The sequence below is a fragment of the Python bivittatus genome, unplaced genomic scaffold (genome assembly GCF_059951505.1).
Source record: "Python bivittatus isolate LINGU-HERP-01145 unplaced genomic scaffold, Pbiv_v1 ctg000080_np1212, whole genome shotgun sequence".
Taxonomy (NCBI): Eukaryota; Metazoa; Chordata; class Lepidosauria; order Squamata; family Pythonidae; genus Python; species Python bivittatus.
In genome coordinates, this window is record NW_028277035.1 from 67,040,133 (window position 1) to 67,616,848 (window position 576,716).

General features: G+C 38.5%; 12 protein-coding genes, 2 long non-coding RNA genes and 1 other non-coding gene across 34 annotated transcripts; 7 read left to right on the forward strand and 8 right to left on the reverse strand.

Annotated features, from left to right (window-relative positions):
• Nucleotides 1-49,207: 49,207 nt before the first annotated feature.
• Nucleotides 49,208-213,433, forward strand: PLXND1 (plexin D1). 3 transcript variants are annotated; one of them, XM_088134293.1, is made up of 36 exons: nt 49,211-50,988; nt 88,402-88,578; nt 92,666-92,797; nt 97,391-97,491; nt 99,372-99,501; nt 100,301-100,475; nt 105,072-105,180; nt 107,964-108,066; nt 120,796-120,900; nt 122,438-122,533; nt 124,694-124,787; nt 128,507-128,670; nt 133,913-134,064; nt 136,964-137,063; nt 138,076-138,215; nt 141,069-141,233; nt 144,403-144,493; nt 145,683-145,949; nt 146,782-146,931; nt 156,138-156,252; nt 163,476-163,583; nt 164,366-164,478; nt 165,507-165,629; nt 166,438-166,568; nt 169,298-169,496; nt 185,655-185,801; nt 188,907-189,063; nt 190,115-190,218; nt 191,556-191,619; nt 199,822-199,856; nt 200,860-200,964; nt 202,746-202,909; nt 203,935-204,082; nt 205,841-205,981; nt 206,436-206,510; nt 211,006-213,433. In XM_088134293.1, exons 1-36 carry the CDS (start codon nt 49,426-49,428, stop codon nt 211,120-211,122), a joined length of 6,060 nt encoding a protein of 2,019 aa, XP_087990419.1. In that variant the 5' UTR covers nt 49,211-49,425; the 3' UTR covers nt 211,123-213,433. The 3 variants fall into 3 exon arrangements, 2 of the variants coding, with proteins under 2 accessions (XP_087990419.1, XP_087990421.1); XM_088134295.1 differs by having other exon boundaries at nt 49,212-50,988; nt 165,507-165,614; XR_015794916.1 differs by lacking the exons at nt 202,746-202,909; nt 203,935-204,082; nt 205,841-205,981; nt 206,436-206,510; nt 211,006-213,433 and adding an exon at nt 198,822-199,030 and having other exon boundaries at nt 49,208-50,988; nt 200,860-200,960.
• Nucleotides 213,434-218,989: 5,556 nt separating this feature from the next.
• LOC148216734 (uncharacterized) lies at nt 218,990-240,126 on the reverse strand. The gene is made up of 3 exons (XR_015795083.1): nt 240,057-240,126; nt 221,129-221,246; nt 218,990-220,012 (listed from the first exon to the last, which is right to left on the reverse strand). It is a non-coding gene; the product is annotated as an uncharacterized LOC148216734 (long non-coding RNA).
• Nucleotides 240,127-241,250: 1,124 nt separating this feature from the next.
• On the reverse strand, nt 241,251-248,866 carry RHO (rhodopsin). The gene is made up of 5 exons (XM_007423262.1): nt 248,506-248,866; nt 245,191-245,359; nt 244,162-244,327; nt 243,211-243,450; nt 241,251-241,373 (listed from the first exon to the last, which is right to left on the reverse strand). Exons 1-5 carry the CDS (start codon nt 248,864-248,866, stop codon nt 241,251-241,253), a joined length of 1,059 nt encoding a protein of 352 aa, XP_007423324.1.
• A 10,881-nt stretch (nt 248,867-259,747) lies between these two features.
• IFT122 (intraflagellar transport 122) lies at nt 259,748-328,076 on the reverse strand. Of its 3 annotated transcripts, XM_088134303.1 has the most exons (30): nt 327,929-328,076; nt 327,069-327,135; nt 325,378-325,462; nt 323,889-323,967; nt 319,430-319,506; nt 318,397-318,463; nt 317,948-318,094; nt 316,474-316,641; nt 314,015-314,090; nt 313,117-313,308; nt 311,776-311,914; nt 310,018-310,220; nt 308,974-309,111; nt 304,859-305,023; nt 299,687-299,884; nt 296,221-296,361; nt 293,688-293,741; nt 289,051-289,212; nt 285,505-285,671; nt 281,248-281,419; nt 279,173-279,275; nt 277,032-277,172; nt 275,885-275,982; nt 275,527-275,627; nt 267,316-267,481; nt 264,984-265,095; nt 264,412-264,540; nt 263,483-263,562; nt 261,774-261,938; nt 259,748-260,319 (listed from the first exon to the last, which is right to left on the reverse strand). In XM_088134303.1, the coding sequence occupies exons 1-30, from the start codon at nt 327,967-327,969 to the stop codon at nt 260,233-260,235; spliced, it is 3,720 nt and encodes a 1,239-aa protein (XP_087990429.1). In that variant the 5' UTR covers nt 327,970-328,076; the 3' UTR covers nt 259,748-260,232. The 3 variants fall into 3 exon arrangements, with proteins under 3 accessions (XP_087990429.1, XP_007423323.1, XP_087990428.1); XM_007423261.3 differs by lacking the exon at nt 316,474-316,641; XM_088134302.1 differs by lacking the exons at nt 313,117-313,308; nt 316,474-316,641.
• An 84-nt stretch (nt 328,077-328,160) lies between these two features.
• On the forward strand, nt 328,161-336,058 carry MBD4 (methyl-CpG binding domain 4, DNA glycosylase). 2 transcript variants are annotated; one of them, XM_007423259.4, is made up of 8 exons: nt 328,162-328,476; nt 330,156-330,416; nt 331,045-331,898; nt 332,657-332,731; nt 333,596-333,730; nt 334,386-334,535; nt 335,203-335,306; nt 335,835-336,058. In XM_007423259.4, the coding sequence occupies exons 2-8, from the start codon at nt 330,175-330,177 to the stop codon at nt 335,913-335,915; spliced, it is 1,641 nt and encodes a 546-aa protein (XP_007423321.1). In that variant the 5' UTR covers nt 328,162-328,476; nt 330,156-330,174; the 3' UTR covers nt 335,916-336,058. The 2 variants fall into 2 exon arrangements, 1 of the variants encoding a protein (XP_007423321.1); XR_015794919.1 differs by lacking the exon at nt 335,835-336,058 and having other exon boundaries at nt 328,161-328,476; nt 334,391-334,535.
• Nucleotides 336,059-336,800: 742 nt separating this feature from the next.
• EFCAB12 (EF-hand calcium binding domain 12) lies at nt 336,801-358,530 on the forward strand. The gene is made up of 10 exons (XM_025163440.2): nt 336,801-337,590; nt 338,551-339,052; nt 341,277-341,462; nt 343,093-343,246; nt 343,820-344,034; nt 345,183-345,396; nt 348,403-348,544; nt 351,796-351,888; nt 354,173-354,280; nt 355,985-358,530. The coding sequence occupies exons 1-10, from the start codon at nt 337,484-337,486 to the stop codon at nt 356,241-356,243; spliced, it is 1,980 nt and encodes a 659-aa protein (XP_025019208.1). The 5' UTR covers nt 336,801-337,483; the 3' UTR covers nt 356,244-358,530.
• A 4,847-nt stretch (nt 358,531-363,377) lies between these two features.
• RPL32 (ribosomal protein L32) lies at nt 363,378-368,259 on the forward strand. Its single transcript, XM_007423258.3, has 4 exons — nt 363,378-363,523; nt 366,710-366,810; nt 366,954-367,135; nt 368,082-368,259. Exons 2-4 carry the CDS (start codon nt 366,715-366,717, stop codon nt 368,209-368,211), a joined length of 408 nt encoding a protein of 135 aa, XP_007423320.1. The 5' UTR covers nt 363,378-363,523; nt 366,710-366,714; the 3' UTR covers nt 368,212-368,259.
• On the forward strand, nt 366,515-366,651 carry LOC112540083 (small nucleolar RNA SNORA7). Its single transcript, XR_003084143.1, has one exon. It is a non-coding gene; the product is annotated as a small nucleolar RNA SNORA7 (small nucleolar RNA).
• Nucleotides 368,260-369,973: 1,714 nt separating the features above from the next.
• On the reverse strand, nt 369,974-398,194 carry LOC103051252 (cullin-associated NEDD8-dissociated protein 1-like). 2 transcript variants are annotated; one of them, XM_088134301.1, is made up of 16 exons: nt 398,068-398,194; nt 395,882-396,061; nt 392,552-392,695; nt 390,152-390,306; nt 386,357-386,480; nt 384,073-384,329; nt 383,006-383,111; nt 381,728-381,876; nt 380,114-380,406; nt 378,116-378,257; nt 375,399-376,904; nt 374,928-375,023; nt 374,341-374,510; nt 373,782-373,946; nt 373,295-373,402; nt 369,974-371,126 (listed from the first exon to the last, which is right to left on the reverse strand). In XM_088134301.1, the coding sequence occupies exons 2-16, from the start codon at nt 395,947-395,949 to the stop codon at nt 370,899-370,901; spliced, it is 3,711 nt and encodes a 1,236-aa protein (XP_087990427.1). In that variant the 5' UTR covers nt 395,950-396,061; nt 398,068-398,194; the 3' UTR covers nt 369,974-370,898. The 2 variants fall into 2 exon arrangements, with proteins under 2 accessions (XP_087990427.1, XP_025019205.1); XM_025163437.2 differs by lacking the exon at nt 398,068-398,194 and adding an exon at nt 397,852-398,038.
• Nucleotides 398,195-398,233: 39 nt separating this feature from the next.
• On the forward strand, nt 398,234-409,834 carry SEC13 (SEC13 homolog, nuclear pore and COPII component). Of its 2 annotated transcripts, none has more exons than XM_007423255.4 (9): nt 398,234-398,368; nt 399,512-399,556; nt 400,858-400,973; nt 401,619-401,770; nt 402,599-402,732; nt 403,083-403,216; nt 404,137-404,257; nt 404,746-404,892; nt 405,798-409,834. In XM_007423255.4, exons 1-9 carry the CDS (start codon nt 398,366-398,368, stop codon nt 405,906-405,908), a joined length of 963 nt encoding a protein of 320 aa, XP_007423317.1. In that variant the 5' UTR covers nt 398,234-398,365; the 3' UTR covers nt 405,909-409,834. The 2 variants fall into 2 exon arrangements, with proteins under 2 accessions (XP_007423317.1, XP_087990433.1); XM_088134307.1 differs by lacking the exon at nt 398,234-398,368 and adding an exon at nt 398,872-398,958.
• TATDN2 (TatD DNase domain containing 2) lies at nt 408,741-431,258 on the reverse strand. Of its 8 annotated transcripts, none has more exons than XR_015794918.1 (9): nt 430,946-431,089; nt 430,123-430,505; nt 427,223-429,292; nt 425,118-425,990; nt 423,950-424,077; nt 423,266-423,449; nt 419,397-419,582; nt 410,562-410,675; nt 408,741-408,874 (listed from the first exon to the last, which is right to left on the reverse strand). XR_015794918.1 is itself a non-coding variant. In XM_088134297.1 (8 exons), exons 1-7 carry the CDS (start codon nt 430,992-430,994, stop codon nt 419,442-419,444), a joined length of 3,828 nt encoding a protein of 1,275 aa, XP_087990423.1. In that variant the 5' UTR covers nt 430,995-431,089; the 3' UTR covers nt 410,123-410,675; nt 419,397-419,441. The 8 variants fall into 8 exon arrangements, 6 of the variants coding, with proteins under 6 accessions (XP_087990423.1, XP_087990424.1, XP_087990422.1 ...); XR_015794917.1 differs by lacking the exon at nt 408,741-408,874 and adding an exon at nt 408,947-409,083; XM_088134297.1 differs by lacking the exon at nt 408,741-408,874 and having other exon boundaries at nt 410,123-410,675.
• Nucleotides 431,259-432,251: 993 nt separating this feature from the next.
• Nucleotides 432,252-464,238, reverse strand: IRAK2 (interleukin 1 receptor associated kinase 2). Of its 3 annotated transcripts, none has more exons than XM_088134306.1 (13): nt 463,800-464,238; nt 461,244-461,423; nt 458,078-458,242; nt 456,251-456,360; nt 447,998-448,168; nt 447,075-447,121; nt 443,182-443,296; nt 441,230-441,339; nt 440,124-440,319; nt 439,557-439,619; nt 437,073-437,273; nt 436,758-436,899; nt 432,252-433,544 (listed from the first exon to the last, which is right to left on the reverse strand). In XM_088134306.1, exons 1-13 carry the CDS (start codon nt 464,005-464,007, stop codon nt 433,432-433,434), a joined length of 1,821 nt encoding a protein of 606 aa, XP_087990432.1. In that variant the 5' UTR covers nt 464,008-464,238; the 3' UTR covers nt 432,252-433,431. The 3 variants fall into 3 exon arrangements, with proteins under 3 accessions (XP_087990432.1, XP_087990431.1, XP_087990430.1); XM_088134305.1 differs by having other exon boundaries at nt 432,255-433,544; nt 436,436-436,899; nt 463,800-464,237; XM_088134304.1 differs by having other exon boundaries at nt 432,258-433,544; nt 436,443-436,899.
• Nucleotides 464,239-464,308: 70 nt separating this feature from the next.
• On the forward strand, nt 464,309-468,024 carry LOC103056498 (uncharacterized). Of its 3 annotated transcripts, none has more exons than XR_015794920.1 (4): nt 464,309-464,632; nt 465,887-466,057; nt 467,542-467,651; nt 467,840-468,024. It is a non-coding gene; the product is annotated as an uncharacterized LOC103056498 (long non-coding RNA). The 3 variants fall into 3 exon arrangements; XR_456461.4 differs by having other exon boundaries at nt 464,316-464,559; XR_003085617.2 differs by lacking the exon at nt 465,887-466,057 and having other exon boundaries at nt 464,328-464,559; nt 467,840-468,022.
• A 2,536-nt stretch (nt 468,025-470,560) lies between these two features.
• VHL (von Hippel-Lindau tumor suppressor) lies at nt 470,561-480,888 on the reverse strand. The gene is made up of 3 exons (XM_007436352.4): nt 480,513-480,888; nt 474,843-474,965; nt 470,561-472,916 (listed from the first exon to the last, which is right to left on the reverse strand). The coding sequence occupies exons 1-3, from the start codon at nt 480,727-480,729 to the stop codon at nt 472,738-472,740; spliced, it is 519 nt and encodes a 172-aa protein (XP_007436414.1). The 5' UTR covers nt 480,730-480,888; the 3' UTR covers nt 470,561-472,737.
• A 4,896-nt stretch (nt 480,889-485,784) lies between these two features.
• On the reverse strand, nt 485,785-506,432 carry THUMPD3 (THUMP domain 3 tRNA guanosine methyltransferase). Of its 2 annotated transcripts, none has more exons than XM_007436353.4 (10): nt 506,249-506,432; nt 501,869-502,153; nt 500,919-500,996; nt 499,573-500,067; nt 498,212-498,342; nt 496,914-496,983; nt 494,503-494,618; nt 494,233-494,340; nt 490,096-490,219; nt 485,785-487,373 (listed from the first exon to the last, which is right to left on the reverse strand). In XM_007436353.4, exons 2-10 carry the CDS (start codon nt 502,124-502,126, stop codon nt 487,242-487,244), a joined length of 1,512 nt encoding a protein of 503 aa, XP_007436415.2. In that variant the 5' UTR covers nt 502,127-502,153; nt 506,249-506,432; the 3' UTR covers nt 485,785-487,241. The 2 variants fall into 2 exon arrangements, with proteins under 2 accessions (XP_007436415.2, XP_025027718.2); XM_025171950.2 differs by lacking the exon at nt 506,249-506,432 and adding an exon at nt 506,095-506,238.
• Between the last annotated feature and the right edge of the window lie 70,284 nt (nt 506,433-576,716).

Consider the following 576,716-nt stretch of genomic DNA (forward strand, 5'->3'; position numbering starts at 1 on the left):
GCCCCAGACCCTGACATGTTGCCAAATAATCTGACTGATGGTTGAACTCTGGCAAGAGCAGGGTCCCTGTCCCTTTAAGACTGCAATCTCACTTGAAAATGTGTCATGCTGAAAGCAGGGAAATTCAGAACTGGAAAAAATGCATCAGAACAGGCTGCCAATATGGCTAGGGTTAAAAAATAAAGCACAGTTTGAGATGGGATTATACATTTCTGAGTCTATAAATCAAGAAGGAAAATCAGCCACTCTTGACTCTGATTAGCAGGCCTGATTGCCTGAGAAAATGAGATGTGTGGTCAGTAGCACCCCTTCAACCTTTTGAGGAAAAAAACCCCCTGATTATTCTTGATTCTGCAGGCACCCTGGAACTCCTGTAATGAGGACCTTGCTTGAAGAAGGATCCAGCTTTTCTGTCAAAGTTTTGAAACATCAATGTTGGATCAAAGACCAGCACTAGTTTGCAGAACCAAATAGCTGATACTAGAAGCACTAGCTCAGATCCTTCTCCTCCTCTCCACTCTCCTCTTTATGTATATCATTACTGATATAAGCTGTATAATATGGAATAATAATAACAATAATATCATTCAGCCTTTCTGCTTATAAGGCAGCTCACAGTAAAAAAAAAAATAGACAATTTTAGACAATTTTTAAAAAATTAAAATCAGACCAAACATCTAAAATCAACTATCAGCTAACTGAAAGTGAATGTTAGTTTCTCCTTGACTCCTTCCATAGAAACAGAATATCTGGAGCTGAATGGAGCTCCCCAGGTAGGCTGTTCTGTAGTTTGGAACCCATCCAAGAGAAGATTTTCTCAATTATATGCCAAACAGGCTCAGGAAAGTAAGAGTTTCTTAAGAGGGCCTTTCTTATAGACCTGATGTCCTGAGAGGTTCATATAGAGTTAGACCTCAGCCCTAAGCAAGTGACATACCTACTCAGTCCTGGCTGATGCTGGAAACTAAGCAGGGTCTGCTCTTTTTAGTATTCAGATGGCAGACTGCTTGGGAATTCCAGGGCTGTCGGCCAAACTGGGAAGTTGGAAAAACTTCCTAGAAGCAGGCAACAGCAAACCATGTGACACACGACACCCCTGCTTTGTGAGCTGTGCTGTTTACCAGTGTGCTTCTGGGTGCAATTCAAGGTGTTGGTTATGACCTATAAAGCCCTACATGGCATAGGGCCTGGTTACTTGAGGGACTGCCTATCTCCCATGGCACCAGATTGGCCATTTCGATCTGAAAGGGTTGGCGTGCTCTGAGTTCCTTTGATCAAGCAGTGCCATCTATCAGGACTCCAGAATCAAGTCCTCTCTGTCATAGCACCTGCCCGCTGGAATGAAGTTCTTCCTGAAATCTGGGTGGCTTCCACCCTGATGGCATTCTGGATGGCCTTAAGGACCTGGCTCTTTTCCCAGGCTTTAGGTTGGCATGGTTGGAGCCACTTCTAGGGTGCACATATGTTGCTGTTGACTGGATTCACCATCTTGTTCTTTGGGGCTGCATATTGTCTGTTTTTATTTTGTGAGCTGCCCAGAGTTAGTTGGAATTGGGCAGTGTCCAGGTCAAATAAATAGTTTAAAAAAAACCCCAACAGTTTAAAAGAAAAGGTTGGCCCACTGAAAATCATCACCTTAGGAAGTAACATTCCTGCCAAAATAAAAGTCTCTTCTTAATTTTCCCATGAAATTTATTCTAAAAATTGGGGGGGGGGGGTAAAAACTTCGCGGCAATGCTATTGTATCCTCCTCCCAAATCACAACATGATTCCAGAAAAGATTTATGCCATCCCAGGTTTCAGACACTTTGGCAAAGGTTTGGATTCACTAGTCAAACATCTTTTTAAAAAACAGTCAGGCAAAGCAAAGGTTGAAAAGTGGGAGAACTGGCCCAGTTGAGAGACACACTTGCAGCAGCCGGTTCACTTCCTGACCCACCAATTGTTAGCACTCAAAGCATTTTTGGCCCTGTCCAGGCTGGCTTTGAAATACAACCAAGAAAAAATCATTTGGCATTTTAAAACTTGTCCATAGAGACCTTAATGGCTTTCTAATGCATGGTTTTGACCACTACTCAGATATAAATTTCCACATAAAATATTGACTTATTCCTGCATTTTAAAACATTTACCTCCCACCCAACATGGCTCTGTTGAACCCTCCAGGCAGCTGACGGCATCAGGCAAAAGTAACTAACGCTCAACAGCATCTCATTTAAATTGCAGCGCACCTTGGCATTGGCAAGGCAAGGTATCAAAGCAAAAATCGAAGGAACAAATGCCAGGGAACTCGCCAGCTCGTTGGTCAACAAAGGTTCATTCCACCCCCAGACCTGACCTCTGCAAATGACTTGTGGAAACGGAGCTTTTGGGGTCTGCCAGACAGGCCAGATTTCTTGGGAGGGCAATTCCATGTGAAGGTCGCATTGCAGAAGACACCGTGCTCCCTTTCTTCTATTTGTACATCCTGGCCAGGCTGGCAGCTAGAACCAACCACAGTTCCACATACAGGCAGGAGGCTGCTAAAATAATCTGCATCCCAAACCCTTCAAGTGGGACCAAAAATTGCATTAAAAGATAGTTTGCTTAACCAAGGTTTGCTGAATAAATCATAATTGGTTGGCCTGTCTCACACTCTAACCTGGAATCAAACAAACCCTATTATGGCTAAGCATGATGTGTGAAATCAGTCTTAAAAGTCTCAAAAGTGAAAACAATGGTTTTAAATGGCACTCCCTATGTGTGATATTTTTAGAAATGTCCCCCATAGATGCAATGTTTCTGCATATTATCCATAAGATTAATGGATACAGTCAAGTGCTTGAGTTATGACTTTTCACATATTTTAGTTCTTATTTTGGGGTGCCTGATGCTAATCTGAATTGTAGTAGACTGCAAGTAGTGGCAAATTTTATGAGTTAGAATTCATCCCTGGAAAACTGGCCATAAAGTAAAATAGGGCTAGCACCATCAATGGCAGCTAATTCCCTCTGAATATAAGATGAGCTAGAACAGGCCAGAGGTCCAGCTAAGGCAGTCAGATTAGGGTTCTAGATTTCAAGAGAGCTGACACAATAAGATAAGGGGGAAAAATAGGAATGATTCCATGGATGGAAATCCTGCAGAGAAAAAAAAATGATCAGGAGATTTGGAAATTCTGAACAATGAGATAATTAAGGCCCAAATATAAAGGATACCAAAGAGAAAGCAAAATGGGAGACACTTGATGAAACTGATGTTGTTGCATAAAGACATTTCTGATAAGTTGAGAAATAAAAAGGTCATGTTTAAAAAATGGAACGAGGGGCATTAACAAAAGCAGAATATCAGAGAATAGCCCAAATGTGTAAGGATGGGGCCTGGAAAGCTAAGGCTTAGAGTGAGCTGGGGTCTGCAATGAATGCAGAAAATAACAGAAGATAACAGTCAAGGAAACTATCAATCTGCTGGTTGGAGAAGATGGCAAGATGGTGAGAGACGACAAGGAGAAGTTTGAACTGCTTATTTCCTATTTTGCATCTGTCTTTCTACAAAAAGAAAAAGTGGTCCAACCTGTCAGAAGCTGCACCACAGGGAGTGAGGTGGAGGGCAGAGGAAAAATGCAGATCAAAGTAAGTAAGAAAATGGTGAGAGAACACCTAGCTATTTTGAACAAATGGTCACACTACCAGATGGATTTGTAGCTGATTGAACAATTGTACCCAATACATGATCCTTCCTGGTTTCGTGCCAACATGGAAGGAGGTATCAGGTGGGGTGCCTCAGGGTTCTATCCTGGGCCCAGTGGTCTTCAACGTTTTTTATCAGTGACTCAGATGAGAGAATAGAAGGAATGCTCATCAAATCTGCAGACGACACAAAGCTGGGGAAGTTTGCTGACACCTCAGAAGAAGCGCAAGGTTCAAGGTTCTGCACTAAGTAAGAGAAAAACAGATGCATGTGTTCTGGCTCAGCAATAGTACTAACGAGAAGGATCTGGTCATCCTGTTAGACCATGGATTATGCATGAGGTAGCAGTGTGCTGCAGGTGCCAAAAAAGCTAATTCAATCTTGGGCTGCATCAACAAAAGTATAGTGTTGAGATCATGGGAAGTAATATTTCTGCTATATGCTGCACCAGTTAGGTTGCACTCAAAATATTGTGTCCAGTTCTGGTTGCCAAAATACAAAAAGGATGCTGAGGAACTTAAAAGGGTACACAGAAGAGTGACAAAGATGGTAAGAGGCTTGGAGGCTAAATCCTATGATGAACAGTTAAAGGAACTGGATATACTTAGCCGAAAGAAGAAAAGGCTAAGGAAGATGTGATAACAATCATCAAATACTTGAAGGGCTGTCATACAGAAGATGATAGGGATTTGTATTTTCCATAGTTTCCAAGAGTACAACAAGAACCAACAGGTGGGAGCTTTATAGAGGGAGATTCAAACTCAAAATAAGGAGGAAGCTCCTGACCATGAGAGCTATTAAGCAGTGGAATAGCCTATATCTTGGAGTTGTAGATGTTCCCTCACAGGAGGTTTTCAAGCAAAGGTTGGACAACCATTTGCCTGAGATGGTATCAGGATATCTGCCCTGAACAGGTAGTTGGACTAGAAGATCGCCAAGGTTCCTTCCATCCTTATGATGATTCTATGAAGAGATTGAGGAACCCTCCTGATAATCACTGAGAACTCCTGGAGGGCTGGCAAGTTCCCAGAACACTTGATGAGAACAAATGTTTTCCCCATCTTCAAAAAGGGGAAGAAGAAGACTCATGAAACTACAGACCTGTCAGCTTGATATCTACACTGGACAAGATCTTCAAACAGATTATCAAGCAGCATGTTTGTGAAGATATGGAAAGGCATCCTACAATCAATATGAGCAAGTAAGATTTTGTCACAAACAAGACTGTGCTGGAGTAGCCTTATCTTCTTCTTTGATAGAGTTACTAGCTCAGTAGATGAGTGCAATGATGTAGACATAGGGCAACTAGACCTCAACAAAGCTTTCAACAGAGTGCCTTGTAATATTCTCCTTAATAAAATGGCAAAATATGGGCCAGATGTTCTACTGTTAAATGGCTTCACAGTTAGCTGAATGGCTGCACCCAAAGAGTGTTCATTAATCACTCCATTTCAGCTTAGAGAGAAGTACTGAGTGAAGTGCCATGAGGCTGTTAGAAAAAAATATTGAGTGAAGTGCCTTGGATCCTCAGATGTTCAACAATTTTATCAATGTTTTCTATGAAAGTGTTGAAGGAGCACTTATAAAGTTTGCAAATGACACAGAACTGGTTGGGGTGGCCAATACTTGAGAAGGAAGAGAGATTAAAAAAGAACTAGGCAGACTTGATCAGAGGGCTGAAGTAAATTGGATAGAATTTAATAGGAGAAATGTTGTTCTGCATTTGGGAAAGAAAAATGTAAGGCACAAGTATAGGATGGGGAAAACTTGGCTCAGCAGCAGTAAATGTGAAAGGGATCTGGTATCCTAGTTGACACTTCAGGCTAGACAACAGGAGGAACTTCTTGACTGTATGAGCTGTCAGCCCGTGGAACGGGGTGGCCCATGAAATGGAGAATTCTCCTTCATTGGAGGTTTTCAAACAGAGTCCGGATGGTCATCTCTCAAAGATGGGATAAAGGCTCCTGAATTGAGCAGGAGGTTGGATAGATGTCTTTTAAAGTATACTCATTCTTCATCTCATGGATGGAGGCTCAAATATGCCTTCACTTTAGACTCCATTGTTAGAGATCAACCTAACACAAGTATTTTTAATTGAATTGACTGTAAGTTTAATGACCCAATATTAATTCAAGCAAAGATAGATAACTAGGAAAATTTGAAACGATGCCCCTGCCCTACCAGTTGTTCTAACTTTTTGCAATCATAGCTTGCGAAGAAATGTCAGTGGTAGTCAAACTAAACCTACAGCAGCAGCTCTTATTACCTTGCAATAATGCCATGTACAAGCGAGAAGAAAGGATGAAATTCCAATTTTAATGGTAAAAAGCCCATGTGGAGCAGAATCTCCTCCTCCCCACCTGTTTATTTCCCTCCCCTCATTCCCTGGTGTTCCCCTTCTCAACTGAGCTCCAGTACCATAGGTGGGATAGTTCAGCACTCTTCATCTGCTTTTGCTATGAGACTCAGACTCCCCCTCTTCATTCCATGGGACTGGGATAATTCAATGTCTAAAACTGTCCTTGTTTGTATGTTTGGCTCTAAACACATAAAGATTCATACATTTTATGTCTAGGTTTAGCTTAGCCATCAACAGTTTATGGTTTAGTGAAGCAGATTACTTCTATTATCTCACAGAATTTGGTGTATCTACAGCATTTGCAGCTGGTGCTGGGATTTAGACATCAAAAAACAGAAATGCTGTGCTACTATACATCCTTCAATTATACCAATATTCTTCCTCTTTTCTATCCCATCCCATCCCATCCCATCCCATCACTGGACCAACAACTTCAGATGATACCCCCTGGCAGAAAAATGACCCATCTAATGTTAGTTTTCCCAAGGCCTTCTTGCTCAGTAGAGAGAAAGCTTCAGCCTTGGGAGCCCTCACCTTTCATCTTATCCAAGCAACATTTTATGGGAGTTAAGCAGCAGTAAAGGTATTTGTTCATTGCTATCATTCCTTAGTGCTCTTGTTTTCCCAGCTCCTTTGGGACTCATTTCTCCCAACCCTTTGTTGCTCCCTGCAGCGGATACCCCTATATTATTAATAAGAGTCCTATGAATTATATCTTTATAATTCATACGTGTGTAATTATACGTGTGTAAAAAGAGCAAAGATTCTTTAGGGAAGTGGCTACAGTCAGACTGATTCCACCTTTGCAAAACAGACTTTTTCTCCCCAAAGAATAAAGCAGAAATGAGATAGGAAAAGCAGCCCATTGTATGTCCACATGTCTCGGCTATGACCAACTGCTCCTATATCTGAAAGTGACGGAGGAGGGAAGAGAAACAGGATGTGAAATTACCCTAGGTTTCCTGTTTCCTGAGCTTATCCATCTTGTCAGAAACTGATCTTGATCTGACCAAAATATTCTAAGCTCCCTAAACCAAACACAGTACAAAATAAACGTATCCTTAAATGTTAATAAAGTTCACTAGAATAAATTATGGATATAGGAAAATTAGAGATGATCCATTTACCATCTCTGACCCAACTTCAGCACAGAGGCCATCATCAGAGACATACTCTAGTCCTTTCCTAAGATGGTGCCTCTGTAGATATTGGACTACAGTTCCCATCAACAGCAGCCAGCTTAGATATGAGATGAAATGGGTAGCTAAACGCAAGCATTTCAGTTATTGCCCTGAGTTTTCTCCACGTCTGTCTTCCCTATTTTTCTTCTAACACATGGAAATAGGGCAGGCGAATGGCCAGTTTTCTACTGTTATTTAATCCTGGATTACTACCACACACACACATTATTGTGTTACTGTTTTTTAAATGTCATTTTAAAAGTACTATAAGATATGGTTTAGAAACTGATTAGCAATTATATTAGCCACTGCAGGAGTTTTATGTAGGCATTACATGCCTCCCAGGGGTAGAATGTGGGTAACAGTATGTTGGCTTGCAAAGTAATTTCTGGATTAGAGAATTTAGCCTGCATGGACAAGCATCAGGGATATCCATAGACTGTGATAAAAAAAAAGTCAAGATGGTGGCTGCAATGGTGTGATTAAAGCTCTGCTTATTTGTGTATATGTGTGTGCGCATTACACATTAAAAAAACAGGCAGAACTTCAACTGCACCATTGTGGTTGTCAACCTGACTTTCTTTTCTATACCCTGCAGACACACCAAATGAGCATGCTTGGTGCCTATAAACTGTATAAATAAGTAAAAATAATAAAACTAGGCTTCAGTTGTACATACCAATCAGAATAGACCAAAATTAACTGGTATTGTCCTTACCATTAGCAGAGAATGATGCAGGTGTCCAGGTAGGATTAAGGCTGGAAACTGAGTCTACATCTTCTCTATATTATAAGTCTACAGGTGTAGATGGCGTAACTGAAGAAATGTTAAAATATGGATATATTTGCTTGTGAAATGGCTATGCAGCTTCTTTAATACGTTTGCAGACTGTGTCTGTGCCCTATGATTGGAAGAATGCTATATTTTCCCCCATGGTAGAAAGTAAGGAAGATGATCTTGACGGAAATATGCAAGAACCATTATCAAGGCAAAAGGAGTTGAAGCACTTTTTAAGTCCAGAAAAAGATATAACATTCAGAAGCAGCTTAGCCAGATGTCTCCCTAATTCACTGGAATATAAGAAGCGGGAGGAGTACAGCACAATCAGACTTGCAAGGTTCTGTTATGATAACCAACCTCAATAAAGTAGTTTTAATTTTCCTATGGAGTTGATTTCCTGGTCTCATCTACCTCGTGGGAACCATGATGAAAGTAAAGAATGCATGAGCGTGAAGCTTGTAATTTATGCTTAGCAAATAACTGAGCAATGAGCAATGAGTAAGACAAGGATGTGTGATGTCCCTTTGTTGTTTAATACATCGATGCAAAGATTTATAAGGAATGGTTATGGTGATAATAGCGGTATGTTGGCTGGGTTGTAAATGTAAGTGTGTTTTTGTATACATATGATGCTGAGTTCTTGGCTGAAAATGTCAGATTGTATGATATAGCAAGGAGTATGGGTCTGAAAATGAAAGTATCAAACACAAAAGTAGTGGTGGTCTGAACAATTGTATGTTCATGCAACAGATTGTCCCCTAAGCCCCTCCTCTGTGGGATGCCACAGGATTCTATTCTCTCTCCTCTCCTTTTGAACACCTCCATGAAACCACTGGGTGAGGTCATCCACCAGTTTGGGGTTTGGGAGCATCAGTATGCTGATGGTGTCCAGTCATATCTTTCAACTCGGGGCCAGCCAAGTGAAATGGTTGAGGTTCTCTTCCAGTGCCTGGAGGTTGTGTGGGTTTGGATGGGGAGGAACGGTCTCCAACTCAATCCTACCAAGACTGAGTGGTTGGGGGTGTTTGAACCACCCAGATCTGGGGACGTTCCAACTTTGACCTTGGATGGGGTGGCACTCCACCATTCAAGGGTGGTGGACAATTTGGGGGTCTTCCTGGACTCACAGCTCCTACTTGAGCCAGTGGCAGCTATGGCCAGAAAGCCTTTGCCCAGCATCATCTAGTGTGCCAGTTAACTCTTTCCTAGATGCGGGGGGGGGGGCTTCGGACAGTCACTCATGTCCTGGTCACCTCATATCTGACTACTGCAATGCACTCTACATGGGGCTGCCCTTGAAGACCATTCTGGCAGGTCCAGAATGGCATGTGCAATGATGGGCATGCCTCAGTATACACTTATAACACCTCTGCTTTGCGGGCTGCACTGGTTGCAGTTTGCTTCTGGGTGTGATTCAAGATGCTGGTCACTACATGGCATATAGGCCTGGTTACATGAGGGACCACCTGTCTCCCGTAATATCTACCTGAACAATCCAATTTGGTAGGGTTGGCGCACTCTGAGTTCCTTCAATTAAACAATGCCATCTGTCTGGACCCCAGAAGCATGTCTTCTCTGTAGCAGTACCTGCCCTTTGGAATGAGGTTCCCACCAAGATTTGAATGGCCCTCCCACCCTCCTGGTTTTTTCGAAGAGCTCTGAGAATGTGGCTTTTTGCCCAGGCCTTTGGCAAGGACAGTTGACGCCCCTTTTCTTCCTTTTCTTTGTTCCCATCTGGGTTTGTTTTCTCTGCCAACTTTGTCTCTTTGTTTTGTGTTTCTTGTTAGTTCATTTTAAATGTTTTTAGCAATTCGTAAACCACATATAAATTTAATAAATTATACATAAATGACAAAAATCTAGAGCAAATAGATGAATTTGTGTAGCTTGGTAGAATGTTATTAAAGATTGAGGGGGGGATAAAGAAATGTTGAGATGTGCAAATACTGATAGAAAAGTAATGAACAATGTATAGTCTGTGGGAATGAATGTTAGTTGAAATAATAACAATTGTTGTGTATAAGAACATGTTTCTGCCCACTGTGTTACATGGAGACATGAGCTGAGTGTGTCAGGAGAAACCTACAATGCATCTAGCAGGGATGGGGTACTTAAAGTGTATGTGGTAACACAAGAAGAAATAAGGTCAAGAATAAATGGGTGCAAAATGAATGTGGATTCCATACAGAAGTGGGTGACCAATTTGAAAGAGGTGGTTTGGTCATAGAGAGAGAATGAATGAGGATCCAGTTGTAAATCAAATATATGAAGGAAGAGTGAATTGGATATAAAGGAAGGAGAAAACCAAGAAAGTCATTGTTGGATGGCATGGCTGAGTTCCTCAGAAGAGAACAAAAGGACAAGTGTGAAGCAGTGTAGAGAGGTGGTGCAAGCAAGGATGATTTGTAAGTAAAAAAAAAAAAAGTATGGAAAAGTATGGATAATGAGTGGTTATCTTTCCTTTCCTTTTCTTATTTTATGTCTTTAATTCTCCTTCTTTTCTCCATATGCAGAATATTGCTTATCCCAAAAAGGAATGTGCATGTATGAAAAAGAGGTGCAGTAGTTAAAAATCCATAACTCTTGTTTGCAGCAGAGACTTGGGGAAGGTTAAATGGGCAGAAGAAGGGGATTGGTGTAAGCAGACGGAGGATGCAGGTGGCTGCTAACCCTTCCGTTCCAATGGGCCAGTCCACCCACTTCCCTTTCAGTTGGGGAGCCTTTGACTTTCACATATTTTCAGGGCTTCCTCTTCATCTTAAACTGGGAAGTGGCTTTGTATATTTAGCGTAGCTTAGTTTTTGATCTATTTTTTTTAAAAAAATACTTTGGATTCTGAAAGGTTCAGCAGATTTCATGCCTCCCTTTTATATCCAAAAGTCGGGGTGGGGGGAAATAGTCTTGGTGTCCAGATGGGGGTAGGAAACAAAAGGAAAGGAAAGAAATGGGGGAAACATGATTTTAATAGTATTGCTTAAGAATTGTTCTGTTACCAGAAAGCTTAAACACTATGATCAGGATAAAGAGTAAAAACTGGGAAAATAATGGAAAAAGCTGTATGCTTCATTATGATTTTTCTTCCAATGCATTTTGATTCAGGGTTCAGGCTATCAAAAGAAGGGAAGGTAAATTAGATAAAATATATCCAGAAAGGGATAGGTAGCTCTAGAAAAATGAGGTGAGGGGGGAGAGAATAATTGAGGTCCATCTAAGTGATAACTATTGAACAAAACAATCCAACCCAGTTTGGCTTTTTGTTAGAGTAGGCAACCATTGAAGTTGCCCAAGACCCATAGAAGAAACTTAATTCCAAGTTTCTGGTAGAGCCAGCTGGTTAGACAAGTGAAACTGGTAGCAGACCCATTGACCCTAATTACTTGTGACCACGTATTGGAAGAACTATCTGCCACATGGCATACCAAATCAGTATATTTAAAGACTTAGCAGGTCATTTGAACTCAGGTCTTGGATTACGCAGAATGTGAAGCATCCTTTTTTATCCAAAGTTTGTTCCTGAGTAAATTATGTGAGTAATGACTGGAGATAAGCTTCTCAGTTGTAGCTAAGGTGGCCATGCGCCCCACTTTATAGAGGACAATTGTTCACAGTGTTGTCATTCCAAATCTGGTTTAAGATAGAGCCCTCTAGATAGAGATCATTAAGGGTACTGTGAAGCCAGTCTGCCTTCACAGAAGTCCAGACTGCAAGTCACATAGACTGTGAACATCCCTAATACACATCCCTCTGTCTCAAAAGGGATCCTCCTGAGAAAGGGTACCTAACATCTAGCAGAAGGAGATCCCCCCAGCACCTCTGTTTCTGTAGAGAAAAAGGATTTATCTTATAAAAATCCAGGGAGAAGCAGTATATAAAGAATATTGGCCAGTAGGGTTGGGGCCAATCTAACCTCTGGGGGAATTATGTTCCCAAGGGCAGGTGCCAGGGCAGAAAAGGCTCTCCTCCTGGGTCCCATCAGATAAAACTCCTTCGTAGATGGGACACATAAATTTGCTATTATTTTTGTGGTTTTAGCCCTTGTACACTGTCCAGAGTATTGGGAGATGAGCAACCGTATAAATTGTTTAAATAAATAATTAATAAAATGAAGAAATGCGTTGCATTTCTATTTAAATTATTATTATTATTTCCTAATTTGCAATTTGATATATAACACAAATTTTGTGGAAATAAGTATGCAGCTACATATTTAAAAAATCCAAATATTTTTGGGTTGATGCATTTTTTAAAGCCACTCTAAGTGTAGAACCTTATCTCTGGAATACTTTCATCTGGATTGTGAAAATGTCAGAATTTGCAGAAATGGTGAAACTGACCTGTTCGGTCAGAGAACAAACAACAGAAACTTTTTTGAAAGACTGAAAGCCTTATATGGGCTTTTTGTTGAAAGAAGAAAAAAATGAATTGATTTATGGATTTGAAGACTAAGAAAGATGAGGATTAAATGAAGGCGTGAAGGGATTTACATACTTAAGAGGGAGGAAGGACAATAAGAATGTAATTACCTGTTGAAGAGAAAGTTGGAAGTCATCTATATGTTCCTTAACTTTGGTTTTCTTTTTTTTTTCTTGCACCTTTCTGTTTTTCCATTTTTTCTTTTGGTTTGTTATTATTAAATGAAAATGTTTAATAGATGTAATTTAAAAAAATACTTTCATCTGGGAAATTTGATGACCAGAGTATTTTTTGTTGCTGTTGTTGTAAAGGCCCTTTAGTTAGATGGATACTTCCCCTTGGTTTAGGTTTACCTTGCTGCTCTTTGATATGTTGTTGTTGTTGTTATTATTATTATTTATTAAATTTGTCCTCCGCCCATTTCCCCCCAATGGGAGACTCTGGACGGCTCACAACACGTTAAAACAATAAATAAATATACCATTAAAACCTATAACAATTCACGTTTACAAAAATAAAAGGGAAAAAATCCAGGAGGCCGATGGTTCAGGGCAGCAACGCCAGGCCACTAAGGGACTAGCCTTAGTGATCCCCTCCTCGCCCCAGGCCAGATGGCAGAGCCAGGTCTTCAAATCCCTCCGAAAGGCCAGGAGTGAGGGGGCCAACCTCACCTCCAGGGGCAAGATATTCCAAAGGGCGGGGGCTACAGCAGAGAAGGCCCGCCTTCTGGACCCCGCTAGTCAGAGTTCTTTTGCCGAAGGGGTCCGGAGCATGCCCTCTCTGTGTGATCGGGTGGGACGGGATGAACTCATGGGGAGAAGTGGTCCCTCAGGTAACCTGGTCCGTGCCATGTAGGGCTTTAAAGGTGATAACCAACACCTTGAATTGGACCCAGAAGCAAACCGGTACCCAATGCAGCTCATGAAGCAGTGGTGTTATATGGGTCCTTCGGGCCCCAAAAATAGCTCGCGTGGCTGCATTCTGGACCAGCTGAAGCTTCCGGATACTCTTCAAGGGTAGCCCCATGTAGAGCGCATTGCAGTAGTCTATCTGGGAGATAACAAGGGCGTGAGTGACCTTTTGAAGGGCATCCTGATCCAGGAAAGGGCGTAACTGGTGCACAACCCAAAGTTATGCAAAAGCCCTCCTGGCCATGGCTGCCACCTGCTCTTCAAGCAGGAGCCATGAGTCCAGGAAGACCCCCAGATTATGCACTGGGTCTGTCTGGGGCAGTGCCGCCCCATCCAGCACCAACGATGACAAAGTCCCGGATACAGAGGAGCCATTAACTCACAGCCACTCCGTCTTACCAGGGTTCAGCTGAAGCCTGAATTGTTTTAAATGTTGCTGAATTAATGGATTTTGTTTGGTTTCTTATTTGTAGGAATGTACATAAGCTGTTCTGAATATTGAAAAAATGGAACAGCTATGTGAAAATACCCTAAATAAGTATCTAAATAAACATGTAAACATTGGGAACCTCCTGGCTCTGCTGGTTTTAGTGGGGTCTCACACCCACTGCCTAGGGGTTCTGAAGGCTGACATCCTGACATTGAAATATAAAGATCTTTCCAAACATATGTACTTTTCCTTTACTGTAAGTGGCTACGAGGGGAAAATTAAACAGTAGTTTAAGATTCTAGTGGTTAGGAGCCAGCAAAGAACAAAGACAGTTTCTGAATGAGCAATGTTAAATGAATGACATACTTAGCCAGAAAAAATGCTAAATCATGGTGTTGGCATCTTTAAGAACAAGATTGCAGGACTACAGATGGAAAATAGTTCCCAGGAAACTTGAGGGTGGGTGGGAAGAAGAGCCATTTCCCACCGTAGTCTTTTCTGGCTGCAGTAAAGACTTGGCTAGCCTACTTCCCTTTTGACTGAAAAGGTGACTGATTTATTATTTTAAATAAATGATTTTTATTTCTATATTAATCATATTAACGTTATGCTAAGTCATGGTTTCTCTAGCCATAGTTTATTGAATAAGTCATGGTTAGATTTGCAAAACTCTCTAAGCCATAAATCTTAGTTTACAAGCCTGAGCTCATACATACCACAGTAAGTCCCAAACCAATCAGCCACATTGCTAGTTTTGCACACTGTATGAACCAAGCTATTGTCAGATGATGACTTTTTTACATTTTGAATGCTTTTTATGCTTTTAAAAGTGGGCCCCTGTAACAGGACTTTGGCCTCGAAGGGCTAGATAACAATATTGATGTATATAAAAATAAAATCTTGTGGATGGGCAGATTTTGCATTTAAAATAATACCTCTACCCCCTCCTCTTCCTTGAAACAAGTGATTACTAGATATGCAGGTGAGTTGAATGCATGCCTTTGGAGAAGCTGTTCTCTTTGAACCCAGTTTGAAAAAGCTGTCTACAGCCTAAACCGTAGACCAAATTTAGTAAGTGATCAATTAGGTGCATTTCTACCACTTGCTCTCATTTTAGGTGCTCGGAATTCTTGTACAGCAGAAAGCCTTTCAAAATAAGGGAAAACAAAGCCTGATGCTGAGTGAGTTGCTGTGACGATGACATTGAAAGGAAAACAGGCAAATGCACAGTGACAGGTCTGCTGCATGTTAGTTCTCTGTGTTTCTTTTAAAGCTGTGATGAGACAAGGCTGCATATTTGCATTCACTCCCTGACCCAAACTTCCAATTGCTAGAGACAGAAAGAAGTCAGGTCAATTACACTCATTTGTCTGTCTTGCTTTTACTGAAATCATTCAGACAAGGAAAATTGCATTACGTTGATTCTCTAAGGTATAATTTAGGCATGAGATGTTTACAATCAGGCCTCATTTACATTACTTGAGAGGGAGGAAATATGGGCTTCTGTGGGATATTTCAATTGGTGGGTAATTTGCCAGTCTAAACACTTACATTGCTGCACTTAAGCAAATAACGGGGCAGATTTTGCATATATAAATAATGTGAACGGCCCCCATGAATACTTGGGACTGGGGGAAGCAGAAAGAAAAGAAAATCTGTTGCAGAAAGTATGAGCATTTGTAATAAACTGTTCATGGACTATAGGCTGAGTAGGCAAGAAATAGGGATGCCCGCATTAAAAGGCGCTGTGATTCTCAAAACAGCATCAGCCCTACTTTTGGCACAAGATCTGTTCATTAATTTCAGCAAACTAGGTAGGATTTATACTGAAGCTCTTTTTGCTTCTGAGGAACCCCTCCATGGTATTTGTTTCCCCAAACACAGGACTAATCTGCATTAGTGTTTCATCCTAATACTACTGTATCCTATTTGGCTCGCTTATGCAGCACATTTCACACTTCCCAATTCATTTTCTCCAAGTTACTTTTATCATGGCTTGTGCGGCCAAAGTCTTTTTAACCCACTATGACATAAAGGATTCCAATGGACTAATGGGGTAGGCAATGGCTGTGACAGAACTGGGCGGGGGGGGGGGGGAGTTGAGTTAATCAAGGTCAATAGAAAATAACCCAGTTCAAATCAGCCTTCCTTAATCTGGTACCTCCAGATGTGTTACAGCTCCAACTCCCAGACTTTCCAGCCAGCCCTTGCTGTATTTCACATTTCTCACCAAGAACATGTTGGTTCAACTATGTGTTAGGGCCAACTTCATTTCAGTGAGATTCCACAAACAGCTGTTTTCAGGGTGCCAAGAATTCCAGAAGTTGCAGCCCCAACATGTCTGAATTTGGAGAAATGCTACTTCAAATGTTTTAAGCAGAGCTATCCAGAGGCACAGAGGAGGTAGCAAGTGATAGGATCTCACTGGAATGAAGTTAGCCCTAATGCACAGTCAGATAGGCTTGTTCTTGGTGACAGAATATGAAGAACAGCAGGAGAGATAAAATCTTGGGGTTACGGTGGGTCAGACTTGAGTCTTTACAAAACATTGACACTACAGTCAGCTCATGGTTCCTTCCATCTGCAACAATTCTAATTTATGCCAGCTGCAAAGGTCTGTGTACTGTTGATATCCATCCAGGGGGACCTGACCCCACGCTGCTAACTAATTTTTCATCATTAGTAACTCAGTTGTGCTTGGGATGTTGTGTTAGGAATGGCTGTTCTAGTCATACATTCTCAATATATGGGGAAAAAAACTCAACTTCTTGTTGGGTAGCCACAGTGTCAGCCACTAAAATGTTATCACAGGACAACCTCTGACACTCATTTATGTCACTGCAGAATATCCAGCATGACAGAATATCCCAGAACAGAAGATGTGACTCAATAGCTTCCAAAGTCACATTAGGGTCACACTGAAAAGGCAGTTGGGGTTTTGCCATGGCTGCAATGGAAGCTGAAAGTTCCTCACTATTTTGTGTTAATGTGTGAGACAATTTATATAAAATGAGAAAGAGGTTGTCTGCGGGATTGTGTGACAGCGATGAATGGAACTTTTGCTTTGCTTTGCCTTCAAATGGCTCCCATCCCATCAGGACAGTACGTGTGCCCTTTCCTCTTTTTTCCGGGTGCGTTTTGTGCATACAAGTGCTAGGTGTGGAGAAGGAAGAGTGCATAGTGAGGCATAACAAATAACATTCTCTGCTGAATGACTTGCTGCCCCAAGTGATCTGCTGGAAGTGAACCTAAAGCACTTGTGGAAACCAGTCAGCCATGCTTCGGGCTGGACCTAGAGTGGGATCCAGATCCTGGCACACTTGCCAGAGGGAATTTGCCCAGCCCAGTGCTGTCTTTCAGGCTTTAATTAAAACTTTGCATTATTTTTGTCTAGGGTTATTTTCCAACAGTTATGATTGATCATTTCTTGGCTTTCTAATGTTTTAAATTTTTAATTATTTTGCTGCTATTAGTGCTGCGCTGCTCATTTGCCTATTTGTTAGGTTTTTTTAATAGCTGTTTTGAGGGCGATTTGTTGTTTTTTTAATGGACGTTGTTAGCCATCCTCCTGGCTCCATTGTAGAGATGAGTGGGGCTGGCTAAAAATGTTTTGAATGTTAGCCAGTAAACTAATAAGGCAGTGGAGGACATGGACACATTCAGGCAACTCTTTCCTTACTTCCTCTCAGAAATGCAGGATTTTGTGGGGTTTGTTGTTTAGTTAATAAATAGAGAACACAAGCCAGAGGTTGGACTGGATAACTTTTGAGTTGCCCTCCAACTCAAGCATCTGTGGTAAATGTATCTGTAAAAAATACATCCTGAAAATAAGATTCGGAAAAACCAGTAGCAAAACTTTTATGCAGGCAGAAGACGTTGTGTTTCAAAACTGGGAAGGAAATGCCACAGGATGTCCTCTTGCTTCTCTGATGTGTCAGTTGGGATCAAAAAGGACATAAAACCAGAGGATTGGTATAAGCAGGAAAAGCGTTAATCCGCTGATCAGTTTCTCTGCTCCTCTGTGCTGTATATGTTGAAGAACATGCATGTTAAATACATTACATTTTGCTTCTTAGAGAAGATACTCACACCTCAAGCAGCAGCAACACTGTTATTCATTTTGGTTTCCAGAAAAGTGGGTAATTACAAATACAGCCATAGGGTGCCAGGAAAACATGCTTCCTGGCATCTGAAGCCATCTGTAACTAAATTCCTACAGTTTAAGGGTGGGTTGGTTTTTACCCTCCATGCTTGTTATGTTTAAACACGCCTCAGATGGCCTACTTCAGCCTGGGCTCCTGATTCTAGAATGGAGTATTAGGTTAGAAGCACACAGGACTGCTTTCTGGAATGTTTCAGTCCTCAGCCTTCACCTGTCAAATATTCTATTGTCATGCACATTGAAGCTTTGAAATTAAATCTTTGGGACACCTCTACTGTAAGATTCCAAGAAAATGCTTGGTTTATTTCCTATTCAGCATATGATTACTTTTTTTAGACTTGCTGTTCTTGTCCCAATAACTGCAAAAGCTGTGACAATGACCTGTAGCATATTGATATTGTTTATCATTACAAATGACCTTTCATTGCTGTTAAGGATATGGTGAGTTCAGTGACAAGAGTTCACAACACTGTTTTGATACTGTTTTCATTTCTGTCGAATCCAAATGTATGAGAAGATGGTCACATTCAGAACAATGTCACCTGTTTTCTTCCTGTCACTTGCAGCAATGGTAAATAATGGAGTCAAAGCTGCACTTGATCTTGGCACAAAGCTATTTCAGAAACCTGTGGATGTTTATTGCTCTGTCTGCTGAAAGATCTCTCCAGCCATTTCATAAAACCGTGGAAATGATAAACGTGTCTTGGCAGAGATCTCTTGGGCTTTACATTATATTATAATATTCTCCCTTTTATTCATTTCCTCAGAGCCAAATAAAGTCAGATAGTAAATGCATAGTTTTCTCTGAAAACTACAATCGAGTATCTTGGTTCCCACTTCTTTGAGAATGTCTGGTAGAACTTACCATGAGTAAGATAAAGATAAGACAAATCAATCAATTAATGAATCTTGGCATCACAATCCAAGTTCTATTAGATCAAACTTGATGCCTTGTGGATGTGTTGAGAAGGCAATTCTTATGTTTTCAGGCAGCAGAGTCACTTATTTCAGAAACTGCAGTCCCAACACATTGTTATGTCCTGTAATAGTCCTGGAGCAGTTAGTCAAAGAGCCCACAAAGGAAGATTCAACAGTAGATTTAATCCTAAGTAACACTCAGAATTTTGCCCAAGAGTGAAAAGTTATTGATTTGATTAGGAACAGTGATTGTAAAGCTATAACGTGCAATAGTGGACCATATCAGTGGAGCAAAAAAATAAGGATATTGGGGGAAAGAATGGTGAAAGAAAGAGTCACAAGGATCCATTTTCTCTATAAGCCTCTGTGATTATTCAACACTACTATAGAAACTCAGTTAAAATATATACATCAGGACAGGGAAGGACAGAGGACCAAGAGTATCCAGAGTGGTTAATGAGATAGGGCAGAGATGCTAATAATGGCAAGATTTTTTTTTTTTTTAATGGAAATCTCTCCCAAATAAGAACAAAAAGGAACAGGTGAAAGAACTGCAAACAGTCAATAAAAGAGGCTTGAAAATAGATGCAGCGTAGGTGAAGTTAAAAAAAAAATGCCTTGGAGTTGGCATGAGTGTGTATGCTGCACCTGCATCCGGAGTGTGACCTATAATGCTGGATGATCATAGATTATAGGGTTGGAAGGGAGCTGGTAGGTTTTCTAGTTCAATCCCCTGTCTAGAACAGGAATCCTTATACCATCCCAGACAAATGGCTATCCAACCTTTGCTTGGAAACTTCCAGTGATGAAGCATCTGTGACTCCAGGAGGCAAACAGTTCCACTGTTTAATACCTCTCATGGTCAGGAACCTCCTCCTTATTTTGAGCTTGGATCTCCCTCTGTAAAGATCACATCTGTTAATACTTTTTGTATCCTCAGAAGCCATGGAGAATAAGTCCCTGTAATCTTCCCTGTGATGGCCCTTCAAGTATTGGAAGTTGTTATCATGTCTCTCTATAGCCTTCTCTTCTTTAGGCTAAACATACCCAGTTCTTTTGTCTTAGGATTTAGCCTCCAAGCCCTTCCCTATTTTCATCACTCTTCTGTGCATTCTTTACTGTTCCTCAGCATTCTTCTTTTACTGTGGCAACCAAATTGGATACAGTATTTCAAGTGCAGTCTGACCAATGCAGCATACAGCAAACAATCATTTCCTATGATTCTGACATTATACATCTGTTGATACACCTCAAGACTGCATTAGCTCTTTCAGCACCTGCAGCACACTGCTGGCTCATGCTTAAACTGTGGCTTATCAGGATCAGGAACTCTTCCTATAGGTAGTGTAGACCATGGTCCAGGAATCGAAGTTTTCTTGATGACACTATTTCTTGAGCCCACAGTTCACCACCAGAATCCTCTTCTGGAGCCATGACTTTCAGTTGAAAGTATAATCAAGAACACTACCTGTGCTCCAAACTTTTTTGCCTTTCTGCCTAGCTCCTCAAGGTCTCTTAATATCCTTACCAGATACTTTCTGGCTTGACTTTCATCCCAACATGAAAGAGAAGAAAAGGTTAATGGTCAGTAGGTTTGATTAGTTGGGTCAGCCTCTCCATTACATTTTGGCATCTGAGAGATAACACACTTGCCCTGATATCTTGTTTAGTCTGCAGACTGCTAACTGTTCCTGTGAGCAGCAAATCATCCTTCACAATCACATGCCTTTTCCTCTTCCTCATTTCTAGAGGAGTCTGAAAACATCTGTCTCCTATCCACAGAGTATGGAATGAAAACCCTTCTCCAGAAGTCTGCAAGTCACCCTCCTTGCCTCTGGAACTGCACCCTCTGGTTGTGCAGTTCCAGAGGCAAGGACTATCTCCTGGCTCTGTTCATTCTCTGAGTTACATGATGCCAGCTCTCCTCCATCAGGACACCTGCTTTATTTGTAGTAGGCTCTCCCTTCCTCTGCCCTTTCTAGAGACGTTCTTCTGCCATATCCAGAAACTCTTTGTCTTCTCTGATGAGTCCCAATGTACACAGACATATCTCAAGCCTCTCCGCTTTCTCTTCCGGCAGTGCAACAAGTTTGCACTTAGTGCAGATGTAGTTAGAATCTCCTCAGGCTTGAGCACAAATATAATACATATCTTGATGGTTAGCACTGCCTGCCCCTCCTTGTCAAGGTCTATGCTCTCCTTCAGATTGTACACCTCTGAATAGTTCCTCCCTTCACACACTCCCTTGTTTAAACTCTCCTGGGGGGGGGGACCCCCAACACAACCCCCAGCCCAAGTCCTGTTGGGCCTTTCCCATTTCATGAGTCTGCCCAAGTTCTGTGCCACATTCTGGCCCACAGGCTAAGAGTGTCCTAGCTTCAGAAGCTGGCCTTCCTATACAGAGTGGGCCTGACCTGCCCCATCCTCTCCTACCAGCTGCCGCCAACCTGCTACTTCCTGTTGGCCTCTTTGTTTCCTTTTGCTGTGAGCTCCATTAGTTCCTTCCATTCCCTGGGAAGGAATCCACCTGGTCCTGGGGACTTGAATTTGTTTAATTTAGCTAAACTCTCCTTCCTTATTCCCCCATTCCTCCAGTGACATAATGATGACCAGCTGGGGTTCCATTTCCCTTTTTAGAGAAAACAGATGCAAAATAGAAATTAAATTCCCCTTCCTCATCGCACCATCACACATTGTCAATTCACCACTTTCTGCTCACAATGGATTTATACCCTCTTGGGCTTTCCTTTTATTCCTAAGTTACCCAAAGAACTCTCTTATATCATTTCCTTTTATTCCTAAGTTACCCAAAGAACTCTCTTATATCATCTCAGCTCATTCTGAGCTTTGGTTTTTCTGGAGACCCCTCTGCCCTTCCTTCCATTTTCTACATATGTCCCTTTTTCTCTTCAGCATTTTAGAGAACCCTGCATGAATCCACTCTGGCCTCTTTAGACTCCTCCCATTTTTCCTTCTTGTGGGAATCGTTTGCCATTGCATCTTCAATATTGCGTTTTGTAGGATTTCCCTTCCTTCCTGGTTATTTTGCTCTCTAAGGATTTGAAGCCATTGAATCTTACTTACCTCCCCTTAAATGTAGTTAATAGATTTCCAAATAGCTGAGTTGTCAATAGCTATAGTACATGCAATCAAATTAGTTTGTGTCTTGCCTGTAATGGTGCAGCCTCTGTTCAATGGGATTTTGCAGGATTACATATTATTTCAAACCGTAGCCCAATACAGAAAGCCTTCCCTTACTCTGCCTCAGCACAGCTTTCTGAACTGACCGTTGCCAATGCCTATGAAGAACTATGCCCTTTTCCTTCTTCTTCTGTAATGCCTGATCAAGTCTGAAATTTTAATTAAAATGTTAATTAAAATGGAATTATCATTCTACAATATATGAAAGGATAAGGGTAATGTCATTGCCTCTTGAAATAAGGAAAATATCCCACCAGTCAGCTAGTGTGTCACAGTTAGAGGAAAAGCTCTTGACCATCAAATCCTGCTATTCCATCATGGATGGGGAGTACCTTTGATGGGAGTTATTCAAAAGCTACCTTCACAGGGTTTGCTCGTGCTACAAGCCATTTGGATCTGAAGGATAAGGATGAGGCAGAAAACATGCTTTTTCTTACAGGTATCTTCATTGGTAGGATTAGCTTCACAAGTTCCATATATACCCCAGAACCCACACAACCGCTTGCATGGATTACTTTAATTGTCACAATTAAAAAATGATTATCATTGAAATTAGGTCAATTATCTGATTGATTTGTGCTTCAAAATTAGCAGAAAACTCAATCAGGGAATGAGAGGCAGTCATCCCAGTGGGCAATGTCAACAATTGCATAATAATTTCCGCATCCTTTGCCCTCATACCAAGACAGTGTAAAATGGTTGTAGAATACTGTGCAAAAATGCAGTGAACCCAGCTATTTATAAACTCTCGTTTACCTATCTTCTGACACAGATTGTTTTTGGGTGGGTGGGAGAAACAGGAGAGCTGGTGACTAGATAGAGCTTAATTTTCCAGACATTTTAAACCTTTTGACTTAACTTGCAGTGTGGATACTGTAACTTGATTCTTGATCTACCATCATTATTTTTTCAACCTAGTTAACTTATAAATAATCTAAAGAATAAATATTCTTTTTGGAGAATCTCCAGCTTAGGCACAAGACTACCAAAAATTGACCAAAATTATTATGACCTGATTAATAAATATTAATGCTTTTTTGTTTGTTTGTATTTAAGAGAGAGAGATAAATGTGTGTTGTTTTTTTCCTGACTGAACAAAGCAGAGACAACCCAGTTGTTATAAAACACCTTTTTGGGATTCTTAAGATCAGGCAGCAACAGTGTACATTTCACAGTTCAGGTGACAGAAATAAAAGACCTGACAAAATGTCAACAAGTACAATTTAACTCCCCCAATCAATTGAAAAGCCAGCTTTATAGCTGTGTCTTCCTTTAAAGTGAAAGCATTACATGTGCATCAGGGGATGGTTGCAGTTAGTGCCAGACTATTAAGCTATTAAGCAGTTGTCGAAGGATAGAAAAAAGGAAACATCTGTATCAGAATGGGACAGCAATTGCATTCAGCTGTCTGACAGCCCTTCTATTTCACGCATCCTAGCCTTTGCTTCCAGAAATAAGGATGCAAAAGTCAATTTCTCTACTCCTTTTCCCCTGACAACACACTTCGGTAAAACAAATGATTTTGCACATTTATTGAATTCTCAGAGAAGAGAGCCAGTTTGGTGAAGTGGTTAAAGCTCCAGGCTAGAAACCAGGAGACTGGGAGTTCTAGTCCCACCTTGGGCATGAAAGCCGGCTGGGTGACTTTGGGCCAGTCACTCTGTCTCAGCCCTTGACATCAGGCGCAGGCGACAAGCCAGTTGGTCAATTCCTGTTGCAGTTGATCGGGGGGGGGGGGGGAAGTGGACCCTGCACGTGCGGGAAAAATGCTAAGATGAAAAAAAAAGTATTGAATTCTCAGAGAACATTTGATGCCTGTGGATCAAATGCTTTGCAGAAGTACTTAGGGTTTGTTTCTATATTTTTAAATAAGGCAAATACAACACAAAATTTTTTTTGGAGACCTCCAAAACCCTCTTGATGAAATTATACTAGAAGTTATACAGTGCTTGCCCTGAAATGCCTCACCATCTGGAATGTGGGGAGCACATGCCAGGGGCTTACAATTGTAGAATATTAAATCCACCTTTAAATGCAGAATTTATTGAAAATCTTGCAAATAGGGAGTGGCTACAGTTAAATATGTGATGTAATTCATGCAATGGGCCTGCATAATGTCTTATGCCTTTCCTTATCTGGCACCCTCCAGATGTGTTTCCACTGCAACTCCCAGAACTTCTGCTGTGCTGGCAAGGGATGTCAGCCCTTTGAGGTAGACCAGGTCAGACTCCACAACTTCGACTGGATCCATAATTTATTGATATTGGCTATAGTAATAGAATCTTGAAAACCTGTTAACATTTTCCCTTCCTTCCTCTTATATCCCAGTGAATTAGAATGGAACCAGTCTGAATTTCTATTTAGTATTTTCTCTGTGTCCTGGGCTTAAACCATACTCTTGTTTTTGTAACAATTTCTACATAGTTTCTCCAAGGTCATCTCTGCAGCTCTCTACAAGGGATTACTAGAAGCTTCTAGCCCAAGAAATCTGCAGGGCACCAAGCTGGTTGTCATGGTTTGGGAGTGCCATAGGAAAGAAAGATGCCCACTCAGCCGCAAACCTCCAAGCTTATCATGGAGCAGTGATTTCCCTTCTCTCTCACCACCTCTACCAATCCATCCGTCCTCCTTTGATGTCTGGGCTAGCTTCTAAAGATCACCAAACATGCTTGGATAATGGCTGGAGTATTGATCGATCTTGGCTTGGAAAGAAAGGCATGCCAAGAATAGCCAGGAGGAATTTTGTGAGGGGTCTTGGATGATGCTCAAAGAAGATAATGGGAGTTAAATCAATATATCTGGCCAGGAGTCCCAGAGCCTTTTTTTATTTGTTATTTACAGTGTCTCCAGAATGGCCTGACATCTCAAATTTTGCCATGATGTTTGGGCTTGTCTTTGACCAGAGGTTATGAGTTACGCACCTTTTTCCTTCCCTTTTTAGTACCACAACCACAAAAGGCAAGGAGCATTGAGACAAGCATTATATGGTAACAGTAGAGTGGTCTGTGGTTGCAACCAATCTGAAACCAAGACCATCATTATCGTAAGAGGAAAACCTATGTGAAAAGGTTTTAGAAGGTAAGACTTAAAAATGTTGGTGAAAACTCATGTCTTACTGTGTATATTATCTTTGAGAATGCCTCAATATTGTAAGATTTGCCAAAGCTGATAGAAACCAGCAGCACAACAGCTGAAAAAGGCACATTCATCACAATAGTGAGCTACTAATGCCAGCCTTCCTCCAGAATAGCTCTTGCTGTTCTTGTTTAATAATAGGGGATTTCTCTAGGGTGGGTGAATGATCCTACACCATCCTTAATTTAATTTTAAAACTTCAGAACATTAATAATTTTGAGTGGCTGAGAAAGTCACTTCTTTCTCATCTATGGAAGCCATGATGGACTAACCAATATGTTATTGCAGGAGCATTTGTGAGCTGTACCTTGCATTAGTTAAGTGAGACACCACAACTCTCCATATATAGCCAAGGGTCACGATCATCTGCCATGAAATGAGCAAGGACTTATTTACCTGCACATCTTCTCATGTGAGAAACGAATCCATTTCTATGCAAGTGGCAATAAAGAGCTATAACCACAGCACATACAATTGGAGATGGTTTGCTAATCCTAGACTAATATCACTACTCCCTTTGCTGATACACAGTGTTCCCCCAAAAGCTCCATTCAAATGTATAGAACCTCACATAAACCCCATTTAAATGAATAAGCACATCAGGGAAGACAATATTTTGTCTGACTGAGCAGTAAAATGGCAGAAATAGGATTATTTAGTTTATTTATTTATATTATGTATATAGCTGCCCACCTCATAGCAATGACTCTGGGTGGCATATGAGGATTAAACCCAACAAAAATAAAATCAGCCATCCAAACAGTAAATGTCAAGGTTGCAGAAATCATTCCATTGACAGAAAATAACAACAAGAACCAATTAACCAGCAGAGTTCACTCAGTCTCTGGGCCCAAAAGCCTGACGGAACAGTCAGGTCTTCAAAACTTTATGGAAGGCTAACAGGGTCAGGACCACTCAGATCTCAAGACAGATGCTGTTCCACAGGGCAGGCTCTGCAAGACAGAAGGCATGATTCCTGGGTCCAGCAAGATGACATTGCTTGGTGGAAGGGACCCAGAGCATACCCACCTTGTTAGTTCTGGTGGGGTGAGCAGAAATAATGAGAAACAGGCAATTCTGCAAATAGCCTGGCCCTGTGCCATGTAGGGCTTTATAGATGATAACTGGCACCTTGAACTGCACCCAGAAGCCCACTGGGAGCCAACATAGCTTGCAAAGCAGCAACGTTATATGAGCGTAACATGGAATGCCAAGAATTGCCTGTAGCACTGCATTCTGGTCCAGCTGCAGCTTTCAAATCCTTTTCAAAAGCAGCCCCCTGTAGAGCATCTCACATATGCTCTGGGTGACAAAGAAGAAAAACTCATAAATCAGGAGCTGAAGCTGATTAATCACTGTCAAGAGCCAGTCTGGTGTAGTGGTTAAAGTCTGGGTGGGAAGTCTGTGGTATTCCAGATGTAGCTGATCTATAGCTCCCAGTGTCACTACTGGCTGTGCTGGCTGGAGCTGGCTGGGCAACTATAGGGCAACAGCATGTTGAGTTTCCTCAACTCAAGCTTATGATCAACCAGCCCTCAAGGGCTCCGGTTTCTTCTCCACCATGAAGCTGAGTGGATGTTCCTGGAATCCCCCTCCTCTCACTCACTTCCCCCCTTATGCTATCCTCTAAGGTGGTGTGTTTTGTTTTGTCCAGTTTCCTAGGATTGCTGCAACTGGGCTGACTCACACCAAAGATGCCTTCTTCGGCTCAAATGAAAGAAGCATAGAGTACAACCATGAGTGACTCTCAGTCTTTCAGCATCAGGACCTCACAACCATGAATCTGTTTCCTTTGCTCCCTGACAAGAGAAAAGTTCAAGTTGATCGGTCATATTTTATGAGGATTAAGTGCCCTTCAATGCAGATAAAAACTAATTGCAGGGCTGTTTTAAATTCAGATAAGAAGCTTCCCAATTCACATCTCCCAGAACAAAAGAAAGAAGACATTAACTGCTTTTAGCTGGAGTTAAATGAGCCACTGACCACAGAACTGCTGGGCTGTGGGTTGGTTGCTTAGCACCACTGCATCAGAAAAGCTGACTGTCTTTCCGGGATAAAGTATCCACGGAGACTCCTAGTAACCCGAAAGGCTGAAGGCTATCTAAAACGTATTATTTTTCATTCTTGGCATTTTAAAGGCAATTTCAGAATTCAGACACCAAAGAGACCAGAGTTAATGTGGCTTTGAAATGGTCAGTTGCACCAGCCAGGTGGCAGAGGAATAAGGGGTCAGGTTAGGCCCATAATGATTTCTAAGTGGGGGAGAGGGGTTCAGTTAACAAAGCAGATTCTGTTGACTTCTTGAGGATGCAGCAATTATTCCTCCCTGCCCTTAATCGGTATGGGGCAGCTGCAGTTTCCAAATCCACGTGTACTAGGTCTGTGCTGACATCAAAGTTTTTCTGAGATTTTCCCACAGAAGACTCCAGTTAAATTACTTTTGCGGGTTTTTTTTCCCCTCCCCAAACTGTTTGCAATTTGATGCAGGCAGCCCACTGCAGTGAACATCTCAGTAATGTTCAACTGTGTGTGCAGAGACTCTTATGTAGGTGCTGCTAGTTCTGACCTGCAGCTTTGGTTTAGAGAATAAGGCAGGGAGGAGCAGTAATATTTAATCCTGGAGACTAAATAAACATCAAGTAGCCCCAGGAAAGGTCATCTATCATCAACAGAAGCATCCCCAATGGAGACCATTGAATCTGACAAGTAATGGCATGAAGTTGAAATAAAATATATACATTTAAAGAGCTGACGGATTTTTTAAAAATAATTCAATACACCTTCTTATTTGTGGTAGGGCTCATTGACCTTTTCTCAGTTGATGACAAATCTACAAATAGTAGAATTTGAAGACTACAGTATTTGACCTTTTTATTTAAATTTAGATAAGATAGGGGGAGTTTCTCTCTTTTTGGCCAACTCATCTTTCACTATTACTTCCCCCTTTCATCTCATTTCCCCCCTCCAAGTGTAGGTACAGATGGAAAAAAAGGCTTCTAGAGGCATCAATGGACACTTCTTTTCCCTGCTAAACAAAATTAATCCCCAGTTTGGTCACAATTCCTCAGGGTGTTCTGAGAGCAGGGAGACAGGAAGATTAGCCTGTCCCCCTCTTTTTTCCCCATCTTTAATTGCCATGGGGGACAGGCTAATAAAGGGAGTTATAGCACAAGAGGAGAGAAAGTTAACTCTTTCCCTCCAGAAATCCTCCCTGAAAATGACTTGCCCACATTTAGCAAAATTAAAAAGAAAAAAAAAGATTCCATTGACATTCACGGGCACTTAAGTCTCTGGGAAAATTAATCTGGGCCTGTGGAAAATTGATGTAGGGCTAGGGCATTCAAGCAAACAATCACAGTTCCTTGCTTGTGGAAAGTATATGAAAGATGTTATTAACCTAGCCTTTTGTCTCTTGCGTGCTAAGTTACCATTTTCCAAATTGTGTATGGTGAGAACAATAAACTAAAGCCTCCTATGAACCCGAAAGACTCATCTGGCAATCTTCAAACTGGCAGCTTGGAGGCAAGGCTGCTACAAGTTTCCTACTTGGTATGCCTTAAACCTAGGGCCCCAATAACCTGAATGTTTGTCCCAGTTTTATACAAGCAGGACTCAGTGGGTCCCTAGAAAATCCTAGAAATTATAATTAGATATTAATTATTTCACAGGGATCCCCTTATGAATTATAATTCATAGTTTTCTGCTACCATGGAATGACTCCTCAAATAATTTAAGCCCACACTACAGGTAAGCATCAGATTGTTGCTACCTGATCTAGCCTGTAAACATCCAGATAACCACAAGATGGCAACAAAGAGAAGGACGAAACTCCAACTAGTGGCTGCCTAGATTTTTGTAGCCAAGCTGTGTAGCCTAATTAAATCAACACATGGCTTGTGGCCAAAGGCCAGGGGGTTTGCAATCCATCAGCATCTACCACAGGTCCATCTTTTAGCCAATTTCAGCTCTGGGGTCTTTTTACTTTCCAAGTAAAGGGTGGGATGGGGTGGTGTATCTGCTTTCATATACAGGAGCAATGTCATTAGAAATGCATTGTTTCTGTTTGTATATCCATTGCACTTTTGTAATATCTGTGGCACTTAAAACATTTGTTGTTGCTCACTTAAAGGTCAGCAATCTATGTAGACGGTTGCCTTATACATGTAGATCAAATTTTAAGAATGAATTCCTACATTTGTAGTTGAATTCTACCTTGCAATATCTCTTTAATGCTTCACCCATTTATATTCTGGCAGCAAATGTGAATAAATGTATAAAGCTAGTGTTCCCAGTATGACTCTAATCATTGACTTAATCACAGAGGAATGTCAGGAGAAAGATCAAGCTATTCAGATCTGTCAGAAAGAAAGGCAACATTAGATGACACTGGATGACACTCTACAAATGACATTACACTATGGAACCTCTATTAGTGTGAATGCAAAACACATGTTGTCCAGACTTGAAAAGGTCAAGGATTTATCTCAAAGTGGCGATAGTGGCATCTGCTAAGTTTAGGAATGAAAACACTTAACTTTGCAAAGTAAAAATAACTAGTGCACACATTTCTAACAAAGGCAAAGCAAACAGGAGAGATTTGAAAGATACTCATCATGTGCCTTTTACTAGATTGCAAATCTATCTTTAGGAAGAACTGTTGTAACAAATGAAACAATGAAATAAGTTCTGTTGCATCAGACAAAAAGTCCACCTAGGCCAGCTTCATGTATTCCTGTTTTCTACTGTAAGCCAACTAGATATTTCTTGTGTGAAGCCCACATGTATGGCACTCATTAGTTTAATGAACTGCAAACTTGGACAGATTTGGGATAATTGTGTACAAGTTAGGGCAGCCTTATTAATAGGCAAAGCAAATTAGACACTTCAAGATGCAGAGTTTGGGCCTCTTGACACGTAGCAAATTGTTAAATTAACTTGTTCCATTGCTGCATTTTTATTAGTAGAGAGGTATAAAACCAAGTCATTTCTGCCTCATACATCAAAAGAACAGAGCTAGCTTTGGATTCTATATATCTTGGAGAAGGTCATTCAGGACATCAAAACTACAGTACATAATTTAAGTCTATAACAAAGGATGTTGGGCATGCAATATTTCCACGCATACTGGTTTGCATACCGACAATGTTATTCCTAATTGTAGATGAGTTGATTTACTCACAGTTCAGCTGCAGTCTATCTGAAACTGCTGCAAAGCTAGTTTGTGTTTTGAGATGCAGTGGCTCCATGGAGCTTGTGAGTGGACCATTTCCCCTTTTGTAGAAACTCTTGTATATCTTTGCTTCCCAACTCCTGGGCTGCAACAACTCTAGCCGGTCTTCAAGGTGGCATTACAGTTTTTCAGCTTCTTCTTCATAAGAAACCCTGGGATTTTTCTTTCACTCAGTCACAGAGACTTAGAAGTATACTATGGATATATGGATGTGGATCAATGGGGAGAAGAGGAATGGGAATTTAATTGAAATATGGATATGATAGTAACTTATAATGATGCCATTGTAACAAAGAATCACAAGTCATCCTCAAGATTTGCAAATCAAATGTGATATATAAATAAGTAGTCATATAATATAAATATTTTTTTAAAAAACCTGAGTCTTTCATGATTGAAATGTTTAATATCTTGTAGACATTAAGATTCCTTTTAGAAATTCAAACAAAAGTTGAAATGTATCATAAGTGACATTGTATAATTACATAATTATACCTAGTGTTTAATATGAATGAGTTCCTATCGAATTGCTGTACCGAGCAAAATGATATATAGATTCTAGAAAAGCAAATCTGAGTGTGCATGTATGTGTGTATATATGCATTAAAAGATATGATAGCAACTGAAGCTATAAAAGCCACATCATTTTGACACAGAACAAATGTGTTTCTGATTTGGATTTCCCTTAATATACCTATTTTCAGTCACGTACAATTAGAAAAGTAGTTGATAAGAAGCAATGGTCTAAGACAGGATTTAGAAATAGTTGTGGAAATTTTTTAAAAATGGAATCTTTGTTAGGTAATTAGCTTTGACTTTTACTACTTTGTCTAATCAGTTTCTCCAGAACAAATATGGGGTCCACTTATTAAAGCTATTGTCCCACCTATTCTTTATTAATTGTTTTCAGCAAAGGCCTCATGAAGTTTCAATCAAAAGACCACTCGGCTTGATCTATAGATTTTCAATGACCGCCTGGAGAAGAAGGTGATGTGAGGGTGCGCGCCAGTAAGTGATAAATCACTGGAAATGTTTAGAATCAGATTCCAGCCATTGGAAGGTCCCACCTCTGACAATATGATCAGACACTGCTAGCTTGTGAAAACATACCTTTGGGGTTGAAACCCAGGTATAAGAAGACAGCTTACTCTGATATGTTATTTCAAGCAATATTTTTATTAGTCTCTAGACTTACAAAGAAATGTGGCACCAACATTTATGACCTTCCAGTGCCTGGTTAAAAAAAAAAACAACTTCTAATGTTCACAGGCTTTAATATACTTGGTTGACATTGCTTATAGAGGCTACCATCCAATGCACATTTATCTTGAGAAAAGTTTATTTCCAAGTAGAAATGTATAGGATCACACTGCTTACATTCTGTCTTTTCAGCAAGGGCAGACTGCACAGTTCCTTCCCTAATTATTTCACAAGTAATTAGATCAGTGTTTCTCAACCTTGGCAACTTTAAGATGTATGGACTTCATTTCCCAGAATTCCCCAGCCAGCATGCTGGCTGGGGAATTCTGGGAGTTGAAGTCCACACATCTTAAAGTTATCAAGGTTAAGAAACATAGAGTTAAATAGAAAGAGCTGGTGACTGGCTTAGATTCACCCACCTTAACACAAATATAGTCTCCACTGTCTTAGTAACATAACTTCTATAAGTTCTTGTTTTGTTCTTGCTATTTTCATTTTCTAAACTTTACTGCCATTTTATGTAGATTTTTGTTTTGCTTCCACCACATATTATACCTATGTAAGTTCTTTTTAGTTCATATTGGATGCATTGATATTTTCTTGATAAGCCAGTTGGAATGTTGCCTGGAAATACAAGGTTTCAAGTAAACAGATACAAGAGCTACTGTTATGTTTTTATTCCAATTGCAAGATTTTGAAGAGAATTATACAATTTTTTTCATTACATGCGGGATGTAAAATTATAGCAGATGTTACAAGAAAATAAAATTAGACTACTGGCAGTAGTTTCTGATTTATTAATGAAATGTTGGGCACGTTTTCCTGCCTAAAAAAGCACCCATCTTTTCACTCTCCATACATTTCTTTCTGCTGTTACTTCTGCTTCATTGGGCGACTTCCTCCTGCACCATCTTCTCTGCTCATTTTGCTTGCAAGCCTCTGACCCTCCCATCAATTCTTCCCTCACTGTGTCCTCATTTAGTGACGTTGTTTTTGCAGTAGCTGGTCCTTCTGAAATAGCTTCCCAGTCAGCCTTTCTGCCTCTTTCAAATGTATATAAAACTCCAACTCAAGCTAAGTGACTTTTCATTTTTCATACCCAACGTTCTATTGTCAACAATTCTCTTTATATCAAGCAAGCTATAGATGAACTTTGATAGTAACTCAGCCAATAAGCCTTGTGGGTCTTCATTATGATACCACAAAATCCTCTATAATGATAAAATGTAGATCACATTGTTCTAGCTAAGGAATGTATGTGATTTTTCATGTTTTTAATGGTTAGTGCTTCCTCATCGTTACTGAAGTGTCAGAGAGAAAATGCGAAGGGGAAACTAGATCTATTGCCCTTTGGTTATCAGATGCTTGTTATCAATTTCTTTTCCTAATTCTGGGAAACATCTCAATAATAATTAAACATAATAACTTCTTTTAATGGCAAACCAGTTAAAACCACAGTTGGGAATATTTCTTTAGAAAGCAGCAAATCGTTTCTGGAATAAAGACCTAAAAACTGGCAAATGTCAGGGCAGATAGATATTGCCCAGTTATTGTATTATTCTTCTAAAAGCTAAAGTAGTATGCAAGAAACAATAATGAACTAAAAAGAAGTACTAGACCCTGACAGGCCTTCCATTTCACCTTCCCCCTTTTCCAGCAATTTTGCTATTATATGTAACTTATTAAAATGTAAACATTTAAATCCTAGACATAATTATGTAAAAAGATATTTTAACGATCAAAAATGTCACATAGATCCAAGCAAAACATTGTAAGAATTGAAGCCTGTATGGTTCCATTGATCAGAAGCCCAAACCCTAACAGATTTTCTATCTTCATTTTTTTCCATGTTGGATCATATAAGAAGCTCATGATAGATGAGGGATTTTCATTCAGTTTAGTACCAGAACCAGAACAATGTTTAACAATTAGAATCAGTGTAATACTTATCTTTTCATGTCTAGCTTAAGTAGCATTTTTTATCAAAAGTAAAATGATTCTATCAGTGATTTACTCAGCTTCCACCATTACAGGCTTACCTAAGAACAATATTTTCCGAATATCATTGAAATTTTACTTATGATCAAATGTTTCCCTTAAAATATATTTGTGTGCTGTGAGTGATTCTGGGCATTAAACAGCCTGGCAGGCTCTGTGTAACATAAGAAAAGTTCGTCTTTTAAAATACAAGGACTTTTGAGAGCAAAATGTGATTCCACTCAGAAATCTCCTCAGGGCCCCAATAAATCACCTTCTTGTTCAGTGAAGCACTTGCAGGCTGCAGCTTTGTGTCCTTAGAACCATTCTGACGGGACGGGATGGGACTCGTCTGCCTTTGGAATGAACTTCGGTGGGATTTGTTGGTAACAAAGCCCAAGACCACTCTCTGGAGCCTGCTGAGATTGGAAACGCTTTGGGGATGAAGAGCCTTAACGCTTACCATTAAGGATTTGTGTACCGCTGGAACTTTAGGTATTGTTACTGTTGACAGCTCACAAAATCTGCCTGATTTAGCTTTAAGGTACCACCCTAATGAAAATTAAGGTCAATAATACCCTCGAACCCCTGATCTGTCTTTAGCTGAAGTGTGTATCAATCAGATATTACTTAGCTCCTTTATTTCTGATTGTGAGGCCTTCTGAGGGATTTTTTAGAAAGAAAAATAGATGGAATGATAATTTTTTCCAAGCACCTTCACAGAATTGTGCAGAATAACGCCGTCTGCAAGAAGATAGATGTTCAAAGGGGCTGTTGTATTTTAGCACAGCTCTTGTAAAACATGAAAACATACATACAAGGGAGCAGAAATAGGTGTGCAAGCAGAAGCATAAAAATAGCATACGTGAATCTGGCAAAAAAAAAAAAAAGTAAGAGAGGCAGCAAATAATCCCAGGCTGTATTTTCTTCTCTCAAATCCAGCCCTACGTCACATACTGTGCCACAGATATAGAAAAAAGGAAGCATGTCGTGTATATGACAAGGACCAAGATTGGGATTCAAAATGAATGTTTATGAGCAGGAAATTGGTATGTTTTTGTAGTTCCTATATGCACAACCTAGTATTAATCCACTGCATTCTCTTAATATTTTTTCCTTCCAATGGTTCATGCAGAATAAACCAGAGTAAAACATACTCTGTTCTAAAGGCAATATCAAATTAGCACCTTTGGCATGCCAGCAGTATAACAATTTCATGGCTGTGCTCTTATGTATTGGGGTGTAGATATTATTCCCTTATCAATGATGGTCACCTTTCTCAAATATACTACTTTTGAACCTGGCAACACAGTGCAGAATCCCCCCAAAGAGAAGCAAGCTCCACAATGGAGAATTCAGAGTGTCAATGCATGCATGCTTATTTGAAAGGAAATCCTACTATGTACAGGAGAGTTATTCCATGGAAAGTGCACTGAGGATTACATCCTTACTATTCAGGAATGAAAAGATAAAGACTTGCTTGATCTGCATCATTTAATATCATGGGAGGTGATTAATCATATTCTTTCTCAGCAAAAGGGTTTTTTTCCAAGGTATTTTTCTCTTGAAACACTTCTCTCCAAAAGCTTTGCCATTCACCTGCACTCAGAAGAAAATAATTATATTGGTAACTATGTTTCAAAACACCATTGTATACAGTATGCCATTCTGATTTTAACAACCATTTAAGCATGGATGAAATCAACAAAACTGGAACCACTGAAGCAGGACAGCACAATTTGAGCCCTGTGGTTGCATGTGGTGCCCAAAAGCTTCAGGCATGTGGCATTTCCACAGGAAGCTATGATCGTGGCTGCAGAAATATTTGACGGTGGTTCTTGCAGACGGTGGTCTGCGTGACCATCATTGTATCATTGTGGGGTGGCTGGATCAGGTCTCATACAAAGGAGGCAAAATACCTCAGAGCAGGTGCATGCTGGCTTCCACTTTGATTACTAGAAATACCAGCAGTGTAAAACATATTACTATGGCGTTACAGGTGGGCAGGATGCATTTAGTTTGTATGTGACAGGGAACTGAGGGGCAGAACAATGCACTTCTAGCTGTCAGGTGAGCCCTGATTGGTTGACTTACCCCAGGATTCATCTACCGGCCAGGAAAGGCAAATTATGGCTGTCAATCAGCTCTTGGCCAGTGCTGTAGACTAGCAAGAGAATAAAACAGAACTGTTCCCATATCTTCCTGGGGAAATACTCAGGACAGCCTGTTTAGTTTCAGTAATGAGATCAGAAGACTGGCAATAGAAAAGCTGGTCTTCTGGAAGTGTCCTCAAAATCTGTAAGGTGAAATCCCTTCTCTTTGCATACTTCTTAATGAACACTCACATAGTATTTATTTACCTTCCTCAAATCAAATGGCTTTTGTTTCAATTATTATTTTAGACTAGTATTAGAATGGCTGCTCTTGAGGCAATTCATAATAACATTTCAGTAAGGAAACTGAAGTTTGAGTATTCACATGGCAGTGCATCTGGAGAAGCATTTTCAGTTACTGCATTTCAGCCTTCTTTTCTGTTGTTGGAGATCCACTTGAGTACTTCCTAAATCTGGCTTTGATGGTTGATGATAAGCAAGAGGTTATTTTAGCATAATTATTTTATTTTTCTGTGCCATTTATAGTTTATTTTTTAATACACTATAGACCACCTTGTGTTTATTAACAGGCTGGGAACACATTTGACATTATTAAACATTCAGTTTTGCATGTGACATTCCAAGTGGCTTTCAAATACGCTTTTTGTATGGAAATCATTTGTGTGAATAAGAGAAATGGAAAAATTAAAAAAAAAAACTGTTGCTTTCACTGTTCCAAACATGCCTTTCAGACTTGCTTACATGGGTTGGAACTGTTCGGTTCTTCTTGATTTAATGTGTATCGTGCTGGTTTTCTTTTCTTGAGCATCTAATAGGACAAAGTGGAACCAAATTAGGCACTGTTGGGGGGAGTTGAAGCTGTTAGTGGTCAGGAGCATAAATGGCCTGCCCCCACAGAGATTTCTTTCTTTTTCTTCTCCATGAGCTCTAATGGACTGATTCAGCACACCTTATCCCTCAAAGTCATACAGCACTTGTATGCAATTGCACTGTCCTACTAATTGGAGTAACAGATTAGGAGAATGTAAGTTATTACTGTAGGTGCCATCCACATAAGAAACTAACTGACCCAACTTGATGTGACATGGTTACAAAACCAAGAGAAGCCCTTTTGTTCAGGCTATTTGATGAGAAAAATTTGTACAGGGGCATAACCATGTGCCTTTTCTTCCCTCCTTCCCATTTTTCCAGGCCACAAAAGAATTCTGCACATCTGTTGCAACTTCTATACAGGCACATACTGCTAGAATTTATTCAGGTGGAAGAACTTGCCATATTTCAAGATTCAACCTGCATAATAAAAAAAAAAATGCATGTTTGTGTTATTAGGTTTTATATATTGCACAGGAAAATTCGGAAGAGGATCCTACTGCACTTTCCTATCAAATTGCATAGATGGAGAGACAATAGAAGACCAAAGTGAATTCTATGTACAGTGGTACCTCGGTTCACGAACTTAATTCGTTCCGCGACTCTGGTCGCGACCCGAATTGGTTGCAACCCGAATCAAATTTTCCCATAAGGTTCAATGTAAATACGGTTAATCCGTTCTGACCCCTACAAATTTGGTCGGCAACCGATTTTGGTTGCGACCTGAATCAAATTTTCCCATAAGGTTCAATGTAATTACGGTTAATCCGTTCTGAACCATATGTGTTTTTTTTTTTAAACCACAAAAATATGACACAAAGTACAGTACGAAGAGAGAGAACGCTAACCTTGCTCGACGCGACTTCTGGCGTGGAGGACAGGAAGGCGGGTGGGGAGGCGGTTATTGCTTGGAGGGAGAGTCCCCCTCCCTACAGGAAGCCACGACCATGTGTCACCCGATCTGGCGTTCGCAAACGGAAGCAAAATTTTGCGAACGGAGCTGTTCGTGACCCGAATTGGTCATGAACAGAAGCGTTCGTGACCCGAGGTACCACTGTATCAGGCTATTTTCTAATAGCCATTCATTTCTTCTCCTTCCAGTGGCAGATGACAGGGTACCTATGAACTGAAAGCAAACTAAACTCACTCCATTCTTGTCTCCTGCAATTGAAACCACCATCCCCCCTTCTGCTGCAACATAATGCATGTGGCAAATGTCATGAACAGCATATTGCTAAAACAGTAAGTTCAGATGGTGAGCAGGAAAGGTTGCTGGATTTTAAATCCAAATTTCTTCCTGTTAATCTTGAGGTTGAAAAGTTATCTTGGAGAGTCAGGGAGACCAGAAGACCCTCAAAAAGAACAACTGAGGTTGCAGGGCTGCATATTAAGTCCCAATGAAGATCAAGCCTGACTCCAGTCTTAACTATGAGTAGGACACATGGTAAGCACACCCAGCAAAGTCCTTAAGAATTTTCAGGAAATATTTCAAAGGGATTTCAATGTAGTATTTACCAACCTGCAGGCCATAAATCAGATATCTTTGCTTTGCAGATCTTAATAGCTGCTTGGATATGCTTATTCCCATTGGAACTCACAAAATATAAAATTGCATTTCTGAGACTGTGGACCTTTGTAGTCATTGTTCTTTCCAGGATGATGAGGCAGAGAACAAAACCCCAAGATCTTAAAAGACTTATCCTGATTAATACCAATAACAGCTATTTTCCAGGAGCTATGACATATGAGCCAGTTTGGTGTAGTAGTTAAAAGCACCAGGCTAGAACTCGGGAGACTGTGAGTTCTAGCCCTACCTTAGGCACAAAGCCAGCTGGGTGACTTTGGGCCAATCCCTGTCTCTCAGCCCTAAGATGAAAGCAAGGGCAAACCATTTCTGAAAATGCTGCCAAGAAAACTGCAGGGACTTGTCCATGTAGTCAACACAAGTCAAGACTGACTTGAAGGCACTGAATAAATAAATACATGACAGAGGACAAACTTTTTGATAACATAACTACTTTAATTTTATCATGACTGGAGACAAGGCCATTGTCCTTAAAATAAGCAGAAGAGCCTTGAATTACCTTTGTAATACAATTTGGGATGTAAACCGAATAGCTGCAACATCTGTATTTGGTAGAATTGAAAGGGGTCTATTAGCTATCAAAGGGGTGGTAGATCTGTGCTCCTGACAAAGCTTTAACCAATGAATTTATGTAGTACTGTAGATGAGAAGAATATGTGCATAAATACATACATTTATTCCACCAAATGTCCACTCATCAGACTCTTTAGAAAAGGCAGCCAACCATTTTGAGATGTTGGAAAACTGCTTTGGAAAATACATCTCACGTCCAACTAATCAATGCAGAGCACACAGCAAGTTTCTATATAAAGTAATAGAATCTGAAAGATAATATATGTAAAGAAAATGTGATAAAGCTCTTCCACAGTAAATCCATGTTCAATTCTGAACCAAGTGTTCAATGTTTCAATGACACTCACATTGTTGCCAAATTCTGTGACATTATCTTCGAGGCTCTGGGGGCTGCAAAAATAAGTCTGGGAGCTACATAGAGTGGCTGCCTCCCATGGGTTAGTAGGATGCATTAATCCAATTAAAGATTCCTGAAGAACAGGAAGACTCAAAAGACTCAAGAAAAGTTATTGGTAAACTTTATTTTAAATTATTTTATAGATATTTGTACAAATATAGTATACTATGATATAATGAATGTTAGTCATGTGTTTGTTTATTCGTCAGATTTATATGGCCACCCATGTCATGGAAAAGTGACTCTGGACAGCATACAATAAGTTTAAAAGACAATATATAAAAAACAATTATTAAAAATTTTTTAAAAATACAGGACTAAGAACAGCAAATGTTAATAACAAAGAAGCCACCTCAAGATCTCACCAGTCCCTTGGGGTCCCCAGGCCTGATGGCATAACCAGATTTTGAGGGACCGACTTCCAGAAAATCATCTGAGATGTTGCTTTACCATCCTCACTTTTTATAACACTTTAATGATGGAATTCATATACATTTAGTCATGCTTAGAACTGACCCTTTAAAGTCATGGCTAGCTTGATAAATGCTTTTACTGGAACTACTCTAACACTGTATATACTATGACAAAAAAAATGACATGGTATTAAAACTATTTATTAAAGCACAAAATTTCCTACACATTCATTTGTATGGCATTACTTTTTAAAATAATGGGATGTTTCTCAGCTTTGCTTTCTTAAAGTATTGTAGGGCATATAATGCATCTATTAAAACTGGTAGCTGTGTAGGCTACATCCTGAAAAAAAACCAGTCAGACTTAGGATGTGCCTATATTAAGGGCACTCCAGACAACCAGCCTTTCTGTTTCCCAACCCCTCTGGTTCCAGCATAAAATACATCCAAGATTTCCAGGGCTGTTTTGATTGTGAACTACTTTTTATATTTCTGACCTTGAAATTCTTCTTGTCCAGGAAAGCAATGAAATTGACAAAAATTACTTAGCCAAAGGCCACCTAGATTCTTTGGTGCAGGCTACAGAGATGAACTCCATGCTGCTTGGTTTTTCATTTGTTTTGCTTTTCCTTTTTATGGTTTGTCTTTTTGCTTTTTTAATTGCAGAGGTAGTTGTTAACTGGTTAAAACCTCAACCTTCTCTTTTGCAGGGGACAAGCTACTATGCAAAATACAAGGCTGGATTGTTGTCCTTTTGCGTAGCTTGTCAGTTTCAGAGTCAGCAGCTGCCTTGAAATGGACACTTTCCATCTGTGGGGACAAAAATGGGGATATACTGAGATTTGCAAAATTGAAACCCCCTGGTCACAATATTATTTGATCATCAGGAGGTTTGCCTTATTCCAAAACTGGGACTGCACCATTGCCTGATAACCCTTGAAGAGTTACAATAAAATCTATGAAGATAGCCTTTGGTAGAAATGCATTCCTAAAATTAGTTTACATTATCTTCATTTCTTGGCCTTAAAAATGTTATCTAGGTGTTTCACTCAATGGTTCCAGTTTCTAATTTTCCAGCATATTTCTCTCCTTTTTCTTTTTCAACACTTATAAATCTAACCATTTTAAATTCATTATAAATGATATTCAATATCATCTATAAATCAGTATTTATAAATCTAAAATAATTTTACAGAGTTATGTAACTTGAACATCTCTTTTTCTATTTTGTCTTTTTCCATAAAAGATGGAAACATTATACTTGCCATTTTATTCTGAATCCTTTCTCTTCCTCTAATAATTATCTAATAACTAGCATCTACAGGTTTGTACTGATGCAGAAAACTGGGGCACGTTTTGCCATAAATGTTCTCTATGATATCTCTATGAGGATATTTTTTTCTTGAGCAGTTCTATGGACTCTGAAATCATAATATTCTGTATTATGTATTAATAATCAACAAGTGAGTAATGACAAATACAAGATTGCACATTGATTTAAGAAGAGTTACAACAGTGGAATAATTTGGAGAAGGAGAAGAGAAAGAGAGGGAGAAAGTAAAAAATTAGGAACGGTATATTAATATATTAACTGGAATTGATCACCCTTTGTCTTACTTCCTACTTCGCTGTGCTCTTCATTCTGAAAAGAATCTTTTGGAACACTGAATTCTCCTTTAGTTTATAGTGTGGAATGCTACATCCATTTTGATATGCTGCCTGATTCATCAGATTATAATTACCCCTATTATGGAGGCTGCTCCCAGCTCCTCAAATGTCAATACAGTACTGCAAGAAATAATATTTGAAAGTATTAACCTCACTGTAGTTTTGGATAGTCAGTCTTGGTGAAATGTCAATTAAGTGCACCTGGAAAAATTCTGCCTTCCTGGACTGGTTTTAGGGGCCTTCCATATGTGGCCACTGGGTTAATCCAGATCAACATCACACCCCTTATTTTGGTAATGCCAGAGCTCTTCAGCTGCTCTTCTGTGTCTGGGCTCAGATGCACCATGGGAGGAAACTCAGGTGAACTAACGCGGAAGTGGAAAGACAGGCGGTTTCCCACTGGCAAACCTGCTTCTTCAGTCCTCGGTTCTCCCCCAGTGATGAGGGTGGGGGTGCCCTGGCTGGATGCCAGTTTTTGCGCTCTCCCATCGGTCAGCTTGGAGGAAGAACTAATCAGTGCATGGGGAGTAGTGAGTATTTCCATGAAGCCAGTAGTATGCACACTGATGGCGCTGTATGATCTTTATTATAAAACATCAATTTCCTTAGTCTTCCTTTTCCCAAGCTAAAGATACTAGAATTGCTAGTAGTTTCTTATGCAATATCCTTTTTAGTCCCTTTCCATTCTTTAATTCTGACCTGAGCTTTCAAACAGGCTTTTATCATAGTTGAATGCGGTAGCATTGTTTCCAGTATCTTGGACTTGGGATGTTGTTGTCATGTATGTATTATTTTTATACAGGTATTTTGATTCTTTTTTTTTCTGTGTTGGAATTTCTAAATCCTACTGTACTGGCTGCAAACTAAAATGTGTGCATTTAGTTCTCCAGCTCTGTAATATGTAAGATTAATCTACTATATCAGGATCCATGAAACTGTATCCTCAGAACACAATATGCGGGATCATTTTAAAAAGAGTGGGTGGGGAGCAAAGTTATAAAAATGAAAAACCGGTGTATATATATGATAGAGAATATATGAGAGAGACGTGTTTTTTTGTTTGTTTTAATTAAGCAGTTCCTCCTTTTCTTGCCTTCTCCATGGTAAGTAATTCCTGATAAGCCCTTCTAGAGCTCTTATAGTATCAGTGGTTGGGTTAACTCATGATGTTAAGCCATAATGTAGTTTGTTTTGTTTTATCTTAGCATATTATAAGAATCCTGCTATTAAGGTTTGTAAATAATGATTTATGGCTTAATGGTTTATGAGAACCCAGCCAACTGTGGTTGATTAAAAAACTACAATGAAGCAAACCATGGCTTAACACAATATGTGAATCTAATCAGTGTTTTGGTAGGGCTACCAGATCTGGGCAGCCAAAACTTGGATGACTACTAATGTGAAGCTCAGTGGTTTTCTGAAATTTTATAGCTCAGATCTGATAGCCCTAATTTGGGTCTCTTATTAAATGATGTGGTGCACGTATCACATTAAGTCATTAACTTTTCCTGGGTGTACAACTTTTACTTTTGAATAGCTTGCTTGGCTAGGACTACACTGTAAAAAAAAAGGGGGGGGTAGGTTAAAAGAAAATAATAATTTCATCTATATTTAAATGTAACTAAAATGAAAACAATTCAGTGATAGTATTTGGAATGATAGGAGCCCATATCTTTATCTTTTTTTGTGAAACTGGGCTAATGAGTCTTCTCTAACTCAGCTGGGTATCATAAAGTTTAATTAACTTATGCTTACAAATTACTCTGACACGTTCAAATAAAAGGTGTTAAACATAAGGTGTTATTATCTTCAAAACACTAATGTTTATTTCCTGCTCACAGTTGGATTTAAAACCTAGAAATTGAAAATATAAAATCCAAGCAATTAGGAGCTTCACATTTAAAAAAAAAGAGTTAATAACCATATCTATCAGGAATATGACTAGCATGAACAATGAGACAGACAAAGAAAGGGAAAGAAAATCTGTATTTAATTTAACACACATTTTCTATAAACATGGGCTAGTCACTGCTGTTAGATATTAATTAGTGATCTGAAGAATGAAAAAGGGCTAGGAAGAGGATAAGCAAATTGGCAGGTGTAGGAATAAGATTAGACAACATCACAGGATGTCTATTTTTTTTTTTCTATTATGGAGAAGTTGCCCTGAACTCCTTCCAGCCTCTGATTTTTGTCCGTGTGAAATTAACAAACAATCCGAATCAGACAAAGGAAAGCTCAGAAAACTGAAAATAAAATTTGGAGCTTTTTAGCACCAACATGCTTCATCTCTTAGACTGGAGACTTTTTATACCAACAAAGTCACAAGTTGAGTTTCCCAAAATGAAACTGTCTCTTGATGCTGACATCACAGCCTTCCATAACTAAACAATTTAACTCTTGCTTAGCACTTCCAAAGGACAAGCATCAAGGCAGAGGATGAAATAAACTATGGCCATCACCTTCCAAAGAAGATTTTCATTGGTGCCTTAAGTCTATCCTAACAGCCACATGAACAGGAACATGACTAATAATAAGGGAAAAATAAAATGATTTTTTTCTTCTTTTTTAGTTCCAGGCCTTTAGGGGACAGTACAATCCCATTATTGATTTTTTTCTACACATGCATTTGGAGACCTAAAATATTATATTAGGTAAATTGTTATTATTTGTATGATTTAATATTTAGTTATGATTTTAAGGATAAAGGACTCCACCATCATGTGACCTAATAAAATATTGTTAATTCCACAGGCTTTGCAAGACTCAAAATGGGGGGGAAAAAGTTCTTTCTTTTCCTTCTGAATCAATTAACCAAAAAAACTTAATATGCTATTATTCACCTCCCTTTTCCTAAAGGGCAACATTCTGGCTCAGTGCCAGTGATGCTTCTCTAGATACTTAATCTTACAAAGAAATTAACCCCAGAAAATCGTGGATTGAGCTATAAAGGGGGCATTCAACTAGACTGAATGGTTACAGACTAGGCAAGTGGAACAGTCATATTAGGTATATTTTTTAAAAATGAAAAGCAGATTCAGGAGCCTAAATTTTTGGTAAAAGCATTGGTAGGATTGCCTCTCTGAAGACTCCTCCCAGATGCTATTCCACCTGTATATTGTATAACAAAATATGTAGGTATCTGTAACCTTTTTCTTAGTTGAAAAATATGGGTAAACATTTGAGTTTTTTAAAAAGGAAAGTTTAAGCAGCACCAACCATTTTCTAAAATATGTAGCTTCCTTCTGCTGTTTTCATTTTTTGTAAGTCACACATTCTTATAATCATAACTTTATAGAAGTAGCAATACCATGAATTAAAGATTTACTCCTGTGTAGCACATAATCTTGCTTGCAAGCTGCACCCAGAATAAGAAAAGACATAAACCCTATACACATATTTTTATTTATGTGCATGTTTGCTCTTGGAATTGCTTGCTTGCTTATTTATTTTACGGTTTTTGTAGCCTGGCTCAATCTGAAGATTTGGGCAGAGTACAACAAGTAAAAACATGAAGTCAGCTAGAACAAAGAAGGCACCCTTGCTCCCAAGATGAACGCCAAAAAGCAATAAACTAAGATTAAAAGCCCAGCAGAATTAGAGGGCTTTGACCATTTTACAAAACCCCGGGAGGGAGGGGGAGGCATCTACTTCAATGAATGGGGAATTTCAGAGCGTAGGAGCTAGAGGAGAAAAGGCCTGTCACCTGGTCACATCCCACCCTGACCTTATGCCACCTGGGAGGCTCAGAGGGCTTTCGTGAGATGTTCTTACTGGATGGGCAGATTCAACCTTGGCAAGGGGGTGCCTGATGCAACCTGATACTATTCTGTATGGGGCTTTGTAGGTAATCATCAGCATTTTGAATTGGGCCCAGAAAATTGCTGGGAGCCAATACTGGCAGTGTTCTAGCTGCTATGTTCTGAACCAGTTACCACTTCCACATCATCTCCACGTCCAGCGTTTTACAGTGACTCATCCGAGTGATGATCATGGAATGAATTCAGGGGTAAAAGTGGAGAAAAGCTAAGGATAAGATGATAATACCCTGGACATCATCGTCATCATCAGTGGCTGGTGAGAGGGAGGGGAGGGAAAGGAAGGTGCTGGGAAGATTGGGGATGGAGAAGCCAGTAGGTAAACTCAAGTAAGCCTTTCTCTTTGGTTAACCAGATGCAGATGACAGGGAAACATGGCTGGGTTGTAGTACCTTAACCCTTTACATGAGCTTGATGTGTCATAAACACATCCCAAGCCATTATGTCACTTGTCTGGTTTCGGCTTAGCACAATATATGAATGCACCCACAGAGATATGTAAACTTGGTTTATGGCAGGAGTAGGCAACATTTTGGTGGCTGAAGGCCAACATTATTTAGCCTAAAGGCCACAGTGGTTATAGTAACAATGCAAAATGTATGGTGCCACATCGAGCCAGGCTGAGATTTTTCCTTTTATAACAAGTTTAGGAATTTTGTTTGTAAACTATGTTCAGGCTATTTCAGGGCTTACACTAGTCATCACGCATTTCCAACCACAGAATGGCAAGAAACCCTGCTGCTTATTTTCAGCCATTATGCTTTCAAATTTCAGCAACCTGGTCACTGAACGCTCAGAGGTCACAACAGTGGGATTCAGATCCTGTAGGCGGACCTGTAACTGCACCGTTTACGGCCTCAAGTTTAGCAGTTAAGTTTAATGGCTAAGTTTACTGCTTGTGAATCGAGTCTCTGGTTTGACACAATGCATTGACCTTGCCGTTATGGCTACCATATCTGATCATCCTAAATAATCTCTTCAGAGAAATACATGAAATGGTTTCTGTTTGCTTGCATAAACATTCTTTGGTCTTAGAGGGAAAGGGCTATGAAGAAAGCTGACTGTCAAGGAAAAACAATGCTTATGAATCTTAGAAGTTCACATGAATCAATGAGAACAAAGTGGTGGGGAATGAGAATAGTAACAACCTGAAATGTTAGGGCTAACATATCTGAACTGTAAAAATCTGGGTGACCTTTTTCTGTATCACTTTGCCATCTTGTGGTTATCCATATTTTTCCACCCAAAATATGGCGGCTCAGTGACAAGCTTGAAAACAAATAAGCAGAAAAGGTTAGACGTAGTGTGTGAACAATAAATTTAAATCATCTCGGTGATATCCCACCATCAATCTAGGGACAGGAATCCCAATTCTTCTGGACCGGTAGGCACATCTGACATTTTGAAAACATGGCTGCCATGGAGGGCTTCCCATTCTCAAAGAGCTGCCACAGAGGGTGTGGTTAGTCACAAAACGTCAGCTTACCAAAAGACAAATGGATGAGGTTGTTCCCTGTCATATTTTCTAGTTTCCTATATTACTTGGATTGATCCCCAGCTTATTTTTATCTCCTGGGCAAGTGTGTATATTTACAAACAAAGCACTGTCTTGCTGTGACTTGCCACTTTTAATTTCCAAGAATGCCTATAGGTCTTATGTGGAAACTCTGTATTTATTTTTAGAAATAAAGATGATTTTGAAGGTTGGTGTTTTGATTTGTAGCATACTTATATTCTTATATTTGATTAAAATTAAACAAGATTTTAAAAAATATATATATATTCAAAATACAGACAGAGGGTTTGGGGGTAGCAAGGAGGTATCTTCAGATACATTGATGCCCACAGATACCCTATTGGAGATACTAGATCTATGAAGCATTTATTTTTTACTTTAATAATTCTTATTTGAGAAACCCAGTGGATGTGAGGTTTTCCTATTTTATTCTCAGACCTAAGAATAGCCCTGCTACATCAGGCTAAGATTCATCCCAGTCCATAAATGAATTCAATCCCTGTTTAAAGGTCTCCCAATTAGTAGACAGCACCATATATTTGTGATCAAGCAGTAGTGTGTATCCAGGTCATAGTGCTGAATTAAAGTATTGTACTATCCGTCCACCCTTCAAAACAATGGAAACTCCAGCATGACATTTCCTGCCCACATTGTCAATCCTGCTGGTACTGTATCTATTGTGAGATGCTATTAAATAATGTTGTCCTGATTATGTGTGTGCAGAGCATGATAGGCAAAGCAACTGTTTGACTCCTCCAGCTTTACTGCTCTCCCTCTCTAGCATGTTACCTGCCAATGGGAACAACATCAGCCAATCATGATACTGGAGCAGGAATAGGGAGGATTTGATACTTGGACTCTATTGGGCATCTCTAGACTCTTTAATCTCCCCTTTTGCTAAACACCATTCCATCACAATACCAGTTAAATTAAGTGTAGCAAAAAGGGGGGGGGTACTGAGCTGAGTTTCTGGCAGGTGTTTTGCAAAGGTGGGGGGGCACACTTTTATTTAGGATTTCTTTTCTATATGGTCACCAATCACCAACTTGTGGATTCATCTGTCTTATCCTGAAGGCCCCCAGGTTGGCCCCAGCCTTTCAGTGTTACACTATATGAGTCTGTTATCCTATTTCAGATGCCAGCAACATTATGTTCTATGAAGTGAATAGTAGAATGGTGACAGAAGAGGTTAATCAGCATCAGTCTGAAACACCCAATAGGTGCTTCCCTGATCACTTCCATTACTGGTCACTTGACTTTGCCTCCAATGTCAGGGATGACAAAATCTAACAGATTTTATACACTCTGTGACTACCACTGGATAGAGTTCAGAATAATGGGGAAAATACTACTTTAACACCAGTACAACTAAGGACATTCTAAGCCTATCTCACTCATAGGCTGGGAATGGGAAGAAGGCAATGTCTTAGTAACAAACAGAAAACTGCTGTTGTCAAGGACTGCTTGTGTTGTGGTTCAGTGCAAGTGGGGGACATGGACATAATAATTTTGAAATTCTATACAGGTCTTACCCACCTCTTTCATTTATCAACATTCCCTATACTTGGAGAAACTACTTCTGGCAACAGTTCTTTCCAAGACGAATGAGATCTATTTGTAGACTGTTAATAAATGGTTTAACTAACGGTAGTAGCTTTTTACTGTAGAACAGTCACCCCCAACCTGGTTCTTACTAAACATGTTTACATAACTCACATAATCACCAGCCAGTTTTCAGCTAGTGATGTAAACATGCAGTTTTAAATGGTTTGTCACAACAATGCGCTAAATAGACTTCAGACACCTTCCAAGGAATCACTGGCAAAAGAACATTGCTAGTGATATGCAGGGAATATTGACAGATGAATATGAAGCAAAACCAGGTTGTGCAACACCACGCCTAGAGAGTCACCAAGACTTGGCAAAGCAGAAACAGAGCAGTGCAGATCAGCCTGAAATATTTTACAGGCACCCTCATTGCTCTATGGTGTTGATGACTGAAGCACAGTGAGATTGAATTAATTCACCTCTCCCTCATCTTACATGCTTCGCATACTTGTCTGCTTAATTTATTCCTGACCCCCAAACCCCAGACAGTCTGACCTTCTCTTCTTTGTTATCCTTTCTTGTAAAATCCTTTTTATGAGGAGGGCAGTACTTCAAGAGGATTGAGAGCTAACTTATTTTCATTGGGTGGGAGAGGGGAGAGCAAGCAGCTGAATGAGAAGGTCGGTTCACGCTGATTTGTCTGAAATTAATGTTGTTTGGTTAAGTCAGTTCTTACAACTGATTGCAATGTTGCTTTATGGCTGGATGAGAAAAGTTTTTGATTTCCTTGTCTTCGCCCCTCCCTCCCGCCTATGGAGTCCTACATTCTTGCTTCCGAACATCAAAAAGGGCAAAGACAAGAGTCATTTGTTAGTAAAGGAGCTGCTATCAAGAGCTGCTTCTTTGTGTTTGGGACTGGTGCAGTGATTGCCTTCCAGTTTGGGGAGAGTGGCTTAAACTTAATCATATTCACATGACAAACCATAAATAAAGAAAAACGAGTACTGCAGAAAAAAAAAAAGACCTCTCAGAAGTCGGAGCGAGCAGCTTGTCCACAGTTACAGGGAGGGGGAGGGAGGGAGGGAAGGAGAGAGAAGCTGTCAGACTTAGGGGAGGGCGCAGCTTTTCTCAGACGTTGAGTTTTAACCCCATTGGAGACGCCGGTCCGGTAAGGAGGCAAAAGGCTGTCGATAGCTCGCAACAAAGGCTCGGGACTTCCCTCCTGGCGTCTCTCAGGGTTTGAGGCGCATTAAATCCTCCGCAGGAAACAGGTTTTCCTCTTTTGCGGCTCCCCCCCCCCCATTGCAAAGCCAAGGAGCCTCATGCTCTGTGCAGAGCGACAGCCCAGGAGGCAGGATGGTTCTGCGGGATCGGCGAGGCGCTAATCAGGTATTGTTACCGGATCACGGCCGTGTTTTCCACCTCTTGGTGGTTTCCCTGTTGCTCCCGGTGCTCGGGCGTGGACTGAAGGTGCAGCACAAGTTCGTCTCGCCCACCGTCACCAACAACTTCGCCCTGGATGGGTCGGGCGGCAGGATTTACCTAGCGGCGGTCAACCGGCTTTATCAGCTCTCGGCCCCCAACCTGACGCTGGAGGTGGAAGAGCAGGTGGGCCCCAAGGAGGACAACCCCTTGTGCCACGCTCCCCAGCTGCCCCAGGCGTCCTGCGAGCACGCCAAGAAGCCGACCGACAACTACAATAAGCTGCTGCAGCCGGACCCGGAGCAAGGCATCCTGGTGGTCTGCGGCTCGGTCTACCAAGGCTTCTGCCAGCTGCGGAGCATGGACAACATCTCGGTGGTGGCCGTCCCCTTCCCGCCTCGGGCAGGTGGGGGAGAAGGGGGCGACCAGGTCACGGTCTTCCCCAGCATGCTCAACGTGGCGGCCAACCACGCCAACGCCTCCACGGTTGGCTTGGTGCTCAAGCAGGCCGGGCAAGACACGAGGCTCTTGGTGGCCGCCACTTACACGGGCTTGGGCAGCCCGTTTTTCCCGCGCAACGCCAGCCTGGAAGACCACCGTTTCGAGAACACGCCCGAGATCGCCATTCGGGCTCTCAACGCCCGCGGGGACCTGGCTCGGCTCTTCACGTTCGACATCAACCCGTCCGATGACAATATCTTCAAAATCAAGCAGGGCGCCAAGGACCGGCACAAGCTCAGCTTCGTCCGCGCGTTCCTCCACCGGGGAAGCCAAGCCGCGGCGCCCTCTCGCCCCGAGGGGGAGACGGGCGCCTCCGGAGGCCAGAGTTCCCAGGCGGCAGCGGGGGGCCCCCACCCGTCCCGGGGAGCCCAGGCTGCGAAACACAGCCGCCTACCGGGCGCTTTCCCGCCTCTGCCCCAGGGCGCCCTGCTCAGCCGCCCGTCGGCTTCCTACGCTTACTTGGCCCTCAACAGCGAAGCGAATGCGCGGGAAAAGGAGAGCCATTCGCACAGCCTCTTGGCCCGCATCTGCTTGGGGGACCCGGCCGAGGCGACCCCTCTTAATAGCAGCGGCGGCGGCGGCGGCGGCGAGACCAAAAAGTTGACCGAGTCTTACATTCAAATGGTGCTGCAATGCAGCCACCCCGGAGCCGGAGGGGTCACGCCGGGAGTCGCTACCGGGGACCTCTTCAGCAGGCTGGTCTCCGTGTTCCCCGCTCGCGCCGCCCTGCAGGTGGGTCCCGGGAGTCCTCCCTCGCCTCAGCCGGAGGAGCTGCTCTTCGGAGTGTTTGAGAAAGCTGCCTCGCCGGGTCCCGGCCCCGGCGGTCGACAGGCTCCGCAACCCTCGGCGCTCTGCATCTTCCGCTTCGCGGAGATCGAGGACGCCATCAGGGTGGCCAGAAACTCGTGCTTCGTGGCGCCGGACGCCGACCTGGTCACTGTGCTGGACAGCGTCGTACAAGGGACCGGCCCTGCCTGCGAGAAGAGGAAAATCCAGGTAAGGGACGGGAAAAAGGTGGGCAGAGAACGCCCGTCTGCGATCTGGGGCTGCTTCTCATTACAGTGATGCGGGCAGATTGACCAGAGTGGAGTCCTGAGGCTCATCCCTGACCTCAGGGATGGAAGAGTTGGCTAGGTGTGCGCATGAGGCTAAATATTGTAAGCTGATTGGTTTTGTCTAAGTGAACAAGCTGTTCTGGTTTATTAAACCGCGGTCTGTGGTTTGTATGTCACAACCCAGTCAGTTGTGGTTTATTCAGTAAATAAATACATTAGGCAAACCATGGCTTAGTGTGAATCCAGTCACTTTCCAGACAGTACTTCTTACGGCGCAAGAACAATCATCTATCATGGATCTGAAGGTAAGACTAAGAAATATTTCCCAAATTTTGTAACCTCCAGAAGTGATGAATTTCCACTTCCCTTGCAGACTAGAAGATACCGACCAAATACAGTATGGAAGGCCCCAAGTTGGGGAAGGATAGACTAAACCTCTAAGGCAAGCTTCTGGCCTAGCATTTGGTGTTCTAGAATGAAAGAATTGGATCTCTAAGTTTTAGGAAGCTAGCCTTGGGATGAGTTATGGGAAACACCTTCCAGAGGAGTTGTGTTGGTCTTTGATCAAAAGAGACAACCTAAGGGTAAACTGTGAAGTTTATTATTGCATGAACTTTTTGAATCATAGTCTACAAAAGCTTACGTATTAATGTGTTTCTTTGACCTTGAGGTGCCAAAGATTCTTCGTCATTTGGGAAACCGTCTGTGGTTAACTCCTAAAGTTATATTGGAGACTTATCTTCTCATAGGACAAGAACGGAAAAACATACCAGAGGGCAGGCAAAGGAATCAAAGTGTTGAAACATCTTCCATCTGGGGCAAACAGTTTAGAGAAAAGATTAGGACCACAATAGAATTGTGCCTAGTGTGGAAAAATATTTTTCCCTTTTCATTTTTGGTCATGGAAAACAATGCATGACTGAAAAAAGGAAGATTATTAAGCAGTGGGTAATTTTTCAAGTGGTTAGATGTGTTGCTTTGCACAATACTAGCTGAGATGTTTTTTTAAAACATTATTACAGATGTTTTTCAGAGAATAAATCTAAAGGATAATTCCATGTTCAGATGTATTATCTATATTAGGTAATGACAGTCAAAGCTTGAGGGATGCCTGTTGCCTTCAGGACCTGCTTGTGAACTTCCAGAATGTACCTGTCTGATTATATGTTAGTATTCTGTAATGTGAATATTGGGAAGTTTTGGCTCAACTGATATTGGTGACTTAAAGCTGTTGCCAACAGCCTAGCCAGAGGTAGCCAATGGTGAAGGATGCTGGAATTGTAGTTTAGCAACATTTGGAGAACCAGAGTTTTCTTACCTTTGTATTAAGGCCATGTTAGGTATTTACCACAAACATTTTGGGATGCCTGTATTAGTTCATGAGAGCCAGTGTAGTATAGTGATGCAAGTAGTGGACTAGGATTGGGAAATTTACAAGTTGGACCAGACAGTGATAGTTCCCACTGTTTCTTCTCAGCAGCTGATATTTAAGGTTTGCTGCTTGTAATTCAGACATAATATTCAGCTATTGAAGCTATAACTATAAAGGTTATAAAGCTGTCTTCCATTAATTTATCTAGTTTTGTTTTAAAGCCAACTGAGTTGGTGACCGTCACCATATTTAATGCCAGCAAATACTATAGTACAATTTTGCATTGTTTAAAGCTGTGTTTCCATTTATCAGTTCTAAATCGCTCTGCATTATTTTTAATGGCACTTAATACTAACGCTATGAGAGAGAAAAAGTCTACATTATGCAATGCATAATGTTATATTCATCTGGCATCTCCCCCCAAACCACCTTTGCTCTCAGTTAAAAATCTCCAAATATTTCTTCCTTGCAGGGATGTGTTCCAGCTCTACAATATACTTTTACTACCATAGATTTATATAATGGCACCACAGATATGCAATCTTCTTATGATTCTCAGTATGGAATTCACTTTTTTTCTTTTACAGAAGTTACACATTGGATTGACATTTTCATTGAGACATCCACCATTATTTCATGATTATTGTTGTCAGTCACTACACACCAGACCCCATTAATGTACATGTGAATGTTGAGTTTATTGCACCAACACAATCACTTTGCACTTACATATATTGAATTACCTTTGTCATTTTAAGACCCATTCATCTAGGAGAGATCATTGTGGAACTCACTGCAATCTCTTTTTCATTTTACCATCCTGAATAGGTTATCATTATAAGCACACTTGGTTATCTTGTTGCATTTCTCTAAATTGTCATTTATAAGTAATTTTTTAAAAAGTCCCCAAACCCACTTTGCCTTTCTCTCCGATCTGAAAATTATCCATTTATCTGTATTGTTGTTTAGCCAGTTACCAACTGACGATTATACCTGTTCTCTTAATATACTGTCTTCTGAGTTTTGTTCGCAGCCTTTGGTGATGGACTTTACTAAAGTCTTTTTAAAAGTTGTAATTGATTGATTTGATTGTGCCATCAAGCTGTTGTCAACTCTTAGTGACCACGTAGATAGATTTTCTCCATGACAATCTGTCCCTAACCTGGTATTTCAGGGCTTCTAACAGTCAAGTGGTAATAGTATTGGTTTAAGCATAGTTCATAAATAAGTTAAGATCTATGCAAGAAGACCAATGAATCTAAAAACTACACCTATATATAAATGATCTAGGACAGTCTCATTTTTGAGCATGCCCAAAGGATCATAATACTTCTCCAAAAGATATAAACTACTATATTTGTTTATTGGTACTGACCAAAAAGTTGGCATGATTTTCAGAAGTTGTCTGTGCAAAGGTTGTGGCAACTTAGGGACATCATATTATTAGAGGCAACCAGGAAGCAAAGTTTCTGGGGATCAGAGCAGCCCTGTCCCTCTTCCAGTATTTTACATGAACCACCAAAGAGACCAGGCAATATAGCAGATAAATGTTCTCTAGGACATTCCTCTGTACCACAAAGGCACAGGCAAAGGTTATAGAAAACCTTGTGTTTGTGCCATCAAGCACAGCTGAAGTTGTCTGCTGCATTCTTAATTGTGTCAAGGAACTTTTGACAGATAAGGAGAGGGTGTGTTTTTACTTGTTTTTCATTAGGGTAAAATTGACAAATTCCAGAAAGTATACAAGGTTAATGAGATAAGATTTGCATGTTGGCTCCTATTTAGCAGGGTTTGTTCTTCTGTATGCTTTATTAGGGCTAGCTACCAGATCTGGGTTGAGGAAATTCAGAAGACCTAGTTGGCAAGAAAGAGACATAAAAAAGTCTTGCAGCCAGTTAACTAGTGGTCACCCAGATTTTTGCAGTCCAGATTTGGTAATCCTATGATTGATATATGATCCTGTAATACTGTAATGCTTTCTGCTACTTTACCTGGAAGATAACTGGCCTGTAATGTATTATATTACCCTGTAATCTCTTTTTAGGTATATCATATAAATATGATGTGAACAGCTACAGCATTTTCTGCCAACCTCTATATTGGCAGAAATTAAAACATACATCTGCTTCATATTTAGGGCACATGGTAGGTATTTGGCAACTTTGCACAATGCAATACACAGAGTATTTTTTTAGAAAAATTGGACAAACATGGTAGCGTGCTTACCTTTTCCCAATATTCAGCTGTATGAATATTATATTCAGCTGTATGAATATAATATTCATACAGCATTCAGTGATTCTGGATATATTGTGAAATTCAGATAAACTTATTTTAAATTTATTATGGAGCAAAAATATGCAGTGTTGGGGGGTTTTTTGCATATACAGGCAAAAACATTGTCCCTTGCCCTTTATTAAGAGTATTTTTTTCCATGTTCTTTGTCCCAAGGGAACTAGTTGTGGCTCACAGTTTTACCTCCCCCTTCCTCATTTTTGGTTAGTCCTTGTTGCACTGACACTTAAGGAAAGGCAGCTCTGGGAACGTGTGTTCCATTACAAATATTTCCTTCCCACATCCCCAGCCTGCACATTCCTGCAGTGGACAGCATTGGATGTGTAAAGTTCAGAGAGAAGGGACATAGAATGCCTTTTTTTTATTGCTTTCAGGGCGAAAGTTTACTATTACTATAATTTGTTACCAAGCTGACATAAATGGTAATGACAACTGCATATATCTATTCCCATTTTAAAAAGTTAAAAGTCACGTCACAATAAGGTTGTTTTGTTTTCTTCTCTTCTGGGAAAGATGCAGAGCACATTTTTTATTTTCACTTCTTCTGGGAAAGATGCAGCGCACATTTTTAACAGGGATCTTAGAACATCTGCTTGATTTCACAGCCAAGATAGACCATGAAAGCTTGGTCTCTGCTAGCAATATCAGAAGGGTCTTCTCTGTTAGCAAAATACATTTGGCATGGTGGCTACAATGCTGTGGCCTTGTTACAGTAATTCATAGATAAACTTTAATAAGGTCCAAGTCCAGATTTTAAGCAGTCAGAATCAAGACATTTTGACAACAGAATGATGTGTCAGTTCCTTAAGAGCGAATAGATTAAGTATTGCTTTTGTGTGCAATCACATGATCTACTGTAACAATTTTTAAGGTGAGATTCTGTTTTTACAGTGGCTGAACTGTTTACTGCTAGAACCAGACTTCCAGTTGTTTGTAGGATTTAATTTTTGAAATGAGCTGAAAGAGAAGACAAAAATTTAATGAAAGTTTATGTTTTTATTGTCTGATTTCTAATTATGATGCATAGTTGTCACTTCTTTAATAGATATATTAATGTATGAGCAGTGCTTTCATTTTAAGTATACTTCATTAGTGTATGTTCATTTGGGATTGAAGGCAAAGAGCAAAGCTAAGAGTTTTGTTGAAATCAAGAGGATCACATACTTATAGTCTGCTTGTGCAGCCTCTTTTTAAAAATATCCTGCGTAGATATATTCATGTTTCAGTCAATATGAAGTGAGGTACCTAGAAAAATTCTAGAGCAGATCATTAAATCAGTCTGTAAACACCTGGAAACCAATGTAGTAACTATGGGAAGACAGTGCTTAATCCACACTTTTGCTCAACAGTGGAATTAATTTAAAGTATCTCCAACAGATGACTATCTAACCTCCACTTGAATGCATCCAGTACAGGGGAGTCCACTACCCCTCTGAGTAATACATAACTACTCTTACTGTTGGGGGGGAGACCATTCCTTTCAGCTGGAATCTGCCTTCCCGTAACTTAAAAAAAACAATAATCCTGTACTCTGGGGTGACATAATAGGTCTCAACCTTCTTCTGTGTGACCTCCTTTCAGCTCCTTGAAGAATGCTATCATGTCTCTTTCAGGCTTCTCTTCTGAAAGCTAAATATATTCTGTTCCTTCAGCCTCTCTTCACCAAGCTTAGTTCTAATCCCCTGATCATCCTCAAAGTCCTGCTTTGAAATATTCTAATTTTTCCAAATTTTTCTTAAAATGTGGCACTTAGAGCTGGACATAATATTTGGCACAGACTGCCAAGTGCAGAAAAGGGTAGAACAGTGAACATCTGTTGACAAAATCTTAAATTTTGTCTTTTTTTCAGCCATATTATAATGCTTGTTCATATTCAGTTTATACTCACCTATATTCATTCAGTTTGTACTCACCTATCATTACCACACATTCTGTTTCCATGCCTAGTCTACATAGGCCAGGACTGAATCGTGTAGCACCCTACTACCCTACTTGGCAGTTCACTCTAGTCTGATGAAGAACCATTGATAAGCTGTCTTTTAATATGATGTCAAGCCATCAATGAATCCACTTACTATCATGCCATCTAGCCCAAATTTAATTGGATTGCTAATCAGAATGTCATGGGGTACTTTGTCACATGATTGCTGAAATCAAGATATATCATGCTGATTATATATATATATATATATATATATATATATATATATATATGCTGAAAGTTGCCAGCCAGAAATGGTTGACGCTTCAGCGGTTCAAGTCCAGCCTTCGCGTTAACAGGATGAGCTCCTGTTTGCTCCCCGGTTCCTGTCAACCCAACAGTTCAAAAACTCACGTGAGCAGATAAATGGGTACTCTCACTCCGGTGGGAGGAAAAATGCTGGCGGCGCCTTGCAAAAGGAGTCAGGAGCAGTTGCCGGTAAGCGCAAAACCACGCTCGCCCGAAAAAAAAGGACGCGAAGCAACGGAAACCCCGCCTCCTGCGCTTGCCAGCTGGGCTCTGCTCTAGGAAGGAGACACTGGCAAACCACTTCTGAAACACCTTGCCTTGAAAACTGCAAGGACTCGTCCAAGCAGTCACTGTAGAGTCGGTAACGACTGAGCGCAGATTAAAAGGAAAAAAAAACCTGATCAAAAAATGAGATTAAGATACCTAATGTGATAGATTTTGTGGGAAGGTTGTTTCTTGGAGTTTTATTTTCTGTATTCTTTTTACCCTGTTGATTGTTGAAGTCATGCACAATAGTTTACATTTTCTCTTTTTTTTATCCTCATTTCAGCCTGAAAGATTAGGCTAGATTAAAAGATAGGCCCAAGATCAAGCAGTAAGACAGACTTTTGAGCAGTGAATAGAACCCAGATCTTCTTCGTCTTAGTCTAAAACAATCACATCACATCTGGTCCAAGCATCTTATTTGAAACATTTTTTGTAAACTGAAATTAGCTCAAAAGAGATCAGCTTTTTTGAAGAATTCTCAAGTATCCTCTGTGATAGTATTCACATGACACGTTGAAATTAGCATTAAACATAGGGTAATATTCTGCTGATCACCTTAGTGGCATTTTTTAAAAAATGAAACAACAAATATCTGTGTGGCTATTGGTGGTAAAATGGCATCAAACATATGAGTTAAACTCTCTTTTATCCATTTACATATTTTATAATAAAAGAAGATTTAGCCCATTTACTTGATTTTGGACACCTTATGTAAAGATCTAGCTCTCTTGAGGTCTATAATGCTGGGAAAGGTGGAGCAAAAGAGAAAAAGAGGATGACTAGCAGCAAGATGGATAGATCGGTTAGAATGGTGATGGGTGCATGGTTGGAAGATCTGAAGAACTAAGTGGGGGGCAGTTTGTCCTGGATAAAGTTTGTGTGGTTGCTGACAGTCAACACCAACTTGATGGCACGTAATACTTCAAGTGGAAATGGTTATAACTTTTGTGTGTGTATATGTGTTCAGGCTATCATGTTTGAGTTATATGATTAGTTATATATATAAAACTATATATATATTAGTTATATAGATCTAGTTACATCTAGATTAACTCTAGAAATGGCATGGTTAACATGCACTCAGCCCAAGATTAACATTGATTTCCTATTTTGTTTTATATGGAAAAATCTTAAGACATTTATTCATTTCAATATTATTTAATATTAATTTTAATCTATTTGTTCTAGAGTTACTAAAGCAAATAGTGTTGCTTATATCATAATAAAAATGTTAATCAGCGTATTGGTCAGAAGAGAACAGAGGTCAGATAAGGCTTGTGTGTGGTTTGTTCAAACAGAAATCTTTCCAGAAGCAACAGGTGGATGCATACAATGTAAACTAGTATTATCATTCCATCGAATTGCAGATGGTGGTGGTAATCTGAGGGCTGAGGCTGTATGGAACTGCTGGTTTAAGTTAACCTACTGAATTAATGGCAGAAGCCTGATTCGGACTGGGGAATTCTTGATCTGCAGCTCAGTTTGTCACCATAACACACTTGTTCTGCTTATGTGGTATTATAACATGCAATGTTGTAATTTCCCCTGGATATTTTTTAAAAGTCAAAAGTCATGGGAGGATGTACTTTTTAGTGGCAGAAGAGACAATTTTTGCAGCCCCATTTTCTTGGCCTCTCTCAAACTACTCTTCCACTTGTAAGAAAAAGAATGCAGGTATCCGTATTGTTTTCCTGGAGTCTGGAAGCACAGCTTTTAAGGATCATTTTTTTTTAGCAGAAAGAGGAAAAGGTTAAACTCAGTCTTCTGTGTTGTTTCACTGATGAAGCTAGCAGTTTTCTACAGCTGTTTGTTTGTGTTTTTTTTTAAACAGTGGAAAAGTTTGTAGCTATATATAGGTAAGCCCTATGTCTAAAACCCAAGTCAAATAATATTTCAAAAAGTTGCTATTATTTAACATTCTGCCCCTGGAGGTGTGATTGGCCCCCTCACTCCTGGCCTTCCAAAGGGCCTTGAAGACCTGGTTCTGCCACTTGGCCTGGGGTGGGGAGGGAATACTTCAAGTAGGGGGATGGCTAGCCCCATAGTAGCCAGCTGTCCGCAGCCTGATTTTCCATCTTCTTGGATCTTCCTTTTTTAGTATTGTTTTAATTTTGGATGTATTATGTGGTTTAGATATATTTATAGTTTTAATGCTTTTTGTAAGTCGCCCAGAGTCCCCTGTTGTGGGGGAGATGGGCGGGGGAGAAATCCAACGAATAAAATTAAATAAATAAATAAATTTATGTAAGTAGGCTTTTTGTGATATGTTATTAAACTATATAGACCACACTTTTTCGGTAAAATCTGTAGCTCTAAAACTACTATCTGAAGTGACTAATTTGAAAGTAGATTCCATGGATATTAATGGGTCACATTTCCACGTGTGTTGGCATGCAGTAGAAGTTACTTTGAGGCCTTTGAAAATAATACCCATAAAATGAAATAAAATGTAAAAAACAGAATGTTGTTCCTCTGCTAGTTGTCATATCAATTAAAATTATTTGACAAATACATAGTTTCATATTGTATTTAGCACCTGGCAGAATTATATTAATAGATATTCTATAAGCTTACCATAATGGGTTTCTGATAGGACACATAGGAAAACAGAATGCTGGATAAGATACCCTTTGGTATGAACCAACAGTTATTTTATCACTTCCTCTCAAACTATATATCAGTCTTGATGCAGAATTCATTTTCACAATATTAATTCTTCCACACAAATGTAGGGTATTTTTGTCCATCTGTTAATATACTGTTTCATCTGTTCATATTTATTAAACTGGATAGTTTCTGGGGGACAATCTCCAGGTGTTTCATAACTTTTGGACAATCTGAACATTTCTGTTCAGTCGTCAGATCTTTCTATGCAATTGCCATAATATTTGACACATTCCAATTTATTAAATATTCAGAATATTTACCATATAACTGTACCGCTTATATTTAAGTGAAGCTTATTGATAATTATTAAAAAAAAACCCAAAATATATAACCACAACATATATTCAAATTCAGCTAAACAAATTCCTGTAATTTTATGAGTTTGTCTTATTAGAGATGCAATATCACATTAAAAATTATATGACATAAAGAACATCCTTGATGAGTTCCATGTTGCATTTTAATTACTGATGAAATAAATCTATTAGTAATTACATGAGAAGGATTAATATAGTAAATTATAATACATGAAATAAATTATATAGGAAATCTTCATTTCTGCTACACTTGAACCAAAGATATGATTTAAACCACATCAAAAGCTTTTTCTGCATCCATTGAAGCTAACATTGCAGATTCATGTGTATCAGCATAAAAGGCTATTACGTTAACCAGAAACCTTGAAGTCCTAAAATGTTCTTAGCTGTTAAAAAACTTACCATCAAAATCTAACAGAGATATTGGGCAATAGCTTGTACACTGAAGCTTGTATGTAAGCTTGTACCTTACCATCCTTCAAAGTTTCTGTGACAAAGCTTCAAAATATGAAGCTGGCAGGCCTTTATTGTATAAGAAGTCTTATGAATTATTTCCAGAAGTGTAACAACTACGTTCTCCTTAAAGTTTTATACCATTTTATAATTAATCCATCTGGTCTAGAGACCTTTCCAGATTTTATCATATCAGTAATGTCATAAATTTCTTGTGATGGTAGGGATGCAACCATCACTCCTGACTGTACATCAGAAATTTCTGGAGAAATTTATTTATTTGTGGTCAGAGTTCAATTTTTTAAAAAATGTATACAGAACAATAAAGTAAATTAAAAACACATGGAATCAAATAAGGTATATCTACTGTATAAATCCAAACAGTATAATACAACAGAAAGAAAACTGTCATTTCAGTCCTCTAGCTAGCCAATCCAGGCTGGGGCTTGTTTAAGCCCATTGACTTCTGATAGCAATTGCCATGGAGCAGAACCTAGCCATGTTTCTGTGGAAATTTCCTCTTTTAAGAACTATACAGTCTTGGACATGATTCTGATCCTGCATCTAGCAAGAATGGAGTAATTTAAGTCACATTTCTGATACAGTGGGAAATCCTGAAAGATTTACAGTATTACATTTTACAAAACATCTCTCTGCCACATGCATAAAATATAATTTTTTAAAGAATTCAGAAAACAACATTATTTTTTTTATAATCAGTGTAATTTGTTCCCAAGGAATTTATCAAAGGTATTATTTTATTTTGTTTCAAATGTTTCAAATAATTATACAGGGGTCAAGTGATCCATCTGATTTTCTTTGTTTTCCACTCTTTCTTACTGAAAAAAAAAATATCCTTGCTTCTGCTCAATATAAGAATGAATCTTAGTGCTGTAATGTTGGGTTTTGTGCTGTGCTATTTTTGAGCAGAGTATAGAATCAGGTAATCCACTAAAATAATATTCAGATCACAGTACGAAAGCTAGTGGGGATATTTTGTGGGAAGAGATTTGAAGTTTATACTTGGGGCTTTAAAAAAGCTGGGTTTTTTTTCTCATTTTCTGATTAAATAATTCAGTTTATGAAGTTCTTTGAAAATGTTGTACTGAAGAGTTTACAGCGCCAGAGTAGAATATACTGCTACCTGTGTTTGCTTTAATTTAATGCAGTGATTCTCAGACTGTGGACTAGGGAACCCTGGGGGTCCCCAAGACTCTTTCAGGGGTTCCGCAAAGTCAAATATTTTAAAATTTCTCAGTTTTAATTTCCAATACAATAAATATGGATATATATAACTCACATAAACTAAAGCACTTTGGGGTCCTCAATCGTTTTTAAGAATGTAAAGGGGTCCTGAGTCCAAAATGTTTGAGAATGGCTGATTTAATGTATTCATGTTTAACTTAGACCTTCTGGAAGAGTTTAGTAAGTTGAAAAGTTGCTTTTGTTTTTGACTTCTTTAAAAAAAGATTTTGCAGCATGTCCTTTTGCATGAAAATGCACTGATTTTGAATTTGAATACTAGCAGTATTATCCCAAGAAAAAAATGTAACAGCAGTTGTGGTATTACAAATAAAAGTCTACCTTTCTGCTTGGAGTGCTACTTTTCATCTGTTTGTGAATTTCTTTGCACTCACAGAATTCAACTGCTTAAAACTTTGTTTAAAATGTAGTTCTATGGACTAATGTTTTTTTTGCATGAAGCTATTCTACAATGTTTAGTATACTGAATACAGACATTCTGATTCAGACCATCATCCAGTCATGAAGCTCACTGAACAGTAAGTCTATGTATTCTATATATAAGTTATATTAAGTTCAGTTGAGTTATTGTCAGAGAAGAGTATAAGTATTGCCCAAAATCAAAGAATTATGTAATGTAACAAAACTAATTCTAGTATTCTTCAGATTCTGAATTATGCATAAGGGATTTATTTTAGCAAAGTAGAAAAGAATAAATAAATAATTTATATATTAGTAATTTGCATTTGACAACAAAGAAATGATCGAACCCAACTACTAGTCCAATTTTAGGCATGAGAGTTCAAAGATAAATTCCAATGAGGTCAAATGGACATACAGTATAACAGTGGAAGTCATGTAAAAACCCCTACATGGGACCATGACATAACATCTGTAGTTCTCTGCTCTAAGAACTTTATTTATTTATTTATCACATTTATATAGCCACTCATCTCATACAAAGCAACTCTGGGCAGTGTACAACAATTGAATAAAATAACAAATGGATTAAAAACAATCAGAAAAGATTTAAAAAGTGATTATTAAAATACAAACATTATCAAAAATTTTAAAAATCTTAAATTATAAAATATATAAACCCTACATAGACAGCAGAGTATCAATCATAGTGGAGCCATCTAAGAATGTCTCCGGTTCCCAAAGATCCCCAGGTCCAATTACATAATCAGGTCTTGAGGGATTTCCTAAATGACAGTAGGGAAGGGGCAAGCCTAATTTCAGGGGGGAAAACGTTCCACAAGGAGGGAGCCACAGCCAAATGCAAGTTCCTGGTTGATGGAATGCATAGCATACCTTTCCTGCCAGATCTAGTAGGATGGGCTGATGTAATCGGGGAGAGGCGGTGCCTCAGATAACCCGGGCCATGCCATGAAAGGCTTTAAAAACCAGCATCTTGAATTGGACCTGGAAGCAAACTGGCAGCCAGTGCAGCTCGTGAAGAAGAGGTATAATATGTGCTCTTCTAGGAGCACACATAACTGCCCGTGCTGCCACATTCTGTACCAATTGAAGCTTCGGGATACTCTTCAAGGGCAGCCCCATGTAGAGCACATTACAGTAGTCCAATCTGAAGGGGACTAGGTCATGAATGACTGTGAGCAGAGGCTCCTGATCCAGAAAGGGGTGCAATTGGCACACAACATGAAGCTGCGCAAAGGCCCTCCTAACCATGACTGCCATCTGCTCTTTGAGCAGGAGTCGTGAGTCTAGGAGGACCCCCAGATTGAGCACCGGGTCTGCCCAGGGCAGCACCACCCCATCCAGCACCAAAGATGGTACACAGTAGTTCCAGAACTGGCAGGACCCCAGACCTGAAACCATTCTGTCTTGCCAGGGTTCAGTTGAAGCCTGGTGTGTTCCCCATCCAGACCCTCACAGCCTCCAGGCACCAGGTTAAGGCATTCACAGCATCACTTAATTTGCCAGGGATAGAGCTGTATAGTTGGGTACCATCAACGTACTGATGATGCCTTACCCCATGGGGATGGATAAGCTCACCCAGCGGCCTCATATAGATAATATATAGGAGACAGGAGAGCACCAAACCCTGCGGCACCCCACATAGTAGGGGCCGAGGGCAGATCTCTCCTCCCCAGTCATTACTGATTGGAATCAACCCTGGAGAAAGGAGGCAAACCAAGACTTCCGGGGCAGTAATGGTGAATTGAATACAGCTCCATTTTTGCAGAGCCAACACCCATGGTAATTGGAGGAGCTGGCAATCAGACTGGCTCTTTGGAACCATCTCCAGATGAAGGAGATGCCTGGATCACCCACAGGTACTCCTTACAGAGGCTCCCTGTGAAAAGATTGCAATTTAGTGGTCTCCAGTGGTTGAGCGCTCTGGGAGTCGCGGGAAATATCGAGCCCAAGCCACAGTGCAGAGCCTTCAAAAGGACACTAGATTTGCTTTCACTCCCTCTTTTTATTAACTTTGGAAACTGCCTGTCTGTGAGCTACTTGTAAATTAAAAACCTTTTGAAAGGCAAGCTGTTGCACTCAAGGAGAATTTCATTCTAGCCTGGAAGAAAGAAGATTTAAGTAAGTTTAAAAATTAAACAGAAAATCTTCAACTTTTGGAAACAGCAAAAGGGAATTAAGAATGCTGACTGGGGACAGTTAAGAGCCCAGATGGATTTGAAATAATAGCTTTTTAACGGACTGTTTTAAATTTTTAGAAAAATACAGCAAGTGATTTGGTCTTAATTATAAGAAAACCTGTCATGGGAAAGTTTTGGCTCTGAAAATAAACATAAGATAAGACTGGGCTTTGAAAGTTAACTAGAGGAAACCAGAGAGCAATTAAAGGAAAAGATAATTCTTAACATAATGGAGGAACATTGTCTTAATATAGAAGAATTTAAATCTGTTTGGGAACAATGTGTCCAGCACTTATTTTTAAAATTGGGTCCAGCAACGGTTATAGAAGAAGAAAAGAATCCATTGGATAAAATAGAAGCTGAGGATGATTTGAATAAGGAGTTTAAAATGGATTTTAAGGAAATGCCAGACTATAAAAGAGCTCACAACATATACAGGTAGTACTCATTTAATGACCATAATAGTGACGGGAAAATTGGTCATTAAGTGGGGTGGTCATTAATTGAGTCACCATGTGATTAGACCCAATTTTATGACCATTTTTACAATGGCTGTTAAGTGAATCACCATGGTCATTAAGCAAATCACATGGTCGTTAAGTGAAACCAGCTTCTCCAATGGACATTTTTTGCCGGAATTCACTTAACGACCACATGATTTGCTTAACGACCATCATAAAAAGGTAGCAAATTGTGATCACATGACCGCAGAGGGTGGTGTGACAGTTTGCTACAGTCATAACTGCAAGTATAGGTTATAAAGCACTTTTTCAAGGCCATTGTAACTTCGAAAAATTGTTAAACGAACAGCCATTAAGCAAGGACTACCTGTAGATTATTATTATTATTGGTACCCTTAATGCTTTTGCTGAGTAAGATCAATTAATTTTTCTATAACTTAATTATTCTTCAGTGAGAGAAATGGGAAGAAGTTTCTTTTTTATAATAGTAGAAAAGGTGTTAAATTACTGTAAATGCTTGTCAGGAGGGAGGGGGGAGTCACTTTTTATATGTCTTTTTCTTTTTTCTTTTTCTTGCTCTCTTTCTTCTTTTTGTTTGTATATCTTTTCTAATTTTATATTAACTTTTAATTATGTAAAACTAATGAAAATATTATGAAAGAAAAGAGAGATAATAGGCAAACCGGCACAGCACCGTGCACCCCCAGTCCCCTGAGCCAATCCAGAAGGATATCATGGTCTATGGTATCAAAAGCCACAAAAAGGTCAAGTAGGGCAAGGATGGATGCACAACCTCCATCCTGCCTACGCTAGAGATCATCCAAAAGTGTGACTGATGCTGTTTCTGTCCCATACCCTGTCTGAATCCAGGCTGAAAAGGATCCAGATAATCTGCTTCATCCAAGGCCCTCTAAAGGTGTTGCGCAACCACCTTCTCAACCACCTTTCCCAAAAAAGGGAGGTTAGATACTGGATAGAAATTGAACTATATATACTAGTCTGATAGCACTTCTTCCTACAACTGCTGAGTGCCAGGACCTGGATAGTTCCTAAAGCTAATGCACTGTACAAAGTCATTTGAAGTGCGAAGGTCCATGAGTTCAATTCCTGGTAGAGGGTTTGAACCTATAGAATAACATCTGGCTTCTTGTGTCTGAAGAGTCCCAATAAAGAACAAAACGAGTCGCGTGGTGCCTCCTGGTGATTAAAGTAACTGAAAAATATTGCACAGGATATGTACTTTCTAAAATAGAGAAATCATGTAAAACACATTGTCTCTCTGCTCTGAGAGCTTAAGGGAAGGTGGACTGTATATTCCATTGTGAGAGCTTCATTATTTCTAGGGAGCACTTCCTTGCCTCTCATCCCTTTCATTATCTCCTCAAAACCCATAATTCTTGTGGATTTTGAGGTCATTCCAGAAAATCTCAGTCAGAGTCTCACATCATAGATTCCATGGTTATGTCTCTGTTGGGTCCTGATTTGACCCCTTAATTGGCTTCTTAGCCCTCTGCAGCTCCTCCTTATTTTTTAAGAAGGAACCTTCTGCGAGTGCGGTGACAGGAGGCATGTTGTCAAAGTATCAAAGGAAGCTCTCTCAGAAATCCTGAAACACTAAAGGTTAACACATTTATTGTACCACAAGCTTTCATGTACTAGAATCCATCAGATGCATTAAGTGTTATTTTACATTGACAGGTGTGAATGCACAGGTATAAATATATATTTTTTCTTGTTCAATATTATTCTCACTTAGGAATTATTTACTCTTGCTCAACTGTGGCTAGAAAAAAGGGTCATTTGATTTTAAAAATAAATAACATGAATTGCTCCTGATGAAGGAAGAATACTAAACACATATGAGAATATTTCTCTTCTGTTTGCTTCTTTATGAGGAACAAAAGCCACAGAAATCAAGCCTGGAAAAAAATGGTAATATTGAGAATCCTGGTCAGGAGACTTTGAATTATTTCTTATAAAAATAGCTGTGTTGGCCATGAGATAAATTTTTTAAAAAATCTATAATATATACATGGAAACAGAAGACCTTAATTTGGAATGGTTAATAGACAATTATAAGAATTGTAATTCATTCAGATATTCTAATTTATGTAGTTTGGTAAAATAAGTGATTCTGTGTTGGTTTTGATTGATTTGAACATTCTAAACTTTAGGAAAAGAATGTTAAATGTGACATTTTCTGACTATAAGATTATGGTTCAAAACATACATAAATTTTGTTTAATATATTTGATGTTGTCAAGAATTTTGGAAAATGCCAATTGATTTAATTAAAGTTGACTACCTATGGTCCGTCATTTTTTTATCCCCCATCCTCTCACTGTGATGCCAAATTTTGATAGCCCTGCCAGTTTGAGGCAGGAGATGCACTCACTGTACTCATTACAAGCTCTAAAATAGGAAAAAAATTAGCAAAGTCCAGCTCATCTATGTGCATGATATGGTCCTGCTCTCTAAACATTATTACCCAGGCTACTGTGCTCCTTACCTCCCTCCACAAATTAAGTGTAACTCCCTACCTCCCCACTCACCCTCCAAAGTTTATCTACTTTTGCTGTTAATCTTGGGAAGTGAGAATTATTAGGAAATAATTCTGATAAAAATCCCATTAAAGCATGGCTATAAACTGCAGTAATTTAATTTAACATCTATAGATGTTCAGACTGGATGGGCAAGGAGCCCAATAATTCCATTGTCACACTGTATAGTGTTTATGGCTAACTATCATCACTTTGAATTGGACCCAGAATCTTACTGCCAGCCATTGCAGCAACCTGAAGATTGGTGTTACTCTGCAGTGGTGGATTGTCCTGCCAGCAGACTGGTCACCACATTCTGTACCACCTGCAGCTTCCAAGTTATTTCCAAACGTAGGTGTATCACAGAAGTCCAACCAGGTGCTGATCAGGGCTTGGGTTAAGATCACCAGGGCATTCTGGTCTAGGTTGGGTCACAACTTGTAATACTAGCCAAAGCTGGGTGAAGGCCCACTAGCCATAGCTTCTACCTCCTGTTTAAGCAGGCGCAGTAAGTACAGGAAGATTTCTAAGACATGAACCATCTTCAGGAGAGTACCATCTCATCAAGAATAACTATCTGGACCACTGTTACCAGATTACTTTGGTAATCTCACTAGCAACTCCCTATTGGCAGGATTTAATCTGAGCTTATTTTGCCCCACCCACTCTAATAACCTCCAGGCACTAGTTCAGAACTCTCCTGGTGGCTTCATGTAGCAGAGTTCCTACTAAAGAGAACTGTTCATACTATTCATTTCCGCAGGTTCCAGAAGCTCAAAATAATCCCAGATAGTAACATAAGAACACCATCTCACTCAGCACAATGAGCTCTGCCCAACTTATATACAAACCAAAGAAGATATGAGAGACGTTATCTCCTTAAGAAATACAAGTTGATCCTGGAGCCATTTTGCACTGTCCCTCTTTCCCTAACAGGATCCGAGTTACTCTGAACAGGGCTGCTGGGTAGGAATCTGTGGATACAGTAAGCATGTTATGGGAAAAATAGGAGGCAGGAGTATTAGGTATGTTTGCCGCCTTGAGTTAACCAAAATATATTTTAAAAAGGCAGGATAAATATATTAATAATAATAATAATAATAATAATAATAATAATAATAATAATAATAATAATACATTTGGAGCACCACTTGAACACCATCAGCATTGACAAAATCAATTGCAAAAGGCAGCTTTACTTGGAACAGTAAAGGATTAGAAGGAAAGATACAGTATAAGAAAGATTCATCATTTTACTAAACAATGTGACACATGATTAAATATAAGTAAAACTACTCAAATGACTACAAAGGTTTTATTTGTACATGGTTATTTTTTAGAAGAGAACTGTGCTTACTGCTTCCAAGGTACTTTGAAGACAGTTTGTTAGAAGCAGTATTAAGAGTATAAGAAACAAAGTTTATTGTCAATCCAAAATTCTGTCCTCTGGGAAAGTTAGTCTTGAAATCTATTACTACAGCCAGAGCTAAACATAAATGAGAAACACAGCTTGAATGGTAAAAAAGGGGTTCTCTTGAGAAAAGAGCAGCTAAGAAAATATGAGCAGAATAATAGGGTAGAGCCTGAATAAATCAGATTACTTATTCCAAACAATTTCAATAGTGACATTTTAGCTGAGCTTTCTCAATTGGTGGAATGCCCTTGCAAAGAGGAGATTTGACTTAAGACTTCTGTCCCTGAGGAGCATAAGCAGAAAAATCGCATTTTCTGAGTAGAGTGATTTTAGAGAAACACAAAGGATTTTGTTTCTTAAACATATAATCCTTTGGCTGTAATAGCTTTTTCAGGGGCTATTGTTGTTCTTTAATCCATCACTTTCTTAGTTCAGGGTTTTCACTGTGTAAGCTTGAAGAATTATATTTAACACAAGATGAGGAAAAGTCAACTTGACCAGTTTGATAGCAATATAAAAGATGCACATTCTTCAGAAAGGGTAGACATTTCCCCAATAGCTCTCACTGCATGGGTACTTTGTGTCTTAGTTACACGAAGATGACATGTATTCCTAATGCTCCTTTATAACAGAAAACACCTGCCCTGACACCACTCATAGATTTAGCTGCACTGAAAATGTGGAAAGTTCTCTAATGGGGCAAAATATATCTGAATTTTAAAAGATATGCTGTCTTCAGTAGCAGGTAGTGAGAACCCTGTTAAGCAGGTTCCATAGGGTTATCAACCTGACATGCCTTTTCATTTACCATAGAAGTGGATTACTTTCTGAACGTATGTTTGTACAAAAGAAGCCGTGAAGATTCCTGAAAACCCTAAAAAAGAGAAGTACTAAAATATTTGTGGTGCAACTAGACTATTTGAACTCATGTTTGCTTTGAATCTCAAACATATATAGTATAATTACGTGTATAATTGCATATAGTTATATACAGTAACTCTTGTTTTTTGGGGGGGGTAAGATTTTAAAAGCATGGGCATTAATGGAAACCATTTTATTAAATATCTGTCAGTATTATGTTTTCATAAGGATAGCTATGGTTGTCTGTTGAATTAAGAGTTTTGCAGGACCTTAGAGCTTAACAAATTTTACAGGTTTATGCTTTGCTGGACTGGAGTTCATTAATTATGGAACTATTGAACTGAGAGAACTGTCTACAGTAGTCCTACAAAACCCATATTAAATTGCTTAGAAATAACTAATATGATGCAACTGTCTTGAACTGTTACTTGTTAATTAGTGAAGGTGCGTCTGTATTTAACACTAGCTCTTTGATTGTAGTTCTTCAGTAATTTATGAGTCTATTTAGCTGATAGAGTAAGTCTTGAAAAAATTTCATACAGTCATACTAACCATCACAAAGTATTTCAGATACCTATTTTTTTTTCTTCCTAGTGTTTTCCCCCCATGTGCAGGGTCTGCTTTTTTTTTGGATCAACCAAATGTTGAATGTTTCAGATTCTTACCTGCTAGGGTAATATTGCTGTTAGAAGAAAATAGATTAATTTTTCTGTATTAATGTTTGCCAGTGATAGATAATGTTTGTAGGATTATTATTATTATAATAAAAATAATATATTTATTCAAAGTAATTGTATATATTGGTCAGTTTTCAGTCAATTAAAATTTACAGTTATTTTTACACACACATATATGCATAGTTTTACACATGCATATACACTATACATATGTATAGCCTCATATTGCTTTAAATTTCCAAGATATTTAGATTTTTAAAATGTTCATTTTTACTGGAAAAATTGTACTTACATATATTGTTGTAGTATTTTCTTCCAAATCTCAGACATTTGTCAACATAAAATATTTTTCTTACAAACATAATTCTATACTGTGATTAGAAGAACAAATATTTTCTCCCCAATGCATATATATCAACCTCATCATCGGTTAGGCAAAACTGCAAGAAGTAGAAAACAAACTTTTATTTCTTCTAAATTTGAATTAAATGTCCCTAAGTAGTAATTAACTAAGATTCATTTCCAGGGATTTTAATGGATAAGTGATTGTTTTCTTTTCTGCAGCTGAGATATAAAAGGCTAATTATGCAGATTTTGATACATTTATTTTGATTTCTGAAATTCTCAGGTATACTCTTTTTGTTAATGAGAATTACCTAATATATTAACTTTTAATGCATTTAAAAATGTCAACGACTTCATTATTTTATCTCTCTTAAGGTACTGTTCCCTAATCTCAAAGTTCAGTTCATCTTTTTAATTCAGTAAGAATAGCGAGGTGCTGAACACCATTAGTTTTCTATTATTTCTTTTGAAACATTTTGTTTAATTCAACAATGAATTTAGCATAAAATAATATTTGGTAGCCTAATTGATCTTAAACAGTATATACTGCTGTTAAAAGTGTGATAAAAATGTATCTTCCCAAAATATTTTTCACATCCCAAGATTTTTTTTATTTACACATGTTCAAAATAATTATTTTTGATATGAATTTTTAAAGAAGAGCACGTCATTGTTTTCTTCTGTATTTCTCCTGTTTATAACCAATATTTATAATATCTATTTTTACTCTAAACAATCTACAATCTTTCAACCTGGTGGAAAAGCATTTGCCTGGTAGCCACTGAAGGCCAGAAATGGTATTCATGTGAATGATGGAAATTGCATGTATAGATGAATAGGTTAGCAGAAAAGGATAGAGCTATCTGTACATTCTGTACATACATGATATATTTTTGTTAATAATATTCATATGTCCATGTAGTGACCAAGAGTTGTACTCATCTTGAGGGTTACTTTCCTCTCCTTTTACATTACAGAAGCCAAGCAAACTACCAGGAAAGAAAGTTTTCTCTTCTGTGTCCAGGATAAAAATGCAATCTACTGCTGTGACAAAAGCAGGGCTTTCCTTTCTTTTTCTTGTCCCATCGTCCTAAAAAATAGTATCTTTTTGTAGGATAGTAACTTTGTTTATGTATAAGTCTGGATTATTTAGTGTGCTAACATCTAGACATGTTAATTTTAGTCCTTGCAGGTTTTTAAGTTATAACTGGTCACTATTCAAGGCTAGACATGGGACCGAAACAGCATTGTTCATTTTTGTGAATTATCTACAGGGAGATTTGGACAAGGTGTGTGTGAGACCTCTTCTTTGCAGCCTTCAGCAGCATCAACCATGGTATTGTTCTGAAGTGCCTGCAAGGATTGAAGATTGGAGGCATTATTCTGCAGTGGTTCTGGCTCCAACTTGTATATAAGTTACAACCATTCTGAAATGAGATGTCCTGCTGCAGTCACTCAAGCTCTTATTACTGCTCCTGAACACTACTCAGAAGCTTCAACTAATGCAGAATAGAATTGCCTTCCTGCTGACATTTAGTGGACACAATCATGTAATATCTCTGTTGCAGGAGCTGTACCTATTACTGATTTCCTTCTCAGTGCAATTTAAGGTGCTGGTGATTACTTTTACTATCTACTCTGATTAGAATTTATCCACCTGATATGGACAAGCAGAAGAAGTATGCTGTAGGTTCTAAGAGAAATAGATGGAGTGTGGCCCTAGAAACAAGCTTTCTCTGCTACGACTATCACTCTGGAATAGTTGGCTTGAGTCAGGATGGTTCCTTCCCGATTAATATCCAGGAACAGCATTAAAATTCTGGTCTTCTGCAGAGTGTACCAAACATAATGTTATGCTGCACTATGGTTGAATTAGCCAGCAATTATGGAAATTGTTGATACAATATTTTCATAATTGTTTTGTTTTTATAACAGATTTTTTGTGGGTCATACTTAAATGTATGTAAGCTGCCTCAAATTTATAGATTAAGGTGGCATACAGGGCTAAATAAATAAATAATATATTAAATAATATATATATTAAATATTAAACATAAATATTAATAATAGTAATATATTAAATAAACTAAAAATCCTTGTATTCTGAGAAAGGAAAGCTGTCAATGTTGATTCCTTTATAATGTTGATTATAGCTCTGATTCTTCTTCAGTATCTATTTTATATTTCTGTGTATAATTAAAAATAGCTTGAAAGAAGTATCTCCTCTGTGCTTACTACAAAATTAAACTCTCTCCATTGTCTTAGCATTTGGATGCAAATCTAATACAATCTTCAATAATTATAAGCTTGCTTCCATTCTGTATGCACTGTTTTTATAATCAATGCCTAAAAAACAGCTAAGCGTGTTTTACTCTATCATAAGACTCTAGTATACCCAATTGGAAACTCTGGATGTAAGATAGGTGTATAATTTCTACATATGGTTTCTCCTTCAAGTGATGTTATGGAAAGACTTATATATATAAAGGTTTAATCTGATTAATATGATTTTGTGTGAACAAGGTTTAATTTGTTTAAGATGTGAGAGCCATTGTGGGTTTATTTGTTCTAATGTGTATTTTTCTTCTTTTTTGTTGAATTTTTAATATTGTAATTTAATTTTGTATCTTGCTTTTTTCTTTTGTTATACAAGTAGTATTTTCTTTAGATGCCTAATATTTCATTCTGATGAAATTCTATTGAGCCTATTGAGAGAAATCTTTGCACTTTGACTCCAATTTACTGTAAATCATCATTGAGTGGAAAAAGAGAGAAAAATAAACTGCATATAGAATGAAAGAAAACTCTTTGAAGTCTGCTCAGTTGAATGGATTCTTTTAACTATTGTAATATAATATCCAAAGATTGTGAGCTGAAACAGCTATTTATTTTTCTCAAGGAATTGTAGTTGATGTCACTAGCTTTTGTGCAGTGAATGTTCATTTATAACCACAGTGATGACTCATTATGGGTTGTCAGAGGCAATCAGTTAATAAGTTTACATTCATACATTTAATTGTTGGATTGGAAATCTTATATATCAAATGTGTTGTCATTTGCTTATTTTCATATAACAGTAATGGGGGAATTCTCTGTCTTATGTAGCTAATGTTATACAAATACACAAACATATGTATATATTTAGTGTGTATCTCAGTGCAGTGCATCTTAGTGGCCTGCATATATAGTAAACACTTTGAGTTTGATCAAATAAGTAAAGATACTTGACTTTACTATTTTATGACAATATTAAATTGTGTAGGATCCTGGAAGCTGAAATTAACTCCACCTGTAGTCCAAGAGTCCTTTTTCTCTTAAAATGATAGAAAAGACATAACTAATAATCAAAACTTATGTATTTTCATATCCAGAGTGATAACTATGGAAATATAGTATGTCTCTCATTTTAAGGAAAATAATGTCTCACAGGAAATTTATATTTTATTTGGATATATTTGGTTGGATAGATTAAATTGCTCCAATTCTATTGTTGCTTAACAGACTTGAAAAAAAATTACAGTAAATGTGAGGAGACATCTGTACTTGGATATGCAATCCATATTTACAGTAATTATTTAATACAGTATAATAATTGTTATTCTACAATTCATCACTATTGCAAGACTTTATATGTTGATGAAAAACTTAATGTTTATATGGGTTTAAGTCACAAGGTAACATTGTTCTGAATTGTTATTTTCTTGAGTTCAAATGCTTCTATCTCCCTTAAATGTTTCTGTATTGTAGCTTAATCGTGTAAAACATTAAAACATTAATTTTCTAGCTAACATTAGAAGTACGTATTTTTTTAAACATTTATGTAAAGTACTTGGCAGACATTAAGCATATGAAGCCTGTTATGTGCCATAAGTTAAAAAAAATCAGAAAAGATTACCTGACACTAGCTGTGTTCTTTTCCAAGGATGAAGTATTATAGTAGTCAACAATTTAGTCCCCTGATAGATACATGAAAGAGGCTAAAAGCTCTACTTGTATTGTGGAATTCTGAAACAAAGAACAGAGTTTGCCAGATTGATTAGGTGAAGCAGGTTGGGCTGAGGATGGTTAGCCCAAAGTCACCCATGAGTTCCATGGTTGGCCAGGGATTCCTAAGTTCTACTCCAGCCTTTTAACCGCCACACTACACTGGGTCTCTGCTGGCTCCCTATTTTCCATGCAAAAAAATTTACTTCACATTGGAACTTCTCTCCTGGCCCCTCCCTGCACAAAATATCCTGTCAGTTGGGAAGAAACCCACAGGAAACAAAAATCTCCCTTTTTCCTGAGTGTTGCCTTAATTCTTCTTCCTTTCTGTGTTTCTTCAGAAACAGATTTCCTTAAAGCTAATCTCTCTAGTTGAATTATTCTTCCCTATAGTAAAAGCTACAGTTAATTACCTTAAGTTCTAGTTCAAGATTTAAGGGGAAAATGAATATAAAGTAATTTAAATGGAATATATTTTTCTTTATCTCTAAGATTATATTCAATTATTTTCTATTATTACTTTTTTTCTTAATATTGTAATAACTCTATAATCCTCAGCCTATTCTTTGTCTGCAGGTTATACTTGTTGAATATATTTAAGGTAAAGGGAAACTCTCTTTTGAGTCAAGCTCAGCTGGTGACTATGTACCTAATGGGTCTATATTGTTTCCTTGGCAACAAAAGGAAACTATTTTCTGTTGGTTTGTTCTGGGCCTTTTTTATTTTTTAAATCCTGATCTAGTCTACAGTACAGGAATGTTACGGTGGCCCTATCCAAGTTCTGATGAGGTCCAACCCTGGTTAACTTCTTTTGAGATCAACCAAGATCAAATCGGTGATGGCACTTGATGTGAAGTGCTTAACTATAGTTATATAAAATACGCATGCTTTTCATCTCGATATAATGAAAGGGTGCCTGTTTGTTTATGTTCTAGTCTTTATATGATCAAATTAGGTTTTTTTTCAAAATCAGTTTTTAAGATGCCACATTCCTAAGTAATCAAGTGCTGGAGAGATTTTTGCCCTGCTGTCAGGGATATAATAGCAGCCCAGTAGGGAGCACTATCTTCCAATTCTTTTCCTATTCATTTTTCATTTGAGGAACTTAAACTAAAAAGCAGGTCAGTGAAGTATCTTCACTTAGGACAACTTTAATTAATTTAAATTAATTATTAATTTAATTAATTTTCCCCTTTCTCACTAGGAAACTCATGTGTTGTCTTATCATCATCACAGTTTAAGCCATACACTTTCTACTCTGTTTTCTCTTTCTCTTTTGAAAAGTAGTGGATGATGAAAAAAGGCTGTTGCTGTAAAAGCATCTAGGCCATGGAAATATTTAAGCAGTATTTTTATAAATATTTATTGAGGAGAAAATTGGTAAAAATAATTAATTTTAACGTATAACATTTTATGCCTAATATTTAAGGTACTAAAAGCCTCTTTGCTTCACTTCTAGCCCCAGTATTCATAGATATGAAGATTCAAGATTTTTTAGCAGGAATAGAATCCGTGTATTCTATTAGCACATGAAGGAGAATTGGACTTAAATGAACGCATATTATAGCCTTCCCAGACTTGAGCTTCAGCTCTCAAGATTCTCAGCAAAGACATGCTAGGTGAGAATCTCCTGTTAGGAAAATCTGATACCATATCTTGGGAACAAACTATTAAGCTAGTGTTGGCTAGTTTCAAGAACACAATATCTAGGAAAGCTGAATGCTGTAATAATATACGGGATTTATTAAGTGAAAATTCACTGTGTCCCACAGAAGATACATACATTTTAGAAAGTTAAAAAAAGATGTTAATCACAATTAGACATCTTAAAGGGTTTTTTTAAGCCCAAACTTTCTAGTTTGAACTATTTGCTAACTTATTAGCTAAATACATTATCCATCCGTCTTTCCTTTCTCTTATTTCTCTGCTTTACTAGTTAATTTGCCATCCTTTCTTCTTCTCCATTTTGAATTTAGTCTTCTATATTCTAAAGTATTCATAATTTTTATTTCAAATGAATAAATTTAGCATTTGAACCTACTCTAGTGCAATTTTATATTTGGTGTAGTCTATTCCCAAGGAGAAAATGGAATTTTTCTTACTTAAAGTTTGTCCCTTAGTGCAATTTGTAAGGTATACTCTAGACTTGATGCTCATATTTGGTGATCTAGAGCAGCTCTGTGTAACTTAGTTGCCATGGACAGCCCCTTGATCCTCTGGTCAGCTTTAGGATGGTTGCTGATATGAACCTTTGCAAAGGTAGTGGAGTGACCCAAGGCTAAGACTAGATAAAACTAGGTAAGGATACCTTCCTGAAGGCCATTCAGGATTGTTCTGGCTCCTTTGTTAATGATTTTGAGGTGAATCTGGGGTGTGAAGTGGCCCAGGCGATAGACATTATCACTTCTAAGCACAGTTCCCCTTTCCCATTCATTGTACCAAACCAGCCCCTGATTTAATGGGGGAATTGAGAGCAATGAAAGAGAAGGAATGACAGCTTGGATATACATAAGGGAGATCTTATACTGAAATGGATCAAGCCTAGACTAAAACCCATTTACAGCACTGTAGTGAAGGCAACAAAGAATGTTTACTTTTCTGATTCCTTTGCATAGAATAGGCTGATACTGCTTTTGTGCATTGTGTGTTACATTCTCCAAGGAGAATATTTGCACAATTAGGTTTCATGTACCAGCTACAACCATTCCTGAGTCAGTCAACCTGGCAACAGTTAAATCTCAAGGGTCTCTAATTCTTTAATAGTGGTCTGGAAATTTTACTTGATGCAAAATGCAGTAGCCAGTCTGCTAACAAAAACATATTAATGCCCAAGTTGAAAGACTTGAACTGGTTGCCGATTGTTTTTCAGGCACAATTTAAGATGAAGGATTTGACCTCTAAACCCCTAAATAGTTTAGAGCCTAACAATCTGAGAGATCTGCCTAGTCACTAAGTTAGGAGGAAAGGCTTGCTTAAAGAAACCCTCGATTTCTGAGGTCTATTTGCCAAGCACATGTAAGATGGCCTGTATTGCTCCCAAGCTATAGAATGTACTCCTTAAAAATTGTCCTTAGTCCCCTTCTTTTTTCTTTTAGGAAAGGGATTAAGATCTTCCTCTTTTGTCAGGTATTTTCAGTTTGATTAATTAGTATTTTAATTGTTTTTCTCACATTTAAAAGCATATTTTAAAAATAAATGTTTTTGTTGCTAGTAGTCTGTCCTCAGGGCAGAAAGGTAAGCAGTAAATATAAGGTATATAATTTGTTAATTAAATTTTTTTGTAGCTTTTCTGTTTGGAAGAATACTTAAAACAGTTAAAGAACTCATATAAACAATGTGATGATGATGATGATGATGATGATGATTGAGTTCAGTTACATGGGAGAAAATAACTGTATTTGATAACTGGAGTGGAGCTACTATTGAAGTCTGCCCTGCCTACAAATATTTGTTGTAGGTCTCTTGAGTTTGCTATAGACAATACATCTTCTCTGTTTTTTGCATTAGCATGTTATATGAATTGATATTGATATATTGATATACGGGAACCATGGTTTATGGCTTACTACAGTGTGTGAGCTCAGCTGAGACCTACAGTTAGGGAATAGTCTGTGGTGTCCTGGTAGTTGTCCATTCATCCTTCAGCTTGCCTGGTTTATTCATTGAGAATCATTCATTGAGATCTCATGAAGACAGAGATCAGGAACCTATGACTTTCTTGATGTTGCTGAACTACAGGTCCCAGCCCCATATCATCTTATCCAGGGTGGCCAGGGTTGAGGAATACTAGGAGCTGCAAGGTTTTGATATCTGGAGGGGCACAAGTATTTTATTGCTGTGCTAAATTATTAGGGCTGTGTGCAGCTTCAAAGGGGTTTTTCACTTCAGTTTGAGGAAAGCACCCTTTTTAAAACTACTTCATGAAGCGATATCCTCTCTAGTTCTTTTAAAAGTAAGGGATATTGATGTTTTGCATCACTCTGCTGGAAGAATTTTTTGCACACGCTTCTATCTACTGAAAGCATTGGAAAAGGGTTCTTGCCCTTCCATTTTCTACTTACTGGCTGCAGAGCAATGGATGAAGCCTTGGAATAATACAAAGATCTTTGTTGATTAGGATTTCATCACCTCTGTGATTCAACAAGGACAATTCCACTTCTGCAGTGCAAATTGCCTCATATTGCCTTCCTTAAATACATTTTTATATTTCAAAATTCACATGTTAAATCTATTGTTAATACAATTGAAGTCTGCCCTGCCTACAAATATTTGTTGTAGGTCTCTTGAGTTTGCTATAGACAATACATCTTCTCTGGTTTTTGCATTAGCATGTGATATGAATTCAGCTACTGATATACAGGAACCATGGTTTCCCATGGAACCATGGAAAGTCTAATCATATAATGGTTGTTGTTAGCATCACTATTGTCTCCTTGGTTTGGCTCATAATTCACACGGTTTCTATAAAACATTTCCTGCAAATCACTAATGTAGACAAGAATCAGTATAGCAGTTACAGTGTATGAGTATAGTAGGGGACTTTATGCATTGTGTACTCTTTCGTATATTGCTGGCATTTTCCTCATTTTATTTTCTATGAGAAAGAAGTCATATGTACAGTACATGGCGATAAATGACTTTCCATTTTATGCAAGTGGTAAATCAGCCAGCATGGAAGAGAGCACTGTACTTCATCTAAATATATATTACTTAACATGACCAGTCAAGTCAGGGTTCAGAAGGTATAGAAATGATTTTAAGATGGTTTATTATTATGGCTTGCTTGGGCACAATAAACTACATTCTCAATGTAGATGGAGGTAGAAGCTTTATCCTTACTCATTTGTTTCTCTTGTATGAAAGGTGAGGCGAATTTGGGGCTAGGTGTTATATTCACAAATGCAATTTATGGCCTAATCTGCACATGAACCAGATAGATTCCATTACATCTTACTATCAGTGGATCAGGCTGTTAAGATTTTATTATTAAAAACCTCACTGCAGATATCATTATGAAAGAGGCATGGGACCATGATTACAATATATATAAATATTTGCTATATCATGGAAGAACTGTTAAATAAAGCAGTGAAAGGAATAGTAAAATAATAAAAGGGAATTTGCTTATGTAAAGTAAGAAATGTAAACATTGCTTCAAAGATGAGAGCAATTTAAAAAAAAATATAATTAATGTAGAAATGAAAAATATATTTTACAAAGCTCTTCATATGATAACACATTATCTCTTCTTTCATATCTTAAATACTGTGCTATATCTTGGAAGTCATGTTTAATTCTTATGGCACTTGCAATGGATAAAAGGTTTTTAAATGTATTTTTTTCTACTGTGCCTTAAGTACAACAACCTGAAGAGCTATAGAGATGTTAGAGTGCTCTCTAATTCAACACCACTACTATTATTACACTCTTCCAAGTCCTGCTGTACTTCCTCATCATGAAGAAGGGTATTCCTGGGAGGGAAGAGTGAAGAACACTGGGAATGTTCACAAAGAGTGTATACTCCCAGCAGGGTCTCCCAGGGCATAAAGGTCATCCTAGCTGTCTAGCTAAAGGAAGCAAGCACCTGCATTGGACAGCTGTGATACAGGAAGGTGCTGGAGGCAGATTATCACTTTAGTGACAATAGCAAAGTCATTATTTCATACTACACCGGAGAAGGCAATGGTAAAACACTCCTGATATAGCAAAAAAAGTTCTTGGGCACAATGCAGTCAATAACCAAATAATATCAATTAGGCTTTGTGGACAGCCTTTTAAATGAAGATTGTCCTAGTTTATGCTCTAACCACTGATGCAGAAGAAGAGGAATTTGGTGAGTCCTGTGGTCAACCGCAAATGAACAAAACATGTAGGCAAAAGGTACTGCTTGTGGCTAGAGACTGGAATGCTAAAGTTAGAAATAGTAAGGAGGACAATGTAGTTGGACCATATGGCCTTGGAAACAGAAATTAAGCAGGAGAACAACAATTTCTGTCAATCCAATTACTTCTTCATTGTTAACACAGTCTTCAAATAACCAAAATGATGGCTATATATATGGACATTACCAGATGGAGCACACAGAAATCAAATTGATTATCTTACAACAGGTAGTTCAAAGAGGTGGAAGAGCAGCAAAGATGTAACTGGTGCTGACAGTGGAAAAGATCACAAATGGCTCACGTGCAATTTCCAAGTCAAGCTAAAGTTGAAGAAAAGCCAACCAGTTTCCACAATATGTTTTTGAATATTTATCCACCATTTTCAAGAAAAACATCAGGATTGCTTTGAAGTCCTGAACTTCATTGATAGGGAACCAGAGGAACCATGGAATGAAATCAAAGAAGTTGTTAAGGATGAATGAGGAAAGAGAATGCCAAAGATCAAGAAACAGAAGAAAGCAAAGCAGATGTCAAAACAAAGGATATAAATTGCCAAGAAGAGAAGCCAAAGCCAAGAAAGGCAATCTGGTGAGATACTGAGGTGGCTCCATTATTATTAACTTCTACTCTTTGCCTAATTTTTGTTCACTTTTTAGTCTTGTGTTTTTAAAGTTTTAATAATAACAATAACAATAATTGTTCTGTATGCCTTGTTGTATGCCACCCAGAGTCACTTGTTTGTGAGATGGGCAGCCCTATAAATTTGGTGAATAAATAAATCTCAAAATTTTTTAAAGAGCAGTTAGAAGAGACAAGAAGCCATATTATGATATCTGTAAAGACACTGAGGATGGAAACAGATACAAAAAAACAAGGAAAGACCTCTCAGTTCAGAAGCAGATTCCAGCCTCAAATTAGTATGCTAAATGATACTAGCGGACAGATAATAACTAATTCACAGGAGATCAAGCAAAGATGGAAGGAATTACTGAAATACTGTACAGTAGAGATGTCAGCATCCAAGATACCTCAGAATATATTCCCAATTTACAAGAACTTCTAGTATTAGGACATGGAGCTAGATAAGCATTCCTGATCATTCCCAAGTTGGAAGGCTACAGGAATGTGTACAAAAATACGGCAAACCACAGAAGAAGGATCAACAAAAATTCTAACCAAACTATGTCAGCAAGTCTGGACACAATGGCTGATAGAATAGAAGAGATCAGTCTACATGCAAATTCCAAAGAAAGGAGAATTAACAGAGTATGCAAACTATCATGCAATATCCTTGATTTCACATGCTAGCAAAATAATGTTTAGGATCATCCAACACAGATTAGAGCCATACTTGGAAAGGGAGATGCCAGATATTCAAGCTGGTTTTAGAAAAGGCCACAAAACAAGAGACATTACTGTTGATGAGTGCTGGATAACTGAGAAAGTCAAAGTAGTAAAGCATGTTCTTCACTGATTATAAAAAAGCCTTTGATTGTATCAACCATGTCAAGCTGTGGAATGTCCTTAGGAAAATCAGAATCCCAGAACATTTCATTGTCTTCATGTGAAACCTATACACAGGACAATAAGTCAGACTCTGGATGGAACATGGTGAAACAGACTGGCTCGAGGTCAGCAAAGAAGTGAGACTACGCTGTATACCAGGCCTGCACAACTTATAGAGGGGGAAGGGCCACATTGATAAATTAAAAATAAACTTGGGCTGCAAAAGAAGACCTGGCACACCAAACAGCTCTTTGGTGGCTAGCAAAGAGGCAGGATTGAAGCTGGAGGCATCTGTGAGGCCTGGAGGCATTGAAAGGGTTTGGCAGTACATCTTTTGGGGTGGCAGCAGCGAATCCTTCCTGGTGGCAGCAATGTTTGGCAGTGGTAAATTTATTGAGTCTTTAAAAAATGCCGGCAGGTCTGGGCAGGCCTGCTGTATACACTCCCCTTATTTATTCAAACTATATGCAGAAAATATATTGAGGGATGCTGAACTGAAAGAAGATTATTGTGGTTTTAAAATTGGAGGAAGAAACATCAATAACCTCCAGCACTCTGATATCTGTAAACTCTAGCAATTAAAGTCAAGGAGCACAGTGTAAAAATGGGATTAAGATTAAATATAAAGAAGACCAAACTAATGACAACACGTGCAGCAACCAGCCATAGAATTTACAATGAAGATGTTGAAGTGGTGGATAGCTTCTGCCTTTTAGGATCGACTATTAACAGTAAAGGAGCCAGGAATCAAGTAGACGACACTTCGTAGGATAGCAGTAAAGCCTTAGAAAAGATATTCAGGTGCCGTGATATGTCTACACCTATAAAGATCAGAATCATGCTGGCAGTGTTTTTTCCCTCTCTATAAGTTGTGCAGGCCTGGTATACAGCGTAGTCTCACTTCTTTGCTGACCTGGAGCCAACATGATGAGCCAACATGAAACATGGAGCCTGTTTCACCATGTTCCATCCAGAGTCTGACTTATTGTCCTGTGTATAGGTTTCACATGAAGACAATGAAATGTTCTGGGATTCTGATTTTCCTAAGGACATTCCACAGCTTGACATGGTTGATACAATCAAAGGCTTTTTTATAATCAGTGAAGAACATGCTTTACTACTGACTTTCTCAGTTATCCAGCACTCATCAACAGTAATGTCTCTTGTTTTGTGGCCTTTTCTAAAACCAGCTTAAATATCTGGCATCTCCCTTTCCAAGTATGGCTCTAATCTGTGTTGGATGATCCTAAACATTATTTTGCTAGCATGTGAAATCAAGGATATTGCATGATAGTTTGCATACTCTGTTAATTCTCCTTTCTTTGGAATTTGCATGTAGACTGTTTCCATCCTCAGTGACCCTCTGTGGAAACCAAAGTTGGATTTTGAAGAAGCAGGATAGATTGACAATTGATGCTTTTGAACTTTGGTGTTGGAGAAGACTCCTAAAAATACCATGGATAGCTAAGAAAACAAACTGATGGGTAATAGAACAAACAATCCAGAATTCTGACTCAAGGCCCAGATGACCAGGGTCAAATTATATTTTGGACACATCATATGGAGAGTGAACTCCCTTGGAAAGTCCATAATGCAGGGAAAGATGAACAAAAAGAAAAGAGGATGACCAGCAGCAAGATGTATGGCCTTGATTTCAGTGATGATGGATGTGATGAAAAACCTATGTGGTTGGTCAACACCAACTTAATGGTACATAATTCATCATTGCCATTATCACTACTGTTACTACCTATGCTGATGCTCCTCCTCCTCCTCCTCCTTCTCCACCACCACCACCACCACCACTCTACTTGTCTAACTGGCTATAATTCTCCCTCTGTATCTGGGCCAGCATAGTTTTATCCTATTCATTGAAAGCTCTGTCCAAGTACATATTTCAGTAGTTCTGATATCTTGGTTTGAGTAGTTTCTTTTAATGAAGTACAAAGGAATAAAAATTCAAAAGCACATTTGAATTCCATTCTAAATAATACGATCTGAAAATAATAAGCACTAAAACAATGATATGTTTTCCTAACTTTTATATTCCTGAGTCTTGTTACAAGAGAGAAAACACTGTCGATAAGCATGTACTGGTACATTCATGGTTTTGTCTTGATTAGATTGTTAGCATTGGTTAAGGTATGCAGAATTACTTCAACTATATCTTGTATTTTTCACAATGATTTTCAGTCATATTGGACATATCTTTCCAATCAGAATGCTGTCTAGCCTAAACTTTTTACCTGTCAGGTAATGGTAAGGATATTTAGTAAAGATAGTAAGGCTGCAATCATATGCGGCATGTGTTTATGAATAAACTTTGTTGAACAAAGGGGAGTTTCTGAATAAATGTAGTGTGAGACATTTATCTTTTTTTTTTTTTATGTCTACAATAGCAACAAGAAAAAACTAACCTGTATAGAGTTGAGAAAGGCGAGAGTTGTTAATGGACAAGTGAGTACGGTAACCTGTTAGAAAAGGTTCCTGGCCTTTTAGCTTTTGAATCCATTTATGACTTGATTTCAGACTTTATCTGTACATAATACTGCTGCTTGCAAAAATAGCTGTACAAGACTATTTAGCTTTGCTTATACAGGTAGTCCTTATTTACTGACCATTTGAAGTTACGACAGCACTGAAAAATGAGAGTATGACTGGTCCTCAAAGTTGCAGCCATCCCCACAGCATCCCCGCAGTCACATGATTGCAATACAGATTCTTGGAAACTGGCACACATTTACAATGGTTGCAGCGTCCTGCAGTCACGTTAACACTGTTTGCAGCCTTCACAGCTGACTTAAGGCAAGAAAAGTCAATGGGGAAACCAGTTGTGGTCATGTGACATCATGCTTAATGACCTGCAGTGATTTGCTTAACGACCACAGCCGGAAGTGATGTAAATTGGTGCAGTCACGTGACATCACCCTTAATGACCATGCCGCTTAGTGACAGAGTTGCCAAATCCTATTGTGGTCAGTAAGTGAGGGCTACCTGTATTGATTAGTTCATATACTGTATAACAGTAAAACATAATTCTCTGGGTTATTGTAAAGAAACAAGGCTAGTGATGCATGCTACTCAGTCAGTTTTGCTCTGCTCCTACCTTAGCTAAGGAGGTAACCCTAAGTAAGATCCTTCTCCACTGGGGAGAGTATTGGTCAGCTGAAAGTGAAAACTTCACAATTCTCCCAGTCGAGAACTTAATAGTGTTGGGGCTGTACTGGTCACTTTATGCATCCCCCTCCTCTGTAGAGCGGGGGAAGCAACCTTATGGCTGTTTTCAAGGACAACTCTGATACAGCTGCTCCTACTTTCAGGCACCCCTTCTGTCAGGTATAATTCACATATCTGATACTTAATTGCTTGCCTTATATGCTTGGCCTGCATTGCACTACTTGTGATTTATTACCTAATTGATTCTGTACAAGATTTGTATGCTAATTTTCCCCAATGCGATCAATTGAACATGAGAGTTAAATAAAATGAAGTCTTTTTGAGGAAATTGGAACTGTGTGTCAGTGGATAATTTTATGAAGTAAAATTATACAGCATTATACAGTAATACTGCTGCAGTATTAAAGAACATGGGCAGAGTTTAGATGTACAAGATGTGCAAATGTTACCAGAGTCTTTCATAATATACAGCTATTTAACATTAACATTGTTGTAGAGTAGATCAACATAAATATACACAATTTAAAATGTGGTTTACTCTTAAGAAAATGCACATACTATGCATTTTAATTGTTTGTATCCACAGGGATTAAGGTAGCTTTAGTGTTGACAGTTTTATTTTCACTCATTTCCTAGTTATGCCTAGCATGGAATTTGCCCTTTCCACAGTTGCTACCCACTGAGTCAGCATCTTCATTGAGCTATCTAATATGATCCCAAGATTTTTCCTCTTAATTACTGACAATTCAGACCCCATCAGAGTGTATGTGAAATTAGCATTGCTTACCACAGATGTACATAGCTTTATACTTATTTAAACTGAGCTGCATTTGCCATTTAGTTGATCATTTACCCAGTGCAAAGAGATCCTTTTAAGGCTCATCTCTCTATTATAGGTTTTTATTGATTTGAATAGTTTGGTATCATCTGTAAACTTTGTTACTGTGTAGTCTCTCAGGTCCTGGCATGTATCTTGTTACCTCAATTTGTTTTAGTCGTTCCAGTTCCCTCCCTGAGATAGTCAGTGCAGGCTTAAGTATCCGTCCTATATCTTCTGTAGGAATGGCAGATGAAAATAATTAATTTAGTTTCTCTGCCATCTCCATATCCTCCTTGAACATCCTTAAAATGTCTGCATTAAATAAAAAAGTGAACATAAAAAGATATATGGATCTCTGTTTTATATCACTATGTATCATAAAACAAGAATCTTCCTAACTCCTAATTGTCTTTTCGGTTAGGAAGGGGATATGAACCTTTGCTGTTTTTATTTATAATATAGGGTTCATGGGATTTTTGTTAAAGCTGCATTTTATTTTATACTAAAATTTCTATGCCATTGTATTCCAAACAGCTGAGAGTGGCATACATAAAAGCAAAACAAAACCAGAAGATTAAAAATACAGTGGTACTTCGGGTTACGAACGCCTCTGTTAACGAACTTTTCGGGTTACGACCAGCTCCGGCCGCAAAAATTCACCTCGGTTTGCGAACTCCGCCTCGGGGTACGAATAGGATACGCGGCTATTTTCCCTCCCGTGACACAGTCCGCGGCCATTTTTCCACCCCTGACACGTGGTCCACGGCCATTTTTCCGCCCCTGACACGTGGTCCGTGGCCATTTTTCCACCCCTGACACGTGGTCTGCGGCCATTTTTCTGCCCCTGACACGTGGTCCGCGGCCATTTTCCGCCCCGACACGTGGTCCGTGGCCATTTTCCCGCCCTTAACACGTCCGTGGCCATTTTTCCGCCCCTGACACGTGGTCTGCGGCCATTTTTCCGCCCCTGACACGTGGTTGTAGGGAGGGGGACTCTCCATCCAAGCAATAGCTGCCTCTCTGTCCTCCATGCCAGAATGGATTAACGGTAATTACATTGAACCTTATGGGGAAATTTCCTTCAGGTTGCGACCAATTCGGGGTGTGACCAGAGTCACGGAACAAATTAAATTCGTAACCCGAGGTTCCACTGTAACAGTACTTAACAGTACAGATAGTCCTCGACTTATGACCACAATTGGAACCAGAACTTCCATCACTAAGCGATATGGCTGTTAAATGAGTTGTGCCCAATTTTACGACCTTTTTGCCAGTCATTAAGTGAATCATGTGGCCGTTAAGCAAATCCAGCTTCCCCATTGACTTTGCTTGTCAGAAGCACTGGGAAGGTTGCAAATTGCGATCATGTGACCCCAGCATTGTAAATATATGCTGGTTGCCAAGTGCCCAGATTTTGATCACGTGACTGTGGGGATGCTGCGATGGTCATAAGTGCGAGGACCAGTCATGAGTCACTTTTTTCAGCACCATCGTAACTTCAAATGGTCATTAAACAAATGATCCTAAGTCAAGGGCTACCAGTATGCATTTTAATGGTATTGATTAATATGGCTAGATATAACACCTAATACCCCTGAATGCTCTCTCTCAGGACATATTTTTACTTCTTTACAGAAATTCATTAGGGAGAAGGTAGTTATTATATATGAGGCCAAGCTGTACCATAAGAGTAGCAGCACCAGTGAGAAGGCCCTGTCATGGGGTCCCTGCAAAAGGGATTCTCTTGGAAATGAGACCTTCTGCAGGTCCTCTCTCCCAGATGAAAATAGCATTCCAAGCTTGCAACTTGCAGATCCTCCTGGACTCATAGCATCTGCTGGAACAGTAGGTAGAGGCTGTGGCTAGGAGAACCTTTGCTTAATTATATCTTGTGTGCCAGTTTGCAGCCATTCTTGGATCAGGAGGTATTGTGCATGGTCACTCACACCCTTGTCATTTCAAGTCTGTGCTATGGCAACTTGTTCTACATAGGACTAAGCCATGAAGACTTAACTTTTCAGGAGAGTGTTTGGGAATGCTGAGGACTACTCTACCATCATTATGTGCATATTTAGTGGATGTCTATTTGATGAGTCCTGATGGTCTTGATGCATTGGTGGATGTAAGCTGCTTAGAGTCTTCAGGAATTGAGCAGCACAGTAACCACAATAAATAAAATAAATAAATAAAATGATATCCACTAATATATCCTTTTCTTTTCAGTTGCAACCAGAACAACTGGACTGTGGTGCAGCACATCTCCAACATCCACTATCAATTTTGCATCCTATCAAGGCACAGCCAGTGTTTACTTCACCAGGCCTTACATCAGTGGCAGTCTCCAGTATCAATAATTACACAGTTGTGTTTTTAGGAACAGCAAATGGAAGACTGCTTAAGGTAAAATGAACTGGATACCAAAAGGCTACTGACGGATCTATGAGTTTTTGCAATTAACAATGGAGTATCTTTTGACTATGAACATCTTGTTTCTAAATGCCAGGTTGATGGATTTATATCATGCTATGCTGTTATGGTTTGTAAAGCATAGTTCATAAGTTAACAGGATGTATGAACCAAGTCGTCTGTGGTTTATTCAGCAAACTATGATTTTACCTGTGGTTATAGAAGTGGCTAACTTTCTTCATTAATCAAGGTTCTAATGAGGCATTTACTTTCCATACTAGTTACTCTCTCATCTCCCATCTCTCAAGGATTTTATGAACTCTGTTGCATGATATTTGCATGTTCATACTCTTTATGTGGAAGAAGCTGCAAGCTTATGTAATATTGATACATTTTCTGAACAGCCTGTATATATTTATGAAACCTTAATTTTGAGAAATCCTCTGAATAGTATATTTTGGTCTTTGACCATAAATCAATTTTAAAAAGTAGAATTAAGGCTCCAGACTAGAAAGCAGGAGGCTGTGAGTTCTAGTTCCACCTTAGGCATGAAACCCAGTGGATGGCTTTGGGCCAGTCACTTTCTGTCAGCCCAACTCACCTCACAGGCTTATTGTTGTGGGGAAAATAGAAGGAAGAAGGAGTATTTGGTATGTTGACTGCCTTGAGTTATTTATAAAAATAATAAAGGCGTGATAAAAAATCTTTAAAAAAAAAAGAACCTTGGAGAAATTTTAGCCCATAATGGGTGTGGCTGTGCCTATCCAAACAAGAAAGTAGGTTGCCTACGACATTTCAATACTTGGGGAAGATGAAGATATTGCTTACGTTGCAAGGAGCCTTGATTTTTTTTTTTTTTTTTTTACCCTAGAAAAGCCTTATTATCTATTTCTCAGTTTGACATTGTGTCTTAGGCAGTCAAGACTAGTGGGGAGCCTGCAGCCTGCAATTTCATAATCATTATATCCATATGATAGTTAATGGAAGAGAATTTTATTCTTAGTACATGTCAGCTTTGCGTGTTGTCTGACAGCAGAGAAGACTGCATACTGGTATGTGAAATCTACCCAGAAATCTTTAATTACCTGCGTAGGACCAAACTGAAACAAGGAATCTGTGCAGCATTTTCACCAAGCTATTAATGCTATTCAGAATCACATATCACCCACTGTAATTGGTTTACTCTACATTTTCTTACTCTGTAGATAATTCAGCTGATTGTATACTTATATGTATCTGTCTTTCCCTTGGTCCTTCATTCAGCCCTGGGTTATAGAGCTTTAAATCTATGACTTATTAATAAGCTATTTGGTAAAGTTATTGTAGGTAACAGCTTAAGTGAGCCAAATAGTAATTCTATTCTCCAATGTTCAAGTATGTTTATGAGGTACTGTGGGCAAAGTTATGCTGATGCAGCTTATTTGATGACAACCCTGTTGATAAAATTAAAGAATTCGTGTTTGGAAAATGTAAGGATGGCCTGGCATATTAATCTAAGATTCTCTTAACTCAAACAGAAAAATTAATTACTTGTTAAAGTCATCGCACAGGCTTTCATTCTTCAATAAAGAAGGAATTGGCTGTTCCTTTAAGTTGCATATGGATATACAATATCTCCTAATTCTTAACTTTTAATCAGCAGTTGAGGCTAGAGTGCAATCAAGATGTTATTTAATATATTGTAGGAATAAATGCTTGTGCTTGAGACGTTATTGCACAGCTTTTTAGTTATTAACAATGCCTCCTTATACATTTTTCCTCTCTTGATTGGTACTTGTGAAAAACACAGACAACTCTCCCACACTCGCAGTGGTCAGTTCCTGATTGGTCCTAGTAATTACTGAACTGAAGAGAAGGCGTGAAAGCGTGTCTGTAATATGCCTGTTTTATCCATGTGGAAACAGTACATCAGAGACCAAGATTTAAGGCACCATCATTGCTTCCAAGCCAGGAACAGCCAGCAGCTGCAATAACTTCACTGTCTGCTGCTTGCTGAAGAAAGAGCTCAGTATCAGCCAGCTGCTGCTTACACCTATGCCTGTTAAATAGAAGTCTCCGTCTCATAGAAAAACATGACCAGAAACTGTTCTATATCACTCTGAAGATAATAACATGTAATGTAGAATATTAGATCAGAGTAGGAGGAGAAAAGAAGGGAATCCAATTTCTTCACTGCTTTGAAAATGTTCCTAGCAGGTGGAAAAGATATCTGAGGTTCCCTGGCTTGATATTTGCCCAGAGGCCCAGTTTACACAACAAAGTGCTAGGTAACTGGCATCAGAGTCAGCAGCACAGGCAACGAATGTGAGCTACATTCCTCACATGGCTTATATTCACACAGTAATAACAGCTCTGTTTCCATTATCATATCAGAAACGGCAGTCTTATCTGCTGAACCTCCATTAGAAAAAGATTCTTAGCTCTTTTATTCCTAGGATAATTTGTGGAGATAGCTGTAATCTAATTGTACTCCACAGCTGCACAACCAGAAGCCTTTTTACCTTGGGGGCTCCTTCTTACTTGGCACAGAACACAGAATATTTGAGTTATAATTCAGGTTTCCCATCCAAGACAAGATAGTAAAAGGAGGATAGGCAATGTTCAGCCAGTTCCTAAGAAGTAATTATAATTTCCTATCACATAGGCAATTAATATGGTCCAGTAAATGATAAAGTGCACCAGACAAAGGCATATCACAAGGGCCATTATGAATGGCACATTCAAGAGAGTCATTAACAGAGCAAAAGTAAATGTAAAGCAGCAACACTTTCAGTGTTACATTAAAAATATTGCATATTAAAACCATAAGGAGATAAAACATTTTGCCAAGGCATATTTTTGAAATATAGTTTTATTAAACCTTGCTTAGTTTAAATAATGCATGACTGACTAGTTCCAGTCTAAAAACTACACTGGGATTTCTTTGGTATTTTTTAAAAATTGCTTTAGTATACAGAAAGATAAAAGAAAAATTTAAAAGGAAGAAAAAGGAAAGAAGAAACTATACATGTGTGTGTGTGTGTGTGTGTTTTAAGTAAGACAGCCTTGATCACACCAAATAATATTGATCAGTCTTTCCATTATGTCTAGAAGACCCACTTTATAAGCAGAGAGGGAACATATGTCATAAATTCAAGATTATAAATCTGGCATATTGGTGTCTTTCCCTATGTCCCATGCTCAATAAATCCATAGTTCTTCATATACTGATAACTTTCAGATAGTTGCTATATAATTCATAATTAGAACCACATTTTAAAATTGTATTACTCTTCTTAAAACCACATTAACAAACTAATGGATATTAAATCAAACAGAATAATAGTGGGGCAAGCCCATATCATATGCATAGTTGTTCCCTCCATCATTTTACACCAGCATAATGTGTAATCCTTACTAAACATTCTGAGATGTCCAATAAACATGAAGAAAATTAGCATCATCTCAAACTCATGAGAAACCAAATATTCTTTAAGATGTTGTTGAAGATTCTCACTCATCCAGGTGGAGTTATCTGGAGGTTGAGTCATGGCAACTGGACCTCTTTTCTTTTGGCTTGATAGGTTTCGCTGCTTGGAATGTATCAAACCAAAAGAAAAGAAGTCAATTTGCCATGACTCAAGCTCCAGATTCTTTAAGATGCTTAACCGTTGATTTGTTAATATGGGTTATTTCAACTCTTTAATCTAGAGTTCTTGCAAATAATTGATATACACCTTAGTAGTGCTCTTCAATTGCATATTAAAAACACTTTCGATTTAGAATAATCCACCACATGTTTCAGTGCTGATAGTAATTCAAGAGTTTTATTTGTTGCTAATGGCTGGTTTAGTTTACAAATCGGTACCAGCTTTTTCTTACAAACATGCTTCTGTATTATGAAGTTAAAGATGAAAGGAATTATTCACTGAATACCTTTCAAATTAGTCACTTCATTACATACACTGAATTCCATAGTTCTTGCAAAATTTAGATAATGCTACTGTTGTCTTAATATCTTTGATATGTTCACTTTCTCTCTCTTCTTTTACCTCGAAATTTATGAAATTGGAGATTATATAAAGTGTTTCCCTTTTTACAGATTAATCTGAACAGTTCAATGGAGGTTATAAGCAGAGAGTCAATTATGGTGGCTTATGGTGAACCTGTCCACCCCATTATGCAGTTTGATCCATCTGACTCCAGTTACCTGTATCTAATGACTTCTCATCAGGTAAGATTATTTCACAAACTTACCTTTCTACTACCATGAGATCTGTGCTGATTAAAACATATGGAAGTTTGAATTTAATCAATTATGGAGTTTCTCCAAACTTTTTCTACACCATACTTTTCACTGCTGGACAGATGATATAGTAAGACTGTTTTTCGTATAACATATTATGAAAATAATCTTTTCAGAATAATTGTTGGTTTTATTGTCTTGTCTTGAAATTTATACTTTTGCATCATCATGAGTAGCAACCTATAGCACTCCAGTTGTCACTAAATTATTACTCCATCATTCCTCTCCACTGATCATGCTTTATAGAGATGGTAAGGGCTGTGAGATGCCACATTTTTCTTACTTGGGTAGATCATGCAAATGCAGAGATAATTCTTTACTGGGCTTATTTTAAGTTTTAAGTTTAAGTTAACTATCTCAGTTTTTGAGATAGTTCCTATTGGCATGACTGACAAATAGTGGTGAGACAGGATTTTTCTTGAACAAGCCATAATTGGAGGATTCATGTACCCAGTAGTACACAATACTAAGTCAAAAAGAAAGATGTTACCTAGCCGGGTAACGAAACATTTGCAAGAAAACAACCAAGCTCAGAGAACCCCCGAAGGACACCACAGAAGACACATTATTAGTTAGGAGTATATGTGAATTGGACCATTGAATGTTTCTGATAAACAGATTTAATACACCTTTAACCTGCCCTTGATGGTGTCAGAACGAGGAGGAAAATAAAACTTTAGTATCAGTACAGTTAAGATTGATTATTCAGTTGGGCTGGATATGAGATAAAGGCAATATAATGGGACACAGCAGAGAACAGATCTTACAAGGGCATATTTGTACCATGGTTAGTTGCAAGTGGGGAAAGGCTATGAGAGTTGGCTATCTGACACATTTCTCTTACATAATTATGCTTTCCTACTGTATGTATTCAATTACAGCAGTGATGGGTCCATTGTTGGGAGATTCATAGGATAGGTTGGGGAAAGATATGCTTGGAGAAAGTCTATGTGGTCACTAAGAATTGACACCAACTTGATGGCACATTATCGATTAATCAGTCAGTCATTATCTTTAAACTGTCTAGTTGAAAAGGAAGTGAATTTGGCATTCCCAGCAAGCTTCTATGTTCATCCTACATTCCCTTTTAATCTGCTGAAATAGATATACAACCAATAATTTTCCGTTTGGTATTTAACCTCCTGACTGTAATTCCCTAATTAATGCATATTTCTAGTGTACAAAACTCATATTTTGTTCCTAAATCATTTATCCCATAACCATTTTTGATCAAAATAGTTTACAGGTAGTCCTCACTTAATGACCACAATTGGGACCAGAAACTGTTAAGCAAGACATCATGTGACCACAACAAACTTACAACCTTACTTCCACTGTGGTCATTAAGCAAATCACCCACCATCATTAAGTGAAACAGCACATGACCCTGACTTACGATTTTACTGGCAGCTTCTCCATTGACTCTGCTTGTCAGAAGCTGTCTGTGAAGCACATAAATGGCAATCACATGCCCACAGAACGCTGTGACAGTTGTAAATGCCTACTGATTCTGAAGTGCCCAAATCTTGATCATATGACTGTGGGGATGCAGCGACAGTTGTAAGTGCGAGGACCAGTTGTAAAGTTACTTTTTCAGCGCCATCGTAACTTTGAACAGTTGCTAAACAGGGCAGTCATTAAGTGACGACTACCTATACTTAAAAAACAAAATAAAGCTGCTCTTAAATTGAGTTCAGCTCCTCGTGACTACATGGGCACATCTATGTAGTTTTCTTAGGAATAATATGAAATTGGTTTGCTGTTACTTTTTTCTGGGGTATTTTTTTTTCAACTGGCCAATAGCCCTGGATTTGGTCTTTGATCCAAGTACTAATCAAATCCAACCCTGCTTAGTTTCCAAGCATAGAAAAGCTTGACCAGATATTGCCATCTGCTGAGATATAGTATAAGCTATATTAATTCATTACTAGCAATAATATTTAATTTTGGGAACTGTCAAGGCAAGAGGAGTGGGTATTCTGCTTGCAAGATAATCACAACATGTTCTGGGTAAACTACATAAGGCAAAGTTAAGTTTTAAAATTACAAGATGTAATAATTTGGTGGAAGCCATACAACATTTGTGCCTGTGCCCACAAAAGATGCCATTTGTTGTTATGAATGGCATCTTTAAAATGAAAAAGGTTGGAAATTTAATAAATAAAGTATAGGGAAAATCAGCTGTTAAAACATACCAAGCTCTTTGTAAATATCGAACAAACATAATCTATTTGTGGTCCTCCCCACAGCTGTTTTTGATGGGAAATATAGGAAAACCTGTTATGAAACCCAATATTGCCCCTGTGACGCAGGTGCCATAGAAACCACAGCCCACATTCTTTTATGTTGTCAGTTCTATGGAGACATTTGCCACCAGTTGATTACCCCTCTTTTATTTAAATTTCAGGGTATTCTGATATTTTTTATTTGCTTTTTATGTTAAACAACCAAGATAAATTGATTTCTCTAAAAGTAGCAAATTCTGCTACTTGATGCGTAAGCTTCACCCACAAATGGTTGCCAACAGTTATTGATGTTAGGGAATAATTTTGCTTTGTTTGTTTTATAGAATGTATTTTGATTGGTCAGTGACCAAAATAAAATCTCTGTCTGTCATCTATTTGTGAGAGAAATCGTATTGCCTGGGTGAAAAATTTCAACTGCCCATAGATATTGCCGTCAAACAAAGGCAAACCTGTGTCAGAATGATTTGTCAGTCTGGTGTTATGTATCGGCAGAAATACTTTATGAGCGCTCTCATATCAATGCATATGGAGGTAAAGCCATCAGGGAGCAGTATAATTCTGAATGGGGTCAATGCTACTGCAAATACAAAAGGCTTATCTTACTTTTGAATATATTTAGACAAATATTTTGAGTGATTGATCCAAATGGCAGATTATAGCAGTATTGCGTTAAATTCTTCTCAGATCTAATATTTATAAAATAAAGGCATCTTAAGATAGTAAGCAGTGTTTTAGGTCTGGAAAAATCCAAATTTATGCTTAGCAAGAAACATCCATGGACGTTTTTGAGCCAGTTTCCATCTCCCATCTTCACTTATATCTGCAATGCATTTTTGTAAAGCTAAAAATGCTATTCTCAGCTCTTGGAAAAAAGACGGGATACATGTATCAAATATATATTACCCATAAAAGAATGTACAAGCTTTTCACAAACACCTAGAAGCAAATTACGGGTACTGATATTCATCATTTTCTCCTCTTAAGCAGTTTACAATGTTTTTGCATTTCTAGGAAAATTATAGCTGTTTATATATCTTTTGTTAATCATTCTGGAAAGTATCTAAAATGGTAAAATCTTCCTTTTTTGCCATTTACTGTGATTCATGAGAGCACCTGAATAATGAAGCTATATTATCAAAGTGTGTCTGTGTGTGTGGTGGTAAATATATATATGATTTTGAAAAATAATTTCTAGGATAGTTATTTTTAAAAAACCCAATTAAAAAAACAAACTGTCATAAAAAGGGAGAAAGCAAAAGGCAGCAAGTTGAACCTGTAACCATCTTAAGGAACCTGTTAAAAAAAAAGAAATATAGAATTCCTTTACCAAGTTCTTTTGTTTAGATACTAATTTTTTTGCAAATAGAAGACAGATTTTAGCATTCTGTTAAAATATACATTTTTTCCTTTCTTCCTATCTGGAAGATTCAGAATGTGTAATAATATTGAAAATATGAACAATAGAATAATAAAATAACAAAAATGTAAATCATATTAAATTGTTATGGCTCTTTCCATCTTAGACATGTATACAAACACTTCAATCAATGAATTTATTTTACAATTCTTTACTAATCCCTCCCCCACTCCACATTTTTCAGGCAGCATGAATTTTACAGCAACAAATCTCAGTTTACTCTGCAAATGAGCTAGATATGAATATAATCAAAAGAGCATACATACATGATCTAGGCAAAATATTATGAGGGAAAATAGATGATTCTAAACTCTGTAAGACTCTAAGATCAAAGGCACACTCTCTATGACTGTTTATCAAATAAGTAAAACAGTCAACACATTATCCAGATGAAAATTTATCAGTGGATGGATGACTATAGCTAAATTATCTCTACCCAGGCACATTTATATCTATGTCTACTGTATATAATTCAAAGAATATTATCTAAAGCAGAAAATGACAGTTATAAGCACTTCAAGCTATGAAGCTGCTCCTTTTGGAGGAGAGCAACCCCATTTATAGTAAATTAATGACCACTTAATCTGGCAGATGAGCCTCCTACCAGCCAACATTTCAGTTTTCTAAATCTAAGGTTTAGTTGAGATTAACTAGTATCTCATCTGTATTGGATAAAAGGACAGAGAATGCTGGGTGCCATCCATATTCTGGTGCCATCTCTCTCCAATCATTTGGTCAGCCTCTATCAGTATAAGATGCTCAGTTGCTAAGTCAATTACTCATTAAAGAAGACTGCTAATAATAGTTTGATTCTTTAAAAATTGCTACCTTGGTTTTTTTCTGTTCTCTGTTACACAGATTGCTCATGTGAAAGTAGCTGCTTGTGACCAATACACTAAATGTACAGACTGCTTGGCCGCAGCTGATGCTTACTGTGGATGGTGTACCTTGGAAACCAGGTGGAATATTCTTGTACTTTATAACCCTCTTACAATAAGTCATTCTGAGCAGATAATGATTACCTGGTATTAATATTGTCTTGTTAACTTTCACCAGTTTCACTTTCACTTGTACAATATTAGATTGTTGATACAGTCTTCACAGAGTACATAAATATAATTAATATGATCTAGACATTCAAAAAGTGCTGGATAAATATTATTCAAACAATTTTCACTTTTTTATAAGGATTCACACATAAGCTTAATTATTTGTGAAAAAAATTAACAAACTTGTATATTATACTGTAATATAGAGGTAGTGTAAAATAGCACTGAATCTGAAAAGAATAAAAACCCATGCAATCCCTAATGAAATTTAATATAAAAATTACCTGTGTATTATTTTATCATATCACATTTAAATTAAAAAATTTAAGTCAACATATTCTTTTAAAAATTCTGTATGACACTAAGATGTTAGGACAACTTGGGGACTAAATAGTTGAGCTTTCTGTGTTTGGGGGTTTTTGGTGAAATATATTGTCCCCTTTTTAACTGTGACAAATTGCTGAGTTTAATTCTCTATTGTAATCATGCAACCTCCCCACCCTCCATTTACTTGGTGCACCTTACTTTTTCAATTCACCCTTGTAGCTATGCCTTATGAAATTTCCATGTATTTCTGGAAAGATGTAGGTGGAATTTCCTTCCATCTCTGAAGGGAAGATTGGGAATGCAAGGTTCCTAGCTGGAGATCCAGATGATTCTGAAGGCAAAGAATCTAATTATAAGAATTCATAGATGAAGAACATTAATTAGAAGTAAACAGCCTCTGTTTCTAAATTTGTCTCCTCCTGGCAACCCTTCTTAGATTACGTGCTTGTGTGGGGGAAAAATGAGGCTCTGATTGTGGGTTTTAATGATTAGATGGTTTGTGTTGATAGAAATAATGTGAACTTGGATTAATTAGTGGTAAGAGATTAATTTTCTTTCAGTTTGCATCTATATCTGTATTGGAGATAGTCAGAAGTCACTTTCTATTTCATTCTTCTATCTACTTTCACTATTTTAGTTTTTGTCTTTTTTCTTTTAGTTCTATCCTCTTTCTTTGCTGTACTCTCTGTTTTATATTTTAATTGTACTTTTTATATAATATAATAAAGTTTTTATTTAAAAAAGAAGTAAACAGCCTCTTTTTTCTTTTAAAATAATATATTCAGTGCTTTTAAATAGATTAAAATTTGATTAGGTTTATCTAATTTTATCTGGACATGACAGACCACAGAAGAACTATATCTAGTTCTTGCTTCATATCTCTACCAAACTCCGGTTTATTGAATACAAACTGGTGAGCTTGCTCCTTGCCTTCTTCTTTAATCCCTCTGGGAAGTTTTCTACCAACCCAAATTAGTTATGCCTTTTCTCTGATACATGTAGGTGAACATTCTTCTGAACAAATGAGTGTTACTGTTTACTAAGAATACTAATGAGATTTGCATAAGGTTAAATGGGGACCATTCTTATAAACAGAATTCCAGAATCTTATTTATTTGTTTATTTTCTTTCTTGTTTGCTTGTTTATACTAAAATAAACTAAAAATATTAAAGTCAAGAAGCCTGACTCACACCAAGAAAAGTCATGGGCATTATGCATATTTTGGACTAGGCAAAAATCTTTGTAGGAAACAGGCCAGAACATGTTCAACATAATCAAAGCCAAAACAATCTCTTGTGTTTTGATTATGAGGTTAACCTATTAATATAATGGCTATCATACTAATTGTATAAAATGATCATTAGTGAAATGACAAATATGAAGAAGATAGTAGTTTTTCAGTGAAATTAATAATTGTTTTTCTTCTAAAGGTCTAGTGTCATAAACATTCTTCTTGTTTTAGGTGTTCACTACAGCATGAATGTGCACATTCTGAGGAGTCCTATTTCTGGATCAGTGCCAACGAGGGAGTACAACAATGCCCTTCAATGACTACAATACCTTCAGAAATAAATATCGAGAACGAAAATGAAGTATGTCAAATAGGAATTGCAGTATCTGTTAATAGAATCTCTTAAGCAAGGGCAACTGATTCTAAAGTATTATGAACAGTTGATATTTATTTAAATAATGTATATGCCCCACCCCCGTCTCATAACAATAACTGGGTGGTGTGCAAGGATTACAAGAGCTACAAACAATGACCCATGATGCCCAAGGTATACAATAAATCCCAATCATAAAAAAGCACATCAGCTGCTTGTGAAAACAGCCTTGCGGAAGGCTGACAGGGTCAGTGCTCTCCGGATCTCTGAGAGGGGGCTGTTCTACAGGGCAGGTACTGTCACAGAGAAGGCATCTTGTAATGTTACCAACACAAGCTCTGGTATTTTGCTGTACTTGTAATTTTTACTCAATAGAGCAGCATATTTGTTCCATATATTTAACCTAAAAACATAGTTTGTCTGTTTGTTGTTGTTGTTTAGTCGTTAAGTCGTGTCCGACTCTTCGTGACCCCATGAACCATATTGCGCCAGGCCTTCCTGTCCTTCACTGCCTCCCTGAGTTTGCTCAGTTTCATGCTCATTGCTTCAGTGATGCTATCTAACCATCTCATCCTCTGCCGTCCTCTTCTCCTTTTGCCTTCAATCTTTCCCAGCATCAGGGTCTTCTCCAAAGAGATCTCTCTTCGCATTAGGTGACCAAAATATCTGAGCTTGAGCTTCATTATCGATCCTTCCAATGAGCAATCAGGGTTGATGTCTGTTTGTTAATGTAATTTAAATTTTTATTAATCCATTACAATGATAACATTTTGTTGTCCACTTTTAGGGCATGATAATCCAAATAAATGGGAACATTCCAAATATGAATGGAATGGAAATAGCTTGCAATTATGGAAATATTATCCAAACTACTGCTAGAATTCCTCTAAAATCTGGGAACCAATTCATTTACTGCAGTTTTCTTCCTAGAGAAAGTTATCCAGCCTTTCCATCAAATCAAGGTATGTATGAAAAACTGTGCTTTAAATAATGATGATGTGATATTGACATGAAAAATGAAAACTTTCTTAACTTTAATTTGTATTTAGCATTTATATTTAGTGAGGTGGTGTTCCTACAGTGGTGAAGAGTTTCATTAGATGAGTGATGGATTTATGAAAGTTTGCTTTGTTGAAAGTTACTTCTAGTTTCTATATATACTCTGCAGGAATGCTAACAAGGGAGTACTACTGTATTCTGAGGTAGCCTGCTATGCTTGATCGCAGTCCTATGAGTTCTGCCCTAAAAAATCCCTTGGGGGAAAAAAATCCTAGGTCTCAATCCTCATTATATGGCACAGGTAGACAATTCCTTCTAAAAGCACAAGAAGTACTGTGAATGAAACTAGAAGCAAAGACAAAAAAAAATTTAAACAACTTTAATTCTTGCCTTTTAGTATTTGAAACACGTTTATGCACACAGATTTTTTTTTGTTTAAAAAAGCCTTTTAAATATCACTAAAATATTTCTAGCTTAAAAATGTACTTTAAAATAATAGGTATAATTTCAGTGAGAGTGTTCTACTGCTATACCTTTGTAATATTATTCCACTTCATAGCTTTTTAAATAATGCAAAAATTATCTCCATTCACTATTATTTTAGTAAAAAGTTATAACACATCTATCTATATACTACTAAAACTCTAGTGTCTGTTTGCTTGTAACTTTTAACTGGGCAAAACGGTGCATCATAGGCCAAGAATTTTTGAACCAGGGTACCTCAAATGGGCTAACTTACAGAATGCGTCCAAAATCTGGGACCCATGACTCCTGTGGAATTGAAATTTGGCAAATTTTATAAAACATTTTATGACATAAAAATTAACATAAAACATTTTATGACATAATACAAAATGTCATAAAACATTTCCTGTGGTCAAAACCTGATGCTTGACTGTACTATACAGTTCAATATGAATGACATGGGCTATTTTCAAGGCAGATACATCTCTGAATATTTCCCTGAATTTTTAAGAACTTTTCCAGTGAAGGCAGTATATTAGAAGCTCTGCCATTGTTCAAGGCATTGAGGAATATGGTAAGGAAATATCTCTGAAATGATGACCCAACGGTCCACAGATTGTCTAGTTTATTTATTAAACATTTTGAATTTGAATTCTTTATTTATGATCAGAGACCAGCAATAGCAACAACCAAATAAAATTTAAAAAAGGAAAGAAAAAATATTGTCAAGTTATTTTTTGAGGTTAACTGTTTTATTAAACATTTAGCATTATTAGATTGTATGCCTATAATACTTTTAACATTCCTAGAAAGTTAAAAGATACTAATTTTCTAGTAACCTCCCTTTTTTTTTTTTTCTGCACTCAGTCGTTACCGACTCTGCAGTGACTGCTTTTTTTGGGGGGACAAGTCCTTTTTTTTGCAGTTTTCAAGGCAAGGTGTTTCGGAAGTGGTTTGCCGGTGCCTCCTTCCTAGAGCAGAGCCCAGCTGGCGAGCTCAGGAGGTGGGGTTTCCGTTGCTTCGCGCCTTTTTCGGGCGAGCGCAGCTTCCGCGCTACCAGCAACTGCTCCCGACTCCTTTTTGCAAGGCACCGCCAGCATTTTTCCTCCCACTGGAGTGAGAGTACCCATTTATCTACTCACGTAAGTTTTCGAACTGTTGGGTTGACAGGAACTGGGGGCAGAAGCAGGAGCTCACTCTGCTACGCGAAGGCTGGGTTCGAACCGCTGAAGTGTCGACCATTTCTGGCTGGCAACTTTCAGCATCATTAAGCCGCTGCACCACCGTGTCCCAAGTAACCTCCCTAATCATCTTTATATCATTTTATATACATTATAGTGTGAGGGATGTAGTGCTGTGACAGCATTATAATTTAATGTTCAAAAGATTGAATAAAATCATTAGTTGGCTGATTATGTATTTATTATGTTGCTGTTGTTTATGGTGTTTTTGTTAGCCACCCAGTCATGATTTTGAAATGGGAAGCCATATAAATTGAAATAAATAAATAAGCAAACAAATAATTGCATTCCTTGTTAAAGATATCTTCAGTGTATGCCGAGTTGTATTAAATTCTCTTCCTCTATAAATTACCCATATTCAAGTTATATCCATTAATAAGATGTAAAGGTATCTTAAAGGGCAGTGATATGAACTGAATATGGTCAGGATATATAACTCAAAATGCATAATATCACTCAATAGCAGATCATGGCATTATAACAGTCTTCTAATTCTAGAAACTTCTGTCTGGAAGTTTCTGTCTGGAATCATAAGAGCATTCTTTTTGTCCTTGTTTAGATAACAGTGCCATTCCAAGTACATTTGGGATTCAGTTGAACTTTTGAGCACTGAAAAAGTGGTTAGGGCTCTCTGTAAAATGAGCTCTGTCATCTGTGTTTTTATCCTTGCCTTTCCTGGCTTGTTAGAGCTGTGTAGAGAGTAAGGAAAATGAAAATGTATGGAGATATGTGAGCTCTGTTACCAAAGTGATGAGGGAAAAATCTTAAGTCTACAGCAAACAGAAAATATGTGGAAGGGGTTCAGACACCTCTCTAATTCACATAAGTATTGGGGGGGAGGGCATATAGCAGAATCAGACTTGTAAAATTCTGTTATTATAGCCACACTCAATAAAAGTAGTTTTAGCCTTTCTATGGAGTTGATTCCTGGTCTGGTTTACCTGGTGGGGCTGAGAAGCTGCCAGAAAAACAATGAGGGACTGGATATAGGTAGCAGTGAATGCTTCTTTCAGTGAGGGGATGATGCCACTACCCTTGAGAGATAGTGGTATACAGTCTTCTGAACAGGCTATTATGGGCAATTATCACCCTGCGTCCAATTTTCCTGGCACAGCATCTCTTTGTTCAGTAATTACACCAGTCTTCCCCAACCCACGTGCTTTTTGGATGTGATAGCATCAACTGCAGAATGCCTCAGGCATGGAATACAGTAGAAGTGTCAGTACATAAGTCATGACATACATCTGGAGAATGTTTGGGATTGAGTTAGCCCTTCAAGGTAGGCCAGGTCAGAAAACAGACTCCATTAGATTTACTGGAACTCTACTTTATTGATGCAGGCTATAGTGACAGAATCTTGAAAGCCTGACATTGTTTTGCTTCCCTTCCTCTTATACCAACAAGAGTTGAGTTTCTTTCTAATGCTTTCTTCCTGTCCTAGGCTTAAATCATGTTTTGCTAACTGTCACCATATACCTTCTCCAAGGCCATCTCTGTGATTCTCTACAGGATGTCTGAATTACATGTGTAGCAGAAGTTGTATTGGTGGGCCAGTTTGAGTTATGTAAGAAAAGCTTATCTACAGTACTAATTGACTGCTTCTTATATGGCTATCTCATTTATTAATGTTACTGTTTTTAGGCAAATGTAGTTTTTCGGCCTGAAAGTTAAAATCGCAGTTTCAAGTCATCTTTTGATTATTTGCTACACTTTGTTTAGTAAAAATAAAATTTCATGGTTATACAATGCTGAATAAATCTATTTATAAAGTTTGGATCTTTTTATCTTGGGCACAGTTCAGAAGTCTTGTCAAAACAAATACTTTATATGAAAATCCTGACTCTTCAAAGTACTGAATTTATGATTAAATAACGGTGCATGAAAATTTATGATTAAATAACGGTGCATGAAAAATTGCTTCAGAATAAAGGATGATCCCACCCGACCTCACAGAGAGGGCATGCTCCGGATCCCCGCAGTAAAAGAACTTCAATTAGCGGGGTCCAGAAGGCGGGCCTTCTCTGCTGTGGCCCCCGCCCTTTGGAACATCTTGCCCCCAGAGGTGAGACAGGCCCCCTCACTCCAGGCCTTTTGGAGGGATTTGAAGACCTGGCTCTGCCATTTGGCCTGGGGCGGGGAGGGAGGATATCAGAAATGGGGTTGGCTGGCCCCTTAGCGGCCTAGTGTGGCCCCTATCGGGCTCTTGGATTTTTTAGCTTTTTTATTTTTGTAATGTCTGGTTTTTATAACTTTTAATTGTATTTCTGATTTTAGTTTGTTGTAAGCCGCCCAGAGTCCCCCGTTGTGGGGAGATGGGCGGGGACAAGTCAAATAAATAAATAAATAAATAAATAAAAATGAGTGAATATGTCAACTCCATTTTGTTCATTTTTAAAAATTTTCCAATCTTAATTTTATCCTATCCTATTTTATGCAAAGAAGGGACATTTTCATGCAATTTAGTTACAAGCTGCATTTCAAAATTTCAAAATATGAATATATTTTTGTGTATATTCTGAATCACATATCAGTTTCTCAATATTTAAAACCTACATTTTTGAAAAATCTTACTAACAAAAATAAATTCCCACAGAGATTATTTACTACCACCTACATAATAATTCACAAAATATTTATTGTCAGCTTTTCTTGTTTCATATATTTGTATTTGTAATGTAACAAAATAATCTTGGGAGTGTTTGGAGAAGTCGAAGAACTCTTGAGAAACCTCATGTCTTGGGTAAACAACAGTTTTGAAACTTTTTTTTCTTCAGACATTCATTTTGTCTTGAAAATAAACTATGAAAAGAGTTCTCTTGTGACTTGCTTTTTTTGGGGGCTTGTTTGTTTCAGATCATGTAATTATTCAAACTGCAGTCCAGGTCAATGGAAAAAACATTGTGTGGGCCAATTTCACCATCTATGATTGCAAGAGAACTGGAAATATTTATCCAAAGACGGCGTAAGTGATCTCATGGCCTGTAAATTACAGAGGAAGGCAGGTTGCTGACAGACAGTAGGTTGGTTAGCTTTGGTTTGCTTCAGAATTCAGTGGTAGGAAATCCCCTTTATCTTTGTTGGTGGTTTCAATTTAAGCAGGAGGAAAGATTGTGAAATAGATAATCCAAAATACTGTACATTCAACTCCCAATTTTTTAGAGAGAGGTTTTTCTAATTGTGGGTTGCAACCCCCTGGGAATTACATGAGCAACTTGGGGGAAGTTGCAAATTTAAAAAAAAATAAAAAATTATTTCAGACATTAGCCAAAAATGGACATATGGTTATCACTAAGCTTACAAATCAGTTTTATAATTTATTTATTTCTTAGCAGAGTCGTAAGAATTCTATGAACTGCAGCAATATTGTTTGTTATAGCAGATTAATTTAAAATAAACTTTTAAAATACTGTATACTTACATATCTATTTACTTTACAAAATAGTCACATATATCCATAAAAATCTGCTACGTCCAAAATTTCAGTAAACATTTTTATCTTGTCTTGATTAAACTAGAATGTATTTCATGGATTGGAATTTTTCGTAGATTGGAGTAACGATGGCCGAACCCCATATTTTTGTGGTCGATTGATCGTGACAAACTGTTATTGGATATTGGCAGTTCATTGACACTGACCACAAATAATTGGATTTGGCTTCTGTCATAAATATTCATATATCTCCAGCCTCCCTGCCAGCAAGGCATGTAATACCATATCTGTAGTCTTTGAAGTATCTGCGGAAGTATATATGTTAGCATAGCTCAGGGTGTTTTCCTGTAATTTTAACAAATGTTAAAGTGATTACTACTATGCTTGCTACTAAAGAGGAGAAGCAATTCTTCTGACACATCTCTGTTGATACCTCTTTGAATATAAATTCCTGACAGAAGTCTGTCCCTGAATTTTGGAGCAGGGTGCAAAATTAATACAAAGTATTAAATGAGAAAGCTATAAATATATTGAATTCTGTTTGTATGAGACAGGATATAGAGCCATAAAGAACAAATATTGATTAAAATAAATGTGGAATGAAAAATATGAGTGGTTGTCTCAGAAATGAAAACTAGATTCCAGGAATCATGCAAAACTAAGCAAGATCGTCTTTCCCATTTAAAAATATGATTTTGAATGTGACTGTTTTTGTTTGTTTCCAATGAAACAGTTTTATTTTGCAAAGTCATAAGGTACTATCACTGTTTTATTTGATAGATATATAAAATTATTATCAAAATCATGTATTATTTTTTGCCCAACGCTACTCCCACTGAAATCTTTAGTTTTATTCAGGGGGCAGGGGGAATGGCAGAAGCACAGACATATATTTTTTTTTTAGGCGGTCACAGTATCAATCAGTTTGCAAACCTTGTTGTAGATTAACTAAGCTAGAATCATTTTGGTATCTACAAGGTATTTTGTGTGCTGGGCAGGATTTGGCAGGAAAGATGGCACAACCTGCCAAGAATTGCCTAGAGCCTAGAGGTTTTAGAGCATTTCAGGCCATCTGGATATGTTGATGGTTTGGGGCATTTCTTTCTTTCCCATTTTCTTAAACATGATAATATTCTTGTCTGAAAGCTTTAGAGTTAACCCTCAGAACACTATTATCATAAAAGGAACAGTTACATTTTTGAGATTGTTCAGTTTATTATAGAATAGAGAACAATTTCTGGAGGTACAGTAAATATGCTTAAATCTATTGTACAGCATATAGATTTGTGGATATAGTTGTTTATCATGTCTGGCCTGCTTTTTCTTCCATCGGCCATTACCAGTATGGCAGGAAGCTATCTTTCACATGATTTTTCTTGCTATCTTTTTAAAGCAATTTATTTTTGGTTATTAGGAGATACAGGTAGTAGCAGTAAGTGGAATCTAAGGTGCATTGAAAGAAGATATCTTCAATATAATTTTAAAAACTCTCAGTCAACAGCAAGCAGATTTTTTCACAAGATGGCTTGCCAGTCCCAAAGTATGATATCAATTATATTAACACATTGTGCTAAACTAAATTTAACTATACTTTATTGAATAAGCCAAAATATTATTATTCCTAAGCCAAACCAGCCATTTTGTAGTTGATATGAGAAAGGGGTATATTTGCCCTACAGGAATAGCAGCAAAAATAGTAAGTAAAAGATGTGGAGAAACATATAATGAAGATGGAAAGCAAACGATAGAGCAGAAACACAGATGCAGAATAAATAGATTAGGGAAGTAGATAATCTGTTCTAAAATAATTTACTTGCATGGACTAGTACTGAAATGACTGAAAGAATATTCTTCAGAATTAAAAAGTAGATGAGTATGGCTGCAAAAATGTTATTTTTCATGTGTGACCTTGTTTGCTGCATTTGGGATCAGCTGCTCATGAATACCTGGAGACTGCAATCCACAGTTCAAGAACCCCTCTCTACAATATTTTGGTATTGAGTGTATACTACTTTGGATTATCTAATTTACAGTCTGTCCTCCTACTTAAAATAAAACCTCTACCACCAGCAACAACAAAAAAATAACACAACATAGATGTGATAAGTGTGTTTGCATATTAGACATAATAGTGAAGGACCGTCTCTTGGCCACTCTATCACACATACACACAAATAATTTAAAATACTTTAGATTTTCAGTACATAGTCTTGCCATAAACCATAACACAGAATTTGCAGACTCGTAAGGAAAATAGAGTTTCAAAGAGGAGGCTGGTATAGATTAGTAAATGTAATGTCTTTTATATATTTCAGATGTATCAGTTGCCTCTCAGCTGAATGGAAATGTTACTGGTGTCCTAGAAGAAGCTCCTGTGTATCCAATGTGACTGAATGTGAGAATTCAGTACAGATTACTGTAAGGCACATAACAGTATAGTTCTTATTATTTCTTGTTTTAATGTTTGATTTGTTTCTCTTGTGTGGGGGGAAGTAATTGCTGCCAACAAAGGCTTTTTTTTCAGGAGTATTACAGAAACACTTATGTTCAGAAAATGTTGCATGGCACTGAGGGGAGTTTTGGAGGACTAGATCTCTGGACACTTTTCATAGCATGCTTTCAAATTACTGAGGGTTCCAATGCTCTACATCTTATTTTGTTTATAGATTGCTCAGTTCCATTACAACTGTGTGCAGCATAAAATATATGAAGTTTAAAGTAAAATAATCGACACAATACAAAAAGAACGTCTAGAGAAAAACAACCACTGTTCCACAAATCAGGGGCCCATCATCCACGCTAGCCAGGCTTTAAAGGCATGTCTAAATAAGGTCAAGGTGTGACCTGTACAGATCTGGGGGAGGGGAGGATGTCATTCCAGAGGGCAAGTGCTACAACAGAGAAGGATTAAGTTTAAGTGGCATTCCTTAACTGATGGGACCTGAAGCATGATAACTCTGCTAGATTGTACAGGACAGACAGCAACTATGGAAGACAAGCAGCCTCTCAAGTAATGAGGCCCTATGCCATGAAGGGATTTATAGGGGATAACCAGCACCTTGAATTGCACCCAGAAGCCTTGGGGCAGAGATGTTACACAGACATATGGAGGCATATCCATAACTGGCCATGTTGCTGCATTCTAGATCAGCTACAGCATCTGAATGGTTTTCAAGTGCAGCCTCATGCAAGACACATTGCAATAATCCACAGGTGATGTTCAGTGGGAGGAGTGAGACTGTCAAGCACTGATGCATCCCATATATCAGGGATCTCTGCTGGACCCAACTGGACCCAAACACAGAAAAAAGGAGGAGAATAAAATGCCTAGAATATTTCTTAAAGCCGCTATCACACAGAGCAGGGAATGAGTCACTTTAAAGAGGGTTGCTGGGCAGCTATCTATGAACTGATAAAAGCAGAGAAATAACTATGTTTTGCTATTCTTAGCACTACAATGTGAACCCTGCTGTGGGTTTTATTCATACTCATTTCAGTTCACTCTATACTTCTAATGGTGCTCTAAGCATCTCTTATAGTGTTTTATCTTCCACAATTCCTTGGAGAACCAAGATGCATCATGGAATTGGTTCACAGTGAGAAGCTACATAGGAGCAATCCAGTCCAAGACATGCCCATTCCAGGCAGTGACCAAGGCCTCAGTCAAACCACCCATCAGATGCTTAGGAAAACCCCCAGTTATCTCTGGAACTCTGTATTAATTAGATTGTGGCAGACCAATCTAATGTGTCCTACCTCCCTACAAGGGCAGAAGCTAGCCAAAAGCTATTAGAGAATGATCTGACCATGGCAAAAGACTGATCATTCCCACATCATGTTGCAACTGCCTCATTGTAAAAAACAGGTCTAGCATGTGAAACCCATCCCCCAGTGTGTGTGGGGCTCTCAATGACTTGGATCAGGTCCATGCTTGCCATACGTTCCCATAAGCCTTGGAGTCTCTACCACCAGAACAAAGTCATTGATGAAAACCCTTCCAGAGTATGGTGCCATTTACTCTTGGGACTTGCTCCATCTTTTCTGTTTCTTGATTCGAATATGTCTACAGCTACTGCTCAACTGAACCAGGCTGACATCACTATTGCCACAAGTACTGCCTTTGAAAATGGGCTTACATCTTACATATCTATTTGTGGTACAGTATGGTTGCCTTATTAATTTTATTTCTGCTATCTGTTGATTACTTTAATTGACAGAATAATGTTGTCAGAGGAGTTGGATCTAGAATTCTCAGGCTGTTTTCTCCTCCCTACCCTAATGTTTAGAGATGGAGAAGAATTTCTATTGAAATAGATGTGATAAGCCCATTGGAGGCTCCTCTCAATAACCTTTGTTCACTCTTAAATTGGAAATATCCACTACACCACACTTACAACTATTTTTATTGCTGTGATCCCTATGGCTCTTCTCCATTCCATTTCCTTTTGGGAGTTTTATGCTCACCATCTTCATCTTATTCTTTATCTCAAATGACATAGATTGTTTCTCAGCCCCCAGCCAGTTCCATCTACATTGCAGCTTTGATGTTGACCAAATCTAAAGGTATTACTTCTACTATAGGCCAGACAACATTTACTCCACCCAACTATTTATCTTTGGTGGTAGCCCTCAGCTCTGCTCTCTTAGGCCCAGAAGATTCTCTGATTTCTCTCAAGTGTTCTTTGTTCCTCGTTGTCTAGTCTATGCTTTAAGCTTGCTTCTATTGGACTTATCTCTTACACCTGGTGCTTTCCCTGTTTATGCAGAACTTGTTTGTAGACTAACACTGCTTGACCAGCTCTGTGCTCCAAAGAATCCTAGAATAATGCTTCAGACTCTGGAACTGCAGCTGTATGCAAAGCAGCTACTGCTAACAGCTAAAAGTCCTCAGCTTCACAGCTGAACTACCAAAGCTCCTGTAGGTGATTTCTGCCTTCTGATTTATTCCTGTGGCAAGCTGCAAAAAGTTATTGGAACACTCCAGCAGCCATTGTTCCTTCTATCTGATAAAAAAAATCCAAAAGTTTTACTAGATTTGACTAGATGGGTTCTCTTCCTTTCCCCTTTACTCCAAACAGATAAATACAAAACCATCTGTTTATATTTTCTTTCATTTGCATACAAATCTGGGTAAGATCCAATTTACCAGATTTAATAGGAATCCTGTTACCAAGATAAACAAAGGAGTCAGAACAAATCAGATAGCTTTGTTATTACATTATTACTGGGATCCAGTGGCATCAAGTCTGATTCATTCCAAATTATAAAAAAAAACAGATAGGATACCAAATTTACATATTAGTGAAATGAGATTAGGCATTGGTTTTTGGATTCTGAATTCTGGGAAAGCCACAACTCATTCACTTCAGAAGCTTCCAAGAAAATTTTTGGTCAAGAAATTTATGTTTAATGTGGATTGCTTGTTCCCACCTATTTCTATAGTGGGGAGCCTATTGGTGACTTTACCACAGCTATCCTGCAAGTCCTTTAAGCTGAATGACTTTAAACAGTGATTTTAGTATATTAAATAGATTGGTTCTGTATCTTCTATACCTTCGTACCAGAGATAAGGTTCTCCTTCAGTCAGAAATCCTTTTTCTCCCAAAGGTTACACACACTTTTTAATAAAAATCCACATATGGTTAACTGAATTCTTCTGTGAATTCAGAATCAGTATTTCTTAATGTTTTTGCTACAATCTACAACCTCTGAACTTGAATTAATTTGCTTCTGCCTAATAAAGCAATTGCTGCTGTTAGTCAATATTAGAACTCTATTTTTAAAGAAGCTCCTTTCTGGATAAACTGTCTTCTCCTTGAAAACATTATTTCCTAAGCATATTATGCTTTCTGCTTTAGAATCTCACATTAACCTTTTATAGAAAGTATATAATTTCCAGTAGCTTCTTGACTGTGACTTCATCTTAGGTCTCTTAGGATGCTTACACTGTCAACAAAACAAGCTGCTTAACAGATACAGGTAGTCCTCAGGTTACAGCGACAATTAGGACTGCAATTTCCGTCATTAAGCAATGCATCGCTTAGTGATGGCAATCCCAGCATTTCCCATTACTGACATTAAGAAAGGATCTCAGGTTGTTAAGCAAGGACCTCCTTGCAACTTCCTGCCAGCTTCCAACAAGCAAAGTCAGTGGGGAAGCCGGGAAGAAGTCGCAAGTCCCAGGCAGCTCACAGGCAGGCCAGCAGGAAGGTAAGTGGCTGCTGCTGGGTGAGGGAGGGTGTGCGAGTGGCCAGTGCAAGCAGGGGGGTGCTGTGAACACCATAGCTGGGCTCCTCTGAGGAAAAAGCCATGAAGGTGCAAGCAACATACCAGAGCGACTTGCGACCTTCCCTGCCAACTTCCCTGTTGACTTTGCTTGTGGGTAGCCGGCAGAGAAGGTCACAAATGGCAATTACATGACATGGGACACTGCAACTGTCGTAAGTGCAAGCCAGTTGCCAAGCACCTGGATCACAATCACATGACCGTGGGGGGTGCTGGGACGGCTGTTGTAACTTCAAATAGTCACTGAACGAGTGGTTGTTACCTGAGGACTACCTGTATAGATTAAGATAAGAAAATGAATCCAGGTTAGCCAGAAAGGTTATTTTCAAAAGCACCTTCAATTTTCAATGGATGTTGAAAAGCTCTTTGATGTGGTTCAGATTGAATTTATGAACTGTATTTTAAGAAGATATGGGTTTACATCATCTTTGGTTCACTAAATTTGCTATCGTCACTCAATAAGAAGAGTTACTACAAATGAATTTGTCCCTCAACCTATCAAGTTATATAGTAGTCCCCATCAAAAATCCATGTTTCCTTTCATCTTCAAATTGGTTCTTGAACCATTGCTTTTTCTGCTGGACAGTCTCAAGATATTAAGGGTGTGATGGCACTCTTAAATGAAAATTGTTCTTATATGCTGAGATGTTATTGCTATTCTTGACAATTATGCAGTGCCATTAACAAAGCTTATTTAAGTTGTACAGCAATATGGTTTGTACTCCAATTATACCATTAACTGGAGAAAATCTGGTTTGCTGTCTTTGGGACCCACTATATCTGCAGAGTACCGTAAGTTCCTTCCTGAGATCTTTGTCTTTCTTGGCTGTGGCTTCTCTTCTCTTCTTGGCAATTTCCACTGTATGTTCTGACATCCAGTTTGCTTTCTTTTGTTTCTTGATCTTTGGTAGTCTCTTTTCACATTGATCCTCAATAATGTCTTTGATTTCATTCCACAGTTCCTTGGTGTCCTATCAAAGTTCCAGCCTTCAAAGCAATTCCCAGTGTTCTTGAAATGGTCATTATATGCTCAAGATCATATCAGGGAAACTGGTTGGCTTTGTTCTTCCACTTTAGCTTGACTTGCAATTTGCACGTTAGTAGGTTGTGATCTGTTCCACAGTCAGCCACTCACTGGGCACAACTTTGACATTATAATTGAGCTTTTCCACCTCCTTGTACCAATAATATAGTCAACTTTGACTTCTGTGTATTCCATTTGATGATATCTTTTGTTGTTTGAAGATTGTGTTAGCAATGAAGAAATCATTGGTTTGGCAGAAGCTGAAAGTCTTTCTCCTTCATTTTTGTTTCCCAAGCTATACGCTTCAACTACATTTTTCTCCTTACTGTTTCCAACTTTGGCATTCCATTGTCCAACCACAAACACCCTATCTTGCTTGCATGTTCTGTCAGTTTGAAATTAAACTTAATAATAAAAGGTGTCAATTTCTTCTTCACGTCAGTGGTTTGAGCATAAACTTGAATAACTCTCATTTTTAAAAGACTGTCTTCAAAGTCCAATTTATATTATTTGGTCATTGGCTGCATTGTACCTAAGTATTGTCTTTGCTATATCCTTCATGACTATGAAAGTAATATCATTCCTTATTTGTTTTTGGTGTTCTCAGTAGTAAATAGTATGATCTTCTGATTGAAAGTGTCTAATTCCAATCCATTTCAATTCACTGATGTCTAAAATGTCATTATGTAGTCAGTTCATTTCATTGTTCGCTGTTGAGTTTTCCCATGTTCGTATTTCTTACATTCTTTGTTCCCACTGTAATTCTGTCTTCGCAAATTGGGGTCAGAAGATCCTAGCATCCTCTATCTATGTGGTTGTTAAGAATTAACACCAACTTGATGGCACATAATAAATCAATGGCAACATCAGCAATTAGACTTCCCAAAGGCTTTAATCTAACTACGTTATAAACAACATTAGTACTCTAATTAAGAATAAATAGGCTGCTTTATTTATTTAATTTTTTTTTTTAATTTATATACATGCCACATTTATATAGCTGCCCATCTCACACAAAGTGACTCTAGGTGGCATGCAACAGTTTTTTATTTTATTGTAAAAAGATGCATTAAAAGCTACTTTTAGGGTGCTTTTAGCAAATGCACATCTCATCAAAGTAGCAACTGCAGCAAATTATACCAAAGATATATGTACCATATCTATTTTAACTATTCATTCACCATTAAAAGTAATGGTGGAATCCCAGATTCATCTGAAAACTAAATATAAGAGAATCATTTGTAGTAAGAGTAGTAGATCCAATTAGACATTGATCCTTTGCTTCTTGGTATTCCGCAGATTCAGAGTCATACAGAAAATATGAATCTTGTTCTGACGAGTTGCTTGTCTATGATACAGGCCTACCCTGTTTATTACTTTGAATGCATCATTTTGTTTCTCTCCATTTCAATGTCCCCAGTTTATTTTTTAAAACTTACCTAGTTGCAATAATTAGAGTCTTTTTGGAAAGTTGCTTCACAGCCTCAGATCAAAAGCACTGTTTAAATACAGAACAGTATTAATAGAATTCTAAAGGATTAAACACCAAATGTGCCAAGGCATGTTCTGTCTCAGGTACATCCAGGCAGCCATACCCACTGTGGAGCTGAATATACCAGGTTCATCCATCTAGAATGTATTTGCTAGAGTGATTAAACATCAGTATGCCTGGGTTGCAGCATTCAGTTGATTTCCTTGGACTGGAAACAAAAGACTGGAGCACAGAAAGGGAATAGCTGAGAATTAGGGTTTAATAGCTTAACCCTTAATATACGTTGGAAGGGAACACTGGGCCTGTTAGTGATTATCTTAAGTAAACAGCCTGTTTTGCAGACTCTTTTGTCAGTAAAAGGTCTCTGTTTGTTATACATCCTTTACATGTAAAATTGGGCATGGTAATTCTTCCTCACTTTAGTGAGTGCTTTACAAAGAGAAGAGGAAGAATGTATTACACAAGTTTAAATGGCAGGTATTATTTTTAAAACTGAAGGGCAGAGCATATTGTCCATTGCTTGATGAAATATTTTTTTAATTTACTTTTGGCAAGACCCCAGTAATACGATTTTCAAAACTAAAATAGGACCCAGTGAAAATTCAGTATAGCACTAATTAATAGTAAACTGTCCTTTTAATAGATTTTAAAATGTTAAACCTCAAAGCATAAACATATATTTAAGTAGTAATAAGTGTGATTCAAATAGAGAGGGTTTTTTTGGTTTGGGGGGAGGGTTAGCTTAGAAGAGAGAACACTAAGCACCATTCTTCAGCTTTTCAGATAGAAAAAGTCATCCTGGATTTCAGTTCCATTATTTTTCCTTATTCCCTTGTTATGAGCACAGCAAAAGTGCTTTCATCCTATTGAAGAGACTGAAGCAGCCCTTACTTGCAATTAAAGCTTTATGTGCATATCAGAATGTTGAATCATTTTGGATTGCAGCAAATGGTTTTGCTAGTCTAAGTGAAGATTTTAAAAATATAATAACTGGAAAGTGCATGTATTTTTAAGTTAAGCAGCCAGTGCCCTATACAATCAGTTCTGACAGCTGCAGAATCCTATCATTTTCAGTGATATTTAATTTTGCTACTTCTTGATATGGGAGAGCAACCATTAATTTTCAGGAAAGGCTAATAGCATTTTAAATGAGCCAGGAACTGAGCAATTCAGAGAAGTTTGAAAAAACAGGGCTTTACTTTTATCCTTTTTCAATGATATTTTGGGTAATGGTTTCTTGTGGTTTGATATCTTATCTCTTTTTCAGTCCCTTGACATTTCCTGCCATAAGCAAAGATCTACCATAATAATAATAGTTATTGTTGGGCATGCAGTCAGCCAATTGTTTAGACTGGATTTGGCATTTTTATGCACCTATCGAGTCCTTCCCAAGGACCTGGGATAGGCAGTAAAGCTGCCTTTTGCATTTGACTGATGGTGATTTTGTCAATCCTGATGGCATTCAAGTGGTGCTCCAGTTGTTTTGGGATTGCACCTAAGGCACCTGTAATTGTTGGTACAATCTTTGCTTTCTTTTGCCATAGTCATTCTACTTCTATCTGCAGGTCTTTGTATTTTGTGATTTTCTCCAGTTCTTTCTCTTCTATTCTGCTGTCTCCAGGTATTGCAATGTCCACTATCCAGACTTTTTTGTCTTTCTTATCAACAATTGTTAAGTCTGGGGTGTTGTGTGGCAGATGCTGGTCTGTTTGAATTCTAAAGTCCCAGAGCACTTTGGCTTCTTCATTTTCTATTACTTTGACTGTTTTGTGGTCCCACCAGTTAGTGCTTGCAGGCAAATGGTATTTCTTGCAAATATTCCAATGCACCATTGTTGCTACTTTGTCATGCCATTGTTTGTAGTCAATCTGTGTAATTTTCTTGCAGCAGCCAGAATTAGCTACTCTGTCTCTTTCTTCAACTTTCCTGCTCTTAGCCATTGCCAGGTCTTCTTGTTATCTGCTTTACCTGCTAGTTTGTGTGTGTGTGTGTGTGTGTGTGTGTGTGTGTACTGGCCATGTAATACTTTGCCTTGCCATGTTTCTTTTCTGTTCTTCATTTGGTCTTTCTTGTAGGCCAGTTTGGTCTCTTCGGTATTCAGTAAGCCTTCATGGTGTACTAGCTTCAGTGCATCTTCTTCACTGTCCTTCAGATATTCTTCCAATGCCGTTTTCTCTTCTTCAACTGTCTGGTGTACTTGCAACATTCCACACCCACCTATGCTCCTTGGTAAGTAGAGTTTGTCAACGTTGCTGCGTGAATGAAGGGCATGATTCATTGTCATTATTTTTCTGGCCTTCCTATCCAGGGCTTTTAGTTCTGCTTGAGTCGAGTCCACTATCCCAGCTGTGTATCTAATGACCGGAATTGCCCAGGTGTTAATTTCCTTGATGGCATTTCCTCCACTGAGTTGGACTTTAAGATCTTCTTCACTCTCATGATGTATTCACTACTAATCTTCTTCTTGACTTCAATGTGCTTGATGTTGTCAGCTTGAAAGATGACCAGGTATTTGTAGTGGTCTTCTTCATCCAGACTCTTGGTGTATTTCCATAGGGCATCTTGATTCCTTCAGTTTTCACTATTTTTCCCCTGTTGATGGTCAGGGTGGCACATTTGTCCAGTCCAAACTCCACTGCAATATCTTGGCTGTATATTTGGACAGTGTTGAGCACCATATTTCAGATGGTGTGTGCAGCTTAAGATCATCTATGTAAAGGAGGTGTGATAGCCTGGCAGATGTTTTTGATGTATGATAGCCCTGGCCTGACTTGCTCAATATTGTTAACGGAGGAATCAGTGCAATGACAAACAGTAGTGGTGATAGTGAGTCTCCTCAAAAAATTCCTCTCTTGATATTAATCTCTCCCATTCTATCACCATTGACCAGCAACTGTGACTTCCATTGTGCCACTGATCTTTGTACAAAGCTTCTGATGTTTCTACTGACTCCTTTTATTTCTTGATTATCCAATCATGTGGCAGGGAGTCAAAAGCCTTATTATTATTATGGTTGGTTGATTGCACAGTCAGCCAGGTATTTAGACTGGATTTGCATTTTTATCCACCTATTGAGTCCTTCCCAAGGAACTAGCCAGATCGAACATATACAAGAAAACAGGAATTTTTTGAACATTCAGTTCTTTTTTCCTGTGCCAGCCCCAAATGAAAGACACAGCTGAATTTTCACAAGGCAAGAGATGGAATTGTAGAGAACTAAACTGTTCTGTACCATTTCTTTTTCTAGCAACTGAAGTGGTTACTTCTACATCAAGTATACACACATTCCTTTCTGGATTTGCTCATGGATCAGAATTTTACAATACTGCTCATATTAAGGAGGCTCATGGATCAGAATTTTACCATACCTCTCTGGTGATTCACTTCTTTATTTGCATGCCTCTGAAAGCCTGAAATGAGGTTTTTTTTTCCTCACCAAATAAGCATTTTAAGACTACTGAGAGGATAGGCAGAATCAATGGAGAGGCATTCTCTTCTTGCAAATGTTGCTGTTTGTAGCATTTAAGATGGAGAACACTGCTGACCTTTTTCAGTTTTAGTTTTCAGTTTATCTCACTCTTAAATAAATCACAAACTATTCAATGACAGCAGTAAGAAAATTCTTGTGCATCATTGAAAACGTTTTCTCAGTTAATGTAATCCATACATACTGTGTCATAGTTGTTTTAATAGGATAATGTTTTGGAGAAAAATACAGCAAAATCAGGTTGTTTCCCTTCCTTTCTTTTAGATGACCCAAGTGATTAAGTGCCTCTTTATAATAAATCCTGTGTCTGATCCATTACTTATATATAAATTATAACTTTGGGAAAAATGGCGAGAGAGACTTTTATATATTGGAGTTATGTTTCATTTTCTGCCTGAAAGTTTGAACCTTTGTTTGAATGATGTTACTCAGAAATAAAAAGAGAGCTATTTATATCACTCCACTCTACTTAGGAATGATATACTTCTTGGGGGAGCAGAGAGAGAAATCAGGACTGGAATCAAGAATATTCAAGCCTGTGCTGTGCCATTCCTTCAAATGGAAAATTTATCAGTACTTGGAGGCCCATGTGGTATCTGTGGCAAGGAGTGGCCTTTTTCAACTATGGCTAGTTCACTAGCTATGCTGTTCCTGGGTAGGATTAACTTGGCTGCAATGGTTTTTACACTTGGAACATCTGCACTAGATTAGTGCAGTGCACTCTATGGTGGGTTACTGCAGAATGTTGTATTGTGTTATGTTATGTTACTGAAAAGGGCAATTAGAGCATATCATACCTGTTCTGAAGGTACCTGTAGGAGTATACAAAGCCCATATTAAGTTTAGGAATGGGATATCCGACAGAGAATGTGCTTTGCCTGTCTGTCACCTAAGAACTAATGGGGTACCCACTAGAGGGTGCCACAATAATTTGCTGTGCAACCACATAAGAGAAGATATTCCTGATACAAGCATCCCCTCTCCTTTGAGCTTTGGTCACCACCAAGATATATCTGTTTGCCCCAGATTTTAAATAAATTTATGATCTTGTGCCCTTTATTCCAATTTCTTACTAACTCCTGTACTACTGTGTTACATATTAGTTGCTTACTAATTTTCACATGCAAGTTCTTAGAGGGATTTTACTTAATTATTTATTGTTAAATTTCAAATGTGTTAACCTATTCTAAAATGTTTTTGGAATGTTTCTTGGGTTAGGATTGTTTTCTAAGTGAAATTATATAGATAAATAATAAGTAAATATCTAATGAGATCAGTTTTGAATTTACTAATGATTTGAGGGGGTGCTGCAAGTGGGATGTGTGTGCATGTGTATATACCTCACAAACTCAGCAAGTTTCGATATGTCAGCAATTTGAGTATTTTTTAATTTTTATTTAATTTTTTGGACCCTGGGATATAATTTGGTATCCCGTATTTTATGGTGTTCATGTGTGCAATGTAGCCCACCTCAGGATTGGCTCATCAAGCTTTTGATGGTAATGTAATTGTCTGCATAGAGGAAAAGATTTAATGGGTAGAATAAATTTCTGATCAAATTGGTTTATATTCCTAAGAGAAACTCCTCCTCTGCGTTTGTTTCATTTATTTATTTAAGATATTTTTAAGTTGCCTTTCTTTTCTCAAGACATACTAGAAATACTAAAAGCAATTAAATCCATATCAACTTTAAAATAATGTTTTAAAAAATGCTACCAAACAAAACAAAATCACAGTAAAAAAATAAGAATCAAATAATCTTTTAGTCATCCTGCTGTGTTATGAAAACTAAACAACCTCAGGAACAGAATAATAAAATCTGAAACTTGCTGTTTTTATCACTGAAGACCAACAATATATATATATATTTTCAGGCACTATCTAAAATACTTCCAGAAATCAAAATCAGTCATTTGAATTGGACACAGCAGCAAATGAGTAGCTAGTACTTGGATGTGGAAATTGGTATCATGTGGCCTTAGCATGTTGCACCTTCCAATATCTAATCTGTGGTGTTCTGCTCCAGTTCAAATGTCTGAAGCATCTTCAAATGAAGTCTGATGTAGAACGTCCTCCAGCCATCTAGTCTGGATATAAGCAGACCCAATGTATTCTGATAATATTATAGTTGGCATACCAGTCTAGCTTCTGTGGATGGACCTCCAAGTCATCATCTTCACCTGAGCTGCATTTCAATTCAAGGATAATTTCAGTTTCAGTATGAAGCTAGAAAAACACTTCGTTTGCTGCTGTGAAGACTCTTCCAGGAACTTTCTGATTCTATAGAAAACACACTGTATCTTTGTTAGTATCATTTGGTTCTTTCCTTCTGATGAAACAGTGGGTATAGTAGCTGCTTCATATTGACAGCTGAGGAGAGCATATGGTTTTCCATTTAATTTGTGAACAAATTAATTTCACTGTGAAAAAACTTGGTGAAGTTTCTTTTGCTTTCACACTAATACGTGCTTAGACTGTGCAAGCAAAAGTGTCATTTCATACCAATCACTCATTTGGCATCTGTCCATTAAGTTCATGATTTATATTATCTCCCATATAAATGAGAGGACTTTTAAACTTGAAAATCCAGATACAATTAATGTAATTAAGGTAACAATTTTGTATATTTTCTGGGAATAAGATCCATTATTTTATAGTGAAATTTCACTATATTTCTATAACCTAAAGAATTGTCTACTTGGGACTATTCTAAGTTGGAGCTAACAACTAATAAGAAAAAATTATATGGAATTATTGCTATACCCATTTTTGTAGCTTTGTTCTGCTATCTCAGTGTTATAAAGGTTCAGTTGTTTCCATAATAATCTTCATTTCTTTTGCTTGTTTCCTGAAATACAGAACAGTACTGATTGTCCACAGATTGTGCCTGATTCTATTGCACCAGTACCCACAGGGGCTTCTCAGGACATTACAATCACTTTGAGAAATGCTGCTTTTATAAAGGTAATGAAATAAACAGGCTTTGCAAAAAGAAAGAGCAGGTAGATCCTATGTTTGCACCAGGAGTCAGATAATTGAGATTATTAAATGAAGTTAATATATGACTTGTGTTTTCCCTTAGTGATAATGACATAAACAGTCATTCAGAGGACCTTAGTAGCAGACGGACAAGTGACTGAGGGGCTAAGTAGGACAGAAAGGATACATTCCATATGCAAGTGTTTGCTTGAGATTTGTTATATGTAATTGAAGGACCTTCATGACATTCATACCATAGATGGATTTGTAATATTGCAAAAGGTTCACTTGGGGAAAAATGTACTTCTAAACTTGAAGATTTTTTTTCCTGATATTCCACTCAGTGAATTTTCAAAGTGTACAATTCTCACAGGAGAATATATGCCATGCCGGTTTTTATATATCCTCATGCCTGAGAAAGAGAAATGCAGCTTCTTAAAAGCAGAAAGTGGTAAAATCTATCCTAGAAATTGAACCAAGACCCAAAAGTTAAAAGTTATTCTCTGCTATGCAAATCTCATCTGAGTGTGCTTCTGTGTGCATGTATAATGTATGTGTGTGCATCGCATATAGTATAGATCTGTTACACAGATACAGAGATAATCAGTTTGTCACCTTATCTCTTTCAATTAATGAGGGAGAAGATGCCTATCTTTTTTGCCTATCTGAATACTGTCTGATGCTACGTTGGGACAATTTTTGGTTGAAATCACATCAAAGTGAAGTTTCCAATAATCTGAGTGTATATCCTCCCCTTTCCTCATTATCTTTTCAAATACTCATGTATTGTTCCCATTCTTTGCAGTGACTCTACTAACACACTAGGAGTAAAAAAAAACTAGAGTGGAACTAAAATGCTTGTCCCTGGGTAGCGTTTGTTTTAAGCTCACAAGTAGTAAGTTTTTAAAGGGCCATTTGGTTATCAGTATGTAGGAAAAGAGATGTGACATACATATTAGATTCAACAAAAACAGGGGATTTATGAATATCTAATTACTGGATTTAAAGCTGAAACTTTAGGACATGATAGTGAAACGTTCAGTAATCGAAATAAGTGCTTTGTCTCACTTTCCTAGGAAACTATTTACAAACATACAGTAAATTAGATTGCTAGTTTGCGTGGTCCATTTTTGTCTAATTTTACTGGCATCGGCTTTCTAATGCCTTAGGCAGGAATATTTTGTAATTATGAGAACTTTCAACTAGGATACTATCTTATTTATTCAAAGCATGTATTTCTTCTATGCTTAACATTCGGGTGGTCCCTCCCTGAGTTACGGGAAGTTTAATACATTTTAATTTGGAATATTTAAAACCTTAATTTAATTATTTCAACAAGCTTATTGGAATTATTAAGGTACACAGTATTATTGTTGTAAAAAATGACATTCAGTCGTTGAGATCAGAATTTGGCTCATTGATTTATCAGTATATAAGAAAATAGATACTTAAAATTCATCCTTTTTCTGTTGCAAAATTCATGATTACTCTACAAATGTTTCCTTACATTTTTACTGTTTAGGACGTGCCTTTGGAGTGTCACTTTGAAACTGAAAATGATAGGATATTTGAGGCCCAATGGCTAAATGCATCTGCTGTTCAGTGTACTAATGTGTTGGTGAGTTCATGGCTATTGGGTATTTAATATTTTCTAAAGTCTCTTCTGCTTATAAATAGTAGCATGTCACACACCATGTGCATACCATTTTATCAAGTCACACATTCCACCTAAAATTTCAGTAGGTTCTAGCTCCATGAACTTTAACTTTATCATGAATATGTTCAATTCCAAAGCTGCTCTTTCTAATAGGAGTTATTTATTTATTTATTTACTTACTTACTTACTTTGGTTTATATGCCATACATTTCCAAAGAGGCTTACAACGCAATGGTTTAACAATGATTAAAATTAAAATTAGCCCCTGATGATATTCTTTCAGTGGCTCCACGTAGATGTTGAACAGTAGAGGGGAAAGGACAAGCTCAGTGGCAGCCAGAAGTAGAGTGCCTGAGGGCTTGATCTTTCCTCCCCCCATCAAGGAGGAGAACAGTAGAGAGTAAGGAAGACAACCTTGATGGAATGCAAGAACTGTTGCCTAGGCAAAAGTGGCGTAAACATTTTTAAGCCCTGAGAAACAAGATAGTATTTGGAAGTAGCTCAGGCAGATGCCTCCCTGATTCACTTGGGCATAAGGAAAAAAAAAGGAGGGATACAACACAATCAAAATTTCAAGATTCTGTTATTAGAGACAGTCTCAGTAAAGATAATTTTAGACTTCCTGTGGAGTTGATTTCCTAGTCTGGTCTACCTAGTGCAGCTGACATGAACTACTGAAGGATAGTGCTCCCTACTCCCAACTCTCATAGCCAGCCAAGAAAGATGCTATTATTGATAATACTGAACATAGCTGAAAGATCCAGAGGGACCAGGAGAATCACTCTCAGTCTTGGTCCCATCAGAAGTCATTGACAAGGGAAACCAGTGTGATTTCAGTCACATACCCAGGTTTGAATCCTAAGTGAAAAGAACCCGGATAATCTATTTCATCCAACGTACTCTGGCATTGCAGCCCAATTGCCTTCTCCACAGTCTTCTCCAGGACAACTGGGTGATGGCTTCTTGAAGAGGGATGGACAGTTGCCTCATTCAAGGTGGGAGGTATAAAACCCTCATTCAAGGATGTTTTCATCACCACATACACCAAACCTCTATTCACCTGCCTGGTAACTTTCAGTGGCCAGCTATGGCAGGCAGATCCTCAAATGGTTGAACCAAGAGCACAAGAAAACTTTGCCCATTCTCTCAGGATTTGCAGGTCTCAAGACCAAGCCTTTTGTCATCTCAGCTGGATTTACCAAGTCAGAATCCAACTGTAAACAAATGTGGCTGACTTTAGCCCCTAGATGCTAAGCAAATTCATCATGGTGGCCTGGCAAATGATCTTTTGTCATGGTTGTCCCTGGGAGAATTCAGATCACTTTAAACAATGCTTTAAGGAAGCTATCCACAGATGAAATTAAGAGTGGAGATGATAGGCTGCTTTGCTGCTTTAATGCTGTGGTGTAGGTTCAGACGAGTTCTTACCTATATTCAGTCACATTAGTTTTTCATTTTATACCAGTATCACTTAAGACATCTCTTCTGCATTTTATCTTCTGGATCTCCTCAGCAAACAGATGAACTCACTTGAATCAGTGGCCTGGAAGCGGCCATTCGGGAGCAATCCTCTCAACATCAGTGATGACCCCTTTTTCTAGAGATTGCCCAAGCACTGAGCAGAACTCCCTAATAGGAATTTGGGAAACTTTTTGGAAACCAGCAGGATCCATTAAATGCCCAGGGCGCATGAATCAAAAAGGTCCCTGCTCACGGCAGAGGTCTTTGGCACAGGTTAAGATAAGGTGATGATATACATCATACGTTCAACAGTGAAACTGACTGGAATGTCATTGGAAAGACCAACTGTCATAGCTTTAAGCTGTTGAAAATTAGAAATATGTTTTTAAAGTATTAATATTGTTTCCCTGGTTTCTACATTCAATGTAGGATAGGCAAAATTTGTGAATAGTTTCCACATTTTTAAAGGCCCTCTGTTGCTGAGGCTCAGTTAACCAAAAATGTATGGTATTTTGTGGTATTTGTTTATCCCATCCTCTTGGTTTCTTCTGCTGAATATATGTATCTTGTTGTAATGTAGAAATGCTTTCACAGTGAAAATTAATGTGTTTTGGTCTGCTGCTTCAGTAAATGAGACAACTCTCTTCTTTTTTTATGCAGCTTTATACTTTAGACAAAAGACATTTATTTCTGGTAAATCTTCAACTGAAGGGAAGACCTGAAAAATTTATTGACAGTCCACAGATGATGACAGGTTTGACATAAATTTGATTTGCTTTTCATCACTTTCTGATTTGAGTATTGTATCTTTAAAAGGCTTACATATTTTTGACTAAATGGTCTTTTCATCTTATACTCTCTTGTAATATGTTAGAGCTTGTGAAATCAAATAAATGCAGTATTTCAGATACACAGAAGTCATATCTGTATGCAGATACCTTGGTTCTTGTTCACAAGTTTTACGTAGTTTTTACATAGTTGCTAGCAAACTATAAATATTGATAAAAATAACACTTACCATTGTATTTAGGGTGTATTTTCTCAGTCAGCTTCACGATATCTGCATATTGTTAAGTTTATTTCAATAAGACATATGGGACAAATATATTTTGGATTGGAATTGAATTTATTATTATAGCACAAGATATGCGGTGCCCAATAGTTTAGGGCTGATTTACATTTTACTTTGGGGCTGTTTTTGTTTTTATTTTTTATTTCAAACTGATTGAAGCTTCCATACTGCATTGGTAACGTATGAAAGTACTGTTTATCTAGCTGAGCTGTGTAACATCCACAGGAACAAATATTCTCTCAGAGTGGTGGCAGAACTATGAAATGAGTTCTAAGATAGCAATTGTATTTCTGGATCATAGATCTTTAAATAGCTATTAGCTATAATACAGAAATAAAAGATGTATATGTAGTTTTTAATCAAAAAATTCTGAAGGCATTGGGAATATCTATAAATAGTCTGTAATGAACCTATTTGTTATAGAGTGCTGGTCTAGATAGAACTTTGCCTTGATTCAAAATTCTTGCTGTAGACTATAGATCAGGTGAAGTTCAGTTCCATGCCATGTTTCACCAAGTATTAATGCAGGCTGTCAATGAATGAGAAACTCCTATTTAAGGGGCAAATTATGTGAATGTATGTGAGTTATACATACAGATTTTTTTTTTAAATCTATCCTTTAATGTGTTCATTTTATGTTACTAAAACAACAATGTTGAAAGTTATTGGTTTTAAGTTGGTTTGTAAACCACTTAAAGATATTTTGAAGTGTTTTTTATTTATACAGTTTATTTATTTAGAAAATATATATGGTTGCCCATCTTAAATATATAATTCTAGGTAGCTAAGAACCAATTTAAAAAATAAAAACCAAAGTTATCCAATACAGAGAAAAACCAAGACATTTATTTAACACGCACACATTTATTACAGCCCTAAGGCCAGATACAATCAAAGTATACAATAACAACCATCTTACATTTATATATATCTATACAACAAAACATTAATGTTATTTAATCTAGTAATTAAAATAACAGTGCTAAAATGTGTCAAAGTAAGATACTATGTTGTGGAATTTTAACTCTAAATAATGGTGGAGCGTATTGTACAGATGGTAGCACAAAACCGGGCAACTTGGGAGGATATTTCCAGGTCTTTGTCCGAAAGGAGTAACATTAGATGGAAGTCACACTCCCTGCCAGGAAATCTCTTCAATATCAGGTATATGTATATATCTATCTAGAGTCCTGATATAGGGAGCAGTATAATAGCATATGGCTTAATGTTTCTGTTGAGCCATCTCTACATGGACATAATCAAAGGTGCATAGGAATACCCTTAAAACATCCAAAAAGGACTGCTGTGGGCAATGCGTCCATTCTAGCTAGGGTGAAAGCTTTACAAAATTTCAGAGCTGAAATAAGAAGCTGGAATGAACCCTTGTGGTAGAAACAGACAAATATTGGGGTGCAGCACCTCACTTAAATTTGTTTGTAAATCTATATCCCAGATACATTGTTTAAGGGCAGTTCTAGCATTATCAAATCCTAATAAGCACAGAGTTTGCATAGAGAAGCCCAGCAATTGAATTCTATCTACGGCTTGTTTTTGCCCGATGATTTGAAATGATCCCTAAATACTAACAGGGCTAAACCTATAGGAGACAGTAGTAACTTTAGCCAGAAGGTAAGAAGAAGAAACCATGCTCTGGCATCCAATGAAACTATACCTAATTCTACCCAATATTTATTTAATAATAAAGAAATGTCTTAAAACCAATAAAAATCCCAAAGTTAAGGAGGGAATGTAATCCCTTCTCTACACTAAAGAGAAGGTAATATAAAGTAAGAATAGTTAGAAATGTGTATGTGTGCACATTCATAGATATAATTAATGAGTAGAAGTATGATAGAAATTTTGAAGTATAGGTGGCTCAAGTGAAAAATCTGTGGCCTACAGATAATGTTGAATTCCTAGCAGTTCTAGCCAAAATGGTCCAGAGTGAGAGATCACAAGAAATTGTAGCCCTACAATAATTTGAGGGCAAAACAAACAAAAAGAACAAAACTTGACAGCCTTGGAACATAAGAACATAAGCAGTGTCCTGGCCCACCTTCACTGAACTGTTTACCATTATACTCCACAATCTCTTTCCTCATCAGTCACTGCTAACTCTGGTGCCATTCGTTTATATGAGTAATTAGGATTTTTGGCACCAGTGTGTATCACTTTACAACTGCTTATGTTGAATGGCATCTGCCATTTGGATGCCTACTTCCATAATGTGCAGAGATCCCTTTGGAGAATGGAGAAACAGCCAGGTGTTCAATGCCTGTGAAAGGCTAACAGAGTTGCGGCCACCTAAAACACCAGGGGATGCTGTTCTATAGGGCAGGTGCTGCTACTGTGAAGGCATGACTCCAGCAAAATAACATCGGTTGATGGAAGAGACCTGGAGCATGCCCTCTCTACCAGATGTGGTGGAACAAAAAGAAACAATAGGAGAAAGGCACTCCTGCAAGTAGCCTGGTCCTATGCCCTGGAGGGTTTTATAGGTGATGACCAGGACCTTGAATTGCACCCAGAAGTCTTACTGAGAAGTCTTTGATGAGGGACTTTATAATATAAAATAGAAGTAGTTGATGTCTACTGACTTGCCCCTAACCACCTGTTTATTAACACCCTTAAAAAATTCTAGTAAATTAATTAGACAGGACCACCCCTTAGTGAAACCATGCTGGGTATCCTTGAGCAAGGATTGTATCTTCAGATGTTTGATATTTTATTTTTGATAATAGTTTCCACTGTTTTCCCCAGGACAGATGTTAAACAGACAGGCCTATAATTTCCTGGATTTCCCCAGGAGCCATTCTTAAAAATTGGGGTTAAATTGGCCATCTTCCAGTTCTCAACTACAGAGGCCAAGTGTAGAGATAGGTTACATATTTTAGTTAGAAGGTCCACAGTCGCAACTTTAAGCTCCTTAATAACCCTTGGGTAGATGCCATCAGGGCCTGGTGACTTTTGATGTTCAGTTTGGTAATAAGGCCTAACACTTCTTCTCTTGTCACCACTATATGGCTCAATTCACCTGATTCCCTTCCCTTCCTTTTGATGGCAAGTTAGTGAAATAAATACATCACACTGAACATTTTTAGTATTGTTTGCTATTGAAAAATTACATTTTTTTCTAAATGGTGGAGTCTGTAGTGCAGAGTTGCCTCTCATGTGGCCATCTAGAATTTTAAAAACATAGCAGAGTGACAAAGGGAATGTTTAAGTACTAAATTATGTTGCAGTGGGGAGAAGTGCCAAGAATTACTGGGAAAGCTTTAGGAATACGGCACAAACCTCTTGTACAAACTCTTATTTCTCTGTTGGATTTTAAATGTTATGTTACTGGAATGGGGGAGGGATCGTACATGTTTCAATCTTAGCATATGTTGTCTTTTTTTCAGTGGAGATTTATAATTGTGCAACTGGAAGTGCTGATTGTTCTCAGTGTCTTGGGAGAGAAGATCTTGGTCATCAGTGCATTTGGAGTGAGAGCAGTTCTAGTTGCAGACTAAATACTGAATTCTCCCAGATCCCAGCCATGTGCCCTCCTCCTGAGATTAGGAAGGTAAAGCTTGGATTCACTGCACTGTTCACTATATTTCAGCTCTGAGGCTTTAAAGTAAAAGATGGAGAATGGAGAGTCTATCTCTGGGCAGAATGGATATTCGGAATGGAGGATGAGGCAGGAACCTGAATGTTGGTCTTTGCAGCAGATATGTTAGGCTAACTATAAATGATAGAAACAATAAATGATAATGTAAACAAGGAAAACTGGGTGAAGTGCCCTTTACAAGAAAGGAAAATCCTGGAACACAGATTTTAAGTGGGGTATCTCTTGAAACCTGGGGTGGGGATGCAAACATTTTTATAACATGAGTAAAAAGTATGTTCCTGTCAAAGATGATAAGAATTATGCTCATTAACTTAAAGGGAATTGATATTTCATCCCTTCTGTTTTAAAAGATCCAGATTCATTAAAGTTGTATGCTACTATACAAGTTCAAATCTTCTAAACACGAGGTTTCATTCCACTAAAGGTTAAGCAACGGTAAATTTTCTTTTATATGAGAGGAAGAATTAAGACTTTTTTAAAAAATAAAGAGCCAAGTTCCTTGAGAAAAAATTGTTTTCACCCAAGACAGATTGCCCACATATAAATCTCTTTTGTCTAGGAGATTACGTATAAGCATATAGAATAAAACCATAGTGTTGGAACGGACCACTGAGTCCAACCTTCTGCTTAATGCCGGAATCCAAATTAAGCGATAGTAGCCAGGTGTGTGTGGGTTATCCACTTCAACACACATCCAAGAAAGGAGAGTCTTTTGCCTTCTGGGTATTCAGTTCCATCTTATACTGTTCTTACTTTTAGGTGTTTTTTTTTAATAACCAGTCAGAATCTGCCTTCCTGTATCTTAAGTCTATTATTGTAGTCCTACACTCTGGAATGAGAAAGAACAGGACCTTCTTCTATGTAATATCCTTTCAAATATTTGAAGAATGCTGTCATATCCAACTCAGTCATTTTTTCTTAAGTCTAAGCAGTCAGCTCCTTCAATCCCTCTTGATAGGTTTTAGTTTCCTGATCATCCTTGTTGCATTTCTCTGAACCTGCTCCAATACCACTGAATCCTTTTTAAATTGTGGTACACAAAACTAGACACAGTACTCAAGATGGTGTATGACCAAAGCGGAATAAAATGGAACAATGACTCCAACAAGGATTTGGAAATAATGCTGTTGATGTAACCTAAAACTGCATGAAGTTTCTCTGCAGCCACATCATGCTGTTGCCTCATGTTTTGTTTCCAATTTACTACTATCCCAAGATCTTTTTCCCCAAGTATCCTCATCAGGTCAGGTAATTACCATTCCCTTTCAACAGCCTTTCAACATCTTTAGTACATTGTTTATCAGCACCTTTGAGTTGATTTAGTCTTGCTTCATGAGAGACGGTAACTATCTCTTTTAACTCCACCATGTTCTTATCAGGAGATTCAAGCATCAAGTGTATTGCTTCCACTGAAGTTTTTAATTGGTTTCAATCATGAAAAAGAGCTTTTAAAGTAAGAAGTAATTCCAAATTAGTCACTTTATCTGTCTCTGGTATTTTTAATGGTTGAGGAATAAAAATAACTGCAATTTTTCAGGTCTGCTTCAGCTTTTATTTCAGCCTATTCTTCTCCACTTGTTGAAGAAGAGTAGAGGTGATTATCTTTTCTTGAGTCTCACCCTGGAACCCATAATTCACCAACAACTGCTTTCACTTAAGGAGAAAAGATAAAGTTCTCCACTACCAATTAAGTTATGTGGGAGACCGAAATTAGGAGCTAGCCTCCAAGACTGATTTGGAAGCTGAAGTCATGGTTCAGAAACCAAATTAAATTTACATTATAATACATTACATTTAGAGTACTCAGTGGCACATAGAACAAAAAATTATTCTTGGGTCATGCATATACCCCTGCTCATCAAAGCAACTCTTTATTTTACATTGAAGTCCTATAAAAAAATTGCAGAAAATAAGTTTAAAAACTGTGCTGTGGCTGCTGTGGCTTCCTACTGTGGCCACTTCCACAACCAAGAACTCTTAACCCATTGGATGCTAACATCATTGAATGTGCTGACTGCCTGAAGTGAGGCACCAGACCTACATTCATCTTATTCACTGGGTTGCCAGCTGGTGGCACCACTGCTGCCTCAGGAGGAGAGGTTATAGTACTATAATCAAGCCTTCGGAGAGCAGTCACTAAGCAAACCTTGTCCTGGCCCTCCTTCTGACTAGCTCCCTAACTGGCCTAGTCTCTGAACCAAGGCTTTTTCCATGGGTTTTTAAAAGGGGAGAGAAAGCTAGCCCTAAACTGAGAAGGGGAGAGAAGCCTTAAAGGCAATTAAGCCTCTCTTGAAACAAAACTCCAAACCATTCTATTCAATGTATATATGTGGGTATCTAGCAAGCAACAGTGCTATAATTGCCAATGCATACAAACAAAACTGATTGGATGCCTTACTTGGGGGGCAAGGGGTGCAATGTTCTTTTTAAGTCAAAAGGGGGGTGTTTTGAAAAGTATGATGGGAAAGGGAAATCCCAATCTCCTTTCTGTTTAAATAAAACTACCACCCACCGCTCTATACTGAATCAAAATTGAAACCAACAAATCAAATTAGGGCTGCCTCATAGGCAGGCAATAAGATACGTATCTCCAGTTACCCCCAGTAGAAACCCGAGTCCAATGCTGAGTGAGCCCAGGTCCCTCACAGCTTCCTCTTTAGCTTACTTTCCAGTCTCGTCAGCATGACATTAATTTTAGCACCAGTCCCATTTTCTGCAGTGCCCAAGATTTTATCTGAGAGCCTTACTTCAGAGTTTTTGTTTCTATGCACAAATGAGATTCAGTTTATAGTCATTCTAATTCCATGTTTTGGCTAAATACATTTTTACCAGTTGTTGTGAGATGTAACCCCCCTTACCCAATCTCTTCTGTAGACACTATGCATAGTTAGAAATTGACTTCTTTGCTTTCATTATGTTTGTCTATGAGCTGGAAGGATGGGTAAGAATGCTATTTGAATACCCAGGTTCTTGTGCTTTTTCTGAAAGTTTTCAAAATCTGAGGTAATATGGTAATATGGTTGTAGATATTCAAGTGTCGTTTATATGTATGGGGAGGAAGGGATTCCTTGAAGAACTTGTATTTGTTGCAAATATATACCTGGTTGCATTCAAGAAAAACAAACCTGCTGCAGACTTTGCAAATCATGTTGTGGAATCCTAATCATTCATTTCACTTTCACTTCTTAGGGCACCAGTAGTTGAAAAGATTTTATTTCACCTTATTTTCTTTCCATATTCTCACATCGTCCAAGTAAAATTCTTAACTTTGAAGGAAAATTTACTTATAGATTTCCCTGCTGAAGTTCTAATCACTGCCCCTGTCAGTTCACTCTGTGGGCTAATTCTCTGGAACCTGGCTGCCTTATATTCCCCTTATAGTCTCAGTTTACTCCTCAAGAAGCACTCACTCTGTTTTTTAGCGTTGGCTCCAACTATCTGGTGGCCTGCAGAATTTATCAATATAGGTTAGCTGTGGATGACTGTAACAAATTATGGCTTCCATTCATTGAAATATTTACTATACAACTTTATATATGTACAGTATATTTATATATGAATGTATGCCCTGTATGTTTTTGTTTCTGTTTTTAGCTTTCTTTTTTCTTCTTTTAAAATTTTGTATATTTTCTCTTTGTTTTTTGTATTTAATTAATTTTTTAAAAAAGAAGCAGTCACTCTATCACCCACAATAGGTAATCAGGAGGTCTCAGGACACACACTTTGCAATCAGCAGCTATTTCCAACCCCCACAGTTCACCTTACAGTCCTTCAGATCACATAGCTTCTCCAGTTAACCTTTCTTTTCCTCCTGCTGAACTCACATGTCACACTCCCTGTTCGCTAACTCAGTGGTATGATGTATATGTGGTATGATCAATATCCTCATTTGTGCCAGCAGTTGGGCTTCCTGATGCATGTAGATCTAGTGAAATATATCTGCATTCTCTTATCACTAATCAAAATCTGCAGATGTGATATACAGTTTTCTTAGTAATCTCCATATAGGAAACTAGCTGCATCTGAAAGGAGTCTAATGGACAAAGTAGCTAACTCAGAGAAAGCTAATCAATTTAAAGCCAGAGAGCTTAGAGTTGGTAGGTTCCTTATCTATTCAAAATTCACTAGCTAATTTATTATCAATATCTAAAATCTGTTTCAGTTTCTCTGGTCTAACAGTACAGAGGAAATGCTAATGAGGCCAGCTTAACTCCACTGTACAGTATAGGAAACTAAGCCTCTTGCTGTCTGCCAAAAGCAGCTAGTGAAAACAAATCATAAGAATTAAGGTTATAATATATTATTAGACCAGGATGCTATTTCCTTAGCAGATGCTGTATATTCCATTTCCAAAAACAAACTAGCTTTTCTTTAGTGTCTCTAGAGTTGTCTTGAGAGGAGGAAGACGAGGACAACTGTAGCCCTGTTGGAGCAGTGAAGTCAGGGACATTATCAAGTTTAAGCAGCTTGGCGGAAGAAAGCGCCTCCGCTCTTGACCTTCTGCCCCAGCTTACGTCATGTTATGTTGGCAGCAGCTACAGTGAATGGCAGGCTACAGGCTCTGTAACTGAACTTCCAGGAAGGAAGGCTGATGTTTCTTGCAGCCTTCACCAGCTTTATAGTTTTTTAATAGGTTTGTCACAAATAAAATGCTTTTTCTAATTGTAGGTTATTAAGCTGGCTCAGACATCCTGTGAAATCAGTGACTTTGGTTGATGGGAAAACAAATAGTGACGAACAAAATCTCCCCTGAGATTTGGTACTGTAATGAAGTGCCATTGCAGCTTCTAACCAAAACACTTACAAAATTGGTAATTCCATTGCAGACAACTTAGATATTAGGGGTTAACTGTACTGAACCAATTGTGAATAACCTACTCACAAATATTATAATTTGTGCTACTGAACATGGTGGAATTTTAAAAGCCCAGTTGAACAGGGAATAGATTTTGTTTCCATCCAAAAATGTTATAGTATATCTACATTTTCCATTGGCCAATCTTGTTGCTTTTCACACTCCTTTCACACTATTACGAAATTATCTTTGTGGGATGAGAGATAGTATAAAACTAAGCCTCACAAAGTTTAAATAATGTATGAATGTTAAGCATATGGCTTGTTTGTTAGAGCAAGTAACAGTTCCCCCCCCCCTTTGTTTTAAGCTGTGTTCATTAAGTTCCCTTTGAACTTGCAGATTGAGCCTCTGGACGGACCCTTGGAAGGAGGAACTCTGGTCACAATTCGAGGGAGAAATCTGGGCCGTAGATTCAGTGATGTCGTTAATGCTGTCAAGATAGGGAATGTGAAATGCTTACCACTTCAGGACAGATATATAGTCTCTGAGGAGTGAGTAATTCAAGCTGAATTATTTTGAAAGCAAGCACATGGGAAGGGGTTATGATAATTTTTTTCTTTTTTCTTTTTTTTTTTTTTGGTCCTTTTCAGCTGATTGATCCTTTCTTGCTTCAGGGTTCAGGAATTTGATGGCTTGGTATATGATTGCATGGAAGATTGCATGAACGTGTTAATATGTAAATTGATAACAGAATATTCAGTCATTAACTTCTAGCTGTTACTACTAACTGCTACTGTTTGCCTACTGACCCAGTGAATGAAACTGACTATCTCAGCTACCCCATTTCCAGAAGAAATCACTAATGCATGATATATATTCAAAATATTTAACATTTTCATTTTTTCATGAGGAAGTTCCTTCAAAGTAATAGATTACAGAACTAAAACTTAAAATTGAAGCATTCACATCCTAGAATTCAAGCTCTTTCTTTATGCTATATATTGTTGTTCTGATTAAAACAAATTACATAGGTTTCTTGGGGTTTTTTTTAAATGCACATATAACCTAAGTAAGGAAATTACTTTTTTTTTTAATAAAGTAATACCTCACTGACAAGCACAAGCTGGCTTTTTAGCTAGCTGTCTATGTGTAACAAAGAACTGTAATCCACAATATTCAAAGCTTCCTCATCTCTTATAGACAGGGAGGAACTGAGGAACTTAGGCTGACAAGTGTAATAAAACTTACACAGCTGCTACCCAGGCTGTCGTAGTTTAGAAACAATTGGGACATTTCTACAGTTCTATCAATTTTTTCCCTAGCTTCACAACCACATACTTTTTGCAGTTGTCTTCATTATCAAGACCAGACAGGCTTCAGAGACCAGCTGAGGTGATTGTCTACATCCTGCTTTGGAATAAAATCATCCACATAGGAGAAATTCACAAGACATTTTATTCTGAAAATGGTATACTCCAGCCAGAAACCAAGGTTAAAAAGATCAGTAAATAAGCAATCTAGAATTACTGTCTCTTAGGTATTCTGTTACTAAAAGCCCTATAACAATATTTAACTTTGAAAGATACATAGATTATGCATTATGGAGAGTTCGTGGATATAGGTAGGGATAAGAGTGGCTGAATTAAGAAAAAGGAAAAACATACATAGCCATGCCAAAAATACATTATAATTAAAATAAATTTATGTGATTGAAAGCCTGAACATGCTGTTATAGTTAGCTGAGGATTCTGTCCCTGATAGGTTTTCTAGTTCTGGGTATTTATGAATTAAAGCATCATTAAGTTTTTAATTTCCTGCAATGGCCCTTGGATTTTCTGGCCAAGTATTATATTTTAGAATGTTCCTCATCATAGCCACTGTTGCAGCTTCTTCTTCAGTACAAGATATTTTAATAACAATAACCTTGGCCAGCAGTGACACTCTTTCTTTCTTGGGGGAAGGAGAAGGAGAAATTTCCAACTGCATATTGCAGACTGCTATTTATCCTAAGAAATTATTCTCATCACTCTTCCTTGCAACTTGTATGCCAGAATAAAGTTAAGTACAGGGCATCCATGGGAGGTGGGTATATGGTGACTGTCACCATGGAATCATGGCTGCCATCTTCAGTTTTAACCTCCCCAACTCCCCTGGCTAAGTATGTCTACATTCACCTCAACAATATTGTTGTTTTACAATAACAACCACTGGGTAGGAAACAAAATTCCTTGCTTTAACTAATAATAGCAATATTGAAATTACTGAAGATATCCAAAGAACATTGTGGGGTTTCTAGAAAAACTCTGCATATAGATGAAAAATGTATAAACAGCACATTGGACAAAGGACAAATGAAAAAGTTAAGGCTTAATTAATTAAAGCAGTGCAGTGGTTTTTAGTGCAGACATACTGTTTACATTTCAGATCATAATCCAAGCAGAAGCTAGTAGCAAGTCTAAATCACAGAATCATTTTTTAAAGTACTTTTAATATACAAAATAAGAGAGGAAAAAAGGATAAAAAGCTAAAAAAAAAAAAGCAAAAAACACAAAAGCAAACAAATAAACAACAAGAGCATATTATATAGAGAGAGAAAAATCATTCAGGCCATTTTTGTAACATATCACTAAACCTTGATCAAACAGAATAATATTTATCAATCGTTCCATTATATCCATGGTTCACAAATGGAAAGCAAGCACATACCAGCTGAATCAAGATGTTAAATATGGAGTCACTCTGTCTTTCCAGATAATCTGGAAAAATCTGATGAATTCAGACATGTTGGTATATAGTTCAAAAGTACATTCATGTGATCATGTTCACATCTACATGATCTATCCATATTAAGAAACATAGGAATAGTAAACCAACACAGGGCAATAGTGGAACCATAGGGTCACATATAACTAATTTTTTTTAAAAAAACATTGTTTTGATTTCTCAGTCTATACATTTCCTGTACTCAATAGAATGGACTATAATGATAAGATTTTCATGAGTCTGTAATCACAAAAATTGGGAACAGAATTTCAAAAATATCAATCACTATGAGTGAAAAACAGCTGAAACGGGCATATAGACTCTGATTTTAACCTGATTTGGGTGGGATTGTACATTCCTAAATAACCTATTTCACATAGATTGCTATATCTAATTTCAGGTTGTTGTATTACTTCAGAAACAAGGATAATAAAGAATGTATAGCAGAATAATGTTGTACAACCTTTTATTTTTTCAGAAATGCTCATGAGGCCCACATGGGGCATAGAGGCATTCTTGGAAGTAAAGATACTACAGTATGCCAGCTTTTTTAAAATGTAAAGTCTCTTTAAAAACAAAATTTTTTAAAAAAACATAAAGCCATAAGCTCACATTTTACCTATCCTTGACATACTTTTGTAGTCTGGTCACACTTTTTTTTTCAATCAAAATCTTTTTCTTACACAGAATCGTTTGTTGGACTGGAGAAACAACAGAAGAATTTTCTGATGTGGTGACAGTTAATGTGAGCAAAGAAGGGAAATCCAAGGAGCGATTTTCTTATATAGTAAGTAATTTCTGGTAGCTGAGTTTTTAATCATGAATTGTCATTGGGAAAAATCGTGACTTCCTATGATATGCACAAACAAATGTGAAACATATAAATTAATGAAGACATACTAAAGTTTAAATATGCCTTATCCACAGAGTACTTGAATCTTTATAAGGATTAGAGAGACTATCCAAACCTTCTGTGTCACAAAGAGACCCAGACCTACCTACTTTTACAGTGATGCCTTAAACATTTCTATTTCAATGCTACACTAAAATGATTCTTAAAATAAACAGGTCATCCTGTTCTATTTTGTTTAAAGGTTATCTTCCTGACAGATCTGTGAGTTTTGTTGTTGTTTTTCCCATGAGGCCAGAAAGCAGCTTTTGGAAAAGCAGTTTAAATCAGGTGGAAGGAGTTGACAAGTTAGGGTAATTTGGTAAAAAATTTAAAAGACTGTGGTACTGAAATGCTGTTGGTGTAGGTATCATGTGGAGAGAATATCTCACAATTAGATGCCATCTTTTTTGAGAGACAACCCTTCCACCAATAGTACTTCTGGTTACCTTATCGAAGTTTCAGCTTTGTTAGCTTCATTCAGTTCATTATATCTGATTCCAGTGTGACAGAAAGGAAAAGGCAGGGTATTTATTTTTTATTTATTTTATTTATTTTCAAATTTGTATGCCGCCCATCTCCCCCAATGGGTGACCCCCAATGGGTATCATACTAAAGACAACTCTTTCCAAATGTTTTACATTAATCTTGTAAGCAATGTAATAATGATATCATTTAATAGTTTTTATACTCTACTAAATCAGTGTGATTGATTTCCAAGTAAATTAGGTTAGAATTATTTTTTCACTATTATTTTTACCATCTTTGGTTTGTCATTGGAGAATGATTATAGGACCTGTGACAAGCAATTTTTTTTATGTTTGCAATATCTGCATTTCTGAACTGTGATGTCACTACAAACTAGGAAACCAGTGTATTACCTTGACATCCCTCTTTTTTGTCTTTTTAGCTTCCAGTAGTGAAATTTATATCTCCATCTGTTGGACCAAAAGCTGGAGGTACCAAAGTAACTATCACAGGAAATAACCTCAGTGTAGGATCTAAGCTTCGAGTTTTGCTTAATATTACAAAAGAATGCAGAGACATCAGGTAAATATTGCTCAGAATAAACCATGATTTAGTTGTAAAGATTAGAAATTATACTTTTCATAACAGAAAACTAGTTCAATAAGAATGTTCTCCAAGAAATAAGTTTTCCAAATATAAATTGGGTTTGAGTTTGAGATGATAAGTATGGGGCTTCTATATAAATTTCTCATTACTGGATATTAATTTTCCAAAGTTTAAAGGTTATACTTTTGATGAATAGCCATATAGACTTGATATTAGTGCTATACATTTATCTTTGATACTGATATATAACTGTCTTGTGATAATAAATTCTGCTTAGATCAAGTAATTTATGAAGAGTATCTAGTAGTAATCAACTTGTTTACCAATATCATATAATATATATTAGAATTTCCAAATAATCTTTGGAGATAATTTTTAAGAAACTGCCAAAACAAGAGTGGGAAAGCAATGTCTCAAATAGCCTGGTTCTCTAGCATGAATAGTGAAAAGAAGGATCATGATGAATTTGATCAAAGATCTATTTAATATAGTATTTGTTCCCATAGAGGCCAATCAGATGTCTGTGGTAAGCACATAAGTAGGACATGAACACAAAAGAACTATTGCAGTCATCTTTCCTAGCAGCAGATATTAAAAGTTATAATACTTCTGATACTGAGGCTAATATGTAACTGTCATGATTAGTAGCCATGGATAGCTTCATCTTCAGTTAATTTGTCTAATCTTTTAAAGCTATGCAAGTTGGCGGCAATAATTACATATTATGGAAACAAATAAAATAGATTAAGTAAGGAGGGTTTAATCAAGTGTTTTATTTTATCTATCCTAAATCTCCTCTGTTCACTTTCACAGGATGACCCTAGGTTCTGTATTATGAGAATGGAAGGAAACCTCCCTCTTCACTTTCTCCATCTCACATATAATATTATATGCTTTGGCCATAATTCCTGTATACCTGCATTTTTGTCAGCTAAAAAAGTCTTAAACCTTTCCTCAAATGTTTTTAAAGGCTGAAACCTCATGAGACCATTAAACCTAGTGTGATTTTATGTTTTTTGCTTGAAATCAAGGGAAAACACCAACATTTCGTGAAATTCCATTAAAATCATTGAATGAAATTTCTGGCAACAGTATTGAATATTGAAATCTCCTAAAACCTTGGGAGTGGGATTTACCAAAAACTCACAGAATTTGGTAACCTTGCAGTATCTAGGCATTTTAAAGAATTGTCACTTAAAAAATTACCAACGCCTGCTGCAAAATAAAGCCAGAGCCTCTAGAATCATCTTTATTTCCCATAATGCCTTTGCCCCATAAAAACAGTGAGCAGCGTAATGCTTTATTTGGAAATACATAGATGTGTCTCTGAAAAAAAATACATGGATAGATTTGACTTCAAAATAGATTTTTTAAAATATGATAATAGGTAAAAAGAAAGTTGAAAGGGAAGGTTAAAATAGAACTCTTTAGGATGCTTGTGAAAGGGAGTTACTACAATAAACAAATTTGCCAGCATGTTTGAAAATTTAACAAACCTGTTGTAAGCAGTTTACACAGTGGTGATTCGTGTGTGTGTGTGTGTGTGTGTATGTCTGTGTATGTGTATTCTTTGTCAGCAGTTCATTCTGGTTAAAATGGACCTTATTCCTTCTGTTCAGACATGACTAAAACATTATCCAGTGCTTAAGAAGTCAAAATCCTTCTTTTCTGTACATCTGCCTCATTCATATATTGGGACATCTCCACTTTGCTTTATAGCAGGCATGCATGTGGAAAAGATGGCATTCATGAGAATAGTACTGTACTTTGACCCCACTTTCAGCCTAGAACACAACATTTAAATTCCAGAATCTTCTATTCATGCTTCCCCATACCTAGTCCCCATGGTCATGATTATTAGCCCAGCACTGTCTATTTGATAATTCCACTGATTGGTCCATGAGCTTCATACCTGACACAAAATTCACCATACTTCTGCCAATTAAATTTAAAGTCTTCTTTTTAAAAAAGAGATGTGGAAGGTCCTAATGTGGCAATCTAGTCTAGCTGACTTTCCTGGAAATATAAATTTTATCAGGAGAATGGGTGATGAGTTAAAGATTAAAGAGAAGATGCAGTTAGAGCACCACTAGGAAAGCATGTGACTGAATCACTTGGGCAAAAACAGTACAGCTGAAATTTCTGACAAGCACATCCTTGCTCTGTTGATGTAGTTTGTGGATTCTGCTATGATCTGCACAGGATTACAAAAGAGCTTTATTGCATATCATAAGGATGTTATGCTTGTACTGGTAAAGCTAAACAAGTGGATATAAACAGTTAAGAATGAAATGGAATTTTAAAAAATTATCCTCTGTAGCTTTCAGTAGGAAGCCTTGTGGAAATTTCCAAGCAGATCATGAAAACCCTTTTTACTGTTTGTCACCAATTGTTTCCCTGCTATTCAGAGAAAAAATATCCAGATGTCACAAATAGTCATTGTTAGACCTATTCTCTGTGGATTTCTTCAGTTGTCTTTTTGTCTAGTTCTTTTTGTCTTGAATCTATTTGCAAGAGTTTCACTGTTATTATCTTGAGTTCTACTGTTGAGTTCTCCTGTTAAGTGAAAAGGAGTAAACATTTACTGTGTTTTTTGGGGGTTCCTGGTGTTCTCTGAACTTGGGTTTCTTCTTGCAGATGAACTCCAAGAATCCAGCAATTCAACCCTGAGTTAGATATATTCTTCAGCATTCTTTCCTTTTTTGTCACAGTTTTGTAAGCCTTTGCTACTTATAAACCTTCAAACAAATACCATGCAGTGTGGATTCTCACTGTAGAATTGGGCATATCCATGAGTTATATTCAGAAATGTTTATCCTTTCTTTATAGTCGCACTGATACTACCATCATTTGTACCATGCCAAGTGTGGAAACTATCACCCATGTGGTTGTCTGTGTCCAATTTGAAAACAAGTCTTGCATTGGTGCTAACACCTTCCAGTATGAGAAAAACCCAAGTATAACAGATATCAACCCCAAAAAGAGTCCAGTCAGGTAAGATGTCCTTCTCTGTGAGATGTTATAGAGATATTAACAAGGTTAAAGGGATTAGATCAGTTGGAGTAGCCCTACAAAGATAAATTGCAGAAGGTGTTCTGGGTTAGGTCTAGTGCATTCATGGAAGCTATATATATTATTCTGAGGTTCAGATTATAGAGAAGAAAACACTTCCATGCCTGATTTATCTGAGGGTAACTCATTTTACCTGGCATAGAAACAAGGGACCTGGCATGCCAGTCAGAAGGCAAACCGCCATTAGTGCACTGGAAAGAAATCTATGGGGCCACTCAGCCCCTTGGGATGATAGCACAGGAAGTGCATAAAAACAGAGACCAACCCACATAGCCTTCTCTTTCGCTTCCTGGTGAAGGGACATCCCGACTTATCCATTCTTCATTGAAAAGTGGTTAATGAATGAAACCTTGTACATTAACTGTTGTTGGAATCCAGTCGTTAATGTGGCAGATTGAGGCATAGGGCCAGATTCATGGTGCTGAGAGGCAAATGCAGATGACTCTCAACCCTGGTATAGTGGCTCATTGAAGGGACCAAATAAGGCCCAGTCCAGTCCAATGGGAACAAGGACTCGTCTCTCACAAACGGATTGCTCACATGAGGGTCTTCAAGAAAGGGTTTTTTTTTCCTTCAGCCAGATGGCTGGGAAATAGTTCAGTCACCCAAAATATTGTCAGTACATGAAATTCAGATCTAGACTCTATGCTGCACCAATAACGTTATAGGCAATACTTTCTCAGTTTCTGGAACAAGTTGTTTTATATTTTATTAGCCATCTTTTATTAGGAGGAATTCTCTTTACCCCCTGTACCCCCTTGCTCAATACACTATATTCATTCAACGTTGCTGGAAAGATGTGCTGTGAAAAGTACAGCTGATGAGACAGGCACTTGTTCACTTTTAACCCAGTTTTAACTAGTAGCTACCAACTCCAAGTAATAATAAGAAAATATTTTAATTTTATATGCTTCAAATAATATAAAAACTTCAGGCCAAATCCATCTAAAAATAATACTACTTTATGGGTCCTCACTTCTTACATAGGTTGCATATTTTTATTAAGAAACGAGTATGTTTGTTCTTAAAATACCTTGCCTTTGATGTCATTTCTTCCTCAAGGCCATGGGGCTCCTATTTCTTTCTGAATGTCTAGAATTCACTCCCTGCTTAATACTTATTTAGGTATAACGATGTAATGTGAATAAAGAAGTGAGCAAGCGTACTTCAAGACCATGTCAGTCCATGTGTATATAACTACTAAGGCCAAGGCTCCTGATCTTTAATCATTCTTTAAAGGGAATTGCGGCTTTTAATTACAGAGACCAAATTTCAATATGTGTGGGAAATCTTTGAAAGTAAGCAGTGATAACACTTCCACTTCTCAATGCTCAATGTAAAATTATCTTAATTGTTTTATTCTGAGGATCAAGAGAAGTAGCTCAAAAATGCATGTCAGCAGCTACAAAGTGTAGCAGCTTATGTTTGGCAAAAATGTAAGCTTAAGACTGAAATAAGTATAATGTTAAATGATACTGTGCCAAAGGCATTGTAACTGAAGGACAATCAAAGAAAGCAATGAACTGCTTAGGTATGATCACCATATTACCCTTTCCATTTGTTACACCAGGACTGTTTTTCCTTGCTATGGTGCTACAGTTTTGTTTCACAATGATCAAATGCTATTTAGAATTTAATTTCTTCGAAGAAGCTGTATCCCCCAAATGTTTACACAGAAGTGGTATGAAAGCCTCTGAAAATAGATAAACACAGTATATTGAGGCTTAGAGAAGCTTTAAAAACTTGTGAAGGTACTGTACTCATAAAAGTCCTTATGTGATATTCTGGTTTTGAGTATTTTGGAGGCAAGATGGATAAATTAGTATATTTTGATTTCCTAATGGGCCAGTTAATGGTACAATATAATTAAAGCAGATGGAACATGAAATGTACAAAGTGGAGACAAGCCATTCCTCCTTTCTGCTCCCAACACCAGTGGCATGTGCTGGGGCCATTTCATTATTTTCTTTAATTGCTTCTGCAGTGGTGGTGCCACATTTAGCTCTCGTCAGGCAGCTTTTAAAGGGGAAAATACTCAAAGTTGTCATTGTTTAGTTTTAAGCAGCTGCTAGTGGTCTTTTTGTTTGCCACCAAGACAAAAAATATTCAAACTCTGTCTCCATTCAAGTTTGGTGGTGAAAAGTTTCTTGGTTAATTTTAATCTTCTGCTCTAGAGGCCCTTTCGATAGCCCTGGATGCTGCATTGCTGATCGACTTGGCCTCAGTCTGCTGTTAGCAAATGTCTAGGAGCAAAAACGTGCTCCTCTAGGATTTGGCTGGGGAAGGAGCAGGGAAAACTGATGTGTATTTCTGAGACCTATTTGGGTGAAGACAGGAATCGTCATCCCAGAGATTTGCCCAGCAGTTTTTCAGGTGCTTCAGCAGCCACTGGTCCAAAGAAAGAGGGGGATGATGATAATACTGTATGAAATCATAGGTATCCAGTACAAACGTGATGATGAAGAAATGATGAAACGTGTGCTGTAACATCATGACAGAATCCCCATCCTTTCATATTGGCATCTAGATACAAGTATGTAAGCCATGTGGCTTGCACCATGACACACTTTTTTTTTTCATTTTACTTTCATATACACGGTGGAAGGCATGCCTTGGTTACATGTGAATCTTATTTACAGTTTTATATATACTTGCAAAGTATATGGATAAAACAATCCATATTTCCTATATAAAGTATCTGCACCAAGCAAAGAAAATATTATATAGTGATATACGTCAAAGCTTTATTCTTCTACTTTAACAGCAGGTTTGTCAAGTCTTCCTAAAGGAAAAAAAAATAAATGATTTTTGTCAAATGAAAACAAAGATTCAAGGACAAATGTAAATATCTATGTCCCTGAACCTAAGTCTTGTTTTTCATATCATAGATGTTATACTGGGAAAATGTACATGTTTCATATTTCATAAGAAAGATTATTTCTTTATGCTATACAGTATTACTATTAGGACTGTGTAACTTTATTTCAGAAATGTTACTTATTAGGCTTCTATCCCCCATATGTAGCACTCCCTCCTTCAATTTTTCATCTAATCCCTTACCTTTCTGTTTACTGTTATTGTGGTTTGATAGTGGAGGCAGAACCATCACCGTGGAAGGAAATGGATTTTTGATGGCTCAGAGTGTGTCAATGGTTGTTCGTACTGTTGGAAAAGAACAAATGGTAAGTCTTCACTGGTGTCATATGAAAAAGGAAGGAGCAAATGAAATGGAGGACAAAACATAAACTTTGTCTAAGTAGCTGAAAATATTTATTAAGGAAGTACAGAGTCCTCAGTTTTATTGTCTATTTTGTGGGCTCAATTAATTTGAGCCCACATTATTAATTAATCAGTTTGTGAGTTGATTCTACATGTCTTTTCCATACCACTTCAGTAAGTCTTCAGAAAGCAGTCAAATGTGCCAGGCTGTATATTTGAACTGGTACCTTCCCCTGCCATCAGTGTCACAGCTTTGTTGTCATGAGATGCAAAATATAGGTAATACATGAATTGATCTTGAAGACTAATGAGATACGCTTTTGGAGACACCGGATTCACAACCATTACTGACTGTCACGCCTTTTTATTTATTTTCCTATTTATAAAATGTTTGGATTATAAAGTTTGAAATTTTATGTTTAATATAAATGCCTTCAGCATTTTAAAGTTTAAGTTTGTGACTAATTGGGAAGAGGGTAGGGGAGATCCTGCTTAAAATTACTATTGCATAACTGCTGTTCCAGTCCTTTTTTCTGGGGATAATTTAGTGCTCATGTTCAGAGGTCTGATTTTCTGTCAGGTATATGAAATAAATATAAAATCAAGATGCCATACATATTTTCTCAACCCTAGTTATCCTTATATATAGTTAAGTTATGCTAAAAGAGAATGAGCTTCTTGGCTGGACAGTGAATGCTGGTTCTTAATTAGAGAAATGGCTAGGGAAAGCAAGTTTTAGCATAAGTTACTTTCTTTTCAGTTATATTCTATGGTCTAGAATTTGTGGGTTGAGCTGTGTGGGTTCTGCCACCATAACATTTATGATTCTGATCAGTGGTTTTTCCAATGTTTTTATTTTTATATATTATGAACAAAGAAGTGGAATTAAAGTTTTGCAGAATTGAATTATCTCTCAGATTTTCCATTCAATATTTTTCAAGTGTTCAGGAAGTAATCCTTGCTTCTGCTTACCGAATGTCTCTTACATTCTATCATCAATAAAGTTGAGTTACTTTTAGTTTTTCTATCTATGTCAGCCGTTGATGGAAATATCTATTTTTGTTCTGGCAAATGCAAATATTTAAAATTGTTGCCAACTTTGTAGAATCTCTTTTATCTATGTTTGATTTGCTTGCTTTCTTCTGCTTTCAGAACTGTAAAGTTCACTCCGACACTATGATTACCTGCCCCTCTCCAGCTGCCTCCAATGTTACTGGGAGCAAGCCAGCAGTAGTGGATTTTTTCATCAATGGACTCCTATATACTGATGAGAGCTTTTTCTCCTTTGAATACCCTGAGGAGGCTGTACATGTTAGCAAATTCCATCTGGAATACTATACAGATCCCCAATTCTTCACAGCCAAGAAAGAGAAATGGATTAAACATCATCCTGGAGAACCCTTGACACTAGTTATACATGTAAGAATTTGGTATATATGGACATTGAGGGAGAGGAGGATGCTAAATCTGAAAGCCTTTAAGCCTCCAAGGGGAAAGCATCATGAGAGGGCAACATAGTCTGACATAGGCAGATTGTTACTGTACATTGATTAAGAGATGGAGAAGGAAGACTTGGCTCAATTAAACAGCAAACATTTAGCCATGAGCATTCAAGTAAAATTTCATTCTTTTTCTAAAACCTAAGAATACGGGTAAATAACAACAATAACAAAGGAACAATTGGAAGGAGGAATAGAAATTGAAAAATCATTCTTATTCAGAAAACAACCCACCCTGCTCGTTCTAAGAGCTTATCTTAAGTAAAGAAGGAAATCTTGATAAAGTAATAGTTTGATCAAAAAACAATGCTACTTGAAGACCATTATGTGCTACTGTATTGAAAGTCTTCACTGAGTACCATGAGCTTCAGAAGCATTGGCTAATGTGTTCATCGGCAAGCAATGTAAACACTCTCTTCCCTCATTCTGTTTTTCACCAGTTTCTCCAGATTATTTTTCATCTGTTTCTCATTAGGCATCAATATTAAATATCAGGTAAAGATCAAAAGCACAATTTGCTTTTAAGGCTTTTTAGCTCAGATTTTCTATTCTGAGAATTTGAAAGGAATTTCTATTCTGGTAATTTTTATCCAAAATAGGAAAATAGAAAATGGGAAGAGAATTTTGTATTTGTGCCTTGAAAAATGAAAGATACTACCTGAGAGCTTTGAAGTAAATAAAGTTCAGAAATGTTGAGGGTTGAATTTATTTCCTGATAGAATCATGTTGCTCTTCTTATTTCTCATAATTAGAAGGAACCTGACAATCTTGGCCTGGAAAGCTATGAATATGAAGTTAAAATTGGCTTAATTTCCTGTGAGATCCAAATTGTTTCTGACAAAGTCATTCACTGCTCAGTCAATGAATCTTTGAGCACTTCTGAAAGAAAGCTCCCTGTTACGGTAAGTAATATGAGTCTGAAAGCATGTGCCAACATGTATATAATTTGCTCTGTAGCCTATATAGCCTCTTGTGCCCCATAGAATTTGGCTTCTATTACGAAGTCCAAGTATTTTAAAAATAATGTTTTGCATTTGCCATTTATATTGAAAGAAAATAATATCAAAACATTAATGAAAACTTTCCAAAAGGTATTAATATGGTACCACAAAAAGAGAGCTTTGTGGCATCTTAAAAACTAATAGATTTATTATGAAATAATATTATCATGCATAATAATTATCACACCATAATAAATGTATTGCACTTTAAGACAAGGATATGCAACTTTTCTTGGTTTAAAAGCTACACTAGGTTTTGCACAGTGCCAAGGACTGCATGTCAAAAGTAGTGAAAACTAGGGACACTTGGGAAAGTTTCAGGGGGTTTACCTCTTAAACCTCCCAGCTAATCCATTCTTGAGTGGACTCTGGAAGACCCAAAAGGGATGCTGGTTGGCCACATGCAGTCCTGGAACACCCTTTTGGCACTCCTGTTCTGCAGGTTCCATGAGATCCTTTCTTACATCTCCAGGGATGGGCAAAATTTTATTATGCTAAGATATCAGGAACTACTGGGATGTAATTCAACAGTATCTGTATATTGTCCAACCCTATGTTAAAATCTTTTAAGATATGATGTGAGAGGGCCTAAGGAAAAAACTCAAGGGTTGCATCCAGTGATTTGGGAATTGTTAAATATTATTGAATATTTTCTTCTCTTGAACATCAGAATACACAGTCTGTAAAGAATTGACATTCTTGCTTTAGACATAGATGGCACTTTTGATCAGGGAAGAGAACAGAATCTGTGTGAGTGTGGAGATTCATTGCACTCCGTGCTTTAAGATCCTTTCTCTTATGAACAGTATTCATCAGAGCCTCTTTTCTCGGTCATCCCACCTAAGGCTGGAAATGATGTTTTGGATTCCTTTCCTGTAGAAGCCAGAGGGAAGGTGGAAATCCAGTTGATTTGCTCACACTGCATAAAATTCCATGTTTTTGTTTGCGAGGTCTTCCAGGATAACATCTGTCTCATGTTTGCTGATATTTCTCAGTGTTCTTATATCATCTTGGTCTTAACCTTGCTGATGCTTTTATTCTTTAATATTGTAATATATTTATATTATATTAATTTATTATTATGTTGCTGTGCCTGTTTATAAATGGGAATGACTGCTAGAGAGATTAGGGGCTCTCCTTCAGTGGATTATTCAAGCAGAGTTTGGACAGCCATCTATCAGGAGTGCTTTCATTTGGATTCCTACAGTTGGAATAGACAATACCTATTATATTTTTTTCAATATTTATACATCTTGTTAGAAAGGGCCATATGAATTAATTTAAATAAATTTAAATAAATCTTAAAATTTATGGGTACTTTTAAAAAGCTGAGGGAAAAACCTACCATATATACTTGCAGATAAGTCCATCCACAATAAGCCGAACCCAATTTTTGGGGTGTATATTGGCACCTAAAATTTTCAGCTTATCCACAAGTATGTACAGCAGTAAGTAAATAATTAGAAGGAATACAGGTGGGCTGCAGTTGGGAATATAGATGAAGGTTTGACTTCTGTACAATATTGCCCCCCTTTCCCCATGGGTATGAATGACAATAGTTGCCACCTATGGAAGAAACCAAAGTAGGCGTACTCAGGGATATCACTGGGGTGAAGATTACATCTGCTCCTTAACCACTCTGTTCTTGTTACCTGGAATGAAAGGCCATGTGATTCAGACTTAAACCCCCTGAGTTTCTCTTTGCCCACTCTAAAATATAATGCTTAACTGTTATCAGACAGAGGTAAGAAGAGAGGGAGAAGTAAGTAATTCAGAAAGAAAGAGAAGAAATAAATAAATGTTTTTGCATGCCATCTGTAACAGAAAGCCTCTAATAAAAGGCCAATAAGATCTTATCAAGGTAGCTGTTCTATCCAAAATAGAACACAATGGAATAATTAAAAATCACAGAATGTGGTTTAGTCCAAGTGGCAATAATTTAGTGATGAATTGTAAGTCCTGTCTACCATTAATAATTATATAATCTATGTGGTAACACTCAGTAGTTTGACATTCTTGTTCCTGCTCTGAACACACACACACATAGACATACTTAACACATACATTGGAAGAAACAGTTGCCCTTAGTAAGTAGTACTTTCAAGAATTAATTGTCAGAAGTGGCTTTTCAGAGTCGGATTGCATGTGACATTAATTTTGGCATTAGGAACTTGGTCAGATGTTTAATTTTATTTAATTACAGATGCTCCTCCCCAACTCTGATAGGGACCCTAACTTTTCTAGTACAATCCTGAGTAACCCCCACCATTATGGTTATGAGGCTTTGAAAAAGGGATGAATGTTCATTGGGATTAAGATAGGAAAAGTTTGAATTATATCCTAGTAAAAATGATGGAGCCTGACCCTGTTAAATACATTTCTAAAATGAAGGCTTTCAAAAATACATTTAACATAATGTGTAATTTAAATTACAATGTATTTTCAGCAGCCAGTGCTCTACTTATCAGCACTTATCATCTGAATGGGAGTGGCTGTATTCCTCTTGGAAAGGCAGGATTCTAGGTGCTGTTATTTCAGGCTGGAATATTTTTCTCTTGCGTACAAGCTTTCTTCAATATGATGATTCACATTGTGGTTTTATGAGTCTTCCTTTATTTCCGGACTGTGTCACTAAGTCTTCCCTTATTTCTTACTTTTCCTACAGTCTTGGCTTCTTAGGAGTGACAGATGGAGACTTATCTCCAAGGCCTGACAGTATACTGTAGAGCTTTTTCTGTTAGCTCACTCCAAATTCCAGTTGCCCCCTTTTTTCAGTAAATGTATTCATATTAAATTGGCAGTAATATTTTGTTTTCATTGAAAGAGAAGAAACCTATTAGGACAAAATCATCCTGTAAAGTGCAACATTTCATAAATATAAGATGGAAACTAAACCAGTGCATCTGAGAAAAGTTTTTTCCCCCATCTGGGGGTCTTTATATATTGAATTCGATTGCCAAAGCAAAACAGACACAGAAATACTAGCACTATAAATTTCCTGACACTTTGCTAAGAAAATTATAAAATACGAAAATCAGATGTTAATCTTAACAAGGGAGATAAGATCTGTGACTGTGTGAGTAGCGCATATATGTAATTCCATGTTCAATCTGTTCAACCGAAAAATAGACAGTCTATGTCACTTTAGCAACTTACCCAACCTCAGACACCACATCAGTTGTATATATTAATCCTCTTGAGAAATATAGGTGATTTTTCAAACATTTGGCATCTATATTATAAGGCTTGTATATGACCCAGGATGGTAAGTTTTGGAAAATATATTGTTTATCCCAAACTACAGATGATAGATAGATAGATAGATAGATAGATAGATAGATAGATAGATAGATAGATAGATAGATAGATAGATAGATAGATGCAGTTACAGTACAGTACTAGTTCTTGGAAGAGAACATCCCAGAATGAATAGTACTCAAGCTCTGAAGCCACAGCTAAGTTGCATTGCTGAGCTCTGATTCTGTAGTGATCAAAATTGTTCATGTCACTTATCATTTAGGTAGCATGATGTTCCTTCTCTTCTCCTTTGCAGGCTTCCATTGATATCTAGTACAATCTCTATATCATTCCTTCCAAGGTCTTCATTGCGTTTCTCTCTTATGTTCAAGAAAGGCCCTATCTGACATATGTCACAGGTTTTCTTTCTCATTTATTTCTCTCCTTGCTTGGAACTCTTTTTTTAGAAGTCCACATCAAACCTCTGCTTAAAAGTTGTCCTTTCCATGAATCTGTTAGCTTCCTTCCACAAAGCAAGGTAAAAGCTATTATTGCTGAAGTAGAAAGGCCAGCCATCATAGCTAATAATAAGGAATGCTGGGAGCGTGACTCAAAAGTATCTGGAAGCCATGGATTCTCCATTTCTGCTGGATGTTAAGCACATTTTTAAAAGTCTGTACTTGGTACTTGAAACTATGAGAATATGCAGCCATTTGAGTTTTAATCCAAAACAGACCTATCAAATTCTGCAAAGTGTTAACCCATTCCTCTGCAATATATTTTCTAATCAAAATCTTCCCCTTTTCCTAGCTGCTATTTTCCTCTGATTTGTGTTTTGCTGTGAGTAATATCTTTGGGAACAAATTACAGTTGTAAAGGATTTTTGGCAGGAAATTGGGCAGGAAGGAAAGGGTTATCCTTTCTGTGTTCATTCAGACTGGGAGTCTGCACAGTTGCTTTAGAAAGTAAACTTAATATAGCATGTTGTCCAACCCTCAGTTTTTTCCTCTAACTGATATAAAGTATATCCTAGTGCTATATCACTGTGAAAATGATTTGGTTTATATCTTCTGTCAGTACAGCACCTCTCTGCTGTTCATTTAAATGGCCCTCTTATTTTTTTTCACACTTCTGCGTAAATCTGAAAAAGTGTGCAACTGCTTTAAGGAGTCAGTTCTTTTAAATTAATGCAATTCAGGCAGAAGCCTGAAAAGAGAGAGACTGCTTTAAAGAATAGCAATGAGGCATGATGCTTAGGTGTGTGCAATGCAAGGTCCAAATAATTTTAGAAGTCATAGCTATACTACATATGTTGCATATAAATACTCACCATTTACTATTTTAGTTTTTCCCCTTCCTTCTTTTACCTCTTTTATTCTCTCCGTTCACCTTATAATCAAAACTCTGCATTGCAGTTTTCTTAAATAAAGCATGTGAAAACTGCCAAGATTCTGTTTTTGTTGGCTGCCATATTCCTTCTATTGTAAAAGGCTGGAATATTCTGCCAAAGTTTTTAAAAGCTATGAATAAAGGTACATGTTTTCCTTATCTAATTAGTGGGGGAGGTGGAAAGATTGTTTTATTTAATGTTATAATTCATTTTTCTTTTTCTATTCCATATCTGAGGTCTGAAAACCAAATTGCGAATTCCCTGTTCAGTTGTAAAAAGAAGGAAAAACACAGTAGCCTGACACACTTTCTTTTGGCAGGTGCATTTTAAGGCACACTGTATCTATCAGAATTAAGCAATCCCTCTTTAGTTTCTAAAGTATTAAATACGTTTGGAGGGGAGGACCTAAAAGCCTAGCTTTTTGAAGAGTGATAGGAGACATCACCAGAGGATGAGATGGTTAGATAGCATCACTGAAGCAATGAGCATGAAACTGAGCAAACTCAGGGAGGCAGTGAAGGACCGGAAGGCCTGGCGCAGTATGGTTCATGGGGTCACGGAGAGTCGGACACGACTTAACGACTAAACAACAACAAAGGAGACATCACACCTGTATAGGGACAAAAGAAACATAACCTTGCCATGAGAGAGTTAAAATGTATTTATCTGTTTATTAGCATTTTAAAGCACTGCAATCTTGTTACCTGGCAGGTTACAAGGGAAAAAATCCATAATTAATAATGTAAAACAATCATAACAAAGATATCAAATTATCTTAAACCTGAAGCCCATAAACAATTCTGTGGTGCTACCTTCACTAATTAAAAAGCCTTCCAGAAAAGCTGCATTTTAGCTTGCTTCAAAAAGGCGAACAGGATCAGAGCAAGCCTAATCTCCAGTGGTGAACTATTCCACGGCAAGGGTACCATAATGGAGAAGCATCTTCTCCTAGCTTTGGCCCCTTGATCTCCCAGTAGCAAGACAATATCAACCATTTTCACAAGTTGGACAGGTAGATTCTTATTGAAGGAGGCAGTCCCACAGGTGCTTTGGCACCAAACCGCATAGTTTTCTCACAAGAAGGGAAGAGAGAGAGAGAGAAAGAGAGAGAGAGAGAATGATTTTACTGTTAGTGGAATTACTGGCAATTTTTAGTTGTCTGTATCAGGATCCTGCAGTTTAATAGTCTCTACCAGGGATTTGTAGAGTCAAACAGAAATTAATTTGCATTTGATTCCTTATTCATAAGAAACTGTATAGAACGTCATCCAAATCATTCAATTTCTATAAGAAAGTGTAACCCAAGTCTCCATAACTAAGATACACATATTCTTAATTGCTTCATTTTTACACAGTGCTTAAGATATGTGAATAAATCAGTTTGTTAACCTCAGCCTTCCTCTGGACATGGGTTAGATTAGTTGGTATGCAGAAGTGGCCAACAGTGAGTTACTTCTCACTCTGTCAGTGAAAAACCAGATAAGAGCATATCTGGCCATTATAAGCACAAAGGACAGATGGAAACAAAGAGGGTATCAAGCAATACATTAGGTAGGATTGGATGGAAAAGTAAACATTAGCATTTTTAAAATTTTGGCTTTACAACTAATTATTAACTGCAGCTGCTGGAATTCTTTTGGTACTGGCTTTCAGCTTTATTCAACACATTTTATTTATTCTGAGTTCTTGGATCTTCTTATGCGCCTTTCTACGTGGCTCCATTCTTGCCTCCAGCTGAATCCCAATGTTTGCTGGAAATTATTATACTAGAAATTATTAGACATAGTTTCCTAGTCACCTATTTCTCATATCTCTACTGCCCTTTAATTCAGTTTCATTTCTTTCTCTGGGTTTTTTTTTGGGGGGGGGGATTTCCAATCCAGTTTACCAGCCTAATATAGTTAATCAAAAGATATCTTTGATCAAAATTTTTCTAAAACTGCATGAAGAATGGAGAGATACAATACTGTGCCCTACAGCATGGACCTTCTGGGGATCCGATTGTGGAGGTTGGGAATTAGGAGGCACTGTGTTACAGTGGTTCATGTCCTTCCTCAGCAGGTGGTTCTAATCAGTGTTGATAGGAGGGGAGAGATAAAGGTAGTCCTCAACTTATGACCATTTGTTCAGCAATCATTCGAAGTTACAACAGTGCTGAACAAATGATGGTTACAACTGGTCCTTGAAGTAACAGCACCCATGATCATGATCATGATCTGGGCGCGTGGCAACCCATTCGCACTTATGACCAGTTGCCAAGCACCCTGCAATCACATGATCACCATTTGCAACCTTCCCTGCCAGCTTCTCCAGAAGGTCAACGGGGAAGCCAACAGGGAAGATCACAAGTTGTTGGGGAAGTTTCCCCCACCCACACACTCTCCTGAGCACCTCTGCACTTGCACCACACCAGCCACTCACATAGTCCCACACACCTTCCCCAACCCACACTGCACCCCCCACACACCCTCCCTGACCCATGTGGCACCGTCATGCACCCCCTTGCACCCTCGCACCTGACCCTCCCCCACCTGGCAGCAGCTACTTACCTGCCTGTCGGCCTGGGACTTGCAACTTCCTGCTGGCTTCCCCACTGACTTTGGTTGTGGGAAGCCGGCAGGAAGTTGCCTCACCTAATGACCATGGAATTCAGCTAACGATGGCAACCAGGACTGCAGGCAGGAATTGCCATTGCTAAGCAAAGCGGTCATGCTTTACAACTTCATTGCTTGGCAACAGAAATTCCGATTCCAATTGTTGTCATAAGTCAAGGACTAGCTGTAGCATCCACAGGTCCTCACTGGTGGGGTGACTCAGGGTTCAACACTTTCCCTTCTCCTGTTTAACATCTACAGAAAACAGCTTGATGAGGTCATTTGTTGGTTTGGGGTTTGGTATCACGAGTGTGTTGATGATACCCAGTTTTACATCTCAACCCTGGGCTGTGCAAGTGAAGCTATTGAGGTAGTGACTCAGCATCTGGAGGCTGTTCAGGTCTGGATGGGAAGGAATAGACTTTGGCTCAATCCTGACCAGAGTGGTTCTGGTTGTTTGGCCCCCTGGGGTTCAGGACATTTCCACCATTAGTCTTGAATTCCACTTTCCCCTTCATGAGTCATGCACAACTTTGGGAGTCCTCCTGGACTTGCAGCTACTACTCAAAGAGCAGGTGGCAGCTGTGACCAGGACAGCCTTTGCACAGGTACAACTTGTGTGCCAGTGGTGCCCTTTCCTCGACCAGGAGGGCCTTCAGACGGTCACTCACACCCTAGTCACCTCACAACTGGTCTGTTATAATGAACTCCACATGGGGCTTGAAGACCATCCAAACACTACAGTTGGGTCAAAATGTAGTGGCTTGAAAAATGATGGGCACCCCTTGTTGTGCCCGTGTGTCAGCACTGCTCCATGAGCAGCATTAGCTACCAGTTCGCTTCCAGTGCAATTCAAGGTTCTGGTTGTTACCTTTAAAGCCCTTCATGGCATAGAGCCTGGTTATCTGGGGGACCACTTCTCTCCCATTGTTTCTGTCTTCCCAGTAAGTTCAAGCAGAGTGGGTGTGCTCCAGGTCCCCTCAGTTAAACATTGTCATCTTGGGGGCCAAGGAAGTATGTCCCTGCCCTGGAACAGCATCCCCCCAGAGATACAGATGGTACCCACTCACCTGGGGTTCCACAAAAGCCCTTAAAAAAATGGCTTTGGTCCAAGGCCTGAGGTTAATATTTGGGGAGGGGAGATGGTATGTTTTATGGTAGCTGTTTTAGCTCAGGCTGTCTTTTTTGCTTATGTTTTTAATTGTTTTAACTTTGCATTAGATTTTGTAAGCCACCCAGAGTCTATTAGTGTGGGCAGCCATAACAAATTCAACAAAATAAATAATAAATTAAAAAATCATTAATAATAATTATTATTATTTTAACTTGAAAATGCTATGATAAATTTTAAAGCAAAATTTTATGCAAGTAAGTAAGTTACTTTACAGATATCTCATATTCATAATTGGGGTGCAGATAGTTCCTGAAAAGGTACCTATACTTTTAAAAATAAGCATAATCAACAGAAAAAAATAAAACCTAAGGAAGTTGTCATACTTTCTGCAAGGATTCTTTGCTGAGCAGGAATATTAACTTTAATCTTTTAGTTTAAATCCTAACAGTATTATCCTATAACCTCTGTGCAGCTATTTCCATTTTCTGCCAGTCTGTCTGAGGACCATTATCCCCAGACTCATTATTCCTTGTACATGTGCACATACCCAGACCTGTGATAACAGTCAACAGATCTGGTAATGCTAATCAAAATAAATCTTGCTATTAAATTACCTTATTGTGATTCATTTATTATTGCAAAATTAGAAACTATATAATTTGCTAAGGTCATTCATTCATGTCAAGCACCTCTCCCTTATAATGTTATTTCTTTATTTCTTCTTTCTTTTCATTAAATAACTGGGCGATAGCTTCTTTCTGTTCTTTCTTAGATCCAAGTTGGGAAATTCAATCAAACAATTGCTATGTTGCATCTTGGAGGAAGTGAAACAGCTATCACAGTTTCAATAGTCATCTGTAGCATCTTACTTCTGTTCTCTATTGTAGGTAAGAAACAATATTGACTCCAAGTGTGTTAAGCATGCATTTTCAACACACTAAAATTGTTAATATCTATAAAATAATGTACATACTTTAATAGGAAATCGGGTGGGCAACATTTATGTGATGACCACTTTTTTCAATAATTATTTTGGGATTTAAATTTTTTTTTAAAGATGTTTAAGGTAGTCAGGAGGCAAAGCAGCAAAGCAGGGACATCATGACATCTATATGTGAGCAGGACCCAACTTCTGGATTTCTCCATTTCAATATGGGTGTCAGGTTTAGCCCAAAGAACTCCAAGAGACAATGCAAATTCAGTTCTGCTGTGTTTATTAGCTACAACCTCTAGAAAGAATCTCCCTAGACTGAACCCTAGCTCCCAAGCCAGCCAGTCACAACACCGTGAATTCCTCAGGGAGGTGCCAGCCTCATCCTCTTGCACTTCCCACACTCTTGCGGTGAACTAAGAACGCGCTTATCTCCCTGAGCCTGGCCTTCATAATTCCATTCCATCACAATGGAAGTCTCTATTTTTTTCCCCTTTTCTAGTCTGATAAGTCCAGAATCTCAACACACCATAACTGTGTCATTTCATGATTAAAACTGGCAGAAAATCAAACTATTAATGTTTGCCAATTATTTGGGGCTCTGGAACATGCAGAAAGTAAGTTTGTGGACTACGTGTAGAATATCAGTTGTCTACCCCTGTGCAAGTTTAAACCAAATACAAATATTTTAATACAACCTGCATCCATATTTACTGTGGAAGTGGAACAACTTACCTACCTGAGAAACATGAAAAATGAATTATACCGCTCCATATGTTTCCGTCCTTGAAAAACATCCTTGGTTCTACCGTGTCCATACATCACTTCTTACAATGCCTTTTGTTTTTTAAGCCTCTCAATATTTTCTTTTTGAGAATCTCATCATATCCACCTAACCATGAGTTTCTCAGTCTCCCATTTCCTTTTTTATCCATTCACTCTTTTTTCATGTATTTGTTTTACAATACAATCTTCATTCTTTCTATATGACCAGACCACTTTAATGCTGGTCTCTTGCTGTTTATTCATTCCACATTCATTCCACACACATTCATTCTTGACTCTTCTCATTTTACCAACACATTTCTTAAGTACCCCACTCTCAACTTTTATGTTTCTTCTGACATATCCAATTCTAATTTCCAATAACAAAGTGAATAGAACCACGCTCTGATATACCATTTTTACTTCTTTCAGTAAATATTCACTTCTCAGAACATATCACATATTAGCTACCATCTTTCTACTGTAATTTGTGCATCTTAATATTTCTCCAACCATTATAATTAATATTTCTCCAACCTTTCCCCATCTTTAGTAAATTTGTGTACCAAGCTACATAAATACATTTATTTTCACATATGCATTATTTCTATCGTATCACTCTTATTGCATTCAACAACCAAGCTTCAACTCCGTAATCACAGAAAAAAAATCATTATTAATCAATCCTCTTCGCTTTATCGTATGCTTTTTCTGTCAACAGACATACAATAAACTTCCATTCATACATTTCTGTTGAAGAGCAAAAATCTGGTTTGCGCACTTCCCAAATTTTGCTCATCTTCATGTCTCAATCAGGATTCTACTAGATGCCTTCTTAGGCACACTTAATAAATTAATCCTCCTGTAACATTTGAATTTATATGTGCAGCATTACCATTTTTTAGTATTCTCACAGCATATATGATTTCATTTTCATCCATTTTCCTTGGACACTTAATATTCCACTCATTCCACTCATCAACATATCATTATCATTCAGTTACAGATATCTAAAATGTTCCTTGGCTCACTAAAATTTGAACCCCGGTATTTCCTCACTTTCATTTTTAACCCCATCCAGGATTAAAAATGAATCCCATCCAAAAAGGCTGTTTGTTCAGCCTTTTCACCCATTTCCAAAACAATTTTTATTTGTGTCAGAATCACTGCATTTTGTCTTCCTCTATAATCTTAACCATTCCTTACTCTTTTTTACATTCTTTGCGAATATATTTTTCTCAGTATGCACATTATGCAGTGTCTTTCTACTATGCTCGTTTTTGCAGCAGTTGCTCCTGTATATATACATTCTTTATATGTATTTTTCTTATCCACAGCTCTTTTGTGTCTTCATTCCACCAAGCATCCTTTTTCACATTCCATTAGTGCTACCCCACACTTTTCTGTGGCACTCTGTAATATAGATCTTTTCACTCATCCAGTCAACATCCATATCTTCTTTCCCTGGGTTCATTTCCATTCATTCTTTTGGGAGATTAATCTATCTTCTTATACTTTTTCAAACAGGATTTCTATTTTTTCTTCTTTCCATCATTCTTTCATTCTTGTTTTTTAAACTTCTTTCCTTTTCTTCAACATCTTTTTTTCCTATGATCCACCTTAACACTTCCAAAAATTTTTAAAGAAATTTTTCACTGCTTTTTAATTAATAACAAAAAGGAAAAAAAAACCATAATAATAATAATAATCTACAAGAAGAATAAACATTAAAAGGTGCTATTACAAAAAAAAGTGACAAAAACACACACAAAAATAAAAACTTGGTGTAGTATACCATTATAACACTTCCAAAAATGGTCTTTCCTTCATTCAGAACCTCTCATCATCTTCTTAACCTTCACTAATTTTCTCAGATTTTCATCATAAAGAAATCAAATCAGTCATGCTTCTAGATATATACCCAGTTATTCTTTTGCCATTGAATATATAGTTTAAGCACATTAAGCACATAGTTTAAGTTATGCTTTTCCATAACTTATCTCTGGTTCTACCATGACTGCCATTCAGTGGAGCATAACATGTACCTATCATCAACCTATAGATTCCTGCTTTCATGTGCAAGCACAACCACATTGAATCATACTTTCTGACATACACTTAGCCCTTTGATTCATAATTAAAATTGCACCTTCACTTCCTGGCATCTATTCATCGACTCCACTACATGAGATCAGATCATCTTCATTCAGATCTGTTACATTCTCCCCCTTTCTCTTACTTTAACAGTCATCTGTTATTCTTCTATATTATTTGTTAATTCATGCTCTTTATCACTTTTTTAAACTTTTAAAGTTTTAAAGTTTGTTTATTTTGTGCCTTTGAGTCAATGTTAACTCCTGGCAACTGCCTGGACAAGCCCCGGCAGTTTTCTTGGCAACATTTTTGGAAGTGGTTTGCCATTGCTTCCTTCCTAGGACTAAGAGAGAGTGACTGGCCCAAAGTCACCCAGTTGGCTTCATACTTAAGGCAAGACTAGAACTCATGGTCTCCCAGTTTCCATCCTGGTGCCTTAATCACTACACCAAACTGGCTCTCTCTTTATCACTCACTCTTCGTATATTCCAAGTCACAGGTTCCACATGCCATGGTTGTTGTCAAATAGGCCCATAGTTATTGACCTCTGTCACCCATTATGGTTTTAGTGAAAAAAAAATTGCATAATTTTTAATAAGACAGAGGAAGTATTAACCTTAATTATATTCATCTAGACTTAATCATACCCCTGCCACATGCAGCATTCTTCTAATAGTAAGAATAGTACCAATCAATTTTAGCACATTGGCCTGTATGACCAAGTACAACTAAATTCCAATTTTACATATTTACACTACTCAGCTTAAGATCTCTAATCTAGGGACTGTCTTACAAATCTATACAGGTGGTCCTCGACTTATGATGGCAATTGGAACCAGAATTTCCGTCGCTAAGTGATGCGGTCATAAAGCACTTAGTGATGGCAATCCCTGCAATCCCAGTTGTCATTGTTAACTGAATCCCACAGTCGTTAAGTGAGGCAACTTCCTGCCAGCTTCCCACAACAAAGTCAGTGGGGAAGCCGGCAGGAAGTTGCAAGTCCCAGGCCAGCAGGCAGGTAAGTGGCTGCTACCAGGTGGGAGAAGGAGCAAGGGGGTGCTCATTGGTGCAAGAGACATCACACAGGTCAGAGAGTGCACAAGAGTGCGAGAGGGTGTGCGAAAGGCATGGGTCAGGCAGGGTGCAACAGGGTACATGAGAGGCACCATGCATGTTGGGGAGATGGCATAAGGGTTCAAGGGGGTGCATAAGAGGTGCAGATCAGGAAGGTTGCACAAAAGGTGCCACACAGGTCAGGGAGGGTGTGCAAGAGGTGTGGTGCAGGTCAGGGAGGGTGCGTGAGAGGCGTCACGCAGGTCAGGGAGGGTACAAGGGTGCACAAGAGGCACTGCGCAGGTCGGGGAGGGTGCGCAAGATGTGTGATGGAGGTCAGGGAGGGTGTCTGAGGGGTGCATGAGAAGTGCCATGCAGGTCAGGCAGGATGCAAAGGGGTGTGCAAGAGGCACTGCGCAGGTCAGGGAGGGTGCACAAGGGTGCGCAAAAGGGGCTGTGCGGGTCAGGGAGGGTGCATGAGAGGCACTGTGCTGGTTGGGGAGAGTGCTTGGGGGTGCAGCAGGGGTTGAGTAGGATGCATGGGGGTGCACAAATGGCCAGCATGAGTGCAGAGGGGCTGGGAGAGGGTGCACGGGTAGGGGAGACTAACCCCAGTGGCTCGCGAGCTTCCCTGTCTCCAGGGCCCGGTCATAATCACCATTCAGTCAGTTCCATCATAACTTGGAACAGTTGTTAACTGAATAGGTTGAGGACTACCTGTATACTGTTGCCTGAATCCAGCTGACTCAGAATATATGCCATATATTGGCCGGTTGCAAGAGAAAGTTTTTGTTTCTTGGTGCAAAGCTACCATTAGATGTATCCCATTACACAGATTTAAGTCTATTAAATGGATCAGATTGGTTCTCAATAACTCTTTACATATATAAAATCCACACATACATTTAATACGGCAGCTATTGTACAATTATGATTTCTAGTTGTTTTAATTTAATTATATACAATTAATATTATCTTTGTTTATTCAGTTTATATCTTGCTTTTCTGCCCTGAGAGCCAAAGCTATTCATAGAACTTATAGAAATTTGTTAAGCAAATATAAATACAATTTATTCTTTATTGTATTTTCACTAAATAATAATCCATTAATCAAAATGATGTTTAAATTTCTCATTTCATTGTTTTTAATCATTCATTCTGGGCATAAATTTGTCTTTTATGTTGCTATGTGCTGTTAAATTCTGCCAAGTTTTGCTGCAGGCTACATCTTAATGAGCCTGATTATAATGTCTAATTTTTTTCTGTGCCAAAATAGTTAATATTGTGCCAAAATTAATAAAAAGATAGGTTGTGTTCTGAGAGATTTTATCTGATGTTCACAGTCATTAGATCAATTTACATATAGCATAAAGTGTATAAGCTCTGGATTCATGTACTCTGCTCTTTTCCTCTGTTCTGGATGCAGTGAGGTGACAGTAAACATTAGCTTCCACTGTCACACACAGATTGTTTTTTATGTTTGAATTTGTATTTAACTGAAATTTTATTTAACGTTCACCAGGAAATTCCAAGTCCATAGGGTAGACTGAAAAGTTAAAAATATCTCAGAAGAAAGCAGTGTTTCTGTATTGATGCATGTAAATGACATGGATGTATAGATATAGTAATTAGGAGTCAAACTTGATTCGAGGGAGTCTATATTTAGCTTATATTTTTAAGTAAGCTGGTATCCTTAATGGTTATTTGCAACTAGTGCTTTTTTAGTACACCAGAACTGTTTGCCTTGGTTCTGAAAGACCCACCACAATTAGTTGAAAATGGTAGCAGAAGCTTCCATTCTCCATCTCATGGCCATACATAGAAGAAGGAAAGAAGTAGCATTTGCAGGTCCTAAATTTGTGCTGATAATGCTAAGCTAGGGAGCATGTATGACTTCAGGTGTTGTTGAAATACGACCAATAGGATCCTTCACAGATGTCCTTGCTAGAGCTGTTGCAAATTTTGGTTCAGCAGCATATAGAGGGCCACACAAGTTGCCTACTTTGGTGCTAAGCTATAGTTTGGCATTATGTTTTTAACCACAATAGCCCATCCTATCTTTGATTGTGTAGAGATTTAATAAAATAAATACTAACACTTTTTAAAAACACAGCTATTTAAGTTGCACGTATTGAGGTAGCTCCTAATTGGCAGAAGATTTTCAGTTTATTTCTAGGTCCATGCAAATCTGTAATATGATTTTTAAATCCCTTCAAGCTTGAGGGAAAGTTCTTGGGGAAAACGCCTATTTTCACCTGTGGCTCCTCAGACTTTGAGGCACTTCCCAGAACTTCTCTTAGTTCCTTGTTATCTGATCTGTAGTGGATAGCAGTCAGGAGAGAACTTTTCAGTCTTGGTGACTAGTTTGGAATGTTCTTGCCAGAGATGTTCACTTGGGGTTCAATGTGAAGTCATCTAGGAAATGCCTTGTTCTCTTCCCAGTCTTTTAATTTTTTTTAACTTGCTTTCATTTATTTTATTAAAGTTGTAGCTTTATACACTAATAACAAAAGAGAAATAAATAAATGAAGACACATATTTCATATTTGTAGATGCATGGATTATCCATACACTTCATAATTCAGTTGTTTGTGATGTAAATTAAATAGATGATATGCCTAACATTGTTGTCATTCAGTCTTTTCTGAATCTTTTTGATCCAACAGACAGTTTCTCCAGGATTGTCTGTCAGTAACTGTTTCTTGTAAGCTATTGCTTGTGTCATCAGTGATAGTATCTAGCCACTTGCTCTTCTGTCAGCCCTTTTTTTAATTGTCTTTAATTTTTCCAAGTGTCAGGGTCTTTTCCAATTACTCCTGTTTTCACACTATGTGTCCAGAATGTTTAAACTCTAGCTTCATTACTAGTACTTCCAGGGAACAGCTTAGTTTTACTTCATCTAGTAGCTGAACACATACTGCCATCTAAGTATAGCTATATTCCTCGGGTGTCTAGTATTTTTGTATGGTATCACATTTGGTGTCTGCTTTTGTAAGGGAAAAACTGAACTTCCTAATCCCCTGGAAATATCTTTTGATACACAATTCAAAGGGCTAAATTTCAAACCCAGCTCTCACAATTGTTTATCTTTCCAATTGGTTAACATAGTAGCTATTCTAACTTCTGGAATAATAGATCATATTACTTGCACTTTTTCTTAACAAATAATCATAAAGCCAGTGCTAGTTTAATACAAAACATGCCTAACATTCACTTGTTACTTTGGTTTTGGGGTCCTTTTTTCCCTTTTCCCTTTCTTTATTCCAGCACTGTTTGTGTTTTGCACCAAGAGCCGTCGGGCAGAGCGTTATTGGCAAAAAACTCTGCTGCAGATGGAAGAGATGGAGTCCCAGATCCGAGAAGAAATCCGTAAAGGTAAGTATCTGCACTTGGGCAGAATGGAGAAGTCCATTGGCAGCAAAGATCTTTATCTTCTGGAACATTCTGAGGAAAACCTATGCCTGTGGTAATTTAAACTGCAGAAAGTTAACATACTAAAAAGCAGGAACACCTATGACATTGAGTCTTGTGACTGAAATCAGACTTTTGGGGAACTGCAAAATGCAGTTTTCCTTGGGAACTGTGAAACTATATTACTTTGAGAGAAGGGGAGCTGAAATTATACATACCTAAAATTTCTATTCAGCTGGCTGTATTTGTGGACTTGAATTTGGATATTTTGAATGGGTAAGCCACAACCTAATTGATGAAAGTCAGGAGATTTAGCTGAAGTCTCTTTTATGGGTTTAAAGAAATTGAAAACTTTGTTCATTGGCATTATAAGTTATAAATTAATGAACAATCAAAATAATATTTATTGCTATCTTTAGTGGGTTTTTCCAGAATAATGTTACTACAGTCAGCACTGGCTGTCTTGTGTATGGCTTAAATTTTTGGTTTCTGAATGTGTGAAATTGATGTTCTGTAGAATCCACTGATAAATAGAGTTAAACTAGCATTGTATACTGTTGCATGCAGAAAACTACAGAAAAAGAATTTTCTTATCTGCCTAGCATAAATGGATTTTGTTTTGGAGATAATTAACATGGAAAATTTCCTACAGATTAGGTAGAATAACATACTGTTAGTATACTCAGGATAATTTATACATTGAATGAAAGTAATTTATTCTTCTCATTATGGTTTCCTTCAATTAGGTTTTGCTGAACTTCAGACAGATATGACAGACCTGACCAAGGAGTTAAATCGCAGCCAAGGAATCCCATTCCTTGAATACAAGTACTTTGTGACTCGAACTTTCTTTCCCAAAGTAAGACAAAGTAGCATACTACTATTATTTATTTATAGGGCATATATGCCACTTTATTTAACTCACTCTGAGCAGCGTACAATTTGCAAATCCATATTGTCAGATTAAAAACAGGTTTTAAAACTATAGCCATACATTGTAAATTGCCATTTCGGGTGGTTTTAAGCTCTGTGTATATATTCGTGTGTGTTTCAGTTTTTGTCGAGCTGTCTGTCTTCAGGGGTGTGAATGCTATAAATATGTATTATTCTGATACACAGCACACAAAAAAATATTAATTTTTCACAAAGCAGACTTTTTACCTCTTTTAGCTTTGGAAATTTTCTAAAACGTATGGTAAATATGTGATGAACACTTCTTTAAAAATGGAAATGTGTTAAAAACTGTAAGCCTATACCTTTTAGTGGGACTTCTTTATTCCCCTTTTCAAGCACCAATTGTTTCCTCAACATTTTTGGCAACTTTAATTTTAGAAGCAGAATAAATGAAAGCAAGTAAAATACATGCAATTACATTATTTCCAAAGGCATTCTGAATACAAAACTGAAAGTTTTTTTCCAGGTTACCCAAACTTCACGCAATTCTACAAGTGTTAGAGAATAAAACAATTCCCTTCTTTTGTCTTTTAAGGCACAAATGTGCAGATACCCCATAGCCACTGATTGTGGATTAGCCCTGAATAATTCCCTTTTTGCTGGGGAGCCCTGAATGTTGGATAATTGAGTTCATGATCTCAGTACTGTGAAAGCTTTGTTTTTCCAAAACATATGACTTCCCCAAAGTTGTTCTGTTTGTTCATTCAGAAATCTGTAGTCAGGAGTTTAAAGCTTCCATAAGACATAATAAAGTTATTTCTTTCTTATGAGTGGTCTCACGTCATTATGACATCTCCTTATAGCTCTCAAACAGTAATGCTTTGTTAACATGCAACTTAGCAAAGACATGGAGAATTAAACTATGTTTCTTTTTGCTAAATTTCAAAATGTGTTCTCAATTTGCTTCCTCTGTGTGTATTTTTTTTTTTTAAGTGTTCTTCTCTCTATGAGGAGCGTTACATTCTGCCTTCCCAGCACCTCAATTCCCAGATGGGGTCTCAAATCCAAGAAACTCACCCATTATTGTTGGGGGAATGGAAAGTATGTAATTCTTTGGTAAATCCATCTTAATTTCTTATACCTACCATAGTACTGATCAGTGCATCATTTTATTATAAGTGCTTAAGGAAAGAACAAGACATATTTGTGCTATTGGAAAAGGAAAGGCAGAGTGGAGTGGCCAGTAAAGTTTCTTTCCAAGAAAGTAGAAACAACTGGTTAAATCTCCTCATGACTTCTGGAAAATTGGAACATATTAAATGTTTGTGAAAACGCACAGTATTGTATAAATAGAACTGTATTCAGTCTTTGACTTGTTCCTGAAGAGATTAGTTAATACCACTGATTTATTTGCACTGTTTTCATCTGGACTACTTGTCCATAATGTCTAAAATAATTCATTTTAGCCAAAGAATTCAGTCTGACATAAGCCCAGATGGTTACTACTTCCACTATTCTAAAAATAGTGCTTTAGTGATTCAAGTTTAATTTTTAAAAAGTATGTGAGTGCAATGTAAGGAATTCTACTCCTGCTTTCTTTTCTTTAGGGTAAAGTCTGAGAATAGTGTACCTCTTGTTATAAATCATAATGAAATCTCTATTAAATTTACCATTAAAAGGGTTCTGACTAACTTGGAGGAGCTTTGACATAAAAGAGTTCAAGAAATCTAGTTTGAAAATCAGATATTATACATATCTGATTAATTAGGTTCAAAATAGGAAACTCATTAATAATTCCCTTTGTTTGCATGCAAGGGTGGTACATCTTCAGTGTGTTTATTGGCAGTTTTATATTGTGCATTAATGTGATGGAAGAAAAACATGAAGCATTCTTTTCTCATCCAGATTGCTGATTTTTCCTTAGATTCCTGAAAACTGTAGACCCAATATGGAAGAAGGAATTGCATTGTTCTCCACCTTACTCAACAACAAGCATTTTCTCATTGTGTTTGTCCATGCTCTTGAGCAGCAGAAAGATTTTGCTGTACGAGACAGGTAAGACTCCTTGAAATCTTAAGGGAACCTGAGATAGCACAAATTTAGCTCAAGCTGGCCACAGCTATCAGTCTAAAAACCTAGATGAAGCCTATCCTGACTTTTTCATGTAAAAACACTTTCTGAGAGATAGAATGTTTGTTCTATGTTTTTCTGCACAGTTGCTCTGTGTTTTTTTAAACCAAGTATTTGTGCTTATCATGGAGTGAATGTTTTATGTAATTATTTAATAACACTGGAACAGAGTGCTAGTTCTGAACTTGTTACATAACATAAATCTTTGTAACTCTATATGCTGTAAGAAATATAATATGCCCTCACCAACAATTAGAAGTCCATTCTTGAAAACCCTTATAGTTGGAAAAACAGGGTTGGAGAACAAGGTCATAATTCAATCTGTTAAATCTTTCAAATTTCTTAATCTGTACTATACTAAAACTTAACATCAGAGAAAAACTCAAAATACATTTGGAATAACATTGTATGTTTTTGAGATTATTACCTCTACCTCTGTGATGATACCCACGTGGATGACACTGAAGCTGAAGATGGCAGTAATAGGGAGAGAGAACCTTGATTGTTATTGAGAAGATAACTTCTTAATCCACAGTAGAAGAGTCTTCATGCTTTGCTCAGACCTTGCTGTTGGAGTCTCAGCTGCTTTGAAGGACAAGTACAAGTAGTCAGCTTTTCTTCTTAAGTTTTTTTGCAATTCTTTACAGTATTTGGCATCAGGAAACTTCATGCTGCATTTCATAAAAGAGTCAATCTCTATCTCCTCATCAGCAAAATCAACTGCAAACTGTAGTAGTTTACTTAAGTTTGACAAAATTAATTTCTGTTTGGGATCTTCGTCCTTTTCCTTCATAATTTTCTTCACCACTTGACGAAACAATGAGAATTTGGATATTTTCTTGTCTAGCTCCTGAGAATGGGAACCCAAGAGCTGATTAACATAACTTATTTTCATGCCTTCAGATTCATCACCTACCAGTTGTCACATTGAAGCAACAGTGCAGTTGACCTCATCAATGATTGTGGGGAAACTGGTGAAATCATAACAATCTCAGGCTAAAGTTTCTGCCAAACAGCTTTAAGAGTGACTTGTTTTATTTCATCCAAAAATTCCTTAATGATAGTGCATAAACAATGTTGCATGCTTTCCATTCATTTTTCCAATCAGATGTGAATTGTTGTTGATGATATCAGCAAAATGTTCAAAAGTGTGACACAATAATAGCTCTTATATACTTTTATAATGCCTTGATCCAGGGCTGAAGGAGTCAAGTGCTGTTTGGAGAAATAGATATTACATCAGTATTTGGATGAATGACCAATAATTCATTTCAGGATGTCCAACAGCATTATTAAAAAGGAAGCAAAAAAGCCTGAAAACTGAATTTGCACTTCTGAAATAGCACTGTACAATGGACAAAATAGTTGATAAGCCTGTCTATGAACAGTGCATCAATTAAAAATGCTTTTCTGTTTGCTCTCCAGAAAACTGGAAGATGATTCTTGTTCTTGCCATTAAAAGCATGGGAGTAAAGAGCTCAGTCTAAAAGCACAGACTTCATGAAAAAGTCTCCCAAAGTATTGCATTAGAAGTGTTAACCTATCCTTGGCATGCCCACTTTTCCTCTGAAAATGAGAGTGCTGTTTAGGCATATACTTCCAGAAGGCCTATTTCTTTGGTGTTAAAGACTTTTTGTAACCTATACAGCTGTATTCATAATTAAATTCATGTTCACAGGCATATTCTTCTGATTCTGATATCAGTTCAAAGACTGAGTACCTATCCATCTTCTGTGTATTCAGATCACATGCCTTGTGAGAGAGAGACCTTAAATGACATCACTGTTCCACTTTTTACACTTGCTTTTGTAACTTCTTCATTTTTCTTAATTGTGTGAATGATGGATTCATTTACACCAACAGCCTACCAGTAGCAATATTACTTAGTCCTTTACTGGATTTATTCAGCTCTTAATTTTTTTTCTTCTAAAGTCATGACAGCCCTAGACCATGTAGCATCTGGCACCTGTTCACTTTTAAGCACACACGTGGGGAGCAGTCTTAATGCCAACAAGTTAAGCCTATGTGGCTTGCAAGCTTTTGTGAGAAGAACCATTCAGCATACACAACCTTACAGATACTCAGATTTTGAGAATCATACAAGGCAAATTAATAATATAGAGAATTTCTTGTAGATACTCAAATTTACAAATGGCTGGATCACAGATGGTGGGGGGTTATCACCTTATGCTAAAAAAAATGGCAGTAAGAAATCTGAAAGGAGCTAAGTAGAAGGATCATTCCCTGAATTTTTTTTATCATTATGTATTGTAGATCTGAACAAGTAGCCTGGAATCTCAAGGGCTGTATCTGTAATGAAATATATCTTTTCCTAGAAATCAAATGTTCATGCTGTTCTTTTATTGCTTTAAAAATATTGCCGTGCTGTATTTCAACTTGCAGGTGTTAACCTTCTCTATTATTATGCTTTTTTTTTTTTTGTAACGATTGGCATCCATTTCTGTCAAAGGGTGGCATAATACAATGTGATTATGCACAGCTGTGATACATATGGCTTGAAACATCAACACTTTTGAGGAGCTTTGTGAAAGCAATTTGGAATGTTACCATGGTTTTAATTTCTGTTCATGTTGATTGATGAATCTCATGTTGTACTATCAGTCTCAGTTATCATTCATTAACTCTTTCTTCAGATGCAATCTGGCCTCCTTGCTTACTGTTGCACTACATGGGAAACTAGAGTACTATACCAGCATCATGAAGGACCTCTTGGTAGATCTCATTGATGCCTCTGCTTCTAAAAACCCCAAGCTTATGCTGAGAAGGACAGAATCTGTGGTTGAGAAGATGCTGACCAACTGGATGTCCATCTGCATGTACAGCTTTCTCAGAGTAAGAAAGTGGGAAGTGAAAACATCCCTGATTGTGGCAGGCATCCTTATGATTGTGTAAAAAAGATTGGACATTTAAGACCGGAAATGTATAGCTTTCCATATTAATGCACTCTTATACTGGTTGTTTAATAGGTCGTTATCTAATATTCACTGCAAAGCAGGCAAAGCATGAAAAACTGACAGGACAGAAATATCACTTTTTTCTTTTGAAATTGGTAGCTCCTGGAGAAATTTTAACCCCAAAGTGATTAATTTAAATTTAGGACAGGTAATATTCCATCATCTTATTATGATACTTCAAATCACAAGAACAAATAGTGTACAAAATTAAATTTAGTCTATCAATTTAGTGTGTTTTGACTGTGTTGGAGGATTTATTAATATTATTTGGAAGTTTTGCATAGCCTTTTAGTTGTTCTCTATTCAGCTGTTGTTCTGTTCATGCATTTTTAGTCAGTAGTCCTCCACAAGAAAAATTAAGTTAGATATGTTATTATCGCTCAACCCTCACAGCAACATCTTTGGACATATTAGACTGATGGGTCATGAGCTGCCTGGACCACTTGGTAAACTGAGTTGGACTATTAAATCGTTAAAGGTCCAAAAAAACCCTAATTCATAAGCAGCTGTGGCAATTTAAAAATACAATGTATTTGAGCTTTGAGAAGTAAGGATTTCACAAGCAATAACTCTTTCAACAGTGCAGTGGAATTAATACGTTGCAATGCAGGGAATATCACTTCTAGTTCTTCTAATTCTAGCATTTGGCAGTTCTTTATGTTGCGAAGTTTAGCTTTTCTAGGAAAAAATTATTCTCACTGATGCTGCTGTGGAATTTCTGTATTCACTTCTTTATTGTTCAGATTTTGTTTCAAAATCACTCAATTTTTGTAATAATAATTTAATTAAGACTATTGACATTGGCCACATTTCTTTTCAAGAAGCTTTGTCTGCTTTTAGAAAACTACTAATATTTCCATAGCCAGGCTGCTCTAATAAATCCAAGTGTAAACACCAAGGCTGCAACTATTTATGCAAATCTCAGTAATGGGCTTAACTTACAAATATTGTCTATATACTAGCAGCAGATGTTGGCTTGCAAAAAACTCTCAAGTTTTAGTGTTCCTTGAATAATTAAGCTTAGGGATTTTGCTGAATGTAGCTTAAGTTTTAAAACATATTTACGCTTACCCTAAATGTCCACTCCCTTCATACACTCAGCATTCCCCAACCATTTCTCTAATTCCTATAAAATCATTTTGGGAACTATTAATTTGGTGAATACTATGCATGTTCATTTACAAGTTTTTCCACTAAATTCTGTCAGACTTATTTTGATTTCCTGGGGAAAATTCATTAATAGGAACCAACCTTTTTAAAAAAAAAAACAACACCTGACTAATATGTAAATCTGAACACAGTTATCCTTTCATGTTTACATTTCTCTGTATTTTATTATACAGTAGTACCCAAGTCAAAAATACATAAAAGTATGAGAATAAAAACTGCTTACACATGTTCATATATTAGTGAAAACTGTTGCCAGAAATGAGAATGAATTTTTATTTGCGTGAATGTGTGCACAGAAATGTTCAAACTTTTCACTTGTACGTTTTTCTCTCCTTATTTCAGTTTTTTTCTCTCACAACTTATATTCTTTTTCTGCCTTATGCTTACCCCCAAAGAGAACTTATGTGTGGGTGTGGGTGCATGTGCAGAGACAAAATGGAACATATTGTACCTGAAAAAAAGCAAACATTTTTAAAAGTAAAACAGATTCATCTATCCCAATTCTCAGTTCTCTCAAATAAGTGTTCATAGGACTGTAGCTTTAATGTGCAAATGTTGAGTCATTCCTTTCTTTTGTTTAAACATTTACGTTATCTTTACTTTTAAGGAAAAGTTTGTGGCATGAATGCTACAAACTAAACAACAACACTATAAAATAAATGTATGTAGAATTCCCTTATTAAAGAAATAATGTTTATAGTGTTTGACTAAACAACCCGTGACCCACTGGGTCATCATTTCAGAGATATTTCCTTACCTAAACAGAGAAACAGAAGGGCAAAAAAGCAGTGAGAATGTGAGTAACTTACAACTTGCTGTCAGCTTCCCCATTGACCTTGCTTGTGGGAAACTCTCAGGGAGCATCAGAAATCTTCCTTCCTTCCTTCCTTCCTTCCTTCCTTCCTTCCTTCCTTCCTTCCTTCCTTCCTTCCTTCCTTCCTTCCTTCCTTCCTTCCCACATATAATATAGGCTTGTGCCATTTGCCTTACCCTCACAACCCTCAGGAGAGCCCTGGTGAAGGCTCCTCCTCCTACTCGGCTGAACCACAGAATTGCCTCCCATTTTGCTGGGGGAAGGTGGAACAAAGGGAACATCAGACCATGAGGAAAACTGCACCCCCGCTCCCCATTCCAGCCTGTCCCCAAGGGCCCCCTCCCTCGAGGGAGGAAGAGGGCTCACCTGTGAACTGCCAGTGTCCCCCAGGCATCCGAGTCACCCCCCTCATCTTTCCTTCAACACCAACTGCCATTAAGAGATTTAACATTTCTACCTCGTTTCCAGAGCAGCCAATCACTGTTCACCCTTGAGGCTTTGCCACCAGCCGATTGGGTGCAGGGGACAGAGGAAGGTGGGAAAGAGGTTGGGGATATGCCCATGATGATCACATGACCTGGGCTGACTTCAACAGCGCAGGAGTGCTGAACCAGCCACAAATTTCCCAAATTTCAATCCCACAGGAGTAATGGATCCCAGATTTTGGATTCATTCTGTAAGTTAGCCCATTTGAGGTTGGTTCAAAAATTGTTGCCCTATGTCTCACCTTTTCTTCCAGTTGAAAGTTACAGACATGAGAGTTTTAGTAGTATATAGATTATAGACATTCAAGGTCTAAAACTTAAATAAATTTATTCATGTATTTATTTATTTAGTAAATTTATAAATCCTTCATCTCATATACATGACTCTGGGCGGCTCACAATTAAAGCAGAATAAAAAACAATAAAAACAACCAGCGTTAAAGACAACAACAATAACATAAAAATAGCACCCAAGGAGACTCACAACCACTCAAACAAGCCATGATATTGGCTCACCCATGCTATCAGGGCCCCAGGCTCAATGTTTTTAGTGCCTTGTGAAAGGCCATGTATGCTTGATGTTAGCCTTTCAATAAACTGGGAATGGGAAAAAGTAGGAAGCAAGTTGGTTTCCTTTTAACTGGTGCTAAAATCTACTGATCTTGCGTAAAGTCACTAAGAAAGCAGAAACCTCTCTTGAGAGAAAAGAACTCAGTGGGAATCTGATACAACCAAAGCTGTCTGCCTAATATCTCCTGAAAGGGGATATAAAGCAACAATATATGATTTTCTGGAAGGAAATCAAGTTTTATCTTATGGGACTTGAGTAGGATATCTTATAAAAGAAATTAATATCTGCAGCTTTTCAGGCCTTTTTTTTTCCTTTCAATTCCTAATTCCAGTTCAAGTGAGGAAAGAATTGTGCATTGACTAGCATTTTTAACACCATGGATCATATTTTGTGATTATATGAGGGTAGGAGACTTGCTCAGAGGAAGTATTTGAAGCACATAAGAATGATGAAAGATAAAAGGATTGTAGTAGGAAACTGAAGTACAGTTTAAAATTCCTAACCATTAATCTAAAACATGAACTATTTTGTAAATAATTTGTCCATTCTGCCCCCTTCTTTTAAATCTGGGATAATCCTAGCTATGAGAAAGAAAAAAGACAGATGTTATAAACATGCATTGATTCTCCCTGTAGGCTGTGATAATAGAGTAATTTTTTTAGTATTTTGCAGAGCAGTACGATTGGCTGAATCTGAAACAACCTGCCAGTAAACTAGACAATTTGGAAGAGTGTTGATTTTGACAAGGATGAAACAATCCTAGCTTTTCATGTGGTGTTCTTATTCTGCTAAAACAGTGGTACAGGTAGACCTCGCTTAGTGACTGCCTCGTTTAGCAACCATTTGCAGTTACGACAGTGATGAAAAAATAACTTTACATCCAATCCTCACTTTTATGACCTTTGCTGGTCTGTAAAGCAAAGAAAGCTGAAGTAAGATCATAAGCACAGTCACAATTTCACTTAGCAACCTCTTTGCTTAACAACCAAGTTGCCTGTCCCAATTGCAGTCACTAAAGGAGGACTACCTGTAGTTCATAGGAAAAAATGGCACGCCCATGATTGCTTTCAATATTATTTACAAAAGTAATAGATCTGCCCTTAAAAAACACAATCTTAAAAAAAAAAAAAGACTAGCTTTTTGTGCAGAAGCTTGGTTTCACTGGAAAAAAGAGCTTGGTTCTGCCTGCTGTGTTGCTAAAAACAATTCTTGACTGCTATTTGTATAACTTTGTAGGCGTACATCCCCATTGCCATTTGGTCTGCTTGGATCATTCTTCAAGCAGCAGCAATATTTCCATGAAGATTTTCAGAGCAATCTTTGTAGCGGTCTATCAATAGAAAAGGAGAAGGGGGATGGGAGAGGTGAAGTGCATGGAAGTTCACCTGTTGTTTTCTAAATGTTTTATTAAACTTTAAAAATATTACAATTAGCATTTCTTACAAAATGTTTGTTATTAATATGTCACCTTACATATAAACTATATAGCTATATAATTATTTATTTATTATTTCAATGTATATGGCTGCCCATCTCAAATTCATGACTCTGGGCAGCTAAAAACAGTTAAAAACACTGTAAAACATAAAACAATAAGAACCACACATGTATAATCAGCAGCTGAGGTAGAAACAGAAGAACCAACCACAAATTAAAATAACCATGGCACAGGCTCTGCCACATATCTGGATCCCCAAACTCTGTGGCTAAAACATGTATTTGTGCCTTGCAAAAGGCCAGCAGGGTCAGGTCAATCTAATCTCTGGGGGGATGATGTTTCAAAAGTGATGCCACAACAGAAAAGGCTCTCTTCCTGGACCCCACCAGAGAGCACTCTGTAAGAGACCCAGCTCGGAGCATGCCTCTCCTGCCGGACCTAATGGGACAGGTAGATATAACTGGGGAGAGTAGGTCCCTCAGATAACCCTTAAATAAAAGACTGTAATTTAAAGAAAATCCCTAACCTTTTATGTAGCAAACTATAAGATGGAAAAAGAGAAAAGCTATACTAAACTACCTAAAGTGGGGGAAAAAACAGCAAAAGGAAAAGAAAGAAAAAAGTGGAAAAAAATCCCTAGAAAACAAAGAAAAAGAAAGCTTAATAAAAAATTAGACCTAAACAACTGAAAAGTATTAAATTATATCTAAATTTAAATTAAATAGAAAAGACAAAATCATTCAGAAAAGAAAAGGATTGTCAGAGTGTTGAAATTATATAACTGTCTTCCATTTGAACATTATATTTCAATTTCTAAATGATGAATTAAACCTAGACCACCATGTTGCCTGGTCATACCTCTATTTCAATATACCTGCTTTATCTGGTTTCCCCCCTGACTCCCTATTGCTTTGCCCTACCCCTATCCACCACATTGCTAACCTATCAAGCTGTTTTAGTCATATGTCTACTGTTCTTCTGGAATAACACTAGATATATATTCAGAATTACCGCAAGTGACCATTCACTGTTTCAGGCCATCACTATGCTAGCAGCCCATCACTTGGGCAACTTGAAAGGTGGCACAGAGTATTTATTTTGCTTTCAATATGATAGTTAAACTGCTTACATGGTTTTAATAGTTTCTGGTGGGGGAAAAATGCCAAGACTCTGATTCCCAGGATCCTGTTGCCCAACCCCACCTCATTACAGCATTAAGGAATGTGATTGGTGTTTTTTCTGACTTCACTGATTGTTTGCCATCAACTTGGTGTCATCTTTTAGCAACCACATAGATTTTCTCCAGAATGATCTGTCCCCAACCTGGGCCTTTAGGTCTGTCAATGGTGCACGCATTGCCACTGTAATTGAGTTCATCCCCCTTGCTGCTGATTGTCCTTTTCTTCTCTTTCCTTCCACATTTCCCATCATGATGGACTTCTCCGAAGAGCTAGGTCTTCACATAATGTGTCTAAAGAAAAATAAATTGAGTTGGTCATTTGTACCTAGAGTGAGAACTGTAGTTGATTTGTTCAAGATCCATTTTATTTTTTTTCAGGGCTCTCCATGGTATTCTCAAAAGTCTTCTCCAACACCAAAATTCAAAAGCGTCAGTACTTTTTCTATCTTGCTTCTTCAAAGTCCAACTTTCACTCCCATAGAGTGTCGCAGGGAAAATCACTGCCTGCACAGTTTTGAACTTTGTAGGTATAGATATATACTGGCTTCTGAATGACTTTTCCAAGGCCTTCATTGCTACTGTACTAAGTGCTAGTCTGTGGCATATTTCTTGACTGCTGGTTCCTTTATTGTTAATAATGAATCATGAACAGCAGAAGCTGTCCACCCAGCTTCATTGTTAATTCTAAGACTGGTTGCTGTTCCTGTTATTAGTTTGGTCTTCTTCATATTAAATCTTAGTCCCATTTTTACACTGTTCTCTTTCATTTTCATTACTAGAGCTTCCAAATCATTTGAATTTTCAGCTACCAAAGTAGTGTCAATAACATAGTGCAGGTTGTTGATGTTTCTTCCTCTGATTTTAAACCATGCTCATCTTCTTCCAATCGAACTTCCTTTAGCATATATTCAGCATATAGGTTGCATAGTCTTGTTTCACTCCTTTGCCAAATTGAAGCCAGTCATTTTTGCCATTTTGTTCTATCCATCTCTCTCTCTCTCTCTCTCGCTCTCTCGCTCTCTCTCTCTCGGTATTGGTATGTGGACTGACATCTTCCAATATGTTGACCACTGAGTCGTTCGTCTGATTTGCTGGCATAGTTTGGTTGGAAGCTTTGCAGATTCTTCTTCTGTTGCTTGCCATATTTCAGTGGGTATTCCATCAGTTCCTGTAGCCTTGTGACTTGGTAATGACCAGAGAGCTGATCTAACTTCATCTTCTAGTACTAGAGGTTTTTGTAAGTAATATTACAAATATTACAAAATATTTCCTAAGATGTCTTGGATGTTGACATCTGTACTATACAGAATTTCATATACTCATCCATCTTTTGTGAATCAGTTACTACCTATCCATTGGCATCATTTAGCACACTAAATTGAAATTGGAACCTCCATCTAAGTTCAAAAATCTTTTGGAAGACTTTCTTTGTAGTTCTGTATCTGTTTCCATCCTCACTGTCTTCACAGATGTCATAATATTGCTTCTTGTCTCTTCTAACAGCTCTCTGGAATTCTTTATTCCTTCCTGAGATCATTGTCTTTCTTGGCTTTGGCTTCTCTTCTCTTCTTGGCAATTTCCACCATTTGTTTGGTCATCCAGTTTGCTTTCTTCTGTTTTTTATCTGTGGCAGTCTCTTTTTGCATTCATCCTTAACAATGTTAGAGCCAGTTTTGTCTAGTGGTTAAGGCACTAGGGTAGAAACCAGGGGATTCTGAATTCAAGCCTCACCTTGGACACGAAAGCCGGCTGGGTGACTTTGGGTCAGTCACTTTCTCTCAGCCCAACCCACCTCACAGGATTGTTGTTGTGGGGAAAATAGGAGAAGGAAGGAGTATTAGGTATATTCACCACCTTGAGTTATTTATAAAAATAATAAAGGCGGGATAAAAAGCTCTAAAAAAAAAAGTATTTGATTTCATTCCACACTTCCTCTGGTTCCCTGTCAGTGAGTGAGTGAAACACTAAACTGATTTCTGATGTTTTCCTTGAAAATAGTGGGTATATGTTCAAAATCATATCATGGAAACTGGTTGGCTTTGTGCTTTCACTTTAGTTTAACTTGGAATCTGCACATGAGCAATTTGTGCTCTGTTCCACAGTCAGACCCAAGCCACGTCTTTGCTGTTATGACTGACCTCTTCTATCTGCATACTAATAATATAGTCAATTTGATTCCTCCGTAATCTGTCTGGTGATGGTCACGTATATAGGCATTGTTTTGGTTGTTTGAAAATTGGGTTAGCAATGAAGAAATCATTGGATTGGCAGAAATCATCCTTCTGCTTCATTTTGGCTCCCCTGGCCGTACAGTCCAACTGTATTTTCCTCCTTAATGTTTCCAACTTTGACATTCCAGTCTTCAACCACAAGCAGTTCATCTTGCTTGCACATTCTGTCTATTTCAAATTGAATGTGACCATAAAATTCATCACTTCCTCTTCTTCTGCATCATTGGTTGAAGTATAAACTTCTCATGCAGGGTTGTCTGTGCAGACTGATTTATTTTATTTGGTTACTGATTGCACTGCAGACAAGTACTGTTCTTGCTGTATCCTTCCTGACTAAGAAAGCATTGCCATTTCTTCTTTGTTTTTCATGTCCTGAGTAATAAGCTGTATGATCTTCTGACTGAAAGTGTCCAATTCCAGTCCATTTCAATTTGCGAATGCCTAAGATGTCAGTGTGTAATTGATTCATTTCTTCTTTCACTGTGTTGAGCTTTTCCATGTTCATACTTTTTAAGTTCCATGTTTTCACTCTAATTCTATCTTATAGATTTGGATTTTCTTTTCTGCATGGTAACATCAGCTTTAATCTATTCATGTCATAAACTCTATTAGCACTCCAAAGGATCCTCAGCTGCTCCTTAGTAGCATGTGAGTGCCATCCAACCTGAGGGGCCTATCATCCAGCACTGTATTATCAATCACTTTATGTTGTATGTTCGTGTGGTTTTCTTGGTAAAATACAGGAGTGGTTACCATTGCCTTCTCCCACGCACTATGAAATTATGCCTTTGCCATTATCACTAAAGCAATAATACATTTCCAGCATCTTCCTATATCCATGCTGCCAAAGTATAAATGCTTGCTTGCTTTGACTGGGCAGAGACAACCTTTACTCCTTGGCTGACCCTGCTGGGAATATATGCTTTTTCTGATCTAGCAAGTAAGAATAGGAATGCTGGTGGGAAGGGAAATTCAGCCATGAATTGCTGTCCTTCAGTTGTCTCTATTAAACCTGTAGGGATAGCACTGGTAAAGAGATTTATTCCTGAGGCAGAATCAAGATTGGCTGTTTGAATAGAACAAATTATGCCAATGTATTTTGGCTACCTTACAGACTGGAGGAAAGCATATTAAGGTGGCTGTCTTGATGAGCCTCTATTTTAATTGAATACAATCTGTAGATTTTGAACCTCCTTATAAGAACTGAAATACTAAATGTCTTTTTAATCCTCCTAGATGAGATACCAGGGATTATCCTATGCACAGAAAGAATAATTTTAAGATGGTGTTGAAGCATCACAAATCTGTTTCCCTTTCAGACTTGGGAATAGTTGTAAATCATCTGACTATTTGCTGTGTAGAAAACATTATAAAGCAGTGACATTTCTTATTGTTTGGAATTAGTAAGTGAAGTCATGTGCAACTGAAAACGAAATCTCAAACCTGGGAGAAAGGGTACTGCTTTGTATTTAGTTTAGGAGAGATTTCTGGATATATCCATATGCTGGTGAAGTTGTGTCCACTAAGCTGGAGGAGAGATGTTGGAGGAGGTGACTACGAAGTATCAGGGCCATCAGAATATTTTGGATTAATACATTTTAAAAATAAACATTTTCCAAAATTCTTATTAAAGTTGAACTTTTACATTGGGACAATGCTAGATGTTTTTAATATAAATTGTCTTTACCACCCAATACCCAATAAACAGCCAGCATTTATATATATGGCTTTCAGTGATCTTTGTAAGTCCTTCCTTTTTAGTGCTCACTCTGGTCTAATTGCAGCAGGAGATTTTTCCTCAAAAGTGATTATCATCTTTTTGGTAACAGTGAAAAACAAAACACCAAGGATGAAGAGATTCATTTTGGATTGATACTAGCATTGAATAACAGTCGTGAATGGTAATGTCTTCTTAAAAATATTCTAGAAAGTGTGTTTTCTATCTGCTGTAGGGAAAAAAAACATGGCTTTTAAATTTGTATGAGCCTAATGCCTTCAAAAGGCCTGCTCTTAGCAGGACCTTTTCTCCAATCTCTGAAAGATTTTTCCCCTCTCTTCTATGGTTGATGTTAAGTTGTGGACATCCAGATTCTCTGTGTGCATTTTCCAGTCCCCGGATCCCTACAGTTTCTAAATGGAGCCAAGGATTCAGTATAACAGGCAAAGATTGTCCTCTGTTGATCCGCCATGGAAAGGTGATAATGATCAGGCATAAACAATGACAATGACCAACATATCGTGCTATAAAGCTCTAATACCTGGTTTGATTACTGTCTTCAAGTACTCTACCCATTTTCAGTCTTCACTCCTTAATGTATGACACAGCAAAATAGAAATATTCCTTTCTTGATGAAATTAGACAATTCAGCATGTTGATTGATAATATGGTCCCTAAGAGAGACATCAGTTATTTACTTTCCATCATCTGTTTCCAAAACTCTTTCATGAAGAGGGCAGTGTTAATGAATGAAAATTCAAAATAGACTTCCAAAAATCAACTTTGTTCTATGGAGCTGTAACTCCACAGTGTTTCCATTATGTTGTTTAGTGACCCGTTTATATGTGGTAACTGTAGTAAGATTTTTATTCAATCTGCTGATGCTATCATAACTTCTAATTCTACCCACACTTTCTAGAATCACAGAAAATACATCATAATGGCTTGTAATTTTTGAAGGCTTGTTCCTTTTTCCAGTAAAGAAATTGAATTTTTAAATATTAGATGCATCATCTTGATTTTAAATTATTTTGATGCTTGTAGTCCCAAAATAAATGTAGCAAATCTGTAGTTTAATTCACAAGTGCCTCATTATTGTTATAATGGCACGGGAATAAATAAAACATATAATAATTTTTCCTCAAAAAAAAGCTAGGAGATACTTTTCTACTAGAGGTACATAAAACAGGCAGATAAACAAGGAGAAAATGAGAGACAAAGTTGATTATTAATTATAATGTTTTGTGAAAATAAAATTAATATCTTGGAGTCAATGACTTGCATCTAAATTTATCATTGCTTAATTTGTCCCACGATTTAAATCATATAAATGTATATGCTACATATATGTGTGTGTGGTGTGTGTGTGTGATATATATATAGCATTTAAATTATATATGCTAGTCAGACATCTCCAAGATGTACCTAATTTGTTTCTGTGAAACAAATCCACTCATACAAGTGGTTTTTGTACAGATATTAACTAGCTCTCTTATAGCATTAGGCCATGAGACGTATATGATGTTAGATCTGTTTTTAGTTCTTGAATTATCCCCATTAATCACAACATCTATTTGAAACAGCTGCTGCAAAAGGTCCTTAACAATTGTGTGGTGGAAAAATTCCAGCTGCTTACATTTTTCCTCACAAGTTAGCATTACATGATTTAAACATTTGTTTTATATTAATGCCATGCCAAACAATCTATCCATTTGTGTTGCAGAACAGGAAAATTGAAGAGCAAGCCCTCTAAAAATGGAAACATTCAAAATAGTCAATCGTAGTTATCCATCGTGTAAGCAAAAGGCAACTGCAATGACAAATCTATATTTCAGTTTAAAAGTTAGTCTCTTTATGTAAAATTCTGCCTAGGTTCTTTGTTACCCCAATCAGGCTGTTCAACTTTTATTAAGAAAATCTGCAGTGTTCTCAGTGCAGGATAGATTAGACTAGGCTAACCTCAGTCCCTCATTGTATACTGATTTGATCAATCTGTAAGATATCATTAGATTCAGACTTAATCAAAGCTATGTGTATTAACAGCATGAATGTGTGTATGTGTGTACAGTGTGAATACATAGACAGGTAGATCTCTTCCATGGAATTCCCATCTGTCACATTGAAGTTTCTCATACTCTAGGATGCTCATGATCAGTGGGAATGTAAATACTCATGACAAGTAGAAAAGTTGGGGTAGTAACTTAGTGTAACAGTCACCTAGTAATATAAATACTGTTACATCTAGTTTGGACCTTTGAGGGTAGATTTATAATACCACTTCAGAATCTTTTTCCTCCCTTTCCTGTTCTTGTTTGGTTCGGGTTTTGGCTGAAGACTATAAGGAATGAAATATTGTAGATGGGTATGAGGATACACTCAAAAATGGTTTTTAAAGCAAATTACTTGAAAACATGCAATAGAGATGTAGTGCCTCAGTTCTGACATCACATTAAATTGTGGTTAAGGAAGCTTATAGTTTCTAATATCTAAACTGTTAAATAATAGTTTGCAGTATAAGCGTGATCTGTGCTCATTGTGGTTAGGTATAAATCAATGTCAAATAGCTGTATTTCGACATCTAGAAATTCCTTTACTATTGAAAACAGAAAACATAACAGAACCAAAATAAATAAATAAAAAGAAGCAAGGATCTTTAAATTATGGTATACTGATACATTTAATAAAGTAGGTTCTGAACAAAAGGTTCTTCATTTGCTATAATGTTTATGATGAACCATTTTTTTAAAAAAAAAACAAGATGAAGGTGTAAGGAACTTATTCTGTCTTTCTTAAATAAGAAAGAAATTGAGGTATGTTTCTCCACATAGGCCTAGATTTACTATATCAGGGCACAGGTAGTCCTTGCTTATTGACTGCCTTGTTTAGCAACCATTTGAGGTTATGATGGTGTAAAAAAAACAGCTTTGCAACCAGTCCTTGCATTGACAATCATTGCAGTGTCCCACAGTCATGTTACCACCATTCGCATACTTCACAACCAGCTTCCGACAAGCAGAGTTCATGGAGAATGTGGAAGTAAAATCACAAGTCACAGTCACGTGATGTCTCACTTAACCAAATGGGAAGTGATGTCATAAGCCCATTGTAGTCACGTGATTTTCTGCTTAGCAACTGCAGTGCTTAGTGACAGAGTTGCCGGCCCCAATTGTGATCTCTAAGGGAGCACTACCTGTAAATCTCCATTAACTGAGAGCATCTAGAAGGAATTGTCCTGAATAATTTCCAGATAAATTAACTCAGACTACAGGGTTATGATTTTACATAAAGAATAGTAGATTTGAAATGTTATCTTTAAATACATCCTCTTAGGAGGCATCTATATTTTCTTCTCTATAACTAAGTAATGTGATCTGTGTGTATGTGTTTCTGCTCTCTTTTTACGTTGTGTTTATGTGTTTTTGGGTGAATGTGTGCACTGGAAAGCAAAGAACAAGCTACATATGCTCTATGTTGTGTCGTATGATCAAGAAGAGGGGGGCTTAGAATGGAACAGTTGGCAACGTTCCGAGCCCCTGCCTAACTGCCTATCCCATAGGAATGCATTGGGATTTTTTATGGAATGTTTTTCTTTGCCACCCCTGGGTGGATCCAGCCCATCTTTTAATCTGATCTTTCTTTTGCCAACTTCTCCATCCCTTACTGCTCAATTTTCAGGAAGCTTTCAGGCACATGGACAGAGAGGGAGAGTACCGAGTCTGTACGTGATTTCTTCCCAATATTCCATCAGGCTAGAAAATATAAAAAAAGCTAGACTGAGCGTGAGACATTGGTGTTTGCTGTAGTGCTGTAGTTTGCTTACCACTTAGTGGTACAATAGTCCCACTGCAATAAAATAATGTTTTATTGCATAGAATGAAGCATTGGAAATGGCTTTGAGGTCAGATACTTGAAGCTGTTTTGTTTGCATCCTAGGCATTTTATAACTCTTTATAACATGGTTCCATAATCTCGGGTTTGGGTAGTATAGAAATTTTTGTAATTTTATAACATTGTGATGATATACATATTATATTAAGCCATTCTTATTAAACCTTGGTTTCTAGAATAAAACATAACAGATCGTGTTTGTACAACATGCTGTGCCTTCAACCAGCTACTTTATAGCATAACATAAAGTCGTCTTGTTACAAGAATAGCATATAAATTTGCCCTGATACTCCATTTTAGATTTTTCAAGTGGCCATTTAAGTTGAGGCATATAGAGAAACAGCTTGAAAACATCATATATGGAACATTTGAAAGAAGGATGCCAATCTGTGATTTTTATTCATGCAAGTTATTTTTATGTTCAGGATTACTTTTCAGAGCCCTTATTACAGTCACAAATCAAAATGACTTATTAAAAAACAAATATAATGGAAAAATATTTTTTCCTTTAAGGAAGTATGTTAATCATTTTCTCACACAATAAAAAGCCTAGTCCTTTCCAAGCCAGTTTCTCCACAATAATTTTGTAATAAATTCCAAGCTGACTATTTCATCAGTAATTGTTTCTGTGTATTTCCTTTCCCATTTTCAAATGTATTTTATCTTTGTTTTGTCAGGTTTCCATAAAAGCCTTTTCTAAAATTCACAGCCAAAGTACAAAAGAAATATCATGTAATGGCTACATTTTGTAGTCCTTTCTTGAGTAGTAACTCTTAAAGCCATGAAAGCCTGTTGCATAATGCTGCAGCAGTAGCTGAAATGCCCTAATTACTTTTTGCAGCAGTGTCTTTCAGAACGAAGTAGAAAAAGTTCAGGCGCTCTGTTTAATCAGATGCAGTATATGTTATGCCATGGCAATAAATAGCAGTTCTGTCAGTGTGGCCTTCCCACCAAGCACATTCACTAGCTTTGGAAGCAGCTTTATGATTCGCGTGTAATTTGTCTCTGAAAGTAATACGTTTTGTGCAGGGGTTTAGCCTTGTGTGTTGGGGGACAAAGTATTGATGTATTGGAGAAGGGACCTAAATCTGAATCTAGATCCAGAGTGCATAACTGACCTTGATTTTTGCAGAGGGCTGAGTCTAAATTTAATGTATAACCACTCACTATGCCAGTATGGTTCCATAGCAAAGTCAGCTTTCTCAGAAAGCTTTCTTGTAACTTTATTCTCTCCAACTTTGGAAGCAAGGCTAAAGGTATAATACTAAATATGCTGATTAAGAAGGGTGCTCCTAGACTTGCTTGGAGAGTTTATAGTGCTACCAGTCAAAATAGATTATCCAACTATTCCATCTTTTCCTTCTTAAAGAAACAGAAGTAATAGTGGCTTAAATGGAAAGGGTAAATGTTGAAAAAAACCTCCCCCTAAAATTCCCTGGATGAGAATGATTTAATGTCATAATCTGACATGTAATACACTTTACCACTTCTAGTATTCAAAAGCATTAATATTTTTCTGTTCCAGCCCTATGTAGCATATTTCTCATCTAGTGACAGTGCAGTTGTTGTGAAATATATCCCCACAAAAGTTAAGGGAATAAAATTAAAACAGGTTAAATTGGTGATAACAACAGATCCAATAAGAAGTGAACATCTAACACTGTTAGCAAAATCGTCAGATGAATAAGTTAGAATTATTATTGTTTTTAACAGAAGAAACTATGCTGATGGCAAATTAAATCTTGGCACTACAAAACAGATGGCCTATACCCATGAGCAACCATATATTAGCATCCCAAGACCAACTGAATGAAAGCTAGTATTAGCCTTGTTCCAGTAGTGATGTGTAATGTTAGTATCCATCAAGTAGAGGAATTTGAATGAACAGATGTTGACCGCTTGGAGTTCTAAAACATTTTTATAGTAGTTGTACTAGAGCAGTTATAGATTCCGAAGTGTGCATGCTTGCATAAGGGAGAGACAAAGTTGGCTCACAAAATAAATAGGCTTTAATGAATGAAAGAATATTACTATTAACTAGTGACATTAAGAGGGCTTTCTGAATTTTATATGAATTTAATCAGAAAAAAATCCTTTAGATTCTTTGAAAGGCTGTATGGAGAATGTTAATAGTTACTGTTATCCAGTTTGAGTACTGCCATATAAATTAAGTAGTGAATTAAAGTTTGTAGAAGTTTCAGTTTATAAAAGAGATAACATGACCTATATTCTCTGTAGAGGTCCATATAAATGTGGTTTCACAGGATATTGAACAAATAAGCTAAATAGTACAGTTGTTCCTATACTATAGTTTTCTAGCCTGAATGCCTTCATGTTGGTTCTTAAGCCTTCCCATAGTACCTAAGTGAATAATTTTATTTGGTTGTGTAGGATGATAAGTTGCTCTTTTTGGTAACCTTATCATACACTAGTATTACAACTGGAGATGTGAATTACCCTCTCTCTATATGGACAATGTTAGAAGAAATGCCCATCGTTAGTTTCTGCTCAGAAAATCATAGCTTGTTATTTCATCTAACAGGAAACAGTTGGGGAGCCCTTCTTCCTGCTGTTGTGTGCTATTAAACAACAAATCAATAAAGGATCTATTGATGCCATCACTGGAAAAGCAAGGTATACACTTAATGAGGAATGGTTATTGAGAGAGAACATTGAAGCAAAGCCAAGGGTAAGAAGTTCCTGTTTTTTTTTTCAATAAAAATCTGTTCATTACTATCACAGCTGTCTATGAGGCTTTTGTAATCAGGACACCTTAAAGACTGAAAGCATGTTTGATGCAATAGAGAGGCTGATACCTCTTTCTGAGTTTGTATCTCTGCTCTGAAATTGAAAAATGCATCTTGTTCCTAAGCAACCACAACTAAGGTTACTTATTCCCTTAACAGACAAAGTGGCTGAAGCTGTGAACCAGAGAAAAAGGGACAGCAGGGATGGAATCATGGATTATGCTAAGTGTCCATTCAGTTAGCAAGCTCCCCTGAGATTAGAAAGCTTCTTCCCAAACTAACTTACTTTTTTTCACTTATAATTCAGGTTATTTTAGAAAAGATAGGTAATTGGTTTTTTTAGTAACAGCAGCCCATTGACACATCATCCTGCCTTGAATTTGGGGGACAGTGCTGAATACAGACATATGCAGGAGGGGAGTGTTTTCCAACTTAAGTGTACTAGAAAAGATAGACCTTGAAGATTGATCAAGACTAGTGAGATAACTAGCAAAACACAAAATCACTGAGGTTTACAAGTCAAAAGGTACCCAAAGTACAGGTTTTTTAGGAATTATGTAGATTAGATACCGATTGTCCAAATTTTGCTACCTATTCTATATATCAAATAATTGTGCTAACAAATATGAAATGTGAAATTCTTAAAATGTCATGGTGCTAAGACCTGTAAGACAGTGTATATCGAATCATCAGAGTTCACAGCTGATGAAAATGATGGCTACTTGTAAAGTTGAGTCCAGGGTTATGATGGCTTTTATACACAATATTACAAGAAGTGTACTGAAAAACGATGCTATGAAATGGTTTTATGGGACTAGTTCACGCTAAGAATCTGGAGAAATATGTTAAATATGTTAAATACAGCCTGTTAGTGAATACAGTAGAAGATCTCTGCAAAATGCAAATTAAACTCAGTATTTGATTGCAATTGTGTAAATCTAGAAGTGCTGTCCCAGAATCAGAGGGCTCACTCAGAAGCTATGATGGTGTAAATGAGAACAGTTTTTTAGCACTATACCCTTTGCCTTACTGCAGATCCCCATTCCTAATTGAACTATAATGTATAGGGCAGAGTTAAAGGGCAGCTTTGTCTTTCATGAATAACCCCATAAGAGTAAATTAAAGAGTAAAGTGCAGTTGAGTCTTTGTTTATTAATGACTGAAATAAAAATGAATGCACAGTTCCATTCAGAGATATCATTAATAGCACGCAAACAGTCCACAATTTGATTCTCTTTTGAAAATGCCTTACTCTGTGTGTGTGTGTGTGTGTGTGTGTGTGTGTATAAATAAAATCTATATTCCCATGATACAAACAGGACTGTGTACAACTTGCAATACCTATGGCAGTACATTGAATATTTGACGTTGGGGATAGTGGTACAAACCCAATCTGCTGTCATAAACAATAATAATAATTTATTAAACTTGTATGCCACCCAACTCTCAACAACTCTAGGCAGCTGGTCATTTGCTGTAAACAGATTATAAGATGTTACCTTCAGATACGTAGGACTGAATGTATGCAGTACAAAAGAGAGCATATTTTGCTGCCCAAAAGAGAGAGCCAATTTGGTGTAGTGACTAAGTTGCTGGACTAGAAACCAGGAGACCATGATTCTGGTCCTCCCTTGGACATGAAAACCAGCTAGGGGTTCTTTGGGCCAGTCACTCTCTCTCAACCCAACCCACTTCACAGGCTTGTTGTTGTGAGGAAAATAGGAGGTAGGAGCGTTAGGAATGTACCCTACCTTGACTTCAGCAAAAAATAAAAGCAGAATAACAATCTAATAAATAAAATAAAATGCTATTGTAAAATCATGTTCATAAGATATCTCCAGCTGTACATTCAGAACACTTCTGTATAATGTTTTGTGAACATACATGATTACATGTAGTCAAACTATTGCTAGCTGAATATTGTTTAAATCGAAGAAGCCAAGAATAGAATCTTGACACGCTCAGTTAACAAAGAGTAAACTCACTCTCCAGCTAATGTCTGTTCCCAAATGGTGAAAAACCATAGTGGTCTCTGCTGAAGTCTTGTGCTCCTTTTGAATCAACTAACTAGTACATCATTACAGTTTACAAATGCAAATTCTCATAAATACCATCTTGTTGTTGCTGCAAATGCTGCATGGGCCTTATTATTCCAAACAGCAAAATAAATTGTAAAGCTTTCCTAAACTGTGCCATGTCCATCTGCATTTAAGGATGCATTTGATTGCTCTTCTGTGTTTTTTTTAAATCAAACTATATTTAATAAGCTAGATACAAGGGAGAGGGATTTTAGCATAGCTTTCTCCTTAGTGTGGTTTTTTTTAACGTGATATTTTTTTCTCTTGTAGAGAAGTATTTCATCATATCAACCCTCATTTGCAGTCTGAAGTAGTAAAGTTAAGACACATGTCTAGGTTTTATCTGCTTATATTTATGAGAATTATGTCAACGCAGCAGTGGTAGCAACAAGGAGACACAGGAGCTCAGGTTGCTAAGTGTAATTTCTACTTAGCCCAGAGAACAGCCAAGGTCATTTATTATATAGTACCTCTGTGTTGCATCTCTCTCTCTCTCTCATTCTCTCTCTCACACACACATACACACACACACACACACACAGAGAGAGAGAGAGAGAGAGAGTGTTCATCATCATTCTAAGGCAAAGTAAGTAAGTTATCAATTGCCATTCATTGTACCCATCTTCTTGGTGCTACAAAATGAATTTATAGAAGAAAATGGCAACTTGCTCCTACTCTCTGCATGATACAGTTCCTGTATTTCAGACTTTAAGTTCATAGACAGGACAGTTCAAGGGGAGCTTACAATGTTCTCATACCTCCTTGAGTAAAACAGTCAATATCAATTTACTGAACTATAAATCAGTGCTTTTCACTAGCTTTAAAATTCATCTCTCGCCCTCCCTCTCTCTTTTAATATATGGTAGCTAGATGTGCCAAGAATTCTTTGAGTTTATGGTTCATGGGCTTTTTTATGTCTTATAACTTGTGCATATCACCTACAACCTTAGCAACCATCTTCCTCCACAGAATCTTAATGTGTCTTTCCAAGGCTGTGGAATGGACTCTCTGAGTGTTCGAGTAATGGATACAGATACTCTTAGCCAAGTTAAAGAGAAGATACTTGAAGCCTTTTGCAAGAATATTCCATATTCCCAATGGCCAAGAGTGGAAGATGTTGACCTAGGTAAATAACGTTTCTATTCAGAAACACCAATTTTTATCTTTAGGATATGAATGCTCATCATGTACAAGATAATGCTCAGACATGGAACATCTGCCCTTAGTGTTTTTGTTTGATCAGCTGCTTTGGAATTAAACTGTGTTTTAAGAGAATTGGTATTTGTTTTGTTTTCAAAATTATACTTTGCCACTAAGAGTGCTTACATTATGTGCAAGCAAAAGAAATCCCAGACGTTATGTTCAGGCAAAAGAAATCCCAAATCTAGAACCCAGGAATGAAAAATGGCAGGGATAGGTTGAAGTGTAAAACTAAAAAGGAGATCTTGTCAGAAGCAAAGGTGATGAGCTTTATTTCCAAATATAAATGGTGGAGGAGTGTAGAGAAGATGCTGAAGGTGACAGGGAGCTCAGCAGTTTCCCTCCTCTGAACTGCAAAAAAAAAATAAAATTAAGATGAAGTTCTGAAGAAATTGGAAATTCAAAAAAAATGTCTTGATTGAAATTAGAAAAAAAATAATGCTAGCAGAAGGCAAGCTATACAATCAATTAATAGACTTTAACTTTGTTTACATTTTCTTTCTTAAATTGTGATCCAGAATTCATGTCTGAAATTAACTGAATTTCTATATAAATACGTTCAGGATTAGACAGTACTTGAGCAAAAGCAATTGCTGTGGTTTATTTATTTATTTACATCCAGGTAGTTGGAAATCAGAGTGTTGGAAAATCTTCCTGTAGATTTCTTTTCTTTGCATATTCTAAATGCGATAGTGTTTTTGTTGGTATAGATGGTATAAAGAGGGTCACAGCATCCAAATAGAGTACAGGTTACAAGTTATCTATTTGCTATGGTCTTAAAAGATTTCCCACCATGGTTACCCACATGTGAGTTTAATGGGATAAAAATGCTCTTAAAATCCCCAGACCTTGTTGCTTGAGTACTTGTTTCCCAAATCACAAATGTGGCATCAAAAATAAGAAAAGTGATTTATATTCTTGCTAACCCTTGCTGTATTTCAGGCAACTTTTCTATCCACTCCATTTTCTTTATTTAGAATGGTTTGCCACAAGCACTGACAGTTACATCCTCCGGGACCTTGATGACACTTCAGTGATGGAAGATGGCAGGAAGAAACTGAACACCTTGGGACATTATAAGGTAAAAAGTGTCAGTGCTCCAAGAACTTCCCTTCCCTTAAGCCTGGCTTTCCTCCGAGGCCCTATGATTTGCTTTCGAAGCAGGATTAACAGAAGCAAGCAGGAAGGTTGCCATAACTCCATGAGACCTTCTGGGGAACAGACATCTGCCCTGGCGAGAAATTCGTTAATATTGCAACACATCAAGACTAATTAAACACTTTTCATGCAAAACAAGATATTGCTGTGGAAGAAAAGCTTCTTTTTCCCAGTGGCTGCCATCCATCCTAATTAAAATCATGCCATTCCTCTTCTTAACAATAGTGTCAGAGTTCGCATGGATCTCTTATGGGAGCATGAGTTGCCCACAAAAGAAGCTTGTGTTTTGTTTTTTTTACTTTCTTTGTGAAAAATAATTTCAATTTCATTTGAAGTGGCAGTCATATAATTTAGGCCTTTCTTCAAAGCATTTTCCCATGCATGTACTAATTACATACAAATAGCCATGGGACTGAGCATGTACTACTTCTGTATTTGATGCTCAATTAAACCCTTCTTACTTTTAAACATTATGCCCAGCCAATCATATGGTGGCTATGTATGTAAACTAGTCTGTGATCTTGTACGTATTTCAGAAAAACTCCCATTATGGAATATGCAAGGAAAACGGTATAACAAAAAACTTACTTTGCAGGAAGGGTCTGCTATCAGAATATTAGATTTCTGCCATCTCCTGTTCATGGATCTTTTGTGCAGAATCCAGAGTGTTTTTATTATTCTGATGTAATGTTTTCCACAGGCATTTTGCCACATAAGAAAAGTAGAGAAAAACAATTTATAGAATACAAGCCTCTGCAGACTTATTTACAAAGTCCCTCTTTGCACAATGTGGCTTTCTTCCTAAGTGAGTAGCATGTTCAGGTTTACATCCTTAAGTTACATTTCATTCATGTTGTTGTCTCTGCAGGTGCCCTTTATATTTCCATCAAAATGTAAAATGGGAATTCTTTAGTACTTTTATAGATATTAAAGATGTGATGCAGCATAATGTAGTTAAATTATCCAAGCCTTTGATGACTATAGAAACAGTGGAATTAATTTACAGCAATTTTATTTTAAAGATCTGATAGAGGAAAAAGGAGAAGGTCTGTAAGCATTTATCAGCAGTGAGTTGCAGAAAAATGCATGTAACCTTAGACTGAAATGCTTGTTCCAAAACAAACATGGAGATTCTAACTCTGCTGATTTTATTCTGTAAATGTCTCTCAGTCATTTTGCAGAAATGTCGCAATGTAATTTGCTGCTTCCTAATAGACTCTGATTTTATATGCTCCTCTTCTCCCTCCCTCTGGCTCACAGATCCCTGATGGTGCCTCCCTAGCTATGAGTTTAACAGATAAAAAAGATACCACTTTAGGGAGAGGTAAGTTAACACTCATTTTCTTTCACAAATATCCACAGAGGATTTTATATTATTATTTGTTATTATTAAAGATTATATTTAATTAACTAAGGATTAATTACTGCAACAGACATTTGTAGTTCAGCCCAATTTTGCTTTGTATTACTAAATGTGGAATGGAAGTTGCAAAAAATGGGGAAGTAGTTTTTTGTTTCTGTTTTTTTAGCAAAAGATGGCATGAAAGGAAAAAACTATGAACTGCTTCCCTTCCCCCAATTTCTCAGTCTTCTGTTTAATTTGCAGCCTCTACCCAAACAAAAGACGTACAGTTGAGTATCATGGGTAGTCTGGCTCAATAAAATAGCATTATCTTTATTTTTAAAATGTTAATGCATCTTTTGAAAATACTAAGGTTTTTGCTCAGATTTGCTGAGCGAAGCATCCTGAAGGTGAAAATAAATGTGAATTAACTTTAAAATTGGAAGCAGAATTAATGAGGGGGTTAAGTTAATAGTGGGTGCAAGGCATATAAGGAGCCACAGCACAAAGGAAAGGGAGATTTAACCCCTTCTCTCCAGCCATGATCCCAATTTAAAAAATTTCCCATGTCTTGTTAGGAGGTGAAAAATTAAACCTCAGATCCCATTACACTTTGGATCCAATAAAACATTGGGCTCCAAAATCATTGTTAACTCTTCTATGCTGGTCTATGACCATAATATACCATTTTTTTTCTCTTTCTTTTTTTTTTTTTTAAAGGTTTGTTTTGATGACATGTAATTTATCACTGATTAACCCATGAAAAGGAAAACTGAAAATACAAAGCTGGAGAACAAACAGAACTCCATAAAGCATCTTAGCTTTATTTTCTTTTATTGATTATAGCTATATAATAAATATAGCTATATTTAAGAGGGCAGGGGTGAGGGGTGGGGGTTGTCATCCGGGAGTTTCAGACATAGCTGGATATGAGACCCTCAATGTGAGATTGGACCATAGGATCAACTGGGACTGCTGCTTGTTTATCTTCCTCCCTATAGCAGCATTCCTGCCCAAGCTCCTTGTCTCTGTGACTGTGTTGATAGTGGAATTCCCCAGGCTTATGGTTCTGCAGGACTTCAACCAGCCTTCTCTGGGCCTGGAATCAGAGGTGGCTCATGGCAGCCATTGACCTGGTCCAACCTATTCAGGGTCCAACTCACAATGGAGATCTCACATTAGATTTTTGTCTCATGACAGTGGTGTGGTGATACGGGATTGAGAGATGTTAATATAAATCCCTTGCCATGTCCTTCTGGCCCTAGAATTCTCTGTGGCCACCCCACCCCCCACTGTAGGGAAGTAGGCTGATTCAGTTGGCCCACTCCAGGCAACTGATGGACCCAGTGCAGTTTCAGAGGGAACTTGTTTTTCCTGAAGCTCTGGTTCATAGTTTGGCCATGGCCTTGGTTGCAGCTCAGAATGAGCACAAGGCAGGGGCCTTGGACTGGAGCTGGTGCACAGTTTGGGGGTCCTCTGGACTTGTGGAGGAACAGGTAGCAACCTTAACTAAGGGTGCCTTTGCACAGTTGCACCTTGTGTGCCAATTGTGCCCATTCCTGGATCAGGAGGCTTTGCTCACAATCATTCATACATTTGTCACTTCCAGTTAGATTACTACAATGTGCTGTACATGGGGCTGACTTTGAAGACCATCCATAATTTACAGCTGATCCAGAATGGAGCAGCACACACACTTTCATGTGCCCTCTGATTTACTGGTATTGCACCACAGCTGTGTGAACTGCTGTAGCTTCCAGTTTCTTTCCAAGTACAATTCAAGGTGCTGGTTATCACCTTTAAAGCCCTGCATAGCATGTGTCCAGGTTATTTGTGGGATCACCTCTCCCTGAAGGTATCGCCTTATTCCACTGGCTGGCTCTTCCACCAGGCACTGGGATAGGGTGAGGCTGGAACCCCCAGTGTTTGTGATTCTTTATGGATTGGGCAGTGTCGTTTTAGGATGCTAGGAGTGCTTGCTTGCTTTCGTCAGGGTTTGTTTGTTTTTTGCTTCTTTTATGCTTTAATTGTTCTTGTTGTGAGTTGCCCAGAGTTACAGTATGTAAGATGGCAGCCATACATATTTCTTTAAATAAATAAATATTCGATCTTATAGACTTATTTGAGAAGGAATAATTCGATCAAATAGGAGAATGTCCCCTTCCTGCCATTCATGGTAGACTAGGCCAAGAGATAGCAAAGAGACCAAACATAATCGATTTTAAGGTCAGTAGTCAGGCTAGAGGTCAAACACAAATTTTCACATAGAGGTAGGTGGTTTAACAGCCAAAAACCAAGGCATATTCCAGGGACAGTTCAGAGCCAAGATGTGGAGGTCTAACCATGATAGAGCGTAGAGCTTAGTTAGAGGCTGATATTCAAATAATTGTCCCAGTATCAGAACTGAAGCCTTACAAAATAACATCCAGGTCTCAGGTGTGAGCCATGAGATGTTTTAAAAAGAATCTGACTATAAAAGTACAGCTCTCACAAGTAAGCTTTTACTCAAAAGGAAGTTGGTTTCTCTGTATGTTCTGCTTAAGATCCAGACCAACATAGGGTGGTTCATTGAAGGAAGACTCCCAGGTACATGGTGATCTGAATCTGAACTGTGATTTCAGTACTCAGGTTTAGTACCTAGTGGAACTGGCTCTTCCCCAGAAGATTTTTCTCTCTGAAGACTTATCCTCAGATGAAGATTATTCTGGGGTGGTATGACATGTTCCTCCAAGGAGTTCCACACAAGATACAGTGGTACCTCGGGTCATGAACACTTCTGTTCACGACCAATTCAGGTCACGAACAGCTCCATTCGCAAAATTTTGCTTCCGTTCGTGAACGCTGGATCAGGTGACGAACGGGATCCGCGGCCATTTTCCCTCCCGTGACATGTGGTCGCAGCTTCCTGTAGGGAGGGGGACTCTCCCTCCAAGCAATATCCGCCTCCCCACCCGCCTTCCTGTCCTCCACGCCAGAAGTCGCATCGAGCAAGGTTAGCGTTCTCTCCCTTCGTACTATACTTTGTGTCATATTTTCGTGGTTTTAAAAAAAAACATATGGTTCAGAACGGATTAACCATAATTACATTGAACCTTATGGGAAAATTTGATTCGGGACGCGACCAAAATCGGTTGACGACCAAATTCATAGGGGTCAGAATGGATTAACCGTATTTACATTGAACCTTATGGGAAAATTTGATTCGGGTCGCAACCAATTCGGGTCGTGACCAGAGTCGCGGAACGAATTAAGTTCGTGAACCAAGGTACCACTGTACATAGTTTTTCCCTTTTATTCTTAAAACAATCCTGTGAAATAGACTAAACTGATAAAGAGTGGTTGGCCCCAGATCATTTAGTGAGCTAATAGCGTACAGTAACTTAGGGCCTGAGTCTCCTTTATCCCCCTGCAGGACTCTGAATGCCAAATTAAGCCATTTTAGACTGTTGTATGGTTTTTTTATTGTCACTGCAGACCAGTGTTTCAATTTTCTGTTTATTACACTAAATATGTATATAGTACTCCAGTAATCAATATTTCTCATATCTTTATTTCTCCCTTAATCTCCTAAGTGAGCATTCTTAAACAATAGTATGTGTTTTGCACTGTGAATAAAGCTTAGAAAAACTTTTATCTGAAAAGGGAACACAAACCCCAATCTCCTTTCCAACTGCAATCTATTCCAAGGCGAAAAGATTTATTTATTTATCTATTTCCAATATTTATATCCTGCTCTAATCCTAACAGACTCTGGGCAGGTAACAACAAGATAAAACATACAAAACAAATAAAAAATAAAACAATAAAACATGTAACAAACTGCTAAGAACTAAGAACCAAAGGCACACTCAAACAAAATGGTTTTGACTTGATTACAGAATCAAGCAGGGTTTGAACCATCTGTACTTCTGAGGGAAGGGCATTCCAGAGATCAGGGGCCACCACTGAGAATGACCTGTGAAGATTCTGAACCATTGTCTGGATGCAGTGATACATCTAGAGAAATCAAAGCTCAATCGAACTAAAGCTGATTGCCGACATGGTTAGACTCTTTCTGAAAGATCAGGTTTGCACTCAAGAAGTGTTTCTGGATCAGATGTTGCTTCTATATACTCAGGCGGCGGCTGAAGCCAGAATGTTTTTGCCCAGTTTCAACTGTTCTGTTGTGCCCCTTTCTAGAAAAGGTGGAACTGTTTGCAATTATTCACACCATGGTCACTTCCAAACTAAATTATTGGAACATGCTGTTACATGGGATTACTGTTGAAGAGTACTTAAAAACAGTGCAAAATATCAGAGCAAGATTGCAAAATATCAGAGCAATTTTTTAAAATCATATTATACCAGGTTGTGGTTCCTTCAGTGTTATCTCTGGTTCTACTTCCAAATGCTGACATTTATGCATAAAGTCCTAAATAAATTGTATGGTGCCTGAAAGGCTCCCTTCTCCTACTTCAGCATGCCCATAGTTTGCAGTTACCTTCTGAAATCTTATTACTACTATCGCCAGTATGAAGTCTATGGACTCATGTAGCCCCAGACATCTCTTTTAGTATTCACACAGACTCCTTGTCCGTTCTAGTGGAGAATGGCTAGATACGCTTAAAAGAGAAATGCAAGCCTCCAGCTTGGCTGTCATGTTCCTCCTCTCTTCCTTGTGCATCTAGAGCAGGATTGGTGTCAGCCCTCCAAGATAGACCAGACCAAGAAACATACACCACACGTGCCTAAAACTACTTTTATTAAGATTAGCTATAGTAACAGAATCTTGCAGGTTTGAATGTGCTCCTCTTCCTTTTTCTTTTATCTTCATGTGAATTTGGGGTGTGTCTGTCTGAGATGCTTTTGTACCCCTCTCCCCTCATCTGGGCTTCTGCAGTGTTCATCTGCTCATTGCCCTGGTAATGGATTTTCCCTCTCTTTACTCTACAGTTGGGCAACCTGAGGTTCCATGGCCAAATACAGTGCCTGAATGTCTTTTTTTGTGCCTGCTGAACCACAGCTGCCAAAAATCAGTGGCTTACCTTCTCAACATTTTGATACAAACACACAAAAATGGTAGCGTAAGCCCTAAGATAGGTTTAAGATAATCAAGCAAAGAAAATGATCACAACTCCTCCCTGCAAAAAGACAGAAAAAAAGAAAATTCTGGCCCTATTCATACCACAACACAAGGTCACTCTGCACTATTACTGCTCCTATTGTGGTCTTCAAAATATGAAATAGAGCAACCCCTATAATGGAACATCAGAAAAACACAGAGCTGTTATAGAAAAGATATCTGGGAAAGTAGAAAGCATAAAAAAGAAACTCCAACAACCCCACTTCAATTAGGTTGGATATAACTTGAAGTACAGAAGGGCTTTGACTGGATTTCAAAATTCTGTTACAAGACTTTAACCCCATTAAAGTACATCCCAGGACCCCTTGTGATTCCTATTTCCTGACCTTGCCTACCTCAAAGGGGTGAAACTCCTTGCCCTACAGACCTTCTTGGGAAGGAAAAGAAGAGGATGGGAAAACAGATGTTCCCAGCTTTCAAGCAATGCTCACATGGAAAGGAAAGGAAATTTGGGGCTACTCTGTAAGCTGGGAGTTTGGGGATAGCAGATGGTCTTAGAATATTATCAGTGATGATGATCAAGGAACCCAAGTGTTTACAATTCTGTGTGTTTGCACCCGTATTGCCAGAGAGGCTGTTTGGGGGGGGGGGTGCATTTTGCCTGGCTTTTAAAGGTTATTGTTTTAAGATTGAAGATTGTAGCTCTGTTCCTCTTGGCTTTAATATTCTGTTTTAATTCTGTTGTTTTTCAATTTGGTTTTTGGTATTTTGTTTTATATACTGCCTAGGGGAGCTCTGTTAGAAAAGAAAGCTGGTAGAGAAATGGATTTATAAATAAATACTGTCAGGTATGTTTTCTCTAGGGAAATGGCAGTAATGGTAAAGGGGAATTTTTCACTTTGAACCCTGAGAGACACAGATACCTATTATGCTATAGATGCATGGAAATGAAACCATATGGGTTTACCCTATGAAAGATATAGCAGCCCCAAATTTTATAGTGGAAGTCCCTCATATGTTCTGAAGGTTTCCAGAATCCATTTGGCTAGTACAGATCCTCTCTAAGAAAACTCATGCCATAATAAATCCACTAGACTTTGAGAAATAGTAGCCCTCTCTAGACATTATCACTTATCAGGCTTATAAATTATTGCTTCTTCAGGTGGGTTTATAATCCACATTTAAATTTTACATTACAGAAGAAACTCAAAAGCAATCTAATCTTCATTCATGAAGGTGTTCTTTTTCTGTTCAAAGTGAACACACTCATGAAACTAAGAGAAATTTCTGTAGCTTGGAAGCAATCGACCTATCATGACATTGCTTTGTGGTGAGTGACTGGATTTTGCAAGGCTTGCATGTCTGTGACAGTTGTGAAAAAATAAGCTACGGTAATTTATGTTGGTGAATCCTACCATTCATCTAAAAGCCTTCAGTGTCCTCTGCACAACTGAGTAGGATTGATGGCTAGACAAAAGAAAGACAGAACAGAGACACTTAGCGCCCTGTTCGCTGCAGTGCATGACTTTCTTTGAATAGCAGCCAGCAATCTGGGAGAGAGAGAAAAATACATATATGGATGCCCAAAGAGCAGCAAATAGTATTTTGGCAGAGCTATAAGGAGGCCCAGGCCTGGAGCCATCCATAAATACAATATAACTTTGGTCATCAGACTGGATCTTATGAGGTCATTTTCTTTACTTTTTCTAAATAGCATGTTTGCTGACCTTTGTTCTTCAGCGGCTGTCTTTTCTATTGTGACACATCAGCTGTCAATCTCAGTCAAGTTCAGATCCTGGGCAGAATGGCTTTTAGCAGGATAAGTGGTCTACCAGTAAGCAGGTCAAGTTTTCAGCAGTCACCGTGGCACTCTGACAAAACACTCCAAGCCTTTTGATGGAAAATTCTCAGAAGTCAGCAATGAAGAAGAAAATAGTACCTATTCAGTGCTGTTTTGTTGTTCTCTAGAAAATAAGATCTGTGAACAGAAAGAATATTGTCTGTCTGTCAGAAATGAACGTATTCGTATAGTGTAGCCCATGAACAGGCAACCATTTTAGCTTCTTCTGTAAGTTGTTTTCACCCAACACATGGCAAGACAATCTCTCTCTTTGCTCTTCAGCCTCTGCTGTATCCCTTTTAAGCTTGTCTGATCCTGGGGATTTACAGTGTCAGAAAGAATCAGCTGCAGAGAATGGTAGAGGGGCTCAGGGTAAAACCCGTTTTTGGATTTCCTCCTCTACCAGAGATCTCCCCTCAGCCTCATGAGGAACAAAAAGCCTTTGGCTCCAGGAACTCATTGTGTCTTTAATTGTTTGTATCTGGCATAAGGTAATGAAATGAGCAGCAAACTTTTATCTGTTTATTTTTCTTGCTAATATAAGCAATTCTCTCACAGCTTGCAGTGACCACACACAGTATAAATGTGTTTCAAGTATTTTGGATAACTTTTGCTGTAAATGAGTAGATATAAATATCCTGTTGCTGGAGCATGTGTAGAAGTATACACTTACGTTCTTTTTTTCCTGTACTAAATTCATTTTCTTATTGCGTTGCTATGGCTGAAAGCTAATATAACTAATATTTATATTAAATGTGTACTCATGAACTTGGTAACAAAAACTTGACTTGTTTTAGTTTTCTCTATTCAAATTTCTACTCCCAGATATATAACCAAATGGAGGTAGACGTCCTTTAGTTAGTCAGATGTAGCCCGATTCTTTGTAAAAATCTGTTCAAGTGGTTTTCAAGGAACTGATAAATATTCAGTAATGAAGGGCAGCCAAGGCCAAAGCTGGCTAGACATAGATGAAGCTTAGAAATTGAAAAGCAGAACTGGAAACCAACACCATGTGTCCCCATCTCAGAGCCATGCATTTACAGTAGTTCTCAAATTATAAAACACAGCTTTTAAAAGCCAGCTTAAAAACTGTTTGATTTAGTTAATCTTTCATGGGATAATGGTACTCAGATTCATGTTTGAATGTGATAAACTGATATGCTGATCATCTTCAATAGTAGGTATTCTTTACAATTCTCTTGAAGAGAAAACTTGTTTTGCAAAATAGTGCATTAAGCAAATTCTTCCTTCATTTTTCTCCCATTCTTTTTTTTTTTCCCAGTAAAAGATTTGGACACTGAAAAATACTTTCATTTGGTGAGTATTCTGTTCCAAGAACAGTCCAGGACAATTACTCTCCTATTGTAGGTGGGATGTTTTCCCTAGAGAGCAGTTTTTCCCCCTCTCCTCTGCTTCCTCTGTGCAAAATGTCTATTTGGGAAATGCACCCACACACCAGGAAAGTGTATGAGTGACATGGCATAGATAAACGAAGCCACACACAAATCACAACGGCTTTATGCAAAGCTGTGGAAGGAATTACCCATAGTCATTTGATGGGTGGGAGGCAGGCCTGGGCCCTCAAAACCATAACCAAGTGTGTTTCTTGTGAAAGAAGCCCCACCTTTCTCCCCCGCCTTGCAGTTTAGTAATGTATAATGAAAGGACAGTAATGCTGTGCATAGTTTATTGTAAAGGCAAATGTAGGAATGCTTTCCATATGTATAGTATATGCAGACTGATAAATTTGTCAGCCAGTCAGCTTATTGGCCTAGGATCAGACTCACTGGGGAGGTGACAGTTTAGACCCTTGAGTTCCTGCATTGTTTGTGTAATAGGATAATAATTGAACACACAGATTTGGCAGAGAGAAGGAAAGGACTAAATTTTTTATCTTAATCTCAATCATAACCTTGCATATAATGCTAACATATTTTACCTTTCTGATGACTGCCAGTTATCAGAAGGGAAAGAATCATTGTATCTAGTGATGTTTTAAACAGCTGAATTCATTGTAAACTGAATCTATTGCAAAATTCTTCATTCACTGAAAGACAGGGAGGAAGGGAAAGAAGGAGGAAACCACCAACGCAGCTGGCAATAGTATAATTTATATTTAATATTGTTCCGTTGTTCATAATCTGAATGCTCTGGTTTATAGCATAAAGAAATAGTCTTTTTTCTTCTTCGTTTTTGTCTTAAATTAATGCTTTGTTGGCAGCATTTGTATTAAAAAAAATCTTTGTATTCATGTATCATCCTTTTGTATCTGTGTGTAGATTTGTTTCTTTATTGTTATTATTGTTTGGCAATTGTCCAGGTCCTTCCCACAGATGAACTAAATGAAAATAAAAAATCTTATCGACAAAGTCATAGAAAGAAAGTTCTTCCTGAAATCTACCTAACCAGATTGCTTTCCACAAAGGTAGGACGTTAGAGGTGCATTGAGTGAAAAGAGTGGTAACCCACATTGATATATATCCTTGGAACGAAATTATTGATCCCAGCCAATTTCCTTTGGCATATTGCAAATGTTCCAACTGACAAGGAAAATCAAGTTCAACAAAAATCATCTCTGTATTAACCAGTGTTTTACATCTGACACCCAGAGAATGGCTATCTTTACTGATCAAAAATGAAAATTTGTAGTGTAATCTTGTGTATTTTTTCTATGCAAATAAAGTTCTATTACATTTAATGGAACTTATTTTCAGACAAGTGTGCCTGAAATTAAATTGCATTTAGTAAAGAGTATACTTCATTGAACTCACTGGAAGTTCATTAACATTTTTAATTATTATATTGGTGGTTTAAGTCAACTCAGATTACTATGCTTATAAAAATCCAGAATTAAATTATTTTGTAAATAAGGCAGTTTGGGATCTTTAATTGCTACCTGTTATATTCTAATATTGTTTACATATTGCATTAGATTTTATCTTGTTCTTTGCATTTTGAGTATTGTTTTATGATGTGTTACTGTTTTGTGTATAGTGATGCTGTATCATGACTGCTTTGAGGGTTGTACAGAGTTTCACATTTATTATTGTAGATAATGTTAACTTGACTGTAATAAAATCACAAGTCACAGTTATAGGCAGAACTTAATTGGAAAGGGACAGATTTAATCCTTCCCCTACCTATTGCTTTTTTGTTAATGTTTATGATTTCTGTACGTGGAAAAATACCTTACAGCAGTTCAAGTGAATGCAAAGGAACAGATGGGTGAAGGATTAAGCCTTTCTCCTTTCAACTCCTAGACTACATATCATATGTAGACTAACAAATATGTGCTGACTAAATCCTTTATGTCTTACTTCTAGACCACATTATTTATTTAGCTTAGTTAGACCTCTGGTTCATTGGTCTATTTATGTGACATATTTCTATAATAATCAATACCCAAAGCAGTTAACAGTAAACATTAATTTATCCAACACATAGCATAAGATAAAGATCAATTTGCTAGAAAAACGGAAATAAATCTTAAAAATTCAATATAAACAGCATAGCATAAATTTAGTATTACAGTAAAATAACCACTACAAAACAAAATCAAAATTAACAGGTCATTTATATTTCACAAAATGCAGAGCATTTTTGCAAATGCATACAAGTTCCATTCCTTGTTTTGTTATTAAAATGACTAGAATATTATAGAAAATATGATAGTATTTCCTAATATTATGTAATTTATACTCAAGAAAAGAAGGATTAGTTTTCTCTACAGTCTGAGAGTGTCTACTGCAACAATGGTGAACAGTCCAGTCTACTTTTTTTTAAAAAAAACATAGTATCAGTACTAATGCTCTTAATGGACTTGGACACAGATCTTGGCTTGAAGCCAGTCTGTAATTCCAGTGCTTTGTGATTCATAATTGGAGGCGAGATCACAGAATTGCCAGGGGTCTATAGCTTTTCCCACTGTTTACCACACAGAACAATCACAGATGTGCTCTTAGATTCTAGCACCAGAGAAGGAGGATCTCAGTGCCAAAAAGGATTAAATGCAAACTAAAACTAATTACATCAGTATACATAAAATTAACCCATCTCTCATGAAAGATTCTATTTTGCCTACCCCTTCCCTCAATTATGTTATAGCAGATTTCTTCAACATAGTCTAAAAAATAGTAAAACTTATTAATACTTTATTCACTATTGTTGGTCCTTTCTTAATCCAAGTTGAATATTTTCATTCTTCAGGGCACACTGCAAAAATTCCTGGATGACTTATTTAGAGCCATTCTGAGTATCCGAGATGACAAGCCACCTTTGGCAATTAAATATTTCTTTGATTTCTTGGAAGAGCAAGCAGAGAAACGGGGAATCTCTGACCCAGACACATTGCACATTTGGAAAACCAACAGGTTAGGAAAAGAATTTCCATCATATCTGCCTTACACATCCTGGTAATTTGAAATAATCATCATGTATATAAGTAATAGTATTATTATTAAGGGGATACAAAGAGAACTAAACATGTTGAAGGATATGAAGCTGAGAAGAAAATTGGGGGTCATAATTTTAAATAGCAAACATAAGACATACAGTATTCATTTTATACTATACACCATCTGAGAAGCAAAAGAAGAAGATCAAAATAAACAAGAAACAAAATAAATTTTCTGTAATTTTAAATATGTCCACTCCTGAACAAGTGCCTTTGATTTTCATGGTAGTTTCTCAGGAGGGAGCACATATAGAAAATGAATGGGAAGAAAATGAGAAGGGAGCAGGAAGTCACTTCAGAACTGCAGCTCAAATGCCTTTCAAATTCACACAAGTCAAATTCCAAGTTCAGAAATGGATAAATATTATGAAATGTCCATATAAATTTATGAATTCCTAGTACTTAGAAAATAACTATAGACAAGCTTATTAAAGGTGAGAAAAGATCCTGTTGGCATATAGATTACCTGACTGAATTGGCAGCAATCAATATATGTTTTACAGTTTTTTACACATAGCTGCTGAAAGCCAGATAATATTAACCCTGAAGCTGATCAAGGGCAAATGCATTCATGTTATTCTGCAAATGGGGCAGCAGCACTTCCACAACTTAAAGGGCAAGTCTGTACAGGAATCCTGTGTCTGTCTTACTGTGCTGAAGCCATATATTTTATGGAACACTTAGGAGGCATTTTTGCACTATAGAAACAACTTCTATAGAAGTTGTACATTAACAAAAACAGAAAAGTTAGAATCAAAAATGGAAGAAAGACGTTTAGACAAAAAATACGATGGCCAAAGACCATTCCCACTAGACCATTTTCATCAACTCACAATCTTACTATTTTTAGATCCCACCACATAACGTGTTATTATTTAATTTATTTCATCCTGAAATGGAGAGATGTAACTATCTCTGTGAATTTTCTGCATACTTTTGTAGCCTACCTCTGAGATTTTGGGTCAACATTCTGAAGAACCCCCAATTTGTCTTTGATATTGACAAAACTGACCACATAGATGCCTGTCTTTCTGTAATAGCCCAGGCCTTCATTGATGCCTGTTCCATCTCTGACCTGCAGTTGGGCAAGGTACGTAATAGCCATAAGGTTATTTTCATTTGCTGTTCCACTCAACAATATCTTAGATTGTCTTGCAAGTAGCATCAGTGTGGCAAAGAATATTAGGGGAGAGGGGAGGAAATTTAATGTCCCTATTAGGAAAATGAGAGCCAAAATTGAAAATTTAATTATGTGTGAGCTGATACATACATTTAATTCTATTTCATCATTATTTAATGTGATTGTTGCAGATGTGTCATTTATGTCATGAACAATAATAATCAAATACAAGTCAGTCAGATTATTAACCACCTGAAAGTTTTGAATGACCTCTGCTACCACCTACAGTAGTTAACCAGCTGGGCTGAGAGAAAGCAGTCACCATCTAAAGTTACCCCTGTTCAGTACCCATGGTCTTTTGTAAGGTAAAAAAAAAAATAATGGAGTCACATTGTCACAGACAGCCCAAAATTGCAAGTCCTATCTCCCTGAATTATGACCTTGAGCAGCTTCATGAATGAGAGAAGCACACCAGTGCTCAGGACAGAAAACTGCAAAGTAGATTAACTTTTTTCTGCCTCTTGTCAGTCTTCAGTGAGTTTCTGGGTGTAAGAGATTTCTGGCCTTTGAGAGAGTTTGCAAATCAACTGCTTAGTAAGACATCTCATTTAGATATTCATTTTCTAGTTTTCAGATACTTTTTGATGCACGTCCAGAATTGTGAGGCTCAGATGCATATATATTAGAACTATTAAGGTCATAGCAGTAGGGAGTGCACAACCTATTTCCAACAATGGGGAGATGGACAAGCTGGTACTTAGGACTATCTCTCCTTGCTACAACTATAGACTTCTGTTTGCTGGGTGAGCATTCTTTTTGGTTTTTAATCTATGAAGTTAACGCCAGACTGGTTTGTGGAAAGACCAATCCTATTTTCAGTTTAATTGTCAAGGGACACCATAATATAATATGCATTACTGAAACGTGGTTAGGCTGGAGGAGTACAGCATCACTCTAGGTTAGAAGGATGAGAAGATGGTATGGTCCTAGACTGTTTCTCTTATTAGGTATCTTGCCTATCCTACAATTTGAATTTCTCCACGTGCTTATTACAGCTTTCTTATGTATTGGCTTCCAAGGTAATCTGACACCAGGAAGCCTACAATAATTTATGGATCCCAAGGAAACCTAATGCTGATTGATGCCCCTTTGAGTGCTACAGAGATTAATTATAACAAAAACCTGTTTTGCATTGTTATTGAAGTGAATCGGAGAATTTAATATACTTCCTTTATGGATTTTGTTGATGGCTATAATTTAGTCCTTTAATTTTCTATAGATATAAATATAGATAAAGGTAAGTGTGTATTATGTATAAAGTTACAGCATAGGACCAAGTGACTAATATTTTAAAAAACAATACTCTGCTAAGAAATTTAGCACTCTCCTGGAATAATGCTAGATTATCTTTAAATATTCCTTTGTGAATACTGGTGTATATACTATTCTAATTAATTCTATTTATCACATGCTGTAATATGCATATGATCATATGTTGGGAAGCTAACTCAACATTTAGACCAACCCCTGCTCATTTCAACACAGTGGTGTTTTGAACTTGCCATTGCATACATTTATATTTCATCAGGCAAAGGGCATATAATTAACTGTAAGAACTACTGTATCTTTGCTTTTGGGTTTCAATTTTTCTTTCTTTTTTTTTTTAAAGAAAAAACAATAATTAATCATTGAAAATATAATGGACTCCCTCTGGATTTTGTTCTCTAGGATTCACCTACTAATAAATTATTATATGCTAAGGAGATTCCTGAATATAGAAAAATTGTACAGAGGTATTACAAACAGATCCATGACATGCCACCTCTTAGCGAACAGGAAATGAATGCACATCTAGCAGAGGAGTCCAGGGTAAGAAATCACCTTTTCTATAATGTATCAGTTTCAGATTTGTCTCCTATGACAATTTCTCCAAATGTTTACATGAGTACTTTTAATCCCATGCAAATTATAGAATATTGATTTCATATCTAAGTAAAAGCAGTTTTTATATTCTAGCCAAACAATGTAAAAGAGTGTTATTTAAATATTATCAGGAATCAAACTAAAATTTGCTTGAGTATAAATCAGTGATTTACCTTGGCCCCAATGCATTTTCATTTTTTTCCTGCATAACTCATAAGTCATGTATGTCACATATTAATTAGCTGACTTTGAAAACAACCAAAGTTCAAATACGCTGATGCAGCACAGAACACCATCGAATCCAAGTACAATTTTAACACAATTGATTCCTGTCAAAAAGAATGGATATGATTTGGTGAAAATTGAATAATGTTCTTTGTTTGCTTTATTCTTCATGAAGAAATATCGGAATGAGTTTAACACCAATGTTGCCATGACAGAGATTTATAAATATGCCAAGAGATACCGCAGTCAGGTGAGTTGTTTCCTTGATCTGATTGGCAGAGGTTGTTTCATCCTTCAGTTCAGATTTATGTAAGCTTGTATCAGCAAAGGTTGTGTGTAACCATGTTTGTATAAATAGCGAAATACAGTGCTTTGACATATATCGTGCTTAACTGCCATATCAAAACCTGAATTTGCATGGAATGCTATTGTTTTAGAGAATTAATAATTTATTGATGTTATTATATCATAGCTGTAGACCTAAAAGTATGAATCCAGACATGAATGAGCAACCCGCAGTTCATGAGCTGTTTGCTCTCTTCAAACTTTTTGCATCCTTCAGAATCCCCACTTCATTGGCCATTGCAATTCAGTGACAAACCCACTATCAGATAACAGTAACAAACCATTTGGAAGCATCTCTAGTTATTTGAAAGGATTAGAATTAGGTTTTAAAAAATGACAAATATTAAGGATGGCATATTTTTAAGACATATGGATAAATCTCATATGAAGATTAACTTTAGAAATATTTTTAATTCAATTTGCTTTCCATTGCACATTTTTATCTTCTTACAGTTCACTTGTTGGCAAAATATGTGCTTCTTAAAAGCATACTGTATACATAAGAATGTACATAGAGAGGGTTCAAACATTTAATTTTAAATAAAAGAGTTGGCAGTGATGGCAAAAATATATGTATGTATGTCTGCTAAACTTTTAGAGCTCTTTCTCTACAGCTCTTAGAACAATTTCATTTTATTTCTTCATGTAATTAATTTCTCAGATATTAACTTATTGATTTTCCTCCTTTGGTCTTGCCTACTTTATCTTTTAGTTGCCCATATAGTCCCAGATGCATGCTTTTTTTATTTATTTAGCCTTTGGCCAACCAATGACACTAAATATTACCCTGAGCCCGAATTGTTGTCTTCCATGATCCAGCTGTACAGTCAGTAGATTTGAAAATTGCTAATAACTCAGACTGTTTAATACTTCTAATAATTAGATCCATTAAGATAGTAAAATGTTAGCTCTAGAGCAAAATAGGCCACAAAATGCAGATCTTGCATAGACTACCAGTTCCAGGGATGATGATGTCATTTCAGTAAAAAAAAGAAGCTTCACATCATTAAATACTTCTTAGCTTCTTTTCATATAAACACATCCAACATTCTCTCCCCTTCCACACACACACACACACACGCAATTGCTGCATCTCAGACTTTTACAGAAAATCTTTAAAAATACCATGAAAACTATATGCGCAAACTGAAAAACACAGAATGGATTTCATGTTATTTTTATTACCTGAAAAGGTAACACCTGTTAAGTGGTGCATCTGAAAAATATCACTCATAATTTTAGAGCATTGGTATCTAAGCCCAGCTGTTCTTACATTCTGTGTATAAAAACGCATTTTTGTACCAGGGTCAGGAACACAGTTGGGCAGCTTGTAATTTCTGAGTTGTTGCAGTGCATGACTTGGCCATAAGAATGAAAAAATTCTCATTGTGCTGCACTAACGGCACTTCCCTGCACAGCTCTCCTTAGACATAAGTCCAGTGGGACTTACTCCTGTGTAAGTACAGTGCAAACTTCAGCCTTAAGAAGTCAAATGTACCTCATTTGGCAGCCCTTCTTTCTATGGCTTAATAGAATATATCCAAGGTTTATTAAATTATAGTTTCTATTAGAGATAAATGAGGAAAGCACACATTAAAGTTTAACAACCGTACAGCCTTTCCAATCAGTATCAAGCCATATTTTATAATCTTATGTCCTAGTAAACCAGCAGAACATCATTTGCAAAGAGTGTCTCCAGACAAACCTGACTAAAACCATTGCTTTTCTACCATGAGCTAAGACCAAAAATATAACTGACCATCCAGCCTAAGAGAGTCTATTGGCTTTGTGCAGTGCGCATCTCCCTATTTTCCATTCACAAAGAGGGGCACAACATAGCCGTGTCTGCAGACTTGTCCCTTTGCTTTTCCCACACTTGTGGCCATCCAGCTACTTTTTGTTCAGCATTACAAAGCAGCCTGAGGGCCCTTCCGTACCACGACCAGTTTTACTCCCCAGCTATAGAAACAGTTTGAAGCTGGTCTGCGCTTCTGCTTACTGCAGCCCACCTCAAAGCCACAATGCTCCCTTCAACTGGTCAGATACAGGAAACAGCCCCAAAGCAGCCTCCAGCTCCATCACCGCTGCTCATTTGGTAACCACCATATCGAGAGCAGAGGCAGGTGACAGGTTTCCACAGCACCTTCGCGCATCCAGTACAAGGTGGTGCTGCTCAGTGAAAACCAAATATTTATTGTCTTTATCTATTTATAGCAAATTTATAGCAAATTTATATAGCTGCCCATCTCACAGGACATGACTCTGTCATGTAACCATAGTGACAATTAAAACAGTATAACCATCAATAAAACCCTAAAGTACAAATAAAAGTGAAAACAGAGAAGCCAAGATTGTGGGAGAATATCAATCAATTCACATAATGCAACCACCTCACAGGGAAGTAGGAGTTTTTCCTGTGGGAAAACAGCCCGCCCCCATGCTCGCTGAAGTTTCACCATCTCAAGCAGGAAACCAGAACGTGAAGTGACACTAAAAAGGCTTAGCTGCCCAAGGAGGAAGAGGGCGTGGGATCCCTGAGACACAGGGTCGATCCAGGGGTGATGTCAGGGCCTTTTGTGGAAGTGCCCTTGCTTCCAAGGAAGCATGTATAAAAATAAGCTCTATTCTGTGCCAATGCTAATGCTAAAGCTAGCCATGCATTTTCAAGGAGCAAAAATGGGAAGCCAAGCAGCGTGGCCATGCCACTGAAGGTCTGGTTCCTGGTGGATAGTATATCTGCAAAAAAGGAAGATGTTTGCCACTGTTATTCCTCAGTCAAGCAGTATTTCTGAATGCCTTTTCTGTCCTAGAATATAAATCAAAAAAGCTTGTAATTCTTCACAGCCAGAGCAATTATTCTTTATAATTAAAGGGGCAAGCGGCTATACTACGCAATAGTGATTTTCTATCATAATCTTTCTTCTCCTGATGTTGCTGCTTTATTGTAACAGGCTATGAGAATAACCTTGGGAGACAAGAGGAACAGCCGCAGCCAGGGCAATGGTCAGACAAGAGGTTTTAGTTTCCTGTCTGGACTACCTCAAAGGGCTGACATTTATCTTGCAATACAAGCTAGTGTTGCAGCTAAACTTGCTTCTGGGTAAAAATAATTCACATTTGAGCTATAAGACCCATAAGACTCCCATTGGGGGGAGATGGGCTTGGAGAAATTTAATAAATAAATAAATAAATAAGTCCCTGAGAATGCCTGACTTCTAATCTAGTCAATTTCACAAGCACATTAGACAATCCAAACTAGTCAGTTTCACAATCTTGATTTTTCTGTGCTTGACTCTAAAATCCATGAGTAACACAAAGCCTCAATGCCCTCCACCAAATTCAGGACATAAAGTAGCTCCTTTGTTCCCTCCCTCCCCATATTTTATTTTGTTGGATTAGAATTATAAAAGAAGGAGGGAGCATAGTGGATTCCCCTGATTAGGTAGCTAATTATCTTGTCAGGAGGAGAAGGATGAAGTTGTTCATTCCAGAAGAGAAAGAAATGTGATGAATAGTTCATTCTGGATTGGTTGAAACTATGGCAGACAATGGTGGAACAAATGAGTCGCCTTAGATGATTCAAATTGCTGTATGTACAGAAAATACTTAAAATGCAAAATAGAGAATAAAATAAAATGCAAGAAAAAGCAAATCACAAGAAAGAAGGCAAAAGCAACTGAGAGAACTTGCCCTGAGGGACATAAAGTCACTTGTAAACCAGAAATGCAAGTCAAATTGCAGAGTGTGGACACTTATTCCAATAGATCATTCACCTTTGCCAAGGACAATACCTCTTTTTTTTTTCTCTTATCCACAGTGGTGAAGACATTGCAAGATATTCTGTTATTCCCTCCTTAAATAGTTTACCTGCATTAAAAAAGAGGAAGAAGCAATGCAATGATGGAGGATGGTTATCTGGAACATCTGTTCTGGAAGCATCAAGTTTATTTCTCAAAAACTGAGTGTTAACAAAAACATGCAACATTCATCCCCACAGACCACTGCTTCCGAAATTTGGCAATTTCCAGCTATCCGGACTTCAGTTCTCAGAATTCTCAGTAATGGCTACGGTTGCTGGAGACTTCTGAGAGTTAGACTACATATCTGGAAGTTGCCACAGTGGAAAAATACTAGTATAGATCATCATTATAGTAATAAGGAGATGCAACAATCAGCGATGGAGAAGAGGGTTACTAAAAGTTGGGTGGAAATCAATTAGCTTAAACAGGTAGATGATTTAAGAACGACATAAATTGAATGACATAAACTGAGTGGACCTAAAGCAAGCTTCAGTCTTGTAACACTTTCCTGGAGACAAAGTCATGAGTAATCATGCAAAAGACTGCACTGTCTGAATAGAAAAATCTCAGGTTTGTTTGTTTATTTCCTTGTTTCCTCAGATAGTGAATGCGTTGGACTCCAATTCTACAACAAGACGCACTCAGCTGCAGCACAAATTTGAGCAAGTGATTGCACTTATGGAAGACAATATTTACGAATGCTGCAGTGAAGCATAGGAGTCAGCCTGAACTTTCTTCCCGTGTTTAGAAGTGACCTTCTCTACAGTGCACTGTCTTTTATGAAACACCCTTTCTAAGTCATTGTTTGTCAATGTGTACCCCATTGTATGTATATGATGATTAAGAAACCAACTTGATAGTAGATTTGGCCCATCTTAAACTATCTGGTGAATTGAGAGGTGTCCACTAAACAGCTTGAAATTTGCTATAGGATCTGCACTGCATGGCTCCCATAATTTATTTGATCTCCTGCTCTTCTTCAAAGTGGCCGTCTTTTACTTCATTCGTTTTCCCAGAGAGAATCTTTGTGAACCAAAGATCAGGATATGGAGATAATGCTAAGATTGTTGAGAGAAAAGCAGCAACATCTCAGGGAATAATGAATGAAGACTTCAAAAGGCTCTCAGAGCCACAGTGGAATTCTCTCTAAACAGTGCCCCTCTTCCTTCTGTGTACTTTAAATATCAGGGAATCCATTTACTGTACACAGTTTGCTGCATTAGATGTATTTTGTGCCTTTTATTTTTGTACTATATGTGTAAACATAGCCACACCATCATCCAACATTGGAAAGGGGTGGGGATTTCATAGGCTAGACAATGCAGTGGCTTCCTAAATAGACATGGCATGTGAAAGCACTTTATCTCACCACAGAAATGGCTGTTACCTTGCTGGAGGGATCATTGTTGTGTAGCAAACAGTGTCAGGAAACAACCAATCAGTGCAGCTGTTCCCACTTCTCCAAGCTTCCCAGATATTCACGTAGACTGAATTGCACTTGGCAAATCCTCCTCTGACTGCCTTCCGACTGCTTGAGGAATACTTTTCCACAGAAGGAAAAAGATATGTTTTCTGCAGGGTCAAAGGGATGTGCTTTCTCCCCTTATTCTGCCCCTGTTAGTTCAAAGGGTATATATGGGGCTGAACTCTCAGCTCAGCTTAAACCCAAAGTTAATACAGTTGGCTTAAGGCAAGGCCACTGCTAGTTTTCACTAAAATAAAAATAATGGTGTCTATTTCTGTTCCAGTTTCTACCTGAAGGGAACTTCTATTTTGTGCTGTATCTTGTACTAGCCAGCATCATTACAAAGTATCATGTATCCCTAAACATAATGCCTGAAATGTTCCCTTTATCCTTACAGTGTCCTCTCTGTTGTGAAGGAGAGAATATCACGAGTCCTCTCGTGATACTCTCGGAATTCCCCTTTGGTACCTTAGGTAGTTGCCTTCAGGCAATGGCTGTTTTGTAGAAGAAAATGAAAACTCATCATAAATGCTGACGCCAGCTCACGCCCTTGACAATGCCAAGCTCACGAACTGCCAAATAATGCTCAAGCATACCACACTACCTCACCAAAAACAAGGTCTAAAGGGGAGTTGCCACCATTTTGAGGCTGAGTTGATTATGGGGTGGGAATGGAGTTCCAGTTTTTTAATCAAAATCTTCTTGTTGACAGTTACCTTACTTCAGATATAACTTTCAGAAATGCCTAGGGTTAGTAGATTATTTGAGGAACTGATACGTCACGATGGATTTTATATATCACTATATTGAGAATACAGATTTTATCCGGTGCAAAAATAAAGAGGAATATACCAGACCTGAAAAACAGAACTTCAAAAAGCTATACTCAGTGAAGAAATGTACATGTATTTGCTGAGAGAGTGGTTGTGGAAGAGAAATTTAAGAATGTAGCTGGGCTACATTTAACTTGACAGAAGTTGTTTGTTTCCTTCAAAATTATTATTATTTTTAACTGTGAGGAGCTGCCCAGTTACACACATACTTATGGAGAACTCAGGAGTGTGGGGGGGAGGAGGGCGACCCTATTCTAGATTACCATGTCTGAAGAGCAGGGAAATGTAGAAGTAGGTTTGGCAAATACGCTAGTTTGGTCTGTGCAGGAAGCTGTAATTTTGGCATCAGCAACCTAGTTCCAACATAGAATTGCAAGAACAGAAAGCTCTTGGCTAGAATGATTGATCTTCCTTTTCCCCCACAAAGTTGGTCCTATCCTGGGTATGACTAGAGGTAGGTGTGAGTGTTCCAAGCCATGTGCTTGGTCCACAAGTGTGATGGCATATGCTTTCTTATTTAATCCTTTGTTCAAATATTTGCTACAGTCATTGAAAAGAAATAAGTTGTCTGCAAGATGGAAACTGGGGGGAGCCCAACTCTATTGTAATATATATTATAACTTTGTCAAGTTATTTGTGAGTGTTTTTCTCCTTTACCTGCTGTTTAATGGAAGTGGCAAAATCCTTCAGGAGCTGGGGGATATCTTTGTAATAAAACAAGTTGATCAAATTTGTGTGGTAGTGTATCCATTCAGCAACTTATCTTCCTTTTAGAGGAATTAAAATAAGTAGCACAAAGTTTGCCAGTCTGTAAAAGCCACTGAAATAGTGCAGCTAGGCAGAGTTCAGGCTTGTGGGATCTATTACTCTGAGATCCACAAAGCTGAACCAGGCACAAAAAACATAACAATTAAAAAAGGTCATTCTTTATGTGAGTTAATATTTGTAGGAATCCTGGCTTTCCTCCATTCATTCATTCATTCATTCATTCATTCATTCATTCATTCGGATAGTGCTCCAAATTCCTCCATTAGAATATTCTACTAAAAAATAGAGGACCTTCTTCTGCCAACATACGGAATAATTAACATAAATTAGGACTGGTTTTTTAAAAAACGATTATGTAGACAAATAATGAGTGGCTCTTTGCCTTTCAGACCATACATTTAGCATGGGCAAAAGCCTTTAACTTGCAACTTCACTTTGGAGAGATGAAACAGTAACACAAAATCGATAAGACTACATTATGTACTTTGGTTATAGTGCTATGGCTTTCATAGTTTTCCTGGTTTCTTTGGCAGGTGGTAGAGTTCTTTGTTGTTTTTAACTATGTTAGCCTTGTTTTACAATGATTTGGTAGTATTTTTCACTACAAAATGTTATGAAACTGTGTCACTGCTTTTTGGCAATTTGCAATGAAAGAGGGCTCTAGAGACTGCACAGGTTGCAGATCCCTGCCTTGAACAGTCTAATTAGCAAAAAGGCTCACTTGGCATTGCAGAGATGTTGGGGACAAACACCTGGAAAACTTGAATTCCTGATTTTAAAAAATCCTGGGGCTTTTACAAGATATGCTGATGCATTCATTTATGGTAAAGTTGAAAAACAATTCCATCCCAAGGGTGAATTAAACTTCAGATAAATAGCATCCAGCAATCCCCTTGTCATATACAGTATCTGCAGAGGAGTGTTTTTCTCTGATACCCTCTAAACATGTGAGCAGATGCCTACACAAGGGTCTTCCAGCTATATAGAAATAAATACCCCAGACAATTTTTTTTTGGTCAATGAATACTTCATGAAAGGAATGAAATACAGTTCATATGGAGTATACTGACATACTGTATAGTAGCGATATCAACATCCAAGGTACCTTAGAATATATTCCCTACTTACAAAAACCTACTAGAAGATAAAATTAGATCAGCACTCTGGTCATTACCAAGTCAGAAAGCTACAGGAACTGAAGCAATACCCACTGAAATATGGCAAGCAACAGAAGAAGAATCAGTAAAGGTTCTAACCAAGCTATGCCAGCAAATCTGGGGAGCAACACAGGGGCCAATAGATTGGAAGAGGTGAATCTACGTTCCAATACCAAAAAAAAGGAGGCTTAACAGAGTATGCAAACTATCATACAATATCCTTAATTTCACATGCTAGCAAAATAATGCTTAGGATCAAATGGGGTAACCATCAAAAAATACCATTTTAGAGTGGGAATTAGAAAACTTCTGTAAGTTAGAATGGAGGCATTATAACAGTTGCAAGAACCCAATTAAGCCCAGGAAATAAATCTATGATTAGATGATTTAGAACACTTTTTTAAAGAAATCTGCAGTAAATGAAACCTTTTATTTTCTTCCATCCTGCTAACTCAATGCACTATTAAAATGTGGTTTGTCATTTATCTACTCTATGTGGAGGCTCTATGGGAGTATAGCATCTTTTGGGAGTGCCCTATTGCTATTTGGACTTCAGACCATCAGATGTGAATATATACACTGTTCTTTGATCAACCAAGATCCAAAGGGGCACACTAAGATCACTTCTGCTTGATCTAGCACCTCCCAGGTTATTATGAGTAGCCGAGCTTGGGAACCATATGCCAAACCCAACAGCTGCAGAATGACAATATGTCCTGTGACTTTGCACTTTGTATTCTCAATATGATATGTTCCCTAGTGCAATCAATATTAATTAATAGCTGTCCAAAATGAAGAATGATCCAATCAATTTCTTGAGAATGGAATACCCATTTCCAGTCTTGTACAAATGCCTGATTCAGCCAGTCCATCAGAACATTAACATTCCCTATCAGAAAGTTGGCTCTGATTGATCTTGGCTGTACTGCTCAGGTTATCGTTGCACAGTGAGGTGCTTAAAATTATCCCACACTTGTCAATTTTAATCTGCTTTGGTTGAAATGTTCATTTTATCAGAATGGAGTAGATATGGATCATTTATAAAGGCTAATGTCTAGAACAGTGATTCTCAACCTTTTTGAAGCTGCCAGCCCCCTAAGGAGCAGAAAATTTTTCAACGCCACCCTTTGGGGAGGGGGGGGAGTTACTGAATTATAAAAGGCAAAAATTTTAAGTAATTTTTTTCAGTAGACTTACACACCAAATTTGTTTGATTTAACTCGATACTTTTGCCCTGGAAGGTAATTGCATTCCTTTTATTAAAATTAAAATGACTAATGCAAAAAAAATGAAGCGAACGAAAAGCAACTCAAGAAACACAGGTCAAATCAAACATTCATATTGAAAGGACGCTCAACGCACACACTGCGATTAATCGCGCGGGAAGACAGCTGATGCACGCGCTGCGATTAATCGCGGGGGAAAACACCTGACGCATGCGCTGTGCTGGTTGGGATCAGAGAAGAATCCTAGTGTCGAGTTCTTCAAGGTCATCCTACCTAGAATACAAATTCGTCTCACCATTCTTAAAAGTGCGTGAGGGCAGCCGTCGCATAAGTTTGTTTTATTGCTGGTACAAATGGTGTAAACCGGATAATCGATTTAATAAATTTTTGGGGGAGTTTTAAAATTAAGTTTGAATGCCAAAACATGCTCATTGCCCCTCTACCGCCCAAAACATGCCCACCGCCCCCCTACCACCCAAAACAAGTTCACCACCCCTCAGCATCCTCCCACCGCCCCCCGGGGGGCGGTACTGCCCCCATTGAGAACCAATGGTCTAGAAGTTTTAAGAAATATCCTCATTTAGGTTACAATAAGTCTCTAGAACATGCCTATCTGAAATGATAAATTTGGCAACAGGCATTGTCATTTAAATCACCAGATTAATGCATTGCATCCTATGCAGTTCTTGAATTACTGTGGCTCATCTTTGACTGCCATAGACCAGTCTTTTCAAAAATGGGAACTAAGTTGGGTGATGCAATTCACAGTGCTTTTGGTGACACAATGCACTATACTTTTAATAACAGTACACCATGTTGGCCAGTTAAATCATTCATACTAAAAGTGCTAATTGGGCTGATATTAACACGAACATTTTGTCTTCCTTTGCATCTGGTCATTCTAAGATAGAGCTTTGTAGAAACAGACAAATTGGTCAAATCAGCATACACATCTGCCAGTAATTGCTTGTGTGGATTTAGGTTTTCTGACTTCCGAACTCTGTCTTCATTTCTACACAAATGAACATGCTTGGATTGGGGCGTTTTGGAGGGTCAGGGGAGAGAAACACACAGATTCAACACAACAGGTCTGTATTGTTTTACCTCACTACAAGCCAATATTTTTACAATAGAAAGTACTAACAGGAAGCTAAAATTCTGAACAGGTCACATAGATTATCTTCAGTTGCTGTTTTACAATGGGATTGTCAAAGAAGACAATCTTCAGTCCAATTAAATCTGCATTAGTCAGGATACTGAGCCAGCTTGCAGTCAAAGAAAACAATTTCACTCATCTCTCGCCAGAGCTTATAAGGATGACAGTTGTATGGGGATGGTGACAGTTGTTGATTTCCATGATTTTCAGCAGATGAAGAGTCTCCATCATCTGATTCCAATTTGTACTTCTTCCAAAGGTGTGTCTTCTTTGTAGAAGGAAAACTTGTCATAACGCTCACTAAATGGCCTAATGCTATACATACCATCTTGGGTCTTGGATCTATAATGCTGCAGTCATCCGTGACAGGCTTGTATGTATTTTCCATCCCTAGCACCAAAGTAAAACTTAGAGAGTATATAGACCAAATGTTTTAAATTACTCAACTGCATATATGGATTTTTAATTAGCTGCTTAGAAATTAAAATGCAACTTAGTCTACTGGGATAAGTGAACACTACTCACCCATTGCTGCTTAAAAGATATGAACACGGTTGCCCTTGTACAATAACTCTTGATTGAATTTTGTTAATTAATTCCATGTTATTCTTTCTTTTGGACTGGAAGATTGCCATATACTTTCAGCCTAGTTGTATTTCACCCAATTGGCACATATCATTGTTCCAATTAACAAGGGCAAGGGAAGATTGAATGCATCACAGCTGGGGTCATGTTCAAATTTCAAATAAGCTTTTTGCAAGAATAAAAACAATCTAGGACAAAAAGGAAATAATTCATTTTGTATGGCAGCAGTCCACAGGTCTTATATCACTTCCCACATTAATTTTTCACTTTAGGTTACCTAATACTGGGTGCCGTTTTATTCAAATTTCTGGGCAATTAGATACCTAACTTGGTGGTAGAATATTCTTGGGAGTTCAAAAATTTGAGTTATATGCTATCTCTAGCATAAATCCATTCTGAATCCAGGGCCTACTTTCATAACTCTTCCCATTTATCTTGGTTGGTTTTGATGATGGCTTTCATTTAGGGATAACTGTACTTGAGTACTGTATTCAGTTCCAGGCACCACACTTTAAGAAGGATTCTGAGAATGTGGAACAAGTTCAGAGAAGGACAAGAGCATAATAGGGAACTAGAAATTAAGAGGGAAGCTGAAGGAACTGGGCATACTTAGCCTTGAGAAAAGCAGTCTTCAAAACCTTGAAAGGTTATCACCTAGACGGTCAAGCCTTTTCTCCATTATTCTGTGGTATAGGACATGGAATAATGGGTATAAGTTACAGCAAGGCTGATTCCAATTTAATCTTTTAAAAGAGCATTCACTAGAAGTGTTCAAGCAGAGACTAGATAACTCATTGTCATGGATGCTTTAATTTGGATTCCTGCACTAAGCAAGGTATTGAACTTAATAATGGTGTGAATCTCCTCTTCAGCTCTATGAATCTATTCTATTCTGTGGGAATAATAAAACTCAGAATTCATTCTCTCTCTGTTATATCAGAGAAAAAAATAGTATAAAAATAACTATTTGTTCCAACACTCTTTACATGGCTGGATACAAAAAAGGGAATCTGGTTCTACTCTTGATAGTTTAAATTTTGCTTTATTGGGAAAAGTATTTACATTCTGAAAGCCAAGTATAACTGTATCAGATCAGGGATTAAAATAGTTGTTCTGAAAATAGAGCTGTGTTTAGAAGCTCAAAAACAGAGCACGTGTTTTACACACAGAAGGTTCTAGATTTAATCCCTGGCATATTCAACTAGAAGAGAACAGGCTGGAGGTGGTGTGAAGGCTTCCTCCCTGAGAAATTAGACCAGTGTTGTCCAAACTTGGCCACTTTAAGATGAGTGGACTTCAACTCCCAGAATTCCCCAGCCAGCATGGGAGTTGAAGTCCACTCATCTTAAAGTGGCCAAGTTTGGACAACACTGCATTAGACAGTTGCTCCCAATTTCCCCTTCTTGAGTAGATAGATGAATAGCCTAGCCTAGAATAAAGTGGCAACTTTGTCACACATTATAAATGAGACAGGGCTTTGAGACTGCTGGTTGAATATAGCATTAACTTCCATGTAAGAATCTTCCAATATATCTGCCTATATAGTAAGATCTTTTTTTCCTACAATCCTGCTTGTTGCAGATCCTTGGTTTCCTAATCTGTTCTTGCATAACATGAGATTCCCTCAAAGTGATATGTGTGAAAGACATTGCACTGTCATGCACAAGCTATCTCAATTTTTTTAGGAAGAGGTCTGTAAACATGAAACCAGCTTCTCGTCTGCACTTGCTTGTACACTTCCATGTGCATCCATCTAGATGAAGAGAATTTATCTTCAGCTCCTCTCTGGATTCATCTAGATTTTAATATTTCTTCCCCCTTACTGACCTTTTGTCTTCAGCAGTTATTTATACTGGACAGGTGTGGCTGATCTCTGTCTTCTGCCTTTAAAAGAAAAGCCTTTATTTCCTTTTCGTCTTCTCAGTCTCCCAAGGAATCAGGTCAGGAAAATGTTCATCCTGCACGCTAACTTTCACTAAGAGGCATCCCCTGAGGATCAGCCCACCTAGGCAATCGGGTTGGATAACATTGCCCCAACAGCCTGTACTTGTATGCAAGCTTATGCCTGCAAGAGGTGCTAACACTTTTAAAACATTGTAGATTTGCATCAAATGAATTTTAGCTTGCAGACTGTCAATATAGAAATGCCGCATCTAGTATTTCCTGCTTCATTTTGCAGATTTACAAAGAAATTGAATATTTCAGACCTCTGTATCAGGAAGCTGGGGCCTTTCCAACATTCCCCACACTGTCAAGTTTAGACACTGTTGAAAACCAGCTCCTAATCACAGTCAACGAGCTCACAGCATTAAGCAAGGCAAACAGATGGGAGCCCATCACTTGGCATCCAAGACTTAACATCACTGGATTTTGCTGAAGGTTTTTGCTCACAGCTTTTGGTTTCTTCTCCTTAGCATCTGTTGAGAAGATTGGGGATGGGGAAGAAAAAGAGACAGAAATACCGATGAGTCATTTACTTGTGTTTACAAGAGAAGCAGACCCATATGAGGCTATTTAATCTCTCCCTCCCTCTCCCTCCTCCTTTAGCCAGTAGGCCTAATTTGTTGGTCACACCATAACCCACAGATGCAGAGCTAGACCTGCCTCCAGCAGCTGGATATATTTTTCTTGCAGAACCCAGAGGTTAACAGGCCATCAGAATTAAGAAACTTTAATATAAATAAGGATCCATTCCTAAGAATTCAGTACTGGAACTTGATAAAAGCCAACACAATAACTCTCTAATCATCCACTCCCCCCCCCCCCGCCCCGCTCCCAAGAAAAATATAAATCAGGTTTTTTGGTTCAGGAATGGCTCAACCAGGATTAAGGAAAGATGCAGTCCTGTGTTTTGCAATGAGATGAGCCTCTGGTGATCAAATACTCATGGCAAGGACTTAAAGACCCTTGGCAGTGAAGCTCAACTCCTGGTGATTTTAGAGGCACATCTGTGTATTGTCTTGGCAATGATACAGGAGTTAATTGGCACTGGTTTCTTCAGGGATGTTTGATCAAGTTCCCAGTCTAGCCTAAAGCATAGCACAGCCTGGGAATGTTCAGGTAGTCTGGGAGATGGAAAAGCTGATCATCTGCAAGAGCCCTACGTCTTCCAGAAATTTCAGTGTGAGGCAGTACCAAGGATGTGCTTCATGAGCTGCAGCTGATGTACCAGTTAAGCTCCTGCCAGAGATGGTAGGCCCTTTAACATCCTTGTGGGTCTGCTGAAATATGCTCCATGAGGGGTTTTCCTGGAAACCTTTCCCAAAGGTACAGCTGATCCACAAACTTGTTTAAAACAATGAGAAGGAAGATATTTGGATAGTTCCAACTTTCCATTAGGGGCCAACATAAAAAAGATCCTTTCAGGATAGCTTCAGCACTTACGTATTTGGACCAACCTTTTACAATTAATGTCCCTATTTTTGTAGTTTTTGTTATTTGATTTGGTGTCCTGATTACATCCTCTTCACAATGTTACTGATGTTTTACATTATGTTAGTGTACTTACATAAGACTCACAGCACCAAACTTACCTTCAAGCTATTTCTCCACTACACTTCTATGGAGTAAAGTCTTTTTGAACTGGAACTTTGGTTCTGGACTCTTCCTGACCCCAAAGTTACCCAGCCACCCTACCAAGCTCACCGGCAACTGCAGAGGGGCAAAAGGAGACAATGATTATATGTGCTTGACAACATCATCATACAATGCATGATTTATGTACTTGCACCAAAAAGATCAGTCATTTTGATGCTACTGCAGTTTGCTGCAGACCCCCCCCCACACCATCAAGGCTCCCTGCACATTCCACCACCCCCCTTATATTTTCTTTCTCCCCAAATTTTGATATCCGTCAACCTCTACCCAGGGCCATGTCAATAGCTTCTCCTTCCTCTCTGGGGGGCTGAAAGGTGAAGGCCGAAGGTGCCATAGGGCACCTTCAGCTGTGAGATGCTGATGGCATGGCAGGTCCTCCAGCATGGTCCCTCTCAGCCATGCCATCAGCATCTCACAGCTGAAGGTGCCCTATGGCAGCCACCACAACATAAATGCACCCTGATGTTCACTAGGGTGACTAGGCAGACCCACATTAACCCACGCCAGCTCAGCCCTTGCCTGCAGCCACCCTCCTGCCGCAGCTTGTTGCCAGAAGCAGAAATGAGGTGGGGGGAGGCTGCTTCTCAAACATGTACAAAATACTTCCTTACCTGAATACATGAGTAAAACCTGCCGGGTGGCGGGGGGGGGGGGAGTTGGTCATTAAAAAAAATCTTTATGGTTTGTTTTTAGCTTATTTTATTTATTCTTTTCTGAACCAGTCTCTGAGAAGGGGAAATGTTCTCATCTTCTTCTGGAACAAGGATGAGGTAAAAACAGTCAAGGTGGCACCCACAATGGCAAGATCAAAGCTCTGCCTGTTTTTTATGTGCAATGCCAATTCACATCCAAAAAGGGGCCTCATAGTGAAACGTCTGGGGAGCCATCGCCCTAACCTCTGAGGCTGGAGCATTCCTCCTATTCTGCCCCACAGAAAACAATGTGACAGCCCTCAAGGCGGTTTTCTGTTGTCTGTCGCCCAACAGCACAGAAAAGATGGAAGACAAACGCTTAGGAGAGATCAAGAGCCAAAAAAAAGACTTCCGCATATTCTGTAATTGTATGGAGTAAGCACGAGGTAAGTTAGTACCCTGAACAACTTGGCTTTCTTTAAAAAAAAGTTTTCTTTCTTAAGGCTACAATCCTAGATCAGCAAGCCCAAGTGACTTCTGTTCTTCCGTCAAAGCCCCCGTAGTTCTCCTTGCCTCCATCAGACTAGCAGAATTATTTAAAACTCCAAGAAATAATTGAGTTGTGAATTTATCTGACACTAAGTGGATCGTCATATGGCTTCCAGCATTACCACCAGTGGTGGCCCTCGGGTGCCTGCAAACTCAAAACAGTTGCAGCTGGATGTCCCGGGAATCCTTCAGAATGCTGAGAAACTGCTTCAGTCTAGGCCTCAGTGAGGTCTAGAAACCTAATCCAATCATTTACTATTCATTGCCAGACCGATCATTTGTAAGATCAGCACACGAGAAATAAAAATGGGGAAGAGTCAACACCTTCTTTCCCCCTCACCGATGCCTCTAACTGCTATGGAGACAGGCAAGCATTAAACCCAGCTTTTGCCATCACTGCACCCCCATGCTAAAAGTGCCATGCTGTCTTCTTTCTTTCTTTTTCCTGCCTATCAGACAGGCCTCCTCATCTCAGTGAGGCAAACAGCAGCAGGCAGCAAACATTTCCTTCAGATCTCCAGCTTCCTTGCTGACCTGTCCTCGCGTTACGGCAGTGCCTGCGGTCGTGTTTCTAAAATGCACAAATAGACCTTTCCCTCCCGATCAAGGGGTCTTTGTAGGTCTACCTCGCTTTGCTCTGAAGGGTTCTGATTAGCATCTTAATTGAGAGGGCTGCGGTGGCAGCTGCTAATTATTCTCCTGCAAGTTATCCTGCCAGCACGACTAGGAACAGGTGGCAACGGGGCTGAATTTAGTTCGACGCTCTCGCACACAGGCGGGCGGGGGAGGGCGAGCTAATGAGAGGTTTCGACCATAACAGAAATCTTACGGGCCCAGTTCTAGTCACCCCCTCGGAGGCAGAATAAGTGGCAGCCGCTGTTATGGGTAAGGTTGCCACCATTTGCCCTCCTTAGTAACTGCCTCACGCCCAGAGACATAGCAAAGGTAGCCTCTCCCTCAGCTTATGTCAGGGCCAGCCCTAAGGTTAGACAAAAGAGCCTTAGCTCCCACAGCAGCTGTGGGGACAGCAACAACCTACCTGTTTCAGGTGGGTGGCAGCAGCCATGGCTGTAAGAACTGTCCTGGGCATCTCCCATTTAGGGGCAGTGCAACTCTCCTGGTCCCCCCTCCAGCTCTCTCCACAGCTTTTGATACCATCGGTCATGGTATCCTCCTGGATCACCTCTGAGCGTTAGAAGGGGAGGCTCTGTGGGAAGGGGGTTCTAGTCAGGGGTGGAGGAAAGGGCATGTCCTAGGCCAGGGGTACCACAAGGTTGCAAGGTACTACAGGGTTCCACACTCTCCCCCCCCCCACACACACACACACTTCACATCTATATGAAGCCTTTGGGGGAGGTCATCAGTCAGCATGGGGTCAGGTACTACCAGCATGCTGATGTTCCCACCTATTCATCTTGACCTTGGGCCAAACAGAGATGTGGTAGATCCAGGTGCCTGGAGGCTGTTAGGATTCAGATGGGGAATGACAGGTTCAGACACAATCCCAGAAAAATGGAATGGCTGTAGATAGGGGGACATGTTTGCCTTCCCCAGACAGAAGTGGTTTGCAACCCGGGAGCCCTTTTGGGACTCACAGCTCTTGCTTGAAGAACAGACAGCAGCTGCAGCCAAGACGGCTTTAGCCTAATTGCATCTTGTGCAGTAATTGTCACTGTTCCTGCCTTTGTCATCTCCCATTTGGATCATTACAGCTTGCTCCCTATGGGACTGACTTTGAAAACCATCTAGAAGCTTCAGCTGGCCCAGAATACAGCTACTCAAATAGAAACACAGGTTCCAAAGTTCTCCCTGCAGTAGCTACTGGTTGGCTTCCTGTATTGCTCAGGGCCTGGACAGCTACAGGACCATCTACTCCCAGTGGCCTCTGCTCATCCAGTAGGGTGGGGCCAGGCAGGCTCACTCCACATCCCTTTGCTCCCTTCCCTCATCTACAGGGCCTAAGGAATGGAGCCTTATTTTTGCTGCTCGACTTCTTTAGAATAGCCTACCACCCAAGATCAGACTAGACACCACCCTGTTATGGTTTACAAGAGCTATGAAAACCTGGCTTTTTAAGACAGCCCTAGATGGAGATCTAGGATAAGTTAAAACTCTCACCCTGGCCTGTGGTGTGATGTGCAGTTCACATCAGCTTTAGTTTTTTCTTTTTCTTTTTTTTGGTTAATATTTTCTATTACTAATATATTTTATTGCACTTTTGTTGTATTTTGACTCTTACTGTAGAAGGGACTCTGCTTAGTCCTGTTAGACTGGAGTGGCATATAAGAGGAAGGAAGGAAGGAAGGAAGGAAGGAAGGAAGGAAGGAAGGAAGGAAGGAAGGAAGGAAGGAAGGAAGGAAGGAAGGAAGGAAGGAAGGAAGGAAATAGTTATGCATATTGCTCCATTTCAACATTGAGAAAATATGTTAGAACAGTCTCCCCAGTCCTCTGGCCTCTGGAAGTCTTGGACTTAAATGGCTATAGTTTCCAGCCAACACATCTATGCTGGCCAGAAGTTATGGGAAATGCAATCCCAGTCAAATTCATCTGGAAGAACACAAGCTGGGGACAGCTGGGCTAAATCTTGGAAAGTCCTTGCCTGTCAGTGCAGACATTACTAAACTACATGGATCAATGGTCTAACTTAGTTTAAGGCTGCATTTAGGGCTTTTTTTTTTCTGGTGACAACAGCTATCAGTTTTGTCTGCAGGAGACCCAAGTGGAGGGCTACCTATGAATATTAAGAAATCCATACATTAAAGTGATTGCTACTCTTAAAGCAATGAACACTTTTTTCAGGTTCCTTAATGAATACTAGAGAGGTATGTACTCATGTGAGAGCCAAAGCACGTCTTAATCATTTTCAAAGCATGCACAGCCCTAATAGTCATCATGTCATGACTGCAGCATCGAGTAACCCACATGTATGTGGGAATCATAATAAAGAAAGCAGACATAACAAAAAACTGTAGCCCGCTTGGTGTGACGGTTAAGGTCCTGGACTTTGGAGCTTGAGGTTCCAGTCTCTACTCAATCCTGCTCACTGAGTAATTTCTGACCAGTCAGTATCTCTCAGTCTGACATCTCACAGATTTGTTCTGAAGCTAAACTGTCTTAAGCAATTGGTACAACTATGAGATCAGACCATAATAATAACATCACCTAAGAATGCAGTGTGTTTCACTGGAGCCCATTTGGACATTTGGCTGTGACTCATCCGAGATATTGATTCAGCTGGCCCCTTTCATCAGAAGAGATGCCATGCTCTGAATTCTGAACTTGCACAATGTTCCTACTCCACATTAGCAGCCCAAATCCCTTGGAGGACAAGGGGACTTCAGCATAGAACTTATCCACTGCTTGGGGTGGGGAGGGTTTACAGGAGCAAACAATTTCAGAACAGCCAGAAGATATACAAATGTCTACTATTCTTACTTGTTATTATGGGTTAATGCCATTTAATTTAACACACTTTTAAAGAAACATACCAATTACATGCCAGATATCCTGGTGCCTTTATACCAGGATAATTGGCAAGCAGGAGCCCAGAATGGTACTCATACGCTTAATCCTTGCCATTCTCTGAAGTTCTCTATATTTTTCCAGTACCAGCTATTGTTAGCAACCAGCAGTAAACTGGCACATGGAAAGTTTAATTTATGGCATTTTCTCTCTTAATTGGCATCTGTTTTGCAACATAATTAGTTTTAATGGTGCTGTTTCCCACTGAAATGTTTGGAACAGGGTGACAGGAATTCAAATCTATATTGAATGTGTGTGTATGTGTGTGTGTGTGCATCCACGTGCACGCATGCTTGTACCTATATACTACAGTTCCCGGATCTGAGCTGCAACACTCTAGATGATGCCAACGGATAGCCGAGAGATATCGTTTCTGTATCTCTTTGCTGCCTTGCAGGTCTTTTACAGCCCAGATCTATGGTCTTAGTCCAGTGCTTAGAGCTGCAACCCTTTCTAGATTTTCCTGGTGGTAAACCCCATCGAAATAGGGCTTCCTATTCCCAAATAAAATATCCTAAGATCCGCCTGCACTCACTCTTCATTAGACTGAGAGGGAGCAAGATGCAGTCATGTTGGAGGTGGTCGGGCAGTTTTGGGACATAGGGGATGTGAAGTGGGGGTAACGTATCAGGTCAGATGCTAAGAGAGATGCAAGCCAGCAGCACTCCCATTTTGCTGGAATGTCTATTCACAGCAGGCTTTGTGTATGTGAATGATTCTCAAGATTTTTGGGGTCATGGGAGCCTTGTGGGTGGATTGTCGGGCTGCCAATTTTGTGCAGGAGATTTTCAGAACAGAGCAGGAAAGGAAGAAACTTCTGGGTAACCAGGAATTTCTCAAATAAAGCAGACCAAATGCCTCCACTTGTGAGTTCCCATTGGATGCCAGCCATTGGTTGAAGCAAGGTTGCCAGATGTTCCTTGCTTTGAACGATCCCTCTTTCTGGGTCTTAAAGAGTGCAGGAGCTTCATGTTTCTGTAGAACTCCAGCCTTGATTTTACTGCACACACAAACATGCGCATACAGTACATAAATGCCCAATGGGACACCAGTCCTTTATTTTGCGAGCAGCCTAGGGTATAAAGCTAGCTCTGGGTAGATATTCATGCATACATGTATGCACATGCTCATCATGCTAAAGTAAGCAAAGCTATGCAGTGTGTAGAAAAGGAGTAAGAAATAGTAAGCATAAGAAATTAAAGCCATAAGATAAAGTGGAAAAAAAGAAAAGGAAGCATAGCTAAATCTAGTTTACACCATTCAATATACCTGTCCACAACTTTCTGTTTGTGCAAACTACCCTTGCTTCCATCAAGTCATGGACAGGTAGTCCCCGGATTAAGAACGCCCAAGTTACAGATGACCCATAGTTAAGAATGGAGCCTATTGTAGCAACATTCATGTTAAATACACAATGGTTTGAGTTAACTACACAATACTACTTATATCATATTATATAATAATACTGTTCCGGCTTACATACAAATTCAACTTAAGGACAGACCTTGGGAACGGAACTCATTCTTAATCTGGGGACTACCTGTATTACCTTTCATTCTTTTCAATTTGTCACCTCTTTCTTTCTGAGAATCACATAAGCTCCTTCCAATGAAGTTTTTTTTTATCTTCCTCTTCCTCTCAACCATTCATTCTTCTTCCATGTATCAATAGAATATTAATCAATATATGTAGCTCAGGGTTGAACTGTGGAGTCCTTGGGGTTCTCTGAGCTTGGTTGTTTTCATGCAGATGTTTCGTTACCTGACTCGGTATCTTCAGTGCTAGAAGGGAGTGAGGTTTGCTCTCTGTTTATATACAGTAGCTTGCCCTACTGTGTTGGTGGGGGTGGGGGTTTCCTCCTTTGTAGTTTCTTGATCAGGGTATTGTTTTCTGCTTGATTGTTTGACTGATCATTGTTTGATTGTTTGTCTAATCAAGGAAATACCAAGGAGGAAACAACACCCCCACCAATATTGACAGGGCAAACTACTGTATATAAACAGAGAGCACACCCCATTCCCTTCTAGCACTGAAGATGTTACCTAGCTGGGTAACAAAACATCTGCAAGAAAACAATCAAGCTCTTCCATGTATTTCCAATTCAGCCCTCATTCCTCTCTATATAATCCAACCACCACAGTGTACTATGTTCCCCCTGGTCACTCTTATATTCAATCCACATTCGTTCAGCAGCCATTCACTTTTGAACATCTCTTCTTGTTTTACCATACACACTTCTTAAGAAACCCATTCCCATTGCATACAACTTAACTTTTATGTTTCTCCTGACACAACTCTCATTTCCATATAACAAAGTGGGGAGAAGAATGTTCTTATAACCAACCATTCTCTCTTCTTTCAATGAATATTTATTCCTTGAAACCAACCACATATTACCTATGAAACACAAATACCTTGGTCTTTGATGCATTATTCCATTATACATTCTATTTAAATTAATTGTTCTAGTTCAATCAAGACTACCCTGCATTTTCTCTGCCTCTTTTAATTTTAATTGTTCCTTGCTCTCTTGCAAATGTCATATAGATATAGGTATATAGATAGTATGCACTATCTCAGCCTCATTTTTTGCAATAATATTCTCTTATACGTATTTTTCCCTCACCCACAGCCTCTTTCACTTCATAGTTCTACCAAGCATTATTTTTCATACTTTCCAGTAGTGTAACTCCACACACTTCTATGGCCCTCTGGAACACAATTCTTTTCACTCTGTTTGGCACAGCTGCCATATACACTTTCAAACAAACATCGGATAGCCGTAGTTTTGAGATGGAATAAGGATTCCTGCCCTAGACAGAGGGTTGGACTATAAGACTTCCAAGGTCCCTTCCAACCTGATACGATTCTTTGATCTATTCTTCCCAAAATCCACCTTACACTATCAAAAAGAGGTCTGTCCCACATCAAATCATCACCTTGTATCCTTCAATAATTCTCTCAGGCTTTCATCATAAACAATTAAGTCAATCATGTTTTTGGATTTTTATTCTTTTCTTTGCCATCCATAAGTATGAACAGGCTTCTGCTTCAATCACCTATTTAGAAGAAACAGATCTTTTTCTAAGCAGATACTCATCAGTCACCATTCTAATTCATTCTTAGATTTCCCTATGGTCCAATCACTTTTTCTGTGCTTTCTTGACTCTTTCCCATTCATCCACCTAGATTAACTAGAAGAATAATTGTTTCTCCAGGATCATTTTTAGAATGTTGCACAATTTCCCCAAAACTCATCTCTCCCATTATCATATTTATTGGAGTGTAACATGCAATTATCACCAACCTATGGATTTCTACTGTCATAAGCACACACACCAATCTGGATGACATCACTGCATATTCTGTGGCATATATTTATCCTTTTCATTCATAATTAAACCTACACCTTCGCTTCTCTGCATGTATTCATCAATACCCCTCCAGAAAATCAAATCAACTAAACTCAGATCTATTACATCCTTCCCCTTTCTCTTAGTTTCACAAACCCATATGTATTTTTCTCTCATCCCACTTGATAATTCTTGCTCTTTACCATTTACTTCTCTTACATCCAAAATTCCAATATTCCATATGCCATGGTTGTCATAGAGTAATTAATCACTGCTTTTGTCAATCAAGATTTTCACATAATGTTTTTTTACTAAGATAGAGAAAGTATAGACTAGATTTTCAACCTTTGCCCTATCCATGTCCCCTCCTAATGGTAAACAGCTCCAGTCAGTCTTGGGACATTTTGGCCACTATGCCAGAAACAAAAGAAAGTCCACTTTTCCCCTAGTATGGTGATGCTATTATATGAATTGTTCATTCACTCCTTCCAAGAAGCTGATGACCATGAGTCTCCATTACATCTTGGTTAACTATGAGATAGAAAGATGTGGTAAGACCTCAATCTCTTCTGCATTCTATACCTTTGAACAAATGAGGTTGGTCTTCTTACCCCGAGAGCAAGAGAGTGCCCTAGAGTCTCATCGTCACAATTGCCATCAAGCACATGTTTGCTTCTTCTGCCAAGTTGTCCGTTGGCTTCCACAGAGGTCCATTAGCATCCATAATAGCAGAGCTACTATGGAAGATCACAGGGAGCGTGGCAGAAATGTGGACTTAATTTGCCCTTCAAGACTATTTTTTAAGCCAACATATTATTTCCACATCTTACCAGCGAAGAGGTATATGCAATACTGACACATTCCTAAGATGCATGTGTTTGGTCAGGTATTAAGAGCTGAGTAAGGATTCAGAAAGTATGGCTATGTTCATACAACATGATTACTCAGGGGTAATTGATGCATGGTATGCTCAACAGAAAACTACATGGATGTATTCATAAAATCACTTGGAGTCAAGCTTGACCTGAAAGAGACTCTTATCTTATTGAAAGAGACTATCTTACCTTATTCAAAGAAACCCAGTTTTCTGGATTTGCACAACATACTGAACCATAAACTAACCACATAGAGTGGGTTCAAGCAATACACCAGGCTAAATGTTGTCGGCTAATACTGTTGTATGAACCCAACAAATATGAGAAAAGCATTTTCTACTGCACAAGGCTATACTGCCTCTGTGAATGCTACTCACCATTTCCAAACTCTGTGTGAATTTGCTTCAGTCTCTTCTTAGTATATATGAGTGGGTTCCTTCTATAGCAGTGGCAGGATGATCCATAAGCAAGCAGGCTAGATTTTGATTTGGAAAAGCAGATCAAAGACAACAGATGTGCTACAATTTTGCAACCCTTCAATTGGCCTAATTTTATATAGCTAAAATGCTTGCACCGCATATGCCTCTACATGTGCTGAATACAGAACTGTAACTCTCTCTCTCTCTTCAGATATGAGTGTGCATCTCACACAGTCCTTAGACTTCAAAAAACCGTGCCAATATCTCAAACAGTTAGTAGTAGTTAGGATCTGAGAAGACAGCCGTTTGGGGCAGTAACATTCCAACATGTTTTGCTGCCAGAAACCAAACAAGAAATGGTGCTTCCTCCAATGCTGGGGCCAACATTTTCAAATGATCCATCCAAACATTAAATCCTGCCTGCCTGTATTTTAAATTCTGCCACCTGATGCAGCTGGTTCTTTCATGCTGATGCCAATCTAGATTCGCTTTTTCACTGATGCTTTTTTCACCCTCAGAGTTCCATTTCTTCCCTCCTTGGATTATTTTTATGATGATATTTTGGGGGTGACTGAAGTTTCAGTACATCATCAAAGAAAGTGTATTCCAACCCAGTGGTGTTATAACATTAGTAAAAAAAAGACCTCAAAGTGTGCAGTCTGTTCTGCAGGATTTCTCCCATCTTCTTTTTAGACTTCAGATCCTGGAAAGGATTTTCAGGTAGATTTCTTGAGCTGTTTTTCAAAAATCAGTTGGGAGCATTGTTTCCAATATTCCCTTAGTTGTTAGAGGCAAGTGCTCTATACTATGAACACAAAAGCCTTTCAACTCCAACCTATTTCTCCCTAATTTCAGTTCCATGCACTGTTGGGTGATGCCTGATCAAATATAAATGCAGCAAACGCCATTCAGTTTTCACTAACATGTGCCCCAGAGTAGCTAGTACATCTGGAAGAAATATTGGCACAGTAATGTCTCAGACATGAAAGGGGCACCAGACCATGCCTTTGTTTGGCAAACTAAACCGTCATCTTAAATGGCAAAGCAGCATAAGTACTGTTCGTTTACATTTGTTTCTTTTGTAATGCTAAAACCACTTAGCTTGGGGAGGGAGATGTCTACTAAGGAGCAGCCAAGTAATGATTCTCTTGAACTGAAATGGCAACACCAGCAGAAGTAAAAGCTGCCACAGATTTTGGAAACAATACAAATCACTGGAAATATTTCACTTTCTGGACTAGAAGTGAAGAATTTGGAACTTCAGTCATAAACAAAGACCAGAGAGAATCTGAAAGAGTTTTTGGAAACCACACAAAAAATGCAAACATCTGAATGGAATAACAAAGAAACAGAATTTAGACTTTCAGTAATGTGAAGAAGGAAAGAATCTAAGAACAAGAAACCAGCAAGGACAACAAGCTGTGCCAGTTACAGACCCGGATGAAAACAGACATATTATGTGTTAACCGATGGGCAAAATTCGAAGCATTCTGACTGAACTCAGTCTGGCTGTCCATGAGCCTTGAGGGCTCGACCTCTAAAAAAAATGACCTTGCAAGAGACAGACAGCTGGATGAACAACAGCAACAGCTTTCTATGTTTATGATGTCACCAAACACCTTTCCCAAAACCTTTTGTGGTTTCACAATTTTTTAAAATAAGGCGTTGGTATTTTAAAGCAGGGCAGAGTATGAATGAATAAATAAACATACTGTATAGGTTGCCTTTAGACCAGTTTTTTCAAACTTGGCAACTTTAAGATGTGAGGACTTCAGCTCCCAGAATTCCCCAGCCAGTATGAAAACACTGCTTCGATTATACAATGGGCAGCGATGGAATATATAGGAAACAAGACCAGTGGCTCATTCAGGAGTCAACTTGCTAGAATTCATATATTCTGTGCAAATTGTAAAGACCAAAGGAAGGCAGATTCACACACCGGCTGAAGAACTTACTGTAGCATCTCTTTAAATATTACATCAGTTTTCCCCCATTCTGCTCCTGGCAGAGAAAGGGATTTTGGTGTGCCCAAAAAAGGGAATAGCACAAAAGTATGTTTTAAATTCTTTCCAACCCAGTGGGATGTTAGAAAGAAATCATGTCAAGGAGATCAGAGCTCTGTCTGTCTATCTGGTCAAGGGGTTCGAAAGAATGCCAAAATCCATGTTCTGCAAGTTTTCCCTACTTGGTTTCTTTTAAAAACAATGACTTTCCAGCATGCGAGTCTCTCTCTTTTTAGAAGATTAAAATGTAAGAAGCACCTTGTTTGAAGAAAAAAGGGAGCAACCCTAAAACACACACACATGCAAACCCAACACACAAACATATAATCCAACTCCAGAAATCCCAACCATTCTGCTCAGGACCTTTCTGATTTTTCGAGTGTGGTAAGCCTCAGCATTATGACACTTTAAAGACAATCAGATTGTGTCATGAGTTTTTTTTATAGAGTAGGCTTATTAGATAATTGTCAAAAAGAAAGAAAGCAGCACCAAGGCAGTTCTTCAGATTTTTCATATGAATGTTTCTGGAAGATAATAGCGGAGCAGTCAGGTGGAAGAATGAAGGTTTTCAGCTTCCTCTCCCAGCAAGCCTCTTCCCACTGGCATCATCTGCCGCCCACAGGGTCCCTCACCTGGCAACCCTCCCTGACTCTGGTGTGTGGGTGAGACAGGCTCATCTCCTGAGCTGCCTTTCTGATGTTTAAAAGGTAAAAATGCAAAAAGTGAAATAATGTCACTAGTACATCCTTTCAGGCAGTGTCAAAAAAGATAAATTATAGAGCTCCCCAGATCATGATAAAACAGCAGTTTAGAAGAAATGTACAAAAGAAAATGCTGTACTCCAGGCAGGCCACAGATGGGGCTGGTCTGCTATAAATCGTTCATTCTTTTCTCCAAAGTTTTATTTAAAGGAAGGGACTGATTTGGTGCTTCAAATTAATACCACTGATTACATGAAAAGTCTAGAAGAAAGTTGATATCAAGACCCATAGATAGCAGGCTAAGGATACATACGCACTTCCCTGATTTGTACAGAGAAAAAAGAACAGTAGAATTGCACAGACAAATAAATCAAGAACTTAACACAAGTTCCTGGATGGACTTTTACCTATTCCTACTGAAATAGCAATATCTGAAGCATCTATTCCTCTGCTTCAGTTTTTCTGGACACCCCACTTCTTGGTAATTCCAAACTTTAATCAGCGGCTGTGAAGAATGATGTTGGTCCCCTACTTTTCCCAGTCACAGTTCGCAGCTTCTGAAGTTCTGCCCCTTGTTTCAAAAAAGGACCCAGCATTATCTGACTTTCTATGTGTCTGAAAGCCATGTCTCACCCAAACAAATGTGGGCGAGGACTACCTTCTGTCTGCTCAAAGGGATGTGAGTTTGAGTTCTGCCAGCTGGTAGGGGAACTACAATCACAACAGTTGTATTTTGAATACATTTATCATGTTACAGTATAGCAATAGTGAAATCTCTCCCATCCAGGCTTGTAGGGAAGTCACTGGGTTGACACCAAATCACACTTTCGGACTGATCCAGAAGAATTCTTCTTCGGTACTTACATTAGAATGACTGTCTAGGCAAGTGTTTCTCAACCTTGGCAACTTTAAGATGTGTGGACTTCAACTCTCAGAATTCCCCAGCCAAAATCCACACACCTTAAAGTTGCTAAGGTTGAGAAACACTGGCCTAGGCTACGACTTTATGCCAGTCGCAGTTTTTAAATCTACCCTATCTGGCAGGGATTTCAAGGAGATAAAAGAAAGTGAAAATTAAAAAAACATATATGCCAACCAGACTTGAAAAATAATTAAGGGCAAACAAGACCCTGGTACCCTGGATTTAAATATATGCCAGAATGATGGGTCTTACTACAATGTGCAGATTGAGCCTTGTATCTTTTTGATGTGTCAGAACTGAGAGTGAGAATTACATGGGTTCAGCCAGAACAGGCAAAAAAAAAAAAAAATTAAGAAGGTCAGAAATGGATGATGCTGTCCTCTGTTAATCCCCACACCCCATCCAATCAAAGTGATTTCAGAAAGCAGTTTTTATGTTCCACTCCTGAAGTACCCTTCTTCATATGATGTTGGCTTGAGGTCCCTGTCAGTTTCTTGTAGGCTAGCCTCCCCAGTTCATTGGCTATTTTGCTGAGGAAGGGCCGTCCCTTCAACTAAGTCAGTGCTTACGAGGACCTCTAATACTCATAATGCCATCTTTTACCATGAGTGCTATAATGCACAATGGCTATAATTCTTGTTGTGCAAATAGAAGATTGCTAGGAAATTACTATTTTTCCTTCCCTGAGCTTCCTACTTTTTCTTGTGCTAAAAAAAAAAAAAGGCCAGCAGTGCACCATCGCATCATGTTTCCAGTTGCCTGAGATTAAAGGACTTCAACTTACAAATTACAACTTATAACTTATAGACCATAAGTTATTTGGGCTATTTGGGTGCTGAGGGAGAAACCCTTCTACCTCAAATGGGTGGAAAATGGTAAAGCAGTTCACCATTGGAGTGTTTTTGTTTGCTCGCTTGTTTTAAAGCACATGACAAAGTAGAGAGTTCAGAGAAAGGGGGGAGAAAGCAATTTAAAAATGTTTCTGATGGGGTTTTAACCAACAACTTTCTATTTACAAGGCAAGAGTTATAGCCATTGTGTTCTTATAGTGCTCTTGGTAAGACTAGGTCTAAAAGATATCAGAAAGAAATAGCAAAAAGATTTTAAAAAAAAAAGCTGTGTATTGTGCCTGCATGTATATCTACAGGTAGTCCCCAGATTAAGAATGCCCCATTTAAGGACAATCCATAGTTAAGAACAGAGCCTATTGTAGCAAAATTTGAGTTAAATACACAATAGTTCAAGTTAATTACACAGTACTACCTATACAGTATTTTTATTTATTTATTTGTTTGTTTGTTTGTTTGTTTGTTTGTTTATTAAATTTGTATGCCGCCCATCTCCCCCAACGGGTGACAATAATACTGTTCTGGCTTACATACAAATACAGCTTATGGCAGACCTTGGGAACAGAACTTGTTCTTAAAATGGGGACTACCTGTATACAGGAGGACCTGCTCACAGGAAGGAAAGTAATTGGCCGCTGCTTTCCTGACACACAGCAGGGGAACTGTCCAATGTGAAAATATGATAGCATGCAGTCTGGACTGAATCCTTGCAAGCTGCTGCCAAAGTTTATCGGTCTGGACAAAATTTTCTTACGCTCCCTTTAAGTCAAGCTGGCATGAGCAAAGAACAGGAATGACTTAAATGGTAAATGCAGATATACCTTTAGTTAGCTTGTGCATCTGTGGCCTATTTACCGAAAATGAAATGATATTAATTTTGTGTCTTTTTTTCCCTGTTCTGGATTTTAAAAGCCTTTTGCAGAAACCAGTTAAGGTTGTTATTCTGGTTGGGCTAAACGGAAAGGCTGTCTTCCTCCAGATGCTTCAGTTACTGTACAGTAGTTTCTCCCTGGGGGCTCCTCAGTGAGGTGCACACAGTCAACCTTTGCTTTTTTACAGTGTGGATCCCTGCGATCATAGATTGTGCCACATGTAAGTCTGCCAAAGTTTGGCACATTCTGTGTTGTTAAAGGTATAAATGAATTGAAGATTAAATTCCAAATTAAACATGGGTGTCAGTTTTTCCCCTCCAGCTCCTCTATTATACCTTCATGCATATAGATGAATACACACACAGAGAGAGATAGAGGTATATAGATATTTTCGGGATAAGTGAAATGTTCATTTTGTTTTCCCCGCTATCCCAAATCAAACTATTTTTATTCAAACAAGTAATGAGATGTCAGCTTCAGTGCACACAGCTTAACTTATAGAAATGTCAGTAAAATAAACTGCTTGCAAATAGCTCTTTTTTAAGGACTCAGATGTCTTGTTTCCAGCTACCTTCCTATCACTCTCTGTAAAGCTGGAGAGGATCATCATGTGATACAGAAATAGTCTCCAGAACTGGTAATTCTAAACACTGAGAAATGTTGTTGTTTTTTTTAAATGAAGTAACAGCACTAAAAATAAAAATCCAAATACTTCAGTACCGTTACACTATGCCATCTTGCAGCTCCTCAAACATATGTCGCAATCTCAGGTCCATATGCTCTACTGGTTGGCTTGTGCTAGAGTGAAGATAAGCTAGCTGCCCATAAATCTTCTGAAGAGACTGTGTTGGCCAAGAACCTTTGGTTTGGGTGTCTGCCAAATGGAATTCAAGCTGAAAGTAAGAAAGGTGCCCGCCAGAATTCAAGGTCAGAAGCTGTGTGGTCTGTGTGAGAAACTGGGAGGGGAGCTGAGATAAATGAAGTCACATGACAGGTAGGATATGCTACCATGGAAACATGCCATGTGGCACCAAGAAGACATTGCACATTTTTCTAACTCAGGTCTTTGATTACATCATTTTATATACAGCGTTCAGAGAGGAGGAGGAGGAGGAGAAAAGATAGATGAGCAGGCAAAAAGCCATTTGCAACTGGCTTGTACTATATGCTTATTCTACACAGACTGAGCAGACACACGCAATGCTTGGATTATGTGGAGAAAGCTTGGGTACCACTTCTTCAGATCTGCAAGTCTAATCCACTGCTTCACCCCTCAGTTTAATTTAATTGCATTCTCTGTAATGACTGCCTATGTGAGAACAGCAGCATGCACAGGATCTCTCTCAATAGCTCAAACATGTATTATTGTAACTCAGTGGGAAAACCAAGGCAGAAAAACTCGGGTTTAAGCATTGGGGGTGGGGGGGAAGAATCCCATTTCAAATTCCCTAGCTGCTGATCCATCCAGGCCCAGAGGAGATCGTATCTGGCCAATAATGCATCCAAAACTGAGTTGTCCTCCAGCTGACTTGTGCACACTCTGTGCCTTTGACTTTGCCTCCTAAAACAGAGGCCTTCTAAAAACAACCCAGGGACAGTCCTCTTCCAGCTTTCCTGCAATTCAAGTGAAAGATGTGGCTGATGATTCATAAATCAGATTCAGGCATTTTCTCATTATTGCTTCAAGTGTTTTGTCTTGCCTGCCTGTCCTGATCCAACATACCTGTACACAGCCCTTTTTATCCATTGGACCTGCCTTAGTTCTTACCCACTTCTGCAGGAGTATGTCCATGGCATCAGCAGGAGCCAAGCTGGACTACACGTGTCTTTACCTTTACTTCCTTCTCCTTGGAATTCTATTCCCTCTTAACTCCCTACCTGAGCTGCCTTGCTTTTGTTCCCTACCTAGCAGAGTGCTGAAAATAAATTATGGAAAAGGACTCAGGACTCTGTCTGTCCTTCTGTCAGTTCACCAGCAAGATAACTCTCTGAAAGCAGAACAGAATGGGACCAAATCAATTTTAAGAAGGACCAACTCTGGCTGGGGGTGATGAAGAAAACTATTTTAGGAAAACATTCCCTAATGCAGTGTTTCTTAAACTGTTTTTTCCTCAGGACCTGTTCCCACGTTTAAAAATTATGGAGGACCCCAAAAGAGCTTTTGTTTGTATGGGTTATCTTTATCGATATTTACCATATTAAAAATTAAAATAGACACATTTGCTGCCACTACCGCTTTTCACAATTGTTTGATGGAATTTTTATATTATATTATTTTTCAACATAGACTGGCAAATAATTTTGATTTTGCAGAACGTTGCAGACCTTTCCGTTCTAAACCATCCCATCTCTGTTTTTGTCATAGAACCCAGAAAGAAGTGCATGTAACCCACCCTGTGCTTCTTCACGCACATGTATGCACGCACACACACATGCACACACACACAAATACAGCATGAAGGGATCAGTATGCTTTCCCTACTATGTTTTTCCTTCATTTTGGTTTATCTATCATCCTCTTTGTTTCTTAAGGACACTCCTTATTGTACCTCTTGGTTGTCCTATTCCTGAGCTCTTCTGCCTTCTTGGCATCTCAGGTCTTAGTGTTTCATTCCTCTACCCCAAGTTCATGCCGACAACCTTCTTTAAGTCCCATATTTGTCCAAAAAGAAGATGAAACTGATTTTTTAAAAATCCCCACAAAAGGAACATTAGACAGAGAAAAAACACACAAAAATCCTGTGCGGAGGATTATGCAAATGTAAGCTCGGCATAAACCTATATATGCTTACTTTATAATATATATGCATAGGCTGTTACTGTGCTGGGCATAGATGTGCTTAGCTTAGTTTTCTCCACATGAGCACCATATAAGTTGGAGCAAATCAGAGAAAATCAAGATTCTTGCAGTACTGAGCTGGGATTTTTCCCCTTTTCCCTGCAAGAAAGAAATAACGTAGTAGGCTACAAGCACAAGGAAAACTCTGCCTGCTCTTACTTCAAGGGAAGTAGGTTAGAACTCATTGTGTTCAGTCAGTATGCCATCCCCAATCCATTAGTTACTAAAAAAGCAGAATCCTGTCTCAGTTTAGAATCCTTGTCAATGGAGAAGCTCTTCATTGCAAATGCTCATTCTCTGCACAAGGAAAGCAGGATAGCAGCTTACCCATGTCCCCCTTGGAGCAGCAACTGTGGCTTCTTCCCATCCTGCCTCCCTTTCGTTATTTGCATCTTCCACCATTTGCTCACGTTCAACTGTATCTTTCTCTACTATTATATTCTCAATGAGTGTCGGACACCCCCACACACACTTCACAAGCAATTATGGGGGGAAGGGTCATCTTCCTTTCAAATAAGTATGATAATTATTTTCTCCCAGCTGTTTATTGATTTTTAAATGTGCAACCAAAAAGCCACCAATGGCTTGGGTGTCCCTTAATCAAAATATCAACATATTTTAAACATTAAGACTTTCAAGAATATAAAAAACACGTCTTTCAACCTCTTATGAGAAACTAGAGTTTATGAGTTCTATTCTTTCTTCACATACACAGCAGTTGGAATGTTTGGGAAAGTTCTGTGATATCACAATAGCTCAGCCAATCACTGTCTGGAAGGGAGAGGAGCTTGCAAACCACCCCTGGTTCTAGGTGATTTTACAAGGTCATTCTCCACCAATGAGAGTATGCTAAAATGATCAAATCTAAGAGCATATTTAATTGGAAAGGGTAAGGAAATTCGGGGGTCTCTCAGAAGTATTGCTTCACCTCACGTTTTGCTCAGTATCCCAGAACTTCATTCATGATCCTGAAGATTTAGCTAGCTTTTGGAGTTTTGTAGTATATACAGTGTAGGAAAGCTAATAAGCCATAGTTCAGCAAATAGTTCTCTTCCCCCTGCAGCTGTGATGTAGTCTGATATGAGGCCTTTCCCTTACATTTTGTGATACTCTCATAGCAGAAAACTATGGCACATGACTTCATTTTGCGTAAGAGAAACATGGCTCTTCTTTCCCGCAAACCTGTGTGTGCATTTACTGGGCAACTACCATCATTCATGCACTGGGAGTACGTACCTCCACCTTCTCGGGTGAAGCAGGTGTGACCAAGAAGGAAAGGTTTTCCGTGCTGGTGCTGAACCTTTATGGCACCTTCCTAGGGACACTCACCTGATGAAAGTGGCTATGCTTATTTCCTACGTCCTTTGACGCTGCTGAGAATTCTGTTTTGCTTGCAGCCTGATCATCTGGCAGTGGGCTCTTTTTAGGATGTTGCTTCTTATTATAGATCCAAGTCAGGTTTGGGACAATTCCTTCCTTCCTTAGCAGTTCCTGCCCCCTTCCTCCTCGGTGTTGTTGAGTAGAGCCTTAGCTCTTTTCCGAGGGCATGGCTGGCTGAGCAGAGTGGGGAGGGATGGAAAGTGTTCCTCCTGTCCTTAATTTATCTGAAGATCCTAGCTAATGTATGTTTATGCTTTCCATAAGGTACCCCAAGATTGCTGATTGCCACTGAACATCTGGAATATAACTGTTAGAAATAAATCAGTTCAATGCATAATTTCAGTCCAATGCAACATTTTTAAACTGAGATCATTTGCACTAATGGCATATCTGCACTGATCTTGGGAGAAGTATAGTGCAGTTTTATTTGTTGACAATTGTACTGATTAGATGAAATGGAACAATTCCACTTCGTGCTACCAGACTGTGTGAGGATATCAAATCAGTATGAAGATGCTCTGTGTATGTCATCTTTATCCACTCTCCTAGTACACAAACATCAAGTTGTAGTAATACATTTTGATAATACTCCTACACATTAAGTCTCTAGGTATCATAAGAAACAAGGTAACAAAAATCCAGGTCTGATTGCTACCATGGATGTGCAAATGTTCATTATATACAAAACTTAGGAAAAGAATGGACACCAACAGAGGCAGCAATGTATGCTTAGGAACAGATAGCGCCAAATAGCCTTAAGGTAAGAATTAAATGCATTTGTAGCAATACAGGCCAATGCCTCAGGGTATCTAACTGAGTTTGGGGCCATTAACCCTCTTGTTCTTTCATGGTGCTGATTTGATCTGCATCACTCAGACTGCAATCCTATTCGACCTGTCAGCAAAAAAGCAAGTCCCATTCTGCAACATGAAACAAATTGGAATCCAAATTCCAGGGTAAAAGTAAATAGGATTGCAACGTGAACATGTATAGCCTCATTCTCGTGTAGTCACAACCTGCAATGTGGAGTTTATGCTGCCAGGTGAGTTGTAAGTGGTATGTTGCAAATAAGGAGTGGGGAGAGGGAAAAGCATGCTGCCACACAAATGAAGTATTTGGAAATCAAAGGCTTCCGTACGGGATCTAGGCAGGGGAAACCTGACTTGTGGAGACTGTAGATGTCTCTGTCTTGGTGCCAGCAGAAGTGTCATCCTCTGCCAAAGGATTCTTTCCACAGCAAAGTGTGGTGATCATACAGTTGCGGAACTATGAATAAAAATGAAAAAAATCATCAGCACGTGGAACTTACACCATCAAAAACAAGCTGCAAAAACCACGTCAAAAGATCAACAATACTTCTAGCATCTGGAACGTGCTGATAGCTGTTCTGCCAAGAAGCGTGTTTTCACAATTGGCCCTAACACACCAACTGCAGCCCTTCCTCAGCTGCAGATTTAGTGAAAGCTATCCACTGAAGGTTATCCACGTCTTAGTTACAACCTTTCTCAAGTACTGCAGTGTGCTTTATGTTGGGCTTCAAAGCACCCAGAAAATGCAACTGGTACAAACTGTGATAGCCAAGCTGCTGATCTGTGCATGATATAGGGATCATACGATGCCTGTACTGAAAGATCTGCACCTACTGGGCAAAATTTAAGGTGCTAGTGTTGATCTTTATAGCCCTACAGGGGTTAGAATCAGATGGTCTGCAAGAGCACCTCTCCAGCTATGAGCCCGCCTGTGACTTGGATGAGCACAAGAGGCCCTTCTGAAAATGCCCCCTGTGCCGCAAACTTGGCTCATGGATACACGGCAAAGGGCTTTTTCTGGGTGGCTCCAGCTATGGAAAGCAGTCCCTAAGACAGTGTTGTCCAAACTTGGCCACCACTTTAAGATGAGTGGACTTCAACTCCCAGAATTCCCCAGCCAGCATGGCTGGCTGGGGAATTCTGGGAGTTGAAGTCCACTCATCTTAAAGTGGTGGCCAAGTTTGGACAACACTGCCCTAAGAAGATGGATTTAGCTCCCATTCCCCCAGTATTTAGGATGATGGCAGACACACAGCTTTTTGACCAAGCTTTTATTAATCATTTTAATGCTTAATTTTCAGCCAATTTCAAGCCATTAAATTTTATCATAAAACCAATTTAACTTGGGCTTGATTTAAATTGCGTCAGTGTTAGTTATGTTTTGTTATGTTACTCTGTATTTTTTTTTATTATTGTAAGTGGCCTTGAATGTTGCAAGGTGGGATATAAATTCAATAATAAATAAAAAGAATAAAAATCTGGACATGGCTCCATGAATTCATTCATAAGGGTAGCCTCCCACCATCTGACTCCCTCAGAATGGACTGCTGAATCCCTCATCTACAGCCAACATGCCTCTTGATCCACTGGGTATGATGGGGTTTGTAGTCTAACGTGCCTGGCAGGTACCAGTTGGTCAAGTCTTTATTTGTCCTTCCATGGCTGTTACTCCTGCAATCCTAGAGAAAGAGCTCATTGATATTTTAGTCTGTCCCTGTGTTTCAGGTAAGTGAAAATCCTTGGCACAACCCAGCCACCAAGGAAATAATTCATAAAACTATAATTCAGTCTGCTTAAAATACCTGAGTTTAGCCTTCGTGCCTTGAAAGGCTCACAAACGCTGAGATTCATTAGCTGCTTTGTTAATTGTTTTGATCCAATGAAAGGGGCAGGCACAAGTTCAAGAGAGTGTAAGAACGTCTTCTCTGGCCCCTAAGCCCCCATCCCAACCCCCCTCTCACTTTGAATAGGTAGTTCAGGGTTGTTCAGACTAACAGGTCAGCCCCAGCAAGATGCATTGCTGCTACACCCATAATGATGAAGCAAAATTCAGTCAAGGGAGTGGGTACGTCACGGGCTAGTTTCATTTGCCATCTGTCAGTGAAATCACCAAAAGTTCTAGCAGCCTCCCCCAGTCATATTGATAATATGGGGAATAATTAGTCTACCTGGCAGGGCTTGTAATATGAATTATGATGATGTATATAGGAAGCACTTTAAGCACTTAGGGAAAATGCTGTAAATGCCCATTATCGTTCCACTCTTGAAAAGCTGTGGCAACATTGCCAAGTTACCTGTTTGTTCAATACGATGTAAATCACTGGATTGTAGATCGCAGAGCTCTTGGCAAAGAAGGCCGGGATAGTCATAAAGACAGGGCCAAAGTCAGATCCTTGATGAGTAAAGATATAGAAAGCCACACTGGCGTAAGGGACCCAGCAAATCAGGAAGGCAATCACCATGATGATGACCATGCGAGTGACTTCTTTCTCAGCCTTCTGGGTGGTGGCTGATTCCTGTTGCTGAGCAGCAGCCTAAAAAGCAGGACAAGGGGATGTGATAAAGACTTCGCAACTGTGCTGTGCAGAATGGGCAGCTGTTAACTGGAGGAAGGGCCCCGCACGTTGTAATAATTGTGGAAAGAAGAAACTCTAGGTTGTGTGCAACTCCTCAAGATATGTGTGTGGCCTCCAGTCCTACCTACAGCTGATACCATTGTTTTGCAGCTAAGTTAAAAGTAAATGTAGTAAATTTAAGGGGGAAAGTCTGGATAAGGGAAACCACTTATGAAAATAAGTGGAGAAAGTTTGAGAACTGTGTGGGTTTTACTTCAGACATGGCCATTTTGGGCTTTGTCCACCCCCATTTTTCTCCTGTCCCCATCTACATGACGGCCCAATGCATACACTACCATCAATTATTCTAAACATACACTTGTCTTTCTTTGCAGCAAAGCTCATGTCTATTCTTCTGGGATGCTGGAGAAGGACATCTCAAAAACTCTGCTAAATCTTGGTGAACTCTTAGCACTGATATAGCTGGAAAGCCTGGGAAATTGCAGGTACACTGCAGGTGGTAGTGGTGGTGGTGGTGATTATGAGTATGTTGTTTCCAAAGAGAACCAAGCAATCGAAACTGTTTTTATCCTAACACCTCTAGTTCTTATTCCTCTTGTGTGGATTAAATGTTTTCAAGATGAATTGGTCTGAGGGAGACAAGTTTCCTCTTTTTGTAGAATCACCTACCTCTTTAACAGTGCAGACAAGACGTCCATAGCAGAAAAAGATAACCGCCAATGGAATGACAAAATGTACAATAAACATATAGATGACAAAGGACTCATTATGGACTTCTGGGGTTGGTGTATAATAATCAACTCCACATGAGCACTGCATACCTTCTGGGATATACCTGTATTTAAATAAAATGTAGGTGGAATATTACAGTTTGCAGAATTAAACAGTCATACTAAACCTTTAATATTATTATTATGTGCACTACTTCCCTAAAAAGTCAAAACTTATGTAGGCTTTGTGTCTTTGAAAGAAGAGATCTTGGGAGCATTTCTTACTGATTTGAGGGTGGTAAGATTTATTTACTTTTATTTCCAAGCTAGTATCAGGTAAACAGAGCGAGTTCACTATTCTGGCTATTGTGTTATTTAACTATCTATTTATTTGTTTCTTCGGTAACATACACATATGTGCATTTGGTACCAGTCTTAGAGGCTTGGAACTGCTGGGGATTCTGGCTTTGCTGATATTGATTTGAATAGTCACCTTATTTGCAAACTTACAGGCAAAACACAGCAAGAGAACAAGAGGAGCAGAAGGGAAAGGAATGTGGACATGCACATTAAAAGAGTGAGGCTATGTCAGAGATTTATCCCTGATAAATCAATACAGGAGTAATTTCATTAATTGAGACTTTGGATACCCACAGCCTGGTGCCAACAAAAGTTCTCTGTGCAAGTTATTTTTCCATAGCAAGAGTTGATAAAAATAAAATTAACATGTGGCATCTGAATTTTGGCTTTCCAATTTGGCATCCTCCTGGTGTGTTGGGCCAATGACCATGCTGGCTAGGGAATACTGGAAGTTGCAGTTCAACTCATCCAGAAAGTGCCAGGTTGGAAAAGACTGAGAAATTTATTACCCTTAATATTTATAGCAAAATATATGGTTGACATACCTGGTACTGCCTATGACTTCTAGCCCCATTAGCTTTCTCCAGTCTACACATCAGTTCATGTCAAGGATTCAATAGATACCCACCTTGACCATCCAACCAGAGGAGGACCGGCACAAGCCAAGGCCATGATCCAAGTGAAACACAGTCCCATGATGGCGTGAGTCTCAGTGAAACGGAAATTGCTCATGGGCTTACAAACCACTACATATCTTTCTATAGCCAGGACCACAAGAGACCAAAGGGCCATCTCACCTGTAAGAAAGCAAAAGCAACCACTTGGGTAGATATTAAAAAGAAAAAACAGAGAGATGGGAAAACATTTCCTTAACCAAATTATTTTCTGATTTCCATTGTTGTGACCCTTCATAATCTTGTTGTAGTGCGTTACATTGCATTTATGTGTCACCCAGTCAGAAAATATCCTTGGAATGATTTGCAATGATAAAACAAGGAACAACAGTAAAATAAAGTAAAACCACATAACATAACATAAAAATCCAGACAATCATATAGTTAATCTACATGTAAAAATTTAAAGAGCCGTAAGTAACAAAAAGGTGTTAACATTTAAATGCCTGCCAAAAGACAAAATGTTGGTACAAGTACAGTGAGTATGCCAGTCAGATCTCTTTAGGGAAGATAATATTCTGCAGAACAGAGAGAACCTCAGGAAGAGTGGCACTCGGAGATCTCGGAGATCTCTGGGGACCGTTGAAACAAGCAGCAGGGATGTGTGGGAAAAGATGCTCCTTCAGGGCAACAGGCCCTAAGCTGTTTCAGTATCGACAACTCAGTGCATTCTGAGACTGTCCCTGAAGATCATAGATGTGGCAACTACAGCTGCCATGTCAATGAAATGAAATCTTTGCATTAGCCATATTCACGGCCTTTGGTCTGGGGAAAAAAATGTAGATCCCTGATCAATATCATTTTGAACTGGCTGGAAAACTGACTGGGAATTAGTGTAGGTATAAAATGAGAATGGCATCCTTAAAATAGCCAGATCCAAAAAGCAGTCTTTCTACTCTGTTCTTCACTACCTTTAATTTCCTAATTGTCTCCAAATGTTCTGCCACATATAACATACGGTATTACAATAATCCATACTAAAAGTTTACCAGCAGATGGAGGGCAGAGCTGGTAGGTGGAGCAGGGCGGCTGCAAGGCATTAAAAACCGGCCACATTTCTAGAGCAGATTGATCTTTGATATGGTAACTGCAGCGAAATTATTGTATACACAACAACAGAAGAAGAATGAAATCCCCACAGTGGAGGAATGGATTGTGAAAATGTCAGGACTCACAGAAATGGCAAAACTGACCTGTTTGGTCAGAGAAAAAAATAACAAAAACTTTTCTGAAAGACTAAAAACCGTATATGAGCTTTTTTCTGAAAGAAGGAAGAAATTAAACGATGGTTTACGGGTTGGAAGATTAAGATAGACTTGGACTAAATGAGGGGTTTAAGGAACTTATATAATATTGAAAAGAAGGTTGGAAGTCATTACATTTCTTAACCTTAGTTCTCTTCTTTTCTCATTTCTTACACTTTTTTGTTTTGTTTTGCCTTTTCTTTCTTTCCTTTCTATCAATCTGTCTTTTATTGCATGGAGAAATTCTTAATAAATATAAATAAAAATAAATAAATAAATAAATAAATAAATAAATAAACGCCAGACATTTTTCCGAGGGACGATTCAGATTGGGGATAGAATACAGACACTGGAAACAGAGTAGTCCAGGGCCAGTCCTTGGCATTTCCAATAGATATCAAGCACTGGAGAAACCTTGGCCAAACCCCTAGATAATCCTGCTGTTAGGATGGATCCAGAATTGGTTGTAAAGTGGAAGTGCCAGACTACATCTTAGCCAAGTACTCCCATGGCTTACCCAGCATCTTATTCTATGTCTGATGAGACTCCTTGCTAGTGTCCTCATTTTTGAAGTTCAACCCACATAAGATAGTGGCAAATCTCTGTAATTTTGCCCAGAGCTGTCCCAATCATATGCATGGAGTGGGCAAGGATTTAAGAAGCCAAAGAATAAAGCAGCCAACCCCTTTTCCTGCCTGTGATAACATGTCTATATGGGTGTTGTTTACTTTTTTATATTGTATCTGTAAAACAGTTCAACCTCTGCAACTTTTCTCTCCAGTCAGCTATTTGCTAGCCAGGTACATTGATGTCCAAGGGCAGAAAAATTGGCATCAAGAGACAAAATACAGTGAAATAAGTTATGATTAGGGACATTGCTGTCCCATTCTCTTTTAGCTCACACAAGAGAACTTCCAATACCATTTTCAAAACCATACCAATGGATCAAAAGTACATTTAAAAACCCATCATTTTTCATCCCAGCCCTTTGCCAGTACCATGTCCAGTTTTGAGCCTTAAATACATCCCACGTTTATGTCTTAAAAAAACAGCTCAACAGTTCTCCTATTTATGTCTTGGGGAGGAAGGTTGAATGTCGGATTTCCCTCTTAAGAGCAGTTCTTTGAATATGTTTTTCTCAATCTAAATGCTATTTTCTCCACTATCTGCCTGTACTCAAGGAATGACCTTGGAGCAGACACTTCTTAGACGTTTGTTTCCTTTTCAAGATAATTAATTAGAAGTTTGCTTCCTTATAAACCACAGTGAAATCAATGGGATTTGTACAAAAGCCACCTTTCTGAACTTTAAACATTCAAACATAAAAGTCAATAAACTGGTATTTACCCATTTTCTTTGGTTATGTACAGTATAGGTAGCCTGAAGAGAGGAAGACTTTGGTAGAATTTGCTAGTTTTTCTTAGATTATTTTTATTTCAAAATTAGGGCTGCCCTGAGACCAATACACTTGAGCAGTAAAATGTATAATAATAACCTGAATTCAAATCACTGCAAGATGATATCTGAAACTGACTTGAACACATAAAGAATTTTAATGCTTTAATTTTACTACAGACTGACAAGCAGAACTGAAGGTAATTTAGTAAAGTTTTGCCAGTTCCATTAAAATATGAAAATTTGCAAGGATACCTATCAAGCCTCTCCTAAGTTCCTCTGCCTGAACCAAAGATCACAATAAGAATGTTTGTCTAAAGAAGACGGTTGGTGAACAAATTAACAAGGTTTTTATATAACGCTTTTGAATCTGGGTGTGATTTTCACCATTTCATAAGCAAATCAATAACTTGCCTCCTTTTCAGTTCTGCTAGCATTCAGGTCCAAGTTACTAACTTCAAGATATAACTAGAATCTCCCAATGTTGTTTACTTTGGAAATTCTGAGGAACTTTTGGTGTTATGAAGAATATGCCAAGAACCCTACAGTGAAAATCTGAAATATCCAATCATAGCCTACAGCTTCATTAATGGTAAAATGACACTTGGGAGGGGGAAGCAATATACATACCACCTAATGTTGCAAAGAAGCCTTCAACGTTGCATCCTACTGTCCCAAAAACGAAATATCCATTCATGGAAGTGTACATGGTGGTGGTGAAGCCAACTAAGACCATGAATAGGTTGGCTATTGCCAAATTTAACAGGATGTAGTTCAGAGGTGTTCTGAGTTTCTTGTGTTGGATGGTGACATAGAGAGTTAGAAAGTTGATAGGAAATCCAAGCAGAATCAGAAGAAACATGTATGCACCCAGGGCAGAATATTTCCATGGTTCTGCCAAATAATATTGGGGATACTCAAATGGACTCCGAACAATGCCAGTCTTGTTTGACATAGGGACGTAGAAATTAAGTCCTTCTGTTCCATTCATGGTGGCAGCGTCTTAGGTATCTCGTTTCCAGCAAGAATGTCTTTCTTTCTAACCCCCTTCTTATATTTGAGCAGCTATTTGCTCAGCTATTCCTTCCAAGCTAACACTGCTACCTTTATAAAAGGTGACCCTGGTTAAGACTATGTTACCAGTGTCAGCACAACTTAGACTTAGGTCAACATCAATCATAATAATCCAAGATAAAATTGGCCCTTTTAATTCCACACACTGGATTGACACTCACGTTGTACTGTGGCTTCATTTCAAAAGAGCTGTAAGCATATTCAGATATACAGCACAGAGAGCCACGCGGAGATGTAAAATAGGGTGAAGGACATCGTGGTCAGCTTCTGTCTATTCCAAGAGGTTGCTTTGTGCCACTTACTCTTGCCAATGCAAAAACATCACATACTCCTTCTGGAAGGTCTCACCTGCTTCGGAAGGAGGCAGCCCCATAGGCAGTGGTGAGGGGTACTCAGAATAATAGTGCAGCAACCTTTAGGGGAACCTTTAGTTTCCTCATTCACATTGTCAGGTGAGGAGAATAGGCATATATGGAGTTGAAGTTACTTTGGCTTCTTTGAAAGAATCCTGGGAATTATGCTGATGCTGAGGGTGTATGCATGTATGTGTATGTGTTTTGCTACAGATGCCCACTGCTTTCCCAAAACTACCATCCCAAATTCCTGCAGTTAGGCCTTATGATGGTGGAATAGGAATAAAACTGATCTACACTTATGCCAGAGAACTAACTCGTATTTCAATGTGAGCATCATCAACTATCATTTATAATGTGTCTCCCAACCTGAGCATCTCTTACAATTAAAAACCAAACACAAAATCATGTAATGTAAAACAGCATCAAACTATTGTAACAATAAACAGAAAACAGTGAGTATCAGCCTGATTGCATCTGTAAAAAAGTAAACCAGGGCTGTATTCTTCGATTGATAAGGCAGAGGCAAGGCACACGCAGCCTACTGAAAGAATTCTGATGGAACCTGAGAGAGCCCACTTGCTCTACTTACCATGAGAAATGGAAGGGAAAAGGAGGAGTCTGTCCACACCTCCCTAATCATTAATCAATCCTCTTTTTCTGCTTTATGCTAACTGTAACTGTAATGTGACTGTATCCTGTCCCTACTGTTTGTAAGTAAAGAATTCTCCACTATTTGTGCAAAGATATCATCATTCTCCTACTCGTGGCTTTTAAGTAATAGCTCTAAAAATTCATGCATGTACTCCAATACAGAATCCCTCATTCTGCATCTGTTAACCACTTAAGTGATCCTATCGTTAACCAATGCACAGCTATTATGTACTTAGGTTAGCTACACAACCCACTTGTTTCAACAAATTCAAATGTTCAGGAATTCATTTTGGGCAGTGGCCAGAAAGAACTGAAAAAGAAATCAAAGCCATCCTTGAAATTCCCAGGAGCACAAATGATCCCCTATTATTTCCAGGGATAATTACTGTCAAGTGTCTCCTAATAAAATGGTAGCAAAACATACATTACTATCAGGAAATCTATTCTAGAGGATATTTATAGCCAATGGTTACACTGAAATTAATTGGACAGGTTAAGCATGACTAAAATAGGTCTTCTGATTGATTTCACATAGTGGTTACGATCACACCATAAAATAAACTAAACAGTTCAGTTAACAAATATGTATGCACCACCATTTTCTTCTCCCATCTCTGACAGCTCTTTAAGCAAGCTGTAGGGCTTAGCATGTCATCACAATCTAAAATGGCTGACATTTTAAGCCCCTAAAACTGGGGAGTTATATTCAATTATAAATTACAGTTCCCAATTTCTAGAAACCTGAAATGGCAGGTTTCTGGGGTTCAAACAATGAAGTAAGCCACAAAGCTTGCTTAAAGAGCCACATGTGATGGCAATTAATTTTTAGCTTAGCTTAGCACAGCCTGAACCTGGATCCAATTCAATGTTTAATATAATGAAGAATGTAGGAAAACGGAAGGAAGGAAGGAAGGAAGGAAGGAAGGAAGGAAGGAAGGAAGGAAGGAAGGAAGGAAGGAAGGAAGGAAGGAAGGATTGTAGAATTTCTTGGTGATCCTTATCTTGTTTTTTCTTCTTGATGCAAACAGAATTGTTTCTAGACCATAGTTTTTATATTTCAGTTATTTGTATTGTATGCACATTTATATTCACATAGATTAAAAGTTTTTAAAAGTTCAGAAGACAATAAAGTAGTCACTATGCTCAGCCCCAGAAGTTTTCTACATTGCTACTCTTATTTTTGAAGTCATCAAACTAAAATGTGAACATAGTATGAAAATTGTGCTTAGGCAAATTGATTGGGTGAATCTGGTGGGAGGCAAAACTCAGACTGCCAAGAAGCAGAGGGATGAGATCAGGTCTTACCAGCCAATGAGCTTCCCAGTCTTCACTGCTCTCAGTTACTGTTGGGTCCTAAAGACCCGATTAAGTAATCTGACAGTAAAGAACAATGTGAGGATCTGCAACTGTTGTGCTGTGTGAGGGTAAGACCCCCAGCGGATACCCCTGAGGAAGCGTAGCCTGAATTAGAAAACTTGCAGCTTTTATTCTGAGCTCCCAACTGTCCTTTTGGGGGAGAATACTATGCTTCCAAATACCATCACAGAAAAGGACAAGCAGAATTCTTACTCGTCCTTTTTGACCCAAGCCCTTTAAATGGAAAATACCAGGGCTTAAAATATGGGGCTTTCTGCATACAAAGTTTCTGGTTCTTCCATCAAGGCCTAAATACTTCTTCCTGTTTTGCAGAGTATTGGGAGGACCTGCAATATCCAAAAAAAAATTAAGACATGAATATAAGCTGCAGCAGGAGAAAGTATGGCTGAGTGGAAGAGGAGCACAAAGGAATAGACAAGATCATTTAGTTGCCACTGAATTATGTATAACATTACATAAGACAGCAGTTGTCATCTTTTCTTCATGAAGGAAAATATGCCCACAACATAACCCTGATTCCAGGCCTTATTCATTTGAAAGCATAGTTAGAATATTTGACTTGTTTTTGTTAGTGATACATGCATATTTAATTAAGCATATATTTCTTACCTTATTATTTTTATTTCAAAAAACTCCAGAAGTGCTCCAAGAAATGGGGGCCAGGGTTGGGAAAGAGGTAGAGTCATGACATCATCAGATACTAGCCAATCAAAGCTGTGAGTAGCCAATTTTGCTGCAGACTTCCCAAACCACATTTCACTGAATTTGTTGATGAGGACAAAAATAAGCAGAATACAAGGAATGCATTTCCAGTGTAACTTCTCTTCTCATTTAACTCTATCTTCCTAAATAGCCTTCGGCTTTAATCCATCTAGTCACATATTTTATACATATTACCATCCAAGTCTAAACTATAAATAAAATATATTAATAGTGGAAAACAAAGAAATGCATTGGTAAACATTGGTAAACATTAGATCATGATTTGAACATGTCCCTTTGTCTTGGGGAACCACTGATCATCACAATGAACAAATTAGTAAGTTATTCAGGCAAAAGGGAGGGAGGGAGGGAAGGAAGGAAGGAAGGAAGGAAGGAAGGAAGGAAGGAAGGAAGGAAGGAAGGAAGGAAGGAAGGAAGGAAGGAAGGAAGGAAGGAAGGAAGGAAGGAAGGGAAGTATTGCAGACCCAGTGTGGGAAAGCAAGCTTGAATGCCTGAAAGGAGATGTCTTGGTGAGAAATACCCAGATGTTTCATTAGGGACACTTCCCACTCAGCCAAGCTCATCCAAGGGCATGGGAAACTGCTAGGTGGACATGGCCTAAATAGCTAATAGTTTCTTAAGTATTGCATGGATTTGGCATTGCTGGATTAAAGGTTTATCTTTCAGATAAAGAAATGGATCATATTAAGCACCGATTCAATAAGCCATTGCTGAGGTGGACACAGCTTACCAGCAAAAGTATGTCACCTGCATCAACTGGGTGGAAAAAAAAAAAACAGCAAAAGAGAAGAAGTGTGAGATGTTGTTTAAAACTATTCTGATCTGTAACAGTAAGGCAAAGGTTATCTTTTTAATCAGTTTGTTTAAACTGCCATTTCTGAATTAAATGTGTGTTTATCAGAACCTTGAAGTGTCTGAGCAATAATGAAGAGACATAAAGAGACACCTTTGCTGGCATGAAAAATCTGCTGTCAAGACCGCTGTCAAAGTCCCTGCTATATCTGCATACAGCTGCCTATTCTTAGCCATCTCTTCCATTTAAATGTTTTCATGCCTATAGAGAATGTAGGAGGCTGCCTTAGGAGTCAGTTCATTGACCCATCAGGTCTCCCCAGTCTGGTACCCTTTTCTCCCAGAATTCCCAGCCCCTAGGGACAGATGCTGCATGTGCAATAATTTGCCTATGCATGGTTATACTGTATTTAGTTGGGACAACAGTGATGGTATTTAAGATTCCCTGCCAAGCAACTGCAAAGCATAGCTACGAGTCACTGGTGCAGCCGCATAGCTGCTGCAGACACTCAAGAGGAATCAGGGACCCTGGGCAGGTGATTGCAGATATCAGAAGGGCTGTCTTGATTGTGGCAAAATCACGTTCGCTTTTGCTTTTATGTACAACAGTGGTGACCTTTCCAATTCACATGCATGTGGCAAATTGTATGATCCCTGAGGCTGAACAGGGGACATTTAAAAACTTTCCCTTGAAAAAAACATTATAAATGAAGCAGTGCTAATATAGCTATTCTTTGGAAGCCTCTGGCCAGTTGCCCCAAGACCTTGGAGCGTCAATGGATTTTTTATTGATGAGGAATCTGAAATTCCAGCAGATGGGAGTGAGAATGCAGAATGTAAATGTTTTCCTGAACATACAGAGAAGGTGTGATCTTATTGTGCTTCAGGATTTTCTCCCATTCATATCCCATTGTTCTGCCCAAACACCACCCTTGATACCTTTGTGCAAATTTGACTATTGCACCAGCTGTACCCAGTGGCATCTGCAGGGGGAGGAGGTGTCAAAAAAATCAAGCGGGCAGCCACAACCACACAACTGAAGCCTTGCCCCTTTTTTACATGTAACCCCTTCATGTACTTGGGAGAGAAAGAATGAGGAGGAACAGGACTGGCCACGCAACCCACCATCGTACGCCTGATTTTTTTGTGTTCTAGGGAAATAGTTATGAGTTTTTATTTAACCATGTACTGCAGATAATTCTCTCCTTGCTGGTATGGAAGGTTTAACTCTCTCTCTCTCTCTCTCTCTCTGTGTGTGTGTGTGTGTGTGTGTTGATTATGTACCATCAAGTCGACTCTTAGAGACCACATAGACAGGCTTTATATGTCCCCATCCTGGCCCTTCAGGTTTTCCAACAGCACACCCTTCACCAATGTAGTTGAGTCCATCCAGGTTGCTGCTGATTGTCCTCTTCTCTTTCCTTCCACCTTTCCCAGTATTACAGACTTCTCCGGAGAGTTAGGTCTTCACATAATGTGTTCAAAATATAATTCGAGCCTGGTCATTTGTCATCTGGATTGATTTGCTTTATGATCCATTTGTTCATTTTCTTGGCTATCCATGGTATTCTCAGAAGCCTTCTTCTCCAACTCCAAAGTTCAAAGGTGTAATATTTTTTCTATACTGCTTCTTCAAAATCTAACTTTTGAGTATCACAGGAAGTACCATTGCTTGCACTGTTTTAATCTTTGTAGATATAGACACATCCCGGCATCTGAATAATTTTTCCAAAGCCTTCATTGCTACGGTACCAAATGCTAGTCTGCAGCATATTTCTTGACTGCTGTTCTTTTACTGTTGTTGTTGGGGCTGGTTCCTTCAAGTGAGTTTTTGATTCCTGGTTACTGCCTGGACTATCCCTGCAGTTTTTTTGGCAAAGTTTTTCAGAAGTGGTTTGCCCTTGCCTTCTTCCTAGGGCTGAGAGAGAGTGATTGGCCCAAGATCATCCAGCTGGCTTTGTGCCCAAGGCAGGACTAGAACTCACAGTCTCCCAGTTTCTAGCCTGATGTCTTAACCACTGCACCAAACTGGTTATTAAATTTACTATTGATAGTCAGTCGCAAAAAGCAGAAATTATTTCCTTTTCATTCTCTTAATAGTATATTCTAAGGCTGCTTGCTGTATCTGCTGTCATTAGTTTGGTCTTCTTTATATTTAATCAGTCATATTTTTCCATTGTGCTCCTTGACTTTATTACTAGAGCTTGCAGATCATATGCATTTTCTGCAATCAGTGTGGTGTCATCAGAGTAGTGCAAGTTATGGAAGTTTCTTCCTCCAGTTTTAAAACAATGGTAATCTTCTTCCAATCGAGTATCTCTCAATATACAGTATATTCAGCATAGAGGTTGAATAACTAAGGAGAAAGCCTTGACTCATTCCTTTGCTGACCTGGAAGCCTGTTTGCCATATTCTGTCCAGACTGCGGCTTCTTGTCCTATGTATGGGTTTCTCATGAGGACAATGAGATGTTTTGGGATTCCTATTTTCCGAAGAACATTCCACTGCTTGATATTGGTTGACATAATCAAAGGTTTTTCTACAATCAATGAAGCACATACTGACCTCTTTCTGGTACTCTACATTTCTCAATTATTCAGTGCACATCAGTGGTAATGTCTCATGTTCCTCAGACTTTTCTAGAACCATTTTGAACACCTGGCATCTCCCTTTCCATATACTGCAAGGCTCTAGTCTACATTGGATAATCCTAAGCATTATTTTGCTAATGTGTGAAATTAAGAATACTGTGCAATAATTTGCACACTCTGATAAGTCTCTTTTATTTGGTATGGTACATAGACTGACCCAATCCATCACATTTGCTATCATAGTTTGGTTAGAATCTTTACTGATTCTTCTTCAGTTGCTTCCATATTTCTGTTAGATATTTCATCAATTCCTATAGCCTTGAGACTTGGTGATGACTGGTGTGCTGATCTAGTGTCATCTTCTAGTACTAGAGATTCTTGTAAATAGGGAATATCTTCCAGAATATCTTGGATGTTGACATCCCATCTGTAGAGAATTTCAGTATATTCCTTCCAACTTTGTTTGATTTTCTTTGAATCAGTCATTATCTGTCCATTAGTGTGATTTAGCATTCCAGTTGAAGTTGGAACCTCATTCTGAGTTTGGAGATCTTTTGAAAAACTTTCCTTTTCCCCCCCTTATCTGCTTCCATCTTCAATGTCTTTACAGATGTCATTGTAATGCTGCTTCTTGTCTCTTCTGACAGCTCTCTGAAATTCTTTGTTAATCCTTCCTGAGGTCTTTGTTTTTCTTGGCTTTGGCTTTCCTTCCCTTCAATTTCCACCATCTGTTCGACATCTGGTTTGCTTTCTTCTGTTTTTTAATCTTGGCAGTCTCTTTTCATATTCATCCTTAATAATAACTTCGAATTCATTCCATAGTTCCTCTGGTTCCTATCAGTGAGATTCAGGACTTCAAAGCAATTCCTGATGTTCTCCTTGAAAATGGCTTGTTCAAGATCAATATTGTGAAAACTGGCTTGCATTGTTCTGCTTTAGTTTGACTTGGAACTTACACAAGAGCAATTCATGATTCTTATCATTTCCAAATTTGTCGTTCAAGTCTCCAACCACAAACAGCACTTCTTGCTTGCTTGTTCTGTCAATTTCAGATTGTACTTGACTATAAAATCCATCAACTTCCTTTTCTTCTGCATCTGAATTTGTAGCATAAACTTCAAAAGTCATCATATTAAAGGCTTGCCTGTGAGATCTAAATGCTATGACTCAGTCATTGGCTGCATTGGGCCCAAGTACTGTCTTTGCTGTGTCCTTCCTATGAAAGAAGTGCTGTGCCTTCTTTGTTTTTTGGGCCCTGAGTAATAAACCATATGATTTTCTGCCTGGAAGTGTTCAATTCCAATCCATTTCAATTAGCTGATGCCTAAGATGCCAATGTTTAATCAGTTCATTTCCTTTTTCACTCTGTTGAACATTCCCAAGTTCATGCTGCTTATGTTCCACATTTCCATTGTAATTCTGTATTTCTAACTTCAGATGTTCTTTTCCTGTGTAACAGCAGCAGCTAAATATCCAGAAGGCTTTAATCTATCTAAGCCATAAACACTATTAATACTCTGAAAGATCCTCAGCTCTTTCTCAGTAGCATGTTAAGTGAGAGCTGAGCTCAGAGACCCATCATCTGGCACTATATCATCAATCATTTTACCTTGTCTGTTCATGTGGGTTCTTTTTTCAATAAACGCAGGAGTGATTTACCATTGCCTGCTCCTGTGCAGTATGAACTGATGCTTTTGCCATCATCATTGAAGTGATCATCTGCCTCCAGCATCTTTCTATATGGCTGCTGCCTGATATAAGTGCCTGTTTGCTTTAGCTGACAGCTGGGATGACCTTCGTGCCTTGGATGACCCTGCTAGGGATATATATTCTTGACATACACTCCCAGGCTTCTTCGCTTATCCCTCAGGAACACCCCCCTCGCCACCATAGCGAGGTAGCATAGCAGGACTTGAGGGGGATATAGATATAGATACAGATACTTTACATTTATTTTATCACATTAGTGTGAGCACATAGATATGCTATTTGCTTCACTTTCCCGGAACGGTTGCCAGAGAACTTCTCTCCCTAGAGATTGGGGGCCAAAACAGTTGCTGAAGTGCAGACCTCTTCCAGCTGATACACAGCTTAAAGCAGAACCATGCTCTGTCCTAAGAGGAGTGCTCAAACTCAGGCTTCATCCAGACTGAAACAGGATTAGGTCATGGAAGGCTGAGGGAGGGTAAAAGAGTGCCCTTTGTTTTTATAGCATTAAGCTGTTGCCCCCCCCCCACACACACACACACACTGTGGGATGAAAAAACAGGTAAGTGAAAATCTGAAAAATGATGAACAGTGGAACTCCTTCATCTTAATACTCATCCTCATGTGTAATTTTGTTTGCAAGCCTGTAATGAAACAACCAACTACCAAGTGTCTCTGATAATCAGGTAGATTGAGTTGGTTAGTTGGTTAGCTAGCTAGTTAGTTAAGGTGTCACTGAGTTGGGTTCAGTTCCTGGTGACTGCATCCTCACTACCTTGACCCGTCTCCAGTAATATCCTGCAGCTCTTCCAAAGACAATCCAGTAATCTCTTTGATCCCATCAATCCACCTTATCTGTTGCCTTCCCCTTCTTCCACTTCCCTCAACCTTGCCAAGCATAATCATTCCAGTCCATTATCCACTCACGTCACATGACCAATGTAGTTAGTTTCTGTGTGCTGATCATCACCTCACGGGAGCAGTATTTATCTGATGCAAGATTGACTGGTTCTTTTTGCAACACATGATACTTTTTTTGCCTCCAAATCAGTAATTCGTAGGCATCTTTTTTTCTCTTGCTCTGTCAATATCCAGCTGTATACCACTGGAAAGTTAATCCCCTTAACTAATCTTCGTTGTCATTGAAATGTCCTTATCCATCATGATCTTGGCGAAGTTTGTCATTGCCTTTCTCCTCTGTATTTCTCTGGTACACTATATATTGGACACTATACACTTTATATTTGAATCCAAGAAAACAAAGGCATTACCTTCACTAAGCATGCAAGACAACATAAACTTTATTCTTAAATAGTTTGCATTAAGATTTTTCTCTTTCAATTTTACTTCTTATAATAAGCCCATCTAAGTCTTCTTTACTTTCACTTAATGACGTGGTATTGTTTGCATAGCTCAAACTGTTACGGTTTCGTCCTCCAATTTTGATTCCAGCTGTCATCTCTTCCACTCCTTCCATTTGTATAATATATTCGCTGTGTAAACTAAACAGATGTGGAGACAATATACATCTTTGTTTCACTGCCTTCCATATTCTGAACCATTCTCCAAATTTATTTTTTACCATATTTTTTGTCCATTGTAAAGATTTCTTTGAAGAATAATCAGGTATTCTGGAATGCCCATTAGCTTTAAAGCGTTCCATATTCTGCAAGATCTAAACAGTCAAAGGCCTTGCAATTACCAATGAAGCAAAGATAAACCTGCTTTCCTGTATTGTGCTGCTCTTTCCATCATCCAACTTTCATTATCTATCTGCTTTCACATCCCTCTGCCTTTTCTAAACCCTGCTTGTTTTGGATTTTATTTCTCTATGTATGGCTGTAGTCTTCTTTTTAAGACTTTAAATAAAAACATTGTTTGCATGACAAATTAGTGCAATCATATGGTAATTAGACACATTCTCTTTCATCTTCCTTTTTTGGTATAGCTACAGTATATGCTTGGATATTTTTCCATTTCTAGGCCATTTGACTCTGCAATTGCCATGGAACTAAACTTTACTTTTTTGAAGTATGTTCCTTTTTTGAGGGAGAAGTACATGTTTAAAAATCTATAATAATCAGTCCATCTTTTAAACTCTTTATATATCAGATTTCAAGCTTTCTAGATAATAATTAGGAGGGAATACAGCACATCTTTTTATGTTAGAGAGAAAGAGAAATTTCACATAGCATATGTTTCTAATTTTCTTAATATTTTAAAATTACACATAGACCAAAGTTCATAATGTTAAAGTATTTAAGTATTTTCAGATTTTTCTAGTAATTAATGTACATGGCCATATGTCAGATCTTCTGGTCTTGTAGACAGAGCCTAACAGTGTTGATACGCTGAGTCACCCATTGGTGCTTTAGATTCTTATATTTTATGTGACTCATTACAACAGCATTTTTAAGAATGCTAAACTTTTAAGAAGCTTAGTCACTTCTTAAAAAATCAAGATTCTGAAAAAGTAATATTCTTCAACTAAAATGATTTACTCAAAATTGTGGATGCCCACTTCCATAACAGTAATTAAGACACAGATTGAAATAAAATGTTCAAAAGAAAGAGCACATTTAAAAAAAATGACATATTTTATTGGGAATAGTAATAGAAATCTAATATTATAAGCCAATTTAGAACTAATTCCAACCATTAAAATCCAGCATCTTTTTCTTAAAGCAGAATTTCACCCTAGAGGATATTGTTCCATTTGTGACAAACTGACAGACTTTCATCAAAATGTCAAGAATACATCGAAGCTTGTTAAAATATCTCCATGCAGCCCTTCTTTCTCATTTTGTAAATTGACAAGGCATACAGCATCCTACAAATTCTACTATACAGTATATACTAATGTATATACATACATTTCTTTGGGGGCAAAACAAAACTTGGCATTTAGTGTTTTCATTCACAATGAATAGAAAAGTATATTTTTTTCTTCATATATAATTTTCTTTCTGAACATCCACCCACTCTTAAAAAAAAACACAGACTATCAAAAAATTCTAATGAACTTAGAAATGCTTCAGAGTCCCAACAGCAGAACTGCTCTCTGCCAAATTGTCTTGTTTCCTTTATTAGCAGGATTCATCTATTTTTCTCCGACAGTATGGGCAACAATTATGCTGGAGCACCAGGAGTTCATAATCTTCTGAATGAAACATCTGTAAATGAGAGTTGCAAGGTGGACTCAATAGATTTAACAGTGTAGTGAGAAAGTGAGTAGATGGGATTATCTAAAGACAATTTCTGATGCTTCCTTGCAGTGCATTATCACCGTATATACCCTGCTGCATACCGAGCATCGCAGGCTTATTCCTTTGCACACTCTCTCCTGCCAGCATAGCCCTTCTGTTCTTTCCATGGGATAAATATCCTCTGTGCCAGAGGATAAGTGGGTATGAAATAAAAATAGCAACATACTGGAACCCATGAAAAAATATGTCAATATCTTGGGATATTACATTGCCAATTTTAAAATGGTAAGATTTCAAAAAAAGAGAAAAAAAGAATGAATTTAAAATGTACAATGAGTAAAATGTGGAGTTATTTGCAAATGTAACTATATTGCACTTGGATTTTATCACAACTGAGATATGATTCCTACTATGGAAGGAACAGTCTTTCTAGAACTATTGGTTCTGAATGGGTCCTTTTACTTTTATGCTGCAAACATTAAATCTCTGCCAAGAAATGTGACAGAATTTCCACACCTCTTTATATTCAAAACCTTTGATCCTTCTATTTACAAACATTTTCCTCTGTATATGAGTACGTGTATATAGCTGAAGTTATACTGGCCTAGTACATCTAATGAAATAGGCTTTAGACCAGAAAATGTACACTACATCGGCTATTCTTTAAGGCATTGTGGCATTTTCGGCTGCTTCTGCTACAAGCATACTAACACAATCACCCCTCTTGAAACAATAACTCTATAATTTCATGAATAACTTGCCTTTGTACAAAAGTGATTTTTAAAAAAATATCAATACACAGTTGCTATCCTCCATGAATAAATGGCAGTACTTGAGATGTCTTCAGTACAAATTCTCAAGCATATTACAAAACTTTCCCTTAAAAGATTAAAACCTTTGCAAGCCATGCATGTAAAAAAAAAAAAAAAAAAGACAAATGTGCAAGATTGCTGCCTACAGTCTAGTTGCCTTTTTTAACCAGTAAGTGTCCTGCATCCTTCTGCTGTTTATCCACAGAAGTTACTCCTACATATTAAGTGCTCTGTCCTTCGGAAGGAACTAAGCCATTTACTATCTGTATACTGTACCCTCACCAAATAGTCAAAAAAAGAGGGAAGAAATCACCAAAGAGAAGTGTAATTATTCTTCTCCTCTTTAGCTCAAATAACAGACTCATCAGCTGCCTTTCAGCAGCTGCTTCACTTCATTTTGCAAAATGCTCTGCAGTGATCATGTGCCTGTTACTTTTTTCTCATGGGCAGCAGAAAATTTATCTTAAAACATTACATTCTTTTCCCAAGGGCATTTTTCAGTTTTAGCCAGCAAATCTACCCCCTCCAAATCCCCACTATTTATATTCAAGAATTTTTTTTTACAGATGCTCCCTCTTCCCTACCCACCCACCCCAATATTACTCGTACCTGAAAGCAGAAAGAGCACATGGTAATGGGATTGTCTGGAAGGAGGGACCGGAAGTACTGCCATTGTAATGGTTTTGACCAGCGTTTAATCAGCACATCTCTCCTGCTCATTGATTTGAGAATTGCACGGTTCACTATGACAGGAACAAATTCAGAACCCCCTTGCTGCAGGAAAAGAATGATTGAAGAAAGAAAAAAATGCTTGAGATTGGTAGGCCATTAAAATGATAAAAAATGTTTCAGGAAATATGTATGGATTATTATTTTTGATTTTAATTTGCATATATTGAGGCTGTATTTACACTGAGCTATCAGTTCCTATTCAGTTCTGTATTTAGCTCTGGAACTATTCCTAGTTTGAAGAGCTTGCACGTGTCCTATTGCAATGAAATCTGGAAAGCTCTGAAGATGGGGTGTTAGATTCCCTTTCAGCTTAGTCATCTTCTACCCCAGAAGAAATCTGTTCTGTCATCTATGATAAATAATTGGAATATGCCCGCTGCATTTGTCATGACACAACTTTTAAGGGTTACGGATGTATAATACAAGAAAAACAACACAATTTTTCATTTCCTTTAGGAGATGGGAGATGACTGGAGCACCAGAGAGACTAAACTGAGCCCAAGCATTGCACATGCACATCAGACAGTCACACAGCTATTACACTACCGTTCTATGGTGCCACCATTTTTAGATAGTGCTTTTCTATCCCTCCACAAAGCTCTTACCTCCCCCCAGGCTTTCGTGCAGTTCTAGGGCTCCCCTTTATGGACCACACTTCATTTTGAAAGTGACTGACATACATTTTCTAATTAGAAACAGAAGCCTTATAATCACTGTTACTCATCATTTAGAACTTGAAAATGTTATTACCCTCTATAAGTGCTATTCAGAGAGCCCTTCGCTTAAGGTTCAGCTGCAACTACATCTTTATGTAGACAGACGACAGTAAACTGACAAATGTAAAGTTGGTGTCAGATCCCCATGAAATACCCCAAAACTTTGCCCATCTATGGAGATGGCAAATTATTATGTCTCAGAGTCATCCAGCCATCATAAGAAATAGTAAAATCAATGGTAATAGTACTTTTTACACTTAATTTTTCTATAGCTACAATTAAAACTGGTTAAACATGTATGTTCTACAAATGTTAAAAACACATTCCTTCCTAGTATAACTTCTTAGCCCACCCTATTTTTCTAAAAAACAGTAATATATGTTTGCCTGCAGGATATCCAGCTGCTTCTTTAGCTCTTTACTCATCTTAAAAGTTGATTTAATTTAAAGATAAATAGGATAAGGATTTCATAAATAAGCCATGAGATAAACACTGATCATCATAGCAGACATGAATACCATCTCCTCATTAATGAATTTTAGGTTATTTTTACAATGTGGCATACAACCTATTTCAAACTGCCTGGTTTGAGCACTGTGATTCAGCCAAACAAGCAACTATATAAGCCGTTCCTGTCAGATGTATCAAGGGAATTAAAAAAGGTCAGACAAATCAAAACAACATTCATATTCTATGGGAGTGAGTTGGTAGAAAAGTATAAAATATTTATTTATGAAATGGAATGATGGTATGAAAACCACATTTGCTGTAGAAAATCCCTTAGGTCTACCTTTCTGTAACTAATGAGCAGCTCAAAGAAAACAATTGAATGAAGAGACAGTTCAGGAAAAACAAGAAATTGCTTACAACCTCAAAACTCAGTTTTGCTGTAAATGGATCATCTTCCTCAATCTCATCAACTTTATAAAGAAGTCTCATTGTTTGCACACCTAGAAGCATGTGTTAGGGAGAAAACAAGTTCTAAAAGATATATTATACAATAGAAATTCTATGATCTTCCAGCACTAGTTTCAACTTTTCCTTATCTCCAGTGGAGAAAAACTATGAATGTACATTTTATTTTCATAATTCCTGATATAGTGATTTGTTTGCAAATGTGAACATCTGTAGAAGAAAGACAAAGGTTAGTGGGACAGCAGGGAGCCCCTGCAAGGGAGAAGGTGATTAGAAGGAGTGGCAACTAACATTCTGGTAAATCAGTGCTTTACAACTGCTTATGTCCCTCATGGCAGGTATTTTGTGAATGGGGAAGACCTCCACCCCCAGTCTTTTCACAACAGCACTTCAAGACTTGTTCTGAAAAACCCCAAAATCCCATCAACCCAAAAACATGGGAAGCAGCAAAAGGAACCTAAAAACTGTTACTCCCAACTTTTCTGCCCTTAAACATTATTTTTATTCTTTGCACCCTAGGTTGTTTTCTGTATATAGCTGCATATTGAGTCCTCTAAAAAAACAGGTCTCTAGCTCTTTGGCTCCATGCCTTTATAATGCAGCCAGACTTCAGTAGAGAATGCAGGACTTAACCCGTAATAATGATTAGAATTGGAATATTACCAACCATGATGACTTTCAAAGGAAATCCAAGCTGCTTCTCCTAGGCTGCAGAATGGAGCTTTGAAAAAATAAAACTATTTTTCCTCAAATAATTGTTATACTTAATATTTTTATGTGCTTAGTAAAAAAAAATAATAAAAAGAATTATATACAGTAGCATTACTACAGATTTGTCAGAACAACATGCTTTTCCTAAGTAACTTGTAGGAGTGGAAGGATACTGTCACTCATCTGCTCTTGCCATTCACTGCCTCTCTTGTTTAGTCTGGGTACTTCCAGATCAATCAGAGCAACAGCTTCTTCATCGGTTATTCCATCTTCTAAGTAGAACTCAACCAGATGCAAGACATCTGAAATGGATGCAAGAGAAAAAAGAGGGGAACGATTATTTCTCAGAACAGCTGCAAAGCCCATGACATCCGTTCTAGAAATAAACAGAACACTTCTGCACATACACTTAAAACACACACAAAATGCAAACAAATAAAACAAAATCCAACTATTTTGAAATCATACATACACTCCTCCCATGTACAAGATACCAAAAGCCATTCAAGTTCTGGTTTTTTGGAAGTAGGATGGAGCCTGGCTCTGAGGAGAATATAGCAGTTCTTTAAAGAGCACCATTAAGGTGTGGTCAGATTAATCAATGCAGTAGTAGACTTCTTTCTGCAAATATCATTAGAATCAGTACTAAATGGGAAGGCAAGGTTTGCTAGGCACCAAACTATGAATCCCATTCAAAAAATGTAGAGATGTAATATTGTAGAGAAAATAAAATATTCCAACGCACCATAAGAGGAAGCAGCAAAGACAAAAGGTTGCCTGCAATTAATGCAGACATTCCCCAGGTTGTTCAGTAAGGGGTTGTGGGTAGAACACCTGTAACATAAAGGCACCAGCTCCTGCAAAGAAACACAGAGAGGCAAAGTCACTGCAGACCAGCCAGCACAATCTAAACATTTGAATTGGATCCAAGGAATTCTTTGAACACTCCTTGGCTTCCAGCCCCTTATCCTGTTTTCAAGAAGCCAGTCTAAAAAGATCAAGGATCTTCCAACAGTGGCTGGCAATGCAGGACCTATAATCAGAAGGAGGATATCCAACAAACCTGATGCAAGTAGAAAGCAAGATTCTAGCCAATCCGGCAAGTTATATGATCAGTACAGAAATAAATGTAAGTCACCATTTCTTTGGGTGAACCAGCACATCAAAACTTATGAAGGGAGGAAAGCACCTAAAATAACACATATCTATTGCCTTAAAAATGCCTTTTAAAATTACGAATATCTTATTTGGATTCTATAAAGCATTAAAAGTCATACAGTCTGAGGACCTCTAGAAGTGTTTTCCAGGCCCAGATAGCAACTACCAATACAAGCTCAGAAATGTGTACATTATGTACAAGGATTTTCTCAGTCAATAGAATTGTGGAAAACACAGCAGACCAATAATTCATTCTCTTGATGCTTCAGACCCAAGCTGTTTAAGCCACAGTTAGTTTAGTTTCAACATTTAGAGTGGCATTTTAAAGTTATTTATTTATTACACTTGTCACTGCCCATCTCTCTACAGAGTGACTCTGGGCAGTTAGTCTTTAACTCTAGTTAAAACTATTGTGTGTGGGGGGGGGGGGGTAGTCTTAACCAGCACAGCAACTGGAGAATGGATGAGAGATAATAAGCTGAAAGTAAATCCAGATAAGACAGAGGTGTTGCTGCTACACAGGAAATGGTGTTACACTCCAGCAAGAAATCAGGTTTGCAGATTGAGGATGTTTATTGATCCTCAGGTGTCACTGGAGTCGCATGTAGCAGCTGTAGTGAGGACACCTAGTCATAATTATGATTGGCAAGCCAGCTGCAACCCTTCCTGAGCCAATCAGATTTGGCAATGGTTAGTCACACCTCTTGACTAGGGCAATGGGCTTACCCTTGAAGAGTGCCCAGAAGCTGCTGCTGGTGAAAATAGGCTGTTAACCAGTACAAGGTATAGAAATCACATGACGCCTGCACTGAAAGATTTGCATTGGCTGCCAACTGCTTACGAAGGCACAATATAAGTTATAGGTATTGACCTTTAAAGACCTAAATGGCTTCGGGCCCAAATATTTAAATGACTGACTCTCCCATTACAAACCAGTCCAATTGTTAAATTCAGCAGAAGAGACTTTCTTGAAAATGCCTTTGCTGTCCAAGGCTCATCTTTCTGGGCTGCAAGAAGGCCTGCATTGCTCCCAGTCAATGGGATATACTCCCTCAGGAGTTGCACTTGGCCCCCACTCTCTCAGTGGTTATGAAATTGGTAAAAATGCAACTTCTCAACTGTAAGATGATTTTAGTATTAAATGTTATTGTTAATTTTAATCTTGTGTTTTTAGCTTTTTGTATCCTATTTTTATTTAATTTTTGTTAAACAAAAACTGAGTGCTCCCTAGAGCAGAAAGGCAGGGTATAAAGCAAATACAAATAAACATTATGCTCCTCTTCCTACTTTTCTTTTATAGCAGTGTAATTATATCAGCATAGGCCTAGACATAAAAAAGGGAAGTTGGGACCTTTAAACTCCCATCATCTTTTAGAACAGGACTGTCTGAGATATTGCATATTCTGTTTTCAATCCCTGTAGCATCAAATGAATTCTGTGCAACATACTCATTTGTCAGAAAGAGTGAACAAAGGTTAGTAAAGCAAGGGGTTTTTTTGGCTCAGAGGCCCGATGAAACAGGACCTTTGATTCATTTACTTCAACTTCTTTTAAATTGCACAATTACCTCAGGCAACTCTGAAGTCCTCTAGGACCTTATTGTGTTGATATTATTTCAGGTGTCCAGATGGAATGAATTTTGTCCTGTTCATTTAAGGTTAAGCATTTATACCATACCATGTATTTTGATTTGTCAGCCCCTTTAAATAGAATTTTACCGAACCCTGGAAAGACATGGACAACTACTCAAAAGAGGAAGCCATACTCTTAAAAAATGACTTTCAAAAGTTAACAAGTTCTAAACTTTTATGAAAGATGAAATTCACTCAGCAGGCTTCTCAGTTTTTATGCATGTGCCAGCATGGTCCCTTGGGTCATGTCAAATATTAAAGCATGGTTGCAATAACAAGAGAACTTACTTCACTATCGTGGAAAGGTTTGGATCGGATTGTCAGGCTCCCCAGTTCAATTGATTTCTGAAATCTAGCTGGGATCTGCAGCCCCTGCAACTTGTCGTAGGCATGACGAGCCAATTTATAGGCGCCCAGAGCTTTGCTCTGCTTTGCCAGGGCAAATAATGTATTGCTGTAATCAAATTAAGGAACAAAACATACATATGGCAAGCAGGAGAAAACCACATCATTGCTTTCAATCAGGGGAGCTATGCACTAAAGCATAACCAAAGCCTTGACTTGGAAGGCTGTTTACATAAACAAAATACAAAACAACTGCTTGAATACTGATGGCTTTTCAAATGAAAAAGAGAAAAGGAGTGATTCAGAGATAAACTCCCTTATTTAATGCCAGGCTTAGTGATATTTGCATAGACAATTTTTTTTTAAGGAAGGAAAAAAACATAGTTCTCTGGGGATAAAAAGGCCTCCATCTTGCTGCAGAAAATGTTACTTGCAAAGAGCAGCAAACAGGCAGTTCTGCTTTTCAAATGCAGGCTCCAATGTGCAGTGTAAAACACACATGCTATGTTCAATTGACAGGTGACTAGGCAATCACCAAGAGGATAAATGTGCTGTCTAGATAAATCCTATCAACTAAATTCAGCTTCACAGTCTTAAATTTAAACACTTTCTCATAGCTTACTTAATTGGATTCCAAACCTTTCACCCAGTATCAGGAAGGAAAATAGTAGGGGCAAATGATCAGGCATCACTCTAGCGTTTCTCCTACTATCATCACAAAAGACCAAGTTATTTGCAACCTTCACTGCCCTCTTCACCAGACAAATGGATATGTATCACCTATACTTCAAAGTGCACTTAGCTTAAGTCTGATAAAGACTATTCTGGATTCATTTTTCTATTTTATTTATTATTATTTATTTATAACCTACTTTCATTCCTATGTCCTGCTATGCTGCTTCATTAAGACTGTGGGGGAGGGGGAGGAAGGAGGTTGATCAAAGAATACCGAGAGTATACTTCAAAAGTATATCCTCCCAGAAAGGTCACTCAAAGTGTGAAGGTCATCCCAACTGCCCAGCTAAAGCAAACAGGCACTTCTATTAGTCCAGAGGGCATTCAGATGTATTGGCCATACAGGCTGAAGCCAAATTATCTGGAAGGTCATTTTGAAAAGAACTGTTACATTGCTGAAAATCAGGAGATGTAGCTCCTTTAGATCCTTGGTCCAGCTAGATTGTCTTCTATAATGACTATAATGGTCATTATCCTTGGTCCACTTAGATGAATTGTCTGCTATAATGAGTTCTCCTTGCATTTAGGTAGGAATCTTTGTAAGCTGTAGTAGAGATGCCAGGGATTGAATTACAGGCCTGCATGCAAAAGCATGCCTCTTTATATGGAGACATAATAGAAACCTTAGTTATATTAAGTTTGTCTACATGGAGTTTGCTTACTCTGAATCAATGTATATGGCTGGTCCCTCACAGAAGACCAGGATTTTATGCTATATTGTGATTCATTTGTTTATCTCAGTATAAGGATTCCTAGGAATCTTTTTCAACTGATAAATTTGAATATGTCTCCAATTTTGATAGGAAAGAAGATAAAGATGGATGGCCTGATATTCTTTGATATACAGGTAGTCCCTGGGTTAAGGACACCTGGTTTAAGGAAGACCCATAATTAAGAACAGAGCCTACAGTATCAAAATTTGAATTAAATACACAATGATTGAAGTTAAATACACAATGGTTCAAGTTAATTACACAGTACTACTTATACAGTATTACACAATAATACTGTTCCGGCTTATGTACAAATTCGACTTAAGGATAAAGCTTGGGAATGGAACTTGTTCTTAAACTGGGGACTACCTGTATTTGGGGTAAGATAATGGTGATCAGGATGAATTTAATTCCAATTTTGATTAAAATTTTAATAGGTCTTTCTATACAGTATTTCTTCATACTATTTCTACACATTGATAGAATATTAAATAATTTTTCTGGCTGGGCCAACTTCATTCTATAGACAACCTTGCTGGAAAAAGTGGATTTAATTTTCTACTCTCTCAGTTTTATCATGAGATGGTTATTTTAGTTTTGGCTATTGGGTAGAATGAGGAACTTCTGAATTAAGCTCCTCTTCAGGCTAAAATTGAACACTATTATGTGACCCCACTAACATCCTGGCAAGTATTGAGCTCCTTGTTTGTGGATGAGTTTCAATACCTGCACTTAAGCCTGCAAGATATATATGAAAAGTATTGGGTCACAGACATAATTTTAATCACTTACCTTTTACCATGAAAGTTTTCATTGTGGGTTAACTCCAGTTTAAAAATAGGGGATAATTCAGAGGTTGGGGGGAGTAAACTAGGTTTTTTATAACTTAGAATCATAGTATTAGAAGGTCTTATTTATGCCACTGATCCCATTCTACTGTCTGCTGTAGAAATCCAAATTAAAGCAACCCAGAGAGATACATATTTAGACTCTCTTTCAACATGTCCCTTGAAGGGAAAGCCATTGCTTTTCTGGATATTTGGTTCTACTGTTAAACTGCTCTTAGATGAATTCTCTAACATTCAGTGTTCTACTTGATGGTTTTGAACTTTGGTGTTGAAGAAGACTCCTGTTATGGTATGTGGGAATGACCTTGGGAAATGGGGGAAGAGCCACAGCCCGGAGAATGATCAGACAAGAGGTAGCTTAGCCCACGAAAGGAATGTGGGTGTGGCAAGCGTCTCCGAACCTTCCTAGTTTCTTCAGTTGTAAAGGCAACGTAGGAGAAATGTACTTTCAGACTTGCAAGATTCTGATGGCTGGTGTGGGTCTTCCGGGCTGTGTGGCCGTGGTCTTGAAGTTTTGTTTCCTAACGTTTCGCCAGCACCTGTGACCGGCATCTTCAGAGTGCAGGAGCACAGACAGGAGCAGTTCTCTCTGTGCTCAGGGTTCAGGAGAACTGCTCCTGTCTGTGCTCCTGCACTCTGAAGATGCCGGTCACAGGTGCTGGCGAAACGTTAGGAAACAAAACTTCAAGACCACGGCCACACAGCCCGGAAGACCCACACCAGCCATCGTATGCCGGCCGTGAAAGCCTTCGACAATACATTGCAAGATTCTGTTAATATAACCTTACAATAAAGTAGAATTAGTCCATCTGGTCATGCTTCCTGTCTGGACTACTTTACAAGTCTGACAACTTCTGAGAATACCATGGATAGCTAAGAAAGCAAACAAATGAATCATCGAATGAATTAACCCAAAGTTCTCACACAAATGACCAGCCTCAAATTGTCGTATTTTGGACACATTGTAAGCCACCCAGAGCTATGGTGTATAAAATGGGCAGCTCCGTAATCTTTCAAATAAATAAAGAGAAAACCTAGTTCTCTGGAGAAGTCTATAATGCTGGGAAAGATGGAAGGAAAGAGAAAGGCACAATCAGCAGCAAGGTAGATGGACTCAATTACAGAGGTAATGGGTGCCCTGCTGGAAGACTTGATGGATCAGGTTGGGGACATGGTAATTAAGAGCTGACACTGACTTAATTTCACAGAATTAATTCTTGCACTCTGGAAGAGGATAGGTTTTAACCATCTTCTATATGACATCCTTTCTGTATTTGAAGAGTGCTATCATATTGCCGCTCAGTCATCTTTTCTCAGTCTAAAACATATCCAGATCATTCAATCTCCCTTCATTAGACATACTTTTGGGTCTTATAATCATTCTCATTGCTTTTTTCTGAATCTATTCCACTTCTTATGAATTCTTCTAAAGGAACTGCTCAGGACTGTACATGAACTTGAAGTGCAGTCTGATCCTAGCAGAGTAAAATGGAACAAGTACTTCCTGTAATTTGGAAATTATAATTCTGTTAATACACCCTAAAAATGCATTTGCACTTTTTGCAACAACTTCAGTTTATCTGGTCTTTAAATTCTAGGTAAAGAGGTATTCCCGACAATGTTTCTATCAATCTCAAGATTCAATCCTGGTTCCTCATCCCATCTTTGTAAGTTTTGGGTGGAACATACATTTTTTGGTTGGAGAAGACAGAACCAAATAGGAACTGAGTAGTTCTGCCTTATCTTTGATATCTGTTTGCATATTGGCATCTTCACTGAGCAGTGGATATAGTGATTCCTTTCTTTTTACTTGGACATATCTAAAGACAACTTTTTAAATTCTTAGCATCCATCATTAACCTCAACTCATTCTAAGCATTTGGTTTCCTGATACCAATTCTTCAGTACCAGGATACCTGTCTGAACACTTCCTTTGTAACCTGACTATATGTAACCTTTTCCTCTATGTGTCCTAATTTTCAGATCCTCAGCAAGTCCCCCCCCCCCCCCGTGTTAGCTATATTGGCTTTTGCTGTCATCCATTTTTCTCTTCATCAGAACAGTCTGCAACTGTGCTTGTTGTAACTGCTTCTTTACGAACCCCCACCCATCTTTATTTCCTTTTCCTATTAAGTTCTCCTGGCAGGAGATCCTATTTATCATTGCTATTTTTTGAACACTGTTTTACAGCACTTTTCCCCTGACAAAAAGGTTTTCCCTCAAAATGTGTTGGAACTTAGTCTGAAGTAAAGTATACATACACCATATTCCTTTCTTTTCCATCAGCAAGGCAAATCAGGAATTTCCTGGAAGGATCATGCCTGAAAGAGTTTGTCTCCCAAAAAACGTCAGGGCAATTAAAAACTCCCGTAACTATAATTTCATGCCTCTTTGAAAGATTCACTTTGCTTTTGGAAGACATCATCCATATCTTCTGCTTGGTCAGATGATAGCAGACATTAGCAACAGTACTTTTTTTGTTTTGTTTTCCTCCAGTAATTTTAGCTCAGATGTTCTCTACAGCATTGCCAAGTACTTTTATTTGGATTTCTGAACAAGAATGGATATTTTTAACATATGGGGCAACTCCTCTTCCCTTTCTATTGTTTCAGTTCATTCATCCTTCAGTTGCTATATTCCATTCTAGAAGCCATCACACCAAGTCTCTATTACACCCATTAAATCATATTTTCCTTTTTGTACTAAGAGCTCATCCTCATCCTAATTATTTCCCACATTCTCAGCATTAATCTATAGACAAGAAAGCCATGAACTTTATGAGCAAATTATTTTTATGACTTTTCTTTTAGTGGCTTAAGAGGGTCCATTTCAGTAACACTCCCACTTTTAACAGTGCACAACTGAAGTCCTTACTTTAGCATTTTTGTTTCTTTCACAGACAGGATTTAAATTAAAACTCTCTTAATCAAACCTGGTATGCTTTGGCCAAGTACACTTTTATCAGTCTTTGTGCCAGCAATCCATCATCTAGATAACTCAGACCATGATCTGAAAAACCAAATCTCTCCTGTTGACCTCATTTGTATAGCCAGTTATTAATTTACAGTATTCTTCTTTTCCTGTTCCAGTCATCTTCCATAGATACAAAGGATGGATAAGAATACTCCCAAGCCCAAGCTTTTGAGCTTCCTACTAAGACTGTCACATTCCATGGTGATAAAAGTTGAAGTTGTTATTTATAGTATCATTTGTCCCAACAAGTATTAGTGGGAAGAAGAAACTACCAGTGGATTTAATAATGTGTGGAAATTGTTGTGTCAGGTCTTTGATCCTTGACCCTGACTGACAGCACACCTCATGAGTTGATACTGATCTTGTAGGTCCATTTGGCGTACAGTTATTTCAGTTTACTGTAGGATTGATTCACAAACTACCATGCCTCTCTTTTTCTCTTCTTAGAAGGTATACAGTAGTTGCATCTTCTGTATGGAAGGATTCACCACAATATCTCCTGCTCTGTGATGTCTCTTTGTCCTCTAAATGCTCAGAACCTGCTTCATCTACAAGGGCCTAAAAACATTTGAAAGTTCCAGAGGCACAGAATGTCTTCTGTATCTCTTGCTTTTGGTTATTATTCTCACCCTTGATAGGTGATTATTCTATCATCCTTATAGAAGGCTGCTTCCACTAGCATGTTGTAGAGTTCCTTTTCTTTGAATGGATACACCTTTGCCTTTGTCATCAGCTGAAGTGCAACTACTCACTACTCTAATTCTTAGTCTTTTTCCACAAGCTTGTGCTTGCTTCAAATATATGCATTTTTGCTTCTTAGGCACCCACCCATTGGCAGGTTTTTATTTCTTCTTGTTCCTTTCTCAAAGGGAACCTTAGCCAAGGTACAATTTCTTTGTTAGGAACTGAATCCAAAACTCCTGTTAGTTCTCTCTACTCACTCTGTCAGTGACCTGGATGCTATTATTTGGACCAACTTAGTAACTATTTTTAAAACCTTTGCATAATTAGAAAGAAGAGTTTGGTTTATCTAAGAGTGCTTAGTGTTAATCCTCCGGCCATGGTTGCCTTTGAAGCTCCAGAATTGTTAGAAACTTTGAAGACAGGTTCCTGTGCCATTATTTATTCTAGAGAAGGTTTTCTTTTACCTGTGGACTGCTGCAGGGGCAGCTTATATTGTTTGCTCATAAGAAGAGAAGAAGCTGTTAAAACCAAAGTAATTAGCAAGAGGTGCAAATGTGTGCAAAAATTAGAAATCTTTGAAGATTAGTCTCAAGATTAGCTGCCGCTGGGGAGGAACTGTGCCTGGTGACTGAAATACATTAAACAAATGTCCCTCTTTTCTTCCCTATCCAGATACCTGTTCCCTTTGGCTAAACTCTATCCATTTGTATTCTCATCATTCTCTTTCTTTCCAAGTACAGTTAATATTTCCTCTTACCCCCTTTCCATCCTGTTTTCTTTTTTTTTATTCTAACTGTTTCTGCTGGAAGGGAGGAGAAGTACATTGTATTTCTTTGTGGCAGAGAATGGATTGGACATGTAAGGAATTAATCTTGTATATGAGGTACTGTGTTTTACACGCAATTACTTTTAATTAATAATTATTATTTCAATTAAAAAAAGTTTCTCTGATCCTGCCCTTTTTTGAGGGGAGGGGACAGGAATATGGCTTCTGCCCAGTATATACACACATACTTTTGTGTATTCTTTTGTGTTTATAACTTTGTATGATGCTCAGAGTCATGTATGTGAGATGGATGGCTATATAAATTTAGCAAATAAATAAAATTAAATCAATCAATCAATCAGTCATATGCACACATTTTTTAAACAGTAGGGAAGGTAAATCTCTAAGAACCAGAAAGTGATTAACAAGGATTGGAAGCAATCACCTTATTGCTGGAAATGTTATTTAGACATTGGAAGATTAACTCTCACAATCTGGATTTGCCCTATGATTGTCACATTTGGGCCTGAAATTCACCAAAAAGTTAACATGACTTTAAATCGATTATTGCTGGTTAAGAGCGATATGCTTAAGAGCGATAAATGCTGGAGACATAGCTACTTGGCTATGTCTCCAGCATTTGGAATCAATCAACATAACAAGTGTGGATTTTTATGCAGTGGGAATGCCCCAAAATTATTATTACACAACGCTGGAAGGACAAATCTACACCTGATTTGCAGCAATCAATTCTTGTCAACATATGATCAGTCAACACATGAAAGGCAAGGAAGAGGACTTTCAAAGAATCTGTTCAAAATATTTGGAATTGTTTTGCTCATGAGATAAATTTTCCCTCCCTCCCTCCCTCCCCTCTTTTTTAGGAGGGAGGAGGTAAATTTGGATGTTATATTCTTGTATTAACTCTGTTCATATATGTAATTTTATTTAGTGTAGTGTGATGCTTTTTTTAAAGGAGATGCAGCATGGCAAGACAAACCTTCCCATTTTTCCCAGTGATGCAGCCTAGAGATGTTTCCATACTAATCTACTGCAGCAAAGGCAACTGAGAGCGTCAGGACACATCAAAGATATTTATGGTGGCATAAGCTTTCCTGGGCTAAAGCCACTTTATCAGGTGATCTGATGAAGTTATTTTTGATCAACTAAAGCGCATATTTTCTAAGCTGCATGTTTCCATGATTTATAAGTGTCTCAAAATTATTTAGGAACTGTTTTATGATATCAAGCATAAAACATAAAGTATTAAAAGATTTGTAGGCTGTGCACTGTAGAAAAGGAATAATCACACAATATAATAACCCTACATTCATTCAGGATGTAAATGTACAACCCATCATTGAGCCTTCTATTTTGCTCACCAAATAAGTATTGGATTTGACATTTGCCTTTGCCTTTATCTTTCAAAGGATACACTTTAGAAATTCCCAAAGGAGTTTCCTTGGTAAGGCTATGAAGTAAAAACCTAGACACATTGAAGAGTGTTTCAGGTAAATAGTGATTGAAGGGTTCTTCCTGCAGTGGGAAAATAAAAGTTTATACAAATAATAAATGTGCATAATTAAGCATTCCCAGATTTCTATCTTACTACACACTGAGGTGCAGCAATATTATGAGTCTTAACAGATGTTCATTAAGTACACAAAATAAGTTAGTTGTAAGACAATCCCACACCAATCCCCATGACAGCAGGCTTCTAAAGGCAAATATGACATCAGTTAACTAACTCATGAATGGTTTGAGGGACAAAGAGTGAACTGCAAATATCTTACAGTGCATTTGTGGATGAAGTGATAGGCATGATAAAGTTCTGCCAAGTGCTGGAAGTGGTGAAACTTCTTTAACATTTCAGTCTTCTGCTCCTCATTGTCTGAGGGAAGGAAAGGCAGTATCAGCATAAAACCTATGAATAGCTGCTAACCCAACAGTAAGAGACTTACGCTGAAAGGACCTTGCATTAATGCTACTGATCAAGTGTGCCCCCAACCATGGCTATTGTACTTAACATCATATGAAATTTTGTATTTTAAAACAGGAAAATCAAGATGCAAATGGCTCTGGAACATTATTTGAACCTAGCCAGGTATAATGGCTAACAATGGAATACATTTGCCTTCTAGTTCTACAAATTCCAGCTGCAGAAGTTACAAGCAAAGAGAACAGCATCTTCCAACTCAACATTTGGATTTAACAAGCACTTTGGAATTATCTGCTATCCTATAGAACATTGGTACACATGTTTACTTGGAAGCTAATCCTGCTGAGTTCAGAGGGACTTACTCCCAGTTAAGTGAATAGAAGAACAGCTGTAATCTTAGCTTCATGTATTAGAGAGTACTGATCTATATCTTATGTGTGTTCTTGCAGAATTAAAGGAATGTTTGCATAGTGTCACATAATAAAAGACATCCAGTTTGCTTTAATCTATGTATCTTACAGTGGTAAAAACAACATACTTGGACCTAATTTTATACTGAAGTTCAGCCACAGGTTAGTTAAGAGATATGAGACAAATTATTCTCTCCTGGCTTGAGCCCAATTTTGTGATGTAGAAACTATAGAAGCTATTAATGTCTTTTTCAGAAAACTGTTAGATGAATAAGTAAAGAACTATGTCTCGTATGAATTTTGTCACATTTGGAAGGACAGAAAGTGTGGGAACACAGCCTGAACTTGAGTAGAAAGTGAGGTCTGTGCTGATCAGGTGTTCTCAACATAATATCAAAATATAAGATTATAATACATATACTCTAAGTACTGGACCATGATAAGAGCCTTCCCCCCCACCCTCACACCCCTCGCAAAGGTCCTTTACAATGCGATTCACAAAGAACGTCCATTGAAGACCTCAAGAGTGTGTCAGATATTCCATTTTCATTCATAAATAGACAGAAAGTAAACTTGCTAGCATTTCCTTACCTTGAGCTATATCTAAACACTGCATGGACAACATCCAGTAATAATATCCTGCGTCATTGAATCGGCTTTCTACCACAGCATTGTGAGTTAATTGTTCCAACACTTTTACAGCTTCAGTCTGTCTGCCAGCTTTATGGAATGCTGCAAAGGGGAGTCAAAATAAAGAAAACTGTGATTAAGCTAATGAGCTTGATTAAAATTAAGAAAAGGCACCAAACTTAAACAAACAAACAAAAAAACCCACCTAAATTATACCCTTGTGTTTTTCTACATTCTGTGGGGAAGCTTACTATAATGCTAAATATATTTTTAAAAATATGTCTTGTGGGTTTTGTGATACCCAAGCTTCCTAAATGTACCCTAGGGGCATAATCTATCAAGCAAGGTAGCAGCACAATTTCTAGTCATTTTGCAAGGTGCTCTTCCCTGCTCCCAACAAGGATCACTGAAACAAATGAAGGGTGAATATCAGTATGAATTGCATTTGCTGTTACGGTAATAGTAAAAGCCAAGAAAACAATGATTGGATATTTCAAGCTAAGTGGCTAATAAAATCAGTATTAATGTCATCTCACAAAGAAATTATAGGTACTCTGTGAAATCTAAAGTCACCTTGTTGTGAAAAAGGGCACACACTTAAATTTATCCTATACTGAGTTCATAAGTAAATGTGAAATGTCTAATCTATTGGGTATCCCTGGCAAATAGAGAATGGCATACTGTGTTTCACAGACCGGCTTTCCTGCAAGAAATATAAAAAATGGGCCTGATCCTTTCTCCAGTATAAACCCAGGCATTTAGGACATTCCACACCAGCAATGCCTTATCTTATTTTCCCTTAAACTTTATTCATATTCAACGCTGCTACAAAGATGAGAGTCACTTTGCAATTTAAACTCTGTCACAGTATCCCATACAAATGCAGATAACTTTATGAGCTGTAGGATTGTTTTCATGGCCCTCAGGATGACAGTGCTACGAATTAGCAGCAAAGTGTTAAACATCAGCAGCATCTTTTTCTACCCAACATTATCAGAAAACCAAAGAAATAAAATGCACTAAGCCTTTGAGGTAAGCTTAGAGTACATTAAACTGAAAGACAAAACAAAGATCTCTATCTTTAAGAAAGAGAGAGAAAAAAAACCGTGTGATTTTCAAAATCCTAGCTTCAATCTCTCAACTTCTTCCAGACACATATGGCATGCTTATAACATACGAACATACAATGTATATTGCACAGAAATTGCTGCACTATAAAATGTATAAAATAGGATTCTGGAATGTAGCTCAGAAGTGTTTTATTGGTATGGAAGCTAATCCCGAGTACAGTAGTCTCTTAATAAGCTAGAATATGAATATTCATACTTATGATACCCTTCAATCACAAAAGTATGAGCAAACACTAAGACTTCAGTCCATTTAATAAGTTTTGCTATGAAAATGCAAAGAAACACTAAAAGTACTTTGCTAAATGTAAATGTAGTATTATAATAAATTATTGTAAATAAATTGTTCTTAACTAATTTAATAAAATTAAGATAAAATAAAAACCTCTCCATGAATTTTTAATATGTCAATCAGATCCATTTAGATGATTCCTCTGCTTTTAATCAAATGTTAAATCAGCCATCAACAGACACATAGAGATAAACTATATTTACACACCATTCAAAAGAGACAATAAAAAATCCTAGGAATTAAACAAAAAGGCTAGAACACATACCTGCCAGCAGCCAACACTCAGATAAGCAGGGATCAACCCCAGACAAACTATCAGGCAGAAAACAATATTCTAAGCAAGGTACCACCAAGGAGGAAGCCACACCCCCACCAATGCTGGCAGGGCAAGCTACTGTATGTAAACAGGCAGCAAACCCCACACTCACTTGCATTGATTATGTTATCTAGTTGGGTAATGAAACATCTGCAAACAAACAACCAAGCTCAGAGAGCACCAAGAACTCCACAGTTCAACCTTGAGCTAAATACATTCTCTTCTATTGAAATCAAATATTAACATATCTCCCAAATAAGCACCATCTTGCTTTTATTTCAGGGAAGTACTTAGTAAAGTTTGAGGCCCATTGCTAACTTAAATACCGGTGGTATTAGCAGTGGTAGCAGTAGCAATGTCATCCTACCTTTCTGAGCCTCTTCAAATCTATCATTTTCTGCCAGCCACTGAGCGTAAGGAACATAGACATCATCTTTAAATTCAAGGTGCTTTTCACACAATGCAAAAGCCTGAAGTATAGAATAAGTTAATGCTTAGCATAATACATTCATTCTAAAAAAGGTAACTGAATATTATTGTTTTCAGATTCACAGATTTCAGTATTTTTTGATAGCAAATACTAAGATATTTAATTTAGTTTGCTGTGCATCTTAGTAACAGCCAGTAATAGTACCTTATTAATCAAGCCCTAAGGTGCCCTCCTTGGCATCTAACATGCTGATGTCATAGCTCTGTAGGTTATCTGCATCATTCACAATTAAATAAATTCTTGGGTGGCAAGTTTCCCATTGAACTGTTGATTTATTCTTAAAACATCATTATTGCAAAATGGATCTTAATTGTGCTATTGTATATGACGACAGTGATTTGATTTTTTGACTGTTGATCCTCACCTAATCCAATGGATATCATCTCCATGTAAGGAGGACAAGGAGGGGTTATCAGCAGGTTTAGAGATATCCTAAGGTATATAGAAATACAAAACCAAGCCTCCCTGAAAAAATCCCTAAGGAAGGGAACCCAAACAACCAATGAGAACTGTGACCAGTTTGCCCTGCTTAATAACTTTGTGCTGCCTGTGACAGATGGTCTATTTCTCATCTCCCTCTGTCACATTCCTGCCAGATCTCTTTGCAAATATACAAATCTCTTTGGTAGGAAGGTGGCCATTTCTTTGTCTATTGAAAGCTAGGTATGTAAACTCTGACAACTGCCACCACATTTTTTCTGTTTACATGTACTGTTGCCCATTGGCCTGTAGAGGACTAGCTGTCTTGCAGCAGCATCCTGCTTGAACAGTACCCTTTGAATTTGTTCTTGTCCATTATTGGATTGTACTTGCTTGTTCCCGAAGTCTCTGGTTAGCTCACTAGGCCAAATAAGATGCTGTTGAATCATGAACATTAAGGATGATGATGATGATGATGATGATGATGATGATGATGATGATGATGCCTTCAAGTCAGTGTTGACTCCTGGCAACTGCCTGGACAAATCCCTGCAGTTTTCTTGGCAAGATTTCAAAACTGGTTTGCTATTGCCTGCTTCCCAGGGCTGAGAGAGAATGAGTGGCTCAAGGTCACCCAGCTGGCTTTGCAGGACTAGAACTCATGGTCTCCTGGTATCTAGCCTGGTGCTTCTAACCACTACACCAAACTGGCTCTCTTATTGGTTTAGAATAGCTAATTTCAGTATAAAAAATTAGACCAGATTTCTAGTCTGGTCTAAACAGATTAGAATAGTAATAAAAGAGAATTTTATTAACTGTTATGAATTGTCTACCTTGCTGCCTCTCTTCTGTCTGGCAATATAGTAATGTTTTTATTTGGCAGGCACTATAAGTGCAATACATGAGCTCTTTCTTATCTTTTCTTCAATAAATATTTACTTACAATTAGGTTACTATGTTGATGTTGATTTCTTCACATCTCCAAAAGATTATCTCTCCTGATACTTAAATTGCTCGAAAATGTTTACTATGTTTAGTTAATTCTACCTAAAGGAAGATGAATGAAAATAGACTAGATTGCCCTTTCACTCCCAGGATATTTAGCAACCTGTAGTCTTGGAAACATCTTCATTTCATGGTTAAAGGGAAGGGATGTGGGCTACTCTACTTTAGCATTTAAATGCTGTTAGCTTGCAAAGAAGTCAGGGGTCTGATGATGAATGACCCCCCCCCCAATCTTTATGTTAAGGACTAAATAGTCCAATAAATATTGTGTATCTCTTGAGGAAACAGAATAGAAAACCAGAAGGATGAGAATGGAATGGGGTACTCTGTATGAGAGCATGTAGATTGGCTAGAATCCTGAATATGGCCCCCTGCAGTGAAACACTTGTTTGCAAATTGAAGCACATTAAAATGCATGCACTTAAATAGAAAGGGGGATTTTGTTTACACAATGTAAAGATTTAAGACTAAACAGGCACCAATACCCAGAAATAATAAATGATTCCCTTATAATGAATTGCATTTACCTCATCCCACTGCTGAGTTTCCACATAGAGTTGTATCAAGGCCTTCAGATCACCAATCTTCATATAGGTTTCTGCAGCATACCCATGGTTCAATAACTTTTTAAAATAATAGGCACACTTCGTCAAAGGTTCGCGTTCTGCTTTATCCAGCTTTCGAGCAATATCAATCAATCTTAATTTTTAAAAAAGAAGAAAAAATCTAGCCCCATAATTACCTATAAGTCTTCCTAATTCTTACTACACACATACATACATACATACACACACACACTGCTGCCAGAGATGCAAGCAAACAGCTGAACAGTTCTGTTTACATTTATACTCTAGCAGTTCTTTGCCAAACCACAAACCTGGAACTGCTGGAGGACAAAAGCTCTTAACTAAATAAATTCACATTCTAATGTTTGTAGCAGATATTCCTTACATAGATTCCATAGTTTGCAGACTCAATGAAGACTCTGAGCCTTTTTAAAGGACTCTATGGAATCTTATTAAAACCTTAAGACTTACATCTTGCAAAGTATGCTAAATTTTCAGAAGTTTGTTCTGAAGCCTCTGAAATCAACATTAAGTAAATGAGCATTTTATCTGTTCAACAACTGATACTCGGTAACTATGCCTGACCTTGAATAGTGTAATTTGTTTCTAAGATTGCAACTGTTATATGATGTTTCTGAACAGTTCTATTTGGTTGTCCTAGGCACCAGCTGTGTAAATGCTATGAGCAACTTTGAACTTACACTTTTGGAAAAGAAGCATGTAACTAAACAAAAGAATGATCTGAAAAGAGACATCATGAACATTTCAATCACATCAGGATATAGGCATTGTAGGAGCAGAGCTGTGTTAGTCTATTGTAGCCAAAAATCAGGATGAATCTAGCAGTAACTTTTCAGACTATGGTACATTGTATTGAAAAGCATAAGTTTTTCTAAGTTATAACTCGTTTCATCAGATGCAACAGCTGTAGACTGGGTGGGGGGAAGGGAAGAAAAACAAGGTGATTATGCAGATGCAGGCTATATATGAGACAGATTAAGAATACCTTAGCAATTAACAACTGTAATATCTTTTAAAAAAACTATTCTGAGATAGCCTGTGATGGTGCTGTTGGGGTACATGTGGGAGCAAAGTAGATATCTAGGCTTGTTGTAGAGTTTGGTTCCCATGTTAGCATCATCCCAGTCTTTCTTGTTGCTTGTGAGAATTTGCTTCAAGTTGGTTGGTTGTCTGAAAGCATAGGCCTGCCAGCCCATGCATGAGAAAATACAATGTCATTATCCAGTATGGGCTGTAGCATATTGATGTGTTTGAGTGGTTTGAGCTGTGAGTTGTAGGTGAAAAGTAGGTGACAAGTGATATTCTGTTGTTTTTTAATACTCTTTCCTCCCTGGGAATCAAGTTCCTCATTTGATTAGTCTACTGATCTAGTTGAGTGGGTAGTTCAGTCTCCTGAATTCCTGGTTTAATTCCATCAGTTGAGTATCTTTGTCAAGTGCATCAGAACAAAGCAGTTGTAGCATAGAGCTAGCTGTGGATGATAGACTTGGTTATGTATTCAGGATGGAAACTGGAAGCATGTAGATATGCCTTGCAATTTGCAATTTCCAGTATAACATGGTATTCATGTTCTATTGTGTAGTTTTACAATGATATCAAGGAGGTGGACTTGTTCTGTAGATAGGTCAAGGCTCAGGTTGATGATGGGGTGAAAGTTGTTGAAGTCATGATGGAATTTGATGAGAAATTCATTTTCATGGGTCCAGATGAAAATGTCATAAATGAATCTCAAGTAAAGGAATGGTTCCAGGGCTAAGAGTTGAGAAAGCATTGTCCCAGGTCAGCTATAAAGATGTTTGCATATCACAGGCCCCAACAATTATATACAGAAGATTAGAGGGGCCTTCATCTGTCAGCAATGCCCCTCTGGATTCTACAAAGGATAAACAGGACAACCTTTGCACAAAATAATTAAGGGACATAAGTTTGATACCAGGACTCAAAACAAGGATAAAGTAATATTGAAGCATTTCATCCTCTCAGAACACTCCATTATACAGTGGGGCAAAAAAGTATTTAGTCAGCCACCAATTGTGCAACTTCTCCCACTTAAAAAGATGAGAGAGGCCTGTAATTTTCATCATAGGTATACCTCAACTATGAGAGACAAAATGGGGGAAAAAATCCAGAAAATCACATTGTCTGATTTTTAAGAATTTATTTGCAAATCATGGTGGAAAATAAGAATTTGGTCACCTACAAACAAGCAAGATGTCTGGCTCTCACAGACCTGTAACTACTTCTTTAAGAGGCTCCTCTGTCCTCCACTTGTTACCTGTAGTAATGGCACCTGTTTGACCTTGTTATCAGTATAAAAGACACCTGTCCACAACCTCAAACAGTCACCTCCAAACTCCACTATGGCCAAGACCAAAGAGCTGTCGAAGGACACCAGAAACACAATTGTAGACCTGCACCAGGCTGGGAAGACTGAATCTGCAATAGGCAAGCAGCTTGGTGTGAAGAAATCAACTGTGGGAGCAATAATTAGAAAATGGAAGACATACAAGACCACTGATAATCTCCCTCGATCTGGGGCTCCACGCAAGATCTCACCCCGTGGGGTCAAAATGATCACAAGAACGGTGAGCAAAAATCCCAGAACCACATGGGGGGACCTAGTGAATGATCTGCAGAGAGCTGGGACCAAAGTAACAAAGGCTACCATCAGTAACACACTACGCCGCCAGGGACTCAAATCCTGCAGTGCCAGATGTGTCCCCCTGCTTAAGCCAGTACATGTCCGGGCCCGTCTGAAGTTTGCTAGAGAGTATTTGGATGATCCAGAAGAGGATTGGGAGAATGTCATATGATCAGATGAAATCAAAGTAGAACGTTTTGGTTTAAACTCAACTCATCGTGTTTGGAGAGAAAGCTGAGTTGCATCCAAAGAACACCATACCTACTGTGAAGCATGGGGGTGGAAACATCATGCTTTGGGGCTGTTTTTCTGCAAAGGGACCAGGACGACTGATCTGTGTAAAGGAAAGAATGAATGGGGCCATGTATTGTGAGATTTTGAGTGAACACTTCCTTCCATCAGCAAGGGCACTGAAGATGAAACGTGGCTGGGTCTTTCAGCATGACAATGATCCCAAACACACCGCCCGGGCAACGAAGTAGTGGCTTTGTAAGAAGCATTTCAAGGTCCTGGAGTGGCCTAGCCAGTCTCCAGATCTCAACCCCATGGAAAACCTTGGAGGGAGTTGAAAGTCCGTGTTGCCCACCGACAGCCCCAAAACATCACTGCTCTAGAGGAGATCTGCATGGAAGAATGGGCCAAAATACCAGCAACAGTGTGTGAAAACCTTGTGAAGACTTACAGAAAATGTTTGACCTCTGTCATTGCCAACAAAGGATATATAACAAAGTATTGAGATGAACTTTTGATATTGACCAAATACTTATTTTCCACCATGATTTGCAAATAAATTCTTTAAAAATCAGACAATGTGATTTTCTGGATTTTTTTCCCCATTTTGTCTCTCATAGTTGAGGTATACCTATGATGAAAATTACAGGCCTCTCTCATCTTTTTAAGTGGGAGAACTTGCACAATTGGTGGCTGACTAAATACTTTTTTGCCCCACTGTAGATCTCAAGGTAGCTATTTTGGAAAAAAGAAAACTTTAATAGCACAATTGAGCAAGAGATTGCTGAACTCATATACATCAAAAGGTTTCAGGCTGTCTCAGAAGGTCTCAACAAACACAATGGGCTTTTAACACATTACAATTATTGATACTTGTAATCTGTTTCACATGTAACTTGCATCTGCATAACCACCTTCTCTTCTCTCCCTTCCCCCACCTCATTCAAATGTAAATCCTACATCAGTCTTTAGCCACTTCATTTCATCTGATGAAATGAGTTGTAGCTCACAAAAGCTTATGTCTTTTAATACATTTTGTTTGTCTGAAAAGGTGCTACCAGACACTTCCTGAAATCAGGACCGAGGGGCAGTGATTTCAACAGTTTTATATTAGTAATTTGTATAACATGTAATACATTTGGCCAAGTTATCATTTTAAGATTACTGAACTTTCTCACAAAGTGTAAAATCTGAGTCTCTACCACATAGGTGTTATTTTCCCCCCCAATGAAGTACCTATACACTGTAGCCGCAGGAAACAGTGAAAGCAAATAGCAATATTTCTCTTGAAAACATAACTTGTCTTGAAAGACAGCAAGACATACACATCAACCCAGCCTTGATCTCCACTGATTTCTATGGCCTTCAAGTGCTCCCCTGCAGTCATGTACATCTCTACTGCTGCTTTTGGTTCATTGATGTTCTTGGCCCAGTCTGCTTGTTTTGTGATTAGCATCTTTGTATCTTTGGGGTCTCCAGACCCAAGGAATTCCTGAGGAAGTACATGAAATATCTTAATTAAGCATTTGCATCAATTAGCAGTTGCAACTCAGTTTCAATTTTTCTTGGTAACTAAACTGGAATTTACAATATACTAGGGACAAACAGAAAAGCTGAAACGTCTAAGTCATTTGATAACTGTAGTCTTAAGCATGACTTACATCACAAAGCAAGAGGGTGGAGGGGGGACTTTTCAAAGTTGAGACCTAGAGAAGAAAATTCAACTATAGAAAAGCAGAATCTCATTTTGATGCTAGAGGGGAAAATGCAAATAAAACATCAGTTTTTGATTCCTTTCAGTAATTTGCCAAAGATGACTTTTCTGAGTAAAGTTAAGATATTTACCTTACTGGTGATATTTTTCATTAAAATGCTCAATCTCACAATATGCCCATGGATTTATCATGAATGTGAATAAAAACATGTTGCATGCTTAGCAGCGTATTCAGCACAACTTATGGAAAGGATTAGCAAACTTAGAACACTGGAATGTTATATCTGACCCATGAATGTAATGTTTTACTGATGTTCTTTTAACAGTGATTCAGAAGAGTACTGGACTGTGAGAGGGAATATTTTTCCCCAAAAGGCAGTAGCTCAAAAATGCCAAAATCTCTGCCATATCCAGGGATGGGATGGGATGGGAAGCACTCACACTAGAGAGAATCCTGTGACTTAATCAAGTATGACCCTATGGAGCAGCTTTGATCCAAGTAATTTTAGAAGTGTTTGCAAAATTGATTTTTGCTTAGAAGATTCTAATGTTCTGAGAGGTCCACTTAAAAAGGATAAGAATTTGCCTTTCTTTGACTGTCAGGAAGCTACATCAAGAAATAAGACACAATGTTTATTTTGTGTAATTGGATTTGGTAGCTAAGGTTATCAAAATAAATTATAAGGAGAAATGTCACTTTCATGGGCTGCAATTATTTGTGAGTTGAAAATAATGTGCGATTGATATTGCTAAATAAACTAGTCACATGCATACACAGTCTCTGGAGCTGTATCTAGATTAAAGGATATCCCACTGACCAAGGACATTTATAACCACCAAATCTCAGGAGTTAGGTTTTAGAAAACTACCTGGCAAAGAAAGAAAGAAAGAAAGAACGAAAGGAAGGAAGGAAGGAAGGAAGGAAGGAAGGAAGGAAGGAAGGAAGGAAGGAAGGAAGGAAGGAAGGAAGGAAGGAAGGAAATTTGAAAGGATAAACTTTGATCCAACTATCCAGAGGTAATTCTAAATTGGCTCCAAAAATAAAATTAAGCACTATTATGTGCAAATATATATACTAAGCTGCAACTAGGTCTGGAGAATGAAAAATACAGAGAATAGTCAAACTGTTAAATTGTCTTTTTCTTTAATAAATAATATCTCCAGTCCAGTACTCAGTTCTTCATACATACAATGTATCATTAGTTCCTATATGAAACTTTATTTGCAATATCCTCCAAAATATTTCATTTTACATCCTAAACATGTCTGCCAGGAGTTAAGCTTCTTTGACCTGAATGAAGCTTACAGGTGCATGTAAAATTTCAATGGGCATTAGAAAAGCTAACATTCGTATATTAGCATAATGGAAGATTTCTAGTTCATGAATTAAATTTATGTTTCACCATACACAGACCTGCCAATTTTAAGCCAAACTTTTAAGAGGAACTTGTAAGAAGTAAATATTACTCCAATATATAAATGCAATTTGCATTTCAAATGACAGTTTTCTTTTCCCCTATGAACAAAATTCAGTAATCTATTTGTGTCATGGAAATGCTTTTGTTCAGTAATGGATAAGCTTAATCTTTAATGAGTGATTAGTGATGCTATCCAGTGGACAGCTTTTTACAGATTCTGATAAGGAAAATATCATGGAAAACTTCCAAAGTCCCCTCATCCACACATAAAACTGTCACATTTTTCAAATACCGTACAATTTTATTTGTCCCTGGGAATTCAATTTTCAGACATACATAAAAATAACTTCAAGGCTTATTTACAGGAAACAAAAACAGAGACTGTTAATTCAAAGTTGCTATTGCAAAACTATATGAGATACATTGGGATTTTAAGTACACTCTCATGTATTTAATTTCACTTTTGTTTAATAATGCAAATGTTTTCATCAATACTTTGAATGCTTTCTTCATAGTTTTTCAACCAAAAGTTTTCCCCAGTTTTTATATATTCTGCATGAAAAAGTAAACACATTTTGATCCAGTCTTTGCTTTAATGCACTACTTTAATTGAGATGTGCACTCCAGAGTTTACTGTAATGGGGAAAATGAAAGATAATCCCATTTTGGATTATGTATACTTCAGGAAAATCAAATGAAGTCAGTTCATCTAATTCTGTTGCACACATACAGCTGAATGCAAATCTAGGACTTTATTCACCTAGGTATAAAGAATAAGCTTCATATACAATAAAGATGCCTGAATAGAACAAACTTCAATGCAGAAGACCACAGAGTAACTCCTGTTTGCTTGGTATTTCTAGTTAAGCTTACAGTGCTATATAGATTGTCATACTTTCAAAGAATAGTTTACAATGTCCAGCAGAGCTATGAATCATGATTTGTGACAAATCTTGTTTATACATACCAAGATGAAATGAAAGTGAAGAAAAAAAAATCAGACAATGCAGAGATGCAGAGATGTTTTTTCTTAATTTGTTTTAGTGAGAATTTTGGGAGTTCTGGTTATGACACGTCTGGAAAGTGATCTTGGGTTATAGTATCCTAGATGGACAAAATATGCCTATTGATGCCTTGAACAAAAGCAATTGTGTCGGGGTACAAAGTGGGAGCATAATAATATTTCCGGTCACACTTTTCTCTTAAATTCCTGGTTGTAAAATAAATATTCCCTCAAAAAAGTAAAATTTAGCCTTCATGTACATATGACAAGAGACATACATATAAGTGACCTCTTTAGGGGAAAAGCTGGATGTTCTTTGGTGGGAATGTGTGGTACATAATTCTTTATAATATCCTCTCAAACCCTCCACAAACCCTGGTCTGGCCCCAATCATCAAAGGCCATGGAAGGAAAAATAAAAAAGAGTGTGGGTCCCAGCCTTGCCCTTCCTAAGACAAAATCTCATTCGACTGATGATAAAATGACAATGCTGCTCTGTCACATGTTGTCCTAGGAAACAGACTGCAATACCGGTCTTGCCCTCATGCTATGACATAATGCAAATATTATGTGATGCATATGAAACAATAATACCACATTGATTCTTAGAGGTCAATGCTATTCTTTGAGAGTTTTGAATATGCATAAGAGAAGTTGTGTGCAACAGAGCCAAGCAGTTTGATTCTTGGACACAAGGTCCAGTAAGAATAAGCATCCAGGAAAGAATGTCCACATACCTTTGCGTACTCAAACATGCGCAAGTCGCTATACATATCAAGTGCCAGATTTTCATGGCTACTTCTTTTGTACAATTTGGCTGCCTCATGGAACTTTCCTTGGTATGCATAAATATCTGCTAGAAACAGGTCATTGTTGTTCTCACCACGCTTCTTCCTTTCCTTAAAAAAATAAAACAATAAAGGACAGAAATAGTTTAGCGAACATAATCAGGCAGGAAACATGACAGGCTAGAGCATCTGAAAATATTAAGCTATGTTTCACAAAGCTTTTAAACTGATTACTTGCATTTAAACCAACTTAGACCTTTTGACATCAACAGGACTGCTTGAAAGCTTTTCATACTAAGTCCTACAGCTCTTTTCACTTACCCATAACATTCAGAAAAACTCATAAAACACCCCCCTATAAAAATAAGGAAAATGCAGAAAAAATCTTATTTAAAGCATCACTCTGTTTTATAAGAACATTCAAATTACATTTAATTTACATATTACTAATTATGCAACAATACTTTCAAATATTTGGCCCAATCTATATATATTTCAGAGGATTTTATCAGTAATGCTACTTCTTTAACAAAATGAATAAATATTATGCATTTAGCAATTCCCTTCTCCCAGCAGTCTTCTATACTCTGCTAGACCTAATAGTTTTAGGAGGCTGTCTGGAGACTGCAGTGCAGAGGGAGAATAGAAAATGTCCTTTTGTGAATTCTTTAAGTTAAATCAGAGCTGGAAAATCTGTTGCCCTCCAGAAATTGCTAACCAGAACTTCCAGCTTTCTTCTCTGCTAGCCATGCCAGTAAGGCTGATTGATGGGAGTTGACATTCAGTATTATTAGGAAGCCTATATATTTCCCTTAAAATTCACTTATTTTAAGATGTAATCCTATTAAATATTAACTTGCATCATATCTCAACATAATGGATCAAAAAGCATTATAAATCTTCTGTTAATAAAACCATGGGTTCACCTGAACAAAGAGCAAACACTTCACAGACTAAAGGAATACTTGATGTCCTATTATAACAAAATATCTCAATTTCATTTTGAAAATGTTTTTAGTTTCTGTATAGATGAAATTTAAATACCAAAAAGATAATGGAGTCCAAATACATTGCCTTTTTCAATAGAATATGCAATATATAAATACAGGTAGTCCCTGAATTAAGAACACCCAGTTTAAGGATGAACCATAGTTAAGAACAGATCCTGTTGTAGCAAAATTCAAGTTAAATCCACAATGATTTGAGTTAAATACACAATGGTTCGAGTTAATTACACAATACTACCTATACAGTATTATACAATAATACTGTTCCACCTTACATACAAATTCAACTCAAAGACAGACCTTGGAAACAGAACTCGTTCTTAAACTGGGGACTACCTGTAGAATTATTACCTGAGACATGAATTTCAGGCACCAATTTTATCTGGAGTAAAAGATATTGACTGGAGAAAAGGATTCAGAGGCTGTCTCATTCTCTGTCCCTCTGGGATCAACAGTTTCATCACTATCATCATACGGAATGGACTACAGCCTAGCACTGGTATATGTGTAGACAAAGTATTCATATATAGTAAATGATGTGTAAAACTATAGGTAGTCAGCCGATGTAGGTTTATTAATGATAGCTAAGCCCAGAGGAGTAACATCAACTCAATATTAGCAGTAATCGGAAATATAACTCTTTCAACCAATTTGCCCTTGTGAAATACTGATCCTGTCTACAACAGAGTTCAAGGGCTACTTGAAAAGAAATATGATCCATACTGATATTTGATGCCATGTATTAACCGAATGAGCATGAAAGACTGAAAAATATTCAAAACTATTGACTAAGAAGAGAATGGCTTCAGCCATCTAAGCCTTTTTCACAAACTAGGGCTTAAGAGTTTAAGTCATCATCTTTTTTTAAAAACCTCACAAAAACTGATTTGACACTCTCCTTAATGCATTTGATATTTTTACTTATTTATCATCCTTTTCGTGACTATAATTCTTCCCTTGACTTATAATATAAATGAGTAAAAATGAGTGCCAAATCACAAAAATCATGTTTAAACAATTTTAAAATAAGTCCATTAAAAATGGAAATATCTAGGAGAACAAAAACAATTAAAAACTTTTTTTAAAACTAAGAGCCAGAGAGAACACAGATGTTTTTAACACCCTTTTAAAACAGCCATGGGTGAAAGCAGCTATGTATCAGAAACTCTTGTGTCAGTGTATCAGTGAAGAGTATAATACAAAAGAGAGTGTGATGCTTTGCAGATCAACACCATGTACCATGAAATACAAATGGTCTGTATGATTTAAATGATGGATTTAAGACAATATTCAGCTTCATTCCCTTGAAGGCATTTCATGGTGAATGGATTACCAATAAATAGAAGTTTATGTCATTCTTGGTGGAACACACCCCTGATCCAAATTCTTCTCATCTCACATGTCATGCATAGCCAGGAAGAAAACTGGATGACAGGACTCCAGGAGTTCATCAACTGTTTCCTAAGATCAACTGTGGCTGATAACGTGTACTCTAATCAGGAGATAAATACTCACGCTTGAAAGTGACCATGGCTTAATTTGGCACAGTTAAGCAGTGTTCCTGGAAGAATGCCAAAATAACCATTAAGGCAAAAATACTGATCCACCAGCCTTGTGTCCTCAGTGTCCTCTCATGTCAGCCACTTTTAGTTGTCCAAAAAAAAAAAAAAGTCAAAAACTTCATTGTTCATACTGAGAGTCAGCTGGAGTTGGTCAACTGGAGTTGGGCGGCCAATACATTTAAATTAATAAATAATAATAATAATAATGTCCATGTAATGCTCTAAAATCTAAGACTGTCAGGCACTGCAATTTCCTTTTCTTTAGGGGTTCATGTATTAGTTTGGTCACACATGTCAGTAACACATTTCTAAAATATCCCTCAACCATATACAGTATAATGTGTTTTCTGGCAGGATATGGAAAAACAATAGGACTCCTGAGAAACAAATGACCAGGAGACGACTATGATGGACAAGGCAGTGGCAAACCACTTCCATACTATTGCAAAGAAAATGGCCTAGATGCATCCATGAAGTCACCAGGAGTCAAGCACCACTCAAAGCAGGCTTTCCTTTTTTACTATACCAAGATTATAAACACTATAAATAGTGCTATGTTAAATTTAACAGTTACTGTCTGTAACTGTTTTGCTTGTTTATGATTATGGCAATCAACCCCATAGAAATTTTTGTAATTTTTAACTGAGTACATTGTAAATTATTTTCTTGGTCAAAAGCATGGCAGCAAACATAATTTTAAATCATCCCTGGCAGACAGCAAAGAATAAATATCAATGAGGAATTTTCAAATGTATCACAATGGAAATAAAACAAGTAAAATGCAACATTGTATGAGCAGAGTTCCACTTACACTATCATTTGTTTTCTCCCTCCTCCCCCTAAAATTTCCCCATGCACACTTAAGATTTGTATTAGAAGTTAAGAGGAGCTTCAGTCCAGATTCTGGGGGCAACTGGGGGTGCAGAAAAAGGAAGAATCACACTGTTGGATTTCATCCTCCATCTCAAATGAAGGAACAAATTTACAAAAACCCTCAAACACCAGCATTCTCTCCAGTGAAAGAAATAGAAATCTTAACTTCTTGTGATCTGCCATTTATCCTATTAGTAGGAACAAAATCAGATTTCTACCATGAAATAAAATTATCTGTAATTTTTTTAATGTATATATTGCATGTCAGTATGCCTAAGCACTATCAGAAACCAAGTGATGCAAACTGCTACTTTAAGGACAACCACAGTCTTCTAAAAGCAATGGCCTCAACAATGCTGTCTATTTTTTTGCCATTAAAAAATCAGGAAAACAGATCAGCAGACAACCTGGTTGTTTTGTTCATTGTTCCTTGTGTCTTTCAGTCCTCTCAATGGCACTGAGAACTAAGGACATTTCATTAAAAAAAAAACACACACAGTGAAGCCAACTTATAAGCCTTTATCCTTAGTTCTTTGGGCATTTTACAACACTTAAACTGAAGCTGCAAAAACTGCAATATGTAATGAATAAAAACCTCAGTTAAAATGATTTAAAGTATACTTCTTAATATTGTTCATTAACAATCAGCCCCACATTCAGAATCTGTCCCATACAGAACTCTAATCTTCTTGACTTTGGAGATGGCAATATAGATCCCCCTTTGCCACAGTTATCTGCCCAGCACTAACAACTCCTATTCTCTTTTTTTTATTTTGTGTTTTCTGTAGCAACAACTACTTAATTCTGAAAACTGTCAGATTCCTCCTCTCTTTGTTCCTTTTACCCTCTGCAACAAGAAAAAAATCCAGATATGCAGAAGTAATTATTTATGGGAACTAAAAGGCAACCCTTTCCTCATGAGAAAAATGGGACACAGATTAGAGGTGGTCAGTTGTCTGCTTCAAAGAATCCTTCAAAGCTTCTTCCTTTTTTCATTGTTTTATTTGTATGCATCAATCATTACCACAAATCAAAACGTTCTTAACCCTTTTTTTACTCTGAACAGACCTATTCTCTCTTCAACATTCTACTAGATCAATTCTATCCTCAGCATGACCATAACTACATTGCCATTATTTTTTACCTCAATGCTGCTTATCAGTTCTAGATACTGAAGATCTCGCATTCTGGTAAACGCCTATTGAAACACAGGAAGAAAATATATCAACAATATAATATCATGTATAGTAAATAATCAATCACAGTTCCTTACATCTCACAACTATTATCATGAATACTAAACAAAAATTACTATTAGATACAGTTGGAAATAGCTAGGGTTATATTCTAGGCTCTTCACTTTTTTTTTTAATTAGACAAATTGAAGTTCTTAGCCAAATATCTGTATGAATCTACTTAAACAAGATAAATTACACAGATTCAGGTTATGGTGAGCAGGTTAAAAAGTAGCACCAGCACTATCAACTTATAATGCATTGTACATGTTCAGTTGGGAACGGAGGTAGGGAGCACAATGCTGTTTTTGTCATTACCATTTGAAAGGCAACGAGCTACACAGAAACTGAAAAAAGGAAGAACATTTTTTTCAGCAGTATGATCGTAAGTGTCATGGCTGAGGATACAAGCAAGTCACTGAGTTTTCTTTAGTGACAGCTTAGCAACAGAAAATGTTCTCAGCTGCACTGCAACTATCAGCTCTTTGGCAGAACAGCCCTGTGTGCCACCAAAATATGGTTGGGCTGTCCCCAGAAATTCAGTAGGATGGCAGTCACACTACAGGTATGTATGAAGGTGCTAGGAGTACAGATTGGTAACACCGGGTGCCTCACTTTGAATAAACATAAATAATTTCTGATAGCTCAAAGCTACCACTGGAGGTGGTCCATTAGTAATATTATTTATTTATTTTTATGTATAAAAGTTGGATATATAACCTTTTTCAAACAATAGGACAATGTTAGTCTTTATGTGGTAGACTGAATCTTAAACTCTAAAGAGTGAACAGAACAAGAGCAAGACAGGAATGGGAAGCAGGAAAAATAAGTTCATTAAAATTATTCAAATAAACTGATTTCTCCTCGTATTGAATCTCTTATCCTCAGAATAATGGAACTATTCTTTCCCTCCTCCCAGCCACTTCCAGCATTCCCCCGGTTTTAAAATAAATTGGGCAAAGGGCAGCAGTACTTGGCGCTGCTCATACATTGTTGGAAACCTGACATTTTGCAATCAGAATCGATGTAGTGGAGGATGGAAGCCTGGTCCACCCCCCTTCATACTAATCAGCCAGTCTATATAGAAAGCCATGTATCTTTTCAAAACAGGAGAAAGGAATTTAGGGTTTGGCCATCACTGCTGCTGTAACAAGGGTGGGAAGCGCACGCAGACCTAGGCAGGCAGGCACACACACACAGATCATCTTCTCTCCTGGTCAGAAGCCTGGCAAGATTGCAGGGTTCAAGAGAGGGATCTAAAGCAGGAAGACAACTGAGGGAAAGGAATGGCTGGATTTCCATATAGCAATGTCCCTGCAGTGTAACAGGGTGAAGAAGAGTTGTCCTGTTCTTTTGCACCAAGGTTGTGGCAAAGGCATTTGTGAATTTTCACAGATTGCTGCAGAGGGAAACTGAGTGAAGGAGCTAGACCAGGAAGTCGTGGCAGGAAGTAAAAAATAAGTATGATTTCCTGAAAAAGAAGAAGCTTGAGCAGTGCCTGTGATGGGAAACTCTTAGCAATGTCACAATATTCAGCGTCATGTAATAAATATCTTTTCCCAGCTACTTCAGTGTTAATTAGAGAACAGAGATCAGTGCAAAAGTTATAATCATTCTGTCACATTCTAATAGCAAGGAAAAAGCTGAGAAGTGTTCTTTTTCTCCTCAGGTGTATTTCGAAGTGTTTCTCAACCTGAGCAACTTTAAGGCGTGTGGACTTCAACTCCCAGAATTCCCCAGCCAGCATTCTGGAAGTTGAAGTCCACACGTCTTAAAGTTGCCAAGGCTGAGAAACACTGGTTTAGAATGTCCACGTTGAGTCCACGTACCTCTTTCCTGTGGGAGACACCTGTGCTCCAGATGTGAAAAGATGCATACTGACTCAACATGTGAAACCTGTGTCTTAACAAGACACTTGAAAGGGGATGTTCAACTATTTTGGATAAGCAAGTAGTAAAAGTAGAATGTGAGTTTTCAAAGCTCAAAGGAATTCACAATGGAGAAAGCTGTTTAGTTACAACCTACAGTTAATAAATGAAGTGGCCTTACTACACATAAGAGCAAAATAAAATACATTCTGCCCTATAATGGTCAACATAGACAATAGACTAATATAGGTAATTTTTCCCATAGTGAAAAATGTTACTCGATTTACCTTAATTCTATCTAAACTGCAGAAGTAGCTATTAATTAGAATTAAGAGAATTGATTTGCATTTTAGGGACTGAGAATACAACATGTCTCAAGCACTGGTCAGTCAAACATCTCTTCTACATTCTAAGCCGAAAGAGAACCAATTATATTTATCATGAAATTTTGAAGTCTAGAAAAGATCATTTGTAATTCAAAAAGATACCACACTCAGTTCATAATGTCACAGTAATTACATGCACTCCATTAACAGAAATTACTGAAGATCCAAATGCACAGATGAAGCTTTACCTTTTTGGCTGTTTCAAATTCAAGTCCCTCTAAAGCCTCCATAGCCAGTTCTTTCCAATCCGTATCAGTTACACCTAAACAAGCAATCTTATAGGCTTCTTTGAACATTTTTCTTTCCAAGTATTGATACATAGGTGCTGACTGCAAATTTTCATTTAAACCAAAATAAAATATCGAGATGTCACTTCTGTTTTCAAATATTAAGAGGCAAAATAACACATTCATATCTGGTTATATGAGTATAATGCAAAATGATTTTTCTGCTCTTCCCATCAGAAATGTACAAGTAACATAAATAATATAACAGTCATTATTTCTTTTGCATGTAAAATTATGTAACTCAACCAAAGCCCTCAATCAACTTAAGGAAATCAGTCTGTGCAGCACTAGCTAGATCAATGACTGCAGATATAAATTTGAAACATATTGAAATGCACAATGGAATACAAAGGTTGGTGATGTAGTTTGTACATCATTGAAATCCTGGATGCATATTTGAATGTCCATCTCTGCCAAGATTTTGGAGTAGTAAATCATATTGTTATATGTGCCTCACTGGATCAGGATATTTTTTTTTTGTAGCAATTGTCACTAAAAACATATTTTTGACAGCCATTTCTTACAAAGTGAGTTTAGTAGAAAAAATTGAATAAATTCCACAATGTTATCCCTTGGCTATCTTGTTCTTTTGCCAAACTGTTCTTACAGATGGCAGTTTGTTTTCTTCTTCATACAAGCAACAGAATGTAATTACTCTATCCTCATTTACGGCAGCCTTTTAATGTTTAAAAATGATTCCTGCATAATTATCCCTTTTAATCTTCTCTTCTCTTAAGGCTATGATTGCACCAATCCATAATTATATCCATATTTTCTTGGACTTACTGCCTTACTGTTTTTATCAAACATCCCATCATTCTTGTGCTATATCAAGTCCATTATTTAGGCAATAACAGGAAATTAATTTTATAAAGTCTGAATATTCTCTAATCTAATAAAGACATTAGACTGTATCCAACAGTATATGTTCCAATGATAGAATGGCATCTGTCAATGGAAGGAAATCTTCTTCCCTCCCCCAAGTGCCCAAAATCTGCTCTGAGTATGCTGTAGGATGGAAGACAGAGCAAATTGGTAGAATGGGAAAATATGAATGCAGCCCATTACAGTCAACGTTTTTTCTTGCCTCTTGCATTCTCTTATTTCATCTCTACTGAATTTTACTATATTCTGTGTGACAGTTTTAACTATGATTTTCAAAACTTAACATGTATCTCTCTAGTACTTTGTATCATTTTCCTCAATAAATAAATGAACAAGTATAATGTTTTTGACTCATTTGTTTAATTAGCTTTTCTTTATGTAGTTTTCGGACTTATGTGGAGAACAGATCATGTTTTACGCCATATTTATGCAGAAATATTGACAATTCAAAAGGGTTCACAAGCTTTTAAGCACCACTGTACATGCTTCTCTTCACCCGCAAATTATTCAGTGTTCCTGAATTTTATCAAATTTATCAAAATCAAGTTACATCCAAAATGAAGTGAGCAGAATTCTATTTATCCAACAGGAGGCATCATACTGTCATATTTCCACTTCCTTAGCACACCTCTCAAAACTCTTATGAAAGGTTTTCCAACTTTTTCAAGCAGCTTGTGGGATATGCAGAAAGGAGAAAAATGTTCTACTAAGAGATGACAGTAATGGATACAATACAAGAAGCTTGTGCAGCATTTTGGAATTTAAAGACAGGATTTCTGGAATGCATAAGGGCACTTACACAGCATTTTTATTGTATTTTAATTAATATTTATTCTTGTTTAACTGTAAACCGCCCAGAGTTGTTCTTGAGTGAAATGGGAGGTGACTAAATTTGAAAAATAAATAAATAAATAAATAAATACATTTGTCTGCAACCTCTTAAAGCAGCTGTGTCTTTTCCCAGGATTGTGCAACTGCCCTCTATGACTGCAATGCAATTCCAGGAAAAGATGCATTTAGTTTACAGAGTTGCAGATTAGTGTTAAGTGCACGTCCTGCATGCTTCACAGCACCCGTCTACCTTTGAATCTAAAATGCTGTGCAGTCTTACAATGGGGTATCTTTGTTCACTTTAAAGTTCTTGTAATCCCTTACTTTTGAGTCATCGGTAATTTTTGCAAGGCACTATCTTGTTCTTAATTGAACTATTTTTTAAGCCAAATCAATTTAAGCCAGATTCAAACCAAATCTTTCATAAACCTTGCTATATCTCCTTGGTTCCTCTTCTTTTAAATAAAAGACAAGCGGGGAAGAAGTGAATTCCAAATTCTATTTGGTCTAAGAATAACATCCTGTACATTCAAAGCAGGTACATTTTACATATTGTCTGCTAGTCCTTGTCAGTTGTGAATGGACACAAAATATACATTCATGTGTGGAATAAAAGGTCCAGCAGAAGTGGTATTTAAACAAAAAACTGCAAATCTGTATATGAATCGTTTCACATGAATTTATAGTTTCACAGAAGTAAGCTGCCTGGCTGAAATATTCATAACTAGGCTTAATACAAAAACCATTGTGCCTCTGCATCCAGTCTCACCGTACCAGCTAGCTCATTTATTCAGTGTGTCACAATGAATGGAGGAAATCTTAAATTAACACAGTTTCCTGAGATAATCTGGATGAGTCAAAATCTCAAAAACAATTTTAATCATGATTGAGAATCCTTACTTGTTCTGTTATTAAGCCATGATATACTCACCTGAACTGGGCAACAAATCATTCCTGTCACCATTCATTTGGCTAATCAGCTAAATATGCTAGCTGTTTTGACTCATACTTCCAGTCATGCCTAAACAATTGTTTTGTTCAGAATGGACGTTTCTTGGAAACTAATAACATTTGTAATTGCCCTAAAATGTTTAATACCTATTATCTGAACAAATCAGTAAGCAAGAACATGCAGAGAATTGGTACTTGGCTGGGGTTTCACCAGGACAAAAATATGATTAGGGAGATTGAAGTGTTAAATAATTAATTTTCTAGGGCTCAATTTTTTTAAACATAAAATAGGGGAAACAATCTATTGAAATAGAGGAAACTATCTTTCAATTGATAAATTGAAAGTACACCATAGGATAGGATAGGATAGGATAGGATAGGATAGGATAGGATAGGATAGGATAGGATAGGATAGGATAGGATTTCCTGTATTATATTCAAATAGGGAATATAATAAAGAATTTTTGTCTATTTGGTAGTCTTGCATAATTTTGTTTCAATTCTACTGCAGGAAAATTGAACACATCACATTCTGCTTTCTCCCCCAAACATACTACTATAGGCATGAGTTATATGAGAAAAAACAAATAAACTAGTGGAACATTGATTTTGGAATATAACTTATAAATGTTTTAGGAACATTAGACAAAATAATGTTGATGTTGACAGTGCAAAAAAGAAATTAATGAGGTAACATTACCTGGGGAACTTCAACAGCAGTCATAGAAAAAACATGAAGACAAAAAATTTTGGAGCCATTGTATCCCACTACAAATCCCTGAAGTTTTTGCTGATGGACAGGAAAATTACTAGCTTTGATATTGAGATATCCTCCTCCAGAGAAACAAAGCATGTCCTCACACTGTGTGTTCCAAGCCACACTGTTAGCATTGGGTTCCTAATGGGACCATTAAACAAAGTATTAATTATGCAATAAACAAACATACATTTAAAAGAAGCAGACAACATTAATCTAAACAACCTCCCCCAATTTGGTACACTAATGTATCTAGAGGATCAGGGTTAGGGAAGATGATTACTACAGTATATGCAACAGAGCCTAAAATACTTCAGTGTATTCTTGAGGTTTATATTGCAAAACACTTAACTTTTGGTCAGCTAGATTCTAAAAAGCAAAACAAAAACTATTTGCAGTAATAAAATTTACTTGACTAAAACACCAATGTAATGAACAGTAGTATAAAAAGCACTATTTCCATTTCAGGGGAGTTGATACAGAAGCTCCATTTCTATTGTGTGTCATTGTTCTGACTTATCAGAACAATACACTGCTTCAAGATTAGAAGAATTGTATGATGTTTGATTACATCATTTCTAAGAAATATATACTGCATAAGTAAGTGATCATTAAAAAAATGGAACCTGAACACCTGCCATGAAGGCAATACAATTGTAATTAATTCCTCCTATTGCTCAGTAAAAGTGGGGAATATGAGATACAGACCTTTGCATTACTGTGTGTCAATGTCCAATGACCAAACTGATAAGGAATCTTAAAATATCAAGAAAATACTAGAGTGTCTTTGGAAAACATACAGAAACGATTCTTTAGAAACCACAATTTAGCTTGAAGATTCTTGAGCAGTTGTAATTGCCAGTTGAAAGTCCACTTTCAGTGAAAGCATCCTGAGAGAGATTATGAAGGCCTCGAAGACATTCAGACTGTCTGAAGGGAATCAGTATATAATGGGACAATACTGAGAAATTTCTTGAGAGGCAATGCTCTATACAGAGCATTGGGCTGAAGGCTAAGGTTGTTGTGACCTATTTGAAAAGGCAGGATTTCCTTTCTGCCCACTCTCTAGAAATCTATTGTTTTGCATTTACATCCACAAATAAATGTCTTCCAAACTGTTTTGTACATCTTTGGCATGGATTGTTTTTGAAGAAAGCAAATTTTGTCATTACCTTTACTTGATCTTGATATAGACTTCCTGTTTAGATGCCTGATAGCTAGACAGTCATTGTGGGTCTGGATGATTAACCCTTCCCACAGAGGAAATGCCTGTGGTATGTGCAGGATCTCCAAAAGCCACAGCTTCAGGGACAGCAGTGAGAATGTCTAAGGATTTTTTGATTTTCCTTAGAACAGTGGAGAGTAAAGGGAGCCATGAAGAAGCTCTGGGACGGTGTTATACCAAGGCTAGATCTATTACTAACCATATATCAGTATCTCTTCTGATGACCCATTCTAGATACATGGAAATGGACCGCTGAGAGGAGAGTTTCTATTCAACAATTTGTTGAAATGCTTCAACTTTAGGATGTAATTTCTTTCTTCATAATGACAGAGAAAATTCAGCAGATTGCATACTTTCTAGGAAGAATCTGGTTTTATAACTCTAATTGCTAATACGTGGCTTAAGGCTTATTTGCTGATGTTTTCTTTTGTCCAAAGCTGGAGGATGGGATGGTAGAAACCTGACTCTCAATTTTATGACTCAATTTTCTGCAGTGGTACTTACTGCATGGAAGTTTGTCACCTAGATATGAAGAAAGGAAAACAGTCTCCCAAATACTTGTTTTTAGTTTTACTTGAATCACAACTGTTAACGTACTTGTGAGAGGTTTTCTGAGGACATGCATTCTTGGAATGTGCCTGGGAGCCTGCGAAGAATCCAAAAGGCTACTGTAGTTTGATCCCTTTGAGATTTTTTTGCTTATGCTGCTAGTTGAGGGAATTCAGTGACAGATTCATCCAAGGAATGGACAGAAATTGCCCTATATTGGTTAGGGTCTTTTCCCCAAGCAATGACCTCTTGGTTTAACTCTTTTGTCTAAGGAAAGGAGACTTCTGTCTATTACGGTAGTGTCTGCTTTGTTCTGCTCTAACAAGGGATTGGCTCATTCAATGAAAGCTGCCTGTTTAATCATCTGAAGCCTAGAAGAAAGCCTTGGGAGAACAGTAAGTAGAGTAGAATGAGAAAAGAAAACGTTTTGGCTAGTAGGCTTAACTGTGCTCATATTCCCTGCTAAATAGCACCACCTGCTGGCCTTATTTAAAATACTAAAAGATGATGGTGTTAAAGTGCTGCACTCAATATGCCAGCAAGTTTGGAAAACGCAACAGTGGCCACGGGATTGGAAAAGGTCAGTTTACGTTCCAATTCCAAAGAAGGGCAACGCCAAAGAATGCTCAAACTATCGCACAATTGCACTCATTTCACATGCTAGCAAGGTTATGCTCAAAATCCTACAAGCTAGGCTTCAGCAATACATGAACCGAGAACTACCGGATGTACAAGCTGGGTTTCGAAGAAGCAGAGGAACTAGAGATCAAATCGCCAACATTCGCTGGATCATGGAGAAAGCACGAGAGTTCCAGAAAAATATCTACTTCTGCTTCATTGACTATGCAAAACCCTTTGATTGTGTGGATCACAACAAACTGTGGCAAATTCTTAAAGAGATGGGAATACCAGACCACCTTACCTGTCTCCTGAGAAATCTGTATGCGGGCCAAGAAGCAACAGTTAGAACCGGTCATGGAACAACCGATTGGTTCAAAACAGGGAAAGGTGTACGACAAGGCTGTATACTGTCACCCTGCTTATTTAACCTATATGCAGAGTACATCATGAGAAATGCCAGGCTGGAAGAATCACAAGCCGGAATTAAGATTGCAGGGAGAATCATCAACAACCTCAGATATGCGGACGATACCACCCTAATGGCAGAAAGTGAAGAAGAACTAAAGAGCCTCTTGATGAGGGTGAAAGAGGAGAGTGCAAAAGCTGGCTTGAAACTCAACATTAAAAAAACTAAGATCATGGCATCTGGACCCATCAATTCCTGGCAAATAGAAGGGGTAGAAATGGAAGCAGTAACAGACTTCATTTATTTGGGCTCCAAGATCACCGCAGATGGAGACTGCAGCCATGAAATTAAAAGACGCTTGCTCCTTGGGAGGAAAGCTATGGCAAGCCTAGATAGCATATTAAAAAGCAGAGACATCACCTTGCCGACAAAGATCCGCATAGTCAAAGCTATGGTTTTTCCAGTAGTAATGTATGGCTGTGAGAGCTGGACCATAAAAAAGGCCGAGCGCCGAAGAATTGATGCCTTTGAACTGTGGTGCTGGAGAAGACTCTTGAGAGTCCCCTGGACTGCTAGGAGGTCAAACCAGTCAATCTTAAAGGAAATCAACCCTGATTGCTCATTGGAAGGATTGATAATGAAGCTCAAGCTCAGATATTTTGGTCACCTAATGTGAAGAGAGATCTCTTTGGAGAAGACCCTGATGCTGGGAAAGATTGAAGGCAAAAGGAGAAGAGGACGGCAGAGGATGAGATGGTTAGATAGCATCACTGAAGCAATGAGCATGAAACTGAGCAAACTCAGGGAGGCAGTGAAGGACAGGAAGGCCTGGCGCAATATGGTTCATGGGGTCACGAAGAGTCGGACACGACTTAACGACTAAACAACAACAAGCTGGCCATATATTACTTCACAAAGAACCTCCTGGTACAGTGTACTTCTTGTAATACAAAAGGAAAGACTGTGGAAGGACTGAGTGTTCCCACTCAAATGGTCAGCCTGAATAATCGCAGTAGGTCTACCTAGCAACTACTGTGCATCTGACAGTTAATCTTAGCAGTAGCACCTGCCTGCACTAATAGGTTGCAGAGAAGTCTCCATTTATTAATGCTAAATTGGGTTCAGAGAATTGCCACTGCAGCATAGCCAAAACACCTGATGCTGAACAGCAGTAACAGGCACACTGCTGTTGGAACCTTTAGTTACTGTGCCATGTGAGATCCTGTTTGTATGGTGGGTGTTCCTGATCATCTGGTTGTGCTATAAAACTAATTTAGTTTTCTTTCTGCTTCCAGGCTTCAAATCAAATTGCTTCTCCTCTAGAACCATTACTGAGCAAAGTGAAAGAAGTGGAAGAAAATGGATGTTTTAAAAGCATAAAAGAGGAAATAACAGAAACAAGCTTTTTCATTAGGAAGAGAAGGTTATAAAGGAAAGTGAGACTTAATAGTAAGATATCAAGGCAAGAAAAGTTGTTTCAATCAAGTAAATGATGAGAGTAGGTGAGACAGGAAAGTTCTATCCTGGAAAAAGACAGAGTGACAGATGAAGAGCCTGTGGTACTCAGCTGTGCAAAAGCAGCCCACAATTCCAGCTTTATCTGCATGACAGAGGAGGTAACTCAATATGGTGTGCTTCCTTACAACAAATGGGAAAAATATTTTAAAAATAAACATTTAAAATCCTATTCAGTCATAATAATCACACACACACAGAGATGATCTGGTATGTACAAGGTTCCATTTTTCTCCCTCCATCCAACTCATGCAGCATCTCTTACACAGTTAGTGCTTCTTTTAGAAATTTACATTTTTTCCCACAACTGTATATTTTCCAGTTTGTCAATATTAGGATTTGTTTCAGATTTATAGCCCTATGTAGTCAAATCCTTGCTTTCCTGAAAAGTCTGGTTTATAAGCAGATACTAATCCCACTCAGTGTGAAACTACAGGATAGCTAGAAGGAAGATACTTGGGCTCTTGTTCCTTCTTTGCCTACCACTAGTGTTAAAATCTCATGTCTGAAAAGTTTTTGCCCATCATAGACATAATTTATTGGTGCAATATTCTTGTTGTGATTATGGTGTGAGTACATAATCAATAATCCTAACCCTAACCCATTTGGTGGGGGAAAAAAGCATGAGACAGCCAAAATAATCAGATATAATCAACTGCGAAACTCACTGGTGGGTAAAACCGTTTTGGCAGGCAAAATAGGAACAAGAGCTGATGGCTCCTTTCTCACTGTTTTAGGAAACCTTTTCTTATATTTTCTTTGAAATGCAGGGTGACATATGAATGTTTAGAAAATTTACCTGAAATAGTAATTCTTTGGTGTTAATATCGTAGACCAGACAGGTATCATTTTCATCAACTACTGCCAGTTTGTTTCGAGATGCACTCATATCCAGGCAACGCACGGCTGTAGATTGTTTTAGCAAGACAATCGCAAAAGGATTGTCCACAAAGATCTTCAGAATCTGGATATAATTACATCCAGAGAGTTAATAAAGTCCATATTGGAAAACTACAGTTCTCATTTGCTAGTCAGATGAAATACAGCAGTTATAATTTCATGGAATTCAGGCCCAAGGGAATAATCATTCAGACAAATTAAATAAATTGACTGCTTCTGCCTCAATTATTTCTTTATACTGTATATGATTATATAAAGAAGACATGGGGACAAATAATGATTGACTGAGAGGACAATCGTAGAGTCTATTCCATAAAAAACAGGAACAACATTTAACTCTATGATCTTTTTCAAATATATTAAACCAGAATATAACAATATGGTCCCTAAAAAGCCCATAAAGTGCACTGTTCTATTGATTAATTTTGTCAAATTCATAAATAATCCTAGATGCCACACCTTCTATATTGTTCATCAAATACCTTATTTAATTTCTTTTTTCCGGTTTACAGAATGACGCAAGCCAAGTGTGTGTCAACGCACAGTATCTACCCAAGGTTGACAGGCTATAGCAATAGTGCATTGGTTTGTGTGGTCGCCTCTAGATCTGGATTTTGACTGTGCTTGTGGCAAATTGATAAAAATGTGCAAAAATCGACCAGTATCGTTCTTGCTATTGGAAGGAATGCTGCACGTGGTATGACTAAAGCTGGAAACCTAATCTACCCTTTCTCTAGAAAATATTTCATAAAAGTCTTGATTAACCAAAGCCATGATGAACAGCAGAGTGACAACCAAGACACATGAAAAACTGCAACTTGGAATGCATGAGGAATAAATGGTAAATATCATGAAAAGTGAAAAGAAAGAAAGAAAAATAGATATGCTGTGTGTTTGTGAAATTAAGAGAAAACTGAAGGATGTAATAAGGTAAGAAGGAAGGTGGACTGATCTTGTGGAGTTGTTGAATACATGGAAGAAACTGAAGCTATAGTTTAATTATCAATGAAAGGGCTAACATTCATATCAGAATTGCTGTTATCTATTGTTATTTTGGTATATATGAAAATAAGAATAGATAAATTGGTTATAGTTATATGTACACTCCAATTAATGATGATAGTTAAGAATTAGGGCTAGGTTTTTTCAAACTGGAAAAAGTTGTGCAACATTCTGAATAAATGCAACCCCACCCTCCAAAAGAATGTTTACATGAAATAAATAGATGGATGGAAATCAGATGAGAAAATACATGAAAACTGACTTGGGCGTTCATACATCCCAAAATAAATGAGAATGGCACGAATATCTGTTTTCAATACAAGGCTTAAGCATAAGTTTATTCATATACACATATGGCAAAGCCTGATTGATTTAATTTTATGATGAAAGATTGAGAGTATTAGCAAAGGACACAAGGGTGATTGGAGGTTCTGAGAGTGGGAAAGATCATTTTTTTGATAGTGTCAAGAGAAGATCTTGGGGATAAAACAGATATGAAAAAAAAGGAAAAATGAAGAAGAGATTAAAATAAAAATAAAAGGACTGCAGGAACAGACTGTTCAAGTTCTACTGAAAAAGTATTAGAAGATTAACCTCGCCCAAAAGTGAATGGAAAAATGTACAGTATATAGGGAAAGAGAATGTGGAACCTCCTTGGAATAGTGTGAAAAGTATTATACAGGATGTGAGAGTAGTGTGTGGAATTACACTAAGCTTGGAAGAACAATGTGGTGAACAAGGTTGTGGATGAGGAAAATATATTTCAGAGATCAATATGGGAATTATAGTAATACTTTTTAAAAGTAGAAGTGAATGCTACAAATTTTTTGTCTAAGAAAATAGCAATAAAAATAATCACAAATGCTGTGAGAAGTTGAAAAAAGAATAATGCTGCAAACATGGATGGTATCATTTGAGAAATATTAAAATATAGATGTGGTTTGTTTATGGACTGGCTGTGCAGTTTGTTTAATGTGTACGTGAAGACTGCATCCATGCCTGACAATTAGAATAATGTTATTATTGTTCCACTATCCAAAGAGAAAGGTAGCAAGAACGACTGTAAACATTGCAGAATAATTAGTTACATATGCCTAGGTGAGTATTTGCAAGAATTCTGACTGAAAGCGTACAAGAGATTACAATTAGAAAAATTTCAGAAGTGCAATGTGGCTTTATGCCAGGCCCATGATGGGCAGACCATATTTTTGCTCTTCAGTAGGTCAGTGAGAAATGCATGAATATGAGAAAAAAAGTTTATTGAATATTTGTTGAGAAGTATATGTTAAAATGAATAGGTTTGAATTGTTCTGCACAAATATGAAGGTTGGTTGATGAATATTATAAGAATGGCACACAATGGAAGTAAAATATACATGAAAATAAATTGAATGCATAGTGAATGGTTCAATTCAGAGCATGTGTAATGGGAGGCATGTGCGAGGAGGATACTGGAATGGAAGATCAAGGTTATCAGGAGGGAGGGAGTGCATTCCAGGAGAGGGTACAAGGCAAGCGCTTTCTCAGGCCGCAACAAGACCGTGAGAAGAAGAGGCTTAGGCTACACCGTCCCTAGAGTCTCACAGGGTATATCCACTAGTTGCTTTATCATAGGTTTAGTCTGGCGACATTCTGTCTTTAGGGTATAAGCAAATAAAGGAACTATACTAGACTGGACTGCCTCATCATTGTTCTTGGGCTGGGCCTGACACATGGGATAATACTAGGTTGTGTCATTTCCCTTTGATTACTTAATTAATTTACAGATAAACCTACATGGAATACTTTTGGTGACGTTAGAGGGTTGTCAGTTTGGCACATGAATGCACATGCAGCTCTGATTGCAGATGATGTCATGTTGCTGACTGAGAACCTAAATGATTTGCAGCAAATGTTAGACAGACTGCATGATGCAACAAGGAGTATGAATCTGAAAATTAATGTATGAAAGACCTCGGGAAAATGGAGTGAACAATTTCAAGTTATACATAAATTGCAAAAAACCTGAACAAGTAGATGAATTTGTTTACCTTAGCGGAATGTTCAATAAAAATGGGAAAACTGACTGAGAATTTTTTAAATGTGCAAGTACTGGTGGAAACATAGTGGATAGTGTATGATCTGTTGTGAGGTACGAATATTTATTGAAAGAAGTGAATACTGATGAGTTTATGAGCATGTTTTTCACTTTGTTATATGGTAGTGAGAATTGGGTATGTCAGAAGTTGATGGGAATGGGAATGGGTTACTTGAGAAGAGTGTAGTAAAATGGGAAGAAATAGGAGTAAAAAATGAATGAGTGCTGAACAAATCTGGATTGATAAAAAAGGGAGTGGCAGTATGCTGAGGTGATATCATCACATAGAGACAATGAATGAGGATCAAATTGCAAAATAGATGTATGAAGGGAAAGTGAATGGATTGAGAGGAACAGGAATATCAAGAAAATTGTGGATTAATGGACTTGACGAGATACACAAAAAACTGAGGTGAAGAAACAAAAGGCAATGTATAAAGCAGTGCATGGACATGGTGGAAACGAGGATGGTTTGGAAGAATAGAAAGGCTGAGAAGAATGGGAATATCAAGGAAGTTGTAGTTAATGGAGTTGATGAAACCCTCAAAAAATGAGGTGAAAAGTTCAACAATAGGTAATGTATAAAGCAGTGTATAGACAAGGTAGAATGGTTTGGAAGTGATTTATCTCTATTTCCTTTTTTTCTTACAGTATCTCTTGCCTTTAATTTCTTTGGTTTACTGTATTTTTATTAATTTTCTGTGGTGTCCATAATGTTACCTTCCTGCAAAAGAGAATGGTGTGATGGGTATGTATCTATGTACAGAATAACAATTGCTATCAGTCCAATCTTTTATGAAGGAAAACATCTACAAAAAATGCTTTTGATTATCTATAATTTGCTTTCAAATACTGCTATCTTTTATAATCTAACAGCATCAGAATCATCACTACCAAAAAAAAAAAAAAGTTTCTGCTTTATCAGAAAACCTTACCTGACCATTCTTTAAACCCACTAAAAGGCCTTCTCTGCCTGGAGGTCCTCCAATTACTTTTATATATCGAATGAGAGATTCCATCAGCCACTCCCGTTCTTTTGTACCATTGAAAGAGAGACACTGAAGTTTTTTCTCCTAACAAAGGGGAAAAAAATTATATTCTGCTATAAGCAGTTTTCATACATCTTAGCCTGACAAGTGGAAAACATAATATCAAACAAAAAAGTCTAATTTCTTACCAATGTTAATGTCTACTGTTTACAATCACACTTGATACTTTAATATCCAAGAGTGCATTAACGAAATGTAGCTGCTCAGAAAAGTCATCAACCATTAAAGAATCTAAATAACAGCGCTATCAATTACTTTTTATTGTACTTTCTATTCTAATATTTTTTAGAATATTTCTAAAATATCTAATATTTTGCTCAACATTTCAGACTTTCTATAACTTCTTTTTAAAATGCAAACCACATTATTATGTAATGATATGCAAAAACAGGGACAGGTGATTTATTGGAAGCAATTTATTCCAATTATCAAATGAAAGTGAGTATGTTATACGTTGTAAAAACTCAGGAAATCCATTCCCCATGGAGAAAATTGTGTTTCTTCTAGGAGTCTCTAAATTCAATCTTTAGCTAATGCTGGTAGAGTTGATGCTCAAACTGCTGTGACAGGAATAGTGATGATGAGTGTAAACCCCTAGAATAGCCATCCTCAGCCTAGGCAACCTCCAGGGGTACACAGTTCAGTGTCCAGAATTCTCAAACAGAACCATGCTGCCTACAGAATTGGGGACAATTCTGCTCTAATAGGTGCTCTAGCAGTTTGAATTCCTGACATGAAATCTGGAAACAGGTGAAAAACAAATATGCACCTGATGTAACGGTTGCCTGTGTTGACCCGCCCTTATTATGTGAAACACCTTAACTTATCTTAAACAGGGAACCTTTTTTTTACTCATTATAGTATTAGAAAACACAATGTCATTGTTAGACACAATTATTTTATTTTTAAATGTAATTATTAGTTACTTACCTGGCATAAGATAATGTGTTCAGAACACACAACTAGTAAGTTACATTCAAATTTTTTTGCTATCTTTTCCTTCACTCGGTAGTGCATATCTGATGAATCATCAGAATATAGTTCAAAAATCTGGATTTTCTCTGGCAACTGGATTGCTAATCTGTTCTTGTAGATCGCAATTTTCTTTACAAGCTCTCGATTTTTTATTCTGACTGTGAAAAAAACAAGTTTGAACCAAAATGCTTAAAAAGGAATTACAAGATTTATCAATGTTTACAAAAAACAAAGCATATTTTTTGTGTTGCTGGTTGGCAGGAATCATTTTTGCCTGGGGGAAGGATACTTTTGTTTTTAACTATGTTTCTTATGGATTGTTGTGAGCTGCCTAGAGTCACCACGTGAGATAGGTGGCCGTATAAATCCTGTAATTAAATAAACAAACACTTATTTATTTATTTATTTATTTATTTATTTATTTATTTATTTATTTATTTATTGAATTTATTAAGGCCACCCAACTCCAAGAAGCCTCTGGGTAGCACACAATAAGTCCAATACTTAAAAACACATTAAAAACCACATAATTGCCTAGACCAAAACAACACTTCCAAACATGCAGAAAGTCAACCATCTGGGCTTCACAACCATCTTAATATATTATCAGTACTCATTATTACTTAATTATAGGTAAACACTCCATTAGGTCAATTTGATTCCGAGGACTATAGTAACACATTAATTGTCTTAGCAACAGTATGGAACTGCTTTCTTCCAGGGTGTTTCTGCCTTCTTCCATGATGCTTTTTCAACTTCCATATTTAGCGTATAGCCCGGGGATTTCCTGGTGATCTCCCATCCAAATAGTAAATATCTCGAGTCTTGCTTAGTTTTTTGTTTTGTTTTGGTTTTTTTACTGCGGCCAAGGATGGCTACCTGCTGCCACCTGTTGTAACTTTGAAAGAATAGCCTTTAGATCAATTAAACTAGCTAAACTTCTGCCACTCCCCATCCCACCCTCTACCTCTCATTATTTATGACTAGCTCTTTCCCTCCACTATTTTTTCTCTTCCATTTGCACTGAGTCTTCTGGAGTCTTCTCTCCAGTCTCTTTTCTCTTACAGCAGGGAGGAAGGCCACCATCAGCAAATACCTAATTAGATCAACTGTAGTGGTTAAGGTGTTAAATTAGGCCTCAGAAGTCCTAGGTTCAAGTCTTGCTCTATCACAGAGGCTGGCAAAATGATTTTGAGCTAGTCACTCTCTCTCTTATCCCAAGCTATCTCACACTAACTATGGGGATAAAATTGGAAGAAAGAGTCCTAGATACACTGACTTTCAATTTCTGGCAGGATATAAATCAAATGAATAATGGTATGAATAAATCCTATTCTACAATTTACGGCTGCACTTTCCATTATGCTTCATAGCAATTTACATATCTATTTACATTTACACAGCAATTAACATAATCAAAACAATGAATGAACAATCACCAAGGGCAACAACAAAAAGTCAAAATGCCAACTACATCAATATATTTTTGACTGCTGACAAAAGGCCATCAAACAGGTTGTCATCACAACATCCCCACACAAAAAATTCTACATGAAACACGTCTGAAGATACAGTTAGTGTTTCTGGCAAAAAGGCACAGCAGTCTTTCTGCTGTAAAGATCTCTTGCCTAGTTCAATCTGTGGACAAATATTGTTTACTGGAGCAGGAAAGAGATGGCCACTGGGTTACCTGAAGACATAATTCAATACTACCTTTTTGTTCAGTGATAAGATGTTGGACAATAACATCTGTCATGCTGTCTCTGTAAGCATAACGATCCTTATAAAGGCCATGGACTGTGCTGAAAATCAGCTGATACAACGAAATGGTGCCATCCTGGCTTCCTACTGCCTGAAGAGAAAAAAAGAATTAACCAAAAGTGTGTCTATTGACCTGAATGATCATAAGTAGAAACACAGATTAAAAAGGGTTTGGAGGTTTTGTTGGAATTTTAATTTATTTAATTTCTACACTTGGAAAATGTGTATCTGAGGGAACCTCTTTCCTTCACATGAGTAAGATTTTGGCCTGTCCCTTCTCCCATAGCAAAGCCATATGAATCAAAATTCACAAATGGCATGGTAGGAAATAGTTATTTACAGTTTAATACTTCTGCTAGATATTATTGCATTGTTTATCATTGTTTTTTAACAGGTGACAACAAGGTTACTTGGCTTTTATTTAAAGGTCACAATACCAGCTAAAATAATTTTTTAAAATATACAGTAACTTTAAAAAGGGAAAGAAAAGACAAAGGAGTTTAAGACATGATTTATATATTATTTACTCTTGTGCACTTGAGAAATAAGCTTTGAATCAATATTAATGAAGAAAATCACTCCAGAAGTCAGTCATTTTTCTTAGCAAATACTACATACTCTGGCTGTCATCTGTATTTGACAAAATGTGCATTGTCATTAACTCTGCACAAGCCAGCCCTATGAAATTATAATTCACATATAGCACACTTTGCAATGATTTTGATGAAGTAAACTGATTTTATCTCTATACAAAGGCGCTTTACATGGCCCAATCACAGATATTACAACATGTATACTGTGAGGAAATATGGGGAAATCAAGGTGTGAAAAGGCATGTGAACCATTAACTGTAAATGAGGGGAGAAGAAGATGAAGAGAGACAAGAGCAAGTGAAAGAAGAACAGGGTACTTGATGAGCAGGTGGCTAACAAACAATGAAGCAAAGAGATTTAAGCCTCAACCCAACTCAAGCTCATTGATTTAACTGCTTATTAGCATCAGTTTACAAATTAGTTTTTAGGCATACACCTAACAATGTAACTCTAAGTAAGAAGTTCCACCTATAGACATAGATTTACTTCTCTGTGATGCACAAAATGAAACCTGGCAGAGACACAGTTCTAAAAACTATAAAAAGTCATTTCCTAGCAAAACAACAGCAGATTTGGACACATTTGGATGGCTTTGCCATATGGAGAAGATGGAGGCCAGAAATAGATACTTCTGAGAGAAACAGTATCTGAAAATACCTGGGCATACATATTTGAAAGGCTTTTAGAAATTCACCCTTACCACATAATTGGAATCTGGCTTAGCTTTACATGTCCACACCCAAGTGCTCTGTTCCCCTATGGTGCCAAGACGCACACCATCCTTTGTATAAAGGGACACTTGCTTGTCTGAGCCTCCCATTAAGATGTATTCTCCTTTCGAAAAATAGCTAACACAACACGGATCAAAGTTCAGGACTCTGTCTTTTCCAATCTATAAGAATATGGATATGTTAAAAAAAAGTTAATAACATTTGATTTTGTAATAAGAAATCTCATCTGTAGACAGGAAAGTAATTACATATATTTTTGTATTTGGTTTGTTACAGATCTTCGTCTGAGCTACTGCATCCCCTTCATTTTCAGAAACTGTGGTTTAAAAATGAAATATTATGGTTAGTATTAGGTCTAACAACGTATGATCTGTACATATTAGCCCATTTCTATTATTCAGCAAGGAGGAGGAAGCTCAGCCAGAATAATTCTGTTTAATAGTTTTTGGTTCAGAAATAAACTGTAATACTAGTACAGACTCCTCGCTTTATTCCATCTGATCTGTCGTGCTTGCCATTTTTTATCCCTGTCCTTTATATTTTATTGATTTTACTGTAATTTCTTTGATTGTTGTGAGCACCCAGTTGTTTGATGAGTGTGAGCCACCCAGTCATTGAGAGATGGGCAGCATACAAGTTTAATTTATATATGTGTGTGTGGGGGGGTGTATGAGTGTATAGACACACACACACACAAACAAACAGATAGATATACTCATAGACATACATATATATGCATGTTTTGCTACAAAAAGACAAATAAATGGGTCTCTGGTTTTGAAGAATATACTACTGGCTTAAAAAAAATCAGAAAAAAGAAACTCAGTATTTCTGAAGGAAGAAAAAATATATTAAGAAGTAACTTACTTGCTTCCCACTCAGTTGATAAAAAGAAAGCCTTTGTCCCCAATCTGCCACTGCTAAAATATCATTATGCTCATCTCTATTGAATATAAAAGGAAAAGCAATTATGCAGCAACAGTGCAGCAAGCAGTTTTCTTAAAGTACAAACATTAGCTGGTTCTGTAATTCTCTACTTTGGTGGTACATCAGGGAAAAATATCAAGATCTTTAAGGTTTGAAGATCCTTCAGATTAGTTAATCAGATGAGACATTGAATTTCATCATCTGGGGAGCTGCAACATAAATATCCTTTATCAGTGGCAATATCTACAGTTAAAACACCTTCTGAAATCTAGATATGGGCCAGAATCTCTAAGGGCTTTAGAGCCTTTGATTCACAGAGGATTTAACAGAACTTCTACAAAATAATAAGCATACAAATATTGTTAAAAATATTGGTTAAATATACTTCCTTAAAAGAGTACAGGGAAGATTATACTAGAAAACTGGAGTGTCCAACATATCCTTGCCAATGGAAAACTAATTTGCATTTCTGAGTCAACTAATTGAACAAAAAATATTATTTCATGCACATTGGATGCCTATGCATGTTTTCTGAAAAAAGTTGAGAGATTTAGCCAATAGCTGGAAATGTGTTCAAAACACACTACTAGTTCTGTAGTTTTTGCAGTTTGATCTTGTGCCACAGCAGCTCCCTTTTGGCTAGAAGTTATATCAATTTTTTCATGGAAGCCTCACTGTTTTTCTAGGTTATCATACTTTTTTCAGCCATATACCCAATGATGTGGAAACTAACAAGATGTCAAAGGAATCTTTTCATACTGTATACTCTTATGATTATGAAGATATTAATATTACAAAAATGGAAGGACATTCATTCTGTCAGTTAAAGAACAGCCTGAAAAACTCACTACTCTTGTCATATCTGAACAAGCATTCTATTATCAGGAGTCCTGAGTGGAGGACTATTTAGAAATTTGGTCTGTGTGTGTGTGTGTGTGTGTGTGTGTAAAATCTTTCATTTTTTTCCTCTTTTAACATTAGGTAAACTGACTTAAATGTAAACAGGTTAAATGTATATGAGCATATCAGTAAGACTAACTGAAAAGTTTGTCAGGGATGAATATTCATGTAATTTTTTTCTTATTTTTCTTTCATAAATAAATTTAAGTTTAATAATTGCATCAAATGCTCTATATGTGCTAAAATAATACATTTTATTCCCCAGAGAGTAATAACAAAACATTCTCTGGGACAGCTTTCTTAGATGCATGACCTGATAATTTGATCCATTGGTGTCTAAAATATTTGGTCCATCTAGTCCAGCATTGTCTATAATAGCTAGCAATAGCTATTCAGAGTGTCCAAATATGTATTCCCCACCCTATCTGAAGAAGAGTTAATTTAAACCATGTGCTTTACTACTGACCTAAAGCAACATTTTAGCTTATATATTATTCTAGATATTCTGAGAAGAGGCTACATTTTACTTTGAAATATTCTTATTTATTTTAACAGTTAAAAGTTGGATTTAATAGTCACTGATGATGTTATAAATGGTTGGATGTGCAGATCCATATTTCTGTAAATTGCTATTTTATAACATTCTCTATTTCTTGTCCATATCTTAGTCCATTATAAAAAGCCCATTCTTTTTTCTATAGTATATTCTGTCTACCAGTCAGAGTTTACACATAGCCTAATTTTCTATTAATGAATATTTTGGAATCTCCAGCTCTTCATCTTTCTGTCTGTAAAACACTTCCCTGATTCATTTATTCCTCTATATACAGTATATTTTCTGTCACAGGGCATAACTCACAGCTGTATATAACTCTGCAACTGAAATATACTTTCTATCTCACCACCTTCAGAAGATTACCATTTTTTCCAAGTCAGATTTTTCTGATAACACCTTTCAGTTACACATAAATAAATTGTTTTTATCTGGCCATTAGCCATACACTGCTGTCCTCTTCCATATTATTATGAGTTCAATCTATTCAAAACAAAGAGTATTGGATTAGCAAGAATAAATTAGTAGCACTCTTGGCCTGTATGACTTTTCCCATTCAACCATTTTCTGGAACTTCAGGGAGCTTTTAGAGCAACACAAGGTGATAGATTGCAGTTCCCTAGATGCAAGCAATGATACACCATGAATATTCTCCCAACTTCCTTCAGCTCTGAGAATTTGTGGTGTCAAATTTCTTGAGTATGGGAAAACATCTGCCTCTTGCAGGAGCTTGTGCTGAACCCAACTTTTAGTATACTATGTCAGATTAGAGAGGGAGAGACTGGTTGGCAAAAATCAGTATGGGCAATTTTTGTGAGAGTCATCATACTACTCTTACATTATGAAATAGATTACTTGATAATTAAATGTCAGTCAGCTAGGATTTTATACATATCTATATTAATCCTAAAATAACATAGCTTTATTTCCTTGATATTTCACTCACGAGCTGGCATTCCTAGGGCTCTCATCTTCCTCATGTTCTTCTTCCTCTGCCTCACTACCCTGACTACTGCATGTGATGGACTTCAGAACTGGTATATCCTCTAAACAGGTGTGACCTGCCTCCTCCTCTTCTTCGCTGTCTCTAGCACTCCAGAGATTCTCCCAGCGACTGCAAATACCAATTATTTGTTCACATGAACTATTGCCACAAAACTCAACTTTCAAAAGTTATTAGTTCAAGATCAGCTGCTCTGGAATTAAAGAATTTTTCCCAGACAGATTTTGAAATTTCCCTTAAATTTTCTAGAATATACAGGATGTACTGTTCCATGCAAAAAAAATCCACAAACTTTTATTAGGCTGTAGAAAACACAGCTCTTCAAAACAGAGACTTTAGGGAGAAGGGTAATGGAACTCACTGATCTGGACCCATACACATGCATCATTTGAAATGATCAGATGGATCAATACTTCTCAGTCACAACAGTAAAACCAAGAATTCCAACATTGTCATTACAATACTTTCCCACAAAGTTTTCCCATAGAGTCCCATTTATTGGGTCTCTGAAATCAATGGACAAAATAAGTGTATTGGCATAGGATACAGTGAGACGAATGGGGGGAAGTTCAAATAAACATCCTGTCTCCTAGCCTCTTATACTCTTAGGCATCCTGTCTCCAAAAAAATATTATCCCTTCCAAGAAGCTTGATCAGGTATTCATTTTACGTGTTTTTAGACATTGTTCGCATATATATATAGAGAGAGAACTACTGTATAAGTAGATGAATTTGCTGCCATATACTATATAAAACAGTACTCAGTCCTTAAATATTTATCATCTCCTCCTTGGGTTATGGGGAATGGGAAAATGGGATACAGCTTTCTCTGCAAAAGTCTCGTCTGTTTATGAATACCTGAAAAAGTATTCCTTTTCTGCTTGGTTTTTAATGGTTTTACTATACTGTACAGTGATAAGGATTTTGTGGTTATTTTATAAACACCTTTGGAAGACATTTATTAACACCTTTGGAAGACATATAGCACATACATGATTTAAAAAGTATGAACTAATAAATAATAAATTAATGAACATTAATTATTGTGATGCCTCCTACATTTGTCTATTGTTGGTAATGCAAAAAAAGAAAATGCCAGAGTGAAATTAGGAGTGATCATGAGCAACTTAACCATTCAGCTCTTAAAAACAAAAAATTTGTATGTTAAGCAATCCAAACCAAGTGAAGAAAAATATGGTCTTTCATAGATATCCCCAAATGTAATATGGAAATACCTTGTTTCTTACATTTAAAAAAGAAAACTGCAGGATTTATTCCCAAAATTAATCACAGATCTGCAGTAATACGCTGACACCTGAAATCTACAGACTAGGCTGCAATGATACTTATTAAATATAACAAGAACACACTGAATGACTGAAACTTTATGTTTATACTCAAGACACAAAAATGTTACCTTGATGGATTCCAAGAAATAGACCAAACTGGAGATAATGATCCTCCTGGTCGTTCAATTTTGACTTTCTCTTCACCATTTTTATTTCTAATGCTGACAATACCATTGTACATTCCCAAAGCAAGATATTGTCCATCATTTGTCCAACTGAAAAAAAAATAAATACAGTAGGCTAAATGTTTCTCAGTGCTAGAGGGAACTAACAGCATGAAATGGAGGATATTTGTGGGGTAGAGATTTTGCTGAGGGAGAAAGGCCACCCTTCCTCCAGTTCTGCCTCTGATATCATCTGGCCTCTCTGACAGGAAGGGCTGGTTCCTATTCCAAAACCAGAAGCAATGCCCCATTCCTACTTTAACCGCATCATGTTTTGTGTGGAGCAGCAACTCATAAACATAAATATCATTTGAAAATCAAAATTATAATATTTGAGCTAAGTAGTTACATACCTACAACAAGTGATCTTATTGCTAACTTTATGTTTGTTGACTGACTTCTGTTCAGGAGACCACAATCCTTAAAAACAACAGAGAATCAAAACAGAGAAATAAGAAGTTATAATTATAAGAAAATTCAAAAGCAGCTATACAATAACTGCTAAAAGTAATGTTATTAATTTTCATCATATTAGTTGTGTTATTCATCTTAATAAGATTTCCTTAGATTTCTGACTGTCCTCACCTTTATCTGTATCCATTTCCATGCTGCATAATAGCATTTCATAATGTCATTACCCATCATCTGCAAAGAAGGGGCTACAACAGTCAGGGAGGACTGTAACTCAGTGGTACTGCTTCAGATGCATAACATTCAGGTTCAACTTCTGGCATTGCCAGTTAAATGAGAACCTAAAATCCTGATGCTAAACAACAAAACTAGACCAGATGCACAAAGAGTGTGACCTGCTGGAAACCAACCACCTACATTTCTAATAAAATATTACAGTATCTTGGGGTTTTATCCAATCTGCCCTTCCCACTAATAAACAACTCCTGTCAGAAAAACGAGGAGGAAGATAGTACCAGAGCAGATTTTGAATACAAAAGTGGAAGCTATCTTCCTCCTCGTTTTTCTGACAGGAGTTGTTTATTAGTGGGAAGGGCAGATTGGATAAAACCCCAAGATACTGTAATATTTTATTAGAAATGTAGGTGGTTGGTTTCCAGCAGGTCACACTCTTTGTGCATCTGGTCTAGTTTTGTTGTTTAGCATCAGGATTTTAGGTTCTCATTTAACTGGCAATGCCAGAAGTTGAACCTGAATGTTAATGAAAATTTGGGAAATACCAGAGCAGATTCTGGTGTGTAGAGAACTACAAGCAGGAGAAAGGAGGGAGAAGTTTTACTGACATATTACATTTCAACTTTGGATTGTTTAAACCGATATTACAGTTATGACTGCAACTCTTGCTCGATTTCTTCCTTTTTGCTACATTAAGCATTAGAATTTGATCTTAAGAATTCAGCAATGGGGAAAACATACCAAAATCACTGGTAGAGCAGGATGCCAGTTGATGTGTAACAGGATTATAAGACACACACTGTATAGAATCATTGTGCCTAAAACACATTAATAAACAACAGTGAAACAGAGGCATTGGAAACATGGTAATCTTAATCAATATGGAATAGCTATGTCAGCATTTTATAAGTAAAGCTATCAAATATGAGCTGCAGAAATCTGGACGACCCCTAAATAGCAGCAGTAAGTAAGGATTTTCTGTATCTCTTTGCTGCCATTGATCTAGATTTTGATTCATGTGGTGGGCTGCAGAAAGGAGGAGGAAATATCCACTATCTAGTCCACTGACAAAAATGTTACATTAGTGGAAGGATTCAACTGGATTCTACTTAAGCATTTAGGTAGCTACTAGCCTTGATGGTCGTGTGACTGCCTCTGGAGACCATCTGCTGGGAGACAAGTGGGCTTCCTTGTGCAGTTGGTTGGCCACTGGGAAAACAGATTGCTGGACTAGATGGGTCGGGGGTCTAATCCAGCAGGGAACTACTCATGTGCTTATTTAAGGATTTGGTGAATATTCAAATATTTTGAACATTTTGACCCTCTATGCTGCATCAGTGAACAGACAGTGAAATCTCAATTTAACAGACCAACTGAAGGGAGAGAGTGTTTGTTATTTTTAGAATATCTGTTAAATTGCAAACTATGTACTTCTCAGCAATTTGCATAATTTGTATCATTGATGTAAATAATGGAACATTTATGCAAATTTAACTGCCTCATCCAACTACTCCAGATGCAGTGGACTTGTCTGTAATTGGGGTGGGGGGTGGATATTTGCCACAAATTTGGTCTGTTGCATCCAGAAGTCCACTAAATGGATGTCTGTTAATCTGAAGTTTAATGCACTTTTGACAAGGCTGTTGCTAACTCTGTTCATGGATGTTATGCTGAGAACCTGTTTCAGGCATTCATTACATTGAGTGTTTTTTTCAAATATACCCAGCCTCTGTAAAATTGTTTTCTTCTCTGTGCTCAGATTCCTTCTGTTTATATTAAGAGTAATTCTTAAGAGCTCATACATCAAACTCATAAGGCCTACAGAAGCCCAGGCTTTCAGATGCTGCTGATGAATGCCAGGTCAGTCAATAATAAGGCCCCCCTTATTCATGACCTTATTGGGGAGGAGCAGGCCGACCTGGCATGCATTACTGAGACCTGGCTGACACCAGAGGAGGGTGTTTCCCTCTTGGAATTGTGTCTAGCTGGGTTTAGGGTTTGGCACCAGCCGAGACCCCAGGGCAGGGGAGGGGGTGTGGCAGTGGTCATCCGGGAAAATCTGCTGGCCTTCAGGGGCTCTGCTCCACAAGTGGCTGGATGTGAGACCCTGTTTCTGAGGTTGGGCACACAGGATCAGTTGGGAGTGTTGCTTCTGTACCAGCCTCCCTGCTGCGTAGCAACCTCCCTGCCTCAGCTGCTGGAGGCCATCTCAGGGTTGGCAGTGGAGTTCCCCAGGCTTATGATCTTGGGGGACCTTAATCTGCCATCCCTGGGGTTGGCCTCAGAGTTGGCTCGGGAATTCATGGCTACCATGGCAGCCATGGGCCTATCCCAAGTCATCTATGGCCCAACTTGGGACAGTGGTCACACCCCAGACATGGTTTTCTTGTTGGAGCAGTGGCAGCATGATCTGGTGGGAGATTTGATATTATCCCCTCTGTCACGGTCAGACCATTCCCTGGTGGCCTTGAGATCCTCCTATGCTGCCCCCCTCCGTGGGGAGGTGGGACCTATTTGAACGGTCCACCCCCAATGTGATGGATAGCCTGAGCGGGGAAGATTCTGGAATGGCGCTTCAAGGTTGTCAGGAGGGAGGAGAGACATTCCAGGGGGAGCACTTCCTCAGCCTGCAACAAGATTGTGGGAAAACGAAGAGGATGAGGCTGGCTCCTCCCTAGAGCCTCACGGAGTATATTCTATAGTAGCTGTAGATAAGTTTAGTCTGGTGAGATTCTGTCTAATAGGTAATCGTCAATAAAGGAACTGTACTGAACTGGAGGGCCTCGTTGTGGTTCTTGGGCTGAACCTGACACCCAGCGACTGATGGACCTGCAAGGGTTCCAAAGGGAGTTGGGGGTTGTTCCTGAGGCCTTGCTGCATGGTCCAGCGGATGCCCTGGCCACAGCCTGGAATAAGGAGGCGGCTGGAGCCTTGGACAGGGTCACGCCTGTGCAGCCTCTCTTGGCCCATCGCCCCCAGCACTCCCCATGTTTACGGAGGAGTTAAGGGAGCTGAAAGAGCCAAGAGATGTCTTGAGCACCGCTGGCGGAAAACTGAAGACGAGTCCGACCAAACACGGGTGAGAGCCACTATTAAGGCTTACCTCGTGGCAGTAAGGGTGGCGAAATGGCATTATTTCTCTGCTCTTATTGCATCCTCAGAGTGTCACCTGGCAGCCCTGTTCAGGGTCACTGAGTCCTGGGTAGGGAAGGCACAGAGGACTATCTACAGGGCCATGCAGAGGAATTTGCTGAACACCTGATGGATAAAATCGCTCAGATCCATTCTCAGTTGGAGGCTAAGCGTGAGGCGGGTCCAGTGGAGATGCCCAGGGAGCAATCTTATCCAGTTATCTGGGAACAGTTTGATCCTGTTGGCCCTGAGGAAGTGGACAGGGTCCTTGGGGCTGTTAGCATGGCTACCTGCATTTTGGATCCTTGTCCATCCTGGTTGGTTAAAGCCACCAAGCAGGTGACTTTAGGGTGGGTACTGGCGGTGGTCAATTCATCCTTGCAGGAGGGAGTGTTCCCAAAGCCTTTTAAGAAGGCTTTGGTCCACCCCCTCCTCAAGAAACCATTGCTAGATCCCACCCTTCTGGACAATTTTCGTCCAGTTTCCCACCTTCCCTTTCTAGGAAAGGTGGCGGAAAAGGTGGTCATGCGGCAGCTTCAGAGGATCCTGGAGGAAATGGATTATCTGGACCCCTATCAGTCAGGTTTTAGGCCCGGTTATGGGACAGAAACAGCATTGGTCGCACTTTTGGATGATCTCTGGCGAGAGGAGGACAGGGGTAATGCATCCATCCTTGCTCTTCTTGACCTCTTGGCGGCTTTCGATACCATTGACCATGGTATCCTTTTGGGTCGGCTGCAGGATTTGGGGCTGGGTGGCACGGTTCTGTGCTGGTTCAGCTCCTTTCTCCAAGGCCAAACCCAATCGGTGTTGATAGGGAGCAAGAGGATCCAACCCATGGCCCCTACTTTGTGGGGTGCCTCAGGGTTCAGCACTCTCACCACTCCTATTTAACATCTACATGAAACCATTGAGTGAGATCATCTGGCACCATGGGATAAGGTGTATATATATCTCCATCCCAGATGACTTAAGCAATGCTGTGGCTACCCTTTTGCGGTGCCTGGAGGCTGTAGGGGCCTGGATGGGGGACAACAGGCTTCAACTGAACCCTGGTAAGATGGAGTGGCTGTGGGTACGGGGAGCCACAAGATCTAGGAGTTTATCATCTTTGGTTCTTGAGGGGTCGCACTACCCCAGTCAGACCCGGTACGTAATCTGGGGGTCCTCCTGGACTCACAACTCCTGTTCAAAGAGCAGGTGGCAGTTATGGCTAGGAGGGCCTTTGCGCAACTTCATGTTGTGCGGCAGTTACACCCCTTCCTCGATCGGGAGGCCCTCCACACAGTCACTCACGCCCTGGTCACCTCCTGGTTGGATTACTGCAATGCGCTCTATGTGGGGCTACCCTTGAAGAGTATCCGGAAGCTACAGCTGGCACAAAATGCAGCAGCGTGGACAGTTCTGAATGCCCCCAGGGGGCCCATATAACACCGCTGTTACGTGAGCTGCATTGGTTGCCAGTTTGCTTCCGGGTCCAATTCAAGGTATTGGTTATCACCTTTAAAGCCCTTCATGACACAGGACCATGTTATCTGAGGAGCCGTCTCGCCTGTTATATCAGCCTGCCCCACTCGGTCCAGCAGAAGGGGCATGCTGCAGACCCCGCCAGTCAAGGAATTTCAACTGGTGGGATCTAGGAAGAGGGCCTTTTCTGCCGTGGCCCTCACTCTGTGGAACAACCTACCTCTTGAGGTGCAGTGTGCTCCCACTCTCATGGCCTTCAGGAAGAGTCTGAAATCCTGGCTATGCCAATGGCCTAGGGCCGGATGGGGGCTCGCATTGGTGGAAGTGGCTTGTGGGGTAGTTGATTCTGCCCCCCCATCATCTTGAATGTTTTTAGTTTTTTATGTATAGGATTTGCTTTATAGCTTGACCTTTTAATGGATTAATCAATTTTAATTAATTAACGTGTATTTATTTTTTTAACTGTTTGTGGGTTTTGTTTTAATTGTGAGCCACCCAGAGTCACCCGCTGGGGGAGATGGGCAGCATACAAATTAAATAAATAAATAAATAAATAAATAAATAAATAAATAAAATAAAATAAAATAAAATAATCACTTACGTGTACTTCAGGATACCTTCTAACTTTGAAGTCCAGATGATAACAGTTTTGTCTGCAGCACCTGATGCAAAGCGTTTTCCTAGGAAAATTTGTAGAAGCCAATATAAATTATGAACTAGATTTACAGCCAACTGTTAATCTAAAACACAGAAATATAATGACATTATTTTCTATTAACTAAGTGCTCTCAGATTAGTCAAAATCAAAACACTCTCTATATAATGATCTTCATATGCTAAGACCCAACATGAAGCTCAATTGCCTTTACTGTGAACTACGTCAAGTACTGGCGGCTACCATAGTATTTTCTTCTTTATTGTTTTGAAGAAGTCAAATACATTCCCAATGCTTGGCAGGGAATCTAAAACTGTTGTACTAATCTTCCATAATTACAAAGTCCAGGTAGCCCTCATTCATAATATGTCATGTAACAGCTAGTTTATATAGTGAAAAATGCAGTATTTTGGCTTCTGTGATAATTCAGATTATCATTTTCTTAATCTTGCTATAAATGGGACCAGGGTTTACCAGTACATAACCATATTTTACATACATATTTAAGGTATAACCATAATTTACATCATTTTGTAAAAAACCAAATGTTCCAGTTGTCTTTTTAATTAGAATTTTTTTTCACTGGAGCACAATTTGTACAAATGTATTAATAATGACTATGATCTCAAATGCACCTACTAATGTTGGCATGCACCTGCTATCTCTGTTTAGCAGACTACCAGACCTAAAGACTTCTCAAACAAGGTTTGTTAAATCAATCCTTTTTCAGTTCACTGAAGGAACTTTAAAAGATATGTTGTTGAGAGCTATCATACATTTTTGTTACTGGACATACCCAGCAACTCAAAACTAGTTCAGAAAGTAAAATGTATATGATTATGAAAAGCATACAATAACTATTAATGCTTAGTTTGCTTCCTTTGTATTACTAGTCAGCAGCTTAGTTATGAAAAAACTTGGCTATGTGCTAAAATAAAATAAATCTGACAAGTCCCAAGTTCCTTCTACACAAATCCCCAACTGCCAAAGTAGTATTTTTGGTTTTTATATGTCAAAGAAAAAAGAGCTGATGAGGCTTTTTTTAATTAAAAAAATAACTAATTATTAAGGAATCTCAGACTAGGATTGTTAGCACTTTATTTTAATAAAACAGGTAGAGACACCTGTGACCAGACCATTTCTGCATATCATTTCAAATACAGGACTGAATGGTCCCCAATGATGGTTTATTGAGATGTAGCAGACACTGTTTGGTGAAATATACTAACAACAATAATTCCAATACTGTACTACTTGGAAGTGTATCAACAATGTTTTGAACATCCCAAACAACTTCACTTCTTAAGAAATATGGGTCAGGAGTTCATCAATTCCTTGCCTCAGACAACAAGAGGGGTTATGTAGATCTTGTGTTGGTGACCTAAATAAAGGCAAATGTAATTACAGAAAATGGAAACAGTGGATTTCATATTACCATCTTTTGCGTATGCTACACAATATACTGTATCCTTGTGTGCTTTCAAGGGCTGGATTAATGTCCCATCAGAAGTATCATACACCTACAGATAAAATAAAAGGAAAGTATAATAGTACAGGTGCATAAAAATAATACTTCAAGACAAACCACTTTTAAAACAAAGATAACCTGCACAAGAATGCTCTTAGGTCTCCATTTCTATATTGCAAAAGTCCGGATGGCCCTACATGGCAGCAAAGATCCTCCATAACAATATAATACAACAAAACATCTACCATAAACAATATAAACAATGACACCTATGGTACACAATTGTGTACTATGGTACACAAGAGAGCCAGTTTGGTCTAGTGGTTAAGACTCCAGGCTAGAAACCAGGAGACTGTGAGTTCTAGTCCTGCCTTAGGCATGAAAGCCAGCTGGGTGACCTTAGGCCACTCACTCTCCCTCAGCCCACAATGTCAGGCTCGGGCGACAAGCTGGTTGGTCAATTCCTATTACAACCAATGGATCAACATTCAGTTGATCCAGAAAAAAAAAGTGGACCCTGCACCTGCAGGAAAAATGCTAGGAAGAAAAAAGAAACCCTGGTATATAGTATGAAACAATAAAACTGATATTAAGAATATAATACAACATATAAATCAATAATTCAATCATTAATCTAAATAATCATACACTGAAATTTCACAATTGCACAATTTCACATTCTTTCTTCATCTGTTTTATATCCCAGCATTTTGGACTGTATTCAGAAATTTAGTGGCAACCAATACAGGGCCTTGAGCACAAGTGTAATATGCTCTGGTGGTTAAGACCTGCCAGCAAACAGGCTCAAAGTACCAATTGTAGTTTCTGGAGGTCTTCAAAGACAGCCCCATGCAAAGCACATTACAGATGTCCACTTGCCCACCTAGCAGAAGGCACAAATCCAAGTGGCTTCCCAGCTTGCAGGCTTGCTTCTTGAGGGGTAGCATCTCCCATTTGAGAGACAATATTGGAAACAACCAGAAACCTGAAGAACAAACAACAATATCTTGTTTGGGTTACTCTTCAGCCCATTTTGTCTCATTCAGATCCTAATAGCCTTTAGACACCAGGACAAGACTTCCACATCATGGCCCAGGATAGCCCAGGGTAGCAATGTAAAGGTCATCAGCATACTGAGGACACTACATCCTGAAATGACAGATAACTTATCTCAGTGGCTGCATACAGATGTTCAACAGAGAGATGACCAAGCCCTGTAGCACCCCATAAGTCAATGTCCCCTGGGCTGATCTCACCTCCCCTACAACTAGTAACTGAAACCACTGGCTAAGGAGGAATGGAACCACTGCAGAACAATGACTCCAATCTCCAAACCTGACAGACTAAGAGAGAAATATTACCCTCGCCCAGATCCCTTCAGAGGTAATCCACTAGCACAATCAAAGCCATCTCCATTGCATGCCTAGGCCTGAATTCTGACTGAATTCAGCATCCAGGTAATCCACTTTTTCTAGGGTGTTTTGTAATGCCTCTCCACTACTCTCATGTGAACCACCTCTCCATCCCCACTTCCCAAGCAACTTTATAGCCCTGGGATTTTTTGGTTGTCTTCTAAGTATTAATCAACACCATTTTAAATGATTTTTCTGATTTAAATCTGTTTTAGATCACATACTGTATTTTTCAAAACTTCATACCAGTAATCTGTTTCCAGATGCAATTATCAGTTGTGTTCCATCAGGCTTAAAGGCAAGGTCATAGATACTGTGAAAACAAAGAATGCTGTTAAAAGGCAAGTTCTCTTATCTGCTTATTTGGTATTTTCATAAGATAAGTTCTACAATATACTGGTGTGGTATGGTTGGTTTTGGTTTAGGATACTGTGTGGACCCAATGAGTGTGGTTGGCAAATTATGATGCATGGCTTAGTACTGTATAATTAAACTATTGTTTATTTATTCTATTTAAGCCAGTGTTGTCCAAACTTGGCCACTTTAAGACATGGCTGGCTGGGGAATTCTGGGAGTTGAAGTCCACTCATCTTAAAGTGGCCACGTTTGGACAACACTGGTTTAAGCAAATCATGGATTAGCATACCACATTAGCCACACCTTTTCATTTATGTATTTATTCAATTTTGCGACTCTCAACCGTTTATTCTATAGCCTTACAGTTACGCTGTGGCATCTTTGGGGTCATGTAATAAAGAACGGGAGAGGCATACGTTATTATTTAAGCTACTGTATATAAACAGGGAGCAAACCCCAGACTCACTCGCACTGATGTTACCTAGTTGGACAATGAAATGTCTGCAAGCAAACAACCAAGCTCAGAGAGTGCCAAGGACTCCACGGTTCAGCTCTGACCTACAGATATTCTCTTCTATTGGAATTATTATTTAAAATAAGCTGTAACAGAATAGAAAGATTGGAAAAGGAAAACGCGCGAGATGAAAGAACACACTGGGGCAACGGTCCCTCAGAGTCCTTCTGCTAAATGTAACCCTCTTCCCCGCTATCCTCCCCGGCCCGGTTTCTGAGAGAGGACCGCATCTTACCACTGCTCAACCTTATCCCTCCAAGTCAACGCAGCTCGCATGTTGTCCCCTTTCGGCGCATCCCCTTCGCCAGCACCCAACTCTCACTTTTTTTTTTTTTATTGACATAGGACGCCAACCGGCCTCCCAAGGCAACACGCATGCGCACTTCTCCTCTTTAAGTGCCCGCGGTCCGAGCAGTGTCCCGTGCGCACGCGCCATCAGCCCCGCAGCCTAGTCTGCGCATGTCCTAACTTCTTCGCCGTGCTTTTCAGCTACTTTCCAACGTCCCGTGGAAGAGGGGAAAGTTAGTGCCGCGAAAAGGGGCGGAGACGACATCAAAAGTGCGCGTGCGTCATAGGGGGCGTGGTCAATCGAAGCTGGGGTGTTTTTTTTTTTCCTATCCCCTTCCTATGAAAATATCGTTAGACTCTCCTATTTTCCGGGACGTAGTTGCAAGAGTTTAGAGTGCGCATGTGTCAATGAATATGTATGAGAAGAATTGGCGCCTTCTGTGGGAAGTAATTCGTGAGGTTAGAACAGAAAGAAACGGAACTCTTTGAGATCAGGTAAGGATTTTTCACTGGAGAAAACGGGAAAGAGATGGGATTTTAAAAGAGTCATTAGATTGTGCCAATCCGCTTGTTCTATTGGTTTGGCCTCAGTGATGTCATAATATAAGTGGAACCCGTCTGCGTTCTGTCGACTGAGAGTTTGACAATTGATGCGTGTTATCTTTCCCCGTACCATTTCCCCCGTACCTCTTCGATCCCAGGTCGTTTTGGGGTTAAAAACGAAAAAATTAGATTGCTTGTTGATCTATGACGCTCAGTTTTGTACTGTACTGATAACAGGCAGCACTCCCAGAAAAGACCGCCTGTTCTGCAAAGTGTCTCTTGATTTCCCGAAAGTGAGACAGAACTGAGGCTGCAGCGTGGCAAAAGCGCTGTGTACGGCTGAAACTGTAAAATAAGCAGCATTTTCTGTGATTATTTTCATATAACTAAGTCCCATTCAACAAAACATTTTTTCTGCCAGCAGAAATGCATAGGATTGGGCTGCATATCTATATTTATATCTGAGAATACAAGTTTCTGGAAGATAAAAGCAGAGTTGCTTGTGCTAAGAAAGTAGGAATTGCACTCTTAGATTGATCTGACCAAAACTCATGAAGCCTAGGAATCAGTCAGCACTGGGCAAAAAGCCAGTGTAATGTGATTAGTTAGAATATTAGCTAGAATAGAATAGGGGACCCAAATTCAAGTGTCTGCTTGGCCATGGAGCTCATGGTGCAACTTTGAGCTAGTCAGAATTGTTAAAATGATAGGAGACCATGTCCCCTCATAATTACCTTGAGTTCCTTAGAACAGTGTTTCCTCACCTTGGCAAGTTCCATATCGAAATTTCAACTCCCAGAATTCTCAGCAATGGCCACACTGGCAGAGGAATTTTGGGAGTTGAGGTCCACCCATCATGTGGGCATCTAGGTTGGGAAACACTGTTGTTGAGGGAGATAATGAAATCAATAAAACTAGATCAGGATCTTTTATTAGAGCTGGGTAAATTTCTATGATTCCCATACCAAAACCAAAACACTGACAAATGTTTAGAAGGAAAGACGTGGGTGAAAGGATCCACTTCTGATCATAAATTTCAAGGCTGCAAATGTGCTTATAAAACTGTGAAGTATGCTTTCTAATAGTCTATTTGGGCATCAGACACATTTCTTTCTTGCGTCAGCCATTGTTAGCAGACCATTGGATTCTAGTCTGAGTCCTATCCTCATAGTCCTAAGAAGTTTACAAGGCTGGGTGGATGGGTATAGTAATCTAGTATCTGGTTATCAGTGACCCCCTTTTTAGCCATTAGTGCTACCACTGATTTGTCTAATCCTTAGTTTAAAATCTTTTTATTTGATTATGATCACAGCGGTGTATTATTTATATATTGCATGGAAAACTATTTTTTTCACTTTAGTGTGTTGCTATGGAATTCACTAGGTAATCTTGAGTTTGCATTAGAGAAGGGAAGAGAACCTTCTGCCATAAGCATAGGTGACTACACAGGAGCTTACATTTTATCAATGAATGCTTTCACTTGGAATGGGGAAAAAAATACTGTAGAGGAGGATGGTGGAAAGAAGTACACAAAAATGCAATTTAAAGTATCAAAAGGTTAAAATAAGATCCCATACAAAAGAAAGATTACAAAAATAGGGTCTGTTATGATTTCTTATATTTATTGACAGTGATATAAGTGATACATACATGGCCAAAGATACAAGCAGAGAACAAGAATTACTTGCAACAGTCATAGAAGAAAGCTTGGTTCCCGGGAAACAAGAGCCTGAAGCTAACACTGGAAGTCCAGTGAAGTGCAACGAGCAGGAAGCAGCAGTCTCTTCAGAATTTCCAGTGTATCACCAGGCACTTCCAGAAGGATGGGAGAAGATAGTAAAGCAGAGACAAACCGGTAGAACTGCAGGAAAATATGATGTTTGCTTTGTCAGGTAATGCCAATTGCCTCTCTTGCATTTGTACTTCTGATACAGCCTGTTGCAAGTACTCTTTATAGAAAACTATGTACTGTATATATAAAATGTAATGCTACTTTTAAAAAAATGTGTTTCAGGAATATTGTTTAAGAGGTTCCACTGTGTGCTTCATAATGAACTTACAAATATACTTCAAATACTCCATTTCCCTTTGACTGTTTGCAAAATGTACATTTTATCTTTTAACTGTGGTTCTCAAGGCTACTCCCGGGCACCACTACTATTTGGTAAATGTGTTTATAAATTGCTCTAGTATTACTGTTTCAATTTTATTTTTCCAAAATGGTAGTTTATTGTTATATATATTACCTTTCCATAATGACTATGATTATTAATAATAATATATTAAACTTATATGCCACCTGACTCAACGACTCTGGGTGGCTCACAACGATCAAACAAAGAAATCAATAAAACATAAGATCAAATCAATAAAACATAAGATAAAAGATAAGTAGAAAAGATGGCAAACGCAATGAAGCTTAGCTTGCTTGGATTGTTTTTATTTATCAAATTGTGCTGTTGTTGTTGTTTTTACAACAATTATAAATTTAATTTGTTGGTGACACTGTTTTTCTCTTAGTCCTCAGGGACTGAAGTTCAGATCCAAACGTGCTCTTTTGAATCACTTTAAAAAAAACAGAGAAACTATTCTTACAGTAGAGGATTTTGATTTTACTACATCTGTTCAGCAGAATACACAGTTAAGATCTTCTACCAAAAGATCTTCTACCAGAATTGCAGGTACAGAAGTTGAGAGTTGCATTTCCAGGAGTCCAGTTTCACTCCCTGGATTAGAAAACAGTGAAGGGGAGTATAGATCTTCTCTACAAAGTAACTTGGAACTTCAATCCAATACTACAGAACCAGAAAACCTTGCTACCTGTTTGCAGGATGGGCGCAATACTGGAGATAATTCTAAGGATTGTTTTTTCAAAAGTGATGAAAATGGCACTGTTAGAAGAAAGGTTCAAACTAGAAAATCTAAAAACTGTTCTGAAATAAGGAATTTCACTGATGGCCAAAACAAAATACAGAGTATATCATCATGTAAAAAACAGACAGAAAACAATAAACATGCCATATGTAAGAATGAAATGTGTGTACTTAATAGTGATACCAGTGACAACAAAGTATGCCAAAGAAGCTCACGGAAAAGAAAAATATGCTTTAAGGATGAACTGTTGTTTGAACCAAAAACAGAGCAGAATGATAAACAGATTGTAGCTTTCTTAGAACACCAAACAAACACGGAAATGTTAAAATATAATGAGAGTTCTAGCAGCACAATCACTGCAGCTGCTAATAAAAACCTTTCGGTAGTGGAAATGCAAAGAAACTGGATGGCTTTGGAGAGTCAAAGTGAACAGAGTGCTTCCACTGTGGATGTTACTGTTCCCCAGATATGTGGGGAGAAACATTTTACATCAGTAAAAGGTATGTGTTTCTGTATTTGTTTATTTTAAAGAATGTCTACACTACCTATCCCCCAAGACTTCAGTTGATTTATAAATTAAAAATATATAATATAGCATTACATAAATAAATTAAAGATAGCCATCTAAAACCAAACGCAAATCTCTCGAAATGGAACAGCTGTTTAGCTCTGTGAAAAGTCAGTAAAGCTGGTGCTTGCTGCATCTCCAGGGAAAAGGCAGAAGTTGTTCCAAAGTGGGGGGGGGGGGGCCCTACAGGGAAGGATTACCTTTAGGTCCATGTCCCTTTGATCCCTTGTGGGGGTGGGACCCTAGATAACCACCTGTCCCTTCAGAACAAATAGGCCATGTAGATTCCACCTGGGGGAGATGGTCTGTAAGGTAACATAGAGCCTAGCCAGGTAGAACTTTAACAGTATTTCACAGCCAAGTTCTTTTATAATACTAATACAATTATTGATGAAGAAAGAGAAAGGATCTTCTTGGTTCTTTGCTTTTATAGTCTATAGAGGTTGGATATACTTAGCAGGAGTTCTATTTGCATGGAGTGAAAAAAAGGGGAAGCAATATTTATAATTTTCCCCCCATAGCCCAACTTCTTCCTGAAAATCAGATCTGGAGAACCTCCAGATAGCCGAAGAGGCAAGGCAGGAAGAAGGGGTCATTGTTCTGTGCATATCTTCTGTCCCCAAAGAGCATAACTGAAAATTTTACATTCTTTACTTGCTTTTGTTTTTCATTTTGCCTTTCAACAATTAGAGAACCATACTCAAAGAACCCAAGTGGAAAGGCGGAAAACCAGTCCATATTTTTCCAGGAAATTAATCAAAGAAGGTAAAAATATTTTATATGAACATGCTTTGTGGAAAACTAGCAGGCTTATTTAAAAAAAAAAGCTTTTCTAACAGGATTTGCAGTCTGATATTAACTATATTTATATGGAAGCAAATTAAACTGTTTTTATACTTGCACAGTAAAATTTTTGTGTAGTTGCTCTGAAATAAGTACAAATACCCATAGCCTTCTTTATGGGTACATTCATATAGATAATATTTATTCATTTTAAAGGATGGATGACATATAAACAACAGCAATCATTTCAAAGTGGGTTACATTATTATCAATAGCTGTTCAGTTTCCAATGAAGTTAGAATTAAGGGAGTAATCTCTTTCTGAATATTAAGTCATCCCTCTTAAAGTGATTTGGTCAGATTTACATTGATTGGGTTCAAATGTAATTGAAAACCATTGTTTCCAATATGAGCAACCCACTGGCATATGGACTCTTTTTTCATGAATTGTGAGGACAGAAGCTTTTATTTTGATTTTAAACAAACTATCATTCTCTACTAATCAAAAAAATTTGGGAGCTGTGATTTATGTAAAATTCTAGCTACTGAGTTTGATTGAGGATTAGACCATTGTTAAGCGAAACTTAACAACCCATAATTCTTAATAATTTCAGCCTTTATGAGAGAAAAGGGAAGTTTGCAACACTGTCAAGCATATTTTGCTTCCTGTATTGCTCGTCTAACAGAAGCTTCTAAACACTGTCAGAGGGAAGCAGATTTGTTGATGTATCTGATCTCTCTCTTTAGAACTTGAAAATGCAACTCAGACTGTCTGTCTCTATAGAATGTAATCATTGCAGACAATAAAAGCAAATCATGGTCACATTTTGTTTGTGTGCATGCTTAGCTCCAAGTCCACCAAGAAGGAAAGCCTTTAGGAAATGGACTCCACCTCGTTCTCCTTTTAATCTGGTTCAGGAAACACTGTTTCACGATCCATGGAAACTTCTGATTGCAACCATATTTCTGAACAAAACCTCAGGTAAATAAGGAACCAATCACAACCACTTCTTGGGTTCACGTGCATGGAATTGCTTCTCTGTGGTACAGTCCAATGCTGTTGGGGCATCTGCAATTTGTTTTGCAGACAAGTTCAAACATGAATTTGCCAGGGAGTGCTAATCAGACTCTAAAGACCCATGTAAGTGGCACTATCCAAATTATGATTTGATGTATTGCTAGGGAATGTGAGTATGCTCCCTAAGAAAGTGGCTGTCATGCAGCTGGGTGATGAGAACCAGAAAGAGGGCTGACTTGAACTTAAATTATGTAGAGTGAATTAATGCTACTAAAATGGTAGAGACATTCCATAGTGACAGCTGCTGAATGTATCATGCAAGTTTGGTAGGATCATACGTATAGATTAAAAATTAGCTGATGAAGTTGTGATCATATTGGCTATACAAACTATAGGGCTACTTCACACACACTGATTTCATGTCACTGAAATTACTTGCACGTAGGAAGCTGTGTGAATTCTGTCCATAAGTTGTAACATATTTCAGTATGGCTAAAAACTGTCAACAGGTTTGTGCCAAGTTACTTTTGTGAAGGAAAGTCTGTCTTTTGAGAAATTGCAGCCAACTTTGCAAATTGAGTGCAAATGTTGTTGTTCACAGTTTCTTATTTCTGCCTAGGAAAGATGGCTATCCCTGTGCTGTGGGAATTTTTTAAGAAATATCCTTCACCAAAGGTAGCAAGGATTGCCAGCTGGAAAGAGATGTCAGAATTGCTTAAACCGCTTGGTCTCTATGAACTCAGAGCAAAGACCATTGTCAAATTCTCAGGTAGTCTTTTTATATATATAATATTCCAAATGCTTCATATACACTATCTCTTAAATCCATAATACAATTCTTTGATATACATCAATATTTTTATTCCCTATTGCAGTTGGGAGACCAAAACTGAGAGATGATAGTTTGCCAAAGGCTTCTTAATAAAGTCATGAGTGAGACAAAGAAGTGGAAATTTGCTTCCATATATTTGAAGCCATTACCATATAGCACCTCTCATTGTAGGTTGTGATCCAAAGGAACATGTATACTCAAGCTCTATAATCTCTATTCATGAACTTATTTTTGTTTTTATTTTTGTTTTATTTCCGTATTGGTACTTTTGCCATTCTTAAAACTGTTTGGAGAATTTGGCATTGGAATATTTTAGCAATCCATCCCTGTTTGGTTTTACTCAGAAATAACTGTATTTTGATAGAGAAGAAGTGCCCAAGCCACATATATTACTTATGACTATTCTATTTTGTTCAGTTTTTGGTAGTAGAGCAAGCTCATAACTTTGATTCATCAAGTGACTTGTCAAGGTTTTGATTCCTTGTAGTTTTCATTTTTATAAATAAGCAATTAATCTTTAAGTCTTCTATGTCATTTTTCACAAACTTAAAATCAATAGAAGTTAGTCCATCTTTTTATTATGACATGATCTTTTGTTCCTTAGATGAATATTTGGTTAAGCAGTGGAAATATCCTATTGAATTACATGGAATTGGAAAATATGGAAATGATTCTTATAGAATCTTCTGTGTGAATGAATGGAAAGAGGTAATAGAGATTAATGTGTACTTAATTTCATGAAAATCACTGAGAGACTAATATGAATTTCAGCAATGTTAAAGAAATGGTCCATAACCTAGAAATTATGCAAGTTATAATTACAGCTGCCTTCATAATTCATATGAAGTAGAGCTGCAGAAAACAACAGGATCTTATATTCTTCTAGATAGATTTTTTTAAATTAAGATTTGAATATCTTTGCTGCCTTCTTGTCATTTGTCTTTGTGCCTTAAAAAGCAACAGCAATTAGCTCTACAAAGCATTTTTAAGATCACAGACTAGGAAATAAAACAGGACCCTCCATAATCCTCAGATTTATCTGGGAGGTCTTGTATTAATAAATACTTTTGCTCTACGATAGAGGGGAAGAAGTTTTTTTATACTTCAATAAATACATGTGGAATTACAATAAAAAGTGTAAAATGGACTTCAGCTGTGTGTGAAGATACACTAGGGTGATAACAGATGACTGATGCATTGATTAGGTAAAACATTTTATGTTCATTTCTCTTTCAGGTACAGCCACAAGACCATAAACTGAACATTTATCATTCCTGGCTGTGGGAAAATCATGAGAAATTAAATCTTAATTATTAGCTCTCTATAATCTCCTGGCATCCCCTTTCTCACTTTTTAAACTGCTTTTTCTCCTATCCCATTTGGATACTAAAAATATAAATGTTCTTTTTTATATGCCTGTTTAGAATTTATTAAATTCCATTTATCTATTTATATAATTCTGCTCAGAAGTGACACTTCTCATCTTCACTCCTTTGGTCATAGAAATATTAAATGCCGAAGCTTGTTTGTTGTAATACATCAGAGCACAATAATCCAGGGCAGTATACAATTTACAATTTACCAAATGTCTAACTTTAGGGATTCAAATTCAGGTTACCCAACCACCCCCTCTGAAGGAGACGACCTCTACTGATTCCTGGTTGCCAATTCTAGGTCAGACTGGTTCAGGAAGGAAGTGATAGTGAACAGAAACCAACCACAATGTGTGAATCCAGCCATTCTGATAGCCCCCACCCAAATCTGGTGTTCTCTATGACAGGACTATAACTCATGGGATTTCTGACAGCAAATCATGTTAAAGACAGGAAGCCATGCTGAATTTAAAACAGGCGTTTTATTATAGTTAGACTGATCTGTGGCCTGTGGAAGAAAGCATCACAATTCCATACTGGGAGGACTGATGAAATGCCAAGTAGCTTTGTCCTCATTTTAGTCTCCTACGTAGGCATCAAAGGAAATATTCATATTTACTACCATTTTGAGCAGCAAAAATGTTTAAATCTTTTTAACTTCATGCCGCATCTTGTCATTTATCATTTCAGCCATCTTTATCCTAAAACAAGGCATTTAGCTTAATGGTTTGGCAGTAACCAGGAAAAGCTTACTTTAAGTAAGATACGAGATTCATGGTAAATCTTGATCACACAGTGTGTCAAGTTGTATAGTATTGTACCAACCGACCACTGTGGCTTGTAAATTATGATTTAAGACAACAGAAAGCTACCCCTTGTCACTGGAACTTAAACCATGGTTTGGACGAACCTTGGTTAGCGCGATATCCATACGCACCCTGTAAATGACTATTTGGTAAGATCAAGATGCACACGTCATGAATGGAGGGTCGTCAACGCAGGACGCTAGTATTGACTCCGTTACTGCTGTGCTGCTGTTAATGCCTCGCCCCAGCCCTAAAAGGGAGGCAAGCGGGCGCCACAGCAGGACCGCCGCCTGCAGCCGAGGCGGGAATGGCCGGCACAAAATTGACACGGGCGACGTCCTCCTGCTTTGCGACACAACGTTCGACCCCCTCCCGCTGCGCCAATCAGCTGCCAGCGAGCACGCCTGTTGCCTTGGCGCCCGCCAAAACCCGACGTTGCCTTGTGCTCTAATGGTGGTGCGTACGCCAGAGCGGGGCATCCCTGTTAGGTCCTTTCGCCTCGCGGCTGGGAGAGAAAGGGAGTGCTTCAGCGCTGGAGAAGGGAAAAAGGGTTCTTCCCTCCCAGCTTCTTCTATTGCGATTCCACATTTGCAGAGAAGGGAGGGCTCTTCCTGCCTTCTGCAGAGCCGACTAGGCAGCGTTTTTTTCTGGTCCGAAGACGCCGACGGAGAAGTTTCTGCGCTAGGACGTTGCAGTGTCGAACACAATGGACCAGTTTATCTGGTTATCGCAAAGTACAGAAAACCGGAGTGAAATCACACAGACCAGTTGGACATCACGACCTTGTTTCCAGTCCATTTCTTCAATTACCTGGTTTGTAGAATGCAGCAAGGAGCTCCGGGGTTGCGTAGCATAGCGCTCTCTTTAGAAAATAGGCCCTCGGGGAGATTTTCTTTGGTTTTCTGGGGAGTAACATGTAGGGCTGCAGAAATCGGAACGGTCGCTAGATGATAGCAAAGAGTTAGACTTCTGCCTCTGCTTGTTGGCATTGGAGAGTAGCCCTAGATTCTGAATAGGTTTAAGAGCCAGGACATTTCTGTAGGAAGCCACCTTACCTCAAGTCCACCGGTAATATTTGGCACAGCAGCGCTCCCCAACCAGATGCACCCTGTACGTGGGAGACTTGGAATTTCAGACCCTGCCAAACAAGATTGGAAGCATTCTGTTAGCCACAGCCCATACGCTTGGACCCATCAAGTTCAATGCAAGAGCAGGAACTTCCCAGAGGCTTCTGTCCCAGTCCTGGATTCTACCTGGGCTCTTTTAAATGCAACCTGTTTGGCACACCTAAGCTGTGTCCCTTTCTCACTTGATCTTTGGGAGAAATATGCAAAAACATCGCTTTTGCATTCTGGCCTCATTTTTACCTAAGACAGCGTTTCTCAACCTTGGCAGCTTGAAGATGTGTGGACTTCAACTTCCAGAATTCCCCAGCCAGCCATGCTGGCTGCGGAATTCTGGGAGTTGAAGTCCACACATCTTCAAGCTGCCAAGGTTGAGAAACACTGACCTAAGAAATGAAAGCTGCCTTCTGATAGATAGATTTTATTCTATCTCTATAATTTCTGAAAAATTCCATATCTGGAAAGGTCTGCAATATCTTGCTGAAAGCTTAGGTTGATTATATTATTTTTTCTATCTCCAAGAAAAAATAACATTTCCAAAAATTAATATTGCCAGATCTACAGTTAGGTATTTTTATTTTAAAAAAGAATGATGGATGGATGAGTGGTCTTACTGATTTTGACTGTATTACAAATTCCTTCTTTTCAGTGAAAGTGACTCCGCCTCTAATGAAGACTCACTTAAAGAATGCCCCTTAGATGGGATTTTAAGTCATTGCTTTAAACAGTACAAATTCAGAAATGCATATCCACATTTTTCCCTTAAATTGAAATCAAATAGATTTGGCCCACCTAAATCTAGACGGCGTATTCTTATTGCGCCACCCATGAGCGGGGTGGCTCCGAGCAGTCGCAAGCCTCAGCCACCTGTTCCCAGTGTTGTGGAGCAGGTTCAGGATTTGAAAGCATCTCCAGAGGCCCAGGACAGCATTTCCACTGAGGAGAGTGACCTGCTAATGTTGGGAGCCTGGATTGAGAAGAGAAAGCAACTGCATAATCTGTTGGACAACTGTGTAAATCTTGAGGAATGGTTGACTGAAAAGAAGTCTATCACTCAGCAGGAAGAAAGCATCCTGAGAAAAATGAAAGAAAAAAGGGAAGAGGAGAAGGCTAAAATTCAAGCCGACTTGCTGGCTCTCCACAGTGTTAAGGTAAGCCTTGTAGGAAGTCATGGTATCATGGTATCATGGTACAGAACCTATGACTTGACCCTCCAGATGTTTCTAAACTGCATTTGCAAGCAGGCCCATCCAGTAGGAAGAATTATGTAAGTTGTTCTTCAACACGATCTGGAAGTCTAGAGGTTCTCCACTTGTGGATTAGATCTTGGGACTATAATGAGTCAATTAAATGAGTTCGGTTAAGAAGTCAGTTAAAAGTCCTTGTATCCATGATGTTCATGAGGTGACTTTGAGCCAGCTGCACAACCAGTCTCTTTCTCGGCCCAACCTACCTCTGAGGGCTGCAGTAAAGATAAGGCAAGAACATGGAGTGCCTTGAGCTCTTTAGAGGAAGGACAGGATAAAAATCCAATACGTAGTTGATTACAGTGTCCCAGAAACTCAAATCCTTTGGATTGTCAACATGCCTGAAAATTAAACCTCACTTCTCAGTCATGCTTCACACCAGGCGGAGCAATAAATCTTGGTACTATGGGCACTCAATTCTGAATTTGCTTATAGCAGCAGCTGCACAGACATGGCTACATAAATTACTTTATTGCAGACAAGAAAGAAGTCATATATGCAGAGAATATCTGTCTATTGCAGAATCCAGGGATCAAGCCCTATATATCTGCCTATTCCTGAGTTTAAAGCCTTTTCCTCATGCTTTTTTTGAGTCAACAGACTGGAACATTCTGTTCCTGGTCTTGACAGAGAATATACTGTATTTATACAGACTTGGTGTTTATATAATGATTCTATCTGGCCTGAAAATTACTGGATCCTGTCTTGCCAGTTTCTGTGCTTATGCTCATACATGTAGGTACATTATGTGTTACATATCTTCAGGCTCACAGATTCCAGGGAGTTGTTTTTTGGGGGGGGGGGGTTGGAGTGGGGGTGCTAGAACTTTGAGATCCACTGAATGAAGCCTGAAACAAAAATAATAGAATTAATCTTAAAAAATGATTGAAGTTGGACATTATTTTTCAGTATCAGAATGAACTCACATTTTCTCCTTGCACATATATAACAGCACTACTGGTAATGTTCTCAGAGCATCAGTATAATATGGGATGAGGCTTCTTTTTTGTTATTACTATAATTAAACAATTTGTTTAAGAACTCATTCACATACCTCAATTTTTCAACTCTCTTGCAGGGGCTTAAGATATATATAAATTTTTTTTACTGTTGCCTCTTAGACTCGGGAGTTGCACATTTTCATTCAGCTCTTTGTTTCAATCAGATGCAACGATTGTTAAAAGAACTGAAGCATTGCTCACTTCCATTTTTCAGGATACTTAAATCAGGCTTCTCCAGTCTGGTTTTCTCCAGACACGTAGGTCTACAGTTAGGAATTCTGGAAACTGCAGTCTGGAGCGCCTCTTGAAGGCACCAGTTTGGAATGGCTTGCTTAAGGAGATGAAATTTGGAAACACACACTGCCACTTGAAAGCATAGTTTCCCTCTGCAGTTCGGCCACTTGAGTTCCAAATTAGTGCTGAACTAAAATAGAGCAGTGGCCCAAAGGATTAAAATTTTGAATAAGGGAACACTTCATGTGTCTTCATCAGCAGCACAGCTGGGCCAGACCTGCCCCATAGGTAGTTAACTAATTGGAGAATCTTCTAGAATACAGATGGGGGTCGTACTGTGAAGGTTACACAATACAGATAGACTTGTTTTTTTCATATACACCTAGAGACAGAAATTGTTCAGTCATGGTGCATTATTGTGAGATACAGATTTAGTTAAATCTCCACCTAGAATCTGCCTCAATCAGACATAATCATAGCTGGATTATGGCAAAAGATGCTTGTAACACAGGTAATCAGTGGCACTTTGTAGCCTTGCATGTTGTGCAAACCCAGCCCATGTGGTTAGTTTAGTGTTCAGTGTGTCAAAAACTCAGAAAATTAGATGTATTGTGTACATTATAATTTAATTAACTTTGGATTGGTAAGTTTGACCTGTGAATGTAAAAAAGAAGCCTGAAGAGTGAGGTAAAAATAGGACATATGTCAGACCAGTTGTCTGGTTTTGTTTTGGTTTGGTTTTTTTGCCTTCAGTAATATGTTCACCAGTCTGCTTGTGTTTTGCAATACAACTGATTGTTGATTGACTGAAGAACTAACCAAGCCTTTGCATTTCTTCTTCATCAAAACAAAGTTGAGTACAATCCTTGAAAATGTTGGATGTCTTTCTGCAGATGGTACCAAAGAGTGAATCACTGAAAACCGCACCTCTGATTCAGGCTCCATATCCTACATCTATTATTACACTACAAAATCTTCTGCACAAGCAAAAACTCAAGCTTATGGATCTCTTCAAAAAAGCTGACAGGAGCAGGACAATGAAGTTCAAAAGAGTGGACTTCCTTAGAATTATCCAAGAGGTAGGTAGAGAAATCTTATAGTCCCTAGTTGTTGTTTATTTGGCGCCTTTGAGTCACCGTTGACTCCTGGCAACTGCGTGGACAAGTCCCTGAAGTTTTCTTGGCAAGATTTGGAAATGACTTACCATTGCCTGCTTCCTAGGGCTGAGAGAGGGTGACTGGCCCAAGCTCACCCAGCTGGCTTCATGCCTAAGGCAGGACTAGAACTCGCCGTCTCCCGGTTTCTAGCTTAGTGCCTTAACCACTACATCAAACTGGCTCTCATAGTCCCTAGTTAGATAAGTGCAAATGTAGGGATTCTTTCTTGATGCCTTAATAGGGGAAAATTGCACATTGGGGCAGTAGGCACTTTTATTTGGTCATTCTTCTTCATTGACAATATTTTTCTATTCCATAGATAGTGAAGTTGGCTAAGGATAAATGTAAAGGCTTAGTTCTCAAATTGAGCTAAGCCAAAATGTGGGATCTGAGGGAAGGGGGCATTTTGGCTTAGTATGTCGAATGCTATCCATTGTGATTTATTCAAATGTGCTAAGCTAGTTGTGGGAAGCCTGTAGGACACATACAACCCCCAGCCTTCATTTTGCATTCCCCAGTGCAATTCCAGGTCATGTTGCCAAAATATAACAGTAAAGCCACCAATTTTCAGCTGTGTAATTTTTTTTTGTGGGGGGGTGCCATTTCAGAAGCTTAAAAGTTTCATATAAGGCTTAATACTGGCCTTCAGAGAACAATTTAAACATTTTAAAATGTGACTGCATGGTTGTTTAACTGTAGTTCATTGAATAAATCACTTAGTTTGGTTTGCATAATGTTCATAGTTTACAAATACAATAAAGGGCTTCACATACATGGAAAACCTAAAATGTTCTATTTTGCAGATTGATATTAGATAAATATAGAGTCATTTTCTATGACTAGAGGATTTTATTATTTAATTATTAATCTTGTAAAGTTTGTTCCTGAATTGGCTCCCTGCAGTATGATAGATTAAGAGCAAAATAAATACATGAGGACAGTAAAGTCTGATGAAAAAATAGAAGTTGAAATCTTAATTCTTGGGATCCTTAACCAAACCTTCAATGTAACATTTCAGCTTCTTGTGATCTATGGTTAATAAAAGATACTTGATTATTCATTCATTCATTAAAACAAATACTTATACACCCTAATTCTTTAGAAGCATGTTATATGAAAGTAGCTTTCCATTCACGTATCCTTACCTGAATGAGGGTATCTGTGGGTGCAAATATAGTATGTGCATGGGAGTCTTAGTAAAAAGTAACAATTCCAGCTACTTCATAGTACTTTTTAGTTAAGGGAATCACATGAGCATTACCAGTTTGTAACATGCTGACATTCAAGGTGTACTTGTATTGTAATCAATGGACTGTATGATTTCTCAAAAAAGACTGCACGTTCTGTTTCCATACACATATTGCTCATTAAATCAGGGCCTGTGCACATAGTAATAGTTGCAACTAGGCCATGGTCTGTACACATCTTGCTACACTGAGAAGATACCAATGTACGGAACTGTTATTTTTGAAACAGCTTTCTCCCCTTGGATTTTTATCACCATCTCAAATCCCAGACCTGATTGCAATTTTTATTCTCTGTTTGTTTCCAGACCAAGGTGCCTATCAGTAAAAGTGACTTAGAAGAAATCGTTGTCTATCTCACTGTTTCAAAGAAAGGGCATATTATAACTGCTGCTGATTTGGCTGAATGTCAGAGAATATGGATGGATAATGTAAGGGAGAACTGGAAACAGCCAAAGCAAGGTAATAAGGAACCAAATCAATACAAATGATTGAATAGTTTTCGGTCCCTGATATCTTTAACCTTGTAGATCTAATTTACATAAATGGTATCATAAAGAAATATCTAAGGTTTTTTGAAATTAGTTGGAAATTCTGGAGTTGTAATCCCAACATATGTCAAGGATATCAAGTTGGGAAATACTTAAATAGCTTAAGACAAATTGACATTCCAGTCAGTAACATAATGCTATAGGATTGGCTGTAGCTCGGTAATTTAATCTATACAAGAAAATAAGCAACATTCATATACATATGAATACATATATCATTAGTTATTTTGTTTATTTTAATAGATACCTAAAAACAATGGAGATTAGTAATTATTGTGAATTCCAGTTGAAAATCACTGTAAAACAGTACATTTTTCTAATTTCTAAGGAACTATTTCCTGAACTAAGAGTAGAAGCCAGCATGATAAAACAGCTCAGTAGGTTCTTGGGTGGGGATGAGGCGGTTAGTGAGAAAGAAATATTGATGGCCTCATAATCTGGTGTCTGTTTTCTTCCCTTCCTCATTTTAATAATGATGCTGAAGAGCCATTACCTGTGGTAAAAATTGCATCCACCATTGCAAAAGGAGATGTATTTCCTCATACCAAGCCCAGTGCATCTTCTCATGTTTCTTGTCAACCTAAGTCAAACCATTTGCAAGTTCCTCCTGTCAGCACTGAACCAGATCGCATGCAGCTAACTTATAACCAAATGGAAATAGTTGGGAAGCGATACAAGGAAATGAGACGACGGTTCAAGGTACTGTATTTTTGTGGCGTGACTCTACCCTCGAGTCATTTCCTTTGGATCATGGGAACTGACTACAGGCTGGCTGCGTAAAGTAAGAATGAATTCTAGATAGAAGGCTGTTCCAAGAGGGCTTATAGTATCTTTGGGTAAATCACTAGGCGTTTAAGCAAATGAAATCTAGGGGAAAGAAACAGCAACAGAGAAGAGTAAAAAATAGAAGTTTAAAAGTAAAAGCCCAAGGAGAGCAAAATTCACTGACGTGTCTGCCAAAATAATTCCCTTTCAATATCCACTTAAAAGCAGGCAATAGAAGCCGCTATATCTCTCTGGAAGAGCCCAGCAGAATTGCTGGTTAATCCTGTGCTAGATGGGTAGCGCCCTCCCTGGATCCTGGACAGCAGCTTTCCTATTTCCATCCAGTTTCAATCATGCAAGGGTTTCAGGAAGCAGAAAGTGCATTTCCCCACTGCTGAGTTAAAACTGTTCTAGCCATTCTTGTGTTGGTTAAAAACTATACCCTTAGCAACCTGCTGTCCCTGTTGCCAGTCCCTATCCTGTCTATTGCCACTGTTCCCCAATGCTAACAGTCACCTGACTTTCCTCCAAGATAATGGGCGATCTAGCCTAAGAGATGCTACACATCTTGAAGCTGTACTTGGAAGGTGTTGGGATAATGGGAAAAGTACACCTTTAACAATAGACACCTGTTTGGTGTAAGATGGGGACATGGCAGGTGCAAATAGGAAAAACCCATTGAGTACCAATTTCATCCAAGCTAAAATACTTGTTTGTGATAGTGGGCATGCCCTCTAAAGTTTCCCTTAGCAGTAAGGCAGAAGTTTTATAAGTTGGAATTTGACTTTGACGTTGAGAATTGATTGCTAGAGCGGTTGCTGGAAAGTTGCTATTATTGCTATATACTAAGTGTCCCCGTTCAGTGGGGTCCTGCCACATCTGAACAGCAACGTTTTTCAGTCCATTTTCAGTAAGCATCTGCACAGAGAGCTGAGTTCTTCCTCCTGGTGAGAAAGGAACTGTCTGTGTCCTTTTATTTTTGCTGGAAACACCTTCTCACCATGTTACAGCTTCAGCAGTACAAGCAAATATATTGCACAACAGTATTGTTTTATAACAGAAACATTGTCTTATTTTTGCAGAGGAAAACCAATCCCTTAGCCTTTGCGGAACAATGTCGACTGGTGAGGTCTGGAGACCGAGTTGTGGACGGTCACTGCTTTCCAACCACCTTAGAGGGCGAAATGGGAGAATTGGTGGACCAGCATCGATTGGCTTGCCACTATGTCTACACTCAGTGTCTCAAGCTTTGCAAAAAATATGGGATTCCAATTTCAGAAAAAGCACTGAAAAGGGGTATGGTAAAACCAGGGAATTGGAAGGAGGGCCTTATAAAACAGCGCAGTCCAAATTCTACTTTGTGTTCCATCTGTATAGACACAGGATGGAAGACACTAGCAGACAAAAATCAAAATGCTTAAGTGGAAGACTATTTTGTATTTCAAAATTTGGGAAAACTAGGTCTGGTAGTGTGGTGATAGTGTCTAGAAATCAAGCCCCATTAAATTTCATGACACTTCTAAATAAAGATGCTAAAGACTGTGTTGTATAGTTCGGTGCAGGACTGTGAATTTAAATAAAAATAATTTTTTAGCCCTTATGCTTTCAAAGGCAGGCTTCAGGGCACGGGCACTGCCTAATAGTCCAACATCTGAGAAAAACCAAGATGAAATGTTATTCTCCTATAAGGTTGCATAAACAACATCCACCTAAATAGAGGAAAAGGCTTGTTAACTGAAAGGATGCTGATAAGAAAATCTAGAGAAATTCTGCATTTCTTTAGATTTCTGCAGCTCAATCTTGGCTTGTGCATAACACTATACCAAGATTTGCTTGGTTGTCTTATCTCAAACACTGAACTGAAGCTGCTGTCTCAGGTTCATTTCTTTAGTAAGTTCCAATTAGTAACCCCACTTCCCAGCTTTCATATAAAAAAGAATAAATGCGTAATCCATGCTGCAGATTGTCAGTTATACATAGACATTATTCTGCTCCATCATTTTTGGAGAATCTTCTGACATTCGATGTGCTAACTGGTGAAATCATGGATAAAATTTACAGTTTATAAGTGATGATATCTATAAAGATAGGTTTAGAATGACCCATTGATCTGCAGGATGATCTTCCTGGGCCATCATGAACCCAGCTGCTGGTCTGTTGTTCAGAAGCAGTGATTGCTGCTGTTGGCAAACAACTGCATAACTCAAAATTCTAGTGTAGCTGTAACCATAGGTTATACAACTGTGTAGGAGAATAAGGCTTAATCTCTCCTCTTTTTCTTTTTTTTTTTTATAGTAATTTTGTTAAAAATTACAATTACAACAATAAAAACTAATATAAACAAAAAGAAAAAATAGAAGGTGCAGAAAAGAAAAGAAAGAAAAAAATAGAAAAGAAAGAAAAAAATAAGAGTATAGTAAAGAAGAGAAATATATAAAGAAGTGACTTCCCCCTTCATCACAACAAGTATAAACAATTTTAGTAACCTATCACCTTCTCTTAAAATATAACAAATGATCTCTTCTTCCCATATCCCATCTCTTATCTATAAATAAATCCTTAAAGCCTTGTCACTTCAGTCCTGATGTCAGCAAAATCCATTAAGGATTACCAGAGATGATAACATAATCTATTTTAACCTTGATCAAAGAAACCAACTTTATATTCCTTTCACTTCTAACAGTCTTGATCTTTAGTCCCTCCAAATGTCATAGAGCTTGATTTCTTTTTTTTTTTTTTGTCCTTTCTCACAAAATTATTCAAAGCCTTAACAAGCCTCTTTTGTAAATCCAATACAGGAAAATTATCCAGGTCACTCTCTTGATTTGTTATTTGTATATCTCTTTTAATTATTAAGACATCAGCCAGTTTCTTTTGTATGTCCAGTGCAATGTCTTTTTCCATATCATTCTTGTAGCCTATCATTTTTAAATCCACTTTCAGATCAGTCTCAGTCTTGTCAGGTAAAACTTGTTCTTCTTCCATCACATCTTTTAAACACAATCTTAAGATTAACTTCTGGATCCTTTGTTCAAAAATATTCTTCAATATGTCCAATGTTAAAATCTTTTGCTTCATTCTGTATTTGTAAGATGAGTTTAAATGTTCTTCTCCTTTAATTGTAATCTTTAGTTGCTTCTAGTTCCCTCTAATGTCCATTTTTTAAAGTCTTTATCTTACTATTTTTTAAAATAATTCAAAAGCATTTTCCCATGGGAAGGATTTTTTATAATTAATTCCAAAATCTTATTTCAAATTTATCTGGACCCTTAGTCCATTTATAATTTTCTAAAATCAAAGATTTAATCACCCTTTTGCTGTTTATTTAAAAAAAAAATGTTTTTTTAACTCCTTAAACTTCTTTCTCTGAGGATTTTTTTTTAGATTTTTTATCCCGCCTTAATTATTTTTATAAATAACTCAAGGTGATGAACATACCTAATACTCCTTCTTCCTCCTATTTTCCCCACAACAACAACCCTGTGAGGTGAGTTGGGCTGTGAGAGAATGACTGGCCCAAAGCCATCCATAGGCTTTCATTCCTAAAGTGGGACTAGAACTCACAGTCCCCTGGTTTCTAGCCTGATTCCTTAACCACTAGCCCAAGCTGGCTGGGGAATTCTGGGAATTGAAGACCACACATCTTAAAGTTGCTGGTGTTGAAAAACACTGTTCTAAACATACACCTGAAATAAGTCCCATTGAAGTACATGGTAGTTTTTTGAGTAAACATCTACAGATGTACTGTATAGTTTGTATGCATTGATGATCAGGCAGAAGAGAGAGGCATGTGGATGGGACAATATGAGAAACAAGAGGATGTTTTTTTTCAAATTTTGAGAATTGTAGGAGTTGTTGTAGCCATAAGGAAGTAGCTCTCTGCAGCTGACTGATTTATTTCTTTCTAGACCCTAGTTAAGATAAATTGGACAGGGCTTATCTGCCAGTTTTTGCTTCCTTCCAAGGTAGCAGGCTATTCAGGCTGTACTCAGCAGATGTATCTTTCCTTAGCTTCCTTATTATCAGTAGTTTGCAAGTTCCTGGTAAAAGGAGTTGCGGCAACCTGATTTCTGTTTCTTACATACCATTGTCTTGCTCATCTGCAGAACTGATGGGCTTGTTCAATCAGTAAACCTGGTGTATAATTGTGAGTGAATGCAGCCTGTGACACAAAACAGTCAGCTGTCTGAGCCTTTCCAGTACCATTTGGATGTCTGAAGTCCTGCATGGATACAAATTCCACAGCCTGTGTGGGATGTTACAGTCAATCTTTTTTTAAAACAAAGCACTCTGTACCATTAGGTCTGCTCTACCCAGGAGACAGGCTCCTGAGACTCGGAAAGGACTTTCGGAAGTTGAGGCAGCCAGGCGGTCCTAGTAACACTGCTTCTGTTATCCCGAGGGAATCATCTGATGGGGGAAGCTCTTCCAAGGTTAAGAAAAGGTTTGTTTAATTTATCATGTATTACACAGGCACACACAGATAAACAAATATAATCAGCTTACAAGTCCACACAAATGTTGGTCTAGCATATCACTGTTAAAACCAGAGTTAGTTTTTTTCACCTGCTATTTTGAATAGCAGAAATATACCCATGGATTATTCTCCTGTTTCAGTAATTATTTTCCAGTTGGGTACATATATGTAGGCAAACAAATATGCTTATTGTGGACCAGTCAGTAGCTAATTTCTTGATAATCTAAAATTAAGGTATCACAGGTATATTTGGTATACATCATACCACAAAGAACATTCTATATTGGCATAATTTAGTAGGATACAGAGCTAGAAGATTGATGGTGTTGGCTTTTACAGGTAGTCCTCACTTAATGACCACAATTGGGACCAGAATTTAGGTCACTAAGTGATGCAGTCGTTAAGCAAATCATCACATGACTGGACCCAATTTTACAACAATTTTGTGGTGTCGTTAAGCAAACCACCATATTCATTAAGTGAATCACGTGGTAGCTAAGTGAATCATGTGGTCGTTAAGTGAATCATATGGTTCCCCATTGATTTTCCTTGCCGGAAGCTGGCTGGGAAGGTCACAAATGACGATCACGTGACCCCGGGACACTGCAACCATTGTAAGTGCAGGCTGGTTGCCAAGTGCCCATATTGCAATCACATGATTGTGGGGGTGCTGCAATGATTGTAACTTTGGGTGCTGGTCATGAATCACTTTTTAGTGCTGTCGTAACTTCAAACAGTCACTAAAGGAAGGGTCATTAAGCAAGGACTAGTTGTGAGCTCCCACTGTAATAGCAAACCAATTGCAATTTTCTTTCTTTAGCTTCTCTTCTTCATGTTAATGCTTTATTTTTTGTTTTAAAAACACCAACTCCTTAATTATTTAAGTTTCATAAGAAACCTGACAAAGGATAAATGCCTATGAAGGTAGGTATACAAAACCTGAGGTGTCATGTAGCCCCTCCAAAGCTTTGAATGTGGTTCTCAGAAACCTCCAAAACTTGCCGCATAATTATAATTGTTAATGGGACAGAAGGGGAACATACCCTTTTCAAAAGCCAAATGTAGCCTTCAGGCCAAAAAAAGGTATGCACCCTCACTGGCAGACAGCACAAATCAAACAACACGAGTGCTCCTGGTGTTACAACTCCCAGTAACCTTTCCCAATTTGGACAGTGGTAAAAGATGCTGGGAAGTATAGTCCAGCAATATCCTGAGGACTTCATCTACCCCACTTGTGTAAGATAACTGCTTCTCTTCTTAGCCACTGCAATGGCTTAAATGGCTTAAAAACTCGGCAGAAGGGATGCTAATTTATTTATGTACCCATCATAACTTGCTGGACTGTTGGCACTTCCTAGCAAACATATTAATATCATAAAACATCCACTGTAAAAATAGATAATAAGTCAACACCACTATAAAATAACACTAAGAACCACCAACCTCACGTTGGCATCGTCTGTCACCATAGGCCCTCTGAACCAATTGATCCTTCACAACTTTCAGAAGGCCAGTCTGATGTCATCTGGGTAGCACTTCCATAACATAGGCCCAGCCACCAAAAGATAGCACCTGCAACTCTTGGCCTTCCTCACATGGCAATAGCGGGGACCTCAAGCAGTTTCTCCCAGGATGCATGGATCAGCTGTGTCAGTTCTGGCTAGAGAAGGTAGTCCTGTTGATACCTCAGTCCCAAGCCATATGGGGCTTTACACATTAAAATCATATTTTGAATAGCACCCAGAAGCAATAGAAAGCCAGTGCAGGGCCTGAAGCACCAGCATAACATCCATATGGCAACAAGTGTCAGCGAACAACGAGATTGCTATATTCTGGATTAAATGAAGCTTAGGTGAGGGGACTCTAAAAACAGCCTGGAGACAGACTGAGCAGCTCAGGGAGGGAACCTCTCATGCAGGAGGGCAGCCAGTATATCAACAGGACTCCCCAGTTTGTCCCTGTAGCCCATTCACACTCTACCATCTCAGGAGCAGAGTCCTTGATGGCAGACAAGGTGTTTCTAAAGACCAATGCCATTCCTCTCTGGCCTTGTCTAAGATACTGACTAAGCCCAAGGGGGCATTGTTGACATCCTAATCTAACCAGGTCTTGGCAATACATGTCATGTCCATATGTGCACCCACTACCAAGTCATGGATAAACGAGGTCTTCCTGCATATGGACCTGACATTTACCATCAGCAGCTTCAGGCCAAGCTCATCAGCGATCTGACCCCGCAGAGCCAGTATGAGGTAACCAGATTAGAACTGAGGACCAAAGTTTTTAATGGTTGTTCCAGTGCCCCCTGCAGTCGATTTACCACAACTGAGATACACCTGCCAATTCCAAGTTCCCAACACATTCACGCTTAATTGGTTATTTCTTCAACTTCCATTAATCATCCCCTGATCCAGCTATTTTTCTAGTAAGGACCCTTTTGCCTGGGATCAAGACTGGCTTAATCCTAACAGATGCATCTGCTCTTTCCCTCAGGAATTGAAGGTTCACATCCCCTCAGTGCCCTAACTGTGGCATGAGAAAGCTTTCATGGATGGAGGTTGTGGTAATAATGATAACTAAATAAACCATAATGTTCAGAGGCAGAGTTCTTCTGAAAACAGTATAGTGGGAACAAATTGGGATCGGCTGTTGCCTGTCATGCCTTGTGTGTATGTTTCCCCACGGACATGTAATGCTGGATTAGATGCGCTTAGCAAAACACACAGTGCATTCATCTGTTTGCCTGCATGTGATGATAAATTCTCATAACATGGAATATGCTCTGCTGTTGCTAATTTTTTTGAAAAAGGGCTGTACATTCATATGTATGCATTTTTAAAATGCTGGTTCAACATCTTTTTGCTTTTTCTTATCTGGTCTATTATAGTATAAATGTTAGCGACACACAAATAGGTGATCCCCGCCACAGCTTTCTTGAACATGCTGTAGTGCAGTGTTTCTCAACCTTGGCCACTTTAAGGTGTGTGGATTTCAACTCCCAGAGTTCCCATGGCTGGCCGGGGAATTCTGGGAGTTGAAGTCCACACATCTGAAAGTGGCTGAGGTTGAGAAACGCTGCTGTAGTGCCTTCATCCCCATTAATATTTAACAATTCTGGGATTTATAGTCCAACACATCTAAAAAACATCCGCTTGGGGAGGGCTGGCATGATCTTTCTCTCTCGATTCCTTTTCACCATTTTTGTTTGTTTCTTCTAGAAAGCCAGAACAAGAGGCCACTAAGAAAGAAGTCAAAAAGCAGCCTCTGACCTGCCGCTGGGAGTCGTTTAAGGAATTTAAGCAACTGATGAGGTATGTGTTCAATAGGTTAAATAAGGAAATGGAGTATTATCTGAAAAGCTCTTGGAATGATAGAGCTTTATTATCAACAAGCACTGTTATTTCCCTTCCATATTAAATTTGACTTAGCCATTCTACAAAAACTGATTTCTGTCTTCCCTTGGTAAAAACAATTATACTTTCCTTGGACTTCTGCTTGCTTGCCACATAACATGGTCTTTGTTGTAAATCATTCTATTATCTTGTATAATCCTGCATGCTATTGGTAGAAGTATTTTGCCACAGAAATAAGAGAGACATCCATCCATCTTCTTATGGAACATTTCTGTGCCATGAGGTCAGCAAAATTTCTGCAGTATGATTGATCTGAGTATTGTTTCAGTGGAACAGACACAGAGTTAGGAATGCACTCTGGTATTACAGAGTTACCCTAAAATTTTGTTCTCAATTTTCAAGGGTTCTATGCCAATGGAGTTGGTGTAGATTATGGAGCAAGTCGCCGTGTTGGCAAGCTTTTGGGAATATTTTACTGGGAATTTCAGAAAAATTCCAAGAAATTTACTTGAAATTTACTTCTGGATTAATAACCTCAAATGCAGGGTGGTGAATGGTATGAGGTAGAAAACTGAATAAAATGCGTTCTATGTAATTTATTTGTAGAATATGCAAATGTGCCATAACTGATTCTGTGGGATGTAGATATTTAGATGCTATCAAAGGGCTTTAGAAATCTGGGAATGAATCTGAATATGAATGTACAGATCTCAAGTTTAAACCCTTTTCACTTTACAGTGTGATTTGTGGTTGGCGGCCCACAGAGCTACAGCAAAAATTCCTGTCTCCTTTCTCCAGCTTTAATTTACAAAGGAAATTTGGGATTATTTCAGCATTGGGCTGCCCAGCCACTTGTGATCATGGCTATAACAGTGTAAAAAAGAAAACAGTATAAGAAGCTAGAGGGAATCTTATTTTGATGCTGATCTACCAGACACCTTGACAGTCCAGCATACAAAGGTGTCTTTCTGCAGATCTTCTCCTACAGATGGAGACGAAATTAGGGATAGTTTCTGCTGTGGGGATATTCAGCTCTAAACTCAGATTTGAGGAGGAGAGCAAATAATTGACTAACTTTGTGTCAAGAAACATCAGAGCCCACAGGCAACATGTACCCTCCAGGAGCTCCTTTATGGCCCCCAGAAACCCCCTGGTAGGATGGACTAAAGTTTTCAGCCTATTTTTGTGTTTTGGAGGTTTTAGAGCAGTGTTTTTCAAACTTGGCTACTTTAAGATGTGTGAATTTCAACTCCCAGAATTCCCCAGCCAGCATGTTGGGAGTGGGGGACATGCTGGTTTGGTGAATTCTGAGAGTTGAAATTTACACATCTGATAGTTGCCAGGTTTGAAAAAAACTGTTTTAGAGCATCTAAATTATCCATTTCATCTATTAAAAACTCCTAACACCTTAAATATTTGGCTTATTCTTCCATGTGAAAGACACTACTCTTCCAGTCTTAGAGAAGGTGGGGAGATCTCCTTTGTCTGAGCTAGACTCACCAGACCCATTGAGATGAAAAGTGTAGGCATTACAATTTAAAAACAAAGGCCCAGTTCTCACAGTACAGTCCACCGAACCAGATATATAAAATGGGTTGAGTGGCTTTGTATAAGTTTAAGTGTCCCCACAATCCCAGGTGGAGTTAGTTTAAGTTTGTGCATGACTTAGTTAAATGTAATCCTTGGTGATTAATCAACAGGGTCCATTGACTCTTTCTTAGTCTTTCCACAACATACAGTATGAAAACTCCTCATTGTCACCATTCAATGTGATAGAGCTAGTATCAGGACTGACCTGAGCTCATAGTGCTTCTACTCAAAGTCTATTTGTGCTAAAATTCTTTTTTAGTAACCTAATTTGGGGAAAGAGGTGGGAAAACTTTATAGTTTTGCCATTGTTAAATAATTAGGAACCCACTGCAAGTTACTTGGAAGTCTGTCATTGATCCTAATCAATTTTCTTCCCTCCTCTATTTTTGAGGGTTTGTTTCCATCACTAGCAGACACTGGCAGTGATAGTTTAGCAGAGACTTTATGTTGACAGCAGAGGCTATTGCTCTAGCCCAGTGTTCCTCAACCTCAGCAACTTTAAGATGTGTGGACCTCGACTCCCAGAATTCCCATGCAGCATGTTACACTCAATCAGTATGGCATTACTTTTTTGCCATCCAGCTTTGCAGCATCAGCTTTTTTTATATACTGTTTGATAGCTTCTAAATTTGAAATGCATTATACTTTACAGTAAATACTCCCAAAGAATACTTCCTCCACCGGAGATTTGGAATGAGAAATTTCTTGATGACAGCTTGCTTGAGCGTCCAGATGTGCTTGCAAAACAATATGTGGAAAGGTATGGCACCACATTTCTTTTGTTGAACTTGGCATTAAAAATCTATACCTATCCAGAAACTGGCACAGAGATTATTAGAAACTCTTGATTCTTCTTTTTCATGTGATACTTAACTTTCTTCCTGTTTTCCTGTTCATTCCTGTTTTTTAAACTCTTTCTTCCTTCCTCCACCCCCAGCTTGCTTCTAATCTCATTTCTTTCAACTCCCTTCCCTTCTCCTCTTAAATAATATTTTTAAACAAAAGATTATGAGCCTGAGGACTTCAGCATTATGTTCTGTTTTTTAATATCACATAGGCCATAGCGGGCAATGCTAAGAATCAAGTATGTAATGCCTGCTTGCACACTCTGCAATCCTCTTACAGTGGGCGAGGGGATTCTAGACTTGTTTCCTCTGCCCCCCCCAATGTTGTGGTATTTGAGGTGGGTTCTAAGAGGCAGAATAGCTGTCCTTAGCGTCACAGGGCACTATAGTGCCATATCAAAACCATGAACATCCAAAAAGGCCTATTTCCCCCTCCCTTTTAAGGCAACTGTTTTGCCCTTAAACCACCCCCCAAATAAACAGAAAAAGCTCCATTCAATTTTTTATGACTACTAGCTGTTGATAAGTTTATCTTCTTTGTCTAATTCCTTCATAAGCCCACAGAGCCAGTTACTTTCACCTCATCTTTAGGATTGAATTTTATAAATCAGCTACAAAGCTCAGTTGAATCTAATTGAGAATCATTTATCTTTCTGAGTTCTAGAGCTTAAGACAGAGAAGGAGGTAGATTTTTTTTTCATACTGTAGTCATTTATGAAATAATATATTTGAATGACATACAGACAGTAATTAAATCTGATTTATTGAACCTAGACTTTCTCAACCTAGATGCCTTTGAACTCCCAGAATTCTCAGCAATGGCTATGCTGGCAGGAGAATTCTGGGAAATGATGTCTATACCTCTGGATAATGCCCAGATTTGGGAAAGTTTATTTAAACCTAATAAGAATCACACACATCAAAAATATTTTCTAAAGAAATTCAAATCCAGCACCCAAATAGATGTAAGGTAGTAAAAGCAAATGTAAATCTGTGTTTACATTCCACTAGAAGTTGGGCCTCTTGCCTAATCAATCCACACACGCAAAGAATTGCTATTGTTCACTTATAATTCATAAAAGGAAAGTATTTTTGTTGCTTTCGTTGGTGTGTATTTTTTTAAATTAAAACATAGCTGGCTTTAAAATGTACTTATATTATCTTTTCAAGCAGTTTCTGCTTCAGCAATCGTATTTCTCACGATACATAACAAGTGCAGATGCAAGTGAGCTCCAGCGGGAGGCAGCCCTTCAGATTAACTGGGCCCGAGCCTTTTAGCTTGCCCCGAAGTTTTAGGTTACCTTATTTTTATTTTGACTTAGGGTTTGTTCTCATTAGGTTGACAGTAGTAAAATGTCAGTTCCCCTTTAATGTTTTCATTCGTGCACATATAGGAATTTCATATTAATTGCATGAACATAACATATTAAACTTAAGCTATGGTTTGCAAGCCACAATGGCTGAGCTGGCACATCAGGCTCATTTGAAATCAAATGAACCACATTGTAGCTTATGTCCAAACCCTAACGTTTTCTCTTTTGGCAACATGACAAATCTTCATTTTATTAGATCTTGTTTTTCCTGTATCTTGTTTTCATGATCATATTATTTCTTTGCAGAGAACTGAGGAGAATGTTTGCCTTTTTGAATCCCTTGACCAACCCCAATAGTTTCTGGCCAGGACATCTTCTTGATAAGCTGCGCCTGTGTCTACCTGAATCAAGACAGGATAGAAGTGAAGTTCTGTTCAGCCGCGTTTCTCAGACACGCCCGATCTATCCTGGTATTTATAATCCTCACCACAACTGGCCAGTCACCAGCGAGAGATACGTGACCTTTGGGGATCCAGAATCTCGCAAGCATTACTATTATATTTGATGGTATTTTTGAAGAACTTGACCAGTAGCTCAGCTCCATTGAGCTAGTAGTTTAAGCAAAACAAGATGATCACACATAGAGAAAGAAGTCATGATTACATATATATGACAAAATTATGATTTGCTGAAAGGGGCTTTCAAACAATCAATTAGTATATACTTTAAGCACGTTGTGTGAATTGCTGAACTACGGATTTTCAATGAAAGGTTTGAAAATCTGTTTTATGGAAGTACAGGAGCGGCTTTGCTTCTAATCCCTCTTTAAAAGCATGAAGAGGCACAGAAGACAGGGAATATGCAAACTCTTCAATGGGTGGGAAATTGGTCACCTTCTAAAATGTGGGATTTCAGTTCCCATTAGCTTTGACAGTCAAACATGCTCTTCCAATTTGGTTGCACACTCCCCACTGCTATTGCAGGAGATGAGTAGATACTGTTATAATAATAGTGCTGAGAAGGTTCAGGAAAAGGCAAGAGCTGTGTGGTAGAAGACATATTTTGTTTGCAGAATGTCCCAATTCCAAATCCTGGCATCTTCAGGGAAAAGAGCTATGCTGGATCAAGCCACAGGACTCTGGCTAAGCATTCTGTTTTCTGTGTGATCAGCAAGATGCATCTGGAAAGCTCTGTCTGAGCTGCCCTGGAAATTCCCTTGTTTATAATCTTCCTACACTGCAGATAGGTTTATAAACCTGTGTCATATTCCGCCCTCCCTTTATTTTTTCCTAAAATGAACAGCTCCAGACGTAACCTTTCCTGATGGAGATGGAAGATGGTCAGTTTTTGTCTCATCCTGTAGTACCTACATATACTGTAGAAATGGAAATCCTATACAGTGTAAAATGCTTTTTTGATCCAAATGGCTGAAGAGCTTCTGCATATTGTTATACACAAAATTGTTTTGGGTACATTTAAGGTACAACTCTGTACTCCCCGAACAGGGTAGAAAGATCAGTCTTGCACTACCAGGATCACTCCTGAACAATCCAGGCATAAGACCAACATCTAACTTTAACCCAACTTACTTTCATTAAAGAGATTATTGTGTTCCCTGTTGATATTCATAGTGACCCTGTTATCACAGCACACTTAACAAAATCAAACACAAATCCAGTCAAATCTTCATATAGGTGGTTCTAGCTGCACACAATTCCACATACTGATTAAAAGCTTCCATTTGGAGTATTACAGAGTCCCTTCCAAGAAGCATCTGGTATCTTTTTGGCCCTTGCACTAGGAGACGACTAACTTTATAACATCAATAGCCCCATTTGTGCTGGACAGGTAAACAGCAGCAGGCCTGGCTTGGCTGCTACAGCCAATGTTGGGGAGATTTAATAGAAGGTCTTTTCGCCGCTCTTTTCCTCTAGCTCTTTTTCTTGGAAGACTAGGTGGGCAAAATGAAGTGATTGAATGGATTTGGGTTTTCTTACAGTCCACTTTAACCCTATGCAGTATGAAGGCCACTTGAATCTAATTATGGTATGAACAAGCCCTGGCAGTGTCTTAATTCTGTCATGTCTCCCATGATGTTGCCTTCATCTTGTTCTCAGCCTATGAATAAGAGTCACTTAAGTCATTAAGGCTGTTCTGTTTTTAAAGTAGTGTAAAATTTTATGTACTTTGCCAGCTGCTTGGTTAGTGGTATGGCCTAGTGTCTTTTGGCTACTTCAGACTAGGGTGTGTACAGCCCTTTCCCTCAGTTCCTGGGCACTCCTCTGCCACAATTCTCCCCCACCCCCCACCCCTTCTAAGTGAAAAGAGCTAGGCACAGCTGCTGGTGCCACTGCCTAGCAGCTCCCTACAGTACACTGGACAATTGTGGGGTTTTGAAATTCTCAAAACCAGCCTCCCCAAAAAGCTGAACATCGGGCTGAATGAGCTCCCCAGTGAAGCAGAAGAACAGCTCTCTTAAAATCCAGCAACTTGCTTTTGATAGCTGGTTTAATGTTCAAAGTGCTAAACCCAATTTCAAAACAAGCCTGCTAAACAGATGATCGTGAGGGTGAGGAAGCTGTGTCGTAAAATGCAAGAACTGGTATAAAGGTTGAGATGGGAACAGTAGTAGTTCCCAGGTTAGAGGTGACCATTACATAAACGTACCACCAATATCCAACTTCAAGGCTGCCAAGCACTGTGCCAAGCACCTGTTAATAGAGAAGAGCAGGAGGAAAAAGCTTTGAGTTAAAACCTTTGGGAATATAGAAAAGTCAACTTTGCACTGCAGAGAGCTATCAACAGTTGTGTGTGGCTTCAATCTTGTCTGCAATAAACATTCTACTGTAATCTACCTGAGATATGATGTGAGTCTTCTGTTAAGTCAAGCTGAGAATTTGAGTTAAGGTTGAAATGCTCTGAGCTTGTTGAATTGCTGCTAAGCTTAGGAGTGAACCCACACAGTTCCCCTAGCAGCTGATGACTTGTCCAGTAGGCTGCTTGGAGCTTCCAGGTGACAACACCTGAATTTGGGGGGGGGGAGTCAGAATAAGGGTGATGCTCACGTTTCTATAAAAAGATACTGTTGTATGTTTGCAAAATCTCCCAATAGGGTGTTTGGAACTAAATATAAATTTATGGGGCAACTATAACATTCAAATCCAGACTATGATAGTATGCTAATTTGAATTGAGGTTATCAGTGAAGGCATAAATGGGCAAAATAGAATCTGGAAAAGAACAGAACCACAAGATATGGCCAATGATATGATTACTGTGGCTTTTTTCCCACAGCAAGAAAAGCAGAGATACCCCTTGAATGAGGGAAGTGCTGCTATAAAGGATTTCAATAAGAGTTACTTAAGCCTACTATTGGACCTTCATAAATTAATTTGCAGGTCAAACCTATGAGTTTTCATGGATTGGTCATTAGCTCAATCCACATTTGCATACTTTTCAAATGGATCCTTGTGTATAGTTGAGATGTATTACAGTTATGAATTCTACATTTTATGCTATTCAAGTTTGGATATACAACTAACATGGGAAATACTATCTTAATTTATTTTATATAGCATGCTGAGCCCTAATTTGCCTAACTGGTTCATTAAATAAACTGCAATTCACTAGGCTTCTACAATATGCTAGGCATAGGCCATACATCATAGTTTAAAAAAACACAATTATTAGATTAATATACCAAGCCAAAATACATTACATTGTTGTGCAATGTGTGAACCCAGATGTCACCAGCTTTTTAGGTATGTGGTTTGTAAATGGTGTCCTCTTTACATTAATTATGGGATAAGAAGCCACACACACACAAAAAAAACTTTCTCCCTCTCTGGAATAAAGCTCAACTTCTGATGGCTGTATGGATACATCCATGTAGTTTTCTTGGCAATACAGAAGTTGTTTGTCTTGTTCCATGAGGTTTTTTCAACTTCCAGTGGAGTTTTCAAACACATCTACAGATCTAAGTGGGGCAAAAAAGTATTTAGTTAGCCACCAATTGTGCAAGTTCTCCCACTTAAAAAGATGAGAGAGGCCTGTAATTTTCATCATAGGTATACCTCAACTATGAGAGACAAAATGAGAAAAAAAATCCAGAAAATCACATTGTCTGATTTTTAAAGAATTTATTTGCAAATCATGGTGGAAAATAAGTATTTGGTCACCTACAAACAAGCAAGATGTCTGGCTCTCACAGACCTGTAACTACTTCTTTAAGAGGCTCCTCTGTCCTCCACTTGTTACCTGTAGTAATGGCACCTGTTTGACCTTGTTATCAGTATAAAAGACACCTGTCCACAACCTCAAACAGTCACACTCCAAACTTCACTATGGCCAAGACCAAAGAGCTGTTGAAGGACACCAGAAACAAAATTGTAGACCTGCACCAGGCTGGGAAGACTGAATCTGTGATAGGCAAGCAGCTTGGTGTGAAGAAATCAACTGTGGGAGCAATAATTAGAAAATGGAAGACATACAAGACCACTGATAATCTCCCTCGATCTGGGGCTCCACGCAAGATCTCACCCTGTGGGGTCAAAATGATCACAAGAATGGTGAGCAAAAATCCCAGAACCACACGGGGGGACCTAGTGAATGACCTGCAGAGAGCTGGGACCAAAGTAACAAAGGCTACCATCAGTAACACACTATGCTGCCTGGGACTCAAATCCTGCAGTGCCAGGCGTGTCCCCCTGCTTAAGCCAGTACATGTCCGGGCCCGTCTGAAGTTTGCAAGAGAGCATTTGGATGATCCAGAAGAGGATTGGGAGAATGTCATATGGTCAGATGAAACCAAAGTAGAACGTTTTGGTCTAAACTCAACTCGTTGTGTTTGGAGGAGAGAGAATGCTGAGTTGCATCCAAAGAACACCATACCTACTGTGAAGCATGGGGGTGGAAACATCATGCTTTGGGGCTGTTTTTCTGCAAAGGGACCAGGATGACTGATCCGTGTAAAGGAAAGAATGAATGGGGCCATGTATCGTGAGATTTTGAGTGAACACCTCCTTCCATCAGCAAGGGCATTGAAGATGAAATGTGGCTGGGTCTTTCAGCATGACAATGATCCCAAACACACCGCCCGGGCAACGAAGGAGTGGCTTTGTAAGAAGCATTTCAAGGTCCTGGAGTGGCCTAGCCAGTCTCCAGATCTCAACCCCATGGAAAACCTTTGGAGGGAGTTGAAAGTCCGTGTTCCCCAGCGACAGCCCCAAAGCATCACTGCTCTAGAGGAGATCTGCATGGAGGAATGGGCCAAAATACCAGCAACAGTGTGTGAAAACCTTGTGAAGACTTACAGAAAACGTTTGACCTCTGTCATTGCCAACAAAGGATATATAACAAAGTATTGAGATGAACTTTTGATATTGACCAAATACTTATTTTCCACCATGATTTGCAAATAAATTCTTTAAAAATCAGACAATGTGATTTTCTGGATTTTTTTCCCCATTTTATCTCTCATAGTTGAGGTATACCTGTGATGAAAATTACAGGCCTCTCTCATCTTTTTAAGTGGGAGAACTTGCACAATTGGTGGCTGACTAAATACTTTTTTGCCCCACTGTATACATGGATCCACAGTATTTAACTACTTTAGTTTTTCCCTCTCTCCATTAGAAATTAGAGATGTCCTTTGAAATTAGCGGGGAGGCAGAACGCAGAATTTTAGCATCCTTTGAATCACATGCTTGACTGCTGGAAATTGCACAGGCAAGCATCATTTTGACCTTTCACTACTAGTAACTTGTAGCTCTTCTATAGATGCCTCAATGATCTCTTACAGTAGGTCCTGTCCACCCACCTCATCTGGTATCTTCTCTTCCATCTTCCCTCAGACCTGTTTGCCATCAACTGTAAAGTCACTAAGTATGTAGACAACTTAGTCTTCTTGATATTTAACCTTAAGCCAACTTAATCTTTTTCACTTTTATAATGAGGTCTCCTAAATCTTCCCTTCTTTCAGCTAAAGATGTGATGCTATTTACATATCTGTGTGTTGATGTCTAGGGCTAGCAGATATCTGAACAGGCAAAGGAAGACATGCATAAATGGAAAGGACAAATGGGGAAGGACAAACTATCTGTTTCTTGACATACACAACAAATATTACGGTGAAAAGCTTCCCAAAAAAAGGTACTTAGGTCTATATGTATATGAAATTACTTTTTCCAGCAACAATAAGACTGTGTTTTCAATTGCAGGAATGTGCTAGCAGGTTAGGAGGCAAACGCCTTCATCAGCCTGTAACTAATTAAGGCCTTGTCAATTTCAGGCAGCAGTGCAAGCTGGCTGGACGGTTCTGATGAACAAGACTTGAGTACCTCACAGTTTGATGGTACCTTATTCTGCAAACAGATTTTATATACTAAACCTGCTTATAGAAGTACAAAGCCCTAAGCAGAAAGGTGATAAGGCATTGCAAAGGTTAGCTTGCTAAAAGTAACCCCAAATATATCATGGACAAGGCAGAAGCAGGCAGCAGAAAGAAACTGTGGTTAGGAAAGCTGTTAGAATGTAGTAAATATAGAATAGCTGAGGCATTAAAATGTTTGTGTAATCTTAAAAATGTTAGATATTGCTGATGATTGCAGAAGAATGTATGGGAAACTGCTAAAACAGCAGTCAGAGATCCCATATAAGGAAAGATCAAGCTGTCATCTCAGGTCTCAGCCATGCTTCATGAACTTCATGAAGTTGAAGTCCACTCATCTTAAAGTTGCTAAGGTTGAGAAACACTGTTCTAGGGGTTCAAAGTAAGAGTCTCACCCGCTTACAAAAGTGCCAGTCCCGTGCAGCCTTTAGCGCCCCTCTTCCATCTGAGACCCTCCCTGCAGAACCCTCCACCAAATATAATTATCTCTTAGTCTTTACATATATGCAGTCAACTTGACTTCCAGGAGAAAACTGAGATAGAAAATCAATCCTCTTCCAACCCTGCCACTCTTCTAATGTATTTACTGTATATGAAATCAGCAAGACAAGTCAGTAATCGAGAAGGCGGCAATAATATTTCCATCCAATCCAGCCTTATTTCATTTTAATAATCATAATGCTTTCAAATAGGCTTGCACGTGATTCGACCGCACACACCGGATCTCGGCTCGCGCTGAGCTAAGGGCTGAATCTGAGCTCTGAGAAGCCGTGAGGGAAAAAGCTACTTGCAAGCAGAAAAGTTTTTTCTATGGTGGAATTCATACTAAGGTCATCCACTCTTTTCCTCCCGCGCCGCAGATATTAACCAGAGATCAGACGGCAGCTGTTTAAAATCAATCAATCAATCAATCATTACATTGAATTAAAATGTAATTTAAACGCAATTAACTTAAAAATCTGTAAAAAGCATTAAGAAATTGCGAGTTACAGGAGCTTGGGTGCGAGGCTTGGTTTCCAGACCGCTGTCCACAGTCCGGCGTCCTCTATTTAATCCTATACGGAGCTCTCAATTGATCCGCTATGGCAGTAGGTGTGGCTCCCTCTAACCTTTCTTATTTCCGTGGGCTACCTTCCTCGTCTACAACTTGCACCTATTGGCGGAAGTGATGTGTGCAGGTCCTCGCTATTGCCAACCGACGTCATATGCTGTTATTGAGTTTAAATAGGAATTCTTTTTAAATAATTATTTATGTTATACTGCACTTCATTTAATGGTCCGTTGCCGAGATTGACTGGATAGGAGGCATAGCTTTCCATTGGCTCTTCATCCACCTCGAAAGGATCACAACCGATCTTCCAGGACTTTCCACGAGCGTCCCATCAACCCTTGCGGCTTCCGGCTTCTCTCTTTCCTTTGGTGACGCCTGGCTGCGTTCTTGTGGCACTTCGCTAGTCGGTAAGTCGGGAATCCGTTGCCATCCTGGCTGGAGGGAAGTTGCAGGAAAGTTTTGCTCCTTTTCGGGGCTGCTCGGAGACTGTCTCCGTTAGTTCCCGCCGCTCTTTTCCGGCACGGGGGTAAAGGGCGGGTTTTCTTACGTTTTGAAGGCGGGTGGTTGCGAGGCTCGGTTTCTCCTGCCAGGCAGCCCTTGCAGAGGGATGTAACTGAAACAGGCAGACAAGCACAGGAGCCTGGATCCTTCCTTGCTCAGAGGCCGGAAAGCGATATTTTGGATCTGCTGTTTCAGAGGCGGCAGAAGAGTGTGAGGTTACACCGGCGGCTGCCTTATGGAGTTGAGGAGGCCCAACTGTTTATATATTTATTATTTTTCTGTTTCGCCCTACTCTAACCAGTGTTTCTCAACCTCAGCAACTTTAAGTTGTATGGATTTCAACTCCCAGAATTCTCCAGCCAGCATGCTAGCTGGGGAATTCTAGGAGTTGAAGTCCACCTCTTAAAATGGCTGAGGTTGAGAAACACTGTTCTGTAGGCGGCCTACAGCAGAAAACAAGGGTTAAAAACACAGAAGAGAGAGCAAATAGTATACATTAAATTGGTGCTAACCAGTAGAGGTAGATCCTAAAAAGACTAACATCCCCCAAATGCTTTCTCCCAGAGCCAGATTTTCATGTCTATAGAAATTCTTTAGGGAGGAACTTCCTCCTTCAGGATTGTACAATTTGGAGGTCTCCTTGGACTTACAGCTCTGCTTGAAAAGGGCCTTTGCACAAATTCACCCTTATCTAGACCAGGAGGCCTTTCAATGGCATATGTGCTGGTGTCCTTATGCATTGATTCTTGCAAGGTGTTCTGCATGGAGCTGCTACTTGAAGAACACTCCAAAGCTACAGCTCGCCCAGAATGCAGTGGCATGGGCAATTAAGGGTGTGCCATGGCATGCCCATATGACACTTCTCCTTTGTGAGCTGTGGTTGTTGGCAGTGGGCTTCTAGGTGCAATTCAAGATGGTGGTTGCTACTTATAAATCCCTTCATGGTGTAGAGCCTGGTTGTCTGAGGGACCATTTGCCTTCCATAGTTTCTGCTCATCTTGTACAATTAGAGTTAGCACACTCCAGGTTCCCTCCATAAAACTGTCATCTGATGGAATCTAGGGAGTGTGCTGCCTTTCTTGCAGCACGTCCCTTCTGGGACAACTATTTTAATATTGTATGCCAACCGCCCAGAGTTGCGTTGGAGCCAGACTGCCTTACAAATTTAATAAATGGTGTGAAATAAATGAAGTTTTGAAAAGACTAATCAGGATAAGGCCTGCTTGGGGCATAATTAGGAATCCATTGAGGTCATCTAGTCAAATCCCTTGCTCAGTACAAGATTCATTGCTGCATTTCTGACAGATGGCCCCGACCTCTGTTTGAAGATCCCAAATGAAGGAAAACTCAACACTTCATGTAGCAGCCTGTTCCACTGTTGACAGTTCATTCAGTCAGGAAATTTCTTCTAAAGTCTAGCCTTGTAGTTTTAACCCACTGATTCTGGTCTTGGCTTCTTGGGCAAGAGAAAAGAAGTAATCTCCCTCTTCTGTGCCTCCTCACTTTAGGCTGGACCTGAAAATCAAATAATCCCATAAGAAGATAATGGGAAACACTTCTGTATTGTTGCCAAAAAAAACCTATATGATGTGTCATGTCCCCAGAAGTTGAACTTGACTGTAATAACTCTGCCTTTCATTTGCCTATGCTGAAGTGAAATACAGTTCACCTAAACATTTGGAATATCATCTGCCTAATCATTTATGCTCTGACTATATTGGGAAGCAGACTCTTAGATATATGAGGTTTCTGGCCTTGTTTTTGGACAAGCGGCAGTTTGTTACTGTGATTTTTGACATTGTCCTAATTAAGGCAACTAATTATGAATTTTCTTACAATTTGGTTTTCCAAAGGAAGCTGCAATAACTTAACATTGTTCAGCTAAAATCTCCAGTAATTAGCAAAGAAGGAACAGGTAACATCATTTGAGATCAACATAAACTGTGCCTATGTTTTATAAGATTTCTTACTGGGCATAAGAGAGGGTTGGCATAATCTAGAGACTATGAGTTTTATTATTATGCAAAATTATGCATCTGCAAACTCGTCCATGCACAGAACTGTTGGTTTCAGGTGGCCTGTGGCCAAAGTGTGCTTCAGCAGTTTTCATCCATGTGCAGAGCAAAATGGATCTCTTTTGGTCCATATGAAGTAATTCAGGGTGGGGAGAATCCAAGGTCATTGGTGGCTAGAAGGAAATTCAAGGGAATGATGAAGGAATGGGGGAATACAGTGGGAAGTTTAGGAGTGGGTGGCCTGTTGGATATGTAACACTGGGAGCTATGGAGAGGAGAGATGGCACAAGGTGCCCTTTCCTTGTCCTCCTTTTCCTATCTGGATTTCATTCCAACCCTTCATTCAGTCAGCTATAAAAGAACGTAGAATTATTTGCTGATCTCCCCAATGTCTGCATATTTAGCATGAGGTGACAATGGACTCCAAGGATATATGTTTTGTGCAATTGAACGCCTCACAATTCCCAAGGGCAAGTCCAGTTGACTTCTACAATCTGGTCTCTCTCTACTGATAATGAAGGGTTGCAGGACCATTGGAAGAACAGTGGCTGGGCACTGGAAAGCAACCACAACCCTACTCATCCATGATGTGATTCATATTTTTAGAATGTTATATGTAGATTGTCTTGGTAATTTAACTTGAAACCTATTCAATACTTACAAATGAAAAATCTCAAAGTATCAGAATTGGGAAAAGTCGATCTGATCTCTGACAAAGTTTCTACTTTCCATTACTGGTGATGAGTCCACTTATAATAGATCACCCTTTGGTTTTGCTATTAGTTACTTTACATAATGGATATTTTGTATCATTTTTAAGAGTTCAGTACACTAAAGAGATATGGGAGAAGAATAGATCAGAAACTCACATTTTAAACCAGTAACCTCCCAGGATCGCATCTGGAGAGTTTTTGTACTCTTCCAGCTTTGGACACGGGAGGGATATAAGTTGCAGAAAATACCCATTCCGTTTCTGGCTATGAAACATGCTAGTGAATGGAAGATGCTCTGCAACAAGCTTATAGTTCATTTATTACCTATTGTCCATAATTCCTTACATATGTTCTTTTTTTGTAGTTACTATGCCAGCTCTTAGGCCTCTCATCAAACCTAATATTGTCAAAAAGAGGACCAAGAAGTTCATTCGTCATCAATCCGATCGCTATGTCAAAATCAAGGTATGTTCTTTTGGTGAATGTAAATCCCTAGTTAGCTTTAAAATATTCTGGTTGGTAGCTTATAATGGGACTTCAACGCTTTAAAATGGCAATCTCTGAAAACGTTTTATTGAAGTTCTTCCATTGCTTTTGAATTCTTATAGCGTAACTGGCGCAAGCCAAGAGGTATTGACAACAGAGTTCGCAGAAGATTTAAAGGCCAAATCTTGATGCCCAACATTGGTTATGGTAGCAATAAGAAGACAAAGCACATGCTGCCATCAGGATTCCGAAAATTTCTTGTCCACAATGTCAAAGAGCTGGAGGTGTTAATGATGAGCAACAAGTAAGTTGGAAAAAGTATTTTGTAATTATTCTTTAGGATCTGCCACGTTGTGTTGCTGTATGGTAAAATTAAGTCATTCTGAAATAAAGATGTAATCAACTAAACCAGACTTTTTGGTTTAAGCATCTTTTCTCGATATCTTCTTTATTATTCTCTTCCTCAGAATGTCTTGTTCTTCCTGCCTAAGATTAGTCCTTTTTCTGCTACTATTGAAAGCTTCACTACATTTACAAAATCCTTTAGTGTTGCTACAAGATAAATGATACCATAAAAGTAGATGGCTGAGAAAAATGGAAAGATTCAGTCTTTGTATCGCCATAGAGTTCATGTACATACAGCGGGCGTGACCTTATGTAAAGAATGGAAAAATACAAATGAGAACTAAAAATCCTGGACTATGACTGCATTTTACTCAGTTTTCTTCTCTAGCTCCCACTGCCATATTCCACATTATCTAGATCAGTAATCCAAGGGGCGGAGGGGGACTTTGTATTTACTCCAAACAGATCCAATCAGGCATAGTATAGGATTGACTCCACGTAGTAAGTTGTGTTGTGGGCATACTGAATCCAGGCAGTTGACCCATTTTGCATACCTAATTCTCCAGGAAAAACTAAGGAGAAAGGCTGAAAAGTAAGCTTCCCCATTACAGAGTTTGCAGCCAAGGCTTGAGTACATTAGCTGCAGTGCCCAAGTCATGCCCGCTGCTGCCTTCCCACCTAAAGGGGGCAGGATAATGATATCATAAAGCTGTACCAGTAGTATGCTCACTTGAGGACATGATTCTCCCAGGGATGAGATTAGTTTATGCTCTGCTCAGGGTAGATGGAATAAGTACTTGTTCACTATCTAGAATTTAATGAAGTCACTTTGAGGAAGATTTCCTTAGAAACAGTTTTAGCATGTTAATAAAGAGCTTGTAACATCCTCTTATGGTTGCTTTTAGGTCATACTGCGCAGAAATTGCTCATAATGTTTCATCCAAGAATCGGAAGATAATTGTGGAGAGAGCAGCACAGCTTGCTATCAAAGTTACCAATCCAAATGCCAGACTGCGCAGTGAAGAAAATGAATAGTTGGTCTTGTACAACTATATTTAATAAAGGATGCATATTGTTGGGAAATTGGCATGGCATGAATTTAATTAGGTGGTGTACCCATGAAATAAATCCTAATTTTTGAAGGAAAGCAGCTGTAGAATTAGTAAAATTGTTAATAAGCAATGCACACACAAATATATGATCATAATTTGTTGTAAATATTGAAAAATAATGCATTGCCAAGCAGAGTTGGAAATCAGTGATTACCAGATGTCAGCATGAATCTGTCAAGAGAAAAATCTTCCCAGGCAAACCACCTCACCTAATTTTTTCATTGAATAAGTCCCAATAGATTGTAGGAATGCTATAGAACATATATTGATTTCCAGAAATCATTTGACAACATCCCATTACACTTGGATTAGCAAATTAGTTCAGTGTGGGATCAATGCAATTACAATTAAATGGATATATAATTGGTTTGAAAGCTCTACTACGAGCAATGGGAGAGTTATTGAGGGAAGCACTATCGGGTTCAGATCTAGGTCCTCTGCTCAACATTTTACTTTATTATTTGGATGAAGATTTGAAGGAAATTTTGATTCAATCTGCAGGTGACACAAACTTGAGTGTAGCTAAAACCCTAGAAGGCAGAAATAAAATTTAATATGTTCTTATACTTTAGAGAACTGACCTGAAAATAACTGCCAGTAAATAAATAAAATGAATATACATGAATGAAAAATTCTGCATTTAGGGAACAGAAATGAAATGTGCATATATAGCATAGGGGATATCTAGCTTGGCAATGGTAGTTGCGAGAATGAACAGAGCCGTGCATTGAGCTCAATTACCTAAATGTCCCCTGCCAATTAAGATTCTATCTTCTCAAAATAGCTTCAGAGTTTTGTTTCATTAACTTTTAAGTGTTGTGCTTAAAATCAGAGATTTTAAAATAATTTGTATAGAGTAGCAAGTTCAAGTTCATATAAAGCATATATGGAGTGTTCTTATACCTGAAGGTATTGTGAATTATGCCACTTGCATTTTGCTATAGCTCGTGTACTTGATGCAATTTCTGCCTTGGAAGCAATTAGGCTTCACTATCATTCTTTGGCTCCTGTATGTTACCATCCTTGCTTTTGTTTACTTAAGCATCTAATGAAAGGGATTAATACTGAGGAAGTTTAGAAGAGGAAACTAAAATCATACAACTTCTTAAAAATTACCCTACAGAAGCAGATAGAAAAATGACACCAGAGTACAGGTAGTCCTTGACTTAACAACCACAATTGGGATTGGAACTTCTGTCGCTAAGCAGTGCAGTCGTTAAGTGGGTTGTGCCTGATTTTACCTTTTTGCCACAGTTGTTAAGCAAATCACTGTGGTCGTTAAGTGAATCCAGCTTCCCCCACTGACTTTACTTGAGGGAAGCCCCTGGGAAGGTAGCAAATGACGATCATGTGACCCTGGGATGCTGCAACCATCATAAATACATGCCAGTTGCCAAGCACCCAAATTTTGAACATGTGACTGCGAGGATGCTGTGATGATTGTAAGTGCAAGGACCAGTCATAAGTCATTTTAAAAAGCACCATCGTAACTTTGGTCGTTAAACGAAGATTAAGGACTACCTGTACAGCTAGTCGGTTAGAGTATTAGTAATCTTAACATTTCCTTGTCTGTATCATAACAATAATCTAGAGTTTTCAAATTGGTTAATTCTCATATGTTATAATTGTCCACATAAAAGTTGGGTAGAAAATATTTTTATCAGTAACCAACCAAATACCATCACTTAGATATTTATGACTTTATTTTCTTTTGATGCATGTAAAGCAAAAGATGACACCCTGTTTTATAAATAGAGCACTTAAGTAATTCACAGATTAAGTGGAATATAACCCCTCAATGAAATGTAGTAATCAGCAATTGCAAGGCAGCAACATGATCTTTGCTGAACAGAAAAATTAAGTAGTAATATACTTGTTGAGAACACTACAGTTGTATTTTCATTTTGATAAATGAATGGTGCCAATTCATTATTACATACTTCATACCAGATGAATGGCTCTTGATAATAACATGCTAACTTTATATACTTTGAAATAATCAATGCTTTGGTATTAGCTCCTCTTTAAAAAACAGTGAATTGTAGCAATAGGGTCCATACAAGAAAAACAACATAGTGGCAGATAAACCACATTAATCAAGCATAAGGCATTCTATCTTGGAAGACAGTTGAGATACTTCTGTAATTTAATATTAATTTCAAACGAGGGAGGCAGGGCAAATCTTATATCACTATGAAAAAATCACTTAATTGTAATATTAGCACACATGAACACCAGTATTTAACTGATGTAATTGCCACACCTTAGCTAATGATTCATTTGGGGGTATGGTATGACAATTTGTCATCATTGCTTTAAGAATTCATCATGGTGTTTTCACTTTAACAATAATAGAGGGTATAGTAAATATATTTGTCAATGCTGTAAAATTAGATTGACTCTTCTTTTGGCATGATTGTGTTTTGGAACTAAGGAATAACTGATAACTGAAAAATAAGGTTGCTGTTACTTTATCATATCTGAAACCTTGCTTGTTTCAATAGAAATAGTTGTCATTTTTAAAATGACACCTGTCTCTAAAATCATTTCTAGCTTCTGCACTGGAAACACAGTGGATTGTAGGAAGCAGACAAAAAAAGTCCAAGAGTTCTAACTCAGGTCCATTAATTCTGTTGTTGATAATGAAGTGGGATCCTTTTGAATGCTTTCAAAGAGGGAAGACATTTCTGGGTTGGCTCTGATTTGGGAAGAAAATTCAGCCATTACAGGACTTTTGTCTACATCTGGGATGGTCAGTAGAGCAGCTACTGCTCTCATTGCTGAACGCTTCAGTTCATCTTGCTTCTCAAATTCCTGTTTCACAGAACCAGCCTTTACCTACCAAAAAGAAAAAGAATTTAAGAATGTGATTAGAATACTGTAATTTACCTCTAAAGACCCTCATGCAAAATTCAAATATTACCAGTCCTAATTAATCATATTGATAACCCTGTATTTGGGGACTTTTTGTGTTGTCAAGAAAAGGAAATGTGACTACATATCTTCCCTAATGTGTAGAACACTTAGGAGATGCTACATCAGTCTAAATACAGTAACCATATTTATTAAACTCTGCACTTAGAAGCTACAAGTACAAAATCAAATTCCTAATTGTTTTGCACCTATTTCTGGAAGTTACTCATAGCAATTTAAGTACCACAGTCTCTTTAGGCTGTCAGTCTTAAATACATAACTGTAGGCAGCTAACAAATTATTTTAACATCCCCCCCCCAAAAAAACCAAAAGAATCCTATAACCAAAGTTAAAATAAACCACTACAAAGGAAAAAATAATATAACAAATTCACAGAACAAGCGTGTGCATATTGGATTCCCCTAACATTCCAACCATAACAACTTTCCAGACATCTAAGAGGGTCGGGCCCCTCCCAAGCTGTTTCATAGAGCAGGTGCTGGGACTGAAAAGTTATGCCTCCTCAGTCCTGCAAGATGACACTGTTTAATAGATGGGACCTTGAGTATGTTCCATTTTATCAGATCTGGTGGAAAAGGTAGAAACCGTCAGAGATTGGTGGTCCCACAAGTAACCAAGCCCCATGCCTTGCAAGACTTTAAAGGTGATGGCCATCATCTTGAATTGCACCCAGAAGCATATTGGAAGCAGTAGTGTCACAAGGGTGAACAATTAAGCACACGAACCTTCAGGTACATTCTGGACCAACTGAAAATTCTGAGTGTTCTTCAAGAACAGCCCCACGTAGAGCACACTGCAGTAATCCAGTTGGGAAGTGATAAAGGCAAGAGTGACAGCAGAGCTCCTGGTCCAGGAACAGGCACAACTAATACACAAGATGAATCTGTACAAAGGCCACCCCTAGCCATGCTGCCACCTACTGTCCGAGTAGGAACTATGATATCAAGAGGACCCCAAGATTGAGCACCAACACTCTCTGAGGGAGTGCAACCCCCTCAAGACTTAAAGATGAAAAATCATTAGATCCAAGGGAGCCAAAAACCCAGTGACCCAGTCTTGTCAGGGTTGGATTGCAACCTGTCCTCCCCCATCCAGGCCCTTACAGCCACCAGGCCCCGGGTGAGAGCCTCAAGAGCATAGCTGGTATAGCTAGGGGTGGAGATGTATAGCTGAGTATCATCACCATATTGATGGATTTTCAGCCAGTGCTGATAAAACTGCTAGGTGAGGTCATTTAAGTAATTGTTAAATAGGAGTGGGGAGAGAGTTAAGCCTTGAAGTATCCCAGATAGGCGAGGTCCAGGGCTGGAGCTGTTCCCTCCATACCCAACACCTGAAATCAGCCTTGGGGGAAGGAGAAACACTGCAAAACAGAGCTTCCCACTCCAAGTCCCCAAAGCTGGTCAAGAAGGATACCATGGTCAATGGTACTGAAAGCTGCTGAGAGACCTGAGAGAGCAAGGATGGATGTACCACCTCATTCTGAGGCCTACAAAGGTCATTCACAATCATGACCCATACTGTCTTGGTACTACAACACAGTTTGATCTGGGGGTGGGGCTAAACTTCTGCATACAAATGCATACAGTAAGAGCTTGCATATCAACAGTGATTTTTAAATAAGTTCCATCAAAGGAAAACTGTTTAATTTTCTCTTAAAAAGTAACAGTCGGGAAAAAAAGAAGAGGGAACATCCACGTAGGTAATCGTTTTAAAGCCAAAACTATATCAGGTGTAGCTTGTTGCCCCGGCATGGTTTCCCTTTTCTGTACACTAGAACGCTTCAATCTGGCTCACCCTTCAGGAGAATAACTGAATCATCAGGGCCAAGAAAATGTTTAAAATATGCTGAACCTCAACTGACCCCAAGCAAACTATTCAACGTCCTGCTGCAGTAGGAGGCAAGCACAAATTTACACCAGTAGTTCCTAAATAACAATGGTTATGCAGTTGTATACACATAAAATAATCATCCCCCATGGCTTAGAACACAAACAATAAGGTACCCCAGAAGAGAAAGAGAAGTAGGACTATCAAGGTATAGATACGTTCAGGCCTTCCCAGGGCATTACCTTAGTCGAACATGTTGCTCGCAGCGGTTCAACGAGCCGTTCTAATCTTTGCAGAACTGCATTAGGGCAGAGTGTTGATAGGCGAGCCAACATAATGAAAGTCAGCATCTTAATAATGAAGAGAGGAAAAAGGTTCACATTAGCAGTATTTTTTTCAAGCGAGACTTTCAGTAATAATTTCCACTAACCCATGATCACTTTCATCGTAACAACTTTCAGCTTTAAAATGGACTGTTTACAACATTGCAACAAAGCTTCCCTCATGTTACAAGAATTGCTCTTCCCCCTAGATTACGCTGCAGGAGAAAATAACACGGAAGTGCATTATTTAGCTCTTACAGGACCCATCCAGTTCAGGCATTCTGTATGTGGAAGAAGAAAAGCCTGACTTGGGTGCATGAGGGTAACTGGTTAATTCAAAACAACCCTACATTCAGTGAAATAATGAAATGAGAAGCTGCAAAGTTAATGAAAAAATAAATGTTACCCTAATATCATAGTGATCTTTCAAGCCATCCTCCACATGATTTAAATATTCATAGATGTCCAGTCGATCAAGGCAGCTTTCCAAAAGTGTGTACATGCATTCAAAAGCAGCTTTCCTCACATCAAGGCCATCATCGACTGTGTGTTTGAATGGCCCCATTTCTACCTAAAAGGGGAAATTCAAAGTCACTGGAAATTCCAAAAAAGGAAAACATTTACATGCCAACTTTATCTGGCCCAGTGTGAAACCATAGAATTGCTTAGTTCATTTCCAGTTAAAGTTCAGCTGAAAGTATTCCAATTTAAGGCTTTAAATTACAGGTTCAGTAATAATTTCCATACACTTGTGGGATTAGTTTACTTTCAGATCTCATGAGAACGGCTTATTGACACACATCTATATTCACACACGTCTATATCTGTGTTGCTTATCATTCCCATTTGATCTGGTCAAGCAGCGCTATCTCTGGGCCTCATTTGTAACAACAGTAGGTTAAGAGTACTGGGGGAACCACCCAATCTCAGTAAGGGGCAATACTGAAACGGAATATGGCCCATACCTCTCGTATGAGTTCTCTTCTAATCTTGGTTTCGTTGTATAGGTGGGGTAGGACTGTACTGAGTTGATCTCGGATGAGGGAAGGTTTGTTGTGAGCAGCAGAATTAAACATAGCTAAAGCAACACGACGAACATTCAAATCAGGATCCTGAAGTGTTTTCAAGAAGTCACCTGCATGAATATAGCATAACAACAGTTTAAAAGGCAGCAACGCTAGCTTTAAATACATTCTGGGATGCACATAATATTTCTCAAAAAGCAGAAGGAAGATAAACATTATCATATGTTCAAATCAAGCAGGAGAGAGCAAATGGATATCCTACTCTGTCATCTTTTCCCTAGAACCTGCATCAACATTCAAGTTGCATTAACATCTGGACTCAGTCATAGATACAGGTATTTTAAAGATAGCAATGTAGAAACAATACAGGTGATTTAAGCATATTTAACAGAAAAGTTCCCTAATTATTTTAGAAAACAACTGTACATTCAGTTCAGTATGGCAGTGCCATGCCAATATGCTTATCGAGAATGGAATCGGTTAAAGATCTGCTTTCCCAGGAATTCTCTACCAAAACACAGAATTACCTATGCATCCTTTAAGAAGGGGATCAATGGGTTGTGGGTGATCCGAGATGGTGAATTTTATTGCAGTAACAACTGTACTCCGAGCATATGGGGAGCCTACAATGAGAAGTGGGAAAGGTGATTTACCTTAAAAAAAAACACAGATCATTTTAACTGCCTTTTCTCCCCTTAAGATCACTTTTCTTCATTTTCTCCAGAACACAGGCAATAGTGAAGAAGCACAAACAACCCCAGCACACATTGTGTGGAAGTTATTGTTATAAGCTCTCTTTTTATGCTGCTTGTCCTTTTGAAGGAACCCATAGCAGAATACAAACAATCTCCCAAAAGCAGCTTGGTAAGGATGGACACTGGAAGGTGAACTACTCTTACAAGATTCCACACACCTACAGCACTGACTCAAGAACAGCCCTCAACTCAGCTGAGCAATTGCCCCAGTCCTGTCCTGTCCTTTCCCTTCCCTTCTCTTACCTGAGAACAGCTGTTTTTTCAGCCTGGGCAGCAACTGAGAAGGGTTTACCACAGTCAGTTTCCCCAAGCATTCGGCAACTACATTGCGGGTTCCTTCCTCTGTGTATTCGCAGTGCTTGAAAAGCAGGGCCCAGATGTCCTCCCCATAAGGTTTCAGGCTCTCTGCTGGGGAGGAGCTAATGACTTCTTTCAGGGAGTGAAGCAGTAAGTACTGACGCTTAGGCTGGCCACCAATCTCCTTCAGCATGAAGGGAAGGTACTCTTTCAAGTTGCCCACACTGATGTTGCCCAAAGCATAGGAGGCTGCTGATTTCACCTCTTCACTGGGCGATGCAAACGCATCCAGGATCACAGCTTTGAGTTCCTTCTGAGCACTCAGATTTGTGGTGCGACCTATTTCTGCGAGTGAGAGGAAAGCCAACATTTTGACAGCAGCGCTCGACTTTGGATTCTTCACATCCTGAATGAACTGGTTTACTATGCCAGGGATTTCTTTTGGACACGCAGAAGAAAGGGCTGCCACACATTTGGCAACAGAGTGAAAAGCCTGCTTATGCAAAGTGGCAGAGACTCCACTAGGGGTTGAGGAGCATATAGGACTGGTTAGCTGCTTCATCAGATCAGCGTAGCTCATGTTGACTGCCTTAATTACAACCAGTGCTTGGAAGAAGTCCACAATGGCATTCAGGGCCCCTCCTTGCATCAAAGGCGAGTAAACAAGCTGGAAAAGCTCCGACAAAACTGTACCACTGATCTTGGACAAGGATGAGGGATAGACCTTAGCTAAGGTAGTAAGGAACACAATGGCCACCTGAGAAACATGCATATCGTTCTCACTAATTAAATCAGGAAGCTCCATTAGAACACATTCAATCATGGCTGGCTTGAGGCTATCGCTATAATTTTTGATCAAGATGTCCAGAGCTGTCAAAGTACTCAGTTTCAAGGCACGCTGATTCTTACGCAAGAAGGAAGCCAAAATGGGGAAGCCTTCTGCTAAAATGGGCCTCAAGTCTATTTTGAGTGGAGAATTTGCAATCAGAGTAAGTGCTTTCACTGTAGTCAATCTAGTTATTTCATTTTTCAGTCTCTCAAGGAAAACCTTCAGGGTTGGCTGGAGATCGCTACTTAAATAATCCCCCAAACTGCAAACAATCTGTCCCATACAAGAGATAGCCCGTTCCTTCACCTCCTGGTCAATGTCAGCTGCTTTCAGCCTCTTCAAAGTTGCAGAAAACAAGTCTGTTACATAAGGTTTGGCATCAAAGGTACAAGGCACATCCAGGGGACGAATTACTTTCACAAGCTGCAGAGTAACTAACAAAGCTTCTGAAGTTATCTTATAAAAAGGATCCCCAATGCAAATTACAACAGGTGGTAGCAGTGCTTTAACATGGGGATGGAACACTTCTCGGGCGTGGTTGCAAAGAACAACGTGAAGGAAAGACAGCGCATCTATCTTCATATTGGAGGAGCTGGATTTATCCGTCAAGGAGAAAACAATACCTGTGCCAAGAAAATATTAGTCAGCTTGCTTTGCAGCTGCACCTCAGACAACCTCAGACAAAGACTTTTAGACAATGGGAGGTTTCCTATCTCCACACCCTGCACATCCCATGTGTCCCTCGGATCTGCTCCAGAGGGTTCCCCAAACTTCTGCAGCATCGGAAGTTGCCAAGAAACTTTTGTAGTCACCTTCTGTTTGGAAAAAATCTAATAAATAAATAAATAAATAAATAAAAGATTAGGGTACCTGCAAGAGGTTACACTGGGGACAGAGATCTATTTCCTCAGTGGTATCTCCTACACTGGTAGACGGATACCACTGGATACAATTCATGGCATCTTCAAATTGATTACTGACTGGTTCAGATTTGCTTTAAGAAGCTTTACAGACCTTTCAAATGGCTGCTAGGGTTCCAAAAGCTCCACTGACTTCAGCAAGTAGTCTATTTGGAAAGGATATTATGAAATAAAACATTTGCATCGAGAGTTTCCTCCTGCATCAAGATAAAACCAGTCTGGCGTAGCTTTTCACTAAACCTTTGCAGTACTTTGCAATTGTTATTTTATATAACATACCTAGGAATGCAGAATTACAAAAAGGAAAGGAAAACTGCAAATAGCCACAAATCATATAGATTTAAAATACTAGTATAATTTTTCTGTCATATTTTGAGAAATTGCAGGTGACAGAATAAATCCCCGTTAGTCACTTTCTCATTCATTTCAAGAGATGAATGGCCCATATCAGACCATAAATTAAGAAGACCAGATGATATTCTGCAGTAAAAGTTATGTGTTCCAGTATTTCCCACAGAAAAAATAGTGTACCTCAGTTAACGGAATTCTGTAGAATACTGGCTTAAAAAGAAAAACAGAAGCAAAATACGATTTCAGAATCCTCCATATCATGATAGGGAGAAGTTAGGCAAAGCAGATGCACAAATTCAATTCAGCTAGACTTTGGCTGCTCACATGGATTTTTTAAAGATAAAAACAAATGATCCAATATCTACAGCCATTGGCCTCAGTTAAACCAATGGCATAACATCCTCTGATGTGTACAGAGGAACAGGACGATGGCCTTGCATAGAAAGAAGAAAATACAAGTAGAAGAGAAGCTGCTTTATTATTTACTGCTTGGGTTCTGGGAATGAAAAGTGTTCCTTGCTGAAAACTGTCCTGTGATTATTTAGCCAACAGACAAGCTTTACCAGGCACTAGTGCAGGTACGTGATCCGCAAGGCAACCAGGGAGGACGTTTGCCAGTTCCGTCAGGAGGGTGAAGCATCCCTGCCTTGATCTGACACTCTTCTCTTTAAGCTGCTTGTGCAAAGCCTTGATAATATTTGGAACCTATGAGGTTAGAAAGAAGTTCATTAGTAATCTGATTCAAAGCCAAAAGAACTCGTAATCCAAGCCTAAATCTCTATTAATTATTTAGTACAAAAAAGAAACACGATCCACTTGGAAAATGCTTTCATTTATAATTATAAGTACACAAAATCATGTGAGATTTTTTTTTAAAAGGAAGAAATAGTTACTATGGAATATTTTTGTCTTTAGGCAAAAAAAAACAACAACTTCAACAGCCTATTATTTTATTTATTTATTTAAATGCATTGGCTGCCCAGTTCCAATGGACTCTGTAATGATTTCTAACAATTAGCATCTGGGCTTTTACTTAAGCGACCATTATTTTTAATGGGCAGACAAGCTACTATGCTCTCCAAAACCCGCACAGTACGGTCAAACCACTGAGCAATTCACCACCCGCTAGCTGGGATTATTTACATAAGCTCACATCCTATCTAGTATTGAATGGCTATTTAGACTTAGTCCAGAACGTATTTCAGCAACCCAGAATATCACTGTAAAAGCCACAACAGACGAGCAACAAAAACAAATCTGGACAGGCAATGCTGCCTACAAACGGCAAGGGCTGCCGGGCTCCTGCTGTCAGCCCCACTAGGTAGACCAGACCATGAAATCAATTCCACAGGAAGGCTAAATTGGGGTTTTTATTGGGGTTATTTTATTGGGGTTATCTATAATAACATAATCTTACAAGTGTGATGGTGCTGTACCTCCTCCCCCTCCTTCTTAAAGTTCAGTAAATTAGGGAGGCGTCTGCCTGAGTCACTTGTTATCTTCTTGTCCTGGACCTAAAATGTTCCGGCCCTTTTTGCCTAGGTAACGGTTCCTGCATATCTCTGTCAAAGTCATCTTCCTGTCAACTCTCCATACCTGCCTTGTCTATTTTTAAGACTGTTTAATTGAGAAAATGGTTGAATAGGAAGGCAGATGGCAAAGCCCAGCCTCTAGCATCCCCTCTATTTCCAGAAATACCTTTACTGCCTGCCCCATATACTTAATGGGTTTTCTTAGAAAATAAAAATGGGGGGAGGTTGCAAGCCAGAAAGTTTTTTGTCTTGGCAGCTGTGTCTGTCCATTCCCCCACCCCACTCCCCAAATAGTAAGATAATCTGGGACAATACAGAGCATTCTACAGAGGTGACAAGAAGCAGTTTTCCTGCTTCTTTCAGCGCTGAGTGTTTCACTACTGACTGAAGAACTCTCCTTAATATGGCAGTCATTTTGCAAGATCATTTCCCGCTCCTTTTTAAAGGGCAGTAGAGCCAGAAACAGTAATTCGAGGTTAGGACAAGAAGATGTGGACCAACCATTTTTGTGATGGAATGCAGCAGAGAAGGAGAGAGCACAATCCAGGAGGGAAGAGGGGGAGACAAGAGGCAGCACAGCCCGGAGCAGGAGCGTGGGAAGAGGAAGAGACTTAGGAGAGCCACTCCCTAGATTCTCCCAGGGTATATCCACTAGGTTAGAGTAGTACAGTTTTAGTCTGGCAAGATTCTGGCTATATGGTGTAAGCAATAAAAGAACTGAACTTGGTTGGATTGTTTCCTTGTTGTTCTTGGGCTGGGCCTGACAATCTTGCAGGTCAGGCATACCTTCTTAGTCCTATCTGCTAGGTACAGCCATCTCTTCAGAACACCAAATAGGACAAGGGGCAGCAACCTTTTCAAGTAGTGCATAATACTGAGTCCACCAAAGAACAGTTAAAATGATCAAAATCTCACGAGACATCATGACAGAGCCCAGATATCTTACAGATTAACTCCATTTTGAGCAGTTGAAACAATACTATGAAACAGCAGTGGCACCTTTATCATGCAAAACAGTGGTCAACTCACCTGGTTCTGAAGCATGGTGAGAGGTATATCCTCTTTGCCTGCTTCATCCGAAGCTTGCAGCCAGCTCTGAATGGGCAGAGTTTGCTTCAGCAAAGATATATAGGCTGAGAAGATGTCCGCCTTAACATTCTCTTCTCTTTCCTTGAACCTGCTTATTAAAGCTGGTGAGAGTGTTTTGTAGAAATCCTGCAGAAGGTCATGTCTGGTGCTGACAATGGCCTCAAGGCACTTTGCAGCAGACCTACGAACTTTCCAGCTGATGTCATCATCATCACTGTACTCATCATCACTTTCTGAGGAGGAAGAGACAAATACAAAGGGGAGAAAAGGAGAATTGTTGTAGACAGACAGACAGAGCTCATTGTTTTCTTTCAAAAGAAAACTCTACAGTGGCTATTTTGCAAGTCGACTATGTGGTCAAATTCTCACATAACACTGCCATAGCCCTCATGCAGCTATCCTCCAAAGCCTTGCATATGATGCAAAGCCATATTAACTATATTTATTAATTAACTTTATCTATTAATTTAATAGTCCTTATAACCTGCCCAAATTATGGAGGACTGTGGACAGCATTAAATGACAAAAACAAAGAGAACTCACATACCACTAAAACATTATCAAAAGCAAAAACAAACTTAAGATAGTTGCTCTACAACTAGTCAACTGGGGCCAAAGGCTTGCTGAAATAGAAACACTTTGTTTCTGAAACATTAGCAAAGTGGGGGCCATAAGTACTTCTGGTGTGATAGGATTCCATAGAGGGGAGCTATGACAGCAATTTTAATTAAATGGAAATTAATTCCAACTTGGTTTTGTCCTGGGTTCCTTTAATTTTGCGGGTGGGGCTCAGATCTCCTCCTGGCTTGCAAGTCCAATGTCAAATGCAGCCCTTGGCTCACGTGAGAGTTGCATTTTCACCTTAGAAATGACAAGAACAAAGGATGGGGAGCCATGCTGACATATTTCAGTTTACAAATTTAAAGTGGGGAGTGGGAAGAGGAAATTGCCCCACGTTTTCCTTAAGTTGCACAGACCAGTTGGTAATAACATCTACTACAGGAGGGGTGGGGAGTGGCTGACAGTTGGTCTACACCAGGACAGTGGAAAAGGGCTTCTTGCCTTTCCTTTTTCACATGCAAGTAACAATAGCCAGGAAAGCCTCAGGTCTGGGAGAGAGGAAGTGGGCAGTAGAGGCTGATCCTAGTTAAGTCAGGTCACAGTGCTTTTCCTATTTAAGTAAGATTTATAGCAGAGAATAATAATATGACAACCATGAACAGTACCCTCAGAACCCTTTTTTTTTTTAATTGGATAGAAACCTGAGATCACACAGCAGTGGCCACTGCCTAAAAAAACTGCCAACTTTTATCACATACCGTTACCAGATCATTTAAAGCCAGCATTTAGATGTATCAAAGTTCTATCTGAACATCTTTTTGAGATTTTCACTAATTGTTTTACAGCAGGGATATCTGTATAATTTACATGCTCTTCTGACCCCAGAAATATTGGTTCAGGAAAGAAGCAGAATGGTTTGAAAGAACTGCCTGAACTGGTGGCAGAGAAGACCCAGCTTTACTGAATAGCATCATAATCCTAATTGCGCAATACCTTGTTCCTCATCCTCTCCATTTTCAGTTTCCATCATTTCTTCTTCATCTTCCTCTTCATTATCATAGTTGTAATTTGGATCATATGTTATGTACTTGAGGCACAATCCCGTCACACTGGGAAGATGAGGGCCAATTTCTTTTGGACACCTTTAGAAACAGCAAGATAACCATTTTATTTATTTATTTATTTATTTATATTTCAAATTTAGATACCGCCTATCTCACAAAAAAGCGACTCTGTCAATCCTGTTTTCCAAACAATTAATTGACAATTCATCTCTAGAGATAATCCCTGGGTTCAGCACACACCGATATATCAGCCTCAAGATTTCGTATGCTACCCAAAGCTTTAATTGTGTTGTAGTGAGTGTTTACAAGTATGGAGTCCTAAATACACACATAACCATCACCATGTAATCTTTCATTTATTTCTGTTAAAGCTCCTTGTCAAAGTTTATTTTAAAAACTATACAGGCAATCTGGATAATTCTACTGAAATACATCTGAAGCCTGGGGTTCCCATAAGATCATGGTCCAGGCCAGATTCAGGACAACAGCCCAGAAGTAGCTAATGTAATCATATTGCTCTTCCTTGCAACAGCTATGTTTCATTCCCCATTACTCAATTCACACTTATTCATCCTGTCTAACAGAAATACTTCCTTCCTTTATTTATTATCACCCTTTAAAAAAAAAAAATCCTATTTTAAAAAGTCACAATCTCAAGAATCCCAGTTGCAGCAAATGGTAATGATAATTTCAGTGCTCCAGAGCCACTAGATGAGACTTCTGTATCAGGATGTACAGCAATCCAGATTTGGAAGGATAGAAGGATATGGAGCATGCTGGGCTACATGTGTGTTGCATCTACTGGTAACTCCATAAACCTACTGCATACTTTCCTGGGTTTGTACAGTTGCTCCCATATAACCCTATGAAAAGGTACAGCTGACTTAAAGAAAGCATTAAGAGATGCACAGATTTGCCCAGGCCCTCTAAATCCCCCTTGAATCCTTCTAATCCTTACAGGTCCTTGCTTAGAGATAAGTCACTCTTCTAGCAGATGCAGGTCTATCACCCAAGGAAACCACGACACCTATAGAAAAAGCTGTACTTTTCTAGTAACTATGATCAAGCACAGATAGTTGGAGCAGATAACTCTGATTTCTGTTGCAGGCAACAGGCGACAAGAAAATAGATTCCCTTCCAAAAGTTAGAACAAAAGAACATGAGAGCCAAGTCTACTGCATATAACACTGGAGTAAAAGGTACAAACCTTCTTACAAAAGACTCAAAGGCCTGGAAGCAGTACTCCCTCAGCTCATCATCCTCTACATTGCAATACTGAATTATTAATGGGATCATCTTCTCTAGGTAGTCCCCTAAAAGACAGGGACAGAGTAAGCCATCCACAAAATACTTTCCCAGGTCCACTGAACAACCAGGGTCTACTGAGAACATAGCACTTTTGAAGTGAGGTGGGGATGGACCCAACTGTCCCACAGGAAAGAGATCACAAGGAGCACCACAGAAGAGCAGAATATCTGCTCAGGTTCTGTTTTGTTAAAGAGACGTCCTTCCCGCTTAGAGGTGCTTGATGGACTTAGTTAATATACTTGTGTTTTAGTCGGAACACGGAGGTTGTGGCATAGCAAATCCACCACAATGTTTTTCTATTCCTTTACAAAGCAGGACTGGAAGGAACATCTGGCATATCAAAAATATCATAATATGACTTAATTTCTCTGATATGAAAGCCCATATCCACATCCAAGTGTGCAGCCAGGATTTGTGTCTTGGATGGTAAAAGCTCAAGACCCAAGATACCCAAGACAATAGCGTCAATAGCAGAGAAAGAAGACTTTTAGTTCCACCTGAAATCACCCATTGATGTTCTTAAGCCCTACCATTTTCCATATGAAGATTTTCCCTATCACCCACGGTTGGGTTCACTGCCTCAAGCCATCTGGATGGATCTATTCTGCAGATACCTTTGGTAGGGAATACCTTCTTCACTTCTATTCTTAGCTTCTGGCCTATTAGAATAAGTATTATATTGGTTATGTAAGGGGTCCATCTATGGAGAATTATTTTAGGCCACAATTCTGGGCATTCTTATCTTTGGCCCTCATTGAGACCCACCAGTTACATAAAAAGTTCTTAAGGTATCCAACTACGCTTACTCTCTAAGGAACTCCAAAGATTTTCTACAACAGTAGAAATTCAAAGCAAAACAGGCATTAAGGACAGAATAAGGTAAACACCTCACTAAAAATACAAGGCAGTGGTGGTAATAGCTGTCACAGGTCAAAACAAGACAAAAATCCAAATCACAAGACTTACCTATGCGGTGTCCGGCCTGCTTGCTGATACCAGCAATACACTGGATATATGTTCTTGTACTAGAAGTGGAATTATTCCTCTTCAGCTCTGACAAGAGATGTTCCATAAGCTCTGCAAAGATGTTCCCGTTGCATGTCAAGACCAGGTGGCCTAGAGCAATGATGGCCCTCTTCCGTACAGCCAACCTGGGACTGATGAGCTGAGGAAGGAGGCAGTTCAGGATGGAGGAATGGAAGGAATACAGAGTTCCTCCTAACCTGAAACCATAGACAAAACTTACATCAACCAAACATTCTCCAAACAGAGATGGACTTAACTGTTAATCTCCTGAAGAAAACCATTTCAATACACTTCTTCACTTCTCTCCCATGGTTAAAACAAGCGAAAACATATTCTGTTGTTTGCAAGAATAAGCTTTTCAGACCATAAGGGATATATATGAGAGAGAGGATGCTGCAAAAAATAATATATTTGTACAGCACAGTATAATCCAGATAAACAAAAGCTACAGTTTATATTAATGCTGTTTTCCCAACAGTCCCTTTAAGGGCTCAGGAGGTTAATAAAAACACATCCTTACTGCACATGAGTCCCACATCTAATATATCCAACTACAAGGAGACATTAGGAACTCAATACATTTTGTAATGCAAAAAGAGGAATCTGAAGTATGATTTTCCCTCATCGATATGCAGTTCTCTATTCAGTGCAAGCAAAGCTTCACTTGCAAATCTAAACAAGCTGCTTAGAAAATATCTAAAAATATTTACACACCAAATATCAAGGCATGTGTTTCTAATTGCATGTTTGACACTATGCTGTCAATCAACATGTTCAACTATAATCTAATGTTTCGAAATGGACAGGAGTAAGGCTGACTGAATTAATGACACTTATTTTTCAGAAGTTGAACCCAGAATTGTGAAATGTTCATAAAGCAACCTTCCCCAACTTAATGACCTCCAGAGGAGTTAGATTTTCCCTCTTAGAATTACGGCTCTTGGCCACACTGACAAGGCCACTTCTACCCAACCAGAATAACCTAGCAGCATTCAGCAGCTATTGCCTACAAGTGGCATTCACTGTCACTGTCACTGTCTTTCTTTTCTTTTTTTTCTTTTTGGTCTCTCAAGTCAGGGCTATAAGCAAGGCCGAAAGAAGAAAGATGCCTTCCCTTATCCCGTCACTGAAAAGGTCCCAGGGCCATTTAAGACCTCTAACTCATAGTTACAGTGACCATATGTTCTTTATTATAAAAGACAGCCCTTTATTTCAGAAAGCTGTCCTTTAGATTTATTTAATTATTTATTTTCTTGGTTTTGCTCTTGAATTTCCTTTATAAAGCAAAGTTATAAACAAACAATTTTTTTTATCCTTATGAACCTCTTTCAGATTTGCCCCTTTTTCAGGCTTGTCCTTTATTTTTTCCAAGAAAATATGGTCACTGTACTGATAATTAATCTGCACAGGCCTAAATCTTCTGAGGAAAGTGACCAGACCACAACTTTCCCAAACATAAACCGGCACCAAAATGCCTGTTTAAATGAGTATTTAGTTTAATTACAGACACAAAGCAGCAAGGAGAACCATGGATTACAGGAAAAGGATTACGATTCAAGAGCAAGTGTAAGTAAAGGCACAATAGGTAGGCTCATCAAAAATGGAGACTGACCTTCACTTTAAAGAAAGGGGAAAGATTGTGGCCTATCTAAAATAAAATAAAAACCTCTAACATACTCTCTCTGATTACTTACTGCTTCTTAGAGTTTACTTCCTGAACCCTGGAAGGATCCACTTGATAAGGCAGAGCAGCTCAAATTCTCCTCTTCCCCTTCTGTCAGATGCTGCTCTCTCAGGATGAATCTAAGAACAAAAGCCTCCAACAAACTCCTGGCTGTGTAATCTCAAAGGAGCAGTGATGGGGAAAGCTATGTTGGCTCAAAGATTTAGCTGCTTGGCTCTCCTGGGCTCTTTGAATTAGAAGCAAAAGGGATAAATTTAAGTCATTTCTGTGTGCTGCGTTCTGGGAGTTCAGGGATCCTTGGGAGTCTGCCTTGCTGTTAAAGCCCACTTTATCTAAAGCAGTGTTTCTCAGCCTCAGCAACTTTAAGATATGTGGACTTCAACTCCCAGAATTGCTGGCTGGGGAATTCTGGGAGTTGAAATCCACACATCTTAAAGTTGCTGAGGTTGAAAAACACTGATCTAAAGAGCACCACCAGGGAAGATCACTTCAAAGCTTTTTTAAGCAACATTGTTTGAAAACAAATCTTTTTTTCTGTACCTGCTCAAAATGTCTGACAAAATGTCAAGGGCCTCAAGTTGTACTGACACATCTTCTTGCTTTCCAATAGCTCCAGTCAACTGAGCTGTGATTTTTTTGCAAACATTGGCTGTCATGGTGGAACCTGTCAAGATAGGAATTTGGAGAGAAAAAAGAGTGGAAGTTTTAACAAAATCATTCCTGCTTGCAGTGCTTTAATCAAGATCAAGCAAATTTAACTAACAATCGTTCAAGTCATAGACTGTTCACAGCCAACAGGGATGATCATATTGTATCGGTCTTCCTCAAAATGATACCATCCAGGTGGGCTAGGATTACAGTTCCCAAATTCCTCAGTAAATACAACCAAGAGCCTTGCTGCTTAGGAACTAAGGAAGTTCAGTTCTAAAGTACATGGAAGGAATCAGACTGAAGAAGGCAGCGTAACATGCAATTATCACATGGTGTGGAGTTCTCTAAAACTACAGAGAAAGGTTTGCCAGACTTGTTAGACAAGATTTCAGTAATCCAAACATTAGTATTAATGTATATTGCATAGATTTGACTCCAGGGCTCCCAACATTTTAGGGCTGGTGGGCATATTTGGAGTTTTGAATACATGGTGTCAGTATTCTCATAAAAGGCCTGCACAAAATAGATGCCAATGGGACATAGCCAGTTACAAAATGTAGATGGACCAAATGCTACAATATTACTGATTCATGCTTCAAATAATCCCACTTTCCCCCAGGAAGCTTCTTTCTATTCCTGCCCTCTCTGTTCTTTTTAAGGGCAGGTAGGCACGATTCTAAAAAGCCCTGAACTGCAGCCAATCATCATTTTGTTTTGAGAAAAATTATAAGATCCACATGAATCTCAAGGAAATTTTTGGAGCTGATGATGCTATCAGAGGCTAATGCATTTCTTTGCAGCATCACACCTTCCCATTTTCTGAACACATAGAAAGTCAGGTGAAATGCCAAAGATGTCTGTAGGCACAGTGGCACTCAGGGTATCATGTTGAGGACCCAGGTTCTGGTCTTTCTTCCTCCCTGAAACCTATCTAAACTTTCTGCCATTGCCTCCCATGCTACCTTTTATAAATGAGTTATATAGTCCTTAAAATAAAGACCCCTTAGACTTGATAACTAGTGTTTTTAGGAAACATCCATCTTGCAATCTTGGCAACAATACAAAAGCACCTACTTAGCTTTTTTTGAGATTATCCAAGGTTAGCTAGGACCTGTTACCTGCTGTGACATTAATTATAAACTTTTAATTATTATTTTAATTGGCCTAATAAAGTAAAGACCCAGCACATTTTGATAATGGTCACCCTATCTCCAATCTTCCAGTTTTGGGGAAGGTGGTAAAGATGGTAGGACAACAGTTCCAAAACCTCTGGAAAAGCAGTTAATCTGGACCCTTGGCAATCAGGATTTGGGCATGAGCATGGGATAGAAACTGCATTGGTCGCAATAATGGATGATTTATGATGGGATTTGGATGAGGGGAGTGTGATGAATCCTGCTCTTGCTGGATTGTTCAGAAACCTTTAGTACCATCAATCTGAGTCACCTACAAGATGTGAGAGTGGAGAGCACTATGCTATGGTGGTTCTTCCTGCATGGGCAGTTCCAGTTTGTGGTTATAGCAGAAAAGAGACTGAACCATCAAGCAATCCAGCCCATTGAGGGAGGTCACCTATTTGCACAGGTTGAGGTATCATCAATATGCAAGTGATGTCTAGCTATATATCTCTACACTGAGCTGAGTTGGATATGCAGCTGAAGTCCTGACTCAGTGTTTGGAGCCTGTCAGGCTCTAGGTGGGAAAAAAACCAGGCTCAGACTCAACCCAAGAAGCCAGCCAATTCCAACTCTGTACCAACCTTAACCCTGGATGGGGTAGTTCTTTCCCCTGAAAGAACAAGTTCACAATCTTGGAGTCTTCTTGGATTCATGGCTCCAGCTTAAAGAACACGTGGAGGCCATGGCCAGAAAGATTTTTGCCCAGCTGCAGCTGGTGCACCAGCTGCAAACCTTCCTGAAACAGGGGGCACTGCAGTATAGCCTCTCGTGCCCTTGTCACCTGTTAATTAGATTACTATAATTCTATAATATGGGACTGCCTTTGAACACCACCTGGAAACGTCAACTTGTTTAAAGTGCAGCTGCCCACCTGATAACAGATCAGAGCCATTATTGCTACGTTCTATCTCTGTTTTGGGAGATGCATTTGTTACTGGTTGGTTTCCAAATACAATTCAAGGTCCTTGATATCACCTATAGAGCCCTATATGGCTTGGAACCTGGATATCTTTGAAACTACCCGTTCTAGGTAGAATGCACCCACACAAACAGAAGGTATCTAATGAGGTTTCCTCCTACTAATCCCACTGGAGGTGCCTGAAAGTTGGCATTCTCTATGGGGGCTCCCCTCCTATGGAACAATTTCTCCCTGAGGCAAGGGTGACCCCTTCCCTCATTATTTTCCAAAATATTGTCAAAACCTGGTTATTTTATAAGGCCCTTAGAGACTAGTTGCAGTGATCTGCTGCCTGAATGTGATAACAAGCAGAAATGCTGTATTGGAAGTTGACATTTAACCTATTATTGTAAGTTGTAATTGCTATTATTGTATATTGCATGTATTGTTGACCGTATGCCCCTTAGAATTGGTCAGATTGTTTATGCAGACCTTTTTGCCATTTCAAACAAATACATTATTACCTTTGTGAATTTGCAATTTTGGATATTTTACCCATGATTACCAGAGCTAGTTACTTTCTTAGCATGACTCATGTCAAAGTTAAACAAAAAATAACAGCAACTTAAAGAAAAACTTCTGATCTGATGATTTGATCTGATGAATTTGGTAGACTTTGGTTCCAATGTTCATCAAATGAAAAGCTAACTCAATATGAAGTACATTTGTGGAAGAACTACCTAAGAATGACTAGGTTAGTGTTGTCCAAACTTGGCCACTTTAAGATGAGTGGACTTCAACTCCCAGAATTCTGGGAGTTGAAGTCCACTCATCTTAAAGTGGCCAAGTTTGGACAACATTGGACTAGGTGAAGGAGGCATTGAAGCAAACTTCTCTGCGTGTTTGCTTAGAAAAAGCGATCCAAATGGTGCCCTCACCAAGGTGCCCTCAGTCATATGATCACAACTCACACACAAAAACAGATTATTATCTAGAATGCTCCCATCACTAATAAAATATCTTCTATGTCTGTGATGAGAAAGGAGGGACCTTTTATCAGGGATGCACATGTAGCATTCCTTCCATCACAATGTGAAACAGATTATTCATATTGTCAAGACCACTGCATGCATATATATGTTGACAGGGCACTGTACTGATAAAAGCGACTTCAACCAGACAGTGGCCATCCCATTAAATCTACATTTGCATCTGCCTAGATAAATCACTAGAACATTACTTGTGCCATTTATAAATCATTTCACCATGACATTCTCTTCAGAACAAGGTCAGAATTTATTTGCAGAATGTGAATTTCATTTCATTTAGACTGCTTCCTGTCTTACATTTCTAATGAAATTAGCTGTAATTCTCAACATGAAACTCAACTCATTTGTCTGATCTTTAAAAAAAAAAAGCCCTCTACAGTCCAGACATTTTTTAATAATCAACAGCATTTGGAAAACAAATCCCACAAAACAAGCCCCGCCCAACACAGGCTTCCCAATCACATTTGGAGGCTGGCAGGCAGAATCGTTCAATCACGTACAGACTGGCCGCAAAGGAAGAATCAGCCCCATAGTTTCAACAGAGGGTCAAGGCTTTTACCTGTAGATGGGGGAGGCAACTCAGAAATGACCGTCTTCAACCCAATGCTAGAAATGTCCCGAAGCTGTTCCTTATCTGACAGCATGTTTGTACACAGCGTATCAACAATAGTTTCCACCTGATATTCTTTCACTTTGCTCACCAAAGGACCCAAACTGGAGAGAGAGAGAGAAATCCCATATAAAAGCAAAAAAGGCCCTCCTCAGAGAAACCCTCCCATTAAAAGTCAGGAGTTGTGAGGAAATACAAACCAACCTGCCCCTTCCTGTCTTGCACAGATGGCTCTCAGCTGACACATATCCTTCGTAATACAAGAATGGAAAGTAATGATCAAGGGAAAGGAGTACAGAACCATGTCCTGGTGCTTTATTTATTTTATTTATTTAAGCAATTTATATGGCCACCCAACTTACAGTGACTCCAGGTGGCTTACAGGAATAAAAATCCCAAATACAAAGCCCACTACCCCCACGCGACAACAACACATTTACACTAGCCATTTGATGGGTTCCGTATCAAGTTGGGATCCCCAGGCCTGCTGGCATAACCATGTCTTCAGGGCCTTGCAGAAGAGCATCAAGGTGGGTGCCAGTCTTATCTCTGTGGGGATGATGTTCCACAAGGAGGGAGCCACCATGGAGAAAGCCCTTCTTCTCAGTCCCACTAGATGGACCTCCTTAATAGGGGGGACCTGTAATATACCCTTTCTCCCCAATCTGGTGGGGTAGCCAGATGTAACTGGTAAGAGGCAGTCCTCCTAATAACCTGGCATCAAGCCATGTAGGGCTTTAAAGGTGATAACCAGCACCTTGAATTGGACCCGGAAGCAAATTGGTAGCCAATGCAGCTCCCAAAAGAGAGGTGGCGTATGCAAATCTAGACTTGTACAAAACTATGCAGGCCACCACATTCTGAACCAACTAAAGCTTCCAGATACTTATCCTTTGCTATGGAAGCCCACACCATTGGAAAGGTTTTAACACTGAAGCTGATCTCTTAAAAATATATCCTTCTCTCTTGGCATTTCAAGCAGGTCTCTGCTGTCTTTAAGGGCCAAGATGAAAGATTCTCTGCCACGCCAATCATGCCTACCCATACATAACAGTGCTTCTCCAATAACTTGAACCCTTTCTTCCCAGATATGAGTCTGTTGGCTAGTCAGCAGCAAAGTCACAAAACAGAAATTAAACTTGCACAGTATGAAATTGAAGTTCTTATGGAAGGAGACAGAAGACACGTATTTAGAAATCCTTTCAAAACAACTTCTTCATATCTTAGGCTTTCTATTTCAGATCCTAACCATGGGCACACAACCTTTGTCCAAAAACAAGCTTATCTCAACATTTTTATTAAGGATCTTTCCCCATTGGTGAAAGCAATGAAAGCAGAAAATTATACCATCCTAACATTCATTTATTGTTCTCATTTCCAAAGATTTTCCTGCATCTATCACTGTGTTTTGGTTTGTTCCTAAAAAGTGGGCATCTGGATTTTTCATGTGCAAGGTGTGTTATACAAAGTGACTGATCACTATGGCTTTGCTGCCCTCCCCTTTCCAAATGTCAACTAACTGCAGCAAACCATTTGCCAATCATGATAGCGATGCAAGGATAGGGACAGGAGCTGGGAAGATGGCAAGTTTTGCCCAATGGCTCAAATCATCTCTCCTCTTTTGCAATGTGCAGCAAAGCAGAAAATAGCAGGTCTACTCATCAATTCTGCAGATCTGCTAAGCAGCTGTCTAGCATTCTTGGGGAGGGGGCAAGTTTTGAAACCTGCTAGTTCTATGCTCTCCTGCTTTCCACTAGGAAAGCATAGGTTTAGTACTCTTTCAAAATTCCACCCCTTTGTAAGCCCACCACATACTGAACAAACCTGTAGAGATAGTCTTTTGAAGGACTGAACAGATGTGTCTGTTGGATCCATTGCTTTTGCCAAAATGACAAAAATAATTGTTCCTCACAAGTTCCACACCCTTGACTACCTCTGTAGCCCTCCTCTGGACTTGTTCCAAGTAAATTATTTATTATTATTATAACTTTATTATTGCCACCCCATTCCAGTAGACTCTGGGTGGCTTTCAAATACAAAAACAATACCACCACCACAGGCAGGTTAGACTTACACAATCATAACAGTAACAAACTAGACCAGGGGCCCCACAAATACATTCACCCCAGGCCTGAATCCAAAGCCAGGTCTTAAGGCCTTTCAGAACCCTAGGAGAGAGGGTGTTGTTTATATCTTGGGGGGGGGGGATGCTGTTCCAAAGAGCAGGGGCCATGGCAGAGATTCATCACTATCTTTTCTTGAACTGCCCAGAATTGGGCACAGTATTTCAACTGGGGTCCAACCAGAGCAGTGTAGAGTTCTGTTACAGCTAATGTAAAAAGATCTTACCATTTGACAGCCAGGTTTTGCACTTCTCCATTTTTATCCTCAAGTAATTTTAAGAGCATTTTCACAACTTTTTTTTCACTGTCTTCATCTAGCTTTATGGAATCTTTCTGCAGTTCCATCATCAAGTCATTGGTAGCCATAAATCTGGAAGGATGAATATCAGTAATAAGTTGGCCAGTGGGGAGTCATAAATCCATGTTCTGTGGTAGAAAGCAAGATCAACATCCATCGACCCAAAGTATAAGTAAAACTAACTCTTCACTAGGAGTAATGAATAATTTGACAGTTAAATGTGGAATAAGAATCTTCCTAACTAGAAGTAATACAACACAGAAATATTAAAACATTTGAAGAGTCACTCAATTTTTACTTGTTCCAGGAACTCCTTGTTTTTCAAAGGCCCTGTAAGTCATCTGACTTGAAGGTGAAGAATATATTTCATTCCCAGAAATGCATAGCCAGGAAGATTGTTAGCCGTTATCCAGAGAAGTGCTTCATTCATTATGCAGCTGGGGGTGAGGAAAGTTTTCACCATGCTAAGCAGGTATGGCCCACATCCCCAAATCTGTGTTTGTGCTTGGTAGATTCCCATAACCATTTTCTGCACGTCACATTCTTGACTTAACCATTGACAACAGCAAACACCAATGAAACAACCAACATTCTTGGTCTGTGGCATCCAATCCCAGAAATCTTTATTACGCTGTTTCTAAGCCTACCTTTTGAGAGTAAATTCAAAGCAGAAACACATTTATATACATCCTCAGAATTTAAAACTGTCATCCCTCTAAACGATCCTTCTCTACCTCGCTGCCCTTACAGATAAGTTGGACCCAAACTCCCAACTTTTTCAGCCTGCATGGTCATTAACTATATTAGCTGGGCATGAGAGAAACTGTAGTTCAACAATTCTGGAAGGATGGGGATCAGTAGCCTAGATTTAACTCTACTGACCCCAAAATATTTTCCTAGGAACACATTTCAGAGACAACTGTAGAGACTGCAGATTTCAAGACTCCGCAACTGCTACCCCAAAACTGTTAGTACAATTGTCATGCACTTAAAAGGCAAAATTTAACACAGATCTCTCTTGTCTTGGATCTCACCAGCATAAGACTGGGGCAGAGCTAGCCATTGATACTTGGCAAACTTGGATATGTCAGGGATCAGCCTTGAGCACTGGGATAAGATTCTCTACATGTCTGGAATGGGGAAAAGTCCTTCAGACTCCAGTAAGAATTTGCATTGTAAAAACAGAATCATGACGCACAGGAGTAGGGACAGACACACCAAACTTTTATAACTGTATCTTTGCCTACCACATTCCCTGGGTTCAACATATCCCTAGGCCATAATGTGATTTCCTTAGTTTTAACTCAGTGTGATGTGTGAAATCAACCATTATGGTTTGTAAATCATGATTTATACCTTAATATAAATTATGTGTATAAATGAGGTAACTATGGCTTATTCAGTAATCCATGGTTATGTTTTTAACCAACATAATATAGCATTATCTATGAAGTCAGACACTAATTAAGGACTTGTAATGAAGTAGATCATCCTCAGGCTAGTAATCATAAGCCACATCTGGCTTGTGAATTCCCAATATTTGATCTGTGCCATTATGATCCATGCTGATCCCTAAAGAATACCAAACTCTAATGTGGTTTCTTTGCTTTCAGTTTAGTATGATCTATGAGCCTACATTAATCAAGACTTACCTTACCTTTATGGCTTAATCAATAAAATATGGTTAAAATCCTGTCTTACTATAAGCCAAACTTGTAAGTAAACTTTTTACTTAGTTTCTTTTTCTATTGCCTTCTCTTATACCATATACTTAAAACAATATTCAGAAAATAAGGGATAGTTACTAAGCATCTTATCAGTGACATATTCTTAGAGATTTTATAAAGACTGATCCATAAAATAAGGACATTTTAAAAAATATGAGACATATTTGTAAAAAATTAAAAATAAAATAGATGCTCCTGAGTTTTTGTCACATGCTTTAAATTAGATCATTACAGAAGATTAACAATAACTTATTGCAACTGCATTTACTGCCCATTCAAAGCAATCATATCTGGTATGGGATATAAAAAAAAGTTCTGAGTTCACAGATATTATAAGAACCTAGGGACACATGTTTTAACTAGATCAGCAATATCTGCCTGATCTCATAATCTTTTGATCCGAGAGAGCTTTATATTCTCTGGTAAGAATTTGATTGTTTTTGCAGTGTCATAGAGATATGTCCATATTTCAGATAAAGGGCAAAAACAACACATTTGTGCCTATCAAGTTGGTGAGCTTGTTACAGTTCAGTCCACAAGCAGATTAAAACAGATTCAATGTGCTTAGATTTAAGCTAGTGTAAGCCATATATGCTGTGAAATCAAAAGGAGTTTCTTTTATTTAACATCTTGAAACAGTGAACTTTATCAGTTTCTGTACTATGGTTTAATTCAACCTTCTTCACTTCCTGCTGTCCAGATGTGTTGGGACTGCAATTCCCAGAATTCCTGGCTGCTAATTCTGGGATTTACACTCCCCACCCCCAACATCTGGAAGATAGTAGGTTGGGGAACATTCAATTGTTCCAAGTTTATCCACTTTAATATCTTTGACAGCACTATTTCACCTTCTTTAATTTCATCATTCAATAACCTCCAAATGTGCAACATATATCTAATTTATAGCTTACAGTTACTTATTTTGGAATAAATATTTCCAATTAAATCCAGCTTCTTTTAAAGAGGATTAAACTCCAACTTGAATTGTTCCAGCAATGCAGCAAAACAGTGCCTAGTGACCATTATTCTCTCTAGCTTTCCAGTTTATTAGCAGACATTACTTTTGTTTTTCTTTAAACAACCCAGTGAAGGTAACCAGTCAGTAACAGCTGATGGTTTTCTTTCCCCTGTGGTGTGTTTCTACTCCGTCTCAGAGGAGGGATATAAAAGGTTACCATAATGTTAGCCGCATGAGAAACTGCAGAACACAATCTTTTCCCTTCCTCCCTGTGTGGAAGCCTGCAGTAAATTTCCTGTCTGCCTTATCTATAAACACAACCTACAGCATTGCCCTGCCTCCTGTACACTATCAATTCTTAAGTATCTTTTTCATGATAAAGGTTTCCTTTTTTAGCTGCCATTATTAAAAATATCACCTCTTCCTCCATAACTGCCTCTCCCATCTCCCCTTTGAAAATACAGACACATGTGTGCAATTCACCGAACAGTTCACAAAAACAACACAAACCTCCAAACAGGGCATTGCAGCTCTCACACACAGCCCCCCCCTCCAAGAAACCCTGGATCCTACCTAAAATCTTTGTCAGTGGATGTCATCTTTTCCAGGAGGTTGGAGATATGATAGGATATGTTGGTCATCTTGAACAGCTGCTCTTGGAAGATGATCTCTTCTACACAACCTGCTTTAATATAGAGATTTCAAGAAAGAGTTCGTCGCTGCCCTAATCAGGGGGCACTGCCTGCTGGAAATCTGCATGGAGAATATGGCGACAGAAGGGACAGTGAGACTGGGGTAGTGTTTTTCCTCTCCCCCCACCCCTTGGTTAGAAGTCACTGGAAAAGCTAAGCCCCTGGACTGTTATCATAGGATATATATAGCCCATAGTTGGAGTTATAGCCGAGCTACGGGCACCCCCTACCGGCAGACATCTGCAGCCTCGCAAGTTTTCTGGGAGGGCAAAGTGGGGGAAAGGCAGCAGCAGCTGCTTCTCTTCTCGCCCCATCCCAGCGGCTATTTGGCCAGTGCTGCAGCAGAACTGCAGGTGTTTGCTGGCACGCTGCAATCAAGTGGCAAATCATCCTGAAAGGAAAGAGAGACTAGCGATGAGTCACCTCTCTCTGGCCAGGGACAGCTGATTTCCACACTCCACATAGTGGAGGGTCAGTTACTTTGCCTTAAGTACAAAGTTCTCTCAAATTCTTCAACCCACCCCCCAAGTGTAAGAGCAGCTGTTCCTACTTATTGTTTGCAGTGTACTTTTTAATTCTGAAGAATGGCATACAAATTAATTTGAGGTCTATGCAGCATCATAAATCTAAAATATATGCTAGATAAACATGTATTCGTTTTTGAGAAAATGGGTTATTACAAAAGCTTGAACTTCCCATCCCCAGAACTGGATTTGATACAGTAAATTTGTTCTGGCTACTGAATGCTCTTCATAACATCTAAAACTGCTGTTAGGTCAGTTTGCTTTTACTCATCCCTTTACAGTATTATTTCCAATGAACAAGGTTAAAAGAATTCCCGCTGCTACATAATAGTTGTGTTCCATGTCACAATTATTCCTGGGTAACTGAACTATTTGCACAACACATTGAACCATCTAGGCTGGGTTCACACAACACGCTTGATTGAAATGTGGTTTATGTTTCCACATGTCACATGAATACAGCCAGTGAGTCTAGGGCAGATGCAGAACTACAGGGCAACTCAATGCACATCTACTGAAAAGCAAGTCTGCTTGAGTTCTGTTTAAAAGTACTGCTAGATGATGACACAAAATTGCAGCCAGTTTGATTTTTTAGCAATGACACACCCAAGCTCCCTGAAATCAATGTTAGATATTTCTAGAACTTTCTTAATTGGTGTCATGTGCTGTACATAATTCTTATACAGGAATGTTCCTTTCCAGCACTTTCAGGTCTTTTTCTCCCACTGCCATTTACAGCTACCAAATGGGAAATTTTTAATGATTGGCAACAATCAATACATTCAATGTAACAAGCATTAAGTAGCAGCTACAGATTACTAATTTATGACTAGATCCCTCTACATGCAAGAGTCAAGCCACTTTATTTAAAAAAAAAAGTATTTACAAACTCAGATTTCAATAGTCATTCTACCAAGCTCTGGCAAAGGGAGAGTAACAAAGCAGCGCTTCCATCCATGTGAGAGTTGGATCTATAATGGTTATATTAAAACCCTCCTCCACTCCAGACATGTTTTTGCTACACAGCTCACAGAATGAAATTATTTTTCAGCTTTTGTCCTCTTCCCAAATTCTTGATTGCATTGAAGGAAACTGGTAGTCAGTGTTGATGCCTGTCAACATGGTATAACCATAACACATTTTACTACAAATGCATAATCATTTTTAACGTTGGGGGGTGGGAAGCATTTTACTTGCAGTAAAAATACGATTTAGCCTGCTCAGCCTCTCAGCAGCCCTGTAAACTATCAACTTTTCGATACTACTATGCAATAGTGCATCTTTATCAATCTTGTAACCACCAGATGTGTCAGATTGTAACTCTCACCATTCCCAGCCACTGTAGCAACTGATGATCCAACATCATGGCACCAGGTTTGGGAACTCTGCTACCGAGGGCAGGAAAACAAATCTGATTTGTTTTCTGGCTGAGATTACAAACTGCACCAAGCCCTTGCTGGATAAGCCATAGCGATTTTTTCACACCACACATAAGCCACGATTTGCACCCGCTCAGCTCAAACCAAACAGGCTATCACTTAACCCTGTAAGTAAAATCAGTCTTCCCCCACTCCCAAAGCAGCGAGGGATAAAGACGTCAAGGTTACAAAGCGGAGGAGGCGGAGGCCCCGAAACCGGCAGCGCCCGGGAGAAGGAAGGAGGCGTCAACAGCAGGAGGAACGTTTGTGCGTCCCGCAGGAAGAGGGTTTTTCCGGCCGGGAGGTTTTGCCCGTCGTACGCACAGCCGCGCTGCTGTAGCTTGCCACGTCTGAGAGCGCCCGGCCGGGGAAGCAGATCGTGGAGCCGGGCTGGTTCCGTGGGATTCCTCTGCCGTCGCCACCATGGTGAGACTGAGAGGGGTGAGGACCAGGGTGGGCGCTCAGGCTTCGCTCCCTTCGCGTGGGGTGTTCGGAGTGTAGTTGGCGCTTCCTCCGGTCTTGCGGGCGTGAACGGCGCGGGGTAGCGGGTGGTGGTGGCCCTTTCGGCGGTTCCTGGAGGGCTGAGCTGGGCACCGAGCTTTTCCCGGGGATGGCGGAGCGGCGAAGATCGAGCGAGGTGGGGTCGAGGCCCATTCCTCGACTCCAGCTCCTCTCTCATCCCGGCCACGTCTAAGACTCCTGCAGTTGTTCCAAGCCATTGTTTTGGGACCCTGAATGTGCCCGTCCTGTATTGCTGAGCGCTTTGCAGGCGATGTATCTAATCCATTCATTTACCTCCTGTTTTTTATTTAATTTTGTTTTTAATTACCGGGGGGGGGGTTTGTCTTGCATTGAACTGAAAACAGAAGCAGGTATTTCTCAAGAACGGGCCACATCAAAAAACTACTGATTTTAAATATTTCTGATCCAGACCAGTTACTAGGATTTGGTGACAGACCTAATCTGATATTGTGGAGGACAATTGGGAAGCTGGGTAACACCCAGGGAAAACGCAGGTATTTTTTTCATTATGGCATATTTATGCTGAATATACTAGCCTTCTGGACACTTAATCCACGTTGACTGTGCTGGAGACCAGGACAGATTGTAGTACTACTAGATGTGCTTAAAGAGCCCATAAAACTATTAAAATTAGACTTTTCTGTTCACAGAGGCGTTTGCCCTGGGCCTAAGATACATTTGCACCCTAGGTTAGCCATGGACTTGCAGGCAAGGTGGTCAGCAAGGATGAGAATCAAGTTTTCAGAACCAAATGTTCTGCCACTTTTTAATGTCCTTTCAGCTTAAGCAGGCACAAGGATCAATCAGCTCCCTGTGTTACCTTATACCAGCATCGGTTTCAATATGTCATTGAGATTCTAGAGATTAACTGAGGACAAAGAAGTCAAAATGCATATGGGATGCTGCAAAATTATCTGAAGATTAATCATGTTCATCTACATATACTATAAACAGTATGGCCAAATCCTACATATTTTAATACTTGACTATAAACATAAGCTCGGTATCTATTAGTGGCATTACAGTTTCTGTGTATTTTCCTATTAGGTGTCTGTAATTAATACAGTGGACACTTCCCATGAGGATATGATAGTAAGTATTTTGTCTCTTTCTTTTTAAAAATATGTTCCTCTCCAAAGTACAACTTATGTTTAAAAGGTTGTTTTTAGTAAGATAATGCAAGGAATGGACATTTGTTTGATGTACTATTGAAAACTTCAAAGGAACCCCTGTATGCTGAAACTACTTTTCACTTGGTAAAAGAAAATGATGGTAAGGCTGAAAGTTCTCTCCTTTCTTTGGAAAGATAGAATGGCGTGGTTGAATCCAGGAAAGGTGGCATTAGATGATGAACATGCTCAAAGTAAGGCAGCTGTCCAGTTTTAATATATTTTACATGTTAATATACTGTGTATAGTGATGTGTGGGGGAGTGAAGCAAGAGACACATCCATTATGTTTTCTGAATGCAACAGTGAGTAGCAGTTGCTACTTTGAAATATACATAGAAACAGTAGATGCCAGTCTTAATAATATGAGGACATAATAAGAAACAGTCATAATTGAGCACATTCTGCTGTGAGAGTGCTTGTTATGCCCAGACCCTTGTGCTTTGTTATATTGGTTTTACATTCTTTTTTGTTTAAATGTTTTAAAAATTGATGTATGCTGCCCATAGTCATAAATTATGAGTTGGAAGGCTTTGTAAATTCCTTAAATGAATAAATACCCAGGAATTTGCACTGAAATGAAGTTATTTTTCAAAAAATGATCCCTTGTAACAATTTATATTGGAATATTACTAGGTTTTGAAAAATGTTATGGCAGTTGTGATACTAGCCACACATCTAGGGTAAATAAAAGGGTTTCTTAGTGGAAAATGAGCACATGGAGCTGTGACAGTATGGTTGCTTCTTTTTTCTTGGGAGTCTGGTCACATTTTCTGGCTCCCTAGCTATAATTTTAGCTGCTAAGATGATGTATTGCCTCTAACTTCTTTTCAGTAAAATACTATATAAACATGCATTCTACAGCTCATTGATGCAAAATAGATTAGATTAGATTAGAATGAATATCTAACTATCTCCTGGTTGTGCTAAGAACCATTGATTGTGACATCATCCTCTGCTGCTGTGTATATTAATTGTTTGTATTTGATGAGAATTTGTTTTTAATTTATTTTAAGATTGTTTGCTGCCCAGAGTCACTTCTGAAATGGATGGCCGAATGAATGAATGAATGAATGAATGAATGAATGAATGAATGAATGAATAAATAAATAAATCTAGCTAGCTAGCTAGCTAGCTAGCTAGCTAGCTAGCTTAAAGATTTAAAAATGGTTGTAATAGAACCAGAATTGTGAGATTAGTGAAAGTTTATTATATTACTTTCTAGCATGATGCTCAGATGGATTACTATGGCACACGATTGGCAACCTGCTCTTCAGACAGATCTGTGAAAATATTTGATGTCCGGAATGGAGGGCAAATTCTCATAGCTGACTTAAGAGGGTGAGTTAAAGGCAAGATCATTCTTCGTTGCATAACCCATTTTTATATTTTGGTTATAGGCACAATTGCTGGCTTTTGGGGCAGGATACATTTTTTACATATCTGATGTTTAATTAACTTGACAGTTTTTGTGAATAAATGTTTGTCTGGCCTATCCTATATTCTCTGAGATCCAATTTCTTAGGCTTCATCTCATTTAAATAGTGATTTAACTGAACAACAATTGGTTGGGCTCACAAACACACTAAGCAGTAAGCCTTGAGTTCTAATTGAGAACACTAATTGAGAAAAATGTTCGCTTACCATGACAATAATTTATTTGATTTATATCCTGCCTTTCTTTAAGAGGATATTCCAGATAGCGTGTGTAAACTGCAGAACTGAATCTTCTTTGCAACTGGAAACTTTTTAACTTTTTCTTTTTTAAAAAAAGTATGGTGATGCCTGCTTGGAAGCCTTTGATAAGAAGCCTGATGTGTCAGAATAAAGATCAGGATGGCTTTTAGTGTGATATTTTAGGATATAAATCACTTGAAATAATGCATGATATTAAAGTGGTTTCAAAATGCTCTCAATATGTAATAACTAAAAGGAAGGTCTTGATGCAGTAATTATTTATTTTTTTCAATTCAATGTTATTTATAGACATGAAGGACCTGTGTGGCAGGTTGCCTGGGCTCATCCCATGTATGGAAACATCCTGGCTTCCTGTTCCTATGACAGAAAGGTTATTGTTTGGAAAGAAGAGAACGGTACATGGGAGAAGACTTATGAATACACAGGGCATGATTCCTCAGGTAGGGGTATTCCTCTACAAGCTATCTGGGTACAGGAACAGATTGCTTCCATGTTTCAGGGGTAGTTTACCTACTTTGATTATGTTTGTTTCTTGCTTTCTCATCTTTTTCTGGTGGATGCACTTCAACTTTTAAGTGCATGCCTGTTCAAACCAGTTTTGTTGCCATCACCAGTATTTGCAGACTATATAGGTAGTCTGTGACTTACAACCACAGTTGCGACCAGAACTTCTGTTGGTAAGCAATGCAGCTATTAAGTGAGTCATGCCTAATTTTACAACCTTTTTTGCTGCAGTTGTTAAGTGAATCCGGCTGCCCCCATTGACTTTGCTTGTTGGAAGCCCCCTGGGAAGATTGCAAATGGCAATCATGTGACCCCAGGATGCTGCAACCGTCTTAAATACATGCCAGTTGCCAAGAGCCCAATTTTTGATCACGTGACTGTGGGGATGCTGCGACAGTTGTAAGTTTGAGGATGGGTTGTAAGTCATATTTTTCAGCACCGTCGTAACTTTGAACAGTTGTTAAATGAATGGTCGTAAGTCAAGGACTACCTGTAGTAATATTATCTTATCACCTATTGGGATAAAGCAGCCTAGGGATCTGCAAACTAAATACCAGCTTGGAGGCTTTTATGCTGTTGGTATCGTTATAATTCTTTAATACTTGGTAGCTGCAGGTTTTTTTAAAAAAGAGGCTGTTGCCATAGCATAGTAAGCTTTCATCCCATTTAAGTAGCATAGACTAAAAAATCAAGATCTCTATGTTTTCCCCTTTTAGCTGAGTGATTCATATAATAATATAATCTATTTCTACATTTTGTAACAGTCAATTCTGTATGTTGGGCACCACAAGACTATGGGTTGATCCTGGCTTGTGGCAGCTCTGACGGGGCTATCTCTTTATTGAGCTATACTGGTGATGGACAGTGGGAAGTGAAAAAAATCAGCAATGCACATACAGTGAGTATAGAGTCATTTTATTGAACATTTTATGTGGCAAAGGGATGGGAAGATTTAAAGCATGCAGAACCCTTTTATTTTTTACTAGAATCTTAGGTTCAAACAACCTGAGCCAAAATAAACTTTTACGTGTGTAGAGAGGGAAAGGTAATGCCTCTTTAATTGCATAAGCAGTTCCATGCGCCATTAAACAGAGGAAATATTTTTATTGTTCATGGCATAATAAAAGAGGGATTACTTTAGTAGGGTGCCTTAGGAGGCTTTTAGAAGTGAAATGGATATTTGTTAAAATATGTCTTTAGTTTTGCTATAAATTAGAAAAAACTACATTGATTGATTGATTTGCGTAGATTGGTTGCAACGCTGTTAGCTGGGCACCTGCTGTTGTACCAGGAAGCCTTATAGATCAACCTTCAAATCAAAAACCAAACTACATCAAACGATTTGCATCGGGTGGCTGTGATAATCTTATCAAAATCTGGAGGTAAGTCAGCCTCAAAAAATTATCTAGTAGTTTCTTGTAAAAAAAAAAGAGGGAGAACACTTTTGTTTATCCTTGTTACAAAGCTGCCTTCTTTGCTTCTTCCATCTGCCAAATTATTAAATAGGTTAAAGGCTTTCCTAGCTTGTCTCCAATAGCTGTTTTATATTTTTCTCTATTTTTTCTTCATTCATTTGTTGGGCTAGGGTGGTTATGATTCAGTGCCTAATGAAGAACACTATGGGTATGCAGCAGAACTGTTTTTCCTTTGGTGGTTCAAATACCAGTTCTTCTGGATCTTTTTCAAAGGATACTTAAAAAAAACTCCCTTGATAGTCGCAAGCAGCTTCAAATTGAATTGGACTTTTATTTTGTCTTCAAAAGAAAAGAATGAGGTGATATGATAGCTGTTTTCAAATATCTGAAAGGGTAACCCAGGGAGGCAGATTCCAACTGAATTTTAGAAAAACTTTCCAGAGTACAAGTTTTGTAATAGTAGAACCAATTACCAGGAGTGCTGGTAAGTTCACTTTCCCTGGATGTGCTCAAGTACAGGCTTGACAGCCCTTTACTGGGGAAGTTTCTGTTTGATTCCTGCACTCTGCTGGGAATTGAAGTTAATTGCCTGAAGGACCTCTTGTAACTGTAAGAGTCTGTGAGTTCAAAGCAGACATAAAATAATAAATACCTTGCAAAGGGTGCAAAAATTTGTATCTCTTGGTTTTTGGAGCAGAGCTGTTTGAAACTCTTCTCCATTGCGCACTTTGATCACAAAGTAAGCAGGCCAACCCTATAGCTGCAAAACTTCTCTGTACTAATGTTGCTGATTTTGTCAAGATGACCATTTCCTTTATCACAATATAGCTACCTTTTTTTGGCCACTTTTTCTGAATATTCATCTTCCCCCCTCCCAATTTTTCCAGAGAAGAAGACGGCCAGTGGAAAGAAGAACAAAAACTGGAAGCTCACAGTGATTGGGTCAGAGATGTAGCCTGGGCTCCTTCCATAGGTTTGCCAACAAGTACTATTGCCAGCTGCTCACAGGTAATTTTAGTTTAACATTTAGCCAGTGAAGACAGAGAGATCTGTTAGTGCCTGATTACATAATACCTAACATGCTGTGAAAAAGCAGCTTATTGAGGAGAAAGGTTTGAACTTAAGCTTGTCTGGCACATTTGTTTTTAGCAGAGTTGTTTTTTAGTCAACCTTTAGTAAAAGGAATGGAGTGGTACAATTTTTGAGTGGATAGAGGCATTTAGAAATCTAGTTCCCTATTTGTAATCTGAGGCAGTGCATCCAGAGGAGACCTGTATCAAGGTGTTTTAACTACTGATGTTAGAAGTATGATATGTTTATGGATTGACAGTTGCTGACTTAAGAAACAATTTGAATCAGCTCCACGTGTCATGGGGTTGTTGTACCTGTGGCTCTGATGAGAGGATTTCCTTGTTAAAATGTCAGTATCATTCTGCCATAGGAGATGCTGAATGCACCCTTGCCCTTGTCTTGACATTTTGGTTGCCTTTTTCTAGGATGGCAGAGTGTTTATCTGGATGTGTGATGATGCCTCTGGAAACTCATGGTCACCAAAATTACTCCATAAATTCAGTGATGTAGTCTGGCATGTTAGCTGGTCCATTACTGCAAATATTCTTGCTGTGTCTGGAGGAGATAATAAAGTACGTATTAAAGCAGCTTATACCTAAACCCTTTTATCAGTCCAAGTGGTCTTTTGCTGTTACCTGTTTCATAGATTCACTTACGTGTGAGTTCCAAATGTTTTAGCTGAAGCAAGTGCTCAATTACAGCTTGTTTTTATAGTTCAAAGTAAATCAGTTTCTGATGAGGGCGTGAGACAGGAAGTAGAAGCTTATGTAATGTATGTTCCTGGTTTATTAGTCTGAGATAATTAACCTAAATCATTATCTTCCTTTTATAAAGAAGGAGATAGATTGTTACACTTTCTCTCCATATCATTCATAAATTTCATAACTTCTGTCACATGCCTATTATCCCCTTTAGCTAAATCCTTTTTTTTTTCTTACAAGGATTTACTGTCAGATAGTAAATATAGGATTGTAACCTTCATCTGTCATCAGCATTATCTAGTACACAGCTCCTAATTTTCTCCTCCTCCCTCTTCCAGTGCAGCTTTTATAGTTGTATAGTGACTATAAGACCTTATGTAAATAGATGCAGAGAAGTATAAACAAGTATAAATGGCAACAAATCAATCATTTTTAAACATGCATTGTTTAATTGTATTGCATGAGGAAAAATCCAGTCTAGCAACAGCATTTCTTCCTTCCTGCACCATCCTCTCAAAATGGATTCTACTAATTTGGGGAACCCTCCAAAGCAGAGTTTGAGAGTACTGTGGAGTGAGGGAGAAGAAGCTGCCAGAACACAGACAGCAAGAATTGCTTCTCTTGACCAAAATATACCTAATTAAATTTAAAAGCAGATATAATAAGGCTGATTGATAGCTACAGAATCTAGGGCTGTTAATGAAGAAAACTTTCAGGGCAAGATTCATGTTTGTAGAGTGAATTCTAAAATAAACATTGTTGTGGCTCTTTTCTAGGTAACTCTTTGGAAAGAATCAGTAGATGGACAGTGGGCGTGCATTAGTGATGTGAATAAGGGCCAAGGAGCAGTATCTGCCATTACAGAAGGACAACAAAATGAACAGTGACATATGTTATTAAGATTTTCAGTTTGAAGAAACAGACATGATTTTTTCTATTTTTCTTAGTAATCCAGGTTTACTGAATATGAACCATGTAAAATTTAGTTATGAATATTCTCTTGATAAAATAATATACTATGGAATGCCTTCACCAATCTGGTATTCAATAGTTTGTTGGATTCTAGCTTCCATAATTCCCTGTGGCACTGTCTGGGAATTATGAGAAGGGTAAACTAACACATTTAGAGGATACCAGATTAGGGAAAGCCCCTATAACAATTTGCCTTAATTGATTCTTTTAAAATTTCAAGGCAAAATCAACATGAAAAAATACTGTTCCTTTTAGTGTGATTTTTTTTTTAAATACCAGTAGAGTTTCATCATTTTACTTGAAAACTTTGGCAACCTTTCAGTGAGTACTTCTCTGTTAAAAGAGTCTAAGAGTTCCTCAGAGTACATGTTTTAGAAATTACATTTTTAAAACTTAATGAAATTTTCTCTTCCATCAATAGTTATTTGATAGGTAATTTGAATCTAAGAGGGAAAAATGGGAGCTGAAACATATGCACACTATGATCCAATACAAAGTCACCTTTGCTTTTTAGTTTGCCTTCATGTGTTTAACTGAAAACGTAAATTTGATCTCTAAAATACTGATACCCAATAAACATTTTGTTCTTCTTTTGGTTTTAAAAAAAGAATTAAATAAAGTCCAATTAAAATTAACTTAATTGTTCAGAAAGAAGGATGCTATTTGGTGTAATTATTCTGTACATTTTTCCCAGAAAGTTGTAATAAATTCAAAAGGTTCTTTAAGTTGGGCTTATAGGATTATTTCACTCCTGTCTTAAAATCAGTAGATAGAACAGGAAGAAATTATTGATCTGGTTTGTTTATAATGCATATTGTAGTTTGTTTGCTTTTGGTTTATGAGACAGCAATATCACAAATCAAATCATGGCTTGTTCAGCAAACCATGCATTACAGATTGTAGCTTAACAGGATTATGTAATTAAAGTAATAGGAACAAAATGTGATGTAATAGGTGTAAGGAGGAATGAGGCAGCTCTTAAGTAGTGCCAGAATAAAGAAAAGGATGCAAAAGCATATTCTTTTTCCTATTTTAGATTATTATGTTAGCAGACATATCATTTTTATTTATTTAAAAATTAAATTTAAATTAGTGTTTGTAAACAGCTCAAACACCTCCCTAATTCACTGAAGTATAAGAAGGGGAGGATGTACAGCACAACAAGACTTGCAAGATCGATGTCAGCCCCACTAGGTAGACCAGGCCGAGAAATCAATTCCACAGGAAGGCTAAAACTACTTTTCTTGAGATTGGACATAATAACAAAACCTTACAAGCTGCTTGTGAACAGTATCTGCCTGTTGTGGACTTAAGATATGTTTTACTACTTGTTGCTTTGGTAACAGAGCTCACATATCTCCGTCAAGGTCATCTTCTTTACTCTCTACACAAACATCTCCAGTATGAGGAAACACAATCAGTGACATATGTTTAAACTTATGAACATCAGAACTAGTATTTCAGCAACTATCAAGAGCTATGAGCACAAAGCAAATCTGCATAAGTTGATACAGAAATTCCATTGTACTCAGTAGGAATTATTCCCTGGGAAGTGTGGTAGGACTGCAGCTTTAAGTAAGTGCAAGATAGGATGAATAAATAATTGTCAGCCTTGTAAAGTTTTTTATACAGTGTGCATTGGTTTTAAATATTTAATTGTTATAAATTTATATCCTATATATAAAGCATTAAATATCCAAATGGCTAATAATAATATACATATACAATATGAAAGCAAAATTAAACAATCAATGGAAAATACAATAACAGCAGATAAAAACAGAATGAAAGCAAAATATCTCAGCAAGTGAAACTTGTTAAATAATTGGAGAGTAAATGAATAGACATTTCACAATTTCTGTACAAAATAATAGCAGTGGTCTTTTTTGTGACAAGGGAAAATAATATTTTCTTTGTTTGGCAGCAATAGTCAATGTTTACTCAATGGACATAAATCATCTAGTAAAATATCATACTTGTGGTATACTTAATATCCCATTTTAACATATTTTGGTACAGGTTTTCTAAAAGAAATTTTTATAATTTCTGTACTATATCCTGTTCAATTAGATTTTCGTAAGACATGTTCATTCTCCATTGCAAGTTTAGAGCGCTTCTTGTTGATAGATTTAAGAATGGTGAAAACAAACAATGCAAAGAAGGCTAGCTACAACATGACAGGAATACCTTTCTCTTTGCAATTTCACATACTTGCAACGGTGGTACACTGCCTTTGGTATCAAAGCTTGGATCCAGAGTTTTCCATATGGAAGAGCTCCTTCTAGCAAGTAGCTTTTAGCCTGAGATTCAAGCGAGAATAAGAGTTCCTAAACCCCACACCCAAAAGAGATTGTGCAGTTCATCAATTAGTTGCCATGAAACCACGAAATAATGCTATACATTTCCTAGACAACTTCTAGCTCAAAGAATTATAGAAAGGTTATGCTGCATTGCAGCACAAATTGAGTTTTATGTTTATTAGCACAGCCTCACAAATGGTCAGGTTTATTTGGTAAATTTTGTCCAGAGCTTCCATGATTTGCTTAGAATTTTATTTAAATAGCCACCTCTCTGCGTTATTTTCGGCCTGGAGGGTAGAAACATCAAAGGACTCTTTGCTTGGAAAGCACAGCCCTCTGGAATAGCATCCCTCTACAGAGATTCCTGACAGGGTTCTGAAAGTCATTGAACACTTGGCTTTGCTCCCAGGCCTGGGAGTACAGTGTGGCTGCTGAGGCCCTGACTGTTTTTCTTGGAGCTGTTTTAGGGATCCCGGGTTTGTCCTTTCAGATACTCAGGATTTTTCATGATTTTTCTTTCTCTTTTTACTGTTTTATTTTATAACATAAGCCGCCCACAGTCGTCTCAAGTTGAGCAGTCTCTAAATGTAATAAAATGAATAAATGATAAATAATTCAAACATACCTTTATTTCTGGATAGAAGGCATTTTTGCTAACCTTATGATTATATTGCTTTAAAAACAGCTTCAAAAATAGCAGAGATATTTTGATATGTATTTCCTCAGCACCATTTATATGCTACATATCCATTCTTCAGCTTTTGGTCACATGAAAAGTGGGAGTAATTTCCTGAAAGATAGCCATGTTTGTCTATTACAGGAATAACAGTAAAGAGTCTTAAAGATTAACCATCATTATTAATGGAATAAGCAAGAATTCATTGCAAATTCAATTCCTGTGGCTTCAATCAAGCCTTTTTCTTTAAGCACACTGTATGGGTTAATCACCTTACCAATGTAAGAGTACCTGAGTTACTGTCCAACAACAATTTTATCAATGGCTGCTTGTAATATAATAATTATCACTTTTTGCATTCCCTATATTTCCTTTGTTTCAAACCTCACTATTTCCAGGTCTGAGCCCTAAGACTCTAACCAGGGAATGTCAGTTTCTTCGTCTTTCCTCCACTTGTCAGGCCTCACACCAGGGATGAACAGTACATTTCTGATCTCCAAATGCTGAACCCTTAATTTAGTTCTCAGCAAAAGACTCCAGACCCAATTTGGCTAGACTAATCTTTAGTGGAGACAAGAATGAAGCCTTCAGCAAAGCAGTGCAAAGTAATCAAATATATTACATATCTATGCTGTAAAGTATACACTCTAGGCTTTTGCCTCCTACCATTGTGAACTAATGGATATTGGCAGGTCTCTTAGTGGCTCTTAGTGTCACTATGTTGACATAACAGCTCTATTTAGCCTAGATCCTGCTAGTTCTTGCCTCAACAGCCTTAGCTTTCAGCTCTTACATCACTCAATATTACAGCATCATACTGGTGCTGAGAAAGGAAAAGAAAAAAGAAAAGAAAAGGGAAGGGAAGGGAAGAAAAAGTCCAGACTCAGGCTGCTTCAGTATCAATAAATGCTTATTTTATCATGTAGTATCTCAAATACATTTTCCCAGAGTATAAACATTTAATTGGATTTTCAAATATTATCAACCAGCATTGTATGGTTCAGAAGGATGACATTTGGAGCACAGTGGTGAGACAATAACTTGTATATCCTTCAATGTGTAACTTTTTATCCATAAAGGACTTTATTCAATGCTTGGTATACATGCTTTAAAAATGTAAGTAATTCAATCAGTTCTGTCAAAAACTGACCCCATTCCAAATTAAAATGCTTTCTCCCTTGTCTTTGTTTTTTGCATCATTGGAATATATTCTTTTAATCCAAAAAATGTCAAGTATTACTTGGATTAAAAGATGTTACATGCACAAAGCAAATGTTACTGATTAGATTATAAAAGCTTTCAATACCATCTTTCTACTGATTCATATAGGAAACATTTGGTAAGAATCTTTCCACCTGTTATTTCTGTTTCCTCACATGCAAGTCTCAATCTTATTTACTTTCGTTGTTCTTCACTTAATAAAACTACTAACTCAATAGAATAATCCCTTTACATGGAACACATTAAGATATGCAATGCTTACCACATGTACCAACTTTATAAAATTAATAATTTACATATGGGTTTATGTGAGAGGCTAGTTGGTACCATATTTTCATTTTTAGTAACATCTTCAAAACAGTTTGCTTTACCTGTACAGGTGAGTGATCTGGGATATCTTTCAGACAACCGGGATGTTAGTTGGAGTGCTCTTATCTGTTCAGGTTGGACAAAAATCACAATAGTTGGCTCCAGTTTTTTAAGTCCTAAACAATCAAAGTAACAGGTAATTAAAAAACACTTCAACAGCACTTAATACTGACACATTTTATTCTAGAATGTTAATGAGTCACATCTGCTTTACTTTAAGTGAAAACAACCCCAAAAATCTGCAATGACGTTCCATTGCTAAGGCGCAGAAGCATTTTGGGACATTCATAGACCCAACACTGAGAGAGGCAGCGACGAAATAGAAATAAAGGTAATTCCTTTCCAGTAACTTAATGTCATATAATTTGAGTAATTTTCTTATTAATGTTCAGTTATTCAAATGTGACATTCTTGTATTAGGCACTTTTACTATGGTATCATTTTTTGTCAATTTTTAGATACACAAAAAGTATTTGTTAATATTTTATAAAATATAATTTTTATAAAAGTATTGCTTCTTAAGGGTTTTGTGTGTTTTTTCTCGTCATAAATGCTGCTGTATTATGTTTTATATAAATGTTTAGAATTAAACAGCTTTAGAAGACAATTTTCCATTACGATCTGTAAGTTCAGATTTAAATTTCTAGATTCATGTAGTAGTTATGGGGGACTTTAATTACCCTGACATATATTGGGACTCTGTCAAGCATGAGTCCTTCCAGGAAATTCCTCACTTGTTTTGCTGACATTGAGTGAGATGGCAGTGACTACATGTGAAATATAAATTAAAAAATAAGTAAATTTCTCCTTCAAAGATGGAGGAAAGCCCATGAGGATCAGCTATCCTCATTTTGAAACTAATCCATAGGGACAACTTAATTGAGGAAATGGAAGTAGTAGGAAAACTGGGTGAAAGCAACCATGCTATGCTGGAGGTTTTGATTGTAAGGAAAACTTAAACTGAGTACAGTCACTGGAATAATTATAAGAGGAATTCTACAGTAGGACAAATTCATAAAAAAAGGAGCTAAAAATGGGCAGGAATTCCTAAAGGAGGTGATAATTAAAAAGCACAATTTCAAATAATGCCACTGAAGAAAGAGTGGAGGACAATAGAAAATGTTAATGAGGCTGCACATAAATAAATAAATACATAACATGCACAGGTATCAGATAGGGAATACTTGGATTATATTAATACTTGTTAATAAGGTATTGGAATAGTTGATGATTACACACTGAAAGCTGTGTGATTTGCAAAAAAAGAAAAAAATGGAATATTAAACTGCATCAGCAGAAGTACAGTACGTATACTTTTCAAACAAAGGAATTAATGACAGTACTTTATTCTACACTGACCAGACTCTACTCAGAGGACAGTTTCCAGCCTTGGGTACCACACTTTAAGGAGGTCTCAGAAAAATTTGAAGAGATTCAGAGGACAACAAATGGTAATGAAGGAAACAAATTCCTCTGAGAAGAGATTGAAGGAATTAGGAATGTTTAGCCTTGAGAAGACAGATACGATAACAGTCCTTAAATATCTGAACGGGTGCTGCACAGAAATTCAAGACTGTTCTTTGTTCCAGAATGCAAAGCATGGAATAGTGGATTTAAGCTACAGGAAAGCAGATCCTGACTGAATGTTAGAAAAATCTTCCTAACCATGATTGTGGTTCATCCACAGAAACGCTTATCTAGAGTAATGGTGAGCTTCCATTTGCAGGAGGCATTTAAGCAGAGGCTACACACACTTTCATTTGGTTTCCTCCACTATTTAGGTTGGACTTGCTGGCTTAGATGGCCCTATCCAACTCTATTATTTTGTGGTCTGCATTTTTTCTGAAAGTTGTAAACAAACTAACATTTTCCTTGTTAAATATCATAACTCCCTATGATCTTTAGTATTAAGTCTCTTAGTATCTTAATGTATGCAAGGATCTTAATGGATCACATTATCAAAACTGTAGTAAATGTAAAAGTTGCATGTTTCATTCGCTGTATTTACCAGTATTTCATCCAGTCTTTATACATGAGTTAATGGTCAGCAGATGTGAATATTATGACTTATACAAATACATTCTCTGAATAAATGCTAAATTATATTCTAAAAATCAAACACCTATTGTTAAGATATACTCTAAACATATAACTTTTTCCTTAATAATTAGAAGCTGTTTTATAATAATATAAAACAAATTAAAATGAATAATTAGAAGCTTCAGTACACAATTCATTTTCTCACATTTCATCCCTAAATGGAATCTCACATTATCATGTTTACTTCTGAATCACAACTCACAATATTGTCTGACTCTTTGATGATTCTCTGCTCATTTCCCAGTAACATGAGTGAACTGTTAAAATGTATGATCTCAGCCTGTTAAATGTAAAATATTGAGTAGGTGAACAATGTCACTTTCTGCCAGTTTTCACACTGTAGTGTTCCTTTTGAATATATCTAAAAATCAGTATGGACAACTACTGGAGAAGCTGCTGGAGGACTTTATAGTGAAGATGTCTTCATTCAAGGAGCTTCCAGGTGAGGTTCTATGGCAGACTAGAATCTCTGAAGTAGCAGAGGCAGTGCAATGAAGTGAAAACCAGCCAGTGGTGATTTTGGGCCAGCAAAAGTCTTTCCAGATAAAGGAGAGAATAAGAGATTGTCCACCTGTGCCCAGGACAGCTGCTCCTCGGGAGGAGGCTGCGGGATGGAAGTCTTGTGGTTTTCTCATGAATAGAGTGGCTGGGGGCCACGGGAGAAACATCTCACACTCACAATGTGCAGCCTTTTAAAGGACACTAAGTTTGACTGACCCTCACTTTTTTAATCACTTTGGGATATAATCAATTTACAGTTGAAAAGAGGTTTCTGAAAACAGCAGAATAAAGAAAACTTCTCTGTAAGTTAGCCTTCCTTCCGAATTACAGAAAGTAACATAAAAAGGAAAATAATACTTTTAAAAGACTTTAAAAAAACAGCAAAGAGCTTGATAAAGATTTTAACTAAGAAAGTTATAAATGGATAAAGGGGATGGTATTGATTTGAAAGATAAAGATTTTGGCGAAATTGCTTTTGGCATTATATGGAATTAAATAAACAGACTAGACCTTCCTGGGAATGTTGATTGTCTGACATCAAAGGGAAAAGATAATTGGTGGAATTTACAAAACAAGGAGATAAGTATAACAGAAGATGACTATGGAAAGGCAGAATGGACTAAAGCTTTTTGGGTATAAAGAAAGAAAGCAAGGGAAAAAAAAGAGAAGCCTACCTTTTACCTTCAGCTTTGTAATTGATTTACTTCTACTTTTAGATTATAAATTTTTAAAAAAATGGTGACCATTGGAAAAGCTGCAAAGCAGGGTGAAGGAAGAAGAGGTTTGTTAGAGTAACCAAAAGAAAAGGGAATCACTTCCAAACTATTTCAAAAATTGTTTGAAGAGATGGGAAAGCAGGTATCCAAATCAGTCAAATCTGTTAAAAGTGAGCTGGTTGTGTTTGAAGAGAGAATGGAAAAAAGGTTTGTAAAGATGAAAGAGGAGAAAGAAGAAGAAGAAGAAGAAGAAGAAGAAGAAGAAGAAGAAGAAGAAGAAGAAGAAGAAGAAGAAGAGGAAGAGGAAGAGGAAGAGGAAGAGGAAGAGGAAGAGGAAGAGGAAGAAGCTTCTGCTGCTATAGGACAACTTAAGGGAGAAGTTAAAAAAATTAATGAAAAGTGGAAATTTTAGAAAGTAAAACAGAAATAGTAAACAGAGAGGGGGAAAAGGACAATCTGGCATTCTTGGAATTGTGAGAAAAAGAATTCTGCTTGAGACTTATAGCCGTTCCAGAGGATCCTGGAGAAGACACTAGAGAACAGGTTGTTCAGTCCTTAACAAGCTTTCTGAACAAGTGAAAGACGGTATGATAAAATGGGCTAAGAACTTTGGACACAATATATTGATTTATAAAATGATGGTATATGACTCCAGAAAAATTGTCTAGAATGTATAAAGGTACTTCAAATTTATGTTGGAAATGTGGACAACATGAAAGTCATTTTATCATGCCTGTTGGACTTGTAAAAAAGCCAGAAATTTCTGGGTTCAAATACATATAATGATACAAAGAATGTTAAAGATCAACATTCAGCTGAAACCAGAACTGTTCTTGCTGGGATTAAAGGACAGCCAATTAGAAAAGAGCCATGGAAGATTATTTTTATATATGATTACTGCTGCAAGACTATTATATGTGTAAAAATGGAAAGACTCTGAAATACCCACAACAGAGGAATGGTTCGTGAAGATGACAGAACTAGCAGAGATGGCAAAATTAACTTGTCTGATTAGAGAAAGATGAACAACTACATTTATCAGTGACTGGAAACACCTTATGGATGTTTTGATGAAAAAAGAGAAAAATGAACTTGTGATTTATCGGTTTGAAGATTAGAAAGGGCAGTTTATGGAAAGAAGGAAATTATGATGTAACTTTAGAGAGAGAGGGCAAACTATAAATGCATTATAACTGCTGTCAAGAAGATTGGAAGCCTAGCCTAGCCTAGCCTAGCCTTGCCTTGCCTTTCCTCTCCTCTCCTCCCCTCTCTCCTCTCCTTTTTCACTATTTACTATTTTTCCTCATTATCTTTATTTTCTTTTATGGTGTTTTACTTTGTTAAACATTTCTTCTATAAAAATTATCAAAGCAAGATGTCTTAATTCAAGAAGACCAAAACTGTACCCAAGGCCCAATTACAATGTAATCACAGGAATTTTCACCAGCTTGTGTAGTGGGGAATTTTATTGCTTTTGAGATCTAGCCCTTCCCAGCTCTGTAAATCATTGTTGCACACACAAGTGGGGGTTCAGAACAGACAAGAAACAGCTGGGTTGGCTGTAAATATTGTGATTGTTCATTATTGCAGCATACTTCCCCCCCCCCGAGACTTTTTTTTTAGTTGTAGTATTGGTAGAATATGGAAAATGGCCTGGGAGGTGTTACAGTATTGCCAACAGGACAACTCAGTGGTGGGATGGTCCCTTTGGGCATTACTAATTCACCTCTGTGGCTTTTACATAGAAACTGAAGCATTCGCTTTGAATTATCTTTACCTGTGGTTCTAGAAGAGCGGTTGGCAAACTTTTTGATAGTACATGGCCATATTTAAAATTAAGGCGCACAAGAGGTGAGGCAGTGATGCAAAGGGGGGGGGGGCGTGGTTTCAGATTTTCCATAATTTCCCAGGTTGGGGATTGTTGAGACTCTTAAAGTACTTTGGTTGCACATTTGTTTAAGGACTACACTTAACCATTCTGGTGTTTTCTGCCTCAAATTATCATGAAGCCATTTTCAGGAGATCCAAGGCAGGAACGGGCAACCTGTTTTGACCTGGAGATAAGATGTAACCTTAGTGGAGCAGGCAGGCACATTTATGCTATTTGGGGTGGGGTGGGGTGGGATTTTGCCATATTAAAGGGGAAAAATATACATGCTTTAAAGTTCCCATTTTTACCCTTATCCCGCAAATGAGTCTGAAACATTTTAATCTTGTCCAGTTTAGGGGGCTTTGAGGCTACCAATAGAGTACTTTACAGCTTCAAATGGTCTACGGGTTGCTTACCCCTTCTATAAAATTTTTTGACTAAAAGGTATTCTTTGCAATTGCCATAATTTATTTGCTCTGTATTTTCTATTATAAATATAGCATTATTAGAGTGTTATTGATATTCACTACTGTATTAGTATGCTATTGTCTGCATTTTGTCTACTTCATTTATTCATCAGTGTCTGAGCAGTGACCAAGTTACCAGGAAAGGTGGAATTCACCTATTTCATTAGACATACAGAGGGTAATGGTGATGGCATTAGATGGTCACATAAGATCCCTGATGAGGAATCTTGGGTCCTTTTCTAATACTTCTTTTAACCAAGGATTTTGAACTGACCTATCACCTTGCTCTTTGGTTTCGCAGCGCTACTTTAGAATGCCAGCTTCAGAAATTTAATATAGTATTCAACTGCTACAATTCTAGCTAGTTTGCCTTGGTGAAATGGCATTTTACCACTTGTGAAGGACCAAACTATTTACAGTTGAGCCCAATTCAAAAAATTACTGCTTACCTTTTAAAGGCCAAGATACTTTAGGCCCAGATAACTGAAAACCTGCCCTAATGTTAACCTGTGTATTAAAAAAATAATCAGAAGGCATCTTTCTGAAAAAGATGGATTTTTCCATGATGGTATGACAGGTACAAATGTTTGGGACTGGGTTACAATGTTTTTTCTTTTCTTTTTTCTCAAGTCTACTATCTTTTGGTTTAGATTTCATATACTTTTATGTATCAAATTTTATATATCCATTTTTTAAAAAACAAAGGCATGGTCTAAGTTAGTAAAATAAACAACGTAATCTTAAGCATTCATCTGTGCTTTGCCCATCTCAGTTCAGGAAGGCGAACACAGCAATTGACACATTTTCTCCTTTTGCAATCTGTAATCCCAATAAGGAACAAAGTGCAATTTATTTAAACTGGAAACTACTCATAATTCATGCAAGGAATTTATTGCATAATAATAAGTACTGATGATTGCTAACCTACATGGTTTTTCTGTTCCCCCTGAATTTGTTTCTGAATGGCCCTTTTATTCAAGCATCAGTATGAGGGCCACATAGAATTTCCAGCTTCAGAGGCAGCATTTTATGGAATACTAGTTTCAAAGACAGCAACAATCAGAGTTACAGGTAGCCCCCGGGTTAACAACACCCAGATTACAGACAACCCATAATTAAGAATGGAGCCTACTGTAGCAAAATTTGAGTTAAAAACACAATGGTTAGTGTTATTACACAATACCACTTATACAGTATTATACAATAATACTGTTCCAGTTTACATACAATTTGACTTAAGGGCAGATGGGAACAGAACCTGTCCTTAAACTGGGATGCCTGTATTTCCTAATTCCTTCTTCATCAGTTTCTGATAGGCAACTAAAAGGAGAAATATGCTTGATCAGACCTAATTTCAGAAAAAAAAATTATCTTGTGAACCAGATCACCTAATTTTACTGCTATACTGCTACAGTTTGACCTCTTGCTCATTCTAATAAAACAAATCATCCATTTCTAGCTTAATGTCTATATTGCTGGTTCTTTTATGGCATATTCCTGTAAGATGTTTATTCCTGTAAGATGTTTAACATCACACTGACAACTCTGGGTACATGGGCAAAATATAGAAAAATTTAACTACTCTTTTCACTTCTCAGCCAAGCAACCCCAAGAAAATAATTGTGAAGCACAAGATTCAGCATAAAATAAACTGAATGTTCTTTAATTAAATTGCTTCAAACCTAGCTCCATGCTATTTAACATCCAATAAATCTTCTGATTTCAAAAGGTATAACTATGAACTGTTGAAAGCCAGAAATAAAAGCATATATTGAGGGAGAGGGAAGGACAGAAAAGGAAGGGATAACTGCCTAAGTAACAATTAAACAAGATTATAAAATGAATTTATCTGGATACTGCCTGCCTCACACTTTGGTTCCAAAAAGGGAAAATGTATTAGTTTATTACAAATCCCAATGGTATACATCTACATGCAAGTATATAATATAAAGATCAGTATACCCATATTCTTTGTAAAAATAACTATGCTGATAACAATTACACCCAAAGAGTATCTGCTTAACAGGAAACCAACAAAATCAAAGGGGTAAGCATGACTTTACAGGAAAGGACAATCCTGTTCCTAATCTTGTGGCATTTCTCTAGCATTTGCAGGATGATAGTATCATATTGTCATTCCTTCTTAAAGCGTACATCTTGAACATGCGTGCAAAAGGAAAAACAATTTAAAAACCTACTTTCACAAACACTGGGGAACATATTTAATAACATGAGCACAAGTATCTACAGAAGTAAGTTTTAACGATAACACATAGCTGTTTTGAAGACAAAACAAGGATACGAAATGCTTCTTTTCAGTGTTACTGACTACAAGATTAATTTCTTTGCTGAGATAATTAATTGTAAGAATACTGATACAAAAATAATTTATTTACAAGTAAATTGTTTAAAGTCAAAATAATACATAAAATTATAGAAACATATAATCACTTCCCTAATTAAGAACTCTCTGAAGATATTAAAATGACCAAATTCAAATAGAAATTAAAAGTCAACCAGTTTTCCATGAACAATCATGACATCCTATTTTACTCCCTTAACTTTGTTTCACTATCCTGCATGCATGTGGGTTTTTTCACTACAACATAATTCATCTAGAAAACATCTGTGACTTTCACTAACAGTGCTGTAAACAATATCTGTGTATTGTACAGTATTAATTTCTCTTTAAAAAATGATTCATCATTTACTTCCATCCTGTGAAAAGAACTAGTGTGTTAATATATTGAAAAAAAACCCCAATCAGTAACAGGAAATACACTTCATTACTTTTTCGAGGCTATTTCTATATACATGTTACATAAATGGGAAATGTTTTAACTGTAGTATACAATGAAGAAAATATTGCAGCATTTAGGTGGTTTGCTGCTCAGAAGAAATACTGAGATTTAGCTTGATAGTTTTAAGAGCACTTTAGGTTTGTCTCTATTTTCTTTTTTAAAAAATTAAAATACTGACAGTTTGTCCTCTTGCCCCAAGGATTAACAACTAAAAAACAGTGCTATTAAAATTAAAATCAATACTGAGGCTCCTTAAACTGCAGGAACAAATAATGGAACTGGAAGAATTAAAAAAGCTATTAAAGGGGTATTCAGTATTTGTGTAAAGTCCAAATCTCTATTTACATCACAAAATAAATTTAAAAGGATCAAATCACTTTACAGAAGCATTTCCTCTTCAGCTCTTCCCCTTCTCTTTTGCAGCTTCTTACAAGTCATATATTTTGTTGGTGTTTCGCCTTAGAGTAGCTAACATGGCAGGTAATGACACCTCTTTGAGATAGGCAATCTCTTTCACTGTGTGCAGAGCTACTCCAGGATGAGAAAACTGGCTTGCACTTTTTGGCACCTAGAAAAAAAAATGGAGCTTTAGACGAAGAACAGGTTTATATTCTATACACAAGAACCAATCAGAATGTAGATTTAAGAATTCAATAATTATTACATCTTGTGTAATGTAGACATTTTGATAAGGTATGTTTTTCTACTGCTGCAAATAGTTGCTTTGACTAACAATGTGTCTAGCAACACTGTAGAGTGTAAAAAAGGATGCAGTTGCTGACAGATCTACACGTAGTCCTTGACTTATGACCATTTAACGACTGTTTGAAGTTATGATAGTGCTGAAAAAAGTGACTTACGACCAGTCTTTGAACCTGCAACCATTGCAGTGTCCCTACAATCACATGATCAACATTTGGGCACTTGGCGACCAGCTTGTATTTACAACGGTTGCAGCATCCCAGGGTCACATGATTGCCATGTGCAATCTTCCTCGGGGGCTTTTGACAAGCAAAGTCAATGGGGGAAGCCAGATTCACTTAATGACTGCATGTTTCGTATAACGACCGTGGCAAAAAGATCATAAAATCGGGCACAACTCACTTAATGATTGCATTGCTTAGCAACAGAAGTTCTGTTCCCAACTGTGGTTGTAAGTCGAGAACTACCTGTTCACATCTCTTCTTATTTACTCCTAGACTGAGGGAGAGTTTGACATCTACTGTATCTTTCTTCATTCCTCCAAGAAAGTTCTGTTATCAATAAACTGATGCGCAACTGGTAGCAATTTCAGCCTCATGTTTCACTTCCCTTACAGCAGTGGTTCCCAACCTTTTCTATGCCCCACACCCCTAGGAATTGTTTGATTAATGTTTGCACCCCCTATAAAAGTAATATCACATTTGAAGATGTAGTACTCAAGGCTGTGACTTCTGACTCATCACTAAGGGACACAAGCCACTCTTTGTTGCATCCCCTGAAATTCCATCTTGTACCCCCTGGGGTGCCCGCATCCCAGGTTGGGAACCCCTGCCTTACAGCATTCAGTTACCCCCAACTTCTCTGTATTTCTCAGCCCCCAAAATCTCTATAAAATCCCTATATACAGTATGACTAAAACAGTCATCATCCCTAAGACCACAAAATAGCTTCTTGTCATCCCATGTGAACCACTATTACTTCCCAGATGTTAACCTCTTCTTATTCAAGGTGAAATTCTGCCTTAATATAGCATGCTGTTTGAGGAACTACAGTATAGGCATAATTTTCTAAAAAGTGCAGTGGCAATGTATTAAGTTAAAATAGTTTTGATGCCCAGAAATGGGCTGGATTCCAAATGTGTTTTGGAATCCCCTCTAGCAGTAGGAGATTTAACCTGTTTCTACTAAAGAAGCAGCCTATAATAGCTTCTTTATATAACCTTTGTAAGGGTTTTGGAACACATTAAGTATTTAACAGTATACAGAAGCATGGAATAAAGAATTGAAAATTCTGATATATTATATTTTGTCATATTACTACTATATTATTACTACTATACTGTTACTATAATTCATAATTATATCTATGTATCTTTTTAGGAAGAAATTTTTAGAGATGTGATGCTCAAAATGCAACATTGCTTCATATGATGTGGTACATACTATATATTTTTTTAATTTTTATTTTATTTATTATTAAATTTATATGCCGCCCATCTCTCCCAGAGGGTGACTGTATGGCTGTCTTTGACGGACGTTATTTTGCATACTACTTTTGTTCTTCAAGACTCATTAGACTCATTAGTTTTAGAAAACACAGGTAGTCCTCAGTTAACGACCATTTGCTCAGCAACCATTCAAAGTTACAGTGGCACTGAATGAATGGTACTTATGCCTGGTCCCTGCAGTTATGGCCATTGCAGCAGCCCCGTGGCCAAGTGATATAAAAATTGGGCATCTGGCAGCCTCCTGCACTTATGACCACAGGGGCACTTCAACTCTCCCCACCTGCCTATCTCCCCCCGAACCTCTGCCCTTTTTTCTGCCCTACATAGTGGCGGTGGTGGTGCTGGGGCTGAAGTAGAGGCCTGGGGCCTTCAGCAGTCTTACTCATCCTCTACTTCAACCCCAGCGCCACCACTGCCAAGGAGTGCTGCCTCAAGCCCCACACTGCAGCCAGCTACCCCAGTGCAAAGCCCCAGCCTTGCAGGTCCTGCTGCACTCAGGTGACTTTTTTAGTCTTCCTCCTGCTGCTGGTGAGGCGTGCCTGGCCTGGCCCTATGCGAGGCAACAGCTGGCTGTGCCAGGCCTTCTCCCGAGGCTGCGTGCATGCTTCTCTAAGCCGTGCACTGCCTGCTCATGATGCTTCAGAAGGCTTCTGAGGCCTTCGGAAAGCTCGTGAGAAGGCAGAGCATGTTTTGGAGAAGCGTGGATACAGCCTTCTCATGAGCTTTTGGAAGGCCTCAGAAGCCTTCTGAAGCATTGTGAGGAGGCAGCACGTGGTTTAGACAAGAGCATATGCAGCCTTGGGAAGAAGGCCTGGTGCAGCCAGCAGTTGCCTCACATAGGACCAGGCCAGGTGCGCCTTGTCAGCAGTGGGAGGAAGAAGATGGCAAAGGTCAGCTGGGTGTAGCAGGGCCTGTGGAGCGCAGGGCAGCGGGGACAGCTGGGGCTTTATACTGTGGTGGCTGGCCGCAGCGTAAGACTTGAGACAGCACTCCTCATCAGCAATGGCGGCACTGGGGTTGAAGTAGAGTCCTGGGGGAGGCAGCTGGCTGAGACTGCGGAAGGTCCTAGGCCTTTACTTCAGTCCCAGTGCTGCTGGTGTGGAGTGCTGATGTGCAGGGCAGCGAAAAGGGCAGAGATGGGAGGGGGGAGATAGGTGGGTGAGGGGAGTTGAAAAGGAGGCAGTCCCTTACCTTACCAAGTCTCAGGGCTGGGGGGGACCAAGCTTGAATTGGGGTGGGTCCTCACCTAACAACTGGTGGGATTCAGTTAACAACGTCAATGGGGACTGCCAGGATTGTTGATGCTAAGCGATGCAGTCACGTGACATCACACTTTACAATCGCATCATTTAGTGTCAGAAATTCCAGTCCCAATTACTGTGGTTAACCAACTACCTGTATGTTCTTTCACTAATAATGCTTGCATTCTATTGGTAAGCATCCCATTTGGAGAACTATTCTGAAATTTGGACTGCCAATACTAACTGATAAGTTTAATTCTCTTTTTTCCTACTAAGTAAATTGACTTAATAATTATGTAACACATCATGAATAACTAATGTAAGTTAACATGAACTAGGAATAATTTTGCTTAATATATAAAATATGTAGTTGTTGAAGGTTATTTTTCCTCTGCTTTATTTATTTTCTTTTGCATATCACAAAAAATACAGCAATGAAGACAGAATTAAATTAGAACTACTTTTAGATCTATTTAGAAGTGTTACAAAAATACTGAATTCAGCTTTTACTGGACATGCAAAGCTGTGGACTAATGGAATCATTTGGTGCCTTTAATTTTGTAATATCTTTACTATCAATCTTTTGTTACAGTTTTCCAAGACATCATATGGATCATCTATTTTATCCCAAATCAAGAGGAAAGGTAACATGTCAGCTTTTAAACATTTCAAAATCTCCTTTCCTATTCCTAAGACCTTCCCTCTCAAAAACAAAACAAAACAAAACAAAACAAAACAACTCTTATGTTAATGCAGTGTTAAACTGTGAAAGATAATGGATCCATTTTTAAAAAATCTTACCTGCCGAGGAAGGAAATAAGGTGCATCTGTTTCTACCACTATTCTACTTAATGGGATTTTTCGAACAGACTCTCTAGCCTCGTTTGCTGATGGGTAAGTCAGCAATGCTGTGAATCCAACAGTTAGATTTGGAAAGTAGTCTAAAAGTGGTTCAATGACACTATACCTGCCAGTGAAACAATGCCTATGAAGAAAGCAAAAATAACGGTCATCCTACAATGTCAAATGAATAACCAGTAACAAGAAAACATTGAAGAAGGTCATACTAAAGATTTGACAAAACAGTTATTCAGCATGATAGCTGCCATCTCAGTAATTCTTTTTTGTATGAAAAACCCAATACAAATGCTTTAGCCAAAATGATCTTGAATGAAAACAATCACTTATGGAATCTTACTTCAATGAAATTGAATTTTTTCAGTCAGATTATGGGTTCATTTTCAGCTCTGATTTATTGGTTAGAAGATTCCATGGAAAAATGATTAGATATTGTTCAGCTGTCCATAAATCTAAGATCTGGGGAACTGAAACCTCTCCTTAGCTTCTAGAATTTGTCCAAGATGTTGTAGCCTACACAGTAATATTCTAATCAGGCAGACTGTTAATGCCTTCAGCATTCTATTACTGTTTTTTAAAAAAATAAAATAAAAGGAATGGTACAACTTAAGAACATAGCACAATTACCTGTGTATTTTGTAGTCTTTTGGTACACATTTTTTCATGATTTCTAACAGATCACCATCAGCATCTCTGCAGTGAATGACCAATGGCTTCCTTAAGGAAACAGCTAGATTCAGTTGCCTCTCAAAAACCTGAAGCAAGTAAAAAGCAGCACATCTTCAAAGGCCATTATAACTGCCCTGAGAACAAAAGTAAGACATGGGGGAAATATGCTTCCATTAAGCACAGCCGTTATGATTTATACTCCAAAATCCATTCCAAAACACAAAAGCCTGCTCTAGCAGCAAAGATTCCACTTGGTTTTCATAGCAACTGCAGTAAAAACTGCGTATGGAACAACATTCTTTGAACCACTGAGGCAGCCACATTCTCTGGAAAGCCCCTGGCTGCTTCAAAGGCTTTGGCAGGTTATCTGTGAATGAATGTGCACGCACCACTGCTTTGTGTTGATGACAGCCAGTGTCCCTTCAAATGTTTTGCACAATCCTAACAGACTAAACCATACAGGTGATATTATTCCTGATACTTATTCCTCTTCTGGTTACTTAAATGACACTGACTAAACCTCATAGAACTAAATGATGTGTACGGAGCTCATATTAGCACATCACCTCCAGGAAACAAAAAATGTACTGCTTATATTCTACAAACATTACAAATGATGAAAGTTATTTCTTTTACAAATGTATCCAAATCAAAGCATATTATGAGTATTTAGATATAAGGAATACTGGGCTGTTTTCAGTTATGTACCTCTTTCAACATTGTAGGACACCACTGCATGTATCTGTTTGGAAGCAGCATTTCACAATGATTCAGCAATCCACTCGGAGCACAAAACATTCTGAATTCGTAATGTTCTGACTTTACATTTGAAACGGTAGTTTAAGCTGAACACTCCCTGAATTGATTGGAACAATACTGGGCACTTCCAGCAAGACCAAAACAGCCATTTTGAACTTGGAGCAGAGCACCTGGATTTCAAAATGTGGCATATGAATTCAAAACATTTTGTGCTCTTCTACAATCCACCACTCATTCTGTTTATCAGACTATCATCATCAGTGATTCGACAAGGTATTTTCTTTAAAGCCAGTTAATCAACTCAACTACTGTTGTTTAGTACCACACAATTATAAAGTACATAATACGCTGTAGTATAAAAATTTACCTTATGCTGCTTTGAGATTTCTGTAGTACATTTATAAGAGTAATCCAGTCCTATTTCGCCAAAGGCAATAGCTTTGGGGTGTCTCATTGCCTGCAAGAGATTTCTTTCATGAAGGTCTGTGTAATAACGAGCAAAGTGGGGATGGCAGCCAAATGCCCCCCAAACCATGTCTTCCTTTAATAAATCTTCCCATAAGTTGTTGTTCAAAGTACGAGGGTCACAAAAGTCAGCTATACAGCCTTGAAATTCTTCAGGAAAGGTGCTACTATATGTTTTCCTAAATTCAGAAAAAGTGCCTCTGAAAGCTGTTTTTGAATATAACATGTCCAAATGGCAGTGTGTATCAATAAATCCTTCTTGTAAATATTTGGGCAATCTCCTAGGCAAATCCTGGTTTACACAATTATTAATGAAAGAGTCTGACTTGCGTGATGAAGAGAAGACAGGAACATATGTTCCTATTTCCATACTCCGGTGTCTGTTTTTTTCTTTACAGTCTAATAGAGAACCATATGACCACACTCTCTCTTGCATACTTTCCACTGAACGTTTTCTACCCTTTGATGAATTTATTGGGGTATCTAAAGAAATATCACAAAGATTATTGGAATATGAAGTGTTTTCAGTGGGGCTTGAAAAAGAATGTGTTGGCTTTGGATTGCTTGTCCAATATTTTGCATAATCGTTCATTTTCTGACTGTACAAATGAGGAGGATACATCACAAATTCTGTTGTTGATACTGATGTTTCCATCGTTTCTGAAGTATGTTGTTTAGGGATGGAATCTTCTTGTGAAAAAGTAACCAGTGATTCTCCATCCTCCATGTCAGACCAATCATTTTCAGCTGAAAGCTCTTTCTTGTACTCCATACACTGTAAAAAAAAAAGGGGGGGGATCAACATAAGATGGACATAAAAGTAACTTGATGAGACTTATTCAAAAGTCAAATCCAGTTTTTTTCTATAAGTATATTTAAAATGACAGCCATCTCCCTTTGTATGTATTTTCTCATGTCTATCATACAGGACAAGAAAGTGAGATAAACAAAAGTATAAAATATTCTACATTGGAATGCTTTTCTTGTTCTTGGCTTCAGATGAAACAAAATACAAATGGATGACAAGATAAGGTTGGTGCATGTCACTTCTCTCCTCTCAGCAGTTTCCAGTGTAGCATATTCCACTGACCTACCTGCCCCTAACCTTCCCAAAGGCTTGGCTTTTCCCCAATGTCCCAGTGCAACACATTCTATCAGCAGGCCAGCACAATCTTCCCATTGCCCTCCCTTTCCTCTCTCACCTAAGCTGCTGATATACACTAAGCACCTAAAACCAGCTGTTCTATACAGCTGATTTTGCACACTACTATCTTTAATTTATTAGGCTTGCCACAGTTCTATGATAAGGAAGATGTGTCCATCATCACAGAAAAAAAAGGATAGCTCAAATTCCTATAATAAAAAAATAAAAAAATTACATATAAAGCAAGAAGATGATTCATAATATATCATTCAGCAAATAGTTGGAAGCAATATGATTAACTAAGGATAACTCATTCTGGGTAATTTGCTAGGCCTACTATGAAAATCTGACTAAAATGTATGTATTCTTAATAACGTCTGTATCAGAAATCTTTAAAAATCATGCAACTTGTTAAACATACCACAGAAAAGCTAACATAGCTTCAAAAGAGTTATGAAATTAATCTATGAATCTATGTATGCCAAGTACTGAAACAACATTTCAGCAAAAAATAGATCTTCTGTGTATCTGGAATTACATGTTAAAAACTCTTCTAGATCAAATTCCCATCCATCGCTGAAATCTCCTACAATGGTGCCACCTCTAAAAGTCTATGTAATTAGAATTCCTAAATATTTTGTCAATTAAAATGACTCCCTTGACATTTAAGTCTGCTACAATTCTTGCCCTGTCAACATAAAGATTAATGAAAATCCAAGGGAATTTTAGCACATTTCTAGACTAAGTTGCAAGCGTGCTTTCATTCAAGTTTCTGAGAGTTTACCTGGATTAAAACAATGACATTAATACTATTTAGCAATTATTCCCTTTCAGAAATACCCCTCTGTAGGTTAATGTTTCACCTGTTGATGTGTTTCTGAATCATCCATAAACACTGGTTCTGGTGAGGGTTTCACAATAACTGTCCTCTGGAAATTCAGAAACTTCTCTGCAGCATCACTTTGTGCATTAGATGAAGTGGAGGAAATGCACCTGTCTTTTGCTATGTTTTTTCGTTTTGTGCAAGTACTAACACCTTTTACAAGAGCTTTCTGATTGTTGCTAATCTGCTTGGCTTGTTCACCTTCACATTTTGAATCTTCAGATACATATCTCAGGTGGGTTTCTGATTTCCAATATTCTTTCTTGCTTTGGCTAGCCAAAATATCTTCATCAGAGGTTTTACTTAGCTGTTTAGGAGAGACTTGCCTATCTTTTTGCTCTCCAATTTGTGAAAAGTTAGACTTTTTAAATTTGTGCTCTGATCGGCAATTTTCTTTCCCAAACTTTTTACTCTGTCCGACAGAAGCATCAGTCTTCTCTTTTACTGAAACCTGTGAGTCATCTGATCCCTGATAAAGTTCTGTTTCATCTTCAAATCTTGATACTGTATGGATATATTTGGCACTAACCACTGGTTGGGAAACTTCTTTTACATTATACCCAGAAGTTTTATGTTCTGTTTTTGTAGCAGCTTTCTCAACACTGGAATCTTCTTGCACTTCAAGTTCATCCTCAAATCTTGACAGTCCATGACCATGCTTTGAACTCACCACTGGCTTAGAAACTTCTCTTATGCAATACCTAGATGTTTTATTTTCTGTTTCCATATCAGTTTTCTCGAAGCTAGGATCCTGTTGAAGTTCTTGTTCATCTTCATATCTTGATACTGTATGAACATATTTTGAACTACCCACTGGTCTGGAAGCTTCTCTTATGCTATACTTATAAGTTTTGTTTTCTGTTTCTGTAACAGCTTTCTTAAAGTTGGAAACCTGATGAAGTTCTAATTCACGTTCAGATCTTGATAGTTTATGACTATGTTTTGAACTAACCCTTGGTTTGGAAACTTCTTTTACATTATACCCAGAAGTTTTATTGTTTGTTTTTGTAACAGCTTTCTCAATGTTGGGATCCTGTTGAAGTTCTAATTCATCTTCAGTTTTTGATACTGTAAGGGTATGTTGTAAATTACCCATTGGTTTGGAAGCTTCTTTTATGCTATACCTAGAGGTTTTATTTTCTGTTTTTATAATGGCTTTTTGAAAGTCGGAATCCTGTTGAGCTTTTAATTCCTTTTCAAAATTTGATAGTGCAGGGCTATGTTTTAAGTTAGATTCTAATCTAGAAATCTTTTTCACACAATGTCTGAACTGAGTATTAATTTCTGATTTTGAGGAAAGTTTCTGAAAGTTGGATTGTTGTTGAAGATCTGTTTCATCCTCAAGTCTTGATACCATAGGGATTTGTCTTAAACCAACTCCTGATTTGGTAATCTCTTTGAAACTGTGTTTCAAAGTTTTATGTTCCTTTTTTGTAGTAGCTTTTTCAAAGTTGGTATCCTGTTGAAATTCTGATTTTTTTTCAAATCCCAGTACTGCAGAACTCTGTTGTAAATTAGGCTGAGGCCAAGAAACTGCTTTTATAGTGTGCCTAGAGTTGTTATTTTCTGATTTCAAAGAAACCTTCTGAATGTTGGACTCCTGTTCTTTTTCTCCTGAACTTGAGATTACAGATACATGTCTTGAATTGCCATCTGACCAACATGACTCTTTACTGTCTTGCTTGACAGAAATATTAATATGTTCCTTTGGTGTAGTTTTCAAGCAATGTAAATTGTTTCCAGTTTGTTGCTCTGTAATTTTTGATACTACTGAAAGTTGTCTCAGATTGTTAACTGATCCAATTTCCTCTTTTCTGCAAGGGCTTTCTTTATGAATTCCATTTATAGATGCAGTTTTTCTTCGAGCTTGAAGTTCTCCCCCAAATATACCCAGCAGAGCTTTACGATATATTAGTCGAGATCCCTGGTCCTGATCTTGGTCTTTTATTCTTTTCCGACCACATTCAGCCCACCTTTCTTTTAAAACACTTTTTCTTTCGGGATTTGGTGCAATGTTTGTTCCTGTATCACTGCAATCTTCTTGCTTGATCTAAATAGTAAAGAATAAGATAAGCTTCATAAATTATAAGTGGAAGCCAACTTACAGAAATATTAAACCCACACTAGGTTAGGCAGCAATGGCCATGTTCACCAGCAATAATACATTGAGATTTGAGAGAATTCTTATTTACAGGCCACAAGTTATATGGAGATACAGAAATGTTTTTTCTTCTCACTTGGCTCCTCACACTATCAGGACTAACTAAGCCTGCCAGAATCTGAAAGCTTGGCATGTCATCTGAACCAGGACTCCTGGCAACCTCCTACAAACCAAAACTGCAAGTCAACATTTGTTCTCAGTTTATAATTCCTTACTACAAGGAACTACAAGGAACCAGCCAAAATAATTTAGATGATATCATAAGCTATCAAATTCTGGTTAAGCTAAATGTTTCTCTGGTGGGGACAAAACTGTTACAAAGAGAAGCATGCAGTCATGAAAAAATAACCTAATATTTATCAAGGACTGTAAAAAAAGAAAAAATATCTAGGAACTTTATTAAGAATATTTTAAAAGGCTAAATGGGGGTGGGGTGGGGGTTGCATAACTGACATTAATTATAGAAAAATACTTCAAAAATTACAAAATAAAATCCTAATGACTAGATAAAAATTAAATTATCCTCAGAAGGAAAGAAAGGTTATCAAATTTAGTCAAATAAGGGATTTTGAGGCCATTCATCAATAAGTCCTTACAAAGCAGTATTGTATAACAAACAACTGCAGAGTAACAAAAACACCTAGGAATCAACGCAGATCTGTATCATATTTCCCTCTGCAACTCTTTTTACCCCGCAATTCGGGTTGCTACTTACGCACCTTCTGTTTCACAGACTCCCGAGAGGATGCTGCCACATTTTTCATAGACATATCAGAGGCGGTGGGCTTTACAAGAAAGCTTTTGCTGAGAACAGGATGGTCTTGGCCTTCCTTGGCCCCACTGCCGATGCCATCGTCTGCTGCAAATTCGTCCGAGGAAGAATCCCCTGCAGCGAATGAAGTTCGGGAGAACTCCCTGCACGACGACGCGGGGGAGAAGACGCGGGTCTTCCCCACCGCGGCAGCCTCGTCGCCCCCGGGGCTCGCGAGGGGAGGCTGAGGCGGCGCTTCGGTCAGCCTGCAGAGTTTCGCAGGCGAGCTTACAGCGAAGCTGTCCCACTCTATTTTGCGTCGCATGCTGGGCTGCATCAAGGCTAAATTACCTGGACATTAAAACAGAAAAAGAAAGTCAAGTTTTAACGCATTTCCGCCTTGGATACCGCAGTCGTTTTATTTTAAAAATGCTACGGATTTTTTTTTAAAAGCTTGCATGCGCTGAAAATGCAAATAAAGGGATATTAGAGAACATTCCGCCAAGGTTCTCCCACCTTGATACGCATGCCCTCACATGAACGATCGCCCACAAAAGCCACTTTCTAACGCCGAAATATCGGAAGGGGAGCGCGGACCTGCTCAGCGGGGCGCTACGGCCACGCCCCCAGGCCCCTCCTCGGGCGCCACGCGCAGCCCGTCCTCCAGCCTGCTTCTGAGAGAACAGCAACCCCGGGGGAGACAGGCCGAGGCCCCTCGGCCGCCCAGGGAAGCCCGGAAGAATACTTCGCGGCCGAGCCCGAAAGGAAAAGGGGCGGAGCAGAGAACCTACTTCCACGCCCGGGAGGCGGCCTCCCTCGCCGCTGAGCCGTGCCGCTCATTGGTTGATTCCAGCCGCCTCCGCCGCGAGCCCGCCCTTTACGCCCTCCCCCGGGCGACTCTTCCCGTGGGGTCTGTTTCCGATCCTTCTCGCGCCCTCCTCCCGCCCCGCGCCGCCCCGCACAAGACCTGGGAAACGCCTCCCAAAGCGTCGGGAAGAGGCTGCCGCCAGACCGGCCTCTGGTTGGCCGGGGGAGGCTCGGAAGCCGCGGAGCTGGGAACGCTCGCGTGACTTGGAGGCCTGAGACTGGAAGGGCGGGGCTTGAGGTCAGGTCACGTGCTTGCTTGACTGGACAGGGGTGTGAGCCGAGGAGAAGCGAAAGTGATGGTCGTTTAAAAGTCGACGGGGTCGGAAGCCTCCTGCTTGCGTCAGTTGGAGAGTCCAGCAGGTCACGTGCTTTTGCTGCTCTTCCCTCAAGGAACTGAATGTGACTTAGAAGGACAAGAGAGTAGGCATAAAATAAGACCCCTAAGACGCAGCTGCGATTAACGTACTATGAGAAAGGCTCAACCCGCATAACGTGCTAAAATAAAATGCGGTTGGCAGGCTGGGGTTCATTAGGAACCCAGCTATTAAAAAACCGTAAGGAATATGTTCAATACTTAGCATTTGTACTTTTATTCAGTATGTTTGACCTCAAAAAAGGGCGGGGAGTCTCACTGTTAAGACCCAGCGTCCTCCACGCATCATGGATGTCATGCCCAAAGACTGGGCATCTTTGCTCCAGCTAATCTTGCACTTGCCGTGGATACAGGTAACAAAGCAGGGATTCTTCTTTCTACTTTAAGAAATCCCATGTAATAGTAACAGGCGTGCTTCCTCGATCCTGCCACCTCCGCTGTGCCCTCAGTGCCCAAAGTGCTGCAGGCTGAACGGGAAGAACACCGCTGCTGCCAAATGCGGGAGGAAAAGGACAGCTCAGAGTTCCTCCTCTACTTCTACGCACTCTTTATTTCTGCAACGTTGTCATCTCCTACCGAAAACTCCTCTGCCTCCCTCAGTGCTGCTGGCTGGCACTGAGATAAGGAGAATTGCCACAGCACTTATTTCAGGTCTCTGATGAAGGTGACAGAAGAATCAGTGGCAGATCAGCTTGCAAGAAACAGTTTTATCACGATTTTCCTTTCTCAAACCTGTCCCATAACTGCCGTTGTGGTTTATTTTAATAATTTGGAATAAAAGGAAGCCATATAGAACAGTTCCTTAAACATTTTGCTCTCAGGACCTCTTCCCATTTAAAAAAAAATATTGATGACCCCAAAAGAGCTTTTGTTTATATAGGTTATATTTATCAATATTTACTGTGTTAAAAATTAAAATTGACCCATTTGTAGAATATTTATTGAATCATGTAAAAATAATATTAAACCCATTAGATATTAACATAAAATAATTTTCATTAAAAAACTATTTTTTTAAAGAAAAAATAAACGTGAGAAGAGTGACATTGTTTTAAATTTTTGCAAATATCTTCAATATCTGGCAAATAATTTTGATTTGACAGGCCCCTGAGAGAATCTTGGGGGACCCCCAGGGGTCCTTGGACCACACTTTAAGAAACACTGATATAGAAGAATGAGGAGGAGGACATTAGTATGTTCTTGATGCTACTACAACTAGTTTTAAAAACCTCTGAATTATCATTACTACATATAGATATTATTTATTACATTATAATATATAATAGAATTTCCTAAATCAAAACAAGAGATACAATAAATAATACTAAGTAATACCAGTTCCAGATTACACCCCACATCCACATGGCAGAAAGAAACCATATATTTTTATCCCCAGTATCTGCTATTCAGATGTATACTGTATTACCTTCCAGTTGTAGAATTCCTTCTATTATGATTAAATGTTCTACAGTGCTTATCACAGTGCAGAGGGGACTATCTAATGAACTTTTATATATTGAGCACAACAGATAAAACTTTATTACTGCTCCTTCAGTTTAATACCTTTTAGTGGAATCCGTTCATAATGCTTTTCCTCAAGCAGTAAGTCCTTAAGCAGCAAGAAATATATACACATACACATACCCCAGGTTTGAGTCATTATCTTACAAATCACAGTCAACTTTCACAGAGACCTAATGATCATCCAATTCAATGCCATGTACAAATCAAGAAAAATACCACTTTTTTCAGAGAAAACACCAGCCAGCAATCAGCTGCAACTGAGGATGCTGCTCTTTTATCTCTTCTTTCTTTTGCTTAAGCTACTATTTTGGCTAGATCCATCAAAATAATTTCAATCAGAGCAAGAAAATAAGAGAAATCCATATACAATTTGAAACATGCTCTCATTATGTAACATCAATGTAGCTTTCTTGTACTGTATATACAGTAAGTACAACAATAATTTAAAAAAAATACATTTTTTCGCTTGAAGAAATGCCCCATCTTCTGAAGACATAATTGATAGAAATGTATTTATATTGAAGATTCAAAGAGGTCATAACTGTTTATCTTATTTTCATTATATAATGCTATTTTTTCCATTAGTTGCTTCTTTTTATCATTGATCTTTATTTCTTTCATTAAAGCTGAAATAAAAGACAAAGTAATTATTACTGACATAAATAATGAGTACACTTGCTTTCAAATTATCACTATTAAAAACAAATCCCTTTCAAGGAACAAATAAATTAAAAAATTCTGTGAACTACTATGAAATTTTTGTTTCTTTTGCAGAGTGATGTTGTAGTTTAAATGTTAAATGTTGTAGTTCAACAGGAAATGTTGAAAACTGGCTTCTCAGGGAAAGTTCCTATAAATAAGTACATATCAAAAATCTTTTTCATTTAATTAAGAATACTTCTAAACAAAGGGCTCCAAGCCCAAGCAGCCCAAAGAAATTGTGCAGTTATTCCATCTTTTCTTTCTAAATAAGTTTTATCTGGAAACAAAAATGATGAGGAAAATGATGGGAAAAAATGGAGTTAGAAATAGAAGATTGTGTCTTTTTGATCCATTCTAAAATTCCCAGAATGATTCAGTATAATTTTACAGTGAAAATGTTATTTGTAAGGATGTACAGTGAACTGAGTCTCCAGGATCCATGCTTATTGTAAGTACAGTTTAAATAGTTTCTTTGAATAATATGCATTCGACTGGGCCTTCTTGGTAGTGGCCCCAATGCCCCAGGGATGTGCCTGCCCCTTCATTCCTGGCATTCCAAAAGTGCTTAAGATACTTCTTTTTCAGGGTGCATTCAATCAATACAACAACAACTTGGCAGCCATTCAGGAATGTTTTTATGTTCTTTTAACTGGGGGTGGGGAGAAGCTTTGGTTTGGAATGTTTGATTTTATATTGATACTTTTATTCTGTAAACTGTCCAGTGTGATATGAGTGGGCACTATAAAAATTCCTCTCACTAAAGCTATCTGCAAAAGCCTAATATGCAAATTAGAAGAAAAGTTGAGGAAAAATACATATTTCCTTTTGTAGTTATCTCAGCAAAAGTGAATAATATACAGAGATTTTGCAGAATTAGAATCCTGCATTCATGTTAAAATAATGCTTCTTAATTTATAATTGCAAAAAATAACTTTAAAATTCCTGGCAAATAGAAGGGGTAGAAATGGAAGCAGTAACAGACTTCATTTATTTGGGCTCCAAGATCACCGCAGACAGAGACTGCAGCCATGACATTAAAAGACGCTTGTTCCTTGGGAGGAAAGCTATGGCAAGCCTAGATAGCATATTAAAAAGCAGAGACATCACTTTGCCGACAAAGATCCGCATAGTCAAAGCTATGGTTTTTCCAGTAGTAATGTATGGCTGTGAGAGCTAGACCATAAAGAAGGCTGAGCGCCGAAGAATTGATGCCTTTGAACTGTGGTGCTGGAGAAGACTCTTGAGAGTCCCCTGGACTGCTAGGAGGTCAAGCCAGTCAATCTTAAAGGAAATCAACCCTGATTGCTCATTGGAAGGATCGATAATGAAGCTCAAGCTCAGATACTTTGGTCACCTAATGCGAAGAGAGATCTCTTTGGAGAAGACCCTGATGCTGGGAAAGATTGAAGGCAAAAGGAGAAGAGGACGGCAGAGGATGAGATGGTTAGATAGCATCACTGAAGCAATGAGCATGAAACTGAGCAAACTCAGGGAGGCAGTGAAGGACAGGAAGACCTGGCGCAATATGGTTCATGGGGTCACGAAGAGTCGGACACGACTTAACGACTAAACAACAACAGCAACTTTAAAATAAATAGAATGGCAAACATATGAAATAATGAGAATTAGAGGCATGTTAACAAGAAGCTCCAAGAAACCTCAAGTCCTTTCAGCTCCATTTCATTAAGAATTTTTATGGGATGCTTTTCAACACAACTTCTAAAACAGCTTAAAAATTCATCACAAAACTAAATACCATATAAAGACAAAATATTAAAAAATGCAAACATAACAATTAAAAGAATCCAGAAGTTGTCATAAAAGACCAGTTTAAGACTGTTAAAGCTTTCTGGAAAAAGAGTGGTCCTAGTTTGCTTTTTAAAGCCAAATCATGCAAAAAGCAAAGGGGACCCCTGTAAGGGAAGAATTCCAATGCTTGAGAACCACCAGGGAAAAAACACCAGATCAAGGATGCCACAGAAATCTTATGATCTGTGCAGGTGCTTATAGGAGCAGACAGATCCTGGAGTATTCAGGACTCAAACTGTTTAGAATTTTAAAGTCAGAATGAATACTTTAAGTTAAAGTCTGTGTGGTATAATGGTTAAGGTAGTGGAGTAGGACTGGTGAGACCTAGGTTAAAGTCTACTTTCAGCTATGGAAACTGACTTGGGTGCCTTTGTACCAGTCTCTTTCTCTCAACTCAACCTGACATGTAGGATTGGGATAAAATGAGCGGAAATCTCTCAAATAAGCTGCTTTGAGCTCTTAGAGGAAAGGCAGGATATAATCCCAATCAATAGACCTGGAAACCAACCAATTTACCAGACTGTTATAGAATTAGCAGTACATGTTCTGCATTGCAGCTCTGATCAAAATTCTATCAGGCATATTCTGGTATTTCCAACCACTTTTAAAATCTAAGCTGGATGTCACCAATACAAGCATCATCATGAAATAATGTAGCTGGCAAACTAGCCAAGGTGGTAAAATGCATTCTTCACTATATCTGCCATTTGAGCATCTAGCACTATGTAGGTTTTTAAATATGAGTGCTATCCCATCAGCACAAGTATTAGTATATATTGGAATGAATATATTCCCAGTAAACAGTACTGTACTTCCATTTACTTCACCTTATTTACCCTTTCTAATCTACTGCTGATTGCAGGCATTGTTTCAGACTCTCCTCACTTGGATCTGAGGAGAAAAAGAGCTGTGTGTCATTGTTATTTCTATGATGCTATATCAAACTTCCCATAGAACCTTCTACATTTTTAATTTCTATCAACCTCAAATAATATTTAAATATTACCTTTTACCTTGTGAGGAACAAGCAGCGCCAACATTTTTTCTCTCCTGTTGATTTGTGTTTCTGTCAGAGTCTGTATTTTTTGCTGTGAACATCACAGACTTAGTGAAAGAACCATTTTCTGGCTCCAGATTGATTTTGGTTGGTGGACAGCAGACAGCATGTTCTACAGGGTCCCATGAAAAGTTACATGATTCATCAGACTCACAAGGGACCCGTAACATCTGCTCAGAGTATGTTTCAGGAGGTAAAACTTTTATAAAAGGTGGTAACACAGTTGCACAGTTTAGAGATCCAGAATTGGCACAACCCTCATAGTTATTACCATAGACGTCAACACAGAAGGGACTAGCTGGTTCATCATTGGTTTCTTCTGGAGTATTGATGAAGAATCCAAGATTTCTGCTTCCTTCAGACATGTTCTGAGACCTTGTTTGACAATCTGCAATTTCCATAATTTCATTCACCTGTTTTTGACAAGAATGTTAAACAAATTGTTTCTATTTTCCTCATTGAAAGAAAACAATTTCCCTATTTTCTATATTTACTAACAGACTCTTACATACAATAAAATAAGGAAAATAAAAGGACTAAGTGACAAGGACTAGGGTACCTCCACTAGCAAAATGATTATATTTACCTCTGTTGCATCTGCATTCTTTTTCCGCAGGCAAATGCAGACAGAAGCGGCCAAACGTAAAGCGGTTGTTTCCGGCAAGCAAACTGTTTGCTTATCTTGATATTTGTGACATATTTCCATGGCAGCAAGATTTTCAAAGTTTCTCTCCTTAGCATAAGACAATTCTTTTGCCACTCTGAGTTCTTCAAGCAAGGCATCCTTCTGTTGAAGAAAAAGGTTGGAAGAATGTAAACAATGTAATTTCTCTGTCCTTTGAAGAATTGTGAAGTTGTATGGTTCAATCACATAATGAAGCTGAAATTGTCATACTTTATTTACATATAGTTGAGACAGAGTGTATACACCCATGAATACACACACGTACCCTCACACACTTGCATAGTTGACAAAATCACAAGAGTTGAAAAGCTAAAATGGGGCTAATTTTTTGTCATTCTTTGTAACAGGGTGATGCTACAATACTCAAAAGTCTGTTCCAGAGTTATTTCACAATTTAAACAGCTATAGTTAATAGGCACAAGCGCATCACAAGGAAAGTATTTTGATACAGAAGAAATAACAGCAAAATATGGGAAAATACAACATTTCCAGCCACTGCTTATATTATATCAAGGTGGTTAATATAATAACCAGAAGGATTTGCATTTATTTTCATTATATCATGGGGTATAGGACTATACATAATAGTTGTTGAATAACAAATGTTTTTAAAACCTTTTCTGGGCATTGCCATAAATCATTGTCTCTAACTGGAACTGTTCTTCCCCCCCAAGATACTATAGCACCTTTTTTAAAGAGTATCTTACTATAATTTCATTTTGATTATTCTGAAAAAGTAACAGCAAAAGACATTTGAATGCAAATTAGAAAATAAAGGTTAAAATAAAATGGCCCTGTTACAAAAATGATACTGAATGTTCTGTGCTATGAAAAGTTTATCTGCCTATCAGCCCCGCTAGGTAGACCCAACCAGAAAATCCACTCCACAGGAAGACTAGAACTATACTTTATTGAGATATAAAACAGAATCTTGCAAGTCTGATTGTGCAGACTTCCCCTCCTTCTTATATCTCAGTGAATCAGGGAGACCTGAGTTGCTTCTGAACATTATCTTGTTACCCAGGACTTAAAGAATGTTTCAGCCCTCTTTGCCTAGGTAACAGTTACTGCATATTTCTGTCAAGGTTACCCCGCTTACCCTCTACACTCCCTGAGAGTCATTTGTTAAAAAAAGAAAAGTAGAATTATGAGCATTTAGAACTGTGGACATTATGCCACTTTTCTATATCTTTTTCAAAACAGAGCCATCTCAGTCAAAAATAAAGGCAGAATTAGCAGTGAAGAAAAAAGGAATTACAGATAGATGGTGACCTTCTACAGTCCTCCAGTGAAATTCAAGTCAATGTCTTGCCTAGAAGATGTCTTATCTAAAACATAGTTCTCTGCCATGCTAGAAGCAGCCTTTCTCAATAATTTTACCCTGGAGGAACCCTTGAAATAATTTTCAGAACTCAGGGAACCCCTACAAAAAATTGCAAAATAATAATAAAAATAAACTTCACAGTGCAATTCACTTCTAACCTACACAATCCATGTTTTATAATGTTTATAACAACAGCAAAATGGCAGGCTGGCAGCTGAGTTACAGCGTGTAAAAATTCCCACCACTAATGTTGCATGGCATGCAAAGTAAAAAAAAAAAAAGTATTTTTTAAAACCTTGATCTCTCTTGGAACCCCTAGCAACCTCTCACAGAACTCTAGGCTTCCGTAGAACCCCAGCTGAGAAAGGCTGTGCTAAAGTATTAATATTTTCTGCTTTTTTTTTTCTTTAAACAGTTAAAGACCATACATTATACTGTGTGGTCAAGTAATTTTTGAATTATTTTCTGAATTTGTTTGAACATTAGTAAATATAAAATTTGAACCACATTAAGGATGTTTTATTCTCCTACTATCACCACCACATATGACAAGGCAGGAACAAAAATTCATAGTATTTAGAAAGCATGTAAATTAATATGGTATGCTAATTTAATTTATTACCCAGAAGCAAAATCAACATAGTCAATTAAATCAAACGTAACAATGTATACAACCATGTTCTGGATATTTTCCAAGTCAAAATTTTCTGAAAAAATCAAATCACTGTGTAGAGCAGCCTTCCCAATATTCTGCCTTCAAAATATCTTAAATCTCATTTCCCATAAACCCCAGTAAACATAGTCAAATATTTGTGGGAATTGAAGTCCAACATATCTGGATAGCATCATGTTGGGAAAACTGACATTTGGACCTGCAAGACTAAGTTTTTGGAAGTGATGATTCATTCCTATTAGTAGACAAGAAATAGTACATGTGGCACAAGTGATCTGCATGAAATAATAGCACTGATTCAAAAACTATATTCTCCAGCCTGAGGAATTCCCATTCTCAGGGCCTTTCTTCAAACATTTAAATAACCAAAAATATATTTTGTACACACCAGAAAAATAGGCTTTCTTCTTTCATCCACTGCTTTCATGCCAGTCAATATTTCTGCTAAAACCTAGGAAAATAATTACAATTACTTTTTTTAAAAATTTAGACTTGATAACTGAGCATCCTGACCTTCAGACTATTTATACAGTTCATCAGGTGATATCTAGGTGCAATCCAGTCCTATCATAGAAGAAGATCTTGCTATCAGATACAAGCCAGCTTTTAACCAAGTCTATAGAGACCGATACTGCCTATGCTGACAGGCAGCTTCTTTCTTCAGTCTTAGCCAGAGGTTGGTCCTAGTCTTATAATCCAAACACCTTTTTCCTCAAGACACCTAGATAGAACCCAGCACAAATGTTTTGCCTGCCATGCAAAGAATGTGCTCTGGCATGGAAATATGGGCTTATTCATAGATTTTCAGTCCTCAAACATAATTTTATGAAGTAATAACTTGACATTTTACTAATCTATATCCTGGCAGCAAGATATCAAACTTAATTAAATGAAAACATATCTGACTCTTGGCATAAGGGTTATATAAGATTATTCATGAAGAACAACAACTTACAATTCCACAAGCAAATATGTCCACTTTTTCAGTTAGCTGCCCATGCCTGACAAAATCTTCTGGGAAATAAGCTAGTGAAGCTTGCAAAACTTTGGTTTTTATCACAGTATATTCTGATTTCTTTTCCACAGGATGCAACCTAAGACCAGAATGTCCAAGCTGAGGCACAAAGTTTGCATCCAGCAAAACATTGGAACTGTTTGCATAGGAGACAAAAATATAAACAAAAGGTCACATAACAGCACCACAGTCATTATTCAAATATAAACAGCAGTTAAACAAACAGGAAATGGGTCTCCCAGAACCACGTGTGACCAAAACATGGTCTGAAAAGGCAAGTCTAAGCTGTAAGAAATGGCAGCTAAATCTTTAATACAAAAATTCTGAATTCTAACAAAGGTTAATGCTAAGAAGGTATTCTAAATTATGCCAATATTGTCAACCAACAATATGTTATTTATAGAGGCAATTTCTTAATTAGGGCAGACAAGTTACTTTCTTCTGAAAATTTGTATTCACAAACATGCATCTGGAGGTAAAACAATGAGGCTGCATGTTTGTGGGCAGAATAAATGGACAGAAGAACAGACTAATTTGTTCCTTCAAATGCTCTCTTTTAGTTATTCTGCCCTTAGTTGATCCTACTTATGATAGGGGAAAGAGAGCCAAAACCAGTTGAGGGTACAGCTGTGCTGTAGATTCAACAGGTAGGAAATGATTACATTTATTACTAACAATTTTGTGCCTCCTGAGGATTTCTTGTCTGATACTGTGGATCACTTCTAAACATTTGTTCTGGCTTGAAATATTGGAAATATGCTAGCTTTCTCTTTTTTTAGTCATGAAGGCCAACTTAGCAGTGTGTGTGTGTAGAGGGAAGTATGGGTCAATTATATCCTGTGTTACTTAATATCTACACAAAGTTGCTAGGAAGTATCATGCATGAATGTAGAGCTAATTGCCATCACTATGCTGATGTTGTTTAGCTGTACTCCTCCTTTCCTATGAAAGCACATTTTAATCAGATAAAAGTTTAAGTAGTTCATTAAATAATAAATAATGGATGCATAAAGAAGTAAATGTTATTTTAAATACAGATCCCCCACCTTTTTACATTCCCATGAATAATTCCAAAGTGATGTAAATGCTGAATGGCTTTAATTAGTCCCAAAGATATTCTGGTGCGTTTCTCCCAGGTTAATGCTTCAGAACCATCCTGCAACAGAAAGAAAAATGGCTCTGAAAAGATAATGACTGTTTAGCAGAGAATAATAACACTCTCTTGTTGCAGAAAAGGAATAATGCATTGGGAACAGTTCTCACATACTCTTCTGCAGCCATGTATTTCAGCCTTCTTGAGACTGATACTTATTCTTGAGCCTGATATTGGACTGCAGCTACCATCATCTCCATGAAGACTGGGGATGGAAATTGTAGTTCAATATATTTGGAGGACATCAGACTCTCGAAAAGCTTTTATCCTTTCTTCCAAAACAGAATTACAGAATATGGAAATGGTATTGTTGGGCCCTTAGGGAAAAAAAAAATCAAAACTATCTATACAGCAACAGCTAAAAATATTGAAGCTAACTAAAATTATTATATATTGTTTGATGTCATGTCTCACTGTGTAAAATAGATTTCCATGTCTGGCAGATACTACAATACCTGGGCAGATCCCACAAGCAGGTAAAAAAAAACATGTCTGAAGTATCTAAAATCTAATAACAATCTTCCTCAATTTGGTTATTCTTTGGATATGGTAGACTTCAATTCCCATTTTCCTCTCACTCCTACTGCTCACAGATCTATGACTGAGATGACTGTGAATAATCAGGGGAAAAAGCCTCTATATGACTTTCAGCAAGAATACAGATTAATATGGATTAACTCTTGAAACACTTGGAAATAAGATTTTGTCTACCCAATGTAATATTATTTATTCACTCCTTCAATATTCCATTTCATTTGGAAAGACTTTGAGCAATTTGCATACATACAGTCTGTGTACAGATATGTAATATACACTGCCCACATACCAGAGAATCTGCCCTCAAAATAACACGCTAAGACAAACCCTTCATTGTACAACCCCTCAATTGTATACACTTCTTAATCAAAGTTTCTTTCTTCCTTATTTATTTAAACTCACAGGCTATTTCAATCACAATGACAACTCTAGGTGACTTATAAAATACACATAGTAGTTGGTTAACAACAATAACTGGGACCAAAATTTCCATTGCTAAGTGATGCAGTCATAAACTGCGATGTCACATGACTGCACGGCTTAGTCATGGCAGTTTCGGCACTTCCAGTTGCTGTTGTTAAGCGAATCCCAGGACGTTGTTAAGAGCAATGCCATATGGTTGCCATTTCCAACCTTTTGCTGGCTTCCCCACTGACTTTGGGGGAAGGTTGCAGTGAAGGTTGCAAATGGCAATCTCATGACCATGGGGACGCTACAATGGCTGGAACTTTGAAGACTGGTCATAAGTATCACTCGTTCAATGCTGTTGTAAGTTCAAACAGTTGTTGAAAGAGTGGTCATTAAGCAAGGATCACCTATATTACTTATATACTTTAGGAAATTCATTGATAGCCATACTGAGTTAGGATAACTGAATAAGCCAAAAAGCAACACTCAACAGGGTCATATAGTCAAGCACACACAATTTTATATAAGTATTTTGGCACAGCATGTTGTCTGAACACAACTAGAGTTACAGAGCTACAGTATCCACTGGGTTACCACTGCAACCAAATTCTTTTTGGAAGGGTTAGGGAAGCAAATTCTCGAAGCTAAACAACAACTAGAGTCAAACTGATGTTCCTGTACTTGGGAGTGAGTGATCCCTCATTAGCCCTTTGCCTTCCTGCCAGTGATGCAGCCAAGGCATCCTTTCCCCCATCTTTGCAATGACAATAAGCAATCTCAGGTTTTCCAAATGTTGTTAGTTGGAATGTAACTCCCATAATTCTTCCCATGCTGGCTGAGCTGACAGAAGTGCTTCCTTTTGATAGATGTGGTATGTGAACATGCATCCTTGTTGTTTACCTGACACTGTAGCCTGTCCAGCAGTGATCCATTTTCCATGTAGGGGTAAATCAAGCAGTGAAGTCCACTTTCTACACAGAAACCCAACAACTGTAGAATATTAGGATGGCAACATCTAAAAGGCATATGAAGAAATTGTATTTATTCATTTATTATTTATTCATGTATTACAATTATACCCCATTGCAATCCCACAGGACTCTCAACAGTTGCCCAAGAACTCAAACATTATAACATACACAGTCCAGCAAAATCCAAAAAACATAAAACACACAAACCAAAAATCCAAAAAAACAAAGAACCAATTCAGAAAAAATTATTCGTACATTGCTGATTTGTTGGTAGCTCACAACAATAATCATAACCATATCCTAAGGTCCTTGGTAAGAAATTAAAACCACATCATATGCAGCATCAACCACATAACACAAAAACATACATGATAATGTTATGTGACTTAATAAGCAATTTTAAACTAGAGCATTTGAATTCTTTTTACTAGCACTATAATTACAATATAGTGTTTATGCCCATCAACACATGCGATAAACATGAGTTAAGCCTCACATGTATATACTTCCTCTACATTCATTGTACATTTATATTTCATATACTTCCTTATTTCTCTGCTGCTGCTGCTGCTGCTGCTGCTGCTGCTTCCTGCATGTAAAAATTATATCAAGCCTCCAGAACAGGCAAACTTAGGAAACAATTTGGCAAACTTGGATTTCTGGAAAGATTTTTATTACTAGGAGCTTAATGTAGCAAAGAATGTTTAAAAAAGGATGAACTTTAGACTTCTTATGTTGGCGATGAAAGAAATGTGAAGGTTCTTTAATTCACATTACTTGGTCTTGTTGTGTTATAGCTTCCTTCTGAATTCAAATTAACATGTTTTACTATAATTCTGTAAGGAAATACTATATTTAAGGAACTCTATAATCTGCCCAGGGAGTCTGTCTGTGGAAGGACAGACTGCCTGGGCAGATTATAACCACAGGTGCTCCTCCCTGCCCCTCCCTTCTCAGCCCTCCCTCATTGTCAGGATGACCCAGCTGCCAATTAAACAGCAGCTGCCAATCAAACAACATCATTGGGGAGGAAGGAAGAGAAGATGGCTACCTGGGAGCTCAGCCACAGGCCTCATGAGGAAGAGGCTGAATAAACAGAGTCAAAGCCCAGGAATCAAAGTGAAGCATAATACTAAAGGATAGGTAGCCTTGCTGAGAAAGAGGCAACAGGTATGTCTACTTTTCATATGGATGTTTATTAAATTGCTTTTTTGATTGTTTAATTCTAATGTTAACTTTTTTTTCACTCTGTTAACACTATTTAATGTGAACTTTTTTATTTTGCATTTCACTGTTTTAACCAGGGGAGGGGAAATGGTATAAAAGTCATGACGACAGCCTAATCATGTCCCATCTCTCACGCACTGCACGTGTTGCACATACAAACAGGAGGCAGGGCTTTAACTGCTGTCATGGCTGCCATCTTGATTTTTTTTCTCACCTTGCAGGTGCCCCTGATTTAAACAATAAAAAATAAAAAGTAGGGTACTGTAACAGAATCTAGCAAGCCTGCCAAAGCAGTTCTCCAGATCAACTTACACCTAGCATAATTAAGGTCTCTTGTGTTTTCCCCTCCCCTAGACTCAAGAGTCTCTTCTATAACGGCCCTCCTTTCTCTTGTAATAGTCTTGCTCCCTCCTCTATGTTCTCAGGGTCCGTTAGACATTCCATCACAAATCTGTAACTAAATTAAGAATTCTCCTTGGATTAAAAGTGCACTTTCTAATTCTACAGGCTAAAGTAATTCTCATTAGGAAGCACTTCTGTTGTGGAAATTATATAATTCTCTATCTTTTATTCCACTACATTTTTGTTTACTGTAGCTTTAAAAAGAAAATCAATTTCTCATTTTCCCTTGTTTTACTTTTTCCTTTCATTGCTGTGCTACATTTAGGGATTTGCCTGTTACACAAACGGGAAGTTTTATTGTATCTAGCAAATTTCTGCTCTTGTGTGGCCACTAAATTAAAGAGACACCTTTTTTTTTTTTCCTTTCAGTTGACAGGAGGCTGTATTTCATAAGGATTCCAGGCAATTTTCCTGGTAAATTTGGAGAACAATTCTTTTTTGCAGTATAAATATTTAAGCAAGCTTAGTAACAGGAACCAGCATTTTAAATTTAAGGTTTAAAGATCTCAGGCTTATAAGAAGCCAAAGATTACTAACAGTTTTTGGTCAGGCAAGAAAGCAGACCAGGAAAATTCCAGGAGCTTGGATTTAGAGCTCAAAAAAATCCTGGTGGTTGAAATTTGACTCTGGAAAAAGGTAAAATGTAACTAAGGAAATATTGGCATTTGTGTTTGTTTATCTATCTGTATCGGAACCTTGAGGTGCAGTTGCCCTTAACTAACCCCAAAATTATTTTTTTGAGGTCATTTAGAGTGCAAGGGCCTCCCCATGATCCATCAACATTCTGGGCTCTCTGATATACACCTTAAGTTAGTAATATGTTTTGAAGAGGATCTGCATTATTTAAAATCTACCTCATTTGACTGGACTGGGAAGGAAAAAATGAATGAGATTGGTACAATGGCCACTCAACCTCAAAAGATTCGCAGTGAGAACAGACTTTTATTAAAGCTAAGGTAGCAAGAATGTAATGTAACAAAACATTAACAGAGTAAAAGAAACAGACATACAATAGTCCTTGTTTAATGTCCATTCATTCAGTGACCGTTTGAAGTTACAACAGCACTGAAAAAATGGACTTATGACAAGCCCTTGAAGTTCTGGCTGTTGCAGCACCCCTGTGGCCACATGAACAAAATGCAGGCCCGCCCACATATACAACCACTGCCACTGCCACCCACCCCAAGCTGACCTTTGTCATTGTCTTCACCTGCCTCCCGTCCACTGGGCTCACCATCCTGGCCACACGTGGGGGAGGCACCATGGAAACATCTCACAGGCTGCTGGGTGCTATGGGTGGGTGCTAGGGAGTATGGGTGGGTGTGTGCCGTGCCACACGCCACTACCGGCCAGGGCCTTCTTTTGCACTGGTGCAGCCAGGGCCTTCTTTTATGCTGGTCTTCTTTCATTTTCCAGCCGGGATCTTCTTTCACAAAAGAAGTACCCAGCCAATGTGTGAAAGAAGGCCCTGGCCGGTAGTGGCACACAGTGCAGCAGGCATAGCCAATGGTGGGTAGACAGGTGGCCAAAAAGGCAGAGATAACGGGAGGTGGGTGGAAGGAGCTGAAGTAGAGGCAGTCCCTTACCTTCTTTCAAGAATGGATTGGATCTGGATGGGTCCTTGCCTAACCACCACATGGGATTTGCTCAATGACAGTAACTGCGACTGCCAGAACTGCTGTCACTAAGTGGGGCAGTCATATGATATTTTGCTTTATGACCGTGCCACTTAGCGATGGAGTTACTGGTCCCAATAAGGGTCATTAAGTGAGGACTACCTGTATAAAATTTCCAAACCATTATAATACTGCAAAGTTAGCAACACCAACTTATGTTGGTATCTTCTCCATAAAGGACTGAAAAAAATAATATAAGTAATCTGAATAAATCTAGGATATAAGGACAAGAAAAGAAGAATGAGTTGGGGAGAGTGTCAGATGTACATGAGAAAGCTAGACATTACAGCAATAGGATAAAATGATAATGTAAATTGTCCTCAGGACTATATATTGGGTTAGGAATAACATCACCACACTCTCCCATGTTTTAATTTAAATTATTAGTAAAAGCCCATAACTTTAATATCAAACATAAGAGAAACAGTTCAACAGAAAGTAATGCTAAGGCTCACAAGGTAAACTAACACTGTTATCTGCTGCTTTTCCCCACCGTAACAATTGCCCAGCTACTTACCGAAAGCAGATTTGTACTTCTGTACGAAAAAATATTTGTGTCTCATTCTGGAATAAAGAGACTCCTATTATTTTTCTGAACAGCAAGTGCATACTTACACATACTATATACAGTATATACTGGCCATTTTGTTAAACAGGTAATTAAAGATCTATTGTACTCAAAATGGCAATCAGGATTGGAGAAGGTGAGGCCAGTATGCTTATTCTGCTATATTCCAAGAAATCTCTGCCAACATGCTCATACATTGCATTTCACTAATTCTGTTTACCTGGGTAGAATGAAATCCCTTTATATTATTATACTTGCTTTTTCAATAATATACTTTTCAGAGAGAAGTTCTTTTTTGCTTCTGTGTTTTTAATTCTGCTATTTTAAACCAGATTGTTTTACTGATTTAAGTGGGAAGTTAATTCTATTCTATATTTGTATTGTATGAAATTTGCTATAAATAATTTTTATCACTTAGTAGAAAAGATGGCTAAAAAGTGAGTAATGACAAGGCTTTCATATCTTTCTCTCACCAACATAGATAGGTTCAACATCTAACACTGTTTGGTTCTAGCTTAGAAAAAGTAACACCATATAATAATCCAAGCCCACCAAATTTATCAGAACTCCTAACAATAACTGGGGGATCCAGATTTTTTCAGTTGCCCTCTCTTGCTAGGTTTGGCTCTGACTCAGCCAGTCTGGGTTCATGACAGATAAATGGGAGATGCCTTGTGAAATTGTCCAGAGCTTTTCCAGAGTTTGGGAGATGTCCCCCAAGAATCTTCCTCCAAAGACACAGTGCTAAGGATGGGAGTGGCAGTGTCAGGAATCCAATAAAGGGATTCAGTGGCACCCCTACTGTTAACCAGCTTTGCACATGCCTTTCTAATTTTGTTCAATTTATGAGATAAATGAAGAAAGACACCTACCTCTTTTAGCTTTTTAACAACATAGCGAGTATTCTCTCTCTGACCTCTGTAAGTAGTAGCAAACATGCCTTCACTAATTCGGTTTTCCTCACTGAAGCCACTGGTGGCAATTTCCACTTCCCTTGGCATCCACAAAAGGCTTGCAGTGTCATGAGTAGGAGAAGCTTCCTCCTGAGGAATGGAAGAATGGTAGAACTAGACATTTAAGAGAAAAGGCATGACTTCTGTTATTTTGGTAAACATCAGAAAAATTACTTTCAATCCCAAGCCAGACCACAGGGTGCCATTACAGTACAGCTATACCTAATTCTGGTTACCACTAGAACTGCATACCAAAAAGTGTACATTTTGATTTTATTTGATTAATGGTATCAATTCTACTAGGGAAACAGTAGAATTGTTTCTCCACTTTTATCCTGTGCATTCACAATGTCTTCCAGGTGGTTTGGGGAAGAGGTTTCATGGCCACTTAGGGCCATGTGGCAGAGTGTTAAGCAAAGGAGAGTCCCGTTGGAAGAGGTTATATGTTAATCTGCATAATACTGGATGTAGCTGCAAACCTGCTAGGTTTTTAAAGTTATTTTGTGTCACATATCCTCCTGGTTGTCAGTATTCCCTTTTTAAATCTTTTTTGTTCTTTAATATTAAAAGAAGTCCTGTAAACTCTCTGCAAGATCTTTACGAGGTCTGTTTGTCTTGCTGCCATCACTAAAACCTTTTCTGATTTAGAGATTCTTTTCTTATTCTTTATTTTGTTATGCATTATGGGCTAATGTGACTAGTTGGAACATGGGGAAGATAATATTTAAGCAAACTGACTTTTATGAAAAACCTTAAAATGGATTGTAAACAGGTTCAGTTAATTCAAATATGTGTATGTATGAATTTTTACCTTTCTGGCACTAAATCTTTTCCCAATCCTGTCACCCTGACAGATGAAGGTTTTCTTAGGTTAGGATCCAACCCTTCCTCAGGCCTGCCCTCCTATTTTTACCCCCCAAATTTCTCCCATTCAGTTCCCTTCTAGAATATAAATTGAGAGGAGGTTCGATTGTTTCATGTGTTTTAATTACTAATTATACTTTTGCTTTAATTGCTAAACATAGATTAATAGAGTAATGCTGGGAATGTTATTCTAACCGTTTGCTTGACCTGCCATAAGGGGGGGGAGGAGCAGTGCTGTATCGTACGGAGCCTTTCCAGCTGCAAGTGGGGACCCACAAAGAGACTCTTAAATGCTTAGTGGCTCCTTTAGGGAATTACACCCTGATTCTCGGAGCGAACTGGGTGAAAAAGTGGGATCCTCGTGTTTTTTGGAAGACGGGGCAGTTGCAATTTGCAGATGGAATTTATTTGGGACCTGAGCAGTCAGGAAGAACGGAAACTGCAGCAACAGCTTGCAGCATGAACAAATCCCCAGAATTGGACCCAGAGTCCCTTAAAGACATTCCTGAACCCTACAGGGATTTACAGGCTGTGTTCAGCAAAAAAGAAGCAGACACACTGCCTCCCCACAGAGACACTGACTGTGCCATAGAGATTCAGCCAGGAGCTAAATTCCCAAAAAAGAAAACTTATTCAATGACCCAAAAAGAGCTTGCTGCTCTGAGGGAATTTATAGACACAAACCTGGCAAGGGGATTTATACAACCAGCTAAATCGAACATGGCAGCTCCCGTGTTATTTAGGGAAAAGAAAGATGGAAGCTTGAGGCTCTGCACGGATTACAGGGGCCTCAATGCAATCTGCAAAGAAAATAAATATCCCCTCCCGTTAATGAAGGATCTGCTTGCTCAACTTTCAAAAGGAAAAATATTTACTAAATTGGACTTAAGGGAGGCATATTTCAGAGTAAGAATTCGCAAAGGGGACGAGCATTTCACGGCTTTTTCAACTCCTTTTGGCTGCTATGAATACAAGGTCCTCCCGTTCGGGCTTTCGGGAGCGCCCGGGGTATTTATGCAACTAATTAATGAAGTGCTACATGAGCATTTATATCAAGGAGTGCTGGTTTACTTAGATGACATCTTGATCTACTCTGACAACCTAAAAGACCATGTAAAATTGGTGAGGACTGTTCTGAAAAAATTGTTGAAAGCTCAATTATATGCCAAACTGTCAAAATGTGAGTTTCATAAAAAACAAGTAGACTACCTGGGGTATCGCATTTCTAAGGCAGGAATTGAAATGGACCCTGCTAAAGTAAAAGATGTTTTGGGTTGGGAACCACCTAAAACTAGAAGGCAATTGCAAAGTTTCTTAGGCTTTGCCAATTTTTATCGCCAATTCATTCCAAACTTTGCACAAGTGGCTTTGCCATTAACAGATCTACTAAAAACAAAAGGCAAAGTGATGGCTAAAGCTCAAAAACCCGGGGCCCCGATAACATGGACAGAAGAGTGCCAAAGAGCTTTTGAGGCTCTGAAAACTTTATTTACAGCAGAGCCAATTTTGAAACACCCAGACCCTGACAAGCCTTTTGTAATACAGGCCGATGCCTCAGACATAGCAATTGGGGCTGTGTTACTTCAAAAAGATGAAGAGGGTGCACTCAAACCCTGTGCTTATATTTCTCGCAAATTTACTGAGACAGAAAGAAGGTGGCTTGTTTGGGAAAAGGAGGCTTTTGCAGTACGCTGGGCCCTTATGACCTGGAGACATCTCCTAGAGGGAGGAGCCCAGCCATTTGAAGTATGGACAGACCACAAGAATTTGGAGTCTCTTACAGCTCCAAGAAAGCTGTCACCTAAGCAAGTACGCTGGGCCCAATTCTTCAGTCGCTTTAACTTCACTTTAAAATTCATACCAGGAGGAAAAAACTTTTTAGCTGATGCGTTGTCAAGATTGCCTCAGCATAACAGCCAAAGAGAACAGGTGGTAGCCCCGGTAATCCTTAAAGCACCACATCAACTAGAACCTGGCTCAGTAGCTCTAACCAGGTCTCAGACAAAACTCCAGAAACAAAAACCTACCACCGACCTACTCCAAAACATAAATGCTGCTTTGGATTCGGATAAATGGTTCCAGAATAATAAAAATACTTTAACCCATGAGGACCAAGCTTGGTGGATGGGAGACAAGCTTTATGTGCCACTTTCATTTCGTAAACAAATTCTAGAAAGGGGACATGATGACAAGTCTTCAGGCCATTTTGGATTTATAAAAACCTTACACCTTCTGCGCAGGCAATTTTGGTGGCCAACAATGAGAAAAGACATTTCTGACTATGTTTCTACATGCCCTGTGTGTGCAATGTCAAAAAAGAGAGGGGGAAAACCTCTTGGCCTTCTTCAATCTGTATCATCTCCAAAAAAACCTTGGGAAGAAATTTCCATGGACTTTATTGTAGACCTACCTCTGAGTAATCACAACACAGTGATTTGGGTTGTGGTGGACCTATTTTCTAAACAAGCACATTTTATTCCATGTTCATCAATTCCGACTGCTAAAAAATTAGCTAAACTGTTCATTGCACACATTTACCGCCTCCATGGCGCCCCCAAGAGGGTGATTTCAGATCGCGGGCCACAGTTCACCTCTAAATTTTGGAAGGAATTTCTTACATTACTTGGATCTAATCAAGCTTTGAGTTCCAGTTTTCATCCGGAGACTGACGGATCTACGGAGAAAATTAACTCTTTATTGGAACAATATTTAAGATGTTTTACAAATCATCAGCAGGATGATTGGTCTGAGCTCCTTCCTTTTGCTGAAGTAGCTTATAACAACACAGTGCATCAAAGCACTGGTTTTACACCATACAAAATAGCATCTGGCCAGGACTTTCCACCTTTCCCAGAATTGCCTCTTAAAAACCTGCCTGAACTCTCAGCAGACCAATGGATAAACAACATTATAACTTTATGGCCACTAATTGTGAAATCTCTGGAAAAAGCAAAAAGCCAGCATAAAAAATTCGCCGATAGAAAACGTACTGCAAACCCACCTTGGAAGGTAGGCGACCTAGTCTGGCTTTCTACAAAGAACTTAAAATCTTCCCAACCATCCAAAAAACTTGCTCCAAAATATGTGGGACCTTTCCCAATTGAGAGAGTTATAAACCCTGTGGCATTTAAATTAACTTTGCCAAAACATTATAGAAATATTCATCCTGTTTTTCATGCAACTTTGTTGAAAGCATTCAAACCCTCTGAGACATGGCATCCTGATCCGTCTCCACCAACACCTGTCATGATTGAAGGACAAAGTCACTTCGAAGTACAAGACGTTTTGGACTCTAGAAGACATAAAGGCAAACTCCAGTACCTGATTCAGTGGAAGCATTTTCCCAAGACCCATCATGAATGGGTGGACAGTATTAATGTTAAAGCACCTAAGCTGCTTCTTCGTTTTCACTCAAAGTACCCTGACAAGCCTAAGTAGACATTTTAATGTTCATTCTTGTATTTCTATTTTCTTTTTCAGATTTTCTTCCGAATGTAGGCACATTCGTTCTGTTGGAGGGCGGCATGTCAGGATCTACGCAAACCAGACTCTTCGATTGTTTCATGTGTTTTAATTACTAATTATACTTTTGCTTTAATTGCTAAACATAGATTAATAGAGTAATGCTGGGAATGTTATTCTAACCGTTTGCTTGACCTGCCATAAGGGGGGGAAGGAGGAGGCCAGGTGTTGTTATCTCTATCTTCAGCCAGACATCCAAGGCCAGGACGTGTGAGAACTGGTGGAAGGCGCGAAGAGCTGCAAGTGGGAATAGAACCCTAGAAGGGGGGGAAGTTGGGCTTAAAAAGACAAGGCTTTGCTATGTTGAGGCAGACTCAACAACCTATGATGCTGTGCGCTTCTCCTAAAATAAAGAAATCTGTAATGGAACTTTTTGGTCTCCAGAGGATTTACTGAACTTTGGGATTGAGTGTGCAGACTCTGACACTGTGTTGCTATCCTTTGACTGGCAGTTCCACTAGGCCAGTGTTTCTCACTCTTGGCAACTTTAAGATGAGTCGACTTCAACTCTCAGAATTCTCCAGCCAGCATGGCTGGCTGAGGAATTCTGGGAGTTGAAGTCCACTCATCTTAAAGTTGCTAGGGTTGAAAAACACTGCCCTAGGTAATCATCAGGCTGTCAAACCCAAATGAGTGCATTGTAGGGAAACACAATCTCTAGATGTAGTAAATGTTGCTTACTTTACCATGAATCCAAAACATATTTTAGGTATTACATTACATTATACCTTATATTAATGATATAAGCTTTGTTTGAGCAAAAGCTTTTTAAAAAATGTGTTTACAAATAAGTGAATAAAGATAGCTACTGAAAAACAAAAATGATACCTAACTACAGTAATATTAAATATACTGTGTGTTGGTCCTATAATTCAGTTAGTTAGTTCTAAGTGAAGCTGTGCCCAAAATAACAATAATGATGTCAGTCTTTAGCTAAGTTTTGAAGTAGAGCAAGCAAGGCTTTGCTTCATTCCTCTCACCGTAAAGCCAGCCCAATGACAGGAAGTGACTGATTCTTATTTTGTGTTTGGAAGTGAGTTAACAGCAATTTCCTATTCAATGAAATGCATTTCAAACCTGCAAATCAGTTCAAGGAGCATTTCTCTGACATCTCTGCAGGAACATTCTTGAGAAAGACAGAAGTAAATGCTTAAGCATTAAGCAAATGCTTAAAGTGTGGGCAAGTTTATGAAGAGGACATGCTATGTATAAGGGAAGCCCCATGTTTCTCTTTTGGCCCTTAAATCGAAGAGAAAAGCTAATCTTGATATGCTGGGGAAGACCAGAACTATTAACAGCCTGAGCAGGGGAATACATAGGCCAATGGTCTAATTCAATGGCCTGGTTCACATATAACACTATGCTCTGGGACTGTTATGGCATAATACTGTGGGTGAACTCAGCTGCTATGGCTTGTTCAACAAACCATTTTTTTAAAAAAAACTAGACTTAGCAAGAGCCGGAAAGGGACATGGATCCAGCCCACAGGAATCACACTAGCAAGTCCACTTAAATAATGTCCTCAGGCCAAAAGGAGTCCCAGTTAACACTCACCAGCCATGGACCTGCCCATGAAGAGTTAAGTCTTTTATTTTACTTATTTATTTAAAAGACTTATATGGCTGCCCATCTTATGTGCCATAACCCCAGCTGACAAAACAAAAGCAAAAGGATCCAAAAACCTTAACAAAAACTCCTGGTCACCCAAAGGCAAATGTTCCTCCATACATCAACATTCAGTACTGCTGGGCTCCAGGCCCTCTCTTCCTCAATACTTGTGCTCAGACCTTTGCAGATTTGGAATCTATATCTTCATGAAGAAGTAATGCTTTCTTTAGCATGTGATAAAAGGCAGATCTGGATGGTCCTGACCCTGTTTGACTTTTGTAAGGCTTTGAAGACCTGGCTGTTCCCCCTGGTACTTGGGCCAAGAAGTTAGGCAAGTTCTGTTGGTGATGTGTTCTCGATTTGCTGGTTGTTGTTGTAATCCTGGGCACCAGGGGTTTATTGTTGTAGTTTTAATCTCTATATGCCACCCAGAGCCACTGTTGTGAGATCGGTAGCTATATTAATAATTTAACTAAACAAATTAATTAATTAATTAGATTCCCCTCAACCCCTCTCTCTCCAGGTATAAGAGCTTTTGTTTTTTTGGAAACTGCAGACAATCTTCTGGGGGAAGGAAGATCAATAAGAAGCTGAGTACTGTGGCTCCTAAGCCTCTGATAAAAGGAAAATTTACCAGAAGTCAGGAAAAAATTCAAGAAAGCAAGCAAAGTATCTCAGCTTCCAGCATCAGGTCATCTTAACCACGTAAGTAAGAAACATCGCAGAAGCTTAATTTTTATTTTGACCGTTTGTGGTCTTAAATGTAGTGTTTTGTCTTTGGCATATATTTTCCGGGTACAAGTTCAGTATTGTGTGTTTTACTTCACTTGGAATTACTTTACACTACAAATTCCTCTAAATTAACAGCAGACCAACATCATCTTGTACTCTGCCCAAAGCCTCTATTTTCTATTAATTTTTCTATCTGTTTGTGTTCTGAATAACTCTGTATTTATTTCCTCCAGCAATTAAGGTTTTACATGTGATTAAAGTTAAAAAGGGTTTTATCAGGGCAGCAAGACTGGCAGGGCCAGCAAGCACAGGGTGGCCAAAAGGGCAGAGATGGAGGGGAGATAGGCGGGTGGGAGTTGAAGCACCCCTGTTGTAAGTGCAGGCGTGCTGCCAAGCACCCAAATTTTGATCACGTGATCATGGGGGTACTGCAACAGTCATTAACTTCAGGGACTGGGCTTAACTACTATTTGTTCAGTGCTGCTGTAACTTCAAATGGTCACTGAATGAATGGTTGTAACTTGAAGACTACTTGTATAGGCTTAGCCTTGCTGCTACCTTATTGAGGGTTGGGGGTTTTTTTGGGGGGGGGGATTTATTGTAAAATCTTAGATACAAGAAGTTTGAAGATGTGACATGAAATGTCACTAAGTACTCATATAGTAGCTTCTTATTTATATTTTTCCTCTATTATTCTCTTGGTTCTTTTTTCTGTTTCAGCTGCCAGGTACCAATATGCATTCTTTCATGGATCTAAAGTTGTGTATCATCAGAATGCAGCATATTTGGATTCCACTTGCTGGAATGAGTTAAGATATATTCAACCCTGAATGTATGGATGGCTTTCCATAAGATTAGACTGGGCAATTGGCTTAGTTTGTGTGTAAACTGATAATTATTTAACGTATTAATTGCATTTTAACACCAGATTCAGATGCAAGATATTTGTGGAATTCTCTGCCTCAAATACAAGAATAATTTAGCTGAACTTCAAGATTTTGGAAGGGGTGTTGTACTGTTGCTCAGCTTCTGGTGAAAAAAGCTGGCATCCAGGGTTTTGATTTGGGACGTGCCAAACTCAAAGATCTTAACTGTTATACTTTACTTTGCCTCTTCCGTAACAACACTATCAAACAGTCTTTCTACCTCTAATGAAACATTTATCTTATTTGAACAAAACATTTAACAGAGAGAGTTGTTAACTGTGCATAGGATTATTTTTATAAAACTATGGCCAATAATACTGATAATATATTGCTGGGAGTTTTTTTAATTCTTACTGTACATTTTGAATTAATCAATATATAATTAATATAATATGTTTTACTGTCTATATGCTTAAGTAATATAATATATTTTACTGTCTGCAGAGGACTTTAGCTAAATGCAATAAATATGATCCACAGAAAACCATTTAAATCAGTGGTAACTTCTCCTGCTCTTTACCTTTCCATCTGATAAATCTGAGAAATTTGAACGTAAAGAATGTGGGAGGTCCATGAAAGTTGGTGGTAGAGATAAAGGAAGTATGTCTGCATCTATTCTTAAAAGAGGATCTGAAAGTGACAAAAATGAAACACATTAGAGGCTATTTCTGCAGCTTTGGAGTCACAGGAGAAACAGGTTTGTTTCATTCCAAATATCTCTGCTCAGTGAAAATCAACACAGTTACAAATTTTCTAGCATTTTAAATTGGGTTGCAGCCCCTAGCCAATCATGGCTGATCTTGACAAAGCTATGCAGGATTGGACCTGGTTACTAATTAGACAGGAGACCACTAAGCAACTTCGGCCTTTAGGCTAGACTGGGAACTCAATGAAACATCCTGGAAGGAAGAAATAGCAAATTCTAGACTATTGTAAAGAAAACTATGTGGATGTGTTTACATAGTCATCAGTGGTTGAGCTCAACTCAATGGAGACTTTACTTTTTTGGGCCGGAAACCAGAACCACTCATACTGGTGCTCTCCAATGTCTTGGAGTTCAAATTTCAATTATCCATAGACAATATTATCATGCTACCTAGATTTTATGGGAGATTAAATCCAATTTTTTGACAGACATCAATATGGGGAAAATTGCCCTGAGAGAGCAGATTCACTGCTTTTCTCTTGACCTTATTTTGTTTAATTGAAGTGAGTGGGGTATTCTCTAAAGCATGTGTGCACAGAGCACAGCTTCTATTATTTTCTGTGACCAACATGACTACCAATAATACAGTCATTTTCACAGCTTTCAGGGATGTAAGTTGAAGAAAAAAACTTACTCTACTTTTAAGTCTTATAAAACTAGTTAAAGGCTTCTTTAGAATAACCTCAGTAGAACACACAGATCTTATTCTAAAACCATAGAATCCTGGAGTTAATCCTGAAGGGACCTTAGAGATCACCTAGTTTAATATCCTGCATAGTGCAGGATCCACAAGAGCATCTCCTACCAGAAGATTATTTTTTATATAGAAAGCTGAGTTAAAATTGGCAAATGCTTTAGGAAAAAAAAATAGTCAAATGCTTAAGTGACTTGATTTCTCTTGAGCAGTTATAAAGGCAAAGGCCTGATTCTTTCTGATATCTGCTTATTTATAACAATCCTGAAATGTAAATATAATTCATTCAAAATTATAGCCCATATATTAATTTTGACATTTAAACTTTGTGCAAGGAGAATGAATCAACTCTGAACGGAAACCAGATGCTACTATAGGCAGGGGTTCTAATACCTTTACCAGTTGCAAAGACCTTCAGCAGATGGTACTATGCCCACTCCGTAGCTCTACTGCTGAAATTTTCTCTTTCACACAACTACTAAGTGCCTGGCCATCTATTGTCTTTGAGCACTGCATCAAGCCATCATGTGGATGGTTTATAAAGTATGTTTTATAAAGCATGACTTATTGCTTAGTATTACATGTGAACCAGGCCATTATGGATAGTTCAACAAATTATGTGAAATTAATCATGGGGTGGTACGATGTATGAGTCTAATCACTCTCCTGAACCCTGGGAAACAGGTGAATCTGGGTGATGGTGGTTGTGCAAGATAAGCCCAACCACTATCACCCTCAAGTGTGAAAAGGAGATTCATTTGTTTTGATTGAATAAAGAAACAATAAACCACCTCCTTTCTTGTGGAAAAGAAACATGACAAATAGCACATTTAAGAAATAAGATGTTGCATATACACAGTTAGCAGTGGCTGAGAACTTCTTCCCTTTGTTAACTAAACAAAACTTAAGAATTTTAAAAAAAATTCTAAATGTTTTTTGTACTGCACCATTCTGTCTTCTATGCATCTGTGTCACATTTGGCAGTGATGGTGATACTTCCATTCCATTTCCTATTTTCTCTTTATTTTCTTTCTCATTTGGATGAGGTAATTCCTTCTCCTGTTCAGGGGGCTTTAAAGGAGCCCTGGCAGAATCATGATTGAGTGACTTCCCTGTAAAAATAAAATACATTGACAGAATATACCTAATTGTACACATGCAGAGCCAGAGTAGTAGGATATTGAGGCTTGCAAGTCCAGTTCAGATGGGTTTTCTGTTCAAATACTTGCCCCTACTCTCATACAGGTAGTCCTCATTTAGCAACTACAGTTGGGACCAGCAACTCTGCTGTTAAGCAAAGTGGTTGTTAAGTGAAACCACAACTGTGCTTATGATCTTACTTCAGCCTTCCTTTGCTTTACAGACCTGTGAAGGTCGTAAATGTGAGGATTGGTCATAAGGTTATTTTCATCATTGTCATAACTGTGAATGGTCACTAAATGAGGACTACCTCTACTTCAAAAAGTTCAATGCCAATGGAAATGATTCCTTTCTCACCCCAGTGCAAGGAAGATTAATTTATCTTGCATTAGAGAATAATGCATTCTTGGTAAGGGATACCTCATTCCTTTAATGGCAACCAAAAAATGTGGCAATACCTGCTGGAAAATGTTTCCTGATAAAAGAAGACACACTAGGGGCATCCTCAAGTAGTGCCATTCCTTCAGATTCAGAATAAGATTGTACTTACTGTTTACCCATTAATATTTGTAGCCCAAGAAGCTCAGGGATCTACTCTGGTTTCCCACTCTTGAGTCCAGCACCTTAAACCACTACACCAAACTGATTCTTATAAGCTACTTACTTAATTACGGTATAATGTTAGGAGAAAAAGAATCAGCTATAATCCAGTTCAGATTAAATTTTATTTACTTTGGCGAAAATAAGTATCTTTAAACAGTCCATCAAAATCAGTGGTGCTTGCAAGGATTTCATTTTATCCAGAGCAGACCCTAATTCTCTTAAAAATATTGAATAACTGATTCAGAAGTTATATGCAGGAAGATGAAGAATCAGCCATAACAATATATAGATTTCAAGATCTATTCTTTCTCTATAATGATCTTTTAAAATTTTCAATTATATTTCATTTCTTTCTGGGTGGGACACTGGGTACAAACAAAAGGCCACTGTCTAGAACAAGATAAGCTGTGTTGAGACAAATATCTGAATTCTCTGTAGCAAATAATAGGAATTCGATTCACCATATAAACTAGCCCAGAAAGTGGTTTTAATTGAATCCACTGTTTTTATTAACTTGCTGGTTTTTAGTGCTGCTATATATTTTTAACAATCTTGCATTATAAAGCAGTTAAAAATTTAAGCCATTTTGGAAAATTAAGAAAAAAAGTAAAGGAAGTGATTTCAATAAGTATTTATAAATAAAATTATAGGGAAAGCATATTTGAGAGTACAAATAGCTATAAGACTCATCCCTTCCTGAAATAAGAGACCAAAGCTGACAATGCTTTAGAAATCCCAGAATTGCATCATGAAAACAGTGTCTGAAATTTCTGCATTATCTGGTGATGGAAGAGGGAAGGGGAGATAAATTAAAATAAAAAATGCAATTTACTCATACCAAATTTTTAATCCTAGTGGCTGGAGAGAAAACAATCAGATAAAATTTGCTGTCTCCGTAATCTGATGACTATAAATTTGTCACCTTGTCATTAACCATGGTTTATTTCTTATTATTGCAATCCTGGGTCACTGACTTAGCAGTAAATCTCACTGGAAAGGCCTGCTTTGTATAGCATCCAGGCAGGCAAACATTAACTCAAGAGCTTTTTCAGTCAAATCTTTCCTGTGTTCTCTCCCTTCCTTTTTTTTACTGTTTCCTCTAAACTTCTGTTTCGGATTTGTGGGTTTTACATGTGGATTTGACTGTCTTTTGCTTGAAACTTTCTTTTAGTAGCACACTAAATTGTTAGTGACATCATTGCGACTTATTCCAGATGCTTATGGAACCCTCAAAGTCCATTCCTACCATAGCATTTCTATCACCAGAGGTTTAAAAATATTGAGATGTTGGTAAAAATGAACAGTAACTAACGATCAGCACGTCCTTGTACCCCATTTCTTAAATAGAAAAGCCCAGCTGAACTGAACTGATTCAATTCAATTCAAACTGAATTTCCCTTGAGAAAATTAAATAGGAACAACAGACATCCAGAAATATTGTGGGAGTGGCTAGTACTTCTTTTGCTAAACTTTCTTTATATGACCTCAGGGAAACATTCCCAAACACTGCAAATGCTGCTATTATATTTCAGGAAATTCATATCCTTTCTTCCATGTTCATGTTCAATCTTCTGTTGAAAAAAATGCAGAAGAAATAAATTTCATGCTACTGAGAAGACGTGGAATCTACTAGAATGGAATGCAGTGGAGAGGTGAGTTTAAAGGACAAAAGGCAAAGTATCAAGGTATATGGATGAGGCAGAAGCAAGGATGATTTGCAAGGGCAGAAACATGTTAGTATAAACTAGGTTTAACTGAATTCCCATTCTTTCATCTGATGTCTTTATTTAGCTTAGTACTTAGTACTTCTTACTCCGTTCCCTGGCTTCTGGAGGCCATTCAGTGTGCTTAGTATCACTGGGATTGCTTGAGGAAACTGCCCATTTGGCTCTTTTAGTTTAGACTGTGTCTGGCTATCAGGAGGGGGTCAGTGCCCTCTAAAGAATGCAAACAACTAGCACCCCTGAAGCTGGTAAAAAGTGAAGCTACAGTGCTCTGGGGAGTGCTACTCTGATAAACCAAAATGGCTATATTGTTTGTCTTTGTTTTTGAATGAAATAAGAGAAAAATCTGGAAACTGCATGGTGTTGCCTTGCCCTCATCAGATCTTCAGTGCCTTCAATTGATTGCCTTGCTGAGCTGTCCATCCAATTGCTCTCCTCTTCCTTCTGAACAACTGCAAGCATGTACAGTCTTTCTAATGTTGGGCATCGGGGGAGGGGTGCTCTGTTTATTTTGCTCCGTTACCCCATTTGGATTATAAAGCTGTGGGTACACTGAGCTGAGCATCAGAAAAAATGACAAGCAACATTTTGACTGGGTGGTTACGAACTATGCTACCCAGCTCAAGAAAAGAGAGAAGGTACTCACAATCTGCAATCACTTGTGCTGCTCTATAGAACTCCAGTTCCTGCAGAAGTTCCAACAATTGCTGGACTGTTGCAAGCCTCACTCCCCACCACCACATCAGTTCTCTTGTTATACTAATTCCTGCTTTTTCCATACATTTGATTTTTCTCAGCTCAGTCTGGTCAGTTATCACATGGGATGCTGGAAGCAAAACAAGACAATTTTGATTAACAGGTCACTTTCCTTTCACATACTGTATATTTATAATCTGGTTGAACTTGTTAAATGTGAAAGACATGAAAACTCCCACAGTTTTACCTCAGAGTCCAAGACATAGCTTTATATCATTGAGCTGAGGGTGGAGAACCGACTTCCTCTAGATGTTTCTGAACTACAAATCTCAACTAAAACCAGGATGGCCAATCATGAGGAAAGCTCGGACTTGTAGTTTAGCAACATCTGACATGTAATAAGTTCCCCACCATGATCAAAGGGAATAGTTTTGACTGTGATAATTTTTTACTTTCTCAGGCCCTGAAATCAGTTTTGGATTCAGTGATGCTCCTTAGATTGGAGAGAGAAGTTTCATATAGCATAACTTAGGTATCTGAATTTATTTTATTTTTAGCTTATTCAATTATGGACATTCTCTGGAGGATGACACAGGTCTGCACATTAACAATTCAGAAGGTTCAACATAAATCAGAATAATAATGCTTAAAGCCATCCACAGAATAGTGGTCAACTAATCCTGTGGGTGTCCAGAAAAACATGCAACTCTTTAGATTTTGTTGGACTTGAACATCCATCTTCCTTCAACTCTGGTAACGCTGGCTAAAATTGGTGGGAACTGGAGGACATCATCATCTGGAAGGCCATATGTTATCCAATTCCAGCTGTATAATGCAACAGAAGGGTTAGAGAGACCTAACTATGTAGATCTCACCACAGTTCCTCATCTTTTTAGCACATGACTGGCAACTGCAAGGAAACAGGGTTTGGCCAAAGTTCTCTGCAATTATTGCCCATACAATACCCTACCTGCTGCTCTGTGAAGATGGAGGAGATTGGCAATCTATAAATTGCTGATACAATAGAATTTGGAAGACAGAAAAGCTGTTTGAGGGAGGGGCCTCAAATGCAGCATTGTATTCATTTTTTATTACCTGCATTTTGTGATCACAGTCAGCTATGCAAGAAGTTGGTAAGTGTTGCTAAATGTTTCCTAATTTTGTAAGCTATCATTTATGAACATTAGTCATTTGTGGAACATCAAGTGGCCAACTACCTACACACACTTCTTGCCCCTCCAGGGGGCACTGAAAGAAAATAGGTAAATTATTCCTACTATTCAAATAATTTTCAAGTTTTGCTGTTCATCTGGAGGCAACTCTTGCCATAGATGACCAAGAAAGTAGTTGCTTACAAATTGGGATTCAACATGCATCAGTGCAATGGGGAACATCTAGGGGACCACAGAGGTGTCCCCCCTGCCATGCCTGCACTGTGCAATATCATGCACAGAACAGCTGCACACTTCCTCATTTATCTGAACTGCTGTACTGATGGGAAATCACTGCATAGCAGACTATTAATCCCATTTTATTCAGGAATGCAATCCAGCAACTCATAAACCATGACTCACAGTTGTTGTGAATGAACTAAAAAGCCAGGGATAAGATTGAATTTCTTATGTCTGACATAACTCTTGAAATACTCCCATTGATGAAAAATCATGTGGCAAAATTGAAAAAATAGTACACACCCAAAGATTCCCAGAGGACCCTTGCAGTCAGAACATACTTGAAGAGGTGCAGAGATCACTCTTTCATTAAGCTCTTTTTTATTTCAAGAGATGGAAGAAGGGGTACAACTCTATCAAGCCTTTTATCAGTAGGGTTAAGCAATAAGGACATGATCACAATAGGTGAATACTTTTCTAAGGAAATGCATTTTGTCAAAACGACTGAAGTCTCTTAAAGGAATCATAAATCATATTACTGTAAGGGGCTTTCACTCATGGATCAGATTAACTCTCACCATCATTCCATCATCTTCATAAAAAAAAGAGAGAGAACTCTTTTATAACAAAACAAAACAGAAGTGTCTTCCTCTGGGGGAGATGGGCAGCATATCCATTTAATAAATAAATAAGTAAGGAATACTGCTCCAAAATGATTTTGATCTTTCATACAGATGCAGCGACTTCTTGAGAAAGGCTCAGGAACGTTTATTTCAGTAGACTTCTAAGTCTTTTTAGAGGTTCCATCACTGTTGTAATAAGCCAGGCTAGATTCCTTCCAGCATGGGATCACACTACCAGAATTTGCAAGACCTAATATTTTAGTTAATTAGAGCAATTATATGTAGTGGGTGTATAATCGGTAATATACTTTTGTGAGTTTTTAAAGCGCGCGTGAGCGTGCGTTAAAGCTGTATTCCCCTTCGTTCTGCAGAGCTGCTGAAGGGCCCTTCGGAGCATACCTAAGAGCAGCGCTTTTCATTCTCCCGGGCGCGGTGGGCTGGGGACCGCCTCGGCCTGGCCCTCCCCCCCCGTCCCCGCCCCCTGTTTCTCACCAAAGCGCATCCAGTCGTAATCGTTGAGGCAGTCCATCTTCTGGCAAAAGTCCTCCAGCACCCAGGAGGGCAAGCTGTGGATGTAGGGGCTGGACCCGTCCAGAGAGGACAAGGAGCAGGGCGGCGGCGGCGGCGGCGGCGGCTGAGCCATTTCTCTCTCCGCCCGCGTCTCAGGCCTGGGAATCCCCGTCTCTTTCCCTTTAGCCATCCACAAGAGCTGCCGGCCGAGAGGCTCAAGCGGGAAGGGGAGATGAACCTGGCGCCTTCTCCCCGGAGAGCGAGGCCCCGCAGCGCCGCGCTTGCCTTCCCTCGAGGCGCGGCGCCCGATTAAGAAAGCCGGGAGCCGCTTCCCGCAACTCCCCGGCTGCCACCGTCCTAGGACCAGGAGCGGCTGCGGCTCAGCTCTGCGCGCCGACCTCAGCTGGCAGAGAAGCGGCCAGAGCAGACTCCGCTCCACCCCACCCCAAGCAACCCCGGTTCCGCCCCGCCTGACGTCAGTTTCTACACGTGACGCAAGTTGGTTTCTCTGTCCAAGATTTGTACCCGGTCGCGCCGAGGGCAGCGCTTGTTCCGCCGCTCTTGCTGGAATAGTACGTCAAGCGCTTGCTTGCTGTAGAAGCCGCAAGAGCCTTTGGCTTTTTGCAAAGTGGGACATAGCAAAACATCAGGGGAAGTCTTGATCGTTGCCGTTTTCTAGGTCATCTCTTGTCGGAAAGGAGGCGAAGGCCTGAAAGGAAAAGTAGCAGCTCGGCAGGCGACGGTAAACACATTCGTGCGGTCAGAATTTGGGAGAGGACGCTTCACTTACAAAAAAGGACTGTATTTTTTATTAGGTGCGAGCTAAAAGCTATTTTTGGCCCCCGAGAAAAGGCTGGTGCCTAACGTTTCTTAATACTTTTCTCCATGCCCTGAGCATCACTTGCTTTAATAATGAGGGAAAAGCAAACAAGGGCAGTAGGGCTGCAGGCATACAGTTATTTCCCTGAGAATAAGCCCCGGAGAAGCCAGTGGGGCTTATTTCTGAGTCAAACTGCATGTTTCTTATAAAAGTATCTAATTCTTTGAATTATGGAGATAAATGGAAAAAATATCGCAGAAGGATTTAGAGCTCATCCATGGGAGGTTTTAATGAGCTTTCGGCTCTTGTACCTTTTTGTCCCCCAGTGACTTTTGCACATGGACCAATTACATCTGCTTATTTCAGTGGTTTCATGCTCCCTCCCCCCACCCCCCCATGGATTAGGGTTAGGTGTATCCGTTGATGGTTGACAGATACCTCTGCAAATTTATGTACCCATGTCATAATCACAACAAGGATATTGCATCACTCGATTCTGCCGTGGCAGGCAAAAACTTTTCAGATATAAGATTTTAACACTAGTGGTGGGCAAAAAGGGAACAAGAGCTGTGCTTCCTTCCAAGAGGAAATTGTGTCAACCTAAATTCTGCTGCCCTCATGCCGTGCCCGTACTGTGCATCTGGAATGGTCCTGGGCACATTGTTCTCCTATGTAGTACCACTGTGCCTTGCAACACTCTCTAGGCAGCAACTGGTGATTTCCCTGGCTGAGATTTTTACTCCTGCCCATCGTTGCCAGGTGACAGAAAATACCCACCAACTGCTATCCAAAATGTTTGGTGAGTCATTGCTTGGTGACTCAGGGCACTCTGTGCATTTTTTTTTTTTTTTTAAACAGCAGGATTATTGGCTTAACAATCTCTGCTGTGGTAGCAGCAAGGAATCCAGCTATAAAATTCACCAGAATCAGATGAATTTGCAGGGTGCAGGACTGAATGGGGGCAGTGGTTTTTTGGGACAGAGAAGAAATTCTTCTTGGAGAGTCAAAATCCATTTCCTTGCTGCTGGGTGTTGCTGTGCCTCTGGTTTCAGGGATGGCTCTGTTCTCTGGTCAATGAATGAGCTTTGATTTCTGACATGGAATGACCTTCTGTCCACTGTCTTTCACTATGCTCACATCCAAGCAAGCATGACTACATTTGCTGGGGTGTATTAGAATAAGGTGGAGGTCATGCTGTTAGTATCCTAGAAGGTAGAGATGCTCATCACCAACAACTGCTTTTCCTCAGCTGCCTGTACCAACATGGAAGCTGCAGAGTAGAATTTTCCTGGGTTGGGTAACCAGCCTAGAACAAGTTCAAGGATCTGAAGACTTGTCTTCTGCAGGCTGTTGGAGGAACGCAATGGGAGGCCATCAATTGCTTACCATAAAAGCTATGGATGGTCAGTGGCAATGCCAGGTGAAGTACCAGCACTCTAAAGATAAGGAGAACTCATCAGACTTTGATAGCCTACAGGGTTTTGAAATCTAGGAGATTGCAAAATCTTCCAATTGTATATGTTTAAAAACATTTTTCAGCCCCAAGAATTACCAGTAGCATTTGCTCCTTGGGCTGTTATTAGAGGAACCAATGGTAGATGTTTCACTGCAGCCAGTGGTTTCATGAGGAAGAATTGTCTCATCAGAACATCTGGTGGTATGTATCTTTGCCTCTAGAAGGACACAAAATGCATCTCCACTCCTACTTCACCCTAAAAATACATGCAGTGGTCTGTTGAAAAATTCCAAAAGTTCCTTTTGTGCAGTCCCTGCAGGGATTTTTCACAGAAGAGCACCCATCATGCATGCTTCATACCACACTGCAAAAAAGCCCCTACTGTTTTAGGTTTTCAAAAATTCTTGAAAACTGAGTTCTTCTGGAAAGCTGATGATGACTGAGGGACACCCAGTTTTATGATTTAGAATTTTATATTTTAATTCCTACTGTAGATGCTTTATTTTAAATGTCTGGCAAATTCTGAAAGTTGGTAAATTCTGTGAGTTACAAAAGCCATATCTTACAGCTGGTGTGCTATACTAGCTGTAACCTCTGCTGAGGCTTTGAGCAAAATCCATGTCACAGTTCCAAATATCATTTGTGCAACAACCCCGGAAAAAGGGGTCAGCAACAGATTGCTAACACTTCACCTGCCTTCAGTTCTAGCAACTAACATCTCCGGTAGAACAGCCCCCCCCCCCGCCCCCAGTAGGTCATGGCCTGCTGAATAAGGAACAGGATATATAGGTGTCTTTAACATCAAGAAAGAGTTGCTTTCCCACCACTGTAGCATTTGTTGTGTTCTGACGCAATACCGGGAGTCAACGCAATGCCCCAGTAACTGACTTCATCCAGACTGTGGATGGGCCAAAAGAAGGCACGGTCACTCACGTTTCCACCCATAGACAAATATGGGCAGCCTTACAGAGAGGGACATATTGGTACCCCCTAATTATTGGCCAGGGTATCGGCCCTCAGTTCATTCTCATTGCTGTAAAAAGAGGATGACCTGGAACTTCCAGACACCTGCATGGATAGGCACCAGCTTCATACTGCTGGGTACCTGAATGAAGCCATGAAGTTTGATGGTTAGTATGTCAGGCTGTGTAGAGACTCATGTCCTCATGGAAACTGTTTTCTCTTTGAAGGGTTGTAACTGCCCCAAACACTACCCATCAGTCCTGCTGCAGTGGCTCTATTCCTGCCCTCAAGGATCCCATCATAAGTGCCCCCACAGCATAGGCCTGGGGGGGGGTCATATTTATTTATTTTATTTGTATATCACATTTATATAGCTGCCCATCTCACACAAAGCAATATTAGAGATCACACATGCATTTTTTTTGCTGTACATGAAAAGTGAGGAGTGATTTGGGGAAGATGCATGTGATTTATTCTCTTTCCAGTGGCACAGATGCACCAGTGATGGTGGAACAAATCCTCCTTATTGGAGACAATCCTGTAATGGGGCTTTGTACACAGGTTGAACAGATGACTGCAGATGGCTCTGATGGAGGTAAGCATGCATCATTTCCCACACTTGCTCTTTAGTAGGCTCCTTCTTTGGTGCTCTTACTGGTGCTGAGATACAGTGCACAATGTGGGTGTGCATCTACACAGAGTATAGCATGATTTGTGTCCAGTAGGTGGTATTGCTCTGTGGTCCAAGTTTCCAGCGTATCTAGTATTTTTATTTCTCCACAGTTGCCAACAACAGGAACTGGTGGAGTGGGTTTGCAACTTCAAGGAGCCAACATCATGAGTCCATCTCCTGGAGGACTGCTGCGTAGTTATGGATGCAGTTAGAGATTACTGTCTATTTTTCCTTCTCTGTTTTGATATTGTGTGTTATTAAAGGTTCCATTTTCTTGGTATTATTCTGTTATTTTCTGTGATCAAGCAGTTTGCCGGCTCTGTGTCAAAGAATGCAAAGCATCACCCTGCATGCAGCACATGAATGAACGGTGCTCCCTGTTAGTGAGTCAGGGTCACAGTGGCTCACAGAAAGCCTGCTGCAAATTCACCTCTAGAGATTCTATGGCACTCTGGGAGCCCACAGAAGCTGGGTTTTCATTGTGGAAAATACCCTTCCTGAATGCAGAGGATGATTGAGCTGAGTGAGGGCACTGCAGTAGAGGAGGCAGGAATCATTTAGTGTTCATGTTCATAAGCAACCTTTGCCAGAAGTATTTGGACTATAACCCCCACCAGTTTTCAATGATCATCTCAGGAGGAGGACAAGCTAGGGGAACCTGAATTGGTAGCCCAAAATATTTTGAAATCCCACAAACAATTTGGGTGGAAATCCTGGGATTCCTAGGATCCTGAATTCTTTAAAGAATACTAAAGTTTCTGCATGGACATTGGGATATGGAACATGGAAATAGTACTCAGTTCCAACAACACTTCTGTGGAAAATGTATGTGCCTCTTCTCCCAGAAAGAATCCATCGTACCTTTTATACCAGCTGCAAAGAGCCATCTAGGGGAGGGAACAGCCCTAGGAAGTTCCTTATCTGCTGGCCAGGTTCTTTTTTGATGGTATTCACTAAAACAGCAGAATGCCCATCCCACCTGACACCCCCCGCAAGAATCCATAACAAACTCTAGGAAAACAGTTTATTATTGTAACAATTCCCCAAGTGTAGAGTCCAAAGCTCATTTGTAGGAGCAACTGTAAAATCAAGCATGTACATACAAAAGCAAAAAAAAAAAAGAAGTCCATCAGAATATTATATAATCTTGTTCTCATCTGTGTAACTAATGTAATATTACAGATTATTTAGTAACAGTGTTAGTTATTTAAACATTTTTAAACTTTAAGACAATTGGTAAAACATTACACATTGCTTCTGCATTTCATTTTCATACTTAAAATCAGTAAAATTACAGTTCCAATCCAGGTGGGAACTGGGTAGAAAGACACAAAGGATGCCAGTGTGATTGTTTTAGATGTGCTCCTGGATATAAGTTCACTACTTAAAAGGATTGGTGCCAATGTGCCCCCGTGCTTGTTAGTACATTGAACTTCCTGCCCCTACTTGACTTTTATTTTTTAACGCTCTTTTAATGACAAAGTAGGGAGAAGAGGCTAGGGAGTATGGGGGGGGGGGTAAGTCTTTGGTTTGGCTTCTAATAAATGGGTGGTTTATTTTATTTGCCATGTTGATCATGAGCATTTTAGGAGGGTGCCCATAACAAGCTCTCAAAGTTCCAAAGGTGTGCACTGCCCCCCACCCCAAACTATATGTAGATCCAGGGCCTAAAGCAAAGTGTTTGTGATGGAATGGAATTATGAAGGCCAAGCTCAGGGAGATAAGCATTTTCTTAGCTCGCCAGAACCGCGTGGGAGGAACAAGAGGATGAGACTGGCACCTCCCTGAGGAATTCACACTGTTGTGGCTGGAGGACTTTGGGAACTGGGATTTTAGTCTCGGAAGATTGTTGTCAGGCCTAGCCCAAGGAACTCCAAGAGACAATGCCAATTCAGTCCAGCTATCTTTATTAGCTACCACCTCTAGCAAGAATCTTCCGAGACTAAAACCCCAGTTCCCAAAGTCCTCCAGCCACAACAGTGTGAATTCCTCAGGGAGGTGCCAGTCTCATCCTCTTGTTCCTCCCATGCGGTTCTGGCGAGCTAAGAAAATGTTTATCTGCCTGAGCTTGGCCTTCATAATTCCATTCCATCACAGTGTTCCGGAGTATTAGCTCCACATTCAAGAGGTCTTTATGATGATAACATCCACCAATGTTTATGAACTCTGAGAGTCATGTTGGAGCCACTGTTTTGAACTAAGACAGGAGCCAGGTGCCCATGCAAAATATGGCTGCTTCAGCTGCAGTGCCTCCACCACACATTGCCCATCTTTACTGTAAAGCATTATCAATCAAATTTATATATATATATATATATATATATATATATATATATATGGGGGATGTGGTGGCGCAGCGGCTTAATGACGCTGAAAGTTGCCGGCCAGAAATGGTCGACGCTTCAGCGGTTCGAGTCCAGCCTTCGCATTAACAGGGTGAGCTCCTGTTTCCTTCCCAGTTCCTGTCAACCCAACAGTTCGAAAACTCACGTGAGTAGATAAATGGGTACTCTCACTCCGGTGGGAGGAAAAATGCTGGCGGCGCCTTGCAAAAAGGAGTCAGGAGCAGTTGCCGGTAAGTGCGAAACCGCGCTCGCCCGAAAAAAAAGGGCGCGAAGCAACGGAAACCCCGCCTCCTGCACTCGCCAGCTGGGCTCTGCTTTAGGAAGGAGGCACTGGCAAACCACTTCCGAAACACCTTGCCTTGAAAACTGCAAGGACTCGTCCAAGCAGTCACTGCAGAGTCGGTAATGACTGAGCGCAGATTAAAAAAAAAAAATATATATATATATATATATATATATATATATATATATATATAAAAGGTTCATTATTTCATGTTGAATTACAATGTGATGCTACTTAAAGTAACAGTTGTGACATCAAGAGGTCTAGTAGTCTGCAGTGCTTCAAAAGAGAAATTTGAAAAGGAGAAGCTAATCCCATATTAAAAATAGAGAAATGCACATGTGTATCAGATCCATACCCAAACAGTGGCTAAGAAATGCACTCTTGTCAAGAAGACTAAAGCTACAGCATTGCCCTGAGATGCCTGCATGAATTAAAAGGAAAAGGCTGCCAATTAGCTCATTGTGCTCCCTAGCTGTGGGAGCATTTTTTTCTCACAACTGCTTCCTTGGTTTGCTTAAGAATCTAGCAGGGTACAAGCCAAAGTAACATTATTATGCTTGTCTTCATATAACATGCTAGGTTTGCCAGGTGCCAGTGCAAAATATGGCTGCTTCAGCTGCAGTGCCTCCACCACACATTGCCCCAAACCAAACGTGGTTTGTCTGTTTGTGGCTTACCATCTGAAGTGTATCCAGCCAATGAGTTCTGTAAACAATGGTTTAGCATGTTGAGTTAACACAGCCTATACCTTACATTTTTATGCAAACTGAAGTGGCAGAAGAGAAAAGAAAAACAGAGATGCAATTAACAAGCTGCTTTAATGTCTTTAAGGATTTCTTTTTTTAAAAAAGATAAACTGCATTATATGGAATGCTGAGAAATAATCAGATATACATTAAAAGCAATTCTTAACAATTCAGAAATAGAAGTCAAATAGGCCAGTCTGGACAACTATTATCACTCTATATCAAATAAACACAGAATTACACAAAAGTAATGATGTGCCCAATTTCACATTAACTACATGTTTTCGTCTAAGAACTCAGATATAGAACTGAACGTTCTAAGTTACTAAAACTGAGCTGTTACGGACTTAGTTTTCACAAGTCTTTCTTCCTGTTTATGTTGCTATTTTTATTATCTGATTTAAAACTGCAGAAGTACTTTATTTACATAAAATTCCAGTCCTCAACATTCATATGTACACAAATTATACAAATTAGAAACTGTTCTGGACATGAAACTATTTAGCAAACCTGCCTCAGCTGGAAAATAATATTTAAGCTTTGACTCTCTTCTCCCCTCAATTATACCGTCTTGGAATTCTAAGATTAAATAGTGAAAGCACTCTTTGCTGACACCTAATTACATAAAAATAATTGTGAAAACCAGTTTTTAGTAACTGTATACAAAAGACCCTGGAAAACTGGACAATAGTAATTCCATCTATCACCTGCTGAAATTCAAACAAAAATATTTTATAAAACAGCTGAATACTACCTCAGCATACTGTAGAAAGTTGTTAAAAGGTAGCATGGAGAGTTTTGGGGAGTGGCGTGGTATAGTGCGATGAATTGAGGGAGAGGGGGAAAATCAGGAAGTCTTTTTTCCCAGTGTGTACAGAATACCTGGTGCCATAAGCTGCTGGCTGGAACACCAAAGAGATGGAGGTTGTTATTTTCACATTTACTTCATTTGCTTTTGTTGCAATAGTGAAATTTGAGGCAGAGTAAAACTGTGATTTGTTATAAAACTATAACTGATCGCCGTACAGTGATCAGACTTTTGTGTTAGTGACAGTGGGAAGAATAGTAGCTAGGAAGATGTCTCCTGCCTGAACAGGAGTAAAACATCACTACCACACAGAATTTCCATCTTTCCTCTACTTATGTCAGATTTCTGCAGCAATAACAATGACCTGTAGAATGTTCTTATCTCTCAAAATCAAATTGTAACATAAATGTGGAAAGTTTAATTTATTCTTAAATATAATTATTTTGTCCAAGTTTCAGTTTCTAAAATAAAATAATAAAAATAAAATAAAACAGTAGTTGAATTATGTGAAGAGCCACCTGAGAACAGCTTTGGCAAACTTCATCTTCTCCTGTATGACTGTATCAAGCTTCTATACTTTGCCTAATATAAAAGAGAGTTTTGTGTTTTATTGAAGTGTTTTCATCTGCAGCATGGTGGCATTTTGACTTGTCCCACGCCTACGGCTGTCAACATATAACTTACATACACCAAACCAAACAAGGGATGACTACTAACACACAATGGAATGTTGCTGTCATCTTTTCCATCCATAAAATATAGTTAGTAACTCTTGTACACAGCAGTTTATTATCCGAAAGAGCTTTCTCATTCCTCACTTCTGTCAGATTCCATTCCTCAGCCGGTTATGCCTTTCCAGAGAAAGCCGCTGAAGATCCTTCCTAATGTCTGGATAATCTTCTAGATCTTCATATAATGAACGAACAATGTCTAATTTCCTGTAGTTTCCTGGTTTCACTAAAGTGCGGACAACCTGCAGACATCTTTCTTTCAGAGTGAATACTATAGAGACAAGAGTGGTCTTTTAGTGCTTGGCTGAAGACACTCATTAAACAAGCTTGAATATCAAATATTCTTATCAGCTATCAAAACAAAAATCACGGTCCTCCATGATAAATTAGACTAACAGGAAATGTTACTAAAAAAAAGGGAATTATGCATATAAACTAACAGCAGCAACAAGTAATATGAAATGCTCGAGAAACAGCATTTATCTACTTCCTCAATTTCAGTCCCTTCTTATTCAGGCATATAATTTATGACTTATTTTGAATGTGAACGTGGTAGGAAACATCTAACACATTTAGCAAATCAGGTATTGATTATTTATAGAGCATTACAATGCTACAGAATTAGCTCACAGGAATTTCTCCTAAATGTGATTTTTTTCCACTGCCTTTGAGTCAGTGCTGACTTCTGGCAACTGTCTGGACATGTCCCTGCAGTTTTCTTGGCTAGATTTCTGAAATGGCTTGCCCTTGCCTGCTTCCTAGGGTTGAGAGAAAGTGACTGGCCCAAGGTCACCCAGCTGGTTTTGTGCCTAAGGTGGGACTAGAACTCATGGCCTTCCGGTTTCCAGCCTGATGCCTTAACCACTACACCAAGCTGGCTCTCAAATGTGATATAGCACTTTAAATAATATTATTACATTTAGCTGCTTCAAGGACTGAATTTAAGGTTTGCTTGTGACATACGTTACAACAACCCACTAAAATAAATGAAAAAAGATCTGTTAAAAGAAATGATGGAATTCTACCACTTTGATTCCCACTTTCAGATTCCTGTCTGATAGCACTGTGACAGGAAATAGCATCTGCTTTGAAACAGAGTATTAGTGAATCAAATACGCTAAGGAAATAGCATTTCCTTATTTCTCTAAGGAAATAGCATTTGGCCACAAAGGCCCATTTAAGTGCAGGAAAACATCTTGTAAGGATGCGACAACAACTTGAATAAAACATCATAATATCCTGTAAATAAACCTAGAGTTAGGGAGGACCTCAATATGAGTGGTGTCAAAGTTATTAATGTTTGTTCTTATGCAGAAATGTGTAAGTTGTAAAAATAGGAAGCTTGTAAAAAAGTAAACATGAATCTATGTGTAATTTTGTATGCAGATGCTGCTGTGTTGTCAGCTGAGAACTTAATAGATTTGCAGTGAATTTTCAATAAACTGTAAGAAGTAAAGAGGAGAATGGCTCTGAAGATAACGTATTGAAGACTGAGGTTGTTGTGTCTGAGAAAGAAAACAGACTGAACAACTGCAAGTTATATGTGAATGGTTAATACCTAGAGCAAATCGATGAATTTGTGTCAGTGGAATATTTATAATGATGGAAACACAGCTGGAGAAACTTTAAGATGTGCAAATGCTGGCAGTCAGGCAGTGGGTAGTATGGGATCCGTCGCAAGGAATGTATGTTTGTTGAAAGAAACAAAAAGGCTATGTGTGAAAGGGTGGTTCGGGTCACTTTGTTATATGGAAGTGAAAGCTGGGTATGTCAGAAGAAACATAAAAGTAAGTTGAATGCAGTGAGAATGAGATACTTAAGAAGTGTATCTGGTAAAACAAGAAAAGGTGGAGCCAAAAGTGAATGTGGAACATTTACTGAATCCAAAGTAGTACATTGGGGTGGTTTTGCCATACAGAGAAAGTAAAGGAGAACTGCAAAACAAATACATAAAGGAAGTGTGAAAGAGATGAGAGGGAAAGGAAGACCAGAAAATTGAGATTGGGTGCAGTTGATGTAATCCTCAAAAAGAAAAAGAGAGATCAGAAGTTCAGAGAATTTCAGCTGTTACTTATTTCAAACAAAAAGAGGAGAAACCAAACTGCTATTTAATAATTACATTCTATTTTTCACCATACAATGGAATAAAACTATACTGTAATCTTATTTATTATGGGATATCCACTGCTAACTTTACCTGGCAATGTAATATTTGCAAATATGGGTTGTCCATTCGTATTGCGAGTAGCTACAAATAGCTCTGTCTGGTTGACAAGGAGACTATCATCTGTCCCAGCATCTCTGAACAACCAAAGATGTTCTAGAAAAGAAAAATAAAGTATCTGCTAACAACTATCCAAGTCATATACATATATTGAAGAGTCACACATTTTTGTAGACACAAAGATTGCTGGAAGAGAATGTCAGTAAGTTATTGGGTTTAGCAAAATCCACAAGCAGCTGCAAAGATGAAGCTTTCTATGGAATGGGAGGCAATTACCAGTATAATAAGAGTGTGGTTAGAACTGCAGTGATGCAAAAATAACCGTGGAGATGCAGTTAATGTTTGTGTGTGAGTGTGTGCCTTTGAGTCAGCCTTGATTCCTGGAGACTGCCTGGAAAGTCCCTGCAACTTTCTTGGCAAATTTTTCAGAAGTGGTTTGCCCTTGCCTTCTTCCCAGGGCTGAGAGAGAGGAGCTGGCCCAGGGTCACCCAGCTGGCTTTGTGCCTCGGGCGGGACTAGAACTCAAGTCTTCCACTTTCTAGCCTGGTGCCTTAACCACCACACCAAATCAACTCTCCAGTTAATTTCTGATATAACAATCACATTAAAAGACTTTTTATGAAGTCATTTGGGTATAAAATGCCCCTTTTGAGAAATATGCCAACTGGTAAAGGGCCAAGATACAGAGTTGTGAATCACAAAGTCCCTTATTCAAATTTTGTACCTACTATTAATTTATCAGGTGGCTTTAGGCAAGTCACCCCCCCACCTCGAGAAATTATTTATTTTATAAATTATTGTAACAAATAGAAGTAGATAATGCACACAAAGCTCCCTGTATATCTGAAAGCACAATACATGTATTAATTTCAGTCTGGATTTCTTTAACTGGCATCTTGCTTGACAAAATTCTTCCAAGGATTTTAGCTAGAACTAGCAGGAGAGTTAATTCTGGTGCTTGATGTTGGGAGGCCCCACCACATATACGCAGCAGTCCTGCAGTGATTTTTCTCGTCATCCAAGCTATTAAGCTCCTACAGAAAAACACTGAATGAAGGCATCATAGTAGAGTATAGTGATGATAGCCAATTTATTATCTCTTCTCTAATTTAAAAACTACAAATGCTAACACTGTATCTGGGATTAATAATGGTTGGGATAGGATATAAAAACTGATGTTTAGCCCAGGCAAGGCAGATATATTGGCAAGTGGGTTGTCTGTCCAGAATAAAAAAGTTCAGTCTGTTCTAGAAGGACTTCCATTTGCCCTAATTATCAAGTCTGCAGCCCTATGAGGCTGATCATAGTCTGTCACCAGAATCCTGCAGCATAAAGGATGGATGAATGAATGAACGAACGAATGAATGTAAAGTACCACCTGCAACTTTATATGGAGTTTGGCCATGCTTTTCCTGTGCCCTGGTTTTTTCTATCCTATGCTAGCAAGCAGACACAGGGAATCTGCAGTCCATGAATCAGAACTGTCCATTTTAGTGGGTGTAACTAGTGAGTCAAGATAGGTAGAGCCCCAGAAAAGAACTGAAGCCTCCTGAGATCAGCAAACTGCTGCTGAACTTCCAGATGATCTCCTGTTTTGGGTGCAGTGAGTGAACTGCTTTTTTGGGTTACAGTCAAGCTGGCACCCTCCTTTTCCTTTCCTCGTTTCACTTCTTGCTCTTGTCAAGTGACTGATGGAAATGTACAAGGCTATGGCATTCAAGTTCACTGTAAGACACTATGACCAATGGCTCCAGGCTGAGAAAAAAGTGTGGCCTGCACCTGGGCAGGGCAGGGCAGGGCAGGGCAGGGCAGGGCAGGGCAGGGCAGGGCAGGGCAGGGCAGGGCAAGGGTGGCTACACTCCTAGAGCTACATCTGTCGAGGGCCTGTTCTCCGCCTGACAGCTTCCTCTGCCACCATCCCTCCTTGCTACTGACAGAGCCCAGGGTTTACTCCAAGCAGCTGGTCACGCTGGCCTTGTTTCCTCATCTTCCTACGTGGAGGGGAAGCCCCATGTAGGGAGGTGGTGGCAGGATTTGCAAGCTTCAAACCAGTGCTTCAAAATTACAGTGGGATCCAGGATCTCTTCTACAAAGGTACCAGCTCAACTGTTCATAAATGCTCTCCATCCAAGAATTATCTACCACATGCCCAGCTCTAATAGGAAATCCAAAGATAACTCAGCTGTCATCAACCATAGCCTAAGTGATCAAAGTGAAATGGTAAAAAAGAACCTTTGTTTGCAGTAAAATGTTATTATTTAATAAACCTATGTTTAATGGCATACTGTGATACTTTTCATTTTCCACTTATGAGAGACTTGGCCCTTGACTAATCAACCAGTCCTCATGCTACATTTGTGACAATTTGAGTTTGAGACCCTTGCTGTACATACATTGTATATGGGATTGGCACTGAAGGCTGCTCAAAAGCTGTACAGGTAGTCCTTGCTTAACAACTATTCTTTCAGCAACAAAGTTACGATGGCACTGAACAAATGGTAGTTATGGCTGGTCCTTGAAGTTATGGTCATTGCAGGACTTCCGGGGGAGATATGGTGAACTGAAAACAGCTCTGTGAAAGTGGAGCCGACGACTGCGGCAAAGACCAAGGAACTCTCCAGATAAGGAGAGGGCAGGAGATCGCCCACTTAGTGCCCTTTAAAAGGCTCTACTGCAGTTGCAAGCAAGATGGCTGAGCCCGTCAATTCCCAGTGCTCAAACCGACAGAAAACTGCTGTCCTGCAGTCTCCTCGCCATCCAGAGCACTGGGAGATGACGGGCTCAGCCATCTTGCTTGCAACTGCGGTAGAGCCTTTTAAAGGACACTACGTTCACAAACCTCACTTTCTAATTACTTTTGGAAATTGTCTATTAACTATCTTAAAGCAATTAGAGACCTTCAGAGTGACAAGTCTGAAAAGTCTTCACTGGGTGAGTTTATCTTCAACTCTGAACAAAAGAAAAGTTAATTACAAGCTTAAGAACTTAAAGAATTTGAAATAAACAGCAAAAAGCTAAATAAGATTTTGATCTAAGAAAGTTATAAACAGATTAAGGGTCCGGATAAATTTGGAATATTGACTTTTACTATAAGATTTTGGAATTAACTGTAAAAAATAACTTCTTGTGGGAAACAGACTTATTTTGGCTATCCTAGTTATTGCAAGTCATGACAAAAGATAAATGATGATTTTAGAAACTGGACACTAGAGGGGACTAAAGATTTTAAGTGGAAAAAAAAATACATGCCTGATATCAGTTAATACTGGGATTTACAAAATGGCATAAAACATTGTAACATCAAAAGATTAAAGAAGATTTTTGAAGAATGGAGCCAGAAGTTAGTTACTTCACTATCAATACTGTCAGTAATGATGTCTACTTCTATGGACAGACTATGTCTAAAAGATGTTAATGAAGGAATGAGAGATGTGAAACAAATTTTATCTAGCAAGATAGAGAAAGTACAGAATGTGGACCTACAAATGACAGTCCAAAAGAATGATTTGGAAAAGTACGCTTTACTGGATATACAAAAGAAACTGGCTGAAGTTTTAAATATTAAAAGGGAAATACAAATGATAAACAAATAGAATGACCTGGAAAATGTTTTTTATTGGATCTACTAAAGAGGCTTGAAGAAATCTGTGCGATGGGATAAAGAAGAATTGAAATCAAATCCTATGACAATATTTGATTGAATTAAAGATTAAGTCTGTTAGAAGTAAAAGGACGAAATATAAAGTTAGTTTATTTGATCAAGAGTAAAATAAGACTTTTTTTGCAAGGTTCTGACAACCCTTTACGGACTTTTGCTGACAGCAGGATTGAAAAGTTGATGTTTTATGCATTTGCTTATAGATAAGGGATGGGATGAAGAGATATCTGTTTATATGGGGTGAAGAGTTATTAAATTTGTTTATACTTGTTGTGATGAAGGTTGGAAGTCACTTCTTTACATATTTCTTTTCTTTTTATTATATTCTTTTCTTTTTTCCTGCACTTTCTATTCTTTCTTTCCATTCTATTTTCTTTCTCTAAGTTTAGTTTGTATTAGTATTTCTTTGTTTAATTTCCTAGATCTTTCCATCTTTGATGAAAATGTCATCAATACTGCATGTTACTTCTGTTTTAGTTATTATTTTTACTGTTTTTGATGCTGCAAGTAGTCCTGGCAAATTTTACACTTGCATTGAAATGTAAGGATATACATATACATTTTCATAATAAAAATATTTTCCAGAATTAGTCCCTTGCAAATAGATTCATAGGGCTTTCTTGCTTGTCCTGGTGCAGGAACAACCACTACCTGTTTCTTGGGGTCAGAAATGTGCCATGGTATTCTCAATTTACCCCCAGGCCACTGCAAAGGCAGCTTCTGCCTCTCTTTTCTTACTCTGCATCTGTATTGTTTCCCAACTCCTGGTAGTGCAAGTGGGGCTGTGCAGTCTGCCTGCTGTGCTTCATTTGGTTGTAGGCAAATCTCTTGGCTCCAACAGGTGTGCTTGCAATTCACTGGTGGACCAGTGAAAGATGGACATTTTAAAAAAAAGGTGAAATTGAGAAGAGCCCTGCCAGCTTCCTTTTAGCCCAAGTGATAGAAAGATAAAACTGAGGACTTTTTCCACCAGTCCATGAGTAGATGCACCAATAGAAGGTCTTAAGCATGAGTAGAAGTTATGGGAAGGGGTTCATACAAAAGGTTTATCAATGGAAACTACATCCACTGAAAGACCAACCCAGGGAAAAGGAAGTAATTGGCATTTTCTTCACAGCACAGGTGGAAAGGGTAATGAAATGGGAAGTCCATCAAGTCAGGGCTGTAAAAACTACTGTCAAGACATGCTCAGAATCATTCCAAGAGCTGAAGACCATACTTTCCTAAGCTTTTCAGCACAGAGAGAAGTATGTTAAAGCTGCAATGTGGGAGAATCCATAGACTGAATTACAACACTACTCACGCCTACTCTTTTGCTGTCACTCCAATTCTTCACCTTCAGGTAATTCAGCCCTCTTTCTCACAAGCACCTCCCTCTGCATCCTTAAGCGCAACGGTATCCTTTGCTTAAAACCTGCCTCTTCTGCTGCAGCTACCCCTTTTCTCTACTACGTGCTTAAATCTGCCAACGTCTTTCACGGCTGAGCATCCCAGAATGTTTCTTGCCGATTCACAGTAGAAAGCTTCACCGGCTGGATATAATCCGCCTTTCTAAGGATCCGGCCTAAACATTAGATTGCCTATTTTTAAACATGGAGGGTGGGGAAGAAAGGAACGAAGGGGATCAGCCGCACGTTGCTTCCTCACCCAGCACTTCTACGTGCAGCCTGAAGTCACCGCAGCGTCAGCTAGTTTAATCGGACCTTCCTGCTTTAAGGCTAACCGTGCAGATCTCTCGACTTCAGCATCACCCAACTGCTTCTTGCAACACGGCCTCTACGGGTTTAGCGTCCTCTCGGATGCTCCGAGAACTGACGGACTTCTCTAACAAACATTTTGCAACGTTAACCTTTTGCAAGCTACGGCAACCCCGGCGGCGGAAAGGCGGCGACCCGCATAACAAACCGCACGCCGCACCGCGCGGTGTCCGTTAAGCCCACCGCAAAGCGCCCAAGCCGGCAGCGCCCCTTCCCCAAAACACTCACCCAGGTAGCTGTGCATCCGGCGGCCGGTCCCCGGTTTCAGGGTGGGATAGGGGCGCGGCTTCCCGTCGAAGTCCAGCCAGACGGGGCTCACCAAGCGGGGGGTGCGGTTGCAGAAAACAACTTGGCAAGGCTCCCGCGTGTTTACCGAACACAGGAGCCGAGCAGCGTCCTCCCGTTCTCGCTCCTCTTCCTCCTCCTCCCCGGGTCTCTGCGGCATCCTGACCGCCTCGGGCCTGAGCGAGCGGAACCTCCAGCGACCCAAATCGGGGGAGACCTACGCGCGCAGGCGCCCGCGTACGCAAGCAGCCATTATTTTGCGGAGAAACAACCCCCGACGTTCCACGCATGCGCACCCGCAGCAGCCATTGTTTTGCGGAAATCCCGTGCCTTAGACGCGGAGGGCTTGTAGGCGCCTGCGCAGCTCGTGTTTTCTGGAGGGACGGGGTGTAGGCTGGTGTTCGCCTTGGAATAAACGATGGGCATACGGCTGTTCTGTAACAATTGCTTGAAAGATACATTGTAAACCTCTAGTTAAAATGGTTACTAGCAAGAGAAAAGCATTTGGCTTAGATTTGAAATAATACACTGTAGAAAGCAATGATCAAACAGCAGAGACATTTTTTTAAAAAAACCCAACACTTCCTGTAAACCATTTCCAGTTGCAGATTAGTTCCAAGAACCATTTTTAATCCCCAGTTTTTAAAGTGCTCTGAAAATTTACTGGCAGTTATTAGCATTATTTTCTCCTTTTACGAAAATAAACTTGTTATTGTTACTACGTTGTTACTACCTTTATTATTTTTAAAATCCACCTCACAAATAGTGTTTTCAAGGTGGGTTACAAAATTACATTAAAAAACACCCCACAGTAAAATAAAATAAAATCTTGCTGCCAGGTACAGCAATAATGACTGTGTTAAATGGAGCGTAATCCCAAAATATGAAAATGAGAAATGTTGTAATTGCACAGGTCGTGAAAGACAAGGGAATCTTCCATGTACATCCCAACACCTTAACTGTTTGTACCTATTTACCTGTATCATAGTTATCTAGTGCTCATGATAGTTGTCCACATACATTTTGGTAAAAAACACTCCTCTTTCCACTCTGGGTCTAAAATATCCTCAAAATACCACAGGGCATCCATTGTCTATCAGTGCTTCCCAAACTTTTTCCTTCATTACCCAAATGACTTATTAGAAGGATGGTGCTGGTGTGTGCGTGTGCATGCGAATGAAGGGGGGAAGGAGGAGGGCATGGTGCATGTGAGCGAAGGAGGGCGCGGTGCGTGCAAGCAAGTGAAGAAAGGCCAGGGTAGCTGAGGGAGACTCACTCGAGCAACTTGTGACCTCCCATGCTGGCTTCCCAATTGACTTTGCTTGTGGGAAGCCATCAGTGAAAGTTTCAAATGGTGATTACCTGACCATGGGACACTGCAATTGGTTATAAATGTGAGCTGGTTGTCAAGCGCCCAAATTTTATTCACATGGGGTGCTGCAATGACTGGAACTTTGAGGACCGGTCGTAAGTCCCTTCTTTCAGCACTGTTGTAACTTTGAACGGGTAGCTGAACAAATGGTCATAACTTGACTACTTGTATTATAAAAACAGTATCAGGGAATGATCATTATGTCATTTCAACAAATTACCATTGGTAATTTCATCGATTTTTGTCTTAATAGGAATACCTTGGGTGATTTTTCAAATATATTTTAGTACACATGCCAATCTTTAAGTCAATTTAAATGTCCCTGTTGTGATGGGTGATTGGGTTTGTGTGTCATTACCTAAAGAAAAAACGTTTTAAACCAATTTTGGGTAATTTACCCAGGTTTGGGAAACACTGGTATAGATTGTATGGCAGTGTAAAATTGGTAGTTTTCTTTTTCAAACAAGGCCAAAGCCTTGTACAGCTAACTGAAGCTGAGGGGCTTCAAAAGTAGCTTTCAGTACAGAATGGGCTTTTTCATGTAAGAGCTCATTGTAGAAAAGAGGGCCAGTGAACCTCTTCTCTGCAGTCATTGTTGCTGCTATTGAGAATCCCACTCCCACAGGAGAAATCTGTTGGGGTTTCAGGCCAGCAGAAAATTCAACCACTCCTCTTTCTCTTCAACCATCATCTTTTCCCCTTCTTTTATACCTTGCACCGTCCTTATCCTTGTTAGTGATTCAAAAAAAAAAAAAAATCTTGAATAACTACAGTAAATTCTGCGTGGATTTTGTGACATAAAATCATGACAATGTGAACTGGCCCAACAGTGATGTGTGGATTTAATACTGGTTAATAGTTGATAGCAACTGGAATGTGCAGCATTAATTTATGATGGGAGAAGGGAGGGCCATTTCTGCTGCTTTGAGCTCCTGGAAGAAAGGTAGGATATACATCTGTTTTTTTTTTTAAAGGAAAACTCTTACTTCTTTCCAATCAAAATTTACCATGGGGCTCAGGAAAGATCTAAAATAAGGCAGTTGCCAAGCTCTTTTTCTCCTAAGCCGTGAGTTCCACTTTTCAAACATTTTGTAATTCAAGAAAGTTCTTAACTGAAAATTTAACGTCAAGGAAGTGAGTTGTGTCAGTAAACCTTCAGAAAAGTTTTACCTCAAGCCAATGTCAGAAGAAAAATCTCATTCCTTTTGCAATTTTGAGATGACCATTTACAAGGAAATTCTTGGTCTTGCTTATGCAGACAGAAGCTGTTTTACAACACTGAAGACCATACAATACTGAGGGCCACCTTTTCTGGCTTGGTTATGAACCACAATAGTGTACTGAAATGCATTCAAGGCAACTTTCTAGCATGTGCCTGTGGTATTGGACTGGGACGGGGGAGTCCCGGGTTCAAGCCCACTTTTAGCTATGAAAGCTCCCTGAGTGACAATGGAGCAGCCCCAGATGCCACAGACTGCCTGCCCAGCCTACTTCATAAGGTTGTTGTTGAGAGGATAGAAGAAAAAGGATATAAATCTAATATCTACATATCCAGTAAGACTCAAGCTATTAGCACATATTAGTTCTTTGGAGATTAGCCCAAATGTGTCTGCAGTTAATTTCAGATCCCAAAAGTATTTTCTTTGCTGCCTGCCTCTAATAAATTGGTGCTTCAACACTGCTTGAAAGACATAAAGCAGTTTCTTACTATTTTTTAGTCTCTTTAGAAGAAATGAGATGGTACAGAATTTATACTAGCTGTACTTTCTATAGGAATTGCCAGATCTCTTTATAGTTTTCAAAAAACAAAAGCAAAAAAAACAAAACCTCTTAATGAATCAGGTCAAAGAATTAGGTTTAAAGTTATAGGTACTGGGCAGTTGAGATATCACTAAATAAAGTGTCCAATAGTATCTGTTTTCAAAATCCTTCATTACAAAACAGATGTTTAATTAAGAGAATTAGACCAATTATATGTATGTTGCAAAACATTTAATATGTAGTTAAAATTTTGGTTACATTCCAAAAAGTTAAGTTCTTCATTTTTAAAAGGTTTATTGTCTGATAATGGGCAGAGCAACAATCAAAACTGATTCTATGTCTGATTTTCTCAAAAATGCTTCACTGGAATACCAGATTCATTATTCAATGATGCCAAGGAACATGATGAAAAAAAATGCGGGCAATAACATTAATCGAGCTAATAAAAATAAAACTTATTCCTCAAAAGTTGCAGGGTTTTAGAAAAATGTATTTTGCATAATAAGAAAAAATGTTATAGTAGATCTGTGGTCATCCTTAAATTAATTTCAGTGAATCACAACAGTGAAATTGTCATTAGTATTTTTAAAAAATACTTATTTTAAACTGGAAAGTAAGGGTTTCAGATAGTTCTCTCCCAGTAACAGAAAACTTAAATTATTGTATCATATTTAAGGGACTGAATACAAAGGCTTTAAACTCTTAGTTATAAACGTGCATAAAAAGGAATTAAGATAATTGTAAATATGAATAACAGGCTTCTGATCTTCTCTAAATTACGATGTTAAAGAAATATTAACAAGTATGCCCATTTATTTATTTAGCATATGGCATCTCATACATGGACTTACATTAAATACTAACATTTAGCCTAAGTTAAAAGCACTTTAAAATATGAATATTAAAAAGATCTAAATTCAAATACCAATGTCTAGGCCATCTAACCATTGAAGCGCAGCATCATTTATATAAAAAAAATCAGATATTGAGCCATTATATGCCCTCAGCTTACAGCTGGTCACAATGTGATCTATAGTTTGACATGCGGCCCTGCAAGTCACACTGAGGTGAGATGCCATACCCCATTTATACAGTCAATCCTGGCAGACACCATGTAAGGTGCGAATCCTGTTCAAGGTTGTCCACTGCTCGTGAGATAGATCAAACCTGGCACCTTTTGCATAGAGTCATCTGTATGTCTTCCTGTATCTGGGCGTTCAACGACCCATTTAACTTTCCACTGGGAGTCGATGTTGAAGTTGTTATGCAGATGTTGTGGAAATACCAGTGGGGGCTTCCTAGATTTAGGCCTTCCAAGGGATAAGTAGGGAAGGTCAGCATGCATTGGAAGAAGTGGGCTGTTCATGATTTTTCTATATTCTCTCACTAGTGCATCTTGCCTTCGCAAAACTGGCGGTGCTATATGGCTCACAACAGGAAGCCAACAGGTGGGAGTGGTTTTAATGCATCTGGTTATAATCCTCATGGTGTCATTAAGTCTGGTGTCTATCTTGCTAATATGGCAACTGTTAAGCCATACAGGGGTGCAGTATTCTGCTGTGAGGTAGACCAACCCTAGTACTGATGTCCTAAGGGTGGCAGCTGAAGCTCCCCATTTTGTTCCACCTAATTTCTGGAGTATGTTGTTCCTAGCATTAATTTTTGCAGCCATGTTCTCTAGATGTATCTTATAAGAAAGAGTCTGATTCAATGTTATCCCAAGGTATTTAAGATAAGAGTTGTAGGGAAGTAAGTTGTTATTCAGGTAAACCTTCAGGGCTTTATTTGCTAGTCTGTTATTAAGGTGGAAACACACAGTCACCGTTTTACTAACACTAGGAGTAAGCCTCCAATCAGTAAAAATTTTCTGAGGATGTTAAGATCTTTTGAGAGGAGGCTGTCTGCCACCTCCATGTGTTTTTCTTGCACTGCTATGGCCAAATCATCAGCGTATCCAAATTTGCATCCCCTTGTTGCTGGCATATCTGATATATATAAATTAATAAATAATAAACAAACAAGTATGCCTAAATAACCTGCCTTACAAGAAACTGTCATTTTATATGTATGAAAATAAACACCAGGAAAAAAAGGACACGTAATCCTGGTAAAAACTTTATTATATACAGGTAAAAATTATGATGTTAGAATTCAGTGAACAGCAACAATATGAGAACCAAAATAACCCCTGCAAAAGCATGGAATAACAAGCTGATGGTGGGAGTTGGGACTGCAGATGTGCTTAAAGAACAGACTTATCTTTCCACTGTACTAATACCAGCGGCTTTATTTCTCACAGAGGATCAGTCAGCAGCCCAGTTTTCTTTAACCTCATGACATGGAGGTATGTTTGGTCTACAGTTTCAAAAATTCCCAGTTATATCCAATTCTGGAATACATAGTTCTAACAGAGAGGCTGCAATAGTATTTTAGGGCTGTATGATAGCCAATGGGATGTCACATAGGTGTGTGTTCTCCTGCTCATTTCAAAAGACAAAGGCCATTTTTCAGACATAAATGAGTTTCAATCTTTTCCTTTTGGACTGAATCCAATGTACATAATTTAAAATAGTTTTTATGATCACTCATTTCAAGTTGCTGAAAAAAAGCTTCGCTTTTGACAGATGAGCTTTAATACATATATATAAACAGTGGACACAATCCATTTATCATATCTGAGTATAGCTATAATCTTGCATAAATCTTGTTAATTTGGACCATGTTCAAGAATCATTACAAGTTACTGTTATTCAACTACTGAGCACATTCTTCAGCTGTTATTTTCAGGTTAAAGTTAACTGTATTATAAATATTCTCATGCATCTTGCAGCTTCAAATCAGCAATAGTACATGTGAAGATTATTACCATATTTTAATTTTAAATCTGAATTAGAACGATGACAATGGAAAAGTATGAGACTTACAGAACACGTTCTCAGCTGTAGCTATGTAGCATATGGCATATGATAGTAAACAAAGGATTTAGTACTTACATTAAGACAGCAGATAAGGAAACAGCACTAGTGAGATCACAGACTGTAATTCAGAGCCCAATTACTTAAAGTTTGTAAAACTCTACTAACTTTATTGCCCCTATTTTGGCATGCCAAACAAAATAAAATGGAGGTGATTCTCCAGTGATAAAATATTATACACCCTCTTACCTAAAGATATTCTAAACTGAACAATACTAAAGGAAACAATCCTCTAACACTTATAGTATTTTGAAGGAGGTCTTCTGAAGCTCCTATTAGCTTTTTCACAAAATCAGGTAACTTGCCTTATGAATATGAAAGCATTTGCACTGACATGGTAACTGTCATTTTCAGGCTCATAGACGAATTGCAAGCCTGATCAACTTATTATATTTCCCTACTTAAGCCCTGAGAGTGCCTTCAAGAATTTCAAGTTGGGTTTGACATGGTAGGTTTACTCGGGAGTTCATTTTGCTGAGCCCACTTAATTCTGAAACAATGACCAATTTGGAATCTCAAGTAAAGCTATCAGATTATGGAAGAGTGCTAGGTATGCCTAAAATGTTACCAACATGATCTTGCCTGCTCAATTATTTCTGAAGTGCGTTTCAGGAGATATACAGCAGCACAGAGGCCTCCAACATTCACCCAGATTGTGTGAGACTTTTGCCACAGGTGTCCCATTTTTGACAATGCCTGAAATACAAAATAATTCAAAGTTTTTCATGAAGATTAGCAAATCAACTTCATTTGGTAAATAAATGCATAAAGTCAAAGCCTTATTGCAACCCTCAGCTGAAATTTCCATTATTTTCAGTCACCAAATAGATACGTAACAGGAAAGCAGTTAGAAAGCCTGATTCTGTTTCTTTTATAAACAGCCTTCCATCTTTAATTCTGAGGCACATTTTCACAATCCAGAACTGTACAGATTATAATTAAGGAAAAAAGGAGGGGGGAATGGAGAAAGAATAGACTATTAGCATTCATTGTGAAGCTGCCTTTTAGTTGTTATGCAAAGACATTAATTAGTGGGTAACCTACATTTTTAAAATGTTTTCTTCTTTCCATCTATAGAGCCCACGGCTATTCTTTTTTGGCCAAGCTAGTAATACAGGATTTACAGTTATTACAGGCAGGTATCTTAACTTGGCTAATGCATACTGAGGATAGTATTAAATGGGAGGAAGAAGGGGAAATATAATTGAAGCTGTCTTTAAAGCTCCTCTTGAAAGATTGTCCAACTTACAGTGCCTCACATGCAAGCTGCAATTTATCCTGGGTAAGATAAATATTATGTCTTATCTAGCTTACTAGTGTAGAATTGTGCTTGTTCTCGTGAATGTGGGATGGATAAACACCAAAAATTACTGCAATGTGCCCTATGTAAGCACTGCTTTTGAAGATGTTTTGGAAGTTTAGTTGGTACAGAATGCTGTGCAGATCTAATGAGAGAGAGTCACTACTGTAAAATAATAGTGAATCTGCAGACATTGCACTGGGTATAGATAGGCTTCTGGGTCCAATTCAGAGTGCTGGTTTTAGCCTGGAATACTTAGGAAACATTTTATCCTGAGAGATTCTGCCCATGTTGCATGGCCAGGGAGGCAATGTTGAGAGTTCCAAATCCTCATGTAGACTTTTTCCACGCATCCGTGACATCCTGGAATACTTTATTATTTATTTATTGGATTTGTTAAGACTGCCTGACTCCACAAAGACTCTGGGCAGCTCCCAGAGGTGCATTTCATCCTTCCACTTCTGGTTTTTCACAAACCAGCAGAAACTATTCTGTTCAGGCAGGGTTTTGAAGCTTAAAAGAGATGGTGGACTGCTACTTCATTGGGATTTCCTTGCATATATTCTGTCTATGAGTGTTTTTATGCATCACGTTTTATTAGCTTTTATGGTATTTTAACATTTGTAAATGGCATGAAATCTCAGAATGTTCCCCAGGTTCTTAGGCCTACAGCATCTTTGTAGAAGATGCAAAGGATCTTGCTGATACAATATTATATTATGATACTCTCCTCTCTAAAATGGCTGAAAGCTTGTTTGGTGGGCACGCTGATATCAATCTAACAGCTTAGGAAGCATGGTGATGGTGGAGAGAAATTGTAAGGCCTACAGGACAGGACAGGCAGTCCTCAACTTACGACCACAATTGGGACTGAAACTTCCATCGCTAAGTGATGCAGCTGTTAAGTGAGTTGCGCCCAATTTTATGACCTTTTTGCCATGGTCGTTAAGTGAATCACCAGGGTCCTTAAGTGAATCTGGCTTCCCTCATTGACTTTGGTTGTCAGAAGCTCCCTGGGAAGGTCACAAATAGCAACCACGTGACCCTGGGATGCTGCAACCATCGTAAATACATGCTGGTTGCCGAGCACCCAAATTTTCATCACGTGATCATGGCAATGCTATGACAGTCATAAGTGCAAGGACTGGTTGCAAGTCACTTTTTTCAGTGCAATTGTAACTTTGAATGGTCGTTAAATGAATGGTCATAAATCGAGGACTACTTGTATGGAAATTCTAGGAGGAAATGTACAGATTGTAGACATTTCAGAGATATTCCTCAAAAAATATTTTGAGATGTGGATGAGGCTGTAGTGGCTTTGTGTCTATTCAGGGCAATACTGAAAACTAAGAAGAATATTTAATAACTGTCAAAGGGCTTGTTTTTTTGTATTCAACTTTGTTTACTGTGTTTTTGTCTTTGTCTTATAACGTGGGACTGTTGTATAATAGATATGAATGCTGAAAGTAATCAATGATTTCAAAATTCCACCAAAATAAAGCTGTGGATTATTTCTTCTCTTAATCAGGAGCAGTTTATTTGCATCTAGGTTAAGAACTGGGTCCTGATGTTGGAAGCTTATTAGCCTTTATTGTGGGCCCTGCATTGGTTACTGTCTCAGTTTCAGGTAAAGTGCTAGTGTTAACCTTTTAAAGCCTTTTATGACACCTGGGTACGAATAGGACTGCCTCCTCCAATCAGATGTGGTACAGCCCGTTAGATTATGTAGGAAGGGTCTCCTTATTGTCTTGCATTTCTTGGATGTCAGGGGGTCCAAAGCTGGAAGGGGTTTTTTCTCTGCAGCAGTGCTGATGCTACGGAATGGGCTTCCCGCTGAGGTCAGACTGGCCCTCTCCCTGGTAGTTCTTAGGAAATGATTAAAAACGGAGTTTTTTCAAAGAGCTTTTCACTTACATCATCTCTGCCTGTTCTTATTGTTTTTCTCTCTTACTATGTTTTTTGTTTTGTGATTTGGACTGTATGTTGTTTTAATTCTGTTACTTTTATTGTGACAATCGCTGAGTGTTGTCAGATTTTGGCAGGATAAAAATCGAATGAATGAATGAATGAATAAATAAATTCACATACCACCACCATAGGCTAGCCATCCATGCCTACCTTGGCAAAGCATTTCCTATCTTCAGTCAACAGCACAGCTCTCCCAGTCTTTGGTCTACAAATTCGGGCCATCTCCATAAGGCTAGAGGGGTAGAGATCCCAATTCTTTTTCTTGGACCCCATCCTACAGTGAAAGGGATTAACAGTAGAAAATGAGTATCTTTAGAATAGTATCTTGAAAATGAGTATCTTGATTTCATCTCCATATTAGGGCCTGTCCAGCAATGGTATTTCACAAATGTTATAATGATTTAAATTAGAATGAGAAACTATAAGGAACCAGTAAGTTGTACTAAATTCTCCAGTTTTTATTCACTTTTTAAGCTAATTATGATATAAATAATCACTGTCCTGGTGTTACATATTCCTATAGTAATGAGCCACACTTCCAATGATTTTTAATCACGTACAGCCAGTTTCAAGTTAGAAGAAAATCAAAAACTCACATAAATGTTAAACTATTTTTAATTAGTATTTTAAACAATAAGTATATTCTACTCAACATATGTAGAAGATTCTAATTGGGTCCAATTGCAGAAGGCTTCTAATTTGGAAGCAGATCATTTATACAGAATCTTAAACTCAGATTTATTGCTTTCAAAACATTATCGCCATCGTGACACAATGCATTTCAGGAAATGTGCTGATAAATTCAAGAAAAGCCTAGTGAAGGAAAAAGAGCTGTATGGAAAATCACAGTACTGTAGACAGAAAATAAGACCATGCTATTCGGTATGTCTTCATAGCCTCAAACCCTGTAATCTCAGAGCTCTATTCAATTCACCATTTTATTCCATTTTATGTTGCTGTAGTCACTGATTTTTTAAAACTAAGTAAACAACACATTCTACTTTTTAGTAATATAGAGAAGATATAGATTAGGTTAAAAAACTTTGTCATACCCATGGCATATTCAGCATTTCTTGCTAATAATATGGATGGTACCAGTTTTGATACATTTTGACCGGCATGCCATAAGGCCAGTCAAAACACAGTTTTACTACAAGCTTGCTCATCCTATTCTATTCAAGAAAGGGTCTCTAATCTAGAGATGACCTTATGATTGGCACTTTTACCCTTCCACGTGGAGGGTTAGTGACTATGGGGTGGTGGACTTTAGATCTTCAGACTGAAGGGTTTTGGGTGAGTTATTGGTGGAGGGTTGCTACCTTGGGATATTGCCACTGCTTTTCCTTGAGTCAGTAATGGGCTGCAGGATGTACCCTGGTTTACCCATGCCTTACAGGTTGGCGGGCTCTTACCCTCTTCCCAGGTGAGAGTGGGATGTGTGAGGGTGGAGTGGGGTGGTGGTGTTGGAGGAAAGTAGAGGCTTCATGTTGGGGCTCTTTGGGTTGGGAGGAGCAAATAGGGTTGAGGGAGATTGGGGGAGCTGGGGGCAGAGGAAAGGGTAGACAAAGCTTTTTCAGTGATGATGGACAGAGGGAGTTATAGTGGAAACTGGGGGTGGGACATACTCAGGGAAGGTAACCTCTATGTTTAGTACCAAGGTCACCTTCTATCCCCCTGTGCTCTGCCTGGTGACCACAGCCTCAGAGGCCATGGTGTTAGGCTGTTGCTGTTCAATGTACAGTCACTTTGTAATAAAACCTGCCTCATCTACAATTTAATTGTGCATGAGAGGGCTGACCTTTTTCACAGTACTGAAACCTGTCTGGCCCTAGTGTGTGTGTGTATTCCCCTCTTGGAGATGAGCCTGGCCATGTTTTGTGTGTGGCATGAGCTGCCAACGCAGGGTGGAATGGAGGTGTAGCTGCAGTCATCCGAGAAACCACAGGGATTTTAGGGATGCTGCTCTGCAGATTGTTGGGTGTGAGGCCCTGTTTGTGAAATTGGGCTGTAAGGATCAGAAGGGACTGTAGCCTAATTTCATAAACAGGGCCTCACACCCAACAATCTCTGTGTTGCACAGTAACCTCCCTACTGGAGCTGCTTCAGTCTATAGCCAGATTGGCAGTAGAGTTTCCCAAGCTTATGTTCTTGGGGAACTTTAACCTGCCATCCTTAGGTGTGGACTTGAAGGCAACTCAGGAGTTCACAGCCTCTAGAGCAACCTGACCGAGTTATCCCAGATCCAACTCACAGTGGGGGCCAAACATTCAACCTGTTTTTTATCTTGGGGCAGTGGTAACATGGACTTGGACCCAGGGGATGTTACTATTAGTCCCTTGTCATGGACAGATCTCCCCTTACTGGTGTTGGAGTTCTCTGGTGCTGCACCTCCCCATGGGAAGGTAGGACCTATCTGAATGGTCCACCCTAGGTGCCTGATGGACCCTACTGGGTTTCAGAGGGAGCTTGGGGTTGTTTTTGAGGCTCTGGTGGCAGCCATGGCTAGAAGGACATTTGCATTGGTTTGTTTTGTGCACCAACAGTGCCTAGACCGGGTGGCCCTTGCTCATGATGACTCAAGCCTTAAATCACCTCCCATTAGGATTACTGTAATGTGCTCTGCATAAGGCTGCCCCTGAAAAGCATTTGGAAGCTGCAGCTGGTCCAGAATGCAGCAGCGTGGGCAGTTTTTGGCATTTCTTGTTATGCCCACAACGCTACTGCTCCATGAGCTGCATTGGCTCCCAATGGACTTCCCGGTGAAATTCAAGGTCCTGGTCATCACTTAGAAATTCCTACATAGCATAGGGCCAGGCTATTCGCAGGATTGCCTGTGTCCCATTGTCTCTGCTTGCCTCAGCAAATCTAGCAGGGAGGGTATGTTCTGGGTCCCATCTATTAAACAATGTCATCTTGTTGGACCAAAGACTCATACCTTCTCTGTGGCAGCACCTGCCCTATGGAGATACAGATGGCTCCAAACCTGTCAGCCTTTCATAAGGCATTAAAAAACTGGTCTCCCGGGCATTTGGGCTGGAATAGTTAGGCTAGTTAATGTGTTTTTTATGAGATGGGTTCTGTGTGTGATCTTGCATGTTATGGTTGTTAATTGTATTTTTTAATCCTTCTCACTGCCCAGTCACTTTTGTGAAATGGGCAGCCACAGAAATTGTTAAAATAAATAAATAAAATTGCCTGCATCTTACCAACTAGGAGGTTAGTAAATGTGATAAGCATGTGCAATGTGCCTATACACACTCAGGATAATTATAAGTGCATGTGATAAAATGAAAATAGAAAAGACCAAGATTTTTTGTTGCTGAATGAACGTGGTTTCAATACAATAGTGAGTGACCAATACAAAGTGTATGTTATGTACAGGTACTCTTTACTTACCAACGGTAACTGGGACTGGGAACGCCATCACTAAGCAATGCAGTCGTAAAGTGCGACATCACATGACTGCTCCAACTTCTGATGGCAGTTCCGGCAGTCCTAGTTGCCATCATTAGGGGAGTCCCACAAGATTGCAGGGTTACACGGTCATGTAATTGCGATTTGCCACTTCCTGCCAACTTCCCCACTGACTTTGCTTGCTGGAAGCCAGCAGTGAAGGTTGCAAATGGCAATCACATGACCATAGGACACTCATGGCATCGTAATTGTGAGCCGATTGCCAAGTGCCCAAATCACGATCACCTGACAGCTGCAACTATGAGGACCTGTTGTAGCAACTACGATGGCACTGGATTCCTCGTAACTTTAAACAGTTGCTGAATGAGTGTACATTAAGTGAGGACTACCTCTAGTTTGATCATGCGTTACAAAACAAATATATGAAGGAAGAGTGAATGGGTGAAAGAGGAAGATGAAAAAAGGTGCAGTTCGATAGTTTTTCATTTCTTTCACTTAACTATTTCTTCTACAATTTTAAGCATTATTATTATTATTAATAATAATGGACATTGCTTACCTCAAAAGAGGACATGATTATTAAATTATGTTTACTTTGAATAATCAAACATGTATTACTAATTAGCTGGTGACATTCAGAAGTATTTCTGGTGTATAATTCCATACCTTGGGATAACTTTTTTGCCCCAATGGCTATTTTTGCATCTCGCAATAATGGTCAAGACCCACATATTTCTTAGTGATCAATAGGGCAGAGGAGGAAACTAAAGAAACATAAAAATCTTGTATTTGGATAGTAATTCCATGATCAGTAATCTCCCCCACCCCCAAAGAAGCAACAGAATCATCCAAACATATTTAATGGATCTTTACCTTTTTCCAAATGGCAGATCTGTTACAATGACATCCACAGAGCCAGTCCTCAGGGGAAGATTGCAGCTATCCCATTGGATGCTATCTATGGGTTTTCCTGTAGAAGTGCTGTTATAAATTAAAAATTCCCATCAGCAGTAAGTTATTTCAAGAAGAAAGAACTGCTCAGATCCGCATATCCATGATTATGAATTGATAAATATTTTCTATTATTTGGATGCTTAAAAAACAAATATGAGATTATACTACTTATTTGTTTTTAATTCTTACCTTTCTTTACTTTCAGTTTGCTTCAGTAAAGAGGAGATATTGTTTGCTGTTTTCTTCACAGCTTGTGAATGGTTATCCCCAGCAATATGATAACAATTTGGCCATACAGTAACCCCCTGTCAATGAGAAACAAAGTGAACTTGGCAATGTAGCAATCCATCTGAAACCTATTTCTGAAAAACAATTTATATTATATGTTTTCATAAGGAAAACTGAGACTGATAGTTCATCACTATCTATAGCAGTCACTTCAGAGATGCCCTGGAAAGGGATTTGCTTGCAACAACCCACTTGTACTGTTGGGAGGCAGCCAATGGCAGAGCAGCCTGCTTACCTGCCTGACTCTAAATTGCCAGAAGCGTTATTTGTTGTGTACGTAAGAGCCTGCCCATAACTAAGTAGTATATATTTAGTATAAACCTAACAGGTTAGGTTACTTGAGTATATGAGATCAAGATTAAGAGTTTCTTCCCTGTCTCCTGGCCTTATGACTATACTGCTGTCCTTGACTTAGGACAGCAACTGGGACTGGAATTGCATCGCTAAGAGATACAGTCATAAAGCATGATGTCACTTGACCACATCGCTTAGCGATGGCAATCCTGTCAGTCCCAGTTGCTGTCATTAACCGAATCCCACCAATCGTTAGGCAAGGACCACTCCAATCCAAGCCACTCCCAGCTTGATCCCTCCCAGCCCTGAGCCTTGGTAAGGTAATGGACTGCTTCATCTTCAACTCCCCTCACCTACCCATCTCTTCCCTTTCGGCTGCCTTGCACTCTGTCACCTCTGCCAGCCCCTCCAGCCTGTTGCTCCTGCCACCCTGTGCTTGCTGGCCCTGCCTGCTTTGCCACCTCCAGCTGACTTTCGCCATCTTCTTCCTGCTGCTGTTGCTAAGGTGCGCCCTGCCTGGCCTTTCACAAGGCAGCTGCTGGCTGCACTAGGCCTTCTTTCCAAGGCTGTGCCCACCCCTTGTCCAAATCGTGTGTGGTCTTGTGAGGTTTTAGAAGCCTTGCAGGGGCCACAGGACCAGCAAGCACAGGGTGACAGGGGCAGCAGGGCCAGCGGAGCGCAGGGAGGCCAAAAGGGCAGAGATGGGGGGAGGTAGGCGGGTAGGGGAGCTGAAGCACCCCTGTGATTGTAAGCCTGGGCAGGCTGCCAAGCACCAGAATTTTGATCACGTGACCATGGGGGCACTGAGGCAACTGTAACTTCAGGGGCTGGGCTAACTACCATTTGTTCAGCGCCTCCATAACTTCAAACGGTTGCTGAACAAATGGTTGTAACTTGGGGACTACCTGTAGTATAATCAGATCTGAGCTCAGGGTAGAGTAGAGAGCAACCTGTTCTTCTGGTTTTCTATCATCTATCTGCTACCCCCTTCAGTCAGGCAGTACAAAGACAATTCCTTTTTCAAATTGAGCTACAACGTGCTACTGAAGTACAACACACAGTACTGCAGTCACTGAAAGTTTAGGTAAGCCCTAGACGCGACACCTCCAAGAATCAGGATGCTGTAAGGATTCTAAGAAGACACTAAAGAAACACGTACTTAATAGTAGTAGTGATTTACATTATACAGTAATACCTCGGTTCACGAACGCTTCTGTTCATGAACAATTTGGTTTGCGAACAGCAGCGTTCGCAAAATTTTGCTTCCGTTCGTGAACTCCGCATCGGGTGACGAACACGACCCACAGCCAACTTTTCTGCTCTGACACGTGGTCATGGCTTCCTCTAGGTGAGATTGCAGTCACAGACAGACACTTGCTGTGAAGCGTTTTGGTGTCGCTTCAAGCAAGGTTAGTGTTCTCTCTCTTCATACTGTACTGTACTGTACTTTGTTTCATATTTTTGTGGTTAAAAAAAAAACATGGTTCAGAACGAATTAACCTTATTTACATTGAACCTTATGGGAAAATTTGATTTGGTTGGAGACCAATTTGGTTGGTGATCACATTCGTAGGGGTCAGAACTGATTAACCTTATTTACATTGAACCTTATGCAGAAATTTGATTCAGTTTGCGACCAATTCAGTTTGCGACCAGAATCGTGGAACGAATTAAGTTCGTGAACCGAGGTACCACTGTATATACAAAGCCCAGAGAAAATCTAAGATGTGCAGGCTACCCCTCATGAGCAAGGAATAACTGAAGTCTGAACTCTGACTTCCAAGTAAACATCTTTAAAATGGCTGTATAGCCCCATTTTATAATAGGCCATATTTCATAACAGTTAACAAAGCTATGCCAACATGCCAGGGCATCTCTGCATCCTGATAAGACTAATATGGCGTACTAATCTCAGCTTCAAGGCTGGAAGCTGAAGTTGCCACTAGACATGCATATCTTCTCAGAAATAAAAAAGACCCAATATGCTTGAGGGCAGGGAAGCAGGGAGAGAGCAGTACCTCTATTGGTATAGCACCTGTCCCACACATGGGATCAATTATTACATCAGCTGGCTGAGGATCACACAATCTAAACAAAATCAGAATGAAAAGAAGCAGAATATAGTGTTAGGACACAAAGGAAACACCCACTGACTATATCAAGGACTTTGTGAAGAGCAAAATAAGAAAACAACAAACAAAGACTGAAAGCAAAAACCTGAAATATATACAAGTTTAATATCAATAGCTTTTTCATCCCCCTTCCCCCACACCTCAATAGTAGGTAGCACCCAGGACATTTTAGAGGTTTTTTTAAGAGCGTCAATAGGCACAAAAATGGAGAATGACAATAAAAAGCAGTTCTTCTCACACCACATAGTTAATCTGTGGAATCCTTCCCAGAAGATGTGGCAATGACTCTGAGGTTTGGATGGCTTTAAAAGGAACTGAATAAATTTATGGACATCTATGAAGGTCTATTAGTCTTGAGAGTCAAGTATTATTTTTGGACATGGGCAAAGATACCACTTGCAGGAGAACAATGGCAGAAGATATGTCTTCACCTGCTTGTGAGCAACACAGAGGCATCTGGCTGGTCGTCAAGAAACAAAATGCTGGACTAAGATGGAATTTGGCCTGATCTGGCAAGACTATTCTTATATTTTAAGATGAATCTGATTTTTTTAAAAATCCCAAACACATTTTCTATTACTGGAAACATAGCCGTTTGCATGCAGAGACCATCTTACATAAAAGGGAGGGCTCCTTCTACCCATGGAAATTCTAATCTAGGAAAGCGTTTCTGCTCGGGAACAAGTGACAAGACAAACTTTCCATTACATCTCTGCCTATGTAAGTCTTCTCTTCCATAAAGATCCACTCTAAAGAGAGTTTCCTAGAATAGTGGGAAAGTGCTTCAAGTGCTCTGGAGGAAGAGAATCAGTAAAGATCACCCATCTCTAGCTGCTCTCACCCGCAAGAGCATTCCACTCGGGGAATGCTCCTATCATCAGAAAAATACCTAGACTCAACCTATCAGAAGCAGTTGTTTTTACACTATGGTACCAATAGGCTGTAGTTCTTCATATAAAAATGCAATGAAATCACTTATTGAAACTTATTTTTTAAATGAAGCAAAAGAAACCCAGAAGAGAACTGCAGTGCAATAAAATATCTTGTGGAATAGTTTTAAATATCATAATGTATAGAATACTAAAACATATACACACTAGAGTTGAATATATGGTACATTGCAGAGTTTATAGTAATATGCCGCATGATTTTGGTCCAAAATTCAAATAAATCTTCACACATACCTCAGCATTCCATATGCAAGAGTGGAACGAAGAGTTGTGGGCCCAAAATGCGTAATATTTCTTCTATGAAGACTTTCCTCTGTTAATGCAATCCCCACTATTACTTCATTATTGTGGATATTGAGAAGAACCTTGAGTAAAGCAGGTTAGTGTTTAAAATACAAACATTTTAAATGATTTTAGCAGTAAATAACCAATGATAGATAATACCATCTCATTATAGTATAAGATATACTAATATAGGATTTTCTAAAAATTTCTCCATCACAGGCATGTATCATGTTAGAGAGGGACCTATGGATTGTAGAAAAACTGTTGTCTGTCATAACTTTTGGACAACAACTTCCACAATTTGTTGCTATTAGATACGTTGACTAAGGCTAATCAAAGTTGAAGCACAAATTACCGGGGGAGTATCAGATTGCCTATTCATGGTCTAACCCAGTGGTGGGTAACTTCTGGTGTTCAAGGTTTGCACTTTCTAACTGGTGAGGGCTAAAAAATGAAAGGGCCACACCTTACATGCGGATAGGACTGGCTGTTCATTCAAGTCCTGCAGGTTTTGTTTAAAATATGATATGCCGATCTTAGGAATTATAATGTAGTTTCCGTAGCTATTTCACCCCCGAATGGGAAACTATGCTATTCATTTTCAGCAGTCATGTTCAGAAGGTCCTCTATGGTTAGCAAAAGGAAACCTGGAGCCACATATGACCCTGGGGCCAACAGGTTGCCAGCTCCTGGTCTAGACCCTCCATAAACACAGTTCTATTTGGGGGGTAAAACCCTGTCCTTCCTCGCTGCAGTGTACACTATTCATGCACCAGGATCTTCTGGGTGAATACCAGCTGTCTGAATACCTGAAATAAAGCAAAAGAGCTCAAATGCTACCCAATTGGTGACCCCACTATTTTGTGTTCTTTTAGGTGTCACAGGAGCTGTGAATAGGAGTAGGATATTTTAGTTTCTGACAAACTAAAATGCATTTGTACTGCATCTAAATCAAAATAACTGTGATTACTCCTAAATATGTTACTTGGAATACAGCTGCTTCATACTTGATTTTTGAAGTTAGACTATCTGAAATAACCCAAATTATCCAATGAATCAGGATCAGATAAAACACAGGGTAGCATAGTATTAGAAATCAAAGTTTTCAAGCTCTTTTCAGTTGCATCAGAGAAAGGTGGGAGCCCACAAGCCGAAAACTTAATGTAGTTCACTCCCATAATAAATCATGATTTACAGTACTATCTGAAGTAGCCCATTGCTCAGACACATACAGAGTTAAATCTTACTGTATTTTAAACTATTCTTCCCACTGAACATGTAAGAAAAGACTGTCAAAGAATGAATTTTACCTCCACATCGAAATTGGTCATGTCTGCTTTCCACTGAAAGAAGTCTTGTACAGCTCCTCCAAAATCTCTTGCTGCTTCATCTGATTTAAAGTTGTGGTTATCACCAGCTCTATTGCAAGTTACCCGGAACTTCAGTGTTTCAGCTTCCATTTCATGCTTCTTGCCATCACCTGCTTCATTTTGGTTTTCACTGTTGGATGTTAACTCTTCTTTGGGTTCAGACTGTTCATCATCATCTGACGGTACTGTTTCATTAGCATTTTCTGGGTCTTGGACTTCAGCAGATTTGAAATCATTTTGTGCAGGTTTTTGCAATTCTTCATTTCCTTCTTGATTCTTGTTTTTCTCTAGCTTCTTCTTTGCATGACTCTGATGGCTGCCCTTATTTCGTCTAGTTTTTCTTTTCTTAAGGCTTGTATTTAACTTCCATACTTCCAAAGAGTTGGTCCAAGGGAGTTTCTTAACCAACCCCTCTAAATCCTTTAGAGTTTCTTCCTATAACAATTTAATCAAAGTTCCGAGACAAACTCATTTTATACAGTTAAACATTTCCAATATCTGCTAAATTTCTGAAAATGAATTCATTTTTGGAGAGCAGAGGATGGTCTGCTGATACCTATGCATTCTGTCAGTACTGATCAGAGGACTGGCTTCAGGAATGTTCTCCAATTAATGCTTAGCTAATACCCACTAGGAGCATAGTCTTTTTAATTTGGTGCAAATAATACAGACTGCCTCTCTCAGGAAGGGCCATATGTTAAGTAGTTTTAAAATTTGAGTTAAGTGGTACTGAATCTGCTATTGTTTGGGAGCTTTTTTAGCTTTTTCTATGGCTATATTTTTTTATTTTAGTTTTAGATGGTTCTATTCTCCCCATTTTTAGCTATTTATGCTTTTCATTTCTGTATTGTTTTGATACTGTGTATTAAGCATCTTTGGTTTTCCTCTTAAAAAGAATGGTGATGTATATTTCAAAGAGGAGGCTCTATTCCTGCAGTTTAGATCAATGCCCTTCAAGTCTTCGTTTTTATGAACTGTTATAAAATCAACATAGATTTTAGGAACTGCCGCCTAAGTTTGCTTATTTTTCTCTTCCCTCTCTATTTCTTCTTGCACTGGATTTATTAGATTGCACATCTAAAAATAGAAATAAAGCTTGTTAATTTTAGAAGCTTTGGGGAATGATAAAGTATCAATACTACCCCCAAATAATAGAATAAATAAATATCATAATTTCTTATATGATTTTGCCTATGGCAAAATCTCAAAACCCACTAATTATTGAACTATTTTTGTAATTTAAAAATTGAATTTGCTTAGAAATATGGAGTAAAAAAATAACTTACCTTAGTTTCTTTGAACTGATAATCTCTGAATTCTTGAACAACGACAAATAAATTGTCAACTGATCTTAACTGGTGAACCTGGATGAAATTATAGGTAAGTCTTATTTTTGGACCAACCTCTTATTTTGTCTACAGTACAGGTTTAAGGTAACATCTACATCCAGCTTCAAAACTTCTAATCTTCAAACGTGACAGATGTATAGTACACTGTACAGTTTTAGTTTGTACAGCTTCAAAACTGTACAAGCTAAAACTGCTGCATTCCATAGTACTATATTTTTTTAAAAAAATGAGGGTTCTTTTTATAAAGAATATAAAGCTACTAAATAAATTTAAAAAATACTAGCAGGTATAGATACATTATGACCTTACGTAATTTGACATAATGTGCTGCACTATGGTATAATGTGCTGTACTATGCCAATACCAGCTTGGCTGGCTTCAAAAACGGTTGGACCAATTCATGGAAGTCATGAGGATCAATGCCGATTAGCCTTGATAGCAGAGTGATTACCCCTGAAGGCCATCGGGTGGGAAATTAGTGGGCTTCCTTGTGCAGGTGGTTGGATGCTGTGAGGACTGACTGCTGGACTATATGGATCAGTGGTCTGATCCATCAGGGGACTGCTTATGCTTTTAGTCTATGTTCTTAATCCACCCACTGTGATTTGTAGCCATACAGCTCTAGCTTTTACAACAAACCATGATTAAACAATATATGTCTTAGTAAAGCATATGAACCAAGTCCCAGCAAGTGAATTCGAGATCATCCAGTATAATCAGTGAAGTAACATTATAGAATTTCTTGCTATGAGCTGGAATGATTTTTAGGCTGTAAATCTGAAATCTGTAGCCATTAGGAATGTGTACATGTGAGTAACCTCAAGGAATATTGCAGTCTCAAAACAATATAGAAATAGCAAATTGCATAAGCAACAAAATTTCCAAACCTTTGGAAGACTTATAACTGGAATTTCAAAGTAGATCTTTCCACGGCCCTTGCTAATTCTAGACTTTGATCCTAGTTTCTCTTGTACTTCATCAGCCGCAGTCAGCTCAAACCCAGTTGGTATAGTAGCTCCAATAGTGATCACAACATCTTTAGGACTTGCACTGGGAAGGTCTTCTTTATTCTCACCTAATGGTGTACACGTGTCACTGAGGTTCACTTCAGATAACACATCAGCAGCCTTTGCAACTTCAGACATTCTGGCAGCGTGGTAGCTTTTAAAGACCTTCCATAAAGAAAATATAAACAAATAATCAAACATTTAAAATGATTTACTTGCTATAGTCTCTGAAACAGAATAGTAGTAAAATCCAAAGCCAGTACAAGTTCTTGTATTTTTATTCATGTAAAAACTTCTGTTTATAACACATAGCATATCTTTTGATGTAAGGTTATTTGATGGTATTTATTCAAAAGCAATTATACTAAATTCAGTGAGCTTGTAAGATCATCTAATGAGGCCCTCCTCCAGGTTCCCTCACTAAAGGAGGTGAGGTGGACCTCTACAAGGGGGAGAGCTTTTTCTGTGGTGGCACCTCATTTATGGAATTCCTTCCCCAGAGAGGCACCCACATTAGCATCATTTTGCTGTCAGACTTTTAATTGTATATTAATTCATATTGTTTCTGAATGACCGCCTTGTTGCTACCTAGTTTATATGGTGCTTTTATTTTGTACAGGTAGTTCTCACTTAATGACTGCCCTGCTTAGCAAATGTTCCAAGTTATGACGGTCCTGAAAAAGTAACTTTACAACCAGTCCTTGCATACTTATGACTATCGCAGCATCTCCGTGGTCACATGATCGAGATTTGGGCACTTTCCAACTAGTGGGTGTTTATGACCATCACAGGATCCCATGGTCACATGATCGTCATTTGCATGCTTCACAGCTGACTTCCAACAAACAGAATCAATGGAGAAGCCGACAAGTCATGGTCACGTGATGTCTTGCTTAATGACCATGGTGATTTCTTTAATGACCACGGGGAAAAATGACATTGTAAATCCATTGCAGTCATGTGGTATCTCACTTAATGACTGTGTCACTTATTGATGGAGGTGCCCGTCCCAATTGTGCTTGTTAAGTGAGGACTACCTGTATTTTATTTGATTTTATTGTATATATTTTTATTCAGGTTGTATTTTTAGTGTGTTTTATTAAAACCACCCAGAGTGTTTTGGCTACTGGATGGTCTAAAAATTTTAATAAATAAAATAAATATCTTGACCTGGCATATGGAAAACTGCAACTTGGAATGTAAAAAGAATAAATGATGAAGAACATAAATTAAGAAATGAAATGAAAAATAGATATGTGTCTGTGAAATTAAGAGAAAAAGAGAAGGTGCTAATGGATCTAAATGAAGATGGACTGATCTTATGGAGCTGATGCTGTTAGGTAACATGAATAGGTGGATGGGATGAGAATACAGAAAAAGTGATTGGGCAATTCAAAGATGCGATAATATATGAGAATGGTGATTGGTGAGTAACTGCTTAGAAAAGATCTGTTTCTTTTGGATACATGGTTTAAGTATATTTATATATACACATAAAAAGAAATGAATAAAAAGCATTGATGTTTTAATCGGTAGGATTAGGGATTAAGAGGGTTAAAGAAAAATGTAAGAGTGGTGAGAGGTTCTGAATATGGGACAGATCATTATTTGGTACTATCAAGAGTGGATTTTGGAAAAAAAAATACATGGCAAGAAAGGAGAGTTGTGAAAAAAAGAGTGAAAAAAGGACTGCAAGAAGGGAAAACAGCAGAAAAAGTATTAGAAGACAAATTAACTTTCCACAGAATTACTGGAAAATGAGCATAAGAAAAGAATTATAATAATTGGAAGCATGCAAATGGAAGTTTGGTGGAATGATAAAATGAAATAGGCTGTGGATGAGGAAAAACTACAAATAAGAGAATTATTCTTGTGAAGAAAAATACAAGGATAAGAGAAAGCTACTTTATAATGCACATAAAAAGATGGTTGCAAAAATGTACTCAAAGAAAGCAAGGAACAGTTATGGTTAAAAGAGGCAGAGAAAATGCGGACTGATTTTGATAGAAACAAAATATTGTTTTGGAAGTGAATGAAGAGGGCTAAACAAGGAGTGCATGCAGAGGAATTAAAAATGATGAAATTAAGATAAAACTAATGTGCGGGGGAACACTAAAATGCTAAAATAATACTTTAGAGATTTGAACGACAGCAATATGTTAAGAGTGGAAGTAAAGAAGTACTCTTGACATTAATAGCATAAATATTAACATTCATTAATGCCAAAGGGAAAAAAATGATTAAAAGGAAAACATAATGCTGTGAGAGGGTTGAAAAATGATTGTAGGAGCTGACAATGTAAACAGAGAAATATTATGGTACAGATGTGGCCTGCTTATAGAGCGTCCTGGCATCATTTTTAACATGTGTGAAGACTGCATCCATGCCTGGAAATTGGAAGAATACTGTTGTTATTCTTCCATACAATGGAAAAGGTAGCAAAAGTAAATGCAAAAATTACAATGGGTTTAGTTTATTATGTGTCCCTAGGACATGTTTGGCAGAATTCTGACTGAAGAGGTAAAGTAATAATGAGCAGAATTTTGAAAGTAAAATGTCCCTTTAGGCCAGAGAAGTGGTGTCCTTATCAGATTTTTGCTCTTCAGCAGGTCACTTAGAAACTTATGAATGTGAGAGTTTATTTTATGTTTGTTGATTTCGAGAAAGCACGATAAAATGAATAGGCTTGAATTATGGAATATTTTGAACAAATATGGGGTTGAAGGTTAGTGACTAATACACTAAGAATGATAAATGATGGAAATAGTGTGTGCATGAAACTAGAATGTTTAGCAAATGTGGAGTCCTTGGGGTTCTCTGAGCTTGGTTGTTTTCTTGCAAACGTTTCATTACCTGGCTAGGTAACATCTTCAGTGCTAGAATGGAATGGGGTTTGCTCTCTGTTTATATACTGTGGCTTGCCCTGCCAGTGTTGGTGTGGGTTTTGTTTTGTTCTATTTTTTTCCTCTGGTAGTTCCTTGATTAAGGTATTGTTTATTGCTTGTATGTCTGGTGGTAATCTTGGTGTTAATCTCTGCTTATCTGGGTGATGACTGCTGGTGAGATGTTCTGGTCTTTTGTTTTCCTTTCTTTTGTCTCCTTTGAATAGTGTGTAGACGTTGTTTATCTCTATGTGCCTGTTGATAGCTGCGTTGCCTGAATACCAAGCTTCCAAGAATTCTCTTGCATTTTTGGATTTAGCTTGGTCTAAGATGCTGACCCAGTTAAAACTATGGTTAAGTTGCTTCTATTGGTTTAGCAAATGGTTCAACACTAAGCACGGAACAGACAAGGATATGTAATATCCACTTGGTTGTCTAATGTACTTATGGATAAATACATAGATAAAGATTGTGGGGATGTTATAGATATGTTAGCTGTGCACGTGTAAGTCCTTTTGTACACAGATGATGCCATGTTATTGGTTGAAAACTCAACTGATCTCCAGTGAATGTTAGATAAATTGTATAATACAATGGGGAATGTGGATCTGAAAATTAATGTATTAAAAAAAAAGGGTAGTAGGTTCCACGTAGCCTGTTGTAAGAAATAAATGCTCGTTGGAAAAAGCAAAAATACCTACATATAAAAGTGTTCTTTTGCCTGTTTTTTTACTTAAAAATGACAGTCTGGTATCTCAGAAGAAAGATAAAAGTTGGATGCAGTGGGAATGGATTACTTAAGAAGTATGTGTCGTAAAAAGAAATTAGGATTAAGAGTGGGGTACAAATGTGAACTGAGTATAAAAGCACTTGACTGTACTAAAGAAGCACACTGAGGTGCTTTGGCCATACAGAGAAAACAAATGAGGATCAAACTGCAAAGCAGGCATATGAAGAAAGAATGGATGGGTACAGAGGAAGAGGAAAATCAAGAAAGTCACGACTGGAGGGAGCTGACAAGGCCCTCAAACAGAGAGACATTTAAAAAAAGGTGAAACAAGGACAGTTTGCAAGGACAGGAAGATACGGAGGATGAAAGACGTTGATCTGTAATATTACTTTCCTTAGCTATCGCCTTGCTTCTTTGATTCACCATTTCTTTTCCCTATTCTGACTTTGCGTAAACTGCTTACCCCGACAGGGAATACCGTGATGGGCACGTACCTCGGTATGCTGGAAAGAAATCGGGCTGCTTTGGTTTTTTCAGCCAAATTTAAAAAACACCCCCCACCTCCAGTCCCGACCGACGCCAAGTGGGTAACTTCTGAAAAGAAAAGGTTCTCCCTCCCCCCCCGGTCGGGTCTGCCTGCCCGCGTACCCTGTAGCCCGAGGCACTGCGACGGAGCGGGGAGAAAGAACCGCCGTCACGCCGGGAGAAGCCGAGGCCTGCGCGGGGCGCCCCAACTTTCACGACGGCCCGGCGCTCCTTCTCCCCTCGCGCCTGGGCACGAGGAACCCCACAGCCTCTTCCGGAAAAAGGAGCACGACGGCGCCTGGGCGCTTCCTGACGAAAGAGTCCGCGCGACGAGCGGGCGTTGACTCGGCTCGTCCCCTGCGCGGAGAGAGCGCCGCTTAGCGGGCGGCTCCACCTCCATGACTCTGGGAACCTGTGTTGCCATAGAAACTGCGGCAGCCCAGCGCGAGGATTTCACCAGGGAGGGATATGGCGTCTATTGCAGCTCGACGGGGCTCGTTTCTTCCTGCTGGCCGAAAGACTGCGCTTTTTTCCCTAAGTTGCAGCAGCATCCGGGCCATTTTTACTAAGGTACTAGCCCTTAGTAAGGAAACTTAGTGGGGGTTTTTTTCCCCCTTAAAAGTCCATTAGGTGAAATGGACCAGGCTTAGAGTGGCTGGGTTGAAAGAATCGGGATGACCTATAAGTGGCAGCAAATAAAATGAGTGGTTTTTCCTAGCTCCTTGCTGCAGCCTAAAGGGCTGGATTCACGTAATACACTAAACCACAAATGAGGAAGCCGCATTTTAACCTAGTGCAGTGTTTCTCAACCTCAGCGACTTTAAGATGTGTGGACTTCAACTCCCAGAATTCCCCAGCTGACTGGAGAATTCTGGGAGTTGAAGTCCACACATCTTAAAGTCGCTGAGGTTGAGAAACACCGATCTAGTGTATTGCACAAGACCAGGGGAGCGTCCCAAGTCTGTCCCTGCTTTTTTCCTTTCTCGGTAGCAAGATCCACAGACAGAAAAATTATGATGCATTTGTATGCATGTTTTTATCATTATAATAACAAAGAGAACCGAAATCAATCCATGTGTGGTTTGATTCAGTGCCCAAGCTTCCAGATGACTAAATGGAACTAAGAAAAATCTGATGTATTTAACTCTAAGCTATTTATCTCCCATATCCAAATACACAAAATATCTAGCAGCAAAATAAAAAGTAATGGAAAGCTGTATACAAATAAATTAAATGAATAACCTAGATTAAGTTTTGTCTATGCAAGCACAGAAGTTATGAGCGTTAACTTTTCTCTCTTTCCCTTGAGGAATCTTTATTTTTACTCTTCTCTGAGTGAAGAATAATTTCAGCTGCAGGAGGGATTGCTGAAGAGAGGCAGGCAGGCAGGCAGGCCACGACCATCCTGGCCATCTGCTGACCAGGATTCTAACTGCTTTTCTTAGGACCATCGCCACCAACTGTTCGGTAGAAAGAATCCTAGAAGTGTCTGTTTATTTTAAAATAATATTTATTGCATTTTAAAATTAGAATTGTTGGTGCTGATTGTAAGCTGATTTCAGAAGATTCTTATCCCAAAAGGTGGAATCAAAGCAATTGCAAAGGATAGATTTTCCCTTCCCCAATACATTCAATAGCTGTGATGCTACCACCAAAGATACATTCTTCCTGCATCCACACACCTATCTCTAGTTTGTTAATTCCTAAGCATAAAACAACTTTTCCAACTTGAAGCCTTTCAGATGTCTTGCACCAATAGCCATAATTCCCAGCCAGCAGAGTCCTCAACTGTGCTGGCTGGGGATTTTATGGGTGCTAGGATAAGGTTTTCTATACCACTGAATATATTTGATTATATTTACTACTGTTCTGGATCTGTTTTCATCATTGTAATTTATTTTATTTCCAATTTTATTTCACCTTTCAGTCTAACCTTCCATTGTAAGTCATATAAGAACCATATGTGCTCATTTTTAAAAACATGTAACTTGATGTGTGCTGATTTTTAAAAACATGTAACTTATTAAATATCAATACTTGGTCATTAATAAAATATAAACCTGACAGAAATAAAAGATGCTGATCTAGGGAAAAAGCCCTAGCCCTCTTCTTCCTTCTTGGTCATCTAAATAACAAGGTTCAGATCTGTCCCACTACTCAATCAGGACACATTTTTTAAGAGTCTACAGTCTGGTCAAGCACACAAAGAACACATTTGGCAATATTTCCTTGAGCAAGCCCCAAGCACAGGGTCAAGCAAGCTTACATGGATGGTTTGGATACAAGAAAATAGAGAAAGGAAATGCATTGGCTATGACAAGCATCTAGTCAGTTTCATCCATCCCTGTGCTACTAAGATAACCAGAAAGCCTTCTGTTTGTGGTTATTGCAGTTAATGCTTAGCTTCTGAGGAATTCTTCTGTCTGTAAGAGCAGCAACTTGGGCTTGGTCCTGATGTTAACCACATCCTGGCACCTGCAGGGGTGCCTTATCCTTCTGCCTGTGAATAAGTGACTTCCTTGTTTACAGGGAAAATGGAGTTGGTATAGCTGAATAGAATTCTATCCCAAGTGTAACCCTATGTGTCTCTCTTCTACAATGCACACTGTAGCGGGAAAGAAAACTGAACTGACAATGACCAAACCTTTGGGCATTTTGCAGAGCTCCACATATGAATTCATATTTGATAAGCCTTCTCTTCCAACTTGCCTATTAGAGATACAGCAATTTACAACTTATTTGAAGTGTTGCCCAAGGTTTTCTTTCACAGGGATAATAACTGCCTATCCTCGGTCTAAATGTGGTTTCGTGGCTGGCACCTATTAGTCTCATTTTTATCTCACTTTCTGCCAAAGACTGCCACTCTTGATGGCTAATATGAAAGGAATAAAATAAAAACCATTCTATATTGCACACTTCAATTATATTGAAGAGAGGACTAATTTTAGGGATGTTTGAAATTGAGGAGTTAGATTGGGAAAAAGATCTTTGATGCTTCCCCGATCAATAGCAATAACACTGCAGTTCTAAATACCCGGTTCTTAAGTAGACATAAGTTCTGCTAAAACATGTGAGGCTTCTTTCTAAGAATGTGCATGTAGAAATTGAATATAAAAATAATAGATGGAAAGAGATTAAAATCTTTATCTCTCTCTCTCTTTCTGTATATATTTATAAAATTGCATTATATTTTATTGAACAGTAAATAAATGGCATAATCTAGATAGCCCAGAGAAAACCTTTCTCATCTCAGAAATGGAAATTAAGTGGTTAGAGTCCTGCATGGCTGCCAGGGAGCCAAATGGATTTTTATATATGTAAAAATCAGATGATCTCTTTCATGAGCTTAGAGAATGCCACATTATGGAGAAGAGAACACTGAGACACCAGACAAAATTAGACAGTATATACAAAATTACTTTCTTTTTTGCATGTTTAAATCATCTAAAATTCTACTCCATACACAGCTGTACTGGCTTAAGACTGACGTTTATGTTGTGCATACCTGGAGAGGGTGGGGAGCCTGTTAGGTTCCTTTGGGGACTATTAAGCAACTCAGGTAAATGACTAGTGACATCCTGGATGGCAGCTCTAGAAGGCTGCTGTTTAGGCCAGATGCTTGTCCAGTGGCTGGATCAGTTTTATATGCATAGAATGTACTCTTCTCTGGTTATGCATACAAGCAGATTATTACATTGCGAAACTAGTTTTTAAAAAGTATTGTTCACTAAGTCTCTCCTGGTATATTTTACTAAAGTTTTACAGGGTTTTATAGAAAATGACCCATTTCTGGGAAAGGTTTGGCAGTCTGAGTTTTGGTGAACCCCACAACTGTCCAAGAGTGTTGCCTCCAGATTTGGGTTGTTAATTCATTTGGAAATCAGTGTTTGTTTCTGGTAAAATAAATGGCTGATTTAGGAGGTCTAGACATGGAGGGGGTCTGAATGGAAGTATCATAGCTATTGGTGTCAGTAACAGATTTCCTGACAGCTTGTAGCAAATAAATGAAGTTATAATAAACAATTTCTTATAACATTATAATGAAGTATCGTAATGGTATGGCAATACATTTATCCAAAAAGTGTTGATCCTTCAAGGCAGGCCAGGTCAGGAAATATATACTGCATGAAGGACTGGAGCGTTATTGTTATAAGGTATAATATCAGAAGCCTCTTTTCTTTTTCCCTCCCTCCCTCTTATACGGAAGACAGTCAAGGAGGAGCAATCTTGAGTTTCTTCCTCACCCTGTCTCTCTGGGCTAAGTTCATATTTTCCTAATGGCTGATGATACCCTCTTCCTACTCCTTTACAAAAGCAGCTTACCATGAAATGGATAACTTTTTAATCCTAGATCCAGAAAATATTGTGGTGAAGAGAGATTCCCAAGGTCCATGAGAGACAACAGGCTTTGCTGAGGTGGGAAAGAGAGGCAGGAGTGAGAGCTGGCAACCAGTTTTCACCAGAGCAACTCAAAATCTTATAAAAAGGGTTTAGAAAGATCCCTTCTACAGTAGTTATGGTTGATGCATGTATATCCTGTTCCTTCAGTAATGTTTTGGCTGTTTAACCCCTTCATTAGTGGCCCTCTGTTTTTTTGTTTTTTGCTTTTCCTGCAAGGGTTATCATGCCAGCTGGTTTCTCATACCTTGCCATGCCATTGATTGTTTTAACTATGGTGGAACAAGATACAGTGGCTGGCTCAGAATAATACTGACCTATAAATAATGCCTTAGAACCACAGGAGCTAGAATGACTCATTGGCCATGCCAGAACCAAACACCTTACGACTTAGTGTTTGGAGCGAAGCCAGCCATTGACTTTGGTACACTTTTGTCTATCTGGCTTTTGTTTTAGCACATCGATTAGTCTTTCTGGTCAAGTCTGAAAATAAGTAAGTAGAGTTGCCACACATCACATTTTCTGCAGTCTTGGGGAAATGGGTTGAGCTGATGTGGGGGGGGGGAATTACAATCTGAACATATATTGCAATTAGCAGAGTGTAGATTCAATGTGTTCAGATCCATAGAAAATATAAAATTATACTTTTTTTTTTTTGGTGCATTTGAGTCAGTCTTGACTTCTGGTGGCAAGTCCTTGCAGTTTTCTTGGCAGCATTTTCAGAGGTGGTTTGCCCTTGCCTCCTTCCTAGGGCTGAGAGAGAAAGACCGGCCCCAGGTCTGTGCCTACGGAGCGACTAGAACTCACGGTCTCCCAGTTTCTAGCCTGGTGCCTTAACCACTACACTAAACTGGCTCTCAAACTTGTACTGGCTTCTGTTAAAAAAGATAATGGGAAATTACTAGAGAATTAATTATTTACAGTTTGGTTCTAAATCTGAAATAGCCTTGAACTTCTTAATGAGGTCTGACAACTATTTCAGTTTGATTCCCTCATTGATGGTGTTTATTCTGTGGATAGCTTCGAATGGCTCACTAGAGGGCAGTGTTGCTTGGACATATACCAGGAATAAACTCAGTGACAACCCATCGGTGTAATTCTGAAGAACTTTTGACTTCTCAGATTCAAAGTTGAATTGAGGACTTTCTTTAGACTGTATTATTGTGTAGATCTACAGTTTTCAGTCAGTTTGGGAACTTAAGGTAGCAAGCATCGCTTATAGCATGGAGTACTCCTGTTCAGGGTTCAACCACCAGCCATGCTTCAGGGCACTCCATACCACCCTATCCCATAGTAGCTAGTTTAATTCAGTTTATGCATTTTGTTGGGAGGATTGCATTGTAAATGCTTCATTTTCCCTGTTTTCTGTTCACTATCCCTCTTCCATGTTCCCCTAATTTTTCTGCTTTCTCTCCTTTCTTCCACCTTCTCCTCCTCCTTCTACCAGCCATAAGCTTTCTCCCTATAGTTCAGAGGCATATATAGTTTGAGTCTAGCTCATTCTTTAAGCTTGTCTGAATGAACCCACACTTCTAGATTTGGTTTCTAATTTTTTCCTTCATTTTTTTTTCCTTTGCATAGTCCTATAACAACATCGCCTTTTCATTTACTATTTTCTGGATTTTATTTTCACCTTCCTCCCAAACAGACTTAATTTTTTCAGTAAGGAAACCTAGGTTGAAAAGTAGAAAAACAATTGAAAAAATAAAATTATTGAGGGTGAAATAAATCCTGGTATCATTTTCTCTTTTATGTATAGTGCCTTCTTGAGTGCAGAACAGTTGGCAGCCTTAAGGAAGAACTTAACCACACAACCATTTTTCATTAGGCAATTGTAATTACATAGAGATACCCTGATACTTTGAAATACCTAGTCAGTGTCATATTAGTATTTGTAATAGCTTCTGCAAGGTAGTTTCCTCTGACTGTGACATTTGCTCTGTGACGTATACTTATGTGTAGGGAAGTGTGACTGTGATAAGTTATCTCATATGCTAATCATTATATGAATTCACCGCATGAGCCTTTCCTTGTGAACATAAGTAACTGTGATTAGAAATAATCTGTTTTCAATACATTAAGTACTTAATGAATGATGCATGTGTTCATATTAATGGCTTTGATACTCTTGTTCCATTTTAATAAAAAAAAAAGACGTTGCTCTAAGTTCTTGGTTGTCATTAAATTTCACACATTTAATTGGATTCTTTATTAGCAGGTTATGTTTGTAATATATAGAGTTTTAAATACATAGTTGCAAATTAGAAGTGGTATAAAGTACTAAATGAACACCTACAGAAACTAGGCTATGCCCATCTTAAAATAATTACTATAGGGTGACTTCACAGCGACAGCAAGAGTTAAACCAGCCCTCCATTTTTAATCTAAGTACTAAACTTATTTATTTATTTAAAATATTTACACTCCATCCTCCAGCCTGAAAACCTCCCAGAAATAGGAATGAAAACCAGATAGCCCCTGTCCTCAGGCATGATACAGAAAAGGGATGGGTGACAAGATAGGAAGCAGAATAGTTCAGGCGCTAGTAATTAATATTACATTATTAAGTAGATGCAACATTGGATAGAGCAGTGTTCCTCAACCTTGGCTGTATGTAAGATGTGTAGACTTCAACTTCCAGAATTCCTGCATTCCTTGATAGAATTAAGACTTCCAGAAGCTGGAAATCAACATAAGAGGAATCTATGCATGCGTTATATCCTGATAATGTATCAACTGCCTCAGTTAGAAAATACAAATTGCACATGCTTAGCTGTCCAAAATTCTGGTTTAAGAACACCCAATGTGTCTCAAAGTTATGACATGTGCAATTTTACTTGTGGGATACTACTGAGGAAGCACACACATTACTTATGTAATAAGCAGGACAAATCAACCTTGAAGTTAGATTTGGTGGCCTATATAGTCCCTTCCAACATTATGAAAGTATGATTCTATGGCATTTTTCTGAGAGAGGTGACAATAATTTTTGTGTCCTCCATGAAGATTTCAGTGATAAAAGATATTTAGAGCATATGAAAACCAAGAGCCTGACTGAGATTTTCCACCAAAATATCTTGTTTCACATTCTTTTTCTAGAAGTTGTAACTTTGCATGATTATCTTTATCGGTCCCAAGGTATTTTGCTGCCTGAAGCAGAATATGAATTTCCTCCACCTCTGCAAGATATCTCCATCTCCTGTTGTGTCCTTTCCTTCAAATCAATATCATAAATTAAATAACAAAAACTGCAAAAACCAAAAACCCCAGCACAAATAGATAATCCGTTTCTAATTACACTTCAGTGCAAAGCAGCCTGATATGATTTTCAAATTTAATAGCTCTTGGTCTTTTACATCAGCTTGTGTTCCATATTGAATGCAGATTTTGTACTCAACTTTCACTAATCGATCTTACCTTGTATCATTTTATAATTAAAACCAAAGCATGGAATTAGAGGCACCTCTCGCCACTGCAAATTACAGATTTTATCTATGTAATGTCTCAGCAGAGGGCAGCACTTCTCTGGGCCTGGCAGCTAAGCAGGGTTGGTCTTGATTAGCACTTAATTGGGAGGCCACCAGATAATTCCAGGGATGGAAGCTATGATGGGAAGACTAAAAAAATCTTGGAAGAAGGCAGTGACAAATACTGTATTGTTGCTAAGAAAACTGTACAGTTATGTTCATGCAGTCACCAGGAACCAGACTCAAGCTTGGGACCATGTTTAGTTTCAATCTGTTTAATATTTCTCCTTTCATGATATTCTCAAGCGCTACTGCCTCACTGGCTTATTGAAATTGTTAAATGTAAAGGCTTTTGGGCCTGGAAATGTCTCGCTGCTAATGTTAAGTGAGTATAGAACAGTGTTTCTCAACTTTGGCAACTTTAAGATGTGTGGACTTCAACTCCCAGCATTCCCCAGCCAGCTAGGGAATCCTGGGAGTTGAAGTCCACACATCTTAAAGTTGCCAAAGTTGAGAAACACTGGTACAGAGAAAGGGCTGCCTCTTCTGGCTCTGAAACAGTGCAAATATCTACATTGGGCCAGGAGGAACTATCGCAAGTCAAATATTAGTGAAAATTATTGCCTAATGCAGTGGCTTTCAGACGGTTTAGGGGCATTTGAACCAAATGATTATGTATGCAGAGCTATTGTTAATCAAACAGCTTGTGTGGAGAGCTTTCTCTGTGTGCCATGGATGAGGGCCCTGGCTTTTACAATGAAATACCAATTCTGCTAGAAGGACATCAGTAAGTCAAGGATGAAATATCAGCAGTCTATTTGAAAGGATGATATAGATGGCTGCAATTTGACCTCACACACTCCATTTTCTTCCTGGCTTTACTACAGGGGATTTCTACTTCCATAATTCCCAGCCAGCATAGCCCACAGGATTATGGAAATTGTTTGAACACACCTGGGGGACTATTCTTAAGTTCAAGAAGGCTGCTATAGTACAATGCTGCTTGTCAGATCTTCTGTTCCAATTTGCCCATTTTTTTTATAATGGGGCAGCTTTGATTAATGCATCTCTTCTGTAAATCTTTTAAGTGAGAAGTTCAGCTTGTGTTGTCTTATACTGGAAAGTAGGCACTAGAGAATTTTGAATTATTTTCAGTTCAGCATAAACAATTTATATTGTGAAAGTGTAAAGAATTAGGTGTTTGATGGCTGACAAAAAAAAAAAAAGGCCATCATTAAGAAATAAAATATGGCAATTGGAAGCCAACTTAAAGAATCTCTGTTGGAGTTAAAGAACAAATGGGAATGGAAGCTGTGAGCTACACAAGCTGTGTCATTAAACAGAATGACAAATGTCAAGCACCTTAAGGTGAGGGATTGTTTCCATGGCAACAGATTGCTGTTACAGCTGTTTCTAAAAAAAAAAAAAAAAAGATCTTTCTATATTTTTCGTAACTCCTGTCTTGAATAGTTAGAAATATGCAACTTCCACAAATAAGATTTCACAATTTTAAAGGCATTTTCCCCCAAATGTTTCATATTACAACACTTGAGTGCCCTGATATGATTTCTATCTGGCAAACTTGATGGGTCAAGAAATCAGCATTTGTTACCCAGATCAAAAGTTTTCTATGGAGTGTGAAGCTTTATAAAGCATCTACATATAACAATGTAGTGCCAAATGGCCCAATTTTAAAATGGGTCTATCTCTGAGTTTACTTGCATTGATCTGTTTGTGTCTTCTGACTTTTGACAGTGATGATCTGGAACATTTAAAGGTTTTCGTGAGCTACTTTTTGTCCCAATAATTAGAGAATGAACTTTCTTTTTATTTCCACTTCCATTTAAAAAAAAACAAAGAAAACAGTGGACTTTATAATCTGAGTATGAAATGACTCAAATTCTGGAGATGTGATCAACTGCAAGGAAGGTGCGTGCTCTTTGAAAGCTTTCCCATAAAAGCCTCTGTGTATTTATGATTGATCTAGACCATCCTTCTCCACTTGGTTGTCAGGCTTCATCCAGCTTCTGTTGGAACTAGAAACCTCACTGGCAGTAATTCAAGGACAAGCACATTGATAAGCACTGTTTATTGCAGAAACTAACAAAAAAGCCATTTAAGAAGAACCTGGCAACTGCCAAGAATGAAATGCAAGCTAAGCCATGTTTGTAATAGAAGGAAGAGTCAATTTTTGTGCCTCTTCCTCCGACCCATGCTATGTTACGAGCTGAGAGCTTCTGGCTTTTGGAAAGGAGGTGCAGTTGGCACCATAAGTGTCTGTGGACGGGGCAAGGGGTAGCGAATAATGAAATATGCCCTGAGATGTCATGATGCCAATGTTGCTCCTTACGTCCTTGCAGGGGTGCAACATTCCAGTGTAAGTACAAAAAGGTGGAGCTTGTGTCATGATGCACATTTCAGTGTCATCATGGCTTGGAGTGGAGTTATAAATGTCTCTTGTTCTTGTAATATCATAGTCCGATTTCAGATAGTTTACTTCTGATCTTGCCAGACCTAGTTTCACACTGGTGGACCATAATTATTAATCAGCACACCCACTTCAAATTGCTTTTAGCTGAAGTAGAGTCACGTGTATATGCATAGTATTGAATATAGTATTTGCATTGAATTCAGGCATTATGATAAAACATAAAGTAGTTTATTTGATTTTGGTACAGAATGGTAAGTGAACCCAGCTAATATAATTCTGGGATTTTTATTTGATTTCAGGGGAGAAATAAACAGTTCCATACAGGGCTTACATACTACGCCAAGAGCAGTGCATGTCGCTTGTAAGAAGATGGTTATATAGCTCTTCTTATTAGCTGTCCTGAGTACAGAATTAGCCAAACTCTAAAACCCAGGATAAGACATTTAAGTGTTCACTGCCGTTGTCCAAGTGCAACAAAGCTGAGTAAAAATTATATTTTAAGGATTTATTTCACAAAGGAAAATTTAGTACAAGAGTATATTCATGTTCTTAATTATTAGTGACAAACAAAATAGCTGAATGTTTCTATGTATGTAGATTTTAGTTGAGATTATCAAGTATTCAAGATGGATCAATAGTTTTGAACACTTTTGTTGTTGTTGTTCAGTCGTTAAGTCGTGTCCGACTCTTCGTGACCCCATGAACCATATTGCGCCAGGCCTTCCTGTCCTTCACTGCCTCCCTGAGTTTGCTCAGTTTCATGCTCATTGCTTCAGTGATGCTATCTAACCATCTCATCCTCTGCCGTCCTCTTTTCCTTTTGCCTTCAATCTTTCCCAGCATCAGAGTCTAATCCTGTGTCATCCTAAACTATTCCCACTGTCACTATTAGGACCTTATTTTGGTTATTATGGGATAGACCAGTAGCATCTATTCTTTCTCCTTATTTTAGAGTGATAATGGTAAAATATATGTTGAGTTTCCATCTTGACATATAAAATAAAGGCGAAATTACTTAAGAAGTGTATGTTCCAAATGACTTAGGCACGATAAAAGAGAAAAATCCCTCTACATTTTCTATTTCAGAGGATATATTAGTTTCCTATGGTACCAACCGGTTGTCCAAGATGGCATGTGTTTACAGTATTTGCCCCAGTTAAACTTCTTAACCTATCTGCATTCAGTCTGTTGTCTTTATGTGCTTTTGGCTGACTCATGGTTAGTCTAATCTAATTAAGCAGAATGGTGTTCTGCAGGATATATTGGGTTCAGCCTATATTCCTCAGGTATGTTCATCAAATTCTCCTTTCCCCTTAATTCCCATGCTGCACTGTCAGCGTTTCTTATCTCTGAGGCTTATTGGAGGGCAGGTTTCCGTGGTGAAGCTTCTGCCAATGTCTTCTTTCCAGCTCCTGGATTCTCGCTCCCCCCTCGGTTCCCTCCCAGCAGCTGCAGATCCTCTCTAGCACCGCTTGGCTGTTTCTCTGATATTTCAAAACAGAGCAGAGGCTGGTCCTGCCTTTGAAAAACTGCCTCCAAGTAACTGTGAGATGAAGCAAAAATAGAAAGGAGGACCTGGCATTACATAAGGATGATTTGGGGCCCTTCTGAGATTGCATCTGAGGATGAAGAGTGTGTTTGGGGCATGATGATGCTTGATGATGTAGAAGGGTAAAGTAAGAGAGCTGAATTTAACCCGTAATGCACTGCCAGTTCTCTGCCATCCCCATTATTACTGACTAATCCATGAGGTTGGTAGCTGCTAGAAAACATTTGCAGGGAAGAGTAAGATGACGTGATAAGGTACAGTTGTCTTCCCTCCTAGTCTATGAGCTTCACCACAAATGTCTCATGCCTCTGCATTTATATTCACTGAGGTATAAAAGAGTTTTAATCCTAGACTTGGAATCAAATTATATGAAGAACTGCTTTTATCTATATAATTCTGTCTCTCTATCTAGAACTGCCTCACACATCTTTTCTTGATTGTCTATTGTTTAGAAAATTGGTTAGGAAATCTGTAAATAAATAAGCAAGTAAATAGTTTAGGGTGAAAATATTTGATGTGGAGCCAAGAGCAATGGTACAGTGATTGAAAAGCCATGCCATATGAAAGGTTATCTCTCCCATTACAAATCTTGCACAAAATGCATTCAAACATTGATGTTATAATATGAATAGTTCTTCTGTTCTTTTCATCTGCACTTGTGGGAACTTGGTTGGGGGGAGCACATTTATCCATACCTCTATTGTGTTAGTAAGAACAGAACTGCTCCTACTAACCCCTTTGTCAGTTCAGATCATAAAACACTAGAACTGTGAAGTGCTTTAGGGTCTCTTTTTCAGAAGAATTTGAGCATCCAACATCACATCTCTGACTTCATATTTGTTCATTTTGACAGCCCAAGTAAGAATTGTCTCAACTTCTGTCCTAAAAACATTGATGTTTGACTCATTCAGTGAGTGATATGGGATTTTTCACTTTTCTGTAATAATACATCTATGAGATGTCTTGTGTCTGATTGTGCAAAGGCCCGTGCAGGGGTGTCTACATGGTCAAAAAAGTCAAGATGGCACCCATCACAGTCTGATCGAAGCTCTGCCTGTTGCGCATCAAAACAAGCAAAACTTCAATCACACTGTCATGGCCCCATCTTGATTTTTTTATTTACCCTGTAAACACCTCTAGGCCCTTGTGAAGTCAGAAGTAAACATGCATTTGGAATTGGATGGTTGGGAGAAGAGGAAGCAATCTGGAGCAAAGGAACAGCACAGCTTCCACATCAAAGAATCACTCAGAGGGGCTCGGGTTGTTCATGCACAGGAAGGAAGAAGCTTGGGATAGGGTAGCCAGAAAAGAGGCAACTTGCTCTGGAACTCTGAACAGGAGACTTGATAGGCTAGCATTTTATTGCCAATTCCCCTTCCTAAGTTTGCAAAGCAGCTTATTCTGTGGATTAGTAACATTCCTTCAAGTTACAATCCCCTTCAGTCAACAACTCTTGCTGACCACATGGACATGTCCAGGTTATTTTCTCTGCAACAATTTTGAGTAGGTTGTTTCACTTCCACTTCCAGGAAGCGTTTTCAATTTCCCAATCTAGACCACAATGTTAGGGTTTCCTGGTGCTCTTTCATCCAAGTACTATGTTGGATCAGCCAACGTTGTCTAGATGCTGCCCCCTGGTTGTCTATTAGTAATGTGGGGAAGAGCACTGAAACAATTTTGAAGGGCCCGTTTGAAGAAAGGAGGACTTCCATGGCTCAAGTTAGCTTGGAGCTGCCAGACTAGCATATCAGCTGTTCTAATCTATTTGCATGGTCATATTGATTTCACAATATCTAAAAGCAGAGAATTGATCTCATTGCCTTCTCCTCTTTCTTGTCAGCTATCTATCCATATTTTTTTTTCCTGGCTGTGCATTGATTTCCTAGCTCAGTGGTTGAGCCCTGGATGAATCATAGATTTATAGGGCTGAGCTCTGCTGTGCAATTGAACACGGGAAGGAAGTCCAATCAGGGCCTAATCAGACATCTACTTTCCCTAAGAAGCTCCAGGCTGCATCACAATTAGGCTAATCACAGCTTGAGAATATTTTCTGACCTCTGAAGCAGAAATAGAGGCAACACACTGAGATTGTTTCTTGCTTTGAAGATGAGAACTACTGCATTTAAGGAATAAAACACTTTTTTGTCCCCACTCTACAGTCTGGAGCATTATTATGCTTGCTTCTTGATACTAGGAGATAGAAGCAAACTATTAGTAGAGGGAGCCAGAAACCCAGATTTCAGCTGTCTTGGAGAGTGCTTTTTTCCCTCCTTGCATTCCTCATTTATTGGCTCCCTCACCTCCCCAGTCAAGGCACTGGAATCATCACAGGAGCAGTCAGCCTCCTTCTACGCCCAAGTTTGTTGCTGATGTACAAACTGTAGCTTGTCTCAGAGCAAAGCCAGGATTCTACATTTAGATGTCTCTAAAATAAAAGCAGTTTTGGTTTGTTCATCCAGTCGTGCTGGTAGGGGAGTCAAGAGAGAACAAATGGACTGAGTGAAGCTGCACACACATTTTTCACACTAAGCCATGATTCACCAGCATTCCTGGTTTAATTTTATCTATTTGTTGTTGGATACATCATACCCATCCATCACATTGTTTCCTTCCTGGGGCAGAATGGAGGAGGGGTCACCTGGTGTCCTACTTTCTATCTCAATTCTGCTGCAGTTATGTCCATAAAAAAGGTAAAGCTGGAATAATCAAAGGACATCCCCTTTGGGACTGTCTATGCTAATTATTCCCAGTATTGTTTCCAGTGGCTCAGGAAAGTCCCTTTTGATACGGTTATACTATCTAAAGTAGGTATACTGTAGATATATAGGTAATGCAAATAGTTGTGGGTTGTTCATGTTTCTCTTACCCTGCTTCTGCCTGCTTTCTGTTCCATTTTGCCAATTAAGTGTCTCTGATGTTTGTGGATATTTGATAAACAAGCATCAAGCTTTATTTTTGCTAGCTGAACTGTGTGGGGTGTGTGTGTGTGCTTGATCTGGATCCAGGGATTGATGGGGGGATGCAAACTAAACTGGAAGTTACCCACAATTTTCCTACACAAATGAGACCACATTTTATGTAACACAAGATGTTTGTAAGATGAAATTATCTATATAACCTAGATGTTATCTCAGCTTTATATTTATTCTTTAATTTTCCAAAGGAGAAATATTTTCAAATGTACAAGTTTTATATTAATTCCGGCTAGGAAAAGCAGCAGTCAGCTTAAAGTAAAAGTAAATATTTTTCTCTTTTAAAAAGGTTCTGGAGCATTTGATTCTTTCCATTTAAGCTAATATGTTATTTATTGTAAATCAGTGAGACTCTGATTTACTTTATTTAGTTAGGACTACCTTCTGAAAAGTTATGGTGAAGAAATTATTTATTACTGTTCTTCTGTTTTCTTGCACTTTCTAATAAAAGCAGAACACTCGACCAAGTGTTGGGTGAAAATGTGCAGGTTTTTTTTTTTTAAATGCATTACAACTATATCAAAAGATAACAGTTTGTGAAAGAAAACTTGTGAGTGCAAATTTCTTGCTGGAATAATAATCATAAACATATGTCCAGATAATTCTTTTTGGGATATTCAATCCATTGCTTTGAGTTCCTATTCATACTCTGTATATTTTAAGACGGTGGATTTATGCTTCTAAAAACATGTAGACTCTGAAATTTGGAGGGAAGAGCAAGATGAACATATACATACTTCAGATGATGCAATTAGGAAAAAATGGCTATTATCCAATTATAGCAATTGTTCCTTAAGCTTTTTCTATTGATACTTTAGTGCAACAGTACGCAGCAGACTCAATTTTTATGTGTGAGTGGTGCCCCTGTATGAACAACTTTAGGCATTCATAAACACAGTTATACACAAATAAGTCCTATTCATAAATTGTAAGAAATATGTATAATTCAGCAGTAGAATTTGCTCTGCTTCTCCAATATGCAACTTGAAAAGGCATATGCTTTCTATGATCAAGAGAGATTTTTTTTACCTTCTTTGATTTGGCAATTATGTACAACAGTATGAATATTTTGTTATCTTTAATAATTCCCCTAAGATTGGAAACAGGGATGAATTTTCCAGCTTTATTATTTCCATTCAATTTCAGTAAAAAAAAAAAGTTTGGAAAGATATGCAGAGTCTGAACATTACAGTATTCCATGTGAGTTTCCCTAATTTCATTTTAAAGGATCTAACATATCTCGAAGCAGGAAAATATATATAAATGGAATAGATAATGCAGGGAGACTGAATTGGAAGAAGATGGGTGTAGTTTTAAAATTGCATTAAGAAACATTAATTTGCACTATACTGATGACACTACTCTGAAAGCTGAAAATGCAAATGATATAGATATTTATAAAGAAGACCAAATTAATGACAACAGGTACAGTTTTAGAACTGACAAGAAGATATTTGGGCTGACTGTCAACAGTAAAGGAAACCACAAGCAAGAAATATACCACAGACTAGCACTTGGTAGGGTAGCAATGAAGCCTTGGAAAAGATATTCAGATTTCATGATGTGTCTATACCTACAAATATCAGAATCATACAGACAACTGTTTTCTCTGTGATATCAATGAAAGTGAAAGTTGGATTTTGAAGAAGCAAGATAGAAAGAATATTGACTTTTTCAACTTTGATATTGGAGAAGACTCCTGATACCATGGATAGCCAAGAAAACAAAGAGATCATAGAACCAATCAACCCAGAGTTCTCACTGAATTATCATATGTTGGACATATTGTGCAAAGACCTAGCTCCCTTGAGAAGTCTGTAAAGCTAGGAAGGGTGGAAGGAAAGAGAAGAGGATGACCAGCAGAAAGGGAGATGAACTTGATTACAGCAGTGATGGGTACATTGTTGGGAAACCTGAAAGACCAGAATGGAGACAGATTATCTTGGAAAAGGTCTTATCTATGTGGCCACTACCAACTTGATGGCACGCAATCAGTCAAAATACTGAAGAGCTAGTAGATTGTCAGATCATAAAAGAGGTGTCAGACTTAACACAATCCAATGGAAAAGAAAATAGCAATCCACTCCAGTATACTGGCAAGAAAACCAAATGGATATTCGTATCTCAGACAATGTGGATGTGATACTAGAAGATGACCCTTCCTCCCCCAGCAAGCTATTGGGGAACAGCAGAGAGCATATATGGGTAGCACTGACACTTATGGCTGCTGCAGACACAGTCCCCAGCCACTCATTTTAGGAGCAATTGGCCCTTTGGCAGAGGGAAAGTCAGGGCTCTTCCACTGTAGGACAAGCCATCTCTCTCATGTCTCCTATCAACCCATGGTGGCAGGGGAAGAGGGCATGGAGTGAAGAAGGAACAGGTTTCTTCTCTACTCTCATCCTTCTTGCTAATCCAACGGGAGGGGAACAGAAGCTGTGGAATCCATCAATCAGAAGCCTTAAGCAGTCTGTCATTACTGGGGTCCAGACAGACCCACTCACATGATTGTTGCCAAGGTTCAGGGGCAGTTTGAAATCCAGGCAGCAGGGTTTTACACTGGCTGACTTTGAGGATGGGAGAAAACACTTCTAGGCTGCAGTACAGAAAAGTCCAAAGAGATGCCTGCTACTTGGAAGGAAGATTATGAAAGTCTAGACAACATATTAAACTGCAGAGATATCGTGCTGACAACATAGCTATGTATTGCCAGAACTGTGGTAGGTGAAAAATGGATCATCAGAAAGGCTGAAGAAGAAAAATGAATCCCTTTACATTTTGGAGATGGAGAAAATTGGAAAAAGTACCTTAGTTCACAGGAAGAATGAATCAATACCAGATGAAATAAAACTAGAATGCTCACTGGAAGTACTAATAACAAAGCTAAAAGTTAAATATTTTGGGCACATAGTATGAAAACCAAAGTCATTAGAGAATGCTTGGAAAAAATCAAAGCCCATTAAAAAAAAAAGGCTGGCAGAAAACAAGGTAGCTAGATATTATCACTGGTGACTCAAGCATGAGCTTACTAGAACTCAAGACAATCCTGACAAAATTATGTCCATTGGGTGACTGAACAACTACAACTCTCTGGAATACCCTCCCACAGGAAATATATACAAGCCCTACCTTTTTGCATTTTGCAAGCAAGTAAAGTCTCTATTATTTTCAATGAGCCTTCAACCAGTTGACTTAATGGTGGGCATCTATCATAGATATTTTAGATTAGATTAATCTTTATATTGCTTTTCTTTTTACTTTTCTGTTTTTCATATTGTTTTGTGCTTTCCTGAGTCTTCTGGAAGTGAATGGCTTACAACTACTGTTAATTAAAGAAACAAACAGCAGTTTGAATGTTCTTTTCTACATTGTGTGGTACAAAATTGTTACAAAGTTTTATGAGATTTAGACATATTGCCTTATCATTAGGAGATAGCTATATTAAAACTTTATATGATTTCCTATCCCAGTGATTGAAACACAAAAACCTATTTTGAATCAGAGCTTCTAAAAATCAAAACCTACTTTTCTCTGCCATCATCTCACATCAGGAGCCAATCCATTTCATTTGAAGTTATTATCTGGATTCACATTAGTAGAAGAAAGCTGATCCAGACATTAATGAGAATGTGCTTTTTAAGTGTTTATTTATAATAAACTTTTAATCAGTGTTTCACAAAAGATTAGAATGTTTTCTAATCTTTCAATTAAAAATAAATACAATAAAAAGAAAGTAGTAGTATAATGTAGCAGTACAAAGACAGGTGGTATAAAACAAGTATAAAGTGAACAGATTAAAAATAACCCTAAGGAACATAACGTAATGAATTGTAATTGTTGATATGTACTTTGTGAGCCGCCCAGAGTTCCCCATTGGGGGGAGATGGGCGGACAATAAATAAATCGAATGTATAAATAAATAAATAAATAAATAAATAAATAAATAAGAAAATATATATATAATAGAAAACTTCAGATATTAGAAAAGTATCAGACTGCATGGCAGCTAGGATGTCCTAAGAATGAATTCTGAAACCAGGTGACATTAAATGAGACTCAAACTACTTACTGTGTTAAATATGCAGAATACATGGGGTCCTTCCTTCCTTCCTCCCTCCCTCCCTTCCCCTCCCAGAAGTAAATATACAAGCTCTAAGTACTATCACAAGCATGAAAAAGGGGAAAAGACGAATGCTTCCAGCTACTTTTTCCCTATATCTACCCTCCCCAGGCTTTCTTTTAAAAAGGGGGAAAAATATCAGCACCAGTGGAAATCTCTCCCTTCCTTCCTTCCTTCCTTTTATCCTCAAATTTCTGTATGGGGAAGAGAAATATTTGTAGGTGCGCGGCTGAGAGATTTAAGATTTAAATTTCTCCCCTGTCGTCCTTCCCTGGATAGAGGAGCTATATGCCTCCTGTGCAGGAAGCCAAAAAGGAAGATCAGCATTCTTTTGCAGGTGTGCACTGCCAGGCTAACTGGAGCACTGAATAATTTACTGTATAGCAGCATCAGCTGGCAATCCTGGGCTTTAGCATGAATTTCAGGCAGATGGAGCCCAAGGCCAAGAGCAAACCCAAAGTCAGTCCTAAAATCAAGAGCCAGAGCATCTGCAACAAAGACATCGAGAAGCAGAATTAGATTTATTTATTTATTTATTTATTTATTTATTTAAATTTATATAGCTGCCCATCTCCCTTAGGCGACTTAGATAATCCAAGGTAATGGCTGATTCACAATGTCTGCTGTGGCTTGGTTTCTTTTAACTATGATTCGTTGACTAAACCACAATTGGCTGGGTTCAAATAACATATTAACCCCAAACCAAACAAACGTCATTGTGACAGTGTGACATATAAAACCAGTCCCAGTCCGTTATGACAAACAGAAAATGGGTAAAAGATTGGTGGTGATGGGGAATTATGTACAACTCGGTTTTGTCTTTGTATGATAACTTTAAAACTGGAAAAGCCTTTATTGGCTCCAAATAGGAATGAACATCTTCGCAGTGTTTGGCAGAAAGCTCATTTTAAAAACCCATTTACAGCTTCTTCTTTGTGAAGAAGCTGCCAAGGATTCAAGGAATGAAATGCGGGCAGGCTGCGATGCGGGATTGTTCACGCTCTCTGGATAGGAAAAAGGAATGAGCGTGCAGGAGTCAGAGGACGGTGACACGGCCAGACAGCCTGTTTGGCCTTTGGTGGGATAAAGGCGAGCTGCCTCTCCCCCACCCCCCTTCTCTCACCTGCTTTCTTGGCCCTGTCAAATAGCTCTTCCATTGTAACGTTCACTCAAAATACATTTCAGAGCTGCATGGGGGAGCCTAGCTGCACATTGAAGGAAGGGGCAGAACTTCCACTAATTTCAAAGCAAAGCAGAACGGGGAGGAAAGTCTGTTGTTTTTTACAATAAAGGGGTTGCTTTGTGTCCCCCCCCTCACATGCTTGAAAATCCCTGCTCATATCCATCACTGCTATACTTGAATAACTGCTCTGCTGTGATCTGCATCACAAAAGTGCTTTTAAAACAAGTCAAGCGAGCAGGAAGCAGCGCTGCAGCTTTCTGCCGCTTCCTCTTCCACTTTGATTTCTTCTCTCTCAGGACCTAACTCGACAAGCATCCAGCTTTTTATTTGACGAAATATGGATGTGTTGGAAAAGAGGAACCAGGGGCGTCTTGGTAGTAGAAAAGTCCACAACATTTTCAGAAGCTAGGCACTTCTGAGAGACAGGAAATAATGGTTAGTTGCTGATGCCCTAAGTTTCCACGTATGGAGAGCGGCAACACTGGATCTGAAAGAGAGATGGAGGAAGGACGGTTGTCGGTGCCACAATGCTGTGATTGGTCTGAACAGACACAGTTGGGTTGAAGGTCCCCTCACAAAAGATCTTCTGGTTTGTTTTATTCTGCTGCGCCCTAAACCATCTAGAGACAAGTGGCATTAATTCAATGCATTGTCGCATTGCGTGTGAATAGAAAGAGACCAAAAACAGATGGTTGGACTCACATCACATCCTATGATTTGTCTTTTTGGTTGTTGTTTCTGATTAAGCACTTCTGGCTCTCTCATGTTGAAATTTAAACAGATAAGTTCGGTTAAAAGGATCCAATACAGTCTCTATTTCCAACATTTGAGCTGCCTTTCCATCTTCATTATGAGCTACCTTTACATTAAAAAAACATTATTTCTGTATCAACATAATTGCATCAGTACATCCATTAATCCTTCTATACAACTTTAGCAGCAACTTTAACATCCATTAATCCTCCTATACAGCTTTAGAAATAGGAATTCTGCATAGACAGCTGTATTAATGAGAGCAATTCACTAAGATTTAAATAAATACACATGCATATATAGAAATACACAATGTCTAAAATGTAATTTTCCTTTGCTATTGTTGTTTCTAATAGTAGAAGTTAAAGCTTCACAAACTTTTCACTCCTTTATTGGCAATTCTGCCCCTGATCACACTGCAGGTATACAATATATAGGTACTGTGGTGGTACTGTATAAGCTATGGTTCTGCCTTTGTTCAGGGCTGCCCAGCAAGCTGCCAGTGCCAACAGAAGAGAATATATGTAGCTCAGAGTTAAACTGTGGACTCCTTGGTGCTCTCTGAACTTGGGTATTTCCTTGCAGACGTTTTATTACCTGATTAGGTAACATCATCAGTGTGAGTGAGTGTGGGGTTTGCTCCCTATTTATATACAGTAGCTTGCCCTGCCAGTGTTGGTGGAGATGTGGTTTTCTCCTTGATGGTTCCTTGATTAGGGTATTGTTTTCTGCTTGATTGTATGTCTGGTGTTAATTCCTGTTTATCTGGGTGTTGGTTGCTGGAGAGGATGTATTCTGGTCTTTTTGTTTCCTTTTTAGCTTTTTTTATTGTCTCTTTTGAATGGTGTGTAAATGTGGTTAAACTCTATGTGTCTATTGATGGCTGATTTGTCTGAATGCCAAGCTTCCAGGAATTCCCTTGAACTGTTGGATTTAGCTTGGTCTAGGATGCTCACAGTTTCCCAGTCAAAACTATGAGTCTGTCCATGTGTTGTGAGATTAAAGAGTTTTCATTGTGTCTTCTGACTGCTAGTTGGTGTTCATGGATGTGCTCTGCTAGTCTTATGCCTGTCTGTCCTACATAGTGGCTGTTACAGTCCTTACATTGTATGTCCTAGATGACTCCTGTTTTTTCTTCTTGGGCTACTGGGTCTTTTAGTTTACTTAAGATGTTTTGGAGGGCTTTAGTTGGTTTGTGTGCTACAGTGATGTCATGTGATTGTAATACTCTGTTGGCTGTTTCTGAGATGTTTTCGATATATGACAGTATTATCCTTTTCATAGCTTGTGTTGGTTGTGCTGTAGTGGGTTGAGTGGTCAGGCACTTTTTGATAAAGTTGCGTGGGTATCCATTTTGTTGGAAGATGTTGTATAAGTGATCTGTTTCCTTTTTCTGGTGTGCTAGGTTGCTATAGTGCATTTGTACTCGTCCGAATAATATTCTTACGCAGCTCCTCTTGTGGGAGGTTGGGTTGTTACTTTGGTAACGGAGCACTTGGTTAGTGTGGGTTGTTTTTGATAGACTTGCATTTCTAATTTGCTGCCGTTTCCTCTGCTGATGAGGATATCCAGGAAGGGTAGTGTGTTGTTGTTTTCTTCTTCCCTTGTGAATTTTATTCCTTTGAAGATGTTGATTGTTTCATGTGTCTTCTCTAGTTGTTCCTTTTTTATTATGACAAAGTTCTCTACATACCAGATCGATACTTTTGGTTATATGTGTGGAAGTGCTATCGTTTCTAGACACTGATTACAGTTTCTGCTATGAATCCTGGCAGTGATGATCCCATGCATGTTCCTCTGATTTGTTGGTATATTTGTCCATCAAACTGAAAGTAGGTAGAGAGGCAAGGTTGATCAGGTCCATGATTCTGGGTATTTAGATCTTAGTGTATTTGGCTAGGTCTGATATGTTGTATAGTATTGCTGCCATGAGTTCTTTCACTAGTTCTGGATCTATGGACACAAAGAGTGCTGTGACATCGAATGAAACCATAATTTCATTTCCTTCTATTTTTAGGTCTTTGATTCTCTGGAGGCACTGTAGTGGGGAGTTGATAGAATAATTGTTTTTCATCCACCACTGTTCTTTTGTGATTTGACTTGGTTAGGTCGTTAAGGGTTCTCTTGATCAGGTTGTCTAGTTTCTGCTGTGGGTTGGTATTTATTGGGATGTAGGTTTCTTTGCCCTCCAGTAATTCTTTGACTTTTTGTATGTATTGTGTTCTGTCCATGATAACCATGGTACGGCCTTTGTTTGCTGAGAGGATGGTAGTTTGATCCTTCTTTAGGTTTCTGAAGGCTGTTCTGTCCTCTGCTTTGAGTTGGTTCTGATTCTGTGTTCTTTTAGTCTTTGGTATGATTGTCTGCCTTATGTTTTCTTCAGTCCCTGTGGCAAGTAGTTTTAAATGCTGCTTCTAAGACTGCAAAGAATTCTAACTGATTAGCATTGTCTATGTTGTAGTTGAAGCCTTTCTAGAGGATATTGTGTTTTGCAGCTGGACAAGTTGACTACCCATTTGGGTTCAGATATCTTTTTGCTTCTGGGATTTAGCTCGAGCAATTTGGTTTTGAGTTTTGATTTCCTTTTTTCAGCTTGTCTTAGAGATGTAGTCTTGATGGTGGTTGTCAGCATTTTTGTGTGTTCTGGGGTCATGGTTTATTCCAGTTGTTCCTTGAGGTTATCTATGGTGTGCTGATATTTGTTTAATCTGAGGTGAGCATCCATAATCATTAGCTGTATCATTTTTCAGCTGCTTTGTTGAGCTATTTTCCATCCAGCTGTGGAGTTTATTGGAAGCTATGAAGGAAACATAAAGACCAGAACACATCCTCTCCAGTGGCCAACACCCAGATAAGCAGGGATTAACACCAGACAAACAATCAAGCAGAGAACAATAGCCTAATCAAGGAACTACCAAGGAGAAAATCACACCTCTGCCAATACTGGCAGGGCGAGCTACTGTATACAAACAGGGAGTAAACCCCACACTCACCCGCACTGATGATGTTACCTACTTGGGTAATGAAATATCTGCAAGCAAACCACCAAGCTCAGAGAGCACCAAGGATTCCAAAACTGCCAGTGTTTTGCTGGGAGCCCAGTATATACTGTTTTATCGTTTGCATGCTATTAAAATTATATTGTATCTTCATAGTGATTTAGTTGCTTTAGATGAGCCAGGTTTTGGCCACAATAGTACATAGATATAATTTTGAAATATATGTTACTTCAGTGGAAAAGAACATTTTTCAGGCTTGCCATTTCAAGTGATGGAAAAACAAATATATATAGGAAACCTGAACAGTTTTTGGAACAAGATTGCAAGAAATAAACTTTAAATTAAATTTAAGGAACTTGGTTTCAACACTGTTTGAATAGCCATATTTTTTAATTCAAAAAGTCAGAAGTCAGCAGACAGTTTTTTATTGGACAGCTTGTAATTAAAACACAGAGTGCTGCCTAATGGTGCAGCACATTAGGAGCCTGATTTTACCACATCCCCATATTCCGCTTTTGGTGAGACAGCTATCGGTTTGGAAAAACAGTTTTAATGACATCCTTGCTCTGCTAAAAACAAGAGTTCCTTTGGAGAGGTATCTTAGGGGTCAAGCTGGAGATTCAAAGCAGAATTGAGTATGTGATGTCACCTTCCTGTTACATCTCTATTGCTCTTCAGATTTAATCTCTTGACCTGTTCTTCTTCCTTGGATATTACTTGCAAATCTGTGATTGTGCTGTAGATGCCAGCCACAGAAGGTCACCGAGTAAATTCTATCCTGTGCTTATTAATGCTTTTTCTCCTGCTTTAACTAAGAAGAAGAAAAAGTACTAGATCACTCCTAGGCTTTCAATTTTTAAAGTGGTTAACAATTACAGCTGATTTTTAATGAGCTGTTGGAGATAGGCAAAACATTTTTGCCAGTGTTTGAGTTTTATTGATAACAACTCAGGAAGTACTGTGGAGCCAGAGACCTGGCAGGTAAAGAGACAGCTCTGCCCACCAGTGCATCTTGCAAGGGGATGGTTAGAAGGAACTGGGGTTGGACCTGCCACACTTCTAATTGCCTGCTTCAAGTCTACAGTAGTTACTTTTGTGAGGGTTAAACCCAAGTTACACCTGTCTTGAAGAATGTACATCTTTTTTTTATAGCATTGCCAATATTCAGTGGTAGGGACAACAGACACCTGCAGAAACGTGGCCCCCAGTTGCTGCTTAAAATTGTCTGCCAAAGACAAGAAAGAAGGATGGATGGAAAATCTTAGCTGCCCCTTCTCTGTTGCAATAAAACACTTGCAGTTGCTTCTGAAGAGTGCTTCCTCTTGGCTGGATGCACCCTTCTGGCAGAGAGAGAGAAGGAGATTGTCTTAAAATATCTCTGAAATGGTGGAAAGGCATGTGTGGGAGGCAGCAGTTGAGGGGCGAAGTGGAAAGGAGTTCTTCCACAGTATTGAGTGATTGCCCTTCCTGCCAGCTGGTTTTAGAGTTATTTTTAAACAGTTTCAGAAGAGTGCAAATCTGCTGTTCAAAAATAGCTCTAAAAAGAGCTGACAGACATGGGGGCAGCATTTGTGAGGCAAGGTAGGAAGGAGCTCTCCCACAGCACTAAGCAAACAAGCTTTTATTGTCAGCTGTTTGGAGAGTTATTTTCTAATCATGGGTTTAGTGCTCTTTTGAAAGAGCATTAAACCCATATTTAAAAGCAGCCTGAAAAAAAATCGACAGGCTCTATGTGGCAAAGAGGGCTCTCTCTCACTTCCCTGTATTCTCCTGCCAATGCCATTAGCTGCTTTTTGGGCTGCTGAACAGATGATGATCCATAGGGCATGGAGGCTGCCCAGTAATACAGAGAGCCTTTTGGCTTTACTGGCCAGCCCACCTCACATGTGATGAGTAATGGGGTAGCAGAAGCTGCCTGTGGATCAGCTGCAAGTCCAGCAACTAGGAGAAGGCTTGTCCCCAAAAGTGGGAGAGCCTCTTCTGCATTACTGGGCAGCCCCCACCCACCCTGCTAAATGCAATTTTCTCAGTACCAGGTTTTCACAGATGGCTAAAACCATGGGTCCCTTCTCCTCCCTAGCCTCAGGCCACTTTAAGGAGTGTGATTGGTGGATATTTTACTGCTGAATGGTGACATTTGGTGGAGGGGAAATGAAACCAGGGGAATCCAGCCATCATTTTCTTTAACTTCTGTTTCATGATATCTTAAGGATAGAACCACTTTCTGGTTTTATTACTGAGCCAAAATAGAGGTCCATTGTCAGGGCAGCAACTTTTTAAGCTGGCATACATTTCTACCAGTGCAAGAACCAGTGGATTACATTTTAACACTGCCATGAGGAAGATCCAACAAAGTTTTATTTTCACATAAGAAAAGAATAATGTAGAATCCCTTTTTATTTTCTCTCTCATTTGTTATGGAGGAAGTATCCCATTGCATTCATCTTCATAACACTCAATATTACTAAGAAAAAAAATAAAAGTTTTATAACCCTTCCCTCAAAAAATGCTTTCTGGGGATGTCCATTTATTAATGGAGAACTCCCAGCTTTTCCTCTTTCTACCTCTTCCCAAGGGATTTGTGTGGTTCCTGGGAGATAAACACCTTGTTGGCTGCCTCTCTTTGCTCTCATGCTGATGAGGCCATTACTTTTAAAGTATCTGTTGAAGTCATTAGAGCTGATTAGTCACGAGTTGTAACCTTACAAATGCCTGTTGCTAATTAATACTTTCTAGGAAAAGATGTTTAGATGGAGAGAGAAAGGTAGTTCTTTTCTATAAAGCAATGCTTAGGTAAGCAATTATGCCTTTACCTTCTCTTTAACCTTTAAGTTGCTAAGTTTGAGGAGCATTCAGTGTCAATGGTGATGATTTTGCCCAGACTCAGGACTGCATGTTGGAAGGCAAGTGGTCATGTCAACAAAGCAAACTTGGTAACAGTATTGTATGAACTGGACTATTACAAAGACACCAGATTATAAAAAGAGGACACTGTCATATCATTTGAAATTACAGTGGTGCAACCAGTTTCATTTCATGAACAAAGGACATAAATTACAAATACTTTAAATACATTTTTGGGCCCAGTGCCAGATTTGTGGGTTCCCATGGCAATTAGTCTGTGGTGAGCCTCCTCCTATGTTGGTGCTTTGCCTGCTCATACTGGCTGGCCTTGCTAACTTCCTAAATTGTGGGCTTACTTCCAGCTGAGAAGCCACCCAGTTTTAACTTCCTCCAGCGCATAAGGTTGAGGATGTCTGGAAGACTGTGGTAATTCAGAATGGCAGTCAACTTCCCAGCTGCTGTTGCAGTCCCCAGTGAGCTGATGGCCACCATCAGCTGGCTGGGTTGTCCAGCCTATGGGCTATTACTTGCAGCCCTCACTTGGATCATATTATCCTTCTTAGTCTCATCTTCCAGTATTTGTGCCATGCTGAGGAATAGGACATATATTTGAAGGCCGTCCACATAACAGAGTCTACATAGTATTTCCACACCTTTAAATCCAGGCTTGCAGAAAACCAAAGAGCAAAGCAGCCAATAAAGTCCACAGTGGTGGTTTTTAATAAAGGAGGAAAGTCTCCCATGCAAATAGGGAGAAATTATATTATGAATAATGCCTTTGTATCATTCATCGGTAGCGTTCATGTGTCCCACTAAGGCTTAACCTGATTCAGCAGTGAATGCCACCATGTCACCCCACTGACTCCACCTGTGATTATGTGCAGGAAATTAGCCAGCTAACTAACAGATTCTGTGATATATCAGAATAAGTTACTCTGGCTTTATTTGCATGAAGAAAACAAGATAATGAAGCTATTACTTGTTGTAGATATGCTGATGGCTTTATTCTCTGGTTCTCCCAAACAGATGAAATCACAGTCCTGCATTTGGATATCAAGTTTGATTAATCCATAGCTTGATTACCTAGCTATATCCTATCATGGCTGGAGCCAGGAGGTGCACATGGTGTAATCATTATTAGACCAGGCTCATGGTTCAGCATAGCATGCACTGGTCCTAGTATATTTCTCTGGAGAATTCTCTTCAATTTACAAAGTGGTACCTTCAATGTGATAACAGAATGGCTGAATTAACACTTCTGTGTTGAGGAAGATTCTGAGTTCACTGTCTGCTAATAAGCAGTTCTATTATTATTCATGTGGCTGTAAGCTCTGCTAAGTAATCAAACATGTACTGTACACCTTTGGTGAAAATTGCCTACATATACCACAGAAAAATTACTGTGGGGTAAGTAAGTGTATTATGGATGCTGATTGAAGATAAAATGAGATTGACAGGTCACAAGAGCAGCTCTCAATGCCTATCAAAACACTCCAGGAAAAGTTCTGATTCTTAATTTAAGAGCCTGCTGGAATTATATTTGATAATGCTGCATATACACAATAAAGAGGCATATTATAACAATATAACAATTTTCAGTTGTGGCTGAAAAAAAGCACTTTTTCAGACAAAAATAAAGTGTTGGTAAGTGGCTTTATACAGAGTGAAAGCTGCCTGTTTTATTCAGATATAAAAAAAGATTATCCTATTTAATCAAGGAGAACCAGTAGATTTGTATTCAAACAAGTCTGCCCTGGGTGTTATAAGGACTGCCCTGATTGGTAAGGCTAGCAATCATTTTAGCAGAATAATAGAGTTGTCCAAGAGCAAAATGTGACATTTGGGGATTATGGTTGATCCTTCTAAGTCCCAACAGCGGTTGAAGCGTAAGGTAGACTGCTGCCCTCTGGTGTGGTATCTTGTTACCAGTTTTGAAATAGAAGTCAACTTTTAGCCTGCTTATCTTCTCTTTCATCTTAGTGAGCTTTGCATTAAGAGATGCTGTAATAAGTCAGTGGTCGCCATAGACTAATCGCCAACAACTGGAGCCCAATTGTGCAATCAACATGTTTATTCCCATGAAAAAAATTTTTTTTTAATTTGATTGTTCTCTTCCTCAAAATTTAGCCCCATACTTAACTTGGTGCCTTAAGCAATACTTAGTTACCCATATGAATGAGCCACTTTGCAGCAGAGTAGTAAAGAAATGGCAGAACCCTCCCTCCTTCCTCCATGTACAGTAGGTGGCCCAGAATAAATCAGATTACTTCTGTGAGCATTCTAAACCCAAAGATGTCCAATTTGTTTGATTCTATTCTTTCAAACCCTTGGGAAGATCAGATGAAGCAGACTTCTTCTGGAGGACTCAGTTTATATGCTGCTACCCACTGGCATGGTAGAAGCAAGTCTTGGAGCTCAGCCTGAGGATAAGTATATGAAGTTAGACTCAGTCCTGTGGACTGATGAGAAGAACCAGTATGCATTAAAACTACTCTGCATCTGGGCAGAATTGCAATGAAATAGAGCCAATAATCCACAAGATTAGAGTCAGATAGAGGACCTCCTCAGATATCTTGGCATGGTATCTTCATTGTTATATAAGTTCTGGTTGATGGGATGCAGACACAACACCAAGTTGGCTTGCAAGGCTGTCACTAGGTTACAGATTCTACTTTTTACTCTCATTTGGGGTAAAATTGGGCTTTGTTTATACTTGTACCTTACTATCCAAAATGTCGCTAAACTGACCAGTATAGTCCTAGCTATTACCATGTAACTGCATGTAGCATGGGTATGACCAAGGCTGGTAACTTAATCTATATCTTCTCTCTCTCTCTCTCCCTCCCTCCCCCTCTCTCTCTTAAAAGCACTAGGTGAAAACTTCAATTGACCAAAGCCATATTTATGGGCTCATTTGGTGATGACCATAGTATGTGGAAAATTTCAACTTGGAATACAAGAGGAGTAAACGGTAAAGACAGCCAGTTTGGTGTAGTGGTTAAGACATCAGTCTAGAAACTGGGAGACCATGAGTTCTAGTTCCACCTTAGGCATGAAGCCAGCTAGGTGACCGTGGGCCAATCATTTGCTCTCAGCCCTAGGAAGCGGGCAATGGCAACCCGCTTCTGAAATCTTGCCAAGAAAACTGCAGGGACTTGTCCAGGTAATTGCCAGGAGTCAATACTGACTCAAAGGTGTGTGCGCACACACAGACACACATACACAAAGTAAAGCACATGAATTAGTTAATGAAACAAGAGAAAGAAAAACAGATATGTTGTGTGTCTGTGAAGCTTAAAGGGAAAAATGTTACAGAACTAAAGGAGGGTGGTCTGATCGGGTGGAGTAGAATTAATGAATACATGCAGTAAAGTGAAGGTATACATTTAATTATGAATAAAAGAACTAAAATGTATACCAGAAAGAATAAATTGATGTCATCTAGGTTATTGTGGCCATGAAAGTAAAAATTGATAGATTGCTAATAGTTGATATGCTACGGTGAATAGTGATAATGGAAGAACCAGATATGAGTTCTGAGAACTGTGGAAAATTCTCAGTGAATTTAATCCAGAAGAAATTATTTTGCTAGGTCACATTAATTGGTGAGTGGGAATGAGACAAAGAGAGAGAAAAAAATGATTGGGTCATTTGAAAACTGAAAAATTAGCAAGAATAGTAATTGGTAGATGACTGCTCAGAAAAAAGTCTGTATCAGTTTAAGTTTATTTATATACATTCAGTACATGTCATAGGAATGAACAGAAGTCTGATTTGATTGTTTATGATGAAGGCTTAGATAATTAGTGGTGATGTGAAGTTCTGAATGTTGGACTGACTGTTTTTGGTGGTTTCAAAAGAGGTATTTGGGAAAAATGGATGAAGAAGAAGAAGGAGGAAGAGGAGGAGGAAGAAGAGGAGGAGGAGGAGGAGGAGGAGGAGGAGGAAAGGGAGTGGATAGCATTGTGACCCTGGGGGTGATGTTTAAAAGAACCTATGGAAGCTGCTTGGAACCTTAAAATAATCATTTATAGAACGTTGTGGAGGTGCGTAGAATCACACTAATGGGAAATATGAAAAATGATGTTTGGTAGAATTATTAAATAAGACAGGCAGGGACTGAGAAAAAATATAACAGAATGATTAATGCAGAAAATGCGAATCAGATATTGCAGAGAGTATATTGAGAAAAAGAGTTGCAAAGAATATAGTCAATGAAAGCAAGGAACAGTTAAGATTAAGAGAGGCAGAAAAATGCAGAGTGATTTTGATAGAAATAAAACATTGTTTTGCAAGTGGGTAAAGAGGGCTAGATAAGGATCCTCCATCAGAATAAAAGAGATTTAAAATAAAAGTGATGAAATAATTGGAGATGAAACTGAAGTAAAGGAATGCTGGAAGGAGTGTTTTAGAAATCTGTATGCAAATGTTAGTGATTTATTGATTATTAGATTTATATCTTGCCTTTAATTTTGTTTGACTCAAGGTGTCATACATCCTATTATCTCCACAACTAACAATGCTGTGAGGTGGATTGGGCTGAGAGAGAGTAACTGGCCCAAAGTCATCCAGCCAGCTTTCATGCCTAAGGGAAGGATTAAAACTTATAGTTTCCCAATTTCTAGTCCAGCACCTTAAAGATTGTGAATATTGGAACTGGCAAGACAGAACACAAAGCACTGGGATTGGAAAGAACTCCTTCCTTCCTTCCTTCCTTCCTTCCTTCCTTCCTTCCTTCCTTCCTTCCTTCCTTCCTTCCTTCCTTCCTTCCATTTGTATATTGCTGAGTCTACCAAGGACTGTGGAGTCTCTGGAGTTCTCTGAGCTTGGCTGTTTTCTTGCAAATGTTTCATTACCCAGCTAGGTAACATCTTCAGTGCTAGAATGGAATGGGGTTTGCTCTCTGTTTTGCTCTCTGTTTGCTCTCTGCAGGGACGCGGTGACGTAAGGGCTTAATGATGCTGGAGTTTGCCAGCCAGAAATGGTCAGCACTCCAGTGGTTCAGGCCCAGCTCCGCATGATGGGGTGAGCACCCATCATTCGTCCCTAGCTTCTGCCCACCTAGCAGTTCGAAAGTGTACCATCTGCGAGTAGATAAATAGGTACTCCCATTTTGGTGGGAGGAACTGGCGGTGCTTTGCGCGGGGACTGGCGCTGGACCCGATCAGTGGAAAACGCCGGACGCTGGACACGACTGACGCAATGGCCGGATGCTGGATGCGACTGACATGGTGGGTGGAAAAGATCATCTCTGGAAGAAAGCCCGGATGAGATGACTCCCTTGTGACCGCTGCTGGCCACAATAGAGTAGGGCTGCACTAACTGTAATTAGAATAGGCTTGTAATTTGTAACTGTTAAGTTGTATATATGATGTACTGTGTGAGCCGCCCAGAGTCCCTCATTGGGGGGAGATGGGCAGAGATAAATTTGATGTAATAATATACAGTGGCATGCCCTCCCAGTGTTGGTGGGGAAATGGGTTTTGTTTTTTTTTTCCCTCTGGTAGTTCCTTGATTAGGGTATTGTTTACTGCTGATTGTATGTCTGTTGATAATCTTGGTGTTAATCTCTGTTTATCTGGGTGCTGATTGCTGGTGAGGAGATGTTCTGGTCTTTTGTTTCCTTTTTATTGTTTCTTTTGAATAGTGTGTAGATGTTGTTTATCTCTATGTGCCTGTCGATGGCTGCCTTGTCTGAATACCAAGCTTCCAGGAATTCCCTCACGTTTTTGGATTTAGCTTGGTCTAAGATGCTCACAGTTTCCCAGTTGAAACTATGGTTAAGTCTGTCCATGTGTTGTGAGATTAAGGAGTTTTCATCGTGTCTTCTGACTGCTAGTTGGTGTTCATGGATGCGTTCTGCAAGCCTTCTGCTTGTTTGCCCTACATAGTGGTTGTAGCAAGGACTCTTGGCCATTTACAACAATAGATTACACAATTAAATCACAATTTAAATGTCTATATCCATTAACATAATATAAACATTAATATAATAAAAATCATAAACCTAAATAATAATCAAGAGAAAGCAATAATAACTTAGTAATAAATAATAACCAATGCTGATGTGGTAATTACTAAATACTTTTCAGAGGAGCTCCATCTTTAATAACTTCTGGAACATTGTAAGGATGGGGTAACTAGCTGTTCCATAAGTCTGGATCTGCAAATGAAAAAACTTAGCAAGTGGAAAAAATTCACAAAAATGCGGGATAACCACCAGCTTTTCTTGAGATGAACACTCTGGACCGGTTGATTCTGACTGAAGATGGTGATCTGGATGTACTTAGGTACAAGACCACATAGGGCCATGTAGGTCAAAATCAATACTTAATTCACCCAGAAACCTATTGGCAAGCAATACAAGGCCCATAGCATAGGAATAATATGCTCCTGGTGATTAATGCCTGCCAGCTACTGTGTTTTGTAAACACAGTCAGGTGCAAACAACTGGCCAGCATGAGAAACAGACTACAAAGAGTCCATTACAAAAGAATTTAAACCTTGGGGCATACATATATGTGTGTATATGCGTGTGTGTGGAGGCGAGATGCAGCCTCTCGCTTCTGGGAGTGGAAGACAACAAGCAATGTGTACCATATGGTTGCCATCTCTCTTATCAGTGTGCAAATTCAGTCTCACAATTATCAGTTGACTTCCCGTGAGAGAGCTGCACTCTGAGAGAGGATTATTGCAGGGTTGGGAAGCAACTCTGGCAGGGGGTATTGAAAAGTGGAATTGAAATGAATGCTTTAAATGTTGGTCTCCAAGGAAAAAAAAAAATAGCTGAAAAGGCAGTCATAAGTGCCATGGATTTATTGAAAAATGTTAAGGATGCTGGTATAGGTGGTGAAGAAATGTTAAAATAGGGATGTGGTTTGCTAATGAAGTGGCTGTGAAACCTCTTTTATGTTATCTGAAGACTGCATCTGTGCCTGACAAATGGACGAATACTATCATTGTTCACCTATACAAAGGGAAGGGTAGCAAAAGTGAATGAAAAAAACCAGGAATGTTAGTTTGTGAAGTGTGTCCGGGAAGGTGTTTGGCAAACCTCTGACTAAATTAGTATGAAAAGAGACAATAAGCAAAACTTTGGAAAGTACAATACAGCTTTATGTCTAGCAGGACGGGGTTCCTCAACCTTGGTGACTTGAAGACGTGTGGACTTCAACTCCCAGAATTCCCCAGCCAGCCTCCACACACACACATATACATACATATATGTATCCCCCATATGCTGGCTGGGGAATTCTGAGAGTTGAAGTCCACATGTCTTCAAGTCACCAAGGTTGAGGAACCCTGTAGCAGGAGATGTGGAGACAATTTTTACCTTTCAGCAGGTAACTGAGAAATGTATGATGTAAGACAGAATGTTTATTGTTTGTTGATTGGGGAAGGGTACACTAAAGTTGACTAGGCCTGAATTATGGAATATGAATGTGCATATACTGTTGTATGCAGATAATGCTGCATTGTTGGGTGAGAACCTGAACAATCTGTAGTGAATGTTAGATAGATTGTATGATGCAATGAGAAGTATAGATATGAAAATTTATGTACTGAGTACCAAAGTAATTGTGCTTGAAGAGCAAACATTTGTAAATTTGACATAACAACCCAAAACAAAAACAAATAAATGAATGTATCTTGATAAAATATTTACTAAAGAGAATAGAGAAAATGTAAGGCATGCAAATGCTAATAGAAAGATAGTGGGCATTATCTACCTATCGAGTCCTTCCCAAGGACCTGGGATAGGCAGGTGTGGTTGTTTGATGGTGTTAAAGGTATTGTCGCAGGATGTAAGCTGTTCCAAGTAAAGTATTATTATTATTTAGATTTGTTATAGCTGCCCCACTCCAGAAGACTCTGGTTGAAATTCAGAAGATGAATGTTCATTTTACAAATATGGTACACGTGCAGAAAAGTTTGTGGTAACAAATAAATAACAGATACATTGCAGTTGTGTAAACAGTGACTGAGTAGTCTCGGGATAGCACCAGTGAGAATCTGACTCATTCTAGCTTCCCCAAGCTAGGGCTCTCCAGATCTATTCAGCTTCAGTTCCCATAATTTCAGCCAAGTTTCTGACAACCATGGGAGCAGATACATCCAGAGGACATCAGCCTAGAAAAATCTGCCCTAAACTATGTTGTCTTTCCAATAAATGTTATTTAATAGGGTTGTGCAAAGCATGCAGAGTAGCTTGCTATAAACTATAGTACAAGAGAAGCACCCCTCCTGGAAGCACTGAAGGAGTCACGTTGTCTGGAAAGCTCAATTTTCAAGGCTTCCACAGGTCATCTCAACTTGTATGCACCTATATAGTTGCTTAGCTTTGCAGGCCGAGTTTCTGTGCATGCACACACAAAGACAGTCTGGCAAAGCCTTTCAGGGAGTTACACTAAGCCTTCTGGATGATATGGTTCCCTCAACATTTCAAAAAGAGATGGTTCATTCCTATAGCCTGGTCTGTAGAGGACATCTGGGATGAGAAATAAGATTTAGAGGCAAGCTTTGTAGCTGAGAACACACACATACATGATCTGAATCCAACTCCTAGCTTGCAACACAAGGACTTAGTAAACATTCCAGTGCAAATATGCCACCTGGAACTCTCTCTCTAGCATGCCCTCCTTCTTTCCCTTTATGACAAAGTTATCCCTTCTCCTTAGCTTTTTAGTAGTACTGTATATGATAACTATAAATTGAAGAGTTTAATTGCCTGAAGAAGCTGCATCCAAGACAATACTAATTGTTCAGCGAGGAAATATAAGGAACAGCCAGCCAAATCTGTCACCAAAATCTTTGGGGCAGATGGAGGATGCCTAAAATGCCCCACTGGAACGCATTCTGAGCTGTTGAGAAAAATCTCTGACTTGTATTTGCCTCCATTTTCTTCCTTTGTTTTGGTCAAAAGCTCTACTGTGTACAGTTGCTAGTAAGACTGTATATTTATTAAAACTTTCTCTTTGAATACTACTAAAACTTTCTCTTTGAAAATCTCTCTTGATTTTTTTCCCCTGAGCCTGGCTAGTGAATACAAAAATATTTGTCTTCATTTTCTAGAATTGTATACTTTTAAGTATGCTATTGTTTTTGAGCACATATGATTCTGATTATGGCAAAGCTAGTATGTATACTGTGATTTTAATTTTCCAATTGCAGCAATTCTCTTGTAAAGCATTTGCAATATTTCACTGAGATAATGCCCAGGAAGACATATATGTCTGTGTAACATCTGGATAATTTACTGCAAGTTTTATGCTCAAGCAGATGTACAAAGTAACCTCACAGAAACCAGATGGTCCCAAACACAGTTATGTGCCCTTTGGAACCCTTTTTGTGAGGGAGCTGCGAGGAATGAAAAAAGAACTAACAGCTTTAATTTAACATAAATTATTTGCAAACTTGTTGATATAATGCCTTTCACATACTGATATTAAGGAGATTTTAAAAAATACCTGCCCACAATTGGAAAGTATCTAATTAAAACAAAGAAATAGTGCACACAATGGAATCCATAGTGGCTGTGTAGCAAGAAGATAACAAAATAAGCAGAACACATTATAACATGAATATCTTAGTCTCTAAAATACTGTGTAAGAAGGTATTAAAAGAGTATTCTGTGCAGAGGACCTTCAAACCCTTGGATACCAGCTGAGAATGCTCTGCTTTTGGAAAACCAGAAGGATTGAAGAAGATAGAATTTGAAAAAAGGTTTTTGCTGGCCTTAGATTAATGGGAGAAATCTGAGATCTTCCAGATGTTGCTGAATTACAATTTTCGGCACCCTTAGCCAATATAGGCAGTGGAAATGGATGGTGGGAATTTTAGTTCAGCTACATCTGGCGAGCTACAGATTCCCCCTATCTGGTTTAAAAATGTTGTCACTAACAATATCAACTGTACACTTGCAGATACTAACCTACTACAGTTTCACATAATTGGATTTAACTCAGTGGCAGAGCATCTGCTTTGTCTGCGAAAGGTCACAGGTCCAATCCCTGAAAACTCCCAGTAACATTGTCAAGGTTGCCTGTCTGAATTGCAAGAAAACTGCTGCCAGCCTGTGCAGATAATTCTGGTCTAGATAGAAGAATGCTCTAAAGAGTTGTACCACCCAGTACTTTCCGGCAGAGTGGGAACACTCCAGGTCCTTTCTATTAAATGTTGTAATCTTACAGGGAAGCGTGCCTTCTCTGTCATGCTCCCTGCCCTCTGGAACAGCATCGCCCCCAAACACCTTAACCCCAGGCCTGAGACCAGGGCCAGCTCTTAAGGGCCTTCTGGAAACCCAGGAGAAAAGGCACCATCATATCTCGGGGGGGGGGGGGGCTGGGAGAGTTTGCTATTGTTATGATTGTTTTAGTCTGGGTTGCCCATGTTGTTTCATGTCTTTAACTGTTTTTATTGTTTTTGTATTTTGTAAGCCACCCAGAGTCTAGTGGAGCGGGCAGGTATAACCAATTTAAATTACTGACAACAATAACTCGGTACAGGTAGTCCCCAGTTGAAGAATGAGTTCCGTTCCCAAGGTCTGTCCTTAAGTTAAATTTGTATGTAAGCCGGAACAGTACTATAGTATAATACTGTATAAGTAATATTGTGTAATGAACTTGAGCCATTATGTATTTAATTCAAATCATTGTATATTTAACTCAAAGTTTGCTACAATAGGCTCCATTCTTAACTATGGGTCATCCTTAAACCGGGCGTTCTTAACCTGGGGACTATCTGTATGAGGCAGTTTCTCAAACCCTTTCTTTTTTAAATTAATTACTTGCCCTTGGCATTCAAGAATCCCTACTGGTGTGCAGTCAGTAAGGAAAGAGCTGGGCAACCTAACTCTGGCTGTTGTCACATTTTATTCTGTAATCTAGTTATCTTCCCTAACCCAGAGACCCAGTTTGGTGTAGTGGCTAAGGTGCTGGGCTAGAAACCAGGAGATGGTGAGTCCTCATCATCTCTCAGGGATGGATACCAGCTGGATGCCAGCCCTTCAAGGTAGTCCAGACCAGGAAACCGAAGCCAGGAATACTAATACTACCTTTATTGTTACAGTAACAGAATCTTGCAAGTTTGAATGTGCTCTCCCCTCCCTGCCTTTACGTTCCAGAGAACTAGGGGGGATCAATTCTGAGACGTTTACTCAAATTGCATTCCTGCTTTGGACTCAGATTTCGTTTATCAGACCGTTGTCTAGGTTGCGGCTCTTCCTCCTGTCTCTCAAAGTTATTCTCAAGCCCATTCCATCGGGTGACTGTCTTCTCAGCCCAACTCACCTCACAGGGTTGTTGTGGGGAAAATAGATGGTGGGAGAATTTGATATGTATGCCACCTTGAGTTCAGCAAAAAAAGGTGGGATAAAAATTGAGTAAATGATAATGATAATAATATTTCCATACGATGGAACTTCTGAATACAGCCAGACACATTTGTTTTAAGTTTTCTTTTTGTTCTTGATTACACATAGTCCTTGCTTAATGACACTAATTGGGACAGGAAACTTCATCTTTAAAGGATGTGGTTGTAAGTTGAAAAACCATGTGACTACACTGCGTAGTGACAGCAGTTCCACCAGTCCTGGTTGTCATTGTTAAGTGAGGACTGACTACGTGAGTCATTAAGTGAGGACCTCACATGACTGTGACTTGCAACCTCCTGCCGGCTTCCCCATTAACTTTGTTTGTTGGAAGCCGGCATGGAAGTATGCAAATTGCAATCATGTGACCGCAGGGATAGTGCAATGGTTGTAAGTATGAGGACTGGTTGTAACTACCACTCATTCAGCACTGTCGTAAGTTCAAATGGTTGCTGAATGAGTGGTTGTTAAATGAGGACCACCTGTATAAATGAGGAAATCTGGGAAGATGTTTTTCCTTGATTAGTGTTGTAGTGGTTGTTATGCAAAGTGGGTAATCTGATGTAAGTTTGGTCTTTACATAGCTGCACAAACAAGTCATCCTTAAAGAACCCTGGGAAGGCGAGGAACAGGGGCCTTGGGATTAAACATCAACAATACTTTAACAACAGACTAAGCAGGCATTGTAATTACTGGTCACACTATTCTAGTTCATTGCTAAACTAAGCCATAATCTGTTTTGATAGGTCTTGGCTTAAATGTTATGTGAAGTCAGCCATTGTAGTTTGAAATATCATGGCTTATGGCTTAGGATGTTGTACAGACCAACTATATCAGGTTTATTCAATAAACCTTGGATAAACAAACCATGGCTTAGTGTGATATGTGAACTCAGCCAGAGAGAGGGATATATGTAATAAATTAATAATATACATATATATATATAGTCATTAGTTTATTGTTTATCTGTTAAAACTAATAATTTAAATTATATTATTTGGAAAAAAAATTACATTCGGCAACAGCTTAAATCAGAATTTATTCATAGTTCTCATAAATCATAAGATTCAATAAAATTAGAGGTATTATTCTTATTAACAATATTTATAATCTTTCCAGATCCAATAAAAATATATTTCTGTAACCTTAATATTTTAATTTTATCAGTAACTTTTTCCAGAAAGGCAATTGACATAGTTTAGTACTGTAAGTTATTTTTCAATTGTTAAATTATCAAGGAACTTCCACTATTGAGCCATGATTAATTTAGCTGCTATTACTCAGACTAAAGCAAGTTCCCTATTGTGTGATTTGGCATTAATTCTCTCAAAAATGTGTAATAGTCCAAATTCTAGAGCCCATTTTATTCTGTGTTATAATTCTGATTTCTTCAAATATTTTCTTTCACAAAGGCATAATTTTTTCACATATCCATCACATATGAAAAGATATTCCATTCTGTTGACAGCCCTTCCAACATTTTATTGAGTAATTGTGAGATAACTGCACTGTTCTTATTGGAGTTAAATGCCAGTGATGTATTACCTTCCACTGTAGCTTTTGTACAGAAGCTGATAAAAAACCTCCTGATTTTCATAGTTCCCATTTCATATCTTCCATCGGTTTCTCTAAATCTGTATCCCAAGTTTCTTTTAGACCTACAAGGAGATCACCTAATTCCTTTCCCATTAATAACATACATATCTTTAAGTTGGGAAGGGTAATTAATTATTAATTTCTCAAAGTTTGTTAAACAATGAGATGCTGAATGTCTTACACCTTTCTTATTCAAAAAGGATTTACTGTATTTTTCTGACTATAAGACAATATTTTTTCTAAAATCCTTACGCTAAAAATTGAAGGGTGTCTTATTCAAGGAAATAAGCCAAGGAGAGAACCGTGCAGTTGCAAAACTGCCCATACTTTGTCTCTGCAAACAGGCTTCCTCCTATTTCTAGCCTCCAATCACGAGGGAAATAGCTTGACTCTGCAAACAGGCTTCCTCCAATCACGAGCCTCCCATCACGAGTGAAACTGCCCATACTGTCTCTGCAAACAGACTTCCTCCAATCACGAGCCTTATGTAACTGACGTCAGCTGATGCTGAGCAAACCAATTAGAGGAAGTCTGTTTGCAGAGACAAGCTATTGGCAGTTTCACTCGTGATTGAATGTAATCAGTTATGCAAAAGAGCATGGAAATAGAGCTGCAGAGAGACGGTTTGGACCTCCTCCCACCGAGTGTATCAGGTAAATGTTACCTAATTACTAAATAAAAATGTGTTCTGCACTATCTTTAAAATATTGATTTCTTAATTTTGGGTTGGAAAAGTGGGGGTCGTCTTGTACATGGGGGCGTCTTATTGACGGAAAAATACGGTAAGTTGGAGCCATGTTAACCAAAACTATTGATAACCTGTGACTCAATCTCTTCTGTTTAGATATCTATGTTTGTGTGTAATATACTGTATACAGTGCACTGTTTACTCCTATCTCCAATCCCCCCATCCTCTATTATTTCCTCTGTGCCAACATTTATATACTTGTACATTTTGTACAATACTGTAAAACATCATGCACACCCACCTCCTTCCCTCCCTCCTGCATTGCTTGACTACTGCAACATGCCGTACATGGGGCTGCCCTTGAAGACCACTCAGAAGCTTCAACGGGTCCAGAATGCAGTGGCCCAAACACTAATGGGCTTGCATCAGCGTGTCCACATGACACCTCTGTTTGCAACCTGCATTGCTTGCCACTGTGCTCCCCGGTGTGATTCAAGGGGCTGGTTATTACCTAAAAGCCCTACATGGCCTAGGGCCTGGTGGTTTGAGAGACTGCCTATTTCCCACAGTTTCTGCCCACCCAGTATGATCTGGCAGAGTGAGCACACTCTGTGTCCCCCGAATTAAAACAGAGTCATTCTTCAGGTCTCAGGAAGCGCGCTTCTCCGTAGGATTGCCTGCTCTGAGATCTGCACGGTTCCCACCCTGATGGTGTTCTGGAAGACCTTGAAAGCCTGTCTCTTCTCACAGGCCTTGGGATATGGTGGAGGGGACTCTCCTGCTTGTGATGGTTTATGTTTTGATATGTTATCTGGGTTGCCTTCTTGTAATAATTTTGTAGTTCTTTTTGTAATTTGTTCCTGTCCATTTTATTGTAAATTTTTTTTTTTTTTAGATTTTAAATTCTTTTAAAGTTGCTTTTTATTTTTTGTGAGCCACTCAGGGATGGTTGGAGTCAGGTGACATCAAAATTGAATAATGTAATGTAATGTAATGGAACATAATGGAATGTAATGGAACCTAATGGAACATAAGGAATAAATAGGTGGTGGTTCCTATTCAGTGATATAGCTCTTAAATGCCATGTGCCCTCTGAAATATATTCTCTTCGTTGTATTTTACAAAGGCTCTAAAGAAACCCAGTCTTTTAATTTTAGATATTAATTTCTCTGTTTTTGTTTTTATTGTAAATCTTCATAATGCTTCAGTAGTCAGCAATAAAAATATTCAGTAAAGAAATAATTATGCGATAAACTTCATGTTATTTATAACTTGATGTGAACTTCATCCCTTCCAGTTTTTTATTCTTTCCAACCCAACAGAATGTATGTAAAGAAGTTCCGAACTCTGTTTCTCTGTCTGCCAACGCAATAACTTTCTGAAAACTGAACAGAATGGAAACTAAATTTTGATGTGGGGAGAGAAGCCAGCAAAAGAAAGAATGAGTTTGAAAATAAGTCAGATCATGCATCCTAGTTGCATGACCCAGAAAAGAGTAGATGCAGCCCACCTCATGCTTCTCATATACAATAGGAGGAGACAGCAGAAACACACACGCACACACGAAACACATTTAGTGACATGGAAGAAAATACAGATTCCTCCTAAGGCCACTACTAGTACAGGGGCTGGAAAAATTCCAGAAACCCTGCTCTGCATCCTCTCCTTGCTTTGTTTAGTCCTACAGTAGTTCTAAGCTTCTTTCCATCACAATTGAATGAACTGACAATATTAGTTGACTGATGTTTCAAAGATAAATACTAATTCAGTTTGGTATAGGTTGAGTGACAAGCAGGCAGTTTGCTCATTCAGTATATAAAATTTTCAGCTGTTTTTGTTTTGTTTACTTTGACTCTGCATATAATTAAACTTAGACACATAAATTGAAGTAGCATTTGGCAAAAATATGATTTTTGGCTATTATGAACTGGGGTCTCCCACAGTACCAATTCTGCCAGGATGTTAGCACTGTAGGATAATAAAAAGGCTTATGAATTCTAAAAGGTTTAAGCTGGGATAACTCCAAGTTTTGCCTTCTCTGAGTTGAATCTATTGGTCCAGTGAGTTGCTGAGGATCCCAAATCTAAAGGAATGACATCTACAGAGACTCCATGTTTGAGCTTTGCTTTCTCAGTGATGCCCCCCAACTCTGAAAGAGCTCACTGGGTACACCATCACATGAAAACATGTGAAAACATGGCTCTACACAGAGGCATTTGAGGATGCTTGAAAATCTTGCTGCCCAAATGGGGTCACATGAGGTCCTTCTTACTGATATGTTGTTACTGATTTTTAAAATATATGTTTATTATTTGTAAGTTGCTTGGAGTGCTTGGAAATGGAATAGCATATAAACTGAATGAATGAATGAATGAATGAATGAATGTGTTTCAGAAGTCTAAAAATGAAACTATGATTAATATCTAGTCAAGGCAATTTACTGAACAATAGCAGTCAGAACAGGTATCCACTCCATACACAGTCACTCAACATTCAGAGTTTTTACCTACTGGCAGAGGATCTATTCAATGGACCCTGATACGACCCAAAATATGTTTAGTTGAACAAATATGTATGGCTCAGCCCATCTCCTGGGTAAGCCAACTTACTAAACTTATTTTACAGCATGGGGTTTCCATCCAATATTTACTCTCAACTGCTTCCCAGGCAAAGGAAATTTTTAAACAGAGTCCTAGATATCAGTGCCCAAACAGACATGGAGTTATTGGCAAAAAATAGATCTCTAAATTGGTTGGCTCAGAACAAAACCACTTTCCAAACCGAAAAATACCTGTCAATGAGTTTGACGTAATTCCTAAGAAGGGCCTATTCTAGAGCAAGATTTGAGTTGTTGGATTCCATGGCCAAATATGGGCACTTCCATCACTTGCCTTATCATGAGAGGATACGTACTGTATATGTGGTGCCCCAGCCATCGAAGATATTGTTCATGTTTTATTTGATTGTCAGCTGTATGGCCCCTTTAGGCTTAGATATCTAAAATCTCTACTTGAAAGAACAGCCCACTGGGAGTTGAATCACAGATTGTCCTATTTTCTTCTGGCCTTTAATGTATACATTGTTAGCAGAACTGCTAAGTTTATAAACAAGGCAGTTCAGCTAAGAATCTGCTATATTGAACAGATTGGGGTATTGTGTAAAGTGATGTATTTATCTGTACATTGATTCTTTGTATTTATTCATATGTATTTATTGTATTTTCTTTTACCTATTTTATCCTGGAAATAGACCTTGTATTTTACCTTTATTTTATTTTCTTTGATATGGTTGTAAGACTAATCAGTCAATAAACTGTCTCCCTCCCCCTCTCCCTCCCTCTCTCCCTCCCTCTCTCCCTCCCTCTCTCATCTATCTATCTATCTATCTATCTATCTATCTATCTATCTATCTATCTATCTATCTATCTATCTATCTATCTATCTATTTGGGGCAATCCAATAATAAGCAGTTGGTTATATATGGAGAATTGAGCAAAAATAATATTTGCAGTACTCAAATAAGAAGCAGTTAATAATCTATGAGAATTTTGCACATTATTCAATTCTTTGAGAGAAAGGCAAGGAGGTCAGAGAGTAGCACATTTAGATGAATCAGAGAAAGTTGATACTGATTCAAAGAGTAGAAGAGAAACAAACAAATGGAGTTTGTTTCAAGAAGTGGTGCAGTTTATGCAACAAAGTAAATCAGAATTTTTGGGATCTCCTGTCACAGTAAAGATAGAGAAAAATTTGCAAGATGTAGCATTCACACACATATGTGTAAGCACACACACATATACTGTAAAGGGGAACATTTTGCACAGGCACCATAATATTAGGGTTGCACAAACATTGAGCCATATTGGTGATACAATTTAGAGAAGCAGAGCAAATCAGATAACATGGCTGCAACAAGAAATTATTCATTTCCAAAGATTGTTCAAATAAATGAATGGGGAAAGTCACATGTACAAATATACAAAACTTGTAACAAATTTGAATTAACTGTAAGTGAATATGGATTCTCCCACCTTTTCTACACCATTCTGGCATTTCTAAAAACTAGATGTTGCCAAAATAATACCAAACAAATCTGAATGAACCATCTGTCATTATTGCTCATACCTTATGGTTTGAGGTGAAGATGTGAGATCAAACTGGGATAGCTTCTAATAGAAATTAAAAGCAGGCATCATGAGCACAAAATTATCCTCCACTGATATCTTATGGGGCCCGATTTTGTGCCAAAATATTTAAATAACTGATGATTCTGTGTAATTGCTCTGCCAAAATGGGAAATATGTTCTAAGCAATTGGTCTATTCTAGCAGAAGCAAATCATGAACCCAATGACCACCATTATTTAAGCAGCTGCCTTTTGCCACTTTTATTATTAATACTAACCCATGTGGAAGTTCTGACCGTTAAAAAAAAAAGATTCAGTTCAGCACACAAAGGTATTGTTGTGGTTAAATAACAGATTAACATCCATGAGCCAGTTCTTTGTATTTTTGTGTTTCCACTAAGTGAGGAAAGACAGGTAATCTCTTTCAATGGTATATTCTTATCAAATGCTGGAACATTTGCTTATATTTCTGTTTGTTTACTTACAAGATGTTGTCTTTCCAGTTTAAAATAGCATGCAAAATATATTTAGGATATACTATTATGAGTATTAGAATATTTGAAACTTATGCGCTCTTTCTGGGATCCCTTCTGACCCATTAGGTATCTAGAGTTAAACATATTTCTTTGAGTACCCTGGCTGATTTCCCTTAGGACCTGACAGAAAGGCTGTGCTTGTGTTTTAACAGTGCTAAGAAGACATAAGTAATTTCACTACAGTGGTACCTCTAGTTACGAACGCCCCTCCTTACGGATTTTTCGAGATACGACCAGTTCCGGCTCCAAAAATTTACCTCGACTTGCGAACTCCGCCTTGAGTTACGAACTGGATCCGCGGCCATTTTCCCTGCTGCCATGCGGTCGCGGCTTCCTGTGGGCGAGATCGCGGTAGCAAGGAGACATTCAGTGAGGCTTGTGGTGTGTTTTGTGGCATTTGGAAGGTTTTTGGTGTGCTTGTCAGCATGGCTCCAAAGAAAATGCAGAGCAGGCTGGCAACTGACTTTAGACAGGTTTTTCCCCAGAACTGAGCCTGCAGCTAAGAGCAAAGAAGAGAGGAAACCCCTGAAGGAGATCTCTCCGATGTCCCTTTGGAGGGGGACTCTCCCTCCAAACAATAACTGCCTTCCCACTCCATTCTCCCTCTTCATACTGTGCTGTACTGTACTTTTTTCATGCTTTTGAGGTTTAAAAATAAAATGCATATGTTTCAGAACTGTTTAGCCGTATTTACATTGAACCTTATGGGGGAAATTTACCTTGGGGTGCGACCAAATTCGGAGGGCGGATTAGCCGTATTTACATTGAACCTTATGGGGAAATTTGCCTCGCGGTGCAACCAAATTCGGAGGGCGGAACGGATTAACTGTATTTACATTGAACCTTATGGGAAACTTTACCTCGACTTGAGACCAACTCGAGTTGCAACCAGAGTCACGGAACAGATTAAGTTCATAACTAGAGGTACCACTGTATATCTGAAAGTTGTACCATAGTTTAACTCTATTAACTAACTTCCTATAAGAGCTGGTTCTTCCACTGATAAGGCTAGTAGCTGTTCCTGAAACAATGTACAGATATAAGCTGGTTCACCTTCTCAAAAGAAACAAATATTCTCTCCTTTTTTAAAAAGAGTGCAAGAAAAAGAATGCAATTTTAACTGCCTTACTATCTTTTTCCTGATAAATCTTACTAACAGAATAACAGAGAGACATGTTCCAAGGACTGATCATTTTCAAACCTAGTTACAGTGAGAAAAGTCCAACACTTCCAAAGATAATAGGCCTTGGATAATTAATTAAATAGCATCTCTTTGGAGTCAAGCTCAATTAAAATAAATATTTTTGCAACAATATGGAAGTAAGTTATAGTTCCCTTTTCAAGGAATTTCCCCCCCAACTTTACAGTCTAGCCCATAGCACTTAAACTTCCTGGGGATCTCCCATCTGAATATTAGCCAGGTATGACCGTGCTTATGTAAGACTTACTTTACGTAATTTTTCCATTAACTCCCCATCAGCTGTAGTCTTGGCCAGAATCCCTTGCTTAGGAATTAGGTCTGAGTGCTATAATATATTTGTTGAATGTTCATATTCCCCAACAGATGTACATGAACACAAATAAACAGGTAATTTTATTTTTATTTATGTATTTGTCTAATTTATATAGCCTAATTTATTTGTCTAATTTTAAACTATATTGATTAAAAATGTGGCAAAACTGTTATTAAAGACTTAAGTGCTACGGAGGATGATGCGTTTTTTTTATCACAAATAGTCACAGAGAAAAGAATGTGAGCACTGGGATGACTCTTTCAGTCAGGGGACCTAACAAGGGAAGACAAACTGAGGCTTGAATAACTAGCAAGAGCTTACCCAAAACACATTCCCACAAGAACACATACCCATACAACAACTGAGAAGGGCATATCTGAATTGCAGTCATTCATTATTGCACTATAGCAATGCTTGTGATCAATTTAAAAATAATTAAGATTATGATTAACATTGAAAATACTCAAGAACATTTATTTCTTTTCACAAATTCCTCAATATAAATCAAAATCAAAGGGTCCCAAGACAAAGAGATAAAATTAATATAAGTAAAATCACAAAGAACAAAAGGCCACAACCTTTAACAGGAGAGCAAAGAAATAGAGAACAAGGAACTATGAAAGGAAAGAAGAATAGAGATGTAGATGTCCCTCATTTATTGTGGATGTTTTATTGTTTTCTGCCATGGAAGTTTTATGAAGTTGGATCATCAGAGACTCTTGAGTATGGTGGTATAGAAAATTTCCAAAAAACAAACAAACAAACATTAATTGTGCTGTAACTCTGTAATTGACTCACATAAGTATAATTAGTTTATATTAAACTTACTAAGTTAAATAAGTCTATAAAAGTTTAGTTCTACCAAATTATTTTAAAATACTTTTTAAAGTTCCGTTGAATCAAACAATTCATTTGAATGAAATCCTTCACTACTTCCTCTTCTTTCAAGTCTCCAGTTTCTTGCCTGGAACCTTTGAATTTAATGGATATTACAAATATAATGGATTAACTGAGACTCAGCCTAGCAGCACTAATATACTGTTTTGTTTTTTGCATATTACATTAATATAGTTGTTGCATGAACCCTTCAGAATTATATGCCTTTAAGAAAGGGATCATTCGCTTCGGTTGGAGAACTCTTTCCCAGGGCAAGAGTGAACGTGGGGAGTGGGGGGGGGGCACGCCGGGCATGTGAAGGGAGGAGGAACGTGAGTGCCACCTAGAATGCCACCACCCTGTTCCCGTCCCCAGTTCCATGCTCCCTCCACAGCCCTCTTTTCTTTCTTTTTCTTTGTCACAGGTTTCTGAGGAAGAGGAGGAGGATCGGGGTCCCCTCGGCAGGCAGAGGACTTCGCCTCGGCTGCCAGGGGAAGGCGAAGGGGGGCCGTTTCTCTGTCCAAAGAAACGAAAGGTCCATGAGATTTCAAAGCTGGAAAGGCCCTAGACCACGGGAATCGCAGAAGCCCGACCACCCCGAGGCCCCAAAAACCCCGGGCTAGGAGAATTCTACCCAAAACCATCACTGAGAGGCGATGCAGGAAAGTCCTTTAGGCTTGTTTTATTTTTTTACTTTTGTGGCTGAGAAGAAGAGAAGCAAGCAAATATACTACAAGCACTTTGGGTGTTGTTTTCCCCATGCTGACTATGGAGGGTTTTTATATACATCCAGGTTTCCTTTGCCACTCACCCTCCTACCTACTGAGCTATTTTACTGTCTGTAATTAAACAAGAGATGTTAAAATAAAATAACTATTGAGAGACTTGCCAAAAAAAAAAAAGAAAAAGAAAAAAAGAAAGGGATCATTCATTCTACTTGTTTTCTTCTTGGAAATTAGAAATAAATTCTCAAAGTCAGGAAGGAAAGTGGATTTATTTATACCTAGGTCATTTCTGTGGTCTCCCTTTCTGCAAAATGAGGTGTTCGCTTCACATTTATAGATGTGTGATCTGAGGGCCTAATTTCAGGGGTCATTTTCTACAGCCAAGAGGAATTAAGAATGCTGGTAGATATTATACTATCAAAAAGATGTCAGTGACTGCCCCAGTTCCATCCATATTTACTCTTTATAACTAAAATGATTAACTGAAGGACTGCAGTTCCACCCTTGCTTTTTCAGGTCAATTGTATCATAAAGAATTAGGGATTAAGACAAACTGTGAAGAAATAGGATTTACCAGTTGGAGTTGCTGGAATAAAGTGGCTCATACTATATAATCAACAGTGAAATATATGAATCTGAGAAAAAGATGGAAAAATACATATAACGACCAGTTGTACATTACAGATGCAGCCAAAAAAATGTAGCATTGGTTACTCCCTTACTTAAACTCTTACTAGTTGCCATACTTGACACGAGACACTTTAATTTAAGAATCCAGTCCCAAAAGGTCTTCCTTATTCTCTATAGTACTTATCAAAGTAATCCATACTTTATTTGTTTCCATTTTACATCGTTGTGATTTGTACAAAGGCTCTGCTTTTGAAGAGGCTTCAAAAGCTGTCCCAAATCATACCACTTTTTGCTGTTTTATTTTATGACCATATTATACATTTTCCAGCAATTGCATTGGTTTCAGTTTGCTTCTGGGTCCAATACAACATATTGATTTTGTTATTATCTATAACTCCCTAAAGAATGGTGGTGTACAAAAAGTTTCAAGATTAAAATGTTTTGAGGTTGAAATCAAATGTTTTAACCTCAGAACACTTCTGGAATGGATAAAACAGCATTGAAACGTTTCTGTACAATCAGAATAACATGCTTTGACTTTTCAAGCTTGAGATATTTTGAATACTTTTAAAAATAGTTTTGGAATTGAGACTGCTTTTTTCCTTATGAACCTGTTGCTTACGTAGGGCTAGCAAATCTGGGCTGCAGAAATCTGGATGACCACAAGATGGCAGCAAGGAGATATGGAAAACTTTTACGTTCTGCCATATATTTGTCATTTGGATTTTTGCGGTGTAGATCTGAAAGCTCTAATTTATCTTCTCATCTGAAGGACTTACTATATTATCACGAGTAATTAGGTTGATGGAAATGTAGGATAGGGCCTTCTTGATGGCTGTGAAATTACTTCTCAAGGGACATAGTCTGGGAACATCATTGTTTAGTTCAGCACTTTATGGTTTTTAATATGCGATTGAGTCTACTCTGTGAAGGTTTAATGATAGCTGCATTTTAATTGGGTTGTTGCTTTGGATTTATTTCATAGGGAATTTTTTTGGGAACTGCTTTGAAGATCTTGTTTGAATTGTATAAATATTTAGTAAATAAATTAAAAACTACTTTGTGGATAATTTTAGATCAGTAAATAAATCAGTTAATCAAACTATTTAGGAACAATCCATCATAAAAATTAAGGTTTTGCAATATTTTAGTGATTCTGATATGAACAAAAGAAATCCTAATAATTTAGCAGGGATAGGCTCTGATTGTGTAGAATTTCTTCTTACTACCAGCATAGCACACATCATCCTCTTATTTTCAGCTTTTAACAAATACTTAAGAAACTTTCAGGTTTTGTGATGGGCTTTAGAATTTTGGAACTTTAGTATGTCAGAGAGGGTTAAGGGCAAAGAATTGTGGAAGAATTGAAAGGTCTTCTAGCGATGCTGAAACTGTTGGCAGAGTTTATGAACCTTGGTAGTGGTAACAGTGGTGACGGGAATGAACCAAGCTTCTGAAGCGTTCAGCAGTATGTGGCCCTGAAGCCAGCAGGCTCCTGAATACTGTTGGGACCACTGGAAGTTGTCCAGGGGCTTGAGGAGATGCTGGAGATGGAACTTTTGGACAGGCCCTCGGTGTTCTGGAGCAGCTGCAGCAACATCCTGATACGTTGGTGTGTGGTGGAGCTTGCTTGCTTGGAGGCTTGGCTGGAGGGACCATTGATCAACTGTCATGCACTGGGTTGCCCAGTGCTGGTTGTGGCAGTGTGGAGTGCCTCTTTGGCAGCAGCAGAAATGTGCTTGGTGGTATCTGCAGTTTTTGCAACTGCTTCTGTTGACTGCTCAATGGTTATGATATCTGAAAGCTATATGAAGGCCCTGACTTGGCCTGATTCTCGGAATGTTTTGAGGGCCTGGTTTTTCCCCCAGGCAGTGGGTTGGGAGGTATAATGTCCACCTTGATTGTTTCTGGTTGGCTTTGGTTGTTTGAAGCTGCTGCTGGCGCAATGGGTTTTATTATATTTCATGTTTTTATTATTACTATCTGTTGTGTTTAACTCTGTACACTGCCTATCACATGTTGATTGGGAGGCTATATTAATTTATCTAATAAATAATAAAGAAACAAACAAACAACTTGGCAAAAGTCCATGGAAGAGGAGCAAGTTGTGACTCCATTGGGAGTAAGATTCAGAGTCTTGGCATAGACACTGAAAATATCTACTATCATTTAAACAAAAGTCCAATGCATCTTATTAGAATTTAAACAGAAATGCAAACAAACAAAATCACCATCATAATTTAATTGGAGATGCAGAACTTCTGTTGCAGAGATCAGATATTATAGCAGCCTTTGCTCTAGCTGGCATTTCTTGTTTTACTACTTCCTTTGTTTTGGTGAACAACAAAAAAGCCCATCGTGGCCACATTGGAATTGGAGCTATTGCATGTGGGGTGAGAGAAGGCCAATCTACCCCCTAGCTCCTTTGTTTCCCAGCACCTGTGTGGGTGAAAAACCAAAGGGGAACAGCACAGACACTTTTCAAAAGTGGAGCAGTGGAACATGAATGAGTTTGGTCTTCTTTTTTCACGTATTGCTCTGTCAGCAGTGAGGGACTTAGTTTTTCCCCAGTGGCAGCCTCCATTGAGGGCCCCCTTTTTTTCTAGAATATTATAGGACATTGGAAGAAAGTAGAAGAGTTCCCTAAAATGAGCTCTGGTGTCATCACTGTCAGAGCCCCAAGGGGTAGAAAGCCAAGGATATAATTATTTAAAGCCTAAAGAAGACTAAAGTAACATGAATACAATAACCAAATAAATGACATCTGTCATAATGGACGTGTATAGAATTACAAAATGAAAACATGTTCTTTATTTTTTCTATCCGTTATTTCCAGAATAAATGCTTAGGTTCTAAGAAGGCTAAGGTGCTTAGAGAAAGCAAGCATGTTTGACCTCAAAGCAAGACTTGTTTTCATTTGGCTGTCTGATGACTAATCCATATCTAGTCTTGCATTATTAATTTGCAAAAGACTGTCAGTGGCTCCAGATAGAATACTATAATCACAATTCTATTTCACATTTGACTGAGTTAGGGGGAGGGATGCAACGGAGCGATATCTAGTAAATTGAGTGCTGAAACCAAGAACCTCTGAGTGCATCTCAGCACTCCTGGCAGAGTGTTTTGTTTGGAGAAAAATCTAATCACGTTCAATCTTCAGCATGGAATGTTAATGAATAATTTGACCACTTCAGTGTTCCTAGCTGACCCCTAGCGATGAAGCTCAGAAGGACTATAATATTGCCATATCTAATTTACAGTAATCAGGGATTATTATTATTATTGTTGTTGTTATTATTATTATTATTACTTTAGTTTCTAATGGTGGATACATCACATATGTATCAACCTGATTTTCCATTGCCATACATTTTATGCCGGTTGCCCAAACCAGCTGATTTCAACTTCTTACTCTCATTCACTTGCTTGCTTGCGATTCTTGTACAGTATGCACTTCTGTTGTACTTCATCAGAAGCTGTTGAAGCTGTCCTGTGTGGCAAGTTACCACAGCTATCATTTGGAGTATCACCATAGGAAACGTTTAGGTAATATTCTGGGTCTTCTGGAGACATCTGGAATTTTGAGTACACGTTGGATGCTCTCCCAAAATAGCTGCCATGGGGGAGGAGGATTACTTGTTTACGAAATGTCTGCCATGGTGGGCATATCTAGTTACACCCCCAATTTAACAGACTGCTAAGACTGTCATTGTTCTAACCCCCCTCCCACCTGTTCCCTTCCAACCCAGCTTACATTGTGAGCAACCAACAGAAACTGAGGATAATGGTAGCAGCAGAGAGGCAATGTTTGGCACACAGGAGCCAATCCAGATCATTGTGGGTCCATAGTTTTATCCCACCACTGTGGGATTTCATTTTCTATTCTTTATGAGTGTCTTTAGGAAATCAGACAAAAGCTTCCTAACAGTAGGAACAATTTGACAGTGAAACCAATTACCCAGAAACAGGGTCGGCTCTCTTTTACTGGACATGTTCAAGGAGAGGTTAACTATCCATCTGTCAGGAATGCTTTAATTTGGATTCCTGCAGAGTAAGAATTGGAGTTGATGACTAAAACAGCCTCTTCCAACTTTAAGATTTTATCATTCCTTTTATCCTGTGGCTGTTGGGTTTCTTCAGATGTTTTTGTGAGGAAATTTCCCCAAAGCTTTTGGAAGGCTTAAGTAATCTATGTCTGTCAAATCACTCTTATGCTTTAATACTGTACTCTCAAAATAACTCTAAAAGGTTTGTGAGGCAAGACTTTCCATTCCAGAAGGAGCCATGTTGACTTACATTCAGTGAGGCTTTTCCTTCTGTATACTTAGTCACTCTGGCATAAATAATGCTTTTAGAAATCTACCTAGAATCTGTGTAGTGTTTTATTGCTGTTATTCTCTTATGGGCATCTATTGAATTTGTGTTGTTGTCACTACATTTCATTTAGTAGCCTTAATTGGTTTTCAATAGATTTTCAAGCTAAGTCTCCCTATAATTCTATTCTCTCTTCAGTGATCAACTCCATTCCTTGAGTTACAAATTAGGCAAATACTGTGGATTACACATAGGCTGACCCATTTCTATTCAACAGCCATCTTGTTTCACTGAATCATCCTTATTTTTATTTCAGTAAAAGACCAAGAATAGTTACACATATACATAACAATAAAGAACTGAAGGTAAGTGTGACTGGATATATATCTGAATAAAATATCAACAAAATAGCTGCAGTATTAAACAACAAATAGCAATGGTAATTGAACAAAATTTGACTTTCACTTTTCCAGTAATTAGAGGAGATGTATCAACTAAAGGGAGGGCAATATTCCCTTCTTTTGATCTATCAAGGCTTTTGGTTCGAGGAGGGTGATACTAGATCTCCCTCATAGCTAAATGTCTAAATGGAAAGGACAACACAAAACACGTGTGGAATGGTCTCTATTTCTGGGCAAGAGACTAGAGATTCCTACACAGAAGCATTACAGAATCTTTCTTCCAGGGCAAACTGTTAAATTCAGCAGATGTGAAAGCTTTCTTCTGAGTTGATTAAATAATTAGTAGAGGGATCTGTGGTCTTCCAGTCAGGCCCATCCCATACAACAGTATTCCTCAACCTTGGGAACTTTAAGAGGTGTGGACTTCAACTCCCAGAATTCCCCAGCCAGCATGTCTGGCTGTGGAATTCTGGGAGTTGAAGTCCACACCTTTTAAAGTTCCCAAGGTTGAGGAACACTGCCATACAAGGAAAGACCTGTGCTTAAGTCTCACTGGAGACCATACTGCAGCCCCAGTGAGGCCCTCCTAAGGCTGAGAGAAGCCAAACATTGAGCAGATATACCACAAAATGTTAGGTCCGAATCTATGCTTCTGTACATACTAATATATAATTATCCTGTAAGATCAAGAAAGCCAAAGAGTTATCAGTAAACATTAATTTAAGTCAGAATCTGAGGTGGCAGACCTGCATACAAACCTCTATTGTAATTAGTCCAGTCATGAGATATAATAAAGAGTTGGAAACACAGCTGGGAACTCGCAACAAGGTTCTTACACATTTGGACCGGACTACTTCTAGAAAACTTGACTCATGGTGATTACAAATGTGCATGCTTTGAAGATTTTTTTTAATGTGGTAGCTGCATAATTACTGCCATTATAGTTGGTATAATGCAAAATGACATTTGAAAGTCTGTGGGCCTGGCTGAAATGGCCCTTATTTGTTCTTTCCAGATTGTTGAAGATTGAAAGGCTTAGGGTTTTAAAACCTTAATTTGTTCAATAGAGAACCCATTAGTTTTCCCAGAGTCACAATGGATGATCAGGCTTTTGCGGGGGGGGGGGGAAGTCCCTATTTTTGTTGAATCATAGCTGTTTATCAATCTTTTCTCTTTCCTCTTGCAGACCAGGACTCAGACCAACCCCATCCACTTGAGTTGCATTGTCAGTGTAAAGGAAACTGAAATGGACCTGACCGGTGTGGGTCTTCCGGGCTGTGTGGCCGTGTTCTGGAAGTTTTGTTTCCTAACGTTTCGCCAGCACCTGTGACCGGCATCTTCAGAGTGTAGGAGCACAGACAGGAGCAGTTCCCAGCTGGGCACAGAGAGAACTGCTCCTGTCTGTGCTCCTGCACTCTGAAGATGCCGGTCACAGGTGCTGGCGAAACGTTAGGAAACAAAACTTCCAGAACACGGCCACACAGCCCGGAAGACCCACACCAGTCATCGTACGCCGGCCATGAAAGCCTTCAACAATACATTGAAATGGACCTGTTGACTAACTTTGGGGGAGTGGACCCTAGATTTTGTCAGGGCAGAAATTAAAAAGGCAGGAGCCAAAATGCATCCATGTTTCACCCATTTTTGAATGGGAATTGGAGGCAAAAGGAAACCAATAGGGCCATAATAGATCTGCATTAAAAATGTCACATAATCTCATAATCAAGACAAGAAGGTGCTGTTCAAATATAGGAAATAGCCAATCTCACCTAGGACCTGTCTCTGGGAAGAAATTAAATGCTGCCTTTGAATAATAAAGACAATATAGAGAGACCCTCAAGGGAGGTTGATACATTTTTCTACTAAAAGATGCAGGACAATTCACCAGTTAAGTGTCGATTACCCTTTCTGGAAGATGACAAGCCTTCTCTTTCGTAGAACAGCCTTCCCTCAGAGGTATGAATGGCCCCAACCCTGCCTACATTTCGCAAACAAGTTAAATCTATATAGTTCTAACATGCTTTCAGCTCTGGCACCTATGATTATATGGTAATTGTTTTATATGTATTTATATGTATTTATATTTATATGTAAATGTTTTAAATCTTCTGCATTTTTTCTTTCTAAATACCATTGCTGTTATTCTGTTGTTGCCTGCTCAGAGACTGTTAGGATTGTTATTGACAAGAAACAAACGAATCTGATTTGCTTCTGTACCAGAATACTGTACTGAACCATCCAGTGAACTAATTTCCCATGAATTTGCCTAGCATATAATTTGCTTACTATGCTTAATGGGCAAATTGCGAGGTAGTTTGCTATATCATAGAGGGTCATCTGATTTTGGGGAGGGTTCTTTTCTTCTATTTCATTTCCTTCTTCCTATTCTTTCCCCTCTTGGGTTCTGCATTTCTGTCCATTTTATTTTCTTGCTTATTTTGTTCATATGGAGTATGAATAGGCATGCACACACAAGAAGAAGAAAAACACTAAGGACAATGCTGAAAACTTGCAGGAAAGATTGGGGAATTAAATGGAAGATTTGAGGTACTGATCCAAACAACCTTTTTCTTTAACATCTGTATTAATTATAAATTAATACTATGATTTAAAAGTACCTAGCTACCTTATTATATCTTGGGTAACCATATACCAAAACACAAAGGACAAATGGTATTGGACATCTAATAGGATGTCTTACTTATCGTAGTCTGTGTTAACAACAACAAAACAACCATCTGTGTTAACTAGACCATAAAGGGAGAATGGCACAAATTTTGCAACTTGGTAATATGTTTATTTGCTAAACAAGCATCAAATACATTGGTGGAAAATGTTCTGGGAGAGTTGAAACTTAATTCTGAATAATAAAGATTATGATTTAATAATAGAAATTCAGTTTATCAAGGGAAGGAGAGAATTCTGATACATAAAAAAAGGATGTAGCAACATACTTGTGAAGCATTTATGTTAACATTGTGTTTTCTTCTGATAATTTCTGGGTTGATTAAAACTGTCCTCCGTTATTTTCATTAAGGAATAAGAGCATTATTTTTTAAAAATGCAACATTAAGAAATACATGTTTGAACATTGTTACAATGCCCCATCAGAAATCATATGATGCTATTCAGAAAAAAAGAGAAAAGTTGTACAGAATCACTCTATTATCTTAATACTAAGTATGCATTATCCAATTTAAGGAAATTTATATTCCTGTCATTCCTTACTCTAACATAATTACTTTACCATTTCTATGATCTGCCAGGTCTTTTTTAGACCATCGTAAGTTGCAGCTGCTTCATTATCTTTCAGTCTGGTGCTATTGACAATCTTGTAGCCCATTAAATATATATAACAGACGTCTTGTTGCATTGTTTGCATCCACATAAATAATTTAAAAGCAATACCACTAGGTCTCTTGGGAATTAATTTCTTTTAAAATTAATTCATTAATTATTCCCCAATATGGTGGCATTTTCTCCCAGAACCATGATGTAGATACAATAATTAATTTTTTTCCCCTCTACTTCTAACATTTAGGTAGGTAGGTAGGTAGGTAGGTAGGTAGGTAGGTAGGTAGGTAGATAGATAGATAGATAGATAGATAGATAGATAGATAGATAGATAGATAGATAGATAGATAGAATACTTGATTGGCCAAGTATGAGACATACAAGGAATTTGTCTTCGGTGCAAAAAAAAAACTCTCAGTGTGTTTGCATAGCATCAGGAAATAAGAAATAATAAAAAGTAATAACATTATATACTAAAACTATGCAATCAGAAGAGGAGAATTGGAGGAATACTACAGCTATTGACTAACATATATTCATTTTTAAAAGGAGAAGCTATTGTCTAGCATATATTCACATTTAACAGAGCATTATGTTTAACAGAGCATTATTTATTTACTTTGTTTTATGTACCACTAAAATACAGATTTCTCCACAGAGCTGAAAATAGTAGTTTTGATGGGCTATTGATGGGCTGAAAACATAGTTCCATTCATCATGCAGCATTGCACGATGTAGCGTACAGTATCTACATGCTTACTTAGAAACAGTTCTGCTCAAAGGTTTTTGGGGTCACTAGCCTTTCTGTTTACAATTCCCATTTAAATGGAAATAGAATATTTCCAAGTTGCCTTTACCATTTTCAGATCTATATTAAGATTTACAATGCTATTTTTTTTTCTTCCTAATGTTTTTCCCATATGTGCAGGGTCCATTTTTGGGGGGGGGGGGATCAACCAAATGTTGATCTGTTGGTTGCAACAGGAATTGATGACTGGCTTGTCACCCGAGCCTGACGTTGTGGGCTGAGAAAGAGGGACTGGCCCAAAGTCACCAGCCGGCTTTCATGCCTAAGGCAGGACTAGAACTCACAGTCCCCCAGTTTCTAGCCTGGTGCCTTAACCACTAGACACTATAATTGTGGATGTGTCTATCTTTAAGCACATCTACAGCTTGCAGAGATGATCAGCTGATTAGTGCTCACTCTTACTATCTCCCAATTGGCCAACACCTGAATGTCCTAACACCTGAACTTCAAGGCTTGTGAATTAACAACAGTAACAACAACAAACCAATCACCATTCACTGCACAAAAAGTAGCTTGGTAGCATTCCCTCCATCTATTTGTTGTGAGAGGCTGTTGATGGGGGGAATGAGGAAAATAAACCTACAAGCAGAAGCCCTAAGTGTCTATAGTAGTGTTTCTCAACCTCAGCAGCTTTAAGAGGTATGGACTTCAACTCCCAGAATTCCCCAGCCAGCATGGGGAATTCTGGGAGTTGAAGTCCACACCTCTTCAAGTCGCTAAGGTTGAGAAACACTGGTTTATAGTAATGCTGGTAAAGTGGCATAGACTCACTCCCAAGCTTTTCTATAAGGACATGGTAACACATCCACATAAGAGAAAGAAAAGAGAGATCAGTTGTAGAACTGCATAGAAAGGATCAGGATATGGCAGCCTCGTGAACAAGACAGTAACTTTTTAGAGGGCAAGGGGGAGGGGAAGAGATGAATGGCAGCTGCTGTATCTGCCCTGGTTTCGGGTGGAAATTAAATGGTTAAGCTGAATCCAGGAGTGGAGGCATGGTGAGAAATCTCTCTGATGGAAAACAGACCACCTTCGTGAACTGCAGAAAGGCAGCAGAAGCTCCTGATGTAATAACAGTGCTGTAATGTAGTGAGTTTCCAAAAGAAAAACGGCTTTTCTTCATTAAAGAAAATGATGGGGAGGGAGGCGCAGACCCCTTGTTCCAACTAAGACTAAAGCAACTTCCTGTTCCTTCCGTGACAGTGTGAGCTTTTTATTAAATGCAAATCTTTGTGGGAAATGGTTAGCAACACTTGCAGTACACATTTGATGGTTCAACAGAACAGATTTCCAACAGGCCACTGGACGTCTTAAAGAGAGTCAAGGCCTGGGTCTACTTTGCTCCTTATCATCCATATCACATCCTTTTCTTCCCCCCTCGCAGCTTCTGCATCTCTTCCACCTTCCCAGTTAAGCATTGCTTTTCTCCTTTCCTCTGACTGATTCCTCTGCATACTTAAAATTGTGGCCAGGTGGTTGCTTTCAGTCCGATGGGCGGGTCAGCCCCTGACTCTTAATAAGATGCGCTGTACCTAAAACAGGCCCAGTACGTACAGGAAGAATGAGACTTTTAGGGAGGATTTTCTTTCCCGCTCATCGAAAGTAGCTACTGATTACGCGGAATGCAGCCTCGTGCATTTCTCTTTTTCCCCTCTTCCCCCAAATGTGTTTTTTATGTGCAGTGTCTGAGGAAATACAACAAAGGAGGCTGTATGTAGAAGCACTTTGGGGGGGGAGGAGAGTGAAGGTGTCCTATTGTTTCCACCCAGTCTCCTTTCTTTTCAGCGGGAAGACGGAAGTTGATACTGGTGGGAGGCTCTTTTGAAAATAGTGGGTTTGCACACTACACCAAGCCATCTTTTGCTTATCCATGGTTTACTGAATAAACTATAGCTGGCTGAGTTCAAGCAATATTTAATTTTAATCCAGGGTTTTCAAATAGGATTCTCAAACTAAAAAGATATATTAATTCATATGACCTCTCATGAACAAACTGTGAAATAATTGTGGGTTTCAACTTCTTGGTAATGATAACCAGAACTGGCACGGAGAAACTCCCTGCAAGAAACTGGGTAAGTTCTGCATTTAGAAGTGCAGTTCTTCTGCAAAGCTGAACGTTTCTGTGGCTGCAGAGGCATCGGCAGGGCATGATAAAAAAAAGCCAAGGTGGTGGCTGCCACAGGGCAATCGAAGCTCTCTCTGATTTTTAGGTGTGTTGTATGTGTGATGCACATAAAACAAGTGAAGTTTTGATTGCACCATTATGGTGCAAGATGGCCACCATCTTGACTTTTTTGAACACACCCTGTGGACACTCCTGGTGACTGCTGTTACTCCTCTCCTACTTATTAGGTAGGAGTATTCAGTCAGCAGTCTTCAAACACTGACCGAATGGAATTGTGCCAGCTGCTAATTGTTGGCATGCTGCCATATTGGCCAACCATTCTTCCCAGCATTCATGTATGTTGCCTCAGTGAGAATGGGTCCCGTGTGTTTGTATGTGTAAAAATCCACACAGGAGCTAGTAAATTCCCCTTCTCATGGAGGGGTGGTACATACTGTATGTAAGGATCCCCCCTCCCCCCTAGTTACCACTGAGTTTAGTCTAAAATGATCAACTAAGGTATATCTGGGGATTTGGGAACATAAGAAGGGAGACTGGCAGGCAGGCAAACCACTTGGGGCTAACAGATTATAATTGCCCAGGCAGGGTGGAATAAAATGGCTTGGATTTCTCGAAGATTTCTGAGCAGATGTCTCTGAGGTTTCTGGCAAAAGGCCAACTTCTCCCTTTCAGCTGAAGCAAAATATAGATGTCCTAGCCATACTGGAAAAAGAAAGTGGCAGAACTGTACCTATTCCTATTCTCTGTTTAGCATGTTTTGCTGAGGGTGATAAAAATTTGCCCACTTGCGTTTCAGGAAATGACACACCATGCCTGGGTTTACAATGAAGCTGGGAAGGGTTGGGTAGCTGCATTAAAGGTTTGGTCACGGGAAGGCGGCTGTTGCCAGTTTGATTCAGACCTAATGAGAGTGCTCAGTTCCCTCTGAAAAGCATGTCTCCCATTCAGCCCCCTTTTCCATTTTCAATTGCTGTCACTGTAACAGAAGACCTTGCCTATGGCTTCCTTTTGATTTGTATGCACCCGATTGGCAGCAGTGAGCAAAGGGTACACCGTGGCCTACTAAAATAAATGACTGAAGCCCCTAACAATGGAGCTTTGTAGAAGAAAAACAGTGAAGTCACAGTTTCCCAGGCTGTTGCCTTCCCACTCTTTCCCTCCCCCTCCCCATTCCTAATAATGAAGGCAATGAGGGAGTGGATTGGAAGGACTCAGTGCTGCACAAAAGAGAGAGGTCTTCTTAGTGTTTCAGAAGTAGCCCTCCAGAGCAGCTGGCTTTTGTGGCAGGTCTTTGGAAAGCAGAGTTCCTCATTAATCAAAAATTATTTGATCAAGAAAACAAAGCCAGGCTTCCTTTGGTGGGGTTTACAGTCACTCACATGTATGGCCATTGCTAGCCTGTGCGCATCTGGAGGAATAATTCTGTGCAATTACAAAGCGTAGAGCATTGAAAACATTGCAGACAGTCCAGTTCTATTTTGCATATGGGGGGAAAAAAACCCTCAACTGAATTCCCTGGTAAATTGGTATAAAATTGCCTGAACAGTTCAGACTTTCTAAGTAACAAGTTTTGGAAATAAGGGCTATCTATGCAGGTATTGGAATCTGTAGTTGCAACATCAAGATTTTGGAATTATAAATGGTAAGCACAGATCTTTTGGGATCTGACCTAAAAAATGTGCAACACTGAATTCATTAAAGAATGGTGATCAACTGGCATGTGGTGGAAATTAACATGTAAATGCCCATAAACTCTTAACTCTCTGGCTTGTGAAGGGTAATTTGACACTATTTTTTAATAAAGAAAACACCAATGTAGGAAAAAGCTTAAAAACCACACGTATAAACTATCTCCTCCATTAAGTATACTGTATACTTATGTATACTGCTTCCCAGCAGTATTTTACAGCCTAACAGTATTAGCAAGAATGACAAAAGGTCCATTGGTACCTGAAAAGTTTAACAAATAACTTTGTTGTATTAAAGGAAGTAAAAGTTTGTAGTTTGTTAGAGCTTCAGCCGCCTTAAACTTGCAAATTTTTATTGTACAGCAAGGTTGTTTAATGCTATTAATCTCCCAAAGTAATCTTGAATCCTCAGACTTCTGTTGTTCCAAATTTTTCTTAGCTGTGCTTATTTTATTGCCCTGTTTCTAAGTCTGTGGGAAAAGGGAAGGCACACGGTCACTGTCTGGTTGTTCTTAACCTTCATTTTTTCAACACCCAATAGAGACAGAGAAGTGTAGTATTTATTAGAGCAGCGCATAGATCTGGATTTGAAGGGAAAAATGTGGTTTGGGACATGCTTTGGTGTGCATGTGGCACCTGTCAGGAATACCTTAAACCAAACTATATATACCCAAGCAAGCTCTGAATCACATCTTGCGCTACGAATTCAGGTTTGTATTTACTTGCTTAGTCTGGTTTTCCATTTTGTCACATTTCTGCTATTCATCAAAAAGTTGCCATGACTGTTTCTGAGATCTTCACAGCTGAAAAACAGTACTACCTTGCCTTTCTCTCTTACTAATACTTTAAACTTTCCTCCTAAAATGTACTTTAATGAAAATATTCAGCAGTATTGATTATAAGGATAACACACCTTTAATTCTCAATACACTTTATAATTTACTTCACAACAAGCTTGTAATGCAGATAATTCATTGGTCCTATTTTGCAGATGAGGAGCAGATTTTATAAGAGCGGTTGTAATTTGTACGTGTGAGCAGAGCTTCAGATTCAAAAGAAAAAAGATGCTTGGGAGTTTATGCACAGGTAGCACCTGTTGGCAGCTCCTTAAACCAAATGTGTTTTTTTCCTGAGAGTGCATGCCAGGTATGGAAGGAAGTGGACAATCTGATAAGAAGATGACACGGCTGCTTGAAAGGGCTGCTGACACAAACTTGAAGTGACTTTGCCCCTTTGAATCTGAATGCTACATAGCCCTAATAATTTGAGCAAGGTTTGCGCATCCCACTATGCCTAGATGTGGTTTGTTTGTCCCTATAGTATAAGTCCATGCATTTGTCTTTTATAAGTAATTCTGTTGCATTATGGTTCCATTAGAACAAACTAAAGTGCACAGAAATGTAATTTGTTCTAAGTTTGTTTTCCTGCACTAAATATAAATCTTGGCTAAAAATTAGATTGTAGAGGCATGCTTATTTACAACAAGCCCCATTCAGGCTTTCTCAAAATTGGAGCATTCATTGTGTGAGTGCTCTGATGAACCTTGTCCCCTGATGGCGTTACTGAAATTATGTCTTTTTCCTGCAGACATGAATGCATTAACAGCAAAAGTCAACAGGAGAAAACCTTCATGAGTACATGCATCGGCTTCCATGTGAACCAGAACCTGACAATGGAAGGTTTTTCCTTGCAGCCATGACTGGAACCATGTTGGTGGGGTATGGTGCTTCTCCAGTGGTATGAGTGCTCTAGCTTTGGTAACACCTGATCAGGTTTAGAATTCTCAAGATATTTGAAGCTAGGAATGAGGGGAAATTCAGAAACTTAGCACTGAAGTGATGTGTTTGATCCTGCTTATTTCTAAAAAAAGTAAGCTCAACATGGAGAAGTCACGCCTTATATTTTTCTTGTGCAATCTGTAATGCTATTATTTGAGTAGGATTGACCTCTAGGAGGCAAAAGAAACCCTTCCAAAGTAAATTAAATTCCTACAAAATTTAATAACTTTCTGTCATCCTTGTTCTTGGTTCACAGTTGCTGTAGTGAAGAGGAAGAAGAAGAGGAGGAGGAGGAAGAAGAAGACCCTAGACTAGAGTAGAAGTTAGACTCTTCACACCAGGCTACTTTAATCATTTCTGAATGGCTCTTTATGAACAATTGATCACCTGCAGCCTGCCAATGTTAAGAAGGATGCTGCTCTGAACCAAGTATATCCTGAAAGGAACAGTTTCATAGATGAGTTCTACAGCTGGGAATATAGCCTATATGACTATGAGATTCTCTATTTTCCTAATAGCATTTCTATAATTTAAATTATTTTTTTTATCACACAGAGCAACTCTTCACGAGCAATAGAGCACTGCAATAAAACTGGCACTACTTAGCAATGAAAGCTTCCAAAGTTATGAAATATTCAGTCAGTGCATTAAATTCAAAAATGTCCTTTTGCATATATACACATTTCATCACCGATTCAAAGGTTCAACTGTGGGTTAATTTTATGTTCCACATTTTTTTTCCTCGAGCAAAAGGATGAGAGAAGTTTAATTTTACCTTGATTGAGAATTTGTAGGGTAGCTGGGAGTGCACTGATAAAGTATAGCCACCTTTAATGAGAGGACTTTGGAATTTAACACAGGAGATGCAGGCCAACCAAAACCAGCCAACAAGATTCATATACTATGCCATAATTTGGTTTGTCTGGTTTTGGCATAGTATCCATGACCACACTGACTGTGGTTTATAAACAAAGGGTTATAGTATGGTATGCTAGATAACCACAGCTACTTGTGGTTCAGTCAATAAACCATGACTAAACAAACCATACCTTAGGATGATATATTACCCCAGCCAGTAGATCTCATCTATTTCAATAGATAATCTAAAGCTAAGCATATTTAGTAAGAACTGAAGTGTTCTGATATTGTAAAAGAGAATGCATGGAAGAAGGTGGCCATATGCTCTCTTCCAACAGCCTTCATCCCTGATTTCCCTCTTCCCTACAAGGAAACTTTCCCTATCAAAATAGGAAAGTTTGGGTTGTACAGGCAGGATATATTTGTCCTCATCTCTCCCCTGTGTATTTTTTTAAATGTAGGCATCTCTAGGAGATCCAGTGGTTCAAGGAATAGTTTAAGGGTAGGAATCATAATGATTTGCCTCCTAAAAGCCTCCTGCTCCTTTCCCTTTAATTTTTTTTAAAAAAATTATTACTGAGATAGAACAAGCGGCCATAACAATAACAAAATCCATTAGTGATTATGTGGTATAAGAAAACCTATATAAACAAGATAAAGAAACAAGAAAAAGGGATAAAAGAATAAATTACAAATGAATAAGCAAGAGATTTACAAATCCTGGAGGTTTAAATTTTCTAATATAAATATTTAATTAATTATGAGTAACTGAATATATTATATCATTTAAAAAGACTAAAAATCCCTATTAGGCTCTAACTAAGGGATGAATATTGGTAACCATGATCAAAACAGTATAAATCACTGAGTGAAACTATAAGCTATAATAGGTTATATCCATATTACTAAAAGTCTGTTCTGATTTGGAAATCCTGTAAAATTGAAGTATAGCCTTTCCTAACTTTAAATAGGATAAATTATAGGGGAATATAACATAAATAAACCTAAAAAAAATCCAGATAGGCTAATTTGAACTATTACTTCCTATTCTGATTCCCATCCATAAAACTAGACCAAAAATGGACCCACGATTTTAAGTCTGCCTTTTCTGTTGATATCACTGTATCACCAAATGAATTCCTGCAGCCGTCCAGAAGATCAGAAAGCTGAATTAACGGTTCCACCTGCTGAGAAGTTGCCCACCCTTGTTATAATGTGTAATGTGCATAGGAGAATATCATAATCTTAATGGACATCCAGACACTGCTGTCTTCCTTAGTCATTAGCCTAGTCACCCTTTTGTTTGCTTCTCAAATTAAATAATTTCTATAAAATAAAAATAAATAAAGGAGTCAAAGATATAGATCAAACAATTCCATAGCAGAAATGCAAATTTCTGAAGAGATACCAACTGCTGCTCCCATAGATATTATAAGTAACTTCAGCAGCAGCAGCAGTGATCCTGTTTTCATCTCCTTTCGTTTTCTGCTCTGTGCCCTTCAGGCTGACTCTCCTGAACATCAAAATTGTAAGCATGCAGAAAGGTGTTTTGCATTCCTGTGCATGCATTTTTCTTTAAGATGACTTTTTATACTGAAATTCTAAAATTTCAGAACGCTACAACTTTGCCCTTTGAAGCTTTGCATCTTATTTCTGCCTACTATTTCCTTCCTTTTTAAAAACTTTCTGGCCCTGTTCCCCCAGTAGGCTTAACCCAGTCAATTCTCTTCATAGCTAGTTTTGGCAACACACAGGCACAATAACAGAGTCAAAAGCAATCATTTGGGGAATACAGAATAAAACTTTATCCGGGAGAGGTCTAGCATCAAATGAATCCAGGCCTCACTGAAGTGCTGGCAAAGCTTCATTAGACTCTTTCCCATTGGCCGGGCAGACAAAAGTGTCAGGGCTTGACAGTGCAGCCAATTGGTGACTGAGAACTGTTTCTGGGCTGTCTGGCCTTAGCAACAATGAGTAATCTACTGCAGAAGCTTGCTTTTTCGGGCCATTTTTTTTCCAGCTGCTTCTAGGAGGATTAGAGATGCAAAGTGGATTGATGCCCCCGTGTAGGTGTCCTCACAAAAGATAGAGTGGAATGGAGTTCGTTTAACCTTGCACATGACTGGATCTGTCTGGGATTCAATTTAACCATCTGGAGTTCCTATTATTATAACAAATTGTTCCCTCCTGGCCCAGTCCCCCATTGATATAGTTAAGTGGAAGGGGAGTCCCAGAATAAAAGGAACGTTTTTCTGTGTAGGTAAAGAATTGGGTATTTTACCCACAAAGGAGAAGTGAATATCCTATGGGTTCTTATGGTAATACTGATTCTGAGGAATGGAAAGAGGCATGCAAAGGCCATCATCAGGCGTATAACACAAGGATGGGTTACTCTTTGCGTGGCTGCAAGCTGTCCTTTTTCCAGTGGGGAAGGACCTAGAGCAGGGGTCCCCAAGCTCTTCAGCTCATTGACCCCTTCATGAAGTTTCAGATTTTCATCAACCCCCAAACATTTATTATATGAGAATAATTTAACAAATACTACTGTAATAGTAACAACAACAGATGGTCCCATGGACCCTAGGGGGTCGATATTGACCACTTTGGGGAACCCTGACCTAGAGGGTTGATTATGATCTGACAACAATGAAAGGAGTCATCTCCGTTTTGGGGGAGGGGGGTAAAGAAGAAAATTGGTCATTTTCTTTGCTGCCTTTGAAGCACCCCAAAGCTCCCCAGACAGATAAAAATGACCCTGCCCAACGTAGGGGGACTTTGGGGGGTAGTATGGAGATTTTAAAATAGCTGCTGATGGGTTGCATGTGGCCCTCTGGCCCCAGATAATGCATGAATCGTCATTCTTAAAGGACAATTCCATAATACACGGATCTTCCTAAGTTGTCTGTATTAAGTTAATGGTAAATATAATGTATAATATTTCAGGGTATTGATGTATACTTTTCTGTACTGAATCCGGACATAGACATTTTCTATATTAAATATAGGAATATACTTTTTCCATATTGAATATGGAAATACACTTTTTCCATATTAAAATAATTGGATTGGTAAAATGAAATATGCTGCTTGAAAAGTAGTACAATGCCTGTTTCTCAAAAGAAGCAGAGTTACAGACAGGTGAAAATCTCCTTCCTATAAAATCAACAAAGATATGGAGGGCTGACTGTATCTCCTGTCAGCTTCTGTTCTTCCTGAGATCTGATAGTAGTGAAATGACATGCCTGGAGTCTTAATAAACAGTTTCAGCTGGCACATGATGGCATATCTCTTAGAAGACCAAGGCAGAAACCCAGAGTCAAAAGTGAGGAAAAATTTGATACATCTCAGCAATTATTATTTTCTATTATTACTGGCATCTTTCAGTCTCCCGGTTCCAGGTTGGTTCACTCATAATCATGGTGATTCATCTTCTGCAAATCTGCCAGTGCAAATTTTCTTATGATATCTAATATTAGGCTCAAATTTCTGCCCATTAAAGCTTAGCAGGAACTTGTTAAGAGAGTAACTTTAAATATGTTCATCATGTCTTCCCCTGGCTAACATTATGCCTGCAAGCTTTGTCCCTTAAAGGAAATAGCAGTTTTAATGGGAATTGCTTTTTTAATTAAAATAACAGTGTGGATGAAAAAAGGGAAGTCCCTTCTAGAGTCATAGTCCAGATCAAATGTCACCCTTGTTTCATATAGTAGTTTAAAGCTTTAACAACAACAAGAACAACAAAAATGGGACCTCCCAATATTTTTCTAACCTGTTATTTGCAACAAGGCTTTACATTCCCAACATTTTATTTAAACTTTTAAGGACTGTGAAAACTTGCACACACACAAGTAACTGGGGACTGAACCAATCCAGGAAAATATACTTTTAGTGGGCATACAGGTGCTATGCAGCCAGTGAATATTTTTTTTTTAATGTCAAGATTGGAGACAGCCAATTTGCTTATCACTGCCTACCTGAAATGTTCATGCAGCCAAATAAACAGTTGGAGATTAAAGCTATATTACAGCTGGGGCCAGATGCAAGATTTCTGGTGCTACTAGTGACAAAAGATTGCAGAGCTCCTCAGATTTCTCTTTTTAATATTTTATGGTAAAGGAAATGATGGAAACAATGATGAAACAGCATGGAAAATACCATCTGAATATCCTCACCCAATAAAATTCTATATGTGAGGCTGGGAATTACATAATAACAGTGTCTTCTGGAAGCACTCTAGAATGGAATTTTGTTCTGTTCTGACAAAGCAATTCTTATATTTTTGGTCCTGTGGTTCCCAATCTTGGGCACTGTACCACTTGGTACAGGTATAAAGATAGGGTTCTTCACAGCTCACAGCAAAAGGTCCATTGGATAGGGGCCATTCCTTAGGCTTCCTTAACCTATGGTCCCAGGGCTGGCTATATTCCCCAAAGCTGTGAACGCAGCATTGGTGGGAGAGCTGTTTCTCAGACTGATAAGAATTGTAGTTGCCATTTTCAAAACCTACAGCAGATAGAGATTGCCCCTCCTTTGCAAAAGAGCCTCCTGTCCCTTACACAAAAGAGAGAAAAAGAATCAGAACCTTGTCACCTTAATATTCCTATATACTGTATTTCTTGCTTGAAGGTAGAGCATTGGCTGGAATTCTTCAGGTGTTACTTAACTGTCTTCCTAATAAATCCTCCTATTCAGAGAGATGCTAATTTGTGCTAGCCATTTCTAGTCCAACTTACTTCAAGAGAAATCTGACAGCTAGACCCCTACCAAAAGTTGCAATGGAATTGTCATTTTAAGGGAACACAAGTGGGACATTATTAAATAAATGGGCTATAATTATATCAGTTGCTATTAATGTCAATGTAGATCAGAACCATTTTTTCTTCCAAGCCCTTTTGTTTCTTTGTCCTGGCCATGTCTGCGTTTTGGAGTGCTGCGTGCCCCATGCAGCTCTTGACCTTTGGCTTTTATCTGAAGAAACGTAAGTACAAACATACCAGCGTGCTCCAACCTGGTGCTCTGCAAGATGTTTGGACTGAAAGGTCCAGAATTTCCAGGCAGTTATTGGCCATGGTGGCTGCGGATGCTTGGAAGTGCTGTCTTGGCATGTCTAGAAAGTGTCACATTGGAGAAGGTTGCACTAGTCGTTGCTTTTGCTTTGACAACTTTTCGAAAGCAATTAAGTAACTTCTGACTTCAGAATATGAGCAGGCTCTCATGAGACGGAGGGATGATTGTAGAGTAGTGAGGAACTGCACGATGGAGTGGCTGAGGAAATGCCAAGCACGGAACAGAAGGAAAACATGATGTGAAAATACTCAAAATAGTGGTCTCTTCTCCAAAGGGGGTAGCATTTTAAGCAGATGCAATTCAGCAGGAAAGCTTTTTAATCACAGAAGCATTCTACAAAATAGAGTATTATTTCATTAAGTGGTTTTTTATTTGTAGTTTACTGTGCAATGATTTTAGGACCTGTGGTTAGAAGCTGGGATAATTGTGAGTAAGTGAGTGAGGGGGAGGGCAATTTAGTTCCTCTTTTCACCAGAACACTTGGAGACTATGAGCTAGCCCTTCTGTCCACTTTGATTGTAATAATTGTTGCAAAGTTTATCGCACAAGTGGGTACACACATACATGTTAATTAACTTGGAATGTTGTGTGATGTTGTACATAGATATAGTGTCACAAGGAGAACTTTCACATTGCCTCAACAGACAATGCCTTATCAGCAGAGTCAGTACAAAATAATTGCTTTGTGCAATCAAGTAGTACACATTTGTGGATCACCTCAAAAGGTTGGTTGTCATGTCCTTTATGGCAACTTACAGTTTAGAAAGCAAGATTCCCATAGATTCAGAGATTGCTGGTTTATTGCAAAGAGCAAGGGGTTAGGCTGTGTATCTTGGCCCTCCTTTATCAGTGAGAATGGTAAGATGGAGGCGCACTATCGCCCATGATCTTTTTCCTTATGAGTCTTGGCTTAAATAAGCAATGAGTATGGGAAGGATGCTAATTGCTTATTTAATTCCACAGAAATTTCCATCTGTTCTTGTTCTGCAGTAGTTTGGCAATGTACAGTATTTTGGAAATGTACATTTCCATCATATTGGCAAATCAACGTTTATGCTTCCTCACTGTACGCCACTATGAGACATGATTACTGTAGGCTTTGCTCATAGTCAGAAGAATATGCCTGTAAGAGAAAAGAAGAATAATCTATAATCTCTGCTTGTTGTATTCTGACAAAACCTGCACTAAGAAAGGATTTCTCAGTCTTGTATATTTAGAGGCATGCGATATAGCAGTCATCCATGCCTTTTAGGGTGTTTTATACATAGAGAAGGACTGTCTTCCAGGCATGAGTTCCATGCACCATCAGCACTTGTGTCCTCCTCAAATAGTAAAGCACACGTATTCTGCCTATCATGCAATACTACTTTTGAGTTGGAAATCTTATACAACCAGTGCAAGTCATCCAATGCTTGAGGGATTCCTCATTATTTGACACTAGCATGAAGCTCTTCACTTAAGACATTATCACTGCTCCTTGACCAT

Excerpts from the sequence above, each read along its gene's own strand:
- PLXND1 (XM_088134293.1), top strand. The coding sequence starts at position 49,426 with ATGGTTCTGCGGGATCGGCGAGGCGCTAATCAGGTATTGTTACCGGAT. Across the intron at positions 105,181-107,963 it reads AATATTTATCCAAAGACGGC|ATGTATCAGTTGCCTCTCAG; the intron begins GTAAGTGATCTC and ends TATATATTTCAG. Across the intron at positions 146,932-156,137 it reads AAAGAAAGCTCCCTGTTACG|ATCCAAGTTGGGAAATTCAA; the intron begins GTAAGTAATATG and ends GTTCTTTCTTAG.
- RHO (XM_007423262.1), bottom strand. The coding sequence starts at position 248,866 with ATGAATGGAACAGAAGGACTTAATTTCTACGTCCCTATGTCAAACAAG. Across the intron at positions 244,328-245,190 it reads CCTCTGGTTGGATGGTCAAG|GTATATCCCAGAAGGTATGC; the intron begins GTGGGTATCTAT and ends ATTTAAATACAG. Across the intron at positions 243,451-244,161 it reads TTGTCTGCACTGTTAAAGAG|GCTGCTGCTCAGCAACAGGA; the intron begins GTAGGTGATTCT and ends CCTGCTTTTTAG.
- IFT122 (XM_088134303.1), bottom strand. The coding sequence starts at position 327,969 with ATGCGAGCTGCGTTGACTTGGAGGGATAAGGTTGAGCAGTG. Across the intron at positions 296,362-299,686 it reads CTGCTGTTGAAGTTCCCCAG|TCAGCACCTATGTATCAATA; the intron begins GTAATGTTACCT and ends GAAAATTTGCAG. Across the intron at positions 267,482-275,526 it reads CCTTTGGGAATTTCTAAAGT|CAATACATTATTTGCCCTGG; the intron begins GTATCCTTTGAA and ends ATTTGATTACAG.
- MBD4 (XM_007423259.4), top strand. The coding sequence starts at position 330,175 with ATGGCCAAAGATACAAGCAGAGAACAAGAATTACTTGCAACAGTCATA. Across the intron at positions 331,899-332,656 it reads ACATTTTACATCAGTAAAAG|AGAACCATACTCAAAGAACC; the intron begins GTATGTGTTTCT and ends TTCAACAATTAG. Across the intron at positions 332,732-333,595 it reads CAGGAAATTAATCAAAGAAG|CTCCAAGTCCACCAAGAAGG; the intron begins GTAAAAATATTT and ends GTGCATGCTTAG.
- EFCAB12 (XM_025163440.2), top strand. The coding sequence starts at position 337,484 with ATGGACCAGTTTATCTGGTTATCGCAAAGTACAGAAAACCGGAGTGAA. Across the intron at positions 337,591-338,550 it reads TCCATTTCTTCAATTACCTG|TGAAAGTGACTCCGCCTCTA; the intron begins GTTTGTAGAATG and ends CCTTCTTTTCAG. Across the intron at positions 344,035-345,182 it reads AAATGAGACGACGGTTCAAG|AGGAAAACCAATCCCTTAGC; the intron begins GTACTGTATTTT and ends TTATTTTTGCAG.
- RPL32 (XM_007423258.3), top strand. The coding sequence starts at position 366,715 with ATGCCAGCTCTTAGGCCTCTCATCAAACCTAATATTGTCAAAAAGAGG. Across the intron at positions 366,811-366,953 it reads ATCGCTATGTCAAAATCAAG|CGTAACTGGCGCAAGCCAAG; the intron begins GTATGTTCTTTT and ends GAATTCTTATAG. Across the intron at positions 367,136-368,081 it reads GTGTTAATGATGAGCAACAA|GTCATACTGCGCAGAAATTG; the intron begins GTAAGTTGGAAA and ends GGTTGCTTTTAG.
- LOC103051252 (XM_088134301.1), bottom strand. The coding sequence starts at position 395,949 with ATGACCAACATATCCTATCATATCTCCAACCTCCTGGAAAAGATGACA. Across the intron at positions 383,112-384,072 it reads GCAGGCCGGACACCGCATAG|GGGACTACCTAGAGAAGATG; the intron begins GTAAGTCTTGTG and ends CCTGTCTTTTAG. Across the intron at positions 378,258-380,113 it reads TCACCATGCTTCAGAACCAG|GTTCCAAATATTATCAAGGC; the intron begins GTGAGTTGACCA and ends CTAACCTCATAG.
- SEC13 (XM_007423255.4), top strand. Across the intron at positions 401,771-402,598 it reads CACAGGGCATGATTCCTCAG|TCAATTCTGTATGTTGGGCA; the intron begins GTAGGGGTATTC and ends ATTTTGTAACAG. Across the intron at positions 402,733-403,082 it reads AAATCAGCAATGCACATACA|ATTGGTTGCAACGCTGTTAG; the intron begins GTGAGTATAGAG and ends TGATTTGCGTAG.
- TATDN2 (XM_088134297.1), bottom strand. The coding sequence starts at position 430,994 with ATGAGCGGCACGGCTCAGCGGCGAGGGAGGCCGCCTCCCGGGCGTGGA. Across the intron at positions 425,991-427,222 it reads ATTCAGAAACACATCAACAG|TGTATGGAGTACAAGAAAGA; the intron begins GTGAAACATTAA and ends TTTTTTTTACAG. Across the intron at positions 419,583-423,265 it reads CTTATTTCCTTCCTCGGCAG|GTGCCAAAAAGTGCAAGCCA; the intron begins GTAAGATTTTTT and ends TTTTTTTTCTAG.
- IRAK2 (XM_088134304.1), bottom strand. The coding sequence starts at position 464,007 with ATGGCTAAAGGGAAAGAGACGGGGATTCCCAGGCCTGAGACGCGGGCG. Across the intron at positions 448,169-456,250 it reads CAGATTTATCAGATGGAAAG|GAGGAAGCTTCTCCTACTCA; the intron begins GTAAAGAGCAGG and ends TCCATTCCTCAG. Across the intron at positions 440,320-441,229 it reads ATTCATGGGAATGTAAAAAG|TTCCAATGTTTTGCTGGATG; the intron begins GTGGGGGATCTG and ends CTATGCAAACAG.
- VHL (XM_007436352.4), bottom strand. The coding sequence starts at position 480,729 with ATGCCGCAGAGACCCGGGGAGGAGGAGGAAGAGGAGCGAGAACGGGAG. Across the intron at positions 474,966-480,512 it reads CCGGATGCACAGCTACCTGG|AACATCTTTGGTTGTTCAGA; the intron begins GTGAGTGTTTTG and ends TTTCTTTTCTAG. Across the intron at positions 472,917-474,842 it reads TGCAAATATTACATTGCCAG|TATTCACTCTGAAAGAAAGA; the intron begins GTAAAGTTAGCA and ends TTGTCTCTATAG.
- THUMPD3 (XM_007436353.4), bottom strand. The coding sequence starts at position 502,126 with ATGTCTGAAGTTGCAAAGGCTGCTGATGTGTTATCTGAAGTGAACCTC. Across the intron at positions 500,997-501,868 it reads CAGTTATAAGTCTTCCAAAG|GTTCACCAGTTAAGATCAGT; the intron begins GTTTGGAAATTT and ends AATTTCATCCAG. Across the intron at positions 498,343-499,572 it reads TGACCAATTTCGATGTGGAG|GTTCTTCTCAATATCCACAA; the intron begins GTAAAATTCATT and ends GCTTTACTCAAG.